Genomic DNA, 503,238 nt, shown 5'->3' on the forward strand with positions numbered 1-503,238 from the left:
CTCTCAAACATAAACAGTAGTATGTAGTACACTCACAAGGAAAGTTCCCTCATGCATTCATTTCTACTGTCAGAAAGTCCTTTGGCCATCAGCATCATCCTGCAGAGCTCAGGAGTTTGGCTTGTAGGGCACAGGGATGTGCAAGACAGCATACGTGGGGTGATGCTTATGCATCCAGTGGTCAATCAGCAGCCATGCAGACAGAGGTGGGCCATGTTTGGCACCAGTCAGTGCTTAGAACCACAGAGGGTTTCCAGCCCAAGTGACAAAAGTGTTGCTTAGAAGGAAGAAGCATGAGGGGAAGTTTCTGCTTGCCCACTGATACATGTAACTGTGAGCCAGGCTCTGTCCCCTGGCTGATTACCTGGAGCCTCAGACAGTGTCTCTTTGACTTGAATCTGGAAGACTCAAATCTTATTATCTGTGAAATCCCTGGGGCCCTTTTCAGACACCCACATGCTATCAAATAATCAACAAACCACTTATGTAACCCTTAGGTGCTCCATTGTCCTTTGGTTTTATAGGCACCTTTGCCTATAAAAGTCCCTCCCTCCTGTGTGCAGAGAGCAGCTGCCTGAAGTTTACAGGACCCTATTCTGCTAAGCAACCATTTAACACTCAGACATCATGAGACTTAATTTTTGTGGATGCAGCACAGTGCAGTAACTCTACTCTGCTTCCATCACCTCATCTAGGCCTAAGTGTGTGCATGTGAATTCATTACTTGTTATACAAAAATTGGATAAAACTGTCTCTTTTGGCTGCCATGGCATTATTCAACATCCATGTTCCCAAAGGAGCTTAATCTTAGCAATGAAAAAAAAAAAAAAAAGCAATAGACAACTGCAAGGCTTTTGGCCAGTAAATTCACTCCAAATCCTTGACTGCCTAGATTTGAAGGCTTTTAAATCCAAGAGGACTCACAAAATGCAATTTGGCCTTTGCACTTTCAACAGTGAGCCATAAAACTAAGACCCTGGACCAGTTCTAGTCTCTGTTCATAGGAACTTACCCATGCACCAGTAAGTTTATTATAACTTCACAAAAGTCAATCAAGTGGTAAAGCTTCCACACTGAAATTATTAAAGAAAGGAACTTCTATCATGCCAGACTGCAAATGAAGCTGAGGAGAACAGCTTCAAGCCTTTAAGAGGAAAGTTCCCAGTTATTCAGGGTTGCTCACGTCTCCAGAACCTGTTTTTAATCAAAACTCCTACAAGCTCATTACATAGCTCATACTTTACTACTTGGATAGTAGTTGCCAACTGGATGGAAACCTGACTTGGTATTTTCCAGTTGATGGGAAAGTTTTCTGAAGGACATTTGCTTGAGCAGCACAACAGCTTAGCTTCAGCCTTCCTAGAAATGAAACAGAGAAATCGCTGCTTTAATTAAATGCACTCACTGGCTTCAGACAGTTTGAGGCCCACGCCAATACCTTGCTGAGCCCTCACAAGCTGTGCATCAGGGCTGTTTTAGACACAGGTAGAAAAGGTAATTGCTGAGAGTGGCATCTTTTCTTGTAATCTTGTAATGGCAAAACAGCCCTTCTACTCACTGGCTTTGTCTCTACTACTTGCCTCTCCAGCTTGTACCAGCCCCTACATCCACCACACAACTTCTTGGAGGTGGAGGCAAAGCCTTTGTGGTGTTGGTGGGCTCCTGGTGCTCTGGGATATGACTTGTGCCAACATGTCCTGCAGCACAGTGTTATTGACTGCTCAGCCTTGATGTGGCAAGGCAGTTCTGTCTGCATCCCCGAGCAGCTTTGAGCGAGCTCAAGGCCTGGCACTTTTTTGTGGAGTTCCTTTGGCACAGCTGATTGCAGAAGCAGATCCAGATTCTCCTGAAGTGGAACTTGTTTATAACAAAACACCCAGCTATTTGAATTTGAATCCTTAAAGAAGATAGAAAATAAAGATAGATCCCTGTCATCCTCCCTCTTGGTTTTGTTCTTACAGGGGGGTAGCTTCAGCTGTATCCAGACCTCAATGAACTAATTTCAGCCCCCGCCTCAGTGTTGGCCAGCATACACTGTATTTAACTGATACCAATAGAACCAAGGTCTCAGAAACAGGATTTGGCTTAAGGTTAGAGTGTGGAAGAAAAGAGCCCTCCTTTCGGATTGCTCCTTTCAGCTGCAATGTGGTATCTTGAGTGGTGATGGCAGAGAAAGCAAGCGTGACCTGTCAGAGCAGAGGAGACAGAAAACACTGTATGTTTCTCTCCTCTTGTGCTTCTGTAGGCCACACTGCAACAAACAGAACAGCTGGCTGATTTCTCCATGGCAGTTCGGCAATCCTATCAAAGGGGATTTCTCTGTGTAGCTATGTGAGGGATGAAGAGACAGAGTAATTTTTCATGGATGTCCCAAGATGAATAAGTTTTGGTCCTATTTTCCTGTTGTGAGTAGTGAGCAGAATCCAGTGAACAGGGCAGATATTCTGCTAGCATCGAACCTCTTAAAAATCTTATATTATTGTGTGACATGGAGCAGAAAAATTACTCTTGCAAAGGTAAAAGTTGGTCAGATAAGATTGGATATTACAGTGAAGTAAGTAGTGCTCCTAGTCTCAATCTCCAGACACTTCCAAGGCTGAAGAACTGAAGACTATCTGGTTCATTAGTGGAATGGCTGCTCAGCTTGAATCTAATACTTGATAGTGCTACGGCTAGAACTCTGAGCCAGAACAAGTACATTAAATGTGCTGGCTTTTTCATTCTTGAACTATGGCCCGGGTTTGTGAAACACTTAGTTGCTCAAAGAATTAAAGGTTGAATCACCAGAAGTGAGAGCTGTAACATGGCATCATAACAACATAATGGAGGGGGAGTGAATCCTTTGGAAATTCTCTTTGTCACAGGTGAGAAAAGCAGCATTCCTCAGCTTTATTTTTTTTTGTGGCCGAAACAAGTAAAGCCTGTCATATTCTTCGGGCTCTCTGATCAGGCCTGAGGTGCTTGGGTGTGATGACGATAAGTATTAGTCATGATCACAGTGTTATTTTTCCTGTAGCAGGAAAGGGGAAAGAGCTCACCTTGTCTTGTCTGGCTCAGCTTCAGCACAGTCCCAGCAATCACAGCATATACAAATTATTCCTCAACAGGGAGGAAGAGAGGACAAGAGACAGAGAGGAGGAAGAAGGAGAGAGGACAGAAAGAAGGAAAGCAGCAGAGCTCTGGGTTCAGGAGAGCAGCCTGCAGTGCTGGGAAAGGCCTTGCCATCCACTTGACCTCCATCCCTTCGTGTTGCCCTAGTAGGTGTGTTCCCTGACAGCACAGGACCTGCCAACAGCAGGGAAACTCCACACTGACTTCAGCAGAGGGTAAAAAGTGTTTCAGTCCTAACCAAAGCACTGCTGGGTTTTCAATTAAAAACACCCCCAAACAGCTGTGAGTTATGCCCAATAAGTTTAATAACTGAGGAAACCAAAGCAAGAGACAACTACAAAATACAAAGCAGACATGAAAACTGATGGCATAAAAGTGGGAAGGAAGAGTGTCTGAAATGAAAACTGAAAGCAAAATACACTTAACAAAGGATCTGGGTTCAGATATAACACACATGGTCACATACAACACTGCATTAGTAACAGCACACATAGATACTCATTATACTGGGGGTTTTCACAGTTCTCCACTTCATCCCAGATGACAAGTAAATTGATGGGTTCATTCTCTTACATAAATTCTTGTGCACACAACATCATCAGCACCAAAGGTCTGGAAAAGAAATAAAAATCAATCAAAAGAGATAGAACCACCAACATTTAACACCATTTCAAAGTGTTGTTTTTACTAAAGTAACCAGTTCTACGGCAGAAATACTTTTTCTTATGTCTTTTGACAGATAAGAGTAAAGAAAGAAATCATTTTGAAAGAGGAATGCAGTGTAAATGACCTGTTTTGCAAGGCAGGATGGATTTTGTCAGAATGATAAATGATGCATAAATTCTCTTTTTTTTTTCTTTTACTTGGCATGAGTTGATAAATAAACATGAGGAAAATAAAGTGAATTTGGAATGTACTGTTGTTATATTTAGAAACAGTTGCAGCACTTTGAACTAGAAATGCTGAGGGTGGCATTCAGATGGCATGTTCCAAAGGTATTCTTTGATATTTGCAGATATAAATTCAAGCAGGCAAATGAAGTCAGTGGAGGAAAGATGAAGACCAGGAGAATGTACACCTGTAAACATAATGCTGCTGCAAGAGGCTGACAGCCCCTGCTGGGAGAGCAAAGCTTCTCTTCCAGGCTGGAGTGTGGGCAGTGTCAATGCCAACCTTCCTTCAGGAGACTGTGCCCTTCACCGAGGAGTTTGTCAACCATGAGAAGGATCTGGAACGCCCTAGAGATTATCAGAGCATGTAGGCAGGACAGGGATTGTGGGGCTGTCTGAGAAAGCCACCTGAATCCCAAGGTGTTTGTTTGTCATTTGGCAGGCTAAAATTTGAGCAATTAAGCATGAAGGAAACAATAGGGGCAAGAGTGAGGAAACAGAGCCTGGGAAAAAAACCTTCACATTCAGCTATGCCAACAAGGTTTTGAGCTCAGCACTAACAAGGTCTGAGGTGGGATGTCTGGCTGTGGTCACTACCAAGGTCTCGCTGAAAAGCATGCTTTAAGAAGTATCCCAGTGCATTATGAAAATTCAGCTGGGCTATTTGTTTTAATGCTTTCTACACCTGTTTCAGCAAATACTTTGAAAAGACTTGGCTTTAAAACTGACTCTGACTTATATTTTGTTCACTTTGTTGGAGACACAAGTCTGTTAGTATTTTGGAGATACAAACTTTGTTTTTATGCATATCAATATCATATCAGTGCTTAATATATATTTTTAGATTATACATTAATAGATCTGAAAATTAACATCAAAGGATGTGGATAGTTCTCCAATGTTCACAGTACCAGCTGCAAATATCCTTATTATGGCTTCCTTCAATATTTCCAAATTATCCACAAAGGCAAAATTATTTCAGCAGGAGTTTTGCCAGAGAGGGGAAGTAAGAGTCAAGACCTTCCAGGGCTCAAGGTTTTCTGTGGAGACTGTAAGATCCCGGCAACAGTGATTGTCTTTCACATTCAGGTACTGCTAAGCACAGGGAGGTTTGGGTCCCCTGCTGCTACTTCAACACAAGTCATAAACCGTAGTCAAACAATTCCTGTGTAGTGTTCTCCCAGAGCTGGCACAGCCCCAGTCTGGCAGTTGGAGCTGCACAGCCACGCAGCCACATCGTGAGGAGGGAATGGATGTCACATCAGTGAATTCTAATGAGAAAGGCTGCAGCAGCTGCTTGCCAAAACTCACGGAACCCCCCTGACAAATTTATGTCTGTTCTTTCAGGCAAGTTAAGAGAGAAACTCCTTCCTCTAAAGCTAAGCAACAGCAGTTATTCTCAGAACAGATCAGCAGTCCTATTGAGAAGGAACACTGCGGAGAAGAGTAGAAGGAAATAGATGTGATTCATACTGAAAGGGAGCCACTGTAGATCTGAGCCTCTGAAACTGCAGTGTCCAGTTCTAAGACTGTGCTCCTGGGCAGAGCTTGCCCCTAAGACATCAATGTAGTCTGACTGGCAGCATCCTTGGAAGATTCACAGGAGGGAGTGTGGAAATAAAGATTAAAATTTGTGGAGGAAGAAAAAAGACATAAGACTTTCTGGGAAAGCTCAGTAGTATGGGTGAGTAGCAGCAGCACAGACTGCTGTGCACTCAGAGAGTCACAGCTCAGCATGTTTGTGACACAGGACACAGGATCCTCACTTTGTACTTCCAGCATCCAGCTCCAGCTAAACATCTGGACTTCCAAAAATTTCAGGCAAAGGATTACATTGAAATTACTCTGGACAAAAATCAAGTGCAGAAAATATGGATATATTCAGGGAACCTAAATTTTAAAAAATCAGTTGCTACACACAAGGACTCCATAGCACACCATTCTCACAGTCTGGAAAACCACTATAATTTAACACAATAATGTCTTTAGATCTGGATTGCAAAGAGATAGAAATCGTGCAAAGCACAATTACTATTATTCTGGAGTACCATGTAACCACTGTGCACTTCTCAAACAAATAAGACATACTTTCCTTGAAGACCCAGCTTAGGTTATGTGGTCTCTGACCTGTTTCAGGAATAAACTGCATTTTTTAGCACTTAGATTTCATACCTTATACACATTCAGATGATTAGCAATGTAATTGAAGCACATAAAGGGCTTTATTATCAGGGTAATGTACAGGTTTCAATGTGGACTTACACAAACGGTGTTTTCCTATCTTATTGTGACTTACTATCATTTGTTCATAAAACTCCACTCAGTGTTACTAAAGAAAGCAAGGAGGAATATGTTCAAACTTGCTGCATTCTTTTTCTTGTGGTAACTCACAGAAATGTCTAATGTACAGCTGGGCCCAAGGTCAGGGGAGGATCCAAATCCAAAGGATGTTATTCCTCTATTCTTCACATATAAATCCTTGTATTCAGTAGTAGGATAAAGCAGTTTAGTGTCTATGGTTTCGATTCTAGACTCAAAAGAAGTGATAGTTCCTGTTCTAAGAAGCAGACTTTAAATATTTCCATGATCCAAAGCAGTAGAACTTCCAAATGAAAAAAGAATGAGCAATCCTGGCTATTTGGTGGTGAAGTTTCATCAGAACAACTGAAAAAAATTGTAATGCTACCAAATTGTAATTCAGATGTAACAAGAAGATGCAGGATTTTCAAACACCACTTTCTCATAGGCTTGGAAAGGTCCCACTTATGTCATAAAATGCTACAAGGCAAGGCTTCTTTCTAAATCTAAAATAGGATTTTAAATGTTCCACGACTGCAAATTACAGAATTGTTTTCTTCACTTAGCTTGTTATAATCTGTAGCTAAGAGTCCAAAAGCACACTGCAAACAAAGCCCTGTGCAGGGGGATAATCCAATAAATTGACCTCTCTCAGTTCACTCAAAATCTGATGACCACTGACATCATGAGAGATTAAAAGAGAATTACAGGGCAGTAATATATTTCTGGAGGAGCAAATCTGCTTTTTGAAGGCCTTCTTTATAAATATTTGCTGAGGAGGCTTTGTGGTAAGTGAAGCACACAGTATAATGAGGAAGAGTGTGATTGAAACAATCACCTGGGAAAGATTACTTCTTGCATACCAGTGTATGCAAAAATCTCTTTATCTGCTCATGACTGATCAAAATGCAGAGGCAACTTACAAAAGGAAGACAGAATCCATCAGCAAACTGATGCAGAAAAGAAAGTATTACTTAAATGAATCCTCAGAAGAGGCTTTGTTCACTTGCACTCTTCCATGTTATGTAGAATAAAGATACAAATCTTCACAACAAAGGCATGTTGCCTACTTCCATTCTCCTCCCGACTCCCATAACATTTTTAGAAAGAAATTGATCCTCACGAGGCCATAGTCACTGAATGTGCAGCCCCCACTTTCAAACTTGGCTGTTAATAGCAAATCACCCAATTCACAACCTCATGTTCCTCAGGATATCAATTGACAGCACCATGCAGAATTAGGTGATTTCTCGAGGGGCCTACACGTCAGTATTTGTGTTTGAGCACTGCTATATTATACAGTTTCCTCAACGTTACGCAGCAAGTGAATGACAGAGATCTGAGACAATGGTATCTCCCAGTTTTAACTGAAAGCCAGTGCACAGAGGAAATCTAAGCTACAAGTGTTATTACAAGAGGCTGCATTCAGGATCGGGTGCAGCCAAAATGCAAATGGCTTTGTGTTCTTTTTTTGTTGGGGATGTGTTCCAGACAAGGCTGTAGTAGTGAGCAGGGGCTGTAGATCCCTAAGCCCCCTTGTAAATCTGCTCATGGCAAAGAGTAAATTAAAGCATTAGGCACATGCAACACAGACACATGCTTTATTACAGACTTCTGAACTTCTGTCAAGGCTGCTCTAATGGGAACAGCAGCAATCCCCTCATTCTAAGCTTGATATGACTAGACCCTTCTTTTGATAACTGATTTTATACGAGATCACTCTCCAGAAGTTATAGAAAAGTTAAACACTTAGGTAGTTTGACACTGTTTGATGCAAGGCTTAGGCACATCACACATTTCAGCATTCCGCTGCAAAATCTCTTTCCAAATCTGCATTGACCCTTCTCACATACTATGTTTAATTTCAGAAGTCAGCAAAATCATTTAAAAAATGTTCGCTCGTTCATCTAGGCTCCACAGTTCTCTAGTTTTAATCAACTATGGCATGACTTTTCTGAGGAGGGAATGTAGAATAGAAACCATGCTTGAACCCCCACCAATGTTCTGATCTTTGACCCTTGCTACAATTGATTCTGAGAACCCCTGTGTGATAGGTGAACTGTGCAAAATGTGGTCAGAGGCTGTTTTTAAAGCCCCTCTTCAGTAATCATCCACTTTAAAACATTTGTGTGTTACAGATTCAACTTAAATCGATAGAGGCATGAGCAGCCACAAAAGCAGCAATGCACCTAAGGTTTTGATATAAATGTGTCTCATTTGAATAGCCAATATTTGTAAGCAGTATCCTTTAACTTTGCAAAGAGCAGATCTTTTGTTCTGCTGACTTACGTAAGTGATTGATAGCTCATTAATGTCCCTGACAAAAATACACAGCAACAACAAAAACATTGTGAGTATAATAAAGGGAAGAAAAGGCACTTAATTCCAGGTCATAATTTTCAAACAAATAAAATAAATATATATTTTTTGTGTTGTAGTCCGATCTTGATTGCTCAAATCTAATCCAAGTAAACTTTATGAATGTAGAGTTGTAAATACAGATATCCTGACTCTGTGTAGGCATTACAATCCTAAAGTACAATCCAATATAAAGATACAGTCAAGACAAATAAATGTGGACTTCGGTGGGGAACTACCCTTTCCACCCTCCCTTGCTTGCACATTCCATGTACTTTTTATCTACATTGTTCAGTAATTCTAAAAATGCAGTGCTGAAATCCCAGCAAGTGCGTCAGATGAGATTAGAATAAACAGCTTTGATAAAAGATGTTGCAATATTCTAGTTTTCAGACCATCTTTTTATAAAGCAGAACTTGATCCTCCTTCCATCCCCTGGCTGAAAGAATTCTTTTTCTAACAGGACTTCAAGCCTACATCTGTCATTGTATGAGCCAAATATTATTTGCCTACTAATAAGAGAAATTTTTTTCTCCATGCTGCAAGGAACTAAGGAGAACTGAAGGCAACTGAAGGTAAAGAAAACCCTTCCTAACTAAATAGTGTGTTCTCAGCATCTGTGTACCAGAAGACATGATGTTATTTGCAAGACCATCATTTTACTCCAAGGAAATATCTTTGAAGAACATAAGGAATTCTTCTGCCAGGATGCAAGAAAGATTGATAATTATAGAGTAATATGGTTTCTATTTTAGCTCTGTGGTAGTCATGGCAATTAAACACTGATTTTTTTTATTATATAGGCTAATAAATGCATTTTATTTAATATGCTGTGTTGGAGAAAAAAAATATATCCTTGCACTAGGAAAACACCATATTCAAATGGATCCCCTAAGCAATGTAGCATTTTAGATCAAAATTATGTGGCAAAGCTCCAGCATTTATGGAGCCGATAGTAACAGAGTAAAACTAATTTCTTACCCCCTGCCTGTTACCCCAGCCTTTCTTCAATTCATGCCTCAGTCTAACACAGTTTACATTCTTTCTTGCAACTTCTTTCAAACTGGGTATGACTTTTCTTGATTTCTTCTGCAACTGCGTATAATAGTGAATAAGGAGTCTCAAGACTTCTTGAAAGAATTTTTTATGATAGAGAAACAGAAGCAGAGCCTTACTGAAGCACATCAGAGAGAGCAAAGGAACAGAAAACATTTCTTAGGTAAGCAAGGAGATTAAAAAAGTGTGAAGATGGGAATTCTTAAATATTTGGAGCAATATAGACAGCAAAACTGAATGAGAATATATTTCAGGTCCCAAAGATCCCTAAGAAAGCTCTGAGGGTGGAAGAAGAAAGAAATCGATTTAAGTTGAATCTGTTACACACAAAGTTTTTTTTTTAAAGTGGTTGGTTACTGAAGAGGGGCTTTAAAAGAAGAAGAAGAAGAAGAAGAAGAAGAAGAAGAAGAAGAAGAAGAAGAAGAAGAAGAAGAAGAAGACAGAGATCTCTTATTGTGATCTTGGTTTTGAAGTAAGCTATAAGTGGGGGTTTGCAGACTCAGATCCAAGGAAATTTGCCAAGCATAAAATAATCTAATGTTGAATCTTTGCTCACTGGAGTGATGAAAAACCCAAATACAGTGGAGAGGCAAGAGATCAATAGAGTCTTCTCACTAAGGGCTCTTATTCCTACCTTGTTCCCTTTTAGAGCTGCTGAACACACCTCAGCCAATCCCTTCAAATAGTTCAGCTTCTAAAGCCCAATTCTCTGAAGGAATGTTCTGGGGCTTTAAAATCAGGGACCACAGATAAAAAAATATCTCTTATCCTCTTCTGTCTCTCTCCAAACAGTAGAACCTTTTGTTGTCTCCCAAAAGGGATAATTTACAGCTTTTCTTTTTTTTTTTTTCTTTTTTTTTTTTTTTCCCCAGAAGGGTCATTTCAGCTTCTGCAAAGGACCAGAGGTCTCACACCATCATTACTCCCAGAAACACCTCATTGCTGAGCATTCGGCTGTCATATCTTGAACATCAACTCACGTATTTAAAAGATCTGTACATTCAGTCCCATCAAATGTCATGAGGGCTTGAATATGCTTGTCCTGAGGACGAATTATTGTCATAATACTTAATAAAGCAAAAGAGGTCACTATGCTCAAAGACGTAGGAGAATGAAACTGTATTTCATATTGAATTGTAAAAATGCAGAGAGAATGATCTGGATCACTTGGAAACAAATACCAAATTTTCATAATGGCCACAGTAAAATCACACATTGCAACCAATGAACGTAATTCCAGCTTGCCCGAGTCGGGAAGGGGATCGGTCTGGGGAAATGGAAACCATAAAATAGTAACTAAAGCTTTGCATTATAAATCAGGATCATTTTAGATAAGAGGAGGGAGAGGAAATCACCGTAACATCAGGTGCTAGACTGCTAGCAAGACAGTACATGCCATTCTGGTTTTCTTAGTTTAAGAAGGAAATTGATAAATTGGACGGGGTTAAAAAAGCACTCAAATAATGATTCAATTAAAGCTTTCTTTACATTGAGAGACTCAAGGTCTTCCAGTGGTTTAGCTTCACAACCAGAAAGTTCTTCTAAGAGGTGGCTTGATCTGGTGTTAAGAGAAGTATTTGCAATAACAAATTCTAGGCATATTATTTAGGTTCTTTTATACACAATATGTAATGACTGGAAGTTGAATCTACACATACATCGATTAAAAGAAATATTTATATTCTAATGGCAAGGAAATTAACCAGGAAATCAACTTATCGAAAGTTCTGAGTTCCTATAAAAGGAAATATGTTAACAAGAAGCAAGTTGTTCTAATTTATATCCTAATTGGAAAAATAATTAATTCACAAAAGTTCAACTGTATTAAACAAGAAAAAAGGTTAGATGGCTTTAAATCTTTGAATCCCTCTGGTTTCTTATCTAAGTTCATTATTCCTCCCCAGCAGGGTAAGTTCACATTGCTGCTAGCAGGAGGCAATTGTATTATGAGCGGCTTTCTTGATTTGCTCGGAGCAGTGCACTTTATTTAACAGCTGCCTCATCAGCTTGTTGCTTAAATAATAAACTACAGAAATGTACTGTTAGAAAGCTGGAAAAGTTCTAGTTAAGAATATTTTGTCCACTGCATTTCATCTGAAGATGCAAAGCAGAGATCAAAGTACTTTGCCTCCTAAAGTTTTGTGACAATATAAAGAATTCCAGTGGTTGAATCAAAAGAAATTATGCAGCATTGGAGTATTCATTCATTAGAAACCAGTGTGATTTCACTAACTGCACATGTCCTCATGTGGGTGAACAGTTCTGTGATGTCTGGAATAATATTAACACCTTAGAAGCTTTTTGTTTATGCTTGGTTAGGTTTGGGTCCCGTTTTTGTTTCAGATACAATCTTAAAAACAGAACTCTATCTGCTTTAGAGAAACACTGGGGAGGCTGTTTGTTTTTTGAAGTGCAGAGGCTTAGTTAGTGTGACAGTTAGAAATAAAACCTCCCTGCTTTGATGTTTTCTTACCCACCACTCCAGGAGCCTGTCTTCCATATCCAAACTGATGAGGCATAACAGTCTAATCAACTATTTAACCAGAATTCACTAGCTGGAACATGTGCAATAAAATTATTCTGAACTCGAGCTGAACTGTGCTACTGTGTCTTTACTCAGATGCAGATACTGCATTATCCAAATTAATATGGAGTGACGACTGAGGAAAGATGCAGCAAAGAGACCTCTGGCAGAAGTAGGTACAATCTGAATAAACAGACCCTGTGTGACTGAGGGTGGGCACGGCCAGGCAGCTGCAGAGGTGCTGCTCAGAATGCCCACAGTCACACTGCTGCCAGATGGAAGCTCACACACCACTGAGGGGATATTGGCTGACAGCAAATATGCAAATCTCTGTATTTCTATGAAACTCATGGAGGCAATGCTCAATCTTGACTTGAAGGTGATCAGGGAATTGGGGAAGGTGGCAGAGATATGGGAGGAAATGACATATTTTTCAGAAACAGGAGGGATTAGAGCATACTCACAACATGCATATCTTTCCTGCTATATGCCATGTGACCATGCATAAGAAGCAGTATTATGCACATGCCTAAAAAGAAGATTCTCCAGAAATGAGGTCAAATGCCTTGATCTCACCAGAGAAAATCTGCAATAAATCAAGCAAATTCTTTGATGATGTTGTGAATTTACAGAGCAGAAGTGGCCAACTTGTGATTATTCTACCAGTACTAGTATGGTGAAAGTTTTAACAATCAAATGCAAGTCAGAATATGCATATATATCCATTTGTTAAAAAAAAAAAAAAAAAGAAAGGGTAAAAAGCAATGTATTGATTGTTAGGTAGAGGATTATAAAAATGGTAGTCTTCCAGATGGATTTAAGTAAGGAAAAATAATAGCTCATACTACTACAAAAAAAAACCAATATGGTGCACGTATTGAGGGAGTTCAAATTTCTTACCAAAATCAGCTCATCGTTAGCTAATTCTCGAGTCCAGTATGTTTTGGGACCATCTCCCTCAATAAGAGTTTGTTTGCAATAGATCTTGTTTTCATTCTCCCAAGTGGCCAAACTCTGCAGGCAAGAAAACCATCAGGAAATACATTAATTATATTCTCAAGCAGCATAAGACAGAGACAACAATAAGCAGTAGTGAGAATAATTGCTCCACTAAAGGAGCAACACATAGATAGTCAAAGGCAGAGGAAAAAAGTAATCAGTGGAAAGTGGTGAAATAAAAATTAAGGTGTGATGGGGCATTTTGGAAAGAGGAATGTATTAGTAACAAAGTAATTGCAAATGTGTCTTTTCAGTGTGAAGACACTCAGTTTCCATCCAGTGCTTGATGTTGGAAAGTGTAATTTAGGAACATGGTAATGTAGCATCTACAGTCCCGAGCGTCTTTGTACACATATGATTTGATCTGACATGTTATTTATCACTACAAAATCCCCTAAGAGTAAAAGCACAAACAATTTTATATATCATATTGTAGTCATATATAATGCGGTATTTGTCACTTACAATCTTTCCTGCTCTCCAGCACTGTGCCAAGTTAACTGTATATTAAACATATTGAGCTAACAAACTAGAATAAATCACAGCTAAATTTAAAAAATGCTGTCAGAATTCAATTGTTTGTGACATTACTTTTTTAAGGTTGTGAGTCTGGAGATTGAAATACCCTTGGGCATTTTTCAAAGCATTTGAATAACGACTATGAAACCACTGAAAAACAAAAGAACCCGAAACAAAAGGATTTTGTTAAACTTTCACAAACAGGCAAGCCCTGACTCTGTTGCTTTTCACTCAGGCACTGAACTGTTACTCCACAGTGCAAAGGAACAGCTGTGCAGAAGGATGCCCTGTAATGAATGTTCAAGCAATCACTTTATAACTACGCAGGGGAGACATTTATTAGTCTGTGATTATATACATGTACATATACACGTGTGTGTGTGCATATGTATGCCTAAATTCAAGTTAACAGTTCCCAGACTTTCCAAGGGAAAAATCCCTTTACTTTGATTTAAACTTAGCTCTTTACTTTTTAAATATTTTTCAAAACAATAGATTTTATAAACCAACAAGCCATCTCAAATGGCAGTTACAGAAGCTGTGCCTTGAAGTACAGCCATATATGATGCCCTCTTTGTCTGCACAAACAATGGATCAAGTTAGTTGGCAGTACAAAACCCTCCACCCCATAAAGTATATCAAAATCTATAACCAGTCAGCAGTTTGCCAGATACTGAAAACTACATTCTGGAGTATTATTTTATTATCTGTCAGTTTATGCTCTGTGGCCACATCTTGGTTATATACACACAGCAGCACAACTTATTCCTGAGAGTGGACTATAAATAATTTCACAACACATGGAAGAAATTTACTTCTTCACAAAATCCATTTCTTTCAGGTTTTTCCAACTTTCATAGCTTACAGCCATAGTTATTGTTTTTCCATCTGCAGCAATAAATCCTTCCCTAGGCAGCGGGTCACATTCATTGTATATGCATAATGCATGAAGACACTTTTGTCAAACAAGATAAATTAACAAAGCCTGCAACATTTCCTGGACAAACTGTTAAATATACGATAACTCATCCTAGAGAGCAAGTGGATGTTCTAAATATTCACTGATTCCCAGAATCTGTTTCCTTTTTCATAAATTTATGTTGACAGCAATTGCACAGAAGACAGTAAGTTCTGAATTTTTAGTGATAAAAATGGTCTCAAAAGCTGACCCAAGAATTAAGAGAGATCATATTTTGGAAAGTAGATTATTTCACCAACACTGCATACCTTTAATACTGGATCCTTATTTGAGACTACCTTCTGAGAATCTTTATTTGTACTTCTAAGAGTTTTATATATACTTATATATACTTCTTTATAATTATGAGAGTAAACTGTCGGAAGAAAGCATAACTAACCCATGCCTTCAATAATGGTTTTCAAAAGGCAGCTATGACCACAACCCAGTTCCCCAAATCTCAGATCCCACATTTCTACACCAGCAAGAACCTGGTGTCAGATGCTGCTGGCTTAAATCCCCCTCCACGGCCACATAAGTGGTTACAAAGGTAGAGGAGCAGAGTCTCACACACAGAATCAAGCACAAAACACTCCAGTGAATGCCTTCTAATGCACTTCTGCTCAAGGAGATGGTGTAACTCTGGCTGGTATAACAGCTGCTGAAAGGCTGCCTTACACTGTTAAAGAGCTGTCTATCAGTAAACTGGACATATGAACTACGCAAGGGTGTGAAAGAGGCTTTCAGCCCCAGCCAACCAACAGTCTGTGGTCCTGCTTGAGAACTCATCTGACTGAATCTAGGACAAAAGCTATGTCAGATTTGTGCACTAAATCCCGACTCTTGAGGTCTCTCTTGCTCCACCATTTCCCATGTTTGTGTCAGGGACAGAAGCTGGGGAGAGCTTTCACTGCAGCTGAGGGAAGCAAAAAGAGAAGAACTAAACCCTGTCAAGCTGGAAACCAGTCACCTGAACTCTGCTTTTGGGACCTGTAATGTCCTATTGCCCTGAGTTTGTCCCAAAAGAGGGACAAGAGAAGCAGTGACCATCAAGAACCCCCAAGAGTGCTTCAGGAAGAGGGTGGAGGGCAGCAGTGCCATTGTCTGGGTACACGAGCAGCAGATATGTTTGTCCCATCTAAAAAGAACTTGGTAACACACCCCCCCACACACATATGCACATGCCCCCAGCTCTCCTCCTACCCTGCACTTTCGTCCATCCACCGTCTCCTCCTCAAAGCTTTCCCCGATTTTGAAGTTGATCTCAGTGGTGCGGACAGTGGTGGAAGTTTTGATGTAGAACTGATCCCCGTCCTGGCGGATCTCCACATGGGGTTTGGAGGCGGCTGCCACCGCCACTTTCCTGAGCATGGCATTGACACCTGGGCGAAGCGGGGAGGAAGCAGAGCTTGAAGTCGCCAGCCGTGCCCTGGGCTGACCCCGCCAAGCATCCCAGAGATCGCGGAGCGGGGCGAGAGGCCGGGGCACCGCGCGTAGCCCCCCGGCACAGCTCGGGAACGGCGGCGCTCCGGCAGGCTCCGCACGGCCGGCACACGCGGGCGCTCGCAGAGATCCCTGCGGCACAACGCCAGGCCAGCGGCAGCCCAGCTACCCGGGCAGGAGCTCGTAGGTGAGGCGAGGACCGTGCCGTGCCTCGACCGCCCCTCCCCGGGTAGGGCTCTGAGCCGTGCCCCGCACCTCTGCTGCCCGCGGCCGACGCACGGAGCTCTCCCGGGAGACACCGGGCACCGGAGCGCGGCTGCAGCTGCCACCCCGTGTCCCCTCCCGCGGGACACAGCCCGCTGCCCGGCTCCCCCGCGACTCACCCAGCGCCTTGAGCAGCTCGTCGAAATTCTCGCTGCTCCTCATCTTCCAAGTGCCTGCGAAGTTGGGCATGGCGGGGCGGGTGCTGCGGAGGGCGGAGGGGACGCGGCGCTGCTGCTCGCTCTCCGGCTCAGGCACCTTGTGAGTGGGGCGGACCGCGGCGGCAGCGGCAGGGAGAGCCGGGCACACCCACCCGGCCCCCCACCCCTTCCCTCGGGCCAGCATCACACCGCCAGACAGCCAGCCCCCTCCCAGTCATGGCTATCCATCCATCCATCCGTCCGTCCGTCCGTCCGTCCGTCCTGCCCTCTCCATCTATCACCGTTTGTCGCCTGTCTTGCAGGCTCCACAGCTGCCCCTCCTGGGGCTGCCCAAGAACGAGAGCCTGATTGTCACTTGTCCCACAAATGAGGTGGACAGTGAGGACTTGATGAAAAGCCCTAGAGGCAGGCAAGGAAGGCAGGCGGCTGTCCAACCAGGCACCAATCTCTGCAGGCTCACGCTGGGCTCACCCCACCACGGCAGGGCCCAGGCACAGCAGCCCATCACACCTCACCCCGAGCCCCTGCACGCACGGACCTCACAGCTGCCAGCCTGCCCCCAGCGCTGCTCACTGGCACAGCCAGCGGGTCCAAGGGGTGGCAGGGAGCAGAACCCTTTCCAGGATAGGGAGCTGTTGTAAGGAAGCCGTCACTGCCCTGAGCCAAGTCTCCCCTTTGAGAAGGGTGAAGGACAAAGAGATACACAGCACCTAAAGCATTCCCCACCATAGCCAAGCATTTCCAGTGCTCTCTGGCACTGTTGGCCGTAGGAACATGTAGGTGCAGAGCTGGCATCAGGAAGAACAATGTCCGTGGCAGTCACAAGCTTTTATGGAGAAACACAGCAAACTATTTCACACTTATTTAAATTAGCACCAGTGTGCTGAAGATTAGACTGCTGTTCTGAGCCCCTCACACTGTCCATGACCATTTCCATTGTCTTTGCTTTGAATCCTTCAGTTTCAGGTCAAAGATGCTAGATTAAAGTTCTCTATTGCAGCTGATTTATCCACATGATAAAGTGGAACAGAATTTGAAAGGTTAAAGCATATGGAGTTTTTCTGCTGCTGTTGTGCATAAGGAAATAGTCAAAACATTCAGAGGCCTGTGATTTCCCACTCAGAACAGAGCCAGATGTATTTTAATTACAGGAAGAGCTTTACTGAACCAACTTCATGGTACATTCACAATCATTCTTCACTCGTTAGATTCTGTAAAATGAACACGTAGGTTACTTGAGTTATGTATGAAATGTGTTTACTCCTGGAAAATGAATAGTTCTGGGAGTTAATTTAGCATGTTAGGCAGGATTCTATATATGCTGAAATTTGCTCTCATTTTTTATACCAGGAAGAACTTCACCTGAGTAAGAACCACAGAGCAGAACCAAGTACTTATCTGTTGACTGTCACTCTTTTTCTACTTATTTTTGTTTCTGCCTTTCCAGAAGAACACCCTGGAGACCTGGCATAGCTCTTTAACAGAAATATTTTGATTTAAAATCTGGTTTTCTTCCAGGAAATGAACATTTCAGAGAGGAATATATGTTTTCAATAACAGGGGTTCTCTAAAAAGAGAAACCGAGCAATACAAACCCAAAACAAAAAGCAGAGCATGAAGTGTCCTTCAGTTGTTTTAGTAAATGACAATAAATTAATCTCCATCTGAAATACTTTGTTTAAAATTTCAAATCAACTCAAAGAAAAACACTTTTGAAAAAAAACACAGACACACAAACAATTTCCTATTGCAAGTAGGTTTAAGATTTTCAAATGTAAGGCTGCAGGCCCAACAAACACATACCAAGCCTGTATATTGTATGAAACACTGAAGAAAAACCCGGCTCAGACCCTCAGTTTCAACTTCCCAAATGCACAACTGAAAACATGCTACATGCTTTGCTTCCAGAATCCTGAAGAATGTGTATACCTGGAGCCCAGTGGAAGTGTTATGGCTCACTCTTTGCAGGACCAAGTCCTTAGCTACCTATGACAATGAGTATGAGAAGCATAAACCAGATGGGAACTCCTATCTCTACATGAGAAAATAAATGAATCAACTTTAAGGAAGGACAATTTATTCTTTAAAGGACCAATTAAGCTCTTTTGTTTGCTGACCCGCTGGTACAAAGAAGAACTGTTCCAGCAGATGTGACCTGAGAGAATGTCTCTAAGATGTAGGATGCGCGTTCTAGGTGTTGCACTGTGGCCATTGACCTATTCCACGAGGATCAAGAGGGAGCCTTCAAAATACCCTTCATCTAGAAAGTGCATCAGGCTGGAAGGAAGAAGTGCCTTCAGTCAATAAAGGCTCTATTCTGTAATGGCAGCACACTGAACTATTTATCCTAAATACAGAGTACTTGAATTACATTTTTATTTACTTTATAATCTTACTTAAATACCATGAGGCACTGTTCAACCTACACAATGCAGCTTCTAAAACAAAAACCCAGTTACACTCTGGAGTATCTAATTGCCTCTCTGTGGCAATGTGTACGGATTCAGACCTTATTCATACAGAGAGGCAGTTTCTTTCCAGCACTGCATAATGCAGACTTAGCAACTATTTGGAATTAGACTTCAAAGTTCAACCCCAGAAGGAGTTGCTCCTCTCTGAGAGTGAGGGTCCACTCTTGCCAGCATGGACAGGAGACAAGCATGTGCATTTCCGGAGCCAATGACTTTCCTCTCACCCATAGTTCTTCACATACACACGGTAGTTGAACTGATCACCAACAGTCATTTCCCCCTTAATCTCTGACTTACACTTCTTTTTGTAACCTTTCTGCATGCTGCTTCTCTTTTCTTTTAAATAAATTATGGTTTTCCTCTTGTTCTCAAAAATAAGCCTTCATGTTTCTCTGGCTTTACTAATTAATCTCAAAGTTAAACTCCAAAGTCAAAAGGAACATAACTTTGCTCCAACAAAAGTTTAAAAGCAAAACATCTCCAGTATTTATGTCCTTTAAGACAGCCAAAGCTCAGTGAGAAAAATGACCTTTCTGTTTTTCCATTTAGTGTTTCATGAAAACATTGTGGATTGTAATCCCATTGCATGGTGCAACACAAATCCCCACTTAGGCTGATAAGGCAAGAGAGTGAGGTGTAACTTAAATGGCAACAAATTTCACATGGTTTATGCACTAGTTACACCAATTAATTACATATAAACTAATAAATGATATAAAAGTCAGTAAGAGCTGAGCTTCTATTTTACAAGCTGTGATCGCATCAGTTAGCTCAATGCTTTGAGACTTATTTGCATGCTGAACTGTTTGAAGGAGAGGGAAGGAAAGATAAGGAAGAAAATATGGAAAGAAGCTTAAAGGAAAGGAAGACAGAGGTGTGATGTAAGAGCCATAAGGTTTATAGCACCGCTATAATAAAAAAAATTAAGACAGAATGTGAATTAGGATCTTCATATTGATCACTCAAATGAAGGACAGAAATAACATCACTCTGGCAGACATGACTCAAGTGTCTACTGTTATAAAGTGAAGATCAGAAAGTTATACTGATTTCTATTAGCTGAGAATGTTGCCCTTGGACTTTTACTTTAGTCCACTTCATAGATCCTTTTTCCTACCACAGCAGCAATAGGAGATGCTTATCAGGTCATGCTGAAATAACTCAGACTAAATGACAGTTTTACTTTTCTTTCAATCTCTTTCTGTATGTAGTTTCCCCATTAATATTATGAAAAACAGTTTGATTTTCACAACATGCCCCTCAGCAATTTTTCCCATTGGCATTTTTTTTATTTACCTGAATCCCTTAAGGCTGATCCTTTTCTACAGATGTACCTAATTAATCTTTCCAACAGTGCCTCTAAGACAAAGGAAAGTAATATAGGTACAGATGGGACCAGGGTACTCCATCATCTATACAAAAAAGTGACCAGTAATGTGACCAAAACTATCCCCTTGAGGTTATTGAGGTTATTGACTGACCACTGTGAAGTCACACAAGGCTCAGTGTAAACAATAGATTTTATTTACTAAGGTGGTTCCCTAGGAAGAAAAACAAAAAACAAAAAAAAACAAAACAAAAAAAAATATTGGTTTAAGGGACAATATAATACATTATTTCTGACATGAATAAATTGTACATCTGGAAGGCAAATTGCCATCATAAATTTATCTGCCAAATTAATTTACAATGGGCCTCTAGCATGACAATCGGTGAAATGTAATATGATGTGTGCAACTTCAACGGCATTTCTGCAGTGTTGCACCGTATATTCTACTGCATCCTTATTAAGCTGAAAAAATACTGACTATTCCCAAGCTGAAATGCTAGAGGGATTTCCAATACCAAGCTATCCTTTTGGTTTTTGAGACCTAACTAATAGGAAAGTAACTGAATTCTTGCATTGGTAGGGCCAAACATTAAAGTTTTTGCCAGTTTATTATCAGTAGGAAAAGTAGATATGATTATCTTAATTCCTTCCCTGTAATATTCCCTTTCACAGGGAACTAGTTGATCTGTGTTCTTTCCCACAATCAGGCTTTTAGTTGGCCACCTGCTCTATCTTCTGATGTGCTACAAGGATACAATAAAATTGAGAATTGTTTCCATAACTAAAGTAAAATTTTCTTCTCTGACTCTGAAAACAAAGGGAGTTTGACTGTCGTTTCACTTGGGCATTAATTCTGCAGATTGCTGAGCAACTTGATCCTGATCCAGCAATGCATAGTAGCAATGTAGTAACACAATCAACATGAACTGTGCTTTAAAGGTGCTCATGGGTGTGTTTTCCTGGGCCAGTACCAGAATAAAGCCACAAACATCAGGAAAGAGGAAAATCAAGATCACTCCATCTCAGACTAATGTTCTGTCTGTAATATAAATTAGTTTAGAACAGTGTTTTGGAAAACGACTTACAAACTGTTAAATAATTTTGTAGAAGGGCCATACTGAATAACCAACATCCAATATAGATTTTCAGTAGCTGGACCTTTTAACATACATTTGAGCATTTGTAACGTAACAAATTTGGGCATTGACTGAGAGCGTGAGGAATGTAAGTGATATTACCTTCTGTCCAAATTGCCCAGCTACCACCAGCTGCCTTGAACAATTCCTGCCTCCTGAAAGTCAGATTCTGCCTGTGGCTTGGCAGCTGAAAAGGAGTCATCAATCCCCAAGCCCCTCTGGTTCAGACAAAGCAACATGGCAAAAAGTGACAGCTTAGAAGCAACATTAACAATCTGCCAATTTTAAAATACAGTATTGGTTGAACAGGAAGGGAAAAAGTCTATTCACATGATTAGACAGAGCTTTCTGTTTTATTGGGCAAAACAACGTAATTCAGAAAGAAAAAACGAAACCAAGGATTTATTGATTTCAGAATCCATGGCCTGAGGTGAAAGTCATCCTCTCTGAAGAGCATTACACATGTTTTAATGGATTTTTTTGTAGAACTCTTAGTCAAGGATGGCTCTCTGAATGAAGAAGGTCGTGGAAAGTCCCAGTAGGTTTTTTCACAAACTAGCAAATAAGACATAAGCGTTCTTTTCTCTTTCCTCAACTTTCCTTTTCTTTAGCTGAAGGAAGCTATTCAGACTCATTTGACTAATTTTGAGAGTGTTCCCCTTCAGCACAATACCTTCACTTCAGACAAGATAACGAACATCTCTTTAAGCAGTCGAGTTACTGCACCTGCTCACAGGCAGCCTAAGACAAGGACTAAGCCAGAAGAGTAGAGGATCTGAGGCAGGAGCTTCCTAGCCTCCTGAGGTTCGGATACACTGGTCTACATAAATCTCTGGGAGATAAAATCAAGCCAGCTCCAAGCCAAAGATTCCAACAGTCAGGAGCAAAGTTCCTGTTCCCCTATCAGAGGCTTTTAAGGAAATAACTCATAGGATGTATTTATTTGATGTCTCCAAATGTGCGCTTCAGTCAGGCAAAGGGTAGAGGTGTTGAAAAAGCTGCTCTTAAAACCCAACTTTTCCTTTGAGCTGTGTCTGGTAGTTTCCCCATGTGGTCACTACAAAAATCTGAACAATACTAGAAAAGTGAGAGCAGTGCTCTCTATCACAGCCTTCCTTCGCTATTCAGGCTGTGACATTGCTGAAGTTGTTAAATTGGAAATGGTCCCTATCATTACTCATGCAGAAGAGTTGTCTCTTTTTCATTAAGGGGTTACCACGACATTTAAAACCAGGGATTTTCATAGAGGCTTTCAGGAACCCAGCAATTCTCCTTTTCTTGAACAAAAGGCATTAATAAAGCTGTAGCTGTCAATAGAAAAGTAATCAAACTGTGTCAGCTCTCTGAAGACAATGCAGGTCTATTAAGATTGACTTAGGCAGATGGACTGAGCTGATGTGTGGTCATTAGAGATTCTTAAAGGACCTTCGTCTCCAGGGATAGAGGACCATGGTATTTTTTCCAAATGTCCAGAAGAAGAATGAGTGAATTCAAAGGAATATATTCTCATTTAGGTCTGGACTGAACTCCCAACAGGGCCATGTCCTGAAGCTATAGAGGCCGTGCCATTTGCACAACCGGAGGTTTTACTCTGGTGCCCTGACCTTTGTGTATGTGTTAAATTCAAAAGCTTTCCACTACATCTGGCAGACAAAAAGAAGATGAAGAAACTTCATTTTCTCTTTCCTAACAAAACAGAGTATTTAGCATTCCACATAAATTAGAACCAGGAAATAAGGATCTTATCCATTAATTCAATTTAAAATTCCAAATGTCTTTGAAAGGCTTTTCGTCAGCTTATTTCGAAGCAATAATAAGTCTAAGCATTTGAGCTAGTTCTTACCAATACAAACAGCTAAAACCGTACTAATTTCAAGGAAGACATGACAATTTATTCTATGAGAAGATGAGGTCTAGAAATACGTAAGCTGTAGGTACTCTAACTCCTATCAATTCTTCTCCTAGCTTTGTTTTGTTCTGCTAAACTTTGCTCAGAAAATGACCTTGAGTACAACTGCTCTTTCTATTGTTAACCCTCTGACCTTCTAAACTAACATCCTTTGCTCTTTCTAATTCAGAAGGTTTCTGGGGCTTATTAACTGAACAGGCCAAGTGACCGTTCCCAACCAAAACCAGAGTCCCTGACAAGGGGGTCATTGTTTTCCAGGCTTCCTCTCTAGTACTAGATCTGCAGATTTCAGACTGAAAAAAAAAATAATGCAGACATTCTTTGTCGAAACATTATCTGGAAAGCATCAAGATAACTCAAGCCACTTCCTCGCCTATTAAAATTAGAGGGGTCATCTCTCAGGACCTAAGTGAGTATGGCCACAGTTTTCAAAGTTGGATGATGACATTTGTAGCAAACTATATCATGAGGCATCTAAATAAAAGAACCTCAGTCTTCAGAATTAATAATAATTTGAACTAATGTCAGTCAAAAGAGAAGGTACTCAGCATCCCTGTGAACTGCAATATTTTTACTTATACCCCTCACTATATACTTTGATGAATAGTCAAAAGCAATCAAATTGGGAAAGTGTGAACAAATTTCTCAAAAGAAAATGCTGTAATTAGAGTTCTAAGTTTAGAATTTAGCATCAACAAGATCCTTGCATAATACATCCTGGAAAAACAGCCATTCTAGCCAAGACACAGGGGCATATTACTATGGGCTTCGGCCTCTCAGTAACAGCAGATGATGTCCATGCAACCCATTAGTACAAATAAGTCACTTTCTACAGCATTTGTCTCATTTTTCCCAAGAGCCCCTCCCTCACAAGAGGCCATTAAAAAGCTAATAATCTAGGCAATCAATTCTCTACATGCTAAAACCTGTTCGAACCCCTCTCATTTCAAAGGTGATGGCAGTAAGCGCACTGATTCCCGGAGGAGGCTGCAGTTCCTCCCAGCAGCACCACCTAGCGCAGAGCACGCTCCGTCCTGCGCCCACGGAGCTCCTCCATCTGTGTCCCAGATGCACTCAGCCTTGAGCGGCTTCCCTTGAGCATCTCCCATCAATAATGTTAACAGGAAAGACATGGGAGAGGGACAGGATGTTATGTCAAGTAATTTCGAGACATCAACTCTCGAAGTAAGGCTAGGTGAAATACTACCGTTGAATTCCAGGAGGGTATTTTTAGAAAAGCTGACAAATAGAAAGTTCATTACATAAGGTACACTGTTAAAAGGGAATTGCTAAACTTTACACTTGGTTGTGCTGATGAAATCTCTTTACTTTTCAGAAGAGTTGACAGAAAAAGGGACCACAGTGAAGCTGCAGGGATATTAACATTTTTATTTTACTGTAGTATTGGCTTATTTTGTAAAGAACAGCAACATCTTTCCATGCTAGAAACCTAAACAGCAATCCTAAACCACAAATTCCTAGAGCAAAAAGTTAAACACTTCCTTTTTACCATTAATTACTGTGGGTCATTGAATAAAGGGCACTCTCCTCATCTGAACTCAATTTCTGCCACCAGACTGTCAGATGGCTATGGCTTTCCAGCCATACAAGAGATTCTCCCTTCAGAAAAGACAAAAAGAAAGGCACTGGTTTTTAGAGTGTTTTAGAGTGTTTGTGAGTGGGCAGATAGTTTATAAAAGCAGAAATGTCGTTACATGCACACTTTTAAAGCAATAGTCTACAACTAAAGAAAAAAATTTAATAGCTCCATGTAAACAACCAGACCTAAATCATAAAAGGGCTGATGACCACAGACAACACTCATCTTTTTCAACAATGCACTGTTCTCTAATGTTGCATTTAAGAGGCTCTCCCAAGATTAAAGTCCCCATTATGTCATATGCTATAGATGTAATTCTGTCTACATTTTTCCATTCATAAATAATGGTGAATGCTATTTTCTTGGTAGAAACAAATCAGTGTGCATATCTGGGACCCAAGCTGTTAAATCTCTGCTAAATTAAGGTTACAAGCCTAAGCAGAATCTCCAAAGAGAAATTGAGCCCATATGTCAGAGACACAACTTCAGATTATCATAGCTGGAAATGAAGAAATTGTGGTATATTGATTAATTTTGATTTTGCTTAATGAGCTATGACAAGCCACTAAGATGAATGCATCTTGCTTTCTGGAACAGGAGGGGTTCTGCTCATAATATCAATGACTTTGAATAGGGGTCTCTCTAACGGTTTTTTTGGATTTGTTTCTGAAATTCCATGATCTACTGTATTAATGAGAAGACAGACCAACCAACTTAAAGAGTAATGGGGGCTACTTTTGTGAACAAAGAGATGTTCCGGTAGCAGAAGCAAGCTTCCTGGGAGGGCTGTCTGTGATCTAAAACAGCAGGAATAGTGAATAATATCAAGGCAATTAAACTGTATTCAGGAGCTTCTGGTGCTCCAGGAATCTGAACTCACTGTCCAGTAAGGACTTGATGTGTTACAGATTTCAGTAGACTGTGGCATAGGTGTAGCACAGGTGTGGCACAGGTGGCAGAATGCACAAGCAAGCCTATGGGATACCAAATACCTCTGCTTTCAAATGCCACGTATGGGAGCTGTACCTGCAAAGCAAGAAACTGAGGAGCAGAAGCCTTGATCAAAGGAGGGAACTAAGAACTGGATAGAATTCAGCACCTTGTTTCAGTCACAATGGACTCACAATCTCCAGGCCAGCACACAAGGACAGAGTTGTGACACCAGCTACAATTATCTTTATCTATGTTATACACATGACAGGTTTGTTGGTCTTCTCAAACAAAACAAACCTCCCTGCAAAAGAACGACACCTTGCTGCTTATGATTTTGAGATGTCCCAGTTCTAGAAGCAGTATTTGCCTTTGGGATATGGGCTAAATATCATGGACTTAATAATGAAACACTTCACTCATTAGAACAATTATAATAATGAAAAAAAAAGAGTTTACCATCCCTTTGACGGTGAACAGCATATAAACCCCTTACTTTCTGCTGTTAAATAGGACCTTCATTCTGATGATTTATTTCTTGCTTTGGAAAGACACTGCCTGTAGCTGTGACTAGACAGAATATACTTTCATAACAATCTCTAATGTGCTTCCCATGCTTTTTAGACTAATGACTGTGACAGCATAGTTTGCTGCTGGCTAAAGGTTTCAAATTCTGTTTTATCTGACAGTTCTAAAGGCTTGGTTTTACCATACTCACATGCAGTGAGGGGTGTGACACTGGCTATATATAGTGTGCCCTGTTGGGGAAGATGAAATAGGAAAACCTTATAAATATGATTGCCTGGCAAAAGATTTGGAAAATACAGACATTGAGATGAGAACTAGATTTGAAATAACAAACCTTGACTACTGAATAACTAGAAAACAATAGTATAGCCAGGTTGAAAGCAATCCCCCTTCTGATTAAACAATGCCCTTTACCTGCAGATAGGTCCAAAGGTCAAATGGAATGCTCTGTCTCACCCCCAATGTATGGTTCATCCCACACCTGTGACCCTCCCCTGAAGTATCAGGTATCTGTGACCCCATTGGCCCAAGTCCTGCTCCAGCCCACCTTGAAGTCCCCTGATAAGGTGTGCCCGAGGGACCGGACGCTCTCTTGGACCTTCCCCTGGGACCCTCACCTGGAACCCTCGCTCCCTCTCTCTCTCCTCCTCCCTCTCTCCCTGGGCCTGCCATGAGTTGTGCCTGGCAACTCCAAGCAGGGCCTTTCCCCCCTTTTAATAAACCACATTTTCTAAGACCTGACTTCAGAGATCTCTCATCCATCCAAACCGTCCTGGAGACCCGCGCTTGTTACAGTGCCCCACCACGAGTCACTCTGGGGAGGAAGAAACCCCACAAATACATGTAATGTATTAGCAGCTTAAGCCATTCTCTGCCACATCTGAAATGACTTCTGTGCCCAGTTCAGCTGGCACACCTTTCACATGGAGTCCCCAACCTTGGAAAAGGGTAGGCAAGAAATAGGTGAAATATTTGACCAGTAATATTGTATGATCCTGCTGAGGGAAGCAGTCTGTGCTGTCAGCTCCAAAATGTCATTCATTCCTGTGGATGCTGTGACACTAATTACATGTGACAAGAAGAGTAGGTGGGCCACCACGTTAAATACAAACAGACTCACAACAGCAATGAAAAGTGAGACGGGAGCAGGAAGGTTAAGTGATACACTGAAAAGCCAGACTGATAGCTGACTACCTACGTGGGATTCTAACTGAAGTTGTACGCAATGTATGCCTTCTGAGGCAAGAACTAAAAACCCTCAGTACCTTGCAGGATCTGTAAAACTTGATTTTTTTTTTTTTTGGCATAGATCTTAGCTCTTCAGAAAAAACCTACCAATACAGTAAACTGGAAAAAAAAGACCTACAGCATGGTGTCCTGATTCTAAATGTATACCAAAAATGCAATGTAAATAGTGTGTAAGGCCAGCTAGAGCTCATATAGCACTAATTAAGTGCATGACAGTCCTGACTATTATATCCAGAAGCCTGTTTATTTCTGTTTGTCACAGCTTAGCAGCAGCACACCAGCAACACTTGTGTCAGAATAGATTAAAACCTTTCATTTCCTGGCATTGGGCACTGACAACAATAGAAAAGAGAAGGTCATTTACTCATGATAGCACTGCTTGTTTTGGAGTAGCTGTGCTGGACTGACTCTGTGATCTCTAGACACCATGTAATGTTTGAGTGGATGAGAATATGAGGAGAACACCCTGTGCATGAGTAGAAAGATGATGGGAGTATTAGAAATATTTACTTCACAAAGCCATCAGGCGTACAAGCCAACACATTGAAATAGCTTTTAAGTTCTTGGCATCTCCCCCAGGCTAATTGTTTCACCTGTGGGACAAAAAGAAATAATTTGGGATCTTATCAGAATATTTGGAATCTTATCAGAAGATTATGAAGAAAAATCACATCCCTTTGTCTGCAACTTCAAAGAATGCTACTGTAGGAATCTAATGCTTTATTACTACCTATCTGAGTATTATGCTTACATAAAGCTGATACAATTTAGAGGTGCCACAAACTAAGAAAACAAATCATACCTGTCTGTGATTTTCTTGTAAATTCCTGTAATGTAGATAAGAAAGCGAGCACTATTCTGATAGTCTTTACAAGTGGTTTACTCTGTGAACTGTTGGCTCCAGTAAATTCTGGTGCTTTGCTCAAATCATCTCTGAAGCCAGCTCAGTCCTGCAAGGTTAATTTCAGTTTAAAGATGGGAGGGAAAATCGTAGCCAGGACTATGCGTGTTCACTACGGTCACCCATGAACATGCAGGAGCAGTGTCACCACATTCAGTTGTTCCACATCCCCTTTTATATCTTTACCAAATAAACAGTACAGAGAAAAGCATTTTAAAAAATAAGAGAAGTAGTAACAAAACCACAGACTTGCAGGAGGATTCCCTGTTGCACCTACTTCAGTTTTAAACTCGTTGCTTTAAATTGATTTGGATTTCTGCCAGCTATATCTCACTAGGGTGCCTATTTTCAGCAATAGCATGAAAGCAAGCTCACACTTTTAAGTGAGATGTCAGACTTGGATTTAGTAAGGAAAAAAATTGGAAATTAAATTTTAAAACTCCTTGTTATATCGCCATCTTCACATGAAAGTACAATGTCAGAATAAGCCTCTGGGTCAGGCAAAAATAGAAAATAAAGATGAGACTACTGCACTTCACACTTGCAGAGGAACCCCTGTGGCATAAAGCTCTGCTTGAAGAATGTGGCAGAAACACAGACCTTCCCTGCAGATGCTAATATGATCTGCTGCGTTAGAAAATCATTATTTCTCTACCACTTGGATCAGTTCTGTGAAGATTAACTTATACCAGAATGGATGTCACTGTACTGGATATCTAAGAACTTCATCTGACAAAGCCCCAGATTTATGTCTTTCACATATATACACTTCTGTAAACAGCACCTCCTCACCATTTCTTCCTAATACACAGAACAGCGCATGACATAATAATAAAACTTTATCGATGAGACTGACTGATGTCCCTCACTGGAGATATTCAAAAACTATCTGAATGCACTCCTGTACAATATTCTCTAGAATGACCCTGCTTGAGCAGGGAAGTTGGACCAGATTACCCACTGTAGTGCTTTCCAACCTTATCTATTCTGCGATCCGGCGACTTCACTGTTACACAAGCTTTTAGGAAAAGGCACTATTTTATCTGGAACTTTATAAAAATTCAGCCATTTGCTATCACTTCCATTAAATGCATGTCACATTCATACATAAAGAATATTTTCCAAAAAGCTTAGAAAGGCAGTTTGATATGAATACATTTCTAAAACAATTGAAAACAGGGGGAATCTATTCCTACGGAAAGATAAGAAAGAGCAGGAAACTACTTATTTATGCCACTTTCAGAGTTTTAGATATATTCTTTTACATCAGAATCTACATAAAACATTGTTTTTCACCCTATAACATTTTAAAAGTAAACTATATTAATCTCCAAGTTTTTAGTTATTATCCACTCCAAAGCAGTCAAGTACTAACTTTCTGATAAAGCATAATACACACAGAGAAAGACCTCTTTGGAAAGACACACAGACAAATAGACAAACCAAACAGAGAAGTATTATTCTTCATCATGGCAATAAATCTCAACTGCTATTCTAGGAAAGTCTAAATCTTGGACTTGAAAGGAAACTGAAACTGAAACTGTTAAATCAAATCATCTCTCTGTGACTGCATGTTTCTCTGTGACCACAAGAGCTATTTCTAATTTATTTAATGATATTGAATTAAGTCTCCATTAATGCTTATTCGAAAACAGTTTCATCATTACCAAGAATGGCTGCTATTAACTGCAAAGAAGGTAGCCCTGGGCACTGAAAGATCAAAGAGTAATAAATAAGCTTATTGGTTCAGCAAGGCACTTTTAAATCTGTTTATAACTGTCTCTGAAAACTTTCTAAACTTGCTAATGGTGTAGTATTATAGTTCTGATTGCATTTGAGTTTATTTAATTATGCTAATTATTCACAGTTTTCTTACCCTGGTTGTTTCAAACCATGAGCTGATGGATGTTACAACAGTCGGGGCATTCATGCACAGGCATCTATTTACTTCATTTCTAATGCATGCTAACATGCTGATACATCTGTTCTTGTTACTTGACTGTTTCAAAGAATACTGATTTTGACATCGATCCAATTATTTCATCTGGAGATTATTTACTATATAATAATAATAATTCAGAGCAGATCTTCCTACCCGACAGACTCAGACTGGGCTGTCTGCAATCTCTCATGTGTGCCCAGTGAAACCAAAGAGGCTGTTCCAGGAGTAATGTACTGTTGCATGTGAAAAAGAGAAGCAGACTCCAGCCCATTGTTACAAGATTATTGCAGAACCCATTGTACTGAGTGCCAGATGATAAAAGGGCCAGCGTTTGTAGCTCGGAACAGTCTTGAGAGTGAAGACAAGTAGCTTATGCTTAGCAAGGTACAGTTACAAAAACAAGTGAGTCTGTGCAGATGAGTCAGAATTGTGATAGGAGAATTGTGGATAGAACAATCCAAATCATCAGGACAAAGAAAAGAATATTACAGCAGCAGATACTCAAGTCCCAGGATGAAAGTTTGGCCCTGTGGCTGTCATTATCATAGGGATGTTATGGGGAAAATCTCTGAAGGCTTTAGAGACAGGCAGATAAAAACACAGGAAAGAGGCAAGTGAAAAATGAAGTCCAAGTCTAGAAACAGACCTGAGAAATACACTGAATTATTGTGTTTTCCTCAGTGCCTAGGAAAGCCATAGGGAAGATAATGACCTCTTTTTGGCTAGTTTGAACTTCAGCTGGTTGTGAGGCCTTAATGAAAAAAGGCAGAAACAACTATAGTGATTCCAATTGAAATTATAGGGGGAAATTACATTACTCAGAGATATGTAAGAGAAGAGATTCATTTCAACAAATATGCTTCAATAATTACAAGCTGTTACTAATTTTAAACTAATTTTACAAGGTCACTTCTACCTACAAACATAACTGAACAACAAGAGCTACACACAGGATGTATTTCCCTTGAAATAGTGGGGAATCAGAAATATCAAGGGGACATTGACCTTTACAGAGATCTCCAGAAGAAATCTACAGTTACCTGCTGGAGTGGGGTCCTTGGATTTATTCTGAATCCTAAAATCTGTTCTTCCTTCTCTTTTTCATGTATATGTTTAGAGTTCTTTTTTCTGCAATGCTTATTGTTTTGTGGTGCAGACTTTATTTACACTCCACATGAATCCTTTATCACATACAGCTTCACATAGGATACAAAGGGATGCCAGTTCCACATTTCTGAACCTCTCATATCAATGTTTTGAATTATAACAATTTTTCAAGAGAATATGCACCTAATCCACAAGTACTATGCCTATGGCAATAATTTTTCAAAGTATGTGTGTTTGCATTGAGTGCACTGCAATGACGGCATAAAACACTTCTGATCAGAATTCAGTATGCAGATAACATTTCACAACACAGGACATGGAGATTGGCTTCATCAGAGATGAAAACAAAATATAGCCACTCTAAAAAGAAAAGGTTATAGCTGTTAATGTGAGGAGTTTGGCATGATATTAAAAAAATTGTTGTCTTGATTGGATTGCATTAGGGCAGGATCCTCTAGGAAACACAGGGATTTCTCATCTTTTGTAAGTAATTACCTGAAAAGTAGAGGAGGATGAAGGAAACTCTGGAAAAGGGGTAAACACATTCCCCAGCCACCATGTATGCAGCACCATCAGTTCATGGAGAGCTAGAAGCAGCAATATCATGGGTAGCAGAGAACACTCCCTCTGCCTTTCCCTCCAACCTTCCTCTCCACCAATAAATGTGGCAAAGTTCCGGTTCCCTGGAGCCCAGTACCTGCGCATATTTCCCAGTTTGTCTCCTCTGGCCTCAGCAAAGAAGTTTACATGGCTTGCACTAGCTGGATTTCACCACAGAGAAGCAGGTAAAGAAAGAAGAAGTAGACAGGGGCTGTTTCCTTTCTTCTTGCACAATGTAGCAGTCTGAGAAAGTTCAGACCAGCCTGGCAGGATGGTCTTTTCCACCATAACTTGCTGTGTATCTCAGCTCTCCCTGCTTGTTTTCCCCTTCGCTTATGCATTGCCTCCCCAGATCTCCTTAACAATCAAAACATAGTCCAATTTAAGTCAGTCAATGAAGAGCCTGGAAAGACTCAAGACTGTGTTTTCCAAGAGATTAAATTCCAAGGGCAGAGCCTTCTTTGCTGCCTCACACCTCCCTCTTGAAAACACTGAAACATTTGGGGAACTGTCACGTTAGATATTTTTACCAAGATCTAATGCAAGGAGACTGGAAACTGACCCCATTCATACAAAAAGAAAAAACCCCAAACAACAGACAAGCAATAACAAAATGAATTTGTGCAGACAGCAGTGCAGAGATGGCAAAGCAAAGGGGATTGTGTTTACTTAGCAAGCTGATATTTTCTTGAAGGAGCTAGACAATGTAAATCCTCAAAGGCAAGCTCACTACTAAAAATTGGATTTGCACACTTGCATTTGGCAGAAATCTAGCTCTCAAATTCAAGATGATCATTACTCAAGGCAATCAAAAATGCTTTTGTTTTTGTTCAGTTTCTCTAGGGTAAAACTGTCTACTGAGACCATGACATTCAGTCTGCATGTCTTTAAATCAGCACCTTATCATCAGTTACTATATTTTTATTACCACATATAATAAAGCCAAGAACTTTCCATCTCTGGAAAAGAGGCTGTTCTTGCTGTGATTTGCTCAGAAGGGGTGAATACACAATGCAGTATCACTGGCCAACAGCTGCCATTGCACTGGGGACAGCCAGCCAGGTTTACCACTGCCACACACGGGCTTGGGAGGATGAGTAGATTCTGGCTATGCAGAGTTTAGGGTTCCAAAGGGTATTAGAGTCCAGCTCACATTACTGAGTGTCCTTTAGCTTTTGTTCTTTTCTCTCCCAGACAAGGCCTTTTCCTGAGCCTTGCTCGGTTTCTCAGAAAACAAAACCCGGCACGGGAAGCAGTATATGGAAACAAGAGACAACTGGTCCTTCATACTTACACTAGAAATCTGTAATTTGTTTTTTCTTCACATTGTAAATTATTCCAATTCTAAACACGTGCTGGAAAAGCTGCTTTTCAAAATCTAAAACTGCTGCAGAGGATCATGTGCCAATATTTAGACCACCAGCCGTGAAGTTGAATTTTCCATTTTCTCTTCTGATGTTTGATTGAGCACCTTTTATATTGAAAAATGACTCTTCTCAGAGAGGGCCCCATAGCACACACATATTTTATCAAAATGTAAGGAGACTCTACTAGGAGCAATCCCATCTCAGGAACTGACAAATCTGACCTAGGTAAAACGTCAGTCCAAAATATCTCCTTAAAACGAATTCTTCATGACTTGTGCAACAACCTTCACTGAGACAATCTTCACTGAGGAGATGGGAGAAGGCTTTTATTACCTTCATCTCCTGTAATTAATACTGAGAACCAGCAAAATACTTAAACATCATGATTCCAAATATTTGTATTTCAATGCTAAAACACTTAGTGTATGCTTAAACACTGTGCTGGATCAGGACTTGAGCACATTTGTGTGTACCCAGTTCAGCAGTGCAAAAGAACCGGACAAACCCCTCCACTTTCTGAGTACTCTCATAAAATCCCTGTTTATAATGTCAGTCCAGACAGGACCACTGCTGTCCCTTCTCTGGGCCAAAACTCTAGTTCTCCGCTTTCTAAGGCTGTGTTTGTGTTGTCTGTTTGCACTAGACTAGTCAATGCTGTGCTGGCCAACACTCCCATATTTTTACTACCACCTTGCTTGGTGTTCAAACCCCTGTGATACAGCTTTTGCTGGTAAACTTCCAGAGTCCCATACACTCCTACTGGGATCATTGCATGTCACAGGAACATCAGGTGGTGGCACTCAAATTCAAAATATCCCAGTAATTTCTGTGATGACTGTAGCACTTCAAACAATAACCTCCTAAATCTCTGCCTTTAAACAGCACACTAACTAAGACTAATAAAGAGAGCTGCTGACTGCACTTCATGGAATCTGGTAGAACCTTGCAAGGGCCTAAAAGATCACTCCCTTCCTGACCTTGGAAGTTTAGGGCTCAGCATGTAATTGTTTTCATGCAGGATCAGCTCTGGCCTAGGTGTCATTACTGAGATGTGCATGACTTCCCTTCATTAGGCAGCGTCAAGAGTTGCAGCTAAGTGGGTCGCAGATGCGAATAGAGCTCAGTGCAGCTGCTTAAACTCGTTGTTCTCTTTCAGCTGAGCATGGAAAGCACTGACTCCTGTGCACGAAAAAGCCACTTCACTAGCACTTGTCAAACGTCATATGATGAACACATTTAGGGGTTCCTCACGCTTAGTACCTCTGAGTCTACCCTCAAGGGCCAAGATACCACAGGGAAAATTGCACTCTCAGTATTTTCAATGCATGAATCTCTGCAAGCAAACATTTCCTCAGCAGTTTCCAAACATGGTTTTTGAGAATTTGCAACTTCAGTTTGGAAGGGACACTTGCATTTTAGACAGCATTTCCAAACAACCAAACCTGAAAAATCAAAAAGCACAGGGTTCCAGGTGCCACTTCATAAATTAACTCAAATATCAAAAGTGTAAAAGGTAAGGTTTTCTTGTCCCAGAAAGCACAAAGAACTGAAGATTTCCTGGTATCACAGCATCCAAATTCCAGTATATTGCTGGTCGGCGGTCTATGTACAAGTCATGAACGGGACGGGACTGCTGAGGAACGCATCTCGAGCTGTTTATTTTCCAGCATCAGCCTCATTACATGGTTATGACAATGGGAAGATGCCAGCAGCTCACATCTTTGGCAGCAGACTAAAAACTTAATGTTACAACTTACTTTACAACTTTTTTGACCAATCACACAAAGCAAAAGCATATTGACAGTAGTTCTATCCAACCACTATAAGCATATAACCTTTGGTTAAAACAATGCTCGCTCATTTTGAATACAATACCTGCTTGTAAGCCTTAAGACACAATGCACAGAGCTCCATTATTAAGCTTAGATCTTCCTAATATCTCACTAGATATACTTTCCTGTAGCTTAGGGAGTTATTCTAGGCAAGCTTTAATACACAGACCATTGTTCTATTTGTCCTTACTTTTCCACTTCTTATATAACTTTTCTGCTGACAAATCTTATGGCTACTGCTCAGCTCTAACCACGGTTCTGCTGTCCCTGAGGCCTGCCTTGTGCAGCTTTCCCAAAACCCTCTGATTTTAAGAATTCCCACAATTCCCCCTCTCAGTTCAACTAAAAAGAAACTTTTGTAACTGTGTTGTTTATTACCTACTTTGCGCTTTGTGGCTTTACTGGAATATCTCTGCTTATTACTTGCTTAAAGCATCCTTTTTGCTCGCATTAAGTATTGCTATATTATAACACAGCAATTTTAATGCTGTAAAACTCTAGTCAGATGAAAGGGCATAAGTCATATTTGATAGCAATTATGATTCATTGTTTAAAAAGTTTTGCCTGTTCTATGGTCTTAATTTAAAACTTTTTTCTGTGTTTATACTTTTATCTATTATTTCTGTAAGATTTTGAGAACTCTTTGTGAATCAATTTCTTACTTCTCTCTCGTATGAGAAAAACTGATAGTTTTGTGTATCATTTGTTGTACACACTGAAGTATGTAAGGTATCACTATTAGTATCACTACTAAAACATTTAATACATTTAAATGTATTTTATAAAGTTTTCTTAGCTAAGGTGTAAAGCTCTATTTTTGTAACAAATTATCTAACTATGACCTACTTTTTTTTAATTTGAGCTGTTAAATCTTTTTGTATGTTTTTGTGGATGGATTTAGAATGATTAGACAGGTTCACACAACACAATCTTTTAAATTTTTTACAACTATGTCTATGTGTTAGTAAAAGAAAATCAATTGTTCTATTTTGAAGGGTAGCATGTTTAACATTGTTAACATTTGTCAGTATATTACTGGTTGTAGTGGTGTGGCATTAGTTTGTTTACTAAGCTAACATTTAACTTGACTTAATTGTTTTAATGCTATTGTTGAAGTTAGTTGGGGTAAAAACAAACCCGTTGAAACTCTTTTTGTAGTATTCTAAGGCATGAAATCACTCTTACAATTCTCATCATAGTGATGAGCAGATCTTGTTCTCTTATGTTTCTATTTAATGACTGTTTTAGTAGTAGGTGTTATTACAGTGAGCATTCTAATGTTACATGGGTTACTTTTAAGGTGTGATGGAATGTCTTGTTAAGTCTTATTCCTACAAATGAACCAATAGCTTTTTGGTAATTGTTGTAGGTATTGGTTAGCTTTGGAAAGTACATCTTAACTGTCTGAATAATTACACTAAAAACTTGAATTTTTGTATGTAAAATAATGGGGAGTGACATTGTACTTTGGAGGATCACTTTTTCGCGAATCATTAGTTGCAAAGGTAAGGCAAAAATCTATTGTTAAAGAACTAAGGATTTTTAATTTTTGGGGTTTAGATACTGTTTGGGGGAGTTCTTTGGTCTAAATGTTTTAATTTAATATAGGATTGCTTTCATTGTTAATTTTACTAGGCTTACTATTAAATTGTTTTTTGATTAAGAGTAAATCTGTTACTGGCACACCGATTAGACAGGTTGAGAAAGGTTTTTTTGGTTCTGAGTTAGACAAACATGTTCTGGTTTGAAAGTAAAACTAGTGAGAGACTCTAAGTCAGAAATACAATTTATTAGGAAAAGGGAAAAGAAACAAAATACATGCAATAAGACAAAAAAAAAAAAAAAAACACTGACAGAGTCAGAATACAACCTGACACCCCTTTGGCCAGCGTGTTGATAGCAGTCCAAACTGGAGTGGCTGCAGTCCTCCTGGAGTGGCAGACGTGGTTCTCTTGGAGCTGTGGTCCTGTAGAAGGGTGTAGTCTTCCTCTGAAGATCCAGTGGAGTACCCCAGCTGTTCCTCTTGGGAACCTGTGGGAAGGCTGACTGCTCTGTCCTAAACTCTAGAATATATCTAGGTGGGGATGCTTAGCTCTTCCCCCCTGCGCGGAGCATCTCACAATGGGCTGATGTCATTCGGAGTCATGGGTGGGTCCTTGATTACACTTATTAACTGGAGGGAGTTATCTCTGAGTCATGTGGCAGGACGTTGATGGGCCCATTAACAGGAGATAAGGAAAACTGCCCACTAAACAGGAGACAACTGCTACACAGATGGCAATAGAAAACTTCTCAGTCTGGGACAATATGGTATCTGAGTTTGTTGCTTTGGTTAAGGTCACTTAAACATTTGGTTTTAGTTGTTTTACAGACCACCCCCCCTCAGCAGACCCCCCACGCACAACTTCAGAACAAGATCCAGCCACAATTTATTCAGAAGAGAAGCACAGCACAGAAAGAGCAGCCCCTGTTTTGGAAAGCTTCCCCAAACTCTCATCTCCTGAACTGTTCGACTCTCAACTTCTTTAGAACATGACTGTTGACCTTCTAAATTTTCAGAACATAATGAAAATCTCGAATACTTTCTTGGGAACTTTGGAGGTGGATGATTTTGTGGAGGAACGGGAGGACGCTTGGTTGTAGTATCAGTGATGTAGGGAATTTTGGAAGAAACAGAGGACACGACTGAAGATGGAAGCTGATTTGATTCTCCCTTCTTGGGGTTGGGGGTATTGTCTACACTGCTTGAGGAAACTTTGGACACATTAGGAGAAGGGAAGGAACCTTGAACAAAACTTGAGATCTCTTCAGAGGAGGACGAAGGCTTAGCACTACTCGGAATTAAAGCTTTAGAATTAGGTGTTGTGTTTGAGAAAGTTTTTATTATTATTATTTTGTTTAAAGTTGTCTATTAAAGTTTTGGAGATAGGTATTAGTTTGACTAAAGTCTCTTCTTTTTTCAGAGAGATTCGATTGAAATTTTTTTCATTTATTTGGTCTTAGAAATTAAAGGTAAAAGTAGACTTTTAGTTTATACTTTGAGTATCTGCTTTTACTTAGATTAATAAGTTTTTTAGTTTACATTTTGAGATGTTTTAATGTCTTTTATCTTGTAAAATTGTTTTAAGTTGGTTAAAGATGTCTTATTCTCTTTTAGATAGATGGTTTCTTAGTTCATTTTTTAGGAGTCTTTAAAGTTGCTACTTATTACTTATAAGGATATTAGCTATAGACGATGAAGGGGATGATGTATTCTTATTAACAGCTTAGGCGTCTTGTAATAGCACTGTTTATGAGGTTTTTAAAATTTTGTTTAAATTTTTCTAGGCTAGAAATCTTCCTCACATGGAGCACCATTTATTACTAGTCAGAAGTCTATGTATAAATCACAAACAAAACGAGACTGTTGTAGAACAGGTCTCAAACTGTTTATTTTCTAATATCACTCTCATTACATAGTTATAACAATGAAAAGATACCAACAACTCACATCTTTAACAACAAACTAAGAACTTAATGTTACAATTTACTTTTAAAGTTTTTTGACCAATCACACAAAACAAAAACATATTAACAGGAGTTCTAACTACTACAAACACATGTACTTTTTGTTAAAACAATGCTTACTTCTTTCAAATACAATCTTGCTTGTAAGCCTTAAAATACAATGCACAGAGCTCCATTATTAAGCTTAAGACTTCTTAATATCTCACTAGATATACTTTTCTGTAGCTTAAAGAGTTATTCTAAACAAGTGTTAATACACAGAGCATTGTTCTATTTGTCCTTACTTTTCTACTTATATAATTTTTCTGCTGACAAATCCTTTAACTACTACTTAGCTCTAATGACAGTTCTGCTGTCTCTAAAGCTTACCTTTTGTAGCTTTCCTAAAACCCTCTAATTTTAAGAATTCCCACACCAGTACAGTGTTATGTGATCTCAGCAACAATCCTCCAGTCACACAATTGATCTGAAGTTCACAAAAATCAGGAATTGTTTTGCCTCTCTCTTTTTTTTTTTTTTTTTTGTTTTATGTCTGACTTAGAAAGCTTGAAACGCAGAAGACAATTACCTTACATACAAAATCTCTTATTTCCCCATGCCATGTTTCTGCTAATGTCAGTAACACATCACTAAACATAGGTCGACCAAAGCAGTCAAACAATCACCTCATTACACATCTGAAATTTTTTTTCATTATATGAAACACCCATCACTGATACAATGTCAAAAGTGAATGAAATACTTATGATGGGAACTCACAAAAGTGTCTAGCATTTTATATGAGATATTTATGGAACCGATTCAGTAGAGACTTGAATATGTGTTCAGGACCCAGTAAAATCCATGAGACATGAACACATGGTCTTGCTGGGCAGGAGTAGAATGTTGAATCACCACTGTAAAATGGGCTTTCACAGCCAGCAACAATACAGTGATTTAACTAACTTGTATGACTTGAGTCAAGTATCTCATGCAGAGGTAGCTGAGTATAATGCTTTATGATGTGCCATGCTTAGTCCTCCTCCCTCTGACTTCCAAGGGAGCCAGAGCTTGCAGAGCACTGGCATTTATCCTGCAGCACAACTGCTCTGTGAAAAATTAATACCGTCAATTTGATTCACAGGGATTTGTGAGCCAGACAGGCAAACTGAAGAAGAAAAAGCCTCTCTCACAAGGGGACAAGGACACGAAATAGGTTGCCCAGCAAAGTCATCAAAGCAAACAGCATGAATGAGACAGTGTTGATGAAGACAGAAGTGGCATTGAAGGCTGCAATAACAAAGCAAGGCAGTGACATGAAGGTAAGAGGCAAAGTAATTGTCTGGTTGAGCCAAGTGTATCCATACAGTCCATCTGCCAGCAACCCATGCAAATGGACACCGAGCACTGAAGATCTAAGTCCTATTTATGTAAATATATTCCAAATGGTGACACAAAAATTCATAGGAACAAATAATTAGTAAACACAACAAAAAGTTTTTGAGAGTATTGGAGGTAATTATTATGAACATTCTTAGCACCTACTGCCAACAAATGAAGGGTTTTCTTTCTGGTTTTTCTTACTAATTATTCTAAAAAGCCAGAACTGTGTCCTCTACATTTGATCCTTTAAAAGTTTATCATATAAAAAAGACTCTTGATATTACAAAGGTGCCACATTTCCAGGCATTCTGGGTCCCCACTCCAGCAAAAAAATTGTCTAAAAGCCAATTTTAGCAGCTAAGTGGATTATCAATTTAGAAAGAGAGTCTCTAAGAAGAATAAAGTTAATAACATTTTACAGTGGAGCAAATAACATATCCAGAGACTGGATCCATGGTGCCTTCATTTCATCCTTAGTGAATTGTAAATAGCTTGGTCAGGCAGAGAATGTTACACAGCCGGTGAAGGAAAACCCTTCCCTCCTCTGTCTCCCAGTTCATCAGCCTATTCAAGCCTTTATCTGTATGGATCAGAAAAAGAAAATAAAAGTGCTTTCTCTTGTCTTCTTTACTACCACTCATCATAAGCTCAAGTGACCCAGATGCAGGCAGAGCCAGCATTCTGGGCAGAGAAGTGCAGAGCATCCTCGATGCCTTCCTCCTCCTGCTTTGTGAGAGCAGCATCTCACTTCACATAGGCAGTGACTGCAGACTTTCACTGGCACGTGGGGGCTGAGGATGGCACAGAAGAGCCTTCTAGCACACATTATGTATAGATACCAAAGTAAAAAGGATACAGGCTTAGAAGAGAGATTATGTGGTCAATACTTAGTAGCTCACAATTAAACAGCCAATTATTAATTGACAGCCAAAAGTGTTTTCCTAGAGCTCAGATGGTTCAGTTTTGGTGCACAAGGTCATCATCCCCAGCTGTCATATATATCTGAAGCCACAAGAGGAAGGGACATACATTAATTTTGGTAAAACATGTGAAATTCATCATCCTGGAGAAAAAAGTTTTACTGCTAGACTTGATGTATGGGTTGAAACTTTGTGCCTTCTGTAAGTCAGTCCTAACTACATGCATGATGTTTTAAAGGGCCTTATTTCAATCCTGACAAATGAGCACCAGATGTTTTTTTTTTTTTAACCGTAGTTGCAGTCTATATGCAACTATATATTCTATATATTTAACATTTCAAGCTCATGTTAAGGTCTGAGAAACTCTCTCTGATCCATCTCTTTCTCCTTAAAAAAAAAAAAAAGCTGTGTGAGAGAATAAAATAAAGAATAAAAATATGATAATTCTGATAAAGTAAATAAATAAATGAAGAACTGAAGTCTTTTCACCAGAAGAAAGAGAAGATAGGTAGAAAATAGTGTCTGGGTTCAGTAATCATTCAGCACAGACCAACCGTTAGAAAATCTCTCATGAAGAACAATGACTTTTGTTCTTTTTTTGCTTATTTCATTATTCCTTTCAAAACAACTGTGCTCTGAAAGGTTCTATTTGACCTGTACATGCCATAAGCAGGAGGTGAAAAGGTCTGTAATTACATTTGAACATTCTGGCTTCTCTGCAGATGACAGTGCGGATGAGGTTCCTTCCATGGGGAAGAAAGTCTAGTTTTTATGATATATTTGCTTAATTAACTGTTTTATTTTCTTCTTTTCTTCCTAAAAGCAGCTGCTCATTCACTCCAATCTCACTGTCCACCTTATCCATTCCAAATGAACCTGATCCATTCTGAAGGAAAGTACTCTCCAGGCCAAGCTTTCCCCTGACCAGAAGCTCACCATGACACCTTGGGCTGGAACTGCATAGTGGCAGCCAGAGAAAGATTTATTCCTGAAAGTGCTAAGTACTATTTTCATTCCTGTTAGGCTGAGTTTTGATTTTCCTTTCCATTTTTGTCTGTCCCAAGTACTTTTCCTTACTTGTTGAATAAATACATTGAAATACTTCCTTTCTCGTTAGCAAAGCAATTTAGTATTTAAATGCAAACTTAAAGCAATGTCAGTGTGTAGGTACACACTGAGCTGGTGCACATACCAAGAGGCTGAGAAACGGGTCCCATTCCTTGATCTACCACTGACTAAATTTGTCACCTTGCTTCAGATTTCACCCATCTGTGAAATGGGATAATGATCCTTCCTTAACTCATAGGGCAAGAATGTCATTAATATTTGGACATGGTTTCAGATTCTTGAAGAAGAGCTTTTCCATTATATCATTTCCCTGTTCTGGCCAGCCCTTGGACTACAGTTGTGACTGTAGTTTCATCTCTATATCCTACAAGGTGCGATGGCTGGGTTTGGTGTCACCACTTCCGACATGCAGTGCCTCTACAATGGATGTTTTTGGAAATAAGACGGGAGCTTTTTTAAAGTAAAGCTTTTGTTTGAAACTCTTCAAACTTCAGGAAAGTTTATACTTGACTCCAGATCCCAATTCAGCTGCTTGGGACCATCAAAGAGAAACCTATCACTGAAAAAGCATATGAAGTTGCAAGAAAAGGGAAGAAAGGGGACAGCAGCTGACAAAAAGATATAACAAAGAAATAAGTGAGCAGAAGAAAACCAACAAAAGCTGAAAGTCCATCAAATCTGTATGCAAAGAACTGGACTTGTTTCAAAAGTGGAACTGAAGACTGTATTAAGACTCAGTTTTCTGCGGCTCTTGTTTTTTGCCTCAACTGGCCCAATGCTAATGCACTACAATACCAACAAAAAGCTGTAGATACTCTGAGTGACTTGATGAAGCAGAGATCTGAAGTGAATGAGCAAACAGTGCAAATGCCATTCCAATTCACTCCCAGGAACACAGTCCCTTAATGATTTCCTAGAGACACGGTAAGCAACAGAAGCAGAGGATTCTTTGCTCCTGCCACAACTGTTCAGAGTCCCCAGACACAGAATGATGTGAAATGATTAATGTTTCATTGTGAATGCCAACCTCATGGAAAGAGGATGGAGATGCTCTTGCTGCTGCTGCCCCACAACAGGGAGATGGTATACATATATATATGTGCATATATATAGATACAAATCTGCACACGGGCTCCATGCTCTGGCACAAGTCACCCTTTGCTTCTGCAGCACCTGTGGGTGACCAATCCTACATTGAACCCTAAGATGGAAAAACAAACCCAAAATGGATGGACTGGTCCTGAAAGGAGCCTGGAACGGAATCCAGCTCTCTGCAGGCACAGTTGTAATACACAGTCCCTTTTGGAAACTGACATGGCCTGACATTAGTAACCACAAAAATGCATATTCCTGTATTACTCACTTTGGCAAAAGTCCCTGTAAGTCTGTTTTAAAAGCTGTCATTTGCACCCAGAGGCACTCCCAAGGCATCAGGGCTGAAATACCTATTCTGACAAAGTGCTCCAGAATAAGGACAGACATACAGAAACCTGCTCTCAGTTACTATTCCACAGAGGCAATTTATCTGTAAATCAATCATGTGGCACACTTTGCTTCAGATTATCCTCTTGATGCCCCAAAGCAGCATCTAATCAGATTTCACTCTATCAAATACTCTATCAAATACTCTTTCACTTTATCAATTTGTGTCATAAGTGATGTAGGAAATAACCCACAATCTCACTCTGTCCTCTCACAGGATAACAGGAACAATCTTTTCCCATGAAGGCCTAAGGTGTTCACTGTACAAAGAAAATACCAGTGTACAGAGAGAACTTTGAAACCTCTGGAGAGATTAGAAACACTTTTGTCTGTCGAAGATTATGTTACAGTCCTGCAGTACTCTACACAGAACTGCAAGACCAAGCTTGATTATTTGAACATAAGGTGAAAGTAGTACATTTTAAGTGCACATTTAAATGGAAGAATTCTTAGAAGAACCCTGGCAAGAAATAGAATAACTTCTTTTACTTTTGGGGAATGTTTACCATTGCATCATTACAAATGAGAAAACGAGGATTTCTGAAATTCAAGACATTAAAGCTGTATGCCTGAAAATCTTCTCAAAGCTCAACCTAATCAGAGAACTAAGGATTCTGTAATTATATGTAAAAGTCTGTAATTATGTGTAAGAGTTTTACCCAGATTTTCATTCTTGACTGCAGAACTGTGTTAAGACACATTCAGAATTCCTGTTTTGGTTGTTACTCTGCTTACTCAAACAAGTTCTATTGATCTCAAAGAGCTTTGTGTACATATGAAAACTGATTAAGAGCTGGGAAAGACCACTGATCCTTTGTCTTTAGTTTTAAGCCTCATGGAATCTGATTAATTCTCCTGAACTTTAATTCTGACATTTTTTGCACTTCTAACTCAAGCAGAGACAGTAAGTTGAGAAACTTCAGCTTCCAAAAGAAAAGTCATACCTTTTTTTTTAATCTGACACAGATGATTAGCAGGGAAACTTCCTTTCTGGAGCACAAGGCTGAGGGCCCTGTGGGGGCTCAGCTGGAGGAGGCTCAGAGGGACCTCCTCGTTTGCTGGAACTCCCTGACAGAAGGGTGTAGCTAGGTGGCGATCAGGCTCTTCTCCCAGGAAACAAGTGACATGACCAGAGGAAACAACCACAAGTTGTATCAAAGCAGGTTCAGGCTGGACATCACGGAGGATTTCTTCACAGAAAGGGCAGTCAGGCACTGGAATGAGCTGCCCAGGGAGCTGGTGGAGTCACCATCCCTGAAATGTTCAAGAAATGACCAGGTGTGGTGCTTCGTGCTCTGGCCTAGTTGACAAAGTGGTCAACTTATTCTGGATTTGATGATTTCACAGGTCCCTTCCAACCTTAATGGCTCTGTGAATCTGTGATTCTGTGAAGTTAAAGTCTTCTGTGCCGTGGTGAGAGCCATGGGCGGTGCTGCAGCCCAAGGAGAGTGGGGTCGGTCAGTGCTGTGCTCGCCTGCCCCTTGTCTCCTCCACACCTCAGACAAGAGGCAGCCAGCCCAGCCTTCCGTCAGGAGCTTCCCACCCGGCTGGGCCGGCAGACCTGAACGCACGCCTCAGTCCTCGGTGCGCGCCACAGCCATCCCTGCTATCGCCGCATCGCAGGGCATCGCTGGCGCCGGTACCACACACCGAGTATCTGAGGGCTCTGACGCCGATGGCGCCAGCCCCGCGCCCGGCTGTCCTATGGGTGAACGGGGGATGATGATGAGTGGGAGGCGGCGATGAAAATGTAAACCGTGGGACGCAACTGCGGGACGTGCGGTCCCCGAGGGCGCTGAGGCTCAGGACGCGGGGCCGGGGCTCAGCCCCGCCTTCCCCAGGGCGCTCAGGGTCGGGACGCGGGGCCGGGGCTCAGCCCCGCCGTCCCCAGGGCGCTCAGGGTCAGGACGCGGGGCCGGGGGCTCAGCCCCGCCGTCCCCAGGGCGCTGAGGGTCAGGACGCGGGGCCGGGGCTCAGCCCCGCCGTCCCCAGGGCGCTGAGGGTCAGGATGCGGGGCCGGGGCTCAGCCCCGCCGTCCCCAGGGCGCTCAGGGTCGGGACGCGGGGCCGGGGGCTCAGCCCCGCCGTCCCCAGGGCGCTCAGGGTCAGGACGCGGGGCCGGGGCTCAGCCCCGCCGTCCCCAGGGTGCTCAGGGTCGGGACGCGGGGCCGGGGCTCAGCCCCGCCGTCCCCAGGGCGCTGAGGGTCAGGACGCGGGGCCGGGGGCTCAGCCCCGCCGTCCCCAGGGCGCTCAGGGTCAGGACGCGGGGCCGGGGCTCAGCCCCGCCGTCCCCAGGGCGCTCAGGGTCGGGACGCGGGGCCGGGGCTCAGCCCCGCCGTCCCCAGGGCGCTCAGGCTCAGGACGCGGGGCCGGGGCTCAGCCCCGCCGTCCCCAGGGCGCTGAGGGTCAGGATGCGGGGCCGGGGCTCAGCCCCGCCGTCCCCAGGGCGCTCAGGCTCAGGACGCGGGGCCGGGGGCTCAGCCCCGCCGTCCCCAGGGCGCTGAGGGTCAGGACGCGGGGCCGGGGCTCAGCCCCGCCGTCCCCAGGGCGCTGAGGGTCAGGACGCGCCGTTTCCGCCGGCGGGATGTGTCCGCCTGTTCCTCCCGGCCACAGGGCGGCGCAGAGGGCGCGGAGCCGGGGCGCCGGGGAGCGGCGCTCTCGGTGGTGCCTGAGGTCATCAAGGCACGACGGCGGCGGGAGCCGTGTCCGGCTCCATTCGGCGCGCTCCCGTCGGGATTGTTTTCACAAAGACATGACCACACAGGTAATTAAAAACACAGCGTTAGCTAAGCTAATTGCTGGCTTGAGGCGTGTGTATATGCATATATGTATGTGTGTGTATAGCCTGCTCATGTGTAATATTAATTATTTTTTCTTTCTAGTACGGTATTCTCTTCAAGCAAGAGCAAGGTGAGCAAACGCTAACGGGTGTTGAGCAATGTTGGTGTTCCGGGATTATGTAAAGTTGATAATGGCAGGTATCCGTGTGAGGAGACCTGGTTATGTTTATACTAGGCGTAAATCGGAGTAACTCAGAGGTAGCTGTGCTGCTTTTTCAGCAGTGACGCTGGTCACACAACACATTGCATATTGTGGAACAGAGAAGACAGTGACTAGGCTCTTGGAGCACTCAGTAGACCTGAGGAGCAGGACAGGGTCTATTGCCAACATTGCAGCTAGCCAGTTCAGCATTACCTAAACCGGTTGTGGTCTTCTATCAAAAGAAAATACTTATTTTTTAATTACTGTGCTTATATTCTCTTTTAGCTCATGATGATGCCATTTGGTCAGTTGCCTGGGGCAAAAATAAAAATGATGGTTCTGAAACAGTGATCTCTGGCTCTTTGGATGATCTGGTAAAGGTCTGGAAGTGGTAAGTGCTCCATATTAATCTGTGTTAGGCCTTGGAAGTAGTCAGTGTGGAGCAGCCTTGAATTTCCACAATCTCCAGGGATGACAGAAGAATGGCACACAGAGCTGCTTCTGTGAGCAAGTTCATCTCCACTGGTGTGTGCTTTCTCTTGGAGTGGTGGCATTCTGGTGTGCTTTCATTTCCAAAAAATGAGAATCCTTTTGAAAATGCATGTCAGAGAATACTTAATGTACTTCTAAACCAAAGAATGAGAAATGCTTCTTTTGATGAGACAGTGCATTTGAAGATGTGTATTGTGAAAGAAATAATGGGAATAGTGAGAAAGAGGAAATGACATCTTCCTTTTTAATTGAAAAAAGATCCTGATAATCCTTATGTAAGTGTGCTTTTGCAAAGAAGTTATTGTCTCTTGGGCAAAGCAGTGTGAAAGATGTGCTTCACTTCAGTGATAGATTTAGCTTGGTTGGGGTGACTGAAAATGTCAGTCACGGTACTTTGTGCTGAGCTTACAGGGCAGCTCTAAGAGCACCCACAGACTGCTGTGTGATGGACATTTCGTGGTGGGATGGCTTCCAAACTTAGGATGAAGTACCTGCTTGGCAGGAATATGGTAAATTGTTGATTTGTCAGTTCTTTAAGTACAGAGAGTTTGTGTGTAGCCCTTCACATTTTCATGGGAGGACTCGTATTGCCTTGTGTTGAACAAAGGGAGGAATGTGGATTGTTTGTTTTGTGTGGGGCTGGGGATGTTCAGCACCCCCAGCTGTTCCCAACGAGGCTTTTCTTTCCCTTGGACGGAAGGAACGATGAAAAGCTGGATCTGCAGTGGACTCTGGAGGGTCACCAGCTGGGGGTGGTGTCTGTGGACATCAGCCACACGGGTGCCATCGCAGCATCCAGCTCTCTGGACGCCCACATTCGCCTCTGGGACTTAGAGACTGGCAAGCAGATCAAGTCCATAGATGCTGGTCCTGGTAAGACACCAGTGCTGAGCTGGCTCTGCAGGGGAACAGTGTGACTCTTCCTGGCAAATACTGGGGGATTGGGGTACATGAGGGAATTAAGGTCTCGGGGAGTTTAATCTTTCCTATATTTGCACAAGTCTTAAGGGTTTTATGAACTCAGCACAAAGCAGCATCAGACAATTTTACATTTATGTTTACACGCTATTTGTGCTTTCTCAGGTACACATAGTTGGCTTTTTGCTGTATGCATAAAGCAGAATGGAAACCAGTTTGCCCTTACACATATATTGGTAAAGGGATATTTGGAAGAAATAATTCAAATGCTTATTCAGGTGGATTTACAAAGGAGCTCTGAACGTTCTTCATAACACTGCAGTGAATTTGAGCCATGCATGTGATCCTTTTTTATCCAGAATGTCCAATCCTGAGCAACCAAGTCAAAACAGCTATCAATGGTAACAATGCTAATGTTCTCCAAGCTGGACTGCAGGGCCCAAGGTCTTATTCCAAGTATTTCATGAGTCCACTGGAAGTCACAAATTTAAGAACAATCTTGCAGTGTTTTATGCAATTAATATTTAACTTTTAGGAAAAATCCTGTAATTACATTGTGCCAGATAAATACATTGCACTGCTATGAAAAATGATGGGTTTTTACATTCAGTTGTAGGAATGTTATTTGTGTTACATTTGTATATCTGCATTTCTCCTGCATCTTCTGTGCTTTGCTACATACTAGTGTTGATTTTTCAGTAATTTCAATCTTTTGGTACCAGGAAAAAAGTAGGAATTTAGACTTAACTGATGCAGTCTGTAATTGCAAATTTATTGTTACATGAGGGTCTCATAAGGTCAGGGTCTTACTAGAAATGTAATCTTTTACCAAATGTAGGTAAATGGCTCAAGCTACACTCCATTAATTACACAAAAGGGGTAACTTGATAAGCTTGTACACTCTTAGAGGGTTACACATCTAAACAGGTGCATACAGAACGGACACTGTTGAATAAGAACCAGGAACAGGATCCAGCTAACTGTTTTTTATTTTTTAATACAGTTGATGCTTGGTCCCTGGCTTTTTCACCTGATTCCCAGTACCTTGCAACAGGAAGTCACGTGGGGAAAGTAAATATTTTCGGTGTTGAAACAGGAAAGAAAGAATATTCTCTGGACACCAGAGGAAAGTTCATCCTTAGCATTGCATATGTAAGAAGCACAATTGATAATTCCTTATGAGAAATTGCTATTCCTGTAATATGTTGTAAATAGGTATTTTTGTTTCCATCTCTCAGTTTATCTCTACAATAATACTAGGTGACAGCCATAGTTACAAATACAAATTGTGTGACGTTTCCCTCTTGCACATCTGGAGAATATATTTGGATCTTGTTTTTAGTCTTCAGGACTTTTGAAACGCAGGTATCTTGCATAGATCATTATTTGTGAAAAGTTGCCAAGGGAATGTCAGGGCTTACACACCATAAATGCACACAGATGTTGAATCACACTTTTTGTGTGTTTTATTACAGAGTCCAGATGGAAAATACTTGGCCAGTGGAGCAATAGATGGCATTATCAATATTTTTGATATTGCGACTGGAAAACTTCTGCATACGCTAGAAGGTATGGTTTGGTATGGTATGGTATGGTATTATTTGCAGTACCTAATTCTGACCTCATTTCTGAGAAATTAAAGGATATAATGCAAGTCAGAATAAGCTACAACCATGGCAAAAGTGAGTTGACATTTTTGTCCATTAGACAGTATTTAGGTATTTAGTGTGCTCTAACCTAAACCACTTAAAATATTAGAGGCAAACTGTAAACTCAGGCTTGCATCATAAATGCCTTTTAAAGGCATTTAAAAAAGATACAGCCAGTAATGCTTAACTAAATTCTTAAATTGGAGCTCCTTGTATTGCAGAAAAGTACAAGGGAATGAAGCCAAGCCAAATGGGTGCTGCCATGCATGTGGTTTTTCTTTTTCTTACGTGATCTGTTCTAAAGCAATTTTTGCTGTTCTAAAAAATAACTGAACATTTTATGTTGTAGAATACATGCATTTTTTTCTAACAGATAAATGGGCTTTTAATGTTCATGCTGTTTCTGCCCTGTTGTAATCAAAACCCCAGCCACTTAAATATGCAATCGTACTATAAAATATGACATAATTTCTAATAGAGATCCACAGCTGAAAGAAACAAGATACTTTTTGTGTTGCAGACATGCCTTAACATTCACAGTTGAGAATTGCTGCCCGTTTCCATTTTCTGTTGTGGGAAGAAGCCTCTAGAGAGAAAGAGGCTTCAGAGGCTGCTCTCTCTGAGCAGGCAGTGCTGTTGTGGAGTAGCTTGCTGAGCGCTGGTGTCAGTGAGAGGAGTGCCAGTCCTGCTCTGTGTCCCTGTGCCTGCAGGCCACGCCATGCCGATCCGCTCGCTGACCTTCTCCCCTGACTCCCAGTTACTCGTCACCGCCTCCGACGACGGCTACATCAAGATCTACGACGTGTGAGTGGGGACTGCCAGCCCTGCTGGCAGGACAGCAACTGCTTCTGCTTAGAGAGGCTGATACTGTGAAACATACATCAAATCCTTGGCTCTCCAGAACTCCTTTCAGCTTTTGGTGACTTTTTATGTAATAAATAATCTTAAATCATAAAATACTACATCCTTATATAGTTTTTGAAAGTGTAGAGGTAGACGAAAGCTATAAATTGAAAACAAATTACTTTCCTCATATTTGCCTGTAGGCAGTAATCTAATTCTTCTGTGTATTGGTCCTGTGAGCTTGTGTTCACCCTTCCTAAACATCTGTTCTGTACTCAGCTAATTATATTTATGACCTATTTCTGTTGCATCTTGCAATACCTTGGAAGACCCTGGGGAGGAAATGGCCCTGCTTCAGTGGTCTTCACCCCCTAAACCTGCATTGCTTTGGCTTTGGTGAAACTCTTTGTCCTCCAGTCTGTCTTCTTAGTGACTTATTTTTATGTTAACTATTTGAAATGGAAAAACAGAATCTGCTGTAACACCAGTTCGGCTTGGATGAACAAATGTCCAGAAGTCACCTTCCATTGAACCATTCTTGAGTGCACTAGCTAGAGTATATTCCTGTTGCTTTTTCCCTGGAATTCACAAAGCAAACGTTAATGTGTTCTTTCCACAGGCAACATGCAAACTTGGCTGGCACATTAAGTGGTCATGGATCCTGGGTTTTAAACGTAGCATTTTGTCCTGATGATACCCATTTTGTTTCCAGGTATTGAGGATTTTTAAGTGCTTATGATTACTGAAAAGAAAATTATATGTGTACAAATTGCAGTGGGATATGTAATGAAATAACATGAAATTTAAAGGCTCAAGCCAATCTGTGATGTGATACCAGCTGTAGTGAGAGCATTTTACAGAGTAAGTCATCTCACTGCAGTGTAGCTCCTGACAAGTGAAAAACACCTAACCTAAGAGAACGGCAATTTGATTCTAAATAGCTGAAAAATTGCTGTTGAATCAAGAATTACAACCTAAACTAGTAGTACATTAATCTACTTGAAATTTAGTATTAATTCTTAAAACAGCTGAGACAGCTGGGGGATCAAGTATATGTAAAAGGAATTTCCTTATCCAAAGAACTTGCCTCCAAGAATTTTTTGGCCAAAATGGGAGTCTTCATTTTCACATTGCAGATGTTGGGACAGTAAATTTATTTTAAAGGTAATGGAACCTGGCAGAAGATGCAGTCCTTTACTACTTCATCCCTGTATTTGATGGGTGAAAGAGGGTTTCTTATGTCTGCCATATGAGACCCTTTAATGTTTGCATTAAACTTTAGTTAATATATTAATTTAAACATTCATCAGTATTATTTTTCTTTCAGTTCATCTGATAAAAGTGTGAAGGTTTGGGATGCTGGAACGAGGACCTGTGTCCATACTTTTTTTGACCACCAAGATCAGGTATGGCTGCTGTTCCCTGAGTCACCACATTCCCAGGAGAGCTTGTGTAGTTGTGCACATTTGTGCTTCACTTTGGTGCTGCAGCTCCAGGCTTGCAATAATGCAACTTTAGCCTGCTATAATAAAATTTTAGAAGTTGTAGTTATTTAGCACTTAACATTGAAGTAGTACTCCCAGGTGTATATGCAGATCTCTTCTAAGTAATTAACATTTTTCAGTCCCAAATAAAGGCAATCCTGAGTGGCCTAAGTCTCACCAGACTTACCTTTTTGTTACCTTTGTCTCTGGATTTACTTATTTCTGTGACTAACACAGCATGTGCATGTGTAAGGGTGGAAATACTTATTTAAAAGAATGGGATTACTTAAACAGATGCTTGAAAGCAGCCTGGAAACTTGGGAGTTTTTCCTCCTTCTGTGTCTGTAATACCATGGGTTTTTAATTTATTGTTCAGTGATAGCTGCCTGCGAGAGAAGGAGTTAGGTTTCTACCCATTTACTGTTTGTCCAAATGTTAGGTGATAAAGAGAACAATGTTACATTTTAATGGACCACTGAGCAAGAAACAAAGGACATTGCAGATTTTATTTTAATGTTTTCTTCCGTAGTAAATTCTTGCTGGTAACCTTCTTTTCAGTTACCTATAGTTATGGGGGTTTTAATACTGAAGTACCAAGTGGGACTTGATTTCCCCTGTTGTTTTAGCTGTTGTGTATGCTCTCATTCAATAGCAGAGATGTGTTAGTTACTGAGAACGCTGGGTTTGGGTACTAATGCAAAATAGTGTATGAGATTGCCCAAAACATACTGCTGTCAGCACCCACTCTGCATTTCACATTAATGAGCTGGGTAGCCTTCACTCTTCCTGATATCATTCTGATGGAGACGGGTGTCAACTAAGAACTTGTGTAACTGTCTTAGACCAGAGGACTGACCTGAATTTTTCTAAGTAAGTTTTGCACCATTTACTGGTAGGTAAATGGTTCTCTGAAAGAGCTCAAGGATAAACCTGGTCATTCTTCAGTCTGTCATGATGTCTCAGTCTGCATGACAAGTACTTCCTCTCTTGCTTTCCTGCACTGTAAAATGCTATTTTCAGAAAGGGCTGCAGGATGGGCAAGAGTGGAAATGCTTGGGTTATTTATGCAAACTGGGGCAAGCACTTTTCAGCCCTGACCGAGTAGCTCTGGCTAGTGTTAAGCCACAGTCAGTAGGATTGGCTGTAGGAGCCCGTCAGGCTCCTAGAGGGCAGTGTCCTGCTCTGCTGCAGCAGAAGCCAGAACTGCACCAGTTCTCATTAGTTGACTTTCAATAATCCTTCCTCTACTGCTTGCAATAAATATTATTCTTTTGCTTTGTCCTCTCTGGATAAACTTGCATATGTCTTCTTTACAGGTTTGGGGAGTGAAATACAATGGAAGTGGGTCCAAAATTGTGTCTGTTGGTGATGACCAAGAAATTCATATTTATGACTGTCCAGTTTAAATGTCTTGACTCAGATGTTTCAGTAAATCTCTTGTAGCAGTTTCAAGGGACTGCTACTGTCTGTGTAATTTTTTAGTATGATAAAAGCATTCATACTGATCTGCAAAACCAGATCTAATTTTGATTTTGCTTAGCATGAGAGAAAACCTTACTTTTTTAAAATAAAAGCTACAGTTCCAAGTCCTTGTGTCTAATTCTTGGGGAAAAAAGTATTTTTGGAAATAGATAGTCATGGGTGAAGTAACTGCTCAGTTAATCACCCCTGCCTTTAAACATAAATAGACCAGAGCTGGAAAGCATAGGCTAAGTGTTACAACAGCTTATTTTAGCGGAAGGAAAATGACCGAGGCTGTTACAGACATGGGAAATGACAGCCTTGGCTTGTCCTGAAGAGGATCACTTAAGCTGAACACCTGTTTCAGCAATTGTGTGGTACATGGACATAGATCATTCATCATGGTTTAGTTTCACTAAAGGGGACCACTTGTTTCTAACCCTGACTTAATACAAACACTACCAGCAAATAGGTAAAATGGAAAAAAGCTTTAATGGGATTGCTGTACTGTAGTATCATGTATGTTACAAAACAGCAGCAGTATACCCAGCACAGGTGCTTTTGGTTTATTCGTTTTAGTTAAGGCACAAGTATACAATGCCTAGGAGGAAGTAAAAACCCTTTCTAGGGAAGGCTGAAATACAAAGCTTGAGCTTCTGAAAGGTCAAACTTTTATTTGCAAGTATTTGCTTGTATGTAACACATTAGAGGACAGCTTGTAACCTTAGGTCACACACAAGAGAAGCAGCTGAAGGAATGTTACTGTAAACACACAAAACACAGGAAGAGGGCTATGAGCAGACAGGAGGGCATGCACAAGGTGCTTCTGAAATACAAAATGAGACAGGTATGAGTGATGCAGCCAACACAAATAATCTAGACTAGATAACATGAGTCTGAGCTTGTAAGTACTTGTTTAAATAAAGGGGGTTCCAGAATGGCTTAGAAAGTACAAGAGGAGAACGAGAAAAGGTGAAGTACAATTTATTAGAAGTTATTCTGCTATGCTTTATTCTATGAAATTAATTTTCCAGTATGAAAGTATTTACATAAGACACTCCACTTAGCCTCTATCGATATTGCCAAAGTCTTATAGAAATAGCACAGGTGAATAAATTGAGAACCTTCACAGCAAGGAAAATGCATACCAACTCAGTTGGTTCTCAGCTGTATGACATTTGCTTTATATAGAAAGACTACAAGAACACAATATAAATTAGTTACAAAAAGGTGATACTGACAGCGCAGCAACTCAATTTGCTGAACACAAAAACCACAAGCAGTGGCTATTACAGCCATGCAGTTTTCATTGTGAAAATTTACATCTTGGATGACATCCACTCCACCTTGCTTTAAGATGCCTGACATTGTACTCCTGTTCTTGGACCCTCCTCATCTTCTTCATATGCTTCTCCTGCACTGTTACGGTAGGTTTGCTCATTTGGATCAAAATCTTCAAGGTCTACCTGATCCATCTCATCTGTAACCATAACATCTTCTCGTGAAGGAAGCAGAGCCTCCAGCAGAGACAGTTTCTCCCTTGGGAGCCAGTAGTGCTCTGGAAACTGCACCTACAATTTTACGTGTTTTTTAAAATTAGTATTTATTCATGTGCAAACATGAGTATATTGGCTACAGAAAAGCATGCAGCTTACCAAAAATTGTATGATCAGGCTGCCTTTGTCCATTGGAGATTTGTAGACGGGCATCCCTTCGTTGTAGACACACTTTAAGTCACCATGTTTTATCACTTCACCTATGGAGGCAAGAGCTGTAAGTGGGCTGCTATGATGGGACAGGCATTTCACAGCCCCACGAGGCAGGGCTGTACACAAGCAGTGTTATCATGGCACCCCAGGGAGACTGTAACCAATTCACAGGAAAGACCTCAACCCAAGCTGTACACAGCTAAGGCCATTTAGTCTATTTCCCCTGCTATAAGAGAAATCAGCTTTTCCTGGCACAGTCTTCAGGCTGAATGAACAGGTAATTTAGTAGAATTTAAGATTATTTCCTCTTTAATATCTTCCTGGCTATCTACCAACTGGGTCTGAGATTTATTAAGAAGTATTTGACAGCTTTAGGTATAATTCTGCATGTTTTAGAAAGGGTAACAACAAAGAACCAACTAAATTATGTGACTGCCTCATGAACCTGTTGCATCATCTAGTTAGGAAAAAAAAAAACCAAATAGAACAATCTCCCCCAAGAACTCCAGTCCAGGTACAATTAAACAGGCAAGCAGTTCACATTGTATTAGTACTCTTAACCACCTACCTGGCCTAGTAGATATGACAAGAACTCTGTTGTCCAGAGTTTCAATTGTCTTTCTGAAACCACATAAGGCCTCTGAGAGTTGAATTCTCATTTTTGTGATTAAGTCATGCCCTCGTCTCTGAAAGACACTGTGATCCTTTTGATCAAGCACAATTATAACATCACCAGGCTCCAAATCAGGCTCCTGGTCACCTTCTCCATGAAACACTATCTTCTGACCATCTTTCATACCTGAAGAAAAGAAACCCATTTATTCTCTGCAGAACTATAGACTATTATTGACTACTATTTGGGAACCAGTACAAATATACAGTTCTTACCTTTATCAACATGAACTTCTATGATCTTTTTCTCTCTTACAACCTTACAACCATTGCAGTTGTCACATCTGTCCTTCGGATTTATTCTTTCACCTTGCCCTTTGCATTCTGGGCACACAGTTTGGATTTGCTGCACCATGCCAGGTCCAATCTGCTGAACTATAACTTGCATCCCTCTTCCTTTACACACAGGACATTTTTCTACTGCCCCTCTCTTTCCGCCATAACCTTAGACAAAAGAGTTAAATTGGATCTCAGTCTCAAAAAATTACAGTAGTCAGGCTGGAACTCACTGACTTCAAGAGCATATTTAGGGTAACTTAAGAGTAGTTCAGTAATGGAATTTAGCTGCCATCACAAAACATTCCCCAGAAGCTGGAGGTTTCTACAAACAAAATGTTTATACAGCTTATTGTATTAGCCTCTGCCCCACCCCCCAGTAACTCCTGGTTTCCAAGGAACTGTCAGCATACCAAATGCAAGGCATAAACATTCTATTAATACTTGGAAAAGAATCTGCTTCCTAAATATTTAACAGAGTACTAAGATACAATACCTTATTAAAATTTACCTCAAAGAGGACCAGTCTAGGGAGTACTTAATAACTGTAAAATTAGTAACATAACACAAGCTAGTCTTCCACCCGCAGCAATTAAAGAAGTTTTACAGAATAAGCATTTACATCCAAGTTCTGGGTGAAGATAATTTTAATTGAGGTACCCCTAACTGCAACTCACAGTGAGTTTTAGTTTGCAATTAGAACTATCAGTTTGACTTACTTTTGGATAAGCATAAGTAAGAATTAAATACCCTGGCAGACTTTCAGGGATCAGGCAAAGAAAGAAGACAGAGAAATGTAAGAAAGCCTTCAGACTTTCTCAGCCTCAGACAATCCACACAAACATCTTGAAGAGGGATTTGAAACCACTACTTTTTTTTTACCTTCACACTTGGCACAAATAACATTCTTTTGCAGTGCCAGTTTCCTTGTAATGCCATTATATAGGTCTTCAAGAGATACACCTAACTGGTGCACCACATTTTTGCCTTTAGAAAAACAAAAGGGAAATATTAATACTTGTTCAGCTCTTGTGAAGACAAATGTTCATGCACAGTCTCAAGAAACGCAGAGCTCATTCCAAACTTGAACACAACTCAGCCCCCTTAAAAGCATGTGCAATTCCATCAGCTTCCACTAAGCTCCACCCATTTATTTCCAAACATAAAAGTTGAGCTGTAATTAAGCAAAGCATCATTAAAGCCACCCTATCCCTGCTCCTACTCCTAATTTTATAAGCTTAACTGAAACAGCAAGATGCAAGGACACTACCAGCTTCACATCTGTCAATTTGGAAGTTGCTATTTATGCCTGCCTATGAATTTCCATGCCACTTCATAGCATAATGTCAGTGATTTTTTACAGCAAGTTACTACTTGCTCCTTTAACAAGCAGTGGGCATGGAAAAGACAAAAATCTTATCATGCTTTTGGCAGCACACTGTACTCAGTTTCGTGTAATTTCTCCCAAATATTTTTTAATGGGATTTAAGATTACTGAAGTTTAAGTTGATGGTGTCCTTTGAAGCAAGTTGCCCAAAAGCTTATGAGCAAGTGAGGCACAGATTTGGAAAAAAGGTAACTTAAACAGGTCTAAATCAACTGCTGACTTACTGATGTTTCCCCCTCCCCTACAGACTACCCATTCCCCCTTCAACAAAAAATAAACAGAACTTAGCAGAAAGATGGCTATGGCTAAGCCATGTTATCTACTTTATTAGACTCTTAATGCTAGAGTAACTAGAAAAATCATAGTTTACTTATTCTAGTGTTGCAACAAGTAATATCCACACTATGTGCACTCAGCAGAACAGCAGTACCATAGCACAGGTGTTTTATGCTTAAGTGCATGGTTAGAGTTTCTAGAACTTGTTTAGAACTGTGTACCTCTTCTCTCTCTATTCATTCGGCCTCCACCACCAAAGAACATGTCAAAGATGTCCATGGGTGAAGAGAAGCTGCCGCCACTCAGGCCTCCTTCTTTAATAGCCTGCTCCCCACCCTGGTCATAGAGGTCCCTTTTCTTTGGGTCCGACAGAACTTCATATGCCTGGGATATAAGTTTAAACTAAAAAGAAAAAAGAAGCTCTGAACAACTATGACCAAGAGGAAAAGTAGCCCTCTCATATACAACTCCACCTACAGATTGAGCCACTACAACACCCTCTTGTAGCATTTATTTCCAAAAGGAAACTCCCTGGGTAACAAGACTATAATAGTACACTTTTGTCCAGGAAATCCACCCCTTTCCTCCCTCTCCCCCCTCCTCCCATATTTTAAGTGGGCATAATTCAGTCACATCCACCTTACAAGTACATACCAACTTCATTTTGCTGATTGTGGTAGTTGCAACAACCATTATAAGCTCTAACAAATCCATTTAGAAAGGAATATGGTACTGTCCCCGAAGTCCTGCAGGTGCCCAACTGCTCATGGCCACAGCAATGCTAGTCAGCCTAGAGCTACACAGGGATGCTCCATGCCGGCTGAGCTGGTACATCCAGCTACAGCAGAGATTTATGTGACCAGACACTGGTGTTGCTTACTCATCACAAACACAAGGACTCAGATACAAATCAAAACAATTAAGGAATTTTCTTAAATGGCTATGAAGAATTTCCTATTATTAAGATTACCAACTGAGGTTTTTTTTTTTTTTAATGCTATTACTGGAATGACCAATTTTAAATTTCCTTTACTCATGGCCATGTAACATGGTGTAAGCAAAAAAATCTGGCCCAAAATAAAAGCAGAAAAGATTGACTAAAAAACTAAGAGCAGAAAAGGTTGCCTTTAACTAGGCTACTACTTGAGTTCTATAAATTAGTATTCTAGAGACTAATGTAAGGTAAGTATGGACCTTCTATTCCTATATTAAGGTATTAGTAGACCAGCTTTTAGATAAACAATCCCATTATTAATGTTTTCCCTAGTTCTCAATTGTGGTGCTCGTTTATCATCCGAGTCAACACAAGCAGCTGAACGGGTCTGTGCTGATAGCATCTAAAATAGTTCTCTTGTAAGCAGTCCACCCCCGTACAGCCCAGTGATTTCCCAGCTATAGTTACCTTACACATCTGCATTAGCATTTTTATTTGAAGAAAACCCATCCTTTCCAGGACCACAAATCCATCCAGCACAACAGTGCTGGCAGCTGGATCAACTACCAGCCTTTTCAACGTCTGACAGCACAGTGGCCACTGGCACATTACAAATCCTTCCAGCTTTGCCTATTTTAACCAGCTCCTCTAAGGACGACCTTCCACCATTAACTACGGGGAAACTAGCATGCGTCACAACCAAAAAAAAAAAAAAAAGAAAAAAGAAATGCTGCATCCCCTTTGCCACAGCAGGGCCGTCAGGCCTGCTGCCAGGCTCACAGATATAGAATAGAGACCTGGAAGTGGGGAGCATTCACGTACCGGCACTACGCTCCAGACAGAAAGGGCAAAGCAGAATCGGAGCTAGAATCGAGCGCACGCTGGATTAGCAGCGGCCTGCCTGTGGGGGCCCGCGGCGCCAGCCCCCGGCTCTCCCTGCAGGGCCGCCCGCTCCGCGGCCCGGCGGCGAGCCCGGCTCGGCCGCGGCCCGCCGGAGGGCCGGCCGGGGCCTGCCCTGCCCCGCACCGCACAGGGGCCGCCGGTGCCGCCTGGAGCGCGGCCTCGCGGCGGGCAGGAGAGCGACCCACAGGCCCAGCCCAGCCCCGGTCCCGACCCCGCGTACCCGCTCGCCCTCGCTGGGGTTCTTGTCGGGGTGGTACTTCAGCGCCAGCTTGCGGTAGGCGCGCTTGATCTCCTCGGAGGAGGCATTGGGCTTCACCTGCAGGATGTCGTAGTACTCCGTCTCCTTCACCATGGTGGGTGCCTGTGGGAGGACGCGGCACGTTACCCTCGGCTTACCCTCGGCTTATCCCGCCCAGCGCCCCGCCGAGGCCCCGCGGGCCGCGCTCACCGCTGCGGCCACTCCGCTGCAAGGAAAAAAAAAAAAAACCACAAAAAACCTAAACAAACAAAAAAACTCGGCCACCACTACCGCCGCCCGCTCACTGATCCCAGCGGCTCCGCCTCTTCCGCGAGCTTTATAGGAGCCCCGGACGAATCTTCTGGAATGACGCCGCGCGTGACGTCACGGGGCTGGAACGGTCTAGAACGGCGGCGCCTGACGTCAGCGGCGGCGCGCGCGGGAGGGCGGGGCCCGGGCCGGGCGCGGGCTTGGCGCTCCGCGCGTTCGAACGCTCCGCGTGTTTGAACGCTCAGCGTGTTCGAACGCTCAGCGTGTTCGAGCGCTCAGCGTGTTTGAACGCTCCGCGGTCAGCGTGTTTGAACGCTCAGCGTGTTCGAGCGCTCCGCGTGTTTGAACGCTCAGCGTGTTTGAGCGCTCAGCGTGTTCGAGCGCTCCACGTGTTCGAACGCTCCGCGGTCAGCGTGTTCGAACGCTCAGCGCTCAGCGTGTTTGAACGCTCAGCGTGTTTGAACGCTCAGTGTGTTCGAGCGCTCCGCGCTCAGCGTGTTCGAGCGCTCCGCGTGTTCGAACGCTCCGCGTGTTCGAACGCTCCGTGGTCAGCGTGTTTGAACGCTCAGCGTGTTCGAGCGCTCCGCGGTCAGCGTGTTCGAACGCTCCGCGTGTTCGAACACTCCGCGTGTTTGTTTGAACACTCAGCGAGTTCGAGCGCTCCGCGGTCAGCGTGTTTGAACACTCAGCGTGTTTGAACGCTCAGCGAGTTCGAGCGCTCCACGGTCAGCGTGTTTGAACGCTCAGCGTGTTTGAACGCTCAGCGTGTTTGAACGCTCAGCGTGTTCGAGCGCTCAGCGTGTTTGTGTTTGACCGCTCAGTGTGTTTGAGCGCTCAGCGTGTTTGACCGCTCCGCGCTCAGCGTGTTTGTGTTTGAGCGCTCAGCGTGTTTGACCGCTCCGCGCTCAGCGTGTTTGTGTTTGAGCGCTCAGCGTGTTTGACCGCTCCGCGCTCGGCGTGTTTGTGTTTGAGCGCTCAGCGTGTTTGACCGCTCCGCGCTCAGCGTGTTTGTGTTTGAGCGCTCAGCGTGTTTGACCGCTCCGCGCTCGGCGTGTTTGTGTTTGAGCGCTCAGCGTGTTTGACCGCTCCGCGCTCAGCGTGTTTGTGTTTGAGCGCTCAGCGTGTTTGACCGCTCCGCGCTCAGCGTGTTTGTGTTTGAGCGCTCAGCGTGTTTGTGTTTGAGCGCTCAGCGTGTTTGACCGCTCCGCGCTCAGCGTGTTTGTGTTTGAGCGCTCAGCGTGTTTGTGTTTGAGCGCTCAGCGTGTTTGTGTTTGAGCGCTCAGCGTGTTTGAGCGCTCCGCGCTCGGCGTGTTCGACCGCTCGGGCTGCGCTGCTGAGGCTGCCGGGCCATGCCTGGCATGCCCTGAGTGCAGCTCACCCAGACCGTACGCAGGCAGTGGAGTGCCGGGGAGCTGTAAACTGTTATCTGTGCTAATGTGGTAATGCACGTCTATTCTCTCCTCTTCTTTATTGCTTTTAGATTTATATGTAACACTATTTTTCAATAAAAGTTCCAAATTAATAATTGCATTATATGGAAGCTTTAGATGCGCTTTCCATTATGGTTAATATGTGTCTATGGAGCTAAAATATATATGAGAAACAGCCCCATATTTTAGATCTGTGTATTGTAGAAACAGTCTGTTGAGTCTAGTTTAGAAAGCTAGTGGTAATGCACGTCTATTCTCTCCTCTTCTTTATTGCTTTTAGATTTATATGTAACAATATTTTTCAATAAAAGTTCCAAATTAATAATTGTATTATATGGAAGCTTTAGATGCGCTTTCCATTATGGTTAATATGTGACTGTGGAGCTAAAATATATGTTATAAACGCCAATCACTTGGTTTTTAAAATTTTAAAAGTTTAATAATAATAAAACAGTTATAAAAATAGTAATACAATTAGAGTAATGAAAATTTAGAGTTAGGACAATTACAAGACAATAAAAAGCAAAGAATTATGGACGTCCGGATGCTCTCGGGCACTTAAGCCCGATAAGCATGCCTTGTGAACAAAGGAATAACCTCTAAAAGCAGTAGCCTGTTGCATATTCATACATCTCATACATGATGCATAAATTCCTTGCAAATTAAGAACTTTTCTGGTTTTTGTCAACTTCTTCCCCTTAATCCTGGTGGTTCCATAAAGACGGAGAGAAGGTGGAAGAATGTTTGTCTTTTCCGATAAGGAGGCAGTAATTCTTTATGGGCCCCCATCATTGTCATCTCTGTGTGAAGAGTTTCTTCATTATCTCATCTCTTGCTTGAGTTAGTAAAAAAAAACCCCACATACATAGGTTCTATTTTAACTACAAAACTACATTTACTATACTATTAAAATGTTAATACTGCACTTCTAATCAATATAACATAATACATATAGCATTCAATTTAATATTTGCGAAAAGCCAATCATAAAATATGCATTTTTCACACTTAGTATTTTAGGCCTTTTAAATTAATTGGGCTAATGTCGCGCTCCTGCTCTCTGTTTGTTATTTGCCTTTTCCTCCAGCCGGCCTGCCTGGAGCAGACTTGGAAGCTGAGCTTGTTTTCATCTTTCTCCAGGTAACCAAAGGTCTTCAAGTAATTATTTACTGCTCAGGGGAAAGAAGATAACTGGTACTTGTGTGGATCTGAGAAATAGCATTTTTTCCTAGAAGATGGCAACTTAATGCTGAAAAATCTCAAGTGAAAAATACAGAAAAGCTGCATGAACTGACAACAGATTTTGCTCAAACTTCAGTTGAATAGGAATGCCTACAAGCTACTTTTTTATTCCAGGAAACAGTTCCTTATTCCTGGGAATAGTTTTTATAAAAGCAGAGTACCTCCTGTGATTATGATAACACAAAGGTTCCAGTACCCTACAGCCCAGGCAGAGTCAGGATGACTGAAGGAGAGGGCCCTGTTGTGTTGTCTAACAGTGGGAAATGGGGAAAAAGAAAAAGGGGGAGGAAAAGCAGCAGTGTGGGATCCGAATGAAAATTTGTCATCATTTAGCGCTCTGGTGCCACTAAAATGAACTTCCTACTGTATTTCAGGTAAATACTATTAGAGGATTGAATTAATGCAATCTACTTATATTCAGCATGTAAATTTACTGAAGGAGGGGGAGCTAATTACAGGAAATCAACAGGAAATATAAATGAAAGGAATAGTTCAAAACCACAAGAAAGAAATCAGTGTTGGTAACTATTATTTTTCCAAGCATAATTATTAGCAGCTGAACATGTAAATCTATGTTTTGCAATTGTGAAATTATATTGACAAATAAATACAGGAACTCTTCTCTAAAAATATTTATGGTAAGTTGTTCTGTAAACTTGTAGGCCAAGAACTAAATATCTCCTTTTTAAGGAAAAGAAAAGGTTTATATGGTTCATAATGGTCTCTACCTTAAATATAAATTAGCTATAATCTGTTGTTCTGAACATATTATTTCCTTTTAAGAAGAAACAATAAATCAGTTTATAGTTTTGTAGTAGCTGAATGCTCTAGTAGATGAGAAGCTTTCAAAGAGCATAATGAATTTTAGAGATCCATTTTTAGTATATCATAAAAAGAGTATATAATTTCTATGAGTAGAAATCCTCATGTAGGTGTGTGTAGATACTGGTAAATATAATAAGAACTCACACTGGTGGATGGTTTCTTACTGTTAACATTTGTTACTTGTAATAACAGCCAAAAACTTGGCTGGCTTGGATCTTTGCTTAAGAGGATTGAGCCCTACCAGGTGATGTTTACCTTCATATGCCGTATTTGTTTTCTCCATCTTTGGTTCCAGTTGGTACAATCAATTCATTATTTATTCAAAGAAGTAGTGGGAAAAGCAGGAAGGGTTGGTGTTTGAGATTATAAAAACAGGAGAGATACCACTCAATGACTATTCTTTGCATCATCACATGCATCTCCTGCATCTCTCTTGTCGGAGTGATGCAGTCATTCTGAGTGAACACCTGAGGGGAATACAGTCCTGTAGCTGTCTGAAGCAAGACACTTCCTATTTATCAATACTTTCTTTATGTATTTATGGAACAGATTAGAATCCTCAGCAGATGGTTTTGTCATGATTAGCAGTAAATGTGACACAACCTTTACTCATGCAGACATATTTTCAGCAATTGCAGTCATGGTTGCTGTACTCAACCAGCCTGGTGATCAAGGGTGTATATGCCCTACTCTGTTTCTTGTGGTGCACACTTTGCCTCCTTAAGTTTGTGGTTGTTGCTGATCAGCAGTTGCTTACCCAATTATCTGATGAACAGCTAATTTCTTTTGCTGTTCTTTGCCTTTCTTCCCTCCTGCCACAGGTAACATGAATCACCTTGTTGCTTTTTAGTTGCACAGTATCAAATTTGCGTGTGAGTGTCAACAGGAAAACAAGCAGAGAATTTCTGTTGTCTGCAGGGAGGCAGGAATGGACTGGGAATGGGGAATAATTCGATCTGGAGCCTGTTTCATTTAGCCACCAGAGGACTCTGGTTCTGAAACAGGTTAGCACAAAACAGTAGTTAAAACTGGAGTTAAAACTGCTTCCCGCCTGACCTTGTGACCACGCAGCATCTTTATATCCTACAAAAATGATGCATTTATCTTTTAATCTCATTATATAAACCACTGCTAGAATCTGCTTGTTTGCAATTTTTTAATCTGGCCATATTGCTATTTCTCATTCTTGTTGAAAGCAGTATCCTGGAAACACAGGTAAGAAAACAATCTGCTGAACGGCAGCTTCAGCTTCTTGCAGCACCCTTGATTTTTGTAAATAAGTATAAAAAAAAACTTTTATTAAACACCAGGGGGAAAAAAATCAGGAATCTGAGGGACTGTTTCTCTTTTAAGTCACACTAAATTTGTTTAAAGAGCTTCAGTATTTTCTCTATAAGGTGAAATTAGAATCACAGCAGACTTAACTTTGTGCTGAGCTGAATTCCTTCAAGCATCCAGATCTTAAAAGTTCGCACAATTTCTACAAACTTCTTAGGAAAATATCCTTTAAATAATATTTTTAAGCTATGATTTTTTTAGTCTTATTAAAGATGTATGTTAAACAATCAAATATGACAGTTTCATTTAATGAACCTTTAATGGCCTTGGGCCCATAATTACTATACAAAAAGCATATTTTCTACAGAAACAAACTGTTAGAAAAATCTTTTTACTATAGATGGAAACTAAAAGATCTGTATCTCCAGGAAAAATGTAAATGATGGCATTTGTTTTGAGCTATTTTAGGGTAATGTATAGTGAGTAACTAGCAGTCACAGGTTTGTCTTATCTGAATTCCTGCTTTAGAAATAAATTAGTATAAAAAGCATATGTGAATTTAAAAAGTTGTTGCTTGCCTGGAGCTTTTCATTCTGGAATCTGCCCTCAGCATCATTTCCTTGGCCCAAGGTAGCATAAATTGTTTGATCCTTAAGGATGTGGTGAGACTCACTTGTTTAGTAAGATTTAATGGAGGCTGTGCCAGTGTAATATTTGAAGACATGTTTGGATTTAGAATTTTACAGAAACCCCAAAAACTACTCTCATTTAGTAGATCTGTGGAGTTTAATTATATTTTTTACTTTAGCTAAAATGTTTTAGACACTGAGTGAATTTTTAAATTTTATGAGAAAGTAGGAAAAAGAGGGAGCTGTAGATAATCATAGTAAATGTAGTTACCAGAACATAGCAGGCAGAGGGCTGCAATTGGTAGCAAGTTGAAAAGATGACAGGCTCTAAGAAAACTGATATGAAATAATAAAAAAAAATATTAGAAGTGGTGCAATTTATATAAAGAAATGTAACAAGGCCTTTGAAACAGGCTTTGAATAAAGGTTATGAGATGTTCTCCTGCTAGTGGTTGTGAGGTAAGGCCTTTTTTGATTTGGTTTGGATTCAGTGCTGGAAGATAGGAGGAACAACAGGACTACCAGTCTAATGTTTGCACCAAGAAGTATTGTTTGACACTATTTGTTACCAGTTATATGGCTAAAAAAAGGGGCCCTGTCATACAGTTGCTTAAACTAACTGAGGTGACTAGCAAGGAGCATCCAGAATTAGTCCACCCCTCTGTTCATTTTAAGTAAATACAAGTTTTATGGTGAAACATTCACTTTCTTCCCTTACAAGTAAATAGATGGGCAAATACACAGCCCTGGGTAGTTTCATGTTTCCAAAGTCTTTCTGTGAATTAAACGTGAAACATTCTGTCCCAAGCACCTCCACCCACACCAAGGCTGGTCTGCCATGTGGTGCTGTTGATCACTGACCTTGGTAACAACATGGCTTTGGTTTGGCCTCTCTGATAGTTCTGTTTGGGATCCTGTGACTGTGCAAATTTGTAGTGACAGTGTCTTCAACTCTGAGGTATCAGTTGCAAATTTCTGAAAGATACCAGTCCTAATTGCAGAGCAAAGGATGTGAACAGTATGTGAGCTTTATTTGGCTTTTATATTCCTTTATCACTTAGTGAGCCTGTCAACACCCAGAAATCTTATCCCGTAGCTGCAAAAAGCAGCCCATCCCACCACAAAAATTCTGTCTGGGTCTAGTGCAGTCTTGTGCAACTTGCATGCAGGTAGATTTAGGCATAAAAGAAAAGGATCGTAGCATCTTGTAAGGTGCAACATGTAAAAATCATTTCAAGATGAAGGTTTTTTCTGCTGAACTCCATATAAGTGGCTGGCCTCATTTATTAGGATTTATTTCAAAACTTGAAGACGACCTAGAAATGTACCAGGACTGCAAAGGCAGGTTCTGTGTAGAACTAGAACTACAAAGGCAAGTTCTGTGTCGAACTATTACAGCTTGACATTCATCAGCCTGTTGTTCAATGACAAGACCGTAGCTGACAGTTGCAGGAAACACAGTTTATCACAATGATGTGAGTTTTCTGTACGGTCACACAATAGACAGTCCAAAACAATTCTTCTCCACCAATTCCCGCTGATAAATTCCCCTTACTTCACAGCCTGGCTTCCCTTCTGGCAGTAACAAGCTGCCCTTGCTACTGGAGGAGTGATCTGCCACCGGAGAATGCTTGATTGTGTCAAAATAATTTGCTAACCATCAGCTAGTTGAAGGAAAATTATAGGAAAAACAAAGCAAAAAAATCCTTCATAAACACAGTGTATACAGAAGACACAAATTGGAGGTTATCTGTTTATTCACTGAAAGTGCAAGACTTGGAGAGTGAGCAGCCATTTCCTTCCAGGAGACCACCCTCTTATCCAGCCACTAAACACCCAAGATGCAGCTCAGTCAAGGTAATTAGCAGTTCTCTAACTGGTTTCCTTCATGTAGCATCTAAAACACTTTAGATGACCTGAAGAAGAAAAAGAACAGTCTTCTTTATAATGTTACTGGAAAGTTGGTTGCAAGGAAGAGACCTTGTGGCTTCCTGCAGAGAATTGTTGGAACAAAGTGATTGGAGAATTATCCCAAAATGAAAGAGCTAAATCAATCCTGACAAACAGAGTTTTGCTGCATATGATGACACATTTTTACCATTGAAATACCCCCATTTTGTGTTCAGATATTTTCAAATCAAGTTTCTGGTGTTGAGAATAGATCCCTTAGAATCTCACTTCAAAGTTTTCTTTCATTTCAAATTGCACTGTCTACAATTATATGTTTAGATATGGTGCAAGGCACTCTGGAATAAAATCCCCACTTTCTATAAAGTTAATATTTGCTATCTTAGATACTCATAGTCACTATGGCTGTCTTTGTACCATTAAGTGAAACATTTTAGATTATGTTCTCTGGCTCTGAAGGCCATGGCGCAGCATGGCTTGCATCTCTCTTCCTCCTCCAGACAGGGTAGTCATTAATATCATCTTCTGTGACAGCCTCTGCCCTGCGTTGTCCCGCGCAAGTGCCAGTTCATACAAAACCATGTCAGGGAAGGTGCTCACAGTGCATGGCTTGAGCCATTCTCTGGATTTTGTTTAGTTTACTAGTACAGAAGTAGCCTAAATAGCTGAACTGGACTCTCTTACATCCTGGGAAGTAATTTGTTCAGTCATGTGTAGAAACTTCCACAATATACCATAGGCCTGCTCTGGTGAGGTGCAGGAAGTGCTGCTGTGGTTGTGCTGGAGGAGGTGCTTGGCTGTTGCGGTGCTGGCTTTCATAGGCTCTTGACTTTAAGGCATTTCCTAATGTAATTTGTGTTTTCTTTAAGAAAATAGCTTCACTGAATGTTCTTTTTTGAAACTAGACTTAGTAAAATTAGAATTGCTTCGACTTGTGTGAATGAATTTGTGGAAATCTTGGCAAAAGAAAAGATTTGCATCTTAAAGCATTGTGAACTCATTAAAATTCTTCTCATGGATAATTAAAGAAAAGTGAATTAAAAAGAAAGTTTAACAGTAAGCAGCTCACAGGCAGTGCGACATTTCAAGCATGTTAAAATCAGAAAGAAATAGCTTTTGTTGCAGTAGTCTCCTCCTCTTGAATTACGTGTTGTTTTTTCTAACAAATAACCAGTTACTGCTGGTTTCTTTGGTTCTCCAAGTAGCTCATTTATGCCTGATCCACACAGTTCTTCAGCATATTTGTGACCAGCTTTGCAGGATTTGTCAGCATGCCTAACAGTGGAGAGACTCTCACAAAACAATTGCAGACTGAAAGTGCAAGGAATGTTTCAGGAGGCTGTGAAAATGGGTAAAGTAGCTTGAGCATTTTATTTTAACAAACTCATATACCAATTTTTCCCAGCTCTTGCACTACTGTGCAGATCTACAAGAATTTTTCCTGGTATCTCTACTATCTAATGAAGAATAAGGTATATCTTTTGAGGCTAGAATAGGAGAAAACTGTTAATGAAGATTATAAATAGGTTTATTCTCCTATGCTAAATCCTACTTTGACTTTAAACCTAATAGCATCATTGAGTAGGGAATATGTTGCTTGTATCTTATTGGTATATAGGATACACCTGTAAAATGTTTATTTTATAGCACAGAGGCTATTTATCCTCTTCTCTTCTGGATTTGGGGGAGTAATCCTCAGGTAATAATTGATCTTTGTGACAGACTATCTTCTTCCTGTGAAAGGCAACAGAACTTAACCAGGTAACCCATCTCTTAGAGGTGGGAGTGGGGAAGTGAATTTTAGAAGAGTGTATTTTGATGTTTATGTTACCTTTTACATGTAAAATAATCCTGCTGGGTGCTGTCTCCTTTCTGTCCTAGGCAGCACAAAAAGAGCACGATGTTTCTTCTACCTGTTGATCTATCACTGGAATGGTATCTTCCAAGAGAGAAATCTCCCCATCGCTAGAGTTTTTGGAAGTACTTAAGATTAGAATAAGACATTTCATGGGAAATATTTTAGCTTCTGATTGTTAAAAGTTTGTCAGAATTGCTAAGTACTAATATCCATTTCCAGAGACGGAATTTAGTCTTCTGTTAAGTTAAATCTAACTTCACATTTGTTTAGGGAATAACTTGCATGTTATGTCTCTTGGAAGATTTGTTTGATCCTTTCAGGTAAAGGATTGGTTGGGATAATTTCTGCCATAATAGTTTCGTCTGCTCTGGGCTTTGTAATCCTGAATAAGAATCATGAGGAGCAATCCAAAGACTTAAGGTTTTCATAACAGGAAGAAGTTTAAGAAATCTTTGAAAACTTTTGAATGTATTGTTGTTGCCTCTGGAATCCCAATGTAGTTAGTAGTAGAATTGTCATTTTTTGGTTTAACCTGTCCAAGGATCATAAACCACTATTTGACTTGTGATCAGTATATGTACACTCCAACTCATGAAAGTTAGGATTTTGCTAAGTTAGTAATAATGCCTCTGTTTTAATCCATGCATGCTTCTATTTGTGACATACTTATTAAAAAAAATCTGAGTTTTCTTTGTTAAAGAAAAAAGTTAAAGGAGAATTTACAAGTACAGTGGTTTGCATCCACTGCAAACAGGAAGTTTAGGCTTCCTTAATTAGAAATATCTTTAGCATTTGGTTTTTTTCTGACTTTCTAATGAAAGAATATCAGACCCTAGAACTCAAAATACTTTTGATGCATTCAAAGTCTTTGGCATAAAACTTCTGTGGTTTGTTTTTGAAGATGCCAGTGCATGTTGCCATGTTAAATGTTGTTGTTTACCTGGCGTGGTTTGAAGTTAGGCAGCAAACTTCTGTCCCTTTTTTAGTATGCTGGAAGTAGGATTCCAAGTAGAAAGGACTAGACAAGGAAAATAAAATTGTATCAAATAGAAATAGGAAAGAATGATCTTTTATAAGGTTGAAACTGAATCAGTGTGACCTAAAAAATGAGGCAGAGATGAAATAATGAGTTCTGTGTGACTTAACGTTGCTGCATTCCCTGCAAGTAGCCACACAGAGACAGATACTGGGAGATTTCTGCTTCAGGTTTTTGCTGCGCAGGGAGAACAGAGCCAGAAAATCTGTACCAAGGTCAGGTCTGGGTTGCTCCCAACTGCTGAATAGAGCCCTTTTGGGGGGAGAATAAAAAAGGCTCGTTACATTGTTTATTTCTTCCTATTCAAGTTCTCAGCTATCCCTCAAACTGAGGGATAGCTCACCAAAATAAATGACCTGATTTTTGAGGATATTTGTTCTTAACAAGAATAAAATGCTTCAGTTCTGTTTTTTGCAAGTAAAGAAATAGGTTTTACTAGAAGGTGTGTGCCAACTGTGTTATATGGTAAAATAGATCTCAGCTGTTAACTTTGTCACTAGTACTTTATTCTTTATTCAGCATTTTTTTAGCTTTTAAATATATCTTTGTGAGAGAAGAAGTTGTGTGAGTAATTTGACAAAGACTGGTTTCTTGTGCACTCTGAAAATCAAAGCAATTGTTGAATCAGCTGAGCCTTTTTGCAAGAGTAGGAACATATCTGGGCTGATCTGTGGCCCTGTTTTTAAGTCTCATGAGGGCATGGAAACCAATTAACAGCTAAATCTAACCTGTTCTTCAAGGGCAAAGGGGAACTTTTAAATAGAATTAATAAGGAATGTATTATAATATTGCCCTCATTTGAATAGAGGAGTAATTAGTAAATAAGATGACCAGTCATAATAGACAGCAGTGTCCTGTGAAGGGCCATGGGGACCTCCTGTGACTCTCTACTCATTATAGGAAAATGTTACATTACAGAAAATGAGGGTTTAAAGAACTAATATGGTGTGTCATTACTGTGTTTTTTTTTTTTCCCTTATGTCATAAAAAATGAGAAAACATCTTCAGAACATCCTGGGTAACAGCTGGCAGCACCTCAGAGTCTGGAGATACAGTATTTTCTTGGCTGTTTCTCTTGTATTTTCTTGTGCCGGTCTCTTTAGCTGCTGAGCTGTCAAAGCTGTGGTGCTACGCTGATTTAAGTCAGAGTGACTTCATTGTCTTTGTCTAGAACTCTAGGTCATATCTGTGATTCTGAATTTATTGTCTTGTGCTCATTTCTACAATCTGTCCCCAGAGTTCTGTTTTAAAATACTGGATTTGGTATTTTGGTCTCTTGTAGGATACATGGGGATTTGGGAAAGGATTTCTCATGAATGGGATCCAGATGAAGATATTTAGTTTCAGAAGTCTCTAGGCAAAATGCCAAAATCATTACAGTTTTCAGAGGTTACCTATAGGTAATTTAAGCCATTGCTTTTTGCTGCCAGAAGAATTGGCAGACAAATACTTAATGATTCCCTCTTGAATTCAAATGCCCCAATGAGCTGTTGAAAATGTCTAACACCCAATGAAAAGTTTTTAAGAATGTGCAGATGTAGACCCAAAACACTCCCCAAAGCAACTCTAATGCAGAGTAAGGCTGGTGGAATGTATATAGCTGGGTTGGCCTGGAGAACATGCAGCAAAAGCTTGGAGGGGGGAATTCCTCTGTATTGGAACAGAGATCAATATTTAGGACACTTGTCACCAAGACTGAAACAGCACAAGAAGGACACTTGATTGGAAGAAGGATGTTTTATCATCCACTTTATAGTGGATTCCTTAAATAATCAAGCCACCAAGCTGCAGGAGTTTAGAGATGGAATTCACTAAGTTGTCCTCAAGAAAAGCAGGCAGTGAAAGATAAAATCAAAATTTATGAAGAAGTTCTGTCTTGGAAAAAGGCATATTTTCTACTTCAGCCTATTTTTTTGTGTTTATTAAATAGGATTAATATTTAATAGTTAGGAACACCAGTTCAACAAAGAAGTGTTTGAGAAAAAAATACTTATGCAAATGGGGATCTGCACACATTGTTCCCTAAGGTAAACACCTGTATTTTACAAAATATTTCTTTGGGCGAGGCAAGCAGAGAAAGGAGTTTAATTAAAAGGTGGGGACTTTATTGTAAGAAGTATGAAGTAACATGAGCACTGCCACATGAATGCAGTCTCTGGTGGTGGGTGAGCTTGTTGGTGATATGCTCGGAGGAGCAGCAAGGCAGAGGAAGGAGCTGCACTGGTTTGGATCATCACAGTGAGGGCAGAACAGCACTGAGCCTTCCTGGGAGCCACTGAAGCTGGAAGCAGTGCTGTCAGAGCCTCTCCAGGAGAAGCCAAATGGGATTGCTTTTTGGAAAAAATCATGTATGGGACAGAGAAATTGTATGCATTCCTCAGACACTGTACCTGAGCATTCCCTCCCTACTGGCTTTGTTCTCTGTTGCAGACGGTCTGCAGGATAATTTATTTTGAAAGGACAAAAGCAGAAAAATCATGCAATTGTGCAAGTTTTATAATGAAAGCTTTGGAAGTTAAGTGGACCTGAACTGCAGTAACATGGTTGACCACAGCCAGAGCTTTGCACCTGGAACATACTGTTCTTCTAAACACAGGCATCACATCACAACCTCATAATGAATGCAGCATCTTCAAGTCACCATGTCTCATCCATTAAACCAGAATAAAAATAATTAATTAATAAAAATATTTTACTGTATGGTGATCTCACATGTGGTACAACAGTACCCAGGAGCAGGGTGGGAGTGGAAAAGCTGTGTAATGAAGAAGCCTCTGCAACAGGAATACCAGGAAAGGGAGGAGGAGATGGTATCTTCATTATGAATCTGACAGCACAGGTCTGGAAGCTCAGAATATTGCTCTGAGTGAATGTGTGGTCTGAATTACCCACTGGTTTCCTGGCAAAAAAATGTTTGTTTGAGTCTTCTTTGTGAGCAGTTGTGAATGTGGTTTCCAAACGTAAAAGTACTTTGGCTTGCTATATGTGTGTAGAGGGTTATGAGTAAATATTCTGACATCTAAAAAAATACCTTGTCCTGAACAATGTATTAACAATTCATGCATGTAATTATTTGTTAAACTGCTTACTTTTGCAACGTTATAGAAAGCCTCTTTCTCTAGAAAGGTTGATCTTTTAAATTTTTGATAATCCCTGTAGAGAGCTGACTGGTAAAAACTTAACATGGACAAGATTACAGGAGTTGAACAACAGGAATAGGAATACCAAAAGAAGGAAATGTCTTTTTATTTGCTCCCATACGTAATCTGTTTAATGAATAGGTTCCCCTATTTAAGTCCCTTAAAACAACAACAACAAAAAAATTATGGAAATTAGTATCACAGTAAGTAGTGCCATTAATCACTAAGCATCATTATGGTAACAGAACAAACAGTTTTTCTAGTGTGCAGATAGCAAAAGAGCACTCATTTTGTAATGATAAAAGTGGAGAGATTTAGCCATGGCATTTAGTTGCTGTAGTTACAATAAGAAGTGATACTGTAATCATTGGTTGGTATCAAATGCACTCAGATAAAACCAGTAATTGCTATGAAAGCAAATCTGGATTGGATGCTTCTCCTCTGGTGACTCACACCCAGCAGGAAGGGCTGTCAGTTACATCAGTCATTATTTTACCTCACACATGCATTGCTTCCTGGGTTGCAAAGATAAATCTCACTAGAGCTGTTACAGTCATGGAAATACAGAGGGAAAGGAAGCTCTCCCTTTGTTAATCCCTTTATTAGTAGATAATGTTCAGATTCTTGCTTTTCAGCTGGTGTGTGAGAGCAGCTTCAGTGTGGAATAGCATCCAAGGAGCACAGGGCAGTGGTGGGAGCCGTGGGTGGGGTGGGCAGTGTTGGGCTTTGCCAGGATAAGCCAGCCAGCCTAAGCTGTGCTTTCGTCTCAGGTGAGAGCAGTGTGTTGAATTCAGGCAGCAGATGAGGTCATGTTTGCTAGAGTGGTATCTTGAAATTAAAGCCCAAATTACATCAGGAAATACTGTCATTCAAAAATCATCCATGCTAATGGAGTTACACAGAAATATGCTTTGGTTAGTTCTAGCTGGTCAGTGTTTTGGAACTTTATCTCACTTTGTCCTAATTGACTTGTTCAAGTGATCTCTACTGTTAAATTCTTGCTCTGTGTGATTTGTAGAGGTTTTTGCTTATTATCTCTGGAATTGTAAACTTGCAGAAATCAGATGCAGAAAGTCCACCTTTAAACTGGTAGTTGGATTTTGGAAGATGCTTGCCCTGCACTAGTAACGCTGAATAATTTAATGCAGAACCTCAGTCTTAATGAAAAATTTAAGAGCCAAAGTCCATATCTCTGAAGCATTTTGGTGTTCCTGGGCATCTTGGCACCATGCTGTGGTTCTGCAGTGCCTTTTCTCCTTGCTGCAATTTATGCTTAGTAAGTGCTTGAGAAAATATCTTTACAGGCAAGATTAGTGATGACTCCTTGTTTTCCTTCAGCTGCTTTTGTGACCTGTGCCCTGCTCCGAGGGGACCTGTGGGGAAGAGTGAGGCAGGAAAAGAACTGTGCTTGTCACTTCTGAGAGGTGAAGAGTTACATGGTCTGCTGCATTATTGTAAAGGGGGATACAGCTTGGTTAAGGCTTTTGTGACTAACAATAATAAATTGTAGGAATGTCCCACATATATGAGTATTTTTCAAGTGTGGTTGTTAATATGCAATGGGAAATAGTTGCCTGATGTAGTGTTTGGTCCTGCTGTTTGCTCCCTGTCACCACTGTGTAAAAACTGCTTTGAGGTTATTTATTTGAAAGCTGCGAAGGGCATTGTTTCAACTTTCTTTTTATACATTTTGAGTTAATTTATTACACTGTGGAGGGGAAGGACTTCCTGAGCTTCACTCAGGACTCTTCTGTTGTACCTATGGAGAAAGAATGAAGGGAATCCTAGCTTCTTCTTAGCCTCTAAAGGCTGCTGATTCCCACCATTTGTTCTATGAAATGAAATTATCTAAATTAAGAAGCTTTATGCTGCTATTCTTGTATAATCTGTAGTGCATTGCTATGTTCAGTAATTTCTAAATGCTTATTGTGTAGATATTTTGCACATGGAATTCTTAGCAGTCTGTCACCTTACAGATCTTTTGGGTTGGAGTTTGTATTTGTACTTTAAACTTGGTCTGTTTACTTTTAGGAGAAGTTAATTTCATTCATGTATTAATGATAATTTCTTGTGTTGGTGACATTTTTGAGAAACTTCATTATTATTATTATACTAATTTGCCTTATCTTCCTGGCCTGAAAAAAAAGCACTGACTTCAGAGCTTCAGCAGGTATCAGCAGTGACAATTTACAAGGTGTTGTTATACTAGCAGTGTCAGTATGATCAGGGTTAAGATTGGGATCTCATTCTCCTTGTGTATATATATATATATATATATATATATATATATATTCTCCTCTCTCCTCCACAAAGAGGCCATGAACTTGTATAGTTCATGGCCTCTTTGTGGAAGTTCAAAGTTAGTGTCTTCATCTGATATATTCCATGATGTTGTAACCAAAAGCGTGCAATAAAGAATGTCATTCTTAGGGCAAGGCACTTCTATTTCACTAGGTCATAGTGGAGTTTGCAAGAGTCAAAACGTATGTGATAGCTCTGAACTTTCTAATTCCACCTGCTTGTATTTCAAAGTGCTTGCAAGCTGTGTTTTTGTTTACCTTGTGATATCTATTTTGCATCTTTGTACGTTGGTCGGTCGTAGTAGGTCCTGCTAGTGCTCCTGGATAACATCTTAATAGTTCTGTTTGCTTTTAGAAGCTTTACAGATGCACAGACTGTCTGCAGGGAACTGCTGCCTCATCTGGAGGAGACCCAGGGTGAAGGCATAGAGCCGGCAGGTAAGCATGTAAAAGATGATCCTTGGAAGTTTGAACTCTTCTTAGATTTTTTTTTTTTAATGTAATTTTTATGTTGGTTCTTGCAAGTTTTGACTGACAATTTCTCAAGGCTCAATTAATGAAAGACAAAATTAAAACTGAAGGGAAGTCAGGGCAGCTGAAAATTTTTCAAGAGTTGTCCACAAATTTGCATGTGTTTCTGCCAGTGTTTCTCTATATTTGAGATGATGACTAGATAAAAATGAAAAATAGCTTGATCCTAATGGAGAATCATACAAATTGTTGTGTTACCTTTGGCATCACAGCCTACTCATCAGCTGTCACCTGGGGAGGATTTGGTGTGCAGTGTAATGACTGGAGGCTTTAAAGGAATATCTGTGCCTTTGTCAGTTCTGTGTGGCACCAGAGCATGTGCACACTGGTGTCATTTAATCCACCTGCAGTGCTGAATGGCTTGCCTGAATGTGCTACCATGTGGCTTAAAGGAGGTTTGCTAGCAGAACTTTCTGAGGTTCTTTGGAAGGTTTGCAGCCCTAAGAGAGTTCCCTGTTGCCTTGGAGAAGCTGCTACTGGTATCTGAATGTTCTCATTAAAACAAAATATTTGTTCTAGGAGAAAACTGAAGCAGTGAGCACATAGCTATCTGATCTATGTAGGAATCTTGCATGCAGACTTTACACATGTGTGTAAATATTTATCTGTATGGATATATAGTTACTTTTCAATGGGCAGGTCTTTGATACACAGTAGAGTTCTTCCCAAGAAGTGAACTGTTAGTTATTTGCTTTCAGTGAGCAGGAAATAAATGCGGATGAATAAAGGTGTTAACAAACTCCTTTTTTTAAATGTACAGGGTATCTTATTGTACTGTTTGAGCTACACGTTCTCTATGTAGATTGTCACTGAGACTGTGATTCTGCAGAGTGCTTGTGAAGGCTCTGACCTATTTCCCTAAGAATTTATCTGGGACAGTGGTTAATTCTGTCAGCTGCCCACCTGCTTCTCTCCCAGAGGCTGCTGCTGGCTGCCGTTTAGAGAAGTAAGCTGGGCTGTAAAGCAGTGCTCAGGCAGGAATGCACATGTCATTCAGCCACTCCTGAGCGGTGTCTCCTCAGGGGCGATCACAGCCTCTGCCATGAAGGTGAGGTGAACGGCTAAGGAGAAGAAGCCATTCCAGCTGTTCATTGTAATTTTCCTGCAAACACAGGTCATACCTTACCCATTTTAATTAAGCAGTTCCTTTATTGGTGTTTAGATATGTTTCTAGTTGATGAATCAGGAGCTTACAATTTGTTAGACTTTGTCTTCTACTTGACTTTGGGAATCTGTGGCACTACTTGTTATGCATTTAAATGGGAAGCAGTGTTTAACTTGGAACCATCATACTGCTATGCAGATGCTGAATGGTGAAGTGAGGGCTGAATTTCAAAAACTCCTCCCAAAAGATCTTTCATGAGAAGGAAGTTCAGTGACTGGTTGCAAGAAGTCTACATTGTATGTAAAGAGAAAAGGAGGAGATTCTCCTATCTTCTAGTTGTTCAGAACTAACTTCCTCACTTTATAATTGATACTTTCTGCAACCTCAGGAGTAAATTTATCTAATGAGGACCACAGGTTGTTCTGGAATTTTTTCCCCATTCCTTTCTACCAACGTATAGAAGCTCATTCCTGTGGAAGCAAGCCAGATTTGGGGTTTTCTAATGTGTATGTAAATCCAGAGTACCCTTACTGTTGGCAGCAGGCATTATATTGACTTAAAACCAGTGTGAAGTTAGAAGAGAACTCATCCATACTGGTTTTATACGAATGGAATCAACAAAATAATTTATGTCAGAAAAGAGCACTGGAGGGCAACTAGGACATTTTTCTGCTGTAGGAAGCCTTGTGGCTTTGTTCAGCTGAGTTTTGAAAACCTCCAGGGAAATTGTACAGCTTCTCAGTACCTCTTCTTAGGCTGAGTCACCTACATGGTGAAATTCTTGATCCAGCAAGAATTTTCCTTGCTGCAGCTCATGTCAATTGCCTCTTGTCCTTCTGCTGTGTGCCTCTGAGAAGAATCTGTTTTCCTTGTAGTACCTGCTTCAGTCTTTGACACACTGCAGATAGATTCATTTTTTATCTTCTCCAGACTGGAGAAACACAATTCCTGTAGGGATTCTTGCACATGGTGTGCTCCAGGCCCCTGACTGCCTGGGCTTGTGCCAGTTTGCTTGTCAGGATCTCTATCTTGCGCACTGTCTCAGGGGCAGCCTCAGGGGCACTGTTTAGGGGGAAATAATCCCTTTCCTTAGTCTGCTGGCTTAATCTTGCCAGTGCAGCCAGGGGTGCAGTTAGCCTTCATCTCCATTGGGGCACACAACTGACTGGCAGCCAACCTGTCCAGCAGAACCATGGGGGTTTTCCTGCTGAGCCAGCTGGCATCCAGCCCATGCTGTGCCATGGGGCTGTCCTCCCCAGAGTGCAAGGCTTGGCTTCACCCTTTTCGAGCTTTCAGGTCGTGTCAGCCCATTCTCCAGTGGATGCCTCCCTGCCTTTCGTCCTGTCAATCACTTCCTCAAGTTTGCTCACTGAAGCTGGCGAGGGTGCATTCTCTTGTCCAGGACAACAGTGCCATCATTGTACAGTGTCATTCTCACAAGTAAACCCTGAAGAATGTCACTTGGAATTAACTGCTAACAAGACTTAGAATTGCTAACCACTGTTCTTAAAGACTACTAATCCAGTCAATATTTTATTTACCTGTTCCTCCAGTTGCAGCTGGTTCAAACCTTCCAAGGATGCTGGGCTGTGTAGAAGTTGTCAAAGACCTTGTTAAAGGTAGAGTAAGCAATGTGCTGCTGCTCTCACTCTGTCAGAGCTAGTCAACTCATCTTGGAGGCAGGTGCGTTATATTTACCAGGGCCAAGTCAAGGGTGCCCATTCTGGCTGGTTTCAATCACCATTTTATAGCTCAAAATTATTTCTAGGAGGGTTTGTTCTATAGCATTTCCATGGACTGAGGTGAGGCTGATTGGCCCTTAGTTTTCTGCATCCTCTTTCTTCTGCTCTTTGAAGACAGGTGTGGCATTTACCTTTTTTCACGTGATGGGGATCTTACCAGATTGCCGTGCTTTCTCCAAGATTACAGAGAGCAGCCTTGGGATGGCTTTGACCTGGTTTCTCAGTGTCCACTCTGAAGGAACCCATCTGGTCCCATCAACTCTTTTGTATGTGTCCAGTTTGTGTAAGTGGTCCCTGCTTGGATGTTTTGCTGCTGTAGGTAAAACATCTCACCTTCCACTAGGCATGGAAGCTCAGGGAGCCTGACCTTGCCAGTAAATACCGAGGTGAAGAAGGCACTGAGAGCATCAGCCCTTTGCATGTCTTGTGTCAGTGAGTTGCCCACAATATCACTGGTTCTCCCTCTGGCTGCACTGTAGCTGTAAAAGCCCTTCTTGTGACTTTTCACATTACTCGCCAATTTCAATTCTGAGTTTTGACTTTCCATTCCTGCATGCCTGGGCAATGTTTCTGTAGTGATGTTTCCTCCTGATTACACCCTCCACACGCCTTCATTTTGGCGCACCGTAATCAGTTTTAGAAGCGTCAGTATTGTTATGAAGCTTGTTTTATACTTGTCCTGGTGCACCACTCCCTCCACGTCAGCTCGTGGAGGCATTCTTTGGAGGGCATCTTATTTCTCTGGCCCACACTCTAGGGGTTTACTGATGTGAAGAGCAGTATGTTCTACTGTAATTAGTAATTGTTCCCTTTTCCTGCAGTGCAAAAAGTAGACGTTTTTGTATGTTTTGGCTAATTTAAAAATATTTCCTCTATTTATTGTCTTTTCTGTTAGAGAGGGTAAAATGATTTGTTTATTGTGGAAAACTGGTAATACAGCAGAAAACCCTTCTTCTCCCCCAGCTGTGGCAAGGCAAGCCACAGGAGCTGGTTTGTGTGTTTTATTAGAAGAATCACTATGTGATTATGCTGGCTGAGACTTTCAGGTTCACTTGAAATTCCGAAGTTCTGTACCTTTGTTTAATCTGTTTATTGGCACAAGGAGAAGTTTGACACAGATACCAAGCTCGCAGACTCTAAACAGTGTGTATTCAGCTCCAGCTCTTACTAAAATGAAGTTAATCTTTCAGGGTCACAGACATCTTGAAGAAAAGTGAAAAATAGTGGGTGAGAGGAGGAATGGTGTATTTCTGTTGTCAGCAGAATGTGATGGCATCATAGCTGTGGAATCTTGGATGATGACTGACAGGAATGCCTCCAGCAGAGAGCTGAATTCCTTCTCTCGTCATTAGGGCAGAGTGATGTTTTGCAGCATCTGGCATATAATCAAGACACTGTTTTGTGAGTTAATTCTGATTCATTTTCAAGCAGAAGTTAAATTACTGGTTTACTTCTTGCTTTGCAGGGCATATCTATGGAATATCACTTGGAGTTGCTCAGCTCATGCAGCAGGGCCATTCCACAATCAGCCTGTCTATTTATCTGTCTGAAAGATGACCTTGGGTCTTTTGCATTTTATATGACTCTCAGAGCTGTTCTTCCATAAACATCTGAATTCATTTGCATTCTCAAATCCTTTCTGTCAGTCGCCAGAATACTTGCAGGTCAGGTAGTGAACAGAGAGAAGGTTTCACTAATGATACTAGCTTTAAGTTGTAGGATTCGTATATTTCTCTTGATTTCTCTTGATCCTTCATGTATCTCAGAGGTCCAGCAGTTTCAGCCAGACTGATTATACATGGAAAAAAAAAATGTTATTTGTTGGTCTGTTTAAAGTAATTTTTCACATCTGGGCTTGTACCATGTCAGAACTTACCATTTTACACGATGGAAGGAATAAACTGGCTGTTTTTAAAATTACAAAATGTGTAATGTGTTCTATGTTGTGTATAATTTCAAACTTGGTAGAAAATACCTGAATGACAAATGTACTTTTATAACACAGTATTCACATATAAATGGTTCATAAATTTAGGATTGTATTGTAAAAGATCAGTTGAAAACTACAAGTGTGTCTTTTAAGGGGTTCTTAACTACTTTTTTCCCCACGTTAAGTTTCTTGTTGAAAATTTACACTTTAGTTCCCATCTTGGTGGGGAAACTACGCATCTAAAATCCTAGGTATTTAGATCAGCTTTTCCTAGAACAGTTCCCAAGGCAGTCTGCATTACAGTGATCCTTTTATAACTTATGAATGAGACTACCCCGAGCCGTCTCTTCCTTCAGCAGGGAAGGCAGTGATATCTGGAAAGTGAAGTCTGATCATGGAGTTTTTGGCCTTGGAGGAGAATGACATAGGGGAAAAAATGTCCTTCCAGAGCCTCAAACAGTGACAGTCCAGATTTTATTACCTGAATAAAATCTCTGCTCTTCTTGTTTTATCTGACAATATAGTCTTCTTTAAGCAGAAGTCTTTTTGCAACATCTCTGGCCTTCAGAATTCATATGAAGGACGTGAGCCAAGGTCACATAGTAGTGGATGAAAAAGCATTTTGAGTATGAAGTATAATGCAAGTAGCAGGAGTTAGTGGAAGAAAGAGGAAAGGAACAACTACTCTTTGGTTGCATACAGAAGATTTTCAGTGGCATCAAGTGCTTTGAGCTGGAGTGCTGGGTTTTTCCTTGTACTCTGTGAAGCTACAGTTGTATAATGTACCAATGCTGAGTGTATATTGAGGGGTTTTATTCTGATCTCCACTTTGGTTTCAGGAGGTACTGAGCTGATTTCCAGCCTGGACATTGCAGTTTAACTTTCAGGGGCTCCTGAGGTAGAACACCTGTTATGCTTCTCCCAGCATTTATAATTGTTGCATTTAGTATTTAGCCAGGCATTCCTTCCCAGGCACTTTCTACAAAGAATGAGCACTCTGCTCAAAATCCCTCTGCAAACTGACAGAAGAATATATTGTTCATGTTCCGTTGTTTTTACGAACTCCGAGCACAGACTAACTAGATTTTTAGAATTATTTGGCTTATTGAGATTTCAGAACTGTTTTAAGTTCTACCTGCAAATGCATGCAAAAGCAGACACTGAATGGGCATTCAGGTTTATATTTGTTTGTGCTGTATCTTGAGTATTATTATTAAGGTGATGCACAGAGTCTCTGAAAGTGATTCTGTTCCTTGTCTTTGAAATTAATCAGAGATCCCTTTTTAACAGCAGAAAAACCTGCATAAGGAAAACAAAAGGACACCCAGTTTGCAAGTACATTTTTGGTTTCTAGGTATAGATATTTTAGGGATTTGATTGATTTTCATTATTCTCTGGGAGCAGTGCTGTTATCTGCTGTACATCTGGAGTGAAAAGACACTATTAATGCAACTTCTATAATGTTACTGTAGGAATTTTGCTAATATTTTCTGTTTCCTTCAAGAGAGGTACTCTTTATTCAGGAACGTTTTTAATATATGGACCAGAATGTTGTATTTAAGCTCTGTATGGTATGATTTTGTTTTGAACAGAGCGGTCACCTACCTGTGTCCAAGCACACCTGCAATCCCTGCTACCTTTGTTCTGGAAGCCAGCCAGAACATCTATATATATAATTTCTCATCTGGGCTTTGGTGTGTCACTGCATACAATAAACATTTGGATTAACAATAGCTTCTGTCTCTGGCAGGTCTTACCTCTCATCCTTTTCACCCCTGCATTGGGGTTAAGTGCAGAAACAGCTGCTTTGCCTTCTCAACTCATAAAGTATTTATTGGGTGCTACTGCTTGCACTTTGATAAAGTGTCTATTACCTGAACTCCTTCACAGCTATTTGTTTCTAAACTATCTGGATTTATGATGCCCTTTCTCCACTGACCTAAGCATTGCTCCGCACCTATGTTTTGAAAATCATTATGTGCCATTTACACATGAGAAAAAGAGGGCATGGAGATAAAGCAGCTTTATTTGTACTTATTATTGTCATTAGCACCTTCTGCCAGCCAGGAGCAGGAATGGAATGAAATGTTTGTGAGCTTACAGTAGTTTGCTGTGCCTCTGGCTCTTGGTGCAGGCTGCAAGTGTGTACTAAAGCACTGGTGTGGATCCAGCTATGGCTAATGTGTTCCTGTATTGCCACAAGTGCTAAGAGAAGCAGTTCCCAGACCTCTGAAGCAACTAGAATAGCATTGGAGAGGGGTGTGATGCATGTTGTACTTTTGAGCACTCCAAAAACTGCTCTTTTTCAGCCACTGAGGTAGCAGGAAACAGCAGAGATACTAACTGAGCTTGCTTTACAGGTTTTGCCTTCCATAGGTGTAGTAAAATATAATTATGCTTATTAACTTGTATTAGGAATTACAAAAAGTACTGTTTTCTGTTACTCTTAATTCTGACAAATGCAAGCACTTTGGTCTGAATTTTTTTCACCAGCTCACTGTAGAATATATCCATTTTTTATGCCTATGCTAAAAATATTGCTTCATTTATGAAAGTACATCTAAGGAAAAAAATCTTAAAAATGTTCTTGTACTGTTCCGTTCATAAGTATGGGAACTGTTTGATGGAGGAGTCATGGGAGGGTTTGTGCTTTCCTTGTGAGAATTCACCTGAATTTTGCCACCTTATAACCCCTAGATCCTCTAAGGAGCGTATTCATATCAGCCTCTTGTAGGGGTTGCAAGAGCCAAGGACAGTCTGAGGCAGACATTTCTTGTGAGTGCCAGGGACTGTCCCAGTACTTGGCACCAGTGGTGAGAGCCAAGTGACATTTCTTGGTGCTCTGCATCTTTGTCCTGTTAAAGAAGGCGACAAAAAATACAGGGAGAAAAAAGTGGATGGTATAAATACAGGGTGAGGAAGACAAGAACAGAAGATGAAAAATGGAACCATGGAACCAGGGCAAGGCAGGAGTGAGTGGAATGGACACATTAGAACATGGGGCAGATGGCCAAGGGAAAAAATGTGGGACGTAGTGAGGAACGGGGACAGGATGAGGGAGAATAGCTGGAGGGGCAGGAGGAAGGGAAGAAAGAGTTATAACACGAAAAAGGAGCTTGGATACTGAACAGGGGTGGAGGTTTCATGTCTTTTGGATCTCTTTAGCCTTCTGATTCACCAGCTATTCCATTGGCACAAGGGGGAGTGCAGAGCTGAGCACAGGCAAACAGATTCTTCTGGAACTGGGGGGGGGGGTGCCTGCAACACACACATCATCAGCATAATTCTGTATGGCACTTTCATTCAAGATGCAGAACAAAGTACAAGAAATAAAGACTTACCTTTCTACATGGTATATTTGATAATAAGAAAATTGGAAAGCCCTTCTCTCAAGAGCTGGGAAGTGCCAGAGTTGTGCTTAGTCCTGTGGTCTTTATTCAATCCTCTTGTCTTCTGGTACACAGTCACAAGGTATTTTTCGATTGCAGATTACCTTGACAATGGTGCTTTACCTTCCAGAGTCTCTGTGGACTTCTTTTGCTGATGGCAGAGTCAGACTGAGAATTGATAACTCATGCCCACAGAGTCCCATAACAGTTCATCAGATGTTCAAGGAGAGCCTGGAGAAATATGGATCCCTTAATGCTTTGGCCAGCAAAAAGAAGGGAAAATGGGAGAAAATAACTTTTTCAGAATATTATTGCCTCTCTAGGAAAGCAGCCAAGAGCTTCTTGAAGGTAGGTACAGGAAACAAAACCAATGCCTTTAGTCCTTTTGTGTCCTTTAAAAACCTAAAAAACAAATTAATAAAAAAACCCCAACCCCAAACCCCACAATATATGAGTTTTTTTACATTACTTGAAGATCAGTAGTCGTATTATTTATTGAAATGATAATGATGAAAATGACTTTTGGTCAGAGATAACACTGCTGTCAGGGAGCCTTGACTGCAAGTGAGGAGCTGCTGTGTTGCACTGTGTCTCTGGGACATGGGTGCAGAGTTCAGAAGAGCTCAGCGGCCTTAAGATCAAAAAAGAAAAATAGGGGGGAACTACTATCATTAATTTGGTGAGATAAAGACAACCTATAAAACATTCTAAATATAGGGTAATATTAGTACTCATTATGCTCTTGTTCATATTGAAATATTCTGGGTCTTGGGCCCTTCTGGACAGCAGAGTTCAAAGAGAAGGTAGTGGAAAATTCACATCCTGTTAAGTGCTGATAAAACACCAGGTTTGCTGTGGATACCAAAACATGCCTTCACATGCCTTGTCAGTACTGTAGTAATAAATCAAAAGTTTTCGTGGTTTATATTTGTGTGTATGTTTCTCTCCAGTGGGCCTATATTATATAATCTTATGTATATTATTTTTAAGCTTGGTCTTGAACGATTCCATAGTGTAGCAATCCTTGGATTTAATTCTCCAGAATGGTTCATCTCAGCTGTTGGAGCTATTTTTGCTGGGTAAGATTTTTTTTGGGGGTGGGGGGTAATTTTTGAGGGGGATTTGGGAATTTCTATTTTGCTGGGTCTGGGAATGTATCAGGTCAGTATTTTATGACATATCTTGGAGGTTGTGTTGCTACTGATCGGCACTTTCAGCAACCTGCTAGTGTCTTATATCCCAAATAGTTCAGACACTCATAAATGCATCCTGTTTGCCGTGGGCTTAAGCATGACAGTCACACAGAAGCTCTTGTACAAGATCTTATCAATGGAAGATGTGGGAAATAGATGAGAATCACAGTTTTATATTAATGATCATACAATATGAATGATATCTACAGTAAGATGTATTCCTGCAGATGAAGTATCATATGGATATTAACTACCCCGATTTCTTCTGTCCTGATACCTGTTAATTTGGATTTTACTTCTTAAGCTGCTCTGTACCAATGAAATCCAAATTGGTATCTGTGCACAGCTTAAATAAAAAAAGGACATAAGTGAGGATTTTTTTACCACTTCCTGAGCTAACTCCTCTGTAACCTTAAGTGAGTTAAAACACTGAGTCCTAGCATCTTATACTGAATAATTTAGTTTTTGCAATGTGCATAAATCAGAGATTCATGTATATCTGAATATGTGAAACAAACATTAGAGCTGTCCTGCTGTTTGCTTCCACATCTTCATACCCTTCAGGTTTCATCTGATCTTTGATTATTATTCTCTATTGATACTACATGCATGTATATGTGTGTGTATGCATAGAAATGTATGTTCTTATATATATAAATTTTTTTGATGCAGAGGAATTGTCACAGGAATATATACAACCAATTCTCCAGAGGCCTGTCACTACATTGCCCATGACAGCAAGACTGATATCATGGTTGTGGAAAATCAGAAACAGCTGGACAAGATAATGCAGGTACAAGGCGGCTGAATGATTACTGAAAAGCCACAATTTTTCATTTCTCAGTGCTGTGTTGGTCCCAGCTACCATGTACACTCCCTGTATCATGAAGCCTTTCTTTATGAAGTGTGTGTTGTTACTCTGAAATCTGGTATCTGGTGTCAGAGCTCGTGGGTGGCTCTGACCCTCTGCAGTGTCTGCGGCTCCAGCAGAGAACTCACTGGATGGTTCACTGAAGGCTTACCTGAAAAAACCCACATTTTGATGCCATGTTTTTACTGTCACCACCTGATTCTGTCTGGAAAAGCACAGTTCACTTGAATGGAAGAGATTATGCTGATGCAAGTTTGTAAAGGTCTGCCATTTAAATATTAAGGATGTCAGTGTTCAGAATTTTCTCTTTCCAAGGTATAATTTCCTGCTTATAATATCAGCCATTAAGGCTCTTGAGTTTACTCCACTTTGGTAGCATCATGGTTAACATGAGACAGAGCTTAGTGAGAAAGCAGGAGCCTTCTAAAGTGAACAGTCTCAGTTTTGACAGAACTCTTGGGCAGCTGGGCCTGCCTTTCAGCAGCAGTGCCAGATGGAAAGACCAATCTGATGGCAAGGTGACTTGGGAGAGGAGCACAGGCAGCTCTTGGGAAGGGCTTGTGTGTCTGTCATATGTTGAGGGAGGCCTGTGGACTCATCAAACGTGCACCAAATGGCACCGTTTGCTGAAGCGGGAGGGCCCTCCATGATGGAGCTTTCTGCCAAGACCACATACCTGCAAGAGACAAAATATGCAGGTTCTTTTTTTTTGTCAAATGTATTTAATATAAGTTGTTGATGAATTACTTTATATTTTGTAGTTGTGTTTTATATGCAATATGGAGGAAGAGAGATTCTATAAAAACACACAGTCAGATAAGCCTTCTTGCGGGGTCATTGACACAATACCAGGCTATGCTGTTGTGAACAGGAGAGAAGAATCTAAATGGAACAACTCGAGGAGCTTGGTTCATACACATTATGTAGAAAAAGAGAGCTCTGGCCAGCACTGCTTTATCCAGCAGAGGGTTTTTTTGAAACTTTTTTTTTGGAACCCAAGACAGAAATAATAACATCTCAATTGCTATCCTTCTAATAATATGTACATACTGGGTACCATCAAGCCACTGCTTTTGTATTGGCAAAATCAGTTCAAAATGTGATGAATTGAAAGGCATCCGTGAGGCATGGGTTCTCACAGAATTCGGTGAAATCAATGCTTCCTGTAGGCCATGCAAAGCAACAGAGAGCTGCTGAAAGCAGCAGCCACTGCTATCTCTGTAAGCCTGCAGCTTTATGTTTTTATTTATCCTTAAAATGTGCATACAGCTTCCTTTGATTTTTTCCTTAAGGAAGTTGAACTTTTTTTAGCACTTGAATTGTTACGGTTTTTGCTGAGGGACTTTATTGGTAATCACAGGCCTGGGTCAGCTTCTAGCTTGACCTGCACTGTTCCTTTATGTGCCTTTTTGTGCATTATGAGAAAGGATGCTGAGGAGCCATTTCTGGTGTATTTTTCATTTTTTAAACCTTTTGACTGAAACTAGATTTCCTGGAGCAGACTGTGTAGTCTGTGTAGACTATGTAGTTCCCTCCTCCTCCCCCCCACCTGTAGTTCAGCTGGTTGGTGATGAGTTTAGGGGAGAATATTTGGAAGTGAAAGCAAATGGGAGGTTTTTGTGCCTGTCAACCCATTACAGTTTTGGCAGCATTAGAGTGGATAAAAGCCCACACAAGATATGAATAATAAATAACTTTGTTTTGAAAAATGCAACAGATCTGGAATCGGTTGCCCCACTTGAAGGCTGTGGTGCTCTATAAGGACTCCATTGCAGAGAGACGTCCAAATTTGTACACGGTGAGTGAATGCTAGAACAGAGGCATAACCAAATGATGCATGGGGTTATATGCATGCATTACCAGTTAATACGTGGACTATTATTTATTTGATCAATTTCTACTGTGATTATCTGCCATTTAGAAGGCATTGCTGTGTTCCAGCAAACACATTCAAAAGCTTTTTCATCTCTTTCTCTTCAATTTACCTTTGATACTTCATATTTAAGAAAAGAGCTACCTTGCTTTACTGTCTGTCTCATGTCTTCCTAATTTTTAACTTGACTGGGTTATTAAAACACCTGTAGGTTTTAGGTGGGAATGTGTACTCTCAAATGGTTTAAAAAAAAGTTGCTCCTAGTGCCTGTGAATTCGGTAATTTTTTTAAAAATCCAGTATTTTAACTGCACTACAGATCAGAGTTTAGACTGAAAAGCCTCAGCTGTTGAAAAAATACATCAAAGAGAAATATAATGTATTCAGTATATAAAAATATAATGAACAGTGAACAGCATAGAAATATTTAAAAATACTTGAAATTTTGATAAGAAAAAAGTCTTTTGAGCCTTTTTTTAATGTCTTGCATATAACTTAATAATAAACTGTTATTGTTCCAATACTATACATGCTGGTATAGAGCATGCCTTGCATCTTGTACAATAAAAATGTTAATACAAAGATGATCCTACTGTTTAAAAAAAGATTAGGTGCTAGCATTTAATTCTTGAACAACTTGCACTTACTGCAATTTAATGTGTGAGAATTGCTGTATTTTTAAACACTGGTTCAGTGTTCAGGCATCATGTTGGACGTTTTCTCAGAGGAGCAGGGTAGCTGTGAGTGTCTGACAGATGCCATAGTTTATGTCATCTAAAGGAAAAAGTAGAGGTCAGATCACCGGAGGCAGAAATGATGGTTGCTGAGGTGTGATGCAGAGCGAGCCACCAGCCCACGTGGTGTTTGATGAAAGGGATTTATGCCGTGTGATGAGCGGCGGCAGGGGCAGAGCTGGCTGAGCAGTGCATGTTTCCAGAAGGCAAATGCAGAGTCAGGAGTGTGGTGTGACTGTTTCTGTACCCTCCACACATGCTGGAACGCCAACACCATCTGTTGCAGGTGCCATTCAGTAAACAAAGCCTGCGCAACAGATTCTCAGTGATCAGTGCATTCCACTGTGAGAATACAGTATGGTCAGGAAAGCAGGAACAACTGCTTAGTGACGTACAAACAATTGCATCCTTCACACCAGCAGGCTTTCCAGGAGCTTGTGAAATTGATGCAGCCACATTCTGTGGGGAAGCAATAGAATGTGACAAATCCCTGACTTGCTACAGAGCTGTGCAGTGCCTCTCTTTTCAGAGATGTGGCTTGTTGGAAGAAAGTATAAAACTGATAAATAATTCTTGAGACAGCCTTGACACCCAAGAAAAGGAGGTTAAGGTGCCACAGATGCTGACTATTGTGATCTTAGTAGCCCAGTGGCAATGCCAGATGTCTGAAGGAAGAAATGAACTACCCTCAAGCAGAGGCTCTCCTTTTTTACCTCTGTGTTTCTTATCATCCCTATTGCTGCTTTGTGGTCTTAGATGTAGCTCCAAGAAATTGCTGAAAAATGAAGGTGCTGCACCTTGCATTTAAATACTAGACTACTGTGGCACAGTATGAATCACATGATTGCAATGGGAAACTGACCATTTGGTTATCAATTTTCTTTAAAAATTCTGTGATACTGCAGTTTCCAATTAGCATTGCAGGCAATGTTACGCTTAACAGCACATCAGGGGTGTGCAACAGAAGTATCGGGGAGCAACCCATATAATACAGAGGAGCAGGTTCAGGATTCTTCTAGGCCAATTTGTGTGGCACAGAAGTCCAGTGTCGTAAAAGTTTTATCTCACTCTAGAATGAGCCAAATTTGAATGGAAGTTGTGACCAGCATCATCATATGCTGTTTCCTATAAAAGAGCACATAATTTGGGCAGACATTCACACATCTAGATAACGATGCTTTTGCAAAGAAGCTTTTGTTCAGTTGCTTGATAGTTATATTTATATAATGTACAACGAATTTTAGATGAGCTGTCACAAGTGTACTCTTAAAAATGATGCATCCAGATTCCTTTAAATAACACTCAAAATCATTCTTACAGTGTGAGAATGTAACAGAGTTTTAGCCTTCATAGTATCCACGCTGGAGAAGGAACAGTATTACTTTTCCTCCTTAGACATTGAAAAGACTCATGACAGCAGAATTTTAGATAGTCTGTTTGCAGTTCACACATTAAACTCTAAGACAGAATCACCGTATTTCTTCCATAGCCAAGGTCTGGGGAAACTTGCCTTGGACAAGTGTTCAGAACAAGGCACTGAAATGTTCTAACATTTTTGAGACAGGAGAGATGCCGTACCGTGTCAATTTGTAGGAAGCCATTGGTATCCTGCATTTTCTGTTCCATGTTCTAGATGGAAGAGTTTCTGGAGCTGGGAGATGACATCTCTGACAGTACTTTGGATGACATTATTAACTCCCAAAAGCCGAATCAGTGCTGTGTTCTGATATACACCTCTGGAACAACTGGAAAGCCAAAAGGAGCCATGCTGAGTCATGACAATGTAGGTACTTTAGGTTCCTCCTTTAGCAGAGAAACAGCAAAGTGTGGGGATATTTATTCCTGTGGTTTGAAATGGCTGGTAGATCCTAGAGCCCTGAAATGCTTTTGCTTTTACAGCGTGGATAGTGTACTGCAAAGCAAAAGTGCAGTCAGCTGTTTCTGGTAAAGTACAAACAAGGTAAAGAATGAAACTCCATTCAAACAGCCCTTCACAAAGTTGAACAGTTCTTTATGAAAATGAAATTTTTTTTCACTGTATTTCTTGTGAGATCTAATGCATGAATTCATAAATATAATTCACAGATTGCCATACAGTCTCTCAAGTGATGTCATAGGTCACTGAGAAATGAACAAATCATATACATCAGACAGCTACTACCAAAACAGCCTGATGGACTGCTTTTGCAGATTTTATTAAAATTGGGGGTGAATGTGTGGATTTTTTACTTTGGTGCCTTTTGTTCCTGGACTTGTGCGCAGGTTTCTATGTCTGTCACGGGAGGATAATATAGCTCCAGTGCTCAGTGCTGGTGCTGACAGTAACCCTACCTGTGTTGTTACAAACAGAAAATTTCCAGTTACAGACAAAAGTAAAGTTGTTTGCTAAAAGGACTTTCCACAGAGGTTTGCTTGGAAAGATACGTGTTTGGTGGCTGTGCAGGAGTGGAAGGTGGTAGGGAGCCTTTCTGAATACATGGAGAATCTGTGAAAAGGGATGGGCTAAGTTGAGGTATCACCACTTAAAGCAGAAATTACTGCAGACATGCAGTAATGTGAAAACAGCAATTCACCCAAATGTGGGGAATTAGTGCACTAGTACCTGGAAGCAGAACATAACGAACTTGGGAGACAAAAAGACTGATTTGATGTTACAAATCTATGCTCTTTTATATCAAAGGAGTGTGGTGTCATTTCCATGCCAGCTGCCAAACTATTCTTGGCTGCTGATCACAAACAGGCTATTTTTGTGTTGACAAACAGTGGAAAGCATGCCATGCCTGCAGCTCTGCTGCTGCCTTCTTTAGTCAAAGATGTTTGCCACTGTTCATGTGCAAAACCGGCGCTGAATCAGTCCCGCATGACCCTCACAGATCTGCAGTGAGTGTGCCTGTGTGCTATGAAGCTTGAAGTAAAAGCAATGAATACAGACACATCTTAAAGACATCCTGTTCTTCCTACTGCGTGAGTCTCCCATAGCTGCTTGTCCAGTGCTGCCACCTAAACTTGGATGGCCTGGCCTGGTAGCATGCTGCTTCTTAAAACACTCTCTTAAGAATCTCTATTTCTTTAGGCCAAGCCTACACTTGTACCTTCTAATTTATTACATAGAAATGTGCTCTGATGACAGGATTACATGTCGTTTATGTCTGTACTGTGTTATCTTGAATACTCTCATTTCTATATCCTGCACTACCCAGTTTAGATTACAGACTCCTCTGAGAAAGAGCTGTTTCTTTTTGTTGCTTGGGGTTTTCTGGTTTGCTTGGGGGTTTTTTTGGGGGGTGTTGTTTGTTCCGGTTTTTATTTTTGTGCATATATATCTTCTCCATTGTCTCTCACACCATCACATATATTTATGTGTCTTCCATATGCTATGTTCTGATGATGAAGATATGCATATTTAGCATCCTTGAACTGCATCTTCTGAGGTAAAGTGGGAAATAGGAAGAAGGAGGGGGAAACATCATCCAGGTTCACTAAGAAGTCAAGCAACACAACTTCAAAGCTATTCATGTATGTGCTACCTCTCATGAGAGGCGGGGGTGTGTATGAGTCACTTGGGAACCACTGCAGTGAATATCCCAGAGGCTTCCAGAGGAATAGAGTACAGCTGCTATTTTCCTCCTGAGTGCTTAGCCAGGGGATGATCAGTACCAGGCAATGAACTTGTTGCTGATACTAAATTGTCCTTTGAGCTCACTGATCACTGAATATTTATTGTTCCTTTTCTAACTTGCAGATACAGCACTGGTGGAAGGCGCCAGTTTAATAGAAAGCCTGAAGAGCTGGAGAGTTGGAAAGGAAGGGACAGATCAATTTGTTTCTTGTCCATCCAGCCCATGGCTGCCTGGCTGAGTGCGTCACTAGGGCACAGGGAGCTGCTAGTGTTCACAGCCCAGTCAGGCTGCACAAATGCTGTATTTACTTATGTTATCTGCCCTTCTGTATTGCTGCAAAGGTAATCTGGCTTTTGGCAGTGTCCCCAGGGAACTGACAGACTGGTGTGTGGTCAATATTGCAATGTCTTTCTGTGAGCACAGATTTTCCACAGTTTCATTAGCATAGCGAGAGGATAACAAGTTTGTGTTAAGAGGAGGAAAGGAGAAAAACCCAAACCAAAATCCCAACCATACCTAACGTGTTGTATTATTTATTTAAACAGATAACTTGGACATCAGCCCATTGCAGCAGAGCAGGAGGTATGCAACCTGCAGAGGTCCAGCAGGAATCTATAGTCAGTTATCTCCCACTCAGCCACATAGCTGCACAGATCTATGACCTGTGGACTGGAATCAAATGGGGAGAGCAAGTTTACTTTGCTGAGCCAGATGCTCTAAAGGTACCTTGTCTTGCATTACATCTAATTAAGATTGTACTTCTTTCTCTTAGAAAACATCCCAAGGAGAGAATATGATATTTGAAAAGTTGTAGAGGATGAAAATTGAGAGTCCATTACTGTAAGAGTTATGGAAAAATAAAGCTTATTGTATTTGTGATCCAGTGCTCTAGATTCTAATTAAAATATATAATTCATATCCATAAGGTTCTTTTAAGGCAAAAGAAGTATAAGCAGTTTTTGGAGAAAAGGGAGGCTGGAGGAACTAACCATGTGTGTTTTTCCTCCTTGTGTATGTGCCTCCCCCAGTGTGTCAGACCTGACACATATTAGTGCAAAAGGGTGACTGAAGTGGGCTCAGCAGCCCCTTCTTTATGTTCTGCATATTTTGTGATGGTCTACAGAATGAAACATTCAGGCTTTACTTCACCAAAACTCTTTATCTCTGCTGTGTGCCTTTTGTTGAAATTATTTCATTATTATAACAGGGCAGCTTGATCAACACACTAAAAGAAGTGCAGCCAACATCTCACATGGGAGTTCCTCGAGTATGGGAGAAAATCATGGAGAAGTTAAAGGATGCTTCTGCTCAGTCAGGATTTATGAAAAAGAAAATGCTTTCCTGGGCTATGTCACTTAGCTTAGAGAAGAACCTGAATGGCACAAACAGGTTTGTAGTACAATGAGTGAGATTTCCAGCAACCTGAAAGTAGCAATTTGCTTGTAATAAACCATGAAGCCTCAGTGAGACTCTTTGTGTAAGTGGGTAAAATTTGGCTTGGCAGCACAGCAAATACAGTGCAGGGGGGAGGGTGTGGTTATAAATTATTATTGATATTAATTATTTTACAATGAAGTGGGGGAAATTTCTTATGCAGAATGGTATTCCAAAATATCATTCCATGATATTCCTTTGCTCATCTTATCATTCAGTTTCTCAGACAGATCTTACAAATTTCAGCTTTCTATGGTGTATGTTCTCAGAGACACATTTAACTGATAAAAAAACAGGAATACAAGAACTGTGTTGTATCCAGTATGTTTTTATAGATTCTTTATGTGTTTGTTGAATTCAGATACGTCAGGAGTTGGAGGTAGGAAAGCTCCAAAGGTAGGAGAAACAAAAGACACCGAATAAATGAAAGAAGGATGAATGTGTCACCTTTCTTATGTTCTAACTTCTGTCAACACCCAAAACCAAATGACAAATGCATGTCCAAACAAAATCAGGCAGAGATTTTGTTTTGAAAATTTCCTAGGTTGCTCTGACTTACATGTGTATTTTGTACTCAGCAGTGATCTAAAGCAGCTCTGGACAAGATTAGTGGACTACTTAGTGCTTGCAAAAATCCGTAGTGCACTGGGGCTTTCTTCCTGTCAGAAGCACTTTTCAGGTGCTGCTCCTCTCAATACAGAAACACTGTATTTCTTCTTGGGTCTGAACATCACCCTGTATGAGGCCTATGGGATGAGTGAGACCACAGGCCCACATTGCCTGTCTGGGCCCTACATTTACAGGCAGCACAGGTAATTTTGCTTTTATTACTATTTTTTAATATGATCTGTTTCATTTTATCTATGAAAAGAGTATTTACTAAGGTCAGCAAAGATACTGCATCTTCTTTTATTTTCCCTGAGTGCGTTTCCACTCTGTTGTGACTTTGAGAGTCAGAATAATTTCCAGGTCAGAATTTGAACAGGTTGACTCAATAGCACACTGTAGCAGGAGCACTGAAACTGAGTAGCAGCATTATAGCCAAACACAGTGACTACATCTGACATATACCCTAGCCCTTGCCCAAGAGAGGGCAAGGCCTCAAAACCAATAATGGCTTTTTGCTTGAAGATACAGGGGGAAAAACAGCAAGCACAGGCCAAGACAGACTGCCAGAAAGTGCTCACACACCCTGAAAAATCTGCCCTAGTGAAGGAGTAGAACATTGGTGTTGGACAGTTACAGCATGGTGATGATTGCAGTCATGGATACTTTGACAGTTTCAGGGATTTGGCACGTTGGCCAGCTTATCACTATTATGTTTGATGTTTCTGTGATCCTTGTGGGGTTTTTCTGCTCTTTTCTGGTAGCTGTGGTAAACCAGCACCTGGATGCAGAGTGAAACTGGTGGACAAAGATACAGAAGGCAATGGAGAAATCTGTTTCTGGGGAAGGACTGTTTTCATGGGTTATTTAAATATGGAAGACAGAACAAAAGAAGCCTTTGATGAGGAGGGGTGGCTGCATTCTGGAGATTTAGGAAAGCTAGACAAGGATGGCTTTCTCTATGTCACTGGAAGAATTAAAGGTAATAGGCAAAATCTTGCTCTCTGTTTATGGTAGATGTTCAGGACTATTCGGCCATCTCTCACTTGTAGTCCATCTAATGAAGTGTCTTTCCTCTAATACCGGCAGCATTGCCCTAACAGGAAGGTAAAATAAACTTTCCTATGAGAAAACCACAGTGTGCTCTGTGTTCAGGGAAGGTTTCCCTCTAGTCTGTAGTAGGTGGAGAAGATTCAGTTCCTACAACCAGGCTTTTCATCTCCCACACCTTTACTCAGTATTAATTACAATTAACAATATAAACTACTGACGCTGGTTTAATGTGTCTTGTTTGATTTGAATGATATCATGAAGCTGTCCAGTCTCCCTCTGAATCTTGCCAGTGTCTTAAATGCACATTGGAATATTTAGGCGAGAAGGAGAGGCATCCTCTGCTACACAGAAATTGTTGCTGTAGGTCAGAGGTCGGTTCATCTGGTGTCTTAGGTTAACTGTTTGCAGAGACCAGAGCTGAAGCTTGAGAGCCAAAGGGAACGCTACAGCTGAAGCAGTGCACTTAGGTATTGCTACAGGACACTGGCTGAAGGCTCACGAGACTGAGACTAGTCACTTGCTGACTTGGAGGCTTTCTTCATGATACGTATTCAGAAAGTGGGATTGGTCACAGGCAGGATGTAACTGAGGAAGATTTAAGAATTGAGTAAATATCATCTTAGAACTTAAGATGAATCACTAGGGAGATAACACAGATGGGTGAATTTGTCACAGGTGGCATCATGCCCTGCTAGGAATCAGGACTGAAGTTGGTACTATTAATAGCCTGCAGCAAATGCAGCTGTCTTGATTTTAACTTGTTTTCTTGTCCGATTCATTTTCCTTTAGCACAGCAGTAACAACCCCTTGTCTCAATTAATAACATTTGTGTTTCTCTTATATCTGTCTGGATTGCTGAACTAGTAGCAGTTACTCTAAATTACAGGCTAGCTAGACAATCTGGGATAAAATAACCATATGTCCAGTTTCATTGAAGTTTTAAATCCAAGTCCAAATGAGGACAATGAAAAACTAAGGGCCAGAGAGATTGGTAGAGGATCTGAGACAAGGACAGGACTATTACAAAAGGAGGGTGGAATGAAAGGAAAACTGTGTCTCTGTTACTTGTTGAAGCATGTTCTGAACTGCTGCAAAGACAATTATTTGAGCACAATTGGAAGTCACCAATATAACAAAAGCAAAGAATTTGAATTTACTTAGAGAATACTCAAGTTTGTAATAATTTCATTGAATATATGTATTACACTTCAGAACAAATGTTGCTTTTATCAAGATTTCCTCCAGTAGTAACTTATTTTTGTCTGACCCCTCTTGGTGGATTTAAGAATTGGTTTTAATCATGGTAACAATGAACTTGCTTTTTTGTGAGATAGCAACAATAGAATAGTAGGTGAATCCTATGCTAATTTGGAAGAGATGATCTTTCAAAGAAAAATTCCAGTTATGTAACAGTCCTTTGACAATAAGCTGTTACTGGATTATGTAAAAAATATCTGGAGCAAATATACTGAGGGAGATCTGAGAACTTGAGCACATGTTTGAAAAATAGTAGCATTTTTGTTTTGAAGATAATTAATAGGATTTGTGGTATTTGGGAAATATTATCTTGGGAAAAAAATCTCGTATTTTTAATGTCAGAATAAGAAGAGCAGGTTGAGCCAGACATCAACCTGATCTCTGGAATTTATTTGAATTCAACTAATCGCCTTTCTTTTTTTGCCTAGATTTGATTATTACAGCTGGAGGTGAAAATGTGCCTCCAATTCCAATCGAAGATGCTGTTAAAAAAGAACTCCCAATTGTTAGTAATGCTATGGTGATTGGAGATAAGAAGAAGTTTTTGTCCATGTTCTTGACCCTAAAGGTAAACCAGTTTTTATATTGCCTTCAGTGAAGTTACATACCCGCACCTAACAAAAGAATAATAATTTTGAACCATTTGTAAAAAGACCTAAAATTAGATAGGAAGATGTTAGCAGGGGGAAAAACACATGTAGCAACTACAGACAAATCCTGCTGGGTCTAATCTTAGGGTTACCTGATGTGCTAAACATCCACATATTTACTGCTGGTTCTCCTACATGTACAAATAAGAGCTATTTTTTATTTAAATGCACATTTTTATATAGGAAATGCTGGAAGATTGAGAAGTCTTTGTAACAGAACACAACAATAGCTTTTATGTTTATAGATGAGCAAAACCAACAAATGTTTCTGTTGTGGGCAAACCCAGAAACCTTCCAACAGAAACATTTCTCTGTTGTAGATGTCGGTGAACCCAGTGGGAAGAATGGTGATGTCTGACTTATTTCAGAAAGCTGAATGAATTCTTTATTATAATTATGCTATGATACATTAATATACTATACAAAAGAGGATACTAAAAACTACATACTGCTCTCTCTAACTGTCATATCTAACTCCCTCACAACTCGTGACCCTGTTCTCCAGAGCCCAGACACAGGTAGATCTCATTGGCCATCAGGCCCAAACAATCCACCGTGATCCAACCAGGCATTCGCTCCAGGTAAACAATTCTCCAAACACATTCCACAAGATAAAAACAAGGAGCAGAAATAGAAATTGTTTTCTCTTTCACTTCTCTCTGTGCACCTTTATAAAAATCCTGAGAGAGAGAGAAATGTGCTTGCCACATTCTCTACAATTTGTTATTTTTATTACACAAGAATGATGACTGTGGAACAAAATAATTAATAGCCTTGCTGTGGTATAAGCATCAATTGAGAAATCACTGTTCTCCTAAAACATCTGCACTTCAGTTCTGTGAACATACCTAGTGAATGCCACTTAGGTGAAGTTGTTTACCTCTATGGCTGATACTCCCTATCGTCAGGTACAATAGAAATACTAATTTAAGAAGTCTAGGAACACTTCTATCTCAAGCTGTTTACATTACACCATAATAACTCCATTGAATGATGAGCTAAATGTTTCCCTGTAACAATGCAGTCATTTGGAAAATATGAAATTCAAGGTCAGAGATGGACTCTATAGCCTAATTCATTCACACATTTTAATTCTGTTCATGAACTCTGCATATAAGCCAAAAATATTTGCATTTGGTAGCCAAGTGGAAAGAAAAGCCCTTTATGATCCATAGCTGCTTCTGCTTTTTAAGGCTTACAGATGTTTGTGTGTTTATCCTGAGCCTTCTGCCCGAGGGGAAGGGCCTGGTCAGAGAACCTGTTAATGCCTTTTAAGAGTGAATGTTTAATGATTCACTTCATTTGACATTTTAGAGTGTGCTGGACCCAGATACATCTGATCCTACTGACATTCTCACAGAGCAAGCCAGAGACTTCTGCCAGAGGAGTGGTAGTAAAGCCACCAAAGTGTCCGAGATTGTAGCTACAAGAGACCAGGCGACCTACAGAGCCATCCAGGAGGGAATCGACAGAGTCAACAGCACTGCTACCAACAGGGTTCATTGCATTCAGAAATGGATTGTCCTGCCAAGAGATTTTTCCATTTCTGGGGGAGAACTAGGTAAGACTTACTGATTTATCTTGAGGTACACAAAGTTAAGAGGCTGCTGATCTAAGAATATTCAGTACAGGAGGAAAAAATGGTTATGCACTGTGTGGAAAGGAACACAAAAATTGGAGTTATTGCTGTGCACACATTTATGACTCTGTGCTCATTTGCATGTAGAGCTCTTAAATTTCAGATTGCTTTGGGTAATTAAGCCATTTTGGTTAATTCCATGTGCATTAAAGTATTAATAACTTCAGTAATAATACTGAAAGTGATGCCTGGAATGGCTACCTAGAACAGAGGCTAGACAGAGTTAAAAGATAAAGGGTAGGTTTTTATTGAAAGGCCTTCACAAGGTACACCCTGGGCAGTGCAGGAGTCTCTCTGCAGGAGATGGACAATGGTCACATGCTGTTCAGACAGAGGTAAGTTTGGTCTGTTTGTATACTGGAGGTTAATGTCCAGGTACAGCTTCAGGCAGTAGAGTCTCATTCCCCAAGTTTGCCCCCCACCCCCTCCACTTCACTCTAGTTTACATTTTTTTGGGGCCTGTGAAAGTAAGGTGACCTTGGGTTTCAGGCCTAGAGAGAAACTGTTTGTTCTGAATAAAGTGGGAAAACAGCAGCTGATAGGCTATAGAGTTTGAGAGTGATACACCAAGGCAGTCCTGATCTAGAAAATATAAAAGCTAAAACTTAAGGCATCAAAAGTTTCTCTTTAAAAAAAACAAAAAAAAGCAGCAAGATAGTGAAAGCCTGATAATGGACCCCAAAGCACATTACCAGGCTCTTTGAATAAACTGGGAATTGTTTAAAAGTTTTCAAAAACATATTTTTAGGAAAAAAATAGTAGCCAGTTACCACCTTCTGTTCTGCAGCTCCCTCATGCTTATGTGGATGCAACCTCACATATCACACTTGCTTCTCACTTTTAGCATTTATCTGTGCTTAGAGGGGGCCATGTTCTTCCCAACAGGTTCTTCAATAAAAAAGTCAGGCACCAAAGCTCCAACTGAGTAGGAATTTTTGTTCCTATTTCTGGAATTGATTCTCCCCTCTTTTAAGGTCCCACAATGAAGCTGAAGCGGCTCGCTGTGCTCGAGAAATACCGAAATGAAGTAGACTCCTTCTATAAAGAATAAAAAGTGTTTCCTCCAAGCATTAAGAAATATCTGTGAATAAAAGGAAGTATTTTCTCATCAAAAGCATTAACAAAGATTTATGCTCTAAGTCTGTAGTCTATTGAACCAAACCACTAGAAAGCTGCTATCAATTTAGCTGTTCCTGATACTCACCTAATCATTTGTCCTCTTTTTACAGAAGCATCTACAGTATGTCCATTCTTGAATACTGCTTTTACTTAATTACCTTAATTAATAAAACATCTTTCTGTGTTGTATAAAGCAGATATAATTCCTCTGGATTGAAACATAACAAGTTTTTTATACAGTCTTCCATATTTCTTTTTTTTTTTCTTTTGTTCTACAGGTTGTTTCCTGTAGCTCATGATATATTTTGCTAGATAGCAGTACTGCTTAATGAAACTGTCATACCACTCCAGTGATAATTATTTAAAAAAATTAAAAATCAAAAGGGCTGGGATTTTTTTTCCCTTCCCAAAGAACACTTTCTTGTTCACTAACACATTTCAGATCCTGGAGACACTCCTGTTTATGTAATGCCTAGAATTCAGACTTCTGTGAACACAGCAGTTTGCTTCTTACGTCCATGTTGGAACAAGCATTACTACTTCTCATAAAAACAAATAACCAGAAGTAGGGGAATAGCTCCCTAAGACTGAAAGGCACAAAGGAATAACTACAGGAGCTCTCACATTAAAATGCCATTACAGAAACTTCTTTAACATTGTTTACAGTGCTTTTCTTTGAGGAGTCTTGGTCAGTGTGTATCTGCATGTTTCAGTATTCACACTGCACTAATTCTGACAAATGTGGGCTGTGTTTCTTCTTAGCCATATGCAAAATAAATCATATTATGAGAAGGAACTGCTTGGCACAAAGCTGTGTAAGGGTATGCTGTCAGTAATCTCTGGCAGACAGCTCTAGTAGCTCACTCAGGCAAGGCAGGCCACAGCCCGTTATTGAGACAAAGAAATGATGCAGAACAGGATAAGGTTTCCATAAAAGTTCCATTACCAATCTCACACATCTTACAGAGCTAAGATTTGTTGCAAGTACCAATAATCAGCTCAATATATAAGACAAAGCAGCAGCCTAGCATTATAAAAACAAAACGAGCGATAGGACTTTGAAAAGTTTATTCTTCCCCATTTTGTGCGCAATGGTAATTCAGAATTTCTTTAACAATATTAACCTTAAGGAAACAACAAAGCAGCAGCTAGGGAAACATAGAAAGAAATGTTGCCCTATTCACAAAAAGCAGAGTGTGGGAGGAATAAATCTCCTCCAGCATGTTGTAAGACTGTATAAAAAAGCTGGGATGCTTACTTTAGAGAGTGACACGAAAAGTTGTAACTCCAAAGTTGTTTTACTTCAGAAACAACCAGCCCTAAACAGTTGTAATAGATATTACTCCACTTAGTTACTTTCTATGAATAGAATGAAGCTGTAAGAAGCCTGCTTCTGGCAGGAGGGATAATCCTGTAATACTAACAAGTTTGAAAATACTTATTTTCTTGCCAGGTGCAGGAATAGAAGCAATACCTTGATAGTTACAGATCAGAATGACTCGAGTGACAATCTGCATCTGATGGGGAGGGGAAGGAAGGGCAACGAGTTGCTTTTGCACCCATTAAGCTTAGTAAGCAAAGAAAAAATAGATTCAGATCCCCTTGAATAGGGATGAAATGTATTTCTGGACTATAGGCACCAGAGCCAAACCACTGATCTGTCTTAATCCATTTAGGACTTGTCTCTTACATTCAGTGTTTCTAGAATAAAATTACTAGTCAATACAGCAAGACACTCTGAACAGACTGTGCAGAAACTACAACACAAAACACAATCTAGCCAAAATAATGAAATATTTCGTGTAAATTTGCAAATTTAATATTTCCCCCTCACAATATATGGTGGAAGTAATTTTGTATCATTTGCCCTCATTAGAACTCTATTGTAAAGTGTGTTTCAGAGAGGAAAACTTGTAAGAATTATTTTGGTATATAGATTTGAAAAATAACTTTACTTCAGCATTAATTTTCACCCCTTGTTAATGGTCGTAGGTTTTTTTAAAATACAGAAATAGATTAAATCTCTAGAATTTTGTATTTCTTAATTCATGCCTTTTGTTGGCAGGGCTATATTTCATGAATCACCAGAGTATTAAAAGTGGTTTTCTTGTTGCTACTAACACAAAATTGCTATTTCAAGTTATTTTATACCCGTTTCTGTGCATGAAGATCATCTTGTGCTACTCCTAGTTTGAAAACCTGTCTTTTCAATTTCAATAAGATCAATAAAGTAGGTTTAAACATTAAGGTGCATTTATATTTCACTAATCTGTTACTGGTTTGTTTGTACTGGTTTTAATTTTTCTGTGTGGAAAGTAAAACCCTCTAACTGAAATGGAAAATTATTAGACAGTTACAGCGCCAATAAAGGAATTCACTTACATAAAAATGTTCACCAGGTAGAAAAAAATAAATAAAACAAAGCACTTGGAGGAGTCCACCGAAAGCAGGCACAAGCATCATTTGTAGCCATATGGACTAGATTTATTAATGGAGAGGCCTCAGCTAAAAAGTTTGCTCTCAAGAGATAAGCAAACTCTATGCATGTGGATATCAGGTTACATATATTGTACTCTGTGACATGTCCTTCCAGAGTCCTCAGCAGGAGGAGAAGGAGGTTTAGTCTTTGTCCCGTACTCGGCGGCAGATCTCCTCTGTGAATTCCGAACACTTGGCATTGCCTCCCAAGTCTTTTGTCAAGATCTGAAAGAGAGAAAGAAAAAAATAATGTTACTGAAATGTATTATGGGGCCAGTCTTGTCTCTGAATAATTCTGGATGTTCTCATGATAAGTTGTCCATGGATGGTAAATAGGGTGAGCAGGAATACATCAAGTTTGAGTTCTGCATCCCATAGAGACTTCATCAATAAGGACTGTGCAGGGAGAGAAAACCTGAGTATACATGAAGTACTTACAATGTTATCAGATTTGAACGTGATTTTAACACGATTTTAACCTAGCTACAGGAATAAAGTGTGTGTGGTCAAAGCTCTACAAAGTGCTTTAATGGTGTAATTAATGATTAAGTATTTACATCTTCAGTAAGAAGTTTGTCCTTTGGAAGTAAAATTCATATATGAAGGCTTAGCACAAGGACAACTAATTGAGAGTAATTCAGAAATATTGGGTCTTTTTTTTAACAAACCCATGCAGAACAAGCACACATAACTCTTAATGCTGCATGTTAACAATTCTCAAAATTTGCTTCAATTATTTAAGAGAGAGGAAATGTAGAGTTGAAAATCTCTTTCATCAAGTACAACTCCTGCCTGGCATCATGAAGACAGTAAAATAAAAATAAAAAAGTGGGCAACATTGCTTATCCAACCTAGCTAGATTAAAGCACTCTAGGAGGTAATTAAAATTATTAAGTTTCCTTCCCATACACATATATCTTAATTAACTTGTTGAGGGAAAGGGAGGAATAACAAGCAAGAGAAGCAATCATGGTTGCTATTTTAGGATCTTGTAATTTAAATTGCATTATGGGGCTTTTCAACTAAAAAGATTGTCTCCATTGTGAGCATATAATCATAACATTGTAAGTAGCCCTGTCACAAAACTTGCACTGTTATCTGCCATGGAATTACTGACCTGCAGATGGAGGATATAATTTCCAGAGCAATAAATGGGAACTTTACAGGAGCACCTCTTTATTCAGTTGTAAGTTTAGATTTTTTTTTAACTGGCTCCTACATACAGCAAGATAGCTGCAAACTCACAAAATGATGACAACTTTTGGTTTCAGCATTCTTGTTACTTTTAATTACAAAGCAGCTTCTCATGGTCCTGCCTAAAATAAATGAACCAGCATGACTAGCTAATCCTCTTTAACTGCAGTCTTCAAAGTCATTCCAACTATGTTTTCAAGAGATGGACATAAATATAGAAGAGTGAACCAATAATGGTAAGACCACAAATTTGTCACGTTTCAGAGCATAAGCCCCCTCTCCCTCCCAATATCCCATTTGAGTCATTCATCTGAAGACACTCTCTTCCAAAGAGAAACATATGCAATCTTCAGAGAAAAAAGTTAATACTGGATAAGAATTGTTCTTTTGTAGTCAAAAATGAGTGAAAGCAGTAGGAATGAAAAAAGAAAATAATTAAGCTGAAAAAACAGAAACAGAAGTATTACAGTCAGGGCTGAAATGCTATAAACAAAGTGGATGATGAAGCCTGCGAAAGGCAAATGAGTGTCCTTCACTTCAGGATCCAGATTTCAATATATGTGCTTTGTAGGTTTCAGAAACTTCATAAATGAAATGCTAAGAGTTACTTAAACTCTGATCCACTTCTTGAAAAACAGCTATCCAGTTTACTATTCTGCAGTTCATAAAGTTGTGGAAATCTAAGATGAGCATTGCTGAGACAAAAGGAATGCTACAGCCTGTCCCCTTATTACTGCAGGGCATATTTCATATCACCAAAGATAATAGAATTACTGTCAGAGAAGGACAGTGGCACTGCTCACGCAACAGGCCAGCTCAGCAGGCCATCCCCCACTCTGGTATGAATCTTCCATGTTGATTCTTGCTTTGATACGATATGATTTTAATTCAGTGTGTTTATTTGCACACCCTCATGTTACCTTTCCATCTTTAATTGTATCGAAGCAAGCTGACTCAATCTTTGCCGCATATTTGTGCATTCCCATGTGGCGCAGCATCATCACAGCACTCAGAAGGAGGGCAGTTGGATTTGCCATGTCTTTTCCTGCAATGTCTGGTGCTGTTCCATGAACCTAGAAATGAGAGTTAACCTATCTGTTATGTCATTATGGCTGATTAAAATGTCCTAGGCAATTGTGCAAGCAACCTGAGCCACAGGTCTTCATGTTAAAACAGGACTTACTTTGCAGTAATACAGTCAATGGAAAGGAGATACCAATGACCAAAACAATTCCATTCAAAGACATCAGAAAGGGAAAACTAGGTCACCTAATACCTTTAAGTTGAGCTCATCAAGTTCTATTTCATAGAGGGTATTTATCATACGAAAAAGTGGGAAAATAAAGTATTGGTCAAAAGAAGGATGTGCAAAAAACCTACAAGGAATATTTACTTTAACCAGTCTCTCAGGGTAAAGCTTTAGTATCTTCACAGTAAAAAAGAGTTCTAGGAAGATCTTTGTTAGCTAAATGTCAACCACTTTGTTTGTATGGCATGGAGAAGTTTAGATTCTCAAGTTGAGACAAAGTCATTACTGATCTGCCTTTGTGTGTAACAAGACTTACTGATTCAAAAATGGCCACGCCGTTGGCACCAATGTTTCCACTGGGTGTTACTCCAAGACCCCCAATGAGTCCAGCACACAAGTCACTGAAAAAAACCCAACCACCAAATTAAACAATCCATGAGTTTTTCCATATATGGTTTCCTCTCTGCAAGGTATTAAAATATTTTTGTTTATCAATCAACTGCAACTATAATTTAATTTATACGCCTGTACAGTCTGAGAATAATATAGAAGAAGAACAGACGCTGTTAGCCACCTGTACCCCATCAGAACATTGGAAAATTCTTAGAACTCAGCAGAAGATAATGTAATAAAGGAAAATTAAAAGGAAATTCCAAATACTAGAATAAAGCTGATCAGACGCAGGCACAACAAAAAGTACTAGAAGCACAGCATATGTGTAGAAGTCTCAAAAACTAATTGCTATGTACAGTTCCCTGTAACTGTACAAAAACCTTACTTCCTCTGAAGGGGCCCAGTACTACTTTTCATATGTAAATTCCTTCTGAAAAATGTGGAAGAATTTTGCTCAGGTAGGTGAGTTACTGGTGGTTTTGTAGTGTACTGTGTGCAGCTTAAGGAACATTTTCTAAGTGACACCAGACTAGCTTTTCCCCTCTTTACTCAACAGCCTGCAGGTCACAAGTCTGACATTAGCAGATCATCAGATATAAGCATTGGTTTCCACCAAAATTAACATGGGGAATGACAAATCAACTGTGCCTGTTGTCATCATACTGTAGCCTCCGAGCTGAACACACTGATTAACAAAGCTCTTAGAACTCCGCTATTTTCACATCCATACATAATTATTGCCTACAAACTTGGCTCATACTAAGCTAAATTAGTCCTTAGCTAAGAACTAACAAGGAGAAAAGTTTGGATGACTTTGCAGAACTCTATTTTAAGCTAAAATAAACCACTTAAGTTACAAAAAGCCTAGGGAAAAACTGACTACAGTCTGCATTTGTCACTCTAAGTATTTAATGCTTGAAGAGAAGAGACTGTCTTCTGCCTATTCAGATCTATTCAGTGTAAGGAAGCTGCTTGGCATTTTGTTCGTGCTTTTAGAGCAGCAGGTGAGACCTCACCCAGTGGGAACAGTGTCCTCTTCAAGAACAGACTCAAATTCATTGAAAAGCTTTACAATGATGAAATTTTTTATGGAATTTCTATGAGAGCTATAAAATGGGTGATAATAAACTCTCTGAAATGGTATTGATGATAAGACTCCTCTGATTTGATCTCTTTTAGCTAATACTCACGCAGTAAGGGCTGCTGTGAGGGCCTTGTGCACATCTACACCAATTCTTAAAACAAGAGGCATTAGTTAGAAACTGATTTTTCTTAGCGTGCACAGCCTTATCACAGAGAGAGTGCTGTTTTAAGAGAAGCTTAAGAACCATTTCTTATACATAAGTTACCTTTTAATTTATTATCTGTACCAAACCAGGAGATGGATTCTAACATGTGAATAGTCGAACTTGAAAATAAAAATTCCAGTTCAAGCTCTTTTCTCATTCGCTCCTTAGAGGTGTGAGAAGAAACTATGTTACATAATACACTTAATAGTTCAGATTAAAACACTTCATTTTACAGATCTTTAATGGAATTTACACCCTACCTAATCATTTTACAGAATGGAAAATGTGTGCTGATAGGTTTTGCCTTCAAGACACAAAGAACCTCCAGTACTACTGTTATTCAAATACAAAATTTAATTTCACAGTAAGGAAAAGTAATACATAAACCAAGAGCTGGCAGAATATTAAGAGGCCACACATTTAGTTCTTCAGAGACTATGCAGACTGATTTAAATGTATGATGAGCTCCCTATACATCATAGTCCCACAGTCACCATACACAATCTGTTTTAGTGCTGAGGATGAGAAAGTTTTTCTCTAATATCTAACCAGGCATTCATTCTCTATTACAATGTAGGCCATTATATTCTTCACACATTTCTAGAAATTTCTCTCTGTCCCATCTGAACAATATTCATAGCCTCCATAAACAGAAACAGATTTTTTAAAATAAAAAATACATTCCCATCATATAGCCCCTCCCATTAGTATATTAATAATTGAAGCAGTTAATGTCTGTTAAGAAGTCTGAGTGCATAAGATGATCTGGCTTGCATGCGACCTCAATGGCTGTTGGGAAAGTGTCAGTATTTTACATGCTGGGAGTTTAAATTAAAATTTACGTACCTGAGGATGTCACCGTACAAGTTTGGCATAACAAGCACATCAAATTGAGATGGATCTTGAACCATCTGGAAGGAAGGTTGAGAATTCATTCAGGTTAAGTTAATTCATTCAGGTTAAGAATTTAACTAAAAAAAATAACCACAACTAAAACATAAATACTCACATTCAGACATACAGTATCCAGATACATTTCATTAAATTTAATATCTTTACAGTTTTCTGCTGCCTCCCTGCATTTTCTCAAGAAAAGCCCATCAGACATTCTCCTGCAATTAGACAATCAAGAGAATATTGCAGTTATTGTAAGGAAGCATTACTGGAGATAAAGAAAACTGCCTGCAACTGGGGTTTAATTAGAATTAGAAACTTGATTTGTGACTATTTATCCCTCCTAAAATATTTCTGTATCAGTAGCTTAAACAGCACATATTAGTTCTCAGAATTACTTATATTCATTTATGGAAGGTTTGGCGAATTTGTGAAGATGATGTCACATAATATCACATGTGTTATGACTCAGTTCAGTATAAAGTGCTGTGGAAACTGCAAAAGACACCAGCCACTTTCATCCTCAGTTTTAAAATTAATTTTCTTTGTTTAAAAGTTTCTAAAATAAGAGCTCTGAGAGGAAGAATTATTACAAACTTGCTAATAAAAAAATTGGCACACAATTATCTCAGCCCTGTCAATACTGAATCAGTACTGCCCATTTTTCTTAGGAGTCATTTACTTGAATTTTTCCCATTTTACTGACTCCCAGTGCCACCAGCAGAAGTTTCACATTTGAATAAGATTTAAGCAATTATTTATGATTATATTTTTGGGGATTTTTTTTTTTTGTTTTTCTCAGAAGAAGTGTCAACATACATAATATTTGCCTTGTGCACAGCAGTCACGTGGCTTCTCTGATTGTTTCTAGCATACTCAAAAGCAAACTCTGCAATGCGCTTGCTGGCTTCCTCTGTGATCAGCTTGATGCTTTGCACAACCCCATCAACAATCTGAAAGACAGGAAGTACATGAGCAGTGCAAGTTCATTCTTCCCACTTGGAACCAAGCAGCAGAATTCTGAGTGAGGCAGAATGCATTTTACAATGGAGGAACTTTCTCATGGGTGCCAAATGTAAAAAACAATCTCACTGAACCCCCAGTGATGGGCAAAGTTAGCAGTGCTGAGACAGAAAGGCAGCAGAAGGCAGCAGCTGAGGCACCCACCACGTGCTCGATGCCGCTGTACTCGCCCTCGGTGTTCTCGCGGATGGTGACGATGTTCACGTCTGTGTAGGGCGTTTTGTAGCCCTCGATGGACACGCATGGACGCACGTTGGCGTAAAGGTCAAAGGTTCTACGCAGCAGCAGATTCATTGATGGGTGCCCTGCAGCAATTGGGGTCTTCAGAGGCCCTAGAGGAAAAAAAAGGTACACAAGGATGAATGAGAAAATAAACCCCTCCATGGATCTGTGTGCTGAAACTCTAGGTAAAGTGGGACTCCTACAGAGGATCTCCAAATTCCTGTTTCACCCTTATGCTGGAATGCCATGGGAATTCTCTGTTCTGTCAACTACTGCTCAGGCACATTCATCAGTTGGGTGAAGGCCAGATTGCGAGCCTTACATGGAACAGATTTTACAAACATTCATTGAAACATATAAAGATACTGCTCATTAGTAATGTAGTTATTGCATACTATTGTGTCTCTTAGAAATGCCTTCTGCAGAGAGTCCAAAGGTTGTTATGTACCCAGTTTCAGCTACAATAACTATCAAACTTATGGCCTGGAAATTGCATGAACCTTCCCTGCAAGGACTGTTCCAGGATTACAGACAACTACCTGACAGGCTATCCCCTATTTTATTGTGCTACAGAGGAAGAACCTGGGCTTTACATCAAACTCATGATAAACATAACAATATTTAATATCTGTGTATTAACCCCTGAAATACCTTTTAATCCCATTTTGTTTTTATCCATGGATTCTTTGGCTTCTGGGGGTATCATCCACTTCCCTCCTGGTCCTTGGATAGCTGTAACATTCCTCTCTTCCCACTGAATAGGTGCCTAAACACACATACTCTATGTTAACTTTAATGTCATGACTTTGCTTCAAGTTATAAGTTTCACAAGAAGGTGTGTAAGGAATTTTGTCCAGGCCTTTCTAAACAGTATTTTCTCTGGTGAGTGAGGGTAAGCATGAAATGTTTGAACTAAAGTAATTTTTTGAAAAATGTAATTAAGTAAGTGGAAACGAAATATTGTGAGCAGCAAATCATCATAAATGTGAATACCACAATGGCACCCTAGATGTCATATACACAAGTGCTATTTCTTTAAAGGTTTTAGAGCTGTTGAGTTCCTTGTATACGAGAGACAACATTTTAAAGCTGAATCCATTGAGGACTCGTCATCCCCACTGACTGGAAGATTGTGCATGACACAGATGTGTATCTGTTATCTCACTGAAAATCTGCACATGCTCCACAATGCTTTCTGAATTTGCATTCCCCACAGGACTCTAAGTGGAGACAGGCTGCCACCATTCGTTTCATCAGGAATGACCATACACAAATGAATCATACACAAATTAAAAGATATAACATCATTAAAGAAACTTCATGTTTTCGAATCCACGTTGGATAGCTGTAATAAAAAGGGAATATGCCTGGGTGCTGTTACTAATGTGGAACAATTTAACAGGCATCTTGCCTGAAGAGCTGTATTTCCTTAAAGGAAACTTGACAAGGTCTGGTGAAGTTTCTTAGATAGGCAAGAGAACAGTTCTTGGATACAGTAAGTTTTCATATCACTCAAATTAATGTGTTTGGCAGCACAGCAATTGGATTGCTAAAATAAGCCAGTACTTTCACACACACTTTTGACCTGCACTTGAAGTCATAATAAATGAAAGAACATCCTCTGTCAGTTGCCCAGGATTACTACATCAACAAGGTGATTCCACATGACATTGAGTTCGTATTTCCAAAAATCAAACACAGCATTTGCTCTCAAGTCTCTACTCTTCTGTCAGCTAACAGTTTCAATGCGTGCCTTGGTATCACATTCCTGTCATTTATTAGCTGAAGCTTCAAACTCTTTCTACTGGAAAGTTATTTTAATAGCTTAAATATGACTTAATCTCTTAAAAGAGATTTTAAGCTTTTTTTAATATGTCTGGTTAATATTTGTTGCTGTAGTTCAATTTGCAATGCTTATAGCAAGACAAATATGACTTACTTTGGCAGCATCAAAGATCTTCATGACAGCAGCAGAAATCTCAGGTCCTATGCCATCTCCTGGGATTAAAGTTACTGTTTGGACCTAGGTAAAGAAATATCAGTAGTACAACAATTGAATGTTTGTTTTCCACATAGAAAACATCTTCATGTGTTGTAGGAACCAAGTAACTATTAGAAAATAAAATAAATTTTCCTTTACCAAATATTCACTGTGAAGAACAGCAGTCCTGGACAGAAGTGAGAAGGACTGGCTTGCTTTCCAAGGGAGTGTGCAAATATTTTGAGAGAATTGTTTAAAAATTCACCTACTACCTCCCTCCTATTTCAAAACAGAAGCTGAATGTGAAAGGCAGATTCCTGCTCAGTACTCCTTGAAATTAATGAACGTAGCATGCTTTCCTCTGGAAATCTGGAGAGCAAGTTGTATTACCTAGTTATGGCTCTGTTTCACATATGTCTACAATATTATCAACATGCTGCATGATATTGACACATGCTAGAAATGATTACGTGTATGAACAGCTACATTCACCTTAAAAAAAAGGTCATGCCAAGCTAAACATCTCAAATGACCTCCTAAAAATCTCAGACGCATTTTAAACAATACCAACTTATTTACCTCTCACAATGCCCTCAGTTTTGTTTCTTTTATCATCAACAAGCAAGTAAAAAAAATGCACAGCCCAGGCTCAACAAATTGAGGAGGAATGTATTCTTCTTTGAAGAAAAAAATGAATTATGATCACTGTTCTAAGGATACGTGCTCCAGCTCATTTTGTTTTATTTGAAGAGATCCAGCAGCCTTTGTGGGCTCATTATTACCTACAAAAAAGGCAGCTCACATACATTATCTGGAAAACCCCCAATATAATCAACTCACAGGCCAGAACTTCAATATATATTGACTGATTGATTTTTTAACATTTGAGGCAAAGAAATTCACTGTGTACAACAAATAAACAGAGCTTCAGATAAAAGAATACTGCTGCTGAGCAAGCCGTCACTGATGAAACGCCTCGAGAGTAGTACAGTGCTGTCTGACAGCACTGCAGGGCTCCACCTGAGCCTGAAACTCGTGTTTTCAATAGAACCCGGGGTGCCTCACCTTCTGATTTTTATACTGTATAAGTGAGCCTTCAGTTTCTTTTCTAATTGTTGTACCTGCTGTTCTATGAAACTTATCATGAAAAGCCATAGTTCCTCTTTAAGATTAAGTCCTGCTTAAGGGTGCTAAGCCCTGCTCTTGCCTTCACCAAAAAGAATGTCCATGGGCACTTCAAACACATACACAAAAAAGAAGGTAAAACATCTACAGTTAAATACACAACGTCTAAGATAGTTTAAAGAGGACCTTGAAAAGGCAGAATTTTAGATGCAAGGAGTTCTAAAAGCAGCAGTAAAGTAAATCTAGTGCTTAGAGGGAAGTCTGCAAAAGAAAGAAAATGAGAAGCTTCTCAACAATCTTTCTACTTTGCCCAATATTTATTTGCTCATTTCCAGATGAATTCCAGAAGATTGGCTTATGTCTGTATTTTGTGAAAACTTTCCACACTACTTCTATTTTTTGCTAGAGTCTTTTATATTCTCACATTGATATGCAATTGCCAGTGACAGTGATTAACAGATATTAATCCAGGATGACATAAAGACCATACATGTTCACTTGTTTGGCCCTTATCTTTGGGAACATAAGAATAACAACAGCGATCTTATAAATTTTCAAACCCGCTTATTGAGAAACTTCTTAAAAAGAAAAAAAATGGGACTATTATACTCACAGCATTACCAAAACTTCTGGTCACCTTTTTTTGGCTTTTGAAAGCACCTAGCAATCGAGAAACCTGCAAAAATCCAAAACAAAAAGATGCTCTTTTACTGCACAAACAGGATTTTACAAGTTTAACAATATAGCAGCAAATCTTCTTTTTGAAGTCATACTGCTTTAAATCTCCTATCTCAAACTAGTATAAAAATTCAAATGAAACCAGAGTACCCAGTGCTTTGCCAAGTTGCAGTCGAACACTCAGAGCAGCAACGCCTTGTGGGTATTCTTAGCACAAGGTGAGCCCAGGACAGCTGCGCTTTGCCCCATGCCCCTGTCCTGCCTGGGGGCCCCTGCCCCTCACCTGGAGTCCTCACACACATCATGTTGGAAGCAAGGCTGCAGGAACTCTAACTAAATACATCACATGCCAAGGACGAAGACAAGCGGAAAGCAAAGAGAAAAATCAAACACTTCACTGGTAGCAGCTGGGTGGACAGTATCTTTACACATTTTAGGTGATGTTTCCAAAACTACTTTACATTAGTGTCACTTCTTCCATTCAAACTGTGGTCAATTTTGTTCTTCTGCCTTTTATACCTGTAGGTGTTGTACTGTTGCCTTCTGCATGCCTGACGGTTTTTTAAAAGTGGAACTGAAACGCACACCAAAGACAAAATTCACCATAGCAACAAGTCTACACATCACAGTCAAAAGAATTACATTTTCTAAGTATTCTGAATTGGCATTAAGCTTCAAATCTGGGATGGTATCTAAGCTTGGGCTCTTGCCCAGCTGAGCACCACGGACAAAATCCCTGCTCTGTAGAAAAATCACGGCCTCCCAATCTTAACCTCCTCTCTAGGACGACTGATACCTCTGGGACTTAAGAGCCAGAAGACTTCTAACTGCTTACACTACCTCAATTCTGCCATACTCACATATGCAGGCTGTCTGCAGCTATCAGGCTAGAAATGACTTTGACAATTTGTATTCCTCTCCTGTCCCACTTGCATTTGTTACTTCTTTACTGACAGAATGGTGTGTGGCAAAATGAACAAGCTATGTTGCACCAATAGAAACAACTAGAAATAATATAATTCTTATATTGTAATGAATGCTAGGGGAGAAGTAATCTAAGCTAGATCTATTTTTACTTGTAGCCCTACATGAGATGTACACGGTCACTGCAACAGGCAAGCAGTGGTTACCAAAGCAGGCCTTATGGTTGAGGATGAAGGCAGAGCAATCAAATGAAAATGTGAAGTTGACTGTGCAGGGTAAGCGTTCTCATAGTACAGTTCCTGCATTTAGAATCAGGATTCACATTCCAGAGTAGCCCTGGAAAGGGCACAGTCTGTCTTGTCAGAAATCAAGGGCCTAGTACATTATACTGAAGTTCAACATTGGTTAACACCAACCAAGGATCCACCCAAGGAAAACTGATCCATTCTGACCTTAAAGTCACGTGTCATGACTAGCTCTTGACAGTTCTTCCTTACTTTAGCAGATAAGTTAAATGGGGCGGCCTCAATAACTTTGCCTCAAACAGGCTGTTATTTAAAGGTACAAATTAAATTTCATTTACTCAAGGCAAAAAAACAGTATTTCCGTGACAGCCCCGGGATAAGGCCTGCGTTTCAGAATGGTTCAGAGCTGTAAATCCCAGAGGACAGGTGTGGGGGCCAGAAAGTCGGCAGCCAGAGCCCGGTAGCAGCTCTCCCCGGCCGGCTCTGCAGCGCCCGGTGCCGCGGGCTCTTTGCGGGAATGGCGTTTCAGACTGCGCTGTCTGCCACGCGCGCACCGGGAGCTGCCCGCAGCCGCGGTGGTCCCGCCGCTGCTGTGACCTCTACGGCGCGACCTCTCCGCAGGCCGCTCCGAGGGATGGCGCGGCGCCTCCCCGGCCCGGCCCGGCCCGCTCCAATAACGGCCCCCACGGCCCCTTCCCGCCGCCGTCCCGGTGAGTGGGGAGGAGGAAGGAGAGGACCCGCGAGCGCCGCGGGGCCGCCATTCGACCCGAGCCCCGCGGCCATTCCCCCTCGGAGCGCCGCCAGGGCCCGGCGGCACCGCGACCTTGCGGCCGGGCGGCCGCGCCTCAGGCGCCACCAAGCTCCGGGGCGCGTCCCGGGCGCCGCGGAGCAGGGTCCAGCCCATTCCCCTGCCTACCGTGGGCATCCACGCGGTCGCGGCCATGACGCGCCCGGGCACCGCGGCTGCCAAGGCCCGAGAGCTCCGCGCCCGCCGCTAAACCGGAACCGGCGCGTGGGGAGCGGCGGCCCCGCCCTGCCCCGCGAAGCCCCGCCCCGGGACCGCCGCTGCGGCAGCGCCCGCGGCCCCTCAGCCCCCGCCCGCCGCTGCCTGAGGCGGTGCGAGCCTCCTTCCCCGGCCCCTCAGCTCGCCCGCCGCTGTCTGAGGCGGTGCGAGCCTCCTTCCCCGGCCCCTTAGCTCGCCCGCCGCTGCCTGAGGCGGTGCGAGCCTCCTTCCCCGGCCCCTCAGCTCGCCCGCCGCTGCCTGAGGCGGTGCGAGCCTCCTTCCCCGGCCCCTCAGCTCGCCCGCCGCTGCCTGAGGCGGTGCGAGCCTCCTTCCCCGGCCCCTCAGCCCGCCCGCCGCTGCCTGAGGCGGTGCGAGCCTCCTTCCCCGGCCCCTCAGCCCCCTCCTGTCTCTGCCTGAGGCGGTGCGAGCCTCCTTCCCCGGCCCCTCAGCCCCCTCCTGTCTCTGCCTGACGCGGTGCGAGCCTCCTTCCCCGGCCCCTCAGCCCCCTCCTGTCTCTGCCTGACGCGGTGCGAGCCTCCTTCCCCGGCCCCTCAGCCCCCTCCTGTCTCTGCCTGACGCGGTCCGAGCCTCCTTGCCCGGCTCTCATCCCGCGGCGCGGTGGAGGGGCTGCCGGGGAGCTCCTGCTCCCGGTGCGGGAGCCGCTGGGGCGGACGGCCTGGTGCCGCCGGAGGATGCGGGTCGTTTATGGGAAAAAAATAGTTGTTAAGAAAGACGCCAGATTTTTGTTGAAGTAGATAAGAAGCCTCCTAAGCCCATGTACTTTAAAGTATTAAAAACAAAGCTGTTGAATTCGGGACAATTTAAAACTTCTTTTTGCCCTCATTTCTGAGGTACTTGTCTCATTTTTAAAAGCTGCTGGTGTGTCGGCTGGAGGAGCGGCGGGGGTTTGAGGGGCCCTGAGGCTGCAGTGCCCGTCCCCGGCAGCGCCGGCCGGGCCGCGCCGCTGCTTCACGGAGCCGCGGAGCTGGCGCGCCCCGGGCAGGGCGCACGGGCTCGTCACTAGCGCTGGGGGCGGCAGGAGAGTGAAGCACCGAGCTACAAGTATGGCAGTTTGAGGTCATACCTCTGGGAATGGCCGCTTTTAAAAACTTCTCCTACCTTTCGTACACTTGGCAACATAGAAATGTGAGGTTTGTCTCAGACTGTGTACCAGTTTTTGGTGATAGAGTTAGTAGATTACTAGCAGACTTTCCAGTTACTTGGCTCAGTATTGGTAACTATATACATAGCGAACAGATTCGTGTTGCTTTCTTGTGTTTGTGACTGTATCTGCATCTACATTGTTAGGTTGCACTTGGATTAAAAATTGGAGGGAGGGGAGATATTGTTGAGAATTCTTCTACGCATTTTCAACACCCATTTGTCTATGTCTTGTGGGTGTTACCATAATAATGCTACAGTAATAAGGCGTTAACAGTGGCTGGCTTGGATCTGTTCTGAGAAGGGCTGCACAAGACAATAATAAACCCATGAGTAGTTATTTTGCTTAAGAAAATAGTACCTGTGAGGAGACAACAATACTGCCTTTCCCCTAGTGATCACTTTATTGTCACTCCCTATGGGAAAATTCATTATATTACATTTAGCTCGCTAAGGCAACCATTACTTTTATTATTTTGTCCCTGAGGCAAGACATTGCCTTGTGTAAAACACCTTTAAAAAAAAAAAAGGTGATTTCTATTCATTATGGATAAATTAGGCTTAACAAAATGCACTCAGAAGCCTTCCTTTTCTAACATAGTGTATTTTTAAGCTAGATAGATAAGATCATAAAACCAACACATTTTCACACAAGGTTTTCCTTTCTGTTTATTTTCTTTAGCATTAAAACTCCCTAGAAAGTTCCTGCTCCTCAGCGAAGTCGGCAGCTTTTCCTAGTTTGAGAGACATGAGTGTTGCATGTTTCTCAAGCTGTTTATTCATTCCTCAAACAGAGCTCAAGCCCATGAAGCCTTCTCTCACAGGATATCACTTCCAGACAAATTTAGTGGGATCTGAGCATCCTCCCATCCACCATGTGTTGGAAAAACAACTTTTTAACCCACTGCAGTAGCAAAAACTGTAAGTTTTCACATATTTTATGTTTTCATAACTGTGTATTTACAATTCATTTTTTATTTATAGTTTGTGCAATTGTATGATTTTGTAGCTCCGTAGCATCTTTAAGGAACTTTTTTTTTTAGCTCCACAGCAGCTGTATAAGGTGAATGTTATTTTTTCTTTATGCAAACAGAATTTTGAATAGCTTTCCAGTAAATAAAACAAAACCCAAAAACTCAGGGGGATTTTTACAGTATCAGTGGAGGATAGAACTTCTCCCATTGCAAGTAGTGATCACAGTTACTTACACCTGCAGTAGCAGTGGGCCCTAAGGACTTGTGCAAGGTAATAACAGAATAAATGTATAGGCAGCCCCTCTGAATCAAAACTGTTCTTTTTGCTAACAAAGTAACTCTTTATGAACAGTTATTCTGCAATGAAATATCTGTGTGAGAGGGAAGTTGTTGGAATACGTGGTGTAATGGGTGTGAAATTTCTTAGGTTCTTTTCTTCCCTACTAAAAGCTGTAGCAAACCAATATGTGAAAGCAGCAGATGTGGAATGTGATTGTTAAAACTCTGTGTGGATCCCATTGCGGTAAAGTGGTCTGTTGAGAGTCGCTTGAGCCTCCTTTGGTGAGGGGTTAGAGTTTATACTTAAACCACCTTCACGTTCTCACTGCATAATTTACAGAGGAGCTCATTACACTTATGCCTCTCCTAATAAATCAGATCCATCACCTGCTGTGACAGCCAGGGCTTGCAGCACTTCACAGCAGAGAAACCTGCACCAAAGGCTGTGTGGAGCTGCCAGCCTGGTGTGTCCCACTGCCTGAGCTGTAGCTGTGGAAATAAACTCCTGCAGCTGTGGTCAGCTGAGGCCATTGCAGCTGACACCCATCTTGCTGTCCAGTACTACACTGGGGTGCATGAGTAACAGAGTATTTCCTGCTCTGGGATTTAAACTTCTGAAGCAGATGAGCAGGGCCTATTTAACAATTGTCTCTGGTACGATGGCAAGACTATTCTAGATATACTGTCCTCCTTACAAAACTTTATCTGCAACCTATTGCAAGACATTTGTTATCTATTTCTAATAGCTTAAAACTACTTGATTTGGCAAACAGTTTTCTAAAAACTGAAATACAGTGAAATGTGGTGGTACTGGTAGTATTTAAGGTCAGTTCTTGCTGTGCACATTGAAAATTATAGATTTGTTGCAGCAACATGCTGGCTGTAAGTTTACTTAACACCCAACTGGCAAATAAGGTAATCTTTGATAAATAGAAACAGATAGAAGTCCAGAAGAGTGAACTGGAAGATCATCTGAACTTTGACATGTACAAACAAATAGGAGTGAAAAAGACTTTGTGTATTATACTGTCTTTAAATTTTACCCAATTAGCACAGCAAGGTAATTGTGCATTGAGATGTAGTTACCACTGTGATATGCTTAAGAAGAGCTAGCTGGTATAGTGTAAACCTTAGCAGTTATATCTGAATCCTCTGGCCTACATTGTAACCACAAGTAAACCCTACCTAGTTAATGCTTTCCATTAAGCTCTGCTGCTATTTTACTATTGTTATTTTGATTCAAAAGATAGAGACTTTCTGGTGTGTGTGTCATCTAGGGTATAGGGGAAGCAGCCAGGAATAGAAAAACAGGTGAAAAATGAAGAGCTGGGATGTCAGCTTTTCACTGTAGGAATACTGTTAAACGTATAGATCACAAGATTAAAAGATATGGAGCCAAATCCACCCCTGCTGCCAATTAACTTCTGTATAATGACATTAGCAGTAATTTGGCCATTTATATTTAATCTGATTGCATAGATGGGCAGCTTGAAGTAGGTGGCTGTGAATGGAATGCCATTTCATGCAAATCACTTGCCTAAGTATTGGCCTGGTCTGATTGAGAGCAGCTGTTATCTCTTGCATTCATTTCAGTAGCACCAGAGCAGCATGTATGCTGATTATACATATAACCACTAAAGCCAACGATGGAGCTCATTCAGAGTTGAGGACAGGTAAGAACTTTCAGAACAGTGCAAGTTCTTAGTCTCAAGGTACCCTTATAGACTGTTGGTTTTTTGATGTAAAAAAATTTGAAATACTGTATTTTGCAGATTTTTAAAAATTCTTTTTAATGTTCTGACTTACCTGTGGAGAACTTTTTGGAACGTAATTGGAATCCAATGCTATTACACACCAGGGAAAAGTTAAAAAAACCCACTAGTTGCTGGGAAAACAGAGATCAGTTTTGCCATGTGACAGTGAGTACAACTGTATGATATTTCAACAGATATTGCTGCTGTCTTGGTTTGATGGTAAATAATTCTGTTTGTATTTTCCTTACTACTGTAACTTCTCTCTTATTCTGAAACTGCTGCAATATGCTCTATTGCTAGAATGCATTTCTTTGATGTTGCAATTCTGATGTTTGCTTATTGCTAATAAGTCTTATTGCCAACATTGTCATCCCAAGGCATTTATTTTGTGTATGGGATATACCTTGTAATTTTTGTAGCTCAGGGCAGTGATGGTTTGCAGATAATCAAACCTGCATTTCTGAATGTTATAATTTGAATAAGCCATCTCTTACAACAGTCTGTGGTTCAGCACTTTGTAGAATGTTTTTACTACATATCCAACATACTTCATAGGATATTTTTACTATGTATACAATATATTTGCTTTCACTATTACTTCTAAATGTTTGTTCTTACATGCCAAGGTAAAGTGAACTCCTATTATCCAATCTTGCTATCAGGCCAGGATCGTTAGAAGCTGTAGGGAAAAGCACACAATAATTCTCAAAGTGTTTTTATTAAACTTGCTATCTTGATGAAGAAATAATGACTGTTGGCAGACTACAAATAAGGAAGTTGGAAATTTTACCCTGTCCTGTTCCAATGTGCCTGAATGGAAAGTGAGCTTATAATGGGTCCTTCTTCCCCGTTGCCATCCTTTCTCACTCAGACTTCTTCCTGCTGCTGTTATAAGAGCTTATCCTTCTGCAGACGTTAGATAATGTGATTTTGTCTGTCTGCTTCTCATAGATGCTCTTTTGTTTTTTTACTTTCCCGTCAGTAGGCTTGTGGTGCGCTAAAACACACAGTGAGCCCTCTACTGGCACGTTCTGCTTTTGCTGTAGGCTGTGGTAGAGCTTTTTGCTTCCCAGCTGTGCTTGCTTGAGCCGAAGGAGGCAGGACAGCGTCTGTTTAACTACTTCAATCTTGCTGACTTTTAAAAATTTGGTTAATGTGCGAAGGAGTCCTTGTGTTCACTGCTGTAACCGGCAGTTTGGTACCTTTGGGGGTGAACTCACATCCTCGCTAGGCACGGTGTAGACACGAGTATTTCCTGCGGAGCTCCCGCGGCACCTGGTGCGGGAGTAGGGCCGTGAGGGCACCGTGAGGCTGCACCCAGCAGCGCTCCCCGGGCAGCCCGGGGCGGGCAGGGCAGCTCGCAGAGCAGGCTGGGCTCTGTGTGCGATGCCTGTGCGCTCCGCTGCTCCCAGGCTGGCTGGGGTGTCTGGCAATACGGCTGCGCTGCCCAGCGCCACTGGCTGACGCAGAGCTGCTCCAAAGCCTGGAGGTGCCGTGAGGAGCGCTCTGAGTGAGACCCCGAGGCAAGAGAGAGCTGCGTTCTCTGGGAGCGGCTGCTCGGGGTTTGGGTTATAAAAGCTCCGTATGCCTCTTAGAAAAACATCTGAAAAGGGGCAGATTGGTATCCCTGTTTTTGCACGACACCTGCCTGTGATTTTAACACTTTCCTTCCTGGCACACTCCAGTCAAGCCTTTGCAAAGATTTCCCAGTCTGTGTCCTTCCTCACCGGGCAGGTGCAGTCCAAACCAGTTCAATGCAGGCTCTGGGATTTTTTCAGCACGCTCACGGAGTATACGTGCTCTAAATGCCTGCAATACAGAGGAATCCAGCCACTTCTAATGGGATGCATTTGCAGAGAGGAAGAATTCCTCATTTAAGATGGGTAATAAGCAAACGATATTTACTGATGAACAGCTAGATGCCTACCAGGTAAGATATCTTGGTTTGCATTAGGGGATGAAAGGGAGTAATCTACGTATGTTTATGATTTGAGTTTTTGTTTGGTTTAGGGAGTGGGTTTTTTTCCCAATATAATTGAAAACTTTCTTTGTAACCTGCATGTATATATTCTACTGTTCCTTTCAGCAGCTGTAACAATGTTCTAAGGCTGGGTTGTTGAATATATTAATTTAATTCCCTCTCTGTATAGAGGGAGAAGGGTCACATCCTCAGTGTCTGAACTAAGAAGCAAAATAAAGATTGTGACTAGCTTGACAAAAGTGTAGCACCTTCTCTCCCCAATGCCTTTTGCTGACAATAGAGCGGAAAGGAAAAAAAAAAACCAAATCCTGTTTAAATTCACTTCTCCTAAGGATAAGTCAGAGAAACATCCTTAGTGTAATTCCAGAGTAGGTGTCGTTATACTTGTATCCACTCCTGGAAAGCAGTTTCTTACCTCATCATAAGTAAGTATGCCTTTTATGTCAGGGATAACTTGGTACTTCTTTATTTATTTAACATTGCATAAACTGCTTTTAAATAGGGTAAAAAAAGAAAAAGGATTCCCTGTTTTTAGATATATTTCAGCACACTGCAGATCTCACTGAAATGGATTTCAGGAAGCTGTCTGCACAATGGGCATCTTGAACAAGTTTCTGAAAATACAGTGAAGCAAAGCATTGAGTAGAAGTGTGCTCAAGAAGGAGGCAGCTGACTTCTTTTTAAGAGAGGCAGCCAGGGCTGGCTGCATTGCTCTGTTCTCCTACATGAAGTGACAAACATTGAATTGGCAGCACAGGAAATCAAGATTTAGTTTATCTTGTGATAACCAAGGGACAGATACAGACCCTTAAGGCACTGGGTAACTTAATAACATTTAACCTTTGTGATCTAAAGATTTAAACTATTGAAGTAGAATCTATTATTTTAGTTACTAATTTTATTTCAAGTCACTGCTAACATGGACTTGTCACAGGTGTAAATATTGAGACATGGAGTGAGGCCAGCTGTATATGCTTAAATGCTTTCAACCATTATCCCACACTGGAAGTAAGGCATAAAATAAATGCTTTTATAAATACCTAGTGGGGTTTTTTTGTCATTGTAGGAAATATGACAGTGGCCTTCTTCATTTCCACTTTGTCACACTTCTCACCAGCAGTCTGTAATGTATTAATCTAAGTTAATGATATTAGACATAGCAGTCCAAGATCCAAAAAAGCTTTTTTCACATCCCTGCTGGATAGGCGAGAGAGAAATCAAAGATCTGTAAAGCACCAGTCTCCCTACTAACAATAGAAATGAACACAGAACAGAGCACAACTGCAGTGAAACAAAACAAAATCCAAATGTAATTAATGTTATCCTCTTGACATAAACTGGCAAATGCAAAAGCTGAAATGTCATCCCTAATTCAGTGCTCTTCATGTAGAAATTGCCTCTCTAATGGCTTTTGCAGCCCCTGCCTTTCATAATGCTGGGTAATTGATCTCAAAGCCTGGCAGGAGTTTGGCCCAGTGGATTGAGTTGCCTTTGGGATTTCTCTATTACAGGCAGACTTGTAGTTCATTAGTGTAGAGCTAGACGATTTTTGACTAGTACCATAAAATAACAGGTTTCAGGACAATAACTGACCTGCAGAATTTGTCAGGAAGGAGCGTTAGCCTCATGCTGTGAAGAATCAGATAAAGACATAATTTTGATGGTTATTTGCCTCTGATCTATTAGTTTTGCATTTCTTGTGTCTTTAAAAAAAAAAGATCCTGGGCTGGCTGCTGGAGCCACCCACACAGAGAGCTCTTGCCTCTCCACAGCATCCTGGAGGAGTCAGCAGTTTGTAAGTTGAGCTGTTTGAGTTGGAATTTGCCATCTTACCTGCTTTCTTCTCATTTGTGGAATTTCTTCAGAATAGAAAAAGGAAGACTGGGGCAATGTTTCCATAATTTTTTTAGTTCAGGTTTTTCATGTCTTGAGCCTGCAGCTGAGTTACCAGGGTCTCTAAACCGTGGGCCAAAGTAAAACACCGTGTACCACAGTCCACTTTGCAACAGTCTGTTGTGCACATCTGTACCCCAGTGACCAGGAAGGCATCTCCATATAAATTGCTTTTATAAACTGATCATTGAGTCTTTTTTTTTTCCTAAAGCAGTTTCTCATGAATTTATGTGTCTGTGAGTTAGTTCTGTACTCCTTACAACAGTGGTCCAGTGATACTATGAACAGTAGTACAGTGTTCATGGTATCAGCATTCAGAAGAAAAAGTGTCAATCTTTTTTGTAAAATATATCTTGGTTGTTCTTTTTTTTTTACTTCCTCACAGTTCCTATTGGTAGACTGTTCAAAACCTCACTCAGCTCATGGTTAGACTTATAATTTCTTTATTGAAATATATTTCTGGACATTGTATTATCTGGTTATACCTTCTATTATTTCTTTCATACAAATTGCTTTGAGCTTATAGCACCTAATATTTTTTAAGGAGGAAAATTTTTATAATTTTTTTTAAATTCCTTGTGTTTTATGTGCTTGTTCCGTGAAAGACTCTATGAGGTGAAAAAATGAGAAGTTCATGTGCCTAAAGTATGGTAAAACCTGTGCAAGTGGCTTTGCTTTAGAGAGTGAAGATTAAGCTGTAGAAAAATCACCTGCTTGAAAAGCTAGCATACATAAATCTCAGATCATTAGTGTAATATTAATTAAATAAAATAAATCAAATTGTTTTATTTATCTAAAACCTTCTGAAAAACCTGTGTATGCACCTTTTTTCCATGTAAATTGTCATATTGAAGAGTCAGTTGTTAGCAGAACTTTCAACTTTAAACTAAAGAATTGTAAACGTGGTCACCCACAGGATGACCTCAGTGTTTTCAATAGACAAGTTTTTTGAATGCTCTTCATTAAGACTGGTAGACAGTTGAAACTGTTCGTACAAGAGACCTGTAATAGAACTTGATAATACTAAATCATTCAGCTTTAAAAAAAAAAAAATAAATCAAGTAGGTAGATGTGAAGTAAAGAAAGGAGATTTGCAGCTTTCCAGTCTAACACCTTATCGTAACACCTGCTATTAAGATCATATCACCTGTTATTATGATAGTGTTCTTGTTGGCAGCTCTTTACATTTTCATAAGATTAGTGAAATGTTTTGCAAATTAGGCTTTTGCTAGCATTGGGTTGCTCATAGAGATTCACATAATTTAAAATACTGACCTTGTAAGAAAAGGAATTTTACTGGGCATTTATGATTCTTATGCCCTTAGAGTTCTGGCTATGGTTTTAGGTTTCATTTGTGAATGGGGCTTTTGGTTGTTGAGGGATTTTTTAATACAGAAAGTGTGAAGGTAACCTAACCAAGGTCTGGTGAGGGAAAAGGTAAGTATTGACAGCCAAGAAAGATGGATTTTATTGCAATAAACGAACATTTTAAAATTAAGGTTTTAAAAGCTGCCTACAGATTTTGGAGGTCAAATCTCATCTTGAGAAAAGAAAATTAACTGAAATTTTAGGGTGTTTTGAGTGTATACAGATGCTTGAAGCAATGGAAAACACAAGTATGCTGTAAAACAACTTATTTATTAATTCAGAGCCATTTATTCACCTCAATGCTTAGCATTTCTAACTGTAAAACAATTATATTGAGTAGGAAATGCAGAGAAACTGTACTTTGGCTGTGGACAAACTCCTACACTGTTCAGTCAAACTAATTTCCTTTTCTGGGATTACTTGAATCAAGAGATCTGAATTCAGTATAAATTCAGTGATCCTTTTGTTTGTTTCTTTTATTTCCTTTCTAGAACCTAGAGATTATAAGGCATATTGCTGTTTTTGTTGCAAGCCATTTGTATTTGTTCATTAATAGTATTATTTACTCTGCATTATTTAATGCAGTCTCAAAACAAACTGATGTTTACCCTGGCAGTCTTATGGGCAATACTGCAATACAATATATTATGATGAAGTAATGACTTTCTTCTTTTACACAATAATTTCTCTATTGCAGAGCTTACTTTTTTCCTTTTATCAAAATTTATGTCAAAGTGCAATTCGACTATATTTCATGAGAATTGTGCAGAATTAAACAAGTTATGATCTGTCAAGAAACACCATTTGTGAAGTAAAACAGGTTCATCAAGCTGTCTTTTAAAAAGCCATCCAGACTTCATCCAGGGTCTTGGAAAATTAACCCTTTGCAAGAATACCAGAAGTGCATTCATAGGTTCCTCAGGATCTTCTGTAAAAAGTATTTATCATTTGATACAGTATTGCTGTAATTGTGCAAGTAAAAGTAGCATAACAATGGAGCAAGTTTTTTGTGAAAATATCCTTAGGTCAGGTTCTTGTTTTGCGTTACTATTTGGTGCATCTGTAGATTGAACAAAATTACTTTTGTTGGCAGTTTGCTTTTTTGAGTCCTTGCTAATGTCTGACTTGTTTTTATATTCCTGTTGCCTTATGAATAAGTAAACCAGTTCTTACAGGTGCAGATTTTTTCCTTCTGAAACTCCATGGGTGTTTTGGTTGGTTTGGGTGTAATTGTGAAGTATATATGATGACAAGTAAGGATGAGCTGTGTGGTAAAATTTTCTTTGGTGTTCTGATGCAAACAGCAGTTTTAACTCATTGACTCTGTTAAGTCTTTATACACTAACAGTGATGAAAATACATAAATATCTTGCAGATTCAGTCATGCATAACTCCATGCCAGTCTTAGCTGTGTGGAATGTAGAACAGAAGTATTGCGTTTTGTAAAATGTAGTTAAATTACTAATTGTAAAATGTTGTAATATTACTAGAACAAGAGTTAATAATAGATCTTATATAAGAGTTCATTAGCTTCTGTCTGGTACCAGATTCTTGGTTGCGTCACAGGATAATATGGTGTTTCGATTAAATGCTCTTACACATATTTTGTACTTTGGCACAGTACAAAACGTCATTTGTGATTTTAGAAAGGAAATCTTTACAGTAATTTGCTTTAAATATAACCTTTTAAGGTGCTGCAGCATCCAATAGTTAGCATTTTTTAAGAGCTGCTCTCTCAGATAGCTATATTGTTTACAGTATCTGCATGATCTTTGAGGCTGTCTTGTTTGGGTTTTTTTTTTTTTTTAATTGCAGTGATTTTATAAGACTGATGTGGATGTGACAACCTGGTTAGAGAGTGAGAAAACTAGATAAGTTTTCCCAGAATCGGCCTGGGAGACTTTAGGGAGTTGAATATAAACAATGATAGCTCATTATCATAAACAACCTGCAGGTAGTGTTTTCTTACTCTGTTTTCTTATTTTTCTCAAATATTGTTTATAAGAAAGGGGTCTTGTTAATTAGCCAGTCAGGTGAAATGTATTGATTAATTGACCAACCAGGTCTATCTGTATGGGAACAACGTATAAAAGAGGTCCCAAAGTAAAGATGTGCTGTACTATGCAAACCAGCCTTCTGGAGAGTCAGTGTGGTTTCTTACTCAATCGAGACAGACTGATTTATATTATTTTTGTATCTATAAAAGTTTCCAATGAAGCTATTGCAGGATCAAAGTAAACCTGACCTTATGAAACTATACATATACAAAGCAGAATAGATATGTATTGTCTTAGATGAGAAATATGCATTTAATGGCTTTCAGAAATACTGTTTCACAGCATATTTGAGTATTTCTATTCTTTCATTCTGTTGTTCATTTCTCCAGCTTTTGTTTTGTAGAGGAATGTTTTGCGGACCACCATGAAATTAGATTTGTTTTAGAGCTGTGCTTTATGCACAGTACTTGTTTCTGGGGGTGGTGATTGGTAACCTCCCATTCACTGGACTCTGCTGCCATTCATAAGTTGTGTGCTGCTCTTGGGAACTGGCAATCCATCCCCAGAACAGCTGGCATGTGGGCTGAGTGGAGCCACACCTCCTGGTGTGCTGGATGGACACCCTACATTCAGTTAAGTAGCAGCATTGTCAGAGCATCTCTCTCTCCTTTTTTGCTTTGTTCAAATCACTGTAGAATTCAAAAAAAGCAGAACCAACCAAGGAGTTTGCAGTCAAGTCCTGCAGACAACTACACAAAGTGGTGGACCACCATATTTCAGTCTGTTCTGTCCCAAATCTGCATTCATCTGACATAGGAAATAAAAGAATAAAACTAACAGCATGTGCATGCTGCTCTGCTATAAAAATTATGTTTTAAGAGCAGAGACTGTTAACTGTGTTTTACAAGCAATGCTGAGTGACTTGCAAAAAGTCCAATTATCAGCCATGAGCCAAGCTACCTGTGGAACCTAAATACACCAGCTGTCTGCCTCTTCTCTCTGCAAAGTATTTTAAGAAGCAGTTAAGCCATCTAAATGCTAACTTTAAGAATCAAGTTCCATTATACAAGGTCATGATCTCATAGAAATCAATGGGAAATTTATTTTCTGTTTGCTTGGTTTTATTCACTTTGTTACAAGATGTTAAGTAGATAATTGCAGATTTGTTTTAGTGGTATCTTACCTCCAAACAACCATCAGTGATCCCATGCTGGACTTCTAATTTACTTGATTATTAAGGGCACAAGGACAGACTGAGTGGGAGAGTTGATCTTGGAAAAGGTGCATGTTTGTTCTCAGGGGCTAGAAGAGGTGACCTGTCAAGGCAAAGCCTCTGTTCTCAAGAAGCTAAAGCCCCAAGGGCCTGCTGTTAGCAGAATTCTTTCAGACCATTGTATAACACTAGAAATAAAGGCAGTAATTCCCAGGATCAATTCTTGCCAGTAATGTTGAACTGATAAGAATTATGAAAACTCTGGTAATGTTTGTTTCGTATTCAGTTTCTGCTTTTCTAGCAGGACTCCCAGACATTTTAGTGTCCAGACAGAACAGACAGGTTTCTTTTTGTGCTCCTAGTAAACACAAATACAGTCCACAAAAAAAGCAAATGTGTTCCATGATACCTCTGGCTTGCAGGAAAATCAAAGTTATCATGTACATAAATGATAAATGCTTTCCAGAGCCCACTTCACCTTTCCTTATGAGAGAGTGAATTTAACATGTTAATTTACTATTTATTGCCTTTCATTATGTATTTTTCTGTATGAATGAAGTAGCCAGAAGAAAATTGGATGATTCACCTCCGTGTTTCTTTGACCAAAAGTCTTTAATTAAATTGGAATTTAATTGCTGAAGTTTCAGCAACTATAAAATGTGATTTTATAATTATGTTACTTAGACCTTTTTTCCATCATGATTTTAATCCAACTGAGGGCTGTGATTTAAAAAAAAAAAAAAAAAACACAAAGGAAAATTAACTCAGTCCTGCAACCCTTTCCTGCCATCAATAGATACTTGTTTCACCTTCGTCTCTTGTACCAGTACTGCCAACGCTATATTCCAAGTCATTAAAAGGAAATGATCCAAGCTGAAAATGTGTCCATTATTGCTAAGTTCATTTACAAACACATTAGTTTCTTCCTTTAGAGTTCTCTGATGCAGTTATACTGCTCATCAAGGTGAAGTCTGCATAAAGGAACAGGCAGAAATAAAAAGGTGGGAGAAGCAAGAGGGATGGCTGGACTTCCCTATCAGAGGTCACTTGGAGCTGTGGTTTTGCACTTGCCATTTGATACCAGACAGGCTTTTTTTACGGTAAATTGTCTCATAGGTGGTATCATCTGGCTGGATCAAGAGTATAGGCCAGGTCACACTGAGTTTGTGGTGCTTTGACCCTGAGTAGCTTTAAGATCTCTCTTAAGTGTGAAACCATTCTTAATATATTTTTTTGGCACCCTTCATCCCTGACAATTCCATCCAATTGGCAGGTGTAATTGAAATAGAGCTGTCAGTAATAGTGGTCAGGTAGATAGTTGCAACTGCTTCTGCTATAGAGGTTTTCAGTATTAGGGGGGTTTAGGTTACATTAGTAAAAAACTTGTTGATCAAAAAACAGGCAGGCAGCAGTGTTTGTTATCAACGTCATGATGCAACTCAGAATAAAATATAAAAAATGTGTTGACTGTCAACAAAGATGGTTTATTATCTGGCCTAATTTCTTCCAATAGCATTTTTGCAGGACTTTTGCAAGGTAAAGTCTTAAGTTCCTTTTAATCTTTGTTTCCAATTGTATATCGCTTCCCTGACAGCTTTCTAGTTACGTGGCTACTGTTTTCCCTAGCCTGTATAATTACAGATGATTGCTGCTGAGGGCATTACAATTATTTGTGAGATTACACCTGCCCTTTCTTAGTAAATGAAGCATCCTTAAGTGACAGTTTGACTGTGTTGATTGTGTGGAATTAAGGAAGACTTGACCAGCTGGCTCCAATGTCACTTTGTGCAGTTGCAGGCAATGTGATATCAGTGTCAGCAGCTCCCAAGGCACTTCCTCCTGGGCCTTGTAACTGCACAATCCACTGAAGGAAGAGCTGCTGCTCCAGTCACTTTGTATGGAGGAGAGCAAGGCAGCTCAATAATTGATACCTGCGGCACTGATCGCGTTCCTGGACACCTGAGACAGGCTGTTTGCTTCTGCCACCAGGGATCCTTTGCTTCTCCCCTCCTTGGAAGAAGGAGGCATTTAGCCCCAATGAGTCTCAGCTTGAGAAAAAATACTTTTTCACTGGTTGACTGAAGGGCAGGACTTGTAGAGAGAAAGTACCCTTTAAGTATGACTTACCAAGTCTGATACTGTTATCTTGTCACAAGCTGATTTTCAAAGATGATCTATTCTAAATATCTTTCCATTAAAGGAGGAAAACTACAAAGACCTGAATGGTTAGGCAAATGCCCTGCCACATCACATGGGCCATGAGAGAGGTGGGTAATCAGGAAGAATTCTCTGTGTTGGTGGTTGTCCCCTATATGTACACCCTCAGGAGCTGACTCTAAGATCAAGTTGCATATTCTCTGAATTGAAGAATGATGTTCTCAACTGATTATCAAATATTTCATTACCACTAGTGTTCCTAGTCTTGGATGCAGGGCAGAAGTTCCATTAAATACACACTAGGTAAGAGTGGAGATTAGGGGATTGTTTCTGAATGGGATGAGACTGATTATTGTTTCCTCGCAGCACCTGAAATTATATCTTTTTTTGTGACTGAAGTAGCAATGCATGAAATGCAAACTCTGCTGCTGCTCATATTCTGATTCTTTGGTGAAGTGTTTGAATTCTAGTATAACAGAGGTGTTCATGAAGTGAAATAAACCAATGCCAATTCAGTCACATCACGGAGCCATTTAGAACGCAAGTGAATGCTTCTATGCTCTTCTCTCAAGTTCAGCAAGCTCTACTTTTGCATTTTAGTTATTTCTAGTTCTGTGATAGCACATGGAGAGCTGAATGGTTTGCTGCTATTCAGGGCAGGGGCTATCCATTTACCCATGCTCCTAAAATAGAGGAGTTTGCAGCCTTCAGCAAAGTGACCAAAGTGCAAACTGATTGTTAGCAAAAAGGGTTAATAACTAATAAATAACTATATAATTTTATTATTAAACCTGTTGTCTCCAGCAGGGGGATGCTTAAAGTAAGAAGATAGTTTTTGTCATCAACAACAGATTGTTGTTTGTAGTTTTCCATATTCTTTTATTGAATACTTTTGGCATATACCTTCTATTTTAGATTTAATTTTGTTTCTGGTCTGGTCATTCCACATTAGAGAAGTATCTCAGCAACCTGTTTTTCCCTCCTGAACTATCACATTATCAATATTATTCTTTTTACTGATAGGCCTGTCCTTGAAATATTTCTGTAATTTCATAGTGTATATTGCTTTCTGAGTCAAATGTTGATGGCACCCAAACGGCATCTTTAATGTTTCTCTGTCAGATCTGAGTTTCCTTTCAAAAGGTTGAGAAATAACTCTTTGAAGTTGTTTTCAATATTTCTGTAGTACAATGACACATTTTGTTTCTTTAACAGGATTGCACGTTCTTCACTCGGAAGGAAATCCTTCGGTAAGTAAATTGTTTCAAATTTCTCCTTCGTGATCCATGTGGAAGGAGCTAAATCTTTTTATCTGACTTGTGAGGAAACCAGATAAAGCCTGTTACTCTGCAGGAATTAATAGTATAGAATAGAGTAGTGTTAGATTTAAGATACACTTATAATGTATAATTGTCATAAGGTAGTGATTAGCTTAAAGTGGCTGTCATAGACTCTTTTAAGGTTGAGCCAGTGACTTGTATGAAAGGAATTTGCTGCTTTTCTGCTCAATGATACCAGCGAGGGCACATCTTGCAGTCAGTGTAGAATCCAGAGTTGTTTCTACATGTCTGAGGTAAAGTTTTAGTGAGCAGGAGTAAAATGGGTTATGACCCCCTGGTTAATTAGCATTTACTGATTTAGCATCTCCCTGTCTCAGTGAAGGGGCAGCCAGGTACTGCTGGGCACTTACTTACCCTGCAGGATGCTCACAGGGCTGATATGGAGGAAATGCAGGTTGAGTCCTCTTTAGGCTGAACTGAATTTCTTGTACAGCTGCTGACTTCAGTGAGATGATCCAACAAGGAGCATCCTTACAAAAAGAAAAAAGAAGAAATCCCTGTCTCACCATCCATTTCCATGGCTGTTAATGACTGTTGTGTAGGTGGGGATGAAGGAATGACTATGGCAGCTTCAATTTAGATTGCTATAAACTGATGTAAACCAGCATGAGATTGCAATTAGGTGAAACGGGCTAAGTGTTTTTATCTGTCCCTACAGGGAAAGTAGTCCATCAAAACCCCAAACAACAGTAAATCTATTTTCTGCTGGTTTAATAAGCTGAATCAGCTCTCTGAAGGATCAGATGAGTGCCAAAGCTGGCATGAGAGCCACAACAAGCAAATGCAACTGAAAATGAGGAGAGCATTTCCCTACCAGTAAGATGTTAGATTGACATACACACTGACTTTAGAGTGCAAGGCTTTGGTGTCAGCAGCAGCTCAAGTCAGCATAAATACAGGCTATGGTAAGAGGAGTTGAAGACATATTTTTTTATTAGTAATCTGAGTGTGGATAATATGCAAATTATTAGAAAACAGTACAATTTATTAATTTAAAGTGAAGAAAAGTTTAACATAAAATACTGAAAATGGATCTAGGAAAAAATATAAAGTAAGACTGCAGCAGAGGCAAGTGTGCCTGGTGAAAGAGGAAAATAAAAACTACAGCTCACTATTGGTGTCTGGTAGCTGTTTATCACCAGAAAACCAAAATACACTCCTAAGTCTTGGCTAACGATGGTTAATTTTTGGAAGTGCTGATCGCAGCTATGAGCATTCAGTCATGGGGGCACATATTAAAGAATGTAGGTTATTGTAGACATATTTATGTTACCACTGACTCCAAACATTATCTATAATATTCATAGGACAGTTGACAAATTTTTAGAGCTGTTACTGGTTGCTTTGGTGGTGGTAGGGCTTTGAAAACATGCCCCAGTTTTCTTAAGGAGAATGTGGAAATTTAGACCAATGTGTGTAGCTTCAGGACACAATTTTTCTGCATGGAGAGATGCCAGAACCCACTGGTAGACAATCAGTCTGTAAGTGCCTAGAACTTAATGCATGCTCAGAGACAGCCACTGCAGATTTATTAAAAGCAAATCTTCTTGTGAGTATCTGCTTTTGTAAGACAGAGAAAAGAAGCAGTTGCAACATGTCTTTATTTTGGTAAAGACTTCTACATATTCCAGTTTGTGTTAGTCCTTTTCTACTTGTGTAAGTGCACTGAACTCTTGGTCAAAATACTCCCGAACATAGAAAATTGATGAGAATGGTAAGAAACATTGAGGTGAAGTGAGTTGCAGATGCCATAAAGATCAAGATTAGCTTTTTCAACAGTACTCAGTATGTTAGAGAAATTACTAGAATCAAAATGAGCAAAAGAAAATCCACACACTCAAGTCCTAAGAACGGAGAAAAAATTTGCAAGTGCAGAATGGAGTGTATCCAAAAAATGGGCTGGGGGGTTAGTGATCTGAGCAAAGTGAGTATCATTTTAACAACACCACCCCCACAATGCTCTTGCAAAAAAGAGAAATGCATTTCTAAAATGCATTAGCCTCAGCAGTGTTTAGAAAATTCCAGTCAGCAGTACTGTGACCTCAGTAGGAATAGACTGTCCAGTTTTGGTCATCACTGTTTGAAAAGATTTGTTATCCTGGAAAACCTCCTGTAGAGAGATACAGGAATAAAAAGAAGAAAAATAATGTGAAGAAAAGTTGGGAAACCACTTTAGTTACAGCAATTAACCTGTTTGTATAACGTGCCTCTCTTGTGATTGTAAAGGGGAACAAACGGTTGAGTTATCTCTCATAAGGCATTATTTCTCTTACTCAGTTTTACAAATCTGATTTTCTGGCAAGCTTTTACTCTAGCAATAATGCTTAACTGTTCATTAGCCCATCTGTTTCTGCTTCTCCCTGTAGACTGGTACAGTTTGGCACCCAAACAAGCACTCAAATGCAGGTGTTTTTGGATGTCTGTCCTAGCCAAAAAGCACAAAAGTGTCAATTCAAGTTGTATTGCTTGAGAGTCACTTCACTTAGGCAACTGCCAGGGGAATATGGCACTAAGTGACCAAGCTGGACACCATTAGGACATCACCAAACCTTGGAACCTTTAGGTAGAAGAAAAATAGTCCTTCTGTTGCCTTTTCTTCTCTGCCTGTTTCATGGCTTGTTCTTGATGGATGAAAGGTGAGGTGACAGGAGCCCTTCTAGCCAATCCAGCTAAATGTTGGATTTTAAATCTGAAATCTGACAGAAAATTAAGCAGTGGTTTCCTTCAAGTGTCTGGAAAGCTTCCTTATAAGGGAGCAAATGCAGCAAACTGCATGGGAGGCAGCTTGCTGTGGAGCAAGTTGCTACACAAATGGAGGGAGGAGTTACAAAATAACTCCTGTTTTTCTTTTAAAGAGTTTGAAGTTTTGTATGCAGAAAGGGGAAATGCCCTGTTGTCAGCTTTGGAGGAATATGCATCAGCCAAAAGAATTAATTTAGGGGAGCTCTCTATCCTTGGGAATCTTCCTGAGTTTTAGGCAAGAATCTACATATACAAAGAACATATATCCTGAAGCTACTGTTGATCTTCTTGTTAATTATGTTACTATTCTTGTTGTTAAAAATGTTTCTGTATCCTTTATGAATGAAAAAGAAAGAAAAAAAAAAAAAAAAGGGTTTTAGACAGTCCCTGTATTTCCGTACCATAGACTTTTCCTGTATTATATTTTAGTCAGATTGTACCTGTTTTGCTAAGGCTTGTGAGAGGAGAGAATCCTTGTCAGTGTTGATCTGTATGGAGTCTGGAGTGCTGCTGTACTGTGTCCAGTTCTGGGCTCCCCAGTACAGCTGCTCCAGTGTCTGGCAAAGGGCCATTGAGATGGATAGGGGACTGAGGACTCTCTCATATGAGGAGGCTGCAAAGGAGACAGAGGGCCGTGCCAGGAAAAGGGGCAGAGGGTACAGACAGAAACACAGGAGGTTCTGGCTGAACATAGGGAAGCACTTTGCGGGTGACCAAGCACTGGAACAGGCTGTCTGAGCAGATTGTGGAATCTCCAGCCTTTGAGATACTCAAAAGCCATCTGGACGTGGCAGCCTACTCCGGGTGCCCTTGCTGGGCAGGAGGTTGCACCAGTTCATCTCAGGAGTTCCTTGCAACCTCAGTCATGCTGTGATTCTTGGAACCACCAGCAGAAAAGATGCCTGTGAGCAGGGGTTTGAGTGGCGCTTCAAGGAAGGAAAAACATTATAAAGTGTTCTTATCTATACTCACTATGCATCATGTAGGTCTGGGAACAGTAGGGTATATATATTGGAAGTCAGAGTTTTCCTAACTATGACTAGATTTAGAATAAATGTATTATAAATTGTCTGCCAAAAACATTTCTCACAACTTCTTTTTAATTTTACTATAGATGATTTGGGAGGATATTTTTGTAGTATTCTCTTTAATTTGTGCTGCTTCATTTTGCATTGTAAAGATGAATAAATACTTTACATGCTAATTAAAACTAGCAGAAGATTCATCTATCCACTTTTTTCTCTCATCTTATTCTGCTGCCTTTTTAGAAATATGATTTCAGTGCCCAGTTACTGTATTTTATTGGTACAATGAAAATAACTTCGACTGGAAAGCATAAAAGGGAAAAGGCATATCAGTAACAGAATTCCTTCAACTTTCAACTCTTTCTGCTTGTGTTTCTGTCTTTTGTTCTTTATCTGTTTGTCAAACTGTGGCAATTCAGTGAGTTGTGGTTTCAGTTTCTGACTGAATTTTCTTGTATCATGTTTCCTGTCTTTTTGGTTTCAGCTTCACATGGTAGACCACCTTCTCTAACAGACTGTTCTAACCTCTTGCAATCCTTGGAAGCAATAATTCACTGAGGAATTGTGTGGCATAGCGATTTATGCTTCCGTTGCCATGTGTAACATTTAACATTTATTGTTGCAAAAACAGTTTGTGCAAGTATGGCATAAATCTAAGACCCTCCAAGTATTTTTTCATTTGCCCTGAAGGCCCCTCCTTCCTTAGTTTCACAGCCTCAGATTAAAGAACCTCCTTATTTTTGAGCTATAGCAGCTTTTTCTCCCTGTATGGCAGACTTGTACGTTTTGGTCTGTCTGGCCCTGTTCCCCAGCTGTCCATTAAAGGACTGCAGGACAAGAGAGCATGTGCAGTTCACTGATTTGCATCAGTACAGGGCTACAGCCTCTGTAGCAAGGGTTGTAAATCAGTTCCCATCAGTGCATTCTGTGCTGCCTTCTGTGCAATCCCATCTTGAATGCTGCTGCTTCTTTTACTTCCAGCCATCTCAGGTGCTTGGAAAGGCTGATTGCTGATACCTGCCTCTTTCCAGGGCTTTATGTTGACTTGTCAATTCTCCTGCTGATCTCTGGAGTGGTGAATTCTTCTCTGTCCTTCTCCAGCTGTTCCATTCAGCTCTGGTATCTGGACAGGAGCCTATAGCTCTGTGGTGAATAACCAAAAGTACAACTGAACAGCAGCTGTGCACTTCTGGTCTTGCTGCAGGCACAGGTTGTTCCATCCTGCACAACCAGTGTATGGTCAGGTCGTGCCATAGCTCCTGTGAACCCATGGTGGGACTGTCCACCAGCACTCACTGCCTGCTTTCATTGCTCTAATTAAGCCATTTGCTATTTTTTTTCTGAACATGCAGAACAATTAAGAATTTACCCTTTGAGATGGTCTTGAGGGTAATGTATAAGTCTTTGAATGCATCCCTTTTACTTAGGAATAAATAAGATATATATTGCTGAATAAAAATGTTTTCTCCTTACAGCATAAATCAAATGACTGTTGCTGTGGGGCCCAAACTGGGAAGATGTTTATTAATTTCTAAAGGCCACTTTAAAGCCTCTACTTATTTTTAATCAATGAGCCATTGCAAGCTTTTATATTTTGTTTTCAGCACTCCTTCAGTGCAGAGTTCCTGTTAAAAAGGCAGCTCAGCCAGCTGTAATGTGTTGTCACTACATTTAATGGTGGAGATGAATGTACACCAGGCCAAGGAAGAGCTGCTCTTTGTTTAAACACACAGACTGGTGACCTTGGGTACAGTCTGACTCCCTCCCAAAGCTCAGTAGTGAATTTAAATGGTTGCTGCAGGGTGCAAGCTTAGAAATCTCTTTTTTCAGATCTATTCAGGTAGAGCAGGAGGCTCTGATGTAAGTTTGGAGGCATCCCAAACTGTATCCAGCAAATTCCCACAGTGTCATCTTTGCTGACTCTAGGATGCTTCACCCTTGAGAAGTGGGAACAGACTCTGACCTACTTTTTTTGCCACATAAAAGATCTGAAGTAGTAAAATGAAAGTTATCATCAATCAAAAGTAGGCTGTGGGGATAAAACGGTGTTGTGGGATTTTTTCTGAATGCAGCACTTTTGGTTTTCACTGGTTGATGGGCAGCTGAGTTGATTTTAAAACAACTGCTGTCTACAGGAGTAAGTCTTGTTCTGCCTTTATTGATTAATTTAATAGAAAAATTAAACCCCCATTTTCTTCCACTGCTGTCACAACTGCTTCAGTAACCTCAAGGAGCTAACTGTGATAATGTCTTCATTTTCAAACACATCAGTTCCCTGAACCTCACTGCACATTCTTAAATGTTAGTGCTTATATAAGGAATGTGAGTAGCTGGTGGGCTTCAAATTTCTGCAAGGGCAGATCAGCAGTCTGGGCTTAGACTGGATTAAAATTATACAGAATCACAGCCTTAATCCTTGAATGTTGTACATGAAGCATGAACATATACCAGTACCTGTGGGGACAGAGCATCATCAGTTACTGAAATTTGCCGTTAAATTTATCACCACATTCCCTCCCACTCTCATTTGTGGCAGGGAAGACACTGCCAATTTTTCATTTCCTAGTTCCATACAAAGTTAATAAGGAGTCCTGCTGACAAAGAGAGCACATCCAGGAACAGGAAAATGCTTCTGCATGCATCCAAAAGAATCTTTTAAAGGAAATACAGCTGCAGGATCTGTAGTAGTTATTGCTGCAAAGACAGTGAGGCTGGTCTTGGGCTTCTGAATGTACATGATGGTCTCTGTATGATGATGGCAGCTTTTCCAAATCTATGTATTCAGACAGCACTGCAAAACCTTATATTACCTCCCTGACAAGACATAAATGTTTCTGTGTCAAGGACAGATAAAGAGGCTTGAGATTGTTTTCTGACATGATTTTTGTGAAGGGCATGCTGAGTAAAAAGGACAAAAAGCCTTTCCTCTAGGTCACAACTGCTCTTATGTGTTCAGGTCACCTGAAGAGCCTTCTGCTTCTCCAAAACAGAAGAAGTATCAGAGCCTCTACCAGAGCTTTATTTCTATTTGTAGTTAGGAATTAATGTTATTGAGAGAGATGAGACAATAGTCAGCATTGACAACAGCATTTGGGAAGTGATTACTGATTTGTCATAGTGCACAACACTACAAGGTGTAGTGAGGTATTGCATACAGGCATGAGGATTATGGGTGTAAATAACCCCGATGTCTACTGAGCTTTACATTGTGTTACAGAGTAATTGATCAGATGTATTGTTTCCTTGCCAAAAAGTAAGTACTCTCCCAATGCAATGTAAGTTATTCAACTAAACGGGAGTTTTGGTGGACCTCCAGCAAAAAGGACTGTGCTCCTTATGACAGGTGGTTTTCTTGGCATCCTGTTAAGAGGCTGAAGCAGGTCTTTTATTTTTTTCTACAAAATCCATTATGTGATACTGGCAATCCAGTTTATTATAAAACAGTACATAGTGTCCCTTAAGAACCTGCCAGTATCAAGATCTTACAGAAGGAAAAGGTATTACTGTCTTTTGTGGTTGTTCGATTGGTTGGGGTTTTTGGTTTTTATTTTGAAGGATAATGGAGTAAGTGCAACATACTATGTGTTTGGTATAGGGAAATCTTATGGCTTTTTTCATGGTCTTAAATGCTAATCATGCTGTGTGATAAGGCTATTACAAATAGAGTTACTGGATCCTTGCAGATAAGAGCATGTGGAAGATGTGTTTTATTGCTGTAATTTAGTTTGCAGGAGTTAGATCAGAGTCACTTCCTACATCATTTGGATGCTTTAGTGTGAAATCCACTCAGGTAGAAAGCTCTTACATCCACAGATCTTTGACCGATTTGGTGAATTAACAGCAAAATTAGTTGGGAGGAAAACAGGGTATGAGAGCTGCCCTCAAATCTGCAGTTAGTTACCTGCATGTTTCTGTGTGCAGCACCTGCCTTCCAGATAATTCTGTCAGAGTCTAGTCTAGAGTTGGGAGCTGTATCCATCTTTCAGCCGCCAAAAAGTATGGCTGAACTTCAGTATAAATAGATTGCAATTTCTGTGGACAAGATAGTGAATTCTGTCAGCAAGAAGTGACAGGTTTACTTTGTGCTGATATTGCACGTTATAAAGAGACAAGTCTAATATTAGATAAAGAATGAAATCTTGGCAGTTAAAATAAGCAGGGATTATCAGCTCCTGAACTTCTGAATGTTGTTCACAATGGTCAAGTTTTGCCAATAATGAATGCTTAATTTTCTTGAAGACTAGAACACCATTTCAGTATTCTAGCTTTTTAAAAATTAGGTAACCCATAGATGGACGTTGGACTTGAAAGTTTTGCTTTAAGTTTTTCTTTTTAAGCACTTTAAAGTTAATTTTTCTGTTGTATTTAGAAGCATCTTTTTAGCTATTTACAATGGAGAAATCAATTGCTAGAGAGGGAAATGGCTATTGCATCTTGAATTACACAGTATTTATGAAATGTCAGGATGAGCTGTGGTAAGCAGCTGAAATGTGCTGAGATAGTGGATATCCAGTTTCTGGTACGGCACAAAATATTGCTGTGCAGGATGAAGACATCAGTTTACTACAATGCAGAAAAAATGTGTTTCTGTGTTTCATTTTATGTGTTCTTTGTGGCACATCATTGTCATAAGAAAACAGATGCCTGTAGATGATTTTATCCTAGTTTTTGAGTTTATTTACACACAGGAACCTGAAGTAGTTCAGTTGGGTGCGGTGCTGCTGCAGGTAAAGCTGCGGAAATGAAGGGGTTGCTGAGGCATTTCTTCCTGTATTACTGTTTTGTTTATATTCTGCTGTTAAAACACCGTAATCTCTATATGTAATTGTTAGTATGCCTGGTGAGCAGGCAGGATTTTTTGTTAAAAGGAAAATAAGTCACAACATACGGCTTTATAATGTATACAAGTAGTACATATGCCCTACTGAGAGATCAGAATACACTGTGTTAATACATCGGACATGACAAAGGGGGCACTTTCTGTCCTAAGCAGTTTATGAATTAGGTGTAAGACTTAACTTCCACATATGATAAGAATTGCATTTTGTAATACGTGCCTTGGTTCAGGCCTTCTGTGCACGTACCTGGCAGAGCCTAAATGTTACATACACACAGTGTAAAACTGCTCAGTTACAGACCTCAAGAGACACGTGGCTGTTGGTAGCAGTTATGCTGGATGCTGCATCAAAGCCCTCTTTTTTTCAGAAAGACAGGAATTTGGTGGGCTCAGACTTGTACACTAAAACCAATGATTAGAGCTGCAAGACAAATTTGTACCTGATTACTGTCTGAATGGAATTGGTTATTTAAAATTGGTTATTGACTGTTTGTTTCTGCTTGTTTACAGGTTGCACGGCCGATACCATGAAATGGCACCAAACGTTGTGCCCATGGACTACACAAAGGACCCAGATGTTAAACTACCTATGCAGCTTATAATAAACATGCCTGAGCTGAAGGTATCACTTTTGACTGCTTGCAAACTGTATCTTAACTTCTGTAGCTCATCTGCCAGACTTTTTTCCAAAATTGGTATCCAGAAGTGCTGTGGCATGCTGAGGTCTTCCCCTTCCTGTTATTGTTCAAGGGCAAAAACAGCTCCAGAAACTAGAAAATATTCAGGTGAATGTCTTTCTTGTAGAGATAGTTAGGGTAGATGTTAAAAGAAATGAATAGGAAATAAATGTAGCAATCTTTGCTCTTTGTGTATATTCCCCACAGAAGTCATGTACCCACAGGGATCTCTGTGTGAAGAGCTGCTTAGAAATCTGAAGTTCTTATCTCAGTCTGTTTGTAGGAAATTTGCTAGCAGTGTGCAGAATATTGCTAATAAAAAGTAAAGGTTTTCCCCTTTTTTCTCGGCTACCTGAGCACAATAAATATTATTTTTCTTAATTATCAGGAGTTTTCATTTTCATGGGGACATTACATGGTAGGAAATGGAGAAACAGTCCATGTAACTGCAAATGAGAGAAGCAGTAGGTATAAGGCAATCAGTGGGAAAAAAAAAAAAAAGAGACACTATTTGTTTTTATTCTCAATTCAACAATTTAATGATTTATGGTTTTAACAGGATAAATGTGCATTTAGCACTTATTTAGCATTTATTTTTAAACACTTCATAGAATTATGTTGTGTTTTGTCACACAGTCTATTTTTTATGTATGCTAGTCAATTGATGTCTATAAATTACTATAATGTGGAAACAATTATGCATTCAATCTGATAGCTGTGTGAAGCATTATTAAGCTTTTTAAGAACAATGCTATAAAAACCTTGTAATTGATGGCTTTCCACTTAATTTTAATGATCTAGAAAATCTTCCTTAATGTTGTATGTTTTTTTCAAATATCTGATATTTTACAAACAGAAGCCGTGCTTTAGAAATTGTTGTAGAGGACGCTAAGTCAACATGAAGTGAAAAACATTTGAATTAAATTTCAAGTTGAAGTTCACAGAACTCTTTATTCCTTTTCTACCACACTTGCTGTAACTTTGATTCTGGGATAATATAATTTATTGAACAAGAAGCACATTTTGTTAATGTATGTATGTTAAAAAGTATTCAGCCAGCATTTCATATAAATGGAAACATTAAACATTTCATATGGAAACATTAAACACACACAAGCATTTAATTCAATAGAAAACCTCGGCAAATTTTTATCCTTCAGTTATTCTTCAGACTCTGATTTGGCAAATGTCTATGGACAGCTTGGGTTTCTGAAGAAGCTGAGAAATAATTTAGAATTCCTTTTCACAGTAAACATGGGCTTCTTCAGCAAAATATATTTATGCTTTTTCTAATGGCATCAGTATTCCTTAGGGTTTATGTTATCGTCTCTGAGATCTTGATAGCACAACATGAATCCTTTGGCACAGTTCTTTGACTCCTCAGACTTTAGCTGCTAGATAGCTGAGAGCTGCTTTGTGACAAATCAAGGCTAAGCTTAGAAAAGAAAGTGAGAAATTATGATCACGCAGAGTCTTTTTGGCTTCAGTGATAGAGGATTGAACACTTAAGGAACAGCTCATTCTATGAGAACTTTTGAGATGGAAGGCCTGGTACTGAAGCTGACATACAAACCAGAAATTTTATACAGGATCATATTTAGATTGAGATACAGGAGCATATCATACTAGCTTAGCAAACTTAGATGGTAATGATAGACTTCCTAAGAGGCATCCATGAATGAATCATAATCCTGTATGGATCATAATCTATCTACCAGCACCACAAGTCTGTGAGGCTTTCTGACCCTGCTTTAGAAGATGTCTCCAGGTAATGGAACTTGACTTTATGAAAGTAACAGGACAAATTCAGTGTTGAATTTTATACAAATTCTCTCTCAGGTCTCATAAGTCTGTGGAAGAACCTTAGAAATATTGGTTGCAAACCACTCATTTTATTTCAGAAATTCTGGGCAATCACAGAGAAAAGTGCTTTCAATAGCTACTGAGCTTGTTTCCAGTGAAATCCCAGTAAGAGGAGACTAGGTGATGTTCTGGAACTCTTTCAAAGCATTGACACTAAAAGATGTTAAAATGCCTGGGGTCTTTGTTGTAAACTGGGGTCCATCTTGCTCACGAAGCATCGTGTGGGCACCTGTGCAGACGGGGGTGAGGGGGAGAGAGTCTTTCCTCAAGAGTTTATTTTTGAAGCGACCTAGGTACTAACTTCAGCTCATACACTAAGAAAAAAAATCTTTAACCTTTGCAACTTGACCAGACTGCCTAACAAATCATTATGGTGTTTTCTTTCTTTGGTAAATTTTCATCAAGGTGAAGACAAAGACAACATTTACTTCTTAAAATAGAAATAAATGACCTAAAGGTCTATTGAATTCTAATAAAATTAGTGCTAATTTCAATGCACCTGGCTTTTTTCATATACACATTACATTTCTAGTTACTGGCAACGTTGAGCTCAATACCACTGCAGGTTCTGACAAATGGATAGAATCAATAATGCACTTTTCTAAATTAGATTCTGCTAATATAAAGGAAGAGCTTTACCTTATGCATTAAAGCTTTGAGCCAGGTGTTTTGTGTTTCAGGGGAAAAAAAATGCTGATGGTCATTCTCTTTAATTGGTAATGAATTATTCATTAACTCCTGATTCTGAAAAGTTGAAAGTTGGGACAAGAAATAAATAAATAAAGAAGGGGAAGGCACTTTAAGTTGATTAGGTCTACCATTACACTGAAGTTAACAGAGCTACTTTGCTCCATCAGTTTCATTGCAGTCTCTGTTCTCTAATTTTCACAGTCTTGGTTGCACAGGCACCAGTCTAATAAATTAACTTAGGGGCATTGGTACACCTGTGAGATTGCAGTAATTAATATAGCAAAACTGTAGCCATGATATGGACTGCTTAGTGTGGGACCAGGGAAAAAGCAAAAGTGATATTTTTTCAAATTAAAACTGATTTTGGTCACAATATAGCTGTCATTGCCACAGAGCTGCAGGTGGAAATGTAACCTGGTGCCAGAGACCCCTGTGGTTGATAGCAGTGGTGGGTGTCCATACCCACACCCCAGATTGCCTCTTTCCTAGACTGTGGGCTCTCTGTGGGCACTGCAGTGCAGAGCAATCCTTCTCTCCAGAGCTGGGCAGCAAAGGGCTGCTGGAGGGGAACCATTTTTGTTTCACTCACTTTACAGTCTGTTGCTTCCTGCGTTTTGGCTCACACAGGAACTTCATTGATCCTTGCAGGCCTTGTCATAAGCTGCACAGGGGGGGTAGGTAGTTCATAAATCCACTGCTGAAACAGGATGGGCAGCAGGCACAGGAACCAGCCGGGAGCCAGCAAGGACACACAGGGAACAGCGACTCCATTGCACTTTTCAGAGCCAATGTTAACACCCTCTTTGTAGTAAGTTTAAAAGTGAATGCAAGCGAGTTGCTTCAAAATAAAAATACTTTCCACAGTGTTAATAGGATGAGGTTTTAGAAGTGATTTCAATGAGTCTTTAGGTTCAGAGCTTTCTGTGCATTGGGCAATGACACCTGAGCTTTCCATGTAAAGGGCAATGAGTAATGCCAGAGCAAAGTCCCAGCCCTGCTCTGGCTGATTTTTGCCTCCAGCTCATCTCAACATCCTTGCAGCATTCTGTTAGATGTTCCTAGTTATGATGGGATGTTTTACTCCCTTCAGAGGAGCAAAACTTTACTGTGACCACTCTCCTTGCTTCTCTGAAGTCTCTTTATCTGAGCATCTCAGCTGTGTGTGCTCCAAGTGTCATACGCGAGGGCTGTATTCTCTGCATCGAACCCCAGGCCTGCACCTCCCCGGTGGCCTGCAGCCTTGTCTGTACACTTCCCTGTCACAATTAGGAATCAGTTCTTGTCACAATGCCTTATCTTCCCATGAGGTGCTGGTAGGTTCTGTAATATTTAAGCAATTCTGTATGCAGCTGGAGTCCTTGGTTTTTTGGTTGTTGTGACTTCAGTAAAGAGTCACTGTTGGACTTCATATGCGTCTGCTTTCTGACAGAGCAAAATGGTCTTTTCTATTAAGACACAAGCTTACCAATTTACCTCTGTCTTAGCCTTGGTTTCTGCAGGAATTTCTTAAACAGTATCCTGCAGGCACTGCAGAGAAGTTTCATGACATTAATATAATCATAGACACATAAACCCCAAGCTATTGATTTTGAGGAAGAAGAAAATTAAGAAAAAAACCCTGCAAAAAAACTTGCTTTTTTCTGCTCCAGGGACAATTTGCTGTTGCACTTATTATGCTTCCCTTCTGAAGCACCAGTCTTTCCTATGGAGTTTTGGTAATGAACAATTTAGCTACTTTTAGATTCGTGTTTGTCTGGTAGCAGTTTTTTTTCCTCTCTTTTGGAATAACTTCTGAAGTTTGAGAAAGGCTAGTTTTTACCATTGCTGAAAAAGTCCTGATTAACTGATCCAAAAGGATTCTGACTTGCAATAGTCTGCAGAATAGACTGCTTTGTGGTTTTAAATATATTCTCTAAAGTCAGTGGGGACTTATGTTCAAATACAAAAGGGAAAGTCATCATTGTGTTTCTGTGGATATGAAAATTAAGTAGCATTTTGTAATGACTCTCCAGTATCTCCAACTTAATTATCTTGGCCTATCTTTGAACTTCACTTGCAACCTCTTATTTCCAAAATGCAGTCAGCCTGCATCGGATCAGATGCTTGGAATTAATTCCTCAAACTACAAAACAGATAAGGCAAAAAGACACCAGAGTACTTTCCTAGAGTATGGGATGGAAACTAGAGGACAGAAGAATATAACAGGTGATTTAGTTGCAATGCCAGGAGTAAACCCTCAAACAGTTTGTTAGAAAACTAATGGTTGTGTTCTATTGTAAGCTGTTATAGGTCTGTATGTTGGAATAGATGCTGTGTGAGATTTTAAAATGCACAGAAACACAATTATCTGAGTACAAGAAGTGTTCCTTGCAAAGATGGATTGCACATTTAGGATTCTCTCGAGTAACTGCAGCAACAACATCAATCTGTAAAACAACAGATTTGTTTTTTGGTTGTAGCAATTCTTTATTGTTTCTGTCTCTGTTCTCATTTTTATCATGAGACTACAGAAAAAGCTTTTTAAGAAAAGTGCAAGTTTCTAGTTTTAAAAGGAATCTTTTTTCAACAATTAGTGCTTATGGGAAAGCAATCTAGGAAAAAACAATGTAATTTTCCCCTTTACTCCCTTCCTCCATGGCTCTTCCTTTAAATATGATGGAACCCTAATCTGTGTTCTTTACAGTAGAGGTAATGAAATTACAGAAAGGATGTGAAAAGTATCTGTGAAGGTAAGCTAATACTTTCCATTGTGTAAGCCACAGATATACTGCCTGAAGACACATAATATGAGAAAGTTAAAGGAGAGAAATCAATATGAGGAAAGATTTTATTTTTCGTTTTGGTTTTAGAGATCCATTTGGCAAAGAGTTACTTAAAAAGTATGCTTAGGTTCATTTAATTCATTCTTAATTCATCTGTATTTTCAAGACCTCTGACATGCCAAATAAGTAACTCATCTTATGCAACTGCAATATGCTTATTGAGTCAGTGAGGTCCTGCCCCAGCCTTTCTAAAACACAAAGTCCTGGGCTTGATATTCACTGCTGATAGGGATATTTGCATCTGTCTGTTCCTAGTTTGTTACCTAATGCTGCCTCTAAGATGTCAGTTTACTACTGTTACCATGACACTTCTCATCAGGTTTGTTCCAAAGAAAGCTATACAGCATTTTAGAAATGAAAAATAAACTTCTAACATGTTTTGATGTCCATTCTGATGTTTGGCATTCTCAATTATTAAAGGTATAACACACCATAGTTTGGTGCGCTTTTAGGAAGAAAGTGGGCCTTTTCATATATTTCAGCCCAAATGAATCTCACTTTGGCTTATTTATAAACTGGCAGTTTGAAACAACAGAACCAATTGTTCCTCCCTGCATGTCTGTGTGTGCATATCCCACAAACAGGTATGTGTGTATTCCACAAATATTTCCAGGCATTTAAGTGAGATGCTTTAACCTGAGCAGTACCCACAGATGCACATCTGCTGTACCTACACATCATTCATGAGACATGAGTGATCACTACATATCCTTTTACAGTGAGGTTCTCTCAGCCATCTGCCTGGGTCTGGGGTGTTATTTTTCATTCTCATGCTCTAGAGAGATGTGACCCTTTTGCTTTTTGAGGCTGCTTTTTTTTTTTTTTTAGGAATCCCTCTTTTCTATTCTACTTAATTTGCATTTATGTGGCCTGGTTTTGTCTTCATCTGAACTGTGAACTCATTAATCTCCTATCCTTTTAAATCCGTAGGCCTGTTCCCAATTGTGGATTCCTTCGGTCATCCAACCTTGCAGGAGAATTTGTATTTAGTATTGACTATTTTAAAGGGCTGTCATCTGAGCCTAAGGCTCTGTGGTCCCTACTTCACCTGTCCATAAAAAGTCTTGGTCCTGGTCATTACTTTTTTAGTCACCACAGTTATGCTAAAAATGCATTCTATAGATGCTTTTGTTCTATGTGTGAATTATCAAGAAAGAATTAAAGTACACTGAAAAATAACATTTTCTGGTCATTTTTCTCTCAAATATAGCTGGTTTTTGAAATTTCATTTAAAATAATAGGATGGTTTATGAATACCTGTTAGGTAATTAAATTTACAGGGAAAAAAAAAGAAATTAAATGGAGATATGATTGAACTTCTGAGCTTTCACACTACTGCTTCTTTAAAGGCCAAACAAAATGCTGCATGAATATTAAAAATAGTGACCCTGATATGCCAACACCACAGCTGTATATATTTATGGATCAGTATGTTAATCAATGTCTTGGCTTCAGAAAAGATCTGTAGCACAGCTTTAATGAGATGCTGCTCACAGCCCAAGTGATGTTTGTGTTCTGTTCATGTTCAACTGAATTGAATTGATTTTCCAAGTTTTATTGATACAGCTACCAATTAGTGTTGGGGTTTTGTATAGCTCTTAAAAAGATGATGGGTTTTTACTGTAAAAACATTTGTTTTGGATTTCATAGTGATAAAGCAGGTTTTCTTACGCTTGCTTGTGTGTTTATGGTTTTAGAATATTGTCTTATTCTAAGGTGCTAGAAGTGATTTCAGGATCATCTCCTGTGGAGTTTACATTTCATTTAAATCTCTGGAATTTTTAGTCAGTCCAACCACAGGTTGGACATTGACATGTATCAGTGAAAGTAAAAGGCCAGAAGTGGTACTATGCAGCAGCAATCACTGCTGAAACTTCCTGCAAAAGCATACAAATGTAAGTTTTTTGATGCATTTTTGGGGAAAAAAAAAAAAAAGAAAAATTGTCTTTAAAGAGCCAACTATGCAATGAAATATTCATTATCAGGGAGTCTGCAGGTTTTTTCATCTTCCAAACACCAGTCTATGTATGTCTTTCACAGGAGAATCCCTTCAAAGAAAGGATTGTGGAGTCTTTCTCAGAAGATGGAGAGGGGAGCCTGAGCTTCAATGACTTTGTGGATATGTTCTCCGTGCTCAGTGAAATGGCTCCCCGTGAGCTTAAAGCAATCTATGCCTTTAAGATTTATGGTACTGTGTGGAGGGGCTCTGGTGTGCTTTCTGTGTTTGGAGTAAATGAGTGGTACACTTGGTGATCTTTGGTTTTTCTATTGTTTAGATTTTAACACAGATAACTTCATTTGTAAAGCAGACTTGGAAAAAACCCTCAATAAGCTGACCCGGGAAGAGCTGACAGCGGAGGAAATCACTCTGGTTTGTGAGAAGGTGATAGAAGAAGCTGACATGGATGGTGATGGGAAATTAGGATTTGCAGATTTTGAAAACATGATTTCCAAGGCACCAGACTTTCTCAGGTATTATTTTAAGAAAAAGAGTCTCTTGCATACTTGCAGGTATTGTTTTAGGATATGACTTTGCATTCTAATGCAAGAAGTGTCAGACATAAGTATTTTACTAGAGAACTGACTAGGGGATGACTTCTTACCTAACTCAGTTTACTTTTCAAGGGCATATTCCAGTTCTTTCCTAACTTAAGACTAAGAGCTCAATTACTTTTAATGATCACCTTTCCAGCTCCTCCACCCGTCTTGGTGCAGTTCAGGAAAATATTTTGATCCATTATGAGCTCAAATTCAGCCTATAGCAAGGATCCGAGCTGTCTGGATAGGAATGTGTGTAAATATTGTATACAGATTACAAATATACATGGAAAGACATTGATCTCTTTGCTGTGAAAGTGTTTTCTGAAGAACTGTTAAGTGTCCTGCAGAACACAGCCTAGTATTTCTTTCACAAATAAAACTTCTGATGAAAGAGGTTAAAAGCGATTCAACAATAAAGCAGAAGCACATGATTCCAGTGAACCTTGAGAAACATCACCTTCTGGAGTGGAGACACTCAATGTGAATGTCTTTTATACATTTCTGGTATTCCTTGACTAATCAAGTGTATCAACAGAAACCCCTTTAGAACAAGGTATATATCATCATTATGGTGAAGCTCAGCTCAGTAGGTAGTCTAATATTTTGTTTACAGATATTTCCAGCTAAGAAAACATCTTCTTTATACTCCTAGCCATGTAGAAGCTGCTGGGATCAGGCAGAGTTTCCTTTAATCAATCAAATGGCTGTGCTGCTTCTACAAATCTGGTAGAGAACAGTGATCAAATGTAAACAATTGAAGGCAGATCTGAAGATTCAGTAGAAGCTGCAGTTTCAGAGGTTTCCTGTGTCATGACTGACTTTACTGCTGTGTTGTAGAGGCTTGCAAACTGCAAACTGAGAATTCCAAGCTGAGAATGCTGTGCAGTCCAGTCATTTTCTGAGAAAGTTGCAGAGAGAAATGTTTGGCAGTGTAGCCATTGGAATGACTGTCACAATTATTTTTCTTTTCCAGTTAGGTGATGTTTTTGGAAGATGAGGAAATGAGTGAAAATTACTGAGTGCTGGGTATTCAGCAGGGCAAGATGATGAGTAAAAAGTCGGATGAAGTGAGATGTGTGCTATAGATTAGGTAAGAGAAATTGGAGAGCACCAATAAAATCAAAGGATGAGGCTACCAAGTATTGAAAGACTGAGTGTCCAGTTGCTCACTTTAAACACATGTACTTGGATCCGTGTCTGTGACAAGATTTCTCCTTCAGGTTTAAGATGGCAATGTGCATATTTAAGGTAGATGTTTGGCATCCCTGGCTTCCAGAGGAATCGTAACTTGCCCTTCCTTTCGGGTTCAGGAATTTAGCTGGGTCATGGGATTAATCTCTGAAGTCCTCAGGCCTAAGAGCTCCTGGTGATATAAAGAAGGGTCTCCTTCCACCTCCTAACCAAAACACTGGTTTAGAGCCTCTGACCAGGCAGTTTCTATATAAGAGCAGCTTCTGTGGGGATAACAGTACAAAGAAAACAATTTCTTAGCTGGAAATATATGTAAAGAAAATATTAGAATCCTCTGAAGAATCTGATGGTTCAGATCTTATGGTTCAGCAACATGTGTCTTTGAAGCTGTATTGGAAAATGAAAGTATAATGGGAAAAAGCCTCAGAGCTGAGAATGTGTAGTTTCTCTAGTTTGGTTTCTGTTTTAATTTGAGTTAACAGCTGAAGGAAAAGAAAGTGATAGGGTCATAAGACTACTTTTATCCAAACTGATTTACATGGAAGATTTGATACCTCTGCCTTACTGTGATTTACTGTTCACTTTGCCTGTAAAAGTATTTTATTTTTTTAGGACATTATTAGTTCTATTTTTCCTGTATGCACTGCATCACAGACTGACATACTTGTTAATGCTGAATTTCCTCCTCTGAAGAACTTATTCTAATTTTTAAAATGCTGTGTAAATATTGCATTCCAAAGATAGATTTGACTTTTGGAATGGGATTCATTGAAGTTTAATGCCACAATAGGTTCACCAAAGTCTGACTGGGATTGAACCTAAACAAGCACTCTCTGGCAGGAGCCAGTGCCTGCCAGCATGTGACAGACTTTGTGACATGGGACAAGAATTCCTGTAGCTGATCTCACCACAAAAAGTCCAGTTCTTTGTGCAGTAACAGTCTTGGACACATTACCTATTCATTTACTGAAACAATGCTTTCTTACATCTTTGTGAATTAATCTCCAGCTCTGTTCCTAGCCTCTCATTTTCTTCTGAGTTTTCAGCTGTAATGGTTGTCTTAAATGATAAGCCTTGGGCTGTGTGCAGCCAAAGGGCAGGCAAGGCTGTGCAGCTTCACTGGGTAATGTACTACAGAGCATGCAAAGCACAGGAAGTGTCTGAATAGCAGATCGCCAATCCGATATGCCAGTGGAAAACTGAACTAGCTTCTTACTATTGCAAAAAGATAGGAAAACATGCTTTCACCTAAAATAAATTGGCCATTCGAAATCTTAAGCAGACATGTGGAAGAAATACCAACGCATCAATGTCCAAAGGCAGTAACAATTTCATTTGATTTTGCTTATCTCCACTTTTTATGCCCAGTTGAATGCATTCCAGAATTTAAATTCAAGGAAGCCCAAGAGTCTAATGATTTACACTTCCAGCTGCTCTGCAACTGTGAAAATGGAATGCCTAGGAACCAAATCAATAGCCACATTGAAAATGATTGCCAGTGAGCAATTGCAGATGCTGGGTAACTGCAGTTTGCAGGGATTTTGCTGTGATGCCATGGGCAGTCAATATTTCTGAACATCTGATCCCAGAATACCATCCTGGCATGTTGTATGAGAGCCTTCTGAAAATGCTGAATAACTTGCAAGGCCTCAGATGATTTTTACCTGTAGTAAAGAATTTCTTACTCTGTTCTTTTCCTTTTGTCCCCACCAAAGCCACCTCTTCATACCATGAAAGGGGGAAATGTAGGAATCCAGGCAGTTAAGTTTTATCCCTGGCTCTGCCATTGCTTGAGCAGGTGATCTTGTATGAAGCCATAGAACACTTTTTTCCTGTCTGCTCTCTTATGTGGGACCAGTGCTCACCTGACTTGTGACAAACATTGAGAACTTTCATCCAGCTGCAAATGATCAGCAGCAGCGGCATGAGATTTGAAGTTACTGAGGAGGAATATCTTCTTTACTCTGTGGAAAACCTTTGAAGGCCAGATTCTTATAGCAATATGCACTCAAGTTTTGAAGCACATGCTGGGGCTTTTTTAAGCTGTCACATTATCATGCCTACTTAACATACACAGCAGGCATTAACTTTGGCACTATGATCCAGGCTTTGACCTGCTATGAGCTGAAGTTCATCCACTCTAAGTTGACTTATTTTCCTTATCTCATCAGTCCTTTCTCAAACCTTTACTTAATGACCCTGTGTAGGTTTAATCTCCTACAGACAGCCTTTGCCAGCTTTGTGCTGCTGTCAGACAAATGAAGATGCAGTAAAGTCTGTTGCTTGATTTGCACTGCTGTCGTTGAGGAATTTTTTCCAGACTAGAAGAAAACACTGTTAATCATTAACCAGGGAACATCTATGTAGTTGGCTGTTCTCCCAGAAGCTGAACTAAGCTGAAAATGATAAGGACAGTTACTAGTTCAGAAAATTGGATCCCAGTAGTTTTATTTCACTCAGAATTGTTATCATTAAGAAGCCGCTTGTAGTTTAATGGAAGCATTGGCAGATTGAGCTGGCACTAGCTAAGTGTTCTGTTCTACAAGACTGGTTACGTTTTCCACAGGAAATTGTTTTATAAATCATCCTGGAAGTTTCAGCTTATTTGAATGCCTGAGGGTGAAACCTGCTGTAACAATAGGTAATGGGGTTTGAGAGGAATATGGCATTAGTAATACCTGGGAGCTGCCAGAACCGGACAGGGAAACAACACATTAAACACTGGAAATGCAGTATTTGTGAAAATGTTGTGGGCCTTTGCCCAGCCACTAGTTGATGCTGTGACCCCAATCCTACCAAATGCTGAAGTAAAGGAAGCTCCCTTATAGGGAATGTGTAAGACTATACATAAGACTGTCCCAACATGCAGATTAATTAGTTCTTAAGGACTAATATTAGAGCTAGTGACTAATTGGCAAGAGATGCTTAGCAAAGAAACAGTGGAGGAAATAATTTTTGTCAGTATTTTTTCAGAGTATTTTAGGTGTTTCTTAGTAAAAAGCTGAATCTTCAAAGGCCAAAATGACACTTTGATAAAAATATAACTTTTTTCCTAATAATTTGATTTCCAGTTAGGTGAATTTGTGTAGATTTTTTGGGGGAATCATGCCTCAAATGTTTTCACATACAATGTGATGGATTTTTAGCTCCTAGATATTACCTGCATGGGAGTTAACTTTTAACAGCTTGGATTTATATAGTTTCTAGACATTTCTTGAATTGTGACAAAATATTTATAATTATTTTGTTTAAAAAACCTTAGTGCCAGTAAACTATTTGCATCACTATCTGCTTTGTCTCACAGTGTTTAGGCTGCTGTGCCAGGCTGCTATACAGCATATCTTTTACTGTCACCCAGATTGAATAAGCTCCTAGAGACAAGGTTCCTAGGGACCATGGTGAATATGAAATTTTATCTCCTCCAAATACATGCCACAAGCTTCCTTTAGTGAATTTCTGATTCAAATCTAATAGCCGTAATTAAGTTAAAGTATTCTTTTGGTAAAACAAAATCCAAAGAGTGTGCATCCTGAAAGTCTACAGGCTCTCAAATGTTCCAAAAAGGTTTTCCTTCAGTGTAGGCAACAAACTTACAAAATTTACATACAAAAATACATCATAATCTCTTCTCATTTCAGTCAATCAAGAAAAACAGTTGATACTGTCATGACATTGAACAGATTGCTGCCTATAGACAGTGGGGTTTCAGCACATCCTCTTTAAATTGCCCCTCCTTGTCCTGCTGAGATGCTCAGGAGTCTTCTGAAGCCTGGTGGCAGTTGTCAGCCATGCTGCTTGCCTGTATTAAAGACCAAATAGAGGGTGACAACTAGAATCTCCTGGCCCAACAAGAAAAACAACTTCACCTGCCTAATTTGTCTTGGTTAGGACCCAAATACTGTGCCATAGCAAAAGTACCATTGGGAAACACTTAGCTCTGCTCCGATGCCTTAGGTTTAGCTGTAATATTTTTCGGATTCTGTATTACTTTAGTGTGTAGCTCTGAGCTTCATATTAGGGGATGATAAGCTCTCTTCACAAAGCAGGGAGACGAAACAATTCCTTTCCTAGCTTGGGACCAAGGACAACCAATCCAAATTTCAGGCCCAAAAGCATAAACAATGTGGACTGAAGAGAGGAAAAACAAGCAGGATGGGGCTTCATAATCTAAAGCCATAGTTGGACAATTAACTCCAATATGCAAATGGACCAGAACTTATAAAAGTGAGACCTCATGACCAGTTGTCCATTTTGGTTCATCTAGGGCGTAGCCCTGGCTGGGCTTTTGTACTGCCCAAGGTGGATCCATTGAGGTCTTTTAATAAATCCCTGCTTTATTCTTTAGCTCTGTCTAGCCTCTGGCCTAGGCCTGCTGCAGTGCCAGATTTCTTCGGCCCAACTGGCTCCCGACACCGTCGGCGAGAGCGGGCTGCCCCCAGATAGCTGTTCAATCCAGGCAGTGACTGTAGGGCACAGCTGCTCTACAGGACGGGTGGACTGCGTCCAGGGCACGGACAAGGAACGGGGAGAGGTCTCCTGTATGTTTTCCAAAGGTCTTTATTGCCAGGAGGGTCAGGAACAGAAAGACACTGAACAAAGGCACACACCAACTTATATATGGAGGAGGCCTTAGGGGTGGGTACAATCTTTAACCAATTGGGAGAAACCTGGGGAGGAACACAAGGCGGGGATAGAATGTTTAAACCAAGAGGGGATTGCAGGGGAGGAGAACAACTTAAACAAGCCAATGGGGCCTCGAAGGATACAAAATTGACAGGGAAGTTTCTAGAGAAAGGGGCAGGCATGGGAAGGGATTGACATTCAGTGGGAGGAGGAACAGGGAACAAAAGAGCAGATCTTTGGGGATACGGACAGCTAGGGCAAAACCAACAACACAGTGGGGAAAGGAATGATCCATTGGTAATAAAATATGCTATAACAATACAAAATAGGGGAGGTTATAAAACTGACTGCTAGGGCCAGATTGCAATCAAAAACACGCACCACAACATAGGTCAGCTTTCACAAGGCATCAGCTCTACAGCCAATAAATTGGGTAATTTAGACTTGATTTAATCCAGTATTGAACTTGGGCCCTGAGCTAACATTTTCAGAAGATGGATTTTTCTCCCATGAGATTTAAATCTTCTCAAAGCACAAAAGAAGAAAGTTGTTTGGTTTTTTTTTCCACACAGCACCTTCCTTTTTGTACTTCAAGGATTTTTTTTTTTTGCATTGTGAAAAATGTGTTTATATGTCTTAATCTTTTTCTTTCTTTTGCAGTACTTTCCACATAAGAATCTGAAGATGTTTCTGCCAGTCAAGCCTTTCTGAATCTCAGGCACTCCAGGGACTTTTGTCCTCTAATGAGGGCTTCTTAGAACTCAGCAGAAAGTACTGAAAGAATTCTGGTCCATAAAGAGACAGAAGCATCATGTGATCTACAGGATATTTGGAACAGACACATTTTTATCTTCTCTGCTGGCCAAGCACTCTGGCGAAGATGGTTGGTTGTTGGATCGTGATATTTCTTTTTTTCCCCCCTTTTTTTTAACAGTCAGAATCAGAATATTATTGAAGGTATTTCCACAGAGTTTTTATATTTATGAATATTTAATACTTCTCCTAAAAGTGAAAAAAACCCAAAAACTGAGAGATTAGCTTTGGTGTGTTTTCCAAGAGTATTTGAAAGTAAGCATGGGCCTTAAATAATGAGATGCCTCTATCACTGTGTTGTACAGCTGGGATCTTGCATGGAAAATACCTGAGGTGAAAGAATTGCAGCCACGATCAAGCTCCCAGTGTTGAAGACAGCCACAGCCCAGGTTTGCCTTTCAGCCACTAAAATGGCGACTGCTGGGTTTGGTGCTTATCTTCAACCAATATTTTATGGATTGCTGTGTCCTTATAAAACTTGAAATATTTGCCTTTTGTATATGATAACTGTGTGTGTGATTCATTTCTTCCCAAGATAAATGTTAAAACTGTGTCCTGATTCTCAAAGGGGCTCCTGCATTTCACTCATTCTATGGGCTGATAATGTTCTTGAATGGAGGAACATGGTCATCTGTAACTCATGAAGAAATTGAAGAAGCACAGAACTACTATTAAGGACATGAAAAGATATTTTGTTTCGGAACAAGCTATGCAATCTCTCCCATAAAATGCATTAATGCATTTCTATCTTTTTCTTTCCTCTCCAGTTGGAAATCAGCTAGATGTTTTTGTTGGGGTTTTTTTGTTGTTGTTTTGGATTTTTTAAATTTATTTTTACTTCCAGTATTGTTTAGGTACTGGGACCTGAAGACAATCATATGTGTATTAATTACTGTTCTAACAGTCAATAGAAGGGCTCTGTCACTTACATGGTTTCTGTATCAAGGTCATCACAATTAAAACTTTTGAAGCATTCTGTTGTGCTTTGAGAATTTTTAGGCTGACCACATACTAATTTCCTTTCTGATCATTATTCCAGTTATTATAAATTTAAATCTTTCAAAGGATGAAATGTGTTTCATAGAAAACTGTTAAAGTAGAGAACCTACCCTGTTTATCATTTCTGTAGGGATGGTGAAGCCTGTCTACCTCAGAAACTCTTCTTTGTGGTGAGCTTGCAGGGTAGCTTGGTGTTCAGATTTACATGCTATGAATAAAGAAGAAATATTTCTCTAGCAGTATGTGTGTACATTAAAAGTTTCAGTGGAAATTTTGGATATTCAAGGTATACAGGACAGACATGTCTGAGATTGTACAGTGAAAATGACAGTAATAACATTTATTTGTAATACATATCTTAGAGCTATCGTGTTCATTAATGTTTATGGCATTTTAATGCTTCCTCCTACTGATTTCTGTTTAAATAAAGAAATTAAACTTGAAGTCCCTTACTCAAATTAAAATTAACAGAAATCAATCCTCCTATTCAGTTCTGATTGGGTAAAAAGAGATTCAAGCCTGTTTTTCATTTTGAGCAGATTAAGTTAGATGTATTGGCCGATTCAAAATATTTGCAAGACATTGGCATTAAGAGAGATTATGTTAAAATGACTTCCTATTAATTGAAGTATCAGCCAAATTTTTTAAAAATTTATTTCAAGACAGACATTTAATCTTGGAAGTCTTGTGAGGTGTATAGGAAGATATGATTAGGATGCATTTGTAAAATACCAGGTTGCAAGATTTGGGATCAGATTATCCAGACAAAAAGGATCTGGTGCTGATGACATAGGTCAGTTCCTTTTGGCATCAACATTCTTCTCTGTTATGATTGTTTTTAGCTAAAATTCCTGTTTTCCTGACACTGTGTGTTGTTCTTGGGTTATATCATACTCCCCTCTTAAGGAACGAGTGGCCTTGGAAGTGCTCAGTGTGTTGCTTCCCTGGGTCCTCCCTGACCTAAATGTCACAAAGTCCTTAGCAGACACGTGAGCTTGCAGCCAGATGTTTGACCTTGGAGTTATCCACCTGAGCTGAGAAACAAAGAGAAAAAGAAATTAGGAGCATATTGTGGAGAAATATACCTCTTCATAGAGACGTGTTCTTGCAAAATACTGCGGATACAAATGTGTGCAGCTGTCCTAACTGCCTTTACTTTTTTTACTTATGTTCATGTCCTGTAACAAAAACAGGAGCGACATTGTGTGTCCCTGGCATTTGAGAGAGATCTGTGCACTCAGTCCTTCAGCACTGCCTAGTGGTGGGTATTTCCAGCACCTGGTGGCAAAGGTGAGGGATGGACTTCTGAAGAGCTTTGTATTTGCGCTTTCACAGTTGTCTATAGCTGGATGTCTTGCAACTGGCAGTTTTCTTACAGCAAGATTGTTGAGTGAGTAGTTCAGTGGGATGCAAATTTAATCCTGTCACAAGGTACCAAACCTGCTGGACTTTGGCAACTGTATTACTGGCACAATCTAGCAGATTCTCTAGCAAGTGTTTCTTCAACCAGCCTTACTCTAAAAGAGCTATGAGGCCATGTGGAAAGAAACTGAAACAGTAAAAGAGGTTTAGATTAAAACAGTTTTGGATTTGGCCCAAAAGTAAGAGGACATACTCTTTGAATTGCAGAAATTTGTTAAATATAAACAGACATTACTATATTTTTTCAAAAATGGACAAAGAAAAATTAAAACCATTACCTAAAGCATCTATCAAACGAGCTGTATGTGTGATGTTTCATTTTTATGCAGTTAAAACATCTTGGGGACAAAAAGAGAGTTGTGAAAGTAAATAAAACAGTATCAAAAAGTAAGAAATAACTTGGTTATTTTAATTGATTGTTGTCTTAAGGAAATACTGTAAGCCAAGATTTGCAACAGCCCGCAGGCCAAAATCTGATTTACATTACTTCCACATTAATCTCCAGTAACTGCTGACTTCAGTGGAATTAACTCATGTCTGTAATTGCATCTGTGTTGGGGAAAGTACTTGAGGTTTTGCTCCAGTTCTTTGTGCCCTCTCATGCCCTTTTAATGTGATCTTAATATACTGAATGGTCTTTTCTTAACCAATAACCACACGCTCTTCTTTGTCAACAGGCTCACTGTTGGAATCTCTTGCAATTTCTTGCAGTCACAGAGGAACAGTCTCTCTTCCTTTTCTCCCTCGGACGAATTTTTATCTCCTTGTGCATGTTAGAGGCACTTACGATGAAACCTCACAAGGTGGCACCACACCACCATAGCAAGTCATAACTTCATAACTTCATTTAGCAGTTTAAATGTCCCTGAACTCTATAGAATCTACGATGCCACAAACAAAAATATGAAACTGTGATTAATTACTGATTTTAAAACTGTACATAATTACAGAGAAAGTTTTGTGTTTCTCAACAGCATATCAATAAAAATATGTTTTGATAAAGTCCCTGAAAATTGAAATGTACGTTAAAAATGAAAAAGGGATTTTCTTGCTGAAACTGTAAAAAACTCATATTCTAGACACTTGGATGTGTTAAGATTATATTCTAAAATAACAGAATATAGAGTACAGTTTTTGTTGTGGATGGGAAATATTATGCTTGTGAGCTCAGAATCTCCAGTAAATCAATTTGAGCAGAAATAACAACAAGATTAAGAAGAGTTTATAATGTCATTGCCCAATACACCTTCTCTGGGACAGACAATGGAGTGAAATTTGATGAGGAAGACATTAAAGATAATAAAATTATAATTGTTTATGTCCTTAGGAAGATGTGTGTCTGAGACAGAAGTACAAAACACATGTTCTCCTCTTTTGTCTGTATAATTTTGCAGTTTTGGGTGTCTTGTAGAGATGTTAGTGACACTGAGTGACTATCACATTCTCTTTCATGGGGAAAAAGAGGAGACTGTTCTTGGTAGAATTCAAAGAGCATCAGCATTTCAGATAACAGTGCCTTTATTTAACACTAAATTCTGCCATCCTTCTCTGTAAGATATTTTCCAATCTGAACTTCAAGAGAAATTCCCCACTGCCCTTTCCCTTTGACTGCCTCATGTTGGCAAGAGCAGTGAGGAGCCCAGGTGTGCCAGCCCTGGGTGCTGTGCAGTTGCAATGTCGATGAGTCCTTCCCTCTGCTCTTTCCCAGTCAGGAGCTGCTCAGAGCCAGATGTTTTCATGCACAAAGCCCTGACTGCGTTGTGCCATTCTGCAGGTACAGGCTCCGTGGCTGTTGGGTGCGTGCTCACAAGCCTTGCAGCACAAGGCACCATCTGTACCCTGCTCTCCAGTTCTTGCACAGGCAGCTTGGGGCCAGATGTGCCTGCAAATGTAGGGCAGAGTGGTTTAACTCTGCTGAAGAGGGTTGTGGGCACCAGGCCAGCCTCCTCCTTTTCTAACTGTAACTTTTCTCCACTGAAATCAGTGGATGTGGCAGCCTGCCAGGAGCAAGGCAACTCGTTGCTGTGGGCTTAATCACAGCTTGGGCAATTCAATAGGGATCAAGCTTGCCCTGTGCTCTGCACACTGACAAGCTCTGGGAATTGGTAGCTGCTGGTTGAAGGGGTGGTAATTGAAGACTTTGCTCTGGTTCCTCATGTAGAGCTCTGAGCAAGCAGGTACAAGGTGGCTCTGTTTACTTGATGGAAATGGTTTATAGTTTAGTCTGGGAAAGTATTAATCTGTCCAGAAGCCAGATCCAGCTTTTTCATAGGCCTCTCATCCCCTTGGTTATGGACTGTTTCTCACATCAGCCTGGAGGCAGCACTTCACAGATAGTGAATTCATGTGGATCATTAGTAACCTTTTATTAGCAATCTAATATTCAGGGTTACTTCAATGACACTTAGAAATAAATTGATGTTCACCAAATTTCCCCTCATCCCAGCTGAAAGGAAACGATCTCTTACTTAGACATCTGCTTATAGAATCAGAGGATCACAGAAGATGCTGAGTTGCCCTGTCAGGATAATTGAGTCTAGCTCCTGGCCCTGCACAGGACACCCCATGAGGCACTCCAGGTGCCTGAGAGTGTGGTCCAAACTCTTCTTCAACTTTGTCTGGTTTGGTGCTGTGACCACTGTCACTGCGGACTAGTAGGCCCTGAGAGGAAAAAGAATATTGGTATTTTAACCAAAATGGTATTTTGGGTTTTCTGAAAATGATTATGCTTTTTTTTTCTTTATACAGATAAAAGGTTCTGCATAAAAAAAGCTGTAGGTTCAGAGAGAATTCCCTCTAGAAGAAGTTTGAAACTGAAAGATTGTTACCGTTCTGCCTAAACAAATAAGTTAATTGATGTATATGTTCACAGAAATAAATTCCATTCCAGGAAATTCAGTGAGGCCTTTCATATGTTTAAAAATTTTCATCTCTTGTATGGCCATTTTAATGACTATTGTTCTTCTAATGTTAGAACCAACTATGATAAGGAAGTATATAAAAGTTCCCTATTGTAATTTCATGCATCCTCATAATGACAGTAGCATTAGAATTTGCATTCACAAATCCCTCTTACTACACATCTTTAAAATTTGGCTTTCTGCAGAGTTTGCTTGCAAATATTCCTAGTGAAATTACTTAGTCCCACGTGACTAATTCTCAGTATTTTTTTCATTTCCAGTTATCTCCTCTCACTGAAAAAGCAAAGGGAACAATTGATATCCAGAGACGTTAATGTGTTTTGAGGTATTTTCATTCCAAGAAACTCACCAAGTTAAACAGTGGGTTATTAATGCCATGTGCTCTGCCTGATTGGCTTAGAGGAGGTTTTTTCCCTCACTGTGATAATTCTGTAGTAGGCACATATCCCTGGGGGCCAGATCTCCACAGGACTCCTACTCACTTCAGTGGGCAGGCTTCAGATCAGGTCCTTAAATAATATTTTGCTTTACTCAATCATAGAATATATAAACAAAAAATCAAAACCTGCAGATAATAAATTATTCTGCTTCTGAAGAAATACTAATACGCAGGCAGAGATGGAAAACAGATTTACTGCAATTATTTTACTGTTTCATTCTCTATGAAAAAATATGTAAAATGGAAGAAAACATTAAAACTTTGTATGACAGATAAGTGAAGAGGAATTATAATTATCTTTAGTATGTCTCTTTGATTTTGAAGAGCTTATTAAAACATTAATAGCTAATCTGAGAGTACCGAAAATTGCAAAAAAACTTGCTTAGCCATTTCATCTGTATCTGACACATTTTGTTTGAAAGTCTAGGCTTTACTACACTAAACAAAAAACATTGGAGTTCTAATAAAGAACACAGGCATTAGAGTTCTCACTCTATTTTTATTTCCTTTAAAACTGTACAGAACTCAGCTAACATTCCTTCTCATTTGCTTGCTTGAAATGAGGACATTGTGTGCACAAAGAGGCTGAAGGGCTTCCTACTAATGCCACTGCCCTTGGCATTATGAGTAAGCATTTAACAGAACGAGTTCTGGTAAAGCCAGAGGAAATACTTTAAAGAGTATCTTCATATTTCTTCCCAAAGTCCTTCTGGGAAGAAACCTGAGATTCGTTATATCCTTTTGAAAATATCAGTGTGTCCTTTGAAGACTCCCTCTTATTGATATCTTCAGCAGAGATGGGGTAGAACACCCAGTGTTTTGCCGTTCCTCTGTTGTAGTCTGGAGAATAACAATGCAGGGAAAATTGAGCCTATTATCTGAGAAGAGCCTAGCAAAAACCTTGACTTAGTGAAATGAAGCTGAGGGCGTTATGAATGCTGATGAAACACAGGAAGCTTGATTCAGTGACCTGAATTTGGAACCCTGCAAAGCCTTCTACCTTTCCTTATCCTATTTATCTAAGATATAAAGCAGGTGGAATTTTTTAATTGATGTCTGACCTAATAATCTACAAATGTGGTTCTTTGTGGCCTTTAATTCTTTTTATATTTCACTAAACAGGGGAGAAATTAAGGGTATGCCAAAGGAAGGAGAGTCAAGGGCATTTCCCTGGACATCTAATGATTTATTCTGCCCCCAAGCAGGATTTTCAATCACCTCCACAACTGCTAAGGTAGCCAATTTCTAAACTTTTTTATCTTAGAAGGCCATTATAAGGGCAGGAGGAAAAGAAAATCCTGGCAATAATTTTATATCAAGATTCATAGGTGATTTCATTTTTGTGAATGGGATTTCCTTTCTATTTAAGACCATCCTTCTTTTATATTTTTCTAATAACGGTGACACTGGAGTAGTGTTGCTGGCTGCCTGTATTATCTTTTTTTTTCTTTTTTGAACTCATTAAACAAATTATATCCTTTCTTTAATGATTTTTGCTAGCTTGCAATAGAAGTTTGGGGGGTTGTTGTCAGCTGTGATTTATAATTGTCTGTGATGAATAGCAGGGATTTATGATTTGTTTGGTTTGCATCTTTTATCTATGAGCATAATGAGCTGCTATAAAGAGCTTGTTTAAATTTTAAAAAAAGTATTCAAATACTAGTACCAATGAGAATGGAATTTTGGCCTGATGCTTCTTTGAATGCGCATGGTGAGTGAAAGCAAATGAAGAGATTGGAAATAGCTACATGTACGTCTGGAATACTCACACTACTTTGGGATCTGGAGGATAGAAATTCCTCTTCATTGCATTTCTGTCTTTAATCCAGTTGAAATGCAAAAATGCAGGGTACTAGTAGATTTTTAAAATAGATCTTTTATGAAGTTCACAAGAAGATGCAAGATATTTTTGTCAAAATTTTAGATTATGGAAGACGAGCCCAAACTGCTGTGTCACCCACTATTTTTGTTCATGGGTGCATGGTTGCAGATGTTTTTATTCTGAAGGGTTGTATTTTGTCCATCACTGAACTGGGAACAAGATGTATAGTTTGTATCCAGAGTCTGTCAGAAAGCACAGAAGAATGTCTAGACACTATGAGAAAGAGTTTTTTCTTGGTTAAAAAAGTTATTCCACTTTACATGCAATTATTTTGTCTGCTTTAAGATTAGTGTAATTAAGTGTAATAAAGTGTAATTAAATTTGTCCCAAAAAATGGTTGTTTTGGGATGTTATTTCTGTTCTTTTTTTACTAAAGCTTGTTTATTCAGCTGTAACCACAAGTGTCTAACAGTACCTTGAGGATGTCTGAACAGAGAAATAACAACTATCAAACCATACCTTGGTACAAAACACTACCAGAAAGCCTTGGTGCTGAGGGTATCCTCAGTCCCAGCAGGACAGCCACAGCAGCACAACCTGGACAGTACAGGTTCAAATTGTGTACCTGTACAATTAGGTACAATTACCCTGCAAAAACATTGTACCAGAACTACCAGGCCAGAGCTGGTTCTGCTTCCGTGTCAGGCTGTATTGTTCAGTGGATCCCTTAGTTTTATTCTTAACAGATGTTTCTTGTCTCTTGATCCACTTGGTATTAGAGCTCTCCACAAGAACTGCCCATATCCTACCCTTTTCCCACAGGTAAATTTATCACTCCTCCAGGAATTGTGTCTCATTTGGGACTGAAGAGTCTGGGTTGACACTCAGTGCACTGACAGTAAATAAGCCATCTTAGTTGTCCTCATTACTCCTTACCTTCAGTTTTTCCAACAGCCTTCTCCCAACACCCTTCTGTCAGCCGTCTCTCCTTTCTGCTTCCTTGGCAGAATACAGTACTTGAGATACTCCTTTTCTCACCAAAGGCTCTGCTTCTTTGTGTAGATATTGCATGCAGGAAATAACTGGGTTATGTCAGTACACAGAAGTCTTGTGACTGGGTTGCTGTTCTGGTAAATGCTTGAGGTTAACTTGGTGAAAGCCTCAGAAGATTCCAAACAAAAGTGATTGCTAGAGCTGTTAATTGCTTTGAATACAGTATCCATTCCCTCACCTTTGTGGAGCCTTCCCCAGTAGCCCAAAAGGCCACAGAATACAGTGCTGGTGGTATAAACTGACACTCCTCAGACTGAGCACCCGTGGACAGTGTTTTCTGACAAGTACAATTGCAAATTTGGCATATATGATTCTGGTAATGTTGGATACAGGAGACAATTACCTAGATATGAGGGCATAATTTTCTCCTCACCTTTTCTTAGATAATACTACTATGCAGTGTCTGCCTCAGTGGGGCAGGACTTGGGTGAGTTTGGCTCCAGATTTAAATGTTGTGACTTACTTTTGGATCTGTATTTCCTCAGTTGTCCATGTGCTTCCTGTCTTTCTACAAAGCCAAAACCAGGAGCTCCAAAACAGAAAACCACAGGAAAAGCTGCTCTGGTAATGTTTGTCCTGAGCGGAAACAAATAGCAATAGAAATTTCCTGCAAAATAATTTTCATGTGACAAATGCAGCCTGGATTCTAGACCAAATAGTCTGGCTTTCAATTTTGAGTTTGGATTATATCTGTTATAGCTTTTTCTTTTTTTTTAAATACGTGTCTTTCAGTTAGCCATCTGCAGGGTTTTTTGATCCCATTCATCTTCGACAAATACAATTACCCTTTACTAGAATATTTGATTAGTTTCTTGAAAAGTGATGAATAGACTTGTCATACAGTTAAGAATTCAAGAATTAGAAGGTTTTGAAGAAAGCTTATTTGCAAAGAGCTGCTGTGACTGTTTGATGTAACTTTTAGCTAATACCTCTATGTTAAGCAGCTCATGGTCTACACCAAAAGAAAAGTTCCTGTCCAGAGAATTTAGGCTGGAATTCATTCAGTTGAAGTTCAAACACTGCAGTGATTTGCTCTCCATCATTATCTGTTGCTTTCCCAATGACACTAGATGGAAAATGGAGGGAAGGGATTTCTCACTCACAACATACCTTCCATCTGTGGATTATACTGAACTTGGCACTGCAATGTTCGGCTTCAGTTAAATATGTAAAGACTGGGGAGAGGAATCAGCTTTCAGTCAGGTGGACATTCAAACTGAAGATAAAGTGGTAAGAAATAAGAAGAGCATGTTTGGATAAGAATTACAACAGTGGGTGCTGCTGGCACTGGGGGTTGTGTGTAAACTGTAGCTGTAAGTACAGAACCATTCACTGAGGCACACACATTGTCTGGGCTTGTTCCTGCCTGCAATTCCTGGGAAAAAGAACCAGAACAAGACAGTGAAAGTTTCTCAATATTCCCATGACTGCAATTATATGACATCAGCATTAAGCTTCAGCTATGAGCGGTTCTGTCTTTGAAGAGGTTTCTATTACAGTGTAAATGGAGGGAGGGAAGTGGTCCATGACTACTGTACATGGAAAGAAGGAAGTTTAGGAGCTACTGAAGAAATGCAGTTTCATGGTTGCAGTTAATACAATGGAAAGGTGTAAGCCAGGCTACAGTGTCCCAAGAAATTAGTTAGAAAGTCAGGAAAAAGGCCACAGTGTGATTGATAGGTGAGAAAACTGGCTGGGCCTCTGAAATATTGTGCTGAAAGTAAACACAACTTAAGATACTAATGTGCTGTATAACTGCTATTTAGCGTCACCTAGTATCACCTAGTAAATCTAGGTGATCATAAAATCTTTACTGGACACTTCTGTAAGTCCTCATTATATGTATGTACTTGGTTCTCCAAGGGAATGAAGTATGACATGGAAGTATATCCATTTATGTAATAATATAAAGAAAACATCTATATAAATGGAAGTAAGTTACACTGTATGCAGCTGAAATAATTGTGTTTTATTAATTGTGTCATTATCATTAGTTATATCTCTTACCCATTAATCATTTAATCTCTACAACAGTACTCAAAATTCTGCTTTTCCTCTTCAGCATACCTGCCCAGCCCTGTAGCAGTTCTCCAGCCAGTGGGGATCCACATGGATACTGACAGGCCAAGGATTGTGTGCATCGGATTGCTCAGCTTCCTGCCACAGTTAAGTAATTCCTGCTTTTCTATTCATAAGGGGTCTAGTTTGACTCTCTCTTTTCTACACAACTACCAACTTGCCTGGATATCTTCACAAGTCAGATTACAGATTTCCAGCTAGAAGTCAATGCTGCCATTCACTGAATTGTATATTGTTGCTTTTTCATAGTGAAGAGTTCTTGCTAAAATGCAGTGCAATAACAGCAAAAAAAAAAGTAAGCTCATGTATTAATGCTGTCATATAGTCAATTGGTGTTAGATGAGAGTTAAGTAAGTTAACTGAACTTAAGTAAGTTCAGTTCAGTAAGTTAACTGAAGTTAAGTAAGATCTTTCCTACTGAATCAGAAACTGCAGCTAAGCTACACTGCTTATCCACAGCTTGTATCTTTTTCCATTTTGAGAGGAGAACACAAATGGTGAATGTGCAAGAGGAATGGAGCAGCATCTAGTGCTTTAAGAATAATGCTGGAGAATGAGACATTGTTAGCAATTAAAACAGCCCGTTTAATTGTTCACCTGACTTGCTGGCATAGAAGGAAAGAGTATATTCTGGAAATGTAATACTGTGATGTTCTTCATGGACCTTGTGGTGACTGAGAGGCAGGGGGATGTAGAATGACATGTCAGACTGCATCAGAAACAGTAATGTGAAAAAATATTTTGCCTGTTTGTTGGTTAAAGAAAAAGCTTAGGAAAGTTTTTTGCATTCTCCACCTCCAAATAATTTAAATAATAGTAGGTCAAAACCATTCAGCTTTTGAAATAATGTATGATAGAATATGCAAGTACTGTACTTAGGCTATAGCAGGGTGACAGTACTTACCTTGGCAGTGACAGTCATAGATAAAATTTCGCAGGAACCTGCAAAATGTTTGTTAAAATGGAGTAAAAGTCACAGCTTGGCCCACATCTCAGCATGCAGGTTTGGGCTGACACTGTGTGGGAGAGGAATGGAGAGGGACAGTTGTCTGTGGATGTTTATAGAGCAGGTGTTTGTTTATTGCAGTACTGGTGGTGAGGGGGATAGCTCCACCTAACTCACCCACCCTTGCCAAATGCTGTGGTATATTTATACAGTAAGTATTTCTTAGTGTTACTGTGTCACTAAAACATCATCACATACATGTGGGAACTAATTTATATAGTATGATCTCATGGTGCAGCGGCGCGTTCTGGGGGTGTCCCCGGGGGGCCCCCCTAGGCTGTGAGTTCTCTGGTAGCAGCAGGCAGGCAAGGAGACTCCACACGGCTGCTGAGGGTGCTCATTAGATGAGGGTTTATTGGGGGTCCTACCCCCGGGAGGCAGCATGGTTTCTGAGGGAAAGGGGGAAAGGGAAGTGAGGGGGGAAAGGGGAGGGGGAGAGAGCAGCGGCCAGGGAGAGCCAGCGAAGAGAGAGAGCGAACCGTGCCCACAGCACACTGAACAGGGAGATTCAAAATTGGCGAGGAACACATTGGGCCAATGGGATTACAGACACAGGACACTGCAGGGGAGGAGCACAGACTTGGAATAAGCCATACATTTTCGAGGGGTGAGACAGAGCATACCATTTAACTAAAATATAACACCACAATTTCACCCCTTTTTGTTAGAAAAAAGATGAAGAGAATTATGATAATTAACAGTTTAAAAATGAAGCAGTAATTACACAGTTTTACAGCATATAATAAGTAAAATTGCAGTGAGGATAAATTGAATGCACTATAAACAGTCCATTTGACTTGTTGTTTGCCTTTGGTGATAGGTATTGTTTAGTTCTGAAAGGGTGTTAACACAGTCCAAAGATAAAATGAGTATTTAATTGTAATAAACGGCTTATGTGGGTCCATATTGCAGATTTTTAAATGAATTTAAAGCATGGGCGAGTGCTTAAAGGGCTTCAGCCTTTGGTACTAAGCTCATATGAGAGTTTTGGGATTGGCCTTTTCAGCGTGACTGGCCCAATGGTGTCTTACCTTTTCCAACTGGCTTTTTGGACCACCACAGCCCCCAGTTTTAGGCTATGGCATCGACTTTGTGGCCTCAGATTCTCACCCTTGGATCTAAGCTTTACCACTGCTTAATCACCTGGAGCCCCCCAGACTCCACACAGGTTTGTGGCCTCAGATTCTCACCCTTGGATCTGAGCTTTACCACTGCTTCCACCTCCCAACCTGTTTAACCCAGAAGACTCCCAGTTTTAGGTCATCCCCCCCTCCCTCATTTTCCCTCCCGCCCAGATCTCCGGGGCCCATGGGAATGTGGAGGTAGGGGTTATTCACCACAAAAAAAATGGCAAAATACTTTCCCAGACACCATTTTAGGTTATCAGTCACCCTCACAACCTACTGAGGGTAGCATAAACCCAAAAGCGATTCTAGTCCAGCAGTCTAATACTTTCTGGACACCCGCTATTCAAGAAACAATTGAAAACTGCTTCTTGTTGGATCTACCCTTGTGACCTGACAGGCCCCTGCTTTCTAAAAAAGGAAAACAGGACAGACAATCTGCAATATGAACACACACTTAAACTAGAAAAGCATAATTGTAAAAACTACTTCATGGGGAAGGGAGGAAAATGGAGAGAAGACAGGTATGGGATAAGAATGATAAAAAGGTTAGAGGGTTTTTGGATAAAAGTTCTCGCTGATGAGCTCTTTTCAGCTAGAACAAGTGGATAGGGATTGGGAACTGGGGAGGTTATGGGGAGCCAGGGACTCTGCGAAAGAAAAATCTTTTCGGGGAACCCTGCGCCTTCAAGCGGTTTGCTCACAGTGAGCTACCCAAAATAAAGAAAAAAGGGGTATGGATTGCAGAGAAGTATATCATCCTGCTCTTGGAATAACAGGAAAAGGAGATAATGAAGTACAATTTACAATTCAACTAAATATACAAGGCTGTTAAAACTGGTATTACAAAATTATTTTAGCTTTGGGTTTTGGTTTCTCAGCTTCTTCCCCAATACCACCTCCCACCCTGTGGGATTTGGAAGGCAGAAGGTGGGAATTAGGAGCTGAAGGGGGGGTTGGTTCATGAGAAACAGGGAAGGGGTGGAGCACGGGGGAGAAAGAGCAGAAAGAAAGTGATTTAGGGAAAGAGAAAGCAGAAGATGATGCCATGCCACGTGGCTGGAGCCATCTTGGCTGACACGTGGTTGTGGCTATGTTGGATAATCCTGGGGTTTTGTTTAGGGGAAGGCAGGTTAGGGATGAAGTTAGGGAGAAGGGGCAGCAAGGGAGGGAGAGAGTAAGACTGAGGAAGGAAGTCACAGAACTGACGAAAGCAGTTTTTTGGGGGGTGCGGTGCCTGGATCGTCTGGTGGCTCACTCATGGAAACTGGTGGGCCTTCGCCGCTGTTGTGGTCCAGGGCATCGGCTGCTTGGGGCTTGGGCTCAGCGCTCCGCACGGTCAGCCCGCTCTGAAGGGGCTCCCCCGCCGCTGCCAGGCAGGGGGCTGGGTGTGCTCCATGCGGCTTCTCTGGGTGCCGGGGCGCGCACGTGCAGCAGCAGGGTCGCGGCAGGCCAGGGTTGCGGTGGGCCAGGGCCACCCCAGGGCCTGAGCCCGCGCTGTGGCCACGCCGCACAGGGGTCGCGCCATGCTGGGGCCCATTGGGGAGGCGTTGCAGCCTGGGCCCACGCAGGGCCGGGGCCCACACTGCGCCAGGCTGGGGCAGTGCCGGCTGGTGGTGGTGGGATCGAGGCATCTGCGTGGTGGTGACAGAGCCGCATGGGGCCGCGGCTGCAGCTCCGCGTGGCCACTCTGAGGTGCTGGAGGTGGTGCTGAAGTGGTGTTCTGCGGGGTTCTGCGCTGTACGGGCAGGGCAGTGGTGGGCTCAGGGCGCCAATCCTCGAGCCCCACGTTGGGCGCCATCTGTAGCAGAACGTTCCAGGGGGGACCCCCCGGGGGGGCCCCCCTAGGCTGTGAGTTCTCTGGTAGCAGCAGGCAGGCAAGGAGACTCCACACGGCTGCTGAGGGTGCTCATTAGATGAGGGTTTATTGGGGGTCCTACCCCCGGGAGGCAGCATGGTTTCTGAGGGAGAGGGGGAAAGGGAAGTGAGGGGGGAAAGGGGGGGGGGAGAGAGCAGCAGCCAGGGAGAGTCGGCGAAGAGAGAGAGCGAACCGTGCCCACAGCACACTGAACAGGGAGATTCAAAGTGGGCGCGGAACACATTGGGCCAGTGGGATTACAGACACAGGACACTGCAGGGGAGGAGCACAGACTTGGAATAAACCATACATTTTTGAGGGGTGAGACAGAGCATACTATTTGACTAAAATATAACACCACATCATGGGTACTAGATTTTGCACTGCACTTGCTCCTCCCCAATTTGGGGGCTGTCAGGGGTCTTTGGTGAAGGCTTCAAGGTCTTCTTCCCATCTGAACTTTTCAACTTTGTCTTCGGAGCATGTGCGGTTACAGTGTTCCTTGGTCTGTCTTGTCTTAACTGGCCTAAATTCTTTTTTTGTGGCTAATTGGCTTTACATTTGCCAATTTCTCATTAGTACTATACTTATCTATCTCTAAAGCTATCCACCTGGTAAGGTTTTTTCTACTTTTTTTTTCTATTCAGCATTAAGCAACTAGTTAACTTTATACTAGCCATTGCATTGTATAGAAAGTTATTTATATCAGGTTATATAGGTGTACAATTTATGATTGAGGTTATACAGGTGTAAGAAGCTATGATTCAGGTTATATAGAAATATAAAAAGTCATTATTTAGGTTATATTGGTATCAGGTTATATAAATATATCAGGTTATATTGATATATTATAACTCAAGCTATATAAGCATCTTGTAACTTTGATCTAAGTTACATAGGCATCATCTGTTTTATGGATAGAAGCAGTGCATGCTCTCAGCTACTCTAATTTTGGAGCTATGATCTCACTTTAATCAAAAGCACAATACAGATATGCTGCTTTATTTATCCATGTTTCCTGCACTTCTGTAAACATGACAGCATGAGCCTGGCACAGATACAAGCTGTATTCCCTCTGCCTCCATATTGATGATGGACCTTCTTTTTCTTGCATATTTACCTTTTTTCAAGAATAAATGTGGACTTACTGAGGAACCATGAATGCTCATATTCATTATAAGATAAATTATTACAAGTTAGACCAGTCTCAACTTTTTGAGAGTAAACACATTTTTATTTTTTATGTGGAGTTATCGGCCTTGTAAGCCAAAAGTGCTATAACTAAAATACCAGTTAACTTTTAGGAGAGAAAACCACAGCAGAATAAAAGGGAATTTCAAATATATTCATGTTTGACAAGCTTTGTGGTCCTTTTAGGAGTATAACGACTGTCTCACTGTGTGTAACACTGGCTTGTCTGTTGCATTATGCTTAGTAGTTAGATGCACACCAAAAGCTTCATTGGCCCTGTCCTCGGGGCAGGAGGGAAATCTTGTCTTGTGATACACTACTTTTATTTGTTTTCTAGACATTTATTAGCAACAGGATGCCATCTATGCATACTGGACATGAAAACATGAAAGGAAAAAGCAGGTAAAAGTATTGTTTTCACTTAATTCACCACAACAACTTAGAGATAAGTTGCTGTTATTTGCCAGTCCTCATCTGGATCTGTTTGCGAAAAAGTGCATACATGAAATAAGGAACTTATTTCCCAACAAGGGGAACTGTATGCTTACATGAATCAGCTGTGAAATTAGGGGATTCTCCTGCTACGAGAGTAGTAAGGAAGCTAAAAAAAATTTAAAAATAGAAGTACTGACAGCAAAAGTTTTGAGGATTTGGGATCCTGTGATACTTTGATTCGCTGCAGGATGTAATCACTGATAGCCAGCAGGAGTCGTGGGTGCTCAGCGCACAGAGAACAAGGCCACACTTCACTATCCTGATGAGATAACGTAACAGATCAGGGATAAGTGCTGGGGCACTTCAACTTGTCTAAATGACTGAGATAAGAAAGCAACAGCTCCCAAGGGGTATCAGTGTTTCCCCTGTGTAACTCATGCTCTGGCAAAAGACACTTGCCAACAAAGAGCATGATGAATACTTTGTATTTGGGGAAGAAGAGAATGAGCAGTACATATGGAAGAAACATTATTGACTTGTTATTAAAGCAGGATCAACCCTTCTTAATGTCTACGTTTTCTAAAAGAATCCTAAAAGAAAAATGTCTAGCCTTAATTTGCAATGTGTAATCTTTCAGTAGATCCCACTTATGTCATGTGAGTTGACTGGGGAGGGAACTTCCACACCTCATTTTCTGTAACAAATCACTCATGTTTTCCTGCTAGCAGAACACTGGCTATCTCCTCACTTGGCACATTTCTTGTCAGGAGGTGACAGCCACAGGGAAGGACATGAGGAATGCTGCAGTTCCTTGTGCCAACATCCAAGTAGAACCCGTGGACAACCATAAAAATACACAGGTGCTTTATATCCTTTTTATGCTTTACCATAGAATGAAAATATTTCCTAATGAGGCAGATACTTTTTCATGAGAAATTCATCAAGGCATTTAGAAATGAGGACAGAGTGAGAAGCTCTGAAGAATTTAGGATTTCTGGGTAACTGGAACTTCCAAACTGTCAAAATTCAGCCAGATGCTATTTCACAAATAGCATCGTACTAATAAAAACACCATAGTACATATCAGCTTCAACAACTATTTTGACAGCAAACCTTCCTTGCTGTATTTAAGGATCAGAGTGAAAGGCTGCATGTCATTAAACACGGAACAGTCTCCTCCCATTTTTGGATGACTGTGCCACATCAGACTGTTTTCTGTATTAGTACCAGAGCATTAGGCATGTTTAAAGGAAACATACATACACTGTGCTCCAAACACTCGGATAAATGAAGTTATGTGTACCTCCCTGCGGTAGCCTGTTGTCCTCACAGTCAAGTTTCCTATGTTAGAAGTTCCTTATTATTAACACCAGAAGTTCCCTAGAGCCCAAAACGTGCTAGGAGTTTCAAAAAAAAAAAAAAAAAAAAAAAAAAAAAAAAAAAAGTTTGGTCTGTCGTCATTCACAAGCCAAATCCCTGTAAAATATGTAAAATACAGCTTTTTGCCCACTGATGTGCCTGCATTTTCCGTATATTTTCGCACTCCTTCGGCTGCTGCTGCGATGCCGGACATGGATAGTATTCAGAATAGGAGACTACATGAGACTACAAGAGAAGGGTTTTAATCTGATCATAGGCCAAGGTATGATCTGGAAAACTCTATTTGATTCGGTCAGAACAGTGCTGGAGCACGGCAGCTCGAGAGCACGGGACGGTGCGTGCGGAGCGAGGCAGCGCCTTCCCACGTCAGCAGCGGCCGAGTTCCTGGGGCCGGGCCGCAGCGAGCCCGAGGCGCGCCGGGGCCGGTGGCCGGGAGCGGCGGCGGCGGGGTCGCGCTGCGGGGCCGCGCTGGGCCGGGGCGGGCGCGGTGCCGGCGCTGCCCGGGCCGGCGGGGCGGGGCGGGCCCGCACTACAAGTCCCGAGAGGCGGCGGGCGCGGGTTGAGCCGTCCCCGCTCCCTGCGCGGCCCCGGGCTGCGTCCGCGGCGGGCGAGGCGATGCCGGCGGCGGGCTCGGAGGGGGAGGAGGGTCTGGCCGGGGAGCAGCCCGGCCCCGGAACCCCCAAACTCTGCGGGTACCTGCAGAAGCTGTCGGGCAAGGGGCCCCTGCGCGGCTTCCGCAGCCGCTGGTTCGTGTTCGACCCCCGCCGCTGCTACCTCTACTACTTCAAGGGGCCGCAGGAGCCGCTGCCCCTCGGGCACTTGGACATCGCCTCCGCCTGCTTCAGCTACCACCAGCCCGAGGTCGGCGCGGCCGCCGCGGGGGACGAGCCCGCCGCCTTCGAGGTGCACAGCCCCGGCGGGGCCGTCACCGTTCTCAAGGTAGGCCCGGGGCGGGCGGGACCCATCGCCGCTCCCATCCCGGCCCCGGCCCCATCCCCGGTGCCGTCCGTGCCCTCCGCCCGCGGTACCGCCCCGGCCGGCGGGGCTCCTCCGCCGCGTCCGTGCGGGCTTGTGTAGGAAGAAAGGTGCTGTTTCGCAAACGCCGGGGAGATGGGCAGTACCGGGCTGGCCCCAGCTGTCTGTTAGTCGCCTCTTTCTCCTTTACGATTTCGTCTTTACCGTGCTCCTCTGAGGGGGAGGAAATGCTTCTACTGAGCATGGACTGAGTGCGTTCTCTGGAATCGTCTGAGCAGAAAAAAATTCCGAAGAAATCTGACGGGTTGGGGTTTTGGAAGTTTAGAGGGAGTGGTCGGCTTTCACTTTTGGAGTGTTTATTTTGAAAAGATGATGCGTGGCAGGAGTCTGCGTCGAGGCTGCTTTGGGAGGAAGGAAGAGGAGGGAGAATTGTTCCCTCGTAGTGATAAGCAGAGGCTGCTTATCACATTGGCTGTTCAAGGACTCAGATTTTCATAGGACGAGAGGTAAATGTTTGGATTATTTAAGATGTCTTTTCTCTGTTGTCATGCCTAGGGGGAAAAAAGCCAAACAGGGGAACCATTTTGACTAAAGAAGAAATACATTATTCTGAGCATCCATTATTTTTGAATTCTGTTAAGGTAGATTTGTGTCTTTAAAGGAACGTTCTTGTGCATAGTATGTAACTTTTCACGTGGACTGAGTACTTTCCGAGAAACATTCTTAGTATTAGAACATAATCCATTGAGTATTAAGCAGTAGAACCTCCTATTGAATACTGGAAAATACCTCTTACACACTTAGTTAACAGTGGAGATTTGAGCAATCATAATACCTGCTGCTACTGTGGAGCATGATTGTATCAAGCTCTTCAGCAGTCTGTCTTGATGAGTATAAATGTCAAAATACAGACTCATTAACATGCTTTACTAGAGAATAAGACATTTATCTACCTAGGAAACTAATACAATAATAATTTTAACAATATTTACTTAGGTAAAAGCAGTGTAGTCAGTTGCATGTAAAAACTACCTTTGTATACTTGTAAAAGATTTTACTGCTTTCAATGAATCTGCCTTTATAGCCCAAGTGTTTGTGTTATGAACATTAAAACTGCAGACTTGGTTTAAGCTTTGCTTTCAGTAGTTTGAGGATGTCTTGTTTTAATTAGCATCTAGTGATTCGTGGTTTCACATAGAGAGCTTCAGAAAAAAATTGTGTTGAGGGTGCTTTTTGAATGGGAGGGGTTTTCTTGAGAAACACAGGATTTGTGATAAAAACTGCATTGTGAAATGCTGTGTGCTGTGTTTGACAGTCAGACAGTACTTTGGCAGCAGCCTCGGGTGTCTTCTGCAGTCACGAAGACACAAATCATCCTCAACACTGATACACAAATGTAAGGCATGGGGGATTTCTTTTTCATATTTTTTTGGTATCTTTTGGCCTGTGATGTTGCTACTCTGCCCATATTTTATGTGTTAATTTTTTTCCAGTGCTCTCTAGGAAAGAACGTGCATGGATTGGAACTTTCTTTGTTTCCCTTATGGGGACTGAGAAATGGTGCCAGTTAAGCAGAAAAAGATCATTTTGTGTTGTGATGTCCTAAAGTGGCCAAGTGATTGTTCGTAAAAATGATGTTATGTTGTAGGTGTTTAAATAGTAAAGAAGGAGTTAACGAAAATCTTAAGGGATATTGCAGGACCAACGAGTGTTTTGTGGCCATGTCATTCGCCAAGGAATAAGGTTTTTGCAGCTGAAATTAATTTTCTTCTGTCCAACATGATAGTTCTTTAAGGCCTTTAAAAGCATCCTCCAGCTAACTTAGGTAGAATTGCAAATTAATTCAAGCTGGTAAATGAAAAAACTCAAACAACCCAACCCTTCTCCCTCCCCAGTCCAGCCCCTGTTAAAAACAAGTGTGATTTCCTATCAAGAAAACATTACACGCAGAGCACGAGGAATAACGTCAAGTCAAATGTATTCTTCAGCCTGTAATTCACATGCTTTGTTTTCCTCAATTTGCTGCTTGTTCAAAATTTCCACATCTTGTGATGTGGCCTTTCCCATTCAGTGTTTTAGACTGAGAAGAGCAATAAAAAATAAGCTACTGGAATTCCAGATTGAAATGATGATGCTCTTGAGGAATGCATTATTTCTTATCATGCCTGAGTTTCTTGTTAGTGTAATGATTCCATAATCTTGAGTGCTCAGCCTTTTGTCAGGTAATGGAAGCTGAGAACTCTATGTTGTACTCTAGCTTTGTTTCCCAGATAAGAATTTTGGAAAAAAATATACTGCAGCTTTTACAGTAAATAAAGCAAAATGTTCCTATTTTAGAGCTATAGATAACCAGCCTGCCACTTGTGTGGTTGTGGTTTTTCTGTACATTTCCCATAGCTGCAATAGAGCAGAAGAAGCTAAGTGTGTGTAAAAATCTTTTCCATTTAAATGTATGTAACCAATACCATCCCTTTAGGTAAAGGAGCACAGAAAATGGTGTACTTTATGAATTATGGATAAATTACGTTTGGGAATATTTTCATGGAAAGGCATGCAAATACTGATCCTGCAAATATATGCTGTAACATAGAATGGTGCTGATACTATCAAATGAACATTTGGCTGTATTTGCATAGCAAGGTCTTGCATTAAGGGGGGAAATAATTAAAATTAAGAATATATGTAAATGAACAAAGGCAGCTTTTCTCATTTATTTTTAAAGCAGTGTCTTGTAGTGATATATTTTGCTTGCTTTGGAAACAAAGGATCGCTGGACTATGTGTCTGGTCACTTATGTGTGGGTAACTTCTCTGTGAATAGTGGTGAATTGGGAGGGTAACAGAAATTGCACAGAGTTGTGAAAGAAAAAATATTCTGGGGTATTGGCCAAGTGTAAGCATTCCAGACACTGCAGATTTCAGGGCCCTGATGCTTGAAATCATTGGACACCAAAGTTGCTGAACTGAGAGTGGCTTAGGAGTGGGTGCTGTAATTTGTCAGTGATCTCGAAGGATGCAGCAGTGATCAGTGATGTCGACCTTGAACAGTTTTGCTGCAGGGCCTGACACAGCAGAGGAGGGAGCTCAGCACTGAGGGTGGTTTGTTGTCTGAGCTGATGGTTTTTGCTCAGAACTTTGCTGGTTAGTGGTTACAGTGCTTTAATTAAAACTTGGGCTGCCCTCCAGAAGAAGCCATCTGGCTCCAGATTTGCTGTTTGAGCATAGCAGAAATAGTAAATCTTGAGAAATGCAAACTTTCTGGTGATGTTCCCTTTTTACAAAGTAGCTTGAGGGAGAGTTTGTGTTCAGAAATGTAGCAAGAATTTTCATGAGATTACTCAAAATGTGAGGTCTGCTTGTTGCATTTCTTTGGACTCTTCCTTTAAAGTGTTTAATGTTGGCGTATGTGTTCCACCAGCGTGTCCAGATAGAGGATGGCAATGCATGGACGTTTTCCTCAAATAATTCTTCTGTTTGTGTCATGTCTGCATCAGAAGGGGACAGTTCTACATCATTCTTAGTGGAAGAATTTAGGGGAATACTTTGAATAAATTATAGAAATTTTCCATTGTTTAAGTTGAGAACTACATGGTACTGTATGGCTCTTCACTTAAGAGTGTCTTTTACTCCTGCTGTTGCCTGTAAGTTTGCAGCAGTACACTTACAGTAATTCCTTATTTCACACCAGTTCAGGTGACATTCATGGTAGTTTTTCTTTTCACAGACATGCATCCATTAAAGTGTGACTGCCTGGCTCTGCAGTAAGAAAGCACCTTAGCAATACCTTAGTAGCTATAAGGATTTTTTGTGAAATTGATTGCTGCTCTGCTTAATTTAATGTTTTGGCTCTCATGGTGGGCAGTAGCCAAATACTAGTAAAAGTCATGAGAAATGGGCAAGCATGGAAGTGTTTCTTTCTTTGACAGATAAAGTGAATTTAAAAATATGTTTCCAAATTTGTGCTCTTTATGATTAGGGGAAGAGGAAGACTTAAATATTCTGTGTGTGGTTCTTGGTTTTATTTTGTTATGTTTTTTTTTTTTTTTAAACAAAAGTCTATTTCAAACATCAGCTTCAGTGATTAATTTTGTTTAAACAAAACTAATTTTAACAGAGATTTTTAGGATACTCTTTTAGTTGTAAATAACTGAGATGCCTGTAATAAACTCAGCTAAAACTGTTCAAAGGGAGAGGAGGACTCCAAAAGAGAAGGACCCTGTATGGGAGGAAAGGAAGGCAAGGTAACAGGCTGGGAGCAGCAGGAGGGCACGGAGTAATTCTTGGGCAAATTACTTAAAGCAGGGGCGTGAGAACCTTGTCCTGCTTTGCCCTGCCACTTTCTGCTGGAAGGTGGGCACTGCTTCACGTGTTGCACACGCCTGGCCCTGCCGCTCAGTCGAGGACAAGTGGGGCTAGGAATTGAAAAGCAGCAAGGAGCACCTCCAAGAACATTGATTCACTGTTCTCTGAAGGTGATTGGCAAGATGGTAGCGGGACAAATTGTGAGAGAGCTTCGTGAAGTTCAAGAAGTTGTGGGCAGAAGCTAATTGTAGGTATAATGTAGATTGTCTGCAGCTGGATCGCCTCATTAGCTGTGTTGTGGTAGCAAAGAGAACCACGTAAGCACTGCATCCTGGGTTAGTGGAAGCTCTTTGAATTCTTGGTGGTTTTTTGCTAGAGCACAGTAAAACATTGCTTTACATGGCCTGTGAGCAAGTGTCTCTAAAGGAAGTATAAGCTCTCAAATTTACCAGAAGTGAAGACTTGCCACTGGCTAAAGCTCCAAAAGAAGTACTTCAGTGCTACAAATAGAAGGGGAGATGTTTACTCCTGGCAAGAAGTGACTGTAGTCTGTAGACTTAAAAACCTGCTCCTGTGTTGTTCGTTCCCAAATTGCCAGAGGTGGCTGTGGGGATTGGCATTTCCCAGAGTCCAATTCTTTGACCTTCTGAACTATTCTTTACCCTATATATTTTTTTATGGGGGAAATAGTTTTCTCTGGTTTCCTGTGAGTAAGCAAGAAAGAATATATGAAGCTGATTTCCATGTCAGATTAGAAGTATCTTGGTTACATATCTTTCTTACCAACTGACTCTGCAGTGTCCTCATGTGTTGCTTGTTTGTTTCACTTTTTGAGTTATGAATGTTTATTTGATTTATATATCTTGTATTCTGCCACGTGCATAATATACTGAAAGGAGCTGGAGCAGCAGCTCCAGGAATAACTGAGGTTTTCTGCTTAATCTCCTTGAATGGTGCTTTGGAGCCATTTGCTGTAGGGTGTTGCATCCTGGGTTGATGTCATGGATGTTAAAGCTCATAGGGGTACAAAGAGCCAAGAGGTAAAATAAAAATCCATCTCTCATGGTTAAACTGAGGCTGCAAATTGCTGAACCAGAGAGAGCACCCTGGGGAAGCATCAGTTTTTGTTTGCTGTGCTGTTTGTGCTTTGTCTTGTCATTAGCTGCCATTGGGGCCAAAATATAATGGTCAATGAATCTTCAATTTTACTAGAGCAGAAGTGTTCTTATGTGAAAAATGTAGACAATTCTGTGCCATTGCTGTGCTTTATGCAGCACTTACTGTATACCTTTGTAAGGAAATGTGTGTTGTTTGTTGCTCTCCATTCTTTTGCAGCTGTGCATTGCACAAGTGCCCTCTTAATTTTGGAAGAGCAGAACCAAAAACTCTTTGAAATTAGGTTGTCTTTAAAGAATAAAACTAGTAATCTTTTCCACTGATAATGCCCTCATGCACTTTGGGAGAAGGTAGGAGACAGGCTGGCTAAAAGATAAGCACTCCATGTGCTAACAAGCCAAAGGAGTTAGGGGAGTGTCTTCTCATCAGTGTTAATTTTTTTGTTCCTGAACAGTCCAAGTTACCAGGTCAGGTGTTTTTCCTAGTCTGGCAGCTGGGGATGTATGTTGAAATAACAGTAACTGTTCCATGAGAGCACCTGCAGTGTCAGATACCTTCACTTGTCTCTTCTTGGTATTTGTATATTGTCATTTGATGTGCTTTGAAATGACTTAGAGCTCTGATTCAAGGTATGTTAGAATTCTTCCTCACTTCCCACATTTTTGGCTGTAGTCTTGTAGGTTAGGCATTAATGTTGGATTTTGTTTTTTTTTTTTTTTTAATATGATTTTTCTATAGAAGCTAGTTAGCTCCTGGGATCATCAGGAAATACAGTATGTAGATTTAGTCATTAAAGTAAGAGGCATTGCAATGCATTATTCATTTGTTGGTTTCTGCTGGTAAGAAAGCAAATTAAAAGAAAATGGGAATCTTCCTGAATGTGTATGGGATTTTTTCCCAATAATATAGATTTGTAGCTATATATTCAGACAGTGCATTATGTGTAAAATATAAGATGCTGCTGTATTTTCTAAAGTTTGAGTGTAAAACTGAAGAAAAGGAATGCATGAGACTACTTCTAATGAAAAATTCTGGCATGAAAATCATGGATGTGCGTGTGACCACAAGGTGCATCTGGTGCATTGTGGTTATTTCTTTAAAATCATACTGATTTTGAGTGGTGGTACCTTGGTGATCTGCCGATTATCTGTGTTGGATTTATTATTGCACTTGGAATTACTGTGTTCATGTACCAAGGGCCTGCAGAGATCTCACCAGCGCTCTGGTTCCGTGTCCTGCAGGCTGCGACTCGGCAGGACATGACCTACTGGCTTCAGGAGCTGCAGCAGAAGAGGTGGGAATACTGCAACAACCTCGACGCGGCGAAACGGGACAGCCGGACTTCCCCCACTCCCAGTGACTTTTCCAAAGGTCTTGTTGCCAAAGACAACCCTGGTACGTTGGAAACTTGAGTGAGAACAGAAGGCACGGCTCTCTTCAGTGTCAGTTCATCAATACAAGGTGTTGCATTGCTGTAGAGAACAGCCTTAAGAGAGCTTTTTCACATCTGTTTATCAAGTGACTCTACGTAAACTTTGCATATGCTACAATATTTAACATAAATGTGGTTTTATATGAGATTTCGTATCCTTTACAAAATCTGTTGTTTTCTTGAAGAACAGATTTTTTGAGAGGAAGTGCAATTGAGTAGTCTCACGACTAGGTTTCATTAAGCCCAGGTAAGTTGTCTTTTAGTGGTTGCAAGATCTTAAAAAGTTAGTATGGTAAGTATCCTGAGATGTAAACTCCAGTTTTTAATGGGAACAGGTATATTTTGCATTCTGAATGACCATGCTTTGTTCCTGAAAAGGTATGGTGTGGTGGATCTATCTGACTCTCATAAAAATGCTGTGCCTTTAAAACTGAAAGACAGTCTGCACTGATAATATGTAAGTGAAATTCAGTCTCTGAAATACCTTTAGGCAAGGAAAATGTAACTCTACGCTAGTGTCAGAGTTACAAAAATGTCTGTGCATTATACAGAGTTATTCTGCATTTTTTACTACATTGTGCAGGCACTTGTGAATTGTTTTATTCCTCAGTCCTTACAGAAATGGATTCCTTGCTGATTTCTGTTATCCATAAATAAGACAGTAAAACCCAGTTCTGTGCCAGGTTAGGCATTAGTAAGGCTCTCCTGGGTTTAAGCAGTCTTGAGGTCAGACATGTTTCATCAGCAGATGTCACATTTGGTTGATGTCACTTTGCTCCCGCGTTAACCCAGCAGTGTTGAGCTGTTGTTGTCACACCTTGTCCCCTCCTGAGGTTCAGGTTCTGTTGCAGGGTTGTCCTCTAACCCGTTCTCTCCTTTGAGAGAATGTGCTGCTTGTGGCTGCGGGCTCAACACAGCTGAGCTCAGGTGTGTTTGCTGGGGGCTCAGCTGGGCCTTTCAGCCACTGCAGGCAGCTCCTGCTGAGAGCAGAGCCCAGCCCTTGAGCTGGGGCAGGGCTGGCCCTCCCGAGTGCTAGTGCAGGGTCTGCAGGCAGCAGCAGTCAGCCTCTTCTCCAGATCAGTCTTTTGGCCAGTGTAGTTTCCAGAAGTGGTTTACTGTAGGGACAGATGAGTGGCAGGATTAGCTCAAGAGAATTGCTGGGAATGCCAAGTGGGATGGTTTGAGACCCTTTTTGTTGGCAGCGGCCAGTCTGGGTAGCAGCTTGTCAAGCCATGTGCTCCAGAGCACATGTATTGGTGGGCAAAAATCTAAGTGTTGCAAAAGGGAACAGGCTTTGGCTCTTTCAGCCCTTTGTCTTTCTGCCTTCAGCCTCTTGTTCTCTGCTGCATGGGCTCCCTTTTGTTGTTGTGTTTAACTGACCCTGTGCTGACTGGGTTCACATGTAAGCCAGAAAGGAGCACTTTTTTTTCATTTCTGCTAGACTGATGAGTGGAATATGTTCAGTGTGCAGTCAGGTGATTGCACAGCTGGTGGACAGGAGGGAACGAGGCACAGTGACAGCAAGGCAGCGTAAAGCAGCAGACAGGCTTGCCCTCTTGGCAGCAGAGTGTTGGATCGCATCAACTGTAACGTGTCACTTGGCCACAGAATTTGTTCTTGTTCGTGCTACTTCTCTCAGAGCTTGGGTACAATGTGACATGAGCCTCTGTCACTGCAGCATGCAGGTGCTGTTCCCTCACACCTGTTTTGTATCACATCCAGTCATTTAATCACTGATCTGGTATTCTTCTGTAAGTCATTGGGGGCTTTCCAGATGAGCCGGCTGAACCTATTCATGTGATTTAAACAAAAAAATTAAATTACTGTTGTTGTTATATCCAGGACAAGGAATGTCAACATAACATGCATGGGCTGAGTAGACCCATCCCTTTCATGGGCAGCCTGCAGTTAAACTGCATTATGTAGAATTTGGAGCTGCACGTAGAGTATCTCATTTTCTAGGACAAATCACAGTGATAACTCTTATCATCAACTGAATTATTTAAGTAGGGATTCCTTTTGGAGGAAAGCCAGAATGATTGATGCTTGTTCCTTCTTAATCAAGTACTCCAGGAGTTTCTTCTAGAGTTATGGGATTCTGTAAGGCTCTGGTTTCATGTTGATGACTAAGATATGTGTCTTGTGGCTTTCTTTTCTTTTTCTTGAAGAATTGAATGTGCATGCAGTGGTTGTGCTTTATACTGGAGTATAGAAATTGGTTTATTTTGCTAGTGCTTGAGTACAGATGCTATCACTAATGTTTTAAATGGCAGAGTAGTCTGTCTTCAGTCCAAACCCAGAACTGCTTGCTGCAACCTTGCCTGTCTGTCCTCCCCTGTCATCTCCACTCCCAGTTCAGAAATCTAGACTAACTGGGGCATACATGGAGCTAGATACTGCTTTGTGGATCAGCTGTGAAAGGTTTTTAAGAACATTCAATGTAGTGAAAAATACTTCAAAGTATTTTTTAGAGTGGGATGTGGGAAATTGAATATGAACAATAATTACACATTCATTTGTTGTGGAGGTGCCTTACTACCGTGGAAGTCAAATAAATTATTTATTCTTTATGCTATGTGGGATTATTATTTTTTTCTTGAAATCAATTGAATGTTAATGTAGTTTCTATAATTTCAGTTCTTAATTTGCATAATAAATCGTGCAATGCCATGCATTTATAAAATTGTTGTGTTTTGAAATAAGTTCCAAAACAAGATTCTTTTTTTTTATTTGGAGGTTGCATGAGCAGCCACTATCATTAGTTGTGCTTTGTGTGCTGTGCAGTCCGTGCCTCTGACAAAGCTTCTGGCTGGTATGGGCAGGGGATGATGGCCAGTGAGCAGCCTCAGGGTGCCACACTCAGACAATTGGCATGTCTGGGAGGGGAAATGCATTTGTTGGGAATTAAGCTCTTAAGCAATTCCTTTACCTGTCCTCTAAAAGGGCTTTGCAGAATTAAACAGGTAGAAGATGAAACAAGCTGTAAGTGTAAAGGCAGAATGTTAGTGTTCCACCCTGGCTTTGAGTACCCATAAGTTTCTGGTCTGTGTGCTGTGGATTGAATTTTTTTTTTCCCCTTTGGGATGTTTGGGGCTTTTTTTGGGGGGGGGGGGGTGGTTGGAGTTTGGTTTTGTTTTTAATTATTATTTTGTAGTTAAAATCTACTTATTATCTTTCCTCTTCATTAGACAGTAAATATAATCTCATGTTTAGTTTTATCAAAGTTATTTTAGCTGAACTGTGCTCAGTTCAAACAGCCACAGTGCAAAAGAACTTGGAATTCCCTTTGGCTGATAAGGCTCTGAAGTATCTGTTCATAAAAATCAAGGCAGTGTAACTTGTACCTGTATTTGAAACATGACATGATACATTTCTGTGTCAGATACCATTTTCAAGGGTTTTAGAGATTCCTAGTGGCAGAGATCTTTAATATTTCATATTCGTCATCACAGAATGTTCTTTCTACTTCTGATCTTTGATACTTGATACAAGTAACCCTCTGCTGAGTAATTGGAGGGTGTGGTTTGCTTAAAGATGGTCTCGCTGCGGGTGCCAAGCAATTGTCAGAACTAAGGCTGAAAGACTCAGCAGTGATAAAAGAGGGCATCATAACTTCCTAGGGTTTAAGTCAGAGCCCATCCAATCTGTTACTTTCTAATATAAATGTTGAATCAAGTCTGAGAGTGTTGTCAAAAAATCTTTAATCCACTTCAGTATTTTATGAATTATATCAAGAATAATCTGAAAATTACATTTGGGTTTGTTGAACTTGCCTTTTCAGAGGGTTTATAGAAGGCTGTAAACTGTTTTATGCTTCTCTCTAATGCTTTTTGCTATTCACAGTATATTCTGTATTCTGGATTTTTTACTCCCTCTGCCTCCTGGAGGGAGAAAGCAGCTCTCCAGACTAATAGAAACACTGAGGTAGCACAGGCAGTGCAGGTTGTGCAGTCTTTGTTTGCCAGGGTGGTGTGTTGGAGCCTGGGTGTTCTAGTTGGGTCAGCCTGGCTCCTCTGGCTGTTGTGAGCTGTGGCTCAGGGCTGGGCCAGTTCCTGGAGCTGTTGGGAGCCCGTGGGGTTTGCTGGGGTGTGCAGGACTGTGCTGCAGCTCTGCATGGCCTGGCCATGGGCCCCCACTTGCTCCAGTGCACAAGAGATTTGGCTGGGGTGGCTTGAGGCGGAGGTGCATTCAGGAATCCTCACTGGTGCAGGAGGTGTCTGATGTCCTGCAGAGCTGTGCCAGCGTTCTTGGCTCTGGCAGTGCCCGGCCTGGCCTGGCACAGCACTGCCTCAGGTCTGTGAAGGTCCCTGACTTGCTGCAGCAGTGTCACTTTTAGATGAATAGCTTACAGGATGAAGCACACCCTGAAAGCTGGGTTTTTGTGACACTGTTCTGGACTTAGTTCTGATTGGCTATTTTGTTGATCACTCGTGAAATGATGCTTTGTACGCATCCCACAGGTCCTGTCTGCTATCAGAAGTATGTGGCTGCAGTGACATCTCACTGAGAAGTTTGCTATTTATAATGTTCATTTGAACTGAATGTTTTATAAAGTCATGTTGCAATTTAAAGTAAGCCCTGAACAATGTCACTAGCAGACTTGGCAGTCTATGATTTTACATAGCCAATATTATTTTACTTATTGAAGGTTATATTTATTTTTTTTCTTTCTCCTCTTTTTTTTTTTCTTTTAATATAGATTTGAGCATCCTAAGTCAAAATGCTTCAGCAGAGAGAGCTAGAAATATTCTAGCTGTAGAGACTTCTCCTACAGACCTGGTGGGGGAACAAGCAGCTTCCCAGCCTGCACCAGTCCAAGCAAGTGCCATCAATTTCTCACTTAAACAATGGAGTACTGAGATCAAGTAAGTTGTGAACCTGGGAGAAAGAGTTACCATGAGATTGGTAGTTCCTGACCAAGATTATTTCCTACATCAGTATGTGGTCAGTGGAGCTTCTTAGAATGATGGGAGGTGATGGGGTCGATTTGTTTGTTGTATTGTATCTCTCCAAGTAAACAGTTTCCTTATCTACTGTTTGAAGGTTTGAGAGAACATTATTGTGTCACATCACTGATATCTGAAAGGGAGACTCAGTCTCGTACAAGTCTTGTACAGCGCTTGCAGTGATGGCTTTGCTCTCTGAACCCCAGTGGTTGCTGAGGCTGAGTTGTATTCTCAGCCACTTCTGCTTTTTCATGGAGCTGTCAGTTCCCAGCATTGTAGTAGTCATAGTACTCAGTGCATAGGAACTATTTTTAGTGATGAAAATCAAACCAATATAAATCCTTATTTTTTGTTTTCTTCTTAAAATAAATGAAAACACAGGACACAGATTGAAGTGGATGTAGTTCAAATTCCTGAGCAAAAATGTGGCAGACCCCTTCTGAACAACATTGAAACCCCTCCCTCATAATGAATTTACTCTTTAGTATTAATTGCTTTAAGGAAAGCAGTCCCATTGTTTTTCGGCTCTCTGTTGGGCTTCTTCCTAAAGAATTTTGTGGTTTGCTTTGCCCACATAGATGGATCTTCTGCTTAAAGCATGTTACATCTGCTTTGCTAATGTAAAGCAGCTCACAAAGCAGAGCTGTAGCTTTGGTTAACCAGATTATGTCCTTCTTGAGCTGGGAGGAAAATGTTCATTTTCATCAGCAGTGCGAAGTTAAACAGATCCCTTTTAAAGCTTTCTGGTTTAGTGCAGAGATCTGAGAGGTTACCAGATGGTGTTGATTTTGACTCTTTTTCTGGCTGTGGGTTTGGGGTTTTTTCCCTAGTGTTGTGGTTGGTTGTTTTCCTCCCTTCTCCAGCAGTTCTGTGCCATTTGGGACAGGGGGAAGATCTGACAGCCTTTGGAATATGTGTGCCCTGTCCAGTGTCTTACTGGATTGTGATTAGTTACAGCCCCAGTGTTAGAGGATGGATCAAAATGTATCTGAAACTGCAGAGAGTTTCCTCTCTTGCTGGGAGCACATTGTTGTTTTATACTTATTAATTTGTATTAAGGTGTGTAGATGTCTCAGTAAAAGCCTTTGTCCTTCCTCCTGAACACATTTACGCACATTTAGTGTGTCTGACAGAGAAGATACTCCTATAGTAGCTGTATTTGCATCCTAGGTAGCAGTTGTGATGTAATAAAGAGGAGGGAAAAAGAAAAATATATCTTGGAGTTAAGCAGTGTATATATTTACAGTAATTAAAGTTGAAATGCACTCCTCTACTTTTAAAAATACACTTTCAAATACTATTTGATATATACAGATATTTAGGCTTGATATTTTTTTTTTCTTTTTTCATTTTCATGCTCTCACCTACTTCTTTATGCAGAATATAGATTTGGAAGCATACTGAATTACCGTAACCTCCAGTTACATAACCATGAAAACAAGGCTTAAAGCCCAAATATTAGAGACTCATTAGATCAAATGATTGGCTTTTGCATAGGTTGTCCTATTGTACTTAGGGAAATAAATGCTGTTTTCAAATTTATCTATTTAATCTTTCATCTTATTTTACTCTAATAGAAAGCAATGAAGGACTGCTGCTTGAGTGCCCTGAACAAACCTGTGCAAAAGCTTTACAAAACTCAGCATCAGCTATGATTTTTCATGGGCCTAACAGCAGTTCTTTAAAGAAGCTTTTCTGGAAGTCGCTTGACTTGTTTGTGGTTTTTTCAAGCTTTAGAAGGTGGTGCTCGGGCCTTCAAATGTTGAGGCTGAGGGAGTGCAGAACAGGCACAGAGAACAGAAGAGAGAATGTGGAGTTTGGAGTTGCCTGATAAGAGATCAGCCACCATTTGGAGAGGAGGTGTAGAGATGCCAGGGGCACTTCCTGAGACACTCACTGATATTGGGTGTCCAATCCATCATCACCCAATTTGATCTACTTAATTTGTGTGGAATGTCTGAACAAAGAAATTAGGCTTCTTGCCCCCAGCAAGAATTACGATTATTTCTGGAAGAAAATGAAATCTGTAACATAAATGAGTCTTTGCTAAGCTTGTGAATTGTTTGTTTGAAATAGTTTTTATTAATAAAAATTAGGATTTTTTTTTTAAATTGTAAATATTTATCAGTTCATCAGAATCTAAAAGTTTTGCACTGCTTAATGATTGGCTTAGAGTTCATGTTGATAAGATGTTAAATCTCTTGTGAAGCTGAAAGACTGGCTTGGATCATCAAGTGATCTTGAATGTGTAATATGGGTTATTTTCTGCTTAAGGTTTGAAGAGAGAATTTGGATGATTGAGTGAAAGCATCTTCGTGAGCTTGCACAGGCTGTGGAAAATGCTGAGATACTAAATATATTTCCAAATTTATGCCTGAAATATTAAACTGGTTCATATGGGTTGATTTAGAATGTCCTTATGTAGTTGAACAAAGGCCTTTCAATACTGAGTTAAGTTAGTACTCATAGATGTAAGAGTGGGCATTTGAGTGCGCGATGGTTGTGGGGGAGCTGGGTCAGGTAATCTCATCCTGCTGGGAAATGTATTGTTCTCCTATAGAATTATCTGGCTGGAATTCAGAGGCTGCCCCTGAAATGTTCTTGCAGATAGTTGGCCATGTTCCACTGTAGGAAAAAAAAATGCAAAGGAGTCTTGTCATCAGCATTTCAGCTGCAGCAGGTCTCTTGGATGATCCCAAGTTTTCCATTGATCCCCAGTATGGAGCTATAACATACATGGGGATGTATGCTGCTCAGTTTAATGCTTGGCAGTTACCCTAAAATTCTGAATTACAACTGATCAATAAAGAGATGCTGCTTGTAAATCCTAAGTTTGTTTTCTACTTGCCTGCTGCAAAAACAAAGCTAAAACAGGGTGTGCAAAAGACCATGGCATTAAAGTAAAGTAATTTTTCTGTTCCTGGAATTTGGCTGTTGATTCCAAGTGCTATTTGTTAGCGTATATTTTATTTTCTTTGAGCTTTTATTTGTTATTGGTTTTTTCTGTGTTTTTAGTTTATTTTTAGTTTGCACTGCTTGAACTGTGAAAAGCCCCTTATAAAAATAATGCAGAATAGAGAAATATTTGTCACTTTTTCCTGCTGCCTTTTTCACAGAAATTCCATGTCCTCCTTAAGAAAAGGAAGTAACGAAAATCGCAGAAGTATATTTTATACCACTGAGGAGTGGGAACTGCTGGATCCAACCCCAAAAGACTTGGAGGACTCAATGGCTCTGGAAGAAAAAAGGAAACACCTGGCAGAAGGAAGTAAAGGTAGAAGTGGAGGAAGGAAGGGGATCATATGCCTTACCTTGTTTAGCATAGAGTATCTTGTTATGTCTGTCTCTAGGAGATAAGTGGAAGTTTATCTTTTTCTTCACAAACCACATCCAGAGCTCTGTAAACTAAGTTTTAAAAAAATCAATTTCTTAGGATGTGTTTGGGGTCCTCTGCCGTTCAAATACAAGAGAATCAAGACAAAACCTTGTAATCCACTGGTTGGATTTCCTGAGCATGCTACTGGTTTGTTTTGTCACAGGAGTTGCAAAGTAACAAGGTGAAGGAAATGCTGATATCTGTAATTACTCACTTGAGTGTCACAGAGTCACCCTCAGAAGCAGAATTGCCTTTAGACTCTGTGTGTACCTGTTACCTTGACTTGCTTCCGAAATGGGGCAGAAGCAGGGATGGGCATGAGGCAGCAGCTCATCTGTGTGGTTCTCTGGTTCTCACTGGTTCTCAGATTCGACCAGTGTCTGGAATAACCTTGTCAAGATGTTTTTACACCTTTTTAAGAGCACCTTAGGTGACATCCAGGTGATTTAATCTGTTAGGAAATATCCTGTATGTGGAGGTGAAACCTTACATTGAATCCTCTTACAGGAGCAGTAGGCTGTGATATCAGAGATGGTTTTGCTTTGATTATTTGAAGCAAAGTTTACTTTGCCATAGTTACACATACCTTCTATTTTCTGTAATGAATTGCAAAATTCTCTTCATGTCTTATATGAAAAGTGTTAATTTATGAGCCATGTCTTTTATCTGTGAGGGGAGAAGATTTTTGAGCATTTTTTTTCCCCACCAAAGGAAGCAACTTGGAAATTGAGGCATGTTTAACACTATTGTATTGAGTGGTTTGAAAGCTGCTCAAAGTCTAATGTTAATGAGTATATTTTTTAAGGAAATCTGAATGCTTTGAAATGCCTTTTTACTAAGTGAACTGAACTAGAAGAAATTGTTTTATGCAGGACTGACTAGTTCAGCTTTTCCATTTGATTTTGGCCGCATTCCATACAAAGCAAGGCGCCCGTTGAAAGACATGATCGGATCAAGCAAAAACCGCAACAGCAGCGACTCTTCCCCAACAGAGTGGTGTTCTGGCAATGGGAACAGACTGGTCTCTGAGCTGCAACTGAAGTATCAAAGCCAGCAGGAAGAGTTGGAGAAGCTAAAGAAAGATCTTATGAGCCAAAAGGTAATTAAACCTTCAGGCAAAGTGCACAGAAGCAAATGGGTCTGGCCGGTGATTGTGAGTTTAACCTTTCTGGCCATCTCACTGTGTTAAGACCTGGTTGGTTGTTATGAAGTGATGGTTCTAAACAAACCTTTGTGTACAAAAAGTCTTAAAACAAGAAGGACCATCTATTACATCTGTTGAAGATAAGAGTCCTGAATAAAACTTCCATTTGCACGCTGCTCATTGAATTGGTTTATCTGTCTTCCTTGTTCTCTGAAGTTAACTTGTTCGGTGTCTGCCAGAATCCTGGCTGATAGTCATAGCTTCTTTTTCTGTATATATGTAAAATATCTTGGGAACTTCTCCTTTCAGATTCTCTTTCTTTGTCTTTTGGTACTTTCAGTGCTAGTGCAGGGGGTGGGAAATCGACCTGGCTTCTTTCTCTCCTCAGGAGAGGTTTTGTAAGATAGGCCTAATCATAACGTGTCTATATAGTCTGCACTCACATGGTGGTCATGCTTGTGTGCCCTCATAACTCCGATTTATTCAGTACCTTGGTTTCATCTAAAAGAACTTATATTCATTTAAAGAAGAAAAATGTTTTCAATCTTGTGTAGACCTGCTACTTCTGCTATTTGCATTTTCCTTTGTGTGAGGTGATCAAAGGGAAACCAACAAAGGAGTCTGAGACCCATATTTATACTCATTTTAGGCATTATCTTTCCTACAAGTACATTTGAGCTTCTGAGCCTGCTGCTGTGGGAAATCTCATCGGTCTAGTGCAACACTACATTCACAGCTGCTTCTGTTTTTATAAGAACAAAAATGGTGTCTTAGGTGCTCATTTCTGTGGCAAGATTTTCTAAATAGCCTTTCATAGACTTTCTTTTTGACAAAACAGCGTTTGTTTTTTGCTTCCTTTTATTTTCTCCACATCCGCTAGAGAAGAGAGCTCTTAGTTACCTTTACTTTTTCCATTCTGTAATGATTTCCTGTTAACTTTTTGGGCTTAAGCCTCTTCCTGTTCACCCTACAACAGGATGCCTTGCTTGCAAGTAAGGCTTTTTTCAGCTTCCAAGTGGGCCTCAGCTGTCCACTCCTTTTCTTTAACCTGCTGTAGCCATTTCAGGCAGGATCCTTAGCTCAGTGAAGGGACACTGAAGCCATCTATGTAGGCCAGTCATTGGAAGGCGTTAGCCTGCTAGAAATCATGTTGTAAAGCATTTCCGTTTCTCTTTGAAACACCAGCATGAGGTCTTAAGCCATTGCAGGAACTTTATTTTGCTTGACATTACATTTCTTAAGCTATAAAATTTAGAAACATAAAATTTCATCGAGTTATTTTGCTGTTGTTTTTTAATTTTCAGGAACTTGTTCGACTTCTGCAGCAAACAGTCCGATCTTCCCAATATGATAAATACTTTGCAAGCCACCTTTGTGAGGGGGTTCCCAAAGATACATTAGAGCTCTTGCACCAAAAAGATGACCAGATTTTAGGCCTCAACAATCAACTTGAAAAGTTAAATCTGGAAAAAGATAGTCTCCAGCAGGAAGTCAAGAATCTGAAGTGTAAAGTTGGAGAACTCAATGAACGGCTGGGAATGTTGATGGAAACTATTCAAGCTAAAGACGAAGTCATCATGAAACTCTCTCGCCAACTCAGCGAATGTGAGGACAGCACAACCTCTCAAAGTGGAGCGATAAATTCCCCCACGCCCACCTGTACCAATAAGGAACTACAGGAACTGGACAGACTAAAAGTAAGAGCACTGTCTCTGTCTTGATGCATAGGGGAATCTCTTCTCTCTGTAAAAGTACTTTTTAGTCTGCTGTACTATTTGAGATCACTACAGCCGTTCCCCAGGACACCCATCAGCAGAGGCTTTCTCAGCTTGGAACCTCCACTTTGAGCTGTTATGTGACAATCTGACCAGAATTTCCTTCCTTTGGGCCATCTCTAGTGCAGGGCTATACTTTCAGGAAATTATTCATTGGTGTGGAGCAGAAGAGATGTAAAAAATAATCAAAGGAGCAGGAAGGATTAAGGGTAAGAGGAAAATATAAGCATGGAGAAAACAAATAGAAAGCTTGCTTTGTTTTTTTTTATTTTAAATATCAAAAGTGAGGCAACAAAGAGCATGTGGAAAAGCAAAGGGAAGCTCTGAGGAGACAAAAAAAGAGGGAGGAGGATAAGAACCTGTTTTACTAAAGCTGCTAACTCCTACTAATGCTTTATTTTTATTCTGTAACATACCTCTCTGAATGTGTCACAGGTTCTTAATGGAATTACTGAAGTTATCCACTTTTCTCTAAACAGGCTTTCTTGCCTTTGGGTAAATGTTGTATTTCAAATTGATAAACATTCCAAAGAATTTGGAATCTAAATAAGTTGCTTAAAATATGTTTAAACATGCACAATTTTCTTTCTTATATACGAGCCTGGTAAGTTTTGATAAATGAAGTTGAAACTAGAAGTCAGTGGTCTTGGTAGAAAGCAGACATGCTGGGGAGTAGGTGCTCGTGGGTGCTGGGGAGTGTGAGAGTCCTGTGGCTGCTGGGAGGGTACCAGCCTCATCCCACAGGCTCAGCTTTCAGAGCCAGTGTTTGTAGCCAGGATCTGAGTGGATTAGGCAGGGAAGGTCATTGTTAGCATTGTTAGATTTATCTTTCTGTATGGAGGCAGACATGAAACTTGTACTTCTAATGAGGGCTGGTGAGGGTGGTGAAAACCCACGGGGCATTCAACCCCCCCTTTTTGGTGTTGCTGTGGCCTCTGGGATGGGCTCAGCCTGCATGTGCCTGTTCTCCCTGCCTGTCCTCTGCCAGGAGCCAGCTGCCTTCTGCAGGCAGTGGAGCACTGGGAGCGATGCAGGTGAGGCACAGCACCACCCTGCGCTCATATTTGGCATGTGTGTTTCATTTACATGAAGTCCAAAATTAATATTTGGTTTGAGCCTGATATTTTTAATTAAAATCCTATTAGTAGCTGCTGTTTTTATGCTCTAAGGTGGTCTTTATCTGACACGCATAATACACTTCAGTTTTTTTTTTTTTTTTTTTTTTTTGTTTGTTTTTTATCAACAGGACAATCTTCAGGGTTATAAGACACAGAATAAATTTTTAAATAAGGAGATTTTGGAACTTTCTACTCTACGAAGAAATGCAGAAGCAAGAGAGAGAGAATGGCAGGCAAAGGTCAGCATATTCTCACTTGGCAATGTCTAAAGCAGTTTTCCGTACTTTATCTGTAAATCTACCCAGGAAATGGAACCATTTAAATGTAATAAATATGATAGCTTAAAAAAAAATGCCCTCTCTCAGTCCTTACAGACCAATCTTTCTGAATGGATTCTTGAAAGAAGTACTTGCTTTTAAATAAATTGTGTGACCCGGTGGAAGATTTTGATAACTTAAGAACAAAGGCATGTACATGTCTGAAAACATTGTTTCCCAGAATTAAGACTGTAATGAATTTTTTTAAAGGTCAGTGACAGGATGTGTAAGGATTTGGTAGGTCACTATCGAGCTTTCTCCTGAGCACAAAGGATGACTATGGTGTGGTGAATGTCATTTCTGGTTGGATGAATTTGAGTGTGGAGATGTTGCAGGTAAATAATAAAGGTTTCCAGTGCTTGGGGTTAGGGAAAATGCACTCATCTGTAACTAAGGTTAGATACCTGTGGCTGGTTCGGTAGGCTTTGCTTTTAGTTGTTTGGAAGCCATGCACTCAGCGGCCAGGCTTAAATGTTGTATTCTTGGCACAGAGGTGTGTGCTTACAATTCTTACTGCTGTTACCTAACTCGTATGCCACTTAAGTTGTCCTTTTTCAAACATGCACAGACTAAAGCTGCTACAATGCAACCATTTTGTTCTTTTAAGGTATTTCGTACAATGTGGTGACAATTAAGGTTTGCTCAGAATTTCCATATGCAAAAATACATGTGGTGGAAAACATCTGGTCTACTATGCTGCTTTATGTTTCCCGGTGTTACAAAAATGGGAAAGTTAAGCTGACTGTTCTTGACTTAGATGTTTCTAAGCGGCATAAACCAAGAGAATAGCATTGAGCCAGGTTTTAAAAGTGTGGTACAAAGTAAGTGTCTGAAGATTTGTATCACGTATTGTTTTCTGCAGTATACCAGCTTAGAAGCCAAACTCTGCCAGATTGAAAGTAAATACCTGATCTTGCTTCAAGAAATGAAAACTCCTGTGTGTTCTGAGGATCAAAGTCCTGCCCGTGAGGTTATCACACAGTTACTGGAAGATGCCTTGAAAGCAGAACCTAGTGAACAACCTGAACAAGCATTTTTCAAACCCCACCTGGTCAGGTAGTTTGGTCCTATTAAATTAAATGTATGTATGTCTTGGCCAGTGGGCTCTACTATAACACTGGAAAACAGACGGTGAGAATGTATTTGCAGGTTTGGGTTATTTATTGTATTTCCCCTCATTAATGAGGGAATGGTCATGAAATCCTTTTAGCTGTATGAAAACCTTGTCTTGGGGAAGACATCTGGTGCAGGTGGAAATGCAGATTGAGCTCTGGGTGGTCCAGTCTGGAAGATGAGGGGCCACGAGGCCTGGTGGCACCAGCCAGACGAGAAACACTGGGAGACACAGCGAGAAGTCAGGAGGAGGAGGGCTGTGAAGACTTGGATGGTGAGGGGCTAAAAGCCCCGGGATTCCTTTGTTGAGGGCGCTTTGTGGCACCGTGGCACAGCCCAGGCTGTGGCTGTGTCTGTGTGCCTCGAATAAAGAGCCTGAGACTCTGCTGAGGGAGGCCTGGGGTGGAAGCTGTGAGGAAACCTGGCCTGGCTGTGAGTGTGAGGTGTGCAGGAGCTGAGCGGGGGCTGTCGGGGGGCTTTGGCCCCAGCAGTGACGATCTCTGTTGGCAGTGTCTTGGAAATGGTCACACTGGGAAGTTTCACTGACACATTTATTCATTGATTGAGATACAATATCGAACTTAGACAAAGGTATTGCCCTGAGCTGCTGAGGAGATGGGTGCATTCCAACTCGACCATGTTGTTAAATAAATTGCTTAATTTGTGTAGTAATATATACAGGAACATGGGCACCAAGTCTTTTTTATATGGAATTGTACAAGTAATTGTTAAATAAAGAATATACTTCAGAAAAAATGTTTATAAGAAGAATTGAGCGCTGTGGAGAGTGGCTTTCAAGTAACTTTATGGTGGGAACTTGAGAGCTTCAGGGCTACTGAACATATTTTTAAAACCTTTTTTCTTCCTCCCCATTACAGTGAATATGATATATATGGTTTTCAGACTATCCCAGAGGATGATGATGAGGAGAAACTAGTAGCAAAATCACGAGCTTTGGACTTGAGATCACTTTCACTCAGTGAAAATCGAGAGATCTCTACAGGAGTGAAATGGGAAAACTATCTTGCAAGCACAATGAATAGAGAGATGATGCGCTGTGTGGAACTGAAGAACCTTATTCGGTCTGGAATTCCCCATGAACACCGTTCCAAGATGTGGAAATGGTGTGTCAATCTCCATGTTAAAAAGTTCAAGGACAGCGCAGTACCTGGCTACTTCCAAATCTTGCTTCAAAAAGCTCTGGAAAAACCAAATCCCGCATCTAAACAGATTGAGTTGGATCTCTTGAGGACTTTGCCAAACAACAAACATTACTCCTCCCCAACGTCTGAAGGGATCCAGAAGCTGCGAAACGTGCTGCTGGCATTTTCCTGGAGAAATCCTGATATAGGATATTGCCAAGGGCTCAACAGGTAAGATTTTGCTTATCTTGGTTAATAACTATGCAGTAAAACACCTAGTGAGCCTTTTCAAATCCCATATACAGCAACATGGTTTCGAAGAACAGTTTGCCTTATGAGTTGTATGCTCATAATTTATAATAAACAAATAACTATCACATTTTTTAAACCAATGAAAAAAGCAGTTGACCTGGATAATAATTTTGTAAAATCAAGTTGGCATCAAAACTGGAATTGGAATTAACTCTTAAGAAATGAGCTACTTAAATGTAGTTTTACATGACTTCATGTCAGTTGTAGGGGATTGTGTTGCTTTTTTGTGCAAGAATTTGTTAGGTTTTTTCTTCTTTTAAAGCAAACAGAAAAAAAAATGCTTGAAAATTTTTTTTCGTATTGTTAAGGCAACAAATTTCATAATTTTCCACTGATGTCTTCAATCAGAATTGCAGAATTTAAAGGGGATTCTTGTGTTGCAATGCTAAGAAAAATTCTGATTCGTTGCAGTTGGCCTTTGCCAGAATAGCTGTGCTACTTGGAGATCTGTAGTAAAAGAAGGTGCTACTTGAAGCAGGTGTGTTGGTCTAACACCCTGTCTCATCCCCACGATGTAATACTATAGATCTCCACTTGTGCACTATTTTATGTACTAGCATAGGCTTTTGAACTTAGAGCAGCTTTGTCTTTTGAAAGAGCACTGAAGAAGTAGTAGAATAGAAGCAGTGAATCATGAAGTAGGCGTGGTGGTAGCAGTAGTAGCAATGTGGAAACCTCCACCTAACACCCTTAGACTAAACATCTCCTTTCTAAACTACACTCTGCTTAGAGAGCTCTTAAAATTTGCAACACCAACACTTCAAGAAATTCTTAGGGCAAATTTTTGCCTTTTTCTGTTTTCTTATTTAGCTGAATACAAATACTTGGTGTGAAGGCATGGCTTTGCCCTATCTTAAACTTCATCAAGTTTTGCTGTTCAGTGCTCTGCTGTTAATACATTTATCTCTGCTGAACAGAAAAAAATACTTTACTGTAATGGTTCTTACTATAGTTTGTATCTTTGATAATCTTCTCCTCTAAATAAACCCTGTTTTCAGGTTGGTAGCAATTGCACTTCTGTACTTGGAACAGGAAGATGCTTTTTGGTGTCTAGTAACAATAGTGGAAGTTTTCATGCCTCGTGATTATTATACTAAGACACTGCTGGGATCCCAGGTATGTGCTCTGCTGGGATGAAGCCTGGTCCTGTAAACTGCAGCCAGTCAACAGCTTTCCTCTGCAACTGTCTGACAGGCCTCTTTGGAAAGGGATGGGAGTGGAGTTGACAGGGGTGGGTTCCAAGCACCAGGACCCTTGTTTGGACAAGGACTCTTGACAGTGAGATAGTTGTTCAGTGTCCTTAACCCCCCTTCTCATTGATAGCTTCACAGCCCTGAGCTGTGTTATTGTCCCTTTCCTCACATTTGGGGGAATGGTGGTGTGGGGCTCTGGGGGAGGGCAGGGTGACGATGGCATTTGCAGTGCTGTGGGCAGTAGCCACTGTAGCATTCCTGCGTCCAGGTGATGCTCTGATCCAGGCTGCCTTCTCCGGCCAAGTGTTTGCCCAGCATTCTCTCTGCTCCTGTGCTCCTGCACCAATGCAGTGCTGGTGACCAGTACTAGAAACACGCCACCTGTGTGTGAGGAGCCCAGTGAGACCGGGGCTGGGCTGAGAAGCAGACAAGGGCAATCTGCAGTGGGGTAGCTGTGTGTGCTTTGGGTGGATCTAGCTTGGAAGTGTGAGCTAGACAATCCTGGGTTTCTTGGTTACCTCTGGAAAAACTTGCACTCACAGATTGATAACAGCCTTGCTCTGAATGATGTGCTGGAAAACTGGAACAGTAACACTCGAGTTGTCATCTCTTTAGGTTGATCAGCGAGTGTTTAAGGATTTATTGAGCGAGAAGCTTCCACGATTACATGCTCATTTTGAACAATATAAAGTTGATTATACTCTCATCACTTTCAACTGGTTTCTTGTGGTTTTTGTGGACAGCGTGGTTAGTGACATCCTTTTCAAAATCTGGGACTCCTTCCTCTATGAGGGACCAAAGGTGAGCTGAATGGGCTGAGTTTGTTTCTTTGCTACCTGATAACAAAGTACTGCGGTGTTACTGAGTGCGGGGCTAAAAGAAGGTTGCTTTGCAACACTCCTGTCAGTTAAAATGACTGGTAGGAAAAAAACAAGAGAGGAACTTTGCATAACCATTCAGAGTATTTTCCAGCTTTTGGAAATAGAGGCTGGGGGAGGGAGATAAAGGGAGATGTGAGTAAAGGGTTTAAGTGCAGCCTGTGCTTGTGGAACTCTTGTTGGGGGTTTATAAAGATGGTCATGAGCCTCGGTGTATTCTGTACTTACAAAGTACCAAATATTGCATGGATTTTTATCAGGTAATATTCCGATTTGCCCTGGCACTGTTTAAATACAAAGAAGAGGAAATCTTAAAGCTGCAAGATTCAATGTCTATTTTCAAGTACCTTCGCTATTTCACACGCACCATCCTTGATGCCAGGTGGGTAACTCACACCAGGGTGGCACTGAAGGGCTTGTAGTGGGCCATGGGAGACGTCTGTTTTGTGGCTTTGGTGTTGTTTTCATGTAGATCCTAATTCACGTAAAGCAACTAGAGATGCAACCAACTGCTAGGATTTGTCATGAGCACTTTTATATAGCAGAGACAAATCAGAAGTGATGCAGGCTTAAATAGTAATTTTTGTTTGTGAAGGAGATTACCTTGTTTAAGTGTCATGGTAGCAGCATGTCAGAATTTCAACCATAGGAGAAGTTTCCCTCTGCATTGCAAATGTAACTTCTTACTAAGATGTTTTATGATAAATAAAAATATATCCTGGCTCAAGCATTAAAGATGTGAGCCATGTCCCCCACAGCTTAAATCTCTTATGTGTGGTTAATGCACGGGCTCCTGCCACATAGTTCCAATTGGTTTTAAGATATACTTGGAAGCAGAGATTAAATACAAATTAGATACTTTTCTGGTCTTCGGTCCTTGCATAGGACTTACAGTTTGTAAATTAGGGTCTAGTGTTTTTAGATTTGGTCTAGTGTTTTTTTTCCTGGTTACAAGACTGTAGAGCAGTAGGTTAATCTTAAAAAAGAAAAGTCATATTGGGATTGGTTTACTGTCTGAAAATGCTTTGCACATCTTTTGAAGCTCACTAATTTTCAATTTAGAGAAAAACTGTATAATGAAATCTGAGATGTTTTTAATGTGATAAACTCCACATAAATTAAGGCTTATCCTTTGACTCCTACTGCAAGAGCTCTATTATTTTTACTTCTAGTGTTTCAGTTTTGACTGGAGAGAAGTTAAAGCTGAATAATCTTGTGCTTGAAAGGGATTGCTGGGATTGATGCAGAGAGAAAAAATTAAATATTTTTGTTCTTACCTAATCCAAACAAAATTTTGATATTTAATCAGAGGTGAAGATTTGGCTTTCCATTCCTTTTCCACTTGTAGAAATGATGTCTTGATTCTCCTGTCTACATTTTCTGGTGCTGAAATAATCTATTGTAAAGATTTCTAAAATTGCTGAATTTGGTGTTAACAAAATGAACTAATTAGGGATCATTGGGGAATAGGGAGTTCAAATGAGGACAGAAGGACAGAATTCAGTACATCAAAGATATTTGCAATACAAATATGCTCTGTGCTGATCTGTAACTCTCTGCCTTTTGGGGTTTTAAAAGTGGGAGCAGTGCAATGCCACCTAGGGAATATGGATTTGCCTGCTAGGACTGACAAGACAGGATTTAAACTGCCTGGTTTCTTATTCTGCCATGTTTGTACAGGTTTTACATCATCAACATTTGAGCAGTGCAGAAGCATGTAGAATGAAGTCTTGATATGGACAAAAAATGATCCTGTTGTAGAGGAAAAATTGAGAAATATTTATTTGTATAGAATTCATCGGTGTTCTGAATGATTAAAATCACTCTGCATAGAGTTTCTAAGTTCAAACTCTGTAGTAAGAGCAAGGTCTCTACAGACACATGCATAATTATATTCTAGTTACAGGATGTCATAGCTGGGTTTTTCTGCAGAGCCATGGCATTTTGTGCACAGGTAGAGAAGCTGCTGGAATATCTTCTGTGTAGAAATAGCAGGAAATCATTCCTTGATCACTCAAAAATACAAACCTATAGTTAAATAAACTGTCCAGAGAAGTTTTCTTAATACTTATTTCTGATAATTCAGAATAAATTAAATATTCCAGTTCCTCTTTTTTCCTTAGTAAACAAAGATGGTTTTGGGTGTAGATCAGCAATAATGACGTAGTTGGATGCAGTCTTTTTGGACTGATTAGACTGACCAGTTGCTGGTTTTGCTGGGACTGCAGGGTGGTATGATGCAGTGTGACTCTGGAAGGGAGCTGGATCCTCTGTGGTGCTTCACATTGTGCCCTGACAAGTTTGGCTTGACACTGGTCCAGAGATCTCTGTACTCCAGCCAGCAGAACCCCCAGAGCATTCTCACCGTGCTGGAAACTTTGACTTGTCCATGTTCTGTATTATCCTTGTCCACATCTGTGTTGTCCCTATCTTTATCTGGTCTCTTGATTGTCAGGTTAACTGGAGAGCCGAGTGGTTTGGGATTGAAGGAGCTGCTGTGCGTTCTGTGGAGGCAGCTATCCAATATGTATGGGTAACTGGATGTATCGAGTCTTCAGTATAGCCAAGGAAGCTCTGATGATCCAAGCTTATGTCTTCTGCTCAGCATTTCAAGACTGTGATCTTTATAGCAGAGTTTACAGGTGGCTTGGGGAACTCTTGAGCATTTGATTACACTTTATCACTTGAAATAACCTTAAGCCTGAATGCTTTATAGAAATTTCTTGAAATATTGATAACATCTGAGACCTATCAAGTGTGAAAGAGACCAGATATATGACATATGATAAAAGTCAATATGGATGAAGTTTAAAAGCCCACCAAATATGAATGATTGTCTTCTACCATTGTGTAATCTTGCAGGAAACTGACTGCTATTGCTTTTGGAGACCTGAACCCTTTTCCCTTACGCCAGATCAGGAACCGCAGGGCCTATCACCTGGAGAAAGTGCGCCTGGAGCTGACGGAGCTGGAAGCCATTCGCGAGGACTTCCTGCGTGAGCGAGAGACCTGCGTAGAAAAAAGAGACCTTATTAGTGATGATGAGGAGGATAGCTGAGACTGCTTAATATAAACTGTTCTTTGGGATCATGACCAAAGTGAGTTAATCTCCAAAACACTTTATTAATCCTGTCAAACAGAATGTAAACTCGTTGCTTTTGGAAATATGCAGGACAGATTTCCAAATCCCAGCACTTTCAGAAATACCACTTAGTATGGAGGCCAAACACTTCTGTTTACATTTATGTTCCTGGAATAATTTGTAAAGCACTTAATATCTGTCTCAGTTTAGTCAATCAGCTGAATTGACAGTTGTTTTCCCACAGTGTACCATTAATGCCTGGATGTGAAACAATAAGAAAAGTCCATGCTCTGTTACATTCAGTGCCATTCTAAGTTTAGGGGTTTTTTGATGTAATCATGTTTTTCATAGTGCAGGCTCAATGTGAGAGGACATCCATATTTCTTGGATTCAGGTTGGCTCCATCCAGCCTTTCTTGAGGTCGCTAACCAGAAAAGCATGGGATGAACATTTCTTTGTCTTTTCCTGAAGTGTCACACAATGGATCACCAAAGAGAACACTTGAAAATATATATATATATATATATATATATATATACACACACTCTAAAGTAAAGGCCTATTTCTGTCACTGGCTGTCAAATGTGTACTGAAACAGTGATAGCAAACACCATTTCTACTTTTCAGGGCAGCTGTGTTGATAAAGATTCTTATAAATGGAAAGGAGTTTCATAGATCAAACTCTTTAATCAATTTTATTTGTATTCACTATTTTGATTGCAATGGTTCAAAAAGGCCACAACCAAACTCCAGATATTTTGAAAGAATGGAGCTTCTCACAGGAGTACCATGCTTTAGGAACTAATTTTTTGCATATCTGTTGAAGGGTTGTTTCGTTATGGTTTTTGTTTCTGTGAGGGTTTTTTTGTTGGGTTTTTTTTTCCTTTTCTTTTAATGCTTCTTCCTCTTTAGGACCTAAGGTGAAGTCTTGCTCTTTAAGAAGAAACACAGCATTCTTTCTGCATGATTGTAGAACTGTTGTACAATAGTGGTAGTGACTGGGTTCATAAAACAAATATTTACCAATCAATCAAACGAAACCTAAAGGTCACAATGTGCGCACAGGAACTGAAGATCCTTTTTCAACAGAAAAATGCAGTATTCTCCTAATGTACTCAGCTTTACTGTGAGTGTGGGATGCACTTCCTGCAAGACAGCTGTAAGGAGCAACATCTGGGCTGTTGAGCTGTAGTGTTTCTGCTGTGGAAGTGTTACCTGGGACCATTTTCTCTCAGTTGGTGACTAGCAGTGCTCATAAATGTTTCTGGGGAGAAGGAGGGTTTCTTTCTTGCTGGCTATTCTCTGGACTTTTGCAATGATTTTTCTTGAACTGTTGGATTTTCAGAATGTTGTATTGATTATAATGTGTCATGATAAAACTAGGATTCAAATACTAGGCAGCCAATCACCAAGCTCTGGGGAAGTGGTTAATTGGCAAAAAAGAAAACTAATCATTGTGAAGAGTCAAGTGCATCAAGCTTGTATTTTATGTGTTTTGTTTTGGTTTTCTAGAAGTAGTAGTACTTTATTGGGTATAATTGTGTAACTGTTTTAGTCAACTTAAGTGTGGGCAGAGAGAAATCCTGCTTCTCTTTCACAGCACTTTTAAAAAAATTTATTTTAGATAATATAGTTGTAGCCTTCTTCAAGTAAGCATATTATAAGTTAGTTTATATGGAAGGGAACTATTTAATCAGAGGTGAAGTTGTAACTTAGAGGACTACTTTTGATATGAAATTTATGCTTCCTGTATGACACATAATTTTTACCTAGCCAGCAAATCCTTGTCAATGAGTAACTGATGGTGTGATCATCATGATTTGTATGTTACTAGTCTTCTGAAATGTCCCCTACGTTGTTTGTGGTAGGCAGTAGCTAGGGATTTTTTTCTTATTCCCTAGTTACTTTTGGTTGTCTACTGGAGGGCAGGGTTTTGATATTATTGCATGTACTGTATTCTTTTTCTACTTACAATTAGTATTTGAATACAAAAATGGGACCAGGTTTTCTAATTTTCTAGTTATGCTGTCTTGATTTTGAAAGAGCTGGTCTCTAAATCAATATGTAATGCAGGCTTTTTGTTTGTATGTTTGTTTTAATGATGCTGTCAAGTGTTAAATGAATTCTTTTTTAAGGTAAAGATCTTCCTTTCAGTGACCACAAGTGAAATAGTAAGGTGAAGAATTTAGATACTTGTACTTACCCTATTCCTAAAATCCATTTTTCTTTGGCTTTGAGTCTTCGCTATGAACTAGTCCTATGACTTGAAGAGATGTTTTCAGACCGATTCCATTGAAGTGTTCGGGTTGTGAAGATAAAACTAAGTTTCAAGGCAATGGTTTGGGAAGTTCTTTAGCTGACAAAATACGACTTGCAATATTAGAGGACCATTTCTGTTAGAGTTGTGCTGATGGTTCAGTTTGTGTGCGCATGTGTTGCTGTGTTTCATTCTATTAAGTTTTTTCCAGTTGTACAGTAAAGCTAAGTAGCTCTGTTTCTTCTGCCATGTTGTGACTGTTACCCATTAATGTTAGGAATCCCGTGGAAGTCGTGTTGTCTCTGGGTATTCTGTCAGCTTGCAGACAAGAAATGAGTCGATGCTGTTATGCTCGAGTTCCCAGCAAGCTGTTGGCTTCATTTTGTTAAGCCTTGTTGCTGATTTAATGATGAGCTAATAGGTCAAAAAATTGTATAGGCTTTTCACCTCTGGCCACTAGAAGTCTCTGTGGAACAAAAATAAGATGTGTATAGCAGGAAGTAACATCAGGGGAGCTTGCCTTGCTAGCTGTTGCAAATGTTATTGTGTGACTTTGTTTTCTAGTGATGCTTAAATCTGGTTACCTTGGAGAGTAGTAACTCATCAGGGACATGCAGGATACACAGGCAGTATTTAAACCTGATGAAACCAGGCCAAAATACAGTGTGCCTCAGTGGCCTGCCAAAGCTGAACTGCATGGATCCCAAGGGTTTGTGCTTGTGTGTGAGCTTCTGAGGTGGTGCATGAGGTTTACCATTCATGCCAGCCAGATAGTGGGCAGTTGACCTGTTCATGCACATAAGAACTGCCAAGATAATATTTTAACTTCAAGGCCTTGCACATAACGTGCAGAGTTCCTCATGGGTGATTCCCAGAATAAGTGATGTAATCCAGACCACGAAGTTGCATTGTGCAAAATATTCCTCCATCTCTATTCATGTGTGCATGGCTTCCTGGTGAAACTCTTCATTAGTTGTTTAAAAGGGTCTATTATCTTCTGTTAAATAGGCAAAAAATTGGTGCACTACACCTCTAGTTATTAGAACTGCACAGTATTTCAGCTTGACCTGTATATGTGTACAGGTAGTGTTATCATCCAGTGTTATCACATTGTTTGGTGGTCTTCTTTTTACCAGCTATGTAATCAATAAAAAGGATTTTCTGTTGCCCTTTCGGTGTCTTCTGTGAGAGATTCTCCCCTTCCCTTCAGTGTTCGTATACATGGTAAGATATTTCAGCAGAAAGGGAAAGATTTTTTAAAATTCATTCTAAAACATCAGAAGTGAGTGAATGGTCTTAAATTTGATAGAGTTGGATGTTCAGACGCACAACTGAGAAATGGCAAATTGTTTAATTTAATGACATTGTATAGCTGTTTAAGTGACTGTTCCCTTAAGTGCCATGTTAAAAATCAGCAATATGCGATACAAGAAATTTGAATCACTAACATAAGTGATGTTATCTTCATGACGATTGATGTAAAGAAGAAATAAATTGTTTATTACTTTATAAATTGCTCTGGTTCTTGTTCTTTTTTTCCCATAACAGATGGAAATATCTACAGGTGTCATCAGAACAAACCAGTGGTAGAGCTTGCATTTTTGTCTGATAATGAGGTCTTAGAGAATCTCTGTAAAGGAACATACATGTAAATTTGGCTTTGAAGCATGAAGATGTGAATAGACATGTTTCATGCATGTGATGCTGACTGGGTAGACTTGTCATTGGTGTCCTTCATTTCTTGGGAGAAGAGGGGGAGGAGACAAAATTTGCATGAGTGTTGACAAGAATTTTCTGAGTTCACACACTTTCTGGGAAACATATTTGTATAATATCTCCTGACACCCCAAAAGCTTCTTTAGGAGGCTTGATACTGATGTTCTGACACAGTCTTTTGTAGTCAAATAAATAATTTCAGCTGTTTTGAAAATTTAACCAAGTGCTCAATTACTTTGGAAATCAAGTCTCACTATCTGTCTTTCAGATATGAATTTTGCATTTTGGAATTGCTTGAGTCCCTTAAAGAGGGAATACCTCAGCTACTTCAGAGATATAACTTAATAGCTAAATGTAAGGGAGGAAGGAAGAAGAGTTAGGACATCACTGTAATTGCATATCCAAGCCTATCTTTGATAGCAGAGGTGAATAGTGCACAGTTCTTGTCCTCTGGCTCTGCTACAGAATGGCAAGCTGTTACAGGAGTAGATATTGGCACAGCTGGAAATCTGTTCAAAGGGGGTGCAAAACAGGATAGAGATCAGCAGTTGAAGCAGAACACAACTATGGCCTAAGGACCTTGTGTCCTGTATACTGAAAATTTTAAGTCAGAGAAATAAACAGAAAATTCTGGGAAGAGAGTGCATGGGGAGCAGTGTCCTCAATTGCATACTTGGCATGTTTAGCTTGAGTAGGTTGTATTGCCCTAAGCAGCTGCTGAGGCCTGTAAAGAACAGCTGAGACTCCCATTTGCTCCTTAGAACTAAGTTTGAAGCATCTGCTCTCAGTGGGATTGCAGTAAGGATGTGAGTGTGGCTGATGTATGTTAAAAACCTTGTTCCTAAGAAATGCATAACTTAGTATAAACACAGCTGAACCAAGACCAAATACCTGCAGAGTCTCACTGTGCTCTGGCTGCCTCAGGGATGCAGAGAACACTGAATCTGCTGGCATTACAAGGTATCAGGTGTTCCTTCTCTGGGATTTTCAGAAGTGCTAAACATAGCTTCCTTATCTGCAGCTCCTTGACCTCAACAGAAAGCAGAATCCATGTAGTGTTGAAGCTTTAAACATTCTCACACATGAAGTATGTTCCCTCAGATAATGCAAAGGAAGGGTGTGCTCTGCCTTGGAAACTTCCCCCCTGGAAAAACAAGGTAAAAGGTTCAATCAGAAGTTAGCAGAGTGGTATTTTCACTGTGATGATCAGCTGTAAAAGCCACATTTGTCTACAGTTCAAGGATGCCCACATGTAGTGCCAGCTTTTCAGACCATGAGACTAGAAAGCAAAAGTCAGGATATATACTGAATGTGATTTTAACAAACACAGTTATTAAAAATATCTATCTCCAGTAATTACAACATTCAATAGTAGAGTATGTCTCGTAAATTAAGATGGCTTTGGCCAACTAAGCTTACCCTGGTCTTGAGCAGCTGCATCCTGCCTTTGTTTCTCAAATGCAATGTCCCTTTGGTGTGTAGAAACCACCTAGGTTGTGCAGTGAGTTGCCCCTAAGGTGTCAGGTTTGAGCTGATGAATGGAATCAGTGATGTCTTCAGGCACTGTGGTAATTAAACTGTGGAATATTGCTATTTGTCTGTTTTAAAAAATGCAGGTGGTATTCTTCTGGTTTTTGATCCTGGAACTCCCCCTTTGGAACATGTTTGGAATCCATAAGGTATGGGTTTCCTACTTCGTCACTTCTAAAGGAGGCTGGCAAATGTGTGGCTGCAGTGTTTGCTGGTGCTCCCTACTTGAAACACTGCTCAGGTCTGAGTTTTCTGTTCTTGCTCTGTATGCACATAAAGGCTTTTACCTTCATCCAAAGATGTTACAAAGAAGTCTTGAAGTTAGTGTTTTAAGGGTGAATAACTACAGAAGCATGAAAGAGCAACATCCTAATTAGGCAGAACCTGTATTTGGGCTTGCAAACCCTATGGACATGGCAGCAGGGGTGGGATTCAATCTACCTTTGCTGCTCTTGGAAACCTTTATTCAAAGTGAGGTTATTCATAGTCTACGGAGAGCTTGTCCCAGTTTGAAAAGCAGTTGTAGCCTCTCAGGGTGTTTTGTTCCCTTCCTTGCAGCTAGGAGCAAACAAAAATGGTGGCCTTCCTCATGTGCCCTTTTGCTCTGAGAATTTTGTAATATGATTCCTGTGACTTCCACATGATCATATCCCATTATAGAACTAAAGATGAGAAATTAAATTCTTTATTTCCCTTTGTGAGAGTTCTGAATGCTTCCACTGCCCTTTGAAACATTTGCTGTTGCTCCTATTTCCTGTTCTCCACCCTGTGTAGTATCAGATGCAGCCACGTTCCTTTTGGAGCTGGAAGAACTGCGTGGAACTCATGGGCTGTGAACACCACTCCCAGGGCGGGCACTCAGGGGCACAGTTCAGTCCTCTTGACTTGGGACAAGCCAAGATTCTTTTTCACTGTGATAATAAAAAACACTGCCTTTAGGTACTTGCCTAGAATAAATCACTCTTAAATTTAGCTATCTTCACACCATATGGCAAAGGAAAACATCCTGCTTGCTTATGTATGATAATTTGCCATTGCCATTGTGTTACCTTAATCACATAGAGGATTGGAAGAGAAGGCAACCTGGTCCTTGTAATTTATTTTGAAGGTGTGAACAATCCACGTTATTTCTCATTAGCAAATGATGGGTATTAAGTTGCCCAGAAGAATGTAAGGAGACCTAAGAGTGTTTACTGTGATTACTGTGTGTCAAATAAAGCCGGAGAAAATCTAGTTTTACAGGTTTTGGGGATGTCTTTATGATAGGAGAGTTAACAGATGAAGGATGTCGTTGGAAGGCAACACTTGGGCTCTGGCAGCTTGGGAAGCAGGATGGCAGAGGTTTGTTACAGCAGTGCATGTGAATGCAGCTTGAGCTGCACGGGGAGGGCTGGGAACCTGCGCTCTGTCACAGTGGTCACTTGAAACAACGGGCAATTTCACTGGGTAATGGTGAGTTTGACTATGCAGTAACCAACCCAGGCTTGTGTTTCGGTTTGTAGGGAATACAGAACCAAGGCTTATGCAACTTAAGTGCCTCTCCATTGGAATTGCTTCCTCAGCCTTATTTTCTTAGTACTGCTTTCACATATCCTGTATGTACTAAAGCAAGGAAACATCTTGCTTTAGTACATCCAGGATCTTCTACATCTGAGATGTTCCCCAGTCAGCCTGGCTGAACTGTGTCGGACTGGAAGGCTTTGGACTGGTCCAGATTGAGGTATCTGCATCCCATCAGGGGGAGTGGAAGCTGGCACAGTCGGGGTGGTGCCGGGTGCTCCGCAGGCTGCATCGGCCCCACAGTGCCATCCCGACAGCATTGCTGCGAGCAGAGCGATTGCAGCGCTGCCCCTGCAGCCAGCCCGGCACCGCCCGCCCTCTCCTCACGGCGCTGCCCTGGGCGGAGCGCGGGGCCGGGCCCCTCCCTCCGCGGCTCCTCGCTGCGGCTCCTCCGCCCGGCCCGGCCCCGCCGCCCCCTCAGCCTCCGCCCGGCCCGGCCCCGCCGCCCCCTCAGCCTCCGCCCGGCCCGGCCCGGCCCCACCTGACCCGGCGTGCTCAGGGAGCCCGGCGGACGCGGTAAGTGGGCGCTGCTGCCTTGGCTGGCGGTGCCTCCGCAGGTTCCCTTCTCCGTGTTCCTCTGTGTCCGTTCCTTAGGCTGAGCCGCCCTCACGGCGCTTCCACTCCGTGTCCCGCCTGTGAGGTGTCGCGGCTGTGCAGCCCCTCTGGCCGGGCAGCTCCGGGGCCGGCGGCGGGTCCCTCCCGCGGGGCTCGGGGCGGGGGGGTGCGGACCCTCGGCCTCTTCACGGTGTCTGCGCTGGCTCTGTGTGTGCCTGCAGCCGCCAGCCGGGGGCAAAGGCAGCTCCCCGCAGCATCCCCGCCGCAAGCAGCTGTCCTTTACCCCGAGCAGGTCCCGCAGGGGCCGGGCAATGCAGCGGTTCCACAAGTGCCCCTGTTGGTGTTACACGCCGCTCTGTCTGCCGCTGCTCCTGTCTGACGCCATCGGGGACACTGTGAATGCTGTGCAACTTCCATCGTTTGTTCGCAAGTTTCTTCCTGCCTTTTCCCTCAAGCAGCTTCACTTGGGTTTCTTTACACCTGTTCCTCTGGCCCGTGGGCCGGGGGTCCTGGAGCAACACAGCACGGTGGAGGGGGCTGGTTTGGCTGGCCTGCATCCTTGTGGAGGACAGTCAAGAAGGATGTGAGTTAGAGGGTGAAAATCTGTGGCAATTGCTCCTGCTTTGACCGATCAGTCAGCTGCAAAAGGACCAAAATCGCAGTGCTCACCTGCTTAGTGCGTGTGAGAAACGCTCATCTCTGGCCCTTTTTTGAAACATCAGCTGTTTTCAGACTTTCCTGTGCCTTTCAATTGCTGGTGCAGGAAACGCAGATCGCAGAGGCGAGGTCTCCCTTGGCTTTGGGGTAGTGATGTGAATTATGTTCATCAGTAATCCTGGAAGGCGCCCCAGGGCCGGGGAGCGGGGCTCCGCCGGTGCCGTACCGCCGTGCCTGGCATTGCGGGCTTGCCCTGCGCGTCCAGGCTCTGTTCCCACCCAGCTCGTTGCTCAGTCACGCCGGGCTTTGGGGTCCCTGACCTTGGCCGGGAGCTGGGGAGCTGAAATTAACTGCAGAGCCAATGTGGTTTGTACTGTGCTTGAAGCGGAGGCTTGGAAATAGTCTTGGGTCATTTGCCACACGTATAATTACTGCAGGGTAAATTTGGGAGGTCAGAAAGGCAGCCCCTGAGCGTCAGTGGCAGGAGCAGTGATTCTGTAATGGAGTTGAATTGCTCAGATGGTCGGTGTGTTTTGTGTTTTTTATAGACACGCAGGTAGTAAAAGTTGCCTCAATTTCCTGGCAGAAGAATTTTTAGGCTACTTTTGTTTTCTGACGGGAAAATGTTTCAGTGAAAATAAGGGTTTGCTGAAATTGATAGAACTTTTAACTGTGCTATGCTTATTTGAAAGCAGCAGGTAAAACCCACTTGGGTTGTTTGGGATTTTTTTTTTTTTTTTTTTTTTTTTGCTATTTCAATTGCATAGTCTTTTGTGGGATAAAAGAAAAGAGACAGAAAGAAAGGCGAAAAAAGGAATGAAAGTGAAAGAAGAAAATACCTTAATGCTTATAAAAATCTGTTTAGTTTTAGCCTAAAACACCAAAAATAGAAGACAATATAACTTTAATTTGTTTAATGGGTTTTTTTTTGGTTTTGTTTTGGTGGTTTTCCAGTTCATTAATTTAAAACAGTCTGGTTTTGATTCTAAATTGGTTTTGGTCATTTTTCAGTGTTATAAAACAGTTCATTCGGGAGGTTTTTACTTTGGTCTATTCTAATGGGTTTGAGATTTTGGTTTAGTGTAACTAATCTTTTGTAATATAAAAGCATGCCAGGGGGAATGCTTCTGAGTTTGGCCAAGGGTTTAATGATTCAGCTCATGTCAGGTATACTTGAGAAATTCAGATTATTCAGCTGTTACCTCAGTCACTTGAAACTCGTTTCCTTAGGACAGAAGAAACCCTAAGGAAAAAAAAATGCAAGGCTGTTGTTAAGGGAAGTGCTCCAACAGTTTTCTTCTCAGCTCTGATTTCTGTATTCTGCTCTTGTTTACTGGTGGGTGGACATTTAACGTGGGTTTGAGGTGTATAAACCAGTCACTCTTTGTCACAAAATTTGTTAATGACAGGCTTGGCTTAACCTGTGCAGGGAAAACTTCATTAGAGAAGAGAAATAGAACTTACTTCTGCTCCTCTTGAGAGGGATTCTGTCACTCTCTACAGAAGAGTGGGTTTCTGTAGATTGATGTCCTTTACACAAAGTACAAGCTGCACTAAAAAGGCCCTTTTTTTCTGCAATAAAATTGTCTTTATCCAGGGATTGTACTGATGTAAAGCATGTGTGTGTAAATATATGCCTTAGATCACAGTGGGAAACTGTGATTTCTTAGGGTAAATATGATTCTATTTTATGATAGGGCAGAGTTTAGGAAGAATGTGAAGAGATGAGCCAGGACATGTTCTTAGTGCTTGAAATTGCCATCTCAGAGCCTGTATCCTATTTCTGGGTTAGTTACAGCTTTGTTCCATGTCTATAGTGAAATTATTCACACAGGATAAGCAATATTTTGCTGCCTTGTGGTATTTGGCCTATGTTAAGGAGAGTTGGATACAGCAATAAAGGTGAAATGTTAGGTTTTTATACTAAACATATATTATACTATAGACTATCATTATGGAAACATGGCAATATAAATGCTGAGTTAGAAGCTGGCCTTCATATGAAAATGCTCACTGTGAGGAATCCCAGAGCAGAGACAAGGAGAGGAGAGATGGGCCCAACGTGGGGATGGTTGGGGGATAGACATGGCATGTTCTGTGAAAGGACACAGAAGCTCATCTCCTCTGCTGAGCTTGCCTTGGAGCAATTAAGCTCTGGTCTGATTCAAAACTCACTGAAGCAGATACCTTCATCATCCTGGGTTTAATGAATTCTGGTGCAGCTCCTAAGTGATGGGAATGGCCCTGACTCACTGGATTGTGGTATTGTTTGGGCACATGCCCCTGAAGTGTTAGCATAAGGTGTGTATCAGGAAAAAAGTTGGCTGTTGCTTTTTCCTCAGATCCTGAACAACTTTTTTGTCTGAGTCCAAGATGAATGTCTGTCTCTAATTCTGCCTGCCTTCACTGGCCACCATAAGAAAAATCACCACCTGACTAGGAAAAAAAAAAAAAAAGCTCTCATTCCTGCTTGATGTACTTGTGCTCTGTATTTGTAAATGGTGTCCAACAAAAACCTTGTAGTACAAGAAATCTTTGAAAATGAAATCACCTTAGTTCCCTAAGGTGAGAGAAGGGTAGCATTCATGCTTGTGAATGGCACTTCTATTTCAGATGAATTTTAAGTGTATGAAGGTTATCTTTCATTGGCTTACCCACTTGTGCTGTGCCAGTGACAGTTGCTTTGGGTCATCAAGTGTATGATCTATTTTGGGCATTTGCTTAGTGTGACTGTTGGGTGAAAGCCAGGGAGAGATATCTGTGGAAGGCAGGATAGGATAACATGAAGTGATAGACAAGGGAAACACCGGCGCATCAGAGGTACCACTGGGGGTCTGAACGTTGTGCAACAGTTTTGTTGAATGTTGAACAGCCTTCAACAGCACAATGTTGAGCAGCCTTCAGAAGCAAGACACTGGGCTTGAATAGGTCCTTTTTAGGCGATTTAACTTAGTGCTTTGGCCTCTGTAGAAATGGGTGTAAGTTAAGAGATCAGCAGAAGGGATAAGAATTTCCTGGTTATTTTTGCATGGATTCTGCTTACCTGCAGAATCAGCTGTGTTCTGTGGAGGATACTGGGAAATGAGTGAACTTGTCAATCAAACATGAAGTGATTGTTCACAGAGGCACTTTGGGTAGGTTCCCCACTAAAAAGCAACCTTTTTAATGTGCTCTTCTGAATGGCAATGAACTCTCTCTTAAAACAATGACTTCTAAGGTGTGTTTGCATTAATGTTGTTTATAACCATGTACCTTGGATTCTGATGAAGGGAGTAGTCAGCTTGAGGGATTTACAATCTTTGGGCAAGTCTCAGCAGCATCTCTTATTACCTGGGCATTTTCCTGTACTTGCATGTGCTCAGAATGTAATTTTGCAATTCAAGGTGAGCAAAAGGTTTGGGTTTTCAGCAAGGCTTGGCTTTGTCCTTTGCTTGCATTTTTGAAGTCTGTAAAGGCTGAGCGCAGGCAACACTTAAGAAAATTCTGCTTTGAACAATAGCAAGCAATATTATACAAATTTAGGATCAAATAGCTCAGAAATGTCCTCATTCTTGTAAATATGACTGAAGCATTTATAACTGTAGTTTCAAGATCTGAGCAATATTGGTCAATGATCTTTCGGTGAGATTATGAAAGGTTGCTTGAAGAATACTTCAAGTATTTTTCACTTTGCATAAATCACTTTGTAATTTGCTTACAAAGTGAAATTTGAGGTGCTCATTTTCATTGAAAAGTAAAATAGGCATTTTCATCCCAAGCATGAACATGGTTTTGGGAAGGAAATTATTGAGCAACAGAGTTAACAGAACAGTTCACCTGGCTTCACCTTGAAAAACTATGAAAATATCAACAAAGCCAGGATAGAAAGTGGGAAAATAATAACACACATTGCAGTGCATCATGCTCACCAATGCAAGTGTTGGTTTCTACCATATATTTTATTAGTGTGGTGCTTACCGTGGGCTTCAGTGTCGCAACCTGTGCAGTTTCTCTTGCTTGCCTTGGGTAGCCAGAGAGATCATTGCTAAAACACTGTTACACAGGAGGGCAAGGGAGGCACATTTGTCTCCATTACAGAGCTTTGAAACTGGGGTTGGAGCAGGTGTTTTAATAGAAATGCAGCAGCTGCAGAGCCCTTGAGCCATTCCATGTGCAGTGCAGACTTCCAGCAAGGCTGCTCTCGAGAGCATGTGAGGGATGCCTTGCATCTCCGTCTCCTCCACCAAGGCACCTGCAAGTGTGTAATGAAATGATCAGTTCTGACATATGGCAGAAATGGGCGTGTTTGGGTCATGTGCCAGGTGCGGGTCAGTCATGTCACACCACAGCATGCCTGTCACCCCAGAGGTGTGCAGATACACACCTTCAGAGGGCACGGGTTGCAGTTCTGATGTATAGCTGAAATCATCAGTTATACATCAGAACATCATCGTCGTCTGACATCATCTGTGGCTGTAAGCATTGATGTAGTAGCCCTTCTGCTTGACATAAAACAATCAAAGAATTTTTCTCCTAATGTGTAGGTTTTGCTAACATCAACTAAAAAGTACATTTATGTGGAAGCGCTAGGAGACGTTCTGTTCCTTTGAAGTAAAAGAAGGAGCATATTTGGAAAGGAATTGATACTCAACATGCCACCCATGTATTAGAAGCCAGTGGTTTGTAAAAAGGGCTGGGGCAAACAAAGCAACCAATCATTTTTCTGACGTGAGTGACGACAGCTTGGGTGTGTATTGAGGAATTGTTAGATTTTTACAATGTATTTTCTCATCACGATATCCACTTTTGTTGGAGATAAATCTTCAATTTGTGTGCCTTTCAGTTTGACAGGAATACTGTAATTGCTCTTTGATATTTAGTCTTGTTTTATAGGTCTGCTGAATCTTCTTGCAACACTGAATTGAACTTATTTCTAAAGGATCAAAATAGAGCTTTGTTTGCTTGTGAAATATGCTGCACAATATGCACCACTCAGATGCCAATGACTGCAATTTAAAAGTCTGCAAGAGCTGTATAGAGATAAGGAACTTGGAAGTTCCCAGTGCATCTGAAGGAAGCAGCACCTGGGATTCATGAAGCAAAGCACATTACATTGACAAGATATGCTGTGGAGTGTAGAGATGTGTGAGAATAACTATATGTCTCAATGTAGTTAGATTTTATTGTGCTGCTAGAAGCCTTAGAGCTATTTTACATGTTCTGATCTAAACAGTGGATATTTGGGCCATTGGGCATAATGCCAGTGTTCATCTCCATAGGAAACAGCAAATAGTTCATGGCCTGACTGGCCAATTATTCTGTTCAAATCTATTCTGTTACCATAACATACATTGCTGTGGGGGTGTATCCCAAGGAATAATGTGAGTTTTCATCTGCTCCTCATCCAGAAGCAGCCCAGCATAATGCACAGATGCTCCAATGCACCAGTGTGAAGCTTGTCTTTTCAGAGCTCACAGAGGTTATCAGTTTAAAAGATTGTGTTCAGGAAACAAGCTGCACGGTTACACAGAGTAACACCTGTATCAGATGCTGGTGGTGTCCTTCTCGTTTGAAACATCTACTGTGCGTGATGGAAGATGTACTGAAAGCACTGGAGAAGGAATCAGCACTTTTTTCCCCAGCAGCAGTTCAAATGTCTGTGTGCTTTTCTGCCTGTGTGCTTCAGGAGCACTGCCTGACCTGAGAAAAAGAAAGCTCTGCCTCCTGGTCTCCCTGGGTGAGGATCTGTCTGAGGGAGTCTGTAATACAGTTCTTGTGCTCACTCTCTTTAGTGTAGTGTGGAGGCTTTATTGTCCAGAACTTTATCAAATTATTAATTAATTTTCTTTTCATCACGTTTGTGTTTCTTGGTGTGTTCTGTGCTGCCAGTTAGTTGTGTTCTTGGGTAGTTCAGTGGTGGCCAACAATCTCCTTCACTTAAAGGTGCTCATGTCTTTCCAGATTTGAACCCTCACTATTTGGCTGAGACTGCTGTATTAGTTATTTTGATTGATCAGTGGTAACTTTGGCCATGAATGAGCGGCAATGGATCCAAAGTGCCTGTACCACAAATGTATGTTACTGAGACTTAGCCTCTTACAAGATGTAATGAATGTCATTCTTCATTAATATTCTAGTTGCATCATCCTTGAGTATCAATGAAAGACCAAGTATGGCTTTCTTCAAGCAACAGAAGGTGGAGGACATTTACGAAATTGGGGAAGAGCTGGGAAGGTAAGGTCATCGTGGTGACACCATGTGATTCTAAAAGCTGACTCATTAAGGTATTTGCTACTTCCTTCTGCATGATAGCCTAGATCAGTTACAATATACTACAATAGCAACACACACCTTGACAAAGACTACAGTGAGCAGTAAAGAAATTCACTGTGTGCATGCAGGGTGTAAGAGGTGTGGTTTTTAACCAAGGAGGCCGTAGGTTAAACAAACTACTAAAATGAGAAACTGGAGACTGAGTAATTTATTTTTACTTTGATTTCTGAATTGGTTTTGGGAATCTTTTGAGATGATGAACATCATTCTCCAAGCTGATGGATATTGGGGATTTTTAATGGAGAAGTGTAGCTGAAACAATCTGGCAAGGGCTAGTCATTGCTGCTTGAATCAGCCAGAGAGACTGGTCAAGGTTTGTGTGGTCACAGCAGCCCTCTTCTTCAGGCTGCATGTATAATGTCACACTGTCTTTGTCAGTGTATTTTCACTTTCAGGTTTTGAGGGCCGGTGACAAATGGTATCTTGCTTTGCTAGCAGGAAGTTAACATGCTGGACAGATTGCAGTAACTGATCTTTTCCAATGCTGACCGATGCCCTTAGAACCTGCAGATGCCTTTTATTAGTTCAGCTTGCAACAAGCTGTTAGTTACTAACAGGTAGAGGTAGGTTAAAGGATTCATTTATTATCATTCTGGCAGCAAAGTCACAAAACAAATGTTTTCAAACAACATCTGTTAAGAGTCCTGTTCTTGTCCTCCTCACTGAGTTTGTCACTTCTTAAGAACAAAACTAGTTGTTAACATAGGCCTAGTGCTTGTTCTAGCTGGGATTCAGCCATGAGATAAAATAGAGGATCTCACTGACAGAGCCAGCACCTGTGTATCTGAAAGCCTTTGCACAGCATTCAGAAAAGGATGCTCCCACCACAGACTGCAAAGCCTGAACTCTGGTCTGGTGATAAAAGGAGGTACTTTGTGGCGAGGGCTGGTCCAGGATGGTCAGGACAGGCAGACACGAGAGATCTCTAGAGCCCGGTCTTAGGATATATGGTTTATTGTGGGGGCCCCACTCGGAGCTGCCAGGCACAGCCCAAAGCAGGCCCCAAGGAGTGGGGGCAGGGCAAGATAGTGAGAGGGTCCAAGAGAGAAAGAGGCAAAAGAGAAAGGAGATAAAGATGGCCCTGTTTTTTTGGGTACACCTTATCAAGGGGGCTTGAAGGTGGGTGCGGAAAAGGACTTTGGACCAATGGCATTACAGACACATCATACTTCAGGGGAGGGTTACAAGTGCGAGATAAATTCTACACTTTTGAGGAATGAGACAGAACAATTTATCTGACCCTTTGCTTTGTCTGTGGGTCAAGAAAGGGGGGAGTTATCTTCCACTGGCTACACCACTGCCCACCAGCTACTTAGCAACCAAGGTCTGTCATTTCAAAGCTCATTTTCATCTCAAACTGGCTTGCATTCTCTGCACTTTCCCAATCCCCTGCTAGGCAATCGTATCTATAAGGCCTTCTTGTTTCATCTTCCCCAACAGCACTTCCTGTCACTGTGCAGCATTGAGGGTGACCACAGCAAAGCTCCCCAGCTCCCGCCATGTCAAACCCTGCACATGGACAGTGTGGGCAGGCACTGCCCAGCCAGCTCATCCTCCGAGTCCCTGTGGAGCTGGAAGCAGCTCAGAAGGAGTTGTCAACACAGTTATCTTGTGTGCCAAGGCAGGGGTGTGAGAGAAGGCATTTTGCAGAGAAAGGAGCAGGTATTCCACGGCTGCAGCTGTGTGCTCTGACCAGCTGCTTAGCTCCAACATTCCGTCAGTCTTTCAAATATTCATCTTATACCAACCTCTGTTGCTCAAATTCTTGAAAGGATACACACAGGGAGCAATCTGTCAGGCATGTGGCCCTAGAGACAACTTGCTGATGGCCTTGTTCGTTATAGCAGCTCTGTTTGGGAAGCTGTGCTGAATGTGTGCAATACTTCAAATATACCTATATAATTGTGTTGCTTCCCTCAAGAGAGTATCAGTCATTTTCAAGTCTGTGGGGACTGAGGTTCTCTAGCCATAGCTGAAAGGAAGCTTAAAAAGACGACTCTCTAAAGTGAATTTAGCAAATTTCAACATTATAAAGAAATAATACAGCTTTAACAGTTTGGGCTATTTTGAGGAGGGTCCTGGCCTAACCCATTTGCAGGGATGGTAATGCCATGACAAATCAGTGGAAATACTCCTTGAAAACTGTGAAGAAGTGAAGACTAACTTGTGTTCTTGGGAATGTGCAGCAGGTCATATAACTGCTGCTGCTTGTGGCAAGGGATGTGACAGCTGGAGACAACCAAGAATGGAAAGTCTTAAATCAGGGGCAGAGTAGACCCAGAGAAAGAAGAACTGTCCTACTGAGCTAGGGATATAGTTTCCAGGAAAGCAGCAGCAATAAAGCTCACTGGAAAGCCTTTAATATAATGTTTCAGTTGTTCTGTTTTGGATGGGTAGTTGTGGCTCACTGAACAAAAAGTGTTGTACAAACGTGCAGGAGCCCTTTCCAGCTGTACTAGCAAACATTGATGGTGCTGGTAGGTACTGGAATTTGAGATGTGCAGTGTGATTTATAAAAGGATGTATCATAGAGTCATTAATCTATTACCTAAATGTGGTGCCAGCCAGGCTGTGAGAGCTGTTGACATTTGTGCCTTCTGGGCAGTGCCACTGTTACATGCCAGGTTGGGGCTGAGGGTAGGAAGTGTCATGGAGCTTTTCCCAAAGTATTTTATAACAGTGCCCATTGAGAAAGTGTGTTCCTTCAGGGTTGTGTGGGCCTGGCACTGCTGTCCTGGGCCAGTGTCCTGCTCCTGCAGCTCAGCTCTGCAGCGTGCAAGGACTCGCACTTAACAGAAAAACAGACAAATGTTGGAGTGATATTTCTGGGCATGGAAGTCTCCCCCTTTCCTTCACTGTTGTCCTTTCACTGTAGGGAAGGGGCTCTGCCTTCTTCCACAGTGTGAGCCAGCTTTACCATCTGCCACTCCAGTTTCTTGCCTGTCTCAGTAACTGGGAGCTATGCTCATTCCTCATCTCCTGGGCCAGTCAATGCCTTCATGCAGAAAATAACCACTGTGATTTCTGTTGATTAGTTTGGCCATAATTGAGCCTCCAGTTTCTCAGCCCCTACTGACCTGGGCTGTGGTTTCATGGTTAAAGCCAACTTCCATCTTTCATCAGTGGCTTGTTATGCCTCCTGTAGTTCCCCAGCTCCAGCTGCTTCCTCTGTGCTTGTGTGTGGAGGATTAACTCTGCTCTCTGAGCAAGGAGATACCCCATTTTCTGGGTGAAGCTTTAAAGGACAGCAAATGCAGCATTTTACCAGTGATAATAGGACCTTGGAGCCTGGCACAAGTTGCTGTTCTGACAGTGTAACTAAGTATTTATTTATGTAGTGAAAACAAAAAGCAGAGATAACCTAGGTGTTCTTTGCAGGACAGGAACCTGGAAATCTACAATAAAAAAGTCATGGCCCCCAGCTAGCTGGACTCTTCCTGCTAAACAGAGAGCTGTGGTTGCAGCTGGTAAAGTTACCGTTAACTCACACCACACAGTATCATCATACCAGGAATGTATTTTCTAACTGTAGAGATTGCTCAGTACTGTGCTTTCTCAGACGTGAACTTTAACTCTGTTTTTTCATTAGTTTGCACTTTGAATTAGTTCTTTAAATTTTGAAGAATAGCTGTGGATTATTTTGTCTTACAACACACAAAAAGCAGGTCTTTGTGATTGATGCAAAATGTTAATTTTGTTCCTGAGGACTACCCAGCATTTCCCTTAATGTTTCTTGTTGCAAATCTTGTAAGTCACGTTTCATGTGTGTGAATCTTCTGCTAGAACAGTTTTGGCATCTGGAACTTGATCACTATCACTGTGATTGTTATCAGCTCTCTGATGCAGTCACTATTCTTGATTTTTTTTCTTTTTAGTCCTTCTAGCAGATTTCCCTATTAGTTTTCAAAGCTACCTTAATTGTTTCCAAAATAAAACGTTTGTTACAGGAAGTGCAGAGAAAATTGAAAGTTTTGTTGTTTGTTTTTTTCCTAATAACAAAGTTGCTCTACCTACAGTAACAGAGAAGAGCTGGCCTTGGCCTTACTTTATAACGAAGTCACACATTCCTTATCATCATCATCCACCTTGATGATGGAAATTATCTCAGTGTATCTCCTCAGTCCGTGTCTGGCTTTGAGAGTAGCATTAGAGATGATGACCTCTGTGGTAGTTGTCACAAAGCTCAAATTTTGTAATGTATTTAACACTGAGTATTAAGCAACATATTAATCCCAGGAAAAAGACATTGAATATTAATCCCAGTCTTTGTTTTGCCGTTTCTGTAAAAATAAAACTTATTTTTCCATTTTGCATTGGACTAGAAAGCAGATGGAAATTTCAATAGCTGAGAAAATATACTCTGTATAGTATTAATTCCATACTTTTAAAATTAAAAATATTATTTGAGAGTAAAAATGCATATGAAAAAACATAGTGCAGCTCAAATTCTAACAATGATAAAGCATTGGACAAATTGTTAGCACCGATGCAGAATAGAGCTCACAGGTACTTGTCTGATGGTCAAGGTCTCAGGTGACATCTGTTAATCCTTGTTAGCACTCTACACCAGTTTGAACCAGAGTAAAGACCTGCTAATAGCTGAGCAGTGACATGGGAGTTTCAGCAGCTCTTTGCAGTTTTAGCCTTACAGATAATTTCCTAAAGTCTTGAATGAAGTGCCAGCATAGTTTCCATCTGTTTGATATACGGGGAAGGAGAAAAATCATTTAACTATTTGACTGCAATACTTTTCCCTTCTTACAATTCATGTGCTTCTGGGCCTATTACTCTCAGTCCATATCTAGGTGTATTTGGACCTTTACACACCCAGGTGCAATGTGCTAACCTTCCTTATGTGCATTACGTCTGTCCTGCTGTTGCTCCACATGGTGAGAGGAACAGCTTATCAGATCAGCTATTCCCGCTGAGCATGAGTCAGCTGTGACCTTCCCTGGCTCTCTGCACTCTGCTCATTGCCTCTCAGAGCACTGATACTCAATCCAAAAGCTAAGTCTGATAAGCAGGGAAGATTTTTCATCATAAGCATTTTATTCTTGAGCTTCAGACTACACAAAAAGCCTGCCAGGCTGTCGGGAACTTGTCAGAACTGGGTTTGTGCTCTCTCACTGCTGACTCTGCACCTCCAGTTTCAAGAGGAGCTGATAAGGGCCACTTTGATGGCCACTGCAGGATTGGGAAATTTCCAAAAACATTGAACAGTTCCAGGAGATGCTATTGACGATTCAGTAGGTGACACAATTAGTTGTGACTCACAGCTAAGAACCCCACAAGGTGTTTAAGGTATTCATTGTGTTACTGTACTGAAAGCTTGCAATAATTCATAGCACTGTGAAAAACACCAATCACTTGTTTTTTAAAATCTTAACAGTTTATTAATAATAAAATAGTTATTAAAAATAGTAATAAAATTAGAGTAATAAAAATTTGGACAATGAGGATTAGGACACTACGAGACTATAAAGAGCAAAGAATTACGGATGTCTGGATGTTTCTGGGCACTAAGCTGCTGAAAACATGCCTTGTGAACGAAGGAATAACCCTTAAAAGCAACAGCCTGTTGCATATTCATATATCTCATACATGATGCATAAATTCCTTGCAAATTAAGAACTTTCCTGGTTTTTGTCAACTTCTTCCCCTTAATCCTGGTGGTTCCATAAAGACAGAGAGAAGGTGGAAGAATGTTTGTCTTTTCTGATAAGGAGGCCGTAACTCTTTGTGTGCTCTGTCCCTGTTACCTCTGTGCGAAGAGTTTTTTCACTATCTTATCCCTTTTCTTAAGCTAGTAAAAAAAAAATCTTACATCTCATAGTTTCTATTTTAACATTATGTTATAACCTAAAACTATATTTAACACACTACTTAAGAGAATTTATACTTTCCAACATTACACATATAATATTCATTTTAATATTTGCAAAAACCAATCATAAAATATGCATTTTTCACAGCACTGTTCAGAAACATTAGATTTATCAAACTTTCTTTGAATTTCAAATAAGCTGCTCTCTACTTATTCCAGTAAACCAGATCCTTCTGTTAAGAGTCAATATTCTTCTACTCTTCTGACTCTTTTCTGGCACTGGACACAGAGATCAACTTTGGATCAGGGTGTGTATCTATCTTTGTGTGAGTTCAGAGAGATGGGGATGAAAGGTGCCAGACAGTGATTTTATCAAAGACAGGATATGTTCAAAGGTGCTCAGCACTTCCCTTCAGGAATACTGAAACTTATCCCCCAAAGTCACTGTGCTCTAAAGCACTACACAATCAGTAAAACATGAGTTGTGACAGAAAATGCTAACGTGCTTAAAAGTTGCAGCTGATTTTTTTTCTTTCTTCAACTTTTTAGTAGTCCAGCAAAATTCCTGGTAAGTGCTCTATTTAAAAAAGTTTGGATCATTCTATTATAATCTTACATCTGGTAGTTTAGGTTCTGTGTAGTTGCTTTAGGAGAGGTAACCACTTCCTCTGCATTTTGTTTGGGGTGGGGAGGAAGAAAAGCAAACAAGGAAACCAAAACTCAGTTTTATCTGAAGCTTAAACAGAAGTACAGTGACATTTGTGACAGTTTTATTTAAAAAACTCTTTATGAAATTACAAGAGGTGCCATCAGAGTATCTAACAAAGAAGGTTTTGGGGTTCTTTTTAGTTTTATTCCATAAAGCCTTACAGAAGCAGATACTTTCCCTTCAGTGACTTCCCATAGAATTTCTGATTTACTGTTTCAACTGTCCTACTCTAATTCCTTAATAAATGCTGTGCTATTTGACTTCCTATTTATTTACAGTGTAGGTTAAATTTCTGCTGTACCAAAATCCTGGTTTAGTCTAAAACAAATAGTAAAAAATAAAATATACTGCAACTTTTTGTCATTTACAGAAGGCTTTTACATCTTTATAGTTGTGATTACACTATAATTCCTGCAAAAACCCTCTATATATATATATATATATATATATATATATATATATATATATATGCTTTTATGCATATATTTTGTGAACCTTGGATGGCCTTTGGTTGATCTCTGTTTCATAAATGAACTGAAAGCATAAAAATGGATTCTCAGTGTTGTTCCAAGCAGACTCCTGTCCTCTCTGCTGGGAAGAGTACTCAGTGCAGTTACAATAGAAGTCATCTCTGAAGTGTAAGCAAAGAGGGAGGAGAGTATTTAGTTTAATAAAACTGTGGTTGAGCAATTGCTTTAATCACTTGGAAAAAAAAAAAAAAAAGGCTGAAAAATATGTTTTCCTCAAATTCAGCAAGAATTCTCCAGGGCTTTGCTTTGAAAGTTAGCAAAAAAAAAACAACCATAAATTGATAAAATTGCTAGTATATTTTTCCAAGAAAAATAAATAGGAATGAAAAAGATGGAAAAGTAGTAAGATGCAGACTTTCTAAGCTTGAGATGACCAGTTAAGACCAGTCCAAATTTAATAGTGGGAAAAATGCATGGTGAACAAAACTGCTGACATAGTAACAATGAACGTAACTGAGAATGAATTATCCTCTGCTGAACTAAGCACACCAGCCTTGAATGTAGAGAAGCCCTGTGTTCAGACTGGCGAAACACTATTATTGTTGTTATAAATAGAGACAAGCCAATCTGGATTAATAATTAATAATTAAATTTATTTGCAATCGCGTATCAATTTAGAGTTCGAATTCGCCCACAGTCTACAGAGCAGCTCTGGGTGCAAACCGACAGAATCAGTGCCTCCTCAAGTTTGGGCACCATTGTATTTCTGCCGGGGGTTTTTATACTTTTTATTCCGCCTTTGGCTATAAGTCATTGTGGCAAGCTGCATATTCATGCAGTCTTCTCTCACAGAGAAGGCATTTTGGCCGCTGATGTCTTCTGCACAGCAGATCATCAGCTGGTGATGAGCCCAGGTGTCCTCCTCCTGCTGCTCTTTCCTCCTGATGTGGAGTGAAGGTTCCGCTTCGCTGCCACCTGCTTGTGATTTGCTTGGGTGTGGCCTGATAGCCAGCTTTTCGGCTATTGTTTTCTGCTGGCTAGGGCTTTTTAAATGCTAATTAGAGCTTTTTAAATGCTAATTAGGTGCCTGGCAACTTGCTCGGCAGCTTACAGTAACTCTAAAACATTTTATGGCTACAGTGTATAACATTTATAACTACAGTTTATTACATGCACCCCAACTGCACGAATTATACATATATAACATTGTGGTTATGTTTATGTCTATTAACTCATGCATGTACACAGGATGATTTCATAATATATTTTTAGTATTTTTAAACTATCATGCAGTCACAGTACTTCCTGTGAATTTAAGCATTTAAAAACTGTTTTAGGTGCTGTTCGGTTTTATTTTAGCTACCTTTCAGGTCATGTATTCTTGTGCAGGAACACCTAGTGAATAAAAGATGAATTATTATAATTATATATTGATAATTAATATTATATAATTATTATAATTGAACTTCTAGATATCTAGTGATACCTAGAGACATGAAGTTAATTTGTATCCTTACCCCGTATAATGTTATTTCATTTTCCAGTAGTATTAACTGTATTTTACAGACTTGGGGAAATTAGGTACAGAAGGACAAAGGTGTTACTTTTCATTAAGCATGTAGGAACCTAATTAATATTAAAGAGTGAATGAAAGGCTGCCTAAAATCCCTTGGAAATCTGTTCCTAAGTAAATTGTCCTGGCTCATATAGGGAGTTGTGTCACCTCTTGACTGGCAGAATGCCAGAGCACTGTCCTTTGCCAGGTTCATTTACTTTTCAACGAACTTGTTGAAAACATATTTCATTCTAAAGTGCATCTGTTAATATATTCACATATATCATGTCTTTTATGGTAATTTCAAGTTTTAACAACTAAAGCATCATCATATTTTTTAGAATTCTTTAATGAATTAAATAAAGTTGAATATGAACAAAACATAAAGAAATAGACTGAACATGCAGGAAGGGAATGTATGTTTGGTGTTTGGGGAAGAAATGTTTTGCTCTTCTCAAATGATAGAATCAGCTTCCTGACTTCTCCCCACTTGGGCCTCAGAAAGCCTGACTGGAGTCAGGTAACCTGTACTGTCATTTCAGTACTTTGCTTATATATTTTCAGTGTTTTGGTAAGAGCTCCTGAGCCACTCAGTGTTTCAGGAACGTCACAGGAAGAGTGGAATAAACCTATACTTGTGCGAGCAGTTGCTTAACGGCTCTCTTTATTCTAAAGCTGTGGAGCAGCAGCACTGTTGGGCACTGCGGCATTCCAGACTGGCACCTGCACTGCTCTTGCTCTCAGGTGCCATTCTGCCCCAGAGCATTACCCTCCAGAACCAGTATTAGAAGGAAACTTTGACAAAGAGCAAGAAGTTGTCCTGGTATTCTGGATTGTCCAGCTTCACTCTTTCCACATCCTTTCCACATCCTCTCCTGAAGTGCACGATGATTAAATGAGCTGAACTTGTGCTCTTCTAAAGCATACTTCTGAAAATCGACTCCAAAGCCATCCAGTAATATTGTCTCTGTGTTCTTATTCAGTGACAAACATCCTACATGATAGTAGCAATGCAGATGATAGGTTGTCTTCATTGCTGGGATAAATTCGTCATTGCTAATGGACAGATTTGATGTTGTAACTAATTATATTACAACTGACAGGATGCAGCTGCTACTGTTCATACTTGTGAGCTGTTTCCACAATTGAGAATGCTTATAGTGTGATAAGGCTGTTGCACAGCTGTCCCAGACTGAAAAAAAGCAAGATGTATTCCAGTTGCCATCTGTATGGCAGTTGTCTTGTGTTAAGTGGGCAGTTGTTCCTTATCTCTTTCACAATTAATCCTCCCTCGGGGAGGCATCTGCTGATAATGGGCCATTGTATGGCACTGCATGACTGATAAGAACTATAACATCCCATTGTGAGATGCTCCGCCCACAGGGAGGAGCCAAGCATTCCTACCTGCATATATGGTCTTGAGATTCTGGCCAACGAGCGCTGCTTTTCTGCGCTGGAATTTCCCAGAGGAACAGCTGCCTCTTGCACTGCCTCTTAAGAGGAAGACTGCACCATTTTCTACAGGATCACTGCTCCCAACAAAACCACACCTGACACTCCAGGAGGACTCCAATTCCAATTGGACTGCTACCAACATCCTGTCCACCAGGGTGTCAGGTTGTATTCTGACTCTGTCAGTGTTGTTTTGGTTCACTGCATTGTTTATTTTATCTTTTTATTTTCTTCCCTAATAAAGAACTGTTATTCCTGCTCCCATATTTTTGCCTGAGAGCCCCCCTTAATTTCAAATTTATAACAACTCGGAGGAAAGGGGTCTACATTTTTGCCATTTCAGGGGAGGCTCCTGCCTTCTTTAGCAGACACCTGTCTTTCCAAACCAAGACAACAGCTGTCCAAAATATTTCTGGAAGGAAACAAATGTAACTTCTTGGAAAAAATCATTTTAGAAATTAGGAAACGTAGTGTCATTAAGTTTGGGAAAGATTTCAAAGACCAATGTCAAAGCCATGCACAGCCAGTTTCTCGAGGAGAGTGCTGTGGGGGACAGTGCCAAAGGCTTTACTGAGGTCCAGGTAGGCTCTATCCGGTAGTGTCAGCCTCTGAGCTTATCCTGCATGTGTTGGAAATACTTCTGTTTGTTATGGGTAATAAATGGTAAAGCTGAATTAATAATCAAAAAAAAAAGTTTTTATTTCACGACCGAGATTCGGTCTCCAATAACCACAATCAAAGGGACAGTGCCGAGCCCGGGATCGGCGCTGGCTGAACACTGCTCCGAACTCTACCACTTCGGATCCCCTCTGTTCACGCTGTCCCCTCTGTCCCCTCTGTCCCCTCTGTTCATGTTGTCTCTGTCTGGTTAGTTTTATACAGTTTTTTCTGCCCGGGGCAGAGCTTCTCCTATTCTTTTTGTTGCTTTACATATTCATGTGGTCTCCTTTTCTCTGTGCTGGGCTGGACAAAGCTGTTTCTGGGAAGCATCGTGGAGAATGCTGATCATGGAGTTAGGGGAACCTGGTCCTGGAATGTGTGCCCCTGACGACTCGACTCTGACTGTCATGATTGTAGATATTCCTCGAGCATGAGCATTCATCGCTTGGGTGTCTCCTGGATTGTCCCAGGAAAGGGCCCATCTCCGCTACATTTTTTTGTTTGTAAATTAGGTCTTCCTTTCTGCTGCCATCTGTGGTTTTGCAATCTTTCCCCAGCTGTGGCTTGTGGTTTTTTTTCCTCTTTTTTTTTTTTTTTTTTACTTTAAGAATATTTTGTACAAGCACAACTTACTTCATGTATATTTTACTTAAGCACTAATTATTCTATAACATATTACATATTAATGATCCAAGTCATCTTTGTTTCTGCACTGTATTAAAACCCATGAATTCTGTCAAGGTCTTTTGGTTGAAATTTGGATATCTGAGCTGTGTAGTTTAGTTTCAAGTCTAAGATCAGGTACAAATGCCCCATATGAAATTATCTAAATGGCTTAATTTCTCAGTGCTGTCAACTTAGGTGTCAGGGAAACATACTTTCCTCTCTTCTGCTTTCTTCCTAGCCTAGGTCAAAAGTTTTGGAAGCTGACAGAGTTTGATTCTTATCGTCTGAATGCACATGAGTGAGAAGGCACAAACCCACTGTTGTCTTGCTCCTGACCTTACAATCTGTGTAGCTGACAAGAAATCCAAAGTGTCTGACTGTGATTGTAAAATGCCTGTGTGGCATCCTCTTGTTTCATAGCTGAATGGGCCTCCAGGAGCTATTCATTGGTAATTGCATTGTAACTGTCTTAAAAGTCACAGGATAAGAAAACTGAGCATTTGTGTCCTTCCCTGTCACTTGTAACCTCTTCTCCTCAGTCCCAAACTGTCCCACTGAAAAGTTGTCTGCAAAAGCCTGTTTTTAAGGGAAATGGGAAATGGCATGAAGGCTGGGACAGGCGCAGCAACAGTGTATGTTGGTGACCACACATACAGGGGAGCAATAGTAGATTACAAGGGAATTGGTACTGTAATAGTTATAGTGTGGGATAATTATTTATGTCAAAGGAGAAGACAGAAATTCCTATCCTGTGTAATTATTACTTTTGTAAGCTTATGCATCAGCAGAAATGTACAAAATCCACAGTATTACTGGAATTTCTAAATGCAAAAGTGACTGAGTTTGTTCCCATAATCAGCACTCATAAAAACATATTTTCTCCTGAACTTTGACAAAATTTGTCCCTAGAGAGGATTCAAGGAAACAAGCACAGGAACATTAATACCATGTTTCTTCAGAAAGTCTGAACCAAGCAAGATGCATGTCTTGCAAAATATGATCAAGCAAACAAGAAAAACATGAAAGTCATGGTGTTTTCCACAAGCAGTTCTCAGCACTACAAAACAAACTCCTTTAGTAGAATGTTTAAGGCAAGTTTGGGAATTTTGTAGTGGGAATTTCTCTAGGGTTTGCAGGTAGTGATAAAAGCAGGAGAAATATGAATTAATTAAAGCATGTGACAAATGGCCACAGTCTCGATTCCATCTGGGAATGATTATTCCTAATGGGATAAGTACACTTGTCCCATCTGTTCCTGCCTCTGTCCTGGGTAAGGACAGAGGGTATATATGAAAATGAAAGACTAAAAGAAGTATGTCAGGCTGCTTGGCATTTGTTTGAACTCTGACATGAGAGGCTGCCTCTGCCATAGGGTGGGAGCCTTTGAGAGCAATTGAACACCAAGTGCCAAGCTTAATTTTTAATTTCTACGCCTTTGTATGTTTAAGACAGACTCCAGTCAGATGTCTTTGTTGATGAAGCACTAAGTACAGCATCTGATGAGGTGCTGAATATAATTGCTGTGTCTCTGAATATAATTGCAGAGATCCTATCTGATAAAATCACAGTAGCTAAAGGTTATGGTTACCTGAAAGATGAATCTTTTCCTTCTAAGTTGGGCTATAATGTCCTGAATAAGGAAGTATCTGATACTAAATGTGCATTCTGGGACTGGAGGTCTGCCAGTTCCTAGGAGATAAGGCTAGAATTTTGCAACTGGAGTACATTAGGAGCCACAGTGAAGAAAGTTTTACTAGCAAATTGCAAGTACATGCCTTTTAACCTTAATGCAGCCACTGTGCTATTTGGTACAGTGGGAAATTCTTTGTCCTTGAGGTGCAGTGAGAAACCTGCACTTACACTAGTTATATTTACAGCCAAATTATCAAGTGAATGCATAAATATAAATAAACAGGTTTTTTTAATTTGAAAATTGGTTGCTGGAGGCCAGTTTTGCATTTCCAAAGAGTTACAATTCATTTGAGTTCTTCTCTAGGGGCTGTTCTTAAGACAAATATTTTACTCTGTGTGTGTTCTTTCAGAACACCAGTGGTGTGTTGCAGACTTGTATGTCTTAAGCATTACCGAGTGAAGTAGTGGTAACTTGAACCTTTTAAGGCAGATCTTACTTATTTAAACATGAACTGTTTTTAGATGTTTAAACTCCTTTTGTCAATCATTGTTTGGTTTTGCTGAATTTTAGACACAGTAGGAGGTACTTTGTTATGCTCTACTGCCTTTGACTGCAGAGTCCTGACAGTCCTCCCTCTTGTACCAAGAACAAGCTTAATAGTGCTCAGCAGTGCTGCTCAGGGCGTACAGGATCAGGCTTTTTATGGGACTGGCTTATTTGGGAAGCTGTCATGTAAAGGCCTTAAGAGCATTTTTGTTGTCTCCTTGTCCTCGCAGTGGCCAGTTTGCTATAGTGAAGAAGTGTCGAGAGAAAAGCACAGGGGTGGAATATGCTGCCAAGTTCATCAAGAAGCGCCAGAGCCGGGCCAGCCGGCGTGGGGTGAGCCGGGAGGAGATTGAGCGCGAGGTCACCATTCTGCAGCAGATCCTGCACGTCAACATCGTCAAGCTGCATGACATCTATGAGAACAAGACAGATGTGGTCCTCATTTTGGAGCTGTGAGTAAGGGCCCTTCCCTGCAGAGATGGCTGAGGTGAATAGAAACCAGAGAGCACTGCAGAGGCTGCCGGAGCACAGGGGCATTGATAAATGGAGCTGTTGCATTCTCAGGCTTCACAAATCTCAGCAGGAGCACTGAGTGAGGTTGGTGGTAAACAGCTTCCCCAGCTCATCCATGTGCCTTGGGGATACAGGTGCACCTGAACATCAGCTAAGGTCATTTGATACTGAGCCAGGGAATCTTGTCAACTTGAAAACAGTTTACTAAGGGAGGGATTACCTCATGTCTGCCTAGGGCTGCCCTGACATGAACCTTGGAGGAAGTGCAAGTAGCCACTGAATGCTCGTTTTATTTTCTTCCTGATTTCATCTCTTTCAATTCATGTGAGGCCATCAAGCCTCACCTTGGAGGAAGTGCAAGTAGCCACTGAATGCTCTTTTTATTTTTCTTCCTGATTTCATCTCTTTCAATTCATGTGAGGCCATCAAGCCTTTTCCAAAATTCACAGCCATTCTCACTACTTCCATATTTTCTTCATTTAGATCAGCTAGAGGAGAAAAGGGGAGGAGGGCAAGGGGAGAAGGTTTTTTTAAGCCCTTGGCAACAACTATTGGGGATGAATAGCAGCAGGATGGGAATGAAGAAAAGCTGTTTACTCTTGTGCCACCATATGAGGGGGGCAAACCACTGTCATTTAGGTCCTGCTGACAAATGGACCTCTTCACCCCTACATGCAGAATGATGCGATTTTTCAGTGTGTATGGGCCAGGAAATACAGTCACCGTGCTTGAAGTTAGGTAGACCTTATATTCCCTAGGACACCAGCCTGGACCTTGTGTATGGAATCCAGGCAACAAGGCTTTTATCCCTGAGGGGGCTCTCTAGGGGAGCCAGCATTTAGGTCAGGGAGCATTCTTGGAGATAGGTGTGACTGCTGGAAGATGGCATGATGAGCATCTGTTAACTTTGAAGTATAAGTCTATGGCCAGATGTTGGTCTCTGTAGCCAAACTCTGGAAGACAGGGAAAGAGCTTGCTCTTTCTCACTGGTGACTACCTTGAGCTAAAGCAACTTTCTGTTTCATTACCTTCTGCTTTTTCCTGTCCTCATGTGGCCTGACATATTTTGTGTGTTCTTTTGTCAGGCTGTAACATATTGCAGTTTGTAAAAATCTGCATGCAACAGAAATTTGACCTGATTAAGGCCTCTGCATTCAGCTGCTGTATACAAATTGGAGATGATGATAATTGCTAATAAAGATAATTAAAGTCTCTCTGTAAACAGATAATCTCTCCCCTCTGACACCCTGTTCTCAGAGTCTCATATTCCCTGCTGTTTATCAAATAAGTGTAACACCATCTGGCCAACCAACCTTATGGTAATCTACAGTGAACTTCAGCTTCAAAAGAATGCCCCCAGTATTGCTGGGTAACTGAAGAAGCTGCCCTGGTGTTTAAAAGAGGATTTGTCTGAAATGCTGGCTCTCTTCCATAATCACAATGCTGGCAAAACCATCTCCTCTTTTCAGAGAGGTCAGTTCTGCAGGTGCTGGTTCTCCTGTTCAAGAGCAGTGCCAGGTCCATTGCTGTGAAGTGCAGTTTGGCAGGTACATGGCTTCTCTTTCCTTCTGCACATTGTCCAGGGACTTGCTCCCCACAGCTTTCTGTGGGGTTGTTGTTCCCTGTGTCCTGGGCCCTGTATGGAGCCTGCTTTGCCCAAGCAGAAGCAGCCTTGGAGGCAGGTTGGATTGATACACCAGTGTCTCCTCTACAGGTAAGTGTACACAAAACAGCTCTGTCCAAGAAGTAAGACAGGGTTGTTGTTTGTTTTTTATTGGACTTCAAAGGAAAAGTAAAGGTATCATTTACTTGCTTCCTTGCAATGGTATTAGGTGACAAGGTAAAAGGGAAAGAGATGGAAGGAATTCTGTAACAGTTGAGAAACGATCATTTGCAGGTGATTATTTAGAAAACAAGCATCCCTGGATGTTGATACATAACTTGATGCAGTTATGAGTGTTTTACTGCAAAGGAATTAGCGCTTGAAGTGTGCTTTTTCTCCTGGGATTCCATAATGTCTGGCTTTTGGGATTGCTAAATCTCTTTTGCTTGAGGGTTTCTTTGAATTCAGGTGTATAACTTGGATAAGAATGATCTTGCAAATAAACCGCTTACCACTCTCTAGGTACAGTTTACTGAAGCCTGGTTTAAAAGCCTTAGTCTTTGTTAATGGGAAATCATCACATCTCTTCTGCTGAATTTTCCTTTAGATTACTCTTTTAAGATCTCTACAGCTTAGGCTAATGTGTTAGGCTATATCTCAAGAGATTGGAGATTAATATAGTGTTTTTCATGTATGCCCATCTCTGATCTTCAGAAAATGAAATGCTCATGTGGTTATTGTAGAAGGGAATCTTTTGTTGATAAACAAAAGATTCAAAGAGACTTCGAAAGATTCAAAGAGATTTGAAGATTCGAAGAGACTTTTTGTTGATAAACAAAAGATTCGAAGAGACTTTGAGCTCTCTGAATCTTTTTTTTTGTTGTCTCTTTTATTTTTATATTGTATTTTATGTTGTAGCTTGGAAAGCCCCCTCTCTAGCCTCATTCAGGGTTAGTGTGAACTAAAGAGAAGTGGGAAAATACATCAAGGAGCTCTCCAGTAAATATCCTGTGATCCTTGTTCTTGCAGGCTGCAGTTTCTTCAGTCATGCCTTGGGCATAGCTGGTTGCCCAGGATGTTGGTGAGGTTGCCATTGGGGCAAACTCCCTGGTGTGCCCTGAGCAGATGACACTGTTGGAGGCAGCAAGAGAGAATGAGAATTAAGTTGCTCCAGTCTGTGCAGCTGAACTATTTTCTGACATTGCTTGTCTAACTAAGGAGGTTGCTCTGAAGGGAGTTGCCAGTCTCCTCGAAGCAGGAATGTATCCTCAAAGACCCTGAGCAGAGCAGAACAGCTCTGCTGAAGTGGCTCAACCTGGGAGCTCTCCTGAAATGGAACCTGCTTCTGCAGCACTGGGGCTGGGCGTTCGTCTGACCTCAGGGAGATTAAAGAGTCCAGCTTAAGAAACAAACACCAAGGAGATCTTGCAGGGTAAAAGAGAAAGAGAGAACAGTGTGCATACATGGTTACATTCCAGAAAAGTACAAGAACATACCCCAGTCCAGCTGGCTTCCTGATGACTGGATGGAGTGTCTGCCAGAGGTGATTGCTTAAGTGCACTCTGAATAGAAATCATTAAATAAATGGGAGTCGCCTGCTCACTGTACACAGATTTCATCAAGAGACCACCACGTTTTTCTTTCAGATTTCTGTACTTGTTTGTCACAGTAGTGACAGTTGCACTACTGAACAAAGGCCTCTCAACCTACTATGATATGGAAAGGAGACAGTGTTCTTTGTTGTACAGGGTACAACAAATCTTGTCCAGAAAGGCTGATGGTAGTGCCAATACGCTTGGTAGGTGTCACCTAGAAAAGAAAATCAAGAGATCAAGTAATAGTCTCACAGGTTGAATAACTGAGATTAAGAGAAGGGAGAAGGTGGCAGCTAAAGACAGCAGTTGCAACATATTTCCGGGTCATGTAAGCTTATTTTTATTTGCCAGGCATTTAGTTGTAACAATGAAAGCATCAAGTGACTTCTGCCAGGTGAAGAGTCCTGCCTCACATTGGTTAGAAAAGTTTCCGACTATGTGAGAGGTGTGAAAAAATTATCCAGTAATCAATGGGCAAGTCACTATGCCCAGTGTAAGTCTCTGGAACAACAAGGTACCTTGTCACCCACAGGAGCAGCAGAGGAAGCTAAGACACAAACCCAGAGTCTTTGTGGCTTTGGACATGCTGTTCTTGCTTGCAGTGGACTTGTCCTTGCAGGATGTGCAGCTGTTGACAGTAGCTTCCTCTGAAAGAGGCAGAGTAGAGAATCACCATGTTGTCACCACCAGTGTTGTGTGGGAGCCTGGGGTCAGAGGAGTGATTCCCCAAAGACCTCTGAAGAACCCATTGTGATCTGTGACTTGTCTGCGACTCGCAGCACCTGAGGAACTCAAAGCATTTTGACCTGCCAGTGCTTTGACAGGCCAAGAGCTTGTTTTCCAAAATGGCTGTAGGGTCTCTCAGGACCTTTGCTTGCACTGAGTGCAAGTGGGGTGCACCAGCACCCAAGAGTAACAACTGTGTTGTGGATGCCCCCAAAGCTGAATCTGAATGAGAATAAAACAGTAATATTAATGACAGTGTGAACTGGCAACAATAAATGTAAACATAATGATGAATAATAGCTGCAAACAATGCCTAATTCAATATTTAGGTGATCTTGTTTCAGATAAGCAGAAAAATAGCACTGGAACTCTCCGTAGAAAGCACAGAAATGAAAATAAGACTTATATACTAATAAGGGTGGAATGGATTTCCGTTTTGATGTGAAAACTCGTAGTAACTAAGAGCACTTCCTTGATTTGGGAAAACTGGTTTTGGTACCTTCCAGCCTGCCAGCCTGCCGCAATCTGCTTTCTTCTTAAAAAATTCAGCACCAACGAAATCCTTTCCTGCTAGTTATGTCAGGCAAGAATCTGTAGTAGAACAGGGTAATGGCTGTTCTGGAAAGAAAAGAGATTCTATTGGCACATTTTACTACCTCAGGTTCTGATGGGAACTGCTAAAAAAAGTAATTCTTCAGCAGTTGTGGACTCTTACAACTTGTTCATGCAAAGCAAAAACATTGAAAAATAGCAGTTGAAGTGGTTAAGTTGACCTTTTGAAATAGGTGCATGTCTGGGGATTCAGCAAACAATGTGACTCCAGTCCTTTGTGATCCTTGCAGCATCAATGGAAAAGCCAGTCCTTAATTTACAGGGAAGAGAGCTGAAGCCAGAAGAAAGTTTGGGCACACCTGGGACCAGAACACAAAACTCATGGTTGTCTGCATGAGTAGACTTTTTCTAACGGTATTGAGGTTCTTTGCTGCTTTAGTTTTCTTTGCTTGCTTTTATGTCATGGATTACAGTGCAGGAAATAACAGGATGTTTTTGGGTGTGTTTTGCAGAGTTTCTGGAGGAGAACTTTTTGACTTCCTGGCACAGAAGGAGTCTTTGAGTGAAGAGGAAGCAACCAGGTTCATCAAGCAGATTTTGGATGGTGTGAATTACCTTCACTCTAAGAAAATTGCTCACTTTGATCTAAAGGTAAAGATGTTGATTTAGGCTTTGGCTGATCTGTGGCTGCTAATTTTGATATTTAACATCGGTAAGGTCAAGTGGTCAGTGAAGATGTTGCAAGAATTGCAAGATAGAAATCAGAAAGCATAAGTAAAGAATCATTTAACTGATGGTAAATATCAAATGACTTATTATATATTCACTTAATAACTCTCCTGGGTTTTAAAGGACTGGGTGTGGAGTTTAGCAAAGTGTTAAAGTAGAGATGTATTTTTAAGCAGTGATCTGATCAGATAGAGGATGGTTCATCATTATCTCATCACTTGACAGGGCTCCATTGCCTGCAGTGGAGCTACAATGGTTTATACCACCTAAGGAATAAAACAGTCCTCCAGAAGGTAGTGACAGTGACTTTTCCTATTTCAGTCTGTTCTATCTGTTCTAAAGAAGCTTACATTATGTGTCTGTGGTGAACATATATGCCCTAGATCAATGGAAGAAAACCAGGCTTGTTACCCTGAGGCTGAAACATGGTTTGTCCAATGACTGTGAGAATAAATTACTCGTATGGTCTGTTTCCCAGTGCAGCTCTGACTGAGAGAATGTGTTAGCAGGAGCAACTTCCATGTTAGATTCTGCTGCGGAAAAGCCAGGCAGCTGCCAGAAGGGAATCAGACTCTCTCACTGCTGTCCTTGAAGTTATGATTAAGTTATGACAGATTAATGCATTAAAGCTCATCATGGGAGATAAATGGAACCCATAGTTTACTCTGAAATCTCTGAATTTGGGCCATGGTGGGGAGTAGCTAAGGCTGAGAAATTTAGTTGAAGAAAGGATTTTATGAAATATGTTGGATCTGGTAAAAAAGTAAAGTCTGTGGTTAAATGTGTTAGTTTTGATTCTATGGTTCAAGCTTCAGCTTTTTCTTACAATGCTGTGAGGATGCCCCATGTTCTTTTAATAGCTTGGTATGATCTAGGACCTCTGATCCCAACTGTTTGCATTTTCTGGACTGTTCAGCTGATAAATCCTGAATCTTTTCCTGGCTTTGTTGCAGCTGTGAATTTAGTCTCATAGAGAAGTTAGTTTTTCCTTCTTTGAATAGGTTCAGCATTTACCAAAATATCTTCCACTGGCTTACAATACAGTATAGAGTCAACTGGGCAAATATTGTGAAGTGTAAATTCCAAGAACAGATCAGTAAAATTGCTGTCAGCAAAAATATTGTGCTGTGCAGCTGTTACTCAGGGCTGGGCAATAGCATTTTGTCTGCAAACACCTGAACTGCTTCAGCTGCCTGCTATCTCTATCAAAAGAACTGTAAATAGCTGGGCACAGGGATGTTTTTCTTGTTCTATGATGATGTATATGCAAAGGAAAATAAAGCACTTGAAAACTCTGTTACTTTCCAAGATATTAATATTTTAATAACATAGATCTCTCTTTTGTCATTTTTAGCCTGAAAACATTATGCTTCTAGACAATAATATCCCTATTCCGCACATCAAACTCATTGACTTTGGCCTGGCTCACAAAATAGAAGATGGAGTTGAATTTAAAAATATATTTGGAACTCCGGAATTCGTAGGTGAGTGACATGTTCCTTTGTCTTACATTACAGATTCCAGAGGAAGTCGAGACAGCTTGTCAAAGTTAAAAAATGGAGGGATAGAAGTAGTTTTAATCTTATTTCTGTCAAGGCCACTTAAATCTAGAGGTTTACATTACTTTTCTGGAATAGACTAAGGTGCTTTCTGTAAATCAGATGTGCTACTCCTATGAGATTAGGCTGCTGCCAAATAAATATTTAGAGATGTAAATTCAGGATTGAGATTGTGACGCTCTGCATATACAAATTATAATATTTTTACTTGTTGCCTGGGCTAAGTAGATCTCTGCACTGTGGAACATGAGTACACAATGACATGGGTATCTGTCATTGCTTTGTAAATAAAACCACCTCACACTGTACACCTGCTGAGTACCCTCATCTCCCCTTACATTTTTCCGTGTGGTTCTCTTTTTGTTCCTCACTGGTCATAATTCTGATAGGTCTCGCTCGGATTTTAGGTTAATCCTGCTCCTTTCTTCTAGTTTCTATGTTGAGGTTTGTTTGGGGGCTGGGTAGAGAATTGTAATTAATATTCCAGTTAAACACAGCTGTCACAGATCATTTTTTTTAACTTATTTTACCCTTGTTCTTTTCTCTTGCATGTAGTCTTATATGGGGATGTTTTCCAATGAGGAAATGTTTCTTAAAAAGATAATAGAGTTTGACATGGATAGCAATGTAGTCTGGCAAGTAATTTCAATCTCTTGCACAAGGGCTCTTTCTGACTGGCATTTACAAACTTGCTATAATGGCACCAGTTAAAAAACAAAACAAAAGCTCATGCTTAGGGGCAGCAGCATTCTTGGGAGGTGAAATAATTTATTATTTGTTGTAATTTGCAGTATACTTACTATATAATGTCTGTTTTACCCTTATTCTTGAGTTGCATTATGCTCCAAGTTACTCTACGTAATCACTTCTGAACAGTTGTGAACTTGAACTCCTATTTGGGCTGTAAAATTATAAACAATGTATTCTGTAACTAACTTTTCCCTCTCCCTGCTTTCTCCCTCTTGGTAATTCTTGGCCTGCTATTCCAGCCTGGTAAAAATTTGTTACCTCAGTTGCTGCTGTTTGATTAAATGTTTCTTACAGCTCCAGAAATTGTAAACTATGAACCTCTTGGATTGGCTGCAGACATGTGGTAAGTTTTATAATGTGTTTGTGCTTTTTTCTCCTGGTTACTGTACAATTACTTTTTCCTATTTTGCTCTTAATAGAATCCATTGCACCACAACAAATTAAAAAAAAACAAACAAACAATCAAAAAGCCCTTAAATACAGTTAATGAGTATTTGTTCTGTCATTCTATTTTTATACATTCTTTTAAATTAAAAGTTAAACATTTAATTTCTGCAAAATTACATTGAAAAACTGGAGTGATGGCAGTTCCAGAGTTAACTGTTTGCCACTGTCCATGCAGAGGAGCACTCTGAGAAGGAAACATGTCCCTGCAGAGCTTGTGACAGTTTTATTTATGAGAGCCCTTCATGCAGAGGAGACCTGCGTACTAATGTAATGGGAAGGCAGGCAAAAGAGGTCACCCCAAATCAAACATCCTGCTTCTGCTCCTCTGTGTTTCATGTGTGCACTGTAGTAAGTACCCACTGAGTGGAAATACACAGAGACTTCCAATATCCACATTACTTGATGTTATATGTAAAATTATTTTTTCCTGGAAACCCCGTTCTGTAAGAGATGTTAGCAGTTATCTAAAGTCACAAGGGCTCTCCTGTCTCTCTTGCAGCTACTATTGACTGTTGTGTATTCTGCACATTAGGAAGAATACTGGTCATGTAGAACCCCTGCAATTAATGTCCTTTGTTTTTTAGGAGCATAGGAGTCATCACCTACATACTGTGAGTACAACAGATTCACTCCTGTAGAAATGTTCCTAAAGGTCTGTTGCACTAGTACAGAGCAGTTCTACCCTTCAATCGTTTAGGGACCTGCACACGTGCGGTGGGCAGGGGTTTGTCTAAAGTTCAGGGGTTATCCTGCGGTCTTTCAATTTAAAATAAGTAAAAGATGAGGGGCATTCTGAGCAGAAGAAAAACAAATGTCCCCAGCATCACTGGGCATTTCTGCATTTTATGGGATCTCATCAGTTCCAAATGGTAGAGGATGGAAAAGCCTAGAGGATTAATAGCTCCTGGAATGACTGTGAGCTGCCAGTGTGAGAGCATAGAAACAGAAAGTGTAACAGTCCCGTTTACAAGTTGGGTTATTTCAGGTGGAAACAGTGAAGTTTTTATTTGCTTGTAAAGGCAGCAGTCTAGATTATTATGCATAAGTGAGGTCACCCATTTCAAAAAGGTGAATTTAAGCTGAAAGAGGAGCAGAGGAGTGGACCTTGGGAACTGAGAATTCAATTTACAGGAATAAAAAAAGGATTTGTTAAAGCTAGTAAAGCAAAGGTTGGTTGGGGAGATCATTATAGTCAGTAAAGCATAAAGGAAAAATAGATCACAGAATACTTCTTAGATACAGATTCTCTTTAGAAGAAAAGTGTGTCAACTGGTGGTGAGTAAATAAAAGGAGGGAATTATGACATAGTCAGGCTCTCAAAGAAATGAGTTTCTGTGGGCATCTGAGGACAAGCAGTTGAGACCTTTAAGATGGGGCTTGACAATTTGGAAACTGCTTGTATGGCAATAGATGCATGCAACAGAGGAACGGCACTCCTTGCTTTTCCTCTCATTTCACATGAGAATTGCAGGAGTGGTCAGTGATCCTTGATCCTACCTACTTCCATTGAAATCCTATGACTCCTGGGGAGCAGGAAGTGGACACTGCTTGCTGGGAATGTTGCACCTGTGGCTTTGGCTGTTCCTTGTGATACTCAGAGGAATAACTTGCTGCCAGACTTGAAGAAGGTGGACTCTTGTATTAGATGGATTTGTACTCCACAGTTCAGGCATCAGGACAAGTACAGAGGCTTGAAGGGGAAGGATTGTCTTTTCAGTGTGGAAAACAAATCTTGGCCTATGCACAAGGGTTAGACCCCAAAAGCTGTAAAAGAGAGGTAGGGTCTGAGGAATCAGATTCCGTGCAACAAATTCCCTTCTTTTCTGGAATGCAAAGAAAAGTTTGAGATATTGGTTGAGCTCAAGCTCAGGTAAAGGGATTTAAAATACTGTCCAGACCCTTGTGTTTTAGTAGCACTCTGATCTACACTGACACACCTGTACTTGTCAGGACATTAAACTTTGTGAATTTGTAAAATGGGTGTTCCTATTTGATGAGAAGAAAACTTAGGAGTTGAGGTCAAGCAGCAGGTGGGAATACTTAGCATGTGATTAGTGAAGCACAGAGCTGGCTGCTCCTCAGGTCTTCCTGTTATACTGAGGGGTCTGTGCTGGGGCAGAGTAAGGGAGCAGTTCCTGTACTGCATCTAGCACAGGAGATCTGTTTTACCTGCCTGGCTACTAATGATTGTTGTGGTCATTAAGGTAGAAAAATGTCTCCATACAAATGATCAGAAAAAAAGAGCATGCTTTTTAGAGTGGAAGGGATCAGCTTGCATGATAGGCTATGGACTAGAAATTTGCATGCCTTCAGCTCTTATTGTCTCCTAATTTTAAAGGCTTTTGCTCAGAAGTGTTCTGAATAAGTGGGATGTGTCTATGAAACCACCTACTTTAGCAAACGTGGCAGCAATCAAATGGATGTCATCATCAGGTGTTGAGTTCAAAATGCACCCAAGTCCTCAATTCAGTAGCTCTGCAGTGATTCAGTGGGTTATAAGGGCAAAGCCTTTATTACTGAGGTCTGCTCGTGGTACATGTTTACAGGCACTGAGTCAGGATATGACAAAAGCCATTTGCATTGGATATTAGGATTTGAGAATCCTACCATTTCACAGATTTCTCAACTGAATCCCAAAGAGAAAAAAAGAAAAAATCAGAGAATAGAGCACTGTTGATTTTGGCTTCCAACAAAGGGCCAGAAGGTGGAATTACAGCTGCTTTATGGCATAATTTGGGGAAGGGGAAAAGAAGCCAAGGCCCTAGGGCAGGTTTCCAAACTTCAGTTTTGGAGCAAAGCTCATGGCCTGTGGAGAGGTGCCTATTTATAGCCAGCAGAAATGGAACCAAGGCTTAAGAGGAAGTATGTAAAACCCCTTAAGAATTGAGGCTGACTGTGGTTTATGGGATTAAATTTACTGCATCAAAGAAAAGTGGAGGACCTCACTCATACTCTTTTGCCTGTGTCAGTTGCTTTGGTGGTGTTGTGTGATTGTAGAGGGGGGAGGAAACGGTTTATGTACTTGAGTGTTTATTCGGTAGATAAAATCACATATGGTAGCTGGGGATTGGGCTGAAAGGCTTGGATGGTCCCAACTAACTTTCTGCTTATCCCCCGTTATTCCCAGCCAATCTGGTGGTGGCAATACAGACAAGGTAAAAAGTCTGTTGAGAGTGGGATCATGTAAGAAAATGGTTTAGTATTCAAAATCTCATTCTAGTTCCCTGGAGTTTGCTGCAGTCCTGTTTTGAGCCTGCTGCATCCTGAAACTGTTATCAAAGCTGGACATAACAGATAAGCACAAAAATAGCCCAGCAGATTATTAAAAAAGGGGTGAGATCAATCTCCTTGGTGTAAATAACATTTCCCGTAAACCAGACTTTTGCAAGTGAGCATCCCTTTGTGTTGGGGGAGAAGGAGCTGGAGGAAAGGCAGGGCAGGAGGGGTCTGGGATGACTCTGTTCTGACACAAGTTTTATGGAGCAGAGGTGCAGAGCCATCAAAGATGAACGTTGACAGTCACAGCTGAGAGATGGGCAAAGCAGAAGGAAACCTTTTTCTTAACTCAAGATTGCTAAATGGCATTTTATTATGATGCTGTCTCCATTACATCTTTGCAGTTGGAACAGGGTGCCAAGAAAAAGAAATTTAGTGTTGTTCAGAAACACTTGGATTTTATTGCAGCCAAAGGCCTTTTGCTTGTGGATTCCTTTTACTGAGCAGCATGGCCCTGCCTCTCCAGTGGAGCTGGTTCCTAGGCAAGGAGAAGAAGCCATGTGCCTGGCTTCTGATCATATGTTGTATTTTGCTTCCCGCTAAGAAAGGTCTCTTGGTTGAACCCACTGTGCAAGGAACTCATCAGCAGCTTTGCAGAGAAAAGAAGTAGGGGCAGTTTTCCTTCCTGAAGAAAAACTATAGAAACACTACATTATCGGCTTGAAGGTTATAGAAGCTGCAGCCTGGTAGTCTTTGTGGGTTCACAGGGATAGAGGCTCTCCTGAGCTGAAACCTTTTCTAGTTTGATTAGCAATGACTTAAATGAGACACTCAGGAGAGGAGAATCTGTGCATTTCTCTCTGTGTGCATGCATTAGTGCTCCACTAGAGACTTTCAATGCAAGTCTGGCTCATCTAAGTAAGCCACAGCTGTAGTGAGCCAAAGCTGGCCATGTCTTTTCCTACATGGCAGAAATGCTTTGATACAAGAGCACAAATGTCCTAAGAGTATATTCCACAGCCACTGTAATTTCATTAGGGAACTTCTGCTGTTTATTTTACCAACTGATTCCTCTTTCTGGCTTATCTAGGCTTAGTGGTGCATCACCTTTCCTTGGGGAAACTAAACAAGAAACACTTGCCAACATCACAGCTGTGAATTATGATTTTGATGAAGAATTTTTCAGCAATACTAGTGACCTGGCAAAAGACTTTATTCGGAAACTACTGGTGAAAGATACACGGTAAGCAAATATTCAGAAAGACCCATTTCTTTCTAAAATAAACCTAGTGAAATGCGGCTTGACAAGTGAAAAAGCTTTTCTTGCAGTGTGTGTTGCCAGTCAGGAGCAAGACAGGAGGATGCTGCTGTGACCCTAGTTAATAACTGCATCCAGAAACCCCGAGGAGAGGAACCAAATCTCCTCAGCTAAATGCCATGCTCAAGACTGAATTCTCACCTGAGTCAAGCTGGCACAATAGGGCATAGCTGAGGGGCTGAAAATGGTGTGTACAGTCTTGAGTTCAGGGTAACAACCATTCCACTATTTCAGTTTCTTATGAACTACTTCCAAGGAGGTGATACCATCCCAGAATATGCCCCCAGTGGTGCAATGTCAGAAAAATCAGTACATGTGCTGATACGGAGTTGTTCTAAGTCTCTGTATCTGTGGCAGTCACCTAGGGTTTGTGTGACAGCTATGCAGATCTTTGTTCCCAAGTTACAGCCCAAGTTACAGGAACCACAGTCTTCTTTTTTCTTTTTGTTTTTTTAAGTTTTTCTTGCTTTTAATAAAGTGCACAGAGAAGTAGCATATCCTTCCCTGTAAGTAACCTTCTTTGTCCTGGAGAAAAGTCAGACCATTGTGATTCTATCTAATGGTTTCATTAGGGGAGAAAATAGCTACAAGAGAGAAGGAGCTGTTCAGTGGAGATTTCTGCAAATCATCAGGCCTCAGTGTGGGGTAGAGTAGGTGTTTAATGAGAGTTTTACACAGGTCTAGCAGCTCCAAGGAGAAGTCAGTGCTGTTGGTATTTGTCCCATGTGCAGACGTAGTGCCTGTGAAATGCTGTGTTTCTGAATTTGATTCTCACTGCTCCTAACATACTGTTCTCCAAACTGCTACAATGCGAAGGAAGTTAGGTTTGATCCACTTTGATTAGGTTTGCAGTATTCCTCTCAGAAATGTTGCTTTTAGGAAACAGCAGCTCCTGCAGTGCTGTAATACCATTTTCCAAAGGACAGCTTTGGTATAATTACTGTTGATTACCTCTGGTATAATTACTGTTGATTCAGACAGAGATGTATCAAAGATGTATAGTAAGAATGTATTTTCTAAGCACGTCAGATGAACAAAACAAAGGAATGTTGTATAACTTTTTACGGAAGGGTGCACAAAACTACATGTCGATTTTGATGAAATAAGAATTAAAATTGTGTGGAGTAAGGACAATTACCTACTGAAGTTCAGAACAGTGACTAAACTGCACACAAGCAGTGTGCCTCAGGGCACACTGAAATTTGAGGGTTTGTCCTGGAATTATCCTGATAAATGCTTCATAGGAAGCCCAGAAAGAGTGTGGGTCAATGGACTTCTGTACCAAGTATTTATCATTCAAGTCTTTGGGGTTTTTTTGTGTTGTTGTTTTTTAGGAAGCGGCTTACAATTCAGGAAGCTCTGTCTCATCCATGGATAATGGTAAGACTGAATGAAGAAAAAGATCTTGGTTTTTTCCGTGAGCAAAGCAGAGATTATATTCTCACTCTTACTGGTGTGTTAAATGGAAAACTGCCCCCTAAGTACTTTGATGCTGGGTGACTCAAAGAGATGTAGAGGGAGGAAATTGCTTGGGTCTGATCAAATCCTTGGATTTCTGCAAATTATTTCCTTTATTATGGTAGATTTCAAAAAGAGAGTAACAAAACTCTGATGTTAATTACATATTTAGCATCCCATATTGGACTGGGCTTTGCATTTTTCCATTCCTCTCTGTTTGCATGGTCATATACTGTGTGTTGGCTTTCATGCTTTCTTGAATTGAGAGTTGACTGCAATCAATATAGAAAATACAATTTCTCTGGAGAGAGAACTGCTGTGTACCCCATGTTCTGGTTTGCTTACATTTGTGTGTCTGTATGTATTTTTTCATCATAAACATTGCTTGCTTATGTGGATAAGTCTCTTACTGAAAATACATTTAGCTAGTTTCAGCATCACTAATGAGGATTTTTGAAATTCAGTTTTGCTTTGCATTGTACAAAACATTAGTTGGAGTGGTATTGGGGTTGTTGGTTTTCCTAGTACAAATACTGATCGCTTTGATGCTGTTAATTGCTAAAAATTAGCATAAGGATAAGTTTCAGCCATGTTGTTTGCACTTATCACATTGGAATGAATTCACATGGCTTGTCACATTCAGTTCTGGGCTTATGTGTTTGGTGTTTGTTTCTTTTAATCAAATGCACGAAGGAAAATCTTTGTGAGCAGAGCATCTCACAGCATTGTGGAAGCCCAGGCTGCATCCTTTGTGTAGAGTTTTTGAATTGCTGCAGTCTTGTAAATGTTCAGTAATATTGGTTCCTCTGTCTGATGACTCACCAGCTGAAAGATGAAACCAAAGTCCAGGAAAACAAGAAGGTGGAGAACACACAGCTGAAGACAAAACGCCTGAGGGAGTACACCATAAAGTGCCACTCGAGCATGCCCCCCAACAACACCTACATCAACTTTGAGCGCTTTGCCCGCATTGTAGAGGACATTTCCTGTGTGGAGCAGGGTTTCATCACATTGGCTGCATCCCGTGATTCCTTGCAGGAGGACATAGGTGTTCTGCTTTCCATTTATAATGAGAAAGAAGCTTGGTATAAAGAAGAGAGTGAAAGTGTGAGGCACACACTGTCCCAGCTGAAGTATGAATACCGTAAAGTGGAGTCCCTGAAAAGGCATTTGTATGATGATAGTGAGGCTGTCGGTGCCAGTCTTGCAGGCGTGTGCGGGAAATACGCTGAGCTGCAGAGCCAGTATGAATCCCTCAGACAGGAACTTTCTGAGGAAATCAAGTGGATACAGGATTTAATGAGCAGTTTTCAACTGGAAAATGAAGCCTGTGTGAATGGAAGCTTTGACTCTGTTTTCAACATAGATATTAATGAATCACTAATGGAGCTGTTAAATGGATCTTGCTGTGAAAAATTCCTTGCAGGGTTGAATCTCGATGTGACAGAATCCCATCAGTAACACTGAGATCCAGCTAAGTGCAGGGTTTGTTGCTTGTTTCAATGTACATCAGTTTAAAAAGGTTCCAGTGCATAGATTCTACACAAAAACATAACCTAGAATTAAAGTAGAAGTTCTGATGCATTGCACAAACTGTTGACCCAGGCCATAATCTCCCAGTGGTTTATAGGGTTGAAGTTGTTTTGTTTTTTTCCTGTGTTCAGTCTGAACTTGCAGGAACAAGATTATCACAGTGGTATGGACACATCTAATGCAAAAGCCTTTGGTATTGCCTATATTTTACTCTGCATCATGTATTACAGTTCCTAAAGATTACTAGGTAATTAAAGTGGAATAAAGACTAAGTCAGTCTGTACTTACAAGAAACTGGGTGCCTGGAAACTCATAAAAATTCCCCTTACAGCATCTTTGGTTGGCTGAAGGAAACAGTTGGATAGCCCTGCTGCAGGCAGTTCTATACACCTTATGATACAAATATTTGCAAAGGTTAAATCTGTAAATTAAAGCAAATGGTGTAATAATTTAGCTTGTACTGTGGAAATTTGCTGTGAAATGGCTGCTAATGAAGAATATTAGGATTAGTGTTTAAGCCAATTGTGCAGGGTGAACTCTTTTACCATCAAAGGTAAGGTGAATTTTAAACTAAAGGATTTATCGACAGCTGAGTTTCCTGTCCTGTACCAAAGAAATCCTATTCAAAAGACACCATTGGGAACTTGTAATGATCAAATGACTCTGTAATTTTGTAGTGCAAATGTCAATTTTTGACTAAGTGATAATACAGTCCTCTGATTTGTTTTCTACAGTGAAGAAATTTACAAAGATACAACTAAATTAATCTATGGTGTGGCATTTGAGACTAGTGTTCTTGCTATAAAGATTTCTTTTTCCCTAGGTTTTAAAAAGTAAAAGAAAACCCAACCTTGAATCATGACCTGCTGTCTTGTATTTCAAAGAAGTAGTTTGGTTATACTGTATTAATATGCACGGATGTACTAATCTCATTTTTGAACACAATAAATAGTCATTTATGCAGGATGCAGTTGTTCCCTGATGGTTAGTGACTGAAAATGACGCCAAGTTTCTGTGGGCATTTGCTGCAAGGTGACTGTTGTGCAACTACACGAATCAGTGAGATAATAACTCAAGTCCAGCTAGAGTGAATCTTTACATATATATATTAGAATATGTCTTTCACTCCCTCCTCCTTTTGCAGAGAAATTAATGACCTAAAAAAACTGAATTGTTGTTCTTCCTAACATGATTAAGAATAATGCTTCCTACTTTGAGATAAAAAGGTAAAAGCATACTCTCATCTAATTTTTGCAGAGTACAGTGGACCCATTCACTGCCATGTCCTCACAAAGATGTGCAGAGACTGATGCAAATTCAGAATTGTGAAAACACTTATTCACTTGGGATATTGTTGCTCCCATCATTGTACTTGAAGGAGGCTGGAAACTGGATGTGCTCTCTGTGGCATTGTTCTTGGCACAATATGTGAATTTTTCAAAAGCTTCTATAGTGTAGATAGCCAGGATGTGACCCTGGCAAAGCTGGTGCTGATGGCTGGGGAGAATTGGGCTCTACTGCGACAAATAGTATTGAGCATTTTGCATGTGTCCATTTTTTATTGTTTCAGAATGCTTCAGGTTCCTTTGAGCTGGAAGACCCATTAAAATTTGTCCAGGAGAACTGGAACACAGGATTTTATTGTCGGGGGAGAGAGCTTTAATTCCTAAAATGGAACTTAAAAGCCTAGTGGGAGTTAGAATTTGCAGAAAACACTCTCAAGAAAGAGAGTCTGCCTCCCCTCAGCCATGATCTCATATTCTTTGTTCATATCGATTTTCTTTATGAACAAAATGCTCTGGCACGATGAGAAGGAGCATTAAATGAGGCCACATTGTTCCTGAGCATGTTTTGGTGAGGGTAATGTTGTTGTGACTCTGTCCTTGAGGCTAATCACACACTGCTTTTGAGAAGAGATCCTGATGATCTGAGAGAATGACAAGGTCACTGGGTTGCAAGGTACTTAAAATGAAGAGGTGGTTATTAGCAGTCTGCAGTAAAGTGAGTTATTTAGAGTCCGCGATGGTTCTGCTGCTGAAAGGGCACTGGGAAATTTTTCATGATTGTACAGCTGACATTTAGCCCATGACAGTTTTTCCATTTCAGATTGATTTCTGCTTGCCTGTTGCACCATGCTGGCTGTTTGCAGTGCGAGGAAATTATATTTAATGCTTAACTGTCCCAGTTCTGTTGAATGCAAATGGTGTATATGTCTAAATGAGAAGGGGGCCCAGCTGTTAGCTTGGTTCATTGAAGTGCTGCTGAGATACCTGCAAAAATGCTAAACCTACAAAATTTGATGAGAAAAGTGAATTTGTTTTCTCAAACATTTTAAATTATTTTGCTGAAAAAGATGTTTAAATCCTCACTGGTGTGTTTTCCATTCTCCTTTGGTACTCTTGCTGTTTCAGGTGCATGACTTGGCTGCTTTCCAGCCCAGTTCAGTACAAATATTTCTGTGTTATCCACCTCCTACATATGCAGATCAGAAGGGCTGGAATGGTTGCCACTCCATACTCTTTTTGAAGGGCTGACTGTTGGCATTTCTCTTTTCACTCATGTTTGATCTGGTTTTGAACCATTTATTTCTCACAATCTGTCAGATTTGGTTTTATGGTTTATGCAAATTTTGATGTACTTTTGGAATTGAAATGTGCTTCATTTTCAGAAGGACTGTCAGGATTTGTGGAACATCTGTTCCTTAACACCAGATTGACATCCAAAGTGCTAGGCACATGTCTGAATTCTGATCTATATTCTTCTTTATTCCTATTTTTCCATCATCAGATATTGCAATTATTTTATTGCCTAGTTGTCAATGCATTGTGCTCTCATACTCTGGCTGTGGTTAAAGGACAAAGCTGAAGTTTTTTCAGATAGCATGTATCCTTGTCACTAATACTACATGACAGCTACCTTTGTTCCATTTTATTACAGTGATGTCATTCAGAGAAAAGGGAGATGGGGCAGGTGTGCACGAGAAGCACCTTAGTAACTTTACAAAGTGAAAGCATAGCCTTAGCACCCAATAGTTTTAGGATCTTATTTGCAATCAAAAGGGTCCTGTCTAGGCCCAGAGTGGGCTAGATTTAATTATTTTTCTTCTGCTTTTACCTGTATGAATCTGCAGCTTCCCCAGCTGTCTTTCAGCCAGCTCCAGTGCACATGAGGTATCTTGCATGTTTTATGCACCAAAGGGAGCCAAAGAATAAAATTGCTCTTTTATCTTCCAGCCTATGGACAAGCAACAGGCTTTGGTTCGGAAATCATCTGTTGTTAACATGGAAAACTTCAAAAGGCAATATGCTAGAAGGCGATGGAAGGTATGACAATGAGCTTTTAATCCTTCTCACATGTGGCTTCCCAAGCCTGATGGGATCAGAGGGCAACATAGAGCTTGAATGTAAAATTGTAATAGGCAGTAAATGAATGAAGTGTATTTGGGTATGTCTGCACTGGGTATGTGTGATCAAATTGGTTTTCCTCCCTCTCTGCACAGCTTTCATACCGCATTGTTTCACTGTGCAACCACTTATCGCGCTCGCTGGTGAAGAAGATCCTGACACAAGATGAGAGTTTGGTAGGTGTGTTCCTCACACAGGGAGAAGAGAAGAACCAGTCTTACTTTGCAGTCACATTTGCTGTCCTTACATGGATGCACAGCCCAACAGGACAGCAGTGGCTTGGAATGGGAAACCAGAGGGGACGATGGCATCATTTGTGTCTTTAATGCTGCTGTATGTTCTGTTACTGTGACAGGAATCTTGTGCGGGGGGAGCCAGTGACTTCATAGACCCTCTAGGGGCTAAGCACATGATTGTGTAAAGAGCAGCAAGGAGCCTTCAGATGATGTCTGGATCCCAGGCAGTGACCATGTGGTGTGACTGAGATCTGAGCAGTTGCAGGGGAGCTCACTGCTCTTGTGCCCAGCTCTATGATGGACGGTGGGGGACCCCAGCACTGCCTGTGACCTTCCAAAGTGAATCTTTAAGGGCTTTATTAGCTCTGCTCTTCTCAATAGATGATACTGATAGTATTTGAACAGCATGTTTAAGAGCATGGTATCTCATTTACATGAGAGACTTTGTGGCCTTTCTATTTCAGAGAAACTGTGAAAGTGACAGTGAGGATCTTTCACAAAGAAAAGCCCCTCTTCAGAGGAGAAGCAGCATATCATAATGGGATGAGAATTCCATGGCCAGGAGACAGGAAACTTTCATATTTGCTGAAGCAAGCAACCCTGGCAGGAAACTTGGGCTTCTTATCTGAGTCCTTGGTATGATGCTTCTTGCTTCTTAAACTACACCAACAACTGGATGATGGTCTTAAATGCCTACTAAGCATTTTAGAAAACTGGGAATCAGGATTCCCAGGGAAATGCTACAGCACAAGCACCAGCTGGAGTGCTTTTATATTTCGAGTGTTTCAGTGAGGCTTCAGTGATACTGATGTCAACTGCACTCAGGGTGTAGGGTTTCTAGTGATAATCTTTTACTGCAGAGTAATTCACATTCTGCACAGTGGTTAAGGATTAAGACTGTGTGCATTATTATTTCATTCAGGAAATTGCTAGCGAGTCATAAGGATTTTCTTTAAATTCAATTTTTGTACTTGTTAATAGTATAAATATTTGATGGCAGGTATCTGACAGGTTTTGTTAGCTGTGTGCAGTACTCTGTTATTGCTGCCACTGAAGAGAAGATCACAATGTCATTACATATCATAACCTTGATTTTGTGAACCTGGCAGTAAATAGTTCTGAAATGCAACAAGAACTGTGCTCTGGCCATGGTCTCTGCCAGAGGATTAGCACAACTCTCATTGTTAGTGTGAGTGCAGCTGACTGTAGCACTGAGGTAGGCCAAGGCAATTTTTGGATGAAAAAGAGAAAAAAAATTTGTAGTGATTTACATGCACCCAAATACAACATTTTCATGGAATGATGAGAGGATGCCTCACCAAAAAAAAAAGGCATTTAGAAACCTAAAGCATGTCAAGAAATAGTCTTTATTAGACTTTGTTATTGTTTTCAATATTATTTATTTTCAGCAAATTGGAGACTCTTTAACACCTATTTGTATAGGTGCTGTTTACATGTAACCCAGACTGCAGACATCTGTATTCTATTTAGGGAATTGTATCCCAAATTGAGGATATAAGCACTTTGATATTGATGTAATATCTTCGCACAGGGAAGTTGCACCATTTAAAATATAGTAGTTTCTACGCCAGTATTGTTCAATTGGTACCAAAAATGTGCCTAGACTAGGGTATTTTTTCATTGAATGTATTTGCTGTTAGAAGTTCCTATTTATTTTGCCATTTGATTAATTAAAAATCAGAAAGCAAGTCTGTTAGAAACAACTGTAGATGGATGAGGAAACTGATTTTGTTTGGCTTTACACTTGTCACCTCTAGGCTGAGGTTTTAGAGCAGAAGGTGTTGAAAACTAGTATCAGATTAATTTTGATTGCTTCCAGTTTCTAAGAAAGAAATAAAAATATGCTACTTATATTTGTAACTTTGTATCCTTGCTTAGTTGGAGACTAAAATGCAGTTGATAAGAAATTACTTCTCTGAAAGGAAGGAAATGTTTGAGAAGCTTTGGAGGAGAGAGACAGAATGTAGGATTTGATGGAAGAAACATAAAATGAAGGAGGGGGTAGGAGAAAAAAAAGCAGTGGAGAAGAGTGAGAATGAGAAGGAGCTTATCCTGTGGAGCTTATCCTGGACTGGGAAAGTTGGAGGAAAGGAAAGAGAATGTGGATATATGAACTGTGGAAGCTGGAGAGCGAATGTTTCTGCAAATATGGCACTACATTTTTATACTACTCATTTAATTTATTTTATATCTTGTGCTGCCATAGCCTGTGTGCTGGTCAAGGGATGAGGTGCAGGACATGGGCTTCTCTTCATATTCAATTAAAAGGTATATTTCTGACCTTTCTGTGTAATTCTTGAGACAGAATCCTCAAAAAGTGTTGCAGTAATGCATATATTAAGAGGGAGTAGTAATAGGGAAACCTGAGGTTTCAGTGTATCCTAATTTCAGCTGGAATAGAGTTAATTTTCTCCTTAGTAGCTGGTACAGTGCTGTGTTTTAGATTCAGTATGAGAATAATGTTGATGATAATATGCTGATGTTTTAGTTGTTGCTAAGTAGTGCTTACCATAAGTCAGGACTTTTCATTTTCCCATGCTTTGCTGGTGAGGAGGTGCACAAAAAGCTGGGAGGGACCATAGCCAGGGACAGCTGACCCAAAATGGTCAGACGGATATTCCAGCCCATGGAATGTCACGCTCTGTATGTAAACTGGGGTGAGTTGGCTGGGAGCCACAGGTCACTGCTCAGGGATGGGCTGGGCATTGGTCTGTGGGTTGTGTTGTGTTGTGCATGACTTGTCTTTCCTGGGGTTTATTCCTCTCTTTTCCATTATTCATAATTATAATAATTATTATTATAATCGTTGTATAATATTATTATATAATGTTATATTAAATATATTATATTAAAATACAATATAATATTTTTATAATATTATTATAATATTTTGATTTAGTTCAATTGCAAAACTGTTCTTATCTCAAAGTAACCCTTGAGGTTTGCTTTCCAATTCTCCCCACCAGGGCCAGGGAAAGGTGGGCGAGTGGCTCTGTGGGCTAGTTGCCATCTGGGGTTGAACCATGGCAGTGTCTGGAGGGAATCTTTCATAAACAGAACGCTAAAAATATATATTTGGATAAAAAGCCACCCAGCTCACCTACCAAATTTTGCTTCCTGCTTTCCCAAGGATGTGAAAAACCAAATAGACTCCAAGCCAGTGGTATTTTTCTGAATTTCTAGGCTTTAAAAAGCCTAGATTTCCAACTTTGAGACTGTGGGATATGTACGTAAATTATATTTCTGAAAATTCAGCCCTGGTTAAAACAGGTGTTAGGTTGCTGGATCAGGATTGTGCTGTCATGGAGATGGGGTTATTCTCATGTAAAATCCTAGCAACTATTGAGAAAGATGGGACACAGCAGAAAGGCAGACAGAGTGCAAGGTTGTGTGAAGCTCTGGCTTATTAATTCTACCTTTATAAAGGTGGTGTTTTAACAAAGGCATTACAGACAGCTCACTGTTCAGTCTTCAGTCATCTTTGTGCCCAGGTGAGCTAAGGCCAGGCCTTTCTCTCTGGCAGTTAGTCACTGCACATGGCTCCCAAGCAACTTCATTGCACAGAAACCACAGCATGCAGCACTCGTGTCCATGCAAGCTCTTCCCTGCCTGTTCCAGGTAGGAGCATGCTGTGAGCGTGGGATCTCTTGTTCTCAGGACAGCGTTGCTGATGCACTAGGAAGCTTGACCGTGTTTTCCCGGCTGTGGTGTTCTCGGTGTTCGTCGCCCTGTCTGTTCATGAGGTGAAGCTCAGCTGGCTCAGGGAGGCACAGTGTAATTGTGCTGCTTCCAGCACTGGCAGGACACCTGCTCCGAGCAGGGCTTGGGCTGAGATTCACCACCAGTGGGTTTTGAACAACCTACGGGTTCCTTTCAGTAAAGGGCCAAAAAAACCCCAAAAAAACGACATGGAAGGAAAGGGAATATTAAAAGAATTTGTGTTATAGAGTCTGCTTTGCTGGGAGAAAAAAAAAATCTATTTTCTATGTATTATTCTGTTTTGCATTAGGGAACCTGGAGAGAAATGAAGTGATAGTCTGGGAAAAAAAAAAAAGAAAAAGCACAGTTAAAAAAACCACAGAAGCCCACGAGTATTTTTCTTAAAGTATGGCTATTTGGCTAGTTTTATTGTTATTTTAGTGGTGATGTTTTTTAATCTACATATATTTTTATTAGGAGAAACACTTTTTTTTTTTTTTGTGCCTGGAAATAGTACAGACTGTCAAAAATAGCAGAGATATTTGTTATTTGCTAATAAAATGCTGGAAAGCTGGACGAGTGTGTGTCTGTGTTTCCCCCAGCTGGAGAGCGGGGCCTGAGGCGAGGCCTCTCAGCCGCAGCTGTGGAGCCCACGAGGGCGGGAAGGGGCAGCGGGAGGGGCGGGCCGGGGCACCGGGGCGGGCTTGTGCCGCCGCTGCCCCGCACGGACGGCCCGCTGGGGGTGAGGGGGGCTCATCGGGGCGCAGGTGGCGGGAGGGCCGCTTTGGGGCTGCGGAGGAGCCGCCGCTGTGGCACCGGCTCGCCTTTTGGTCCGAGAGGGCTTGATGGGCCCCGACAGACCGTGCTTCCCCGTCAGGACCGAGGTCCCCACAGCTCAGAGCGGTGTCCCGCACCTTCGGCAGCGAGGTAAGCCCAGGGACTGCCGACCCCAGCAGCTCTGCTGTTGCTGCCCTCACCTCTGCTCTGTGCTGTCTTACTCCATTTACTTTCGCTTGCTCCTTTTTTCTTTCAGTAAGAGGTATTGCTCTTATCTATATTTGTATGTAAATCAAGGAATTTGTATGTGCAGGGTATATATTTAACAATGTTCCGTTGAGAATCAAAGAACTTGGAGGCATTTATTTTCCCTCTCTCATTTCTATATGATCATTGTAACTGGCTGATATTCTATATTACTCACATAAATATCTATTGTGTCTTCACACAAACTTTAAACTTTAACAACTTCAGTGCTCAGATGGTAGGTAATACATAATTTTCAGCATGTGTGTTTCAGTGAGAGGAGTTAAAGCAGGTCAGGTGCACCTTATTACTGGGCAGGGCTGCAGGGAACCATCACCTGTAAGTGATCATGAGCCTGATGAAGTGATACTACAGCAAACTTCATCTAGCTGGGGCACAAAGGGTCGGAGGCTTGTAGGGGATGGCCAGACCTGTACCCCTGCCGGAGTGGCCAGGTATGGTTGCTGAGGCTTAGGGGCAGAAGTTTGGTCCTGAGGCAGAGCTCCTGAAGAATTGAGAACGTGAAGGTTTCAAGTGGACAAGAAGTCATGGTCCTTGTCACAGTGAGTAACTTTGCTGAGGGAAGGGTGGATTGAGGAGAGGCCCTGGGAAGCCCTGATGGAGTGGAGAATGGGCTTTGGCTGTCTGAGAAGATGGGAAGGAATGGCTGACCTGGCTGTGGGTCTGGGGCTGCTGTATGCACAGGGATTTGTGACCATGCCCTGTACACAATGTGCCCCATACCAGAAATACAGGTGATCCAGAAGCCCAAGCATGGACCTGCGTTCTACCTGCAACTCCTTGTGCCCGAGCCTGCTCAAGAGTCTCCTCACATTGCTGGTGTGCCATTGCTGGTGTAGTTTGCTGTTATTTTTGAGGGGTAGGTGCAGAGACTGTCACCGAGCATTATCTTTTTATAGCAGTTTGCTACAACTTGTGGCCATCCATCTCAGTGGTGTGACATTTTCCTGTTCTACTTGGAACTGTGCTCAGTCACAGCCTTTTTAGGGTGGGATGTATCCGCTCAACAGAAAACCCAAGAAAAATGGTGTCACATCAGTATTTCCTAAAATGATTTTCCCAAGGATGAATCTTGTGAGAGACATTACAATGCTTTGTTAAATATAATTGTTTGACGTATCTTGCGTGCATGTGAATTGCCTAAATATAACAGTTATTTGGTAAAAAAGAAGCTCTTAGGTAGTTCAGTTATCTTTTAAATAGTTTTACTCTATATACACAAAATATGCTGTAATGTATTGCTATTAAATTTGAATTTAGTTAGCTTTGCTGTTGTGAAGTGTGGAAAAGCCCTTCTAATTTTTAACTTGGAGCCTCTCATTCAGCTAGCAAAGGACAGGAAATGCTAAATTTGGTTTAGTCCTAGTCATGTAATTCAAGAGAAAACAACATAAGGATGGAGTTTTGATCTTTGTGCTGAGCCTTTAGTCTTGTCTTACTTCATGCTGGGCCTTTAAAAGCTGCAGCATATAAAGTTAAGTCCTCAGAAATCTGCAACAAGTGAAGTCTGATTTTGAAATGTGAATAACTCAAAGCTCACGATTGTGAGAAGTTGGGAATATGTAATGCTACTCTGTCATCTGGAACGCTCTGCTTCCCTGCATTGCACCTGGATCAAAGCAGGAAGAATGGCTTTTCTGAGTCTGGCACAGGAGCACTCTGCAAGCCAGTGGTAGTGCATGTCAGTACTTAAATATGCAGTGTCCCCTGCACAGTGTGTGTCTGTGCCTGGATTTGTACTCCTATGAGCAAATCAACAAATTAAAGATTCCGGATCCTTTCCTGAAGTTTGGTTATTCTGCCAGGAAGAAATTCTACAGGAGTCTGTAGGACATCTGGAATGACAGAAAGCAGGCAGCTGTGTAGTTGAAGTAGATCCAAAGCCATTTGGTGGGGGCAGATCAATTACCGAACATGGTGTGTCATGCTAGGGGTCAGAGGTTGACAGACCTGTGGTTAACTGGTTAAGAGACTTGTGACTTGTGGCCCAAGGTTGTGCTGTTATGCAAATACTGAGCTACATTTAAACTTTTTGGGTTTTTTTAAATCCTAAGGACTGAATTCATAGAGCTATTCCATTTGGCATGCATAATGTTGGAAAAAGTGTAATGTACAGGAGGATATATGATCTCACAAAGTTACTAATGCAGAGTCTATTCTGAGACTATAATGCCATTGTAAATGGAACCATGGTAAATGCAATGATTGATCAGTTAGCAAAGCAAACTGTATAAAATTATTTAGATCTCTAGTTTTGGGCTTTCTAGAGCATGTAAGACAATTTATGATTTTCTTGAGGAGTGTATGCTGGTGTTACTGATGGAGAGATAAAAATAGTCATGTATGTGGAGCTGCAAGGACCTCAGTTTTTGCTGTAGTTGGTAAATATAGAATTTTCAAGACTGCAGTTAGAGGAACCTGCTGCTTTCAGGAGCGACAGCTGTATTTTCTGCACACAGAGTTGTCTCAGTTGCACACAGTGAAGTTGAACCACTTCTGTCCTTCAGAAGCCTCTGCTCTCTGGAGCAAAAGCCACTTGTGTCCTTCCTGTAGTTTCTTTTCATAGTTAGCTGTAGCAGCTCCACTCCAGAAGTGATTTCTTGGGTCTCAAAACTCAGAGCCAATGGGTGTTCCCTTGTTTTGCTTTGAAAGCTGAGGCCATTTATTCAGACACGGTGGTATGTGCTTAAGGCATTTGAGCTAAAATACAGAAATAGTCCTTGTGTGCCTTGTGGCTACCAGAGGTCTCACCCCTTCTCAGCTGAGAGCCCTCAACACCAGGGTAGTGACGAATGCTCACTGCCTGTGCTCTGAGCAACCTGCAAGAGAGGGAGTGAGAGAGAAGCTGCAGCACCCTCTGGTAGCTGTGTTGAAGGACTTGGCCATCTGCACAGCAGGAGCTTGGTGCCTGGTTCCGGGTGACAGTTCAGGGCTGCCTCCAGAGGTAGACACTCTCCCACGGTCCAGTACAGCGCTAAAAGAAAGAAGCTGTGAAAGAGGACTTAGGTTTCAGCTTTGCATTTTTTTTATTCTGTGAGTTTTCTGGGGACCATTAGTAATTATGGAAATGATTTTCTATATGTGTAGAATGATTTGAGGGCTCTGATGAGGTGCTGAAAAACACTTGAAAAGCTTTTAAAAAAATTAATGGTGGGGAAGAGCACCTGCAGCTTGTTTAGTTTAACCTGGTGTAGTAGGTCCCTACCCTTCAGTGTCTTTTTTGTAGGAATTGAATGTGCTTCAGAGGGCAGGCAGTTTGTTGGATATGCTAATTAATAATTGTAGAGTCACACCAAGGGCTTTGAACATTAGCACATATCAAAGTTGCTGTTTTTAGCGGAATAGTTCTTAGAGCCTGCCAAATATGGGTGTGGTGCACCAGAGGTGGCACAGACTGCGTACCATAGCACAGACTAAGTGCTTGAGATAGCCTTATCAGTGAGATCCATATGTTCATAAAGAAAGTCTGCCAGCTTTCGCTTTTCGTAAAATACTGTGGAAAAAAATGATGCCGTTTTCATGAAAATGAAAAGTTTGCTTTTTGCAACATAAGGACTGAGGAGGCAGAAAACGTATGTTCAGTGCATGTATTCTACCTAGGAAAGTATGGTTTGGGGCAGATGGGACAGGGGAGGTGGGGTTTCAGTCACTTCAGAAACAGCAGTGATCTTCTGTAAGAATACCTGGAAGGGAAAGACCTCTGAACAAAATCTATAGAGAGCAGAATGAAGATAAATACGCTAGTACACCTCACTAAATTGTCAGACAAAGGAGTATGTTTGCAAGAGTCTGTGAGTTCCTTTCTTACTGTCTTTTGATACAGATTTCTTGCCTTGTTCTCCTCACCCCAAACTGTACTTCCACTGAGATTTTTCATTTCATGGAGCACTGACTGTTTATTTCTTTTAAAAGTCTCTGGAAGAATTCCAGATGTTCATTCTGTTTGTTTTGAAAATCAACAGGCTAAGGACTGTTAGAAATGGGACTGAGAATTTTTTTTTTCCCCATTGATGATGATGATGAACATATATTCTGTTTAATGGCTTTTGCTCCACTGAGTAAAGTAAAACCAATGGAGTTTTCAGATGGGGTTTCATTTTTGGTAAGTTCAGTTACATGGTAAGTAACAATTACATGGGCCAAAAAGCCCTGTGGGGAAATAGAGGCTTTTTCACCACTGGATGTCATGCCAAGTCCATGTGTCTTTAGAGCTATCTGTACAAGTAATTTATGTCTAGTTTTAAAGGTAGACCAAGCAGAGTCTCACACCACTGAAGCTATCTGCTGCTAGAAAACTCTTATTAACAGAAGAGAGCAATAAAAATCTCTTCTGTCAACTTAAACTGAAATAAAAGCAATACCTGAATGTGACAAAAATGGCAATGCTGCCTGCAAGTCTGGGATGTGACTTTCAATGCCTTTTGGGACAGGGTCTTCATGACAAAACCTGCACTAGCAGGCTGCGTGCCTCAGCTTCAAGCAATTTCTGTAATTGAAATTAATAAAAATACTTACTACCTGCTGTGATCTGAAGTGTCTGTCTCTTCCTTTGTTGCTGTTGTTACTGCTCATATAAAAGGGGATGCCCGATCTTTAATAAACTGCATGATCTGCAGGAGCTTTCAAAGATTCTGACATAACAGTGTAATTTTGGGAAACACAGATCAGCAGCCAAGGAGGTGAATTTTAGCAAGGAGGAGGACTGACCTGTCCCTATTAGTGTTTTTGTGAACATTAGTGCTTCTTAGAAAACATGCTGAAAAATCAGAGGGCCGAATTCTGGGGGTTGCTGCTAGCTGTTCAGGAGCTGCTCTGTGTATCCCCGATAAGTGATCCATTGCACATTGCTGAAGCGGCCTGATGCTTTTTGTTTGAATGGTGATTATTAGGGAGACACCTTTGCCCCCTAAGGGATACCCCATATACAGTACAGTTAAGGGGAGGCTGCTGTTATCTGCAAGATGTTATTTATCTGCAAGCAGCAGATAAATACTCTTCTGAGGCTGTGGTGGCTGTAACATTTCCTTCTCCTTCTGTCATCACTTCCACAAAATGTAGCCTGGAAGCAGCACCCTGAGTGACAAAACTCTTATCACTCCAAATGGCACTGACGGAAACGTGGGATTCCCAGTCCCACCAGGTAATAGGGCTGACGGAGGGGATCCTTTGGGCTCCAGAAGGGTGACTAAAGGCCTAAAGGAGACTTTTTGAGCAGTCCCCACATGGTTTGGCTTATGTTCCTGACTGTGCACCCAGAGAACACTTGTGAAAAGAATTAGATTCTTTTCCACTCCTTAGTGGAAGACTCAGTGACAATCCCTCTTCTGAGACTGCAGCAAACAAATTTTTCTCCAGAAAAAGTTGTGTTTTGTGGGACCAAAAGGCACCTCTCAAAACAGGTATTCTAGTATCTTTGTTCATGTCTCCTACATGAGCATCAAATGAGCTCAGTGGGGCTTTCCTGGCAAGGTGAGAGAACGCATGCCCTTAAATGATTAAATCAGTCTGATTCCATTTCTCTCCACTGCTTGTGAGCAGCACAGATGGTTCTGATTCAAGTAAATGCACCTCACATGGCAGTGCTTGCTGTGCTGTGCATTACACCTGTGCCGGGACCTGAGAGTGGGTTCTGAAAGGTGTTTTGGGTATTGAATCTCTGCACCTGAATTTAAGGCTGATAAAGCAGTTGACAAAGTTAAAAAAAAAAAAAAAAAAACCCTCAAAATTTGTTAGGGAGTTCAATTAAACCATTGTGTAGTAAGTATTATTAAGAGGTAGCTGAAATGTTATTTCTCTTGGCATTGGTTAGGACCAGTGTCTATCTCAGTCTGCTTTGAAACTAATTAAGCTTAAACCTTCAAGGTGATGTGTAGTTATTAATAAAAATAATAGTTAATAAAATCAAGAAAAATCTACAACTATCTGTCGGAATATATTTATTCTTCTCAGAAGAAATGGAAACTCTATGGAAATTGAGCAAAATGAGCTTCCAACATTGTCACGGGAGTCTAAGAATCAGTTGAAAAGCCAGTTTTCTGTGTTGAATCAACACTAGTGTTCATTCATTATCAAGTTAAGACATTTTATTTGGTAGCAAAGGAAAACTAAGAATGTTTCAATGCTCCTTCACATAGGTTTCCCCTTCTATAGGTTTCATCCCACCCAGCCTCTTAAGCTTTTTTGTACTTGTAGCAGCTTTGCTTAACAACTCCTAGAGAAACAGGGAACAAAAGATTACACAAGAAGTTTTGTAAAAAAAAGAAAGAAAAAATCTGAAACCACCAAATTAAAAAAAAATTGAAAGTTATAAAACCTTATGTACTTTTCAAATCAATTATTATGCATCTGCTTTTAATCAAGCTTTCATAATGTTTATCTACAGTAAACTTTTTCTGTACTGAATAGCTATGTACAGCTATAGCCAGCCAAAAGACAGGTCATGTTAATGTCCTAGTATCATTCTAATTGCATGAAGTAAAGATTTTCTCTCCTTACCAATTTTTCTTTCTAATGACTACTGCACCTTTCTTATGCTCTGTTGAAAGCGCATGTTATGAAGCTGTTCTCAGGCAGTACATTCATGCCAGACTTGTGGTTTTCACCCAAGCACATGTTAAGTCTTAAGTACTTTGGAAGTGACTCACTGTTTACTTTTAAATTTTGCTCAGTAAAAATGTAAATAGGACAGTGATTTTGTGGGCAGTGACTTCAGAAAAAGTTGTGTAGAGCTATAAAATCTTAGCCAAGATCTCTTCTGATCCAAATGCTAAAGATCAGCAGAACTGAGACATAACGCAATAAAAATGTATGTGGTCTTCAAATGGCTTAGCTAATTAACACAGAAAGTAGCAAATTTGTTTCAGTATTCTATTTAAAAATCTCTTACCACGTTTGTACATGGTGTCTGAGTACCGTCTACTTGTGGGCAGCTTTCAGAATGGTGTGAAATATCCTCTGAGGCTTAGCAAGACACTGATTAACTTGACTTGTTTTGTCATGTGGGTTCTTGCTCACAAAAATCGAGCATGTTTATGAAAAGACTAGATTCATGCTTATTTTTAAATATAGGCTTAAAACCTTCTTAACTTCTTACTGAACTGTAACTTAAGGGGAGTTAAGCATCTGAAAACTTCATAGTCAAGATACAGAAATCATGACTCACTACTGTGAGAAGTTGCTGGGCATTTGCTAGGTAGTGTTTTTTTGTTCTCTGATCCAGTATCCCAAAAATATGAAGTGACATTTTGTGTTTGGAGGTGCCCTATGGTTGGCACTGTGTCAAGCTGCAGTGCAGATGCCCTGTAGTTGTTGTGCAGGGATGGCTGCTGGCCGTGGCAGGCTGGCCTGTTTCCCGTGGCACTAACTGCTTTTGGCATGCCTGAGCTGTGCCCTGCTGCTCCACTGGGATCCAATGGCTGTCCTTTGTTTCCTGTCCTATACTGGCCCGCAGTCCTTCTCCCATGTCACATTTCTATGTTAAACTATTGTGCAGCGCAGCCTGATTTCTCATGCTGTAAAAACCATTACTTTCAGATAGATTTGAATTAAGTCTGACCCTGAGCTCTCTGAAGGAGAGGGTTACGCATGTCTGCCAGATGCTCTTCTGAAGGAGCTTTGACCTATGCTGCACTCTCTCTCAATTTAGAGCTAAGCATTCCTGTCTTTGCAAAACCTGAAAGTCCTTCTCAGTGGCCTGCTTCAAAGGAAGAGCCTGTGTCTGTGCTCTTTTCATTGCTGTAGACTTTCTATCTGTTCTGCCTCAGTTTAGGCATGGCTGTGGATCCTGGGGCATGTAGAGCAGCTAGGAATGGAATTAACTTTGGTTTCAAAATTCAAATGTCCCACATCAGTGTGTGGAAAGATGGACAGGCAGATACCTGCCCTCCCTGTTATTTCACTATTGTTTTGCCTAATTGTCTTCCTGCTCCATGTGCTTGATGGCCTAATCTCTTTTCCAGTGCCCAGCTCTAGGTACAGTTTCATCCCCATAATTCCCTGGTAGGGCATGGGATCAGAAGATAAACCCTAAGGGCTGGGTGTGTGCAGGGGTCCTGGCAGAGAGGTGCTGGAGAGCATCACTACAGGTCCTCACAGGGTTTCTGCCCAAGAGTTTCCAGTAATGGAGAACCAGCAAGCAGAGTACTCTGGGTTGATGGGTATTGTGTCAGGGAGCTTCCTTTTTGCCCAGGCCACCAGGACTACACTTCTGCTTTTGGAAAGGCCTGGTGTAAGTGATCTCTCTCTTTCACTAATCCTACCAGTGTATTTATAAAAGATTTCCACCTAATAAATTGTCCTTTGAATCTGGAGGCAAGACCCAGCAATATTTCTTCAGGCTACCTTCTCTTTCAAATCCTGAGCAGGGGTTTCCTCTCAGCATTCTCAATCCATATGTCCCATTACTTTCCTGCAAACTACTGCTGCTGCAAATGGTACTTCTGCATTACCTTCCCATAGTGTTGATTCCTTGTTTTCACAGTAGCATTTCAGCTTTTAATTCAAGGAGGACACCCTTACATGAAGTGTGCAATGTAATGAAGTGTTGTCCATGTTGCTTCAACTGCCTTAATGCTTTTGGTTTAGCTGGGTCATGACTGTTGCATCGCTTCTGAACTATGGCCAAAGTAAATGACTGGGATTTTTTTGTTTTGTCTTCAGTCATGAACTTTAAAAATCGTTCTTCCAACAGCACGTGAACAATAATATTAATTTGTATTTTTTATTCAACTGCTGCATTGAAAGGATAACATCCGTTTTGGTTTTAATTCCTTTGGTGTATGTTTCTTAAGACACCTGTTACATGGAAGAAGAGCTAAGGATATTTCTTGGAGTGGCATTTCCAGGTATTAAAATAGTTTGTTCTCTGTTGTGTGTGGCTATACATCTGACAGAAAGCTTGTGAATGATGGTGGGCCAGTTAGAATCCCGGCATTGAAAATATTGCAGACAAAATAAAATACCAAACTGTCTCACTCCTGTGCCTCCCCCAACTTCTCTGTTATGCTCAGCTGATGCTGAAGCTTCTCATCTGCCCAAGGAGGTGAATGAGCACTGAAGTGGGACACATTGCCTTTCCAACCACCAGATCAGTGTTCCACTAGAGCTCCTCCATGCCAGCCTAAAGGACATGTGTTCCCCCGGCGTGCGAGGCAGCGGCTGCTGCACTGGTCATGTTGCGTGTACTGAGCAGAGGCCAACTAGAATAAAGTGTGTTTGCAGGCTGGCTGGCCTTGCAGTGCAGGGGGCTGGGTCACATGTTCACATGTTGATGAGAAAGAGAGAAATTGGAAAATGTTCTTAAAAAGGGGAGGATAGTGGATGAGGGCAGCAGGGGAATGACACTGAGGAGAAGCTGGAGAGGTGGGAAAGGGTCGCTGTGTTGGACAGTGTGGGCAGCAAACATTAGGGGAGGTGCAGGAGATGGCGGTGGTGTGGGCCAATCCACTGTCCTTAGGCGTTGTCCATGTACCATGTCCTGGTACCTTCCAGTACAATCGGAGTTTTTATTCTGTGACACCCCACAGCAACCGTAAAGAGATACCTATTTTCGTTCCCATGTCACCAGGCTGAAATTAGCCATTCTGGTACCTGTCTTATCAGTAGGTTTAATTCCATAGCTTAGACTTCGTTCTTAGCATCAATGTTCAGCACTGGATGAGCTCACTGAAATACAGATGTGAGAGCAGGACCAAAAAGGATCCCAAAGCCTCTCCTCACTCAAAGGCTGGCACAGCAGGTATCTAATTGTATATTTATATGGCAAACTGTATGTGATAGGAGAGAATAGGAACTTGGTGAGTGCTTCAGCTGGAAGCAGGAATCTGACAAAGAATTTCTAAGCTGATTCAAAAAAATGATCTATAAAGTTCAGATAGTGATAACTTACATCCCATCCTAAGTATGCAAATTACTCAGAGGATGTATTGATGGTCTGTTCTTTAGGACACCAGCTTGGTTAAACAGGATGCTCTTTGCAGCCCTTTTTTGTGCAAAGGGCAGAGCTTTCTATTCATCTAGCCAAACATTTCTATATAATGGAACTGCTTTCCATTTCAAAGCAAAACTTGGGGTTTTTTTGTGTTTTTCTGTTAGGAGAATTCCAGGCTTTTTTTTACACAAACAAAAAAAAGAAAAATACTAAAGTGTGTTGGGTAGTAGTTTGGTTTCACTCTTGGGAAGAGGAGTGAAAGGTTTTAAATGTTATTTTCCATATGATTCTGTAATTACATTGATTTAACACTGTCTATGTAAAGCTTGATATAGTCCATTTGGAGAAAATTCAGAAGTAGGTGTAGGATGGGGTTTTAAACTGTGTAAATTTAAATGGTCTGTTGTGTATTTGCCTTGCTCTTTTTAAACTTTCTTTTCTTTTAAAATCCATTTTTTCAGCTCCTACCTGTTTTCGTAATTCTCATTGTGGAATTGACTGAAGTGTTTATTAGTGTTTCATGATACGAATGTTTTAACTGATCTCTTTTCTAGGTGATTTAGGGCTGAATTAGCTGTGTCAAAGAGGAAATATCTGTTGGTTGCTCTGTCTGTTGCTGACTGTCTGTCAAGTCCAGGATTCACGGCACGTACAAATCTAGAATATGCGTGGAAAGAACTCTGGGCTTTTGGGTTAAACCCTGGTACTGGGTTCAACTGGTACTGGGTACCCTGCTCCATCTGTCTAGGCTTAGTTTTGACCTCTCTGAAATGAACATGATGATAACACTCCAAGTGAAAGATTTTTTTCCAGTATTCATTTGGAAAGTGACCTTTACACTTCCGAGTCTCCCTTGTGACTGGGTGTGTTCCTTGCCCAGTGGCAGCCAGGTGTTGTGGTGGAAGCAACCCAAGGAGCTGTGTGGGACAGGAAAAAGCAGTTTGGAACTTTACCAGTCCCTTCTACACAGCTTGTAAAAGGAGAATATTAGGTAACATGCTGAACTGAAACAAAGCCTGTGCTAGACATATTGGGATGAGAGAACTCTATCCTATTTGTACTTCCCCCCACCCCCCCCAGTCTAAGGGAAAGGATTCTTTTTGAAAAATATTGTGAGATCTCAGAGTGAAAGGTGTGGGAGGGTATTATTTGTCTTATGGTGTTTGCTAGAAAAAAAATTGAATACAAGAACAAATGAATGAGAGGAAATATGAAAACAATGGGAAGAGAAAAACTGCTTTTAGCCTTACAGAGTCGTCATTGATTCATCAAAGCACAAGGATAATTCCTCATTGTAGAGCTTTTAGACAACAGCTGGAATATTCACTTTGAGTTAAGGACTAGAAAAATGTTAATGAATTGACAGAAGCCAAAGAAAAGTCAGTAAAAAACCCCAGCAGTTAGAGGAAAGTCAGTAAAAAACCCCAGCAGTTAGAGGACTAGACAAATACCTGTTAGAAAAGGGAGGAAAAGTAGTGAAATGGTAGAATGGAGCATGAATAAGGAAGACACAGCTGTCAGAATTGAAAAGGAAGATAAACTCAGAGAAAAATCAATTGCTTTTTTAGCTCAAGTTCAGAAAGAGGAATTCTGGGGTAAAAATAGAGTTGCTAGTTTGGGGTTTTTTTCCTAAAAAGATTCTTTTGAAAATCTGTTTTTTAAAATTTTATCTGGTTTATTCTGAGGAATGATCTAGATAATGTGGAAAAACAAATTCTTTCTAAAAATACTAAACAATGCATTTGAATATGCTGTACAGACAAAAGGTTTTTCAGTATCTTTCAGGCCTTCAGGTTTCATGTGGCACAACCTGAGTACTGTGTGTAATCATGGTTTTGGAATGTTGCTGATTTTGAGGACAGTTCTTATCTTTTTTATGCATTAGTATTCTGCAGAGAAAAACTAGGTCACAATTATAAAAAATGCTTTTCCTAGGTTTAATATTTGTTAATGCCTTTTATAAGATTATTATATGTTCTGACTTTCAAAATTAAATTCTTGATGAAAGAAATGATGCATAGCATCTTGCATGGAAAAAATATGGTAAAGGATAATAATATTTTGAATTTGTGCAAAAAGATTAGAGTAATTTGAAAGTGGGTCTGTGCCAGTACTTAGATGTATAACTTCAGAGAGGAATAACAAGGAAGGGGACTTAGTCGAGGTCAGATGGCCTCAATGGAAAAAACTGAAGCCTTTTGCTTAACTGAAGCCCTCTAAATAAAGGCTTTTTTTCTGGTTGTGGAAATGGGGACTGGATCAATGCTGTGCTTGTGAATTGCATAAACTTTAGTCTTTATTTCCTAAACTTTTCACCTGTCTTGGATTCCATTGAAGAAACTAGAACAGTGCTTGCTCAAAACAGCTCAAGCTTTCCTGAGCCCAGTTTGATATTATGCAACTCTCTGTTGCTGCTGAGCCCAGTTTGATATTATGCAATTCTCTGTGAACATTAACTGGTGCAACCCTGCGGGTGCTCCCTTTGGGAGGGCTCTGAGGTTGCTGGGGATGCACACAGCTCTTGTGCGCTATATTTGGCAGAGCTTGGGTCCATCCCCCCGTGTCCTGCCAAGAGCAACTGGTCTGTTTGCTCCTGTTGCTCCAGGGCCATGGAAGCTGGATAACCTCTCCACTCGAGATGCAAAGGGACGGGGAGTCTCCAGTAGAAAGTGCAGAGGGGTTGTTAGAGCCCTGTGCTGTGCTAAAAGCATGGGAAGTGGAGACATACTACAGGGTTGTGCAACAGAGGTTTTTAAAGCAGAGCACCAAAATTCACTCATGAGACCCCAAAGGAATTGTGAACAGCCTATAAGAATGCAGCTGGGAATGGCAATCCTATCAATAGTACTTTGACCATTGGCCATTCTCTTATTGATTAGTACTCTCCATTATCTTTATGCATATAAGTATTATTGTGACACAATATTTAAGCTGCACTGTAGCTGTGCACTGGATGCTACCATATTGAGGTAATGAGAATTACTGGTCCTCTTGAAGTCCTAGTAACCTGCTTGCCACATATGCTCAAAATGTTTCATACCCATGCATGGATTAGTTTGGAATTAGTCTTGTGTATGAATTCAGTTGTTACTTTGTTGTTCACATATAATTTTTTTAATTTCCTCAGTATATTATCATTCGTTGTCTTCCAGTGCAAACCCCTCTTGATTCCTGTGCCTTTTCCCCAGTTGTTCACTGGAATGTTTCCTGTCTTGGCTTGGCCAAGGACATTTCTGAGGTGTGCAACCTTGATAGAAAGCTAGGCTGAGAGAAACAGTTAGAAAAAGTTACCAGCTAGCTAAAGAAAGGCAGAGATGGCCATGGATTGAACGAGATCTTAAATTTGAGGTTACTTCACACTGGTTCCTACCCTGCATTTCACAGTTGAGTCCAACAGTAGAAGAAGTGACACGACTACCTACAATCTTGAGCTCTGAAACTGTTGATTATGTGGCACTGATGATTTGTACTGGGGTAAGAGCCAGCTGGCCATGTGGCTGTGGCTTTAGATTGTTTTCTAATAAATAACAGTATGGCTCAGCTTGATATGAACAGGAAGTGCCAGGCAGAGGAACTGTCACTCCAGAACACGAGTCAGAAGATGAAATTAAGGACTGACACAGATGCATATATTTCAGTGCCTTCACATTTGGCATCCCTGCCCAGGCTAATAACAGCTCCCCTCACATACCTTGAATCCACAGGAAAAGAGTCAGTGTTGTCACAATTAACATATAGAAGACATAGGTGACTGGGATTTTTTAGCCTAGCTAGAAATAATTTTTCCATGTACTTCATAGATTGGTGTAGGTTGTCTTTAGTCAATTTTTTAGTGCTTGCAACTGCTCTGGCCACACCTCCTCAGTGACTGCCACAAGCTCCTTTCCTCATCTTTTAATTGGCAAACTCACCTCCCTTTTGCCTCATATAAATTGTGAGCCATGAGAAGAGCCTTGCCTTTGAATGAGCCCTCACAAAGATGATGGCTTTGAGACTGTTTTTATTGGGATAAGTCCACAATACAAGACTCCTCATATTTCTAAACACTAAGAACATAGCTTTTTTGGGCAAATCTGGGTTCTGTTATGGTTAAGTAACTGCCCAGGCAGATCACTGTGATTTTAATTACTCTTGGGGGTGATAAAGCTATACACAGAGACCTAAATGCAAGAGAGGGTCACCAGTAACAATTTGGTATTTTCTACCCAATCAAGTTTTGTTCAGTATCATTTGTTCAGACTTGGGATCTTTCTTTTTTTCTGTTGACCATTTATTAACTGCAGCACAGAAACATTCAATGTCCTTTGTTGTAATTGTTGGCCCATTTCTGTATAAATTTTTTTCTGAGTCACATCCCAAACCATACAGACTCCTTTCATTGCCATGACAACAGCAAGGCATGCCAATGTTAGCAAAGTCTGCTGGAAAAAGAGAAGTCAGTAAAATCAAAACACAGTTAATTGAGGTATTTCATATATAAATTCCCATTTTCTGTAATGATCCAAAATTATCCTGCATTGTGGAAAAGTAGTTAAGAATAAGCCCTAGATAAATAGCACAGCCTCATGCTGGATGTTGGGTCTTGTCCTAGGCACTGCATTATAAAAAAAGATCTTACAAAAATAGTGAGAGTGGAATTGCTTATAGCCCTGGTGAAATGTTCAGATCAGAAGAGAATGAAGAGTTAAATGTGGTTACTAAAAAAGTAAAGGATAATTGCTAACAGTCAGAAAAAATGTTTGATGTTAAATTGTGCATTGTTCTGTCATTATACCTTTCTCTTCATTGCTTAATATTAAAAGTACATTTGATGGGATTATGTAACAGTACATTTTACACTAATAAATAATGCAGTAACTCATGCAAAGTAATAGGGAATCATTGATGTAAAACAGGTCTTGTAGAGCTAAATGCTGGAAGAAATCTGCCTTAGTCCAAGTGAAGCTGGGAAGGAGCAAAACTGTAGGTGGGACTTGGGAGGTCTGCATCATAAAGGATTATTTCAGTTAGAAAGAAGAGGTGAGAGCACGGAGATAACAGAGGTACTATCTACAGCCTCCTTTCCCTTGAAACCTTCATAATGAATCATATGGGCTTTCTCTTGGCCTCCCTCTGTGCTTTGAAGGTAAGATGGAAACTATTTTGGAAATAGAAATGGAGGATGAATGTCCTGCAGTCAGGGACATTAGGGGCTGAACTCGTAAGATCTGTAGTTTTGAATACTTCTGGTTATGCTTGCGGTGAAGGAGGGGGAGAGGATGAATGATGTTGCCTACTGAAAAGCTGTGATTCAAGAATTCCTGGCCTATGTCTAGGGGTGTCCCATGAAACTCTTCTCAACTTTTTTTGTTACATTCAGCCTGTTAATATATAGCTGGGTGGCTGGAGGGCTCATCTTTCCTCTGGTATGTCCTCAGGGTACCCAAATGAGTTTCAGGAGCCTCTGCAATTTCCAAAGGATGCAAGTGCTATGCTTTCATTTAATGATAGTTGACTCTCAGACGAGGTGGCTGAATTGTGGTGACAGCCATTGGTAGTGTCAGAGCAAATGTAGACTTGTTCCCCTTATTTATGTCTTTATTTTCAGACGTTCTGGAGCTACTGTAGGCTAGGATGCTGTTTGCTTTGTTTGGGTTCTCAGTAATTCTGACAATACTTACCTGCTTAGTACAGAGGGATGGAATAGACCTCCTCATCCTGCATCACTTGCCACGCTGGGTTTTATTCCAGTTTGGAAGCTCCTGAGTCCAGCTGGCTGTAGATGCAGACAGTAGCTCAGTCATTGGGGGTCTAGCTCTGAAGGAGAAACTGTGGAAGTCATTTGACTTATCAAAGATTGCAGTTAATATCAAATATTAACAGTTGCTATCTAGTAAACAAGCTTCATGTGAGAATTCAAAAAGATGCTATTCATAGCAATAGCTACTCATAGCATTGCAATAGCAATGGTCCTCCAGTGTAACGTAAATTCTGAGATGAGTGAGCCTCTGGAAACAGCCCCTGCACCTGCATCCAGCTCGACCACCTGCATCCAGGCAAATGGCCAGGGCAGAGCCCTTGACTCTCAGTACTGCAGAGTGATTGATTGCTGGGTAAAGACAAACAAAACAGGAAACCTTGCTGTTTTGTGAACTTAATATTTAAGTGTACCTAACTTAAAAGCAGTAGACATTTGTGAACCTAAGAAATTTCTTGAGAATTATACAATGCTTGGCTGCAGGTGGAGCCTGCAAGCCATAAAAGCTGCAGTTAACGATAAGATTTTGTCTTCATGTTGTGACTAATGTGTGTGGGCGTGGGGCATGTGAACTTGAAGAGCACATACTGCTGAGTGTGTCTGCTTATTCTTCTTTCTCTTCTGTGGAATGGCAGATCTGCTGGACATGTCTGCACTGAATGTGTTTTCATGTATCTGTTGATTTTTTTAAAGTTTATTTCTTATATAGCATCGTTTAGCTGACATATTTGAAATACTTAAGGAATGCTTGAAAATGTTTTTATAGTTTACCCCAATTTTGATGGTATGTGTTAGCATAGGTGGTCTCATCAACAAAGAAGCTGCTCATTCACAGTGGAGTTTGACTATGATATTAGATAAAAGATTAGTTGGTGTAGTTAGAGGTACAAAACAAAAAAGAATCTTAGACCTTATTGAACAAAAATGGGTTGTCTTGACCATCATCCTCTGGGTTGGTATTACATGGGTAAATTGCTAACAGAGACTTTTTTTCTTAGTCTGTGACTTTTGGCTTGGTTGAGTCAGACTTTTCAAAGCAAGGCAAGTTTTATTCTGATGCAAAACACTGTGCATCCCTGAGTTGCCTTTTAGGGGGCAGAATGAAAAGCCATCAATACCCGGGATGTGTCTCCAAAGTGGTCAGTGACATTTAGTCCAATTTTGGTTGGAACTTGTGTCATGAAATGCAACAGTCCCTCCAGGCAGCTGAGCTCTACTGTTAGGGACCTCCCCTAACACTTCATTACTCAGAATAAAGCGTTAAGGCTAATGAGGAGAGATCCAGGAAACATAGGCTATAGGACAGGAACATAAGGATGGGATTTCTGGTCCACTGGCACCGTGTCTGAGCCAGGCATCAAACCATGCCTTGGGAAGGAAAGGCAGGAGAAAGCACAGAGGAAAGTGTCCCCAAATATTGTAGGGCTTTCTGTGGGCCAGGGCATTTTTCAACCAGCGATGTCTTTGGTAAACTGATGGATTTTTTTTTCTTTCCTGTATTTTCCCAGTCTCTTTTTGAGTCCAGGTAAACTTCTACTACATTTTGTCCTGCATCAAGGTGTTCTACAGCTTAATTATAAGTGCATGAAGAAATAGTAATTCTTTTCCTTGTTCTGAATTTTTCACCTACTAGTTCCTCTGTTATCTTCTAGCTCTTCCGCTGGAAGAACATAAACAATTATTCCCTGTTCACCTATTTCACATCACCAGTCTTTGTAAGCTTCCATTGTATTCCTGCTGCAGGCTGATGTACTGAAATATATGCAGTCCCTTCTTGCAGTTTTCCTCTTGCTTCTTGTCTGTTTTCCCATTTACTTAATCGATGAATGTCTGCTGATTCAGTCATGACATCCCTAATATTGTATGGACTTTACCAATTCATGTGGGTATAACTGAGATTTCTCATTATGTTGTTTCCTGCCGCTGTGGCCTCGCTCGTCTTGGTGTGCTGTTGTTGCTGCCACCATCTAAGCCTGTGACAGTGTTCACTGTATCCTTTATCCTTCTTTAGACTTGGAATTTCATTCCTCAGTGACAGTTTTACTATTTGTTGTTATGTTGTTAATTTTGTTTAAGCAAACGCTTTAATATACTCCTGCTTGTCCACTAATGTGATTCGTTCTGCCTTTTCTGCACTGTTTGTCGCTGCATACGGCATCCATTTCTCTTCTTCTCACTGACTGTCCCATACATCAGGATCCCGGCCTAAATTAGGTGCTTCGTTCCCCTGACTTGTTTCCTTGGTCGTTTTTATGCAAAAGCATTTGTCTGCTCTTCCTTACGCTTGCAGAAGACCAGTGAACCCCACTGCCTGGGCAGTGTCTCCATTCCCAGTGCCCGCGGCGCTTGCATTTCGCGGGGACGAGCCGCTCCCGCCGCAGGTTCCGCCGCCGCTCCCGCCTCGGCGGCGAGCCGCGCGTGCCCGCGCACGGGAGGCGGGGAGCGGCCGGCGCTCTCGCGAGAGCCGCGCAGTAGCCCCGCGAGATCGGCGGCTCCCTGCCCGCGTCATGTTTTCCCTGTGACAATCTGGGCCGGGAGGACGCGGCTCCCGGCGGGATCTCCGTGCTGCGCTCTCCGCGCCTCGCCCGTCCCGCGGGGCTCCCGGGCCGAGCGCCGCCGCCTCCCCCCGCCGCTGCCTGGTGAGCGCGCGGCCGCGTGGGGCTGAGCAGCGCGGGCAGGGGCGGGAGGCCTGGGCGAGCCCAGGGCCGGGATGGCTCTCCCCGCGCCCTCCCCGCGCCCTCCCCGCGCCCTCCCCGCCCGACAACACCGCAGGGCCCGCAGCTACAGCCGCGGGCGTCCCGGAGCGGGGGAAGGTGCAGGCGGCCGTGAGGAAAAGGGGAGGCAGGTGGGGCCGGGCAGGTGTCACTGCCCTGTTGCTGAGGGAGGAAGGAAGGGCGTCCTCCGGCAGCTCTTCTCCCTTCGCGGGGGCTTTTTGTACCTTTTCAAAGCGGTATAAACTGTACGAATTCTGCATTGTGCTTCTGCTGAGGTCCTCGGAGCCTGTGATTTTTCCCCATGAGCGTCATGAATGCGGTTGTAGTGTGGCCGCGCATTTTCCTCTAAATATTAAATGCATCTGTGGCTACGTGCATGTCAGGTGGACCCGGCAGGTATCACAAAATTCAGTCAGAAATTTGTCATGTTTGCCTTCATCAGCCGTGTGCATGACTGTAGGTAGGTGTTCCTTGTATCTCCAGAACTGTCATCTGAATTGCACCGTCTTCCCGTGGCAAATTTGTTGGCTCTTGCAATACTGAAGCATTAAATGTATACTTTTCCTTAGAGATTATTTATTTTGTATTTTAAAGTGAAGTCCTAGCAGGTGTTTTGTTGTTGTCTTTTGTTTGGTGGTTTTTTTTTTAATTGCATATGATTCATTTCATTGAGATGTTGCTGTACACAAGCTGCTTTTCATGTTTTTTAAGGGGCAGAATCCTATTGTTATGCCCTCTCCCTTTCACAGTATATAGGAGAGGTTTAGTGCAGTTGAAACATTTTAATTTCTGTTGCCGCATGTGTAAGCTGATTGTTTCCTCATGGGTGGTGTAATTTCCTGTAGCTGGAACCGTGTGCTCTATATACATATCCTGTATGTATCTCTGTATGTACACGTGTATATTGTCTTATGAGGTTGATCAGATTTGTAGTTTAGTAGAGTGTTCTATGCTGGTATTTCATAATAAAACCTCAGTTTACATGTGCCGAATTTAATGCTCCTTGTTAGAGACCCCATATGTACCACATCTGCTCCATTGGGATGTGGGACTGTGGAGGACTTTGATCTCAGGGTTAAGTCTCACATGGTTTTGGGGAAAAACGTAAAAGGTATTTAATCTGGAAAGGTAGACTGTGTACCTGGTCAGTCTACTACTGCTTCCCCGTTCTGAGAGGAATCTGTTTTTTGTGTGAAAGATTAAAAGCTGTACAATGTTGTGCTACAGGAGAGAGTGGCATTGCCAGTCTCCCGTATCCTTGCACCTACGAAGAATTTGTTAGGTGGCTGTATCACAGTGGTTGTGTTTTAAAATGAAACATCTTAAAGGTTTTTGTTTCTGAGTGCAAACCTGTAGTGAGGTTTTCCTCTCTGATCATGTGTTCTTATTTAAATATGTCATGTATGTTGTGTTCTTTGAACAGTAAGACCAAACTAGTTTTTGGGGTTGGAAGTATGTAAGTTGAAGGGGAAATGGGAGTCTTGAAATTTTTTTTGGAAACTGTGTAAAGGAGGTGTTTATCTAATTGTTAATTAAGCATAGGGATGTCAAGTCTTGGACTTATTTTTGCCGAGAGACTGCTTGGCTTAGTAAGAATAAAGCACAGTATTTTTTTATTCGCTTAATCTGTGAATTGAAAAATAGTTTAACAGTGAAAATTTGTCTGCTGTTTCAGAACTAAATTAAAGGGATAATAGTTGATTAGGAAACAGCTTGTGTGACTTGACTAAAGACCTTTATTGGGTTTTGTCTTTAGTTTACCAATCTAAGGTAGCCATAAACTTTATTTTTCAAAGGAAACAGTACAGGGGTGCTCTGCATATTTTTAATTATCAGTAATGACTCGAGTAGGACCATTTTAAAGATGGGGAAAGCTACATGTGAAATTAGCAGTAATATTTGTGTTTGAGTATAAAATTATGTACGTTTAAGTACTTTCGCTTAAGCTGTCAAGACACATGTAATATTCCAATTTTTCTTTCTGTTTTTAGTGTTATTATTCTTGTAATACTCATGGGATAGAGATGCGCTTATCCCCATTTTAAAAATAAGCAATGGAGACAGAAATTATATGTATTTTAGGTAGACTTGGTGGAGCAGGCATTTGATTTCTGGTCCTAGGTTGTTAGGAAGTCATTAGCCTTTCAAAGCAATGGTCTTAGATCCTCTACAGATACTTAATCTTCCTCTGTTCGTGTAACTCGAGAGATTTTTTAATCTTGCATCCTACTTTTAACTAAAACACACCAGTGCAATTCTCTATGGCTGCTTTGACTTCCTGCTGTCAAAGTGGTGGTAGTGAATGGTGAGTACTGTGCTGGTTGTGTTTGCCGTGATTGGCTCTCAGAAGTACTCAAACTCTGAAAGTGCTGCCAGGGTTTCTTTTTGTCTGTCTCCCTTTTATTGACTGACAGTCAAGTGGAACATTCAAATCTTGTAGGTGTTAGTTCTTTAAAAACATCTGAAGTAGCCCTCAGAAATTGAAGCTCTGCTGTCACAGGGCTGTTTGAAATAACTGCCAGTGTGCTGCAGCTGCTTGCTGTACATTAGAGTCATTCAGAGTAACCTTTGTAAATTCTTAGTATGAAAAAAAGAAAACAAAGACAGTCTGGAGCCGAGTGGCTACAGGATTTGCCCATCAACAGCAGATGTAACTGTGACCTTGGAACTGGCCAGGTGTATTCCGTGGCCTGTTGTGGTTGACCTGATGTCACCAAGCTATTTGGGAGAATGTTCAGGTGGCTCAAGCAATCATCTTCTCTGCTGGAAGTTGGAATTAATTTGCCGCTTAAAGAAGAGCCTGCAGTTTGTGTCCTCCTTACTAGTGATAATTTTTTCATTTGCTTTCAGGATTAGATAATACTGAAATTTCATCCTCAAAACATTTCCTTACAAATGCATGAATTTACACAGCAGAGGTTTATTTTTCAATTAGTTACAATAGGAGTTCTCTGAGTCAAGAAATGCAGATGTTAACAGGAAGTGTTAACACAAAGGGGCATCCACAACTTAGCGGGGCAACCTGCTCCAGTGTCTCACCACCCTCATTGAGACGTTTCCTCTTTATATCCAATGTAAACCTACCCATATTCATATTAAAACCATTTCTTGTTGTCCTGTCACCACAGGCCCTGATAACAGGTATCTCTTCATTGCTCTTATATGCCCCCTTTATATATATAGATCTATCTATATATATCTCTAAAGGCTGCAGTCCACCTTTCTGCTTACATGCAGCTGACTTGAAAGTTGAATGTGTTGAAATTTTGACTGTCTGTACATATTGCAGTCTCCTGTCCGTTGCTGAGTTTTTAATTTCAAGTCATGATTTCTAATAAATACATCTTTAAAACGTCTCTAGTTTTTGCAAGAAAATGTCTGTTCCTATGTGTTGCGGTGGTTGAAAATACTGTAACTACTCTATACAGTAGAAGTACAAGTGATTGTGTACCTTTTGGGGAGAGTGGTAGTGCTAAAACCTCACCATAGTTTTCATCCCTTTTCCAGTGCAAGATCAGGCACCTTTCTTTGCTCAAATTGTTGGGATGTTTTGATGCATGGGGAATTTCTGCTTCTCAGGTCCTCTTCACTAACTGCTTTTGATGATTGTGTATGTGGAGCGCCTTGCATTCTCAGCTTAACCTTTAAGTAACCTTAAAGCATCTGAAGAAGTAATGGATTAAATTGATTTTTCTAAGTTTATCTGCTGAACAATAATAACAATTTATATTTCTTCTCTGCTTGTGTAGATTTTGTACAGCCCCCAGGGATTTACATTGAGAAGCCATGATTAGGACTTTGTATCACTTTCTTTTTAAACCCTAAGGGTAAAAGGGTAAATAGCTTTAATTTCATATTAACTTTGTCTTCCTTTAGCCTGTCTCTAAAAAGATTTTTGGAGTAACCAGTTGTGACCAGCTGAAAGCATAGGGTTATATTGGTTTCAATACTATACCTGATAATGAATAAATAAATAATCCCACAGGAACCTAAAATCATGTAGGAAGACTAAAACTGGAAGAATATCAAGTAGAAACTTACCATGGCTGACATAACAAATATAAGGTTAGGTGGAATTCAATATTTGGAAAGAAAAGTTGATAGTTGTTTGCATAATTAATCTTATTCTGAATGATGATGTTCATTTAGATTTCATATGCTGAGCAGGAGGCTCATACAAGGAGGAAAGATACTGGCCCTTTGAACATCTGGCTCAATGGAGACAGATGTTCACATGAATTAATGCTGGTGTGTGTTTCACTGTAATGTTTCAGTAGTGAAGGACAATCTGCTGTAGCTGCTGTTCTTGCTTGCTTTTTCTGGGTTAGTTCCTTTTGTTCCTTGCTTCCTATTCCAGATTTGTAGGAGATAACAACTCATTTTTTCTGCGCTGTTTTACAGTCCATCTCCTGTTACTAGAACTGCTGCCTTTTTTTATTTTTTTGCTGCTTCTGAGGACATTTTTTACTTTCAATTCTTTGTGAATTTGTAGTGATTTCTCTGCAGTGCATTTCTCTGCAGTAGCAAATTCTCTGCATTTTCTAATTTATCTTTTTCTCTTTTTCTTTTCTGTGACTGTTTTGGATGGATTCCATTCACCTTGTGTCTCTCATAACAGTGTGCCCAGACTTACATGGCAGGCCAAAAAGAGCATTTGAAGATTCCTGCCTTGTATAGTGACCTACAGTGCTTTTTGGCACTAGTGAAATATTGAACAGATAACTCTTCTAGGCAACATTATGTCCTGTTGGTTTCAACTGTCATAGTGTCCCCTTGCCATAAGCCATATGAAACGTCTTGTGGGTTTTACATTTCTGTACATTTCATATTTTTGGCATGTGACAAGGCATGCCAAAATATTCTTGGTTTATAAATCACCTTTCAAGTAAAAGGCTGTAAATGTTGTTTGGAGCTCTGATACCTGCTGCTAAATCCTGTATATATAGTCCCTTATTTATGAAAAAAGGGAAGCACATCTGTTCAGTTTAGTTGTATTTTCAGATTGCAAAATTCTAATAAGGATTGCAAAAATTTCTGCACTCCACCAGCTGGCAGCATGTGAAGCAAGATTCTTACTGGGACTTTGTGACTTCTTTGTAAGAAGTATGAAAGACTGGAATGATAAAAACTTAAGCTAATTTGTCATTTTATGGAACATCAGGAACTGTTAGGAGTGGAACTGGGCAAAACCAGAGAACAGGCCTTCTGTTTTACAAAATAAACGTACAGCCATATCTTGAATTTCATTCAGCTTTGGAGTCTTACAGGTTAGGAATTTGACAGAATATTGAGATAATAATTTAGTAGGCTTGGATACAGATTAAAGACTTTGGTATACTGGTGAGAACGTTACATGCATTTGAATTAAAAAATAATTTAAAAGAGTTCTAAATGCTTATACTAAGAAACTGAAATGTTGCAACTTTGAAGAGATTCCGCTTGTATAATGCAGCTGTAATACTGTCATCACAGTGAGGCAGTAAATAGAAACATATGATACTAGGTTTTCTGTCATATTTTAAGCAAATTAGCTTTTCCAGAGCTGTGATTGGCAATGAATTCAGAACTTCTACTTTATTAAAAATCATCTAAAATAACATCCCAGAATAAGTTCTTCAGTAGTCAGTGTCACTTGCAGTGCATTAATTGAATTATATGCTTAATGAGCTCGTAGAATTATCTGATTATTCTGATTGTGAAATCTTTCCTGAGTTTTGCGTGAGCCACAAAATGCTTGATTTTTCTGACCCATCTCAGAAGTTAATTTCTCACCATTGCAAACAAAGCTTTAACTACTTGTAGCAGCATCAAGAGCTGTAGTGTGATCTGGCTGCTATCTCTTTAAATATTAAATTTCCTACTCCTTTTTAGAAACCACCCAGGTGACATCAGGCTGAAGGGACCTTGAGCACAGGAGGTGCTCTAAGAGTCCCTCAGGTTGAAAAAATAAATGGAACTGTTGCAGACTCCAGGAAGTTCAGTGTCAATGAACGCACAGTGAAGAGCTCTGTTTATGTGTGTGGTACATTGCAGGCAAGCAGTGGACAGAATTCAGTTTCACAACCAGATCACCCTATTTAATTTTGGTGCTTCCTGCCTGTGATTTGACTGTACAGACAGACTTCTTGTGTTACAAGCTTTTGTAATTAAGTTCCGATAAAATAAATGTAGTCAGCCTCTGACAAAGGTTGCTGAAATTGCTGATTGCAGAGAGGGAGAGAGTGAATGCTTGTGAGGTTTATTTTTCCTTTGAGAAAATGTTTGATTTTTACGACATAGAATATTTACAGCTTTATAGGTGCAGTTTTTCAAGAGCTTTGCAGAAAACAAAGCTTTCAGCTACTTTTGTAGGAGTTCTGAGAGCCTGAGCACTTGGCTCCTGTCAGAATAATTGTTTTTGTGTGTACTTGATTTCTGCTGTAGTCAGGCTAAGTTAAAGAAAAACGTGGTAGTACGTAGCTTTGTCAAATTCTGTCCTTGTTATGTCTTCAGTGTATGTGCAGGTGTCAATGATTTAAGAAAATGGATTTTCTTCATACTAATTGAAGATGCTGTATATAATTGTATGCAATTTATATGTTTGAAAATCTCCATGGACTGTGAGTAATTCTGCCTACCTTAAACACTAGGTTAAAATACATTCCCCTCGTTCGCTGTGTTCATTTGACAACACTTTATGTGAGATGAATTTTGCTTTTTATCCCTGTATTACAGTGTTTACTTCTTTGGACCTTGTACAGGGAGGAAAGTACAAAGCTGTAAAATAACAATTAAGCAGGAAGATTCAGGTTTGTAGAAGCAATGGGAAACCACTGTGCTTCAAGATTTACCTACATTTCGGAGCTGACTGTTCATATTTTCCTTTTCACAGCCTGAGCAGCAGTTGCCCCTTCTTCCTCCTTGTCAATGGACTTCTATTATTCTTGCTGGAATACCAGTGATTACCTGCATTTGGCAATGAGATAGAGCCAGTCTGTTGGAGATTATGATGTTTTGGGGAAAAAAGCAAAAATGGGCCCTAAAATCACTCCTCCCTTCCACATGTTTCTATAGTTTCTGTCTGTTGATAAGCTGAGTGTGTGTGCTAAGGACTGAAAAATCAATACATGCTTTGTGGGGAGACTGTGCTCTTACACTCTCTAATTAAAATCAGCAAGATAATAATTCTGCTTTTTAAGGATCGTTTCTACAACTTTCTTTAAAACAAAACTTTTCAATTTTTTCTTGTCATGACTTTCATACTTACACTTCCATTCCTGCAGGAATTCAGTGTTACCTCCCTGGAATTGCCTTGAGCTGTTCCTTATGCTCCTGATCTCCTCAAAAGGAGCTACATTGTGATGTAGCTGCACTGTACAGCTTCTGCCCAATCTCGACTTCTCTTTAAATTGTCCCAGCAATCTTTCTCTCGGATCTACACACAGCAACGTCTGAGGAGCTTTTTTAAAATCTAAGCATTTTTTAGAATGTAAACCCTAGAAGGGAATTTCCTGTTTACTTTTACATTAGGATAAATTTGTTGGCTGCATGGAGGTGGTTCTTGGGTGACATTCAAGTATCTCCCATAATTTCTGAGCTGACACAGAAAGGGAAGACTATGGAAATTCCTTCGGGGAATTGCGTATGTTCTGTCCAAGACCTGTCTTTCCTGCTGAACTCAGAAACAGGAACTTTATAACTTTACAGACTTTAACCTTCTACCCCGTGCCAAAGTCCTTTGTAAATTATTCTCATTTCCCCCTGTTCCCTTGGAATATAGGAGTACTTGGGGCAGTTTCCAAAGTCCTCACTGCTTTGACTGTGTTGAAGCTGAGGATTTCCCATACTAACTTCTTTAGTAATGTTTTTCCCCCCCCTCGTGAGTTCTTATTCTTGCATTTGAAGGTGATCAAAGCTGTGCCACTTACCTCAAAGTGACAAGACCTAAAAACATCTTGGTTTCCTGAAGCTGTAGTAAAAATCTGAAAAACATATTTGTTCTTAGAGGTTTGACAGTCTTCATGTCTGAGCCAACCAAGTAGATTCATGAGAAATCTTTAGTGTTTCCTTTGTTCCCTTTCTAGAAAAATCGCTTTCCGTAGCTAATTTAGGAGATGGTGGTAAGTGGCTGGAAAATGTACCATTACTTCTCATTCCCATTTTACCTTACGTATGTCACTTTATATAAACACAAAAAAAATCAGAGAATTTTCTAGTCATCAATTTCACTTTGATGTTAACTGAAATGCTTTGGAAGGATTATTCCCCTTTGAAAAGAAATAATTGTTGCAGAAAGATTACTTGTGTTTCAGACACATATACATGAAACACAGATATTTTTAGTATCTAATATAAATACCATAATATATATTAAAAAAAATATATCTATGCATGTATGTATATATATACAAAAATACTGAAATATTTGTAGTGGAATACCTATTTCGTCATATCTCCTAGTCAGTTGTACATTAAGGTGTTAGTCATCCGTGCAGTCAGTGACGTGGTATTGTATATATGAAATAAGCAAGCTGGGATTAATGACAAGATCAAATTCCTCTTTCTGTTTCTCTGATTAAATTGCTGTGGTGGCAGAGAGAAAGAAGGAACAGCATTGATAGTTTATCTCCTCATAATTTATTTCTTTTTCATGGAAATGACTTGTAAATGTAGTTAGATGCATCTCCAGGCTCTTACTTTATTCTTGTTTGGGATAGGGGAATAGTTCTTTTTCCTAAAAAAAGATGCCATTTTTCTCAGTGAAAGAATTGTCTGTTTCATTATTGATATAAACTTAATTTTAATTTTAATATGCTAAATTGTCTGTTGCATTTAATAATGACTTGCAATAGGCCATTCACACTTGTAATACATGTAATTTATTAGTTATTGGCATGTAAAAATTAGCTGGTGGTTTCAAGCTGAGTTGATTCCTATTTAAGAAAAAACAAACTCTTTAATAACACAACATATTTTAAATTCATTAAAATTATTGGCTAGGCCACTGAAGACTGTATGCTTTCCCTAAAATATGACAACTTTCCTTTTTTTTCCTATTTTTACTCAAGAGGGAAGATCTTAAGTGTGTCAGTTATTATTGGTGTTTGCTCTGTCTTGCTGACAAACATTTGCAGGCTCTTGGTTTTGTGGTTTTTTTTTCCCTTAAGTGCAGCAAACACATCTAATCCAAAACTTCTTAAAAATCATCATCTAACTAAATAGATGAAGAGAAATAAATTGATAAAGGGGTAATGAAAACTGTCATCAGCTTTCTTTCTGAGTTCTTGGCTGTGTGGAAATGCATGCCAATCATTGAATTATTATGGTTTCACAATCTTTAGGGCTGCTTGTAAGTTGATTTCTTCGAAATGCATCCTGTTACCTCCTGTCTATGCTTACTAGTTATTGCAAGATGTGGACACTTGATTCTGAGCTTAGAAATCGAGTGGTAGTTTGGCTGTGTGGTGTGGCTTTTTATATGATGGGGAAAACCATGAACAGACCAGAAGAAGTACCTGGTTTTGACTTTTGAGCTTGAAGAGGCAGAATCAGGGGATGATACACATTCAGTCTGCCCGGGGATTCAGCTTTGGAAGTTACAGGTTCACCTTTGGGTGCATTTAAAGCAATGGACTGATAAAAGGAAAAAGAACCTTTGTCTCTGCTGCAGGTAATTTCCATGTTTCTTATAACATTAAAAGACAGCTCTCTTAAGAATATTTTCTTTCACAGTTTAAATGTTCTACTCTCCTCTTAGCTCAGGCAAAAGCCTTCCCCGATTATATTCCTCATGTTTTCACAGGTTTCATTTTAAAATTCTTTTCCTCACATTCCCTTTCATCTGATGTAAGAGGAGCACACAGCAATTGGTGTCCAGAGCAGCGATGGGTGACAGCAGCTCTCCCTGTGCTAGTGCACTTACTCCAGTAGAGGATTTGATGAACCTGAGCCTTTCCTTGAGTTCTGTTGCAGCACTGGCTGTGGTTTTCAGGGCGAACAAGCTCTGAAGTCAGACTTAGTTACCTTCCCTCACGTGTCTTCCCCTGCAGCTCAAGTTGCTGCTACTGCTGTTCTGAAAGAAAAATTCTTCATCCCGGATACATAGAACATGGCTTTTAGGGTTTGATATATGCATTTTTTCCCCACTGTTCCCTGGAATAAGCCTTTGAAATAGGTGTTACATTTGGTAACACTGTTGAAATCCTTGTTCAGCTGTGAGTTTTAGGTCCTATTTTAGTTGATTTACCAATAGGCAGCAGTGAAATATATGCAAAAATGTACTGCCCCAAAATGGTGATTTCCTCAATAGGAACTGTGGTTCTAAAAGATAGGACAAATGAGTTGTGTTGCACATTCTCACAGGTCACTTATTTTTTTTGTTTCCCCTGAGGAGCAGGAGGAGAAAGGTGGGAATAAGGGCAGATGAGCTGGACTTTTTGTTTTGTTTGTTTAATATAAATCCCAGAAAGTTCTGGGTACTTTAGTTTGAAGTGTTTTAAGTGTTCCAGTGTTGAAATAGTTTTATAGAGCTGTTGCACTTAGATTGCTATAGGTTTATGATGATGAAAGAAAAGTACTTTTCTCCACTTGTCACATATTTCTGGCTTCTCCCTTTGTGCTTGGCCATGTGATCAGCATGCTCAGAAAGTGTGTGGGACTGCACCCTGTGGGACTGCCCCACCCTGCACACTTGGTACCTTCCACATGTTCACCTGACCCTGCAGTGGTCAAATACAGTGAAACAGCAGTGAGCATTCACTTGAGTTTTCAAAGCCAAATGTATTTGCTTTTTGTCTGCCCTAAAAAGAACTGAGATGTCCATGTCTAGGCTCTGGAGCAATTATAAACCTTGTATTTGTGGCAGTGAGCTGGAAGAAATAAACCCTACCTATACCCTGTATAACTGTTACCTGGTTTCTGCTTAACTTCAGTGGTCTGTAGTTGTTACATGCAGAGACAGAGATCATTTACATTTGCATTCATAGAGCACTTCCATGATTATCAGCAGTGTCTGGTTAAAGCCTTCTGCCTGTCACAGGAAGCTGAATGTTATTTTCAAGGTGGACCACTGATATCTTCTGAAAGCTGCAGGAGGAGAGTAGGGCACTACTAAGGGCTCAGCTTCAAGCTTCAGTCTCTATTTTTAGAGATGCATACAAAAGCAGGAGGGAAAAAATTTATCAGTATTCAGGAAAAGCAGCAGTATTTGTGCCTTTGAGGTACATCAGCACGTTTTGAAGTTTCTGAAAGAAGAGTAGCTGGTGAAAGCATAAATCCCTTAAATGAGTCTGTTTGGGAACTTCTTAATGGATTTATATCCCCATGTTTTACCTCTTGATAAGGCACAAACTTCGCATCAGACCAGAGTTAGAACGTTTTCATTGATTTGCCTTACAGTTTCTCTTAGCATGCAATGGTAGTTAGCAAATACTTTCTGACAAATGAGATAGTATTTCCCTTTCTTAGTCAACAGGGTCCTGGGTGTAATAGTACCTGTCTGGGTCACTTCGAGGCTGAGCTGCTGGGGGGTTTTGTGGTGTGAGTAGACAGAAGGTGTGTCTTGCATGAAATGCAAGGAATGCTCCCTGCTCTGAATGGTACTTAACAGCTGTGGCTCCACTTTCTGTGGGATAGACCTGGGTAAGGGGCTGCTGTAGTGCAGCAGCAGTTACTTGGGTAAGGCTCACTGGGGCTCATGTAAAGCTTTTTTGAAGGTATTAATCTGTTGTAGGGAAAATTTGGCTGAAATAAACACAGGTGCTTAATAGCACACAGTATGCTTTTTTGGCAGATATATTGGCAGAATAAGTGTAGTAGTTTATGGTTTTAATTTATGTTTTCTACATGTGAAATGTCAAGATAAAACGAGGACCAAATTGCACTGCCTGTTACCCGTTGTCCTACAAGCACAACATGGCAGCAGCACTGACTTTCACTGCATGGCAGAGACTCCCTTCACCCCCAGGAGTTTAGTTTGAAATTAGATCAAATAGGGCTTACATTACCAAAGGACACTCTCCTTCAGGAAATTATAGTACTCTTTGGTGACATTGTAGGTGCCACTACAGGTTCACCTGTAGTGCATTGGGACTTACAGGGTCAAAGAACAGAAAGTAATCGTTCTGAACCTGTGAAACCCGTGGTTAATGATTATAAAACAGGAGTTAAACACATCTGTTTTGTACAATAGGAGGTAAAGCATTACTTTAAAGAAAATTCTTTTAGAAGGAGCAGTTTGAAAACACTCACTTTGAGGAAGCCTCTTTGTATATTAAGCTATAAACTACCTTGGCAAAACTTAAGAGTTGACTTCAAGAATCCTCTTGAAGAACTGTAGTTCTAAGTGCTACCAGCATTAAAATTAGTAATTCGAGTGTCTCTTTAGGATTAGAATATTCTTTTAATTTATTAATTCTTAAAAATTTGCTCAGACATAGCCTTAGAAGAACCCTGGACTGAGCTATTGGTGATCAATCTGTGTTCTTTTATGCAAGAAATTTTTCAAACTCAGTGTATGTTTTTGGAATTGTGATCCTTTATTCTGATAAAAGAGAAAAATATCATACATGGATGATCCTGCAGACATAAATCATCGTAGTGCTGAGATAAGCTTATGAGCCCTGCACCTTTGTGGTTCTTGACATCTAAATCTTAAATTGCCTTATCTGTTAAATGCAGTTCATGTCACTTGGCAGAACTAAATTTGTTTTATGTGAATTTTTGTGCATATGGATTTCGTAAATGCAGACTGACTTACACTCAAATTCTTACATCATGTTAAGTAAGTTGCGCATGCATATGGGTCAAACAGTGAAACTGGTAATTCTTGGCGGTTAATCTTTTGTTGCTTACCTTCTGAAAGGATTATTTGGGTTTGTCCTGCTGTAAGTAATAAGATCTGTAGATAATATTGCGTACCTATTGACAATTTTTTTTCATCTTCAGGACTAATGGCAAAGAAGTAAACCAGCATGGCAGCTATGGTCCCACCTGTGAAGCTGAAGTGGCTTGAGCACCTAAACAGCTCATGGATCACAGAAGACAGTGAATCCATTGCAACAAGGGAGGGAGTTTCTGTCTTGTATGCTAAGCTAGTTAGCAATAAAGAAGTAGTGCCATTGCCCCAGCAGGTTCTGTGCCTCAAGGGACCTCAGTTACCAGATTTTGAGCGGGAATCTCTATCTAGTGATGAACAGGACCACTACTTGGATGCCCTTCTTAGCAGCCAGCTGGCACTGGCAAAGATGGTGTGCTCAGACTCTCCGTTTGCTGGAGCTCTACGAAAGCGTCTCCTTGTGCTGCAGCGTGTCTTCTATGCACTTTCTAATAAATACCATGATAAGGGTAAGGTGAAACAGCAACAGCATTCACCAGAAAGCAGTTCTGGATCCACAGATGTGCACTCTGTCAGTGAACGCCCGAGGTCAAGCACAGACGCACTCATAGAAATGGGAGTTCGGACTGGATTGAGCTTGTTATTTGCACTGCTGAGACAAAGCTGGATGATGCCTGTGGCAGGACCTGGCCTCAGTCTCTGCAATGATGTTATCCATACTGCAATAGAAGTTGTGAGCTCTTTACCTCCTTTATCTCTAGCAAATGAAAGCAAGATTCCACCCATGGGTTTGGACTGTTTGTCACAAGTAACAACTTTTCTTAAAGGAGTAACTATTCCAAACTCTGGGGCAGATACTCTAGGTCGTAGATTAGCGTCTGAGTTGCTTCTTGGTTTGGCTGCCCAACGAGGTGCTTTGAGATACCTTCTTGAATGGATAGAAATGGCTTTAGGTGCTTCAGCTGTAGTAAACACCATGGAGAAAACCAAGTTACTGCAAAGTCCAGAAGGGATGATCAGCTTTGATTGCTTTATGAGTATATTGACCCAGATGCGACGTTCTCTGGTAGGTATAACCAGCTTTGGTTTTTCTACATTGCAATGTAGTTGCATTCTTAACTGAGTAGTTTCTCCACCCCAAATGCCAGTTTGCTGAATATGTTAGAAAGGGGGCTTTTTTTTGTGATTCCCCCCCACCCTGTATTTTCTTTGTTACTCACCATCTCCTTCTCTCCCTGCCCAGCTGTTTGCTCATAGGTAAAGATGAAACAGCAAAACAGTCTCTGTGGTGTCATTTTGGTGTTATCCACTTGGACTTGTACATTTAAGTTCATAGCAGAATAAGTTAGAAAATTCAAAGTTCTGCAATACACCTTGTTTCCTGTTAAGTTACTTTTATTGCACATTCCTGCTCCCCCATTCACCCAGGCCTCTGCTTATACATCTTCAGGATGTTCAGTAGTTTTGCTGATGCTGAAAAATTAATGTGATAGAAAATAAGCTAAATTGGAAGTGTGGCACACTGCTTTGTATATTGAGTGCTCACGGCTGGTGCTAGATGATTATTGCTTTTCAAGGTATGAAATTTTTGCACAGTACACAGTCGGAAGCTGTGGCAAGCTTCTGCCTCGTGGTGCTTAGACTAAAACAGGGAATGACGTTTTCCCTGAAGTGGTCATACTTTTCTTTCAGGCTTGTACTGCTTGTTAATAAACATAAACTTTAAAATCTAAAAAAGATTCTAAAAAAGATCTGAAAAATATTTTGAAGAACGGGGTCCATGAGAAGAGCATGGCAGTAGCAGTATCTGAATTGGAATAAATGTTGTGATAGGCAGCTTCATTTGCTGTTGGGTTTGGGCTATATATACAAGTAGAGACCAAAATATGGAAGATATGTAGACATAAAATGAATTATGATTAGTAATTTAAAAATAATTATCACTTTAGACACAAATAATATGCATTTCATTACAAAATAGTATTGGGAGAAATTAACTCTGAACCCAGATACTTTCACAAAACTGAATCAGTAGGAATGTTGGACTAGCACTTGTGACAGTTTTGTTTTCCTGAAGTGTATGCAGGTATCACAGCTCAGGAGAGAGGTAGTGTACTTATGCTTATACAGAAAGAGCCATTAGTTTTTGCTTAGCGATAAGAACAAATCCCTAATGTATTTTGTTCAAGTGGACTATTGGTGGCATATTTCTCCTAATAACAACATTTAAACATTGTAGGGATCATCTGCTGATCGAAGTCAATGGAGAGAGCCAACCAGAACATCTGATGGTTTATGTTCTCTGTATGAGGCAGCTCTGTGTTTATTTGAAGAGGTATGTCTTGGAAAAAACTTTTAAGTTACTGTAGTTTACTTCCTCCTCACACATGTGATTGGTATGCGCATGTGGGTGGAGTTATTCTGGGGTCGAAGAGGTGCAAAAAAGGTTGAAAAACTAAGATGTAGTGAGACAAAGTCATTTGGGCAAGCTGTTGATACGATCGTGGTGATTTGTATTTTAGACAGTTACCATGTTGAGAGGCAATTAAAGCTGCATTAAGCACTGTGACTGTATAGGAAGAAATATAAAATGCTACTGTGTAATAAATCTCTGGTTTGAACAGGTTTGTCGAATGGCCTCAGACTATTCAAGGACATGTGCCAGCCCGGACAGCATTCAAACGGGCGATGCTCCCATCGTGTCGGAGACCTGTGAGGTGTATGTGTGGGGCAGTAACAGCAGTCACCAGCTGGTAGAAGGAACTCAAGAGAAAATACTTCAACCTAAGCTTGCTCCAAGCTTTTCTGATGCACAGACAGTGAGTGACATCTGTTAGTGGTGCATTAAGTAACATTCAGCAGCTTCATAGTCACAGTGTGAAATTGAAAAATAGTACTTTATTTCTGAGTGTCAAGTTGTAATGAAGAAAATTGTAATGAATGATGCTCAGAACTGGTTGCACAGGTTGTTTTACTGAGAATATCTCACTGCTTTTATTGATGCCTGGGAAAAACATTCTGGTTTGTTTTTAGTGAAAACACACAGATAAATGTCCATGTAACAAGAATGACTGAATTACCTGACTTGCTCTGTGGAGACAAGTGTAGCTGCCTGTAGTTTTTTTTTTTGGTGGGTTTGTTTCAGTTTGTTTGTTTCTTGGTCAGGTTTTTTTGTTTGTTTGGTTTGTTTTGGTTTTTGTTTTATTTGTTTTTTTTAATTGTTGGTTAAAAGATGTCTTAAGGACTCCATGTTCTTTTCCATTGGTCGTTTTCAGACCCGAGATTGCTGAGTTTAAAGCTCCAAACTGGACTAGCTGCTGACACAGCAACCTTAATTAGCTTTCTGAAAATCAGTCTACATGCTCTTTCTGCTCTCAGTCACAGATTCTGTAGTTGCAGCTGAGCACTTCTATTGATGCATGACTCAGATTATAGTAGTTTGCTTTTCTGGTACTATATTGGCTTTGCAGTGTTGACTTAAGTAAAAGCACTTTCTGGTCACTAGACAATTTAGATGCATTTTCTGGAATTGTATTCTATGGATGTCACTGATGATTTATTTCAATGGGTTATAGGACTGGACATCATAAAGCAAGTTTATGCATTCAGAAAACTTTCAAAACATTCGAAAGACTAATGCACAAGAATGGAATACATGATCTGAATGAAGGGATTAATCTTTTAATAGTACTGTATACAACTATACAACAAATTTATGTGATTTTTCCACTTAGCCTTCCATTTGATGATTGTTGTGGGATTATCTGTATGAAGACATTCATTCCCATTAAATAGGGCTGTGGCCACTTGTTTGGGGCTGGTTTATGGTGTGCCTTTATGCGTCAGATGGAACCTGCTCTGCACTTCTGCTGTGTTAAGATTCCTATAGGGAATGACTTCTGTGTTAGGCCGTTTGCTGTTGGGTCATTCCTCTGCTGAGCACTGACTTCCCAATAGGGGCAAGTTCTTATTTTCTTAAAAGCTTTTGATCTTAGTTCTTTGATATTCACGTGATTAAAGTTTACAGTCTCAAGTGAGTGGATTTTTAGCATGTGGTATGTTTTTGGGATGTTACCACTTGGCACTGGTTAAAATTAAGCAAAACCTACATTGTTTTATCAAGCTGTTACTTTGTATTTTTTGCTTTTAAAACATTAAGATTTCCATCTGTGAGTTTTGGAGATCTGAATGCAGCACAATTTCTACAGTCTGTAGAAGAGATACAAATAAATAAAAGAATCACTGTTTATATATGTTAGTCTGTTATGAAAATAGATTTAATCGTAACATATTTCCCAAGAATTTTAGTTTTACTGATTTCTGAAATCCAAATTATTTTAACATTGTGTTATATTTAGTTTTTACATCATTTTATATGAAGAGACTTGAAATTCTGTTTAAAAATACAGACTTGTAGATGTATATATAAATTCTGGATTTATCTAATCTCTGTATTTCTCTATTACATCCTTTTTTTTCTCTTTGTAGATTGAAGCCGGACAGTATTGTACATTTGTCATTTCTACGGATGGTTCTGTTAGAGCCTGTGGAAAAGGCAGCTATGGGAGACTGGGACTGGGAGACTCCAACAATCAGTCCACATTGAAAAAATTGACTTTTGAGCCTCACAGGTCTATTAAAAAGGTGTCGTCTTCAAAAGGATCTGATGGTCACACTTTAGCATTTACAACAGAAGGGGAAGTCTTCAGCTGGGGTGATGGTGACTATGGAAAACTGGGACATGGAAATAGTTCAACTCAGAAATATCCCAAACTTATTCAGGGTCCTCTGCAAGGGAAGGTATGTTTTGTATAGTGGAGCACGTGTTTTTGTTCTCTTCTGCTGGGATGTTGCGTAAAGTTTGAAATAGATAAAATCCTGAGAAAAAGTTCTGTGTTCTTTCTCGACTTCTCTTTGAAGCTGGGTCTGCTTTTAACAAAACACTAGAGCTTATGGTTGCCTGTAGGCCTGTGATTTGGGCAGTGGCATTGTCAGGAAAGCTTCTCATAGTGCAGCTTCAGTTTTGCTAGTTGCAACATCAAGGCTTTCACATGTATCTTGCTTAGTGTCTTAAACATTTGCTGATGCTGCTTTTTTCTCATCTAAGACTAGGATATCATGATGCTAAAGCTGCTTGATAAATCATTAGTAGTTTTACATATAAACTTTTCATGTACTTATTTCCCCATAGCAAATAAACAGAAAAGATTGCAAAGATTATGATTGTACTTGATCCATGTGAATGAACAACTTAGTTTATGTAGACTCCTGAAACATGACTCTTGTAAGCTTTCAGACTTCCCACTTGATTTGTGTAAAAATGTCGTCTTTCTTTATGCATGTAATGTAGGTGGTTGTGTGTGTATCGGCGGGCTACAGACACAGTGCTGCTGTTACAGATGATGGAGAGCTGTATACGTGGGGAGAAGGAGACTTTGGAAGATTAGGTAATTTGAAAATTTCATGAGATGCTTTTGGAAAAATTCCTGTGTCTAGTAATGATTTTATACATCTCTTTGCCTTGTTCTGGAATTGTCCACTCTATGTACACATACACATGTGCTCAGGTGTGTGTGTACAGCTGACAAATGCCGCGGCTCTTTAAAAGTTTTTAATTCAGTTCTTTTTACAAAGATTATTTCTAAAAGATTTTCATTTCAAGGCAAGTTGCTTTTATTAATCTTGAGCCTATATGGTTGCTAATGTCACTGGAATGTAAACGGTAGACCTTTTAAATGAACTGAAATTCTGGATAAGCCTCATGTAGTCTGATGGTAGAATGATTCTTTGAAGAGTCAGGAATAACTGGCTAATAATATCAAGAGTGTCTGATTCTAATAATGATACTTGATCTTAGGTTTGCCAGAATGGCTTAGTGTTCTTTTACCTTAACACATCTAAAAAGTTAAATTTAACTGAAACTAGAAACCCTGTATTACTATTTCCTTCAAGTTCATTTGTCTGTTTCGTCATCTTTGCTGTAGAGCTGCTATGCCTGGTGTAAAACTGCCCTTCTTGAGCAAGTTCAGTTGAAGCAACAGGTTTTGCAAAGAAATTTTTTTTCAAATTGAGCTTTAGTTCCCTTCTGTTTTCTTTTCTTTAAATGTCACAATCATCAAGTATAGAGGGGTAAAAGCAAGCAAGTGGCAGGGGTGGAAGATAAGGAGAGTGTTTGACAGTCACAGCTTTCAAGGGAATCAGTAGAAGTTCTGAGTGTATCCCTGTTGTTAAGAAAAGAACTCTGTGTTAGAGGTTTAACTGGAATTTTGGTGGGAATTGTGGAAACGTTCTCCTTGAGTTTTAGATTATTGTGGAGTTTTGATGTCCTTTGAGGGTCTTGGAGTGTACAGTGTTGAGTTCCAGAATGTAGCTAAATGTAACATTTCATTGGGTTATAGGAATTTGTTAGTATTTAATCAGTTATGGATACCAGTGATATTAATTTTCCTCTGTTCTCAATTTTTCTTCCATATCCACAGACTTTCTGGAGTTTAGTAGAATATAAAACTTTTTATAAAGTAGGTGGTAGCTGTAATGTACTTGGTTTCTGCAGAAAGGACCCCTTAGAAATGTGGCTGCCTAAAGGCAGCTGAGGGGCTGATCTCTTCAGTCAGTGCAGTATGGACAGGAGTGACAGAGGGCCCTTATCACAGCTTCCTCAGGCTGTGCAGGATATCTGCTGCCCAGTGTTGGGAAGTCTAGCTACCTAATCAGCTGGTATTGAAGGCAGTTGTGCTAGCAATTCTTTTTATTTCTTTTCAGCTAGGTAGAAAATAATCATAAGTTTTAGAGGCAGTGAGATATGAACAGGTGTTCTGGAGTATGTCATAAAGATTTAATGTTTAACTTTATGAGAGAGGTCTTCCAAACCTTACTACGAACCTTTCCAAAAAGCTGGCGGAAATCATCATTTGTGATGACTGCAATACACGTGGAATTTGCAAAACCTTATGATTGCAAAACAGATACAGGACTTTAATCTTCACAAAAAGAAAATACTTCTACTTTTTTTTCCTTAGGTCATGGTGACAGCAACAGCCGCAACATTCCAACTTTAGTAAAAGATATTAGCAATGTAGGTGAGGTTTCCTGTGGCAGTTCACACACGATAGCTCTGTCCAAAGATGGGAGAACAGTGTGGTCATTTGGAGGAGGAGACAACGGTGGGTAAAATGAATGCTTTGGTAGTAATTCTTGTCTTATTCCAACTGCCTCATCGTTTCGGTAGTCCTTGCAGTTTGGTTCTGGTTTTAATTTGCCATTTGGTGGCTGTTCCAAGAAGGGATTCTTAAAAAATCTAAATACAATATCTGAAGTTCACCTACAAGATTATAGGGTTTAAAAAAAAATTTCGGCAGGGGAGGAGATTCACAGTGCAGAAGGGTCAGTGAATAGGTGAACAATTCTGGAAAAAATGCTGTACTTATGACTTTCAAATAAGCTCACTCATGATACGACAGTAGCTAATTATGTCATACAAACTATCACATATAAACTGCCTGGGATTAGTGTTTCAATTTTAAAATAGACTATAATAAATATATATTTCTTCAAGTCTGAAATTACTGTAATTGAAAGCGAATAGGTTTATAAAATTGTAATATGTTTTTATTTTAAAAATCCACTCTGCCATTTTTGGAAATGTGAAAAAAAATCTCTTTTGGGATACTTTTAATTGTTGTGTATCCATTGAAAATACCTTCCAGTTGTGTTTCCTCCCTTTGCAGGCAAACTTGGTCATGGTGATACAAATAGAGTATATAAACCCAAAGTTATAGAAGCCTTGCAAGGAATGTTTATTCGAAAAGTTTGTGCTGGAAGTCAGTCTTCACTTGCCTTGACATCAACAGGGCAGGTAGGCACAACAAGTTTCACTCAAATTACGGGAGTTGGTGAAGAGGGTCTGGGTTCACATTATCTCAGCATTTATTATTTTAACTGTTGAGAAAATGTTCAACTAGTACTTAAGTAGAAGTGAAGTTCTTGATTAGATATTGAAGTACCTAATGCACAAGAGTATTTCAAAATGTGCTAAGAGTCATCTAAAACACACTTTTCAAGATTCTTGCTTAGTTATAGAAAACGTAGTATTTTTAGGTCAATAAATGTAACCGGTGTAAAATTAAATTGGATTCAAGAAATAAACAGCAATAAAATGCTTTGTAATTTTTAATACAGTAACCAACTCAGGTGATTAAGAGATTTAATAGCTTTTTAAAATGTATCTGTATATTAGAATATAGGTGTTAACTGCAAGTTTTATTTTCAGTCTGAAAAATCTCAGGAGAGCTTGGAGCTAAATGTTGAGGTGGCAAACAAGGGCCCTTCCTGGGATGATGGATACATGTCATCCAATAAGCATTTCCACACGTGTAACCCAGCTGGCCTCCCCACCTTCAGCTCTGTGACTCAGAGGCAGTGGGTTTTCTAAGTGGGGGTTAGGAGTGTCGACGTTCACTGCAGCAGTTTGTTTTCCCGCAGCAGCCTCCCTGGTTGCACCTCAGTGGTTGGGGGAAGGAATGCACACTGTATGAGAGGTGTGTTCAGTCAGAAAAATCCCGTGCACATTGTGCTGAAAGTGCAGTTGCAGTCCCTGTGCAGGTGGTTTGCTGGGGTGTTGTTTGCTGTGCTCAGCTGTAGCACAGGTGTGACCTACCGCTGTTCTGTGGTTGTTTTGCTCCAGGTTTACGCTTGGGGCTGCGGGGCCTGCCTTGGCTGTGGCTCTTCAGAGGCGACTGCTCTCAGACCCAAGCTCATTGAAGAGCTAGCGGCTACCAGGATAGTTGACATTTCCATTGGTGACAGTCACTGTTTGGCACTTTCTCATGGTAAAGAGAATAAGCTGTAAAAATACATAATCCTCCTCTAGATCACAAGCAGTTGTATCTCAGCTTTTCCCTACTTTATTTATGTTTATAGATAATGAAGTTTATGCTTGGGGTAACAATTCAATGGGACAGTGTGGACAGGGAAACTCTACTGGCCCCATTACTAAACCAAAGAAAGTAAGTGGTTTAGATGGAGTTGCAATTCAGCAGATTTCGGCAGGAACATCCCATAGCCTTGCCTGGACAGCTCTTCCAAGGGACAGGTAACAGTGACATTTGGGACAGGTATAATTTTATTCTTTTATGCAAGTTCACTTTGGGGTACATTTAACTATTTCCTGAAAGTGTTGCAACATCATCTGTGTCAAGCATTCTGGTTGTAATGTTTTGGTTTGGAAAGTCTTCTTCCTCTCATCTTTCCTCCCTCCTCTCTGCTAATTGTTGCATGTTACAAGTGAAAATGTATCAGCACCAAAGATTTGGATATTTCTTCTTTATGTATGAATGTTTCTTACATGTAGTTAGACAAAACCTACCTCTGTTCACTAAATATTGACAAGGGAGTCAGTGGGAGGTGAAACAACTCGGTACTTTTTATTTTTTGCTTCTAAGGGGATTTTTTTATGGCTTGGAAAGTTTCGTTTAGTGTAATAAGTAGTACACTAATCAGGAGACTCTAGGAAAGGGGAAGTTCAGACAAATTACTGAGGTGCATTTAAAGATCTTAAAATTTTTTTGTATGGTTACATGTTAAACTGAAAATAGGTACCTAAATAAATTGTGTGGTTATTAATATACAATAACTCAAATAATACTTTCACACCAAAGATGTTAGCAAGTGAGTGAAGTGAAACAGTAAACATTTATGTATGGACTAACACAAAGGAACAGAAAAACTTAATATTTGGAAGATAATTCAAGAAGAATTTCAAATGGCCTGTTCTCCAGGGAGCTGTCAAATAAGGAAATAGTGCTGTGTGCATTTTATCAGTCTCTAACCTGACATTGATACTAAAACCAGCTTTGTGAGTACTGGTCGACGTTTGCATGAATCAAATTAGATGAATATGGCTTTAGATTTATGGCATTGAGGTGTTTTTGTCCATAAATGTGGAGGGTTTGATTGTAAAGAGTTTTACAGAAAATAGATAAGAAAATAGCTTCATGGGTCAGGAAGTTGGTCTGCCATAGTTGTATTTGTTTGCTCTAAGAAAGAAACTGGTTTAGTTAAGTGTGTATTCAACTTGTTTAAACTATTAATTTATTAAAGCAGTTAAAGATTTCCAGAAGGTAATTTTCCTTGATGTTTGATTCCAGGCAAGTTGTGGCATGGCACAGGCCCTATTGCGTCGACCTTGAAGAAAGTACCTTTTCACATCTTCGTTCTTTTCTTGAGCACTACTGTGACAAAATTAACAGTGAAATTCCTCCTCTTCCTTTTCCTTCCTCAAGGTGTGTACAGCATATGCATGTTACAGATTTTTATATTTGTTTTTTCTTTACAGCAGTGGTGCGTGGCTTAGTCCTGGTTAGTCTATTCTTTAACAAGCATTAGTCTAGTTTACTTGCTCACTCAGGTGCCATTTGTGAAGAATTACTCGAGTGCCTTTGTATAACAGAGGAGCTTTACAGTGTCCCAAATGTAGCGGGATCTTTAGTCTGAAATTGGTTTTCATTATGCAATGAATTAAATGCTTTACTTCAGATTTTTCCTTTAAAACACATTTTTCTGTGTAGTTGAAATGCATTTACTGTTTCTGCGTTGTCAGTTCTTACTCCTGTAACCAGTGTTTCAATTTTTTTAAAGAGGACTAGAAATTAATATCCTGACTTCTTGTTTTTAACCTGATTGTTGTACTTCTAAATCTTCTGAGAGAAGATTACATTTATTGCTTCTTAAAAGTTTTTTTTTTTTCCCTCTGTGTATCATGTTATTGTTTATTTCTGTATTTTGGGGCTGTTTTGCCTCATAGGTCATGGTACTACTAATCTAAAGGGAATGCCGCTTGCAACCATTGTCCACAAAAGCATTTCTCTATTCTAGTTTCAGTTTTTGTTCTTTTAAGGAAGTTGGCAGTAAGTTTCTCAGAGGAGTTTACCTAAACTCCCAGTTGTAATTTACTTGCCTTTCTGGTATGAAAAATCAAAGGAGAGTTAAAAGCTTAGTGCACAAATAAGTAGAAGGGAGTAGGAGAGGTTAATAGATACATATTTCTTTTACAGGGAACATCACAATTTTCTTAAATTGTGTTTGAAGCTGCTTTCTAATCACCTTGCACTTGCACTGGCTGGAGGTGTAGCCACCAGCATTCTTGGCCGGCAGGCTGGTCCTCTTCGAAATCTCTTGTTCAGACTGATGGACTCTTCTGTCCCTGATGAAATTCAAGAAGTAAGTCATGCCTTGTTGTTAACATGTGAAAATTATACTACTCTCTTTTTTTTTTTTTTCAGTGTAGTTAGATATTTATCAGACTTTCTGAACGATTCTGACTTGCCAGTTTTACTCACTGAAGGTAAAAAATGTAGTCACCATCACCGTTTTGTGATCTAAAGGCAGAGGAGAATGTTTGCTTAAGAATTTCAAAAAGCTGCTCTGTTTTTTAACTTTTGAATTACTCTTCCCTGTAATAATGAGCCTAAAATGTTATTGCTATGGATTGAGTAACTAACTTGGTTGAGTAATTTTGCTAAGATACACTCTTACAGGAGATAGCAACTTTTGTTGGTCTTGTTTCACTCCTTCAATGTACCGCACATGTTTGCATAAAAGATTAGTGTGCTATTGTGTGTTAGAATTCTGATATGAAATGAAATGAAGCAGATATTTGGGATAGATCATGTGTGATGTACTGTACTTTTTAAGGATACAGGTGGGTTGATTATTTCCCTTCTCCACTGAAGAAGTGTTCTCGGCTGCTCTAATTTTAGGTTGTAATTGAGACACTGTCAGTCGGAGCAACTATGCTACTTCCTCCGTTACGAGAGAGAATGGAATTGCTACATTCTCTTCTACCCCAAGGTCCTGATAGATGGGAAAGCTTATCAAAAGGACAGGTAAGGTCAAATAAAAATATGCCTGAGAGCAGTTGGGGTACACTTTGGGTTTTTCTGTGGGAATATTTTGAGCTATGAGGCGAGCCTCATTTGCAGAGTGCGGGCGCACTGCTGGGGAGATGCAGTGCAAGGCCCAGCGTAACAAAATCTGTGGAGCAGCCTGGCTAAACCAGAAGGGGGTGAGGCAGTGAGCACTGCTTGTTTTCTCACGTGAAGGTCAACTATGGAGAGCTTATGAATTGCTGTGGTAGTGTATCCAGACAAGTTTAGAGATTAGATAATTTTGAATACTAGATTGATTGAACCAGACTTGGTAAGAGAAAATTAACTGTTTTCTGGGATGAATACTTGCATAATGCTTTCCCTACATGGATTTCACCTTGCTTTGTAAACATGACTGCAAGGATCATTTTTGTGCCCTTTTTCCCTATATGCAGTGTAGAGAAATTGTGTGTCTCCCACCCGTCTTCCCAAATAATCAGATAACTGGGAAATACTGGAGAAAGTGTTTGGTTCAGTGTCTTACACTCATTGCCCACCATGTGGACAATTTGGTTTCTGTCTCTCTTAATCTCAGGTTTTTACTAGGTATGGTCAATGTAATTCAGTATATTTATCCATTCTCTAATAGTACAAATCTTCAGGAAAACCTGGAGTATTTTGGTAAAGCCTTACAGCTTATTTCTGTGTCCCATTAGAAGATTTTTATTGGGTAACTATGCCTTTTTTTCTTCTTAGTTCATTATTTTATCTTTATTAATGAAGAGTGATTTTTGTGTCTAAACATTTTTCTTTAGAGAATGCAGTTGGACATCATTCTGACAAGCTTGCAGGATCACACCCATGTAGCTTCCCTACTTGGCTATAGCTCCCCATCTGATACCACAGAAACTGCCTCAATGTGTATCAGCTATGGAAACCTCTCTGATCAAGCATATGCTGTCCAGAGCAGTCATCCAGATACTCATCTAGCTGAAATCTTAATGAAGACTCTTCTAAGAAACTTGGGATTTTATACAGTATGTACAGGCTTCATATGAATATTCTTTTTAAATTATAATTAATTTTTGATACTTTGAAGGGTTACTGTTATTCCCCTCATCTTAAGGAAATGATGCTAATTTTGTTTATCTGAAGTAGCACTGCCACATGTATTTGTCCTGAAGTGGACTAAAGTCAGTTAAATCATGCCTAACAACATGGTTCTAATGTTGCTCTAGTGGTATTTATTGTTTCAGGTGACTTAAGTAAGTGCAGCTGATTTCATGTCAGACTATTTTATTGCTCTTGCTTTGGTTTCAGATTTTTTTGGAAGAGAAGACATAACACAGGAAGTAAATAGTTTGTATACAGTGTTTGTCAGTATAATCTCAGCCACCAGGGAGCAATAAGCAGACACCAGGAGCATTAATCTGTTTAATTAACTTCACTATGGTGGTAACTACCTTGTAATAGAGTAGCAAGTACAGGTCTTACTAAACACAGTGTGTCAGCCAGACTGTTGTTCTTAGAAAGTGTAGGGGAGCGTGGGAGCAAATCACTGACTCAGCTTCTTATTCATCCAGCCAGTGGAATACAACAGTGAGAAGAAATCAGAGATTTGGACTTCTTGGCATAGTGTGGAGCTCCTCAGCATGGGGTTGTGGCAGTGTTTTGTTCTCTCTAGACCTCCTTCAGTTGGCAAGGTGGACCTGTCTGCTTTGAATTGGCTGCTTGAAACTAACTCAGTTTTTCCAATGGATTCCAAGGGAAGTCAAGCAGCCATCTATGTTCTCCTTCTGCTGCCATCCTGGGTAGTGCAATCAGGGATTATAATGTGAGATATCTTATGCATCAGGCCCCAACATATCCTAAGGAATTATTCCGTATTTTAACACACTGTGCTTTGGGGGCTAGGTTAGAAACTGAGTTTTTGAATCTAGTTATCCATGGTAGGAATAAAAGCATTGCTGCATTTGAAAGTAGCATTGTAAGAAATGCTTGCCTCATGGCTACCACAGCTGCTCTTGTGGCATTATAAACAATTGGAATGTCAAGTTTGGTTATCCCATGATCCACTTGACATTATCCAATTTCTCTAGTAATTACAGGTGCACATAGTAAAGATGAAAATGCTTCTTTTTAGGTGATAATAAAGTATTATAGTACTTGAAGCAGAGTTAATTGTTATCGTTTCCCTGCTTTTGTCTTAATAGGACCAAGCCTTCGGAGAACTGGAAAAAAACAGTGATAAATTTCTACTAGGTACATCATCTTCAGAAAACAGCCAGCCTGCTCATTTGCATGAGCTTTTATGTTCCCTACAGAAACAATTGCTGGCTTATTGCCACATCAACAGTGTTACTGAGGTGTGTGTCCTTATTTTTACCATTTAGGAGAGAAAAAAATAATTCAGTATTCATAAGTATCACAATGTTGTAAGGTTCCTTTTGAAAATCTTCTGAATATTTGAAAGCTAAAGTGTTTTAAGTAGTGAACCCCTTATATGTATGTACAGAATTATTCTTACATTTGTTTTCTTCTAGAATTCCAGCAGTGTGGCACTGCTTCACAAGCACCTTCAGCTTTTATTGCCTCATGCTACAGATATCTATTCCCGTTCTGCAACGCTGCTTAAGGAAAGCTCTTGGAATGGTAGTGTTGGGGAAAAACTGAGAGGTAACTATCCATGGAAAAATCAGGAATGGTGGCTCTGTAACCTTAGGGCATTTTTTTTTTTTTTTTGCTTAGGTTTGAATTCAAAAATCTCTTATTTTTCCTATATCTGCATAAATTAGGCATCCCAAGTCTCCCCCAAGGGAGGAGATGAGGTGTCTACCCAGGAATGGCTGGTTCTTGTTTTTGAGAGGACATTTTGTGTGCAGGAAAAGCACAGGCTGGAGAATGTGAGTTCTCCGTTCTGTTCATCTTCACTCCAGAATGTGAATGTGAGGAGAACACAGAATGTGCATTATTGTTTCGGTTTCATTAGTTGCAGATTTCGCTTTTTAGAAGTACAATTATTGTGATTACTGAGAAGCGTGTAACTAAAATAAGAGATTAATAATTAATCAAACCCATCAATTCAACCTTTATTGTTTCTGAGATAGCTGAGGTGAAATTCTTTGACTTTTTAAATTGTGCTTACATAATTCCATAACCGTAATTAATTCAGTTTGGTTTTTTCTCTGCAGATGTGATTTATGTATCAGCTGCTGGCAGTATGCTCTCCCAGATTGTCAACTCACTGTTGCTGCTGCCAGTGTCAGTAGCCCGGCCTTTACTGAGTTACCTGCTGGATCTGCTGCCACCTTTAGATCGTCTCAACAGACTCTTGCCTGCTGCAGCCCTTTTGGAAGATCAGGAGTTACAGTGGCCTCTTCATGGTAGGTGTAATAACAAACCTGCTTTTAATCTGAAAAATAAACAGTGGCATCTATTGTAGTGGAATTTAGATCTCCCTTTTAAGATGTCTGTTTTTTTAAAACTGTGTCCTGCTGCATCTCCTTTTCAATTTCCTTATTGTATTAATATCCCTTTCCATGCAATACTTTTTTCTGCTCTGAGTGCTCTTTCCAGTTGTATCCTTAATCTACACGTGTTTATCAGAACACAGAGAAATGTGTATTGGACAAAGCAAGGTCTTGGGCAGGGTTTAAAAGAGCCTTTACTTCATGAACAGCTGTGCCATGAATGGTGGTGGCCTCTGCTGTGCTGTAGTTCCAATGTTCAGACTGCTGTTTCTTCAGATGAAAGATTGCTGATTGAGGGGCAAGTCTACTGTTAACTGGGAAACATTAACAAGATCTGCCATTAGCGTTGGGATTTTGGAATTGTGACACCTGGGCATGAGTGACTAACCTGACACTGAATACTTGCAGGTGGCCCTGAGTTGATCGACCCTGCAGGTATGCCCTTGCCACAGCCTGCCCAGTCATGGGTGTGGCTGGTGGACCTGGAGAGGACAGTGGCCCTGCTCATCGGGCGCTGCCTGGGGGGGATGCTGCAGGGCCCTCCAGTGTCCCCTGAGGAGCAGGACACGGCCTACTGGCTCAAAACCCCGCTGTTCAGTGATGGAGTGGAGATGGATATTCCTCATTTAGGTGAGCTGTTTAGTGCCAGTGCCTAATGGTCAGTGTAAATATGTGTTCAGGTGTGAAATTTCTGATGATGTTTGAATAAGTCCCTGTACTTAAGGTTTGTCTTTCAGCGTTCTTTTCTATTTGTGTAATAATACAAAAAGTTCCAAAATGGTATTTAAGGTTATGATGTAGTTTACAGAGTCTTGAAAATGCATTCAGAAGAAAAAAAAAATAAAAAATCACAATTTCTCAGTGGAAGACTACAGACTTCACACAGTTAATTGGAAATGTTTTACTCTTAGATGCTCAGCATTTAACAGACACTCCAGGAACTCAATTTTTCATATTAATTATTGGAAAAATCTCTTCTGTTTTATTCTACTTGCAAAATGATTTTTGATCTACCAGAATTATCAACAGCTCAGCAGTGGTGTTCCAGTCATCCCTTCCTATCTGAATGGGCCACTTGTTTCTTTGTGCCCTGTTCCTCTTAGCTCACATCTGCTCCTCCCTCTGATTCTGAGCAAGCTACTTCAAGACTTACAAGACAGAGTGTTTTGAAATGGGTCCTGGCAGTAGTTGCAAGTGCATAGCTGTGCAGTTCAGGTAGAATTAATGATACAGATTTGCGCTCTTGAAGAAGAGTTGGATAATGCTTTTAAATCTCCACAGGTTTTATGTAGATTTTCTTTTAAGTCACTTTCCTATGTAAGGTGAATTTGCGGAAGGGTAATGACATGTCTTACTTGTTTTTATTTTTTTAACTAAGAGGAAGTTGAAAGGTGGTTTAAATGCTGTTAGATAGATGTGTGTAATCCTCAACATTTGCAGAGTTTAATTTCTTTGGTATTTCCCTTCTGTTAGACAAATGCATGAGCTCCTTGTTAGAAGTGGCCCTGTCTGGAAATGAGGAACAGAAGCCCTTTGATTATAAGCTGAGACCGGAGATCACAGTCTATGTTGATTTGGCCTTGGGTTGTACAAAAGAGCCAGCAAGGAGCCTGTGGATCAGTATGCAGGACTATGCTGTCAGTAAAGGTAAGGTGTTGAAAATACCTGTGTATGTTGAAAGCAAGTTAAATGCTCCAACTAAGCTCCCAGCATAATCCCGTATTTTCTTTGGCAGTCATTTTTAATTCTACATCATGATAAACTTTATTTATTATTATGTTCCATGATCTTTCTTTTGCTTTTTCTGTTCCTTACTTTTGACACTGATTTCAGTGCTTGACAAACATGTAGCTCAGTGTTCTTTTCCCTCTGCACTGGTAAGAAGAAACTCTTGTTTGCTTACTCAGTTGTTGTTTTTTTTTCTGTTTTCTGAGTAGAGCAGGGTGAAACTAGCAATTAAAAAGAAAAATTAAAGGGGAGGAGATGGGGGAAGGCAAAGTAACTTGCAAAATATGTTAAGAATGGAATTAAGGAGTAAGTCAGCTTTTGTTTTTCAAGTCTCTGGGAGGCTGGTCCTACAGTAGTAATAGTCTTCAATGCTTATTGCCTAAAATCTGGGTTTCCTGCTCAATCTTTCCACCTTCCTTTTAATGAGATCCACTGAGCATTGTAGTTGTACTGTAAGTCCTGTATCCAGAGATAATTTTCTGTAGCTCTGGCCAAGCTGAACCAGATGAAGAAAAGAGAAAATGGTATTGTGTGCCTGTTGAGAACAACACAGGGAATTCTGTTACAGGATTCCACAGAAGTGGGAATTCCAGTAAAAACAGTGCTGGTTATCTGCTTGCAAAATGTGAGTCGAATGGGCTGATCTGTATAACTTAGGTTGTGGAACTGGGTTCCTTAGAAGTTGATATGGATCTGCTCTGTTCAGCTGACTGAAAGTTGTATGCTCACGTTAGCAGACTGTCACAGGCAGTGTCATGGAACTTGCTTAGGAGCAGGTGTTTTAGACTAGACTTTCCTATGACGAGGTACATGTTGTCATTTTTACAGCAGTTCACAAGGATTTATAGATAACATTTAACACAAAAATATAAGGAGGACAGTAATTTTTATTTCCCCATGGAGAATTATGGTGCTTTGTGAAGGTTTGCCTGGCAGTTCAATTATTTCATAGTGGAGCAATATTATTTTCATAATGGTTCTTTTTAAAGTGGGGGAAAGTTTTTTGAAATTAAAAAGTCAGTTCTTTTTAAAAAAATTAAATGGCTGAAGATATTGAATGCAATATTGAAAAAACCAAGTATTTTTGTTTTTTGGGAACGGTAGCCAGTTTTGATGAATCATTTCTATTTTCAGACTGGGATACCGCAACTTTAAGTAATGAATCCCTCCTAGACACTGTTTCCAGATTCGTCCTTGCAGCTCTTCTGAAACATACGAGTTTGCTTAGTCAAGCTTGTGGTGAGAGCAGGCAAGTAACTTAAAGCTGCTTTTGAAAGTTCAACTTGACTTTTTGAGAGGAAGTTTGTGTGATTTTTTTTTTTCTGGCTTGGATGTGGTTTTCTGTAGGTACCAGCCTGGTAAGGCCTTGGCAGAAGTTTACCGCTGTGTATATAAAGTTCGGAGTCGCTTGCTTGCCTGCAAGAACATGGAGCTTATTCAGACCAGGTCATCCTCCAGAGACAGATGGGTAAGACTGTGCCTCTCTTTGCAGTTCTTCTGGCTTTACTGGCTATTTAGAAAATATTACATAATTGCCAGTATCTTTTTCTATCCTGTTGTAAAACCTTTATGAGTTTCCAAATAAAAATGGGCAGGGTATAATTGGGAGTCCATTAGTCTGGAGTATGTGATATTAAGTCAATTAAAGCAAATGACTGGTTGGCATCATTCGACTGAAGCCCAGCCTCGAGCCTGGTTTTCCCTCTTCCCATATCTAGAATGCTGGGCCACAGAAGCCCTAAAATTTAGCTGAAGATAGCTCAGCTGTATTGGGCAGGTCACAGCTTTGTCTGACTGCCATTCCTGAATCCAGCTGCATTATCTGGGCTTCTGACCTCTGAACCTCTCTCTTCCCTTTCCTTGCCTACCTGTTCTTCCTTCTGCCATAGCCACATTATCTTCTTAGTCCTAGCATTACTTGAGGGCAACTTGTCCTTGTCAGCCCTATGTGAATGTCTGATATGAGAGCACTGGGCCTGAAACTGGCCCAACTTCTGAAAAACTTTATTAAGCCAGATCAGTATGAATGATGAAAGTGTGCAGTGAATTACAGGATTAGGGTCTGTTTGGCAATACAAAGTGACTATTTTTAATTGTGGTTTACAATATACAAGCAAGATATTTTTAATGAACAAAATTCTCATGTAACGTCAGGATTAAGAGGCTTTTTAGCTGTATTGTAAAGCAATAGTGATGCTCTTAAAAATAGTGTAGGCATGTCTCCTACTTTCGGTTAATATTACGGGGATGTGTGTATCTTGCCCACTTCCTTTCTCAGGGTAGGGGTTTAACAGCTGCAAGAGGCTCAGCACTTCTGAAAGTATTGGGTGTGCATGCAGTAAGTTCTGTTACTCCCAGAAATCCTCAAACTTACAGATGCAGCACAGCAAATCTGATATATGCGGTAGATTTGTTACTTCAGATTTAATGCCATTGGGAAAAAGTACCTGGTTTGCTTTTGCACAGTATACCAGGCTTACGGTTTCTAAAGGCTTTGGTGCTGAAGTGTCAGAAATTTGACTGTAGAGTGTAAGTAAGCATTACAAGGAGACATTTTTCTCTAGATAATCTGAGTCACGGTTACAAAAGGCAAAGGGAATTTTCCAACTTAACTATTTAAAACCTTGAATGTAAACAACTGTCTCTGTTGTGTATTTCACACAGTATCAAAAGTACTTTTTGGTGGGAAGAAACCTCTTATTCAATGTCCTTGTACATTCATCTTGCATTTTGGTGAGATTTTCACTTAATGTGTGTAATTTTTTTTAATCAAGATGCTAGATAACCAAGAATCTGCTGATGTTGATAGTCAAGAACATTCTTTTACTCGTACAATTGATGAAGAAGCAGAAATGGAGGAGCAGGCAGAACGTGACAGGGAGGAAGGACACCCAGAACAAGAAGATGAAGAGGAGGAAAGAGAACATGAAGTTATGACAGCTGGTAGTAAGTACTGGTTATGTGTGTAAATAATGCCATGTCCTTTGGAAGGGCAGTGTCCTCTTAACTCTGAGGTAAAGCTGAAAAATTATTTAAAAGATTATGAAAGATCGGTCTGCATAAACATTTTGAGAGGTTTCTTTTTATACAATGATGTAGTGGTTTTTATGGTTCAGGAAAGTTTTTAGATACAAAGGTATGTGAATACTAAGTGAGTTCACTGCAATTCAGGGCATATGACATATACCAGCACTTCTGTGTGCACTATCTGCAAGACTACTTGGTTTCATCTTGTTTTCTTTGAAGTTCTTGTCATTAGATCTCTGAGTTTTTCATCAGTATTTAGATACAGTGTTTTGGCTGTGTGTGTACGTGTTGTTGTTTTATGTAGTAAGCTTTGAAGGGTGATGTTATTCTGATGTTTGGAAACAAAACTGTTGATAATAGTGGACTGTGTTGGAATTCACTTCTGTCTTTGAATATCTCTGCTCTTTAAAATGTGGAGGTTTCAGTCAGAGTTTGGTATTTTTAACAGTATTTGCCATATTTTCTCCCGGACTTTGTGAACATCTTGTTTAATTCTTCAGAAGGTATCTTGAAAAAGGTGAATTTCACAAACTGTTGTTACACTGATTGGGGCTTGTAGTCCAGCTTGATGAGGTAGTTAATCCTTAATTTTTGCAGTTTCAATAAAGCAGCAGACAGTCACACAAGGTTAGTTTTTTCTTTGTTGTGAACCGAGTGTTCTCCAAGACAGCATTTGTGTTAGCCTTGGAACATTTCTGTAAAATGCATGTAGCTTAAAAAATGAAGTTGGCTGACTTGAACTATTTTCCATAGCTGCACAATTTTCTTTTCCAAATATTGTTCCTCTGGATACAAGTTAGAATGTTCATCTTTTTCCCGTCTCTGCTGTCATCTCTTATTTTGCTGAGTTTCCCATTAGGACTCCCACTCCCATTTCTCTTTGGCAACTTATTGACCAAAATGTATGTTACACCTTTAGTTTTATAGGATGTGTCATTCCATGGAGTGCAGTGGAGCTGAAGTGCACATTCATGAGCTGATTTGTGGTTCTAGAAGATTTACATATCACCCGCTCAGTACATGCCATATTTTTGGCGGCTTGATTTGCAATTGTTCTTGGCAAATGCTCAGAGCTCTCAAATTCCACCTGGACAGGGCTTGTGGGTACAATAAAGGAAATGTATCTAGAAACATTCAGACAGACAAAACATGCACAGATAAGTAGGAAGATGATGACTCTCTTACTTGTGTTCCTAAAGGATGCTGAACCTGACATATGGAGTTCTATTCATGTCAGTGAAGGAAGTATTTGGTTTTACCTTTGCCTTTCCAAGGGGGACCTGAATCTTTAAAATTAAAGTGATTAAACCAAGAGAACTTTAGTTCTTTGGACATAGATGAGGAGGGCTCTCACACATACTCTTCAAAAGAATCTGACCCTTTAGACTACAGCAGAATTAAGTAAAGTGTAGGCTAAGAATTTTGATAGGATCTTCATTGTACTGCCCAAAGCTAATAAAAGCCTGAAACAGGGTCAAATTGGAGATACTCTGGTGTCCACAATACAGATTTACAGAAGCATTATTTTATATACATCTGCTAAAAGTCGAACATGAAATAATCTCTTTCTCTTTGATGCTATTCAAACATGAGTTGGGTTGCAGTAAGACAATGAAAGAGTTGTGGTGTTCTGTCAAAGTGCATTTTCCTTTGTTTTAAAATTAACATTGTATAAATGCTTCATTTAAATTGTTTGTATGACTTCTTTTATGGCACTGTATTAGTATTGTAATCTTTTACTGTTAGAAAAATATTAGTTGTTCTTTATAGTGGGGCAGTTTTTGGCCCAAGATGTAGATGAAGATTTTATTCTCTGTGGCTTTGTCTAGAAGCTAAGACTTTCTTTTTGTGTTGCGTATTACAGAAATATTTCAATGTTTTCTATCAGCCCGTGAAGTAGCTCGCAGTCGGGATCGAGATAGGATGAGCACGGGGACGGGGACTAGAGTTGATGATCCACCTGCTCAATCCCAGCAAGAACGAAGGATCAGCACTGATCTGACAGAAGGGCAGGATGTGTACACTGCTGCCTGCAACTCTGTGATCCACAGATGTGCCTTGCTGATCTTGGGCGTGAGCCCTGCCATTGAGGAGCTGCAGAAGCGAAGGGAGGATGGGCAGCTCCAGCAGCCTCCCTCTGCTGCTCCGGAGGGCATCGGGCTCATGACCAGGTGGGCTTTGCTGACTCTTACGCCATGGTTAACTCTTCTCTGCTCCCTTTAGAATTGATTAAACAGCCCCAGTTTTACTCTGAGCATTATTGCAGTTTTATTTAGGAGAAAATTACTGTTGAGAGCAGTGTTATGCTTCTGTTGAAAAGAGTGATTTTTCTCAATTTGTCTTGGCCATGCTAACTAAACCTGAAAGAGTTTTATTCTGTGTGGACCCTATTTAAGTTTCAAAGTTGGGCTTAGTGGTAAGTAGTTCAGATCATCAGATGTACAGATAGCATGAGGTACTTGGAAAAACTGTTTATTTTTCATGTGATTTTTTTTTTTGTGTTCGGATTTTTTTTTTTACCACATTTGTGGTTTTTTGAACCATACTGATGTCTTACATGGTAGTGTTAAAAAAATCCCAACTGTGTATGTTTAAAACAAAAGATTCAAAGCCTATTATGACAAAAGTGTTGTTCATGATTGATTTTTACAGATATTCCTATTATAGGCATGGGTAAGACTTGTTAGGCATCCTGTTTTGATATTTTAAATTAAGATATTGATGGGAAAGATACTAAGATACTGAGGAGGAAAATTACATATATTCAGTATCCTTTTATTCTTTTTGCTTCTTTTTGGAAATCTAGTCCCTAAAACACGGGTGGGTGCCTCTGTCATTGAGAAAGTGGCTTTCATCTCCAGCATATCAACTTTAGGATGCATTTTTTTGGGTGGTTTTTTAATAAGTTCAGTGCTTTTTCACCCACTTACTCTGTCCCTGTTTCTTGTCCTCTCAGCTCAGAGTGTTTCTATTTACTCTGTGTAATACTTATGAAGGCTCTAGAGCAGTCACTCATTTGAGGTTGACTTTTGCTCAGTTGACCAGTAAGGCTGTTAAGAAGTAACAAAGTTTACTAATACCCTTTTTAAATATAATTGAAGCCATCAGACCACTCTTTTCCTCTTTCATGTGGTCTTGTGATGTTCTGTGATAGTCTCCTCCCAAATAAAACTGGCACCTGCTAAATTTGGCTATCTTACCTTTGTGTTATATCAGCATTTTTTTTTCTCTGTGTGTGTGCACACGAATGTGTGTGCACTTGAAGCAGGAGTGAAAGTCTTACAGCAGAAAGTCGCTCAATCCATGCAAACTCAAGCTACAGACTGATGAAGTCAAGAAGTGAATCTGATTTGTCTCAGCCAGAATCAGATGAGGAAGGTTATTCACTGGTAAGTAAACCAGCATGATGTATTTAGGGATTGTCAGTAGAATGTTTGGATGGGAAGTACATCTGAAACATTTGTTTAGCCCTGTGTTTCGGTACCTTAATTCATCATTGTTAAGAGGAAGCAGTAATGGTAAAAAAAAATTTTGAAATAATTATAGCTCTGTTAACTGTCTCACTTTTATGGTGAGGGATGAAATGTAAATACTCTAATATTATGCACCACATACGATCACCTGAGGAAATGAGGCTTTTATTAATCTTTTAATTTAGAGCGGAAGACGAAATGTTGATTTGGATTTGGCAGCATCACACAGGAAGAGGGGTAAGTTCTCTTGTTTACCTAGTGAATACTAACCTGATAAATGTTAGGAGTTTCTTAAGTTAAACTATATTTACAGTTGCATACACTTTGCAGTTACATAGCAGGTGTTAAAACTGATCATTTAAAATAATTCTTATCCACTCTGTGTTGTGTGAACTTCTGTTGTTTTGTGGCTTGGTTATAGTATTTCCTTGGTTATAACTCTTCATTCTGGTTTCTACAATTTCAATGCTCCTTTGAAACAAGTGAGGTTTTCTGTTAAGTGAGTCAGAAACATGCATTCTGTTTTCACTCATGTGACTTCAGGAATAAAAAATTGTGAGAGAAGTTTATGTGTAATGTTCATTCTTGTGCTAACAACAAGCTTTTACCATAAAATGTGCTTGAACCTGGAGAACTTTTATTCAGAAGACACTGCTTTACTTTGCATCCTTTAAACAGCACATCTACAGAACCAAGCAGCCATGTTTTCTATTACTCTTTGTTACTGCTTCATACTGGGGAATCTCAGTGAGCTCCCTGATGGAAGGTGGTGGAGAGACTAAAAAGTCCCCCTTCCATCTGGATGATGCAGAATCTGTCTGAGAATCACAACTCAGGTCTGCTTTATCTGTAAAAAGCATGGGACTATGCTAACAGGAATTAGGTTGAGTTACGATATTCCTCAGTAACAGAAGCCTCAATACTGTTGGGTAAGGTAAGAGTTCTGGTGTAAAAGGAGTAGTCATTGAGCAGAATACTCAGAGGTTTCAGGCCTTTGAAAGTCTTTTGGAATTGCAAAGGGTGCTATCAGTGGCAGCACCCATTAGATTTCAATATTTAAGTAATGTGGAAAGTGATGCCTTGTCCATGTGTAATCAGTTGAAACAGTTGAGCAAATAAAGACATGCACTAGAGCTGCTTTTACTGTGACAGCAGATGTATCATGGCATTCTGAGGGTTAGAAGAGCTATCAGAAGGCCTCTGTCAACCCCTGATCTGCAGGACATTCATTGAAGTTGGCATTTTTAGCTTTGCCATTACTCTGACACAGAACTCTGTACTTGGTATCCTCTGTGTCCTAAGAGTAACCTAGGAAATAAACTTGGATTAGGTCTCAGGTACAATATATCTCATGAATTATGGTTCCTGGACTGTTGTTTAGGCCATTGTTGTTTTGGTCACAATCCTCAGGAATTGAGGAATAGTGCAAGAGTAGACTTCATCAAAACTTTTACTACAGCAAGAAGATTCTCTACCAGGTCTGAACACTGAGGAGAAACTGGAAAATACAGTGAATCTGTCCAGAACCTAAAAAGATGCTCAAAAAGCTCATTTGCAAACTGAGCACTGTCACAACATGTACCGATGCCGCTGTTTTGGTACTGGAAGACTTCCCTGGAAGTTAGCTCACAGTAATGCAAACCTGTCTGCTTGTGCTGGGTGATACATATGCCAATTTTGGTTGATAACCAATGCCAGAGTCAGAGAATGCAGGTTGCACCTGTAGGAAAACATTCCTTGTACATGTGTCAAGGTCAGGAAAAGATCTGCAAATATTTGTGTGATAAATGGATGGACTGTTCAGCTCAGTGCTTTTAATGGTCTTTTGTCTCTTGTGACATGTCTCTTTTGTGAATCCTAGCTTTCTCCTAGAAATGAAGCATGTCCCAGTGTTTGGTGAGGGTGTAACTTGCAGCTTTTTTGGATTGTCCACCCCTTGTCATGTGGCCAGCACAGTGCAGTGGCAGCTGTGCATGTTTTGTGACTCCCCTTCAGTTTTATCCTTATTCTTGTGCTGTGCCGTGACTATTAGAGGAGATAATACTAGGAGTTCCTATGGTCTTTTCGATGAGTATGGAAAGAAGAGCATTCTCTTTTAACTTCATTAACATCTTAGCCACTCAGTCCAATCTTTATTCTAATTGCCTTATCAATTTATTCTGTCTATTCAGAAAGAGAACTGGGCTATTCCTACTTCAGCATGAGGATCCTTTGAGTATCTTGTTCCCTGCTGTTATTCAGTTATTTCTTTCATAGTAAACTTTTCCTTCCATCCCTACAGGAAAAGTCTTTTTGAGTAATTTTGCAGTAAGAGGTGATGAGCAATACATTGCTGTTTTCCCCTTGTATCTAAGCCCTTTGTTTTTTCTGTTGCTTAGATTAATTTTTTCAGTTTTGCAGATCCCGAGAGTGTGCCTGCAGATGTTGTTACATGTTGCGTACAGTGCCTGTGGGGTGCTGTACACCACGTTAGGTACGCAGCAGTAAGGAAAGCAAAGCCAGCAGGGCAGTCACAAACAGCTACACAGCAGTGAGAGTCCTCCACTCTTGGCTTTTCATCATCTACAGCTTAACTCAGTGAATTTCAGTGTACTTGTGTGTACTGCTGTGCCTTACTAACACAGCTGGGCTACTCCAAAAAAAGCAGCAACTTAACTGAAATCCAAATGGAATTGAAATATTTTAGTCTACCTGTAATAATGAGTTCTGCCTTTGAAAACTGACAGATTGTGCTCAAGGGACTTGAACATATAAGCCAACATACATACACATGAATGCATACAGCTGTGCTACAGGGGATTATTTCTTTTTTCCTTAAATGTGGAGAATTTAGAAAGACTGTTATCTAGACTGTATTCATGTCAAACAAGAGTAAATATTTTTTTCCACATGCCTTGCTGCTTGGTATATTGTATTGATTGAGATGAGAGTGATTATTTAAGTCAGAATAATATGTGGCAGAGATTTTATGAGTATGTTTCCTTCTGTTTCAAATGTCTGCTTTTGTCTTCTGCTTCTTGTGTGGTGTAGTGTATTTACTCCTTTTTGGCCAGTTGAGCCCCAGAAAAAAGAAGAGCTTCAAGCAAGTAACTGATGGCATGTTTATTTTTTGTCTCTATAGCTTCCTTACATAGCCTCCTTTGTTCTATAAAGTGTGCATTGTAGCTGTGCCACATTCATTTAGAAAACTCATTATTACAAGCTGGCTTATAAGGACAAGTAAAGTTCGTGTTTTACTGTAAGCTTCAGGTTTATTCATCTGTGCAGCTCTGTTCATGTGATTGTAGAGGCTTCTGGAAGCGCTGTACTGCAATCAATTCTATGTGATTGATGTTGCACAGAATCAAGCTGAGCTCCAATGTAGTCATATATTTGATTTTTCTGCTGATATATAGCATGTTCAAGAGGGAAAAAATTACTTTTAGATCTCTGTGTCCTAATGGTTAAACATTTTTAGTTCTGAAGTATTCTCCTTTGATTTCTGACATATTTGTGTTTAAACTCTCTCCTTTCAATTATAACTTCTATTGTTCTACATTTAATCTGTAACTCGTAATTATTGCACTTTTCTCCAAATTAGAAATATTTTTACACTGATCTTATATTTAAACATTCTTGCATTTTGTACTAAAACAATTAGCTAAGATGTCATACTTTCTTCAAATATGAAATAATTTAGGGTTTTATTAATACGTGGCTGGGTTTCTTATAAGGTTTGTTGCCTATCAAAACTAAATTTTCCTGTGATATTCTGTAAACCCATTAAAGATTTCCTTTAGCTTATGATTTAAGTCACTGGAATTGGCTTTTGTGTCTTTACAAATGCTTTGATTCTGTGCTGTGGCATAGTGCAGTGTGGGGCAGGTGGAGGGGAGGAAGCTGAAGTCGCTGTGGGGTGCTTTGAGCTCTCCTGCCGTACAAAGGCTGGAGGGCTTATGGGGCTTTGGAAAAGGCTGTTGCTGTGTAGGCAGTGTTTTGTGGACTACGAAATGGTTTAGCTGTGCTTCTTGTGGGTAGTAATCCAAGGCTTCATTTATCCTCTCCCCTGGGCTCTGTTCACCATATGCTTGCCAGGAAAACTTCCTACGTGAAACTGAGTATTTTAGCACCTATTTGTTCTCTTCTGTCTTATTTATCTTATGTTTCTCACCAGCCACTTCCCCACGTAACTTTGCTTTAAAGCTTTCCTTTAAAATCTACTATTTTAACAACTGACGTTAAAATTAGAGTAAAGTGATCTGGCTTTTTAAAAAATATTACTGCCAGGTATAAATTGTAAAGTTGAGTAACAAAATTTCTTTAAATTTTTTCATAGTAAATGTGATAAAATAGGTTTTTCTCTGTAAACCATGTAGTGTTACTGTGTTACGTAAAGCAGCAGAAATTAGGAAATTTGATTGCACTTTGAAAAGAAGTGTTTGAACATGATCTTTGCATTATCCAAAATAAACCTGAGTCTGTATGACCTAAGTCCTGTGGTGGCTCTTCCTGAAGCCATAGCAGTCTGCTTAGTAACAAGTGTAAGGAATACTATGGAAATGCACATTAACACTATTTACTGAAAACAGAATGAGATATGAAGAGGTTTTCAGAATTCATAGCCCTGACAGTTAAATTTTTGGCAACTAAGTGAAGGTAACCTGGTTGACAAAAGAAGCAAAATTTCACAGTATTTTGAATTTGAAAATTGCATGAAGGTGCAAATTGTGAGCTGCAGGTGCTTACTCATTGACAGAGTAACAGCATTTTGCCTTTACTCTAGGAAAAAAGTTACGTAGGTTGCTAGGAAAGTTAGCCCAAGTTCAAAGCCTCTGTGTCTGTCTTTGCTTGTTCCTATGAGCAGCTGCTGTAGGGAGGCAGTGTTTAAAGGAGGCCCTGTAATTTGCATCTGGCTGTTACCATTGGAGCTCAGACTTACTGTTGAAAGCAAGCTTTGGACAGATCAATTCCTATGACTTTGTGTGACTTTTCCCTGAAAATGGCTATGTTAGTAATGTTTGAAGCTGATACCCTGCAGAAAGATGTTTAAAACTGAAGTAATACAGATTTGTACGAGTACTATGGACAGGTTGTGATTCTCCAAATTATAACTTACTGTACACAAGGTAGATAAACGTAAAACATTTTTTAAATTTCAAAGTGAGTTTAAACACAGTTTAGGTTTCCACAAAGAGGTCTCCAGACACTGTCTCTCTGTACAGATGGGAAGTTCTTCTGAGCAATAATACTTCAATGTATACCTCTTGTAATACTTCACATGGCTCCAAGTGGGCAAACAGCATTTAGAAAAGGAGGAAAATACTGACTGATGCCTATCAATTGGCTGCTAATGAAGTTATGACTTGCGTGGCATGGCACTTATTTGTGCCAGGAAGAGAGGTCTAGCAAAACTCTCTTGGAAATTACATCAAACCAATGGTGATAAATTCCAGTGCTGCAGAATGATGACTGATGCTCATTTGAAGAAGTCCATTTATTAGTGGTAGTAAAGTTTCAGGTAATGACATGCTGATGATAGGAAATACTTGAAAATAGACTTGTGAAACTTCCAGATGGCAGAGATCTAACACTTACTCTAGATAATGTTTTAATACACGTGTATCTATCTTGAGTCAGAGTTCTCTGTTAACCTAAAAAAAAATCTGTTCTCTTCTGCAGTCATGAATTCTGTAAATATTTCATTCAAAATAACATTGTGCTTTTTCAAACCTGTGAAACACAGTGGCTTGAATAAAATCCACTCTTGCTTTATGTTTAAATCTCAAGGTAAATATTCAAGTGCATAAGTTATGTTGGTAGAAAATATTTTCTTTACTGTTATGTCATTTAACTGCAAAGCATTTTTTATTCAGTGTTCCAGCTGAACAGTTTAAACAGACTTTAAGCTGAGCAGTTTGAGTGGCTTCTTTTTGTTTTTTTCACATGGCAGCTTGTTACAGTAGTGCTGAACATTTAAAAGAAATACAGCCTTTTCTTTAGGGAAATTGCTGTAAATTTAAATCAAGTGTTTTGCGCTAAGTTGCTTAATGCATGGTATAAATAACATGAATATTCATTTTCCACCTGTGTCAGTAGCAGCAGCTTAGTCTTTACCTCCTGCCAAAATGTGTTCCCTGAATTGGAGTTGATGAGACTACTTTTGTGTATCTTTAGGAGCAATACACAGTCACATGGAATCTCTGAGTGACTCATGGGTTCGACTGAAACACAGCAGAGATTGGTTATACACATCCTCCTCCTCATTTGTTGAGTCCGATTTTGATCTCTCAAGATCCCTTGGAATTCATACTTTGATTGAAAACGCTGTCAGTTTTGTAAGTGGAGATGTGGGAAACTCCCCAGGATTTAAGGAACCAGAGGAAAGTATGTCCACCAGTCCACAAGCATCAATAATTGCAATGGAGCAGCAGCAGTTGAGGGCTGAGGTAAATTTCAGTTTAACAGCTCTTCTTATTCTTCATACATTATGTTCATTATAGGAATTTTTTTTGATACAGTGTCCAAATTCTATCTGTTAAAGTAGTTTTTCCTTCTTTTCTGTTAAATATCTGAATTGGAACTGGGAACATTATGTAAACAAACTAAACTAAAACAAAACTAAAAGTGTTCCCTTTTTAAAAAAAAATATGTGAAGGGGAAACAGTGACCTCATTCATCTTTGCTTACAGTTCAATATGATCCAATTTCCATTTCTAGGGATACTGGCTACTTACTTAATATTGTCTTTTGCCTGCCTTGCCTTTTAGCTTCGTCTGGAAGCCCTTCATCAGATTTTGGTGCTTCTGTCAGGAATGGAGGAAAAGGGCTGTGTGCCCTTAATGGGGAGCCGCCAAGTACCAGGATTTCAGTCCTCTTTGTTGCTAACTTCTGTTAGACTCCAGTTTCTTGCTGGCTGCTTTGGTCTGGGCACTGTAGGACATGCAGGGGTCAAAGGAGAGAGTGGAAGATTGCATCACTACCAGGTGTGTACTTCAGCAGTTTCTGCTGTTTCAATAACCCAGTGGTAAAAATGTCTCAGTTTTTGTAATATTTATTTGTTTGTTTGGCTTAGGATGGTATCAGAGCAGCCAAGAGGAGTATTCAAATTGAAATCCAGGTGGCTGTGCACAAAATTTACCAGCAATTATCTGCTACTTTAGAAAGAGCTCTGCAAGCTAATAAGCATCACATAGGTAAGTGGAAAGCAGATTTGGAAACCAGATGCTGTCTAATGTACAGTAGAACAGCTTGTATGTTTTCCAAGGCAGACGTTGATATTAGTGACCAGAATTCACTGAATTACCTATCCGGCTTATTTTCCTAAAAGAGAAATCTGCATTGGTTGGTGGAACCCAGTGTCTGTTCTTACCTGGGTTGTTTTGGTGTTTCACTTAGAGAAACAATGTGGAAAAAAATACAAAATGAAGTATTTCACCCAGTTATCCTTGCCTTAGAGAGAAAATTCTGGTTTGAGATTTAGCCTCAGAACATTAAATCACAAACTAGATCTGTGTGCTACTCTTTTTTGGGCAATTTTGACACAGAGTTATATTGAGTTAAAGAAGAATCAGAAAGACTACCTCAAAGTCTGACTGACAAAACTCACTTTTTCTTTGAAAATGTAATTAATTATATTTTAAAAATAATCTGCTGATCTTCTGTCTTAGTATTCTTAGTCTGAACATCTTAATAATTAAAAACAACTTTATTTTAATCTTAGAAGCACAACAGCGTCTTCTGTTGGTGACAGTGTTTGCTCTCAGCGTGCACTATCAGCCTGTTGATGTCTCCTTGGCCATTTCCACGGGGCTGTTAAATGTGCTGTCCCAGCTGTGTGGCACAGACACCATGTTAGGACAGCCCCTGCAGCTGCTGCCCAAAACTGGGATTTCTCAGCTCAGCACAGCATTGAAAGTAGCCAGCACGAGACTGCTGCAGATCCTGGCTATCACCACAGGGTGAGTGTCCCTTGTTTTTTGGAAACTTCATCACTGATCTGTCAGCACCCTTGAAAAATGTTATGTGAGCCTCATTAGAACAGTAAATGTTGCTCGGAAATACATAAGTGAAGGGGGCAGGATGGAAGAGGAGTCACATTATTCATAGGAAAGATGCATGTAAGACGAACAAATATTTTTCAGTTGAGAGTGTTTGAACTTGAATAGTCACAACTTCGTGGTCTGTAAGCACTGTGTTCTAGTAACCCCTACGTTGCTACTTCAGCTTTATGTGGAGGTGTGTTCAGTTGATGTGATAAGACTTTCTGTTGCTGTGTAAAAGTCATTTGTGTGAAAGCAGTACTGACAATATGAGAGTTCCTTGGAGGAGGACATTAGGCTTCTTTTCAGAATATGAAATAATTTTCTGAGGACTAGTGATCTCTGGTAGACCATGGGGACAGCATACAAAGTCCTAGCAATACTTAAATATTTATTCTTACTCAGTAAAGAAAACACAAGTGGAGAAAGTATTTTCTAGTTGAAGTGCGAATATTGTTTGATATTCAGTACATGTGTCTTCCTTTCAGTCTTTGTACAACATGTTGCGTTGCCAAATCTGTTATGTAAAAAAGCCCAATAATCCTACACCAAAAAAAATCCCCCAAACCCATAGAAACAGCACCCCGTGTATAGAGATTGCAGTGGAATTATGTTTAATTAATGGAGTTGTTCCTTTTTACCCCAGAAAGTACCGAAAACTTATCCCTTGACTCCAAAGATTAGACTGTTTTTTTGTTTGTATTAAAAATAGGGTTAAAATAATAAAAAGAATTTAAGCCTGTAATGGAGGATGGGGAAAAGTAACCTTCTGCAATTACTGTTCCTTGGATCAGGTCTCAAGTACTCTTTCTTTTTGTGGGTACAGAACCTATGCAGATAAACTGAGCCCAAAGGTGGTGCAGTCCTTGCTGGATTTATTATGCAGCCAGCTGAAGAACTTGCTCTCACAAGCTGGTGTGATGCTGATGGCTTCCTTTGGAGAAGGGGAAGGTGAGGAAGGTGAAGTGGAATCAAAACAGGCAGATTCGAATGGGGATAATGAGAAGAGAGACTTCAGAGGTAATTATCTTACATCATTTCTGTATCAATTCTAAAATACCAGGAAATAGAATAGAAGAAAGCACTGAATGCTGAGGTTCTCATCCACTCTATTGTGTATTGGTTTCTGTTGGGTCATTTTTAATTCTATAAATTAGATTAAAGTCATCAAATGATTTTGTGCTCAGTCCATATTTATACAGAATTGATGCACAAAACTGCAAGGATAGGAGCAGGCTGAGAATAAGAATTACTTCATTTGGTTTGGAATTAGGAAGAGAATACAGTTTTTCTTGAAAAATGAGTTAGTCATAGTGTTTTTCATAAATGTGGACATAGGAATTTAATTATCTAAATTTCAAACTACAAATAAATACAGCTTTATTCAGGAAATTACTGTATTTGCTTTGTTTTATGCAGTTTTGCAGTCTGAGTGGATGGCAAGAAGGTGACACTACTGTGTCATATGGAAAAAGCTGTAACAAAAGCTTTTCTGAAATACTGGTATCTTCACGTAGCTTGCAATCTGTTAATGAGCATTTTGAATTTTGGTGGAATTGTTTTTGAAGGATTTTTAATTGTAGCTTGGTTTTAAGTGTATATATGTTTTTGTTTGTGCTTTTAACTGTCTTCACTTTAAAATAATGCAATGTCCGATGAATTAGTAAGATAATTAATTAGGAATTAGAATATGAGGTCTTCCCACAGAAGTCTCCCTCCCTTACCTTGACCCACAAAAGTTTAATGTTATTTTCTCTCCGTGTCCTGCTGAGGAGCAGGAGTGAGAGCACAGCTTGGTGGGCACCTGCCAGCCAGCTAAGGTTAACAGCCAGCCACCATGTAATAACTGATCGTTGTGCTTTTAGCTGCAGAACAGGTTGTTCCCAGTAACCAGGACTGCCAATCATGTTGTAATATTAAGGCTGTAAATGAAAACTTTTGCTTTAACTTCCTAGCTGCTCTCCGAAAGCAACATGCAGCAGAATTGCACCTGGGAGACTTTCTTGTTTTCCTGCGTAGAGTTGTGTCTTCAAAAGCAATTCAGTCCAAGATGGCATCTCCAAAGTGGACAGAAGTCCTTCTTAACATTGCATCCCAGAAGTGTTGCTCAGGTATGATCATGTCAAAATGTGCTCCATGGTTACTTTGCATTTCTGTAGTGCAGTTCCAAAAACTAAGCCCTGTTAGAACATGTATTACATAGTGAGTTCCTAGTGAACAGTTCAAACCAACTGCAGTATAGGTGTACAGGGGTTACACTCTGGGGCACTGGGGGCATGGAGCCAGGGGCAGGCCTGAAGCTGAAATAATTTTAACATTATTGACACTGTTCCATCTTCAGGAATTCCCTTGGTTGGCAATCTGAGGACTAGACTGCTTGCACTTCATGTACTAGAGGCTGTGTTACCTGCATGTGAATCTGGCGTCGAAGATGATCAGATGGCTCAGGTCTTTATATTTTGTTATAAACTTTCACATTTCCGTAAAAATCTCTTAAACTTCTAAATGTTTCATAGGTTTCAAAATCCAAATCAAGCAAGGCTCAGTGTAGTTATTTGTTAATCTAAGTATGCTAAATATTTTGATGTTTATACCTACAAAGCAAAGTAAAACAATATAATGTTGCTCTTGTACTCATATTGGAGTTAACATGATCTGAATTCTGTCCCAATGCCCCAGGTTGTTGAACGATTGTTCTCACTTCTGTCTGACTCTATGTGGGAGAGTCCGATTGCCCAGGCCAAACATGCAATTCAAATAAAGGAGAAAGAACAAGAAATGAAGCTCCAGGTAACAGTGCGTATACTTTGTCTTGTGACTGAATGCAGCTGAATTACATTTACCACAAGTATTTTGTCCTATTTATCGTAGAAGCAAGGAGAGTCTGAGGATGAAGATGAGAATCTTCCCATCCAGGAAGTGTCCTTTGATCCTGAGAAAGCTCAGTGCTGCATAGTGGAGAACGGGCAGATTCTTACTCATGGAAGTGGAGGCAAAGGATATGGCTTAGCTTCCACTGGAGTTACTTCTGGGTGTTACCAGTGGAAGGTAAGTTGCATAAATGAGTATTTTTTACCTTCTCTCTCATTGTTTGGAATCGTGCTATGTTTTATTAACAGCAACTGCCTATGTTTCTCGCTTATGACACGATTCTTGAGTAAATGGCAGTGTTACATTTATGGTTGGACTCATAAGGATATTGTCCAACCTAAGTCATTCTGTGATTTTTCAGTGCCAGGGGAAGAGTTTGTGTCTGCTTTTGAGTGGTGCAAAATGAGTATTTCAGCATGCAGATTTTTGACTGTGAACATGTATTATGTGTTATTAGAGGTAATGGTAGTTGCCCCTAAGGTCCATAGTCAACATGCATGTGCAGTTTTGCAAAATTTACCTACTGAATTTTGTAGATTTAGGACTTTTTTTTTTTTTTTTGTAGAAAAACATTTCCCAAAGCATGTTGTTTTCCTGCAAAAAGACACATCAGCCTGACTGACGAGAGCAGTGTTTTAAATACATCATTTGGACATATTTTTTTAAGGGTTTTACCATATAAACTTAGTATTTTCCTCATTAAAAGCTTCTGTGAAAAACAGTTAAAAGTAGACATACATGTATGTAAGGAAGATTTTCATTGCTTTGTTGTGTTAAAGTATATATTCCTGGTGTTTTTCCCTGTGTGTTTACTAGTTCTACATTGTGAAGGAGAACAGAGGCAATGAAGGCACTTGTGTGGGAGTGTCTCGCTGGCCCGTGCATGACTTCAACCATCGCACTACCTCAGATATGTGGCTCTATAGAGCCTACAGTGGCAACCTCTATCACAATGGAGAGCAGACTTTGACTCTGTCAAGCTTTACCCAAGGAGATTTCATTACATGTGTGTTAGATATGGAAGCAAGAACTATTTCCTTTGGTAAAAATGGAGAGGTATTTAACATAATTAGTTTCTTGGTGGGCTTTCTTGCAATGGTAATAGGGCATGGATAAGCATGAGAGTTAAAACATTTGGCAGTTTCAGTACTTAGAAGATTTATAATACATAACTCTCTCATATTTCATATTTTTGCTTGTTAGGGTGTTCTAAGATTGAGGGGTTTTTGTTTTGCTTCTTCCCTAGGAGCCAAAACTAGCTTTTGAAGATGTGGATGCAGCTGAGTTATACCCTTGTGTTATGTTCTACAGCAGTAACCCAGGAGAGAAGGTAACTTAAGTGTTTATCTGTGGAGGTGTACTGGTTTAGGCTGGTATAAAGTCAGTATTCATCAGAGCAGCCTGTATGGTGCTGCTTTGAATTACTGACCAAAACAGTGTTGCTAATACAGAGTGTTTTAATTATTGTAAACTATTGAAAATTTAAAATGTAATTTATTATTTAGAATAAATTTCAAGACTTCATGTTCTACACAAAAAAATTCCATTCCCCAGAAACCGAGGAGGGCGTAGTATTAGGATTTCTAGATAGTCTTGTAGAGAAACCGTGAAATACGTGGTTTCAGCATCCTTGAGTCTGAAGGATGGCAGTTTTGTTCAGTGTTAAAGTGGATTTCCAAGGGATTCTGAGGGAAAAAAAAAGACAGTGCTAGTAATTATTTCTATTCAGCAGGCAACTCCAGTATTTATAAGAGCTTATTGAGGTATATTGAGAAGATAATTTGTAAACTGTTTTCTTCACACAGGTGAAGATCTGTGATATGCAGATGCGTGGGACACCAAGAGATTTGCTGCCTGGTGATCCCATCTGCAGTCCTGTTGCTGCAGTACTGGCAGAAGCCACAATCCAGCTCATTCGAATCCTGCATCGCACAGACCGCTGGACACACTGCATCAATAAAAAAATGATGGAAAGACTGAATAAAATCAAGGCATGTCTTAAGGAAGCAGGTCAAAAACTGAAGAAAAGTCGCTCTGTTCAAAGCCGAGAAGAGAATGAGGTGAGAGAGGAGAAAGAAAACAAAGAGGAGGAGAAAAGCAAACACGGCCGCCATGGCCTGGCAGAGCTCTCAGAGCTGCAGCTGAAGATGCTCTGTGTGGAGGTGTGGCCTGTCCTAGCAGTGATTGGTGGAGTGGATGCTGGGCTCAGAGTTGGAGGTAGATGTGTCCACAAGCAAACAGGCCGTCATGCCACCCTGCTGGGAGTGGTGAAGGAGGGCAGTACCTCTGCCAAGGTCCAGTGGGATGAAGCAGAGATTACAATCAGGTATGCCCATTTCCTACACTTTTCGCTAACTAGTAGTAGTGGTTTGTGGTTGGAAATCCTCAGAAGAAACCTATCCTTTATATTAGTCATGCTGATCAATTATTTCAAGTGTCGACTTCAGTGGTATTGAAATTAATGCTGCCTTGAGGTGGCGTTCATTCATTCTCCCACCTGCCTTCATGTGTTCAAGGCTGGAAGGAGATGCTCCTTTTCCCATCCGTCTTGCAGACAGGCCTTCAAAGGGAAAGCACCTGGAAGGAAGCTGAAATGAAGCTTCTCTGAGCTTCTTGCTGCTTTCACAAGAATTGCCTGTGTTTTTGTGTGGAAAAGATTTGATTAACTTAGTTTCTTAAACTCCTTCTGCCTATAGCTGAAGAATTTTTTTTGAAGAAATTGAGCAGTGATTTTTTATTTTTCTTCTCCCTGCCAGTTACAATTACATTCCAAAATAGCCGAGGTTACTTCGCTTTTCCAGCTGTTGAAGCATTGTCTGTTTTGTCTTTGCAAAGGCTGTTGTCACTTCGACTAAATATACTGAAGTGCAGTTGATTTAGTTCCAGATATAGATTCTTTCAAGTATGCCCATGTGACAGTGTAGCCTCAAAGTAAGAGTGCCCTTAAAATAATTCAAAGCTTTATTTGAGTGATGTGGGACAGCATTTGAACATAAGCAAGCTTTTGGTAAAGCATTTAATTAGGTTCATTTTACACCTTTTTAATTAAAACGAGGCTAAAGCTTGCTTTGATTTTTAGGTAGAAGTTTACATTGTAATATGGGAATACTTTTTTGGGATAATAAAAGGAAGATTTAAAAGTCATTTATCTGCTGGATATATGGAAAATACAAGGCGTATGGAAATACAGGCTGGTGAATTTTTGTCCTGCTTCAAGTGAAAATTAGTTAAGTGTAACAGTCCTAAATAGTACCAGAAAATATCACTGAATATAGATGGACAGGTAGATAAATGTGTCTGTTAGGTTTTCTGAACTGTGTTTTTCAAAGGTCACTGTCTTCACCAAGTGGTCTGTCCTGACACACCAGAGACAGAATTGTCCTGAGCTCCCAGTAGTGTGCTCATGGTGATGAATAACTGAGGTCAATCAAAGCTTTTCCTTCAAAAGGTTAAAAGTTTTCTTTATAAGCTTTTATACCTGTTAAGATTGAGGTATGATGATAATATTTACCTTCATATAGTTTTTCTTAATAAAAGTCTGTTACATATTTCTGTGTTAGCACAGAATGGATGGCTTCTGTGGGGCTTCTGGGTTTCAGTGCTTGTTGAAAACCTGTGTATGCTTTGTTGCATTTGCTTTGAAACCATATCTCCCTGTTTTCTGATCATAACCTCATTTTCCCCTGTTTGCATTTAATTTTTAGAATTGGTTTGTTTTATTAAATATATTCTACATCTTATTTGCCTACATTATTTCCTGAACTTTCCTCCTGTCTCTCCCTCACTTGCTTTTTCCTGTGTCATTCCGATTTTTATTAAAGCTTCCCAACTTTTTGGTCGCCTAGTGATACTCCATTGTATAATCTGGAGCCCTGTGAACCACTGCCTTTTGATGTTGCAAGATTTCGTGGGCTGACAGCTACTGTGTTGCTGGACCTTACCTATCTGACTGGCATTCATGAAGATACAGGAAAGCAAAGCACCAAGAGACATGAGAAAAAGCACAGACATGAATCTGAAGATAAAGGGGAAATGGACCAGAAAATGGAGGGTGACGTTGGATCAGATACACGATTAGGCCAAAGTGCTGATGATAACAAAGGACATGGTGCTACAACGTCCAAGTCAGAAAATGAAATTGCTTCCTTTTCTCTAGAACCATCAACACTAGGTATGGATTCCCAACACCAGCCTGCTGAAGGAAGAAAAAAGAATCATGAACACACCCCACGAAGTCATGATCTAGTGCAGTCAGAAATCCGAGCTGTACAGCTGTCTTACCTTTATCTTGGTGCTATGAAGTCACTTAGTGTTCTTCTTAGTTGTAGTAAGTATGCTGAGCTGCTATTAATCCCCAAAGTGCTAGCAGAGAACGGCCACAACTCTGACTGCGCGGGGTCACCGGTGGTGCACGAGGACGTGGAGCTGCGTGCAGCGCTGCAGTTCCTGATGCGGCACATGGTGAAACGCGCGGTCATGCGCTCGCCCATCAAGAGAGCACTGGGGCTGGCAGACCTGGAGCGGGCACAGGCCATGATCTACAAATTAGTGGTTCATGGGCTGCTGGAGGACCAGTTCGGTGGCAGACTTAAACAAGGTACATTTTCAAAATGAGATTAAAATGAATAATAACAATGATAATACAATTAATATAGTCTTGTCAATTTGTGGTGGTTATACTTTGGGGGAATCTTAATCAGACAGAGAAATTTTACAGAACTCTGTCGACTGTTGTATAGATATAACACTGATTTTTTTTTCCTTTTTCCTAATTCCTTACCTTAGTAAAAAGTGAATGCCTATCAATCAGAAATAAGAGTTTTTAATGTCTTTAATACTTACAAAAATGATCAATGCTGTATATACTTATCAGAAGGATTTGCACTTCTTCTAAACCAACAATAAAAGCCCCTTAAAAATGCTACTTGCACAGCTGAGCTAAAAATAGGTTTATAGTTAATCAGCTGTACTTTTATCTAAGACCTCTTTCCCTGTTGTCTGTTTTGAGAATAATCTAAGCTGTTACAACCATAAATATGAATATCATAAACTTTGGCATAAGTAAATGGTTTGTTTGCTATTTACCTTGTATCGTTGTGAGAACAGCAAGACCTCCTGAATTGATTTCTTTATTCAAGTCCATGAGTTAGTGGCAGAATCTGCAGACCACTTTCTTTGTCTGTGATGAATTCTAAATAATGATACTTAATTTTGAAAGTTGAAAGTTTAGCCATGGGTACTGTTTTGATCTGCACAGTTAATATTAATGTTGCTGTAACATCCTTATTTTTCTGTTGCAGAAGTGGAGCAACAAGTAGAAGAAGGTGATCAGTCTCAGCAAGCCCAGACACCAGTTACAACCAGCCCTTCTGCTTCTAGCACAACGTCTTTCATGAGCAGCTCTCTGGAGGATACCACCACTGCTACTACTCCAGTAACTGATACAGAAACAGTTCCAGCGTCAGAATCACCTGGTGTTATGCCTCTGAGTCTGCTGAGGTAAAAATACCCTTTTAGCATGTATGATTCTCTGGGTGTAGGGAACCAGTTGCATGGTTTATGTAGAATATATGTCTTCAGCTGCCTAAGCCCTTAAAAATGCTGCCAAGAGCTGCCCCTGCAGAGGGACACAGTTTAAATGTTACTTTGCCTTGCAGGGTTTGGGTTTTTTATTAGAAAGCTGTTAAGCTTTTGCTATACACTGTTTATAAATGTAATATCTGAATTCTTTAAGAGGGAGAAAATGTTCTCCATAAATGGTTCTTCAGTTCTCATGTTTATTTGGTATAGTTTAAATTACAAATCTCTAAAATTCATTTTTAATGAACATTTGATTCTCAAACTAGAATAGATCTTAGTAGGTAACATCCTGTAAAGCAAAGATGTTTCTGCTTACCCTGACATACTGATATGGAAGATAAACTACTGAATTTGCAGAGGCAATTTGTGCTGTGGAAGGAAATCTGCTTTACCTTGCATAGAATACTTTTCTAAGTTTATTAATTCATAGAAGTTTTGCAGACATCTTTTGATAAAAACCAGAACAATGTCTCCATACTACGACAGTGAACATCAAATACCTACCTTAGTAAGTCAGCCTTAATTTATTAGTCAGCCTGAGTTCTGAACAAACCATGGAAATGGGAAAAGTGTTTATTTATATTTTATCTCCTAGGAGACTTCCTGGTCTCTGAGGGTGTTTTTTTAATGTCATGCTTAGAACTTTACTGTACAGATAAAGTTGGTAGGAATGAGCTGTTGCCTCAAAGTATGTGTTGTGTCTTACCCTTACTAAATTCAGTTGCATCGACTAGGATTTGCCGAGTGCACTCCAGTTGGATGTACTTCTTGTGTCAGACCTTTTGCAGCATAGTTCTTTTCAACATAAATGTATATTGTTCTTTTTTCAAGGCAAATGTTCTCCAGTTATCCTACTACAACTGTACTTCCAGCACGACGTGCTCAGACTCCTCCAATATCTTCTTTACCAACATCTCCTTCAGATGAAGTTGGAAGGAGACAAAGTTTGACCTCTCCAGATTCCCAGTCTGCAAGGCCTGCCAATCGCACAGGTAAACTTGTCAGTGGAGTAGAAATGGGGACAAGTTAGGAAAGTCACAGGAGCTCAGGGGCTGTGTTTTAAGAGATGGAAACGCAACAGAGGTTCTTCTTAAGGCAAACTAACATGCAAATCATTGTTGAAAACCTTTCAGTCACTATCTTAGGAAAAAAAGATACAGATTATATAGCTGTAGGCTTTATCAAGCAAACAAAATGAGTTTTTAAAAGCTGTGGATTGGTTTCAGAAACAATAATGAAGTATAATTGGTAAGTGCTTCAAAATGTTCATCTGATTTGGGCTTGTTTACTTGGTTGTGTGCTGCTGGTAATCGCAGTAATTTTCTAGCTTTTGTTAGATCACATACCACACAGAAAACAAGAGTTGATATATTTTATGGTACATTCACCAGTACTTTTTATTCTTGCCCTTATATCTGTGCTGTTAATTGGGGCATTTAATGGTTCGTGTGTTGCATAGCAACTGATCTCCTCAGTTTCCTGTCTCTTTTTTTTTTCCTTTTGATTTAATGATGAGATGACTTGCTTCTAGTCATGATAGTGTCTTTACAACAGTGTTTGTTTGTTAGTGCATTTTTGCCTTTACTGAGTAGACATCACTTTTATGGCAAGTCAGAAAGAAACTGTGGGTTTGGGGCAGTAACTGACCTCTTTAGAGTCCCTTGAATGACTGCACAGAAACACACCCATCATCCACAAAGAGGCTTTTCAGATACCTTCCGAGTTCAGCTGAGGTATTTTTCTGTACCTTAAGAGGAGCGTATAATGAGTTACCATTTGGGAAACCATTTGAGTTACCATTTGGGAAACTCAGTGATTTGGACAAGGATAACTTAAACTAGGCTACCTAAATATACATCGAATAGATAATTTGATACAGTTCAAAATGAAAACAATAGAAATTGCTTAAATACTTCTTTGCATATCATCACTATCCTACTTGATCAAACAGAGTCAGTCGACATAATCTGTGTTGCGAAGAAGAACGAACTCCACCTGATTTTTTTTACAGAAAGTATCTTACTTTGTGGAGAGTAATTGAGAGAAAAGTTTAGTAATTATTTCCTTAGTTCAAGCTGATATATCCAAGTAAGTTGTAATAAAGTAACACTAGAGAAATATTTATGTACTTTACAGTTATCCTTTTCTGTCTTTTAAGCTTTGTCTGATCCAAGCAGCCGACTTTCAACATCCCCTCCTCCTCCTGCCATTGCTGTTCCCTTGCTAGAAATGGGGTTCTCCCTCAGGCAAATTGCAAAAGCTATGGAAGCTACAGGTAATCTATAGCTATATTATCAGTTTTACTGAAATATTGGATACACATGAAACACTTGCTTTCCAGTAATTTTTTAAGTTCTATAACTAATTTTTAAGTTCTCTAACCATTTCTGTGGAAAAACAGATTGCTTTTTTTGTAACCATCAGTGGTAAAATACAGTTCCAAAGTGTGGTTTTCTTGCTTTCAGGTGCCAGAGGAGAAGCAGATGCACAGAACATCACAGTGCTGGCCATGTGGATGATCGAGCACCCTGGAAACGAAGATGATGAAGAGCCTCAGTCAGAGGGGACTGCAGAGTCACAGCATGGAGCAGTCGTTTCTGGCACTGGTGGGAAATCGGGGGATCATTACTATCTGCAGTCTCCAGGTGATATCCCTTCTGCTGATGCCCCTGAAATGGAGGAAGGCTTTAGTGAGAGGTAAAAGAATTTTCTTGTAATTGCTTGTAATCTGTTCCTGAAATTGGAAATCTCACAAATTCATTGTTGCTGATGGAGACTTACTTTGTAATGCAGCTTTTGAATTTTATTACAGCATGAGCAGAAGCAAACATGCAACTAAATGAGGTGTACATGGTGCATTTATTTTCCTGTACTGTTTGTGTGCAGAACTGGGAAGAATGTAACTCAGCGTGTTTTCTTCACAACAAAAAAATAAAAGAATGAAAAAATGGGGGCTGATAGTTGTATTTTAACTAAAAGACCAAGCAATAAAGCAAAATTCCATTAAATTCATGTTTTACCAAATTTACATGTTAGGCCAAAGGCGAATTGACTCAGCCAGCAACACCAGAGATGATTTTATTTCTTCAGAAGAGGAGAAAAAACTAATTCAAGCTGATTAATTAACTACTCAAGCTACTAATTAACCTAGTATAAAATGAGTGCTCTCTCAAAAATTCTGCTGTGCTTAGACACTCTAGAAGATCAAATAGGTGTTGACTTTGCTGCATCTGATTTGTTTGAGGTAACTCTTACAGTCAAAACAGTATATACATGCTCCTTGAAACTGAAGATTCTTGAATTCCTTTTTTTCTTCCATTAAAGAAAGGAAAAAATGCTAATAAATAGGACTTAGTTTACTGCATGTGGTTGCTTAAAACTTAGTTTAATTGACCTGTAAATTCCAAATTCCTGTAGCCCTGATAATCTGGACCATGTGGATAATGCAGCTGCAGCGAGTGGCCCTCCCTCTCGAAGTCGGTCAGCTGTCACACGGAGACACAAATTTGATTTAGCTGCCCGAACGTTGCTGGCACGTGCTGGTAAGGGACTGAAAGAATTCCAAGGGCTTTGCTTATCCAGGAAATTAACAGGAAGGGGACTGGGACTTTGCATGACGTTTAGAAAACTCCTCATATGTGTGCCAATGTATGTTTAAGAGTTTTATGTGGTGATAAGTAGATTGTTTAGCAGAAGAGTTAAAAAGGAAATTGGAAGTACAGCCAGCTCTCTGCCATGGAAAATAAAAGTCCTGCTTTCCTGTTTCTCTCTTTTCCCACCTTGAGCGGGATTGTACCGCTCAGTGCAGGCCCACAGGAACCAGAGCCGCAGGGAAGGGATCTCGTTGCAGCAAGATCCAGGGGCACTGTATGACTTCAACTTGGATGAGGAGTTGGAGATTGACCTTGATGATGAAGCAATGGAAGCTATGTTTGGGCAAGACCTGGCTAGTGATAATGATATTCTGGGAATGTGGATCCCAGAGGTACTGGATTGGCCTACCTGGGTGTGTGTGACTGCAGCAGGGGCTGCTTTAACTTACTGCTTTTTGCATGCTTATATTTTCAAGTTTAAAATAACGTGTATGTTTTAGAGCCTGTTTGAAAGTATCTTACTAAGTGCCAGCAGTGCTTAAAATTGTCTTGTATTCTGTAGCATCACTTCTAGATTAAGAATAGTGATTTCTTGTGTTTCTTGCTCTGCACTTCCACGTGTAGTTTTCTTCTCCCTCCCCTGAAAGATGAGAACAGAGCTCATATAGTTGTTCTGATAATACTAATTAGAAATCAAGTAGGTGTTCCCACATGGCTTAGCTGTGTGAGAGAACAAGCACAGTTATAAATGTTTCTTCTCCTGCTACTGCTAATAGTATCTAATCTCTAGAGACATAATTTGCACTTCAGTCAGTTTTTCTTGTGTCATGTAGTCCGTTCTCTGGGAAGGATGTGGTGACAGTCTTCACTGAATTGTCTATTAGAGCACTATATCAACTATTGAGGTGGAAACCAAAGATAATAACAGCACTTTGTTAATTTTCAGATTATCCGTGTCAGATTAGACAGTCAAACCATAAGACTCAGCTTTTCATCTCTTGGTTATGATGCTACCTAGCTTTGGTATGGAAGCAAGTTGCAGGATGCATATTCTGTTTTTCAGGGTGCTTGTATCACTGAAAAATCTCAATGAAATTTCTGACTTAGGGCAGAAGTATAATTATGAAAAATGGACTTCATATTGAGATAAAACCTTGATATTTGCTGACACAAATGGTAATTTTTGTTGCCCAGTAAATGTAAAATTTGATTGTCTGAAAGCAAAATAGGATGCTTTTTCTTGTTAGCTCTGGTTTCAGACAAGTTCTGAGGAGAACCAGATACAGTGTTGAATGTGACAGTGTTACAAATGAAAAGTTACACTCTCAAGAGTTCTTGAGTCAGTTTTAACATGAAATAGGGAATTGGCTCCTCTGAAACTTCCAAATGTTGTTCCTGTTTTGAGATGGTCTTCAGTATGTCATAAATTGTATGTTTCTGCTTTGCTTTTGTACAAGTCAGCCATATAAATACCACTCAGTGACAGAAATGTGCAGGGACACCCACCTAAGGATATTGGCATGTTTTATATCTGAGGTGCAGACACTTACTCTGTACAAATAGCGTGTGAAAATCTTACTGTGCAGCACGTCTGTGAATCTGAAGATAGAGAAGAAGTGGTGGTTTGTGAGCTGTGTGAATCCAGCGTGGTCAGCTTCAACCAGCACATGAAGAGGAACCACCCTGGCTGCGGGCGCAGTGCCAACCGCCAGGGCTACCGCAGCAACGGCTCCTATGTGGACGGCTGGTTCGGGGGGGAGTGTGGCAGTGGGAACCCCTACTACCTCCTGTGTGGCATCTGCAGAGAGAAATACCTGGCCCTCAAGAGCAAATCTAAAATATCAGCCTCGGAAAGGTACAGAAATAGGAGACAGTGGATAAAGAAAGGAAACTAAACATGGCTTCGAGCCATCAGCATTTTAAGGATTGGATTTAAGAGAGAAGAATTCCTAGCAGGATTTTCTCATACTTAAAATAATTCTATGTATTTGACAAATGTATATTTAGGAAAAAAAGGTTGCTTTGATATTTCTGGTTTCTAAATTAAGAACAAGGAATAATTTATTGGAATGTTGCCTCCTTCTTAGTGACTTTTGATAACTCTTGAACAATTTTGTCTTGGCAATTCCAGTATTTTTTCTATGGACGTTTTATACATACATTTCTATGGACTTTTTTTTTTTTTCCTATGGACTTTTATACATTAGTACTGCCAAGTGCTTCCACCCTCCACCCACACTTTCAGAAGCCATTTTATCGGTTTCTCTGTTACTAGGCTTTTCTGGAATCACTCATAAATACTGTAGACCTAACAGTAAAGTTAGACTAAAACGGGAACTAAATTTAAAATTGTTATGCATATTTATAAAATATTAGAGCCACTCAGTAACTTTCTTTGTTATTTTTTTCATACAGGTACAAAGGCCAGGCTCCTGATCTAATAGGTAAACAAGACAGTGTCTATGAAGGTATGTTTTTAAGTTGCGTGGGGTTTTGTTTTTTCTAAGAGGTACTTTCATGCCAATAAACCTGAAGGTGTATTTTAAAATCTGTTCCAGTTAGATACAGTATTTTCGTTTTGGTGATTTATTTAGTTCAAATCAGAAAAAAAATCAGTGAATTCTTTTCCCTGTCGTTCCACTTTAAGCAGCTGAAAGGGCAAACACCTGACTTGGGGTTGATAAGGTCTTGTGAAGAGATGTTACATCCAGAACTGCACATATAAAATCTTATGTTCAAATATCTTTCTTCAGCTGCCTTTGTAGGAGAAATTAATTAGTGTAAGTTAGTGTCCCAAAAGTCTGCCATTAGTCTTGTTCTTAATTTTGTCCAAGCTGAGAGCATCCTGAGGGTGGCTTTCACTTAAAACAGATTATTTCTGATGCGTGTAGAAAACCCTTTCCAAGGTGGTTCTGTGATTCTGGTCCATTCTGCAGCTCCTGTGGTCACAACTGTGTGATTTATCACATTTATCTATTTGAGACTAAAAGAGTGCTACAGTACATAGGGCAAGTCTTTCTGCTGGAGATCAAATGTGTTCTGATTCTACTGTGTGTGGAGTGAGACAGAGCAGGTAGATCAGTCAGTATAAGCTGACTTGTGTGTAAATGGTTGGCAAGTGAAGGAAGTGCCTCACTGAATTGCAGTTAAAGTGGTTTTTCTTTGTTGTTGTGGTTTTTTTTTTTTCTTAATTCCCTGGGAATGAAAAGCAAAAGCCTGGGTGTTCAGTTATAACCCATGAGCTAACGCATGCTTTTGTGATAAACATGAAGACCAGAAATTTCTGACATCTGTCTTTACCACTCAAGTCCTTTTGATATAAGCACTTGTTAACCATGATTTAAAGCATAACTGAATACGTGCACTTTTCACTGTACCCTAGGTTTTGGAGCTATCTTGTGCTGTATGTGATGACCCCTAATGTCTGTCTTTTTAAAGAGCAGCTAGTTTGATACTTCAGAGAATCTTCCAGAAAAGTTCTGTGCAGTATAAAGATCAAGTTGAATAGAGAGGGCCAAGAACAGGATTTTGTTTTTCTGATTTACTTTGTTGTGTCTATGTCAACATCAGAAGCTGAGTTTTTAATTCTGCTGTGCTGTAGATTACAATACACATTTCATACCATCTACTGTTTGGTTTTTTAAATTAATTGAAATTATTTAATATTTGAGCTTTTGTAACCAAGTCTAATTATATTTCTCCAATTCTAGAAGACTGGGACATGTTAGATGTGGACGAAGATGAAAAGCTGACAGGAGAAGAGGAGTTTGAACTATTAGCTGGGCCTCTTGGGTTAAATGATCGACGCATTGTACCTGAACCCGTTCAGTTCCCTGACAGTGACCCTCTAGGTGCTTCAGTTGCAATGGTGACAGCCACCAACAGTATGGAAGAAACACTGATGCAAATAGGTACATTTGAAATCCATTTCATTTAAAGAAAGAATGATAATAATAACAGCAGCAGCAACAATAATGATAACCACTATCACCACCTCCTCCCCTTTTCAGTGGGGTTTTTCTAGAGGCAAAGCAGGAACATCCTGACAGTATTTCCTGCCTGCCCCCATGAGGAAGTGGAGACCACCTCTGAATTGTCCTTTTATTATAGGGAAATTAGAGAGAGGAGTGTGAGGCATTATGAATTGACAGAAGGATTGAATTTTGCCAATGAAAGTTGTGACCGTAGTCAAACAGTAGGTGTCAGTAACGTGTTTTGCAGAACCCAATGAATGGATTTAAGTTGGGACATAAGGATAGTCCTCACTGATGGAAAAGGGAATCAGAAGAATTAAGATTGAGTATGTCAGATTGTGTTCATATCTCTTTGAAAATAAGGAATACTTAAATTATGGAGTGTATTTCAGGAGTGTATTTTTGGTAATTATTATTGTAGTTCTGTATGTATGAAATACTGAAAAATGAGTAACTTAGGCCGACTTTGCTTCTGTGCTTATTACTGTATGATAACGTTTTGTTTTTCTTTAAACGCTAATGCAAATCATCATTATTTCTAAGGCTGCCACGGCTCAATAGAAAAAAGTTCTTCTGGCAGGATAACCTTAGGAGAACAAGCAGCTGCCCTGGTAAATCCACATGACCGGGTCATGGCTCTCAGAAGAGTGACAGCTGCTGCCCAAGTACTCCTGGCAAGAACAATGGTTATGAGAGCGCTCTCACTTCTCTCTGTCAGGTTTGTGGCATCTTTGGCAACACTTCACCTTTCCTTTTGTAACCAGTTACCCAGTTCTGTTTGATAACGATGCAATTTCAAACTAATTGGAGAAGCAATTCTTGTGTCTGTACTTACAATAATTCTGCTAAGAGAAAAAGTTCTGTTGATTTTGTTCTTTTGAACCAAGGGGTCTTCTGTCCATTTCCACAGTGGTTCCAGTTGTAGCCTGGCAGCTGGCCTTGAATCCCTGGGATTGACAGACATCCGCACTTTGGTTCGATTGATGTGCCTGGCGGCAGCGGGGAGGGCAGGCCTGTCCACAAGCCCATCCACGGTGTCCAGCTCCACAGAGAGATCCAGGGGCATCCACAGCAAAACCAGCAAGCCCATCTCTTGCCTTGCGTACCTGAGCACTGCAGTTGGCTGCTTGGCATCAAACACTCCCAGTGCTGCAAAGCTGCTGGTGCAGTTATGTACACAGGTAGGACTTCAGTACTTACTTGAGACTACTACGATTACTTGTGCTTTTACCTTCTCAGCTGAGGTGAGGCTGCTCTCAGTTTGAGGATGTCCTTAGAGTCCTTTTTTATGGCTTTGCACAGGGGTATGTTTGATTGTTGGTAAAAATGAAATAACTGTATGCGTCTTCGCTGAGTACTCTTTTCAAGTGGAGAAAATGGATGTGCTTTTTCTGTTAAGGTTTTGGTTTTTTAATTGAGTCAATTCTATGCAGAGAACAGAAAAATCAAAGGAAAATCTGTAAAACTAAGCACAATTTATGCAACTGAAAATGTTTCTAAATTTGGTAGTTCTGTTTGTTCTGATTATTTAACATCAATAATTTCTTTTCAGAATTTGATTTCTGCAGCAACTGGTGTGAACTTGACAACAGTCGATGATCCACTTCAGAGAAAATTTTTACCAAGTTTTTTAAGAGGAATTGCAGAAGAAAATAAACTTGTCACATCTCCAAATTTTGTGGTTACTCAAGCACTAGTAGCATTGTTGGCTGACAAAGGAGCCAAACTGAGGCCAAACTATGATAAAGCTGAAATTGAAAAGAAAGGTATGATACAGCTTTGTTTTTAAATATTATTCATTAGATCTTCAGTTCTTCATTTGTATGTAAGGGAGAGACTTGCTAGATTAATGTATAAATAGATACCCTTTTAAAAATGGACAAAACTTGCTTTGATCAAAGGAATGTTATGGTTTATGATACACATTTTACTTAGAAATATGGTCTTATTCTGTAATTGCATCTTTCACCACTTCAAAGTATAGTCTGAACTTGTGTGTATTCAAAACCATAGAGCTGAGACATTGAGCCTGGTTGTGCCTCCTGATGAAATTAAGGAAGGTAGCAGCTGATTACCACTACCCAAGTGCTGTCCTGTGTCTGAGGCAGAAATTTGTGCTGCCTGTCCTCTGAGAGGTCAGGGAGCCACAAAGCAACAGCTGTGCCTCCTCCCAGGATGGTGCTGGGATAGAGAGGGAAAGACAGGGCAGTGACAGTGGCAGGTCTCTGTCAGAGGAGGCTTTTCCTGTTAAGAAAGCACTCACTCTTTGACCAACCATTTTCACATCATGGGAATAAGGCTATTTGGAATTCTGTTCTTCTTTTTACTGTAGTTCACGTGATTGCAATGTTGTGTTAAGATGCTTGTTAATCTCTTTCTGGAAATGCTGGCTGTTGCTGCGTTCACTCATGTAGGCATCATCTCACTGTTTTGTCTAAGCAGGTTTAATTGCCCATTTGTATGCCCATCCTTGCTATGATCCCTCTGCTGTAGGCCCTCTGGAGCTGGCGAACGCGCTGGCTGCGTGCTGCCTGTCATCGCGCCTGTCGTCGCAGCACCGTCAGTGGGCGGCACAGCAGCTGGTGCGCACGCTGGCCGCGCACGACCGCGACAACCAGAGCGTGCCGCAGACCCTCGCCGACATGGGCGGAGACCTGCGCAAGTGCTCCTTCATCAAGCTCGAGGCTCACCAGAACAGGGTAAGCATGGCTCCCTCGCTGCACCCGCTGCCCTTCTCTCTTTGGCAGAGCACAGAAAAAGAAAGATAGTATCGTTTTACAGTTACACTGACTGAAATGATTTCCCACAGGAAATAATTTTTTGGAGATAAAGTTGTTGCTTGATGTAAGTTGTTGCACCTCTGATGCACAAAAACATTCAGCTTCTTTGAGGCTTCAATTAAGAGGGTCATGCAAATATTGTCATGATATATAAAGTCAGCAGATTCATTCTGAATATTTCCTTAGATCTTAATTTGCATTAATTTTTCTGTCATAATAGTTAACGTATTTGTGCAGTATTCTATGCAATAGTGGCCAGTGTAGCATAGGGCTGTATGAAATGTGGTGTCCCTATCAAGCCTGCTTAATTGCAGTAAATAATGCTGTAAAAGTAGAAAAATAAGTCTAGTTTGGTTGTTACAGGGTATTTCAATCACTGTCTCACTGGTTAGTGCTTGCTTAATATTAGTGAGCAAACATACCCAAGTTGTAAATTCCAGTTTTGCCATGGTTATTTTGGTATTTGTAGGTCATGACATGTGTTTGGTGCAATAAAAAGGGACTTTTGGCAACAAGTGGGAATGATAGCACCATCAGAGTGTGGAATGTGACAAAGAAGCAGTATTCATTGCAACAGACCTGTGTGCTCAACAAGCTGTAAGTTGATTCTTTACAACAGCCAGATACTATTTTAAGCTGTAATTGTGTAAAATACTGCAGGGTTGACTGTTATCATTATCTCCTGCACTTAAAATATCTCCTTTGTTTTCTGTTGCTGTGTTTATGGCATGAAAAATAAATTAAATAGGTTAAAATTGAAAACAGAACTTAAATGTCAATCTGATAAGAGTCTCTATAAAGAGATCATGTCAGTGCTGTTTAAAAACTTCGTTAATTAATTGATATAAGGAGACATGGGTAAAATAAAAATGGTATGGAGCTGTCATGTAGCTGAAAAGTGAGTATCCCTTCACTGGGTTCCAGTGGACAGCTCCAGCATATGACATGATTATTGCAAGTCATTGATTTAAGTGTGAAAAAAGAATTCTGACTTCTGAGATACAGGAACTAAATGTAATTCTACATGAGTGTCTTGGAAGTACATTTTTTGTCATTTGGGTATGTCCAGAAAAGAAGAAAACAAAAGGAAGGATTAAAATCTAATTCTTTAGTGAAGCATAGTTGAACTTGGAAGAATGAAGAAGCAGTAGTGAACTACTAGGTTGTTTTGTGACAATATGTTAGTGGTTGGATTAGTTCTTGTTTGCTTGCTGGTGTTAGATGTGGCCTTAATAGAAACAACCAAAATGATACAACAGTATTATATCCTATAGTTCTGATACTAAAATCAGTAAAAAATGTAGATGTTGTGTATGATCTTAAGGGCAATTAAAGGTATCTGCACCCCTGTTACAGTTAGGCAAAGCAGACTTTAAAATGGAGTTTTAGAATAGTGTAACAAGATTGTAACAGGAGGAAGAGTTTAAAGTAGAATTGATAGTAAGATGTGCCTTTTATTTCTTGTCCGTGCTATTGTTTCTTTTCATGACTTCCAAGAAAATTTTGCCTTGCTGAAGATGTTAAATTTGAGATTAAATAGGTAAAGGTAAAGAGGTTCCATTTGAAAATTAATTTGAAATTTCTGGAAAATAAGTAGTATCTCATTCTGTAATTTGAAGTGGTTTTAGAGGGAATGTAGTACTGTGAGCAGAAAAATGTTTTATGTAAATCTGCTGCAATGGCAGGACTCGAGGTTCTAGCTCAGATATTTTATGAGTTCTAGGTTTTCCTGGCTGCTTAAAGGAAATGCCCTCTTCATTTCATTATTTTATTCTATTACAGAGAGGGTGACTCTGAAGAAAGTCTAGGGTCACCCAGTGACCTTAGTTTATCTCTTATCTGTTGGAGCATCAGTGGCAAGTACTTGGCTGGAGCTACAGAAAAGATGGTGAACATCTGGCAAGTCAATGGTACGTCCTGAGCTGCCTGTGGGCACTTTGTGGTCCAGCATATAGAAGGATGGGGAGCTGCCAAGTCACTGCATGCTTGTTTACCCCAGCATTTAACTGTCCAGTTTAAATGCCTGCCATCTCCCACAGTCTCTTGTGAACATGTTTAGTTTGAGAAAGGCACTAACCCCAAGTGGATGTGTGATACACATCTTTGAGAGGAAGACTTTTAATCCCTGTAATTTGTAAACTTCATTCTGTTGCTTTGCACTTACAAAAGTCGCCAGTTACTGTGCCTATGGTACTATATAATCCCCAAGAAAAGTATAAATTTACTGGGTACTGAAGAATTCAGCTTCCTTCCTTAACAAAACTACCTAAATTGAATGATAATTGAGATTTGTTGCTGAGATTTGTGTCTGCATAGATTAGTGAACCATGGCTTTGTATTCTTGTAACTTAGGTGAATTTGTAGTATGTCCTAGCTCTCAGTAAGATCTCTTGATTTTTTTTCCCATGGGAAAAAAATACTTTCCCACGGAAAGTATTATTGTTTTCTTTTCTTTATGAAGATGAAGTAGTTTTAACAGAATTTTTGATCTCCTAGGAGGAAAAGGCTTATTAGATCTTCAGTCGCACTGGGTATCTGCTCTAGCCTGGCCAGAAGAAGGGCCAGCTGCAGCATGGACAGGAGATGCTCCGGAATTGTTGTTAATTGGGCGCATGGATGGATCTCTGGCTCTTATTGAAGTTGTGGATATTTCAGCCATGCACCGGCTGGAACTGGAACACTGCTACAGAAAGGATGGTAAGAGACTGCATCAGTATTTGAAATTAGAATTGTCAACACCCCCACTTTTTATTAAGGAAGTATATAACAATTTTGGTTATTGTTCATGGGATATAATTTCTGGTTCATGGGAGGAGAAAAGTCTGGGGGATCTCTACCTGCACCCTGATTCCCCCACAGCAGAGGCAAACAGTGTGTAGTAATCTGCTAAAATCCTGCCATTCCTTGCCATTGTGGACAAACAGTAGAGATCCCCTGCAGTGTCTGCTCTGTCTGCAGATAGCCTGCACAGTGTCATTTGAATTCCTCAATGATTGCCATTTTTCCTTTATAGCTTCAGTCCCAAAGGACATCAAGTAGCAGATTTTTGATGGTATAGTGTGATTTTGCATCTGTCTTCTTCAGGAAGCCTACAGATAATTTTTGGCAGAATCAAGTGAAGCAATATCTAATTCCAAGGGAGGCAAGTTGTTTTCAGAGCATTTTTTAGAAGCCAATCTAAGATACATATATAAGATTCAGTCTACCCTTTTTCTTTTACCTGGTATAGTTATTTTCACTGTGCCAGGAATATAAATGCAATTATTTTCATAAAAAGAAGAATGAGAAAATTAGTACAAAATAATCTTAACAGCTGTCATTAGTGACACTCAGTTTTATCTTTATCATATGAATTCAGGAAAATTTTCAGACCAGAACATGTTAAGTGACCTTGGTGATGGTGAACATTGTTATGCACTTCATAGTTTAGACACGTGCACTGCAAGAACCTCTTTGGTAGGAGTGAAGTTCAGTTTAGTTTAATGAATGTTTATGTTGTCTGTTCATGCAGTGTCTGTCACATGCCTGGCCTGGTTCAGTGAAGACAGACCATTTGCTGTTGGCTATTCAGATGGAAAATTGCTCCTAGGAACAAAGGAACCAACTGAAAAAGGAGGAGTCATTCTCATTGATGCACATAAGGTAGAGCTGGTCTTTCTTAAGCTAATGTAGACTTTTTGTGGGTAAAAATTTTACTTGTAGGTAAAATCTGTTTAAGCTGTTCTCTCTATTTGAAAGCTATTTATAAAGCCAAGTTCATGTTATTTTAAAAATTCACACCTATTTCACCTATATTAACATAATGTGCTCTAAAGGAACAGTCAACCAAATGTAAAAAAAAAGGAAATATAAACCTGATACCCTCTTTGCTATCAAACACTGTGAAGTATATGTACATGACAGTGACAGAAGTGAATTAAGCACACAGCTGTGCATTGATTGGATTTAAAACACTAATTGTTTTACTTGGTAAGAGTACTCATAATAAATTTTAATTTTGATTATGTCACATGTTTTTGTTTAGCTTCCTCTGCAAAGCAAAAGGTGTTTTTCTAAATATGCAGTTGCAAAGGTTTAGAACCTTTGCTTGGCCAGAATGTAATAATGAGTCATTAATAGTCCATTAATTATTTGTTAGGCTAAGAGCAGAATTCTTCAAATGTACGTGTAGTAGGAGCATCTTGATTGCTTCCAAGAGCTACTCTGGTTGTGTGAAGCAGGGCAGTTCCACACTGTGGCAATAAATCTGTATTTGCCTTCTTGCTATGGGCTGTCTTCCTTTCCTACCTCAGACTCAAAGCTACTTCTGGGGGAAAATAATCAAGTAAGGTTTGTGGTAAAAAGAAAGCATATTTTTCTATATTTCCCATTTCATTTCTTTCAGAAAACTTTTTGAAGTCTTTTTAATTTGATAGTTCTGAAATGTGGCATTATGACTTTATAATTGCAACTCACTATCTGTGATATATGTGAGAATAAAATACTTTTGTTATTAGTAATTAAAAGTTACATTAGCTCTGAGAGTTGAATTTCCTCCTCATTACTGTGTTACTTCATACCAACTTTTCATTTTTTTAAATCCAACAGGACACGGTTGTTAGTATGAAGTGGGATCCAACTGGTAAGATTCTAATGACCTGTGCCAAAGAGGAAACAGTTAAGCTCTGGGGGTGTCTGGGAGGGTGCTGGAGGCGCCTGCACTCTCTGTCCCACCCAGCCCTGGTGAATGGCATTGCCTGGTGTGCTCTGCCAGGGAAAGGACCCAAGGCCCAGCTTCTCTTAGCTACGTAAGTCACTGGGTGTTTTTGGTGTTTCTGTAGTTCTTTTGCAGGTGTTTTCTACCAGTCTGTAGTGTCTGTAGCAAAGAAAATGACTTGTTTTTTTAAAAATAATATTCCTTCAGTAAGTCAGTTGTCATGAGATTCACGAAGTTCCAGAATTCATATAAAAAGAGTGACCCTGGTTGTGGTACCAGCTGTTTCCTCCATGACCTGTGGGTGCTGGTACTGCTTGGAATTTTTTTTGCTTCATCCAATTATTTTTTTTTTTCTGAGAATATGTTGTTAGTAGAAAAGAAAAGCTACTGCGTGTGAGGAATAGGAAAAAATGCATTTACCCATTTGGAGCAGGCATTTCTAGTTCAGATCGATTGATGCAATGTGATTTTATAGGAAGGTCATGAAGACTACTAGTATATAACTTAATACCAGACCCCTGACATTTTTTTAGTTAATTTCTTCATTTTATTTTTCTAATGTCACTCGACATGCTTTAGGGGATGCCACAATGGTTTGGTGTGTGTCTGGACTGTTCCCCAGGACATAATAATCACATTGCAGTCCAGCTCAGCTTGCTCAGAAGGATGGTGGGAGCAAGAAACAAGTGCCAAGGTAAAAGGATGAAACTTGGTGTGTAAGAAATTCTCTTTGCTCATTGTGAAGTTGAAAGAGGAGAAGAATATGAGTGAGTTACTTGAATCTCAAAGTTTCCTGAGAGAAGAAATTTGCTAAGAAATGTTTACCTTGCATTTATGTATGTGTAAGCATTTTCAGAACAGGAAATTGAAAAATTCATTTAAGATTAAGGCTGAACATTATATTTTGGTCTGTTTTCTTTCCTTTAAAAGTTGATAAGTTTATCCTAAAATTTAGTGAGAGTTCAAAGTTTTTTGTAGATAGACTGAAGATTATTTTCACCTACATAAATTGCAATGTGGTCTTTGATGTTAATGGTATTTTGTAAGGGGACGAAAGCTGATAATATGATCAAGTTATCTATTAAATACTCTCATGGGCCTGGGTGTTCTTAAATGATTTAGTGGAGCTTTGCCATCTGTATGGGTGATCAGTACTTATTGCAGAATACAGACATGTCATGCTACTCAATTTCCTGGAAGTACTGCAGTGTTCCATAAGTGTGTGACTGCTTGCAGGATGGATACAGGAAGGCAGTGGAAGTGAAGTGTGTGTTCCAGCTGAGAGGACACATCACTCCTGTCCGCACTGTTGCTTTCAGTCCTGATGGGCTGGCATTGGTGTCTGGGGGCCTTGGTGGCCTCATGAATATCTGGTCTTTACGGGTAAGATTATCTTTGATACAGCTTGATTCTCATTCTTAGTAAGAGTATCTGAAATGGTCAGTGTATCAGACCAGCCTCCACTCCCCACCATGTTAGATACATTAGAGAAAGTGTGGTGTAAAATAATGTTATCACATCATAAATAATAAAATATAAATTGAAATTGTACTTAGCATTGAAGTACTTTATGATTCAGTATTGATTGATTCTGTAGGATTGGTCATGTTAGTTAGGCTTTGCAGAACCAGCCACTTTTGTTAGAGTTAAGAACAGTATTCTCTTATGTTGAGGACTCTAAAGAGCTAGATATTGTGGATTATTAAACACTTTTGAATCCTTAGTTCTATTATCTCCTCAATATGATAAAATTGAGGGGCTTCTGCTTTTAGGTTGAGCAGTTTAGTTTTTAAGTAGTTATTGAAAGCTTGGACAAGTATCATCCCTTAGGGGAATGTGTATGCACTTAAACAGACCTGTAGCTCTGTTTGCACCTGACTCCAACCCCTTCTCTCCCTAGGACGGTTCAGTATTGCAGAGTGTTGTGATAGGGTCTGGAGCTATCCAGACTGCAGTGTGGATCCCTGAGGTTGGGGTTGCTGCCTGCTCTAACAGATCAAAGGTGAGACAGAAACGTTTGAACCTCTGTGTTTTCTGGCCCCTATGGAAACCAAGATGGTTGGTGAGAAATCAGTGGAGCTGAATGATCCTGCTTTGTGAATTTTTAATTTCTTACGGGACTAATGTGACTGCTGTTGAACAGGACGTGTTGGTGGTGAACTGCACCTCAGAGTGGATCTCTTCCAATCACGTGCTGGCGACGTGCAGGACTGCGCTGAAGCAGCAGGGAGTTCTGGGCTTGAACATGGCTCCGTGTATGCGTGCATTCCTGGAGCGCCTGCCCATGATGCTGCAGGAGCAGCATGCCTATGAAAAGGTATAAGAAATGCAAATGTTTATTAGCATTCATGGCTGATAGGAGTTCACTGTTCAGATCTTGGATGGTTTCAGTCTTTCACCAGAGAACCCAGAAGACTTTCCTGCATTCTACTTGAAATATCTTTCACTATTCTCAAAGCTATTAGTCTCCTAATTTGAAAATATTTAAAATATTAGAAAAACTTTGATTAAGCATGGAGAAAGGTACTGTTCTACAGGACTAGCTTTTAAGGACTTGTATTTTGAAGTGGTTGTTGTATGTTTCTAACTGGGTGTTCCCTTTTCTGCCCTGCAGCCCCATGTGGTGTGTGGGGACCAGCTGGTTCACAGCCCCTACATGCAGTGCTTGGCATCCCTGGCCGTGGGGCTGCACCTGGACCAGTTGCTCTGCAACCCCCCCGTGCCACCTCACCACCAGAGCTGCCTGCCTGACCCCTCTGCCTGGAACCCCACGGAATGGGCCTGGCTCGAGTGCTTCTCCACTACCATAAAAGCTGCTGAAGCCCTGACCAAGGGAGCTCAGTTCCCAGAGTCCTTCACTGTCCCAGACCTGGAGCCTGTTCCAGAGGATGAGCTTACTCTCCTGATGGTAAAAGTTGATGTATTGTCTTAACAGCCAAGTGTGCTGTTACTCAGCACACGGTATGATGCAGTGAAATCTCTGAACTGTAAACATTTATATTTAGTAACATAAGCACCAGCAATAAGTTTATTTTTTAGTTAACTGATTAGAATATACTGTTAAGATTGCACTCTGTGTGTGTGTGTGTAATGAGTGCAGGTCACTTGCACATTAAAATAGAAAACAACCCAAAACTATGGCAGTAATTTTCATGTGTGATAGGAAGAAATGTAGAGCTTTGTAGTGCTATTTTAAGAGTAACGTTTTGTAACACTCCCACACCAAATTATTTACTAGTGTCAGTTTTCTTCACGACTTGTTATGTAAACCAAAACAGAATTTTTTAATTAAGAATTTTTTATAAGCAAGCCTATAACATTTCAAGCCAGTGTTTGCAATTGAAACTTCAAAAAGCCCTATGCATCAGTAAGTAGAAAAAGATCACTTCATCATGAATTTAGTTTTTTCTTTCATTGATTTGGATCGCAAGTCATGGGTAACAGTGTCATTGCTAGTCTGCACACATTTTTGTTTAGAATAATTTAAATATTGTTCTTAGGAAAATATATATTGTATAACAGAAAAATAATGTGCATCTCTTGAGCTGAACGTGGTAAATGTGGCTTTTGCTGTGTAGGATAACAGTAAGTGGATCAGTGGCATGGATGAACAGATCATGTCTTGGGCAACATCAAGGCCAGAGGTCAGTTAAATTGATGGTTTGGAGGGTTTGGGGTGTTTTGGAGGGGTTTTTATTCTTTTGAAATGTGGCAAGCTGTTGAAAGTGCTCTTGTTCTAAAGATTTCTTTCATGCTCTTCCCTAGGATTGGCACTTAGGAGGCAAATGTGACGTGTACCTGTGGGGAGCAGGACGGCACGGGCAGCTGGCAGAGGCGGGCAGAAATGTCATGATCCCAGTAGCAGCACCTTCATTCTCCCCAGCCCAGCAGGTGATCGCTTAGAGCCAGTCATGATTTCATCATTTGCCATCTGCTGTTTGTACAGCTTATCTAAATCCCTCGCTAAATGTCTTTTTAATTTGTTGTTTGAATTAACTCTTAAGCATCTCAAAACACGGGTTTCACCAGAAAGGAAATCTTAAATCATTTAACAAATTCAAACCAAGAAGCCACTGAAATCTGACAACACAGAATTATTTTATATGAGCATGATTTTAAAATACCTGCACAACTTTAATGTAATACGTGGCAGTTACACTTTCTGAAATAGCATTGACTTGATGGAATATTGTCTTGATATAATTGCAAAGAAAACAAATTAAAAGGAAACGGTGCACTGTAATGCAAGTATTACAGCATTGCTGCATTTAGCATATAATTTATTAACATTTCCTTCATGTCTTTCTAAACTAGGTGGTTTGTGGTCAGAATTGTACTTTTGTCATCCAAGCCAATGGCACAGTTTTGGCTTGTGGTGAAGGGAGCTATGGGCGACTGGGACAAGGAAATTCTGATGATCTTCATGTCTTAACTGTCATTTCAGCACTGCAAGGTAAAACTGTTGTATTTGCTCCATCCAGTGATGGAGCATAAATAAGCATTTTGGTAGTTAGTATGATTGTTTCTGCTGATGCTCTTCTGCAGAGCATCATTAAAATATTGTAGTTTCTAATTAAAAATTTGAACAAATAAGCAAAATCTTCATATTTCCTTAAGATTTAAATAGCAGTATGTTAAAATTCCTTAATTTTAAGAAGGTTTCAGGGAAAACTGTCTTTTTCCCTGAAAAAGACACTTAATCTGTCTTTTTCAGGGAAAAAGGAGCACTTAATTTCAAAGCTAATGGCAGGACAGAAGCACAAGTTCTCCATAAGAAAACAAAGGTTTTGTTCAAATTAAAAGTAAATTAATTGCTGGAAAAAGAAGCCTTACTGCCGTTTGTTCCTTTCCCCAGACCTAATTGGCTGCCATGAAGCACCCATGGATAGATGTTATATGTGATGCTAAGCTTTGTTTTCTTGCTTGTCTTTGCCAGGCTTTGTTGTGACACAGCTGGTGACCTCCTGTGGGTCTGATGGACATTCCATGGCTTTGACAGAAAGCGGGGAAGTCTTCAGCTGGGGAGATGGGGACTATGGCAAGCTGGGCCACGGGAACAGCGACAGGCAGCGCAGGCCCAGGCAGATCGAGGCTCTGCAGGGAGAAGAAGTCGTGCAGGTTTCAAAATATTTCTCTCTCCATCCAGCTGCAGGCCTGGGAACCCAGTGCTGTAGAACTGCATGAAAACAGGCAACTTCTTAATTCTCGAGGCTTTATGAACCATGGTGGTTGTTTCCAGTTAAAGGTTGTCAATACCACGGATATATTAATTGACAATTGGTACTGGAGAGGACTAAAAATAGAATGAGTATGGAAGAAAGGGGTAATTTAAAGATGATCAAAATGCTGACATGATTTATAAGTTTCCCTTCATCCTTGTCAGGTGACTTTGACCTACAAAACTGGTCACTAAGACGACCTCCTAAGTACTAACAATGCACAAAACCATATTTGCTTTTGACTGGAGGTTTCTTTATTAAAAAATTAGATAATCACACAGCAAATCTTTCACACAAATACCGTGCAGTCCCCTTCCATAACATTGCCACTGAAGAGAGTTAAGAGATGAGTTGCTGGAGAAATAGTTAATACTAAAATGTCTGTATTTTAGCGCATTCTTTAAAAATAAGCTCTTTCTTTAAAAAGAAATATGGTTTAGGGTCAAGAAAGGTATAACATATGTACATGTAATAGTCAATATAAACTTCCAGGTCTAAAATGTGTGTAAAACTAATGCTTATTTTACTTCTAGATGTCATGTGGCTTCAAGCACTCAGCTGTGGTGACAGCAGATGGCAAACTTTTTACATTTGGAAATGGTGATTATGGTCGATTGGGGCTTGGAAATACTTCCAATAAGAAACTTCCAGAAAGAGTGACAGCGCTGGAAGGTTACCAGATTGGCCAGGCATGGTTTATCTAAAATTAGCAATGTATCTTAGTTTTAAAGCTTGTGTTTTTAACATACTTAAGTGTTCAATTGTGGTTTTTAGCCTTGGCTTTTATTTTGATTATGATGGCAGAATTTGACTATGCATGATTTTTTAAATACTTACTTTCCCAAGTCTTTTGATCATCTTTGTGCACAATTGCCTGTGTTTTTAACGTTTCAAGATTTAGGCATTTTTAAGCATGAATTAATGAGATTTTTTGTACTTTTAAGCAGGGAACGTGTGTGCCATAATACTATCCTTTGGTTCTGTGAGCTGAGAGAAAGCAAGTGTTGATAAAATACTGCTGTATTTTTTCAGTCCTGAGGGCCTTTAAGACATTCTAATAAGCAGTGGAAGTTTTAGTGGTTTTGCAGGGACAGTTCATTTTTAAAACACAATTTTTCTTCTTAAAGGTAGTTGTTATGTTTGAGTTAGTAAGTCAGCAAAAGCAGTGGTAATAACATTATATCTCTCACCCAGGTTGCCTGTGGCCTCAATCACACTGTGGCCGTGTCAACAGATGGCTCAATGGTTTGGGCTTTTGGAGATGGAGATTATGGTAAACTTGGTTTGGGGAATTCCACTGCAAAGTCCTCACCACAGGTTAGATTCCCAAGGAAATTATTCTTTGCATAAACTTTCAGTGCTCTTAAAGAATGTTGCACAGTGTTGAGAGTGTGATTTCCAGATGTTGCTGTTAATACACAATCTGGCACAAGTAATTCTGATGATACATTATCCTGAGCCTGGTGCTCTGAAGAATTTTGTGCACATCATAGTGACTGTGTCCCAGTAGCAGTACAAGTAGTCAAAATCTGAGGCTTATCTTAGAGAAGAGAGATTTCTTCTTTTGGAAACTGGGGAGAAGGTTGTTTACACACCCATCTACTTCTTCCCATGCCACTCCCCCTCACTCCCAGGAAAAAAGAAGGTATTTTGAATCATCGTACATAGAATAAGGCGTTCATTCTATTGAAAAAAAAAATGTTTTGGTTTCCTATACTAATTTCCAACTGTTAATTAAAATAATCCTACAATGTGTGTACTGCACAGTGGGAATAAAAAAAATCCTTTTTTGGAAGCAGGAGTTACAGATTGAATTTGTGTTTGCTTTCTGTTTATATCCTTGTAATACTATAGCTTGTTTTCCTTTCACTTTACCCCAAAGAAAGTGGATATTCTTTGTGGAATTGGAATAAAAAAAGTTGCCTGTGGAACTCAGTTCTCGGTTGCGCTGACAAAAGATGGTCATGTGTATACTTTTGGCCAAGGTAAGACAAACTGCTCTTTGGACATATCCATGAATAGGCTTGTGTAAATTGCAGGTGAAAAGGAGGAATATTAAGATGTATTTCTAAGACTGAACTAATGCTACTTTCTAGAAACATATTGCCCTAATCTAAATTTTGGAAGTTGAACAATGCAATTTTAATGTACACCTGAAATCCAGATTTGTAGCTCTGTCTAGTTTCATCTCAGAACACCTTTCATTTTACTAATTTACTTTTTGAAGAGCATCTTCTTAAAAGTTCATTGAATTTCACACACATCCATAAACACTGGGTCACTTCATAGTTTACATTGTCTAATTAAGCACACATACTTGCCCATGTTTAACAGTCTGGGCAGGAGGATTTCCACATGCACTGAATGAAACATGCGGAAACTTCTGAAGTCACTTAATTCATGTTTGTTATACACCCATGCATTTAGAGCTAGAGGCCTTGGCTTAGTAGAATTTGGTCTTGTTTCTGACTGACCATGGATACATCAGCTTTAGCAGTGTAAACAAGCACTGTAGGCAGCACTAGTTTGCAGGGAACAGCCACGCCCTTTGTCCCTAAAGGGTTCCCCTTGTGTCCCAGCCCCAGGACTGTGCAGACCTGCTGTCTGTCCCTTCCCTGCCTGTGTCTGTAATGAAATCCCCCCGAAAGCTGCTTGCTCCTGGAGCCTGGTGCTTGCCCTTGCAGATCGCCTGATTGGGCTGCCCGAGGGCCGCGCCCGCAACCACAACCGGCCGCAGCAGGTGCCGCTGCTGGCCGGGGTCTTCATCGAGGACATCGCCGTTGGCGCCGAGCACACGCTGGCCCTGTCCTCCACAGGGGACGTGTACGCCTGGGGAAGCAACTCCGAAGGCCAGGTACATCCTGTTCTCTGCTCCTGACCTCCGGGAGCCTCTTGCTGCCCTTCACAGCTGCGCTGGGCATGGCTTCCCTTTGGTGGAAAAGAAAGCTTTGATTTTCCTTCCCTCCTTCACCCCTCAGCACAATCGTGTTTTAGGCAATGTCCATGATTTTCCTGTTTACTCTCTGTGCTCTCCATGGTACCAGTTTGGGAAAGCACTCCAAACATGCTACCCAAATTACTCAAATTCAAGCTTTTTAAAAGAATTGCAGATTTTCTCCTAATTCTTAATCTGTCTTCTTTTCAACATAATAAAATTCATGGCTGATGTCAGATTTTTGAACTCTTTAGATATTTTTCATAATGAAAATATAAATGAACCTCTTTAAAGGAGTGATTTTTTTTGAAGTCATAAAAAACGTAGTAAATGAGAAATTCTCCTCCTTCACCACATGCATTACTCAAATTTTTCTACTGCAGGCTACAAATTTAGGAAAGAGTCTCTTGATGTATTAGCTACTGATGTTTCAGGAAGTTTGGCCAAACTTCATCCTGTGGTGATCTAGGATTAAGTTTTTAAGAAGGTTTATTGAGCGAGGTGTTTGGAAAATTTTTTGAGAAAATTCTTTGAGGTGTTTTTTTTTAAATTACTTTTATTAGTGTTTTTCTTAATATGGTACTTTGTATTTTTGGAAGAGGAAAATAGTGTAAAAATGTAGAGAAAGCTCTTCATATGCTTTTCCTTGGGGTTCAAAATGCTGGTTTTATATGAAGTGGGGAAAAAATACACTTTTGTGATAGGAAATTTTTAACTCACAGAATATGAAATTAGGATATTATATTAAACTCAGTGAAAAGTCACAACAGCTTCAGTAAATGTTCCCTTTACACAAACACTGTTTTTGTAAACCAGGATTTACATTCTAGAACAAAAATCCTGTTTAAATAGCACAGAGGAGATGTAGGATCTTTGCTGTCTATGTATGAGAGACTGCAGTACAGGACTTGGCAGCATGGATCAGATCCTCAGTCTGGGAATGATTTTTTGAGAAATCTCCAGCTGTTTTCATGTCTCTTTGGATCTGTTACTCTTGTTGGGAGCAGGTGCAGTATTTTGTCAAAGATAAAAAGTGAAAAAATATATATGGCAGATATTTTTTTATCACAATATATGCTGTAAAGAAATAAGATTTTTTTATCATCTTCTCTGAATTCTTGCTTGGAGAGTTGTAGAAATACTACCAGTTGCTGATTGTTGCCTTTTGGCAGCTGGGGCTGGGCCACACGAACCACGTGCGGGAGCCCACGCTGGTGACGGTGCTGCAGGGGAAGAACGTGCGGCAGATCTCGGCCGGCCGCTGCCACAGTGCAGCCTGGACAGCTTCGCCTGTCCCCCCTCGAGCTCCAGGTGAGCAACTGAGCTTTTGTCTGGCCTTTTCTTTAGTCCTGGTGTCTCCTGGGCTGTGAGTGCGACAATTTCTGAATATTCAGGACAAAAGTGGGGTTTCTTATATCCATACCTTGTTTTTTTTAATATACAAATTATCTTACTCTCAGTTTGGCTGCTGTTGTCGTTTAACCCCAGTAAGGCTGCTGAGCACTGTGGAAGCTCCTGTGAGGAAAATCAGCTTCATCCAAGCCAAAGCAATACAGCTCCTCTTTCTCAAACAAGTGCTTGGTTTCTCTTTCTGTGGCAGGTGTTTCAGTGCCTTTGCAGCTTGGGTTACCTGATGCCATTCCACCCCAGTATGGGGCACTGAAGGAAGTGAGCATTCATACAGTGAGAGCAAGGCTGAGACTACTCTACCATTTCTCTGACCTCATGTACTCTTCATGGCGATTACTTAACCTCAGTCCCAATAACCAGGTAAAATTCCATTTGAAAAAACTGGCTTGGCTGTGTTGTTCTGCTAGAGAGTTTCTGACTAGATCTAGATGGACCTTAGTAATAGGCTCTGTAATTTTTTGGTAAAAAAAAAATTAAAAATAAATCATTCTATAAGAAAGCAAACTTTTTGAAGGTATTGCTTTACTTTTTCACTTATGCTATCACTGGCAAGTCAATGTTCTGTTTTATCTGGTCAATGTTTGTGCTTTATTGCAGAACAGTACATCTCATTACAATGCTGGAACATGGGGGATAGTGCAGGGACAGCTGAGGCCCTTGCTGGCTCCGCGGGTGTACACCCTGCCCATGGTGCGCTCCATAGGCAAAACCATGGTGCAGGGCAAGAACTACGGGCCCCAGATCACTGTGAAAAGGATCTCCACCAGGTCAGTGGTGCTCTCACAGGCTTTGGGTTACACCTCGTGTGCATGCTGAGATTCACACATTGCCTTCTGTTCTGGCATTCTGAGCTCTCTCTGGACAGCTTTGTTGATCGAATGACTCAGAGCCTTTACATGATTGTGAATGATATTTGTGACTGTGTGTCTTTCCCCCAAAGGGGTCGGAAGTGCAAGCCCATTTTTGTCCAGATAGCAAGGCAAGTGGTAAAGCTGAATGCCTCAGACCTTCGCTTACCCTCCCGTGCCTGGAAAGTGAAGCTGGTTGGAGAAGGAGCTGATGATGCAGGTGGAGTGTTTGATGACACCATTACAGAAATGTGTCAGGTATATCTGTGAATATTTTGGAAATGTGTAACAGGAGTCTATCACAGTCCAGTCCCAGGGAAAAAACCATTGTAGCCTGACATAAAGACAGGTCTTGAAATAAGCATGTCTTTACTACTTAAAATCATCCTACCATGTTTACCTTCTCTCAGTGTTTCATATGAATTTGTAAGGGGTAATCATCACCATAGTGAAATATTCTGTCTTGTAATGCTAAAATGTCTTAATAGTCCTGTCATAAGTTTGCTTTCCCTCTTTCTAAGAAGGCTTTTTTTTTTTTATTGATTTTTAAGGAGCTGGAAACTGGAATAGTTGACCTGCTTATTCCTTCCCCAAATGCTACAGCTGAAGTAGGCTACAACAGGGATAGGTAAGTTGTACAGGATGTGCTTTTATTGCAGCTGGTAGTGAGTGAAAATCCAAATCTTCCATTGACTTTTTTATACCAAATTATGAGACTTCATAATTGTCTCTAGTATACTTTTTCCTTCAGGGTATGTTGTCATTGTGGAGCCAGGGCATGGCTTTAACGTGGGCTTGCTGGATTGCTGATGGCAGAACTCAGAGTAGCATCAAGATGCCAGGCTTTGTGCTCAGGAGTTCTGCCTCCCTCTGGCTCCAGTGTTTTAACAGCTAAAGATAGCAATAATCTTACTTGAATAAGTTTATTTGGACACTTGCTGATAAGTGTGCTGGAAGTTCTGTGCTGTGCTTACAAGTGTTTTCCCTTTTACTTCTGATGGAGTAGCATAGAAATATAATACTCTTTTCACTGCTTCTTTGTCCTTTCAGATTTCTCTTTAACCCTTCAGCATGTTTAGATGAACATCTGATGCAGTTTAAGTTCTTGGGCATTCTCATGGGTGTAGCTATTCGTACGAAAAAGCCATTAGATCTTCATTTGGCTCCAATGGTCTGGAAGCAACTTTGTTGTATCCCACTCATCTTGGAGGATTTGGAGGAGGTAGATCTGCTCTGTGTGCAGACCCTCAACAGCATTCTTCACATTGAAGACAGTGGGATTACTGAAGAAAATTTCCATGAGGTAAGATAATAAAGTCAGGGCTTCTAGATTTATTCAGAAAGCAGTTACTATATCAGATTGACCTTCACATCAGTATTTCTATAATTTCTATCTCCATTCTTGGGATAACAAGCACTTGTGCATTTAGAATAGTCTGTGATCTTACTATATGTAGTTCTAGATGACTTGTAAAATGCTATACTTGAATCACTGGAGTGACTTGTGCTTTTCCTATTTTGCGTAACAGATGATTCCTTTAGATTCTTTTGTTGGCCAAAGTGCTGATGGTAAAATGGTTCCCATAATCCCTGGAGGGAACAGTATCCCACTTACCTTTTCAAACAGGAAAGAGTATGTGGAGAGGGCAATTGAGTACAGACTCCATGAAATGGACCGACAGGTAAGAACCTCATTGTGACCTGCCCCTGTTGTTAGTAGGAACAGGGGGTAATTCGTGCCAATTTCCATTACAGTTTATTCAGTGCTAAGAAAAGCTTGGCTTTCTGCATCTTTCTGTGTCTCTGTATTTTTTCTTCCCCACAAACTGTTTTGGCCTTTTTTTTAAATTTAGTCTTGGTTTTTTTTCTCAGTAATTGCTCAGTTGGCAAAAGAGTGTTAGAAATCGGAGCTGGTCTTCTATTTGAGTAGCCCCACTTGAGAAAAAACCCTACAGTTTTGCATGCTGGGTACTCGAACTTGACATGCGAACAACACAGAGACTGGCTAAAGTAAATATTATTGACAAACGTTTGTTTAGCTTGAAACTATTTCTCTTTTGTTAAAACACAAATCCTGCAAATACTTCACAGTATGTATTGGGAAGTGCTCATTACCTATTGCAAAGTTCTGTGTATTTTGTCATTTGTATAGGGACCGTTGTGAAAGGAGTATTCTAATTATAAGGTAAAGATGCCTGTGTGATACTGTCTTTCTTAGATAACAGCTTCCTCATCAGAAATACCAAATCCCAGGTTTTGCAGAACAAGTGAAGCATTCTCACCACACATCTGAATTAGAACAAAGTATTTCTTCTGTTAACACAGTTGCTTGGTTTAGCCATCATTATTTGTGCTGCCAACTTCTAATTTTTTTTAATAGTTCTGTGTTGGATCAGAACATGTTCTTTAATGTGCAGTTACAATTAAAAATTATCTGTAATGTTTTCCAGGATTTTGAGAAACAATACAGTCCTTGTAGGGGCTGCGTGTGTGGGAGGCTGTATTTGGAAGACATTGGTAATTCTGTCTCTCGATGCCATTTCTCAGCTGAGAAGTTACTATTGTGTTTGGGTAGTCCAGGAAGTGGCAGAGATCAGACAGTTGCACTTCAAATGTCTCTCCTGTTTTTGGCCATTAGGTGGCTGCTGTCAGGGAAGGAATGTCTTGGATTGTTCCCGTTCCTTTGCTGTCCCTTCTGACTGCCAAGCAGCTGGAGCAGATGGTCTGTGGAATGCCAGAAATATCAGTTGAGGTTCTGAAGAAGGTTGTACGATACAGAGAAGTTGACGAGCAGCATCAGCTGGTGCAGTGGTTCTGGCACACCCTGGAAGAATTTTCAAATGAGGAGAGAGTCCTTTTCATGAGGTTTGTGTCAGGAAGATCTCGACTGCCAGCCAACACAGCTGATATCTCTCAGCGATTCCAAATAATGAAGGTTGATAGGGTAAGACACTGGTATTACTATTATTATTATCATCATCAGTATTATTTCCTCTCAAGTACAGTCAGTGCTTTGGCACTAGGAGACAATTTCCATAACTATAAATTTACAGAAAAAGTATGGGATAGGATATGCTCCAAGTTAATAAACTCAGACATTTTGGTTGTATAGAAGGACATAGGCTGCATGAATTGCATCTTAATTTAATTGTTGCATCTGGTGATTGGAGATCAAGACAAGACAAAAACCTTTATCTACTGTAATTGTTCCAATCTCTTTTCATTTAGTAATTTTCTTTCTGTTAATTTCGTGCAAGTGGCAACATATGATCACTAGTGAACTCTTCACTGCAATGAGTTTACAGTGTATTGTTTTACATAAAGGGTACATTCATTTGGGGTTTTTGTGCAGTGAAAGCACATTCTCTGTGAACAACATGAACAAAAAACTTGACAAAATCTCAGCTAACAGGGGTTTGTTTGTCCTATTTGGTTAGGTGTCTCTCAGATTGCCTTATGCACACTATGGTATATAATTTGAAGATTGGTATCTAGCAGCAGGCTTCTAAACAGCAGTGTGATCAACTTTTCAAAAGGCTGAATTCATTAGTGAGTTGTGTTACTTGCAGAGTAGGTTACAGAGGTTTTGGACATACTTAAGGGTGGAACAAATGCTGTAAACAAGGGAGGTCAGTCTGCTTCTTTAAAGGAATTTGACATAGAATGTGAAAATGATAGAGGCAAGGAGCAATGAAATGTGGATATTGTTGCATTTTTAACTTCATTCACAACTTACCAATGTCCCCCCTTTATCCGTTTCCACAGCCTTACGACAGCTTGCCTACCTCACAGACTTGTTTCTTTCAACTGAGGCTCCCACCTTACTCCAGTCAAGTAATCATGGCAGAGCGTTTGCGCTATGCAATCAATAATTGCAGGTCTATAGACATGGACAATTACATGCTCTCCCGGAACGTGGACAATGCAGAGGGCTCAGACACAGATTATTAATATTCTGTGAAAAAAATCAGCTTCCTTTCACTACAAATAGTGCCCTAAGTCCAATTCATCATTGATATAATTTTACAGTAACCATAGATGTTTTAGGAGCATAAAACCAGGTCTTAATAGATGGTGGCCACATTTTAGTTACTCTAAATGTAACAAAAAATTAGATGTTTTTATTTTTTTGTGATTATAAAAAAGAAAAAAGGAAAAACAAAAAAGTATGATCGGTAAGTTTTTTCTCCTTTTTTGGTCACTTTTGATAAGTTTGCATGGAGACATTTTGGTGCATTTTTGTTGGGAATAGTCTATTTGTAAACCTTCCCAGTGAACATGAAGAGTTGTACATTGTGTATAATTGTTCATTAGCCAGGACAGTTTCACATGAATATTCACATATTTATTTTGTTTTAATTTGAATTGCCTGTGCAGGGTTCCTTCTGCAGAGAAAAATAAAGCAAATTCAAGACTTGACTGCTTGTATGCATTTGTGAACTGTGGTTGGTTTACTCAGGCTTCATACTTTTATATTTTGTCTCAGGAAATTATATTCTTACAGTGTTGAGACAGGGTGTGACATCTGAAGCATCTTAAAATGTTTACCCTGCTGGACTGTGCTGTGTAGCCCCATGCTCTGCCTTCTCCTGAACTGAAGCCCTGTCTGGTTGGGTATACTGCTGTTTGTTCCTTGTGCTATACAAGTTCATGCTGTGCTTGGTTCCTTCTTGTTTTATGTTTAAACATTTTGCTCCTCCATAGTAGTTGTTGACAGTAACAGCGTGCTGCCGCCTTGATTCAGAAACTTTAAATATTTTGAGCAAAATAATAATATTTTTTAATGGACACATTGATACAGTTGATTCCTGCTCAGAGTACGCAAACATTAAAATGGAAAGGACAGTGTAACTGCATGTTGCGGTCACAGGGGAGATGTTCTCCAGCCAGCTCACTCCCCGAGACCGGTGTGCAGTCACGAGAGCGGCCGCCCCTGGGTCCTCACTGAGTCCTCCCAGGTGGCAGTGCGTACAGGGGCTCGCAGCTCCCTGCAGCAGATAGCTGTGGCGTGGGTGACACAGCAGCAGCACAGTACAAGAAACCAAGGCAAAGGAATAGAGAGGGGTCACTTCTTTGAGTTCCAGGGAAGTTTTATTCCCCTGAGGATTCAGGGACAAGTGACAATAACTGGAGCCAAAAAGCTGCTTTTAAGGAGAGGCGGGAATAAGGGGAGGACACAACCATTTACCAATAGGAAGGCATTAGGGGAGGAGTGCAAGGTAAGGGCTATCCAATAGAAGCCAGCAAGGGGAAGGAGCAAACCTTGCACCCCAATCTTGCTTCGAGGAGGGGATGAAGGGCAGGGAACAAAGGAGGTACAAGGAGATTGACAGGTGGATTGACATACACTTGGCAGGAAAATCTTGGGCTAAACACCTCAGGACTGAACCATTAGGGAAGACAAATGGGGTACATGGCATGAACCATTACTTATAACAAGAAATATTTAAAACCTACTACAGAAGAACAAACTGCAAAACAACAGACTACCACATCTCCTTTTTCGTTTTATAATGTTGAAAAAGAAGCAGAGGAGGAGTAGAAGCTTATTCTTTAAACTCAGTCTCTTAGACTTCGGTGCTTTCAGGTTCATTTTCTTCTCACCATTCGTGTTCTGTAGTGGCTGCTGCCACTACGACTCTGGAAGAAGATGACCCGTTGGTAGCATTCAAGATAACTCTCTTTAAAATTCCAAACACTAAAGAGACTACAAGTATGACAGTTATGAAATAACCTATATCTTTTATAACAGAAGGCATCCAACACAACAACCCCCAGTTCTTACGCTCATGCTTGATCGGATGTGCCGCTGTGCTCTCTCTGAAGCCCCCTGGCTTCGCCTGCCCGGCAAAGGCACGGTCAGCTGCAGGGGACACTCTCGTTTCTTGTGGCAGATTCGGGGGGTGGCTAAGGCAGAGCGCTTCGCTGTCTGCTTTGAATGGAGGAGAGGCGGCGTCTGAGAAGGTAATAAGAGAGTTGACTCACGGCCGGGGAAGAAGTCTCAGGTTTAATGCAAGGCCCACGAAGCTCTGAATTCCATGCCGCGGCAGCCGAAAGTGACCTCGAGGCTTCCGCAATCACCTTAAGTTCCAGGGCGATGACAAGGGGGAAGGGACGCCCACCACCCAATGGGGGAATCTGGGGGAGTGGAAGGCAGAGAGACAGACAGAAACACAAACCAATGGAGGAAGGTTCAGGGAGGGACCCCTGGCCTTTGTCCACTCACTCGATGCCCAAGGTGGAAGATTTTGGGGGGGTGGGATTAGGAGCTGTGTGATGGACAAGGCACCAGGGAGGGGACAGGGGGATGACTGAGCATTTTCAGGGAGACTGCCATTAGGGAAAGGGCAGGAAAGCTCAGGGTGGAACCATTGGGAGAAAATGGGGGGTGAAGGGGCAAACCATTACAGAACTGTTACAAAGATATAAAAACACAATACAACACGGATGGATGTCTAGAACAAAGGAAACAATAACTTGAGGTTAAACGTGACACGCATCAGGGTTTTCAATAAGAAGTTAAGACTTCCCTCTTTGTGGCGCTTTTGATTTGAGGCAACTGTGCCATTTTTAGGGCTGTTGAGAGGGTTTGGAGGGGTTGTAGTTGGTTGAGCCTTTCTGTTAGCTGGAATATATGGCTTGACCCACTTCCGGGGGATCCATCTAACTCTGGAGGGCATGGACAGACACGTGTACCCATGTCCCCAGGTTATCAGTTGAAAGGGTCCTTGGATTTCCCCAGATTCTGGGTCTCTGACCTGAACCAGCAGTTTTTCTTCCAATGGAAGCTGGCGGTGTTGATGAAAATGCTTCAGGATGGGTGGATTCAGGTCCTCTAAGGAACAATTGAGAAAGTTGATCGTAAACGGTGCTTTATATAACCTTTGCTGTGGTGCAGCAATCTGGGTGTCTCCTCTTTGGTGGTTGAGGACCTTTTTAGTAGTCTCATGAGTCCTCTCTATCACTGCCTGGCCGGTGGGCGAGTGTGGTATCCCTGTCAGATGTTGGACCCCCCATTCTTGCAAAAACTCACCAAATGCCTTGGAAGTATAGGCTGGGCCATTGTCAGTCTTGATGGTATTCAGGACCCCTGAAGTCGCGAAAGCCTGCACCAGATGTCTTTGTGCATTTGCGGCTTTTTCCCTTGCGTGGGCTGAGCCAAAGACTGCTCCCGAGAAGGTATCAACTGAGATGTGTACGTATTTCAACCTCCCAAACTCTGGTAAATGAGTCATGTCTGTCTGCTACATCTCACAACTGCAGAGTCCTCTTGGGTTTACTCCTGAACCCAGTGATGGTAAGGAGGACTCCTTAGTTTGGGCATGTGGCCTTGGCCTGATCACACCTTAGATGGAATTGACGGATCAGACCAGGAATGTTCTGGTGGAATTGCTGATGGCTGAGTTTCTCCTGCTGGAAGATGCTGGGTTGGCCAGCCAGCTGTAATGGAGCGGCTAGGGTGTCTGCTGTACTGTTCCCCTCAGCGATGAATCCAGGGAGGTCAGTGTGCAACCTCACATGCATCACAGAAAAGGGTTGCTTCCGGTGGGAAACTAGATATACATGCTTTGAGAGCAAGCTGAAAATAACTGGGTTGGAGACCTCCTTTAAAATGGCATGTTGTGCTCTGGACACTATTCCAGCTACTTAAGTTGAATCGGTAACAATATTAATTGGTTCTGGGACTTTCTCAAAGGCCCTGACAACTGCATCCAACTCAGCAACTTGAGGAGAGCTTTCTGTGACCTTAATGTGGGCTTCCCACTGCTGAGTTTGAGGATCTTTCCCTTGTGGGACCCTCCAGACCCATCAGTAAAAATGGTCAAGCCTGTCAATGGACATTGACTTCGGATATCTTTGGGATCAAACTGAAGCCTGTGCTAAACAATTTGTGGCCTAGATATGATGTATGGAAATTTGACCTGATAACTATCCAGAGTGGACTGTAAGCCCTTAGTCTCACAGAACAACTGCTCCAGGATCCCCTTGGTTAGTCTCCCTGTCAATGTTTTTTTTATGAGGACATGGATGCATGTGAAATCGCACCCCACCAAGAGTCGCATTCAAGCCCAAGCCTTAGTAATCAGCTGGGCCATCAGCTCTTGTGGCCATGTGATACTTCTGGACAGCAGATGACCGAGGAACACCCACTCTGTGATCAAGAGGAGGTCCTTCTGGTCTTTGTCCCATTGAAAAATGAGCCTCTGAAGGTGCAGCAGCTTACCTAAGGTGATGAAGGGAAGGCCCACCTGGCAGCAATGAGCCTGCCAGCCTGCCAGTGTTGACTGTATCTTCTCTAGAGCCTGCTTTGCCTCCTGAGTTAAGGCCCTTGGAGAATCTAACTCCTCCCTCCCCTTTGACAAGTTGAAGAGGGGAGATAAATCCTCAGTGATGAGCCCCAGCCAGGGCCTGACCCAGTTCAATGACCCACACAGCTGGTGGAGGTCTCGTAAATCTTTGGGTTATCATTGATGAGGACTCTCTGTGGTATAATGGTCCTGTTTGCGATGTTGAGGCCCAGATACTTCCAAGGCGGCAGTTTCTGTACTTTATCCTTTTGCAGCTCAAATCCAGCCACTGCCAAGGCAGTGAAAGTGTCCTCAAGCACTCCTGCAAGCACATTGTCATCGGGGGCACAAACAAGAACATTGCCCATATAGTGATATATGATGCAGTCTCTCACCCTAGCATGCACTGGGGACAGGACTCTGGCGACATACCACTGGCAGATGGTAGGAGAGCATTTGAGGCCCTGAGGCAATAATCTCCAGTGGCAGCACTTCATGGGAGCTTCTCTGTTGATGGAGGGCACAGAGAAAGCAAAGCACAGAGCATCGGCTGGGTGAAGGGGAATTTGAAAAAAGCAGTCTTTGATTATCTATTACCACCAATGACCAGTTTTGGGGGAGCATTGAAGGGGATGGCATCCCTGGTTGGAGGGACCCCATGTCTTCGATGATACTATTTTTCTCAAATCATGAAGGAGGCACCACTTATCCTTCCCTGGCTTTTTGATGACAAACACTGGGGAGTTCCAGGGGCTGTTAGTTTGGATGATATGACCTTTTGCTAACTCTTCCTCCCCTATTTGAGTGAGGGCATTTAATTTCTGTTTATTTAGTGGCCACTGTTCTACCCACACTGGTGTATCTGTCAGCCAATTTAGCTTCTGGGTAGGGCACTCTTCAGTGACTGCCACTAAAAATCCTGAGGACCCGGAAGTTCCAATTTGGCTCCCCTTTGAGACATGGCATCTGTCCCCCACAGGGTGAACTTGGAATTCAACACAAATGGGTGTATAGAGGCCAATTGCCCATTTGGTCCCTCAATTTGTACAATGCTCCTGGATCTTTTAGCCAGTTGGATGCCCCCAACACCCAGAACCTCACTGGGTACGCTTTGTAGCTCCCACTGTGACAGCCATTTGTGTGGAGGAATGACCGTCACATCTGCCCTCGTGTCCATCATCCCTTGTAACTGGATGGAACGCCCCCCATTTTTAAGGTCACACCACACGAGGGGCTTCTCCTCTCCCAGCACTTAGGTGAAATAAACAGAAAGGGTGTAAGGCACTGGAATGGCCTGCACGATGACCTGGCCCTCTGGCAGGAAGAGCAGGGGATGGACACAGCGTGCCATGAGACTGAATCACTCAGGATCAAGTGACAGGATCCCTGGGGCTATTTCAGTCTCAAGGGGAGTGTGCTTTGTGTCCCCAACAACAAGGTGCTTGCGGTTTAGTGATTTATTGTGCCTGTGGTCCTCTGCCTGCTGGATATGAGGAATGAGTCTGGGTTCTGCAGCAACAACATGCCAGTCCTGATTGGGAAAAAACATAGGGTCCATAAATTTGAGCCAGTAAGGAAGTCTATTATTGTTGGTGGTAACACAGCTGCTAGCAATACCACTAGCAACCCCTCTGTGGTCTGCCCCATTTTTATCCATGCACGGGGCAGACCTGCGCTCCCCACTTAGTTTTTTTGGGACTGGGAAGCTTCCCTGCCCCTCCCCTATCTGGTGGTGCCCTTCCTTTGAAGAGATACTGACTTATAAAATGTCCTCCTTGATGGCAGTGGAAGCATCTCCTCCTAGGTGGTTGATTCCCTTGGGTAACAGCTGCTGGAACTGCTATCTGTTCCCGCACAGCTGGCTTCCTCGGGGTGTCTTCTACGATAATCATGGCTTTCTTGGTGCACTCCTCAATAAGTTGGTCCAGGGTGGGAATTGGAGTGGAAGGGAGAGATAAGATGACTTTTCTGCAGGCTTCGTTGGCGTTGCTGGAGACTATTTCTAGTATCAACTGTTCTTGTATGTCAAGGTTTTTGACTCTCGTTTCTACAGCAGCACAAACTCAATCCACAAAGTCTGTAAATGTCTCTGAAAAAGACTGCTTAATAGAAATATAGGGTTGGATTGGTTCTGTGGATGGCATGGTCAAGAAAGCTTTCTCTGCAGCATCTTTAACTTGATCTAAAACGTCCCTTGGAATCCCCCCCGCCTGTTTCCGCACCTGTTCCCAATCACCCTCACCGACCAGATGATCAAGGGTGATATAGTTTTCATCTGCATCGGTGGAGCATTCAGGGTTCTGCAGAAGCTGTGGAAGGAGATCCCCTACTAATCTCTTCCACGTGCATTCCCACAATTTGTATTCAGATGGAGCAAGCAAGTGAAAAGCTGTTTTAAATCTGCAGGGACCAGCGTGTTTGATGTGAATGTTGCTTTTAAAAGGCTAAAGGCTCCTAAAAAATTCACTTTTCTGGCTAAATTCACACTGCTCTGAAGAGTTCCTTGAGGCTCTGAGAGGGGTTCCCATCTAGGGTGCTTTCCCCTTGCATCATAGATGACTGGGGCTAGGAAAGGCGAATTGTTATCTTCCACCACCTCCGGTCCCCCTGGCACCGTATTCCCGGTCCCCATGTCACCATGGGAACCAGAAACCAGAGCATGGGAAACAGGAAGCTGGCAGGCAGAAACCAAGGGCTGCAGGGTGAGAATCTGGGCGGAGGCATCTGAGGAGGCAAGGATTGCTGATGATATGGCAGTGGGGGGAACAATGTGTGGAATAGTGAGGGGGGTAAAACTGCCGGCCATAAAGGAAGAGGAGGGACCCAGGGAGAGGGAAGCATGTCGCCGTAGAGCAGGACAGTAACGAGGAGACTCCAAGGCAAAGGCTAGAGAATGAACTCTGATTTATTTCAAATGCACTGCTCTATTTATAGAGAATATCGTGCGGATTAATGTCATTGGTCTTAGAGTAAAAACATCTCACACCATTGGTGTGCAGTGAATGACGAATGGTGGCAGAACATATCTATGAACAATTTGAAAAACAAGATAAATTAGAGAATTATTTACATTCTTTCCCAACTGTCTCCCAGGCTCTCGCCTGGTTAAAAAACCCTCTCTTTTTCTCTCTGACTGAACTGAGAATATCCACAGGAAGGATCAAGGGTTCGGTCGGGAAGAGGGAGAAAGGGATTCTAGGGAGAAGAAGCCTCTGCCACGAGGCAGCAGCCATTCTGTGGTGCCTCTGTGGGACGAGGAAAGGAACCGTCTTGGAACTCAGAACTAGGGCTCTTAACAAGGACAAAGGGATTGGATTGAGGGATCGGGGTGAGGTCCCTGTCAGTGTGCCTGGGCTAGGGTGCCAAGGGGGCATTGAGGAGCCAGGGAGACAGTGGCAGCCCTGTGTCTGCTGACGGGCTGCTCCCCCCTACCCACCCAGTGTAGGGGAAGAGGAAATGCGAAAGGAGGGTGAGGAAGAAGGGTTTCTGGGGAAAACTGGGGATAAACTCACAGGTTGCTTTTTAACTCCCTTTTCTTCTACTTTTAACAAATCCCAAATCAGTAAAAATAATAGCAGAAATACCTCTTTAATGGAGGAGTCACCCCTCTTTGTTAAATCAGTCAGTTTAGCACCTACTTCCAAAATACAGTATTTTGCACATCTGGCGGGGTAATATTAGGAAAGTTAAAAAACAACCAACACACAAATCTTTTAACAAGTACCTTCAAAACTTTTGCACCCCCCTGCCTCAGGGTAGCCAGAACTTGGACATACACCTCCCATTGCTGAGTGGAAATCTTAGCGCTCATCCTGCCCACTCTGCGTTTCTTCCACACTCCTTCTGCAGCGAAAATGGGCAAAATAAAAGGAAAAGGGCCCGGGAAGCCAACGGGGATAGACTGCACACGCCACACGCAGCGTGTCCCCTCCCCTGGAAAGAAGCTACCCTCTCTACCTGTGTCCCTGGCCCGGGTCTGCACCAGGGCACTTACCACACTGACTGCTCCAGGAAAAAAAAACCTGCAAAAGGGGTCCTAAGTTCTGAAGAAAGTTCCTGGGCACCAGAAGGAAGGCTATTTCTTCTCCCTCTGGGAGCACCACCAGCTAAAACCTGCTGTGCTCACACAAAGGCACTGGCACAGCAGGGCTCACAAATCCCGAGACTATTCCCCGGGGTACAACCTGTCTGTCGGGTTTCCTCCCCACGGAAACAGTGGCAGCAGTCTTCACGGCTGCAAAGACGCCCCGACGTTGGTGTGCCGACTGTATCTGCGCACTGCGGTCACAGGGGAGATGTTCTCCAGCCAGCTCACTCCCCGAGACCGGTGTGCAGTCACGAGAGCGGCCGCCCCTGGGTCCTCACTGAGTCCTCCCAGGTGGCAGTGCGTACAGGGGCTCGCAGCTCCCTGCAGCAGACAGCTGTGGCGTGGGTGACACAGCAGCAGCACAGTACAAGAAACCAAGGCAAAGGAATAGAGAGGGGTCACTTCTTTGAGTTCCAGGGAAGTTTTATTCCCCTGAGGATTCAGGGACAAGTGACAATAACTGGAGCCAAAAAGCTGCTTTTAAGGAGAGGCGGGAATAAGGGGAGGACACAACCATTTACCAATAGGAAGGCATTAGGGGAGGAGTGCAAGGTAAGGGCTATCCAATAGAAGCCAGCAAGGGGAAGGAGCAAACCCCAGTCTTGCTTCAAAGGGGGGATGGAAGACAGGGAACATTCCAGAAGGAAACGAAGGAGGTACAAAAAGATTGACAGGTGGATTGACATACACTTGGCAGGAAAATCTTGGGCTAAACAACTCAGGACTGAACCATTAGGGAAGACAAATGGGTACATGGAATGAACCATTACAAATTTATAACAAGAAATATTTAAAACCTACTACAGAAGAACAAACTGCAAAACAACAGACTGCCACAGGACAGGGTACTAGTCAAGGCTGTGGATTTTATTCACATTTTTAGTTCTGCCTTTGGTCTCATTTTGTCTCAGCTGTAACTATTGTGATCAGCTTGGTTTGACTTACACAGTGATTGATGTTCCTGTTTGGTTAGGACAGCAGTGTACTGCACAAGGAGATCTCTGCTCTGTGCCTTAGGATAGTGCTAGACAATAGGTAATTGCCCATTGTCTCTATGAAAGACATCACTGATGTCAAACACTGCTTGGTGTTCAGAGCAGGATGTACCTGGGGAAGGAAAAGGGGAGAGGCTGTCCCCAGGTGAGTCAGAGCTGCTCTGCTCTCATTTCCCCTCTGCTCCATTTCTTCCTTCCTCAACTCCTTGGGATGATGCTGTTGGGACTGAGGGCTGGTGAAAATGTTTATTAGTGTCATCTCACCTGGGGCAAGGCTGGTCCATCTGAGTGTGGAGTGTAGGGTAGAAATTCCTGTTACTTTCTCTTGTGTGTCTATTATACGTTAACAAGGATTGATTGGGAAATTTCCTTGTGTCCAAGACTGAGCTGCTGTACTGCTGCCAGCTGACAGTGCTCAGAGAGAGGGCTTAGTAAGCTGTAAAAATTTGCATATTTGTGTTTTATCTGGTGAAGTTCTCTCAGGACTATATATTTTCTCTTGAAAAAGGCAAAAGCCTAGCTATGATCAAAGACCACACTGCAGAGCAAAAAAACACTTGAGGGGGATCAGGAGTTGGGGGAAGGAGCGTCTCACGGCTCTGAAATCATGCAGACTTTGTTTCCTGCCTTATTGTGTATTAGGTTTCAAATTGGACTGAGATGTTGGTGTCCCATCACTGTGTTGTGAGGATGTATAGTCACATCTTGGCCTAAATGTGTAGGTTTAATAGGTAAAAAATACAGTATTTAAATAAATGGGGAAACTGCTCTATTATTGCCTTCTGCACCTCATGGATGTGTCTGACTTAGTGGCACTGATTTGTCAGCCTGTTTCATTCAGCACAGGAAATAACAGAACTGTGCCTAAAAATGGCAGTTTTATGTGGACTGTGCAGTTAGCTTTCTTGATAATGGAGACTTTTTGGAGGCAGTTTATAGTAAAATCACAGGAAATGTTAATTAAAGGTTTGTGCTTGATGGAACTTTAATGGCTTGGAACTCCTCTCCCCACCCCTCCCACCACCCCTACCCCCAGTCCTGGCAGAAAACTGGTAAAAAGGCTTAAGTAATATGTAGACAGATGCAAATGTTCTTTCGTATCATGTAGCTATTTGAAAATCTGTTCCTGTTACAACTACAGAGGCATGTCCTTCCCCACAGTGCTGGGAGAGCTGGTGGCATGAGGAAGTCTTTGCTTGCTGCGGTGACTGTATAAGTTCATGCCTTGTTTTGGCTTGTCAGCAGCGTGTTGAACTGTTGTTGTGTATCCAAGGTACAAGTTGTGTCAGCTTCCCAATTTACACATGACAGTAAATTTGTTCAGCTCAGCAATGTCCTTTTGTAGCTGTCAGTGCTGGGTGAGGATTGCTGTGTCTCCTTATCTGCACTTCCAGTTTTCTTCCTTAGCTTGTGGTGCATAAGGGCCCTACTTGAAGTTTAGGAAGGAGTTAATGAAATACCACTTTTACGGTGTCATACTGTTAAATATAGCTAAGTAATGAAGATGGAATAATTTATTTTCCTCGTTGGTTTTCTGGGTGAGTGTTTCTTACAGATACTCATACTGATCAAGTATTTCTCTAGAATTACAGTATTGTTTGGCTAAGTTGCTGTAATGCTGTGATTTATTTCTTATGTCAGCCAAATTAGAGAGTACCAAGTATATCTGTGGATCAATTAACCAGGATCAAAAGTGTAGGAACTCACCCCTGGTTGGGGTGAGCCGGAAAGGTGGAGGTCGTCGGGCTAATTGGCTTCTCGCCACCACCCTCCCAGGGAGGCCAGTTGTAGGAACGTTGTTGTGTTGTCAGGCCTCACCCCCTTGTTGGGGTGGCCCAGAAAGGTGGAAAAGTCTCTCCTCCAACCTGTGTCTCCAAAGAAAGACTCAGTAGTCTTCAGTCGTCCGGTCTCAAGGTAGTTTATTGTGTGTTATCTGAAAGATTTCTCCCTGAGCTGCTGCGGTCCGTTCAGCAGTCAGGCAAGGGCACACACTGACTCCCAGGGGGCTGGTGCCCTCTTTTATATCACACATTACATGTTAAATGTTTATGGTTTTTCCCCAATGCCCATCACCTATATTGAACAGTGACTTTCTACTCTAAACCAGTCTGTGAGTGCCAACATCACCAAGAACATGGAGGTTAGGAAGGAGAAGGAAAGAGGACAGGGCACACCCAAGTCCCTCCATCTTAGAACTTCTGACCCCCATGTACAAAACTCAGACCCCTCTGTACAAGGCCTAAAACCCCCCTGCACAGCACTCAAAAACTCTTCCTTTCACTTTGTGACTACTTCTGCTATAATATCTAAACTTTTGTGATTTCTTGTTCTTCCTGCAAGGTTGGTAAATTGTTCCATGGATCTGGTTCAAAGCCACAGGGGTCTGTGGCTGCATTCCAGGGTCTCAGATGCTTCTGACCTGGGCCCGGAACATCCAAGGGTGTCCAAGGGACATTCTGGGTTCCGACACAAAAGGAGAAGTAAGTATATTCAGTTATGTTGAGAGCTGTAAAGTCCTTTTTGGTGTCAAATTTTGTAGATGGTGGCATAGCATCAAAAGTATGTAAAAAAAAAGTTTCACTTCCAGATAGCAGAGCAGTGTGCAGGAAGGAGACAGCCTTGTGGTTTGGGATGAAAATAGCTACTGGTTTTGTACTTTGCAGAGAGAAATGGGTATTTATATACAGCTGGTCTGTACTGTGTTCCTAATTTAGCATTTAAAGCTACAGGCTGTTAGTCACTGTCTTTTCTTGCGGATTAGTTCTCTGAATTAGCATTTGTTCAGATTGCCCTTCCTTTAATGTCAGCTTTAAAAAATAACTTGGTGCATCTTTAATTTTGTAAGTACATCATGGAGAGGGTCTAACTGTGTTTTGTGTGCCTTGAATCCATGCTTCCCTCATTAAATAAAAAAGCCTGGTAAATTAGCTGCCACTGTTAATCACTGAGGAAGTACTGGTGGTCAGTACTCTGCTTTTGCTAGAAAGATGTTTCAGGGAGTGGTTATCCTCCTTAACGGATGGAACAGCTTTCTGGTATTCCCCTTTAACAGAAGTTTGTAAATCACTCGTCCTGAAAATTTGTGAAAATACTACAGTGACTCATGCTATCTCTGCTGTGGCTTTATGCCCTTGCCCATTACATAAGGAGTTTTGAACGTGCAGGGTCCAGTCTGAACCTCGTGACCCAGTGGGAAGGCTCTTCCTTAATGTTTGTGTTCTCAGGTCCCTGTGTGACTCATTCTGCCTCTGTGTTTCTTCCATGCAGTCAGTGAACCTTGCCATCAAACTTATTGCACCGTGTCAAACTACTGTTAAACTTTCATAAAAGTTCATAAAATTTATTGAACTCTATCAAATTATTTGGCTTCAATAATCACACTGCTGCTTCCCTCTTCTGAATGAGGTACATCTGCAGCAGGGTACCAGAACTGCAGTTTTCAGCAGATCTGGCATTTTGTGATAGCAATGCAGGGTTTCCCAGTTTCAAAGAACAACAGAGAGCAAACAGTTTTTTCCTGAAGCCCATCCAGGAGGAGATGCATGTCTTTTCCCTTTACAAAACAACCATTTGTTTGGACTTGAGCAGAACCCATGGAAGTAGCAACAGTTCATTGCTACCTCAGTGAAGTAAAATACCCACACTTTAAAGCTGAACCAATTTTCTTGATGCTTTTTCAAGCATCAGCTTTCTTTCTGGCTTACTGTCTGGGATCATGTTAGCACTTCTCTCCGCTCTCAGCATTACTGAAGGACACTTTTCCCTGACTCTCTCTAGCCCAGCTTGTGTTACATTGCGACAGAAATCCACATGGAGTGTTCGCAGTGATGCCCCATGGAGGGTCACTGCCTCCAGGGTGTGGTCAGTGATCTGCACACAGTTCTCCAGTTTGAGGCTCTTCAGGTTTGGGCAGTTCTTGAGAAGCTGCAAAATGCAGCAATCTGTAACGTGGCCACATCCAGAGAGGGTCAGAGACAGCAGATTTGGACATCTGAAAGCAGGATGGTGACAGGTGAGATGAGAGAAATAAATCAGAGCTTGCAGAAGCAAATAGCATCAAGAATAAATATGAAGGTTGGAAAAATGCCTCCTCTTCATCAGGAGGGGCAAGGAGATGCAAGTAGGTGAGTGCACATGTAGATCTTAATGTTCAGCTTAACTAAAGGCAAAGCTTACCTCCTTTGCTTTCTACCTCCTTTGCTTTTTCTGTTAGTAGCAACATCTCTAGCTCAGCTGGCACAGTGGCATGTTGAGGCCTATTTAAGCTGTGGCTGCATCATTTCTTCTTAAGGAGTTTTGATGGCGCTGTGCTTCTCCAGGCACAGACAGTGCAGACTCAGCAGAGAGATTAATTTCAGGATGAAGTGGATGACAACTGAGAAGAGACTGCTATGCAGACATGCTGAGCATGAGCAAGTAAGGCACTTCCACTCTTAATTTTCAGGAATTACAGATATATTTTAGTTCCTTGGATTTACTGAATAGGTGCCAGCTGCTTTCTAAAGAGTGTTTGATGTTCAAACCCCACTCAGCTCTTAAACTTTCCTTTGAGTCACTGAAACTGGTAACTCTGTTGCTATAAACAGTGATGCAGCAAATGAAAAAAGCTTTTTCTTGCTGCTTGAGTAGGCCTGGGGAAGTACAGGAAAGGCCTGTCCCCAGTGGGGTGTTGAAGCTGTGCAGTGTCCTAGAGCAGCTGCTGTGCTGAGCAGGGCCCTGTGCAACAGCCTGTAAACATGTGCCTGGCTCCTCAGCCCCCTCTCCAGGCAGTAGCAATTCAGCATCCACTTAGCTGAACTGAGCATCACACACGTCTGTGTTAATGTTGCTCTTGTGAGACCTCTAGACAGATTTTTTTTTTTTTAACTCTTTTCTGTTAGGAGCAGTTGGAGGAGAAAGCTGGCAGCAGTCAAGAAAGGCTCTAACAGAATAAAACTACTTTAAACTCAGGAAGAAAAGCTAGATATTTAATTTGCGTTTTTCTTTGTACACAGTGCTAGGACTGGGAATGCTTTCATTCCCAGTGGGTTTCCGCAAAAAGAGGTAGGACCTTGTATTATCCTTTCTAGGCACAGGTATGCTAATTCCTCCTTAATTAATTCAGATATTTATCAATTGTTCTAGAACATTTACTTCAGAAATTTGGCACTTGCAATTTAATCCATTTTGAAGCTGCTTTTCAATCCTTGTTTTGAGATTGCACTGCTGCTGGCTCTCTCCTGTCACTATCCCATATTTTTTTCAGTTGTTGTTCCAAAGCTGAGGGTTGTGGCACAGGTGCACCATGTCAGGGAGCTACTGCCATGGCCCCTTGGCTCTGCTTTGGGACCAAGCCAGCCCTGGTGTTACCCGCACACAGTGGGACTGGCTCTACCCTGTGAGCTTCTTCCTGCCGCCGATCTGCTCCTTCCTCAGAGCTGCCTTGCAGCAGCAGAGCTGAGGGAAAAGCTGTGCACCCAGAGCGGCTTTTCCATGGTGGCATTTCTCTTCCCTCACTGCAGTTTAGAAGCAGCTAGGAGTTTAAACTTCAGTGTAATAGCAATATTTACTTTTTAGACTGAACTAAAGCTGACACTTAGTAACATGTTAATTGAACTTGGTTGTAATGAATTGTGTTCACTGTTTGAAATCAGGGCTCAGCTCCAGGCATCCCCCCAGACACTGCTGGAATGGTGTTTAGCTGAGCAGCAGTATGGGAGGCAGGAGTGCACTTTCCCATATTAATAACTAATTCTTAGGAAAAAAAGGAGGAAAACGTAGCCTAAAGGGAAATGTAGAGGAAGTATACACTATTGCCACTGTAAAATGAACTTACACTACAGTTGGAAAGGCAAAGCACTCATGTACTTCATGCTGTATTTCAGGCAAGGGTTATGGAGTATTTGAAATAACTCAGACTTCACTCACCTCAAGGCAGTTACTGCACACTGACACCCACAGAACGTACCTGTTGCAAACGTCTAGTAAAAAATCACTGACAGTGTTCTCATGCCTCTTACAGAAGTCTTTCTGGAAACTGTTTTTCATCCAGTCTTCAATGTTACACACCTTGACTCTCTCTGAATACCAGCAGATGGATAAGTGTTTTAAAGCAGGCCCCAGGAGAAAATTGTCCTTCTTTAGTTCCACTGGAGAATGAAAGTTCAACAAAGACCACAGTAAAGGATCCTGAAATACTTCTAGTAACTTGTGACATGTTTTTGCTAGATTTTTCCTACTGTTTTTGTCCAGATAAGAGAAGAGATGTAAAAGGCATTCCCGGTTGAGCTGGGTTATGTGCATTGCCCAGGAGCAGTGGCAGAGTGTCTTGGCCTGGTGGAGTAACAGCAGCGCTGGAGGGTGTTCACACTCACCAGGAGGCTGTTGCACATATATGGTTGTGGAATGGGGTTTATTTTTGGCTAACAGCTGGTGCAGAAGCTCAGAACAGGGAAAGGAAAAGAACCATGTATGTAGCTTCTGCTTCCTTTGTCAAAGGGAATGGAATGGGCATGTAAAACTTGATTGTCATGAAATGCTTCCTTAAAAGGGATTGTTTTTTCCCCCCTTGTAGACTCTCCTGAAGTTTAGCAAATTTCTTGTGCTGAGTTACTGGAGTGGGGTGGGGCTGTAGCTACAGCTGCCAGGCATATCTTTGTCAGTGTTCCCCATTCAGGAGATTTGGCTGAGCAGCACTTTGGTTTGGCAGAGTACACTTCTACTCTCTATTTGTTCATTGATTTTTCTGAGGTTGCACATTTGGTTCATGTTCAAGGACTGTTACATGGATAATGGAACTTTCATAAACATTTTTTTAGAAGGAGCTGAAACATTCTCTGGGTGCCTTGAAGCACACACAGAGTCTGCAGTTCAGTTCACGAGCCCCAGAGGTAGGGACAGTTTCCTGCCCACAGTTATTTGAGGCTGAGCTGTGAGTCTATAAACAAAGCTGGCTGTGTCCCCACCTTCTGCAGGAGGGAAGCAATGACACAGAGGCAGCCATGCATGGGAACATAGCAAGGCTATGTTTAGTTCCTTGTGGGCTTGTGCTTTTAATAGATGTCTTCTATCGGCTTGAGTTTTACAAGTTTGGCTGTACTGGTTTTGTAGGTTTAGCTCCATTACCACAGAAATCTTTTTTCCACCTTTTGGTGGAATGAGGAGATTTGAAAGCAGTTTTCCAGGTAAAAGTATCTGTTGTACAGAAATTGGAGAAAGTATAGCAGAAAGTTGTTCCTAGAAGAAAAATAAAGCTACAGCAAGGGCAGGTTGGAATTAAAAGCAATAAGCATCCCTTTAACTTTCCAGCTTGTGAATCAAAAATGCTTGAGATGAAGGTATTTTATAGTCACTTTCTGCCTGGTGTTAATACAAGAGAATAAATACATTCAACAAGTCCATAAGAAGTTACAGCAAACAGCACTGGGGAGTTTTTCAAGTGGCCTGCACACAAATAGTAGCTGGGAGACTTTATGGTATTTTAATTAGGAGTGTTTTAATACAGGACAAGGTTGGGTGGGACCCAATTTTACCTCTTCCTTCTTAACCCAAGAACGCAGTTTGAAATTCAACTCTGAAAAACAAGATCTGAAATTTTTTTGGAGTCTGCAACAATCATAGCTTGAGGAAGTGCATGAGTAATGTGTGTGTCTGAACACAGCTGGCATACATAAAGAAATGGCAATTCTTTCTGCTTCATTCTTTAGTTAGTAACTTTCTACTATATACAGTAAGCTGTGTTTAACAATTGCCGGTCTTCTTGGTTTTATATCCTTTGTCATTTAATCTTTTCTTTGAAATGATAAGGAGACTGCTGTTCCCCCTCCCCCTGTCAGATGTGCCTGCAGGTATTTTTCATTCTTGTATTAGCATTTTCAACTCTCAAGAACTTACCTTCATTTTTGAGCAGGTTTAAACAGTTGAGACTTCTCAGAGTTATACATACAGGAATACCATTTAAAAAAATACTAATTAACACACCCCCCCCCCCATTTAACAACAAAACAACAATCTAGTAAACTTGAATGACAAGGATTGTCCTAAGATGGACTCTTGCCAGACAGAGGGGACACACCACAATCTGACATAAAAATTAACAGCAGTTGGGTGACAAGGCATTTAAAATGGAACGGCAGGTCCACTTTGGGGTTAGGTGCTAAGTTTGATAGAGGTGTTTTAGAGTTAGGAACACTGCAATTGCTTTATTTTGTTTTTCCCAGAGCAAGATACAGTATTCTGCAATTTGTGTTCAGAGGACATACACCAATGTTCTGCAAGCCTGTGGAAGGACAAGAGAAGTTTCGTTTTCTAAGGAAAGGAGACACTTTAATGGCACATTTTTCATGAACACACTATGTGATGAGATATAATTCACATTCATCCTGGAAATGCTCCAGAAACACACAAGATGAGCACATGAGTCAGTAATCCTCACTGAAAATTACACACAAGATTTTAATGGTAAACAATTACAACTATGGCACTACAGTACTTGAGAATATCCTAAAGCACGTTGGAATCAGCTGTCAAGGTGCCCATTACCTCATCAGTAAGACACAGACACATCAGTAATGAAACATTTCTGGGGGAATTTCTTAACACCATGTGTTACAATTCCCACCAATTTAGTAAAATCTTCATAAATGGCCTATTTTTGATACAAGTCCACTATCCCCTCCTGTCTCAAACTTTCAGACTCTCCTCTCTTGCTGACATTTAGGAGCTGGACATTTTGCAGTTTTGATTGACATAAATAATGGCTCCAGTTGTATACGTGGCTGAACAATCAGTAACAAAAGGACAACCTTTGATTGGACACATTTTGGTGAAAAAGATGCAAGTCTTTGAACTGTAGCTAGCAGTTGTTGCTTGCAGAGCAGTCTCAAGCAAGAAAAAAAATTCTTGCCAGCTAGTGTGTACTATGATGAGCAGTAAGTAGAAAAAAACCATTTGGCTTAAATGATATTCCCCGCCATAAGCGAGTAGATAAATATAGGATATACAAGCTAGGTTAAAAAGGTAATAGTAGGCCAGGTATATGTTACTGGTTCAGTGCTCAGTTACTTTTTTCTTTTGACACCACACTGAATAGAATACAGTGGATAAGCAAAGTTCTCCACCAGGAAGAGAAATACTTGTGTTGCCACAACAAACTGTTCATACTGTCCATCTGAGTTTGCAGTGGGAGAAAGTTAAATTAGGAAAGGATTTACAATGTACTTGTTCCAGCAAAGCATATGGCTGAGTCCTGAGCAGCACCTGCTGCAAGGACAGCCTGCTGTGATTGCATTGTGTTCCCACACTGGCCCCACACGGCCCTGCTGGAGACACCACTGCCCAGGAACTGCGTGGGACACAGTAAATGGGACTGAAAGAAAATGTTCAAGTGAGAACATAACTCTGACCCCCAAACAATTGCTGACAAGTTGATTAAAAGAAGTGAATGCTGCTGAAGATTACAAATTTAAATTTCTAAAAGTACAGAAAGGCACATTTACATCACTGTTTTTCAAGAACACTGCATACATCTGATTATTGTAAGTTAAACTGCTGCTGGCCCAGAGATAGTTGTGTATTTTAAACTTGCCATTCTCAAAAGTAAATTCTAAAGAAATCCAGTCCAAGCAGCATGCAGAGAAAACACAGCTAGAGGTGGTATCTGCGTAGCTCCCTGTGAGCAGCAGGAAGGGCAGGGATGTGGTACAATGCTTTACCTCTCCGTTTTCTGCTTGTGTAAGTATCAGCAATCTATTTTCGTTGATCAGAAGAAAGACTACCTGTAAGGAAGGGAAGGTGACAAACTATCTACAGCTTAAAGCAATGACAAGTTCTAGTTACTGTTCAACTTGTTTAATGTTCAAGTAAAAGACAACATCCTTATAAATATGTCACTATATCAAATAACTTTATAGTCTTAACCTGTGTACATACTCAAAATCCATTAGCTATGCAGAACGATTTCTGCAGTTTTAGATTAAGCCAATTTCTCCCTTTCCAGGTTTAAGATGCTGTGACAAAGCTCCCAAGAATGGCTCTGTACCAAATGCCTGATTCTGATTTGTTCTTACCCTGGCCTGTGAACAGGCACCAGGACCCCAGGGCAAGGCACTGCTGTGCACTCCCTGTGCCCCAGGCTGCTCTGGGCTCCACCCCAGCCCCTACTCCGTGTCCTTCAGGGGCATTAACTAAAATAGGACTCCCAGCTGGAGTTTTCAGACAACTGCATTTTCTAGTTAACACAACTAAGAGCTGCTGTTTGGTGGTGGGACTCACCATGAACTGTATTCTTCTCTTGTTGAGCTTTCAGGAGCGTCCAGCTCCTTGCTTGGTACAAGAGAGCCAGCTAGAAAGGAGTGACTGAGGGAACAGATCTGAAATGCAACAGTTCTCAAATTTCATGTTTTCTGTCAGATTCCTGGCTTTGGCAGTAATGGTTTTCCTGTCTGCCTTTCCCATCATAATAGCTGACTTCCACTCATCAGCAGTAGAGCTAAAACCGGTTTGGGTTTCTTTTTAGCGTAGTCTTTCTCTATTACATAGCCAGGTTTTAGAAACTGCGCCATGACTCCAGTGTTCACCTAGAGACCGAACAAAAATGCCACCCTGGGCCAGTGTGTAAATGCCACAGGAGCTCTCTCAGCCTGCTCCAGTCACAAGCATGCTTGGCTTGGCACTTTCCCTCTGAAGGCTCTGCTGTGAGAGATGAAGCATCCTCCCTTGAGTTTGCATTTGAACTGACAGAACAATTTCATGCAAAGCACCTGCAACACCATCTGTCTCCTCCTGCTTCCAAGCGAACTGTAGCCATGGAGCAGAGCTGCATTTAGACCTACACCTGTTCTCACAAACCCCAGCCCCTGGGGTACTTCCAATTCCCACTAGGAACTAAAGAGTTCCACTTGGGATTCTACTGCCAGGAAGTCTCCCCAATTTTCAAGCACGTAAGTGTTCATGATCCAATTTCAGGATGACAATCTAAACCAAGAGATGTCTAATGCAATTCAGGTTCAGTTATAAAACCATAAAGGGCAACATAATTTAGACAGGTAAAGATAATTGTTTTAAATTTGCAGGGGGTAGGGGGCAGCATATCTGAGCAGTACTGTAATTAAATTGCAGTATTGATATAATTGAACCAACTGTTTATTTACAATGATTCCTGAAAGTCACCAGCCTGAATACACACCAATATAGCAGCAATTACTTGGTCTATTTAATAATGTTATATTGCCTCTCTTCTGCAGACAAAGGATGATTGGTCACTGTTTAAGTTTCTTGCACGAGGGAAAATAATACGTGCAAACAATGCCTTGATTTAAAGAGATTAATATCTACACAATAGTACTGAGAACAGCATGAAGTTGTATTGCTTTTCATGATCAAAAGCACATTTACCTTGCTTGTAAGGAGAACAGAGTTTTTTTGATGTAAATGTGCCTTTAGAAAGTGAGAACTGAAAACGGTACTATAAAAAAGTCAAATAACTATTTCATGAAACTATATATATAAAAAGTGAGTTATCACAACTAAAGCAGCAAATCAAAATCTGCTGAGGTTTTCTGGTATAACTAAAAAAAAGTTAGTTTGTGTCCAAGTTCAGTAAGTCAAATGCTACCATTGACACAACAAAACAAAAACCCACAAGAGGAAATTGCAAAGTGCACAATGAAATTAATGTCTTGGATCAAGTATTTATGGAAAAATGGAAATGTTTGTCCGGTGGACTTGATAAGTAAGAATGCAAAGGAGGTATTAAAGTTTCTCTGCTCCAGGCTTGGCTTGGCGCTCCACATAGAAGAGGATGTAGGCCTTGGCCTTACCCACGGTCTCCTCGTCAGTCAGGGTTACAGTACTGTCATTGAAGTGGAACCAGCGGCCCTCGTGCGCTGCATACGCTGTGTAATGGCCGGAACCAACACTGTGGAGCAGGCAGAGGGACAACAGTCAGGGACACCCCTCACTGAAGCATCTTCTCCTGGGGCTAAGGGACTGCCAGCAGCCTGAAGAAGGAAGGTACCCACAGCCCTGCACAGCAGATGTTTCTCTTTTTGAGCTGTGGGGGCTTAAAGTTCTTCAAACTGAAGTTCTACAAGAACACATTGTCTTGTCCCTTCACTGTTACTCTCAACAGATCTGTCCAGGGCTAGGAAAAGTTAAATGACTCCCAGTAACTTCAAAATATGCCCAGTTCCATCCCTGGGCATGCCTGTGAGTCTTCACTGCTGTGGCGAAAGATAATGGTGATGATATTTTTCACCATATGCATCTTTGGATGGCAGTTGTTCCAAGCATGCTCATACACTTCCTTAGCATAAATGCAAATGTACCTTCCAACATGAATAAAAAGAGGAAAAAAATAATCCTGTTTTGTAGTAAGAATTTCAAAATGAGACATTAATTCCTGGAAGGCCCCCTGACTCCTACTCTTGGTTTAGGGCTTTTTTTATTTGTAGAGGCACTAGACTATTTTAATTTCATCTCACATATGTAGTCATTAACCCTGAAGGCTGCCAGGGAACATTCACAGGCCTGACTCTATTGGGCCTATCAAAATTAACTCAGCTTAGCTCCCTGCCACCTTGTAAACTATGGCTTATTTCCCCCAGTTAAAATACATGTCCTAGGGACAGAAACCCCTTCATTATATCTGCATGCACCTGAGTGGGAGAAGGTCTGTGCCAGGAGGACAGGCTGGCTCCATGTACTCACCCTGAGCCATGATGCACAACCACAGCCACGAGGTCATACAGACAGCTCTCTGGGCCACTGTTTTCAGGCTGCAGTCAGAAAAAAACCAGAAAACTCTTCAAATCTCAGTAGCACTCTGTAATTTGTAATAGAGATGTATGCCATGGGACAAAGTCCTGCAGGAGGCATCAGTAGGTCTTCTTACCTCTAACAAGTAGCATTTCATGTCTAGGCCTCTCAAGGGAAACTCAACATATGTATCAACCTTGTTTCTCAGATATGCTGTCCAGTGAAAGCGTTTCAAGTGTAAGCATAGCACCTACAGGGGGACAGGTATAAAAGGTGTGTTAGAGGAGGGGGCTGAACTCGATGCTGGACGCTGCAATAGCCATGGGGAGGAAGAGGTCTTGGTTGAACCATTATTTCCTTTGACATTTTGTCACACTGTTATTTCTCATACTTCTACAAACCTTTGGTAGTTTCTGAATCCAGAATTTTTTGGTGGACTTCTGTTTCTTTTTGCATTTGTGACACATGTACAACTCTGTCTCATCAAGTTCTTCCAGGTCTGTAAAGCTGCGAAGACAATCTAGAAAAAACAGATACATCAAGTTGTTTTTGTAACATGAAATACAACAAATACAGCAATATAGGTGTGCTCATCTGCTGCAACCATTCTAGTTATATCCATCTGAGTAGCAAAAAAGCTGTGTAATTTTTTAACACAATAATGTGTTGTAACATGCAACCTTCCCTGTTCCTGAAAGCATCTAGAAATAGTTTGAAAGAAACAAACAGGCATTCCCAAAATCTCCATCTTCCAAACAAGATTCCATCTAACATTCAGCAAAACTGCTTTCAAATGAAGATAAATTATTTTATGTTGAATATTCAACTTTCAAAGCTTGTTTGGCTTTAGATACAAAGTGAACAGATGCGACAATAGGGTTTTGTTGAATATTTTCATGATTTTCAGCAAGTCTGTCCACAAATCTGTAAAAGATAACATCCTGTAAAAAATAAGGTTGCTAACAGGACTGCTGCCCAACCTGCTGAACTGCATTGATGTAGTTTAAATGCAGAACCCCCAAGAGCCACCCTCACTGTGGGCACAGGCACATGCATCCGAGGACAGAGCCCCAGTGAACACCCATATGAAACACTACAGATCAGTGTCTGGAAGAGTGAACTACGTTAGAAATGCTCTGATTAGAAAGAAAATCCTCTTAGGCCTGGTATGATTTCATTAGCCAGGCACTCTTACCTCGTAGCGTGCACATTGGTCCACTCTCTTGGTTTTTAGTACGTTTATTTCTGAACTGACTTGGAATATCTAGCGACAGGTCTAGAAAAGCAGTGATTTAAAAAACAAAATTAGGGCTGAATAGAACAATGCCCAGTCTTTTCAGGCTGACACTCTGGGTCTGTCACGTGACATCTAAATATATCAAGCTTCAGATATAATTTTCTGCTCTAAGTCACACAGTATTTGGAACACAAGAGGCAGCATCTTACCTAGGAATGGGTCAAACTTTCTAGATTCAGTCCCACATATTAGGCAGTTGACTTCATTTTGAAGAATGCCTCCGAAAATGGCAGTGACAACAGTAGATGCTCCATTTCTAGACAAACCACATCAGAGAAGTACAGTCAGCCAGAAAGCCTGAGCCTGAATTCCCAACACCTGTCCAGTGTTTGGTGCTCACACCTCCTGCTATCAGGCCGAGCCAATGAAACAGGGACTGGGTGCTCCAGGCAGAACAGGCACTGAAGCTGCCCAGGGACACACACCTACACTGCTTTATCTTGGACCTAAAGAAAGGGTAAACTAGGGGGCTCTAAGCAGATGCTCAAACTGAAGGTGTTGTGGTGCAGCTGGTTGCATTTCTATACTAGAGCTGTACTGGATGCTCACACAGGTCCAGGATTTTAACCCTGTAATTAAGACTTTATCTGAAACAAAAATTCTTTCTTCTTCAGTAGGTCAAGCATATTTTTGTTTTAACTCTACACTTTTTCTTACGTGCGCTTTTGACTTCTTTGAGCACATTTCTGCACTTCACTGCCAACGGCAGCTTAAGTTGCATTAAGACATGATAAACAATGTGCAAGATCAGCATTGTTCTCTAAGCTTTGAATACTCTCCTACTGATTTTTTTAGCAGATTATGTAATGGGCCTGCTTCTCACAGTCCAATTTAAAAAACACACAAAACAAATTTTAAGTTACGTTATTATACAATACTAAGGCTTGTAGAAACCTGTGTTCCTTGCTTGCACTCCACCTACATCTTTACAGCTCATCTCAACGCTTCCTGAGCAAGAGGAAATAGCTGCTCAAATGGACTGGTGCACAAGAAGAGAGCTTTCACAGCCTATTTATTACTTTACTGGAAGCATTAAAGTGCCCTCACAAGAAGGGCAGCTTACCCCAAGTCACTGAGCAATTGAACAGCCTTTCTCAAGACTAATTTACAGTAGATAGGTGAACAAATGTTAAATTCTCCTGGGATTTTGACATCCAAAATACTGACAAAACAAAATCAGTTTAGATTTCAAATATATGTCAATTCTACAAACATTTTAAGATTCTTCTGGGGGATTTTTAAGCATCAGCAACACAACATAAATGCAGTAAAGAGCACAGTTTGAACTTAGTTCCCTAGATTTCCCTAACAAAGCATCTATAAAACCCTGCATCTCAGGCCTGCTTGCTCTGTCCTAATCAGTATAGAAGGAAAAACTCAAACTCTAGTTTTCTGTAGGGAATTAAGGACTTAGGGACCAAATGTGCAGGCTGATCTGACAACTTTCCTTCCTGAAGCAAATAAAAGGTTTTCTCTCTTGTGAGACTTTCAATCTAAGAGAAAACACAGCTAGGACAGAGCTCAGAAAAATCAGTATTTTGAGAAGTACAGAAAGAAGAATGAAACACCCAAATTACACCTGTTTCAAGGTACACAGTAGCATGAAAATCAAAATTATGCACAAAAAAAAAGCACCAACTGTAACTGTCAAGTGATACACGAGATCACCTGCTGGAAAGCTGACTTCAAGCGCTAACTGCACTACTCATTTATCCAGGAGGTCTGCTCACAGTTTAAACATCAAAATCGCTGGCCATCGTTTTCGCTCCTGCAGCATTCAGGCTATCACTCTAAGATAATTATGTTGTCTGGGGAGAAGAAAGAATTCTATAGGGTATAGAAAATACATTTTTATTTCTGAAAGACTAGTGAATTAAAATGTCTTCACAACTTAGTCTGTATGCTCACTCACACCTATGAAAACTGCTAATCTAAGACACTTCCTTTTGAAGGGACACCAATCGTACAGAATGCTCATCTTCATAACCTACAGTTTTGCACTGCCTAAAGTTAGAAGCACTGAAGAAAACTTAAAACAAAGAACCCTGAATCTGGAGTTCCAGAGCCACCACATGCAGACCCATGCAAAGGCATGAAGGCTTTGAAGAAATTAAGAATTATTTCTTACATGCAACATTTGTTGCTTGCCGACAGGTTAGAATTTTCTTGCAAGATTACTGAACGCGAAACGTTGAAGCCACCCTGGAGTTCCAGGTGTAAATGGTCCAAAAGGTAACGCATGAACTCGTGGGCATCCTGTTGCTGGTATCCCCTTAAGAGAAAAAGAAACAACAGCAACATTGCTTTACAGGCAACACACAGCAAGCACCAAGATCACAGGAAAAAAAAAAAACCTTTGCTTGTTTAATCCTACTGAGCAGACTTTCCATATGTGCTTGGTACCAAGAAAGTTTTCCAAGTAGCCCCTGGAAAGATGTGGCAATGCCCTGACAAATTAAGTGTTTTTGGTCCTTTGCAGCTCGTGCCCTCTGCACGCCTCTTGTGAGAATGGAGAAACCTTTAAGAATATACAATTCAGATATGAAGAGAAAGCAGCAGGGAGCAGCAGAAACCTCCCATGTGCTCACACAACACACTGGGCCTAATGGAGCTGCCACATTGTTATCTGGCCTCATCAGCCCTGCCAGTGCCAGGGGCATCCCAGGACTGTGTCCCTGTTAACTGAAATACATAATGGAGTGCAGCAGTGGCTTCTCCTCTATCTCCTTTGGTACTATGTTTGATTTGTGCCTCAGCAGAACTGCTTTCAGTCTCATTCAGACAGGGCACTATTTGTCCCTGCTTTGAAATCAACCACAGATTAAGGTCAATATATTGTAATCTCAAACCTGGTAAGATTCTAAAGAAAGACACCACAAAATGTATTGTTCATGTGGGATGCAGTCAGTATTTCTGAGTGGTTCTCATGCAGTCACTGATCCCACTCACTTTGCAAGTACAAGTGTTTGTTTGTCTGTTTAGTCCCCTCCTCACCAAAGGCAGGAATTTAGTCTCCAGGTTTGTTTTCCACATGCATCTTTCAGCATCAATATGAAGTCTGAAATAATTAGGATGAGAGTACCATTTCTTCTAGGATGAGATCTTACAGCCATTCTCAGAGTTGCACACTTCCCCTGCATAACACATTCTCTGGGAGAGGGAGGAAACAGTGGGGGTATTCAGAGCATCTCTTGAGCATTTAGATTTGGTAGGACAGGGCTCCAGTCTCACATGTGCTGTTCCACCAGCAGCAATGCTGCTCAATCACTGTTATTATTTCACCACTAAGAAACCTTACCGAAAAGAACAGAGAAGCCATCAGGGTAAAACATGCCTTTTAAATTATTTAAGCTATATCATGCATCAAATTCAAAAAACAACTGCTGTTCACTTGCCATTATCTGCACACTGAGACAAAGCATGATAGTGAAACACTGAAAGCTTTGTGTAACACTGACATATGTATGTGCAGGTCATTGTAGGCCTATGCTACAGAAATCCCTACACAGCAAGAGCTGGTTTCCCCTCCACCTCCTGTCTGTTCTCATGAACTGTTTTATCAGGCCTCCCCTTTTCCACCTCACTACCCTGCCTAAGTGCTGGCAATAACTGTCAGGTAGGAATGTCTGGGAGAGAAATACAAATGGTATATAAATGTGAGTACTCAGGGCAGGGAAAATCCTGTAAGATTCATGGCGAAGTACCCAGAGGTGAAGAGATGTGCTAACAGAGTGACTGCAACAGAAATACGCAATGTGAGGCTGATGTGATTAGTGAGGAGCACAAATGCGTCCAATAAGAGTATTGCTAAGAGATAACAGAATAAAAATTAAAATTTTCACCTTGTAGGATTACAGTAATGCTTTCTTCCAAAGCAGCAGCTTTAAAAAGAATCAAGGAATCTGTACAGAGACACATGGGCAGTACTGCCTACCTTTTACAACAGAAATCCCAGCACCCAGAAACACTGCTGTGCTTCAACAGGCCACTATCTTGGCCTGTATAGCCAAGATAGGACTTACTGTCCCCAAGCTGCAAAGTAATTATACATTTGGTAAAACAAAGTAGTAAAACCAAACTCTGCTTCAAAGCTGCATGTTAATTGTGCAAGGCTTTGAAGTTGCTACAGTACCACAGGATTTGCTTAGTTTACTGAATACAGGTTTCTTCAATAACTACATAAGCAGCCACACTAAACAGCTGAAGATTAAATGTATGGAAAGTCTTTGCTTCAGACACCTTTTCGAAATGAAATTTCTCTAGAAGAGCTTGGCACACTTGGTCTGCAACAAATAAGCCTCAGGAATTGTTGCACATTGTTGGCTGTGCTCCTTGTGCATGTATTTATACTTGCATAGAAGTATGCTAATTATAGATGGAAAATTCTTTGGATTTGTTAAGATGCATAATTATAGATACAGATCTTTAAAAGGACAAGATGATATGGACAATGCACTGTTTAAAATAAATTATGCTAAAGCCCTTCAGCAAAAAGCAGAGTTACTCTGATTGTCTGCTTGTGTAACAAAACTGATGTCCATCCACCTGAAGCAATTCAATTCAAGCCCACTCCCAACACTTTTTCCCAGTGGCAAGAGGATAGGATATAAAGAGGATCAGTTACCAGGAAAATAGAGTACACTTGTTATACAGCAGTAAATCAGCAAAACACACATCTTGCAACTTGGCAGGACGCTGCAGAACTGCAGCACAACTGCAGTCAGGGAGCAGGAGAGCCCAGAGGCCCTGAAGCTGTGCCTGTAGTTAATTACAAATGGCATTCTCTACTCCCTGCTGCAGTGTGAGGCAAAGGGACACAGAGGGCAGCAGAAGCAGCAGCTTCTTCTATAACCCTCCTCAGGGAGAGCAGCATTTACACTCCTTCACTTTAACAACCAAAATCTCATTGGACTAAAACAACTGAACCTATTTCCAGCTGCTCCTCCCTTGCCCCACCACTTCAGGCTCCACAAGCAGACCCCAAAGTGGCTGGTGTGCTGCTAGCAAACTGCTGGCTCCATCTTTCTCCACACATCTGTCCATCTGCCTTCTCCTCCCCATCTCCCAGGGACCACACAAGACACAACTGGAATTTCAGCATCGTTAGCTTTTAGAAGGTTCAACTAAGCAATGAACAAATTAAAATTTTCTCCCTGTATCATGTGGGAGTAGGGACCTGCTAAAAGTGGCTGACTCTATTCCCCATTTGATTTTATGAGTTCCCTTATCCATTAATTGTGGACATGCTCCCAGAAAACTGGGAATAAAAAGGGAAGAGGAAGAACCCCAAAAAAGAGCACTTTTTCTTTTAAAAGCTGTGATAGAATCCACAGTGCTGAAAATTTGCTTGAGGAACTTCAAGAAACCAATTGTTGTTGGTCCAACAACAATTATAGAGAAGCCTGTAATAGGGAAACTGGCCACAGACATAAGAGATGGTATTTCTTTGCCTATAATGTTTTGGTCACTGCTGGCAACTTCTGGTATTAAACTTCCTTGATTCTCATAAGCCAAATGAAACATAACTAGCAGTGTGAAGAACAGAATAAAGATTTGTGTTTTTTGGGTTATTCATTGAGCAGATGTGTTACCAGCATCTTTTCAGCACTGCTAGAGATATAGCAGGTAAGATAACATCTTTATTATGTGAGAACGTGGAGCAACTGTAGTGGTTTTGGTTCATTAATCTGAGTTTTTTGGTTAACACACCAATTAATGTAGTGGGTTTAGCGCTGGACAAACACCAGTGTACTCACTAGAATTATTTATTCATTTTTTGCTGCAAGATAAGGATTAGGAGGAGAGCAAAGCAGGCTCAAAACTTTTAAAGGGTATCAAGAAAATGGTATTAACCAAACTAAAAGAAAAATAGTAAGCAATCAGAATAAACCTTCAGAACACTTGTCCTCCTTCCAACTCTTCTTTCTTTCCCCTCTGACAAAGTAAAAAGACAAAATCTGGTATTTTCAGTCAGTTTATTACTTTTAAAATAATCTTTCTTCAGTTTACTTAGGGAGAGGAGTCTTTCTTGCCATGTTATGGAGATTTTTTCACAAGAAACAATTCTTTCATGGTTTTAATTCTTACTAATAGCAGCCACCTGGAAATTTACAATTGTGAAGTCTCTCTTACGTTCGGTAGTTTTTTCACAACTACTACCATGAGTCATTTCAGTTTATTGGGGTGCAGTTTTAAGGATGAGCTGTTGTAGTATAGAGACAAAAGTTTTCTTCATCTATTTTTGGGAAACAGAGGTCTCTTCTATCCCTGGGCAGGGTTTTTCATCTCTTTCATTCCTCTTTCTCTAAGCTTTTTATCAAATTACAGCTACTTCGACATCTGCTTGCTTTAGTATTGGAGCTTCTGCTCACGGCTGTGGTTAGAACACTATATCTCTCCAAGGCATTTTATGAGTTACGGAAAAAGAGTCTGATGTATTAATTGTATCTTCATCATAGCTTTATAAGAGAATTTTAGCTTAAGACTAAGGCTTTTTTTTTTTTTTTTTTTTTAGTCTCATTTGGGTGTTGGCTCTTTTTTCTTATCAATGTTGGTGTCTTTATGTTGTCCTTTTTATGTGCTTTTAATTTTCTTTTTTTTCTTTTTATTCGGGAAAAGTGGCACTGACAGGTGTCTTTGTTTTTAAATGGAATTTTATGGCACTGGAAGAGTTCATTTTATTTGGGCTTTGCATTAGGAAATGGCTTTTTCTTACTGGTCACATGATTTCTGCCAGGCAGTGGCTGTGGAGGCTCGCAGCATTGATTTCTGCTGTTTCTGCACTTCTGAATGGGATTTTATTGTTAGGGGTGATTTCACAGAGGTGCATTTCGCTTTTTTAAGTGGTTTAACAGTATTTACAATTAGCTAGCTGATTGGTTTTGTCGGGTCCAAAGGAAGCTGTTAAGGTTTTTATAGGGAATTACTTCCATAGTTGGTGGCTTTTTCCTTAACTAAAAACCAAACTATGTTAAACTACACCAGCAACTTACCTTTATCACAATATATCCTAACAGGTTTCAGTGCTCCTTTGAAAGAGCTTCAGGGGCCAGGACAGGGAGACCTTGGAGAGGAATGATACTTGGGTAACCTTCTTTTCCACTTTCTCTTTATCGTCCGTTTTGTAAGTATGGGCCCAAAATACTTATTATGCACAGGATTTTTCTATTATAGCCCTTATATAATGTCCAGCTGGTGACTACTGTATTTTGAGAGAATCAAGGAAATTTCAGCCAGTATGTCTGCATTTAGAGCTGTAGGTGCTGTATCTTTTTTAATCTGCCTACATCATTTTCTTATTGCAGCCAAGCCTGGGTTCTGTCAACACCCTGCACTTGGCACTTACCAACCAGTCAATAGCTTGATTGTTTCAAAGCACTAGCTCAAAGGTACAACTACCAATGTTTCTCATGTGAGAGCTCTATCCTCTCTGAAACTGCTACATGTGGTAGAAGGGCAGAAGGAAAAAGCAAGCACTACTGATGAACAGAAAACTGTTGATCAAAGCAAAGATCCTTTTCAAAGCACATCTGTAGGCATATGGAAAGCTGCACAGAGTGCATCCTGTGGATGCAGCCTATTTTAGAGTAGGACACCAGCAATATATGATTGCAATCAAGAATACTGTTATTTTTTTTAAAAAACTTACCTAAAATTTGGCATAATTTTCCAAACAACGTAAAATAAAGACTCTGGACTAAATGCAGTTTGGCTTCCTTGCCATAAAGCACAGAGTGTCTTTCTGAATTCTTCCACAAGTGAACTGTAAAGAAAGTAAGAGCTGGTGTTTAATGTGGGTTTGTTTAGAACCCTTAGAGGTTTACTTGTTCAGTGGTACAAGTATGAGACATTAGCTGGGTTAAGACTGTAACGACTGGGTAAATATCCTTTCCAGTAGCTTTGAAGATTTTATGTCCAAAATCCTACCCATAATTGTTGAAGACACACCGATTTGGAAAATTTTATTTCAGATGTTCAGGACGGACTATGCACCGTTTGTCATTTTAGTGCTGACTCTTGTAACATCATCCTTTTAACACTTGCTCGAAGAACCTACAGATCATCAATCACTTACCCCTGGACTTTTTGTAATAGTAGTCACAGTAGGTTGACTTGCAGTCACATCCTCATGACCCTATTTTAGCTGGAAGTCAGTAGCCTAATGTCTGCAGTACATATCAAGAGGACTTAACATATTAGGAGGATTTAACATGTCACACTCCAGCACTACCTGATGTACCTGATGTATCTGATTGCAGCATCAGACCTGTAACAGCAAGCTGCAAGTGATACAAGTTTCCTTCTTTGTAGACATCTATTCTTCTGTGTCTCTGTCCCCTGTGAAATGTGCAATACCAAAAGTGTCTAGTGGCCCCAGCAGCCCAAACTTGCTGTTCCTGCACAGCAAAGAGCTCACAAGGCATACACAGCTTACACATTATTATCCCCCTGGCTCCTGGTGTGGTAAGTTCGCCGCCCTGCTGTCTTCCCATTCCTCAGCTCCACTGCAGGCAACTCTTTGAAGTAACAGCAAAACTGCTGAATGTTACTAGGAAAAATGAAATAAGAATGAAATCCTTAAAGGGCAAAGAAAAAGGATAATATTATGTATTCTGGAGCTTGTTCTTTGAAATGCATAAATACCACTTCATGCAGTGATAATAGGATGGCAATCACAAACAGTTCAAGAGAAAAGAAACACTGTAGCAAATATCTTTTGTCAGTAACTACGCAGATCTGCAAATATCACTGTCATTGCAGCTTCCTAAAATAATTACATCTTGGCTCTGCTTTGACTAAGGCATACCCTGCCAGACAGAGCTATCATTTCCTAACAACCCAGACTTGCATTTGCTGAGGAAGTTAATGTATTTTACTGGCCTCAGCAGTGAAGGGGCACTTTCCTGTTCTGCCAAGGACATGGCACATTTCCTTTGGAATGCTGTACCACAGGATGTGCCTCACACCATGAAAACACAACTTTATCAACCCACACACACCCACTCCTGCAAATTCAGGTACATTTCTGTCCAGTGGGAACATGCCAAATTCACCTGTCCAATGCTACAGCACACAAGCCCCCTGAGACTGGTGGGAGATCTGTGGAAGGTACCTGAGTGACTGAAGGATTGCGTTCATGAAACAAGTGTTCCCCAGGTTCCGAAGGCCTGTGGCACAAAGGGCAGTGGTGCTTCCCTGGAATGAGAACAGTTAGGTTACAGAAAGATGTATCCCTGCTCCAGCACGTTGCCTCCCTCCAGAGCCATCACTGTGGGATCAAGCACAGTACAGAATAGCCAACTACACTGAATGCAGCTGCAAAGCCAAAGCAACCACCTCAGCAGCTCAAACGGCCCTGAAGCTCCATCTTGACATGAAAACTCTTTCTTACTCATTCCTGTCAAGAGAAAACTATACTACATATTTTTCTGTGCAAATAAATCTAGAATAGGACAACACAGTTAATTACAGGCTCTTATTGCCAAGGATTTGTGAGTGTGTATGTTAAATATTCACACTCCAAGTTCAGTGAGAACTGGACAGCAATTTCCCTACAGTGCCTTTGAAAAATGAAAGTACCAATCCTCATCCATCTTTTCCCATGTCTAATATGCACAGTGTGGCCACCTCCAGGTTGTTTTTTAAGTCACCAGCACTAGTCTTGAGTCTCAGTGGGATTCTGTGGTGGCCAGAAGGGTTTTTGAAAGACAAAACAACAGCATTTATTTGGGAAATAGACAAGTTAGACTGTGCAAGGAAGAGGCAAAGAGTTGAAAAAAGAGAAGCAAAGTACACACCATTTACAGCCTAGAACAATGAACTCACAGATGAGCTTGCTTTTTGTCAAATTAACTCCAGGGTAAGTGGGGAGGAAAGGGAAGAAAAATGTGGAAAATCACTGCATTTATGATTCTAGAATCTGCAACATTTGGACGCATTCCACTATCCACAAAATACCACACTGGAAGTTCATCAAATTTCTGGGCATTCCTCATTGTTCTAACAGAATTTAAAAGCTGGGCTACCTCAAAGTGCAAACACCACAGTGTCCTGAGCACATTCTTTTCTCACTCTTGCCCCAGGCACCACAGCACAGCACTAATGCACACAGCATTGCCGCTGCAGTTCAAGGTAAGATTCAATATGCCAACAATAAAAAAGAATCTGTTGTAAGAGGCAATACAGAAGTAGTCAAAAAACTGACAAAACAGCACAGAGTAGGAAGAATAAAATAAGCATTTAGTTCAAGCTTCCTGTCTTGTCCTTATCTAAATGTTGCCTGGAAATTTTCTTTTGGTTTTTACTGGCTTTCAGTTTTCCAGACAGTGATGCTGTGTACTGCCATAGCAAGAAAGCCCCACTATTTCTCCCAGGCTTCCTCAATCTCTGCAAGATTGGGACAGTACAGGAAGTGCAGACAGCACATTCAGACAACCCCAAACTGACTGTAATAGTGCATTTTTTAAAGTAACTAAACTCCTCCAGACTTTGCCAAATAGCAACCAACTGCTTTTCTCCACCCCAGGCTCTTATTCCCATTCACATCCTCTCGGGCAGTTGTTCCTATGGCTAAAGGAGCTGCTGCTCCAGCTCTCTTTGGTGACACTGCTGTCCCACAGCCTAAAAGCTCGGCTCCATCTCTCCCCCATTTTCCCAAGGGCAAAAATGAACCAGTTGAATACAGCTGGGTCAGTATCTCCCCTCTCCATTCTCAAATTCTGGGAGAAATTATGAAAATAAGAAACTCCCTTAATCCAATCTGTGCAAGAGAGACATCTGACTTGCGATTCTTTGTTTGGAAGAAATGATGCAGCCCTTCAGCCATCTAGCCAGGGCTGGATCCTCCTCTCCTGGGTGCTATCCTGCAGATCTGAAGCAGGAAGATGAAATGAAGAGAAGAAAAGCTTAAAAATAGTCCACTGTTTCCTCTTGAAAGCAAGTTTTACTGAGCTCTTTTAAAAAAACTAGTAACATTTTTTACTTTTTCCTAACAATTACTCTTAGCCTCCCCCAGGAGTATACCTCCTCCTTTGCCTTCTGCACCTGGGAAAATAAAAACCCAAAAAACCAAAAAATGACAAAAGCTCCTTGCCTGCTGAGAAAAGCAAAGCTCCATCTTGACATGAAACCCTTCTGAAGCCCAGGAAAGCTCAGTCTACATGAACAGAAATGCAGCAGAGTGTCAGTCATGTTTGTGTGTGAAGGGGCTTTTTCAGGTGTGTGGCCAGAAGATGCTAAAGTGCACCAAGCACAATTTTGGTCTAGGCCAACTATAAACCTTAGCAGGTTTACAAAAACCCTTTAAACTCACTGTACCAGATCTGTTGTACTTACATTTACTTTCAATAACTTGCTGTTCAGAGATGAGTTTTCCAGTAGTTTTCTTTTCCTATGTCTGTCTGATGTAAAGGCTGAACTGTTGGAAAGCAATTAAAAGCAGTTATTTACCAGAAAAAACTATGTATTGTGTGGAATGGACCAGAGAAAATCAACTCATCTTTAACAAAGTGATTCCATCTGTTACCAGTTGTCACTGACAACGAAAAGGCTCCCCATTGCTGCAGTCTGAAATTGGCTTCACCCCACCTCAAGGCACAGCCCCACGGCCCACCAGTAAGTTAATGCAGGATGTTCTGCTCAGGGATGCGTGCCCTCAAGAGTGGCCTTAGTAGCAGCTACTTGTCATCTAAAATATTAATCCTTCTCCTAGGTCAAAGAAATTAAGTTCTTCTGTCAGGAAAATAATCTATGCCTTTAAAAATACAACTTCAAAAATCATGACGAAATTAAGTTACCAAAAATCAAGAATATGTGGAATGTTAGTACTTGCATATTATAGCTGACTTCTCTTACTTAAATAAAAATACGTGAAGTTCTAACATTTGTGTAATACTAAGTTACAAAAATAATTGCTTAGTCTTTTGCACATTAATGGAAATTAATGGCCCCTCAATCAAACCAGTTGATGATTTCTCTCTAATTTGATCCTGAAATCATAGGTTGCTTCAGGGTTTGGTTGGTAGGTTTTTTTCCTTTTTCTTTAATTAAAACACCCTCCAAGCATTCAAAAACCACCATTACACAGAATGGAAGCCTGCACTGTATCTTTTACCTCCCAAGAAGTTAGATTGCTTGGATATTTCCAATTCACTTCTCGTTAAACATCTTTACATCTCATAATGCACCTGACAAGACCATCAAAAGAGGATGGAAAATAATGCAAATATTAATATAACCTACCAAGTAATTGATACACTTAACTCAGGGAGGATCCAGAGATTTCCCCAGATCACAGGAATTTTGTAGCAGGAGTCCTGTGTGAACTTAGGGGCATACCGATGTATATGGAAGTACTGAATGCACCCATATTTCTGCTTGGCATTAGGTAAGATTTTCATGGAACTGTGCAAGCACTCTTTGCTCTCTAGACTGGCCACAGCACATACGTCATCCAGGATCAGACTACCTGCTTTCCAGTGGATCAGCACCAGACAGAGGCAAAGGAAAAAAGGTCTCTTCTGTGCAGTTCCAAGATTTTAAGTCTTAATCTTTTTGCTAGCAAATCAAACTGTACAATTAATATGAAGACTACTTCCACCTGCACTTCTTGAATTTCTCTGATACAAAAAGCTTATTCTGGTTTTTTTGACAAAGCTCTTACAACAGAACAAGACACACGATCATGATCAATCAAATCCATTTGTTCTGCACCTCTGCTTCTCAATGATGAAAAGGTTTTTAAACAGTGTCAGACACATAGGCGGATTAAGATACATGTAGTTAGATACATATACACATATGAAACAAATACCACTTCAATGATGCACTATTACAAGTCTGCCCAAGGCAGTCTGGGTGCAAACAAACTACTTACTTTTCCAAGTTTTGTAGGTGCTCTCTGACCTTCTGTACCAGGCCAAGCTTGGTATCATTGACTACAAAATCATCACAGCGATAACTGCAAGAAAAACATTTTTCAGAATACACAAAGCACCTCAGTGAAGCAGATCAAACCACACAAGCCTATGTGTGGAAAGCACCAAAAGGATCCAGTGAAAGGTTATGAGAACTGGGAAGCATAACACCTCACATTGAGCTTGGTTCCCTCCAAGAAACACCCTCCAGCAGAAGAGGGTACAGGAACCATCTTATTACATGGGTTTTCTGCTACTTTAGTTCTTTATTAGAAATCAAAAGCATGATGTACTGCTTAGCCCAAGGCATAATTCCAGTTCAACAAAAACTGAAACAGTGCAACGAAAAGCAGACTCAGTAGTCTATCCACAGATTCATCAGAAAAGACCAACTGACCCCTGTTAAATAGAATACAAAGCTTTTATTAATTTTTAAACTATTTTAACATTGTAAAGTTATCACTGAAACCTGAAGTGCTGAACAGATATATACAAAACATAAAAGTCTGTGCTACTGAAAAAACACCAGGGAAGATAGACTAAGAGATCCCTTGAGTTTTCCAAAGTCAGGTCAAAAGTCTGTGGCAACTTGCACCTTGTGCTAAAACACAAATATCATTCCAGCACTCTTAAGTTTCTGTACATACTGTGAAGTGTCAAATTACAGCTTCAAATTTTGGCAGGCAAATGAACAAATGAGGAAAACTAACTTTGGATATGTTTAATATGTTTAACTGTAGATATGTCTCTCCTTTCCCTTTGGCACAAGAGTGACTCAAATGCAAAATACATCATCACCTCAGGCTGTTCCTCTGCTGGAGCAGTTCCACATTTGCTTCCTAATTTAATGAAGCTACTGACTTCAGGCACAACTGGAATTCACACTCTTTGTTGCATAAATCTGCAGGTATTGCCAGTGTTACTTCGAACTCTACAATCTTGAAAAGACTATAGAGTTGAGAAAGTAAAGGTCCTTGCCACTGAATGGAGTCCCTAAGATCAGTGTGTTCAGTACCTTTGATTTTTCCCTCTGAGAAATTAACATGATGACTCTCAAGACACCCAAACACTGCACGCAGCAGTTATGGTGTGGCAGCAGCTCTCTGGCCACAGAGAGCAATGTACAACTTTCCCAAGCATTGTCCTGGGGAAAAGCTGTGAGAAGATCGGAGAAAAAAATTATAAACAATTCTTCTCTTCACTTGCTGCACCTGTTGTTGTGAACACGTGGAATGTGTTATGGAGATTTATTTACCAAAGGGTGATTTCTTAATTGGCCAATGGTGATGGTGTTTACATTGAAGGACCAACTGGGTCCACCTGTATCATGACTGTCTGTAAGGACAATGGGTTTCTTAGTAAGTATAGTATAATAAAGTGACTGATCAGCCTTCTGAGAATCATGGAGTCAATGCTAATTATTACCCAGCTGGGGGCCTGTGACGACATTATAGGTACTTACACAAGATCTAGAAATTAGTAAGACTACCAGTTTTTTGGTTTTTCTTTTTACATTTTTAAAGATGGCCGCAGACCAAGTTAGTTTGGGAGGGGGAAGAAGCCTGTTAATGTGCTTATTTTTCAGCCATGTCTTAAGTAGTCCTTGTCAGCTTTTTCAGCCACGTACAAAAACCTCATGAGGTGCTCCTGTATTTGGCACTCCCACAGGACCCAGCTCTCAGGCTGACGCTCAGAGCACACGAGCCCAGTCAGCTAATACACAGTGTGGGACTCCTGAGCAGGGGCACCCTGGCTGCACCAGCACAGTCACACTGTAACTAATGCTGGAGTAGCTACTGTTGAGAAAGCAGGGGATGGAAGCAGATACACTGAAACCCTCAATGAGAACTTATTGCTGAAAGATGATTTCATTGCTTCCGTGCCCTGAAGATCACATTAACCTTATTTTTACACACCAGTTTAGCACTTGCCCCATGATGCAAGAATAAAACCAAATACATCAGTAAATGTCAGGGTCCTTCTAACACTAGAAAAGTAATTGTAAGTTTCACTTAGAATCAAGACAATCGTCTATTTCTCTTTTTAATAAGTAGGGTTTTTAAAAAAACCTCTTTTGCAACACTGAGGGTATAGCACTGCTATTAGAAAAAACAGCATTACTTCCAAACTATTTTGGATAAACCAACTAAACAGATTTAGAAGTAGTTTATGTTTTAGTAACTTATATTTGCTAAGCCCACACACCTTAAGGGCAAACTGCTGAGAAATTACATCCTATATGTGAAGCTGCCATTCAAAACAGCTGCTTAATTTGTGATCCTCAGGATTATCACAAATTAACAAACACCTTTTTTTGATACAGTAGTTCTAAAACATGCTTTAACAGCAACAACACAGAACAAATTCTATACCTTGCAGAGGGTCCCTTATATGGCTTAGCACAGTATTTTCCTCTATACACTCTATTTTTAGTACCTCTGCTACCTCCAAGACCTGGCCTCATTTGCTTCTAAAATGGCAGTAAGCCAGTGAATGTATGCACTGCTCTGGGAACATGAGCGCTTACTGCTGTTACAGCACTTAGGAGGGACAGAACTTCATGCTGTGTTTAAAAACCCTGACTAGCTTTGAAGAATTTGAAGGATAGGAAAAGTTAAGAAAACCCAGGTTTCCTTAGTTATGCCAACATCTTACAAGAATAAACAAAGAGCTCAAGTTTTACAATCAGGATAAAAGGCTTTTACTCTTCTTATTTTCACTGATTGTAGAATACAAAACAATAGTACTAAGCAATTTCATTTTCCAATGCTCATGGCACCAGCACAGTAAGTCTGGTTTGTTTTTTAAAGGGGACCCTCTTCACAGAGACTAAAAAAAGAATTTTTCTCAGTCCTTGACAGTTGATTATTTTTACAGCAGCCAGGAACACACACACACACACCTGACGCAACTGTGCCCCTTTACAGGATAACAAGGAGGGTAATGGGTGAGAAATCTGACCTGCAAACTGTGTCTGGGATTAAATGAACACAGGAAACATATTATGGAAGTATATAAACAGGGGAGCCTTTCTTCTTCCGTGACAACTGTCTGTTCGCCAGCACAGAGAAAATCAATTTACGAGAGTCCTCTTTCAGGAAAGCAGGGCTCTTACACATATCATTTTATTTCTCGTGCACAAAAAAAAACCCTAACACAGAATGAGAAAGCACCCTATGATAGTTTGAAGGCAAAAAGGATCTGTACTTCTTGCAAACTCTTTGCGTGTAGTACTTTAGCACTAACTGGAAGGCTGATTACTTCCAAAAAGTGGGATTCAGGACTCTCTTTTTCTCAGCAGTTAAGGTCTCAAGCATAATTTAGTCTGAGTGTTTAGTATTGCATCTATTGTCTCAAAATGACCAAAGCATCAAGAAGATGCTCATAACAAAATATTAACAAATTCTCTCAACTTTTCCACTGGTAAAACTGAGCAGTTGAATAGGAGGACAGAGTAAGCAAAGAACATAACCCTCTGGAAAGACTCCATTACAGGTTATGGCACAGCCAAAGGAAGACAAAGGATCATATGCTCCCTTCTCAGAAAGCCCATACAGGCCTGTTCACTGATACTATCATGCAAGCCAAGGAACACAGTAAATTGGGATCCATAGGATAAAAATGGAAAAAGAGCATCCTACTCAACTTTGTGCAGTAAACAGAACTGTACATAAAAATATAAAGCCGGCAGTGCATCAAAATATCAGCATTATTTTTACAGTAGAAATAAAATTCAATTAAGTCTTAGGATGTTATTTTATTGACTTTAAAATTCTTAAGGCAGCCCACACTGGTAGCATAAAATATTCATCTTTACATAAAAGTTCACTTAAAAGAACCACCATGGCATAAACTTAGGACTGTCTACTGGATTCATGTCTACACTGCAGTACACAAATTGGCTTTTCAAAGCTATTGAAAACTCATTCACTCTCCATAATAACTAATTATGTCTCAAATTTACCCAACTATTAGCTTTAACTGGCAGCAGCCTCCACAATGGGGGAAAAGTTGATCCGGATGCCTTCTGTTTCATCATTAAACTTCTGTGCTCATTTCAGCTGGGTGCAGTAACAAATTCAAGTATCTTTCCCTGATTATCATGTGGGAAAAACCTAAAATATCCTAAATGAAAGCAAAGACAAACTGCTTTTGCAACTTGCTCACCTTCACATTAGCACAGAAGTTATAATTTGCTGGTGAATTACTCACACAACAGGAACTCCCCAAGGCAAAGCTGGCTACAATTAGTTCCAGCTCATCCATAGATGACTCAGCTCTCAACTATAGCAGAAAACACATCACTGGCTGAACTGCTTCCCTTCTGTGCTCCCACAAACACACCTCCCCAGGTGCAGGTCTGCCTGTCCTGCCCAGCACAGCTGGGGTCAGTAACAGATCCCACAGCCCCCAGTCTGGCTGCTGGTATTTTGCAATGCCCACACAGGGTTTGGGATAAGGTCAGCAGGGTGCTCAGACTTGCTGCTATAACTCATCAAGCCTCAGCAAGTTCGGAACACTGTTTGTCATAATGGAGGTACAATCAAAGTCTTCAAATGCTCTGCTAGAATTCCTCCACAGATTATTACCTTCAGAATGACTGGAAGACAGGGCCTAACTCAAACAAAACAAAAAGCCACAACAAAGAACTCAGCTGCTACCAATATTGATTGGGAAAGTGAAACTAGCTTCTCACAGTTATTTTAATGCTGGTAACCTGTGCATATTTACTCCTTGGAAAACTTGACTGTTTTCTCATGTATTCACATAGGTGCAAATAAAAATGTTGGTCATTAAAATAAAATGCAAATAAAAGCAGAATTCCCCTACTCTTTAGTCTATGCTTAAATACCTACAGCTGCTTCCACCATCTGAGCAGTTTTTGAGTTGCTCCAAACATTTCTTCAGGTGAAATCACATAACTGGGGTTTTACTTGCAGGGGATAAAAATATTTGTTACAGAAGCATTCTGCATAAAACTGGATACCCAAACTTCAAACAGATTTTTTCCCCTAATGAACTATCCAAAAGACACCCAACTATTTGAACAAAATACCTATTAGAGCAGCCACATATCCAGTAATTTTGCAAGACCATAACAGGGATTTCCCTGAGATTTACACTGCTCAAATTCTGCACTGCCACACTGCACAAGTAACAACACACATGGGAAATCATGGAGCAGCTGCAAATGGGGAAGCACCTGTCAACAGGTTTGCTTAAGGGGGAGGAGGATGGAGGATGCTGAGGCAAGAAGCAGTGCTTTCCATTGACTCCCAGTCTTTGCCCTCTGGGGAACAAGGACCGTGGAGAATCCAACATTAGCAGCATCAATATTAAGTTTCCCTAAACAGTGCATATCACACTGCAAGAACTCCACAGAAGGAATCAGTGCAGGCCACTGTGCTGTTTAAAGAAATAGTTCTGATTGTTTTCCTTACTCTTGCCAGAGACTTAAATGCTGCTTCCCAACAGGATCAGCCACTTTCCCTGACTCATAGAAGGTACATGCATAAACTCAACTTGAGTTCAGATCTCTTGGGCAGGAACAACAGCGTAATAGTTTACCTTCTGAATCCTGACAAATTAAGGGTATGTGAAAGGCTCACCAGCTTGATGGAAGGAGCAACACCAACCAAACAGCTTTCGCAATTAAGAAGTTTGGGTCTCCGCATACCCCAAAGCAAATAGAAACAACTCCAAACCCCATTATTTCAAAAGGTTTCTTCTCTGTTTAAGACATTTGACATGTGAGAGTTTAGTTACAGCCAGTAACTGTACAGTGCTACAATACACATGGAAAAGCAGAGTGTTCCAAAAAGACAGGTCTGGAAATCAAAAGATGAAATGCTCAAAAATGCGTGTGATATAATGCAGCACAAGAGTCTGATGTTTTCACCTTCTAATATATAAAAAGTTGTCAAATTACAGTATTTAAACCCTTACCAGTATGTACTGTAACTACTGCAATCCATACACACAGTATGCTGAACTTTCTCCTGTTTTTCTGTTTTCTTATGATTGGTCATAGGAATCTGTGCATCTTCATAATGCTTTTTTGCATGGCCATTCACATATCTAAAATAAATGCAAAAGAAAGAAGTTTATACTTCTAAACAGCTAATCAACATTCATTAAAAAAATAGGAATAAAAAAGGCATCCAATATTTACACCAGCATTAAAAAACAATTCACTTCTGTGAAAACACTGGCCAAATTTTCTAATGTTTTCCTCCTTTACTCTCTCCTGTGGTCCAAACTGGCCCCTCCTGCTCCTTGACAAAATCCCAGGATCTGTGCTCCTAACAGACTAATGCACTTCCACAACTGAGAAAATCCTGAACTCCCTTTTCCCATACCTGTAATGCAGTTAGTTCTCTGTGCTGCCTTCACATATACTCTTCTTACAGCTCTACCTTTTCTCCCCCAGCACTTGTGTTTGGGATCCCTTTAACAGAGTGCTGACTCCCATTTTCAGCTTTCCCATTCTGCAGCATGATTTGATGTTAAAGTCATCGAGTTCATGAACTTGGACTCTGGAGCTTGTGGTTACATAAGGGAATAAGAAATCTAAAATCCTGCAGCTCTTTTGCTGACACAATGAGCATTTTCATGCTCAAAGTTTGAGATATAAGAAATTAAGTACCTTTAATTAAAAAAAAAAGAGCCCTAAGGTGTATTTTATCTTCTCATTCAATTATTTTCTATTCTATGGATGGGAGCCGTTTGGAAAGACAAAAAAGCCTTGCATAAGTAACTGACTCAATATCTACCAATTGCACATAAGAAAGGCTATCTGGAGACAGCAGTAATTTTTTAAAGATTAGTAACAATTAAAATATTCCAATTATTTATTGCACACCACTGCATACCATGAAGTATTTCCCCCTCTCTTAGCTCCCACCAAGAATAAATTTATTAAATAAATAAATAGAGGGGAAAAAAGGGCCAGTATGAAAAACTCTTAATAGGACACATTATTAAAACTGTAGCACATAGTGATACCCAGATCAAACAAACAAAACCTGCAGTTCATTCAATCCACTTTAAAAGACAAAATCATTAAGTTTAATGATGCTTTCCCAGAATAACAGCACACCAGCACAGATGTTACCCAACAGAAGAAAACATGTTCACACCTCAGATACTGTCTAAATGTCAACATTAACTGCATTCCACTAATATGTGCATCTCAAACATTTATGTAGCAGCACATTTTCTACAATTATCCTGTCATAAATAACAGCACTGACTGTACAATTCCTCCACAATTTATTTGGTGTACTTCAACTAATACAGACACCAAGGTGAAGCCGGAAGGAATTCTGATGGCAGTTACTTCTTACATGCTATGGCAACAACTTTAGGTCCAAAACTACACTGCAGTACATTTAAGCTATTTTCAGTCTCAGCTGAATAGCTGCTGTTTCTCTCAAAATAAGCAGTGTCAACTTGTGGCTTTGCAACAATTCTTATTCTATTTATCTTATCACAAAAAAGACATCTTCCACAGAATGGAACTTTACAATAACCTACTAAATTATCAGTTCTCCACATACTTTTTGAACTGAGCAATCAAATATACTGTCCACTTTACTTTAAAAGCCCAATGAAATAAAGCCCCCATATCTTGAATATAATCTCTGGACTCTCATAAAGAGTCCAGGGCAAAGAACCATGTTAAGCATAAACATAATGTTAAATGAGATAATGAAAGATTTATTTCAGGGAAATTTTGAACAAACTGCTTCAGAGTCAAGCAACAAAGGAGAAAGATAAAGGCCTGATTAAAAGATTTGCACACTAACACTGTACCCACCTTCCACAATGGACACTCGAACACGTCAGACAGACCCAGGGACTTTTATTTGACCGGCACACTATAAAAGATTTTTTAAAAAAAGTGTCAAATGAATGAAGTCTACTTGATTTTAAAATACAATACAAAAATATCAGAATGACAAAAAAATTGGCAAACCTTCCAATTTTTTCTTTTGGCTTATAATAACAGTCCAGTGAACACAGGATAAAAAGCTATGGCACTTCTGTTTCATAAAACTTGTTCTACAAGAAACCATTTTAAAGAAGATATTGCAAGAAAGCCTGGCAATCTGATAAGAAGCAAACAGAATAAATTACTGTGCAATGCATGCTAATACACACCACTTATATAATGTGCATTCCTACGCTGCAGTGCTGATATAGAATTTATCCATAATGACTTCACCCTCAGTCCTGCACAAGCAGCTGAAAGGTTAACACCAGGGTTGTGCTTCACAATCTACCCAAGAAATCAGAAGATGTTATCTAAGTTTCTGGCTGTCATATTTTAAGTCTAGAAAATTTAAAATATGGATGTTTTAAGCTAAAGGGCTTTAAAAAAAAAAAAAAGCACACACTAAAAAGAGATGAAACACCATCTCAGGGTAGGGCCATAGAAATGGGATATTCCAGCTCTAATTTCCAACCCAGCAGGTCACTGAAAGAGGGATGCTACGAAATATGACACTTAGATTTGAATGAAATAAAATTGTTAACAACTATCCATTACCGCAGAATTTACAAAAATAATATTACACTTCCAAACACCCAACTAATATGAGGATAAAATTAAAATAAAATGCTAAGTGCACTGCTACGAGGGCAGAGAACAAAAATAAAATATAACTTCGATTATCCACAAAATACAAAAGTGTATGATACCAGACCCATAAATTTTACACACCATAAATTTCTGCTGCTTGGAGCAGCCAGTGAAGAGAGTCACAGAGGAAAGCAAAGGCATGGGGAACTTTAGGGTCTGTGAGGCCAGGGAGTAGAAAGACAATGAGAAGAGGACTGCCCTTGGTTGTACATGTAAATTTACTTATATTGTTATTAATTGAGGGAAAGCTTGAGAACAGCCCTCCCTTTCTGGAGTCACACCTCAAAACAAGAACTGAAGCAGTACGAAAGCTGCTCCAGGGTAGGATCATCTGAGCAGGCTAATTCAGAACTTAAAGCAAAACTCAAAATACAGTTCACCAAGCAAGAACCATGGTACACAGTAAACTGTTAAGATCCAAGACTATCAGAGAAAACCAAGCTAAGAAAAGTAGTTTCTTTATCAAATTAAATGTTCACTAGAAAGGAAGGGGTCAATTTTGATTCAACAGAGAACTGACAAGCTTAGCTATTTAGAAGAGCTAATAAATTTTTCCACTACCAGATTTCACCTTTTTTAATTAAATCGGGTGGGAAAAAAAAGAGTACACTGCTTTTTAAACAATTGCTTTTGCATTTTAATTTATGATTACAAATAGCTGCTGTATTTCAATTCCAAAGCTAAAAAACCGAGGCACGTTTAAAATGAGAATGTTACGGTGTTACCTGGGGGGAAAAAGGCACATTCTCCAGAAATATTTTATGAAGTAAGTTCTTCAAACTCTTTAGTCAAGACACCAGAACTGCTTCTTTCAGCTACTTCACTTGAGAAACAGATTTTCTCACTTGTCTCAGTTATCTGGCATTGGTTCTGCAAAACCCAATTTTTCTATTTCTAAAGCTGCTTATTCCCACAGTTGTGATGGTCATCTTGCAATAGATAGAGGGCAGCCAGGTAGAGCTGTTTTGGTTTACATTTCAACTCAGGAACATGGAAGAAGTTTGTCTAATTTGATGAAAACATTACCAAGAAACCCAACATTTAACACTAGCAAACAGAAGAGAAAAGGAAGATCTTAAAACAGCTATTATCAATTAAAAATGGCCTAAAGGAACCACTGGAGTACACTGATACAGCATTATTTGCTTGAATTTACAAACAGCAATGTAAAATATTAACCGGAAGGAAAGAAAAAGAAGCCAAAACCATTCCTGTGCTTAATCTGTGTTTAAGTGCTGTGCAAAGAAAGCACTACCCTACACTTTCCATGCCAGGAACATAAAGAAGTCTTCCCAGGATTAAAATCCTAGCAGAAATTTCCCACTGTGAAATAATATGTTTGCTTTCACTATGTTATCATCTATGCATGGAACTTGTTCTCAACCAGTAGGTCAAAGCATTATGATTGAAACTATTACTCCTACTTTCCACCCCTACTAGACAATTACATTTTCACATTCAGGTATTTTAAATACTTGTACTGCTTGTTTGTCAAATGTTAAATTATACTGAAGGAGTGCTCATTCTGCAGGTTTAAATGTTCTGCACAAAGGCAGCAAACAAGTCCAACCTCTGCACAATACCCAGAAAAAAAATCGCATACACTAAAATTTTCCATCTTTCCTATCATGGAATAGGAAAAGATGGTTCATTTGTTTACTTTAACTTTTAGGAAGAGCTTTTCCCCAATTGCATCACATCAGAAATGTGTAGTTTATCTTCTGCACAAACATTTCCACCCACAATGAAATCACACCACATGGAAGTGACTCCCACTAACATTAAAAACAGAATCCAGTGTCAAATCTGTGACTGACAGCCGCTCTGTTCTCAGAGAATTACACAACTGATTTTTTTAAGACATTGCTGGAGACTGCATTCTGTATTTCTCTGAGGCTGGCTCAGCAGATAGCTTTATTAAAGCCTAGCTCTTCAGGCATTCTTCAGTTCAGATACTGAAGCAGTTATCATCTTGCTACTCTATGAATTAAATTAGACTGGAAGTTTCAGGCATTAATTAGGACTCTATCAAGACAGGCACCATGGAATGCACAGCAAAATCACCATCCCTGTCCAGAACTACTTATAATCTAAACTAGAGGTAGACAGTTTGGCTTCATGTATAAAGACAATGCACATTATTCCTTTCAGATGGGGTACTGACATGAATACAGTAAACTACAAAGTAGGCCAGAAGTGAGAGAGAGCGATCCATAGCAAATCCCTTTTCAATTCGAAGAACATTACACAGCCCTGGAAATTGACCCCTAAAACAGATTTGGGTATTCTGGACTTTCAGGTCAAACAAACTAAATCATGAGGAATGATTTTCAAAATCCATTTGTACAGGTACCAATATATTCGTTCCATAATCAGTTTTCCAATTGGGATTTGGAGGTTTGGCTTGTTTTTCCTTTAGCACTACTGAAAAAAGAGAGGGGAGCATTACATTAGCATCCCTTACTTCAGATTAAAATTATGTTCACACACTGTAACCAACCCCATTTAAAAAATTATCTGTCTTATTTAGTGGTATACAGACCAAGGAACATTGGCTGCTTTCTCAGCTTGGACAAAAGTTTGGCTACTGAAACAGCTACCAACTGCCTCAATTTACTGTATTTTTAGAAAAGACTGAAGTGGTCGGGCAAAGACAACACTAACATGTCCAAAGGGAATGCAAAGCTGCAATGCCACAGTATTATCTGAGGCCATTTGCCACATTACATCAAAATCATCTTAATTCAGAAACTTAGAAACACAATTTTCTATCATGTAATAGGAAGAACTCTTTTACAGAATGATTTCTCTAAGTAAAACCGGAATACTGATGTGTTACTAAGTCTGCAAAGCCCTCTCTAAATGAAGAGGAATTATCAATACATCCCCAGGAGAGCAGACTCATACATAACTTTGGGAACACTCAGAGATGTCCACGCAGCTTCCACTTTTTGCAAATCACAGAGTTATGCCAAATAGAATGAGCAAGATAGGGCTAATCAATTTGGTGTTCTCACCACAGAGTCCCCACCCCATCCCACCCCCATGATCATGCAAATATGTACTTTTCATGCTTGACTTTTTTTTCTTATTGAAAACTGACTCCAACTGCACTCACGTGAAGCATGACTGCTCCGGGCAAACACTGCATTTCTTACACAGCAAAGATGCAGACTGTCACTGAAGCAAGGTTACAGCTATGTAAAAGTACAACAGGACCTGTGGAATGAATGGGTTTGTTTAAACAGCACAGTTCAGAGCTGAGAAAATGGCAATAGAAAAAAGCAGCAGGAAAAGGAGGAGAGACACAGGAACTAGTTTTTGTAAAGCAGCCAAGCTCAGAAACCTCCAAGATGCAGTGTCCACCAGAGATCTGGCAGCAGCACAGCCATGTGATCGACACAGTGTGAGTGACCCTGGGCCAGAGTTGCCACAGAACTATGCTTGCAGCCACGGTTTAAAATAGCCCTTCATTGCTACACTACATAAAAGTTCACCAAATATCAGCACATTAAGAGCAATACTTTAGTCCTTCTGTTAAAAGCACATTGACTAGAAACAAGATTAGGGTCACTAAACTATTTCCAATAGTCTCCACAGCCTTTACCAGACAGCCTGGGCTTAGCTCTCAAAAAGAGCTGTAGCAGCACTCCCATGTTACTGGCCCAATTATAGACCTCAATAACAAAGTGACCTGCACAGAAACATCTCCAGACTAACTGATCTCATGTCAGTTCACTTTATGTTCACACAATGGGTCAGCTATACCAAAACAAGCTAAACTGAATTTAAAAAAAACCACTGTTGCTCCACTCAGGAAGAAGGAACAATATTTACAAACTTGTGGTATCAGTGGTACACTGACACTGTGCTGAGGAAATAATCCCACAAACACAAGCACTTGATGACAAACACATACCTGTACTATGTTAAGTACAACAAGCTCTATCATGTGACATGTGCCTATCCAAAAAGCCCACAATAATACTGTTACAAGAAATGGACTACTTTTCCTTTCCCATACCTTTACCTTAATTTTGTCTTAAAAATCTCTCAGTGTCCTGTTTAATTATGATTTAGTAATGGGACTCCCATTTTGCTCCTTAAAGAACCTGACAACTGCAGCAAAAGAGAGCTGGGCAGTCTCCACTAGCAACATGTGAAGGAAAAAAAGCAGCAACAATCCACACAACAAAATGAGAAATCCCTTCCTTGTAAAACATGAACCTTCTGCTGTGACACAACAGGCCTAAAGAATCAGACTGAAAGCTACCTTTTCCAAGAATCTGGAAGTAAAGGTGGGAGAAATTTGCAAGGAAAAATCCTGGTGACAACAAAAATTTCTCTATTAGTAGTTAACCAAATTTACGAAAACTCCTTTAGTAATAGCATTTCAAATGCAAAGATTTTCAGTCAAAGGATTCAAAGCATTTTTCAGAAAACCCATTTCCATTTTACAGATGAGAACAAGAGATTGAATAATTTACCAAAATAATTTTACCACCATAGATCAGAACTGAGCCTACTACCCATACACCTTAGTCCTTTAAATTATTTTAACTGCAGCCAAGGGGAAGATAGCCCAAAAGCCATCACTCTACGCAAAATTTGTAAGGCGATTTTCCAAAACAGCTCTGAATTGAACACATAAAACTTCCCATATGCAATATACAACAGGCATCATGTGTTTGAGAGTCATCGACCTAAGCTGGTGTTCTAAATAGGGAATCACGCAAGTTATTAACCTATGAGAAACATCAACACAAAAAGAGTGGGAAGGAGCATCCTAGTAACTATAGACCAGTCAGCCTGACCTCAGTACCTGGCAAGATAATGGAGCAGTTTATACTGAGTGTCATCACGCAGCATCTACAGGATGGCCAGGGTATCAGACCTAGTCAGCATGGGTTTAGGAGGGTTAGGTCGTGTCTGACCAACCTGGTCTCTTTTTATGACCAGGTGACCCTCCCGGTGCATGCGGGACAGGCTGTGGATGTTGTCTATTTGGACTTCAGCAAGGCCTTTGACACTGCCTCCCACAGCACACTCCTGGAAAAGCTGCAGCCCAAGGCTGGGACAGGAGCACTCTTTGCTGGGTTCAGAACTGGCTGGATGGCCAGCCCAGAGAGTGGTGGGGAACAGTGCTGCATCCAGTCACCAGTGGTGTCCCTCAGGGCTCTGTGCTGGGACCAGTTCTGTTCAGTATTTTTATTGATGATATGGATGAGGGTATTGAGTCCTTCATTAGTAAATTTGCAGATGACACTAAGCTTGGGAGTGTGTGTTGATCTGATGCAAAGTAGGATGGCTCTGCAGAGAGACCTGGAACGGCTGGATAGATGGGCAGAATCTAACAAGATGAAGTTTAATATTAAAGTCCAAGTGCTGAGTCCTGCATTTTGGCCACAATAACCCCCTGCAACATTATGGGATGGGGACGGTGTGGCTGGACAGTGCCCAGGCAGAAAGGGACCTGGGGATACTGGTTGACAGCTGACTGAACATGAGCCAGCAGTGTGCCTTGGTGGCCAAGAAGGCCAACGGCATCCTGGCCTGTATCAGGAATTGTGTGGCCAGCAGGAGCAGGGAGGTCATTCCCCCCCTGTACTCAGCACTGATGAGGCCACACCTTGAGTGCTGTGTCCAGTTCTGGCCCCTCAGTTTAGGAAGAACCTTGGGACGCTTGAGCACGTCTAGAGGAGGCAAGGAGGCTGGTGAGGGGCTGGGAACACAAGCCCTATGAGGAACAGCTGAGGGAGCTGGGGTTGTTTAGCCCAGAGAAAAGGAAACTCAGAGGCGACCTTATCACTCTCTACAACTTCCTGAAGGGTGGTTGTAGTCAGGTGGGGATTGGTCTCTTTCACCAGGCAGCAACTGACAGAACAACAAGTCACAGTCTCAAGCTGTGTCAAGGGAAATATAGGTTAGATATTAGGAAAAAGTTTTTCACGCAAAGGGTGATAAAGTATTGGAATGGTCTGCCCGGGGAGGTGGTCCAGGGAGTCACCATCCCTGGATGCGTTTAAACAAAGACTGGATGTGGCACTCGGTGCCATGGTTTAGTTGAGGTGTCAGGGAACAGGTTGGACTCAATGATCTTTAAGGTCTCTTCCAACCTTGTGATTCTGTGATCTAGGAGACAAATGCATTGGATGTGGTCCCTTCTCTGGGCTTACATGCTAGAGCTGCAAAAAGGTTCTGCCCACTGCTGGAATTCACAGCTCTGGAACTCCCTCTGGATGCAGACAAAGGTTTCTTCAATGATTGAATAAATCAGCAGAGGAGTTTTCTCCAAAAAATCCCCTTTCATTCAAGATGTGAACATCCCATGTTTAATGCACGTACCTCCTACCCCTGAAAGATCTTCTTTACAGACAACTTCTAAATGCTGAGGTAGGACTGCCAATTCCTTCCCATAAGTAAGTACTTCTTTTGGGGAACAGTGAGACAAAGCAAGGGACCGAGTGAAACTTTCACTCAGCCCAGCAGTTACGGTCTTCACCCAGGCTGCAGGCTCCACAGCAAGGAACATATCTGTGCACTCTACACTCAAAATCCACCAAACTAAACACTCAGTTGTTAAAATTGAGACTGGAACCAAGGATTTTCCACCAAGATGAATGGACCAAATCACAACATTCGAGAGCCATGTGCAGTCTTTCCTCCTGGCCCACAAACTCACTTATAAACCAGCACATACAATAAACAGAATCTCAAGGCAAAAATTACATGTCTTCCTCATCACAGAACATCCGTCAAGACTGCAGGGTAGGTGGGTATGTGCAGAATCAGACACTCTGGCATTGAAAACACACCTTATTGCCAGTAACAAAGAAGCCCTAAAGAATACAGGTATCCTCCAAGGTACATTAGTACTTTTACCAGCAGCATGTAAAAATGCCTAATAGGCAATGTAAGTTCCTTACTACTAAGTACACATACACCAACACAACTGATCAGGTTCCCAGATTCCGACAATCATTAGTGTATTGAAAAAGGCAGTTCCTTCATGTGTACACAAAAGCTTTATTATTATCTGACCTTAGTGTATGTGTGCATTCAGGAGGAATCAAAAGTACTGAAAAGACAGGGTAGGCCTTAACACACCCAGAAGTGCAGTAAGAATACTAACACTATTTTATAATCTAGGAATATGTTCTTCAAAGTTAAATACAGAGTTAAATGTTCATGCTTGTTCACTGTGGATTTTTTTTTTGGTTTGGGTGGGGAATGTTTAAAGCATATATGCATGTGGGAAAAGCATCTGCTCCACATTGAAGAAGGCCAGTAAATTTCAGGTGAATAACTGTAATGGAAGTCAGGTGACTAAAAAAGGAAGTAAATGTTGCAAGAGTATTTTTTTAACCCCTGAGCAGATGAAAACCCCATTCTAAACAAAGAATGCAGGAAAATGGAACATTACAGGCTTTGAAAACTAGTGACATGTTCTACACTTAGAAGCCAGCTGGTTTTACTGTCCAGGTTTTAAAGAATACTCCCCTTTGTTTTCAAACTTAATTTCAAAAATGTTTTCTTTCCCTCCTTCCCTCTGCCCTATGAAAGAAGTTTATACGTGCACTAAATTTGCTCTAAACTCTTAACCGTTACCAAAAAAATTTCTATTTAACAATAGGTCACACAACTTTCATTTGTAAGACATCTTTACTGCATATTTTAGAAAAACAGCATTCTAGCCAAAACTAAACCAGACAGAAGGGGAAAAGGTTTTCAATTATACTATTTTAAATGCTTTGTTTTAAAATGAGCTAACACACACATAACTAAACTAAAAGTTAAGAAAATATTAAGGAAATTTCAATTACATTTATATCAAAGCAAGAGAACTCACATGGAAGCAAGTCTCCTAGTAAGCATTACTAAACATATAAAAATGTTAAAACCTTCTTTCACAATGAAGAAAAGTCTCAACAATATCAAGTCATAGCCTGACTCAAATCACATTCAAATGTAAGAGGATTCAAATAAAACACCAAAGAACATTTAAAGAAAGAAACAAACAATCCTCACTCGCAGCTATGGAAAAAAACCCAAGTTACTTCCCCATCTTTATCTTTCAGACAAAATCCAAACGATTGGTTTCTAGTACGAAGACAAGTCATTTAGTGATAGTTTGTGAACTACTATTTGTGCTCATGCATACCTGTACATGTAGTTTCCTCCTCCTTGTGCTAAATAAAAGCATTGCTCAGTCTCATAGAAGAAATTTCATGTGGTTACAGTGAACTATTCCCATTTACAGTGGAAAACCATACATAATTTAGATATACTAAACAACACTTGTGTGAGAACATAAAGCATGGGTAGGTGCACAACTTCTCACAGAATAGGTATGTCACTGAAGTGCCCAACACATTCCTAACGCTGAAGAACGTCAGAGAACAAGGTGGTCAGCTTCATCAGCCTGAAATTCTCTTCCCCACACTCAACCACACTGGCTCCAGTTTGGCATTCAGATTATACAATCAGAATTCTACACTGAGAAACAGGGATGTTACAAAAATGCAGGCGTTTTTGTTTGCCTGTATTCTCAGTGCAGTGATGGAAAAGCAGAAAAGGAGGTCAGGAAAACTACTTCTAAGCAGTATAAACAGGTCCCCAGGAAGTGGCTGAACTGGGGAAAGGAGGTGCCAAACCAAAGTCAGGTCACTCCCAGCAGCGCTACAGAGACACCCCGAGCTCACTGCATCACTGCTCTGGGTAAGGGAGGGAGAGACAGGATCAGCGTTGCCAGTCACACACAGCCATTCGGCTCCCAGGCTACACCACCACCATTTCTTCTGAGAATTTAATCTTTCTGTATGTCCAGCCAAACTTCAGGACAACGCAGACGTGTCAGCAGTTGATTTTCCTGCATATACCACAAAAATCACATCCTACCTGAAAGCACAGTGAAAAGTATGGAAAGACAGACTGACAGAAAGAAAACAATAGAGGCAGTCTGATCTTAATGAACAGGCACAGCCAAAAGCATTTTTTTTTTAATTACTGCATCTATTTCTCCTTTACACTCTAAAAACACTTTTTAGTTGTTTGGCTACTTTGGTAACTAATTTGCATACAAATTTAAATACATGTATTATAAAATTGAATGCTTTTAGCCCTCACAGAAAAACAGATATCATTCTTCAGTGTAGCAGTAGCAACCACAAAAAAAAAAAAAAAAAAAAAAAAGAAGTTAGTAAATCTTTATGTTAGAACAAGACACATAAATGCTCATTTTCAGACAGCAGCCAGAAAAAACACACCAAAGCCAACAGTGTAATGTCATTTTGAGTAACTCAGCAATTAATAGCAGGTCAAAATATGCAAGCTGGGCATAGGAGGGAAAACAGAGAAAAGACAGAAAGAAGTCTTCTTCTTTTCTTTATATAATCTAGTAATAATCTATTTGTTTGTAGTTGCCACTATTACATTCCTACTTCCCCAATACCAGCAAAATACACATTAAACCATCCCTGTGACCAAAAAAAAAAAAAAAAGAGAAAGAATTGCATAGTGAATGAAAACATTACCAAATCAAAACACGAACTGAAGGGTAAAACCTCCAAAAAATTCAAAAGGTCAAGGTTATGGTAAGAAAACGTTATATGTAAGTATGTACTTATTATCTTTCACTATTATTAGCGTTTGTAAATTATTTTAATATAGTACAGTTTGTAATCTCTTTTGATATAGTGTAATTTGTCAGCCTTTTATGGTTAATACCCTAATCTCTATGTAAACTGTATATCTTAGTGTAATAAATATATACATTATAGTTTTGGCTTATGCATAATATTAAAATAGAGGCTATATACTGTGTATTATAACATTAACTTTTGCAGAAGTAATTGTAGTTGTGAAATAATAACTAATCCCTTTATTTTTGTAGCTGACTGACAATAGTGAAATAGCTAATGTTGATTGAAAGTACTTACATCAGTAACCAATTCAAACAGGGGAAAAAAAATCTATTTTAAGGAAAGCAAGCCTCAGTCTGCAAAAGCATAAATTTAACAATCTAACTTAAAACAACAGCCAGGGAATGAATCTAAGGAGATATTACAACCTATAAAATAGAGTTACTAACAAGCATTCCTGCATACCAGTGACCCAGAGAAATGAAAAGATGAAAGAGTACCCAACTCTGAAATTAAAGTTACTAAATAAAAAGGGATAATTTAAAAATTGTATTTACTTTGTCATTTAAATTTCAGAATAAATCTGGCAATTTCAAGGCCAAATTAATTTTCCAGGTATAGGGTGACAAATAATCCTCACACATGCAATACAGACCATTAGATCCACACACTGTCCGTGATCTCACCCTGAGTTTACATGCAGAGAACTCAAGTTTTCTTAGGAATAAGGTCCTACCTACCACTCTCCAGTTTCAGCAAGTTTTCCCTCCTCCTACATTACAGTAATCATGAAAAGACAGAAGAAATCAGGACCTCTACTAATAAAACTGGAAAAGCAGACAGAAACAGAAATACTTATGGAAATGGAGAAGCAACACTAAGAAGCAGCTGGGATGAAAAGGAAAGACAAGAGGGTAAAGTCTGTACCTGTGCATTTACACTTGACTTGTTCTGGGGCTGTCTGCAACGGTCCAAAGCCAGAAATCACAGTGTGGCAGAATGGCATTACCTACCCCAGTGAAAGCAGATCAGTTTAACTGAGAAAACCAAATCTGATGGGGGGTGGGTTGGGAAGCAGCAAACAAAAAAAAAAACCATCAAAAGCAGCCTGACCCAGTGCAGTCACGTTCTTGAAAGCTCTACGCAGCCCAAAACATTTGATCTCAAATCTAAATAAGCTCTCAGGGATATCTGGGGTTATTCTGAACAAACTGAATTTACCAAATATTTTAGCCACTTAAAACACACACAAAGAAAGTCGTTAACTCAGCATGTGGATTTCCACCATAATCACTGTTTATGAGGCCTCAAAAAGCATGCTCATGCTGGCTCTCCTGACTTTCATATTCCCAGTGTCATTTCCAAATCCCACAATGTATGTTTCTGACCACTGGTGCAATTACAACTCTTATGCAACAGAAATCAGAATGCAAAAAATTGATGCCAGGCACATATATTCAGCTTTTGCAGGAAACACCAGTCTACAGCAAGACTGCTCTTCAATACTTAACAATTTTTTTTCTTTAAGGGGGGGGGGGAAAAGCACTCAACTGACAATCATCTGAAAAAGCAGGTTTTAACCATCTTTCACAAGTGCAATTCCCCTTTAAAAAAAACAAAAAAATCACAGAATCTCTACTTCAGCAGATGTAATCCTATCAGTCCACAGTTGTTCTTCTAAAGACAGAACTTCCAATTCTACACTGAACAACCAATGAGCCCAGTGAGAACAATTAATGAATCCTCAACCACACAGAAAAAAGTTGGAAACCCGCCCTAGCCTTCCACAGGTGTGCTTAGAAGATTGAAATCTTAGGTGGGGCAGGGCTCCCTGTGGTTTGATGACACTATGAAAAGCTGTTGAGAAATACCACATCTGAACTGTTCCAGAGTACTTTTAATAATTACATGATTTGCACAACAGTGCTGAAGGTGTGGCACATCATACAAATGCAACAGCTTCAGTCTGTGACACACTGCCTCCAGCTACTCTGCTTCCAACTTCAGCACAAGTTTCAGAAATTAAAGTGCGTGGAAAGACTGCAGTCCAGTTGGAATTAGCAGATATCTGCCCACATTATTTCACATGACAGCACTGATTAAAAGTCATTTTCAGTTTCTATACCATTTCTACTTTACATATATAGCTTCTCCTAAATGCCCAATTACAACAACAACCTGCCTATAGATCTGAAAAAACAACAACAAAAAAAAAACCAAAAAAAACCAACAACAACAACAAAAAAACCCCAAAACATTCTGCACTCTCTTTTGATAATTTTGAAGCTTCTCAAAGCAAATACATGCTGCTTTCTGCACTGCTTACTGTACACAGCAGGCCTGACTGGATTAAATACCCAGGGGAAAGCACACTTTATGAATGGGGGGGTCTTAAAATCTCTGACTTCCAAACTACCTAACAGGAACATAACAGAAAACGTAGAGACACTTAAAAATGAACATAATTATTACTTATTAACTGAGAGCAAACCCGTTGATATTTGGATCACACCCTTGCTGGCAATGATTCCTCCCAGTGCTTTTAAAAGAATCTTCCTTCATCACAAGACCTTCAAAGCAACTCTGGCAGGAAGCTTTCAAGGGAAACTTATTTAGTCCAACTAAGAGCAGCTCAGGCTGATGCACACACTCCTCTAACCGACTCGCTGCTACCTGCAGTAAGGCTGGCTTCCAAATACCAGCAACAAAGCAACACTCCTCCACTACAAAGTGACACAATATTCAAGATCAAGTAACAATATTCAAAAGTGCCTCCATATTACCTTATTACCTCTTGCAATCAAGAGTTTTTGTGGAGAGACAAGGAAAAGATACTTCACCCGTGTACATCACTCAGAATGGCAACTGCAGCTCCACAAATCTCTAGAACCTCAGATAATGACAAAAATAGCCACTGACAATCTGAACTAAAACTCACTCTCCAACCTATTCTGCAACATTTCGCTATCACTAGCACATCAGGTGGCTGCCAGAAAGTTTCTTGGATCACTATCCTTTACTGGAAAGGTCAGCAACAACTACAAACAGGACTGACAAGTTCTGATTTTAAGACAACATACTTGATGAGAGATGCCTTGTAATTACAGACTGCAGAAAACTGCCTTCCAAATATTTGTCTACAACTCGGACACCACCACCAAACAGAACTAAAGCCACACAATCTTAGAAAACAGCATCAAAAGTAATAGAAAACGCATTAAATTTTGACAAGGTATTAATTTACACGCAGAATTGTCTGTTTAATTTTATATTACAAAATTACATCAAACTCAGCAAATACGACATAATATCTAGTGTGACCTGACATAAACCAGTATTACCTATCTAAAAAAAAAAAAGTTACCAAAATGAGTACAAACAATAAGAAGACAGTACTCTACATACTATTAGGCAGTTAATATAGCAATAATCACATGCTACTAGCTGGAAGTGAGAACAGAGGCACTACGGCTTTACTATACTCGTAGAAATGCAACAGGTATTTTTTAAAAAACACGCAATTTCATTTGCTTTAAATTAACAAGAGCCTGCTGTTTGTTCACTGGACTGTTTTAAATTCAATGTACCTAGCTTTTTTTCTCTGGCCACTTGTTAAGACTTCAACAGTTATCCATGCAAGTACTGTGTGACTTATCTTTATTTTCTTAAAAAGCATTACAAACAAAAAGCTCCCTTAGATACGGTGCCATCATTATTCACTTCCCTCATACCTTCCTCCTGCCTCAGTGCTGTAAAATAACTCGGGTGATTGCCCAGCAGTTGGCTCTTCCTTTAAGTGCTGGTTTGCGAGAAACTCCTCTGAACAACAAAGAAAAATTTATTCTAAGTGCTGAACTTCTTTGTTGAGAAGCAGAATGCATAGGAGGGTAGCCATAAACTGGCTATTATTTTAAGCTAGGAAGTTATATTAATACCTCAAAATATCTTTTTAGTTTTGGTACTTTTATCTAAGTTCTCTGAAGGGTGGTTCTCTACTGCCATATGTTTCTTGTTGACAACTTTGCTTACCCTTGACATTCTGAAGATAACAGATGGACTTAAACTTCTTGTCAACAATTTGTTTGTTTTTGTAATAAACCATTAGGGACAACAATTTTTCCTGTACTGCTCCTTTCCTTCTAATCATTTCTCCACATGACTCCACTGTAAAGTGTACACCCTCTAAATCAAAAGCATTACAGAGAAAAATAACTGGTTTTGCAAAAGGAAGCAGAAACACTACCACACCTTGGCTCCCGGAAACTGCAATCAGGGAACAAGTTAAGTAAGCAACAGCCTTCCCACACCAAGGCACTGACACTACGAGACAAAGGATAACCATCTTTCCTTTAAAAAAAGGAACACCTTAAAATACATCCAGCCCTTCAGTGCTCCCTAGTCGGTCATTCCTAAAGGAGGCTTTTTCTCTCCAGTATCCACAGGCACAAGTCCCACTACGACTCTAAGCAGGGCCTACTTCCCACGTGAAATCGATGTGGTTGGGTCCGCTTTCATGCGGAGCACAACTGAACACAACTACAGCAAACAAACAACAACAGCAAACATCGGGGGTTAATCTGTGTAGAAAGCTAAATTTAAAACACCTGGTGCACGGCACGTTTAAAGGGAATGCCCCTGAACAAACAAGATCATGTGAGGGACAGTAGTGTCGACGGGATATTTTCATTAGTAAATCAAAGAGCAAAATACTAGAAAAAAGACGACTTCTACATTCCTACCGATTCACAGGCAGGTGAGCGTGACTGACTCCCAAACCCCCACAGACCACCTATACTGAGATGCTCCTTGGCCTGAAGGGGGGGGTCCCAAGAGACGCCTTAAGCCGTAACAGTCTTATTAAAACTACACTCTCTAAACTCCTTCCAAAAGCGTGTATTATATTAAAAAAAAAAAAGAAAAACAAAAAAAGAAAAACAAAAAAAAAAAAAAAAAAAAAAAAAAAAAAAAAGAAGGAAGCAATCTAGCAATATCCGACCAATTTGAAGAACACACTGACCCTTGCAGTTGCCAGCGGCTCCTCTCCCCTCAGCCCCTGTCCCGGGACAGAACCGAGCACGCAGCTCCTCCAGCAGACAAAAGGAGCACGGCGGAGCGCGGCCCTGCAGAGTTCCGCGGCGCCGAGCGTCGGCCCCGCCGGGACAAAGTCCGCTGCCCACCTCGTGCCGGACAGCGCTGCGCTGGTAGCCCGGGGCAGGGCCGGAGCTGGGAGAGCAGCCCCCGCTCCTGCCTGGATCCGCGGCTCCCCCGCGGGCGCAGCGGCGGCTGGAAGGCGCAGCCCCACTCAGAGGGTCCCGCGGGCCAGCCCCGGCGGGTGGAGGCCGGTGCAGCTGCCCTCCCCCGCGCCCCCGAGCCCTCCCCCGCCCGCAGGGCGCCCTCCCGCCGCTGGCCAGCGAGGACAAAGGAACGGCCGGGCTACCTCGGGCCGGGAGGGCCGCGCAGCGTAGGCCGCACTCACCGCTGCAGCACCAGGAGGAGGGCGAGCCCTGCGGGAACTTGGCCGAGTCGGGCGCGATGCAGACGCTGGAGCCGAGGTGCGGACACTCCATGGCGGGCGCGGCGAAGCGGGGCGAGCGGGCGGCTCCTCGCGGCGCTACAGCGGCGGCGCCCCGCGCGCAACAGCCATCTTAAGGACGGCCTCCCGCTCCGCGCCGCCCGCAGCCGAGCCGGGCTTTGCTGGCAGCCGCCCTCTCTCCCGTCCGCTCCGCGCGCCGCTCCCCACCCGCCGGGCTTTGCGGGCAGCCGGCCGCCGCAGGGCAGCTGCGAGCGGCCCGGCCCGGCCCGGCCCAGCTCGGCCCGGCCCGGCCCGGCCCGGCAGCGACCTCCGGAGCTCGGAGTGCTGTGGGGTGGGCTGACCTTGAAGAGCATCCGCTTCCAATCCCTTCCACTAGAACAGGTTGCTCCAGGCCCCATCGAACCTGGCCTTGAACACTTCCAGGGATGGATCATCCACAGCTTCTCCGGGCAACCTGAGACAGTGCTTCACCAGCCTCACAGTAAAGAATATTCTAATAACTAATCTAAACCTGCTCTCTTTCAATCTGAACCCGTTCCCATTTGTCCTCCATCACTTCATGCTCTGCCATATAGTCATGTCCCATCTTTCCTTTAGGTTCCCTTGAGGTACCGGAAGGCCAGGATTAGGTCATCCTGAACTTGTCTTCTGGTTGAACAATCCCCAAAATTCTCTCAGCCTGTCCTCACAGCAGAGCTGCTCCACCCCTCTGGTCAACTTGGTGGCCTCTGGACTCCAGCAGCTCGACGTCCTTCATGTGCTGGGCCCGCAGAGCAGGAGGGGGTGCAGGTGGGGTCTCACCTGAGTGGGGCAGAATCCCCCCCCTTTTCCCTGCAGCCCAGGACACGTCTGGCTTTCTGGGCTGCATGCACTGATTGCCAGCTCATGTCCAGCCTCTCATCCAATGTTCTATTCTGTAAGATGCACAGCCTGAGGCTTGTGCCAGCATTTTTTTAAGAGCTACATGGCCTCAAATTTAGCTTCTTACTGAATTTCCTACTCTATGACTGTAACATTTAAGTGGTAATAAAGTACAGGTGTTGTGTAACAGCTTTACAAGACAATGTAGAATAACAGTTCTCATACTCAGCAATTTGCAATACCAATATGCAGTTCCTTTTCATATAGAGCAAATAAAGTCCACCAGCATAAAAGTGGGGATTTTTTAGTCTAAGGAACTGTGACAACGATTGTATATTAGGAGTTTTAGACCCTTTCTCTTACCTTAATGTGAGAAACACAATTTTGCCACTGGTTTTGCCTGTTGTGTGACCTTTGTGTAGGCACGGAAAGCATCTATCTCAATGTATTATATGTGGATATGTGGTACTGCACTATTTCATGGAGGAATACTTTAGAAACTGACAGTTCTGTATGGATTTTCAGATGAGTTACTTTAAATATTCATATCAAAGATGTCTTGGTGGTCACTAATCTCCTTGGTAAAATGCCATTCTTTACTCTTTGTTCTTTTTCACCCTGTTTACACAAGGGGGGGGAAATTCAGAGCATGAAAGACCCAATTCTTCACACCATCAGAAACTACTTGGATTACACTCTATGGAATTAGTTTGCATTTCTACCTGTATAGCTAGAAGCAACATTACGTCATTGATACCAAACTGTGAATTAAATGGCTGCAAATGTTACCTTGACACAAAACAGTAGATCTTCCTCCTCACACACTCCCCCATCCTTCAAACTTGTAATATTTGATCTATTAAGTAAGTAACATTCCCATCATATACTATACTGGTTATATTATATATAACCTGTATAAAAATTTATATACTATTTTATATAAATTTACATTTATATAAATGTATATTTAGAAATGTAAATAAATTTATTATTATATTTATAAATGTATATTTATATAATATTTTATAGAAAATTTATATATAAAAATGTATATAATTTTTGAACAAGCAAATACAAATAGAGAAAAAAAATCAGCTGGGCAAACAATATTTAAATTTGCTTCATACAACATAGAAACCTTGATATACATCTAAGAATTACTAGTTTAAGGAGCTTTTAAAAAGGTGGTCATGTTAGCATGCTTTACATTAGCCAAAGGGTCCTTTTATTTACTCTGAAACCTCTGCCACAATATCTAATTAATACAATACATTAAAGCAGCAGTTTGACTACAGTTGCTGTCTTTCCTAACCATTGCATACATTTAATCCTCCAGTTGTGCCCCACCCATCCTTACACACAAACAATGTGTAAGAAACCTCAATTAGATCTGCTCTTCTCACTTTCCCCTTGTACATGCATCACTTGGCCTTCTCCAAGCACTATAAACCAGAGTTTAACAAAAACAGTCAGTTCTTACCTCTGTGTGGATTATGTTAGCAGTATATTTAGTCTTTCAAAGTAAGGAAACAATATATTAACAAGATTAAATTTAAATATGGTAAAATAAACACATTTATATGCTTTTGGTTGTTTACTTTCACTTTAGCACTGTTATTACTGACTTTATGCCTTGTTCCTTTGCAAGATAATGGAGTTTTCTTTCTTTTTTCATTTGTAGGTTGCCAGCCATTCACTGCATCTTTGAACAGTGTAATTCCGTACAAAAATATGCTCATTTCTTTGTTTTAGTTGCTATGCCCTCAGAAAACGTGGTAGCTTTTAAGTGTTTTTATCTCTAGCTGACAAGATAAGTACTTTAAGTAAGGATGATTTTATCTGTTAGGGAGTAATGATGCATAGCAGTTATCACGTATGTGATGATGCATAAGGACCAGTATAAGCATGTTTGTAATGCAGCCTCTTTGCCGATTGAAAAATAATTGATCACTAATGCAACTCCTAGCATTCAGGTCTCAAAAGCTTTGCTTACAAGGGTAGTTTTAAGTGGCTTGCAGTGAGGTGTACAAGTTGAGTTCAGAGGAAAACTGGAGTAGGGGCTCTGGGTATGATTTTCCTTTTTGGTTAGCTTTTTCAGTAAGATTTCTTCAGTACAAATCACTTTATTTGGAACCAGAGCCTCACCTCTTGCTCCCATCCTTCTGAAGTGATACGCGGAATAAAGAAATAGACTCCACAACCTGGTGTAGTTATGAAGTGGGTATGTATGTCAGTGCCTGGCACAAGTGAGATAGCTCTCCAAAAACTTGTGCCCCGAGCCTCAGTCTGTCCCACACCTTTATTCCCAAAGGTGTTCCATATGCAATACATTACACAACTTTTTCATGCATATTTAACCCCTGGCCCCGCCTGTGCTCGCCTCTCATGCTCAATAGGTCCACGCCCTTCTAGGCATGCATGGTTTGCTGTGGTGGTCTTGCGGGGGTTTCTGGTGGTCTCTTGAGGCTGAAGATTGTGGTCTTCCTCAGGATTGAACTTCTGAACTTTTCTCCTTTCGCGTGTGCTTTTGGTCCTTTGGTGCTTATCTGAGTACGTCTGTCGGTCTTGATGGGCTTGGAGACAGAGGAGCCTCTTTATCTGGGTTCTTTGCATCCTCGGTCCCCTCCAGTATTGTTCTTTATGCAAGAAGCTTCAGAATTTTGCATTTTCTTATGCCCTTTGTACCATGGCAGAGGTTTCTTAAGTAAAAGGTTAAATTTAACACATAACTCTACAAGCTAGAATATAAATGTTTAATTTATTTTGTTAACTTAAGTGAACTCCAAAAAATCTTCACTTCCTCAGATTGGAGTACTTTTGATGGTAGATAATATAAATCCTACAGGCATGCTTACAATGGGTACAATCAGTGCAGAACGGAGCTTGTGATTAAGCACTGTATATTAGAAATTTCTATTTAATATAGCATATCATCTCTACTACAACAGAGATATTTCACACAAGATCCTGTTCTTGGATATATGTAGTCATCCATATATGCTATAGGCTCCACCTGAGAGCATTTGAGCTTAGAATTTGGTCCTGAATTGGTATCTTGCATATATACAAAGAATTTACAAGTGGGAGTGGGGAAATTTGCATGGAGAGTTCTTTTGTTCTGCTGTATTCCTCAGAAATAAAATTGGTGGTGTTAAATATTTGAAAACATTGAAAACTTTGAAAACATTACCTGCCATGAGTATGTATTATCATATGATCTAATGATGCAGTAGCAGCATTTTTCCTTGTGCTCTTGGCTTCCTTAAAAGCCACTAGATGAATATCACTCAGTGGATCAAGTGAAGCAGATTATTGCCTTAGCTGACTTCCACATTTGTTGTGGAAATTGGAGAGCATCGAATGAAGAAGGGATGATGCTGTAAAAGTGGAATGAATGCTGGCCTGAAGAACTGTAGTTCAGTCTTTGCCAGACAGTTCTAGCATATCACCTGGCAGATTATTTAAACCAATTTCTTTACAAAGTAGACCTGTTTGCTTGTTTAAAGACTAATGTTCTTCTCAGCTACAGCTGTGAAAAGAGTCCAGCTCTGTTCAGAGCACACACATTGGACTTTTCCTATCTCTGTGGATACATATCCATCCTCCACTTCTAGATTAAATGCATAAAGATAGAAAGAATATAATCTCTTGTTATAAATGAATCAGTCAATTTAATAATTAAAGGAATTTATTAAATTAAATCAAAATAAAATTGGAAAATCCACAAGCAAATCAGCACCGAGCCAGGCAATCGGTGCTGGGTGAACTAGGTCCGGACTATTGCAGCACCGTACCCTAGCAGTTCACAAGGTATTGATTTCACAGGGTCTTTTTTATACTGTTTCCAGAATTAGCAGGATTCTGGTGGGGGGAGGAGGGGGGGGGAGGAGTGTCCTCCTGTTTCCTTTTGTCCTTTTTCACATATTCATGCATGTTCTTTTCTTGTGGTGCTTCTAAACGGAGGTTTTCCCAAAATACTCCCAGAATACTCCCGGAATACTCCCGGAATAGGCACAATACTCTATCCTGTTAGATGGCAATCCCTTTGAATATCTTGTTCTGGCAACAAATATTCATCTTATCATTCAAGGCATATCTTCTAGACAGAATAATCCTTCAGAATAACCATCTTTTGAGACAGGAATTCATCCTGTGTATATTGCTCTTTCCTGTCACTTGGTTCCATTAAAAAGGATACTGTATTTTTTAGTCCTGAGCACGAATTTATTCTAAATCATATATTACATCTCCCATGGCATGTTTCTTCTCATTGAGAATGAGGGACATTGGCCGATGCTCTGAACACTCAGCTGAAATGAATATTAGCAAACCTATTGCTCTGAGCACTGGGTTTAACCCCAAGTGGCAACTAAGCTCCACACAGCCTCTCACAGTGACCACTCTAAACACATACATGCCAATCTTGACCTAGTAGCAACTTGATAGATTGGGCTTTCACCTCTAATTTCCCAAAGGTATGACACTGAAACATTCAGGTATGATGGCAATAGTGATGGAGACCACGGAAGTCCAGAACAGAGTTCTTTACTTGGTGCAGGTGCAACTCTGAGGCAGATGCTGGCAGGCAAAGTATCAATAGAAAGCATCAGCCTATAGGTAAGTTGTAACACAAGGTCTCAGCTTAATAAAACCTCTACTAAAGTTGGCCAAGCAGTTTTGTCACTTTTTTGCCATCTGCAGCTTAGCTGCAGGCAGCTGTGTATGAAACTATACTAGAGCACATTAAATACGACAAGCACATTTCTGCTGACATGTTGTCTCGTTAACAAATCTATTTCCATTTCCTGTATGGCCTCTGAAAATTAAGCTCACACTCTTTTTCAGTGTTTGATCATAAGAACATAAGCACATCCCTTTACAAGGTTCATGATTCTTCTCTAAAGTGCAAGATCTCCAAGGTGAAGGACAAAACATTTAAAAGTACGCAAATGCCCAGAGCAAGCATCTGTGACAGTTCAGAGCCTGAGACTGAAGCGTGTAAACGGGAAGGACTTGGGTCCCAGCACGCCCAGGATACTGCCGAGCACACCCCTTGAGGGCGGTGTGACACAAGGCATGGAGCAAAGGTTCCAGGGCCGAAGGGCGAGTTCTACACTCTGCCTTTTCACATCGGCACTGCAAGACATTCCTGGGACATCTACTGCCACGGGATTTATGGTTCTCTCCAGTAACATGGAAGCATCCCTCATTTCTTAATGAGTTGCTTCCTGTGGGAAAGAAATAAGGTGGACTTTGGCAGTACAAACGGCATTGGGCTGATACAGATTCCATCAGAAGATTGTGTTTATTTTTTTTAAGTATAATTCAAATATGTATCTGAGATCTAATTTCTTTAATTTCTAAGAGCCTATACTAATTTTATATCACTTTTCCAAGGATTCCAGAAGCATCTAATTGAAAAAAAAAAAGGCAGTGCTTTAATTCTGCCCCAAACTCTGCCTGTTCTGCACTATCCCAGCTTGGGCACAATGTAAGGGGATAAATAAAGGTGAATGTGAGTAATCTCTGTGGTGGGTTTTTTTGAACAAACCAATGAAGATGTGATAAACAAATGGTATAAATAAACTCAATGGTTTTCACATAGGTATTATTTGTACAGACAAAGAGTTATTTTAAATTCATGCTTTAAACAAATGCCTGAAAGTTCTCATATCTGGCAGCTACCAACACCAGCTTCATCAATTGTTTATTGTCCTCCAGAGCCTGCTCAATAATGCAAGTGCATCAGGGTGACATCCACCAGTATTAATTCATGTCACTGGCATTTAGTTTTTACTGTATTTGTTATGTAAACTTTATATTACATTATTCCCAAAGGCAGTCTTGAAAATAATGATTCTGTATTTCTGCTTAAGCTTATTTAAAGATCAGCAGACTTTATTTCATCCCATCACAATAGAACATTTTATAGCCAAGATAACTAAGGTTTTCTTCATCACAACTGAACATGGCTTACTCATTAATTTTTGGAAAATGAGGGAAGTACAGGTTTATTTAAAAAAAAAAAATAGGCAGCTCAGTTTACATACTGTATCAAAGCACGGAAAAGAACTTCCAAGCATCCTGTTGGAGGAAGACATAGTAGTATCTATTTGCCTGGAAAACATCATAGTTGGTACCAGCTCATCCATTTGATCAAGGAAGGAAAAACTGTTCAAAAGCACTTGAGTAACTCCAGAACCTAAAACTTGCTGGTACTATCTCTTGTGTCGCAAGGGGCAAACCCATAGCTCTTTCTAAGCTACAAGTACTGCATGTTTAAATGACATTCAGATTTTCAATTTCACCACTATGATTGGTTAATTAACAAATCTAAGAAAAACAGACAACAATCCAGACACAAAAAATGTAAGAAATATTACTCTGGAAATAATCTGGGAGGATTAGGAAGATAATGAAATGGTATAGAATGATACTATTTCAGATAAAATTTAGGAATCAGAATGCAAAATCTACTTGCCACTGAAAAGAATAACATGTAAAGAAACTATTGTAAAAGAAATATTAAAATTAATTTCTGAACTCCCATCTCAAACACTTACAAATGGAAAGTCCCAAGATGAACTGGGTGATCTAAGATTAATTTTTTCATCTCTAACCTCTGTTACAATATCTAATTGTATATTCTAATTATATCTGTAGAATATTACTACAGTAAAAGTATCATATGTGTATGTGAACTGTGATTCTACACAAATTATATCACTTTTCTGCTATATTAAAAAAGATTGTTGATAGTCAAAACACTGTACAAGCTATTTCTGCTTCTTTGTTTGCAGTAAGCTACAAAGGCATCCCACCTGTCTCTCTTCTACACGTACTTGCCTCCAGTTTTGTACAACAAATTTTATACTGTACTGCACACATACTAGATCTTGGTTCTACTTTACTGTCCACAAATAACTGTAAATGCTAACACAAAAGTGCCAGCATCTCAGAGCATTTTGGTTCTAATGTGTTTTGACTCCAAATTAAAGCATTCCTGGAAAAACTTGCCATTATACATCAAGACAGTATACACACTTCATTGATAACTGAGTTGAATGAGGCTTGTGTTAGCAAAATAGCACATTTTATCCTGTTTGGAGATCAGCTCATTACCAGGGAAACAGGAATTTTCTTGCCATGTCACTAGGATTACATTATTATGTTACTAATATTGTTATTATGTTACTCTTCAGGCCCAGTTATTCACAATGCCAAGTAGCAATCTGAATTGTGAAATAGGAGACCATTGGCCCAGATTTCCTTTCCTCAGTCCCTTCACTTAACATCTGTGAATTCAAGGACTGAACAAGGCCTTCTGAAATGTTCCTGCTCTAGCTGGAACTTGAAACTTGAGATGGCAAAATCTCAAGGAAGAGGGAGATGTTCAGTTTGTTCTGAAATAAGAAGCTGTTGGGACATCCTGTGAGCAGAACTAAACCTTGGAAAGCAGTCTTGCCAAGCTCCAAACACTCCAAGTTACTGGGCGGCTGATCAGGCTGACCCCAAACTTTGCCGTACCCATCCTGCCATACCTCCCTCCTTCTGCCTGAAGACCACCCATAGCCAGAACCAGCCTGGCTGGTTGGGGTTGGGGCACTGGCACTTGTGCTGCCAGCAGGCTTCTGTTCCAGGCATCTCTTTAGCCAATGCTCAGAGTCACCCCTGGCTGTTACTTACAGAAAGAACTGTCCATCACCTTGTCATGAGAAAAGGAGCAGATACTGTTGATCCTGCTGTGTAAGCATTAGCAATATTAAACCACAAAGTATCTATCTACAAGAAACGTAAGACTACCTGCAAACTTCTTCCTGCAAGAATGTGCACTGTGTACCTTTTGTCTCTGTTGTTGGCACATGCTGCTTACAGTGTTTACAAATTATTCTGTTCTCAGAGACACCTACAAACATTTCAGTAATTAGAGATTATATTTACTCAGCTGACTACAAGTTGTCAGGGGTTGTGAAGATGCATCACTAGGGGTTGAAATGAAAAGTGAAATTAAAGAATCCATCTGACTTGGCATCATCTGGACACATTTGTAGAAAATGTGGAAATGCAGATAATGTGGAAAAACTCTTCATTCATTGCCTGTCAGTGAAGAAGTCATTCCCATTCACCTCTGTAAGCAAACAGCTGCAGCATTTCTTGGTTCTGTAATAAGAGAGGCTGTTCAGGAATGTTCCCACTCTACAGTGCTGGGCTATGCTGGTCCCTTTGACTCTATTTGCTATGATAATGTGGTTATCAGTGTGCATGAAATATCACATTTTTTCAGTACCACAGCAGCTCTGGACACAAGACTGCTGCAGCAAACAAGCTGGTGGGACAACTCCAACAGCTCCATGTTCCAAGGCTGCCTCAAAGAGCCCCTTGTGGGGACGTTTCAAACCAGCAGCTGCACCACTGGTGCACTGCCTTCCCAAAGGGAACACAGGCCGGCAGATGGAGACTTCCTGCATTCCTGGAGACAATTAATATTTTGAAAGATTTTGGGGACATATTATTAAAATGTAAGCAGAATACATTTATATTTAAAACTTTTTCATGCCTTCATGCAAAAAACTGGCCCCCATTTCTCTCTCTCCCCACTTGTAACTCCCTGGCTTTTACAGTCACTATGAAGGATTGACATTTCTGGAAAACTACAACACTGACTTTTTTCACATTGGCTTTTAAAGCTAACATATGACTGGCAAAGTGTTTACTGCCCAGAAAAACCAAGCAAGCTTTTTATGTCTCCAAAGATAATAAAATAGTGCTTGGAACACAGCCTGCCTTGAGTTTCTGCACAGAGCTCCACAGAGGAGATGGCTATTTTAATCATCCTCTTTCTTAAGCATAGGTTCTCCCTCTGATTTAGAACAGGCTCAACCCAGAACACTAAGCTATAAATACATTTGGAGCTGAGGATGAAGCAGAATTAATATTCATCTCTCTAGTTTTATTTTAAAATATACCTTTAGATCTCTTGATTTGTAGCAGAGTCAGTGAGTCACTCCAGACAATTTAAAAATATTTTGGAAAAAGCTGTAAAGTGCGTGTTTGGGTTTGTTTTTCTTTCTTCCTTTTTTTTTTTAATTTTTTTTTTTTTAATTTCTTTCAGTCACAAGCAGACTTGGCTTTGTTATTTGGTGTTTTTTTGTAATAGAAAAACTAGAGTTGAATAGGTATTAATGACCACATAATCTCCCCCAGTGACACAGACACTCCAAGAGAAATGGAATGACTTCTTGTTGGACTCTAGCCAGCCATCCTGTGTTGATGGAGCTGGTGGAGGGGCCTCTGCATCCTATGCAGCAGCAACTGTAGTGAACCTCAATGCTCAGAGCAAAGGGCACAACTGGAAGGAGGAAACTGGCCATTTTTCCACACTTCCCTAATTCATATTGCCTTATGGGTTTGGCTGGCCACAGTGTGGAACCTATGCAGCACCTACAGATATTTAGAGGGACAGAAATTAAGCAGAAGGAAGTCATTCCCAGAGTCAGAAAGTGACAACGGGCATGGGGACTCCCGGTACCCTGCCCAGCTTACTCTCTTCTGGCCTGCCAGCTTAGGATCTAGACAAGGCCAGAACTGATAGTGTAATACCTCTGTCTTCTCTATATCAAGGCTTTAGTCTGGCTATTCCTAGCTCAAGCCAACACCATGACCATGTGTGGTGAATGAAGCAGACAGCAGACAGATCTGATTATTCTGAGGAGTATTTCAGGCAGGATTCAGGGGTGCAAAGCAGTGAGCAGAAAGCTGTGTTCCATCTTTAGCGGAATGCCTCACTTTGCTGTACTGTGTTTTGTGACTTGTTTGCTTGAGTCTTTTTTTAACCACACGTTTGGGCTTTTCAGTGTGTGCAGACAGGACAAATATAGTGACTAACAAGCATATACCTGTTATTTAGTTGTTATATAAAGTGCACCAGAGTACACCATGAATTCATATTTTAGGTTTGCTGGAAATTTCTTTTGGAAATTTGTTGTGGGCTGTTGCCACCTTGCAAGGATCCTTTCTCATCCCCCGTGCCCCCGCTGCCTCCTCCCCCAAGCAAATCCTCAGCTTGTTTTTAAATTACTACATAGAAGCCCTGTTAGTCACAGCAGTGACCACAAAAACATTTTGGCTTTGGAATTCTTATTTCATGCAACTTTCTTAGGTAACCTTTCTTAACATAGGATATCATTTGTGCTTGTCATGTGGTGGCAGGATCACCATCCTGGTAGGCGAAAAAGAAATTTGTTGGAGCCTGTTTTAGATAACAGATCTTCTTGCACATCATTCATAGCCATCACTATGAACAACACAGCCCACTACCCTGCATGGGCCCCAGGAACACACATCTGAGGTGACCTTCCTGCCCTCATCAACAGAATGATCCTTGTAGAGCATGCAGCAACTATGCCCTACAGGCCAAAGCAGCATATCCACCTCATCCCTGTAACTAAGAACCTCTGTTAAGTCATATTATCTATTAACACCAAAAAGCTTCATTACCTTTGTATATAATCAGTTTGTTATTCACTACATACATTCCCTACATGCATCTAAGCAGATACTTAGCAGGTCTTTTTCTCAGAAACTGAATGTAGTGCCTTGAAATTAACTGGCAATATATTTGTACTTTGGACTCACCTGCATGCCAAGATTAGCAGTATTTATAACTGGTTACAGTCACAGACACTGTAAATACAACACTCTGCTGCTTTTGTGGGTGCTGTTTAACCTATTCTAAGCATTGTAGTTTAGTCTACTGTTTAAATACAAGTTGGGTTTTCCCAACAGCTGGGACCTGAAGTCAGGTTTCTTTATGGTCATATTTTACTGTAATAGGGTAACTTCAGCCCAGAGATGCAAGAGAAATCAATCCTTCTGAAGACATACACTGAACAAAATCAATATATGCACTCAGAGGGATCTTTAGGTCTGTGCCTGATGTGATCTTACATGCTCCTGTAAATCTGTTTGAAAGCAGACTTCAGGGAGGACAAGTACTAAATCTGAATATCAGTTTGAGCAGAAAAAAAAAAATTGGGGAAAGCGATTTGAATTTTTGCAATTGGTGACACACAAAAGTGCCTGACCTTCTCTTACAGGAAATTCTGGAGTGCTGCTCTGTTCAGTCTGCCAGTTCCCAGCCTATTTAGCATCTATTTCAGAACATGCAAGAACTCTTGAATATGGCTTCACTAGGCTACTCTGCCACAGCAGAAACTTCTTTCATAAGGGCATAATATTTTGGGGAGGGCAGATGGGAGATTGCTAACATATAGGGAATTTCAAGAGGTAGAATAATTTAGAGGGCAGAGGAGTGGATTTATGAATTCCTGCTCTAACTCCATAGCTTGCAATGACCAGGGATCAGTATCTTGGTTTTGTGCATCATCTGCAATATGATTTTTTAAAAGCAATTCTTACCTTGAAAACTTGCAGATGTAACGAAAACGAGGCAAAACCAAAATGAAAACACAGCAGAAATATATCTACCATTATGCACTGCACCTCAGGATGCACATATCCACATTCAGATGTGATATAAGCAAAAATACTGGACAATTTCCAAAGCTTCACAGTTACTTAGAAATGTTGTTTTGAAAGACTAAAAGGCTTCAAGGAAGATCATGTCAAGGAAACAAGGAACTTTCTTGAATTCATAATCCTAATCATAATCAAATCAAAAAATAATCATAATCATAATCAAATAATAAAATCCCATAATTTGGAAATGGCCAGTTTAACAATAGAGTTTAACAATGGGGTTTCTGAGACAACTGTCTGTCTGTCAATGCTGTGCCCTTCCTCAGACAGCTCTGGGGTTAAGCTTTTTGCTTACAGACAGCAGTTACCTGGGTTTGTATTATTTGAGCCTTGAATTCAGGCAGTCTCACTGGGCCCCATTGCCAGCAGTGCCCTCAGTACCCACCAGCCTCCCAAACTGGGGAGTTGGTGAGACCCCACGAGATGGCCTTATGACCCAGACTGATTTTAGTTACTGCAGATAGTGAGGTAATTGCTTGTTTTGGATCCAACTGACCCTCTTTGCTTTCTGTTTACAGTATACAAGGGGTTCCACAGTCTGTTTGTTATGGCCATTTATCTATATGTTTATTAAAAGGTTTTTTAAAAAAATGCAGTGTCAGCATCTCCTCCAACCTTTGACACTGCTCACATCAGAACAGAATCACAAAATGAACTAGGCTGGAAAAGACCTTTGAGATCAGCAAGTCCAACCTATGACCTAATACCTCCTCATCAACTAAACCATGGCACTGAGTGCCATATCCAGTCTTTTTATAAACACATCCAGGCATGGTGACTCCACCGCCTCCCTAGGGAGATGGTTCCATTGCCCAATCACTCTTTCAGTGAAGAAGTTTCTTCTAATGTCTAACCTAAACTTCCCTTGGTGCAGCTTAAGATTGTGTCCTCTCGTCCTGTCAGTTGTTGCCTAGGAGAAGAGCCCGACCCTCATCTGACTACAACCACCTTTCAGGTAGCTGTAGAGTGATAAGGTCACCCCTGAGCCTCCTTTTTTCCAGGCTAAACAACCCTAGCTCCCTCAGTCATTCTTCACAGGACTTGTGTTCCAAATCCCTCACCAGCCTTGTTGCCCTCCTCTGGACATGCTCAAGCATCTCAACGTACTTCCTAAACTGAGGAGCCCAGACCTGGACACAGCACTCAAGCCTTTGCTACCCATGCTGAGTGCATTAGTGTACATGCACTTCGGCTTGGCTGCTGATTTTACCCCCGACTCTGGCTTACTACCCTTGGGTTTGTTTCTGGAGAGCCTGGTTGCATCCCCTTCCCACTTTCAATCTAGTTTAAAGCCCTCTCAATGAGTTGGGCAAATTTGTGGGCTTGAATCTTTTTGCCCTTAAGAGAGATGGAGCCCATCTGGCTCCAGCAGACCAGGTGCCATAAAAGTTGCTCTATGATCAAAGAATCCAAAAGTCTCCTGATGGCACCCGACCTTAAGCCACTTGTTGATAATGCAGGATCTCCTGTTCCTTTCATCATTTGTCCCTGCAACTGAAGGCACTGAGCAGAACATAACCTGTGCTCCTGCCCCATCAACCAACCAACCTACAGAACCCTGAAGCCCCTTTTAATTACCCTGGTGTTCTTCTTTTCAGTCTTGTCATTGCCAGCCTGGAGTATTAGCAGTGCATAGTAATCAGAGGGCTGAACCAGCCCACAGAGTCTCTCAGTAACACCCTGTCCCTGGGCCTCAGGGAGGCAGCAGACCTCCCTGTGGGATGGGTCTGGTCAATATACGGGGCTCTGTGTAACTCTCAGAAGGAAGTAATCTACTACCACTACCCTTTTGTTTTTAATGCTAGAGGTAGTAATCTGTCTGACAGATGAAGTGTAATTGGGAGGCTCTCCAGGCAGATTATTTTCTTCTGTGTCATCTGGCTCTCTGGATCCAGGACCTCATACCTATTCTGGAGTGGCACCTAGGTAGGTGATGGGGGTTGGGAGGAATTTTCATAACCTCCCTGAGAAGGGACCCATTTCCACTCTCCTTCATCCACCAGGTGTCCTCCTCCTGCCTGATGGTGGGAAGCATGGGAGTCCTCTAACTCTTGGTGGGCTTCTCTCAAGGATGGAAGGGTGAAACTCCACCAGTCTATTTCTATTTCACTTTCTCTAATGCTCCTCAGTTTTTCTATGTCCTCCTTAAGCTCGGCCACCAGACAGAGATCATTCACCTGATCGCACCACAGGCAGGAGTCCTTTGCAACGTCCCGTGGTGCTAGTGACAAGCTCAAACATTCCTTGCAGGAAGGGGTCTGGACAGACGTGTCCTTCTTGGGGGGTTCTGTTTGGATTGGTGTACTTTTACTAGCTATAGCTTTTGATTGTGTGGAGACCATTGCTGAAAAAAACCCCAAAACCAACCAACCAACCAACTCCCAACACAAAATAAAAAGCTTACTAGCAGGAGGATGACTGCAACCCTACCCTCGTGAACTGCAGCCCAAGATGCCATGCCATGCCCTCAAAGATGTGCCATGCCCTCAAAGACATGCCATGCCCTCAGATGTGCCGTGCCATACCCTCAAAGATGTGCCACACCCACAACGATATGTCATGCCCTGGGTCACCACGCTTTCTAGAGCCTTCTTTGAATCAAATCTCCAAGGGCTGCAGGAAGCCCCACCCAGCACCTGAATGGCTGGTGAGAGGACCTTATTTTCTGTTTTATTACAGCTTCATCTCTGAGGTTAAACACACCAGAAAGAGGGAGTGATTGGGGTCAGTCAAATGCTCACAGAATTTGCAAGTGAAAACTCCAAATGTACCCTTTAAAGAGAATGCCTTGTCTCACCCATTTGCCTTGAACTTGTCCTGTACACTTTCCATTATCACATCAATCTTTGCATTACTACTGCCTTGGCAAAACACCACCAAGGTTACAGAACAGTGCAAGTTAAAGACTGATAAACCCATACTGCAGAATTTCAGCCTGACCTTTCACACTCAGGATGCAAATCTACTACTACTCGTGAGCCCCGCCTCTCATCCATAAAAATGCTTCTCTGTCTCTGCCTTGGCTTGGTACAGAAATGAAAATTGACTGCTAGCAACATAAAATTTCTTAAAGCCAGAATAAAATGCAATCCCTATGTAGTTCGTGCAGAACATTGGCAGGTAACTGTGTCAGGGAGCTTTTTACTCTTTTTCTAAGGCTTATGTTTTGGAAGCAAAGAGCTTTCTCTCCAGCCAGCCTTGAAAGCACAAGCACTGCCTAGAATTCCTCTCACAGATGTGAAGCTAAAATGGCTTCTGCTATAGCAGGAACTAAGGGAGGAGAGGTACAGATTGTGAAAATGCAAAAACAGCCTGAGGGAGATTCTAAGAATCAGAGTATACTTCACCATGGTGAATGTTTCAAGAACACTGGCAGAAAAGATGAAGGAAGGAGATAAGAAAACACAGTTTGGCAGATAGCTCAGTCCATACACTCCTACACAACATGATCTTTTTGTAGAGCAGGTAACTTTCAGCTCTTGATACCAACCTTAGCAGCTTGTCAGACAGACTGCCAGCTATGTGAAGGCTGATGACAAAGCCACTTATTCTACAAAAACCTACAAAATGGTGTTTCCAAATTTTCTTCAGGTTAGGAAGGTCCTGCATGCAGCAACAGCTGTGTGCTGATAGCCCTTATGCTGAACACACTCAGTATGCCTTTTGTACCAATGTGGTAGACAATGTCCCTCTGCTTTGGACAAGGGCACTTGCAAAGTCATGTTAAAAACATTTTCACGATAGCTTACACTCTCTAACTCTTGATTACATCTATCTGAACCAAAACAAGTAGAATTACAATCTAGGTTTACCAAATGCTAAGGAGAAGTATGAGAGGAAGTGTTCTCCACCACAGGTGCTTTCTAAAAGGCTACAGGACATTAATTAGTTGGTGCTGCTCCTTGCAGACTCCTTCCACCTAGATTGGGAGGACTGGGCTATGGATGAAGAGCAGCAATGGACCAGAACCATGCTTTACAGTAGGGCCCTGCCTGGGATCTAGGCAGAAGTGAGCCATGCTACATTCAACTTTCCCTTATCAACCTCATAAATGAAAGGAAAAAATAAGCACGTCTAGTAACATTGAGCAATTACACAGTAGATGATAAATAAAGATGGTGAAAATAAAGTTTGACCAATCAATACTAATACTTGATAAAGCTGTTACTGATATGTAGCAAGCAGTTAATAACAATTATAAATAATAATGTACTCAAATAAAACCAATGGTCTCTTCAATCCCACCTTCTGCTCCTCCGCTATTCTCACTTTAAGAGCTTATTCCTCAATCACTGACAGAAGAGGACATTAATTTATACCCTGTGCTCCTCTTTACCCTGCTCCATACATGTCCTGAATAATATCAGATTCTGGGACTGTTCTTCATGAATTTTCAGTCCTCCCTACTTCATGTGTCCTCCTGGTTCCAAGAGCGTTCAGCTCAAAAAAAATCAGTTCCTGACAAGTTGGACAGTTTTTGTGGGAAGTGTCCATGGTCCCTTTGAGTTATTACCAGTTCCACACAGAGCCTCACTTCTCCTCCATTCCCTCCAGTCCTCACAGTGGGCCATTATACTACATCCAACTGATCCAAAAATGGGATGAGGGAGAGTCTCTGAAACAGGTTAGAAAAACTCTACTGTGGTGTGGCCCATAGGAGTACAGATTTTTTAAGCATTTTTGTCTCTGCTAAATAATTTCTCAAGTTCCATTTTTAAATTCCCTAAGTGCTGGAGTCTTCCCTGTGAGGACCTCACTAAAACTGAGGTAATGAAGAATATGATCAGTCTTCTGAGAGTGTTCTGAATAGAGGCAGGTCTGATTACATCATTTGTTTTGGGTTGAGTCTCAGGAGCTTTATAAAAAGCAGTCCTAAAGGCAAGGAGAGAGAAAAGGGGAGAAGAGGGCAATAACTCATTAGCAGAAGCTCTGCATATGTGCATTCTGCTATTTGCCACATGTCTACAAGGGAATTTCTTCAGAGTGCAAAGAAACCTGTGAACTACTGAAATATTTTAAGTCTTTCCTTGAGATGTCAGCCAAGAGCTTCAGTATAATCACAGTGGCTACAGTGCTTATTTTCTTCCTAAAGATACAGCTCTCAATGCAAGCGCCGCTGAATGGTAAAGTCTTTCAGCTTTCTATTTTATTGTCTCTTGTACGTTAAGGCAGCCATTTATGCAGAAAAATGGCATCCTTTCATTATTACTATTCAGTCATGCTCAAAGTTGTATATTGTTGCAGTCTGCCATTGTTTGGAATTAGTATCCTTATTTCAATTGCTCAGAATAGGTATTCTGACTTATACAGGGAAGAGGAATTTGTCCTCTGATTTAGTTGGCATTACAGACTTCTTGCATGCTCAGTATGCTTTAATTTGTGATTTTTATTTCTCATAAAATGAAGCGGAGACTGGCCCTTTCAGAGTTAGTGTAAGCATCACACCTTTCCGTCTACCTGTTTATTTTTAAACCAGAGAGAAAAAATCAATCCCTGTAAAGCACCCTACACTAGAGGTCATTCTCTTATATTGGAAACAAGACTAGTTTCAGGAGCTTGGCACTCCTCACTCTCTTTTTAGGAGTCAGTGTTCATCTAGTCAAGCTGATTATAATAAATTTTCATTTTTTTCAAACTAATTATAATCTACTCGGTGTTATTATAGGACATGAGGAGAATTGTTCTAAAGTTTTGTGTTACTCAGCATGTATATTCATGGGACAAAAATCCAGGAAGTTCAAACGTAATCCAGAGCTGTTGGTTCATGGAGAGCTCTGTCAGGAAAAGCATTTTACCAGGTTTTTTGCATGAGCCACAAAAGGCATGGAATTCAAACTTTAAGGTCATCTTCTTATTTTGTGCATATGTCCTCTGAAAAAATGCCTACAGTCTATAGCAGAATCTCCCACCTGAAGGACAGAGGTTCCTAGAACTTGATGCTTTCCAGAACAACAGAATAATAAAGCTTGATGCTTTACAGGTGCTTTCTGTGACCATACAGAAGGTTTGGAATTGAAAGGACTTGTTGAAAAGATACGTTTAATGATACATCCTGAAGGAAATTCTGGAGAGTGCCTGTCTCACACTTAGTTGGAACCTAGCCCCAAGAAATGGCAAGAGCTACAGTATCTGCCTATCTCAGACATCTTTCCAAGTAGATTATCACACCCACAACCATTCACACTTTCCTAGCTCTCAAGTGACACTGGAAATGTATTTTTTCCCGCCTGTTGATCAGTAAAACACAGGTACACTGGCTCTAGGCACCTCCTCTGCCATGCATGGGCATGTAACTGCATCACTCATGAATACTAATTCCAACATGAACAAAGAGCCAGGAGAGTGTTCACAGATATACAGCCATCGAATGTTCACTTTTAGATGTGAATCCTCCAATTTGACACCGTGTGACAGTCTGCCTGACTCTCATTTCATTATCAGGCAGAATAAAAGCAACTGTGGGAATTCTTAAAATCAGAGGGTTTTGGGAAAGCTGCACAAGGCAGGCCTCAGGGACAGCAGAACTGTGGTTAGAGCTGAGCAGTAGCCATAAGATTTGTCAGCAGAAAAGTTATATAAGAAGTGGAAAAGTAAGGACAAATAGAACAATGGTCTGTGTATTAAAGCTTGCCTAGAATAACTCCCTAAGCTACAGGAAAGTATATCTAGTGAGATATTAGGAAGATCTAAGCCTAATAATGGAGCTCTGTGCATTGTGTCTTGAGGCTTACAAGCAGGTATTGTATTCAAAATAAGCGAGCATTGTTTTAACCAAAGGTTATATGCTTATAGTGGTTGGATAGAACTACTGTCAATATGCTTTTGCTTTGTGTGATTGGTCAAAAAAGTTTTAAGTGAGTTGTAACACTGAGTTCTTTGTCTGCTGCTAGGGATGTGAGCTGCTGGCATCTTCCCATTGTCATAATCATGTAATGAGGCTGATGCTGGAAAATAAACAGCTTGAGACGCGTTCCTCAGCAGTCCCATCCCATTTGTGATTTGTAAATAGACCCTTAGCCAGCAATAAAAACCTTGCTCAGGGTCTGAGGTTGGCAGCTCTCTGTGTTCATTCACACAAAATCAAGAAGTTTCTGCCATCTGGTCACTGATTCATCTCCTGATCCAAGATTAAATGACCATAAATGTGCATCAGCCCTACCTACAGCAGCTCTGTGGCTGTGGTCACCACAAAGTCATAAAGGTAGCAAACTGCAGATCATCAAAATGCTCACAGGTTAAGGAATACTTCACTTGGCAAAAAACTTGAAACTTTCACTTACTTTTGTGTCAAGTGGTATAACTGACCAAAATATTGTAAATGCTTAAAAGTGATTGTTTTAAGGATGCTGTAGATTATAAAAATCATCATTTTGACATCTCATACAAATTTTAATGGTCAATAAGAGCATGAACACAGTAGCTATTGCTTTTCTCCAGTATTTCTTCAAACCCTGCTCAAATGAGGATATTTCTAAAACCTAATGCCAGTAGTTTCTATCTGTAGGCAAGTTTTGTCTGCAGAATGACCAAAGGACACAAGCAACCCCCAAAAAGCCCAGTAAGAGATAATCTCCCGTAGAGAGAAGGCAAGAGGAGAATGAGGTTTCTCATCCTGAAATCTTAAATGTGAATTCTTCTATGAGAGGAACCTGAGGACTTGAGTCAGGATGAATACAGAGACCTTGTTTTAAAAATACCAGTGTAAAAGAACGAGGCACACTGGTTCTAACAAACTGAAAGCAGAGTTTCATGTTCCCACCACATATCAATACAAAAGAGCTAAATACAATTGGATTTCAGAACACAACAAATTAATCCCAACCATTTCACACAACATTCTTAGGGAAGAGCTGCATCTGTGACCACACTTCAGAGCACAAGTAATGCTGCCAAGAACCATGTATTGAGCAGACAAGTGCACGTAGTGATAAATATTTCCCGGTATGCATACAGACCCACTCACAGGCTCACTAAGTGTTTGCAAGATTTGTATTTCAGGACTGTTTTCTAAGCAGAAATAAAATTAAATTTGCAGAGAGTAAAGAACAGCATTAGTCTGATAACCCAAACTGTTCAGGTCTGTCAAGATAAGCACCTCTAATTATGCAGCAAGCTGAGCGATTTTTAAGTAGGTTTCAGGACCAGGAAAAAAAAATATTAAAAAGAGCATTTCATAAGTCAAGACATTTCCAAAAACATGCAGAGATACTGTCCCAAGCTCAGTTCCTTAAGCAGTGGATGAGTATTGCTCATTTTAATACTCACTCACCCTCCCTGGGATTCTCTGAGTTATATGGGTTCATGTGTCATACTCCCTTTTTTCAAAGTCCATCTATTCATTTCTGTCCATCACTTCTCAGCATAGCACTGATGTTTTTCAAACTCCTCAACAAGGCATAGGGGTGCTCATTGTAGTTACACTCTACTTATATTCCTTAGCTTCCTAACTAGAGAAAAATCCCAGGAGTGTACCTACAGAAAATCTGTGGATATTCCAATTAAAAAAAAGTGCCAAAAGCAGTCTTGCCCCAAGACTTAAGTGATCACAAGAAATTCACCCCTACAGGCAGGATCACAGGGATAATTATAGTTACATTTTGAGAGAGAAAGCTTTATAAAATATCAGAAAGTTTGAAAGTATCTATGCTTTTCTATGTTTTGCTCAACAGCTGGGACTAGAAAGATAGACAGAAGTATTGCAACATTCAATACATAGGTTTAAATAGCAATTTGGTTTTTTACAGAGTAAAATCAATTTCAAATACTCACAGTAATATTTCCTTTTCTTTAAACAGGGTCAAAATGGTCTTATATTGGTAAGTACTAATTTATACATACAAAGTTATGGCTTTCTTCCGTGCTTTAAAGACAATCAGCCAAATGTATTCTGGTGAGTACTTACTGGGATCACAGTCCTTACCCAGGTTTGAATTTGGTCAATTTTCTTGAAATCTGTTATTCATCCACCACGTTTCATATGTGACTGAGAATCAGTTACTGAATTCTAAATTTCCTTGTGGAATGACAGGAATTTCAGCAGACTAAAGCTGGCCCTACAACTGCAGAGGGTCCCCGAAGCCCTCTGTTTCCTCAGCTGTCACAGGCCAGCAGCACATTCCAGCCTAGTTCTGCAAAGAGCATTCTCTCCCTACCCACATCAGAGTTCAGTAAGTCACCTGTATTCTGTTACTGGAGGCTCAGGTCCCTGAAGATCCCAGCAATGACAAAGCAGAATAAATCACCTTTAGGAAAGCAGTGCTAATTTGTAACTAATCCTTTTAATCATCTACTAACTCAGAAGGATCTGGTGGCTGTTCAGGAAAAGAATTATCTAGCGTTTTTCTTTTAATTGATCAAATCCTCCACCCAGGTATTTCCTCATTCAGAGTAGCATTTTACATGCCAAATACGCATACAGAAGTAGGCAGTATGGAGAATCTCAGAAAAAAATGCTTGCTTAAGCTTTTGGTACTGCTCCAAGACAACACAAAGAACCTCTGAGATGGAACTTGCTGCTAGGAACTCCTCCTTTTGGCTGTACTCCAGTTTAACTGACTCACTTCACATAAGCAGAAGGAGAACTGTCAGCTGCATGTCTATCTGCCAGTGTCCACAGGCCTCACATTCCCAGTAGGGAAAAAGCTTGACACAGCTTAAACAAAAGCATGGGTTTTCCGCTTTGACAGCAGCCATCAGAGAAATCTAACCCTGCTGGATAGTAAAGAAAACAAGCTTTTTTTTACTACCACGAAAGCAGAAGTTTTGCCCTCCTTCCCATGGTAATCCTTAATTAGTTACTTCTCCCTTCCTAGGAATTTGGATACCAGTGTTGATTTCAAAGTATGTTATTCTCAGTGTCCAACTGCATCAATTCCTGTTAAGCTCTTCCATAGTGCAGTCTGATTTTGACGTTCTAAATGTATGGAAGATTGAGAGAAGGTTCACAAAACAGATTATCTTTTTCCTTCAACTACAGGTTTCGAAACATATCTAGAGAAACATATAAAAGCAAATATACAAAAGTAACTTCAAAAAACTGAAGTGGCAACTGAACTTGAACAGAATAATACAGAAAAGCACAGGTAGAGCATTGATGCCCACCGAGAAAAACAGCTATAAGAGAGACTGTGCTAAGCCAGGAAAGAGCCCCTCCATACTCTTCTACTGATCCTGGTTCCTTATGGCATTCTAAATCTTCCACTGTCTACCTTTGCCCCTGAAACACTTTGCAGTGCCTCTCACTGAAATTAAGTCAATAGGAATGGAAATTAAGCCATTATAACCACATTGCAGACTGATGTCAAGATGAGGGTCAAGGTACAAGATTAAGAGTGGAAGAGAAATCTGAGTGCTCATTGTCAGAGATTTCTATTTGTTGAGTATTTTACATATTTTACAATATGTAAAACTGAATGTTGATGCAGTGTTAGTACCTCAGGCCATAGTGGCAAAGCAAGATGACATCACATGTGATCAGGCCTTATCTATTCAGCACAGGCTTTCCAAAGACATGAGAGTTCGCCTTGCCTATAATGGAAACCACTGCTTTAGATACATCAAATATAAAGGCTAAACCTCTCCTGTTTGCTTCTTCCTTAGTCAAACTGCAGCAATGCTATTTGTTTTTCCTGTTTTCACTACCCTTGTATATAGACCAAGAAAAAGTGACTGAAGGAAACACTGAAGAGCAGTGAGGCCTGAGCCCTCCACCCCTGGTGACACAGGCTTGCTTTGTGTTCTCTGAAGTGTAGCTCCACCTTCTGTGAAATGGACAAAGTAGACCAAGTGTATTATAAGGAAAGTGTTTTCAGTTAAAGAGCTGAAAGAGTGGTACCAACAGCTCAGGACAGCATAAGCAGGCAGATTTTGGCAATGCTGCTGTGCTGTGTGGCTGTGAAGTGCAGGCTGAAGTCTTCTGACCCACCAAAAAAAAAAAAAAAAAGTAGGAGTGGATGTCAGGCTTCAATTTTTTGTGTTCTGGCCCTTTTTCTGTAGTGTAAGTGGGCTGGAATGAAATCAGAGAACCAGAATCATCCCTTCAGAGTGGACAAGCAGCTACAACTGAGAAAACTAGCTTTGCAGACAAATTTGAGGTAATAGTGCCAACAGAATTATTAACATGCCTTAGCAGTAATAGTGCCAACAGAATTATTAATGTACTTTAGCATGTGAAGAGACAACTTTATACTACAATGCAGACAAAAGAAGTGTTGGTAATAGACATCAGGCTAATTGTACTTGAAAACTCTTTTATTCTACTGCTGCCAAATACTCCAATTCAGTGAGGTGCTGAGAACCTGTGCTAAGACCCTTCCACTTCCCCTTAAGAAATGCCAGCTTTATTGAACACATTAGAACATACCCCAGGTTTCTCATACAGCACTTGAATGCAGTAACAGTGACAGCTACAGCCCTTGGCAATTCCTCTATCTCACAAGCTTGCCTCTGAACACGTGTGGAAGATACACACATATTGGGTCTGTGTGCACAGAATGGTATTACTGAGCACTGAGCAAAATGGAAACCATGTGGTCATGTCACCATGGCTGGGACCCTGGACTCAGCCTTCACCACTACCTCAGTCCTGGGCAAATGGCAGCTTTACAGCTTCCAGCTGGCTGAAAACAGGGCAAAGTGCTCTGCCTGGCTGCAAAAATACCACAGGCATTCTCTGGATTACTGACCCAATATATTTTACTACATTACTTCAGATCAAGAGAACTTGCATAGACTACGAGAAGCTTGAGCAACACGAATATTAATTGGTCATCAGAGCAACAGTCTGTTGGTACCACTGGTACCACAGGGCTGTTTTCTCCTTATCTTAAATGGGCCAATGTACATATTCTGGGAGGAGACACCACTGTTCATGAAGGAACATCTGTCCTGCATTTCCCAGCAGCACCAGTGTTGTTTGGGCTGGCTGGAAAGCACAAAGCTGTTAAAGAAAATGTTATGATGGACACATGCAGCCTTGGTGCTGAGGGTGTTTTACTCAGCTCACTGGGTAGTGGGCAGCCAGACAATCCAGAAAATTATTCCTGCTTTATTTACAGACATCTTTTATTAAATAGCCGTGAGGACACAGTCAGGCTCAAAGCTATTTTCAGAGTGGTAAGGGAACGTGGTCCTGCAAACTTGTGCCAAGCAAAGCAGTCCACAAACTGGATTTGAGCAGCCTGATTTTGCACCCCCTGGGACACGGAGGGCTCCTGGCAGCACTGGGAGCAGTGGTAGCAGGAAGGATCCTACTTCCACTGACACCAGCAGCTCCCTACTTTAATATGTTCACTCCAACAGCTGAATTAGAGTTTTGATGGGATAGAACAGGCCCATGGCACAATTAGAGCTTTGCTGAAACAGTCCTGGTGGGATCCTCATAGCAGCAGACACTTCTGAAATGCCTGGGTCACAAATGTGTCACACAAAAAGGAAATCAACTTTGAAGATAATTTTGCAATACTTCTTACATTAATATCTTTTGGGACTTGTAGCACAGGCTGATCTTACAAGCACAAGCTGTTCTTTATTCAGTAGTGATCAGACAAAGCCTTTGTAAATACAATGTGATTTCTACTGAATTTATCTGAGTGTACTGGCACAGAAAAAGGAAAATCTGGTTCACAATCAATCATTCATTTTCAGCAGACCTAACTAAGAAACGCCTTCCAGCTGTGGCTTATCTGCCTTGGAAATCGCAATTTCACATATGCAAAACTAAGATGCAGTGAGCTCAGCTCTTTGAGACAGAAGTTTTGAGGCACTGAAATTGGAAAGACTATGTGACAAAAGACAGAACTTCTATAAAAACTGGGTTTGTACCAAAAAAGAGGTCTTGTTTGGTTTTGTTGCTTTTTTTTTAAACTTGAGCAGGAATGAGAAACAAGCAAAACGTTCTGTAGCTTAAATGCCTGTGAGTGGAGCTGCAGATTTATGTCAAGAAAAGGGTCAAGGTATATAAAGACTGCAATAGCTGCATCGTTTTATAGAAAAGAAAAAAGTTTTCCTTCTGAACTAGTGATGTAGGTGTGAAGTTCCCATATTCTCTTGCCAGCTCTTCCAGACATTTAAATCACCCAAACACAGTACTGAAAAATGATTGGTACTTCATGACTTCCTGGCTGGGACTAGACTTCTATTTTATACATCAATCACCTATTTAATTATCAAGTCTCCAAAGCTGTGATATGTAATATATTAAAATCTTCTTGCAAACTCACTATCTTATCAAACCTTTTAAAATTATTGTAGTCTTTTTACAATAAAGGCTTCTCACTAATTTTCTGACATTGCTGTAATCCTAGTTTCTTGTAAAGTGTTAAATTTTAGTGTCACTGTCTTGCACAGCAAGCTTGAACCTAAGAAACTGTCATTTCTTGGTATATCCTAATGCATATTTTCCTGGGAACTATTCTTCAGTATGTATTCCACAGTACGGAATATATGCTCTTCTAGATGTATTTGTTATTTGCCAAAAATAGGTAGAGGAGAGGCTTCTATAATGTCAGCATAACATTTATTAGCTTTTTAAAATAATTTCAGCAACTTTAAGGTAGTATCACAAGGATGTAAGAAGACAGAAATTGATGTGATTGTCAGTGAACTGGAGTCAAAAATGTAAGTTACAGCAACAGCAAGGCCTATTGAAAAGCACTGACTGAGTCTGAGTATCCACAATGTCACCTGCTAATTCTATGTCTTGAATACTCTTAAACAGCTTTACCAAGGAAATAAGTCTGTCTCTAAGCATCAGAACTGATCTTGTTGATTCTGTTACATGCACTATGTTTAAGTAAGATTCACCCCCACTATCCATTTACTTGGCAATTGTCTTTCATGTAAATAAGGTGAACTGCTAATAGAATCCTCCTGCCTGTTAATTTCCTTCAGAATATTTCTGAACTGGCTTTGCCACTGATGACCTGATCTTCAAAGAAGCTTCTGGGAATATTATAGTTTTGGAAAAGAAGCCTTCTAATCAAAGACTCAAGGGACTCAATCTACATAGTTTAGGGGAAGTGAGAAACTATATCCTCTATATTATAAGTACTTCAATGAGGAGCAAAAGTATGGGAAGAGCAGGCTCACAGTGAAAAGCAATCTGTCAAGGAGAGTAATTATCCATTGGGCACTAATGAAGTATCTTTTACGTGCAATGTTTAAAGAAAGAGTAGATGTTTATTCCCTTCTGAAAAAAAAATGGCCTCATGGAAGTAGAAATTGATCCAGGGAGGCCCAGTGTCCTGTGTTACACAGATCAGACTGGGTGATCCCTAAGGACCTTCCTGCCTTAGAAAGAATCATGAATGTTCAGAGACATGGAGGAACAGAAGTTGCAAGTACCTCTTCTCGTATTTAAATCCAAATCATCTAATCTTATGGTCTGTAAACATCTGCTAGCTGTTAATGTGCAATTAAATCAAAGGCACAATTAAAATTCTCTTGATATTATCTATTCTTTGTAGATATTACCTCAGGCAAAAGGCTGTGATGAAGAAAAGTTTCACCAGAGTTTGAGCAAGTTATTGCAGGTCAAATTACCATAACACCTTCCAGTTTTGCAAGTTAGCTTTTCACTGTAAGTTATGCAATCCTGTTAGATAGTGCCAGACAGTTTGTACAGTAAGGAAAAGTCTGAGTGTCTGATACAATCAGACCTGTCTCTAGGTCACAACACCCTCAGAAAAATGATCATATCCTTCATTACCTCCTTTTTAATGACGTCCTTTTTTGAAAAAGAAAAGTCTTAAAAATTTAGAAAAGGCTTCTTTTCCAAATTTTGCGTGAAGGCTGACACAGGAGAATTTCTTTGTTAACTGCATAGTGAAGGTTTGACAAATGTGTCTCTGTTAATTCATGCAGGTCCTGATGGAGAGAAGGCCTGGCCAAAGAAATACCCATTTTGTGGAGGAGTATTTCAATCACCAATTGATTTCCACAAAGCTATTCTCCAGTATGATTCTAATCTCTTGCCTTTAGAATTCATAGGCTATAACGTGCCTTCCACTGACCAGTTTACATTGATCAATAATGGCCATTCAGGTAAGGGAGCTCATGGATAGAAAGGAAGGGTAAAAGAAAGAACTGCAGGAACTCAATTTTTTTTTTTACTTAATGGGTGGACTCCTTTGAAAATTAGATTAAATTAAGATGTTAATCAGATAAGAAAGCCTTCACATCAGCATACCTACATCTACAGAACAGGCTAGAGAAATTTGGGAATGTACTAAGTACAAATGGATTCCTAGTAAGTCAAATTTTAAATAAAGAAATTTAAAATAAAATCTAGGCATGTCAGAATTAATGCCCAAGGTTTTCTTATTACTTTGGTTGTGGTGCACCCAAAAAGAAACAGGCTTTATGATTCTGCTAAAAAGAGATTAACTGGTAACATATGAGCAATGGGTCTCTTCCATTCATCAAAGCAGCTCAACTGAACTACGTGAGAGCATGGGGAAGAGGAAAAAAATTGTAGGAGCACCATTTTGTTCTTTTGACTAGAGATAGAAACCTCTTTATTGTAAGGTAAGACAAACAGTGATATGTAGTGATAGGTAAGAAGAGAGAAAAATAATTAGAAATAGTGTATAAACAGGCCCTCCCCACAGTAAAACTAAATCAGTGTCAGTACAGTAGGTAAAGGCAGAGATGATGCTGTCTCATAAAGGTCTCCTATAATGACACAATATACAATACCAGTGAGTCAGCCCCACCATTTTTCATTCCTTCCTGAAACACTTGAAGACATAGAAATAAGAATAGTTTTAAAGCCCTCCTTCTTTGTATCCTCCTTTATTGCAGAAGTATCCAAATAACCTGCATTATAAAATGGCCTCTGCTCTCACATGCTTGGTTATAAATTGTCCAACATGCAAAAACTGCTTTTTTTATCATTCTTTCAGTGAAGTTGACTTGCTCAATTGAACATCATAAGCCCATTTTTCAGTAAGGGCCAACCTCTTGGGAACAGATTCCTGGTTTACCTCTTGATCAATTTCTCCTTTAAAACCAGGTTGCTTCAGACTAGGAATGGCTGGAACATCTTTCCTTGTGAGCCTTCTTTTCCTAAAAGTCCTTCTCAGTCCTGAGTGAAAGACTGGACTTTCACAGTTGAATGCACTGGGCTGATGTGACAGGCAATATGCAGAGAAGGAAATATTGTTATTGTGTACTTGAAGGGTGCCAGAGTGCAGAAGGAGCCAAAAGAACAGCACTGAGAGTCTGTCCCTCCCAAAACAGTCACACTGGTAAAAGCAAATTCCTTGGAGAACCTAAGTCACTACCACTGTCAGATCTCACCTCTAAAATATGAAGTTTGATTATTTCCTAAAGAAAGTCGAGACAAAAGTCTCAACTCAAGAACCCCCTCAAGAAAATGGAAATTCATTTCCAAGGTCAGATGCACCTCTACTGCTCCTAGAAAGCAGTAGAGATGTATCCTACTCCAGAAACAGCACTTAGATACAAATTAATTTACCTCTGAGTAACGAAAAATTAGCCTCTGTTGAACTGATCATTATACCATCTGCTGCTAATTTCTCTTTCAGCTAGAGGAAACCAGTAGGATGCTTAGTATTGTGCTGTCAAGTCATTCCTAAATACAATTGATGTTCTTCACCAGCCAGGTCATCCAGATACAATCACCTACATCAGCTAGACTGAAAACAGTAGGGCTCAAAAAAACTCCTTTTTAGTAGGAATCTAAAAATACAGAGGGTCACAGCTGTTATTTCACTACAGTTTTGAGTCTTGTTTCCCCTGAAAAACATGTCCAGGGCAGTCCAAAACCAAACTGTATTCAGTCTGGAAAATAATACAGATAAATTGCAAAACAATCAATCTGTTCTTGATATAAGCCATTGCTTTATGAAGTACCAAATGCTCCAAGTGAACAACTGAGAAGTTTCTGCTGGGCTGAGAATTACTACTGTAATTTCTACACAAAAAACCTCAAACAAGCCAGCTTGCCTTCCCCACCCAAGAGCCTTAGTGAGCAGAAGGGAGGGTCATGCATACAGAGGTCTCCGTCAAGAGAGGAAACACTCATTCTTAAGGCCTAGGATTATCTTGCTGCTCCACATCAGTGTTCTGGATTTTTGGAAGCAGCAAGGAAAGGGGGAAGTTTATTTGGTTTTATCCTGTGCTCTTAAAAGAAGATTAAGAGGCAGCAGATTTCAATAAAACAGGGCATATAAATTACCATGAGAAATATTACTTTATTAAGCCATTTTCAATCATTATAAGCAGATTGAAAGAAGATACATGAGCCTAAATTTGGCTTTGATAGATCAATAATTGTATCTTCAATGTCTGAGATAAATTCACATTCTTCAAAGATTTCCACTAGCAACAATTGTCACATTAAATTCATACATTTAGGAAAACAGAAACGGGTATGTTCTAAATGCTCTAAATCCTGATCTACCAAGAAAGGCTTGAAGAGAACAGAAGTGTTTATCTCCTACCATGGACTGAGATGGATGTGAGTTAAGAATCTGCTTTTTTTATGCTCCATATATAATATACTTAGACTCGATATTTTTATTTGTTCTGTTCTTGAGTGCTGTGGTATCATTTGTTCCTATCTGTTTTTGATCTGCTTACAGTGAAAATGTATCTGTCACCTGCTATGTCCATTAGAAAGCTCCCATTTGAATACACTGCGTCTCAACTTCACCTGCACTGGGGAAACCGAAACAAGTCCGAAGGCTCTGAGCACACCGTCAGTGGGAAGCATTTTGCAGCAGAGGTAAGGCAGGCCAGCCCAGATCAAGGAAGGAAGCAAAGAAGGCTGGGTAGGTTCTGATGTTTCAAAGTGGGATCTCTCTCTTGGGTAAATGACTGTAAAAGGCTGTGAGGTTCTAAGCCAAGTATTTATGATCTGGGGATATACAAAAAAAATGGGTTGTGCACAACAAAAAAATAAGGATTTGGACATACTAAGTCAGGGAGCTGGAGTTTAGGTTCTAAAACTCAGAACTGGCACCAGGTCTCTTGAGGTAACTTTTAGCTGTACAACAGTGCCGCTCTGTTTACCTTTACTCACCTTCTTCTGCACAGTGACAAACTACTTATCTATTCTAATTTCTAAATTATGGATTTGGGAATAGATTTTGATAAACAGTACCAATCAGATATTTACCTCAAAATTATTTAAAAAAAGAAATTAGCCAGAATAATTTGCTTGCATAACAGCACTTTAGGAATCCACTTCTTCTCTAGTTATATTTAACACTGGGGTTTGCATTCCAAATATTAGAGTGTTAAGGTGTTCTTTTTTCAGAAAAATTTACTAGCACTTCAGTCAAGATGCCTTGAAGCTGAAGTCATGAATCCTCTTTCTCCCCTTGTCATGCAAACGGGTGTGGGCTGTGTGTAACTCAGCTACAGCAGGGCTGCGAGTCCCAGGACCCTCTGCCTTTCTCTAAAAAGATCTTACCACTGCACCCAGAAGTCACTGAAGAACCCTCCTGCATTGTCTTATCCTGAGGTGGCTTCAGGTCCTTTCTAACTGTGAAACATAAACGTGAGCATGCCCCAGATGTTATTGTAACAAAGTATCTCCTCCTTTGTAGCTGCATATTGTACATTACAACTCTGAGAAATACCCAGATATAACAGCAGCAATGGACAAAGCAGATGGACTGGCTGTTTTGGCTGTTCTCCTTGAGGTATGTTGCAGAATCTTTATCTTCTGTTTGTTTAGAATATGCTTTCAATTATTCAGTTATGAGAGACCTTTAATGTACAAAATTACCTTTATTATTATTATTATTATTATTATTATTATTATATACCGTGGCTGAATAAAGGATCTTCCTTTCCTCTTTCACAAAAAAATAAAAAGGGTCAAATTCTAGCAGCACATACCAAACCAGGAGCAAATGCCATGAAAAGAGAAATTCTGAGTATTTCCTCATGTTTTTTAGTAAATTAACTTTAGCTATGTTAAATCCATTTTTGCATTCATTTACAAACTAATGACTGGTAGTGTTTATCAAACAAGAGGCAACAGTGAATTTCAAGCTCATTCACTCAAAGCTACCTAATGTAGCATGAAGCAGTCTGAACACAGCAGAGAGGCACAGGCAGAGAGGCACAACCCTGCCTTTGACCACTGTATGTAATTAGGATTTAACCACAGTTTTCTCCCTGCTAACTTCCCAGATTCTTTGAATCACAGATTACAGAAAATGAGTACGTTCAGTGACATTTTAAGATATCAGGACAGCTTTCCAAATTTTCTCTCTTAAGTCGCACATATGAAGATAATAATGGTCTTAAACAAAAAGAAAAAAAAATAGTAGCTTGTATGTCTGTAATTCTTATTGAAGATTAAAACTCCTCAGTAAGATAACTGTAAAGGTAATTTTTAAGTGTGAGGATTTTCTGCAGTATAACAAACCAAAACCACAAGTTTCCACATTTCCATCAAAAAGTAAAATGTTCCAGTTAGCAAACAAAGCTCTCATTGATATTATCCAAGCTCACTTCCTAGCACCTCTAAGATTCTGACAGTAAGTTTGTGTTAAATTTCAGTTCATTTGGAAGCTGTAGCTGTGAAAAATGTCAGAGTATTGTATATTACACTAGGGAATAATACTGTGATTCTGGTTATTTCAAAGCAATGGTATTTGAAAATCAAGTTAGTGAACAATGGAGATTAGGTCTTGGAAATACTTTCAGACAGCTGGTGAGTATTACAGTTAATATAAGGACACCAGTTTACTATGTCTGGTTGTCAGAGGAGTCACTAAGCACTAGCTCTGAAGAATTCATAAAAAAGGCATTGATTATCGGACTGAAAAGCTACTGGTAGCAGTTGAAAAACAGTCTTGTGTGATAGATGAGTTATAGCCTTGGTCAGATAGTTGAGTTGTAGCCCTGTGGCCCTGTGGTACCCAACAGTGTCATTCTTTATCTCCCTGGACTGTGAAAAGCAGCAGAATAAAATTATTTGTGGGTGGAAAAATGTGGCTTTGACTGGAAACCAGGAGATGATCTGAGAAGCCTGGCAGCTGAGAACTTCTGCCTGCAATGCTCTCAGAGGAAAGGGCTTCTCTTCATTTGCACAGCACTCTGAGCAGACAAGGGCAATAGGATCGGTGCACACAAAAGGTCTGCACTGCAGTTGTAAAGGTAGCAATACGACACAGAAGCTCTTATAGCCCTGGAGCAAGAACATTATCATGGCTCTGAGGACAGAGGGAATGTTTTGAGTTATAAAATACTTATGCCATTCTAGTACATTCATATCTGGACGGTGGAGGCCCTTGCCTTAGGACAGACCAGAAGCACAGACTCATATTCAGACTAGTGATTTGCACAGCTCTTGATAATGTGATCATTGCAGATTGGACCCTTCAACCCATCCTATGAAAAGATCTTCAGGCACTTCCGGAATGTGAAATACAAGGGTGAGTGGCTAAATCAGATTGAGAATGGCTGAGAGTGTCAGGTGTCACCCTGAGAGGGATTGAACAGGCTGAAGAAACAGTCCAGAGATCCCAGGCAAATCTGTCACAGACTATGAAAGGCTTCCAAATGCAGTGCATTCCTGGGAAGAGCGCATGGCTAGCATGCCCCATGTGATTCTGACTGGGCCTTATTTGTTCCACATGGTGTTTTTTAGTTAATACGGCCACAGTTTATCTTAGAGGACTCTGATTTGGTGTCTCAGACAATATTTGTACATAGGAGACTTAAAAACCTGTAGTCCTTATTAAACTGGGATCACCTCTGCTAAAAGGTATTTTTCTTTTCCTAGTGATATGACACTGAAAATATCCTACTTACCAAAAAGCAAATTCACTTCACCTGTGTAGTGATATATATCACCTGTGTGATATATGATGCAATATTTAACACAAACCCCCTTTTTTAGATCAGAAGGTCTTGGTCCCTGGTTTCAATATTCAAGAACTGCTTCCTGACAGACTGTATGAGTATTATCGCTACGAAGGATCTCTGACAACTCCTCCCTGCTACCCGAGTGTTCTCTGGACAGTTTTCCGACACCCCGTTAAAATTTCTCAAGAGCAGGCAAGTTCCAGCAGAATACATTTCCCTGACTGGTGTCTGCTAAAGAACAGTAAACACATATTCTGATTTCCTGGATTTCTCTTATGTTCCTGTAAAACTGAAAGGTGACCATTGCTAAAATCCTTTAAGTGGGAAGAACAGCACAGAATTGACATAAATCAATATCCCAATAACAACTAACGTTGTTAGTACGTTCTCAGTTGGCCAGAACAAAGGACAGACAGCTGCATAGCAATTGGTACAGTATCAGCTTGAAAAAATCCCAGTCAAGTGAGATGAATTTTGATTTTTATTAGGTACTTACTCCCTGCTCTAAGTCTTTCCATTAGTTACCTGCAGATTATTGTTTGGGCTTCATGTCTGAACATTATTCACCAAGTATTTTAGTGCTACTTTGATCCTGATGGACTTGGGTGGGTTGTAAAATTTCTAAAAAACTTGTGTTGTGTTATTTATCTATCTTGAATTCCCTAACTTTTCTCCCAACTTACATTTTTTGTGCTCATCTAATTAAATTCTTTTGCTCTTAGGTGGCCATTTACCTTGACTATAAACTCACAATCACTATCTTCTGATTCACCTAATTATAGACACAGGGGAAAACATTATTAACAAAATCTCAAACCAAATTACTGCAAGCTCCTTGTTTTGAAAATACATTCTCGGCTTCTGTCAGACCATGTTTCTACCAAAATAAAGAGCACTTCCAAAAAGTAGCCTATAATACTACTTAGGAGTTAGACTGTGCCAGGGACAGCATGCTGGAAAAGTCTACCATGTTTCCTCCCACTGAGTTTTCTTGGCAGACAATCGGATAGTAAGCAGTAGTTTCATCAGGATGTAAACAAAATACAGGTATGGACTTGGAGATGTCACACTGTTTAAACATCATTCTGTATTTGGGTTCACAGGCCACATGAAACTTAATTATTAATGTATCTCCTTCCCTTTGACTACACCTTTTTCTTTTTTCCAAAAACTCCCTGTGATCACACACTGGCAACTGCTTTCTCTGTATTCTGCAAGCTGAACAGGCACTTCACTTTATAGTTACTGGCACTGGAAACAGCTATGTACTGCACAGAGAGTGATGACCCAGAACCCCTGGAAATGGTTGATAACTTCAGAAATGTTCAGGAATTCCATGAAAGACTGGTTTTTATCTCCTTCCATGAAGGTGAGTTGTATGAATGCTTCTGTGCAAAGAAACAGTGCACAATGATCTGTGTAAACATGAAGTACTGGAATGGCAGTCCTGCTCCACTGTACTGCTACAAAAACACAGCAATCTCCCTTCAGTTCACTTTGTTGCCTTTTCTTCTCATATTGCATTGGTGCATAGGCAACTGTACAAGCATAAGGTATTCCCAGGGTAGGTAAGAATTTTTTTCCACAGTGGGTATCAAGGAAGCCCTGCAACCCTTCTGATTAAAGGCAAGGAGTTAAAAAAGGAAGACATGATTGGCCTTGTCATGCTTGGCAGAAGTATTTGCTGTCACTCTAAATATTAAACAGCTCCACAGCGGAGCTGTTTCAGCCAGTGTAAGTGCTTAACATGGCCTTGTCTCACCAGTGACATTTGCTGGTTCTCAGTAAGGTCAGACTTGATCTTATGCAGACCACACATTTAAAGGGAGTCCCACCTTCACCTTTCAGGGATACTGTTTTGGGGAAATTACACAGAATCGGACGAGGTCCTTGAGGAATTCAAACTTGGCAAATAAATATAATTCATAACACTGGATGTATGATTCAGTGTTACAAATTTAAAAAAAACCCACCATTTTACAAGGAATAACAGATTCAAAAGCTTAACTCTGCAGTGTTACACAATGACAACACGTAAGTTTGGTGGGGGGCTTTGCACAAAAGTCTGCATCTGTGGTGAGAAGCTGAGCTGTACCTCACAGAAAGGCCTTTGAGTACATTGTTTGTGCAAAATGTATTGTTCCAAATTCTTTGTTGTCTTGCAAATAAATACTTTCAAGGATCTGTGAAGCTGGCATGTACACTCAAGACAGATGATTCTAGGCAAGCCATTGCACTATTTGAAATTAAGAGTTAAAAGATTTCTAAAAGAAAAAGCAGACTTCACCAAAAAGATTAGCCAAGCAGTACATTTTCATATTAATAAAATGTGTTAGCACATAATTTTAACTTTACCTCCCATTTTCTTCACTGTTTAGATGAAAAAACAGAAAACACAGGAGTTGTCTGTTTTGGACACAGCAGAAACAGTTCCCTGCAGGCACACTGCAGTAGCTGTTTTTACCATTCCCCTCTACAGACAGACCTTTTCATAAAGCATCTCTTCTAATAGAAAGCTAAAAAGAAGAAAAGTGAAGATTAGAGATCAGCCAAAACAAATCCCGGGCAAAACATTTCTCTGAAATCATAGATGATTTAGATTTGTCACCAAAAGCTGGCTAATCTCTTAAAATGAGAATTATACTAGAAGTTCTCTTGTTGCTAGATGCTAAACATAATACCTAAGAAGATTACAAGTTTACCAAATTATCAACAGTTCTTAACATCTCCATGATTAATATACAAAGTGATACTAGTTGCACAAACAATATTTTGAGTAAATGAAAAGATGACTGAATTGTGAAAGAGGGGAAAAAACAAGATTATGTCAATCTTTTTTCTGCTTTTATGGATTGGCCAACCACAAAAATGCCCCCCATGGCATCCTTACATGACCACAAAGAGATTAAAACTTTCTTCTCCAACCTCCAGTCTCAAACACTGGCTGCTGACTAGAGAGCTAGTTGGGCTCAGAATGGCTAATTTAATAATCTTCTTCAAATCTCTGCTCAAGCCAGATTATGTGCAATGATTTCAAACAGCAGAATTTGCAATACAGCTTTCATGTTTCTGAGACTAAGGCTTCCTCTGCAGGTCTTAAATCCCTGCACAAACAATCTACTGTAGCAATGCCACTGCAGAAATGCTTCCTGAAGTACCAGAACTTCCAGAGTGAGCACCTCCCTTGTGATTACAACAGGTTCACCATCCTGTTGTAATCAGAATCCTCTGAATCACCATCAGAATCCTCTGTAGCGATCCAACTTTTACATTTTCTACCCTCATCCTTTATTTATCAAAATTCGCTACCTGGTGGGCTTGGCAAGGGTATGTTGTCAATTCCTAACAACACCTATGAGCCATTGATCTGCTGAGTCCGAATGGTCAGTCAGAAATGAGAAATGCAGCTTTCCATCTGTTTCTTAAGCTGACCTTTCAGCACCTGACTATATTCTCTCTATAAATCACACTCAGTACTTAATAGTAGAAGGTAGAGCGTTACAACCCACAAAGCCAGTAACTGAAAATCTAACACTATGCTCTTCATCTAAGAATCTCCAAACATTTCACAGAAATAGTGTAAACATTATTATTTCCATTTATGGGGAAAAATTGACCTAGATGTGACTCTCAAAATTGTTGCTGTGAACCAGAGCCAAACCAAATAATAACATTTGGTTCTCCATCTGCTAAGCCACAATACTGGCTCCCACACAGAGATGACACCAGGCATAAAAGCATTTTCAATGTATCTTTAAAGCTGGCATGACTTAGCAGAGTTAAACTGTAGGGGTTATTGCCCATCCGGCTGTTCACACCCCAGAATCGGTCTCTATGGCTATGAAAGACATTGCTCAGTGCTACTTTAATAGAAACCCTATTCAGTCTAAGTACATTAAGTTACAAAAGCTCATTGACTCTATCAGTGAACCATAGAAAAAATGTTCAACCCATTTCAAAAAGGGTATTCATTGCCCTTGTTAATCTCACATTCCACTTACTGCAGTCACAAAAGCTCCCTTGAAGGTGCAGCCCCCACCTAAAGGGCAAAAAAAAAAGGAAAGAAAGGAAAAAAAAAAAAAAGAAAAATAAGGAAAAATGGCTCCTGTCAAAGCTCAGGGAAGTACACCTGGCTGCTGCAAGTGCCCAGCCTGGTGCAGTCAGCTGCACCTCAAATAGGAACAGAGCCCCCCTATTAAGAAGGAAGGAGGGGCCATGCAGAGAATCAAGGATTGAGCCAGGCAACCACTGAAATTTGTGAAAGAAATCCTGTTGTGCACACTTAGGCCCCTACCAAGTAGGTTTTCAGAGCAACTTTTCTCCCTCATCACTGACAAGCCTGAGCTGCCACCTTCCCCTGAGCACAGACACCACAAGATGGGGCCACTGGCCTGTATTTTGTTGCAAAATTGAAAATGACTGAGGTGTTCAGTCATCCACATTTTTGATGCCAGTCATGAGCATCTAAATTCATGCTCACTATTTATAAGAACCACATTTCAAAAAGCCTTTAATCTTTAAGGATTACACAGCAAAACTCATGTGTGTTTGTAATATATTTTGCTTATGAGCAATTTATTCCAATAAAATCCCCTTCATATAAATGCAGCTGGAATTTGCTATGATGTTCAAACCTCCTGAGTTAAACAGGAACTCATGTCTAGTTTTGATTAGGGTACCAGGCTGAAATACTATCTAACTAAATTTTCTAAGAAGATCCTCTCATCACACAGAAGTGCTCCCTACCCTTCCTCTTCAAACTACAATCTCTTTTTCTACAGTTATCTCTTTGGTGTTATCTTTTTGTGTCCATTTGACACCTTTACTATGACAAAACTCACCTTTTGTAAAACAGCTCTTCTTCAATTCCATGGATTGCAAGCTTCTTCCATTCAGCTGGACTTCTAATTAATGGGTAAAATGCAGTTAAACTCCACATTTTATGTTTGTGTTCATCAAGAGCTGATTTAATAGGAGAAAATATTCAGATGGATTACATGAAACCTGTCAGTTTGAAAGTGCTCTGATGTTGCTTAGTGAGAAACAATAATTTGAAAAAATATTTTTAAAAATGTGTAAATAAATTAAGAAAATGCAATTAAGAAAAGGGAGCTCACCTCCAGGATCTTTGTGGAAGCCAAAAGAAATAAAAAATACCTTCATTGCCAAAAATGTACATGAAGCTCACTAAGAAATATAGCATTATGATAATCCTTAAATCTTTATGCAAAAAGGAGATCACTGAGTTTTCATACCAATATCCTGAATTAATTTTTACCTTCTTTGATGCGTTTAAGCTAAGTTCTCAACAGCAAAGAATATAATTTTTCAGCTGTCCACAGTCAGTGGTGTTCTCTGTGAGAAAACAAAAGGCATTGAATTTAACATCCTTGATTGCCTGATTTTAATTCTTTGGGTTTGCTTATGATTTCTATTATAGCATAAAAATCATATTCCGGCTATGATCTGCTAAACCAGTGCCTCCACATTGGCATTGTGACTTCAGCATGTGTGTCATGGCACAGCACTGTGAACTGTGGAGCCAGCTGTGGAATTGGGACATTCCAGAGAACATCTGTGCAAAGTTACCCATTCATAGTCACAAAATGGTGTGACCAGGCTGTAGAAAGGTTGCAGATGCAGTATGCAAACATTATGACAGGCCAGAGACTTACCTTCTACACTCAATGTGTTAGCGTCAGGATCCACACACAGTCAGAATTGATTGTATATGAAGGTGTTTTATTGAAGCACGCGGAAGTTCGGGGGTGAGACCCCAGATCTGGGCTTCAACGATACACCCGAATCGGTAGCTTATAACCCCTTCTACTCCCCCCCCCACCCACATTAATTATTAAACTTATATTGTTCCATTCTAGTTCCCATTCCCACACAGGTGCAGTTTCGCTTGACCTACTGAAGACTATGCTTGATTTGCTGAAGACCATGCTTGATTTGGTTAGGACAATCACTGTAACGGGGCTATCATTCACTCCCAAGGCCTGGCTGTCCTGCAGGTCCAGGCCTGTTCCTTCTACCTGCCTGCTCTAGCCACCACCAACCCCCCCCGATACAGTTTAGAAATAATTCCTATGATTTCAATTCTAAGCTACTAAATTTAACCCTAACTCTATCCCCTCTTTGAAAGAATTTTTCACTATAATATGTGTAAAATGCTTTCACTAAATTCAGTCCATTCGCCTTCCGACAGTCTATTCACTTTCTGACTTTATACTTGATCTTCTTCAAGTCCATGGTTGTCGTAGACATTTATGGGTGCTGTTACGAACCGGGGGACCGGAAGGTGATGGGCGTGGATCTTTGTCTCGTGTCAGTGCCTTTATTATCTTCCGGTTCCAAGACGTCTTCTTCTGTATTTCTCTCTTCAGGATGCTGTAAATCAACCAAACTACTAAAACGATGATTAGTATCATAATTAAATTCTCAATGATAGACTTAATCCATGAGCTCACATTCCATCCTAATCCTTTCAAGATTTTGTCTAACCAGCTTGTAGTTAGTTCTTTCCCTTCTTCTTCTGCCTCATGCTCTACTTGTTTTAACTGATTAATATCATGTTCTACATCAGCCGTAACATTTGGGATGTGGATGCAACAGTGATCAACCCGCCCTTTTAGGAGTCCACACACTCAATGTTCTTTCAGAAGAAGTATCATATCTAAGGCTAATCGATTTTGTAAAGTCATCTCTGTGGTGGCTTGTAATTGAAGATTTGATTCTTTGAAGCCTTCCTGTGTAACTCTAGCTAGCCTGTTTACCTGGCCTGTGAGTCTGTACAGCATCTCCCAATTCCAGTAATTTGCTACTGGACTAAACAAGGACTCTATGGCCCACCTAATTTTGACTCCGCTAGAGGGTTCTTGCCAAGTGTCATCTTGATCCTTATCGTCTGGGGCATCTCGTTTTGTTCTTATCTCTAGGAGCTCACAGCTCCCATTAAATGGGGACCTCTTCCAGATTGGACATAAGGTGGGAATACCCAGAGTAATTTCTTTCACTTTTCCATCTACAGACAAATATGTTGTCCATGTGCCATCACTTGTTGCCCATACAAATTGCCCTGGACTCCGAATTGTACTTCTACTACATCCCACTACAACCCTGGAATCTATTCTGCCTTGTTTGTGTTTAATTTTCCTACATCTACAACTAATTCATAAGGCTACTGCCAATGGTGACCATTGTTTTATTTCTAAATCATCAGAGGTGCAATTATAACTTCTATTGCATCCCCACCAATCTACCTTATTTGCTTGCTTTCTACTACTAGTATCAGCATTCATCACTGTTGGGTCTGTGTCATTCTCAGGGCCTTCCCATTTAATGCACCAAGGAGTGCCGGCCATATATTGAAATTTTTGAAGTATACTCACAGACCATGCACTGTCCCAGGGTTCCAATCCTTTCCAGTCTTTCTCTTCACACTTCCATATCACCGTGGTTTCAGTGACATTCTCTCTAACTTTCTTCCAGTGTGGCAAATTGCATTCTCACTTTGCAAGATTTTGATCTTCTACCCACATCTCTATTATTTGTCTTAACTTTCCTTGATTGGCAATACAGTCTTGCTTCCCCATGTGCCTTATCCATTCATACGCTGTGATTTTCCAGCTCTCTTTGACTACTTGCCTTGACTCTGGTACTTGTTTACATTTGACTGTTTTGTTCCCTTTTATATCAGGTAATGCTGATGTTATAATTTCCTAGTTTATTGGATCTCCTGCTGCCTTTGGCATCAGCAGACAGGCTGTTATTCTACTGGTATTTTGCATTGTGGCAAAATCTTTGACTAACCCAATTATCACATTTTCAGTCTGAATTGCCCTAGAGACTTTTATTACCTGTGTCTGTGGTTGTACCTCTCTCTTCATCCTTGAATGAAGAGTGGTTGGCTGACCCTTTTGCATTCCACATCCCAGAGCAATGGTAACTTTTACTGGTGACATCAATATCCACAAGAGTATTAGTGAGCACAAGAGAGGCATGAGCATGTTACCGAGGCCATTTGGGACAGTTAAATACGTCTTAGCCGCAATTTCATTGGTCCTACAGCTTGCGCAACCCACGGTCCTGCTTTCTTAACTCAAGTGTAGTGGACCTAGGAGTCTATTCCAGCCACCTTGACTGCTGTAAATGTTGTCAAGAGCACCTGATGTGGCCCACACCATTTCTCTTTCAGTGGTTCCTCGTTCCAGGTCTTGATGTACACGTCATCTCCTGGATTAATGTCATGAACTGGATTATCGAGAGTCAGGGGCCTATTCCACACGAGAGCACTCCGGAACCGTGCTAGAGTTTTCCCAAGAGATAAAACATATTTATACACTTCTTGTTTTCCAGTAATATGTACATTTGGGTTGGGATCGGGAAAGTCGTATGGTTTCCCATACAATATCTCATATGGGCTGACTGACATCTCACTCCGGGGCTTTGTTTGCACCTTTAACAGTGCTATGGGTAAAGCCACTGCAGCTTGGCTTCCTGGCATATTTTACTGATTTGCTTTTTCAAGGTTTGATTCATCCTTTCTACTTGACGACTAGACTGGGGTCTCCATGGTGTGTGGAGGTCCCAAGTTATTCCCAGTAACTTACTGACTTCCTTTACCACCATGGCTACAAAATGTGGACCCCTATCTGATGAAATCCCTATAGACACCCCAAATCTGGGGATGATTTCTTGTAATAGCCATTTAACTGTTTCCTTGGTTTGATTTGAGCAACAGGGAAGGGCTTCTGGCCATCCTGAAAATGTGTCAACCCTTACTAACAGATATTTGTATCCCCGAGTTCTTGGTAATTCTACAAAATCCACCTGCCAATAATCTCCTGGTTCTATCCCTACCTGGATTCTTCCTAACTGAGTTTGCCGTTTAGCTCCAGGGTTGTTTCTCAAGCAAATCTCACATTTTGTCATCACAGACTTAGCCATGGTTAACATCCGTACTGAGACTAGATATCGTTTTAGCAATTTAACCAATGCCTCTGCACCCCAATGACATTCATTATGTTTAACCTGTAGGATCTCTCTCATTATTACAGGAGGCACCATTATTTGCCCTTGTGCAGTGACATATCACCCTTCTGAATTCTTTTGTGCATTCAGTGAATGTCCCAGTTTGTCATCCTCTGTTGAATATTTGGGTTTCGGAGGCAAATTGAATTGGGACACATGGTGCTTTAAAGGTATCAATACCAGTGCTGTTTGTACTACTCGAGCAGCTTGTCGGGCTGCCCAGTCTGCCTTCCGATTTCCCTCATAGATTTTGGAGGTTCCTGATTGGTGTGCTTTACAGTGCATAATTGCTACTTGTTCAGGTCCTTGCACTGCTTTTATTAATTGCAGGACTACATCTTGGTGTTTAATGTGTGTACCTTGAGAAGACAGTAGTCCTCTTTCTTTGTGCCCCGTGTACCTGCACTACTCCAGAGGCATATTTCGAGTCAGTCCATATATTTACCTTTTTCTCTTCACTCAGTTCTAATGCTCTGATCAGGGCAACCAGTTCTGCTCATTGAGCAGATGTGTTTGCTGGTAAGGCTTTTGCTTCTATTACTGCATCTATTGTTGTTACCACATATCCAGCGTATCTGGTCCCGTTCTCCATGAAACTGCTTCCGTCTGTAAACAATTCCCAGTCTGGCTCTTCTAGTGGGACGTCTTTCAGATCTGCTCTGGATGAATAAGTGTGCTCTATTACTTCTACACAGCCGTGCTCCAGTGGGCTTTCTTTGACTGTTGTTCCTAGAAACAAAGCTGGATTCAAAAGGTTAATTGTCTTTAATGTTACATCATCTTGTTCCATTAGGATTACCTGGAATTTCATCATTCGACTTGGGGATAGTCAGTGCCCCCCCTTTTGTTCTAGGACAGTGGTTACCATATGTGGCACATAGACACCTGTGTGTCTGCCCATCGTGAGTTTCCTGGCTTCTTGTATCAGCATCACAGTGGCTGCGACTGCACGCAGACATGAGGGCCATCCAGCACTGACGTTGTCAAGTTGTTTGGAAAAGTAACCTACCGGCCTTTTCCAGCTTCCCAGACGTTGGGTCAGCACTCCCAGTGCCAGGTGTTGCCTCTCATGGACAAACAGCTGAAAATCTTTGGACAGGTCAGGCAGTCCCAGAGCTGGGGCAGTTGTCAATGCTTTCTTTAGTTTGAGGAAGGCTTCCTTCTGTTGTTTGCCCCAGGTGAACGGCTGTGTCTTCTGGGCCTCATACAGGGGTTTTGCAATAAGTCCATAGTCCATGATCCACAGGCGGCACCATCCTGTCATCCCAAGGAAGATTCGCAGCTCATGTAGGTTTGGGGTTCTGGAATAGCACAAATAGCTTGAATACGGTTAGTACCCAGTTTTCTTTGCCCTTGTGAGATTTCACATCCCAGGTAAATCACAGTCTGCTGGGCAATTTGTGCCTTTTCTTTGGATACTTTATATCCTCCCATTCCCAGGTGATTTAAGATTTCAATTGTTACCTTTATACAGGTGTCCTTCTCCTCTGTAGCTAGCAGTATATCATCAACATAGTGTAGCAGCAGGTACTGTTCTCGTGGTACTTGCCCGTTTTTGGTCCAATTCTCCAGCTCCTTCGCTAGTTGACTCCCAAATAGGGTGGGGCTGTTCTTGAACCCCATCAGTAGCCAGGACCAGGTGAGTTGGGTCTTCTTTCCGTTTTTGGGATGTTCCCACTCAAAGGCAAATAGTTTCCTACTTTCTTTGTCAAGGGGTATGCAGAAAAAGGCATCCTTTAAATCAATCACAGTAAACCGTTTATATATCTCTTTTACGGATGCTAACAATCTATAAGGATTAGCAACCACTGGGTGAATATCTTTGGTTATTTCATTTATTGCACTCAAGTCCTGCACTAGCCTGTAATCCCCATTTGGTTTCTTTACTGGGAATATGGGTGTATTGTATTCTGATTCACATTCTTCTAGAACTTGGTATTTCAAAAATTTATCTATAATCTTTACTATTCCTTGGCGTGCTTCAGGTTTTATGTGATATTGCTTAATTTGCACAGCCTTTGCTCCTTCTTTTATTTCCACATGTACTGGTTGTGCTAGTTTTGACCTCCCCGGAATATCTGTCTCCCAGACTGAAGGAATTACTGCATCCTCTACCTCTTTAAGAACACTAGAAACCGGTTTCTCCTTAAGCATTAAAATTTTCCCAGTATTTGATTCAGGTATCCGCATAACTAATTCCCCGTTTTCAAAGGCAATTACCGCATCAAGCTTTGCTAATAAATCTCGTCCTAAAAGGGGCATTGGGCAATCAGGCATATACAGAAATTCATGTGTTAAGACTTTGTTCCCAAATGCTAGATCAAGGGGTTGCATGAATGACTGACTTTCCTCCTTCCCGGTGACTCCGACAACTGTCGCAACTTTATCTCCAATTGGCCCTTCTAAATCATTTAATACAGAGTACGTAGCCCCTGTGTCTACTAAAAAATTAACATATTTTTCCCCAAGTTGAATTACCACTACCGGCTCTTCATTTGCTTTTGTTCCCTGAGCCATCATAAATTTTTTACCTTACCGTCTTGACTGGGTTGGTTGCTCTGGTAAAACCGGTTCGGACACTCATTCTTCCAGTATCCCTCTTGTTTACAATAGGTACATTGGTTTAACCCTAACCTAGAAACCCCCCCACGTCCTCTGTTACCCCTACCTAAACCACGAGCACCCCTGCTGCGGCCTCTAATATCTGGATTCCCTTTTCCTTGTATTACTGCCAAGAGATTTTGCTGCTGCTGCTTACTTGCTTCCAGTTCCCTGTTATTATAAACCTTCCAAGCAACATCCGATAATTTATCTAAATTTCTTAATTCTTCTCCCTCTAGCTTCTGTAACTTTCTCCTTATGTCTTCCTGTGACTGGCCAAGGAAAATAAAGGCAAGCTGAATTTTTGCTGGTTCTGTGTCTACTTGGAGATCTGTATAATTTCTTGCTGCTTCTTTGAGCCTTTCTAAAAATGCCGTGGGGGACTCCTGCTTCTCTTGTCTTACCTGATATAACTTAGACCAATTTATACTTTTAGGCATCGCCTTTTGAACACCTATAACAATCCACTCCTGGTACTGTTTTAGCCTTAGCATATCTATCCTGGATGGGTCATTAGGGTCCCACCCAGGGTCCTCAGTGGGGAAATGGTTATCCAAGAGCCCTGTCACCAAACCATTCCGTATGTCTTCCCTAACCCTTTCTCTCACTGCTCGGAGTACCATATCCTTTTCTGTATCATCTAACAAAGTATCTAAAATCACTTGGATATCTCCCCAAACTGGATTCTGAGTTTTCATTATCATTTTAACCACACGTGCTACTTTATCTGGATTTTCTCTGTATGACACAGCTGACTGTTTCCATATGACTAGATCAGCAGGTGAAAAGGGCACTTTTACAAAGACCGGTCCCTCAGCTCCCACCCCTTGCCTCAGCGGAGAAATTACTGTTCTTTTTGCTTGCTTTGATGTATCTTTTCCTGTCTTGGGCCACGCTGGGGCTAACCTCCCTCGTGTAAGGTGGGCTACTGGGGTATCTAACCTATCTTCCTCACTGTCACTACTTTCTGCTCTGTCTGTTCTCTCTACCCGCCCCGCCCATCTCCTTCTCACAGCCAAATCCTGATTGCTACCCTGGGGGAAAGCAGCAGCTGAATCTGGCAAGGGAGGGTACAGGGGAGCAGAGGGGACAGGAGCCGGCGAAGGAGGTGTGGGTGGGTGAGGAGGATACCCCTGAGCAGGGGTTGGTGGAGGGATAAACCGTTGCGCAGGTGTTGGAGGGGGAGGGGGATACCTTTGAGCAGGAGAAGGGGGATTTCCCTAGGCAGACACAGAAAGTGGGGGGGCATGTCGAGCAGGCACAGGAAGGGGATTGGTTTGAGCAGGCAAAGCAGGCATAAGCGAGGGAGAGGTGAGAGAATCTGGTGGGGTGAGATCTGGCGGAATGGAATTCGAATACCGGGAGGACCCTGGTGGAGCAGTGGGTCCCACTAATAAATCAGTTTCCAAAGCATCTCCCGCCTTCCCCACCCATTCAGCCAAATGCTCTATACAACGTTTCTCTTTTACACAAGCCTCACACTTATCATTTACAAATGCCTTAATTACCATCAGACCACACTCAGTCTGCCATTCTGGCTTATCTCGCAAATAGAAAAACAAATCAACATACGGGGCCTCATCCAACTTCCCCTCTCGCTTACAAAACAACATCAACTGTAAAATGGTATTATATTGCAAAGATCCATTTTGCGGCCACTGTTCCCCACCTTCCAGAACATATTTTGGCCATCGCGTGTTACAATAATCAATCAATTTACCCTTGTGTAATTCTTGCCCAAAATTACCTTTTTTCCAATGTGCTAATAAGCACCCCAAAGGAAAGTTGCTCAGTATGGGGGCATTGCCACCCAAAACCCCTTTAAGCTTCCATGTTACAGCTACAAAAGACCACAGATTGCCGCTCCTGCAGCACTTTCGCACTAACGGATGGCACCTAGGCAATACCAGGAATTCCTTTAGCCCAACCGAGCACGGCTTACGCCGTGTCTGACCAGCAGGCACCAGACCAGAGAGAAAACATCTTACCTTTTCCCAGGGGACGTTGTGAGACGGTGGAGACAGTTGTGGCCAATGGGCACCCTGAGAATCCCTCGGTGCCGGCTGGAGCATGATTGAATCGTGCCTCCTCAGCTGCACACACAGGATCCCATTCTAGGTCGCCAAAATGTTGGAGTCAGGATCCACACACAATCAGAATTGATTGTATATGAAGGTGTTTTATTGAAGCACGCGGAAGTTCGGGGGTGAGACCCCAGATCTGGGCTTCAACGATACACCCGAATCGGTAGCTTATAACCCCTTCTACTCCCCCCCCCACCCACATTAATTATTAAACTTATATTGTTCCATTCTAGTTCCCATTCCCACACAGGTGCAGTTTCGCTTGACCTACTGAAGACTATGCTTGATTTGCTGAAGACCATGCTTGATTTGGTTAGGACAATCACTGTAACGGGGCTATCATTCACTCCCAAGGCCTGGCTGTCCTGCAGGTCCAGGCCTGTTCCTTCTACCTGCCTGTTCTGGCCACCACCAACCCCCGATACAGTTTAGAAATAATTCCTATGATTTCAATTCTAAGCTACTAAATTTAACCCTTACTCTATCAAATGCAATGGTATTAAAAGCTATGCATTTTTCCCTCTTTTCCTAGGTTTTGCGGTATCTGTTGTGATAGCCTGCATTCTGGGAGTTCCCATCATTCTTGCAGTAGCGTTCTGGCTACTGAAGAAGAAAAGGTAAGATGTCTTGCTATCGTATCACAAAAAAAATTCAAACCATATTTTTCCTCTGACAGAGTAGTGCTTCTGTGTCCAAAACTTTCCATCTCTTTTAGAGTGATAAAGTTTGATCTTTTAGAAGACATGATCTCTTCCTACAAACTATGATTTGTTTTTATTACTGTAGACATTATTTCCCTATGTGATATGAGGCTGGATCAATAAGAGACTTACCCAGTTTTTCTATTTCTCAAATGCCATTTGTTCTTTTCTTGTTCTTTTTTGCTAGCACTGCTGCTCCTAATTGCTTTTGGGATCCTTCCATTTTTTCCTGGAACAGTATGTGAAACAAGGAGAATGGAATTTTAGGAAAACCTCTACCAAAGGTCACAACATTTTAGAGGAAGAAATATGTATTGCCAAAAGATCATTAAGACACTGTTTGCCAACAAAGCCGAATCCTGGATTAAAAATATAAGATTACAAATTTTCATATACCCTGATTCCCTTTGCATTCAGCATTGACCTTGCATACAAAATGTGTTCTCCTGAAATATTTGAAACAATAAGTTATGTGACATTTGTGCTAGTACAGAGAAAAATAATCTCATACATGCATAATGGACAACTTTAAGTAACTAATCGTGCTTTTCCTTCATTGGCATTACAGTTACTTAATAAATTTGTTTTATTTTAGCTGCAAAAAGTGAGGTGGAGGCAACAGAGGAGTCATCTACAAACCAGGCATGTACAAGGAGAAAGAAGACATCTCCAAAATTTGATGCCCTGCTCTGTCACAAAAGCCCCTTTTCATTCATAGCACTGATTTATTTTGAATTGGTGAAATACATCACATGTTCTTGGCTAATGATAAACCCTCAAGAGAGTTCTAAAAACACGTACCAGCCAAAAGTTTTCTGTAGCCCTTGTTCTGTTGTTTTCCAGAGAGATATGATCAGTGAATCCCCCTGAGCTGAATTCCTCGCCACATTCTTTTCATGTCTGCTGCTTACTGAGTCTGGGTGTTTTATTTGATTTTACAGTTAATCCTAAACTCCAGTTTTATGGTTTGTTTAGCACGGGTTTTCCCACAGGTATTCAAATCTGAAGACACTCATCAAGCTACGAGCACTCTTTGAAACAAGGGACTAAACAAGGGATATAAAATCGGGAAAGCTGGACAGGACAAACACAGATCTAAACCAATGTGGTTAATCATATGTTCTCCCTTTACTGTTTATAAGATGGCAGTTTATATACATTTCAATATAGTTTACAATTGTGAGCACACTCTCATTGGCAAGCAAACATTGTTTGTCTTAAGGTGGTTAAAGTTTCACACTGCAGACTTATACTAATTCACACCCAGAAAGCCCATTACACTGTGTTTACACCTTAACATAATTTCTAACTGCACCACAGACTAATTTCTAACTGCGTCATAGGCTTCAAGGCCTCAGCGAGGCCCTTATCAGAGGCCTAGGCTGGGGTAGCTCAACCTTCACTCTAAATATAAATCGTGTCCTCTCTCTCTCAGAAATCCTGCTACAACTCTTCCCTGCTAAAACAAGGTGTTGGTTTTAGCAGCAAGAATATAAACAAGATAAAGGGCAAACTGTATTTGACATCAGTATTTGAAATGAGCTGTTCAGCAGATACAGTTTTGAAAAGTGCAGGATATAATAGTGTATTCACCAATGGAATTGCAATATTAGAGGAAAAGACAAGTGTAAATGCAATGAAAGCCACATGGATTATGAATGGGGTTCAAGCCCAGGAACTCAGTGCTGAGAAAACGCTACTGCCCACTTACTGCTGGGAACAGCTCACTTTCCAGCTATTACACAACCTCACAAATCTATTAAGGAAGTCAGTCCCTCACTGTCATAGGAATTAGAGAAGAAGATTGTCTTATTATTCTGCTCTTATTTATAGTGTATGAATGATGTGCAAATAATGTAGTTGCTGCTGCTTTTAAGCAGACTTGTCATTTAACCAGAAAATCCTGATAGATTTTACAGTATATACTACAGCTGCAATTACACAGTAGACTTTTTTTTTCCAGTTTAGTTCTCTTAGTAATCTAATTCTTAGAAAGAAATCTAAATTATCATTTCAAACCTCAGAAGCTAGATACTTGAAGTTTCATTATGCATTTTTGGAAGTGAGAAGCATAAACCTGATTTCACTGCAGACAATGTGGAAAGTCATTGACTTCAGGGAGAACAGGGTGTATCCAGCCTACCCTGATGCACACAGAATTCCTCTTAAATCTGACATCTACAGTGCAGATCTGAAATGCTTGTACTTCAGTATGCACACAAGAAGTAACAGACCACAGGATTATACCTAAAATAACTCCAGGTCTGAATGCTGCTAAACACTACTGGGGAAATTTCAATCTGAACTTTATTCTTAGATCCCTTTTGTAATCCATTGCATAGCCACCATGTCTGTGATTTTAAAGAAATAAACTCTTATCATACATGTTTTCTCCTTTCAAGATGGCAGATTCAGACTGTTTCAGCATAGAGTATTTTATATTGTTCCTCTTCCATCCCCAAGTAAACTGTGTGATGTCAAAAGCAGGCTTTTCATTGCCTGAAAATCAGTATTTTAAATATTACTATTTCAATATTAATATTTTAATATTAATTATTAAGTAATTACATTTATTTTCAATCTTTTTAATATTAATTGTCAGTGCCTGAAAATTAATAATTATTAATACTAATGATACATGAAATTTAGGAGCACAATCTTACAACTGAGTACACTGCATATGCCAGCATTTTTATCCCACATAAACAAGCACATAAAGATCATCTTGCTGAAACGTTTGAAATTGCTTTAAAAGTAGCATTTTTGTGCTACAGGGAACATAACTTACTCTTTGAATAAAGGTGTTTAAAGACAAAATTACATAATAAATTTTTTGCTATGTCTTTGGCTTCTTGCTTCTTCTAGAAGAGTAACATTTTATTGGATATTTTGACCTTTACCTCAGCTGATTAGAAACATCCATCAATCACTCTCTTTTGTATGTAGCATCCTTGATATCTGTAAAAAGAAGCATAAAAACCTCAGCCAAGCACTGCATGCTTACTGTTACAAAAATCTCAGAGTACCAGCTAACTTATTAAACATATTACACATTGGGCAGAAAATGTCTCCTTCAGAATTGTTTCCTAAGCAAAAGAACAAACCGAAGAGGAATTCACACAAATCATATTCCTGTTACTCCTGCCTATAACACTCTCTGACTGCATAGAGGTGTGAGAAACGACCTCCCACTGTAAAATTTCAAAGGTTTATCAAATCTTGACAAAATACAACAAAAGACTGAATAAGGAAAAATAACAGCACACTGGGAGTGCATGACCAGCTGCCATGTGCTCCTCTACAAAATGGCTGCTCTGCCTTTTATGCCCCTGAGTGTTGCATCAGGCAAACCTGGCCCCTCCCAAGGTCTGTCAGTTAACTCTTCTTTGCCATACATTGGTGGAGACTACTTTCTTGCAACTTGATTAGTGGTCAGGTGTTGTCATGCTGCACTCCCCCAGCAACAAGATTTTCCCATTCTCAACTGCCCCATGCAAGGGGCCCATGCACACACCTTCCCTCCACAGGTCCCCGACAACCCAGGCTGTCTGGTGACAACAATACCGAGGGGGAGGAAAGGAGACTATGGGGAGAACAGAGGACACCTAAACAACAAACCACAACAACATAACTATACATCAATAAAGCTTCTCTTAACATACACACAATATTCATCCCTTAATTGTGTGATAAATGGATGTGATTTGTGCTGAATAAGTTGTACTTATATCAACAATTTGGGAAAATAATTGGAAAAGTATATGTGATTAGTGTTATGAAGCAGATGGGTTTCTTCAAGAATACATGTGGAAAGCAGGATGCAGGAGTTGGATTCGGTCTTGGGAATGGAGGAAGTCAGGAACGGACTCCCAAACCAAAATTGGCATCAACCGAAGTTAAAAGACAACTCCCAGAGCAGGGCTGACCTTGAATATGAATAAAATTGGGACCATTCCAGATAGGGAACCTAAAATAGTGGTCTTATCTATGAAATAATAAGGCTCAATTGGAACATAATGCATCAAGCTCAATGTGCATGTGCAACCTGCCAGGTCATTCAGAGGACAGGGAGGAAGACCTTCAGCCTTCCTCCAATAAGACCCCTGAAGAGACCAGAAGATCCCATAGCAACAATGGGAGCATGCGCTGTGCAGTAGCGTGACATAGATTTCAAGAATCGAAAATAGGAATAACAATTGATTAATACGTATTAGCATACAGTATATATGTTGTGTCTGGATCCTTTGTTTCTTGTACCGGTGGCAGGGTGGAAAGCCCTCCCTGTACCTTGACTGGTTTCACTTATGCTTTATCCGAACCATTGCCAAATAATTCTTTGTAACCACTTCATTATATTTGATTGTATTATTATAATTTTATACCACAATTAAAAATTGCTGCTGAATTTCAATCTTGTGATTTATGAAATTGGACATATGGGACCCCATTCATAACAATTGTGACAGCCAATCATCACATTAGTCATCTATAACAGAGGCCTTCTGTCAAATCCATGCTGCCTTTGAAAATGCAAGCATATGGGAACTACTGTTTTTCTTTAATATTGTACTATCAGTTTGCACTGCCAGTGGTCCCTAAACTGAAAGAATTTAAACCCATATGTTTTCTGGTCTCTGCAGCCACTGTCATTTAATAAACCTATTGAAGGATTGCATTTTTTAATAGTTTCCAGCAGATTTCTTTTGTCACTCATGCATAATTATGTCCAGGAAAAAAAATCAGGCATGATTGGAAAGACAGATGTAGCTAACATACTACCATAATAAATTAAACCAAGTTCAAAAATATCAATTCCCTTCTTTTTTTAAATGGAATGGCCCATTTCTGAGATTCCAATAGCAGAAATGAGGCCTAAATAACTTGAGATAGTGAAGTGGAAGGATAAGATGCCACAAGGGATGTAAAGCTCTCCTTCCATTTCCTGTGTGTGACAACACCCTCACAGCATGACTGTGTAATCTCAAAATATTCACTTCCTGTCAGCAAATACAAATATCCTCACAGAGGTGCTTTACTAACTGTTCCACTTCCTCATTCAGGCAAGAATTCCTCCTCTCAGGAAGAGGTTATCAAAACTGCTGCTATCAGGTTTTCTTTTTTAGTTCAGAAAGGAGAGCTTAGTGCAAGACATCCTACTGTAGTTTATATAACAAAGTTTGAAGTTAATTTGGTGTTGCCGCAGGCCCCCAGATGGGTAATAATTAGCATTGATTCCATGATTCTCAGAAGACTGATCAATCTCTTTATTACATTATACCATATCATATCATATCATATCAATCATATCATATCATATCATCATTAAGAAACCCATTGCTCCTATACACAGTTATGATACACCTGGACCTAATTGGTCCTCCAATCCAAACACCATCACCATTGGCTAATTAAGAAACCACCCTCTGACAAACAAATTTCCATAACACATTCCACATGTGCACAACAATAGGTGCAGCAAGGGAAGATAAGAATTCTTTATCATTCTCTTCTCTGATCTTCTCACAGCCTGTGGTAGCCTGATGTATTGCAGTTTGTTCTTCTGTAGTAGGTTTTAAACAGTCCTTGTTATAAGTTTGTAATGGTTCATTCCATGTACCCCATTTGTCTTCCCTAATGGTTCAGTCCTGAGGTGTTTAGCCCAAGATTTTCCCGCCAAGTGTATGTCAATCCACCTGTCAATCTCCTTGTACCTCCTTTGTTTCCTTCTGGAATGTTCCCTGTCCTTCATCCCCTCTTTGAAGCAAGACTGGGGTTTGCTCCTTCCCCTTGCTGGCTTCTATTGGATAGCCCTTACCTTGCACTCCTCCCCTAATGCCTTCCTATTGGTAAATGGTTGTGTCCTCCCCTTATTCCCGCCTCTCCTTAAAAGCAGCTTTTTGGCTCCAGTTATTGTCACTTGTCCCTGAATCCTCAGCAGAATAAAACTTCCCTGGAACTCAAAGAAGTGACCCCTCTCTATTCTTTTGCCTTGGTTTCTTGTACTGTGCTGCTGCTGTGTCACCCACGCCACAGCTATCTGCTGCAGGGAGCTGCGAGCCCCTGTACGCACTGCCACCTGGGAGGACTCAGTGAGGACCCAGGGGCGGCCGCTCTCGTGACTGCACACCGGTCTCGGGGAGTGAGCTGGCTGGAGAACATCTCCCCTGTGACCGCAGTGCGCAGATACAGTCGGCACACCAACGTCGGGGCGTCTTTGCAGCCGTGAAGACTGCTGCCACTGTTTCCGTGGGGAGGAAACCCGACAGACAGGTTGTACCCCGGGGAATAGTCTCAGGATTTGTGAGCCCTGCTGTTGTGAACAAAGTTTCCAGGTGTTCCTCAGAGAGGCAGGCAGGGCCTTCCTAGTTCCCTTGGCAACACTGGAATGACTGCTGGCTACCGATATTGAAATGTTAATTAGTTAATTGCTCTGTTTTTTTTCTCTAAACTACCCAAAGATAACCTGCCTTCCCCCCCACCACACTGACATTCTGGGACTAACATGCAAATAAGAAAACCCCCTGGGATCATGAGAGTATTTTTGGGGGGTAAAGACACCCCTAAATAAAAAACTAAACACAGTAGAGGGGGATAGACAAATGCCCTAGCCGAGGAAGAGGGAAACACAACCCGTGATCAACTTTTGTCTGTCACCATAACCTAAAAGCAACTAGACTAGGGTGGGCTGGGGCAAGTGGAGATGGAAGAGAGAGAGAACCCTGGTGCTGCCACCAGGGAAGGAGAGGGGACAGCTGTTGTTCTGGACTTCAGCAACAGACTCTGCACTCCTCACCCTTTGGCCACCGGTTGTGCCACAGGGTAGAAGAAGGGACAGCTGCTGCTCTGGACTTCAGTGACAGACCCTGCATGCCTGCTTCGTTTTGGCCACCTGGAAGAGCTAGAACAATGGGGGCGAGCTCCGCTTGGGACCCCTGCCCAGCTGATCTTTTTAATAAAAGAGCTGAACATTAATAAAGGCATAGGCCCTGTTCATTTCCCTGCTGTGCCCGTGCCTTTGTGTGAGCACAGCAGGTTTTAGCTGGTGGTGCTCCCAGAGGTAGAAGAAATAGTCTTCCTTCTGGTGTCTGGGAAGGATTCTTCAGAACCCAGGATCTCTTTTGCAGTTTTTTTTTTTTCCAGGAGCACTCAGTGTGGTAAGTGCCCTGGTGCAGACCCGGGGCAGAGGGTAGCTTCTTCCCAGGGGAGGGGACACGCTGCGTGTGGCGTGTGCAGGCTACCCCCGTTGGCTTCCTGGGCCCTTTTCCTTTTATTTTGCCCATTTCCGCTGCAGAAGGAGTGTGGAAGAAACGCAGAGTGGGCAGGATGAGCGCTAAGCTTTCCACTCAGCAATGGGAGGTGTATGTCCAAGTTGTTGCTACCCTGACGCAGGGTGGTGCAAAAGTTTCAAAGGTACTTGTTAAAAGATTTGTGTGTTGGTTGTTTTTTAACTTTCCTAATATTACCCCACCAGATGTGCAAAATATTGTATTTTGGAAGTAGGTGCTAAATTGACTGATTTAACAAAGAGGGGTGACTCCTCCATTAAAGAGGTATTTCTGCTATTATTTTTACTGATTTGGGATTTGTTAAAAGTAGAAGAAAAGGGAGTTAAAAAGCAACCTGTGAGTTTATCCCCAGTTTTCCCCAGAAACCCTTCTTCCTCACCCTCCTTTCGCATTTCCTCTTCCCCTACACTGGGTGGGTAGGGGGGAGCAGCCCGTCAGCAGACACAGGGCTGCCACTGTCTCCCTGGCTCCTCAATGCCCCCTTGGCACCCTAGCCCAGGCACACTGACAGGGACCTCACCCCGATCCCTCAATCCAATCCCTTTGTCCTTGTTAAGAGCCCTAGTTCTGAGTTCCAAGACGGTTCCTTTCCTCGTCCCACAGAGGCACCACAGAATGGCTGCTGCCTCGTGGCAGAGGCTTCTTCTCCCTAGAATCCCTTTCTCCCTCTTCCCACCCAAACCTTTGATCCTCCCCTCTCCCTGGGTTCTTCCTCCTCTTTTGCAGTGAGCAGTTTTACCCCCCCACCCCAGTGCTGCCCCCACTGCCACATCATCAGCAATCCTTGCCTCCTCAGATGCCTCCGCCCAGATTCTCACCCTGCAGCCCTTGGTTTCTGCCTGCCAGCTTCCTGTTTCCCATGCTCTGGTTTCTGGTTCCCATGGTGACATGGGGACCGGGAATAAGGTGCCAGGGGGACTGGAGGTGGTGGAAGATAACAATTCACCTTTCCTAGACCCAGTCATCTGCTGCAAGTTCTTTAAGGAATGGTATCACCCTGCAGCAGACCCCCAAAGATAGGAATGTTAGAATGACCCTTAAACCCTAGAGGGAACCTATTGGCCAGAGGCCAGATGGCCCCAACCCCCCAGAACCTAGATAAAAACCCACTCCGCCATTGTTCGGTCTCTTTTTCCTCCTTCTCCCCTGAAAATAAACACATGGAAATTGAGCCTCTCTCTCCTGGCTTCTGAAACTCTGCTCCTCGGCCGTCCCCCAAGACTGAGCTAGCATAACAGTTCAGGGGGGCAGTCAGAGGGGATTGCTTCAGCTGGTGCCCAACGTGGTCTTTTAAAAGCCCACGGAGTAGCTGGAAGTCCTTATTTCAGTATTTCATAAGCTCTTGGGCTGTTCAGCTACCTTGTAACTTTTAGCTGCTTTTAAGTGGTTAAAAGTTAACAGGATAGGATCGGGAACTCCTCTCTGCATTTAGAGAAGAGCCAATCTGAAGCTGGGACCCTTGACATTGGCAGGAAGACCCCCACAGCCCGACAGAAGTGGTAAGCCCCCTCGTTTCGCATCCCGGGAGTGGGGAGGGGGCAGGCACGGTGAAAAGCGGCGGCGGGCAGCAGGTAGGACCCAGGGTGGCCGCTTGTGGGTGAACGTGAGCGTGTACCTTTGGTTCGGAGATAGGAGCGGCGGGGCTCGCTCTGACCCAACCAGCCCGCAAAACTGGGGAGTAAACAAACGGGGACGGGTACTGAAGCCAGGGAACGTGGCGGGGCACCCACCCTGTGCCGGGGACGACCGAAAAACCCAGCGGGAGGGAACCCCCCGCGGCGGCGCAGCTCCCCCCACCCCCCCTTCCTTCTCCCAAACGGCGGGAATAAGGGAAAAAAGTCCTGCTTTACGTTAGGGGAGAGAGTGAACATACAGCACGTAAAACATCAAGATGGGTGAAAAATTGTCTATTATAGAGAAGAATATAACAACACATCTTAATAATATTTTAAGTAATGCAAAATTTCAAAAAAAGCTGATATCGGAATTTGTTTGCTGGCTAATAACAGAAATACCAGATTTTAATATTCAGGATATGGATTCAGTTTTATTTTGGGATCAGATTGGACAGATATTAACGTTAAAAATTGAAAATGGGGAGAATAGGGCTTCTCTCTTTATTCCAATATTCTTACAAGCCCGAAAACAGCTTTTAGAAGCAGAAAAAAGCAAACAGCCAGAGACAAACCCCCAGATTAAACCAACCCCAAATACCTCTGATCCTCCACAATATAACACATCATCTACGTTGTATCCCTTGCTCACAGCTGGCTTTCCTCAGGAATTTAGTGGAAATTCAGCTTCTGCTACCAAGCACATGGGGGAGAACAAAGGTCCCTTTCTGACATTTTCCCATAATTCCTTGGGCCTTCAAAACCCCGCCCCGGCTGCCTACCCCCTCCCTAATCCCTGCTGGCCACCTTTGTCCCCACCTCCCCCTCCCTCTCTGTGCTTATCACCGGGTTACCAGGGAAACGGGGTGGGGGGGGGAATGTAGCCCACACAACCTGCGGGGGGACGGGACACAGTGACACAGGGCAGGAGCAGCCTTTAACCAGGCCCCAGGGGGAAGGGCAGAGCACAGCTACTGCCTCCTGGGGAGCTGCAACTGTAGCAATTCAAGACCCAGCTACTGACAGCATACCATCTGTAGCTCCTGTAGTTTATGTTGGGAGGAGAAATGGTAACAGAACCTACCAGCCACTATCTTATCAAGATAAAAAAGTGGTATGCAAAATTCAAAGAGAATTCGGGAGGTCAAGCGAGATTTTTAAAGGCATGATGAGAGCAACTTTTAATTCAAATGAAATGGTTCCTAATGATATTAAAGATCTATTTAGGTGTTTTTTAACTCCCTCAGAGTATGATTTATGGGAGAATTGGTGGAAGAAAACTTTACAACACTTTTACAGGAACTACAACAAAATCCTAATACAGCAAAAGATAATGATGGAATCCCTTTAACGATGAATCACCTATGTGGTGAGGGTGATTGGCAGTGTCCAGAGAAACAAACTCGAGTATTATCTAAGCAAATTTTAGATAGGATCTGTACTGCTGCAGAAAAAACATTTTATCAGTTACCAACAATGGAAGCCAAAAGCAGTTATGTTAAAATTAAACAGTTTCCTTCAGAAACTTTTTTGCAGTTTGTCGATCGTCTCAGAACACAAGTGGAGAGACAGGTATCAGACCCAGTGATACAAGCAGAACTAATTAAGGAAATAGCCTTAAGCAATGCAAACGATACCAGCCAGAGAATTATTCTGAGCCTTCCTTTAGATCCATCACCTAATCTTCCACAGATGATTGAAGCCTGTACTAGGAAAGCAAAGCTGCTTGGTAATCCTGATAGAAGTACAGGGATGGCACATACACAGCCTGCTGCAACAGAGATGCCTCGACCAAAGACGAAACCGATGTCATCAGACCAGCTACAACACGTCATTTGTCATTGTTGCAAGAAACCAGGCAATTTCGCAAGAAATTGCCCGCAAAATCAGACACAGAAGAAGTTCAACAAACAAAAAAACTGACTAAACAGCGCGTTCCCGCCACCAATACAACTGCGCGCAAAAATATAAATATAGTGGGACCCCCACGGGAGAACGCCACTCTCCCAACAGCTAAGGGGGAGAGCAGGACCCAGGGTGGGGGAGGGCGAAAAAACAAAAATGTAAAAATTAATAAGAATCGGCAGCCGCCAGGCCAATATCGCCTGGTGACTACCAAAGGTTTTCATTTCAGATCTACTGATTGGGAAGTCATTATAGTGGACCTGTCTAACATCTCACAAGACCCAAAGGTTAACCCCATGGACCGTGAGTATTTTGTAATTGGGGACACAGCACACACACCCGTGGAAATTGAGATAGCTCCCATGAATACTAAGGGAAAAACAACAAGCTTAATGCTGTTAGCATGCTGTTCACAACCACCATTCTACCTAGAAAAGGGGCAAATTCTTGCCCAGGCTATTCCTGTTCCAGCAGATATTACTGCAGATGGGAAGCCACCAGAAATTTACTGGGCAGAAGTGGTGGGAGAGGATAAACCTTCGATGGCATGTAACCTACTAGCCTGTGGATCAGACCGCCTCCATGTGGAGGGGGTTTTAGACACAGGCGCAGACATCACGGTAATACCTAAGACCATGTGGCCACCACAGTGGGAACTGCAACCTGTGGCAGGCAAACTTCAGGGTAGAGGAGGTACCACCCTGGTGAAAATTTCAAAAAGCGTTGTGCAAATGGAGGGACCGGATGGAAAATTAGCCAGCGTCCGTCCATTTGTTGCAGTTTACAAGGCACCACTGTGGGGGAGAGATATCATGTCCCAGTGGGGAGTTAAATTGGTCATTCCAAAGACACCCCAGGATTTTTAGAAATAGCCACTGTGAGGCGCCCCACCCGAAAGTTAAAATGGTTGGATAATACTCCAAAGTGGGTGGCGCAGTGGCCAATGAGTGAAGAGAAACTCAAGGCGCTAGAGAAACTTGTGGAGGAACAATTGGCTCAAGGACATATAGAAGAGACAGATAGCCCTTGGAATTTCCCAATCTTTGTAATAAAGAAACCGGGAAAGGACAAGTGGAGACTGCTCCATGACCTCTGAGAAATAAACAAAATTGTAGAGGACATGGGACCACTCCAACCAGGGATGCCTAATCCAACAATGCTCCCTCGAGATTGGCAATTGGCTGTCCTGGATATCAAGGACTGTTACTTTCAAATTCCATTGCACCCTGAAGATGCCCCAAGGTTTGCATTCTCAGTTCCCACAGGCAATCGAGAGACACCAATGAAACGCTATCAGTGGAAGGTCTTGCCTCAAGGCCTAAAAGTGAGTCCTTTCATATGCCAACAATATGTAGCCTCATTACTGTCTCCAGTATGTGCGGAGAGAAGGGACGCTATCATCCTTCACTACATGGATGATATACTTGTGTGTGCCCCCAATGACTCAATACTCCAACACACACTTGACCTAGTGGTTAAGGTTTTAACCTCTGCTGGATTTGAAATGCAGGAAGACAAAGTTCAAAGGATGCCACCTTAGAAGTACCTGGGTTTGGAAATCACTGCAAGGACCGTTGTTCCGCAGAAATTGGAAATTGATTGTAACCCCAAGACACTAGCAGACCTTCATTCCTTGTGTGGGTCTTTGAATTGGGTAAGACCCTGGCTAGGCCTCACAAATGAAGAGTTAGGTCCTCTCTTCAAGTTATTGAAGGGGGAGAGGAGCACGGACTCTCCCAGGGAACTGACCCCAGAGGCAAAGAAGGCACTTGAAAAGGTACAGAAGGCCTTGTCAGAGAGACAGGCTCATCGGTATGAGCCAAACGCACCTTTTCAATTCATTATTCTAGGAAGGCCGCCACATCTGCATGGCTTGATTTTTCAGTGGGTTAAGGGACAAAAAGATCCACTCTTGATCATAGAATGGGTCTTCATATCTCACCAAAGATCCAAGACCATCACTGAGCCACAGGAGCTCATGGCACAGCTGATTTGGAAGGCCAGGGTGAGATTGTGTGAATTGGCAGGTTGTGACTTTGCATGTATTCACCTTCCATTTAAAATTGCAGAGGAAGGAAAGGACTCTCCAGAGAAATTGACTAATGAGAAGTTTGAGCATTTGCTCCAGAGCAATGCCAGCCTCCAGTTATCTCTGGACAGCTACAGGGGACAAATATCGGTCCATACCCCATCTCATAAGCTGCTTAATGAGGAATTCCACCTCCTTCCTCAGCAAAAGAGGAGCTCGAGACCACTCAAGGCTCTCACAGTGTTCACAGACGCGTCAGGGGTGTCCCACAAGTTCGTGATGACTTGGAGAAATTCACAGACCCAGCATTGGGAAGCTGATGTTGAGTATGTGGAGGGATCTCCCCAGGTGGCTGAACTGGCTGCAGTGGTAAGAGCTTTTGAGAGATTCTCAGAACCAATTAATCTGATAAAAGATTCAGCTTATGTAGCAGGGGTAGTATCCAGAGCGGAGCAGGCAGTGCTCAAAGAAATAGACAATGAACAACTCTTTAATTTGTTCACAAAGCTGATTAATTTAATTTCCCACAGAGAGCATCCATATTTCGTGATGCATGTGAGGTCACACACCAATTTGCCAGGCGAAAAAGCAGAGGGGAATTGCCATGCAGACTCCCTTGCTGCACCAGTTGAGAAAGCACGTCTCCCTGATGTCTTCCAACAGGCAAAGCTAAGTCACCAACATTATCATCAGAATGTGCCTGGCCTGGTTCGACAGCTCCAGCTAACATGGAGTCAGGCCCAAGACATTATGGCCAACTGTCCCAACTGCCAGCTTCAGGCCGTGCCATCGATGGGCATAGGGGTTAACTCCTGAGGCCTTGGCAGCTGTGAAGTGTGGCAAACAGACATCACACACATTCCTAGTTTCGGTCGTCTCAAATATGTTCATGTAAGCATTGACACATATTCAGGCGCAATGTATGCTTCAGCTCATGCAGGAGAAAGGTCAGTGCATGCTAAGCAACATCTATTGCAAGCATTTTCTGTATTGGGAGTTCCACGCACACTTAAAACTGATAACGGCCCAGTGTATGCTTCCAAGGAGTTCTAGAATTTGTCTAGCAGTGGGGAGTGGAACATAAGATTGGCATTCCCCACTCCCCCACAGGTCAAGCTGTGGTTGAGCGTGCTCACCAGACGCTCAAGAAGATCTTGGATAGGCAGAGCAACTCCACAGCGTGGATGTCTGCAGGGGAGAAGCTCTGTAAAGCCATGTTTACCATCAATTTTCTGAATTGTTCATTTGAAAACATGAGTCCACCCGTGACACAGCATTTTAACAGTGGTGAATAGTTCAAATTGTCTCAGCATCCACCGGTGTTGATTAGGGATCCAGAAACTTGGGAAACCAAGGCACCCTATGAGCTCTTGACCTGGGGCCGAGGCTATGCGTGTGTGACTACTCCCTCAGGCCCTCGGTGGATTCCCCAGAAGTGGGTAAAACCTTTTGTCCCCAGGAATCCAGGTCAGACAGAAGGGGATGAGAAGCAAGCAGCCGATGCTGCAAAGAGAAGACGCCGTCAGATGGAGGAAGGAGAATCTTCCTAAGTGAACCTTCCAGCAGAAATAGAAACTTTTAACATGTTCTGAAAATGTTTGTGTTTCCTTTTTAGAGAAAATATACCTTCCACTTAACCGTGTGATGAACCCCATCCAAGTTGTCATCTTGCTAATGCTGAACAGTTTGGCAGACGCATGGATCATCCCTCAGCCATGTCAAAACGTCTGGGTGACCCTGGCTCAAACACTTCAGCAGGAAAACATATGTTTGTCCACGGCAGCAGCAAAGAATCCTATGTCCACCTGTCTGGTAGGAATTCCATTGCAGGCTGGAGAGTTTCCAGCAAGCTTGGACAAACATAGGTCCAATGAAATTCCAGAATCCACTCCCCAAAAACAAAAAGAGCAACAGAAGCATGTTGAGGGGAAGATGAAACGCTTAGAGGAGTGGTTGTGGAATTTGCCCAAGGTAGCGCAGGAACCCCAAGAATTAGAGTTATTGGGATCCTCCCCTGCAGTTTACTGCATACATTTTTCAGGTATCCCTTAAACTGCTAACACTAACGAGTACCACATTATAAAACAATATCGTGGAGAGTTTACTGCAAGAAGGTGGTGTCGTAATATAAGCCATATTGCAGTAGACAATCCGTCACATTCAAGTCCCAAAAGTCTCCCTAAGGGATTGTTCTTGGTTTGTGGGGACAGAGCATGGGCAGGAATTCCATCTCGGCTTCTAGGAGGACCATGTACAATAGGGCGGTTGTCCATACTGACACCCAACCAAACTTTAATAGGGGAATGGACTCACAAGAACAACTCGGCAAACAAAATTAAAAAGAGGAGTGCAGACATTCTGGACCTAAATTGTAATGCAGATATTTTCCATTGGGCAAAGTCAAAAAGAGTTACTGTATCCCTGTTCCCTCCGTGGGTAGCAGCAGCTAAAGCTCTAGGTGAATTGGGACATCTAGAGTGCTGGGTGGTCAAACAGGCAAATTTAACATTTACCACCATCAGCTCTCTCCTAGAAGATGAGGAAATTATCAGACAGGCCACGCTGCAAAACCGTGCTGCTATAGATTTCCTTCTGTTACTGCATGGACATGAATGCCAGGAATTTGAAGGACTGTGCTGCATGAACCTGACTGCAAAAGCTCCAAACATCCATGCTGCCCTTCGAAACATGAACAAAATGATTGGACAAGTGAAGCAAGAATCTGAAGATTGGTTCAAAGAACTGTTCAAGGGTTGGGGAATCACTAGATGGTGGACTTCTATATTTAGAACAACTATGTTATTTGTAGTTAACCTTTTCCTTGTAACCACAGTGTTTGGGATAGTACATAGTGTGATTTTCAGAGCCATCACAAGTCTTATTTCTACCTCACAAGTCAACCACATAGAGTTGACAAACCTAAAAAAGCATACCTACCCCAAGGACTGTAAATGGTGGGAAAACCCACACTTAGGGTCAAAATGAATCAAATGTTCTTGTAACCTTCTAAAACAGAAAAGAGGGAGGTGCTGCAGTTCTTTAAGGAATGGTATCACCCTGCAGCAGACCCCCAAAGATAGGAATGTTAGAATGACCCTTAAACCCTAGAGGGAACCTATTGGCCAGAGGCCAGATGGCCCCAACCCCCCAGAACCTAGATAAAAACCCACTCCGCCATTGTTCGGTCTCTTTTTCCTCCTTCTCCCCTGAAAATAAACACATGGAAATTGAGCCTCTCTCTCCTGGCTTCTGAAACTCTGCTCCTCGGCCGTCCCCCAAGACTGAGCTAGCATAACAGTTCAGGGGGGCAGTCAGAGGGGATTGCTTCAGTCATCTATGATGCAAGGGGAAAGCACCCTAGATGGGAACCCCTGTCATATCAGAGCATCAAGGAACTCTGCAAAGCACAGTGTGAATTTAGCCAGAAAAGTGAATTTTTTAGGAGCCTTTAGCCTTTTAAAAGCAACATTCACATCAAACACGCTGGTCCCTGCAGATTTAAAACAGCTTTTCACTTGCTTGCTCCATCTGAATACAAATTGTGGGAATGCACGTGGAAGAGATTAGTAGGGGATCTCCTTCCACAGCTTCTGCAGAACCCTGAATGCTCCACCGATGCAGATGAAAACTATATCACCCTTGGTCATCTGGTCGGTGAGGGTGATTGGGAACAGGTGCGGAAACAGGCGGGGGGGATTCCAAGGGACGTTTTAGATCAAGTTAAAGATGCTGCAGAGAAAGCTTTCTTGACCATGCCATCCACAGAACCAATCCAACCCTATATTTCTATTAAGCAGTCTTTTTCAGAGACATTTACAGACTTTGTGGATTGAGTTTGTGCTGCTGTAGAAACGAGAGTCAAAAACCTTGACATACAAGAACAGTTGATACTAGAAATAGTCTCCAGCAACGCCAACGAAGCCTGCAGAAAAGTCATCTTATCTCTCCCTTCCACTCCAATTCCCACCCTGGACCAACTTATTGAGGAGTGCACCAAGAAAGCCATGATTATCGTAGAAGACACCCCGAGGAAGCCAGCTGTGCGGGAACAGATAGCAGCTCCAGCAGCTGTTACCCAAGGGAATCAACCACCTAGGAGGAGATGCTTCCACTGCCATCAAGGAGGACATTTTATAAGTCAGTATCTCTTCAAAGGAAGGGCACCACCAGATAGGGGAGGGGCAGGGAAGCTTCCCAGCCCCAAAAAAACTAAGTGGGGAGCGCAGGTCTGCCCCGTGCATGGATAAAAATGGGGCAGGCCATGGGGGGGGGGGGTCACTGACAATAATGCCAGTGCTCAAATAATAACCTCAGCTAAAAGAGAACCTTACCGGCTGCGACTAACTAATCCTATTTTCTTTCCTGATCAGGACTGGTAAGTAGTCACTGCTGCGCCTGGACTTCTCCCTCACATCCATCAGGTGGAGACTTATAAGCTCTCCCCATCTTTAAACTGCAAGTACCTTGTTGTTGGGGACACAAAGCACACTCCCCTTGAGACTGAAATAGCCCCAGGGATCCTGTCACTTGATCCTGAGTGATTCAGTCTCATGGCACGCTGTGTCCATCCCCTGCTCTTCCTGCCAGAGGGCCAGGTCATCGTGCAGGCCATTCCAGTGCCTTACACCCTTTCTGTTTATTTCACCTAAGTGCTGGGAGAGGAGAAGCCCCTCGTGTGGTGTGACCTTAAAAATGGGGGGCGTTCCATCCAGTTACAAGGGATGATAGTGTCCTGGTTTAGGACAAGTTAGGGGAAAATCTCCAGAGGAGCCCCTTAAAGGAAACAAACCTCCACAACTCCTCCCCCCTCCCCACCACCAGGTTCGGGAGGAATTTCCTCAGAGGAAAAGTGGAAAAAACTTGTTTATTAAGCAAGAACAAAAAACACTCCCCAACACAAGAAAAGCAGCCCGAGATGACAACAGACATTTTCACCAGTCCAAGAGAGGCCAAACGGCTTGGGCAGTCTGCTGAGGAGGGAGCTGAGCTTCTCTGTAATGCAGACTCCTGAGGAGTTCCTTGACGTTCCCGAATTAAGGTCCGAAGCAGGTCCAATGTCTTCAGGGAAGGGGAGGAAGGAAGGAAGGGAAAAACAAAAATAGAAAAATGGCAAAATAAGGCAAGCAAAGAAAAAACAACAAAAAAAAAAAGAGAGCAGAGCAAGCAAAGCAGGCATAAAGCTAGCAGCAGCAAGCCAGAGCAAGCAGCCGGGGGAGGGACATGCCTATAGACAAAACAAACTGAGAGCACGGGAACAGGAATACACGATTGGGATACAAAGCATGAAAATGTCCTGTCACCCCAGGACAGATGGACACGAGGGCAGATGTGACGGTCATTTCTCCACACAAATGGCTGTCACAGTGGGAGCTACAAAGCGTACCCAGTGAGGTTCTGGGTGTTGGGGGCATCCAACTGGCTAAAAGATTCAGGAGCATTGTACAAATTGAGGGACCAAATGGGCAATTGGCCTCTATACACCCATTTGTGTTGAATTCCAAGTTCACCCTGTGGGGGACAGATGCCATGTCTCAAAGGGGAGCCAAACTGGAACTTCCGGGTCCTCAGGATTTTTAGTGGCAGTCACTGAAGAGTGCCCTACCCAGAAGCTAAATTGGCTGACAGATACACCAGTGTGGGTAGAACAGTGGCCACTAAATAAACAGAAATTAAATGCCCTCACTCAAATAGGGGAGGAAGAGTTAGCAAAAGGTCATATCATCCAAACTAACAGCCCCTGGAACTCCCCAGTGTTTGTCATCAAAAAGTCAGGGAGGGATAAGTAGTGTCTCCTCCATGATTTGAGAAAAATCAATCATGTAATTGAGGACATGGGGACTCTCCAACCAGGGATGCCCTCCTCTTCAATGCTTCCCCAAAACTGGTCATTGGCTGTCATCGATATAAAAGATTGCTTTTTTCAAATTCCCCTTCACCCAGCTGATGCTCTGTGCTTTGCTTTCTCTGTGCCCTCCATCAACAGAGAAGCTCCCATGAAGTGCTACCACTGGAGATTATTGCCTCAGGGCCTCAAATGCTCTCCTACCATCTGCCAGTGGTATGTCGCCAGAGTCCTGTCCCCAGTGCATGCTAGGGTGAGAGACTGCATCATATATCACTATATGGGCAATGTTCTTGTTTGTGCCCCCGATGACAATGTGCTTGCAGGAGCGCTTGAGGACACTTTCACTGCCTTGGCAGTGGCTGGATTTGAGTTGCAAAAGGAGAAAGTACAGAAGCTGCTGCCTTGGAAGTATCTGGGCCTCGAAATTTCCAACCGGACCATCAAGCCCCAGAGGGTTGTCATAAATGACAACCCAAAGACCCTGAAGGACCTCCAACAGTTGTGTGGGTCATTGAACTGGATCAGGCCCTGGCTGGGGCTTACCGTGGGGGATCTGTCTCCCCTCTTCAATTTGTTGAAGGGGGGAGAGGGATTAGATTCTCTGAGGGCCCTGACCCAGGAGGCAAGGACAGCGCTCGAGAAGGTGCAATCCACACTGGCAGGCCTGCAAGCCCACCATTGCCGTGAGGGCCTTCCCTTCTGTTACATTAACCTAGGTAAGTTGCCACACCTTCACGGGCTCATTTTTCAATGGGACACGGACCAGAAGGACCCCCTCTTAATTACAGAGTGGGTGTTCCTCGGTCATCAGTTGTCCAAAAGCATCATGCAGCCACAAGAGCTGATGGCTCAGCTGATCATAAAGGCTAGAGTCCATGTGTGACTGTTGGCAGGGTGTGACTTCACGTGTATCCATGTCCCCATCAAAACATCAACTGGGAAACTAACCAAGGAGACCTTGGAGCACTTGCTGCATGAAAACGAGAATTTGCAGTTTGCTCTGGACAGTTATCCGGGCCAAATTTCTATCCATCACCTGGTTCACAAATTGTTTAACACAGAGTTTAATTTGATTCCAAAAGAAATCCAAAGTTCCGTTAAAGGCCTTGACAGTTTTTACTGATGAGTCCAGAGGGTCCCACAAGTCAGTTATGACTTGGAAAAATCCTCAAACTCAGCAGTGGGAAGCCGACATTAAAATTGTAGAGGGCTCTCCTCAAGTTGCTGAGTTGCATGCAGTTGTTAGGGCCTTTGAGAAATTCCCAAAACGAATTAATATTGTTACTGATTCAACTTACATAGCAGGAGTGGTGTCCAAAGCAGAACATGCCGTTTTGAAGGAAGTCTCCAATCCAGTCATGTTTGGCTTGCTCTCGAGGCTCATATATCTAGTTTCCCACCGAGAGCAATCCTTTTTTGTGATGCATGTGAGATCACACACTGACCTCCCTGAATTCATCAGGGAAGGGAACAACAGAGCAGGTGCCCTAGCTGCCCCTTTGCAGCTGGCTACCAGCCTACCATCTTCCAACAGGACAAGCTTAGCCATCAGCAATTCCATCAAAACGTTCCTGGTCTGATCCGCCAATTCCACGTGAGGCGTGATCAGGCCAAGATGATTGTGGCCACATGCCCGAACTGTCAGGAGTCCTCCTTACTATCATTGGGTTCAGAAGTAAACCCAAAAGGACTCTGCAGTTGTGAGGTGTGGCAAACTGATGTGACCCATGTGCCTGAATTTGGGAGGCTGAAATACATACACATATCAGTGGACACCTTCTTGGGAGCAGTTTTTGCCTTGGCCCATGCAGGGGAAAAGGCCTCAGATGCACAGAAGCATCTTGGGCAGGCCTTTGCGACCTTGGGGGTCCCCAAAACCACTAAAACAGATAATGGCCTAGCCTATACATCCAAGGCATTCAGTGAGTTTTTGCAGGAATGGGAGTTCAACATTGGTCTGGGACATTGCACTCCCTCGCTGGCCACGCAGTGATAGAGAGGAGCCATCAAACACTCAAAAAAGTCCTCACCCACCAGAGAGGAGATGTCCAGGTCTTGTCACTGCAGCACAGGTTGTGTAAAGCTTTGTTTACTATCAACTTTCTTAACTGTTCTTTTGACAACATGAACCCACCAGTCCTGAGGCATTTTTACCATCACCAACAACTGCCAGTCGAGGAAAGACCTCCTGTTATGGTGAGAGATCCAGACTCTAAAGAGATCCAGGGTCCCTTTAAATTAGTGACATGGGGCCATGGATACATGTGTTTGTCCACGCCCTCAGGAGTAAAGTGGATCCCCAAGAAATGGGTGAAACCATACACTCTCACAAGAGAGGAAACTGAGTCAGAAATTGTCCCTTTAAATCCCCAAAATAACCCCACCAATGATGCAGTTGCATCAAACCGAAAGCGCCAGAAGGGAGGAGGAAGAACCTGACCCTTTTTCCCAGCATATGGTGTTTGGTTGCCTTTATTTCATGGTTATGTTGTCATTTTTCCTAGACATTCACCTGACCAGCTATGAAGATTCAAGAATTGGGGCCAGTCAGGCTGGATGCTTTCTGTTGTAAAAGACAGATGCTTTATAGTTGTTATATTTTTATTTTCCTTAGTCTTTGGAATCTTAAAACGAGTTTTTTCCACTGCCACTGCCCACCCATCCTCTTCAAAGACTGTGATAGCTGCTACCACCACAGAACAAGAGTGGTGGGAAGAAAGTGCCCCTGAAAGCACAGAAGTTTAAAGAACTAAGTTCCAGGATAGAGTTGGTACCTCCCCTCAGCTGTTTTCTCAACTTTATAAAACAAAAAACAGGCAGATGTGGTAGTCTGTTATTTTACAGTTTGTTCTTCTGTAGTATGTTTTGATATTCCTTGTTGTAAGTTTGTAATGGTTCAGTCCTGAGTTGTTTACCACAGTTTTCCCCACCAAAATGTATGTCAATCTACATGTCAATCCACCTGTATACCTCCCTTGTTCCCTTGTCTTACCCCAGTCTGTCAAAGATAACACACTCCTTGGGTTCTGAAGTGTTCCCTGTCTTTCATCCCTTCCACAGAGGAGAATTGGATTGTAAGGTTTGCTCCCTCCCCATGTTGGCTTCTATAGGGGAGCCCTTACCCTGCACCCCTCCCCTAATGCCCTCCTATTGGTCAAAGGTTGTGTCCTCCCTGTGTTCCCCCTATCCATTAAATGTAGTCCCTTCAGGTTCAGATTTGTCACTTGCTCTGCCCCCACTTCGAGATTAAATCTTTGGAGACTCAGACAAGTGTCCTTCCCTTATTCCTTTGCCTTGGTTTCCTTGTGCTCTGTGCCTCTGCTGTGCTACCCACGCCGCAGCAATCACTGCCAACCACAACAGTCTTGGCAGAGACTTGGGAGCGGCCACTGTCATGTCTGCCCTCCGGCCACAAGTGGGACAGCTAGCCGGCGAACCTCCATTCCACGGCCGCTGTGAGCCAGACGCAGTCAGGCAGACCAAAGTGGACATTGGGTGGACATGGCAACAGAGGACCAAGCATTCCTTACAGCCCCAAACGCCACCTCTAAGCAGATACCCAAAGCCTGGGAAAATGACCTCCTTTTCCTATGGAAAATGGCCTCTCTTTGCAGCCACTTGCACTGGCCCATGGTGGCATCTTGACCTCAAAATTTGCAAACTTTGCAGGATTTCTCCCAAACTACAGAGGGAAGCAACTAGAAATCTATATGATATTAGAGCCCCAAATGCCACCTCTGAGCTGATACCCAGAGCCTGGGGAAATTACTTCTTTTTGCCATGGAAAATGGCCTCTCTTTGCGGCCACTCACACTGGCCCACAGTGTCGTCCTGACCTCAACATTTCCAAACTTTGCAGGATTTCTCCAAAACTACAGATGCCAGCAACTAGAAACCTAGCAGCCCAAGTACGTGAACTGATAAGAGAAACACCTGATGCAAGAAGCTCATCTAGAGCCAACACTGCTCCAGTCTCTCACACACAGAATTCCAGACAATATAAAAATGATGATATGACTGATCTTGAAGAAACCTCAGGAACCTATTTACAGGAAGAGAGCAAGGTGTGCCACGACCAGAAATAGATGAGCCCTGCCTCTAGTGACGTAGAGGACAGGGACAATCAGATCTATTGGACTGTGTAGATCCAATGGCCTGGCACATCTGACCCACAAAAATATACAGCTTTAGTTGACACTGGTGCCCAATGTGCCCTGATACCATCAAGGTGCGTAAAAGCTGAATCCATTTCTATTTTTGGAGTAACAAGAGGATCCCAACAGCTGTCTGTATTGGAGACCGAAGTGAGTTTAACTGGGAACGAGTGGTAGAAACACCCCATCGTGATTGGCCCAGTGGCCCCATGCATCCTCAGCATAGACTATCTCAGAAAAGGATATTTCAAAGACCAAAAAGGACATGGTTGGGCTTCCAGGATAGCTGCTTTAGAGACAGCAGAAGACATCAGAAAACTGAATACCTTACCTGGTCTCTCAGACGACCCCTCTGCTCTGGGACTGCTGAGAGCTGAAGAACAAGTACCAATTGCCACAGCAACAGTACACTGTCGGCAATATCGTACCAGCAGAGACTCTGGGATCCCCATCCATGAGATGATTCATAAACTGGAGAGCCAAAGAGTGGTCAGCAAAGCTTATTCACCTTTCAACAGCAGTAGAGAATAGAGCCTGATGGTAGAGTACCGTGGCCTGACTGAGGTTACACCACCACTGAGCGCTGCCGTACCAGACATGTGGGAGCTTCAGTATGAGCTGGAGTACAAAGCAACAAAGTAATACGTGACCATTGATATTGCCAACGCCTTCTTCTCCATTCCTTTGGCAGCAGAATGCAGGCCTCAGTTTGCCTTCACCTGGAGGGGAATGCAGTACACCTAGAAGCAACTGCCCCAGGGGTAGAAACACAGTCCCACCATCTACCATAGACTGATCCAGACTGCACTGGAAAAGAGTGAGGCTCCCAAACATCTACAGTATATTGATAACATCATTATATGGGGGAGGTCTTCAAAAAAGGAGAGAAGATTATCCCAATTTCTGCTGAAAGCTAGTTTTACCACTAAGTGAAGTAAGGTTAAGGGACCAGCTCAAGAAATTCAGTTTCTAGGAGTCAAGTGGCAAGATGGACGTCGTCAGAGCCCGACAGAGGCAATCAACAAAATCACCACTATGTCTCCACCTACCAACAAGAAAGAAACACAAGCTTTCCTAGGTGCCATAGGCTTTTAAAGAATACACATTCCTGAGTACAGCCAGATTGTGAGACCTCTCTACCTAGTCAGCTGCAAGAAGATTGATTTCCACTGGGACCCTGAACAGTAACAAGCCTTCACACAGATCAAGCAGGAAATCACTCATGCAGTAGCCCTTAGCCCAGTCAGAATGGGACCAGAGGTGAAGAATGTGCTCTACTCTGCAGCCAGGAACCATGGTCCGTCCTGGAGCCTTTAGCAGAAAGTGCCTAGTGAGACCCAAGGTTGACCACTAGAATTCTAGAGCCAGAGTTACAAAGGCTCTGAAATAAATGACACTCCCCCAGAGAAGAAAATCTTAGCCACTTATGAGAGACTTCAAGCTGCCTCAGAAGTAATTGGCACCGAAACGCAGCTGCTTCTAGCACCCCGGCTACCAGAGCTGAGGTAGATGTTTAAAAGAAAAGTTCATTCCCCACATCATGCCACCAACACCACATAGAGCAAATGGATTGCCCTCATCACGCAGCGTGCCCGTATTGGAAAACTGAATTGCCCTGGGATTCTAGAAATTGTAACAAACTGGCCTGAAGGATAGACTTTTAGATTATCTTCTGAAGAAGAAGAGGAGCAAGTGGCATGTACCGAAGAAGCCCCACCATTTAATAAACTACCAGATACTAAAAGACTATATGCCCTTTTCACTGAAGGTTCCCTCCAAATTATAAACACTAACCAGAAATAGAAAACTGCAGTGGAGCCCCACATGACAAATTACACAAACTACCAAGGGACAAAGTAGATCGAGTCAAGTTGCAAAGCTTAAAGCCATCCAGCTAGCTTTAGATATTACCGAATGAGAGAAGTAGCCGAGGCTCTATCTCTACACCGACTCATAGATGGTAGCTAATAGTCTGTGGGGATGGCTAGATTGCCGGAAAAAGACCAAGTGGCAGCATAGAGGGAAACATATCTGGGCCACTGAAATTTAGCAGGACATTGCCACCCGAGTAGAGAGGCTGACTGTGAAGATTCAACACGTAGAAGAGCACATACCCGAGAGTCAAGCTAATAAAGAACATCACAACAATGAGACAGTGGACCAAGCTGCCAAAGTGAAAGTATCACAGGTAAATCTAGACTAGCAGCACAAGGAGAATCATTCCTAACTCATTGGGCCCATGATGCCTCTGCTCATCAGGAAAGAGATGCACCATACCAATGGGCCCGTGACCGAAGGGTGGACCTTACTATGGACAACATCTCATAGGTCATCCACAACTGCGAGATCTGCGCTGCAATCAAACAGGCCAAGTGGATGAAGCCTCTGTGGTATGGTGAGCAATGATTGAAGTACAGGTATGAGGAAGCCTAGCAAATTGACTACATCATGGTTCCCCAAACCCACCAAAGTAAGCTCTATGTTCTAACGATAGTAGAAGCAACCACAAAATGGTTGGAAACCTACCCTGTGCCTCATGCTACTGCCCAAAACACCATCTTAGGCCTAGGAAAGCAAGTCCTGTAGAGACATAGCACCCGAGAGAATTGAGTTGGACAACAGAATCCATTTCAAGAACAGCTTTATGAACACCTAAGCCAGAAAACATAGTATTGAATAGATATATCATATCCCCTATCATACACTAGTTGCCAGAAAAGTTGAAAGATACCAGGGACTGCTTAAGACTACCCTGAAGGAACTTAGCAGGGGAACCTTCAGAAATTAGGAATTGAACTTAACAAAAGCCACCTAGATAGTCAACACCCAAGGATCCATCAATTGAGCTGTTCCTAACCAATCTGAACCCCTGCACACAATAGAAACAAAGTTCCTGAGATGCGCATAAAAAGTATTTTAGGAAAGACTGTTGAGATTAATCCCACTGCAGGCATGGGCAAACCCATCCGTGAGATTGTTTTTGCTCCAAGACCTAATTACACTTAGTAGGTAATGCAGAAAGATGGAGAAACCCATTGTATACCACAAGGAGACCTAATTTTAACTAAGAACTGTGTGTAAAATTTCATTCTGTACTATATTTATATCTCTGTAAGAAGGTATTAGTTTGGGTATGATGTAGATGGTAATAGAATAAGGGGTAGATTATGTCCTGGGTTAAAATATAAAGATGTATTCTATCCCCATCTTCAAGAGCTGTTGAAACCAAGAGGGGCATTGTTTTTCCTTATCTCCTGTTAATGCACCCATCAATGCCCTGCCGCAAGCTCCCTCCGGGAGCCATTTCTTTTTAATGGGCAATCAAGGATCCACTGCATGACTCATAGAATGATAGCAGCCCATTGTGAGATGCTTCACGCAGGGGAGAGGAGCTAAGCATCCCCACCTGCATATAATCTAGGGTTTGGGACAGAACAAGCAGCCCTTACCCACTGGTTTCCAGAAGACAAGAGCAAAAGTTGCATAGCACATCCAGCACTGACTATGTCCAACAATGGCTCCTACACAGAAGGGGCCAGGACAGAAATGTCTTGCTGGTCTATACCTCCCCACTGCACCTTATCAGCTGCCCTACCAACATTGCCACCATATCTTTTACTTCCCAAGAAAAGGCACTCCAAGTCATTTGGCTTTGCCTTGCCTCCAGTACTATGCCTGGTTTTCCCAGCCTACCCTTGCTTTGCTTGCTTGCCTGCCTATGTCTGCCTTGCCTAGCCCTACTAATAACTTCCTGGATTTGCTTTGCCTTGCCTACCGCTCTTTGCCTTGCCTTCCATGTAGGTAAGGCAATGCAAAGCAAGTATAGGCAATTGTAGGCAAGTCAAGGGAGAGGCTGGCATGGCTGGAGCTGTGAGGGGAAAGCAAATGGAGCGGCAAGTGATAGAAGGCCCAGAAGTTAGAGGCAAGGCTGGGCATAGGAAGTAATGGTAACAGGAAGGGCTAGGCAAGGCAAAGGCCTGGAGGAAAACTGTAGGCAGGTCAAATGTAAGGCATGGGCATGCAAGGGAATGCAAAGCAATGCAGGATCAGCAGGGCAAGGCAAAGAAACTGTTGGGTTGCCAAAGCAAGGCAAGTGGCAGGTACATTCAAAGATTGCTGGTACACAAAGATCACTACCTCTAAGTAGATACCAGGAGCCTGAGGAAATGATTACCATGGACCATGGACCATGGCCTCTCTTTGCAGCCATGTGCAATGGCCCACAGGGGCATCGTGATCTCCAAATTTGCCAACTTTGCAGGATTTCTCCTGCACTACAGATGTCAGCAACTAGGAACCTATGTGATCTTAGAGTCCTAAACCCCACCTCTAAGTAGATACCCAGAGCCTGGGGAAATGATTTATTTTTCCTATGGAAAATGACCCCTAATTGTGGCCACTCTCACCAGCTCATAGTGGCATCTGATATTCAAAACTGGCGGACTTTGCAGGATTTCTCCAAAACTAAAGTTGTCAGAACAGAAATCCAAGCATTCCCTTACAGTTCCAAACACCAAGCATTCCCTTACAGTTCCAAACACCACCTCTAAGTAGATCCCCAGAGCTGGGGGAATTGATTTCATTTTCCCATGGAAAATGGCCTCTCTTTGCGGCCACTCACACTGGCCCACACTGGTATCCTGACCTCCAAATTTGCCAACTTTGTAGGACTTCTCCTGCACTACAGATGTCAGCATGTAGGTAACCGATGTGATATTAGAGCCCCAATCCCACCTCTAAGTAGAGACCCAGAGTCTGGGGAAATGATTTCCTTTTTCCCATGGAAATAGCCTCTCTTTGCGGCCTCTCTCACTGGCCCACAGTGGCTTCCTGACCTCAAAATTTGCAAACTTTGCAGCATTTCTCCTGCACTACAGACGTCAGCAACTAGGAATTAGTGTGGTTTTAGAGTCACAACACCGCCTCTAAGTAGATACCCAGAGCCTGGGGAAAAGATTTCTTTTTCCCAGGTACAATGGCCTCTCTTTGCGGCCACTCATAGTGGCCCACAGAGGCGTTCTGTCCTCAAAATTGGCAAATGTTGCAGGATTTCTACGAAACTACAGAGGTCAGCAACTAGGAACCCATGTGATCTTTGAGTCCCAAGCCTCACCTCTAAGTAGATTCTCAGAGTCTGGGGAAATGATTTCATTTTCCCATGAAAAATGACCCCTCTTCGCGGCCACTCTCACCGGCTCATAGTAGCATCCGATATTCAAAATTGCCAAACTTTGCAGGATTTCTCCAAAACTAAAGTTGTCAGAACAGAGCACCAAGCATTCCCTTGCAGTTCCAAACACCACCTCTAAGTAGATCCCCAGAGCCGGGGGAATTAATTTCATTTTCCCATGGACAATGGCCTCTCTTTGCGGCCACTTGCACCAGCCCACAGTGGTATTACGATCTCGAAATTTGCAAACTTTGCAGGATTTCTCCTGCACTACAGATGTCAGCAACTAGGAATGAGCGTGGTATTAGAGCCCCAAAACCCACCTCTAGGTCATTATCCAGAGCTAGGGGAAATGACTTCTTTTTCCCATGGAAGATGACCCCTCTTTGCGGCCACTCTCACCGGCTCATAGTGGCAGCTGGTATGCAAAATTTGTGATCATTGCTGGATTTCTCCAAAACTCAAGCTGACAGAACAGGGCACCAGGCATTCCCTTACAGCCCCAAACACCACCTCTAAGGAGGGACCCAGAGCCAGGCAAAATGATTTCTTTTTCCCATGGAAAATGACTCCTCTTTGCATCTGTTTGCAATGGCCCACACGGCTTCCTGACCACCAAATTACCAAACTTTGAAGGATTTTTTCAAAAAACTACAGATGTCAGCAACTAGGAACCCATGTGGCCCTAAAGCTCCAAATACCTCTTTTAAATAGATACCCAGAGCCTGGGGAAATGACCTCCTTTTCCCATGGAAAACGACCCCCCTTTGCGGCCACTCATACTGGTAAACAGTGGCATCTTGTCCTCAAAATTGGCAAACTTTGCAGGATTTCTCCAAAACTACAGATGTCAGCAACTAGGAACCCATGTGATCTTTGAGTCCCAAGCCTCACCTCTAAGTAGATTCTCAGAGTCTGGGGAAATGATTTCATTTTCCCATGGAAAATGACCCCTCTTCGTGGCCACTCTCACCAGCTCATAGTGGCATCCTGTCCAGAAAGTTTACAAATTTTGCAGGATTTCTCCAAAACTAAAGCTGATAGAACAGAGCACCAAGCATTCCCTTGCAGTTCCAAACACCACCTGTAAGTAGATACGAGGAGCCTGGGGAAATGATTTATTTTTCCCATGGAAAATGACCTCTCTTTGCAGCCACTGCCACTGGCCCACTGTGGCGTCATGACCTGAAAATTTGCAAACTTTGTAGGATTTCTCATAATCTAAATCTTACAGAACAGAGGACCCAGCATTCCATTAGAGCCCCAGATACCACCTCTAAGTAGAACCCCAGAGCTTTGGAGAAAAGACTTCTTTTCCATGGAAAATGGCCTCTCTTTGCGTCCACTCTCACCTGCTCATACTGGTAGCCGGTAATCAAAATTTTCGAACTTTGCAGGATTTCTCCAAAACTAAAGTTGTCAGAACAGAGCACCAAGCATTCCCTTGCAGTTCCAAACACCACCTCTAAGTAGATCCCCAGATCCTGGGGAAATGATTTAATTTTCCCATGGACAATGGCCTCTCTTTGCGGCCACTCGCACTGGCCCGCAGCGGTATTACGATCTCGAAATTTGCAAACTTTGCAGGATTTCTCCTGCACTACAGATGTCAGCAACGAGGAAAGAGCGTGGTATTAGAGCCCCAAAGCCCACCTCTAGGTCATTATCCAGAGCTAGGGGAAATGACTTCTTTTTCCCATGGAAGATGACCCCTCTTTGCGGCCACTCTCACCGGCTCATAGTGGCAGCTGGTATGCAAAATTTGTGATCATTGCTGGATTTCTCCAAAACTCAAGCTGACAGAACAGGGCACCAGGCATTCCCTTGCAGCCCCAAACACCACCTCTAAGTAGATACCCAGAGTCGGTGGAAATTACTTCTTTTACCCATGGAAAATGACTCCTCCTTGCAGCGGCTGTCCCCTGCTCATAGTGGCAGCCGGAATTCCAAATTTGCGAACATTGCAGGATTTGTCCAAAATTAAAGCTGAAAGAACAGGGCACCAAGCATTCCCTTACAGCCCCAATCACCACCTCTAAGTAGATCCCCAGAGCCTGGGGAAATGATTTCTTTTTCCCATGGAAAATAACCTCTCTTTGCAGCCACTCGTATTGGCCCACAGTGGCATCCTGACCTGAAAGTTTGCAAACTTTGCAGGATTCCTCCATAACAACCGTTGTCAGCAACTACGAACCTGTGTGGCCTTAAAGGCCTAAATACCACCTCTTAATAGATTCCTAGAGCCTGGGGAAATGATTTCTTTTTCCCATGGAAAATGGCCTCTGTTTGTGGCCACTCATACTGGCCCGCAGCGGTATTACGATCTCCAAATTTGCAAACTTTGCAGGATTTCTCCTGCACTACAGATGTAAGCAAGTAGAGGCCCAAACCCCAATTCTAAGTGGTATTCCAGAGCCCGGGGAAATGATTTCTTTTTTCATTGGAAATAGCCTCTCTTTTTCCGCCTCTCGCCCAGGCCCATAGTGGCGTCCTGAACTGAAAGTTTGCAAACTTTTTAGGATTTCTCGAAAACTAAATCTTAAAGAACAGAGGACCAAGCATTCCCTTACAGCCCCAAACACCACCTCTAAGTATATACAAGGAGCCTGGGGAAATGATTTCTTTTTCCCACGGAAAATGGCCTCTCTTTGCGTCCACTCTCACCTGCTCATACTGGTAGCTGGTAATCAAAATTTTCGAACTTTGCAGGATTTCTCCAAAGCTAAAGTTGTCAGAACAGAAATCCAAGCCTTCCCTTACAGTTCCAAACACCACCTCTAAGTAGATCCCCAGAGCCTGAGGAAATTATTTCTTTTTCCCATGGACAATGGCCTCTCTTTTCGGCCACTCGCCCTGGACCACAGTCGCATCCTGACTTCTACATTTACAAACTTTGGAAATTTTGGATATTTAGGATAGCTAGTTGAATTTCAGATGTCTAAAGTCAGGTGCGACAAAGCCCACTCTCAAGGCCTAGAAACCCCTCCCAAGAAGCTGCAAAACACACCATGTTGCACTTCTGTCAAATTTGCCAAAGCAATGACTATAGCATTAAATGTGTTGAAACTACTTGCACAGAGATCTTTTACAAGATATTCACAATATATTCTTCATATAGGAAGATTTGAAGGCACATCGTTTATCTCCAGGGAATAAAAGCCCCAAAAGAGTAGTTTTCTCAATTTTGCAATCTTACTGTCACAATTCTGTAAGACCACATGACTTCATTCAAAAGCATCACATTCAGAGAAAGATTGGTAATGACAGATAAGAAAGAAAAAAGGAAATTGCTTACTTAGAGTCGGCGAAGGAACACAGAGAAAGAGCGAAAACAGTAAGAAAATAAAAAGGAGCAGTGACAAGGAGAGATATCCTGCAAGTTTCCTGCGAAGCTTCTGCATTATTTAATCAGAGACAAACTCACAGGACGCTGCACAATAGGGGCAGGACAGGGATAAGTGTACTATGAGCGCACAGTTTGTTCATTGCGAAATGCAGCGGAAAACATTTTTGCTAAGATAGAGATGACTAGAGAAGCAGAAGCGCGGCTCCGGAGCTATCCGGAGGAAAGTGCCGGTTGCCGGCGTCTTTCGGCAGAAGAGGCACTCCGGAGCGCTCCACTGCCGCTCTACTGAGCTGTGCGCGAACTAGCCGCTTCTTCGCCTCCGAGAGGCAGAGATCGCGGTTGCTTGGAAGAGGCGAAGAACAAAGCCGCAAAGAAGCGGGCTTGTGTGCGAAGCCTTCCGACTGCCGGAGGACGGTGGCTGCCGCTCTCCTGCCTGTTGAATTCACTCTCAGCAAGCGAATGGAAAGCGTTCCAGGACAACTTGCCTGGGTTTTGACTTGGTCCTGATGCGTCCCACCTTGACAAGTCTTGCTCGTCGCCAGAGGCTCCGAGATGCACAGAAGACGGTGGCAGCTGCTGAAAAGAAGGGCAGCGGTGAGTTTGTCGACAAGCAAGAACATAGGCAGCTGAGTGTGCTTGGGAAGGAGCAGCTGCCTGGTTTTGGCAATTGCCTTCACAGCGCCCAGAAGCCCGGTGCTGTGCTGCTTTGTTTTTCGCAGTCAGTCAATTGCACACTAGTGAAGCTGAGCCAGGCTCTTCAGCTTTGCTGCTTTTGAGCATCTGTGCTCCACCTATGCTGTGTGACATCTCTCGAGGTTGTTTGCCTCGGCCAGGCTGGAAAGTGCCTGCTAGTACCTAGAGCTGGGCAGGAGAGGGCAGAGAGCACTTCCATCTGACAGCAGGTTGCAGATTGCCTCGGAAAGAGCCGTGTCCTTGGAATGTGCAGCAAATCCTCTTTCTTTGCAAACCGCGGTTAGTGTGCAGTGCAGGTACGCTCTCCCCTTGCCAAATGGAGTGGGAAAGCTTTTCGCTAAGATAGAGATGACTAGAGAAGCAGAAGCGCGGCTCCGGAGCTATCCGGAGGAAAGTGCCGCTTCCCGGCGTCTTTCGGCTTGAAGCGGCGCTCCGGAGCGCTGCGCTGCCGCTCTACTGAGCTGTGCGCGAGCTAGCCGCTTCTTCACCTCCGAGAGGCAGAGATCGCGGTTGCTTGGAAGAGGCGAAGAACGAAGCCGCAAAGAAGCGGGCTTGTGTGCCAAGCCTTCAGACTGCTGGAGGACGGTGGCTGCCGCTCTCCTGCCTGTTGAATTCACTCTCGGCAAGCGAATGGAAAGCGTTCCAGGACAACTTGCCTGGGTTTTGACTTGGTCCTGATGCGTCCCACCTTGGCAAGTCTTGCTCGTTGCCAGAGGCTCCGAGATGCACAGAAGACGGTGGCAGCTGCTGAAAAGAAGGGCAGCGGTGAGTTTGTCGACAAGCAAGAACATAGGCAGCTGCCTGTGCTTGGGAAGGAGCAGCTGCCTGGTTTTGGCAATTGCCTTCACAGCGCCCAGAAGCCCGGTGCTGTGCTGCTTTGTTTTTCGCAGTCAGTCAATTGCACACTAGTGAAGCTGAGCCAGGCTCTTCAGCTTTGCTGCTTTTGAGCATCTGTGCTCCACTTAGGCTCTGTGACATCTCTCGAGGTTGTTTGCCTCGGCCAGGCTGGAAAGTGCCCGCTAGTACCTAGAGCTGGGCAGGAGAGGGCAGAGAGCACTTCCATCTGACAGCAGGTTGCAGATTGCCTCGGAAAGAGCCGTGTCCTTGGAATGTGCAGCAAATCCTCTTTCTTTGCAAACCGCGGTTAGTGTGCAGTGCAGGTACGCTCTCCCCTTGCCAAATGGAGTGGGAAAGCTTTTCGCTAAGATAGAGATGACTAGAGAAGCAGAAGCGCGGCTCTGGAGCTATCCGGAGGAAAGTGCCGCTTCCCGGCGTCTTTCGGCTTGAAGCGGCGCTCCGGAGCGCTCCGCTGCCGCTTGTAATAGCCCGTCTGAAGCCCCTTGTTCTCCATTCTGCCTTCCGATTGCCACAAGAAAGAATCCCTTCCCCTGCTGCAGTTCCGACTGAGAACAGGACACAGTGCAGGTGGAACCACTGAACCATCATGCTAGCTGTTCCGAACAAGGCCTGACAAGAACTTGGCAAGGAGTTGGCAAGGACTTGGCAAAGACCTGACATGGACCCAGCTCGGGACAGCCTGATGCGCGGCCTGCTTCTAATCTCCGTTCTTAAGCCGAATGAACTTTTGGGGTGACTCCCGTGGTCCTTCATTGAAGACCCCTCATCTGCCTCGTTACCACTGGGACAAATAAAGAACGAGAACCCTCCTCCCAAGGACTGAGACCGAGACCCCTACTATAGGGAGGAGGGGAATTTGGTGGTCTGACCACTAATGACATGACCTGTTTCCCTTCAGTAATTTCAATGGACTTATTCTTCATTGTATTCGTCTTGCTTTGGTGGTTTCTGTGGACTCACCTGTTCCCCCGTGGCAATTACAATGGGCTTTCATTGTTACACTTGTTCCCCCCTCTTTCCTCTGTGGACTATAACTGGAACCCCGAGTCGACCAGAGCTTCGGAGACTCCCCCGACACGACAGACGGATCCCCATCGTCCGGACCACTGAGGATCTCGCCTGTGTTGGTAGCTATTCCCATACCCCTCTCATCTCTCTCCCTCTCTATTCTTTTATCTCCTTTCTGATCCCCACTATCGCATATACTGTTTTGACCCCTAATAAAGGTGCATTTGTTGTGATTAACTGATAGTCCCTTGTTGTTTGCCTTTTTGTACTTTTGGGATCGGTGAAAAGAACCATCACGACACCCCGCAATAAGCGGATCGTGACATTAAATTGGCGTCACGGACAGGATTTCTGTCTAGACAGGAGGGTTGCAGATGAAAAAGCACCCATACTGTCTTTGGAAATTCACATAAGATCCCTTAGTGCAAAAGGTGGGACACTGTTATTTTGTTGTTGTTGTTTTATTATTGTTATTGTGTGTATCTGTTCTGGGAAGGAAGGGACAACTTGAAGAAACTAAGCAGAGCCTCCCAGGCAGATTATTGTCCTTTCACCCACCCAGGGAAGTGAAGGGCGACACAGCGAGGGCTGTGTGATTTGTGGAACTTAAGTTGTACCTCCCTGTTTTGGTTTTGGTCCCTTCACAAAATGAGTGATAACCTTAATGATAAAGCTAAAGTTGGGCTTTATGCTCTACTAGCTAAACACAATGCCAAACCTTCTCCAGGAGGAGAGGAATGGGAACAAAATAATTGGTTTAATTTGGATAATGTGGTTGATAGAGTGTGTTCTTTACAACATGATACAAAATTCAAACTGGGCAAGAATACAACCATCTTATGCTCAGTTTTGGGAGCTTGTCTTACGGCAGCCGTAGAAACTCGCTCACAACGAAGAAGTGAGCAAGAAATAATAATAGACTCCCTTCAAAACTTAGTAGAAATTTTACAAAAACAGTTACATGAAGCAAGAAATGCGACTTATGCTTTGCAAGCTGCCTTAACAGAAGAACATGTTAAATCACACAAATCACACAATGCTGATTCCCCTACAGAAACAGAGGAGAAGGAAACTCCTCACATTAGACAGATTTACCCCCAAAAGGAACTTGACGCAGCAAATAATTGTGGGGAACATTGCTGCCATCACTTGAGACCCCTAATTAAAACAGAGTATAACTATCTCAGTGATGATGATCTCGAACCTCACATCACAACCAGACACATACCATACACTGCCACTGAGTTAGCTAAGCTTAAAAGGGAATACGGACGCCTCCCACACGAATCAGAAACAGAATATGTTTTCCGGGTGTCCCTCACTGGTGGTGATCAAATTAAATTAACTGAACAAGAAGCCAGTGGGTACTGGGGACACGGTGTCTTCCTAACAACGGGAGACAAACGTGACACATGGTCCCTGACACAGCGTGCGGCTTTTTGGGCTGGGGGAACGAGCCCCTTAGAAAGGGGAGATCCCATAGCTATAATTAGTACCCCTGACCAACTCTTAGAAAGTGTGCATAAAGCCGCTTGCCTGCAAATGATTCATGAGAAGAAGTTAATTCCTGGTTTTGAATCCCCAATGCAATTACCTGTGAAGCCCGAAATAATGACCCCTTTAATTCGTGGGCTTCCAGAAACACTTAAACCTACTGCCATTACCTTACAAAAAACTATCATGACACTAAGCCCTGTGGAAAGACTGGACAGATTCCTGGGTAATCCCACTGATTGCACTGGATCCACTGATCCCAACTTCACCCCATCCCCTTCATCCTTACAAGCCGCAGCTTCAAAATGCAGCTCGCCTGCCAGTAGTCGTAAAGTCTGGACATGGGGTGAAGTTGCAGAAGATTTGATTAATTACTGTAGAAAATATGGACCAGTAAAAACCCTGGAAGAAAAACCAGAGAAAACAAAAGGAGTTCGGTCCATTGGGATTCCTTATGATAAAAATTCAGGAAAGGGGAAACAAAGCCCTAACCGCCAGCATTGGTGGTCGTTGGGAGTCCAAAAGGGAGTCCCCAGAGATATAATGGATGGTTTGCCCCTTGATAAATTACAGAAATTAATAACTAATTGGCGCCATCGAAAATCAAATCCACCGATCCAACCCACGGCACCCAAACCTCCCCGAAACATGGACAAGGAACCAACTCTTCCTTCGCCTCTCCTTCCCCTCCCTCCTCAGAACACGGGCAAGGGACCAACCCTCCCTCAGTATCTCCTCCGAAACACAGAAACAGTAACCTTTTCTCAACTCCTCCCTCAAACCCCAGTCAGCGGGCCATTTCTCTCTCAAACCCCTCCTCAGAATTCGGGAAATGAGCTGACACAGTTTCAGGGAAACTAACTTCTCCGTCCTTTACAGGTGAGCGAAAGGACGGAGCATGGGTATACTTGAGAATGCTCACTAAAAATAAATTAGGAGATATTTTAATTACAGCTGTTACGGGTCCCAAACGTGCTCTTGTAACATTTTTGATTGACACTGGGGCACAAATTTCTGCATTAACAGGAAAAGATGCTCAGAGGAGTGGAGTTGTTCCAACTAAAAGACAATACTGTGTTCTAAATGCCCTAGGAAAATCAGAATCTATGAATGTAGCCTTGGTCAAACTCACACTTCCTGGAGATGAGAATCAATTAGTTGTCAAAATGGTAATTGGGAACATTCCAAACAATTTACTAGGGATGGATGTTCTTGCTGGGAGACAATGGGAGGACTCAGAAGGATCTTTGTGGTGTTTTGGCGCTACACCTTTAAATATTAGGTTGCTCCAAACCGCACCTTCTCTACCGTATAGTAAAATAACAAATGTAAAACAATATCCTCTACCTTCTGGAGCCAGAGAAGGTATCAAACCAGTTATACAGGATTTGCGAGACCAGGGAGTAATAATTAACACACATTCTGCTTTCAACTCGCCTGTCTGGCCAGTGCGTAAATCCAATGGGAAATGGAGGCTAACAGTTGATTTCCGCAGACTTAATGCCAACACAGACCCTCTCACAGCAGCGGTCCCGAATTTAGCCGAGTTGATAATATCTATTCAAGAAAAAGCTCATCCTATTATGGCAACTATAGATGTCAAAGACATGTTTTTTATGATACCTATACAGCCAGAAGATAGGGACCGTTTCGCTTTTACGTGGGAAGGACAGCAATACACTTTCACTAGGCTTCCCCAAGGATACAAGCATTCCCCCACTCTAGCCCACCATGCACTAGCTAAAGAAATAGAAAAGATATCCAAACCTGATGATGTAGCTGTTTACCAATACATTGATGACATTTTGGTGGGAGGGGATGAAATTGAAGCAGTAGGAGAGACTCAACAGAGAATAATCTCTCATTTAGAGAGTCTCGATTTACAGATTCCCCCGGAAAAAATTCAAAAGCCCTCCCAAGAAGTAAAGTTCTTGGGAATTTGGTGGAAAGGGGGCATGACATGTATTCCACCAGACACCTTGACTTCTTTAGATCAGATTAAAATGCCTCACTCTAGGAAGGACCTTCAACAGGCTCTAGGATCATTAGTGTTCTGGAGAAAACACATTCCAGATTTCTCAATAATTGCTAGGCCCCTTTATGACTTGCTGAGGAAAGGGGTAAAATGGGATTGGACTCCTTCTCAGGAAGAAGCATTGCAATTGCTAATTTTTGAGGCAACAGCTCATCAAGCATTGGGTCCCATCCATCCTACAGATCCCTTTCAGGTAGAATGGGGATTCGCTGCCTCAGGGCTGTCAGTACATATATGGCAGAGGGGACCTGAGGGTCCAACAAGGCCTGTGGGCTTCTATTCTCGTGGTTTCAGAGATGCTGAGAAAAGATACACTACCTGGGAAAAGGGGCTGTTTGTGGTTAGTTTGGCTCTCATTGAAGTGGAAAAAATAGCACGTCAACAACCCATTGTGCTAAGGGGCCCCTTCAAGGTTATTAAGACAGTCACTAGTGGAACCCCCCCTCCTGACGGGGTGGCTCAGAGGGCCTCAGTTAGGAAATGGTATGCTCAAATCGAACATTACTGTAATATTTTTACAATTACAGAAGGAGCTGTAAAAAGTTTAGCAATCCAAGAAACTGAGGAGTTGGATAGGGGACAAGATAAACCAGTCTCTGTAATCAAAGTGGCCCCTCCTTTCTCTCCTGAACAATCAGCAAATTCTTGGTTTACTGATGCTTCTGCTAAAAGGGTGTCAGGGTCCGCAAATGCATGCAGGGTCCCTGATAGGTTCTTTTTGGAGATCTCAAAGCACAAAAGACACAGCAGGGGACACAACACTTTGCTTAAACAAAAATGCACTTTTATTTAGTGCCAACAACTGCGATAGTGGGAGAGAAATAAAGAGAGTGAAAGATAGAGAAAGAGGGGAAGGGGATTATAGCTACCAGTCTGAAGAGACGAGGCCCTCGGAGCTTGACGAGATGCTCATAGGCTGTCTTCTCCAGGTGGGGTCCGGACAAAGTCCTCAAAACTCCTTCAGTCTTTTATAAGGTTCTTCAAAGCGGGTGGCATCTGGCCAAAGCAGCAGTTCTCCTGGCTACATGGTGGGTGTGGACTCATTTTGGGAACCAGTTGTAGTCATCACGTCAGTGCAGGACCAAGAGTACAGGACCGAAGGTACAGGACGAACTGATTAGGGCTCAGTCCACCATGACCAGTCCATTGTTCTCGCACTGAGTTCCCATGGCATCGCATACCAGTCCTTAAGGCTTGGCAGATTTTCCACCTCAGCCAGGCTAGAGCTACTTTCAGGGTCTAGGGTCTCAGTCCTTGGAGGCAGTCGTGAGGCAAACATGAGGGATTTTCGGACAGACCCTGACACCACCCCGTGACTTACGACTGGCGACGAGAGTACTCCATCAGCAAGGTCTGCAGCGTTGTCACAAAGTCTTCAGGGCTCGACTCATCAGTGTCTGGCAGCATATATCCCAGAAAAACAGAAACAGAAAAAGATATGGAAGAGGAAGAGGGAAAAAAGTAAAAGAAACAAGGACAGGGATTAAGAAAAGATAGAATAGGAAAATAATGATCAATATTGATTATAACAATTTTTCTTATAATTGAAACAATTTCTTTGAAAACAATCAAAACAAATCACAAAATTCTTTTACAAATTTCTTAAACAAAATCTCCAAACAAAAACTTAATCACAGTATAAAACAAACAATACTAATCAAAACAAACAATGAACAACTAATTAATTTGCTGTTGCAGGCCTAATGTTTTACTGCTCGTGTAGTTCTTCTTGTGTCAATAACTCTAGGAATGTCTTTAACAAAAGGGGTTTTTACTGAACTGTGTGCATCTATAATTGATGTCAATCGGGTCAGCTGCCTCATCATTTTCCAATTCAAAATGTATAAAATGGCTGATAAAACAAAACCAATTAAAACCAAGATCAAAAGAACAACAATAGGATGGCACACTTTATTCAGGATGCCTGTAGCAGTAGGTGACCACCCAAAAAGAGTATCCCACCATCTGTGTTCAGCATCCTTCCTTACTCTTTCTAAAACGTGATGTATCTCCTTCACATCATGATGGACTGTTACCAGGGTCTTTTGCCCATTTCTCTTGACCTTTTCTAAAATTTCAATTAAGTCCTGGTGAAGCAACAATTGCTTAATCAAAGTTAAATTCATTCCAATAGAGGCAGGCAATATCTGGTGAATTAGTGTAAAATTGGATTGTAAAAGGTGGTAAGACATAACTGGGACAGTATAAGAAAAATCACATCCCGTAATCGTGGTAAAGTTACAGACACAAAAATTTGAATGATTCTTTGGATTCACTGCTACATTTTCTATAAGCACTACATCACAAGCAGTCCTTACACACACACACCCATTACCTATGTACACTAATATTGTTACAGGAGTTTCATCAGGGTGAACTTCAAAATGGCAAATATTCTGCTCTGTGTCCAAACAAATGTCTTGAGCTATAATTGCATTACTTTCACAAATAAAACCTTGTGTCTCCCGGACAATACAAGATTCCAAATTTACAGTTTGCCATTTCTTATCAATTTGACGGGCCCATTCTCTATGCTCGGAAGGATAGAGAATAGCTCCGTCATGATTCAGTCCTAATGCAATGATAGGGAAAATCAAATGCACTGAAGCATTAGATATCGTTAACACAAAAGCTGTGGCTGTGTTTGTACTTGGGTTGTAAGTGAAGTTCACCAAATTCCACCAGGATTGGAATTCCTTTTCAAAATCATTTGCATTGTCCCAAATTATTTTTCGAATTTCAGTAGGGAAAATGCCTTCTTCACCTTCTCTTATAATTGAGGCAACAACTGTCTGCATCCAGAGCTGTGCCTGGATGCAGCTAAGGGCCAGGGAAATGTTGTTTTGTGCAACACTAAGTGCATCAATTATTAATTTGTGATCATTCACATTTACTTTTTTCCCAATTTGGTAATATGTTTGATAACAACCACTGTTGTGTTCCCAGGGCAGATAAAGAGGACTGCAGGGGTTGTTGTAATTTTGTCAAGTCTCTTGTGGTGGCAACTAGTTTATTCATCAATACTTCTGAATCAATACTATTTAGGATTCCCAATCCTGTTCCCACAACACCGGTTATGTCTCTTGCCATCCGTTTTTTGGAAGGGTTCCGTTTTCGCAGCCAGGTGGTCCACCCTTGAAACGAAGTTTGCAAAAAGGGTGAACAGTTTGGCTGAATTTCTGAGACATTGTTCTGCATCAGTAATTTAACTTGTTTAAGAGACCATGCCGGATTGAACAATATTTGCTGTTGGCCAGTTTTCTTTATTACATATGGTCCGATCTCAAAAATTTTCGGGGTGAGCATGGCCGGTGGTTGGGTGGTGGGCACAGTAGGCATTACTACATTGACATCGAGTTCTCCCCAGTGTTTAGTGTTGTTTTCACCACATATCACTCTGTGAGAAAATTGTACATCTGTTAGGTTCAACCAGCAGTTCTGATTCTGAGTCTCACAGTGTAGAACACGACCGTGGGGCCCTATACTAGAGCTGTGTATGGGTTCAATGAGGGATCCATCAATT

At 41.0% G+C, this 503,238-nt stretch overlaps 12 protein-coding genes and 2 long non-coding RNA genes across 47 annotated transcripts; 8 read left to right on the forward strand and 6 right to left on the reverse strand.

Moving 5' to 3' along the window:
* Positions 1–3,394: 3,394 nt before the first annotated feature.
* CRABP1 (cellular retinoic acid binding protein 1) lies at positions 3,395–16,774 on the reverse strand. Its single transcript, XM_068204442.1, has 4 exons — positions 16,540–16,774; positions 15,917–16,095; positions 13,138–13,251; positions 3,395–3,723 (listed from the first exon to the last, which is right to left on the reverse strand). The coding sequence occupies exons 1-4, from the start codon at positions 16,760–16,762 to the stop codon at positions 3,673–3,675; spliced, it is 567 nt and encodes a 188-aa protein (XP_068060543.1). The 5' UTR covers positions 16,763–16,774; the 3' UTR covers positions 3,395–3,672.
* Positions 16,775–46,363: 29,589 nt separating this feature from the next.
* Positions 46,364–53,771, forward strand: SKIC8 (SKI8 subunit of superkiller complex). 2 transcript variants are annotated; one of them, XM_068204448.1, is made up of 10 exons: positions 46,364–46,581; positions 46,700–46,727; positions 47,085–47,190; positions 47,992–48,164; positions 49,213–49,361; positions 49,685–49,778; positions 50,569–50,662; positions 51,321–51,413; positions 52,029–52,107; positions 53,502–53,771. In XM_068204448.1, the coding sequence occupies exons 1-10, from the start codon at positions 46,402–46,404 to the stop codon at positions 53,589–53,591; spliced, it is 1,086 nt and encodes a 361-aa protein (XP_068060549.1). In that variant the 5' UTR covers positions 46,364–46,401; the 3' UTR covers positions 53,592–53,771. The 2 variants fall into 2 exon arrangements, with proteins under 2 accessions (XP_068060549.1, XP_068060548.1); XM_068204447.1 differs by lacking the exon at positions 53,502–53,771 and having other exon boundaries at positions 52,029–52,274.
* Positions 53,772–54,613: 842 nt separating this feature from the next.
* DNAJA4 (DnaJ heat shock protein family (Hsp40) member A4) lies at positions 54,614–60,194 on the reverse strand. 3 transcript variants are annotated; one of them, XM_068204445.1, is made up of 7 exons: positions 60,024–60,194; positions 58,188–58,368; positions 57,186–57,290; positions 56,244–56,471; positions 55,924–56,154; positions 55,302–55,402; positions 54,614–55,217 (listed from the first exon to the last, which is right to left on the reverse strand). In XM_068204445.1, exons 1-7 carry the CDS (start codon positions 60,153–60,155, stop codon positions 54,999–55,001), a joined length of 1,197 nt encoding a protein of 398 aa, XP_068060546.1. In that variant the 5' UTR covers positions 60,156–60,194; the 3' UTR covers positions 54,614–54,998. The 3 variants fall into 3 exon arrangements, with proteins under 3 accessions (XP_068060546.1, XP_068060545.1, XP_068060547.1); XM_068204444.1 differs by lacking the exon at positions 60,024–60,194 and adding an exon at positions 59,369–59,596; XM_068204446.1 differs by lacking the exon at positions 58,188–58,368 and having other exon boundaries at positions 60,024–60,180.
* A 3,125-nt stretch (positions 60,195–63,319) lies between these two features.
* Positions 63,320–105,446, forward strand: ACSBG1 (acyl-CoA synthetase bubblegum family member 1). Of its 5 annotated transcripts, none has more exons than XM_068204453.1 (14): positions 63,320–63,357; positions 76,313–76,395; positions 84,785–85,002; positions 85,645–85,733; positions 86,520–86,640; positions 88,436–88,516; positions 90,958–91,107; positions 93,490–93,666; positions 94,152–94,333; positions 94,957–95,190; positions 95,749–95,966; positions 97,723–97,862; positions 99,259–99,505; positions 100,558–105,446. In XM_068204453.1, exons 1-14 carry the CDS (start codon positions 63,335–63,337, stop codon positions 100,632–100,634), a joined length of 2,040 nt encoding a protein of 679 aa, XP_068060554.1. In that variant the 5' UTR covers positions 63,320–63,334; the 3' UTR covers positions 100,635–105,446. The 5 variants fall into 5 exon arrangements, with proteins under 5 accessions (XP_068060554.1, XP_068060555.1, XP_068060552.1 ...); XM_068204451.1 differs by lacking the exon at positions 63,320–63,357 and adding an exon at positions 68,784–68,974; XM_068204452.1 differs by lacking the exon at positions 63,320–63,357 and adding an exon at positions 68,785–68,974 and having other exon boundaries at positions 94,960–95,190.
* IDH3A (isocitrate dehydrogenase (NAD(+)) 3 catalytic subunit alpha) lies at positions 101,754–115,446 on the reverse strand. Of its 4 annotated transcripts, none has more exons than XM_068204459.1 (11): positions 115,314–115,446; positions 113,188–113,226; positions 111,384–111,467; positions 110,096–110,210; positions 109,367–109,554; positions 109,019–109,152; positions 108,315–108,417; positions 108,152–108,216; positions 105,940–106,024; positions 105,295–105,447; positions 101,754–103,405 (listed from the first exon to the last, which is right to left on the reverse strand). In XM_068204459.1, exons 1-11 carry the CDS (start codon positions 115,338–115,340, stop codon positions 103,322–103,324), a joined length of 1,077 nt encoding a protein of 358 aa, XP_068060560.1. In that variant the 5' UTR covers positions 115,341–115,446; the 3' UTR covers positions 101,754–103,321. The 4 variants fall into 4 exon arrangements, with proteins under 4 accessions (XP_068060560.1, XP_068060558.1, XP_068060561.1 ...); XM_068204457.1 differs by having other exon boundaries at positions 113,164–113,226; positions 115,314–115,443; XM_068204460.1 differs by lacking the exon at positions 115,314–115,446 and adding an exon at positions 114,605–114,857.
* Positions 115,447–116,158: 712 nt separating this feature from the next.
* CIB2 (calcium and integrin binding family member 2) lies at positions 116,159–158,057 on the forward strand. Of its 5 annotated transcripts, none has more exons than XR_011003919.1 (7): positions 116,159–116,251; positions 131,393–131,427; positions 140,632–140,743; positions 148,214–148,361; positions 148,450–148,645; positions 153,544–153,727; positions 155,189–156,579. XR_011003919.1 is itself a non-coding variant. In XM_068204450.1 (6 exons), the coding sequence occupies exons 1-6, from the start codon at positions 121,448–121,450 to the stop codon at positions 155,208–155,210; spliced, it is 564 nt and encodes a 187-aa protein (XP_068060551.1). In that variant the 5' UTR covers positions 121,078–121,447; the 3' UTR covers positions 155,211–156,579. The 5 variants fall into 5 exon arrangements, 2 of the variants coding, with proteins under 2 accessions (XP_068060551.1, XP_068060550.1); XR_011003917.1 differs by lacking the exon at positions 116,159–116,251 and adding an exon at positions 121,075–121,498 and having other exon boundaries at positions 155,189–158,057; XM_068204450.1 differs by lacking the exons at positions 116,159–116,251; positions 153,544–153,727 and adding an exon at positions 121,078–121,498.
* A 15,537-nt stretch (positions 158,058–173,594) lies between these two features.
* TBC1D2B (TBC1 domain family member 2B) lies at positions 173,595–201,792 on the forward strand. 5 transcript variants are annotated; one of them, XM_068204462.1, is made up of 13 exons: positions 173,595–174,009; positions 180,704–180,857; positions 185,594–185,759; positions 188,957–189,114; positions 190,140–190,315; positions 191,665–192,057; positions 193,382–193,492; positions 194,433–194,626; positions 195,562–196,056; positions 197,136–197,253; positions 197,946–198,131; positions 198,469–198,590; positions 201,071–201,792. In XM_068204462.1, the coding sequence occupies exons 1-13, from the start codon at positions 173,686–173,688 to the stop codon at positions 201,264–201,266; spliced, it is 2,793 nt and encodes a 930-aa protein (XP_068060563.1). In that variant the 5' UTR covers positions 173,595–173,685; the 3' UTR covers positions 201,267–201,792. The 5 variants fall into 5 exon arrangements, with proteins under 5 accessions (XP_068060563.1, XP_068060562.1, XP_068060566.1 ...); XM_068204461.1 differs by having other exon boundaries at positions 173,597–174,009; positions 190,089–190,315; XM_068204465.1 differs by lacking the exon at positions 173,595–174,009 and adding an exon at positions 174,189–174,211 and having other exon boundaries at positions 190,089–190,315.
* A 6,342-nt stretch (positions 201,793–208,134) lies between these two features.
* Positions 208,135–252,957, forward strand: DAPK2 (death associated protein kinase 2). 3 transcript variants are annotated; one of them, XM_068204484.1, is made up of 12 exons: positions 208,135–208,245; positions 215,682–215,778; positions 229,623–229,844; positions 234,894–235,032; positions 236,465–236,594; positions 237,714–237,762; positions 238,451–238,477; positions 242,173–242,325; positions 243,735–243,780; positions 248,625–248,714; positions 248,891–248,971; positions 249,496–252,957. In XM_068204484.1, exons 1-12 carry the CDS (start codon positions 208,158–208,160, stop codon positions 249,568–249,570), a joined length of 1,197 nt encoding a protein of 398 aa, XP_068060585.1. In that variant the 5' UTR covers positions 208,135–208,157; the 3' UTR covers positions 249,571–252,957. The 3 variants fall into 3 exon arrangements, with proteins under 3 accessions (XP_068060585.1, XP_068060583.1, XP_068060584.1); XM_068204482.1 differs by lacking the exons at positions 248,625–248,714; positions 248,891–248,971; positions 249,496–252,957 and adding an exon at positions 244,684–246,357; XM_068204483.1 differs by lacking the exons at positions 208,135–208,245; positions 248,625–248,714; positions 248,891–248,971; positions 249,496–252,957 and adding exons at positions 208,750–208,869; positions 244,684–246,357.
* Positions 252,958–253,499: 542 nt separating this feature from the next.
* On the forward strand, positions 253,500–354,890 carry HERC1 (HECT and RLD domain containing E3 ubiquitin protein ligase family member 1). Of its 9 annotated transcripts, none has more exons than XM_068204467.1 (78): positions 253,500–253,678; positions 285,099–286,054; positions 287,228–287,323; positions 287,613–287,807; positions 289,477–289,788; positions 290,339–290,435; positions 292,008–292,151; positions 292,716–292,843; positions 293,672–293,816; positions 293,908–294,079; positions 295,134–295,268; positions 296,040–296,205; positions 296,745–296,870; positions 297,668–297,889; positions 299,066–299,218; positions 299,396–299,528; positions 300,044–300,235; positions 300,731–300,952; positions 301,796–301,969; positions 303,185–303,299; positions 303,398–303,518; positions 304,825–304,996; positions 306,942–307,248; positions 308,346–308,466; positions 308,736–308,787; positions 314,704–314,975; positions 315,297–315,512; positions 315,602–315,722; positions 316,250–316,487; positions 317,395–317,588; positions 318,524–318,679; positions 318,910–319,016; positions 319,248–319,358; positions 319,440–319,616; positions 320,256–320,495; positions 320,686–320,769; positions 321,245–321,765; positions 323,261–324,036; positions 324,740–324,938; positions 325,851–326,011; positions 327,178–327,294; positions 327,485–327,716; positions 328,437–328,561; positions 328,805–329,025; positions 330,199–330,467; positions 331,028–331,080; positions 332,323–332,523; positions 333,130–333,304; positions 333,497–333,767; positions 334,139–334,352; positions 335,029–335,285; positions 335,836–335,963; positions 337,149–337,276; positions 337,863–338,063; positions 338,878–339,008; positions 339,954–340,153; positions 340,642–340,756; positions 341,299–341,445; positions 341,963–342,064; positions 342,206–342,379; positions 342,677–342,970; positions 343,641–343,706; positions 343,828–343,953; positions 344,377–344,515; positions 344,999–345,180; positions 345,815–345,970; positions 346,476–346,598; positions 347,164–347,266; positions 347,966–348,135; positions 349,389–349,527; positions 349,817–349,986; positions 350,224–350,393; positions 350,567–350,732; positions 351,026–351,102; positions 351,525–351,777; positions 352,004–352,156; positions 353,113–353,418; positions 354,240–354,890. In XM_068204467.1, exons 2-78 carry the CDS (start codon positions 285,125–285,127, stop codon positions 354,423–354,425), a joined length of 14,643 nt encoding a protein of 4,880 aa, XP_068060568.1. In that variant the 5' UTR covers positions 253,500–253,678; positions 285,099–285,124; the 3' UTR covers positions 354,426–354,890. The 9 variants fall into 9 exon arrangements, with proteins under 9 accessions (XP_068060568.1, XP_068060569.1, XP_068060571.1 ...); XM_068204468.1 differs by lacking the exon at positions 253,500–253,678 and adding an exon at positions 253,726–254,337; XM_068204470.1 differs by lacking the exon at positions 253,500–253,678 and adding an exon at positions 268,828–268,848.
* LOC137482207 (uncharacterized) lies at positions 353,460–365,018 on the reverse strand. Its single transcript, XR_011003921.1, has 2 exons — positions 363,699–365,018; positions 353,460–355,325 (listed from the first exon to the last, which is right to left on the reverse strand). It is a non-coding gene; the product is annotated as an uncharacterized lncRNA (long non-coding RNA).
* Positions 365,019–365,410: 392 nt separating this feature from the next.
* Positions 365,411–366,771, forward strand: LOC137482206 (uncharacterized). The gene is made up of 2 exons (XR_011003920.1): positions 365,411–365,537; positions 366,323–366,771. It is a non-coding gene; the product is annotated as an uncharacterized lncRNA (long non-coding RNA).
* A 116-nt stretch (positions 366,772–366,887) lies between these two features.
* FBXL22 (F-box and leucine rich repeat protein 22) lies at positions 366,888–371,859 on the reverse strand. The gene is made up of 2 exons (XM_068204486.1): positions 369,792–371,859; positions 366,888–367,835 (listed from the first exon to the last, which is right to left on the reverse strand). Exons 1-2 carry the CDS (start codon positions 370,124–370,126, stop codon positions 367,490–367,492), a joined length of 681 nt encoding a protein of 226 aa, XP_068060587.1. The 5' UTR covers positions 370,127–371,859; the 3' UTR covers positions 366,888–367,489.
* Positions 371,860–374,947: 3,088 nt separating this feature from the next.
* On the reverse strand, positions 374,948–415,021 carry USP3 (ubiquitin specific peptidase 3). 6 transcript variants are annotated; one of them, XM_068204476.1, is made up of 16 exons: positions 414,552–415,021; positions 398,769–398,854; positions 398,610–398,670; positions 396,737–396,868; positions 390,751–390,834; positions 389,211–389,292; positions 386,989–387,071; positions 386,311–386,424; positions 385,525–385,638; positions 380,005–380,148; positions 378,026–378,132; positions 377,775–377,855; positions 376,981–377,099; positions 376,716–376,829; positions 376,532–376,599; positions 374,948–375,740 (listed from the first exon to the last, which is right to left on the reverse strand). In XM_068204476.1, exons 1-16 carry the CDS (start codon positions 415,004–415,006, stop codon positions 375,575–375,577), a joined length of 2,010 nt encoding a protein of 669 aa, XP_068060577.1. In that variant the 5' UTR covers positions 415,007–415,021; the 3' UTR covers positions 374,948–375,574. The 6 variants fall into 6 exon arrangements, with proteins under 6 accessions (XP_068060577.1, XP_068060581.1, XP_068060580.1 ...); XM_068204480.1 differs by lacking the exon at positions 398,769–398,854 and adding an exon at positions 413,324–413,395 and having other exon boundaries at positions 414,552–414,760; XM_068204479.1 differs by lacking the exon at positions 398,769–398,854 and adding an exon at positions 413,324–413,422 and having other exon boundaries at positions 414,552–414,760.
* Positions 415,022–496,834: 81,813 nt separating this feature from the next.
* On the forward strand, positions 496,835–498,433 carry LOC137481793 (uncharacterized; the record flags this gene model as incomplete). The annotated part of the gene is made up of 2 exons (XM_068203697.1): positions 496,835–497,906; positions 497,973–498,433. Coding segments are annotated over exons 1-2 (1,533 nt in total), but the record flags the coding sequence as incomplete, so codon positions are not given.
* Between the last annotated feature and the right edge of the window lie 4,805 nt (positions 498,434–503,238).

Source organism: Anomalospiza imberbis, chromosome 13, assembly GCF_031753505.1.
Source record: "Anomalospiza imberbis isolate Cuckoo-Finch-1a 21T00152 chromosome 13, ASM3175350v1, whole genome shotgun sequence".
Classification (NCBI taxonomy): domain Eukaryota; kingdom Metazoa; phylum Chordata; class Aves; order Passeriformes; family Viduidae; genus Anomalospiza; species Anomalospiza imberbis.

Coding starts and splice junctions, on each gene's coding strand:
- SKIC8 (XM_068204447.1), top strand. CDS start 46,402: ATGTGTCCGCCTGTTCCTCCCGGCCACAGGGCGGCGCAGAGGGCGCGG. Junction 46,728..47,084: donor TCTCTTCAAGCAAGAGCAAG/GTGAGCAAACGC, acceptor ATTCTCTTTTAG/CTCATGATGATGCCATTTGG. Junction 49,779..50,568: donor ACTTCTGCATACGCTAGAAG/GTATGGTTTGGT, acceptor CTGTGCCTGCAG/GCCACGCCATGCCGATCCGC.
- TBC1D2B (XM_068204461.1), top strand. CDS start 173,686: ATGCCGGCGGCGGGCTCGGAGGGGGAGGAGGGTCTGGCCGGGGAGCAG. Junction 189,115..190,088: donor CCTGGCAGAAGGAAGTAAAG/GTAGAAGTGGAG, acceptor TGTTTTATGCAG/GACTGACTAGTTCAGCTTTT. Junction 196,057..197,135: donor TATTGCCAAGGGCTCAACAG/GTAAGATTTTGC, acceptor CCCTGTTTTCAG/GTTGGTAGCAATTGCACTTC.
- DAPK2 (XM_068204482.1), top strand. CDS start 208,158: ATGCAGCTTGAGCTGCACGGGGAGGGCTGGGAACCTGCGCTCTGTCAC. Junction 215,779..229,622: donor ATTGGGGAAGAGCTGGGAAG/GTAAGGTCATCG, acceptor TTGTCCTCGCAG/TGGCCAGTTTGCTATAGTGA. Junction 229,845..234,893: donor GTGGTCCTCATTTTGGAGCT/GTGAGTAAGGGC, acceptor TGTGTTTTGCAG/AGTTTCTGGAGGAGAACTTT.
- DNAJA4 (XM_068204444.1), bottom strand. CDS start 59,509: ATGTGCCAGTGGCCACTGTGCTGTCAGACGTTGAAAAGGCTGGTAGTT. Junction 57,291..58,187: donor AATGAATAGAGAGAGAAGAG/GTACACAGTTCT, acceptor GTTTTTCTAAAG/GCAAAAATGTGGTGCACCAG. Junction 55,218..55,301: donor GCCTGATCATACAATTTTTG/GTAAGCTGCATG, acceptor GTAAAATTGTAG/GTGCAGTTTCCAGAGCACTA.
- CIB2 (XM_068204449.1), top strand. CDS start 121,448: ATGGGTAATAAGCAAACGATATTTACTGATGAACAGCTAGATGCCTAC. Junction 140,744..148,213: donor TAAACATGCCTGAGCTGAAG/GTATCACTTTTG, acceptor TGTCTTTCACAG/GAGAATCCCTTCAAAGAAAG. Junction 148,362..148,449: donor CTATGCCTTTAAGATTTATG/GTACTGTGTGGA, acceptor TCTATTGTTTAG/ATTTTAACACAGATAACTTC.
- ACSBG1 (XM_068204451.1), top strand. CDS start 68,895: ATGCCTAACAGTGGAGAGACTCTCACAAAACAATTGCAGACTGAAAGT. Junction 85,003..85,644: donor CAGCCAAGAGCTTCTTGAAG/GTAGGTACAGGA, acceptor ATTATTTTTAAG/CTTGGTCTTGAACGATTCCA. Junction 97,863..99,258: donor CCATGTTCTTGACCCTAAAG/GTAAACCAGTTT, acceptor TTGACATTTTAG/AGTGTGCTGGACCCAGATAC.
- IDH3A (XM_068204457.1), bottom strand. CDS start 115,340: ATGGCCGCGACCGCGTGGATGCCCACG. Junction 109,153..109,366: donor ACAGCGGCATCGAGCACGTG/GTGGGTGCCTCA, acceptor CCTGTCTTTCAG/ATTGTTGATGGGGTTGTGCA. Junction 106,025..108,151: donor TTGTACGGTGACATCCTCAG/GTACGTAAATTT, acceptor GGTTTTTTTCAG/TGACTTGTGTGCTGGACTCA.
- USP3 (XM_068204476.1), bottom strand. CDS start 415,006: ATGGGGCCTGGAGCAACCTGTTCTAGTGGAAGGGATTGGAAGCGGATG. Junction 387,072..389,210: donor GCAAGTTATTGAAAGTAAAT/GTAAGTACAACA, acceptor TTCTCATTCCAG/GGAAGCACCACTGCCCTTTG. Junction 378,133..380,004: donor GCAAGCAACAAATGTTGCAT/GTAAGAAATAAT, acceptor TGGTTTGTCTAG/AAATGGAGCATCTACTGTTG.
- HERC1 (XM_068204467.1), top strand. CDS start 285,125: ATGGCAGCTATGGTCCCACCTGTGAAGCTGAAGTGGCTTGAGCACCTA. Junction 292,152..292,715: donor ATTTGGAGGAGGAGACAACG/GTGGGTAAAATG, acceptor CTCCCTTTGCAG/GCAAACTTGGTCATGGTGAT. Junction 295,269..296,039: donor CTTCCTTTTCCTTCCTCAAG/GTGTGTACAGCA, acceptor TTTCTTTTACAG/GGAACATCACAATTTTCTTA.
- CRABP1 (XM_068204442.1), bottom strand. CDS start 16,762: ATGCTGGCCCGAGGGAAGGGGTGGGGGGCCGGGTGGGTGTGCCCGGCT. Junction 13,252..15,916: donor TGGATGGACGAAAGTGCAGG/GTAGGAGGAGAG, acceptor TCTTGCCTGCAG/AGTTTGGCCACTTGGGAGAA. Junction 3,724..13,137: donor CTAACGATGAGCTGATTTTG/GTAAGAAATTTG, acceptor TTTCTTTTCCAG/ACCTTTGGTGCTGATGATGT.
- FBXL22 (XM_068204486.1), bottom strand. CDS start 370,126: ATGCACATAACCCAGCTCAACCGGGAATGCCTTTTACATCTCTTCTCT. Junction 367,836..369,791: donor TTACTAGACGTTTGCAACAG/GTACGTTCTGTG, acceptor TCCTGCTTTCAG/ATGTCCAAATCTGCTGTCTC.